This window comes from Pelmatolapia mariae, linkage group LG13 (genome assembly GCF_036321145.2).
Source record: "Pelmatolapia mariae isolate MD_Pm_ZW linkage group LG13, Pm_UMD_F_2, whole genome shotgun sequence".
Classification (NCBI taxonomy): domain Eukaryota; kingdom Metazoa; phylum Chordata; class Actinopteri; order Cichliformes; family Cichlidae; genus Pelmatolapia; species Pelmatolapia mariae.
In genome coordinates, this window is record NC_086238.1 from 18505055 (window position 1) to 19004137 (window position 499083).

At 40.6% G+C, this 499083-nt stretch overlaps 28 protein-coding genes and 3 long non-coding RNA genes across 57 annotated transcripts; 17 read left to right on the top strand and 14 right to left on the bottom strand.

Moving 5' to 3' along the window:
* Positions 1–9133: 9133 nt before the first annotated feature.
* Positions 9134–28496, top strand: lrrfip2 (leucine rich repeat (in FLII) interacting protein 2). Of its 14 annotated transcripts, XM_063491179.1 has the most exons (26): positions 9134–9307; positions 10489–10634; positions 16187–16273; positions 16692–16751; positions 17347–17406; positions 17557–17595; positions 18879–18926; positions 19039–19107; positions 19306–19389; positions 19848–19904; positions 20286–20339; positions 20465–20521; positions 20916–20987; positions 21192–21305; positions 21755–21796; positions 22933–23064; positions 23460–23531; positions 24350–24520; positions 24609–24701; positions 25077–25169; positions 25840–25941; positions 26769–26901; positions 27030–27200; positions 27288–27367; positions 27476–27580; positions 27669–28496. In XM_063491179.1, the coding sequence occupies exons 2-26, from the start codon at positions 10527–10529 to the stop codon at positions 27777–27779; spliced, it is 2214 nt and encodes a 737-aa protein (XP_063347249.1). In that variant the 5' UTR covers positions 9134–9307; positions 10489–10526; the 3' UTR covers positions 27780–28496. The 14 variants fall into 14 exon arrangements, with proteins under 14 accessions (XP_063347249.1, XP_063347251.1, XP_063347250.1 ...); XM_063491181.1 differs by lacking the exon at positions 20286–20339; XM_063491180.1 differs by lacking the exon at positions 18879–18926.
* A 1938-nt stretch (positions 28497–30434) lies between these two features.
* On the bottom strand, positions 30435–39227 carry mlh1 (mutL homolog 1, colon cancer, nonpolyposis type 2 (E. coli)). The gene is made up of 19 exons (XM_063491224.1): positions 38774–39227; positions 38456–38546; positions 37615–37713; positions 37462–37535; positions 37292–37364; positions 37120–37211; positions 37001–37043; positions 36801–36889; positions 36591–36703; positions 36404–36497; positions 34290–34443; positions 33653–33990; positions 32011–32153; positions 31568–31676; positions 31396–31459; positions 31159–31323; positions 30970–31062; positions 30777–30887; positions 30435–30688 (listed from the first exon to the last, which is right to left on the bottom strand). Exons 1-19 carry the CDS (start codon positions 38878–38880, stop codon positions 30533–30535), a joined length of 2208 nt encoding a protein of 735 aa, XP_063347294.1. The 5' UTR covers positions 38881–39227; the 3' UTR covers positions 30435–30532.
* A 9225-nt stretch (positions 39228–48452) lies between these two features.
* fam83ha (family with sequence similarity 83 member Ha) lies at positions 48453–57679 on the top strand. 2 transcript variants are annotated; one of them, XM_063491757.1, is made up of 6 exons: positions 48453–48767; positions 49626–50077; positions 50191–50355; positions 51122–51246; positions 51383–56465; positions 56564–57679. In XM_063491757.1, the coding sequence occupies exons 2-6, from the start codon at positions 49634–49636 to the stop codon at positions 56573–56575; spliced, it is 5829 nt and encodes a 1942-aa protein (XP_063347827.1). In that variant the 5' UTR covers positions 48453–48767; positions 49626–49633; the 3' UTR covers positions 56576–57679. The 2 variants fall into 2 exon arrangements, with proteins under 2 accessions (XP_063347827.1, XP_065327946.1); XM_065471874.1 differs by lacking the exon at positions 56564–57679 and having other exon boundaries at positions 51383–56471.
* Positions 57680–59189: 1510 nt separating this feature from the next.
* Positions 59190–63044, top strand: LOC134640007 (androgen-dependent TFPI-regulating protein). Its single transcript, XM_063491562.1, has 6 exons — positions 59190–59528; positions 59634–59759; positions 59867–59968; positions 60097–60212; positions 60616–60767; positions 60888–63044. The coding sequence occupies exons 1-6, from the start codon at positions 59382–59384 to the stop codon at positions 60923–60925; spliced, it is 681 nt and encodes a 226-aa protein (XP_063347632.1). The 5' UTR covers positions 59190–59381; the 3' UTR covers positions 60926–63044.
* Positions 63045–65008: 1964 nt separating this feature from the next.
* On the top strand, positions 65009–78606 carry herc4 (HECT and RLD domain containing E3 ubiquitin protein ligase 4). Its single transcript, XM_063490938.1, has 24 exons — positions 65009–66011; positions 66137–66296; positions 66432–66508; positions 66604–66825; positions 66897–66987; position 68439; positions 69729–69859; positions 69967–70121; positions 70420–70496; positions 71272–71396; positions 71552–71611; positions 72281–72392; positions 72883–73072; positions 73323–73495; positions 73589–73708; positions 73804–73902; positions 73989–74156; positions 74876–75019; positions 75111–75277; positions 75417–75483; positions 75600–75682; positions 75815–75998; positions 76556–76658; positions 76767–78606. Exons 1-24 carry the CDS (start codon positions 65678–65680, stop codon positions 76973–76975), a joined length of 3252 nt encoding a protein of 1083 aa, XP_063347008.1. The 5' UTR covers positions 65009–65677; the 3' UTR covers positions 76976–78606.
* A 10-nt stretch (positions 78607–78616) lies between these two features.
* On the bottom strand, positions 78617–80210 carry LOC134639643 (cytochrome c oxidase subunit 5B, mitochondrial). Its single transcript, XM_063490937.1, has 4 exons — positions 80027–80210; positions 79146–79216; positions 78967–79066; positions 78617–78867 (listed from the first exon to the last, which is right to left on the bottom strand). The coding sequence occupies exons 1-4, from the start codon at positions 80124–80126 to the stop codon at positions 78755–78757; spliced, it is 384 nt and encodes a 127-aa protein (XP_063347007.1). The 5' UTR covers positions 80127–80210; the 3' UTR covers positions 78617–78754.
* A 2785-nt stretch (positions 80211–82995) lies between these two features.
* Positions 82996–83855, bottom strand: LOC134640438 (uncharacterized). Its single transcript, XR_010573907.1, has 3 exons — positions 83710–83855; positions 83317–83485; positions 82996–83101 (listed from the first exon to the last, which is right to left on the bottom strand). It is a non-coding gene; the product is annotated as an uncharacterized LOC134640438 (long non-coding RNA).
* A 5823-nt stretch (positions 83856–89678) lies between these two features.
* dnajc12 (DnaJ (Hsp40) homolog, subfamily C, member 12) lies at positions 89679–93898 on the bottom strand. The gene is made up of 5 exons (XM_063491495.1): positions 93565–93898; positions 92979–93057; positions 92570–92709; positions 92345–92489; positions 89679–91437 (listed from the first exon to the last, which is right to left on the bottom strand). Exons 1-5 carry the CDS (start codon positions 93640–93642, stop codon positions 91355–91357), a joined length of 525 nt encoding a protein of 174 aa, XP_063347565.1. The 5' UTR covers positions 93643–93898; the 3' UTR covers positions 89679–91354.
* A 463-nt stretch (positions 93899–94361) lies between these two features.
* sirt1 (sirtuin 1) lies at positions 94362–100803 on the top strand. Its single transcript, XM_063491866.1, has 9 exons — positions 94362–94742; positions 95163–95285; positions 95458–95693; positions 95796–95948; positions 97237–97384; positions 97479–97558; positions 97960–98143; positions 98265–98789; positions 98994–100803. The coding sequence occupies exons 1-9, from the start codon at positions 94397–94399 to the stop codon at positions 99284–99286; spliced, it is 2088 nt and encodes a 695-aa protein (XP_063347936.1). The 5' UTR covers positions 94362–94396; the 3' UTR covers positions 99287–100803.
* Positions 100804–101238: 435 nt separating this feature from the next.
* On the top strand, positions 101239–105340 carry cacul1 (CDK2 associated cullin domain 1). The gene is made up of 8 exons (XM_063491377.1): positions 101239–101663; positions 101813–101939; positions 102105–102207; positions 102289–102384; positions 102511–102613; positions 102763–102852; positions 102955–103093; positions 103174–105340. The coding sequence occupies exons 1-8, from the start codon at positions 101342–101344 to the stop codon at positions 103211–103213; spliced, it is 1020 nt and encodes a 339-aa protein (XP_063347447.1). The 5' UTR covers positions 101239–101341; the 3' UTR covers positions 103214–105340.
* Positions 105341–107914: 2574 nt separating this feature from the next.
* On the top strand, positions 107915–124209 carry mypn (myopalladin). The gene is made up of 20 exons (XM_063492235.1): positions 107915–108984; positions 112149–112324; positions 112413–112464; positions 112560–113031; positions 113137–113211; positions 113295–113436; positions 115025–115048; positions 115429–115545; positions 115634–116399; positions 117068–118141; positions 118233–118365; positions 119060–119137; positions 120390–120611; positions 120696–120845; positions 120939–121018; positions 121299–121425; positions 121515–121722; positions 121802–121967; positions 122889–123022; positions 123124–124209. The coding sequence occupies exons 1-20, from the start codon at positions 107915–107917 to the stop codon at positions 123300–123302; spliced, it is 5445 nt and encodes a 1814-aa protein (XP_063348305.1). The 3' UTR covers positions 123303–124209.
* A 3315-nt stretch (positions 124210–127524) lies between these two features.
* On the top strand, positions 127525–128229 carry atoh7 (atonal bHLH transcription factor 7). The gene has a single exon (XM_063491892.1). It carries the CDS (start codon positions 127680–127682, stop codon positions 128109–128111), a length of 432 nt encoding a protein of 143 aa, XP_063347962.1. The 5' UTR covers positions 127525–127679; the 3' UTR covers positions 128112–128229.
* A 2975-nt stretch (positions 128230–131204) lies between these two features.
* pkd2l1 (polycystic kidney disease 2-like 1) lies at positions 131205–137063 on the top strand. Its single transcript, XM_063492236.1, has 14 exons — positions 131205–131481; positions 131672–131785; positions 132720–132847; positions 134359–134612; positions 134701–134925; positions 135011–135239; positions 135317–135487; positions 135583–135764; positions 135862–135982; positions 136067–136162; positions 136244–136365; positions 136458–136575; positions 136705–136838; positions 136937–137063. The coding sequence occupies exons 1-14, from the start codon at positions 131205–131207 to the stop codon at positions 137061–137063; spliced, it is 2298 nt and encodes a 765-aa protein (XP_063348306.1).
* Positions 137064–138667: 1604 nt separating this feature from the next.
* On the bottom strand, positions 138668–147420 carry tial1 (TIA1 cytotoxic granule-associated RNA binding protein-like 1). 2 transcript variants are annotated; one of them, XM_063491439.1, is made up of 12 exons: positions 147248–147420; positions 146750–146846; positions 146544–146642; positions 146342–146396; positions 146125–146212; positions 144554–144629; positions 144208–144316; positions 142863–142958; positions 142650–142734; positions 142067–142190; positions 141547–141713; positions 138668–141385 (listed from the first exon to the last, which is right to left on the bottom strand). In XM_063491439.1, the coding sequence occupies exons 1-12, from the start codon at positions 147274–147276 to the stop codon at positions 141262–141264; spliced, it is 1149 nt and encodes a 382-aa protein (XP_063347509.1). In that variant the 5' UTR covers positions 147277–147420; the 3' UTR covers positions 138668–141261. The 2 variants fall into 2 exon arrangements, with proteins under 2 accessions (XP_063347509.1, XP_063347510.1); XM_063491440.1 differs by lacking the exons at positions 146125–146212; positions 146342–146396; positions 146544–146642; positions 146750–146846; positions 147248–147420 and adding an exon at positions 145060–145134.
* A 1620-nt stretch (positions 147421–149040) lies between these two features.
* bag3 (BCL2 associated athanogene 3) lies at positions 149041–154108 on the top strand. Its single transcript, XM_063492292.1, has 4 exons — positions 149041–149350; positions 151126–151467; positions 151589–151933; positions 152076–154108. The coding sequence occupies exons 1-4, from the start codon at positions 149153–149155 to the stop codon at positions 152823–152825; spliced, it is 1635 nt and encodes a 544-aa protein (XP_063348362.1). The 5' UTR covers positions 149041–149152; the 3' UTR covers positions 152826–154108.
* Positions 152240–155411, bottom strand: LOC134640481 (uncharacterized). 2 transcript variants are annotated; one of them, XR_010095471.1, is made up of 4 exons: positions 155315–155411; positions 152606–152751; positions 152443–152496; positions 152240–152346 (listed from the first exon to the last, which is right to left on the bottom strand). It is a non-coding gene; the product is annotated as an uncharacterized LOC134640481 (long non-coding RNA). The 2 variants fall into 2 exon arrangements; XR_010095470.1 differs by lacking the exon at positions 155315–155411 and adding an exon at positions 154722–154816.
* On the top strand, positions 154784–166897 carry inpp5f (inositol polyphosphate-5-phosphatase F). 5 transcript variants are annotated; one of them, XM_063492287.1, is made up of 21 exons: positions 154784–155218; positions 156953–157033; positions 157462–157598; positions 157896–157931; positions 158298–158423; positions 158591–158758; positions 158849–158905; positions 159265–159463; positions 159631–159810; positions 160115–160182; positions 160572–160696; positions 160805–160882; positions 160984–161104; positions 161249–161377; positions 161771–161888; positions 161992–162190; positions 162322–162393; positions 162473–162546; positions 162732–162860; positions 162967–163054; positions 163197–166897. In XM_063492287.1, the coding sequence occupies exons 1-21, from the start codon at positions 155122–155124 to the stop codon at positions 164356–164358; spliced, it is 3444 nt and encodes a 1147-aa protein (XP_063348357.1). In that variant the 5' UTR covers positions 154784–155121; the 3' UTR covers positions 164359–166897. The 5 variants fall into 5 exon arrangements, with proteins under 5 accessions (XP_063348357.1, XP_063348356.1, XP_063348359.1 ...); XM_063492286.1 differs by having other exon boundaries at positions 154785–155218; positions 158573–158758; XM_063492289.1 differs by lacking the exon at positions 157896–157931 and having other exon boundaries at positions 154785–155218; positions 158573–158758.
* A 197-nt stretch (positions 166898–167094) lies between these two features.
* On the bottom strand, positions 167095–176542 carry mcmbp (minichromosome maintenance complex binding protein). The gene is made up of 16 exons (XM_063491534.1): positions 176375–176542; positions 174358–174449; positions 174138–174278; positions 173984–174025; positions 173812–173902; positions 173567–173695; positions 172694–172839; positions 172468–172565; positions 172216–172391; positions 169643–169766; positions 169422–169539; positions 169170–169335; positions 168919–169052; positions 168064–168231; positions 167833–167921; positions 167095–167557 (listed from the first exon to the last, which is right to left on the bottom strand). Exons 1-16 carry the CDS (start codon positions 176430–176432, stop codon positions 167431–167433), a joined length of 1899 nt encoding a protein of 632 aa, XP_063347604.1. The 5' UTR covers positions 176433–176542; the 3' UTR covers positions 167095–167430.
* A 435-nt stretch (positions 176543–176977) lies between these two features.
* On the top strand, positions 176978–184518 carry sec23ip (SEC23 interacting protein). 2 transcript variants are annotated; one of them, XM_063491210.1, is made up of 18 exons: positions 176978–177192; positions 177680–178194; positions 178274–178487; positions 178586–178779; positions 178906–178995; positions 179085–179205; positions 179454–179543; positions 179635–179776; positions 180046–180254; positions 180336–180433; positions 180581–180751; positions 180889–180984; positions 181070–181261; positions 181337–181492; positions 181631–181733; positions 182170–182355; positions 182439–182604; positions 183437–184518. In XM_063491210.1, the coding sequence occupies exons 1-18, from the start codon at positions 177060–177062 to the stop codon at positions 183516–183518; spliced, it is 2958 nt and encodes a 985-aa protein (XP_063347280.1). In that variant the 5' UTR covers positions 176978–177059; the 3' UTR covers positions 183519–184518. The 2 variants fall into 2 exon arrangements, with proteins under 2 accessions (XP_063347280.1, XP_063347281.1); XM_063491211.1 differs by having other exon boundaries at positions 177683–178194.
* Positions 184519–184640: 122 nt separating this feature from the next.
* csgalnact2 (chondroitin sulfate N-acetylgalactosaminyltransferase 2) lies at positions 184641–190261 on the bottom strand. Of its 4 annotated transcripts, none has more exons than XM_063491213.1 (9): positions 190144–190261; positions 188767–188848; positions 187764–188587; positions 186484–186700; positions 186225–186326; positions 185957–186135; positions 185777–185871; positions 185600–185681; positions 184641–185524 (listed from the first exon to the last, which is right to left on the bottom strand). In XM_063491213.1, exons 3-9 carry the CDS (start codon positions 188410–188412, stop codon positions 185232–185234), a joined length of 1617 nt encoding a protein of 538 aa, XP_063347283.1. In that variant the 5' UTR covers positions 188413–188587; positions 188767–188848; positions 190144–190261; the 3' UTR covers positions 184641–185231. The 4 variants fall into 4 exon arrangements, with proteins under 4 accessions (XP_063347283.1, XP_063347282.1, XP_063347285.1 ...); XM_063491212.1 differs by having other exon boundaries at positions 187764–188612; XM_063491215.1 differs by lacking the exon at positions 188767–188848.
* A 1853-nt stretch (positions 190262–192114) lies between these two features.
* On the bottom strand, positions 192115–211369 carry ret (ret proto-oncogene receptor tyrosine kinase). The gene is made up of 20 exons (XM_063491161.1): positions 210452–211369; positions 201189–201434; positions 200652–200945; positions 199842–200077; positions 199577–199760; positions 199299–199498; positions 197938–198220; positions 197692–197823; positions 197112–197222; positions 196897–197013; positions 196535–196779; positions 196303–196450; positions 196076–196183; positions 195779–195993; positions 195526–195648; positions 195369–195439; positions 195036–195173; positions 194772–194871; positions 193981–194128; positions 192115–193087 (listed from the first exon to the last, which is right to left on the bottom strand). Exons 1-20 carry the CDS (start codon positions 210516–210518, stop codon positions 192930–192932), a joined length of 3324 nt encoding a protein of 1107 aa, XP_063347231.1. The 5' UTR covers positions 210519–211369; the 3' UTR covers positions 192115–192929.
* Positions 211370–214311: 2942 nt separating this feature from the next.
* si:dkey-192p21.6 (uncharacterized protein LOC565246 homolog) lies at positions 214312–237653 on the bottom strand. Its single transcript, XM_063492237.1, has 18 exons — positions 237572–237653; positions 237184–237278; positions 234927–235048; positions 233980–234095; positions 232207–232276; positions 232049–232115; positions 230017–230099; positions 227009–227085; positions 226142–226172; positions 225874–226034; positions 222812–222924; positions 222309–222430; positions 221538–221661; positions 221355–221441; positions 219127–219204; positions 216138–216208; positions 214947–215059; positions 214312–214493 (listed from the first exon to the last, which is right to left on the bottom strand). The coding sequence occupies exons 1-18, from the start codon at positions 237651–237653 to the stop codon at positions 214312–214314; spliced, it is 1794 nt and encodes a 597-aa protein (XP_063348307.1).
* An 811-nt stretch (positions 237654–238464) lies between these two features.
* pcbd1 (pterin-4 alpha-carbinolamine dehydratase/dimerization cofactor of hepatocyte nuclear factor 1 alpha) lies at positions 238465–240438 on the top strand. Its single transcript, XM_063491790.1, has 4 exons — positions 238465–238587; positions 239321–239452; positions 239546–239626; positions 240283–240438. The coding sequence occupies exons 1-4, from the start codon at positions 238585–238587 to the stop codon at positions 240373–240375; spliced, it is 309 nt and encodes a 102-aa protein (XP_063347860.1). The 5' UTR covers positions 238465–238584; the 3' UTR covers positions 240376–240438.
* Positions 240439–246345: 5907 nt separating this feature from the next.
* Positions 246346–255312, bottom strand: sgpl1 (sphingosine-1-phosphate lyase 1). 2 transcript variants are annotated; one of them, XM_063491602.1, is made up of 14 exons: positions 255173–255312; positions 252499–252664; positions 252012–252079; positions 251565–251712; positions 251321–251400; positions 250964–251092; positions 250506–250594; positions 250299–250407; positions 250116–250214; positions 249879–250025; positions 249480–249718; positions 249239–249385; positions 249036–249156; positions 246346–248166 (listed from the first exon to the last, which is right to left on the bottom strand). In XM_063491602.1, the coding sequence occupies exons 1-14, from the start codon at positions 255182–255184 to the stop codon at positions 248023–248025; spliced, it is 1698 nt and encodes a 565-aa protein (XP_063347672.1). In that variant the 5' UTR covers positions 255185–255312; the 3' UTR covers positions 246346–248022. The 2 variants fall into 2 exon arrangements, with proteins under 2 accessions (XP_063347672.1, XP_063347673.1); XM_063491603.1 differs by having other exon boundaries at positions 253106–255312.
* A 5468-nt stretch (positions 255313–260780) lies between these two features.
* On the top strand, positions 260781–261419 carry neurog3 (neurogenin 3). The gene has a single exon (XM_063492239.1). It carries the CDS (start codon positions 260781–260783, stop codon positions 261417–261419), a length of 639 nt encoding a protein of 212 aa, XP_063348309.1.
* Positions 261420–261781: 362 nt separating this feature from the next.
* On the bottom strand, positions 261782–267576 carry pdlim1 (PDZ and LIM domain 1 (elfin)). The gene is made up of 7 exons (XM_063491386.1): positions 267348–267576; positions 266160–266311; positions 265568–265652; positions 264379–264563; positions 263518–263660; positions 263258–263375; positions 261782–262438 (listed from the first exon to the last, which is right to left on the bottom strand). The coding sequence occupies exons 1-7, from the start codon at positions 267438–267440 to the stop codon at positions 262252–262254; spliced, it is 963 nt and encodes a 320-aa protein (XP_063347456.1). The 5' UTR covers positions 267441–267576; the 3' UTR covers positions 261782–262251.
* A 5432-nt stretch (positions 267577–273008) lies between these two features.
* On the bottom strand, positions 273009–312737 carry LOC134640339 (sorbin and SH3 domain-containing protein 1). The gene is made up of 28 exons (XM_063492065.1): positions 312636–312737; positions 302448–302490; positions 302071–302157; positions 301575–301691; positions 300710–300816; positions 300393–300534; positions 299937–299966; positions 298588–298730; positions 298062–298122; positions 297845–297919; positions 295314–295349; positions 295103–295205; positions 294075–294189; positions 292040–292123; positions 288123–288172; positions 286097–286275; positions 282627–284081; positions 281419–281483; positions 281034–281204; positions 280380–280426; positions 279956–280070; positions 279681–279806; positions 279366–279560; positions 278637–279158; positions 277938–278033; positions 276811–276998; positions 276589–276695; positions 273009–276264 (listed from the first exon to the last, which is right to left on the bottom strand). Exons 3-28 carry the CDS (start codon positions 302102–302104, stop codon positions 276197–276199), a joined length of 4431 nt encoding a protein of 1476 aa, XP_063348135.1. The 5' UTR covers positions 302105–302157; positions 302448–302490; positions 312636–312737; the 3' UTR covers positions 273009–276196.
* Positions 312738–313851: 1114 nt separating this feature from the next.
* Positions 313852–324828, bottom strand: pik3ap1 (phosphoinositide-3-kinase adaptor protein 1). The gene is made up of 17 exons (XM_063491650.1): positions 324661–324828; positions 323446–323871; positions 322902–323146; positions 322551–322695; positions 322317–322459; positions 322085–322217; positions 321413–321609; positions 321145–321322; positions 320968–321030; positions 320622–320876; positions 320485–320541; positions 319201–319394; positions 319034–319106; positions 318676–318843; positions 317261–317328; positions 316336–316436; positions 313852–314685 (listed from the first exon to the last, which is right to left on the bottom strand). The coding sequence occupies exons 1-17, from the start codon at positions 324689–324691 to the stop codon at positions 314571–314573; spliced, it is 2592 nt and encodes an 863-aa protein (XP_063347720.1). The 5' UTR covers positions 324692–324828; the 3' UTR covers positions 313852–314570.
* A 19519-nt stretch (positions 324829–344347) lies between these two features.
* fam204a (family with sequence similarity 204 member A) lies at positions 344348–360372 on the top strand. 2 transcript variants are annotated; one of them, XM_063491469.1, is made up of 7 exons: positions 344348–344686; positions 344978–345071; positions 345948–345978; positions 346591–346696; positions 348202–348291; positions 359109–359218; positions 359399–360372. In XM_063491469.1, exons 1-7 carry the CDS (start codon positions 344471–344473, stop codon positions 359448–359450), a joined length of 699 nt encoding a protein of 232 aa, XP_063347539.1. In that variant the 5' UTR covers positions 344348–344470; the 3' UTR covers positions 359451–360372. The 2 variants fall into 2 exon arrangements, with proteins under 2 accessions (XP_063347539.1, XP_063347540.1); XM_063491470.1 differs by having other exon boundaries at positions 346594–346696; positions 359399–360371.
* Positions 360373–404028: 43656 nt separating this feature from the next.
* On the top strand, positions 404029–417764 carry LOC134639882 (rab11 family-interacting protein 2). The gene is made up of 6 exons (XM_063491389.1): positions 404029–404189; positions 404902–405478; positions 408481–408887; positions 410569–410923; positions 411811–411871; positions 414547–417764. Exons 2-6 carry the CDS (start codon positions 405126–405128, stop codon positions 414769–414771), a joined length of 1401 nt encoding a protein of 466 aa, XP_063347459.1. The 5' UTR covers positions 404029–404189; positions 404902–405125; the 3' UTR covers positions 414772–417764.
* Positions 417765–477899: 60135 nt separating this feature from the next.
* On the top strand, positions 477900–479792 carry LOC134640216 (uncharacterized). The gene is made up of 4 exons (XR_010095420.1): positions 477900–477918; positions 478767–478815; positions 478984–479046; positions 479446–479792. It is a non-coding gene; the product is annotated as an uncharacterized LOC134640216 (long non-coding RNA).
* The last annotated feature ends 19291 nt before the right edge of the window (positions 479793–499083 follow it).

Consider the following 499083-nt stretch of genomic DNA (forward strand, 5'->3'; position numbering starts at 1 on the left):
TACCAAGCGTCTTGGGCAGTCCTACAGTGAGGCACAGGATGCTGGTCACCACAGCAGCAGCAGTGAAGTCTATGGATCCTCTGTGGAGGAAAAACACACAGCCACAGAAGGGAAGCTAATCTGAGGCGACAATAGTGTAAGAACTGAGCCTGTACATCACTTTTCCATCAAACTGGGGAGAATGCTAACGGCAAACAACGTCTCTGCTCTTATTCTTCCGCTTCATCGCTCCTTTCATCGCATCAGCAGGCAGGACATCAACATATGGCACATTCTTACAAAGAAGACAGGACATCTCTGTCCCATAAGTGGATTTGTCAACCAGGAAACCAGGTTGTATTTATAGAAGATTCTAAGTAAGGGTCAGAGGACAGTAATCTGGCCTCACTTTAGCCTGACATCAGCAACAATCTGGGCTGGAAGTCCAAGCAGCATATCCATGTGTGAGATCAATTTCCTCAGACATTGTTCCCTCTTAACAAGGCATGCATATGCACCAGTAATGGAGTACTGTAAACCTTAAATGCACCTTTGAGCCTGCTGGAGAGGTGGCAGGGGAATAACTGTCATCAATCACCTAATGTAAACAGCTCAGTTAAGAAGTGATGTGTGCTGCTGTTGCATAATGACAGAGCAAGCTGCTACCCTGCTGACAAAAGGCTCTTTACTGTAGAGGCTGTTTCCTGACACATGCTGGAGTCAGTATGGTGGAGCTGCTTTTATTGGAGAACACTGGATCCCTCTAATGTTGAAAGCAATCATTTTCTCTCTTAATCTTCAGATCAAACATTACTGATTAAATACCTTTGTTAGAATATTGTTTTACTGCGAAAGCACACTGCATTTCCATTGCTTTTATTACTGCGGTATAACTTCATGTAACATTTATGTTAATTTTTTTTATTTGTTTGTATGTTTTGTTTTAGCAATTTAAATCAGTACTTCACTCCACTGCAGAAAAAAGCAGACTCTGGAGCTGCTAGCCAAGCTAGTGCTGCAGCCGTGTCATCTGTCTGATGTCTGTTCAGTCTCACCAACTATTGCATTGTAATATTGTTTTTTTTTTACAAATATTCATGCAACTCAGTCATTTCTGTCAGTGCCCCCCTGCTGCCTAAACACTGACACCAAGCAGGTTTTCTCTGTTTTTCCTCTGCTCCGGAAATATCTGCCATCCCATATAAGGACCTATCTAAATCAGTTCTAAAGACCTACACATTTTCACTTTCTGTTATTCTGAGCGCGTTATGGTTTTGTCGAGTCCACTGTAATTGTTTTCTTACCTCTTTTTTTTGTTTTATTTTAGCTCTTGTTCCTGTTATTTATATTTTTTATTTGACTCCTTTTATAATTTTAACTTGCTAGCTAGCTTTGCTTTCCATAATAATGTGTTGTTTATGTGTGTTCTTGTGTTTTGTACTTGGATTTGTGGAGACCTGACACAGAAAATGGGCTTGCCTTAACTTGACTCAGTTTGACCTGACCTTTGGTTTTGAGTGAAATGTCTCAATAACCACTTGATTGATTATTGATTCAGTCATTTCACCCTGAGGATGAAGGAAATGCAATAGTTCTGTGATCCCCTGAGGTTTATACAGCTTCATCAGTAGTTTTCATTACATTTATTTCTGAATTATTTTGTAAAACTACTAATATTCAGGCTCCTGCAGGGTCCTATATTTAAATGAAAATGTAAGCTTACATATGAAAATGTAATTCCACAACAGTATTATATTTATCCACAAATATATGTGTTATTCGAGTAAGAATGTGCGCGTGTGTGTGTGTGTGTGTGTGTGCGTGTGTGTGTGTGTGTGTGTGTGTGTGCGTGTGTGTGTGTGCGTGTATGTGTGTGTGTGTTAAAATGAATGTGAAAAAAACCATTTAAATGCATTATTTTAATAGAGATATTATTTGTATGCACCATAAACATTTAATGTTTATGGTTTTTGTACAGTTTCATTTTCAAAACACACCACAGTTTACATGAGCAACCAAGCAAATGTTAATTCAAATTTTAAAATAAAATAAAACAATATTAAGGCATTTATTTTCTGTGTTTTCATTTATGAGAACAACATACATTCATTTTTAATTCAATAGTCAATTATAATATAAATATAATTTAATTTAAGTTGTATACATTTGAAAAGGGCATTTAATATTTTCATTGTCATGGAGTCTATTTGATTAGACCAGTACTTAGACTACATTTTGCATTAGCTTGTTGCTAAAGTTCATCTGCATCTGTATTTGAATGGTGGTTCAGATAATTCCTATATAGTTAACTACTTACAATTTGAAGCCATAAAAAATTGTTTTTAATCAGCAGTTACTTTTTGTTTTTTAATTCAAATTCTTCTGTTCTATTATTGTCTGTTTCACGAGGCCAGTCGCTCTTTTACTTTCATTCTATGAAGACATGCCCAGACAGCACATTCATCAGGCAGGCACACTGGACCTCTGCGTCATACACTTGAAAGACCTCCATAATACCCTTTAATAACATAGCCTAAAGAAGAATGATTGTACCTAGAATCACTGTACTTAGGCAAAAACATGACAGTGATTACTTCAATCAATAAAATCTCTTACTATCACTTTTACTGAGACCGGCCGAAGCTGTTTACAAGACCAGTGTGATCAAATGGTGCTTTAAACAGTTCTGTTTGTGTTACTGGGGAACTAAAAGGTGGCTCACTGTAAACTTTCCAGTCCAGAGCTGCAAATGTGAATCTTAATATACGTTTAAAAAGCAATATCCCTGTTTCCTACATATAATACACAAAGAGATGTGTGGTTACTGAAGAGAAAGAGAGAGAGTCAGTTCAAAGAAACGTCAGCTGACTTGTACTTCACTACACATTCCTAGCACTCTGCCATTTCTTTATAGTAAATCTAACTTTGCAACCCCCTGCAGTTTCCTTCATCCCTGAACGAGTCCCCTGCCTAATGAGGGGCTTAGATTCTGACCCATTACTTCATCTCTGTCCAGGGCCTGTCTTTCCTATCACATTGTTCAGCCTTACTGGACTTGCCCTCTTTCTGCTTTATCGTTCAGAGTGGTACGAAAAGTGTTCACTGCTTGAACTGACTGGAGACAAAAATATTCTCTCTAGTACAGATAAACTAAAGGGTACTCTCAAAATAAAGACTCATCAGTCCTGCAGTGAGCTAATCTTTAAAATTGGACTTTATTCTCAAAAGTGCAGAGCTATTATTGAGCATTGCTGAATCTTTAAAGCATTATTAACTTTATTAGCCTCAGGCTGTACAGTAATAGCTCAAGAGTAGCTGAAATCCTGATTTGACTTGAATTGCTGTCATTATATGTAAATGTGTCTGAACTGGAGGATGAATGAGCACACTTTCCTTCAGAATAACATCCTCACAAATGAATAAAACATAAAGATAATGTTAATTCAGAGCATCACTAATGGTTTGAAACATTTTAAGCAAAAAATGAGCAATTCCAAAAATTTAATGACTCATTAGATCCATGAAAAAAATCACTTAAAAGTATTTCTCTTTCAATAAAGATACACATTTTAACTGCTGAATGGATGAACCTGACCTGTGCTACTATTGCACAATTGCCCTCATCTTGTTGTCCCACTAAAGTAATTATACGGTGAGTAATGTAATTAACCGGGACTACTCTAATGATAATGCTAAGATAACAAGTCCCAAAAACCGGTTATCAACATGCAATTACATCCATTATGCTGTCAAAACAACGAAAAGAAGTAAGCAGGCAAATTTATTCAACCTATCTTTATTTATTTGCACAAAAAGACTTTCTAAAGAAGAGTCTCTGGGCACAGATCAGCACACTTGCCACAGCACCGAGAAGAGAGCGGTAAAACGAGCTCCTCTTTACACACAAACGCAACATGTCTGAATGAGTTTTGGTGTGAGGGTACTACCTCATGGTGTGAGGTGCTTTTTTTCTTCTAACACCCTTTCACCAAATGTCAACAGGCAAATAAGCCCAGCCTGCCCCGCAAAGAAGATTACTCAAACCACTCTCTTTGTAAAAGGTGGGAGGCAGGAAGATGCTAAACACAGGCAAATAAAGAATTATAGAAATTTAAATGTTTGCCTTTTTGCAAAAGTGCTCCAGACACACAAATGCTCAGGGCGAGTGCGCAGAGCTGCCTGCGTGAGAGCTGTCTTATTTATGGCTCGCTTTTACCCAGAAATTCTTACTCCGAAAGGTCACACGCTATCATCCAGACATCACAAAATGAATGAAGACAAACAAGCGCAGAAAGTGTGCTAACGTGGCATCTGGAGTACACAAGGTTCTCATATCCATCAAAACAAAGACACAATATGATCAATGAGCCTCTACAAGTCTGCAGTCCTTGATTGACTTTCTTTGCCGCGAGCCTTTTCTGCTACTCTAAGTTGTTCCGGTGTGGTCATCAACAATGAAATGGGTGTGTATGTAGCTTGTCTGCAGCTTCACGCTCCCCTGATTCTTGTTTTGCAATCAGCACAGGCCGGAATGACACACCCCGCATCACTAACGCTCACTCGTAGAAGCCAAGAGAGTGGATCAGCTACAGACGTCCACAATGCTTGACTGACAAAGGACAATCCAATACAAATAGAAACCATACAGCATATATCACTTATGACAGCTAACTGAAAAAAAAGCATCTGTGTGTGGTGTTATTAATGTAAGTTTGCAGGGGCAAAGTCACACGAACAAATTATCAAATTAATTTCGATGTTTGTTTGCTTTTAATTGAACAAAAGATGAAATGAAATGAGATGTTAAATCTGCACTTACACTACACCACAAATCACTTTTTCATGCACAGAGCAATTAAAACAAATTTCCACTGCCTTAAGCATTACCTCAAGCTTTATTTCTTGCTGCGTAATGACCCAATTACCCCTGTGCACCATGCTCACATAGGACAGCCAGTCACCGGGTTCAACCCCACAGGTGTCCAGACTGCAAGCCGAAAAACATCAAAAGGCACCTTTTAAGACCACGTTTATGATCTACTCGGTTTGCCCAATCTGTTTACCAGAGATGCCTCTCTAAATGTTAACTCAAGTATCGTCGAAGAATGTCCAGCTGATACTTTGCAGAGCTCTTAAAGATGACTGCTTTGTTGTTGTTTTCTGCCAAAACTCTATATTCTGCACAACCATCGTCAGCTGGGTGTTGAGGCCATAAGTGCTGGTTATGTTACTGATTACAATCTTTACGGACAGGCAAATATATCTCATTAGGAGCTGTGTGAACTTATTTTGAGCTCTACTACCAGGTTCAAACAGATTATTTGCAAAACTACCCGATACTTGTTTACTGCATAATTATGTGGCATCATCACATAACGCAGGTGACTGGCATCACTTATGACTGAACAAACAAGTAATACTGGCTATAATAACAAAACCTACAAAGTGAAAATTCATTCATTGGATGTTTAATGCGTGTAATTTAAATCGATGCGGTGACTAATAGCTGTAAAAACACAGGAAATGTATGGCAAAATGCTCTTCTTTGTGAGGGAATGAAAACATATATTAGCAACCTACAGTATATGTTTATAATATAATGTAGTTGATTACAGTTTATTAAGATGTGGAACCAGCTCCCAGTTTAAAATCAGGAGACAGAAAACCCTTTACACTTTTAATATTGGGCTTAAAACTTTCCTTTTTGCTTATAATTATAGCTAGCTTAGGTGACCCTGAACCTTCTCTTAGTTATACTGCAGTAGGCTTAGGCTGTTGGGGGCTTCCCACGATGCACTGAGTGTTTCTTCTCCACTCACCTCTTTTCTCTCTCTATGTGTTTTTACACAACTTTGCATTATCATTAGTTATTGAACAAACTTTTGTCTTTGGTGAGCACAAAGACTCACAAGAATGCACATTTAAAACTCAGATTGTTAACTAAAAGTCTTGCAATTGTTGCTAAAGTTACTCTGTGTTTAGACTTTGTTATATGCGTGCACTACAGTTTTCCGTGTTGGCTGAGACTCCCGTAGCAATTAATCAAGTCCAGCCAGCGCTCATCTTGAGGATAGCTGTTAAAATGTTTAACACAGCATTCCTGTAACCTTGTGTTTAATAGAGTTTGGGGGAAATCATAGATCAAGAAGGACAAGAAATAGTCGAGAACACGGGGTAACGGTAAGCTTGCCTTGGAGATTAGAGAAGGAATAGAAAAATGGAAGTTATCAAACAGCTGATGGCACTATACTGGAAAGCTTGAACTCTCTGCAGCACAAAACCTTGTAGAAACTGTTGTTTTAGATGACATGTAGTTTAATACCGACAAATTCAGCTCCCAGCACCTGTAATTTAAGAGGAAAATATATTACAGCCTACAGCGGTTAGGTCCCTCTCTCCCTGGTTAGCATTGTATTTATTTATCAGTGTATTAATGAGTGTGGCTGGAGTGAAAACCTGCAGATTCGTGGACACATGATTCCACATTCTTGTTTGAGACATTAATGAATAGCCACTTTTTGAAAAAAAAATGCACATTCAATTGTTTATAGGATCTAATTTGTATCTAAGCCACACTCTCCATCCTGCATCGTTACCTCCAGTCTATCTGCAGTCTGCCTGCACAGCTCTGAGGGGACTACCCTCCCCCCAGGATTTGTCCACTCCTTGTGCTGTGTTCCTGGAAGACCGCAAAGAAGTAATCAATGAGTCATGTGTCCTGATTACAACCAGCTCCCTATGGAGCATCTTCAAAGGGGCCCCGAAGAGATGTAGGCTAGGAGAACTATTGCCCTCCATGGGGTAATTACAAGTCGAGGCTCTATGGTCTCTAGTTCTTTTCTGTGCACACTCTGGCTTAAAGACAGACCAGACCAGTTAACAATTCACTCAGTCTTGTTAGCGCAGCAGGAGGCTATTCCAACCACTGATCACCAACTGATGGTGTATATCATCCAAAACTATACAAATCCACCCTCAACAGCATATTTTAAGAAAATACATGCTATTGCACAATGCTTATTAATTGAGAGAAGCAAGTGATAAGGTCAGTTAAAGATACTATAAACAGGGAGAGTGACATTAAGATTTGCTGCAGCTGAGTACACGCCTCTCTGTCCCAGGAAAACAAGCCAAGTGTTTAAGTGTTTATGAGTCAAAACTGCCATAAAACTAGGAAAACACATTTAAGTACTGTCTGGCTGCCTCAAGGCTTTCCGTTTTTTTCTCCACCCCCTCCACTATTGCTTGTCCGGTGATATTCACACACATCATTTACTTTAGACTGATATCCAAGTCCCGTGGCTGTTTGCTTTGTCCTGTTACAGTAAAACACTGTGTTGCAGAATCCAAGAAATGGCATCCGAGGCAGTTTGCCAAACATGCAGTGATTCTATGTTCTGCCAAGATAGCAGCCAGAAAAACTAAGAGCTGCAATCACTGTTATCAGTGACTGATGAGCAGCTGCATAACTGAACCCAATCTTGTGCATCTGTTGCCTATTTATTTAGCTATTACAGCTGCAGTAGTTAATTAGTGCTTGAAGTGATGACTACATAGAAAGTTAATCAGGAGTAGAAGTGTGGAGACAATGTGGCTGATGTTGCCTTTGGGTTAAGACTCCAGTAAACCCTGTCTGCACGGCAGCAAACAGAGAGAGGCGATCAGGGACAAAACAGTCATTAGCATTAGCTTCCTGTAATGAGGGAAAATAAGAATACGTGTGTGTGTGTGTGTGTGTGTGTGTGTGTGTGTGTGTGTGTGTGTGTGTGTGTGTGTGTGTGTGTGTGTGTGCGTTCATGTAACCTGTGTTATGGGTGTCAGGCAGGAAATTCCCACACAGGTTCTCTGCGTGAAAATCCCTTACAGGTGTTCAAGTGCTCTAAAAACACAAAGACAGATAAACAGTACTTTGTTTGCATATATTCTTGGAGTTGTTGCTAATAAGACACTAGTTTTCTGCACTGTTCTCATGCATACACATATAAATATTAGGTCACTGCCCTTGTATAAGTTTTGTTTTTGGGTTTTTTTTTGGCTCTGTCAGACTGCCATATATATTTTTTTAAACAGGTGACTTCAGCATTTAAGCTAAACAACATAAATGTTTGCATCCACATCATACAATTAGGAAAGTATGGAGTAACTCCATACAGCACTGCATTTTTACAAAATGCAGAACAAATTGTTATCCATTACTGCCCTCATGTGGACAAACTATGTAGCCGTGACAGTAGACTACAGTGCCCTTTGACCTTCCTAGGTAACCTCTGCAGCTTTGGTGGCACACCATATGCTATTGGACGGGCAACCAAGTTCATGGGAGTATTCGGTTTGTTCTATTAATTACATTCATACAATATAGCTGAACCAGCTGATGAATGACCTCTGTTTAGTTTCAAAGGTACATGAAGGTTACCAGCATGACCTCCTCAGTCATGATGGTTACATGATTGCTGCAGAAGCACTAAAATATTATTAACCGATATGGGGTTTTTTTTGTTTTTTATTAGCAACTTCTATGAATTAATGGAACTTACAGTTGAAGCATATCAGTAGAAATCTGTGAAGGGGTACACCGTCTTTAGTGGGTGGGTCTGGACCCCCAAGCCCCATCAATAAGGCCAACCTAAACTTCTGACAAGGAAAAAAAGTAAATGCTGAAATTAAAAATATAACATTGCATAAAAAAGAAATAATAATAATAATATAAAATAATAACATGTACTGGATGGAATTTTTTGAATAAGATAATACTTTGGCAAAAGTCTACATACAATATATTCTACACTACATTTTCAACTGCATTAAATTTATACTGTACTTAAATATGGGCTAAAAGATACAAGCTTTACAGATATCATATAATCATTTGTGAGCAAGCTTAACAAAGCCTGCTCATCAAAGCAAGAAACTGTCCAATACAAAGGGATATTTATATAGTAACAACAATACAAGAGGGTTGATTTATTTCTCGTTTAAAGAAAGAAATGTTTTTATCGCCTAAAATTATTATATGGTAATACGAAAACTAGAAGGTCTGCATCAGTTTGAAAAAAGTTAAGATTCTGATTGCTCTTGCGGGACGTGAACGCAGCATCACACCCTAATTTTTTCCAACATCCGGGTCCTTTGGAACCAACCAGTGTGTGTGGAAACTGGGTAAGGAGGGCAGTGAGGAGCGGTGGAAAGGCGGACTGATGACAGCTGTCACTGCGGACAAAAACACTAACAATCTCTGAAGAGAACCCGAATGGCTCACCCCTGAAACTCCAGGAGACAAGGGATAACACCTCGACAGTATCGCGGGTTATTTAAAGGTGTCGCGAAGGTGAGGTATTGTTTTTGGGGGGCTGGGAAATATGACTGGAGGATCAGTGCCAGTTTGCCCTGTCTGTCTCTGGAGAGTCGAGGTTAGCCCCACTAGCTATCCAAGCTAACTACCCAGCTAAACAAGTGAACTAGCTTTAGGTAGGTCTTCGGGACTGGGGGGGGTGGGGGTCATTGCCGGGGGATGGACACGTCTAAATAGTTCTCGTTTTCTAGAGCGTTAGCTGGACTGAAAGCTCAATGAGAACCTAATAAGGGAACTTTTCAAATATGAATTCGGGAACGACGAAATGCTAGTTAGCACTCCCAGTTAGCTCAGCAAAGAGCTAGCTAACAGTAGTTAACGCTGGTAGCTAACGCTAAGGAGCAACACATTGCCTCACTTCATTGCATTACTTTTGTTCTAACCCAGCTGAGGCCGTTATTTTGCCTTATTTTGCTTATATGACATGGTTTAGGGGATAATTCCAGCTTTGTTAGTGGGTGGTAACTTAACCCAGCTGATTAATGATGGGTGGCTAATCACCCTATTCTTTGTCAAGGATCAGTATTCGTTAAGTTGCCTGCGGCGTCTGTGACTAGTGCGTTTGACTCTTGGACCTACGCGGTTTAGCTCATCAAACGTCTGCATGGAGTGCTCATGTCTCACTTGGATCCTCTGACTCAGCCAGATCCTAAACTAGGCGTTTTCCCCCCCGTGTCTGTACCAGCCATCCACAGTGGGCTTTTGTCTAGTGATAATGTTAACTCTAATATTACTCTTGTGTCTATCAACGCATGTGGAATACCCATTACATCAACTTAAAATGCAAGCGTAATCAGTAGACAGGTATTGTTTGTAGATTTTTTTTAACTAATTGTGTTATTCATTCTGTACACTTTATCATGCTGTGTTTTGGATTGGTATCTCCGGCTGATTTAAGCTACCAGAGCTCCTTCTATATGCATGTCACATTAAAGCTGGTTCATGTCAGTCACAAGTGTTTATCCAAAGCCCTTGTGGGTGCCATACAAGGGTCTGTTTTTGCAGGAGTGAAAATAAGAGATATGAAGTGTCTGAGTTGGGAGTGCAGAAAGCATACACAGTGAAACACAGCCAAAAGGCATATGTCTAATTATTCTATCATTTGACTTTGTTTACTGACTTGTTGAAATTATTTTTATCTGCTTTTGTTCCTCCAGGAATTAACACACGTTTCCATCTCCTGGGCTTACACAGTATGAGTTCCAGTACTAACATGGGGACACAAGGCACTGGTAGAAAGCGTGCTCCTCTAAAAGATCGGTTCTCAGCAGAGGATGAAGCGCTGAATAGCATTGCTCGTGAGGTAAGGTCATTCATCACTTACATTAATTTTGAAGCTTACTGCAATGAACCTGGGATGCTTTCTCCATAAAAGGTTCCCCTTATGCAATCTGAATCAATGCAAATCTGATTTTTATTCAGCTCAAATGTTCTTGTTTATCCTCGTTGAGATAATGGGGGCTTCAAGTATAGACAGAGGACTGATTTGTCAGTTTAAGGGTGGCTAACCTGGGCAACAGAACCATCACTTTTTAAAACTACCAAGTAGTTTCTTAAGAGCATTGTCAGTACTCATATGCTTGCCTAAGCACCATTATGGTTTGTGAGAGCCCTTTTAAACTGAACATGGCGATTAAATCTTTTGCCTAAGCCTTATAATGTAAATGCATGTGCCTACTTACTTTTTGTAACCCTTATTGTATCGTTGCAATTACTTAAACCAAAGAAAAAACTCAGGTCATCTTAATGATTTTTCAGCAATGTGAAGCATTTCAAGAAGACAGAAGCATTTTTTTACTTACATTTATGTGAATTCAAACAAAAAGAATTAAAAATGTTAATTATCTTTTTGCCTGAGAGATTGTGGAAAGTATTTACCAATAGCTTTTACACCATTTGAAACTGCGCTAACAATTTTAGAGCCCAGGTTTAGAGTAACCTGGTTGACCTTACTAATGTTCCTGTGTTGTCTTTTAAAAAACTGGCTGAAAGTTGAGACCAAAGGCTACTCAGCAGAACTTGTATGCGATCTGTCAGGTTTCAGACTAGGTTAGCTATCAGTTCAGTTTAACAGCACGTTGAATTAGAGAGGTGTACGAAGACTGCAGGGCGACTGATGTTAATTTGAAGTGTGGTGGTCAAAGTTGCATTATCAAAAACCTTAATATCTATATTTAGATATGGATATTTGTGTTTTGCTAGTTAAGTTGTGTGTTTCACCCCAAGCAAGTGAAGACGGCTTGTTTGGAGTCCACAGAGGTTGACTTCACTTGTAGTGTTTTTGTTCACGAAGGAAAAACACAGGCAAAGAAAAAAGCTGCCTGGCTTGTAACGACATGCCCTGGGATTATTCCATTTTGTTCCACTACAAGCCTTTCATTCCTTCACTTTTCTCCACAATATTGTGGATAACAGCAGAAAAAGCAAATATTGTTTTTGGTTGTTGTTGTATTGTTTTAAATAGTTTTTAAAGGGATCTTTATATTCATATTTGCATGTAATAGTGATTCTGCAGGTTTTTTTCCTGTAAAATTTAGGCTAAATCAGATAATTTCTTGCCTTTAAAAGCTTAAACCTAACGGTAAATATCAGCCTTTAGTTGATGTTTATATTGACCTTTGAGAGCGAAGTCTTTGATGATCGAAAATGGTGCAGTTCCTCATTCTTGAACTCTAAGCACAAGGCTCCATTTGCTCTCTTTATAGTTACGCAGGCTCATCATAGAAACATGAGTCATCCAACCCTCCCAGTCAGGTCCTAAATCTCATTCTCTTTGTGCTGCTAACCAGAGATTAGGCTGTTTAGGGAGTTCAAGGGGTCAGTGTCTAACTTGTTTCACGTCACCACCTGCCCAGATTCTTAAACCTCTGCAGCTCCTACCTTGTGGTCAGGAGAGCCGAAAGTCGACCAGTCTAAAGTCTTGGCACAGTCCCCGACTGAGAGTGACTGTGAATTTGAGCCTGCACCATCACCAGACTAGTTCTGAGGCCCCTTACATTACTGGGCACTCAATCTTTGGAATACTGGCAGCTTACAAATCAAGCAGGGGCCAAGTATTAGAATTAGATTACCACCTCATAGGTGTTGTCCCTCAGATAGGGATCTAAGGAGTCAAGTATTTGAACAAAGCCATGCACGTCTTTTTTGATGTAGAGAGAGGAGTGTCTGTGCACAAACTATAGTTCATAGTCCATTTGATTTCATTTGTGATATCACCAAGTCGCTGTTGCAATGGAAAGTGTACAACTTTCCTTATATGGTTAGGAGTGTTAAGAGTTCAAAGAACAAAGCACCTATTACAGTCTGTGTTCATAAGCGTTTGGATGGCTGCTGGGATACAATCACTACCACTCCTATCCCCATTAAAACCAGTTTTTAACAATTATTATTTGGATTTCTAAAAGTAAGACATAGAGGAGTGAGCATTTTCAAGGACTAGTTGAGTATAATTCAAAGAGAGCAGAGACCTGGTGGTTTGCTATTTACAGGACTAGTATAGAGCACATACTAATCAGCTATCATAATTATTTCCACTGGAGTTAAAACAAGCTCAAACAGACCTCTCTTGTAAATGTAGCATTGAGTCTCCTATGGAGCGCACAAACACAACATAACAATCTTGTTTAGCAGATTGTTGCATAAATAAAGGTCAATTTAAAAAAGCTCGATATTGACTGTTTCATTTCAGATTGCGATAATGTACAGTATGTTATCTATATATTAATATTATTACATAAATTTCAGCATTTACTGCTGAATTTATTCTTCAGAATTGTAGGTGATTAAAAAGTTATTGGTCAGTTTCTCACAGCCCGACATTTTCCAGTTATTACAGACTGAAAGTTTTTTGTTTTTTTTTATTTTGCAGAGAATTGGGGTTTAATTACAGTAACCTTGACTAGAGATTCCTCATTCCACATACTTATTTTTAATTTTACAATAACTTTGACATTTACATTAACTTCTTGTACAGTGTGTGTTTTGCTTCAGGTTTTACAGTGGCATTTTATAGATCATGTACCGATTAATCTGCTCTTTTCTTCTTCTTTTTTAAATAAGTTTCACATTTTCAGAGAGCTCAGATGTCTTGAAGTGTTTTCTCAACACCATTCGCAACACTCAAGTCACTTTACTTTGACATAAACCAGAGGAAAAGGAGCCATCTGTTACATTTCTTATTACCTGAATTTTGGTGAATATCCCCATATGGTGGATTAATCTTATTGCCTCAAGTGTAGGAGGAGTGTTTAATGGCGAACTTCTACTGCTCGGGTTACCTTCTCAGGCCCATGATGTGGCAGTCAGAGAGCAAGGCTGGATGGGCCAGTCTATAGATAGGACAGACAGAGAAGCTCAGCTGTGCTGCTGTGCAGAGCAGGTCATACTGTCAGACAGATCAACAGGTGCAGAGCACACGGCCAGCCATCTCATTTGCTTTCTCATTTGGTCTCTCTTACACACTTGCAACTTTACTTCCTTTTTCACCTTGTACAAATCACAGTGCAGGATATTAAGTTTACCATAAGTCAAAAGTTTGTTCTGGCAAAAACATGGCTACCACGTGTATCCCCAAATAAAACTGAACATCCAAACCACAACTTATTTTTCATGAGCGACTTGCTTAAAATATTGAAGTTGCTATTATATGTTCATGAAGTTGGTAAACTATTATTAATCAAAATTAATTCTTGAAACTGTGCTGTTAGACTGTCTACTTGCTGTCTACTCATTGCTCCCTCTACATCGCTATCAGTCTTTGTACAGGCTGCAGGAATGACAGAAACCAGGCAATAACAGGGCTTAATTTGAAATGTTTTAATTTGGAATATTTATCAGCCAATGATGTTGTCATTTTAAACAGTGAAAGTGAAAGTCAGCGCTGACTAACAGGTACTTATCTTTGCTAATTAGTATGGTTGTGCCAATTGTGAAGGTCTGGCCTGATAACAATGTTGAAAATAAAAAACTGGCTGCTCTTGATGTTGCTAATTTAGTTTATTTATTGTTTGTTTTGTGTGTTTAGGGGTGTGTGTTTGGGTTTTTTTTTCTCTCTGTCTTTCCCCTTTTCCATTTGTGTGGGGGTAACAAAGAACTCTGTATTTATCACTCTCTCTTTGAACACTGGTGTGAAACGGAAGATAGAAACATCAGCCGCTTCCATTGGTAAATGTCATCTTATTTGCAGATGTCAGTCAGTGGTGCATCTTTCCTAATGAGCAAAGAGAAAGGAGGACTAATGGGTTTGTTTTTGTTGGAACTTAACTAATTTTGCCAGCCTGAGTGTGAGTTGAGTCACTTCTGTGACCAAATAATGTTTCACAGTGGCACTCTGGTTTTCAGTCACAGAGCAGTGAACTGCTTGCAGTGTTGATCCCTAATGTCTTTTAAGAAGAGAACACTGGCAGGCTTTAGTTGGAAATGCAGCAAGGACAAGATCAGAGTTTGGTTGATGTATTTTAGCTGATACTAATCTATTAAAACATGTCTGGATATGAACATCTCTAGCTTGTATTTGTTGTTAGGATTAAAAGATAATTCATCTGCTAAACAAGATTGTTAAATTGTGTTTGTGCGCTTCAGGCTATTATTGAAACGGGAATAGCATATGTCCACAGGCCTTCGATTCTGGCAGTGGAGATAAGAAATTGCTGGAATGCTGACAGTGTTTGTCTGCAGTGAGATACTGTACACACTACCCCCAGTATTTATGGACTGCCTTTTAGCTAGAGATAAAGAGCTTAGTTTCACGAACAAGTTTGCCATTCTCTGTTTGTGGCATGTTTAGTTTCAGAGCATGTTTGGTATGCCGTTAGTATTCAGTACCCAATGAAAGGCTAGGCTACATAGTCATCTGTGTCTAATCGGAGCTGTGAAGGGGTTGCTCACATTAGCCTCCATGCTCTGTAAAATTATCTCCTGTTTATAATCTGACTCACTACAACAAATTGTGCAATAAAAGAGGAGTTTTGGTATTCAGGTTAGCTTTTATTTATAGCTGTTTTGTGCTTCAGGGTCACTTGGATATTGTGAAATTGTTTTCAGGCTGACTCATGATGTTTTTTTGTTTGTTTGTTTTTTTTCTATTTGCTCTGCTTCTCAGTTTATTTGTGCGCTATCGGCATCTCCCCTTGTGAGGGCTTTAAATTAGCCCTCCTGAAGCTAATGGTTAGCACATGTTGGTGGGGATGAGGCATCCCAAGCACTCAACGGGAGCTGTGTCACAGAGGAAGCTGGTCCGCAAGGGTCCACAATGTAATATGGGCTCTGCAAAGTTTCCATACCGTAAAAAGACAGACGTTTTAGACCTGTAGCAATATTTGAGTTTAGAAACAACAACAACAAAATCAGCGAATATTAATGTTATTTTAGTCGAGGCAAAACAAAGTTCAATAGAGAAATCTTTGATATTGCTTAAGAGTAAGGTATTTACAGAGCAGATCATTTTACAGTTACATTGAGTGGTCTCTACTGTGTGATTAAAGCAGTGTTTGTGAAATAAAAACAAATCTATCTTTATTATTATTTTCTTTTTTAAATAAGCGCTAATTTGTCTATATCATCCTGGTAGATCCATAAACTAGGTCGTTTTTGGTGATTTGTTATTGTTGATGTGTTGTTAAAACTAAGCAGGGCTTCATCTTATGTGACAGCACAACCTTCAAGTGAGTGTGAAGAAATGAAATCAACCCACGTCTGCCAGAGTGCCTTCTCTTTTACAGGAAACGGTTCAATATCCAAACATACTCATGTAAATTCTACAGTGTGATTATTTTTATTGCAGCTCCGCTGTCTCTTTTTTACCTTTTATAAGTTTCCATTTGAGATTGACAGGTGTGTTCATGTTTTGTGTCACAGGCGGAGGCGAGGCTGGCAGCAAAGAGGGCGGCTCGGGCAGAGGCAAGAGACATCCGAATGAGGGAACTTGAACGGCAACAGAAAGAGGTAAGTGGACCTGATAGGCAAAGATACTCTGACTGTAATTCAGTCCATCAGGTACTTTGATTTACTGCTGTGTCTATTAGCACAAATGTTTTGTAATTTTACTATGGCATTTGGTCTTGTTTTCTTTCTGCTAATCACATTTTAATGTTTTGTCGCTACCTCCTGTTTGCAAAGTGCTCATCTGCATCCACAGCAGACGATCTACAAGCTGTTGGCTTTATAGCATAAAAGAAAGTCTACAGTGACAGTTCACATACAGAAATATACCCATGGAAAGAAAAAATGAAAGTGCTGCATGTCCACAAATCAACAAAAAATCTTCTATTCCTGGTTTAAATGTCACCCAGTTTTTCCGTTTCAGCAGTTTTGAATGAAATATGATTGTATGTTTTTCCTGGCATTTCCTCCCTCTGCCCAGCTTTCTTACCGCTCATCCAGCAGTAGCAGCAGAAAATGGGGTCAGATCCACCAGTGGATGGTAGGCCAGTGAGGCAGTGTTGTTGCTTCCATTTCCACTAACACAGCCTGTTGTGTGGGACTGAGTCCCAGTCAACCCTGACCATTTAGCTACACTTGACTCGCTGACTACTATGTACCTCACTGTGGAAATATGCCTCAACAGTGTATTTGCTTTGGAGACACCGTAATCTGTGACTATGTGTATTTGGAGAGCAGGCTTTGGCCTTTGACTTTATTTAGAGTGGGTGAGTCTGTATGTAAGGAGGCGGTTTGGACCGTTAGCTGTACTCCTCCAGCTACTTAAGAAATGATAGTGTCTTAAATGTTTATGAACTACTTCTGCATGAAATTAATCTGTGTGTTGGTGTGTTGATGCAGAAAAGAGGTTTTCACTGTGTGCTGTTTAATGAGACAAAGGTTTGTAATATATTAGCATGTCTAGTTTATCATTAATCCTGCTGTTTTGCTTGAAAAGGCTAACATTTGCAAATGTTTATGACACCCATTTGGTGATAAACACGCAGAGGTTATTTTGAATGGCTCGGGCTTTGCACAGCAACCAAGTGTTCCAGTGATCTCTCTGCTTTCACTCCAACTTTCCTTCCTGAATCTAGGCTGACGCAGAAAAAGCCAGAGCCTCTAGTAGTAGTAGATCCAGCAGCCGTCATCAGCGGGTCTGTATCTCCCCTATATACTTCCTCTTTGTCTCCCTCTATTTCCTTTTCTTATTTCCCCTTTAGGCATACAGTTAATCTCTCATCACTCATGTGTGTGTCTCTCTCTATCTGCTTTTCTACTGTGACTCCATATTTCCACATTAACAGGGGCTGGATGATGATGTCACGTCAGTCCGCAGCTACAGGGTGCGTACATAATACACCCCTGCCAGGTTTATTAAGTCTGCACACTCATAGGGGCACACTGATGTGTGAAAGCCGTTGCTCTTGTGTGGAAACCAGTTGTTATATATATTAAGATTCGGCTGAACTGCGTTTTATTTTGACAGTATTGACTGTTGCTTTAGTTTTCTTTGAGAAATTCCCTGCTTATCTTTTTTTAATGTTTTTTTTATTCTAAGTCATCGTCATCAGGAATACGTGACTTGGGGTCTAAGAGTCGATCCAGTTCCCGTAGAAAAGATGCCTTGGTTTGTTCTCTGTGCATATGTGTGAGAGTAGTTTGAAGGCTAAATAGTAGATTCACCTAACCTTATTTTTGCAAGCAGATCTAACTCCTAGATGGCAACTGTTTTAGAGTAGTTACCTTTTTTGTTGAAGTTTCTCATCTACTAATCTTGAAATACCTTTTCAGTGCAGTTTGCACCATGATATTTTCTGAATGCCTGGCTTTATGATTCTGATTAATTCATAAGAAAACTTGGTGTGACATTTTTCAGCTTTTAAATTCTTTTTTTCTTTGTGCTGGAAATGCATGCACATTGACACTGGTTCTTAGATATCATAATGGTATATTTCTACCCACTAGTATATGCTCATAGTACTGTATTGTTTGCCCTGCTTGTGGTCTTGGCTGTGAAATAAAAGTGATACAGTGCTTTCCTGAGGTGTTGTAGCTAATATAAGGGCAATATAATGTCACGTTACAGGTTATATGTAATTTTAGTAGTTTTCCTAGATTGTTGACAGGCACCCTGATGGCCTCATAATATAGCACACACAAGTGAAGTTTTGCAGATAGATAGATATCTATAGAGAGAGAGAGAGAGGATTTTGTCATAAATACAAATGATACAATGCTTTTAAAAGGTGTTATAGGCACATAAATGCCCATTGTTAGGCGGTTGCCAGGTGATATAATGACAACATCATATCTGAAATGGATAAGAACCTTGTGGGCCCTGAGTGGCAGTGTGCGTGTCAAGTTTGGTTGCTCAGTTCCTGGTCGTACTGCATGAGTTGGCAGACAAAGAAACAAAGTCACAGATTCTAAACTGTGTAAGAATAGCAGGGTGTACAGTACAGCATTACCAAAAGCTTTTTCAAAACACAGTTATGTGTCTAGTACACCAAACGTATGCATGCATTTGTAGAAGTTGACCTAACAGCATCCCAGATGTTTTTTTTGTTTGGTTGTTGCTGTTGTTTAATCTTTATCCGATCATAATTCTGTGGTCTCTCCTCCTCAGTCTGATGGCATCTCTACTAGCTCTGTGCTCAAGAGTTCACGCTCCACTGTATGAAACTTAGGTGTTCGCCATTCTTTATAACTTTCTTTTTCTTGAAGTTCCTGTTTCCCATTACAGCTGCATTTTCTTTCTCTTTGCATTGTTTTTCTGTGTTGAACAGAGTTCTGTGTACAATGATCTGCATAGCCATAAGAAGGCTTCATCCCGGTCCTCAAAGAAAGACCTTCTGGTCAGTGTTGTTGTCTTGGCTGTGATCTCAAGCATGGAGATGGTGTAGAGTCATTGTGGTGGCTTGCAGTGGTATTTTCTTGGCAGCTGACTTTACCCTTTACTCATCATCACTGTGTGAAGTGGCGCATAGATCAAGAAGTGTTAATAAAACACACACCAGAGGATGAAATTTCTGTTGGTGGTTATATCCTTCCAGACTGGGCTGTACCACGATCAGAGGAACTACACCAGCCTAACAAAGACCAAACCACCACCTCTTCTCTCCACCTCTACCTATCGGGTTGGTCCTTTGCTGTGCAACTTCTAGTTGACAGACACTCACTGAAAATGGAGCCAACTGAAGCTGACTATTCCTGTCTGCATGGTGTCGTTTAGTGGAGTTTTTATGTGTTACATATTTGTTAGATATTTGCAATAAGGGGCATTGTTTGTGTGTCATAATAATCAGGGTAGAGAGAAACATACCAGTTGGCGCATAGTGTTGCTCAGAACTTTATACCCACACTTCTTAAAATCATTTGAATTCATGTAAATTACTCTGACCAGGGTGTTATTTAAATGGACATGTCATGTCTTATCACACTTTGAGCTCAAAGTCCTAAATGTGTTAGGTTCAGCAAAACATTCGTCCTGTTTCCACTCGTTGCTTCTCTTTATTCTCTCACCACCTCACTTTTCCACAATGGTCTGCCTCTGTCCTCTAAGGTGACCTTTCCCTGCTCCTTTCCTCTCCAACAGGCCACCACTTCCTCACCCTGCACCTCCGGCACAGGGCTGTCTCGCAGCTACAGCACGGTCAGTTTTTGTTCTCTAAGTGGCCAGCATCTCTGCACGCTTCTAGTTGCCTTCAGAGGCAGACCTTCCCCCTCTGTCACAGCCACGTACATGAGATTGGATGCCCAGTGTGGCTGGGTCTGCTTATATTTAGCTCCTGGACTCTCTGCGCACTTATCTGTGGGCAGAGATTTGTGCTTCGGTTAGATAAGACAGAAGTCTGTGTGAAGCCAAGGCTTCTGATGTGGAGCACTGAAACCAAGCTGAAGTTGGAAAACCAAGTATTTGTTTATTGCATGGCTAAAAGAGAGTCTGTTTAGCCTGTTTAGCTAGTGCGTCATAGATTTATGTTTGCTCTCATGTTTTGCTGAGTCCTACGTTGTCTCCCACGTGTACCCTCAGGCCTCTATTTGCGACGACGCTGGCCTTTACGGCTCAGGCTACAGTTCAAGAGCTGTAAGTCTTCTGTTTGTCGAACCACGTTATTTTTGCATTGTCATCCCACAGCAGTTTACTGTTATGCCATTAGTGTGATGTCTGGCTCCATGCTGATCCTGTCCTCCTCCTCATCCCATCCACAGCCCTCTGAATACAGCTGGTACTCCTCTGGAGCCAGCTCCACTCGTAGCAGCCCTGTGGTGAGCACCTTAAAACCACCGCCAGCCTGCATGAGAGCACCCAAAAACCTACTGCTAACAGCCTCCTCCTCACCTCCTCTCACCGTTTCAGGAAAGCATTTTCGACAGACATTGTGTGACCAGTTCTGTGCAGGTTGAGAAGTTGTAGCAAGGTTTAACTTGGGTCCAGCTGATGCATCTGAGATAATTATCCTAAATGCATAAAATTGAATTAGGTTTCTTACTGCTGCTTTAAAGTAAATCAATTCTATTTAAGACCAAGACTTCGATTTCTGTCAGTTGCTGTTTGAACAAGATGTGTTAGAGAAAGTTTTTGGCATGGAGATGTATGAAATTACATTCATTCCTCATTTTGTGACGTTTGTCTGTTTGTATGTGTGCGTATTTGTGTCAGTCTTCCTCAGATGATGACACTGTCAGCAGTGTGTCCCAGGAACGCGGTAGCAGAGGCAGGAGGGACAGCGGGGTGAGCTGTAGTAATGGGGTAGTTGATGTGCCAGTAAACTTAAGCGCCTTTGCTTCTTTGATTGTATTATTACTGGGCAAGAGATTCAGCTCAATACACATCATTAATGTAATACTCATCTGTACTTATCCTGTCTCATGTCCCTCTCTTATTCTGTCTCTGCCTCTTTCTCTGTTCTCTTCATCCTGCGCCTGTTGTAAGTAGTCTTCTGACTTCTCGGACATTAGTGAGTCGGCCGCTGATTATTTCAGCCGCTCCAACCGAAGAGGCAGTATTGTGTCTGACCTTGATGATTTGAGTATTCCAGATTTGGATGCTGTAAGTGACCAAACAAAGATCCAGACGGTGTGCTTGGGAATGGAGTCTAACACAAATTACTTACAAATAAAAATGACAGAAGTAGCTAACGCACGATTAAAAATTATATTTGGTATTTAAAACTCATACCACTTTTCTTGTTTGTTTGTTTTTGGGTGGAAATTTATCTGTTATTGATAGTAGGGTGCTGTGGGCCACTGCAGTGGTTGTGAATGCAGCATGGACTGCTGGGTATCTAATGTATTGGTGTCTTGATCCTTTTTCAGCTGTCAGCTCTGTAGTTTTTGTGAACATGCAGCACTTTTACCCAACTCATATTAACTTGTAAACTGCCTGATTTTACAGATGAGGAAACGGCTTCAAGCTTGACCATACAGGTTGTATGTTCCTAATTTATTGCATGAATATGAACTAAACTGATGGGGGGTGTTTTCTTTCTTTCTTTGCAGCTGGATGAAAAATGTGACAAGCAGTATTCAGATTATAGTCGAGTAAGTGCCATTACTTTTTTTTTCTTAAGCAAAGCATTAAATGATCTCCAATGAAGGTGTTTTGGGGATACTGTGCAAAATACACATAATAGCCAGTATTATTTCTACACATAACAGACGTCTTGCCAGCAGCCTGAAGCAAAAACAAATCATTTGTTCTCTTTTTCTTAGTTGAAACTGTGAAAAATGCCCTAATGTAACAGTTTGACAGGCAAAAAATGGAACAGGTGAAGATGACAGACCTTAGAGGTCCTTAAGAAATAGGGCATAGACCTGACACAGGACCTCAAAAACGCATCTGACATACTGTTCGCTAAAGCCTCAGAAATGGTCTCAGCAGAAGTGTGGCTGTCTAGAAGCTGTTCTTTAGTAAGGGGAACAGGGAGAAAAGACTGAGGTATGCCAGGTTACAAGAGCCGAACCGAAAATCAGTGGCAACAGGTTTTATGGAGTAATGAATCCAAATTTGATTGAGGTCGGAATATTGTTGCTTTTCAGACATGTAGCGCACACCAGAAGATGATCTCCATCGGATCATTTCTCACTGTTAGAGAGGCTTTTGTTTGGTTTAGGCAAGGGTGCATCCTGGGTAGAGCATACAGGTGCCAGGATGTGTGTCACCCTCACTATGTTATTATTATGTTATCTCACATCAACGCAAGGCAGGGTTAGCGAGTGTTTCATTTCAGATCGCACATACAGCTTCACCAGGTAGCGCTAAGAAAGGGTGTGTGTGTGTGTGTGTGTGTGTGTGTGTGTGAACAACTATAGTACAATTATACAAAGGAATGTGGAGAGCAGAATAACACCCAACACATTTCTGTTTCTGATTGCAGCTATTGCACTCCTCATCACAAAGTTAATTTAAAAAAAATTAAATGTAATGTCTGAGTTGTCAATAAATCAAATTCCACTGGGAATTAATTTTCTGTATTACATGCAAGCACAAAAAATGGGAATAAAAGTAACCTAGTGTATACAAACAGCCGTTTGGGAGTCTGAGCTGGTTTCTCTTTCAGGTGGATTTGAATAGAAAAGGATTACTCAAGAGCCATGTAGTATCAGATGATTGCTTTGCATCATGCTGTGCTGCGTTTGTTTTTCTCACTGGGGTTTGGGGTACTTTATGTCCTCAGCCATCCTCCCGCTGTGCCACCCCAGGCCTCTCGGCAGCCACCCTGGCATCACTGGGTGGTACCTCATCACGTCGAGGTAGCGCAGACACCAGCAGCGCCTACGACCCCGACACCAGTCTGAGTGAACTTAGGGTAAGAAGTTCAAATGCACATAGTGTCACTTTTCTCTAATAATTAGTGAATAACTGATTAGAAGTTAGCACATGAAATTCCAATTTGATTTTGGATGTTTGATTATTGTATTTTTGAGCCTTTTACGTAAACACATATTCTTTCTGGAGCGTTGCCTCTGCTGCCCTCCTGCTGTTCTTTGTGTCTGCTTTAACCAGTTTTCTGTGTGTGTGTGCGCATGGGAGGACTGGATGGGACATGTGCCCATGACACTGTCTGTCTCTAAGTGGGCATCTGTATGTCAGCTGGACTGTTTGACATGGCAGCACGGGTGCTTTGTTGTCTCTCCCTTTTATACTCCCCAACCTCTCTGATGCCCCAGTTCACCCCAACCATTCCCTCCATCTGCTCTACAGGATATCTATGAACTAAAGGACCAGATTCAGGATGTAGAAGGGCGGTACATGCAAGGGCTTAAAGAGCTGAAGGTAGAGGGGCTTGAGCTCACAGCATGTCTTCTCTTGTCCTCTGGGAGCAGCATGACTTCACTAACTCACACTGCCTCCCCACTCACACCCCTTGAAGTCTGTCCTGTAGCTCCTAACACCACAGCTGTTTCTTTGCCTGCTACCAGTCAGAATTGTGCAATGACCCTTTATTTCTGCATGGTCTTCTCCCTCTTCCTGTTTTGATCTTAAATGAAGACACTCCCTCAGTTAGTGCTGGTTTTTAAAGTCTTAAGAAGAAGAGTAAAAGCTCCACCTGCTGACAGATCAGTCGTTCTTTCAAATTATTTCTTCCACCCAGGCTTTCTTTGGCACAGGGTTGAATGGCCCTCTGGCTCACTGACTTTCACAGCAACTTCCTGTCCTCTAAGGAAGGAAACTGTATGTTTTTATTGATAAGAGTAGTTTACTAACAATCTTATGTTCTTGATAGTTGGATACAACTGGTGCACTTTAACTGGTTTTCTGCTTTCTGGTGCACTCATAGTTTTTTCAGAGACCCTGCCTTATTTCACTGCTGAAAGTGGTTGAAGGCATTTTTATTATTGTGTGATCATTTTCACCATTTGTGCATTACATAGTCCCAAATTACATATTCAGTATTTTTAATAGCAGTTTTGTATTTTAAATATCTTTTTATTAATCTGAAACTTAAACATGTGTAGCATGTTTGGCCATTTCATGTTTGATGTGTTACAAAAGCTGTTCTTATACCAGAGAACGCACCTGTTGCATGTAGGTGAAGTGTGCAATAATTTATTTATTTTTTTACATATTAACATGTTGCAAACCTTTATCAGGAGTCACTCACAGAGGTAGAGGAGAAGTACAAGAAAGCCATGGTATCGAATGCACAGCTGGACAACGACAAAGCCAACCTCATCTATCAAGTGGACACACTCAAAGATGTCATAGAGGAGATGGAGGAGCAAATGTCAGAGATGAAGAGGGAGCTGGAAGAAAAGTCGAAGGTGATAAATCTCCCGTGTGGTAACCTGTAACGTCACAAACTCTTTTTACAGAAGAGTTGTGGCTAAAACGTCCTGTCTGTGATTTCAGGATCTAGAAAGACAAAAACACACATGTACAGTTCTCCAGCATAAACAAGAAGAACTGAAAGAGGGAATCCGCCAGAGAGATGAGCTTATAGAGGTATTGTTGAACCTTAAACTTTTTTTCAGCCTAGTGTTGATGTGTCTGTACTGGCTGCGGAAGATGTTCGGAAACTACTGCACTAGCTTGATAAGGACTGATTGGCACTGGCCTGCCACTACATCCTCTACCATAGATCCTGTCTATTGCTCTGACAGTTCTTCTCATTTCATATATCCTATCAATCATTCATTTCTATATCTATTCCTATTCCAGCTACATCTGCTCTAATTAGTGTCTTTTCACACTGTTTCACCAGTGTCTGTCTTTTTGTCTGTATACATGTGCATTTTCACTTCTTTGTTCCATTCAGTTTTTCCTGTTTTGTTCCCGTCCTGTGTTGTGTCCTCTTGTTGTTGCTCAACACCACTCCAGGAGAGCCAGAAAATGCAGACTAAGTTAGATGCCCTCACCAGAGAGGTGTTTGACCTGCAGGAAACGATAAACTGGAAGGACAAAAAGATTGCGGTAGGAGGTCCCATGCCGGTGCTCTGACAGAACATGAGAGGCAATCGATGGCTGTGGGGGTTTTTTTTTGTCCCCCTCTCCGCTCCAGCTCTTTGGCCTCTCATGCTGTCTCTGCATGATGGAGACCTTTAGGCATTAGCACATAACAGAACCCATTCACATACGGTTTGGATTTTTGCATGTCAAAATAACAGATTTCAGTTTGATTGTGTGGCCTCAGCTAACAATAACAGTGTACTGGCACGGCGTTAAAGCCTGCTGTGGTCAACATTTCTGGAAGGATGGTCATGTGAACTCTAAGAGACATTAAGTCCATAAATTGCAGCATGAGATGCATGTTCCATCTGTGAATTGGTCATTTGTTAATGTAGTCAGCATCGTGTTAATGTATAGTTTTTTGTGAGAATCAGAAGCAGTGCCCCTTCAACCCCCTGTGCTCTACCTTTCCTTTTAATCTTTCCCTTTAACCCTCAAAGCTCGTCACCTTGTCCTCCTCTGCTCGTGTGCTGTTTGTTATTACGTCCCTCTTGTTTGTTCGATATGCACAGTGCATGTTTGTGCATGGTACCTGTCTTGTTCCAGCATGTGTGGCATTGCATGTCTATCCAAAGTCTATCCAACTTCTCTGCCTCTTCTCCTCTCTCTTGTCTTCTCTCATCCATGTGGCCAGGCCCTAGAGAGGCAGAAAGAGTACTTTGATTGCATTAGGAATGAAAGAGATGAGCTCAGAGATGAGCTCGCTGACATCAAGGGGAAATCCAAAGCAGGAGAGGTAGGTCAACCGAATGACAAAAAAAATAAAGGTTACCGGAAAGAGTTGCTGGCCAAAGGATTTTGTTGTTGTTTTTTTTGTTCTTCTTGGAACTAAGCCTGCTGTTTTGTTGTTATACTTTTTACTTCCACCGCTTTGTTTTTCTTTCCGCTTTCTTTGCTGTTTCACTTATTTTAATTAGTAGTTTTTTTGTTTGTTCCCCTGCTTCCTACTTGTGCGTAACTTTTGGTAACTGCTGAATTTGTTCTTGACCCTGACTGCGTTTCATTAAATAAAATTCCTAATGTATGCAAACATTATCACTGTAGTACTTGGATCTCAACATGGTAACTTTCCTGAATGGTAAAAAAAACCAGTCAATAACAGCAATGTGAGTTCAGATGATGAGAATGCACACTGCTAGGACGTGTTGTTGTAACAGTACAATAGATTTAACTGGAGTCAAGTTTCTTTACCCACTGCCAGATGGGGTGACGTTATCTAACATCAAATTTTGCAATAATATTAAAGTGTTTTGCAAAACCTGTCAGAACACAAGCAGAACATTGTTTGAAGCCATCATTATTCTCATCAAGCAGTTGTTGTTTCAGTCCAGTTTGTGCTTTCAGGCTTGGATTAGTGCAGCCTGTGCAGTGTCAGGGTGTATAACATTGGAATGAATGTCTCGATCCACACGTTTAAACATCTACAAATCATTAACTGTTACATCCTGGAACCACAGCACCCACTCACAGGGATGGTATCCTATTTAAAAAAAAAAAAAAAAAAGAATAATAGAAGAAGGCTTCAGCTAGCTTTTTTTTTTTTTTTTTTTTTCTTAACTACAGAAACATGGGCTGGTCATCATCCCAGATGGTACACCAAACGGAGATGTCAACCATGAGTCTCCATCCTCAGGGATCACTTTGGTCTCCCAGGAGGCCGCCCAGGTGCTGGAGTCTGCAGGAGAGGGTCCACTGGGTGAGTTGGACCACCTGTTGCCTATATAGTGGGAATGTTTACAGCAAGCTAGGCATTTCATCAATTTTTCCTTGGAAAAGACTAAAAGTTCTCAGCTTGATTAAATGTACTCTCCTTGTGTTTTGTAGATGTCAGGCTACGGAAGTTGGCAGAGGAGAAGGACGAACTTTTGGCTCAGATCAGGAAACTGAAGAATCAGCTGGAGGAGGAGAAACAGAAACACTCAAAGGTGGACAGTTCGTACACAGATGGGGAGAGGATGGAAAACGGTACAGACCTGCACTTTATTGAAATGCAGAGTAAGTTGACCTCACTACCTGACCTACACGACAGCTAAACCGCAACCACCCCTTTTTGTTTTAACGTTGAAACTCTGCTCTCTGTAGGAGATGCCAACAGACAGATTAGTGAATACAAATTCAAGCTTTCAAAAGCAGAACAGGAAATGGGTACAATGGAACAAAATGTAAGTGAAATGTTTTGCAGAAACCTCAGTAAAAAAGTTTGTATTGTGGCTAAAACGGGAAACTAATCCGTTACGGGTTTTGTTTTTGTTTTTTTTTTTCTCCCCCAGATTAACAGACTTGAAGGGCAAGTCTCCCGGTACAAGGCAGCGGCAGATAATGCAGAGAAAATCGAGGATGAACTTAAAGCAGAAAAACGTAAACTTCAAAGAGAGGTAACAATACCTAAATCAGTTTTAGCCCGGAGCACAAACCTGATGTGGCAGAATGTTGACTGTGTTATCTCCCTCTGCTCCCCCACAGCTGCGCACAGCTTTAGATAAGGTAGAGGAGATGGAGATGACCAACAACCACCTAGTAAAGCGCCTTGAGAAAATGAAGGCCAACAGGAATGCCCTTCTGTCACAGCAATGAGGCAAGGCAGCGTCACCACAGAAGCCCTTAAATTCGCACCTCAGACCTCTGACTGCCATATTGCGACTGGAGCACATTTCCATTTTCAGCTGTAACACTTTGAGATTTGTAGCTAACCAAAAACACTTAAAACCTGTAGCACAGGCAAACGAACTGAACTGTTTTCTTTTTTTTTCCTAAATCAGAGACATTGGTTTTGTGTGGGAATGAACTCAGAAATACGACTAATAAAACTACACAAGTTGCTGGGAGATACATCTGAGGACATTTCTCTACTCACTACTTAAAATTTCAGAGCTTTATACTACATCATGTTACCCATGAGATTTATTTCCCTCTGACTGGGTGCTTGACTGTACCTTTTGTTTTGTTTTGTTTTTGTTGTGTGTTTTTTTTTGTTTGTTTTGTTTTTTTGTTCCATAAGTTGCATGAATGAGTATAATGATGCTTTTTAAACAATTCAACCCTGATGGCTGCTCCAGCCCCGCACCTTCCTGACTTCCTCTCACACAGTGAAGTGCCTTTTCACACCAGGAGATTGGGGGTCTGCACCGCTTAATAAAACAATAATTGTTTTAACAGGTACATGTATTTAAAAAGGAAAAAAATAAAAAAATAAAGGTGCAGTTATTATTTGAATATATATATATATATATAAAACCAACTGTGTCTGCTGCGGTTTCTTTGAAATTTTTCAAATATTTAAAAGATTTCTTGAAAATAAATGTGTCATTTACAGAAGTGTGAAGTCCATTTTATTTTTTTATTTTTTATGTAGGACAATCGACCTACATTATTTCTACATAGATCTTAAGGCACTTTACATGTTAGGTACAACAGTTCTACTGGGAACTGTTGTACTACTGGGGATCTACTGGGATCTTCCCACACTACCATCATAGGGTTTACAGAGGGGGGTCCAAATCTCTGGGTGAAAATCCCTTGCTGATGCCAGTGGTCACAGAATTGTCAGACTGCTTAAAGCTGCTAGGACGATAACGATAACCCAACCACTCGTCACAACCAAGTTGTGCAGAAGAGCATTTTCTTCTGCAACAATATGTTGAACCTTAAAGCAGATGGGTTACAGCAGCAGAAGACCACACTGGATGCCACTCCTTTCACCTAAGAACAGGAAACTGAGACTAAAAAGAAAAATGCCCCCTGGGCTGATTTCTGCTGCAAGGTAGGATCATTGTGTGATGCTGTCACATCAGCATGGATCGAAAACTCTGCTGAATGTTTCCAGCACTTTTGAATCCGTGCCATGGAGAATTAATACAGTGCTGAAGGCAAAGGGGTGTCTAACCTGGTACTAGCAAGGTGCACCTACTTAAGTTCTGTCTCTTGAACCTAAACTAAAAGCTGGTTTGACAGGAGAGGGGTCTGATGGCTGATGATGTGCCACTTTTGGATACTCTTAGAACAAGAAGTAAGCTGTCACTCTGAGACTGAGAGGCTCCATTGAGATCATTTCTCATTCATGTGAGGAGAAATGAAATTAATTTAACAGGGAGCCAGTGAAGAGAAACTAAGCTGTTCTTATTAACCAAGAGGTCTTCATTTGATTCTAATACTGAACAGAAGCCCAAAATGTTATCAGGGGCCAAACAAGGACAATGCTGGTTTAACCACATACACCAGATACTCTTTCAATGTTCAACCCAACCATTATAGCGCCATCTTATGGTCAAATTGCTGGCATCCTGAAAGATGGTTTCAAACCAAGAGGATTTTAAAAACCTCAAATGAAGCCCATCATTATGGCCCTTTAGTGATTCTTTTATGAGCTAAAAATACTTCAATGGCCAAGCTAAAGATTCATGCTAACATCTGGTGTCCTGTCATTCCCACTGCCCTCAAACTGAAGGCTACAAAAAAGCCACAGAACAAAACTACAAATTTTGTGGACCATTTTTATTAAATATTATCTGCTTTTCTTGTGTTGTTTCCAGTCAAACTTTCTTTCCCATGAATGTCTTTTAACACGTTAATCCCACTGCTAAGCAATACATGAAAGGGGCTGTCAGAATTCTTCACTTCAGGTTGTGTTACTGCGATGTGCGAGTAAAGAATTGAAGCTGATTTTGGAATCTTAAAAAGTGGATTACACCTTTTAGATTTCTGCTTCTCTATGCATAGAGCGAGGGGAGTCTACACCAATTTCCACTTTTGAAACTCTGAAATCAAAAGATGTATTTAAAGTATAGAATTTAATTTGTCCCTGTTTGGAATCACTAGAATAACTCGGGTTCGCTCTTCTTCTTTAAAAACGAAACAGAGTAAATCAGGTAAGTACAGTTCACTCACTTTTCTGGTCTTCTGCAGGTGTTAAACTAATTACTGTCCCTCAGGTGTTGATGGAAACACTAGCAGAGCTGCTTTAACTTCCTTCACACAGAGTGCTGACACAGCTTCGACTGACAGGTGGAATGGAGAAGTAATAAAAGTCGAGCTCATTTGCTGGCACGTTTTCGGGTTTCGTTATGGGACTTGTGACCCACTTCTATTTTCCTGGCTTCATGCCCGAAGTCTTACTGTTAGGAAATCATGTGGAGCCTTGGCACTTTTCAGTAAGCCGTTCAGAAAGATTTTCCTGTGACAGTGACCCTTTTATAACAGAATTTTTACTCATAAAGAGAGAAATGTGAAGTCTTGTTTTCTATAAAGTATTTATTTACAGTATGTGTTATTTTTTTAAAAAGAAAAGAAAAAGAGCAGCTTATATAGTTGATTTTTGATGATGAGCAGTTTCAGCACCTCTCAAACACTTTGTAGAGATCGGGTAAGTTGGCGATCTGCAGCACAGTGCCATCCTCGCTGAAGCTCTTCGGAGGACTGAAGAGGGTTCGGAAAGCTTTAAAAATGAGGTGTTCGACTTTCCACCGCCAAGAGTTCACCTCAGTGCCCTGAAACGTCACGAGCGTTACACTTCACACGAGACAAAACAAAGTCCATAATTTGCTGGGCAATTTCTGCAAAGTTCAGTATTCACACCTGCTCCCCTCCTGGCTCAGCCTCCAGGATGTACTGCTTCCTGATGGAGTAGAACATGCTGCACTCTTTGCTGAAGTCTCTGAAACAGTCCTTTTCACCGTCCCAGTTCACCTGCACGACATCGCCGCACAAAGGACTTCAATTTGTGTTTCCAGAATTGTAGCTTAAATGGAGAGGCTATGATCTAGCTTACCTCAGTGGCCAGGCGCAGGATGAACATGGGGAGACCCTCCATGACTGGGGTGTAGTTGTCAAGGAGCAGCGGGAGTCCTAGTAGGTTTCCTTCCTGTTGTGGATGTGTTTTAGGTTTGGTTTCTTTTGAACATGAGTTCGAACAATGTTGACATTCAAGCAGAAATTATCTAAAGAGAATATTTCTCACCTGGTCTATCTCCATGGAGAAGTAGTCCTCTAGCATCTCCGCTTTCTTTTTCAGGAAGTCCACTATGTACTGAGCCAGGCCTTCTTTGGGACCGTCCTCTTCAGTCCAGCCGCTCTCCTCCGACTCCAAAGCCAACATGGCCAAGTCATAAAGAGGTGCTGGGGTCTGAAAACACATTATCCACCATTAGGATCCACACAGTGTTTTCTAATCACTGCCACTGTACACTTTACTTACAGACAGTCTGAGTACACCGAAATTTCCAAAGTCATAAACGAGTATTTGGTAGAAAAGCTCCTGGCTGTAAGAGAAACACATTATGAGACATAGAGCAGCAGCACCAGCTTGAAACAGCAGAGCTGAACAGGCAGTGTGAGAGTTGTTTTTTCCCTTTTTTCACGGTTCTCACCTGAGTTTGTTGGTGTTGAGCAGGTAGAGCTTAGTATGATGTTGCACCAGAGACCACTGGGGATTGACGCAGCCCACAAACGAGTGGTTCTGCATCATTTCTTGAAGACCTGGAGAGAACATGCATGAATAATGTTTGATTTTGTTTTGTTATATAAATCACAAAAACTGTTCTTAAAGTTCATCAATAAAGGGTTTATTTGAGACATGCTGAGAGGTCAAATGAATCATTACGAGAGCATGATGTAGCAGCAGAAGATGTTGCGTAAAGCTGGTTATGAAAAAGGACCTGGGCCCCGGAGCAGGAAGTCAAATCAGTGGAAAATTTTAGAGAGTCAAAGAGGTTCTTATGTTAGACTGCTCAGTTTAGCCGGGATGGAGATTCCCCAGATCTGATTTGGCGCTACTGCTCAGAGGTACAGGGCAGGTTTTGTGACGCCACACCTTTATGTGTGTTCGCTGTGATCTCAGCTCTCAGCTCTTTGATGCTGGTCAGTTTGATCACTCGTCTCTTGGGCGTGGCTGCGGCCGTCAAGTCCTCGCCTTCTTCCTGCTGCTGCTCTTTCTGCTCTGTCCTCGGTCGCTTCCTGTCTCACAATAACACACACAGACTCAATCACACCAGGTTACAGTAAAAATGCTGTGGGACTCAACAGGATGTGCCAATGATCATACATGTTAACACACATTTAGCTGCAGATATTTGTTGTCTTAAAAATATAAAGTCTACATGTACTCCAAGTTTGGACTGGATGACTTTCTTTGTTGGCCACTTGGGGGCAGAAGAAACCAACAGTATTCATCTGGAGCCATGTTTCTGGTAATCTAACTCCAATATTTATCCTTTCTTTATCTACTTCTACAACAAGGAGGAATATGTGGCTCTGAAGCTGCCAGATGTTTGACTTTTCTTGTCTGATTTGTCACAGCTGTTTTGTGCTGCGCAGATGGCTCACTTTAAATTTTGCCCTAAACTCTTTAATCACCCTTTACAGCTCAGGAATCTATCTATGAAGGATCTTTAGTGTTCATGTTTTAACAACAGTCTCGCCAAAACTCTTAACAATCTGTTATTCAATCTCACCACTAGATGTCAACAGGTTACAGTCAACTGAATTCTGTTTTCTTACTCCTCCATCATATATTGATGGCTTACTCCAGCCGTCAATATGTGTCCGCGTCTATTTACTCTGGTGGAGGCTGTAAAACTTTGTGAAAGGAGTCTGATACCAGTTGATGAGTCAGTGAAAATCACTCCTGTGTAATCACAGCGATAATGAGCTGAGTTTTTGAGGATATCCTGAACTTTTCTGTTGATAAGCGCTGCTCTTTTTTCAGCTGTTAGCTGTTGTTAGCTGGCGCTGAAAGTGAAACTTTCTTTAAAGTGGATCTAAAATCACTCTCACAGGTAGTGAATAAACTCTTATACAATGCGAGTTTAACCAAATAGTTTATCAGAGGGAAAGTGTGATTCTTAGGATACTCGAGCCTGCTGGTATACTATTACCTTATGTATGTATGGCCACTCTTTAGCCACATACATAAACACATGTCCATCTCAGCCACTGTATTCAATATGACTGGGCAACATGGCAGCTTTCACAAACCATCACCTGCTCCTATGTATTTAATTCTATTTCTGTATTAATTCTAATTTAATGAGAAAACAACACTTTGTTTGAAGACGTATTGATACACTCCTCAATGCATATTTAAGAGCACAGCGTTCTTTTTTTCAGTTAAACAACCTTAAAAAATGACATACCGTAACTTTAAATGCCAGTGTTAGTTAAACACAACACTGCTTTTGTTACTGATTGGCCCTAAGGGTGATGTCTCATCAGTGAGGGCTGATCCATGTTTACTTTTACATTCTTCTTTCTGTTCTCTTACACAACTCATTTGCTGCGGGTCAATGTTCAGATTTGCTCACAGTGCAGGATCAATCGTACATTAGACTTGTCCTGATCTAACTTGCAGAAATTCTGACAGGATTACACTTAAAGTTACTCCCTGACTGAGTCTTTAATCCCTGCTGACTCACACAATCTAATGCTGCTACTGCTACTGCATATATGTCATTCACCTCTGATTATCAAGAGCACCGACGCTGACTTGTTCCTCGCCCTTTGGCACCTCTGCTTCCTGTTCAGCCACCGCCTCCAGCATGTCTGAGTCATCTACATCGTCCATCTCTATGGTGTCCGGCTGGATGGCTTTGATTGCTGTCTGCTCACTGCTGGGACCAGCAGGCTCGGGATCAGGGAGCGGCTTTTCTTTTGGTTGGAGGAAGGCATCTAGCTTCTGTGAGCGACAGTCGGTCCTCACCATCTGATGTGCGTAGACTCGCTCGCTAGACTCCGATGTAGTACTGGAGGCCTTAATCTCGGTGTTACCTGAGACTGACAGTCCCGGCAACAACGTCTACACAAAGACAGAGATGGGCACAGACTCTGAATGACCTGGTGGTAACTTCCACTGTTGAAAAATGAAGCCAGGGCAAAAGCCTTTCATACAAATGTTGTCACTTGTGGTTGCAAAAAAACAAAGATGGTGACAGGAACGCTAAAACCGAGCTTTAAAAGAAATGCAGGAAATTAAAGCGACTGTATCCATCTTTTATCTACAGTCTGCAGTAAACACGTGGCGGTGCACAATATGTCAGATAATGTGGACGTGAAACAGTGGGGGCATAGTAAGAAAGAGACCTTGTCACTTCATACCTGAGTGAAATATGTACGTGAGGAGTTGGAGCCCAGGAGTTTGCTCTCGATGTGCTTCTGAACGCTCTCGATGACACTGTCCTCATGCAGGAAGTGCACTTCATGTTTAGTGGGATGAACATTAACATCCACATTCTGAGGAGCGATTTCTAAGCTGTAGAAGTTAGAAAGCAACAGTGATTTAAGGTTGTAACTCAAGTAACAGTGTTAGAAGAGTCCTAAATGTGATTCAGATATATCAATAACAAGCAATAGATGGGTCTTTCTTGATGCAGAGAAGGTCTTTGACCAAGCTGAACAATTTGGTTTAGGTCATAATTTCATTAACTCCTTTAAGGTTCTTTTTAATGGCCCTATAGCAACTGTTACAGCTAATGTGGTTAGGTCTAAAAACTCTTAAGAGAGGAAGTCAACAGGGCTGTCCCCTGTCACCACTGTTATTCAGTCTGACTATAAAGTCGTTAACTGATACAAAAAGATGTGACCCTGCAGTCTGTGGGATTGTAATCGGTCAGGATCTTCATAAGATTACTTTATATGCTGATGATTTTTTATTATTCTTGTCTAACCCTATAAAAATCAGTAAATCGTCTGATAGAAATGATACATTTATTTAGCACCTTTTCCAGTATAAAAATTTATTTCTCCAAATCTGAGGCTATGTCCTTAAGGAGTTAGCAACAGACACCCAGATCCTTTACTTCCTCCCCTTTGAAATGGTCTCTGATGGGTTTTGTCTACTTGGGTATATTTACAACATCCCAGTTTGATCAGATGTTTAAAGCTTATTTATTCAATAAGATTAAGCAAGATCTTAATCTTTACAACTCACTCCCTATGTCCTGGTTACAAGGGGTCTCACTTCTTAAGATCAATGTTCTCCCACATCTGCTCTATCAAGCGAGGCTGATTCAAATAGAAAACAAATTAAAAAATATAAATGAAAGTTTCATCTGGTCCAAAAGATGGGCACTCATAAAGAAGTCAACTTTGCAGCTTCACAGAATTTAGAAAATATAAATTGAGACGTCTTCTTCAATTTAGCTTTATATTGAATCTAAGCACCCTCTTTCAAACCTAATTGTTAAGAAGAATATGAAAACCGTAAAAGGTTGGTGTAGGAACCCAATCACAATAAAAACACTCAAGGACTGGAGGGAAGTGCAATGGATTGCAGTGAGAACTGAAATAACATCCATCTTCCGCAACTGTTACCAATCCGGATTTCTTACCAGGTCATTTAAACAATGGACTGTGAGGTTTTCTTTTAGAGACCAACTGGAGAATGTGGTCCTACTGAGCTTTAATCAAATAGAGCAAGAATGTAAGATAGGAACAACCTCTTGCATTACTTTCAGATAAGAGACTATGTCAATAACAAAACCGGTCCGCTAAACAATGTCAAGGTCTCTGACACCGAAATTTTCTACAAGGAGTAATGTTTCAGTTAGCATGTTGTACAAAATTCAGAGGGGGTACTCTGGGACCAGGTCAGCTGAGACAGACCTGGGAGAGCGGAAACATAATTCTGTATGTTCCTCAAACAGGACATTTAGAATAATGTGAGAAAAATAACAGTTTGCAATTTAATGCATTACACCTTAAATTCTGAACAGAACTTTTCTTTCACTCAGCCCCTTTCAAACTTCAAGGCTGGCATTTCACTTTAATGTTGTAAGTGTAAAATAAACTGTCTTACACACATTTGAGTTCTATGTGAATTGCAGAAAATTGAATTGAAACTGAGCTCAACCTGCTGTCTCTTCTCCTTGATCTCCCAAATATTTACATCTGTCTTTTCTGTGGCAGGAAATAAATGTACTACTTAAGTGGATTTCTCATTAAACTCACCCAATCACCAGGCAGCACTGGATAATACTGGAACACACCCTTCATTATGTGCCTGGTCCAGTTTTAACAAGTTTTTAACAAGAACTTTTGCATAAAACTTCGAGCGATGGTCAAGCTGTGATAACTGAGTTACAAGGATAGATGAATGTCAAAAAGATGTGTGTCTTCCCCCTGCTGACCCTAACTATTATTGTTGTTATTAATATATGTACGACTTAAAAAAGCAAACACACACACAAAACCACACAGGTAAAGTACATTACCTCAAGTAAAGGAACGGGTGTGTGTTCTTGGGGAGATATGCAGCATAAACTGTCTCAATCGCTTTCTTCAAAGCGCTCGACTCCACCAGACGATCTGAGACATCGCAGAAGACAGCTTCATTTAACGGAACATTAACAAGATTAAATGCTAACTGCTGTGTTTCCAGTAGGTTTCTGTGGTACGTACGGTTTATGAACAGGATCAAAATGCATTTCTTGACTGAATAGTTTGCGTTTGAGATGTAGCCTTTCATCTTATAAGCGAGCTTCTGATCTTCGCAGGCAACTTCGATCAGCTCCCTGGGAACATACCACAGAGCCGGTCATGCAATCAGCGCAGAGGTGAGAAGAGGTTGCATTAAAAGCAGCCCTCATCAAAGGAGATTTGCCGGAATACCTGCTGACTGCGTTGCCAAAAATCCCTCGAATATTATCCACTACAGACGCATTGGGAAGAGTCCTTACATCTGCCATGGTCTCTCCTTGCTGGAAAGAGGAGTCACAAACAGACAGACAGCAAATAGTTTATTTGAAGAAAACTGCTTTGCGTGCTTGAGGGAGGCGTTTAATTTAAATGAAAAATAAAGCACATCTTACCTTTTTGACAGAGAAGCTTTTTCCTGAGTTGTGTATGGCGTACCTGCAGAGTAAGACAATGTTAACAAGTTGAAGCAAATTCACCAGGAATCATGAGACATGAAGAATAAAACCCACACCTGCCGACCACTTCTACAATCCTGGAGTACTCATCGCTCGGGCTCTTTAGAGCTTTTCTCCTAGTGGAGACGTTATAGAAAAGATCCTCCACCTGCAGTCAACAAGAGGAGCAGCTTCTCAGCATCCATAAATTGTATTTTATAGAACAGCTCATGTGCAAGGAGAACTCACAAGGATCTGCGTTCCTTGGTTTCCAGCACATGGTTTGGGAGGGCCTTTTAGTTTGCCATCGCTGTAGTTGGCTCTGCAAGAGAACACAACCAATTTATGAGAGAGCTGACATCCTAGTTGTGTTGTAGCCTTTAGTAAGGCTTTAGAGCAGATAAGGAATGCAACAGTACCTGTAAGCGCACTTTGCATCAGCTGTCTTTGTGGTTATGGTCACATGGGCAACATGGCTTATACTAGCAAGGGCCTGCAGACAAGAACAAACACAATAAATGTAATGCAGAACAAATAAATACAGTGAAGGCAGACAGAGGTGCACAGCTCACCTCTCCTCTGAATCCATAGGTTGCTATACTCGAAAGGTCCTCAAAAGTTTGAAGTTTGCTCGTGGTGAACCTCTCACAAACGATTTCCATATCCTCCTTCTGCAGTAGTGAAAAAGAGTTTCACTTGGTAGACAGCATATTCTGAACAAACTACCATAACGTCACCAGCAGGGTCATTCTGAGGCAACCCTTCATACTGACCCTTAAAATTTTAAGTGATTTTTAATCAAAGCCAAACAAAGAATTTTGCTTTTCATAGCATAAATATGTCTGACGTAACATAAAACATCATTTGAAAGCTTAGGCACTCATTCAGTTTTAACTTCATGCATTCAGTTGTTATAGTCATATATCATTGTATGCTTGTTCCTCACTGTGGTGGGAAAACTAAAGCCTGTGACAAGTAATTATGAGTAAGTAATATGTAATTCTCTATCTGGTCAAAACTAAGATTTATACAATTTAACAATGCATCGCTGTGGGTTGGAACATGAAAATCATGTCATTTTAATTACATTTTAATGAAAAATCATTTTTTTAAAAACGTATATTACTTCTCATTTTGTCATATTTAATGGTACCACAAATTACTGGGGCAAATGGTTAGAAGACATGAAAAAATGGCTGTAGTTACAAGAAAACAGCTCAAGTATAAAATGTTCAAATGTGTTAACAAGTACACTTGAGTTAGTGTCTTCCGTCTTTCAGTTCAGGGAAAGACTTAGCACACTCTGACAGAAGAAAACCAAAATAGCTTAACCCTGACTGAGTAATGATAAAGCAGACGCCACCCAGCTAAAAGGGCGAGTCCTCCGTCCTGCTCCCCTCATGTGTCACCCACCCTGATGCCAGTGCCGTTGTCCTGAATTTGAAGAAGTTTCAGTCCGCCGTCCTTCACCGTCACCTGAATGCTTGTGGACTTTGCATCCAAACTGGAACAATTGTAAAACACAAAAGTGTATTTACCACAGGGTCACACTGCACGCTAAGAGGAGACAGTTACAGGTCTGTTACTATGTTACACGTGATGTAAACAGTCACCCCTGCCATGTATGGCCACCTTTATTAATCCCGCTACTTGGATATTTAAGTCACTAGTCGTACAGTCGTACATTAGCTCACGTTATTGAAACTGCTCTTTATATAGCTGATAATTTACCAGTTTTCAATCATTTCTTTGACGGCGTTGGCAGGACGCTGGATAACTTCTCCTGCAGCAATGCGGTTGACAACAGTCTCGTCGAGCCTCCGGATAACTCCCGCCATGTTTACAGAGCTGCTGACTTGTAGTTTGGTTAAAGTTAAAGGGCAGGCAGAATGTGCGAGTACGCAAACATGTGGAATAAACGGTATTTGTTTAAGCTAAAGTGCAGCATTACTGCTGTAGACGAAACTGAGCACGCTTGTGGCCAGAGAGGAAGCAAACAAACAGACCACTCACTCCGCCTGAAAATGTCAGAGTATGTCAGAAGTTATAATGTCGGTCCCTCAAATACCTCAATAACCGTTATGATAAACGTTTTAAAACTATTAATCTCTTTTAAAAATAAACTATAATTGCGGAGAAAAATTTTAGACATAATTTTCAATTTATTTAGATAAAGGCACGCATCTTCCTAAACACACAATCTTCGACGACAGCGCGGGTAGAAGGCGGGGGCGGGGACTACGTCCGGCTGTAGAGCTACGTAATTCCCGGAAAGTCTTCTTCGTTGGCAAATATTTTTGAAACACTGTAGCCTAGCGACCCGTAACGGTTGCGTAATCATGCTTTTTGAGGAGTAAACAGATATTTCCCTGCGAAAAGCTAAAAGAATTACGGTTATGTAGTTCAATTACAAATATGTTTGCAGAAAATAAATGGCAATTATTTAACCACTAAAGTGTTTTACTTTCTTTCCCCCCTTTTGTTTGATCTATTAGTGCTGAGACTGGTACACAGATAATACTGTGGGTCTTTGCCATGCCCATTTCTGGGTTGTACAAGTGTTTACTTAGGCTTAAGGTAATAAATAGCTTAAGTAATTAGCCATAAATACCATTACATAATGAAGTCCTGAGAACTGCGCCCTGGTAAAGATTGGTCTGCAAAAAGGTCAGGGGTCACAACCGCTTACAGAATTGCCCCCAAAAAGCCTGGCTTCACAATCACAGACCTGCTGTATAACAACATTAAATTAATTTAAGGGAACCTTAGCTTCATCTTTTGCCTTCAGCAATTTTCAGCATAGGCTAAAGCTACTTTGGGCTTCTCCCTTATTCCCAAGAGGTAACCACATATGGGTAGCTCAGCATATTTGATTTGGCAGAGTTTTTTCTTTTCTTTTTTTAATGCCAGATGTCCTTCCTGACACAACCCCAAAGGGATGTGTGTCGCCTCTCATGATCTAAACAGGGATCTTTCGCTTGTGAGGAAATTGCGTAAACCGCCATGCTGTGGAGTGAATATATAACATAAAAGGCCAAAGTAACATTAAAAAGCAATTTATTTTGATGACCTTTTTTTTTAGAAACAGTATTGCCAAAGCATCAAAATAACCTACATCCAAATGTCTGAATAGTACACAGTAATAGTTAAAATAGCAAAATGTACGGTATAGTACGTTGAATGCAGCTCCATAATGTAGTTGTTTACACATTCACTTATGAAGTGAAAGGTCTATGAAAGATTCCAACAGAAACAGAAATCCCCTTGGGATTGCATCAGGAAAGGGCATGCTGTGTAAAAATCTGCCAAATCAAACATGGAGAGCTGCCTGTTTTTCACATGGGAGCAGCTGACAGTAGCATATAGTATGCAACTTAGTATGCAAACCTGTTGTAACATGTACAGAGGTAAAGACATTTAACATCTAAATTCCAGAGCCTTGTTCTGTATGAGTACAACATTCCCACCAAATAGTTTGTATGTTAACTACTTCCACTCCCACCAGAAGACTTAACCCACAGTGGCATGGTTTGCGTTGTCTAATATCAAATGTTCAGACAAGGCAAAACTAAATAATTATTAAATTACGTATTTTAAAAGGTAAAACTATTAGGCATTAGCGCAGTTTTCTCCCCTGTACTCTTGGCTGATTCACCTATGAGGCCCTTGCCTGTGCACATAGTTGGCCAGACCACAAACTGCCTGCATTCCTCATAAAGCTGCATGCCTTTCGGCCGGTGGGTTACAGCAGAACAGTGGCGCTAGTTCAGAATCTTCCAAAATGCTAATCTTCTCAGATATTTTATGATATTTTATTTTTTCATGGAAACTAATCTAGGCTACATGAACCCTCTGTGATTATGACACTAGGTGCCAGAGTTATGTTGCTAGGCTGCTACGTTTTAGCCTCAGGCAGGATGACCTCAACCAGATAAAATGCTGTGAGAAAAGGCCTTGTGTCACCATTCGGATAGTACCCTGCACTAGAGTTTCTCAGCGCACCCACTGCAACCTGAAATAAATCCAGGCTGGATTTTAAAATTTGTAGTTTCATTTGAAAGTTAAGAATGGGTTTCCAGCAAGAATTAATGAAAGTACTCCAAAATCTCAATCCTGAAAAGCAGATTGTCCTCAAACACCTGCAGGAAAGCAAACAGAATGAGGTACCAGTGAAAAACAGATACTGGGTAAGTTTCTGCCACCCTGTACCGGGAATCTGCATTTTGTTATATCATCTAGAGTCAACTATGAATTATAATGGAGGTCTCAAACAAAATATATTTTATCTACACTTTTTGCTGAGATTTAAGTTGCAATGAGAAACCATGTGAGCTCAGTTCTCACAGAGCTACGTGATGCTTACCACCTGCTATCCTGCTTGGTTTTGTAAATCCCCTCATACTTTAGTTCAGAATCTGAACCAGGCTATTTCCGTGTAACCGATTTCTCATTTTTATGCAAAAGTATATGCCTATGCAAGCAGCCCCGAGAGCTAACTTGGCAGGGTTTAGAAGTTCAGCAGCTCGTTGTGCTGTCTTCTTGAGCCTTTGCCAACTCGACTTCAGTGCCATCAAACAACTAATTGCAGGCGTACGCAAACAAAGGCCACAAAAGAAAATGGAACAACCTGAAAGGTCACTGGAAGTATGAAAGGAAGTCATCTTGGCAGAAATGTGACTCTAATGTTTGTCTTACTTGTGATTTGCTTATTCTGTGCTTTCCAGGCTCTTTCTGCAGCTAAAGGACTGCGTTGACATCAAGCACTTTATGCCAAAGGAAAAGCTATAGCTGTGTGCTTGAGTCTGAGATGTACCGTGGGGGCCTGATGTTTATTCAGTGTCCCTGACTCAGTGCAGGACATCCCAGTATGCAGTATTTCAGCAGCAGGATGTACCACAGGATGCAATACAATAGTGCTGGAAATAAAGTAGGCATGTAAAAAAAAAAAAAAAAAGTAAATGTAAGCAAGATGTAAGGCATTATAGCTGCTCCCTTTTTTGTTTTTTTGTTTTGTTTTTTTTTTATCTTTTCCACTGGCAGACAGCATGTATGACATCATTGTGGAGAGCTACCCTCCCTGCAGTAAGTCTGTGTCCTGTCTCAATGTAATCTCAAGTCCTGGATGAGGTCAGAGCTGGTTGTGCATTACTCCAGTCAGTAATTGCTCCTATTTTTCTCAGAACATTTCCTCTAGTGCGACATAGTGTAAAGTGCTGATTACAGCTCTGCCACTCCTGTGGCGACCTGCCACACGTGAAGACAGGCACAAGCAAGCACGCATGTTAGTGTAGTTGCACACGGGACATGCACACACACGCAGCTTTGTAAGCCAAAGCGTGTCCAAAGTGGATTCAAAAGGTAGACTAAAATAGACTTTTCTCTTGTTGCAAGCTGCAGACGCACACAGAGCAAATACTCTAAAAACACAAACACTGTCAACAGGCGAAATGACAGGCAAATGAGATGCACACCTGCTGCTGAGCACCCTGGGAAATGAGCTCAGCACTGGCCCAACACGGCCTCCACGTACGCCAAACAACCTGGATCCATTTCACACCTTCAAGTCGCTCTCTAGACATTCTGCACTGACACAAGCCTGCTGTTTTGTTACCTCTGTGTGTTTATATCTACACCTTTTGTCACCAGCAAGTTGGTAATCTCTGGCTTAATGGAGATAAAAACTGGTGACAGGGGGTTGAAAAAGTACATTATTGTACTCTTGATGTGGAAACGCAATAATCTGGGGAATTTGCCATCCTCTCAACAAGTGACAAAGATAGAGGAGCTAGTCTTTGCTCAAATGACAAGGTTTGTCCAACATGACACAGATCCAGAATCCACCCAGATAAGATTGGCCATCTAATTTTATCATATTCAAGAATTTCATAGGCTGAATCTCGTCTGGATATGGATGATTTAAGCAAAACAACTTTAACACATTTGGAAATGTGCTCAGCCCATTGTCCGCAGACTTTCATTAACTTTCATCATCTCTTTAGGCAAGCATGATCTCACCTCTTCGAGAACCACTAAGACTTCCTGTGTCCCTCCGTGAAAGTATGCGCCCAGAAATGGATTCAGCAGCTGCTGCTCTTCCTTTTCTCTTTGTTTTCTCACACTCCATTTTTTTCTCTAGTGTCAATCTTCCTCTTCCTATATGCTCTCCTTATCAGCACAATAGCCTCAGGACATGTTATAAACAAAAGATGAACACATGGCTTCCTACATAGAGGTAAAAGAGAGGAACTTCACATAAACTGTTCAGCCAAAAAATCAATCAAGTCATTTTGTGTTTAACCATTTCAGTGGTTGAATTTTAAATATAATAAACATTATGTGTCACTAATGGAGTTATCACTAAATACAAAGTAAATAAAAAGTAGATGAAATGTGGATGTCTCAGTTTTGCATGTTATTCTTTTTGTCATGTATGGCAGTGCCACAATCAGGTGATTAAATGAATGTGATTAGTATAAACTAAATTTATACCACTCAAGTAAATTAGATTTGACAAGATTCAATTAAATTTCATGTTTTACAATGTTCTTATGTAACAAATAATATTGAAAATTTACATGTGTTCACATTTTTTTGAGTGTGGCAATAGAATACAAGGTCAGGATATCAACAAGAGTCATTTCTGTAGGGATCATGAACGTACATAAAAAATGTAGTCGAAACCACAGATGTTTAAATATTACAGTGTGAATCGATGTCAACCAAGAATTGGAGCAAAGCCTGACCATTGTTTAGCACCTTCAGCACCACAAACTCGCCATGCTAAAATACAAAGCAAAGCATTTTTACAGCCTAGTTAAAAAAACAAAAACAAAACAAAGATGTCCATAGCTTACTTCCCTTTTCATGACAACTGTGAATGGAGTGAATTTGTATATAAGTCACTCTTTTTAAACGTATTATCCTTAAAATTATGCAGGATTAAGGGCGTAGCTTATTTCAGTAACAGATAGATGCCAACAGGAAGGAATAGTTGTTAGCTGTATGCTAGGCCTCACCTCTGCTAACTCAAGTCACTGAACTGGACCTTTCCATTGTGTTTGTGGTGTTGGAGTCTTCCGGAGAATTTTTTAATATAATTACGGCAAACAATATGGCCAGTGTTAGTCAACTGTACTGACAGACAATCAAAGAAGTATGCTCAGTTTTTTTGGTAGTGAAATTCTAGCATGATTTGTTTTATATGTTAGCACAGACACAGATCTCTGGGGGTATCTTGCTAATGAAGCTAGCTATCGTTTACATTAAATCCTCCTTTTTATGATATGATGGCTTAAAAAACCATAATGACACAATCAAAATGTCAGACTCTAGGGTTCAATTAGATAGAATAGATTTATAGATAGAAACTTTCCTTTTATGGTTCAGGCCACATGCAGGCTGCTTTGATATTAAGTGAGCCAGACCAGTTAACCTCCTCTTTCTGACCATGTAAAGAAGTTTAAGTGCACATTTAATTCTGAGAGATCTTAATATAAGAAAAAGTGCAATTTCAATAATACATCTCCATTTTATCAGTTTTACTGGATAAATAAATGATGTTGTAGTAAATTTGAGAAATCAGGATGAATGAAAAGCAATTGGACTCATGAAAATACAGTTTTCCAAAACTGCCTAGTTGGTTGGATCGGTGTCTTTGCTCTGCAAATTCTAGCCTCCGGGCCTTCTGTTTGACATCCCTGGTCTAGAACAACCAACCATTATTGTCATTTCTGGAGTCATGTTGCAAGCCTAACTAAAAAGCATGGTCGGTTAAGGCTTGTATTGTACATACCCACATTAAAAAAGACCTGCAAACAGCACTGAGGCCCCACCCAACAACTGAAGTTAAGCTTTTCCATTTGAAGCATTTATGGGAATATGAAGCCTTTTGAAGTGATACAGAGCTCTCCCCATTTATACAGTGAACACCTTTACAATTCACTCACATAAGATGTTCAGATGTCATTCAATGTCATTAAAAAGGTATGGCCTACAAACTATGTGCCGTGTACTTTCCAGCTCTTCATGAGACCTCCTCGGTTTTGTTTTCACCGCAGGATGGGTGCTGAATTCTCTAAGGTTGGCAGCTGTTGAATCTGTGCAGGTTGTCAATTAAATCCAAGGTTTATATTCTTCATAACAGAGTTTGTACTGGTGGGGCACAGTCCAAGAGTGTGGGAGTCTGGGAAGGTGGTGTTGTTCACGCCTTGCACTCCTCTGTTTGTTTAGCAGTGTTATCAAAGTGTGTGCATCATGCAGAATGAGTGTGAACTGTATCACTCAACACTTTAAACCAACCCTGCTTAGTCTACGAGGTCTCTGCAAGGACGCGGTAATCAGATCTGCGGTGCAGGATAGTCTTCCTCCAGTGATATGCCTTCCTTGTCCCCTTTTGACAATAACAGTTGTACATTTGAGCTGAAGTTGTGGTATCACATAAATCAAAACAGTTCACACTGAGTTTGATTCACACATTCCTGCTGGTGTTTTACGAAGGGGGAGGACTTCAGCTCTGAGTCACTGTGTGTCCGAGTTCATGTTTCATAATCATTGCTGTCAGTCACAAAACCAAAAGGCAAGACATGAGTTGTGTATTTTTATTGAGAGCTACATGGGTTAAAGGACTGCCACTGTGAATACTACCCAATGGTATGTAGTGTAGCAACTATCTATGAACCAAGAGAACATGACTTTTTATGTCTCTATTCCAACTGCTCCTCTGTGTGCCTTGGGTGGTGCCTAAAGCGAACAATGAAGGATTGTCTTCAAGTCTTTACTTGAGCTGCTATGTTGTCTCACTTCCTTTGGATTGGTTACATCAGCATTCACGCTGACATGGCTATTTTAGGTCTGAAGTTGGAGCGGCCCTTAAAGAAAAATCACTGAATTTTAGCCTCTCTATCTCTCTCCTTTCAAGGTTTAACAAAACACGGGTTGCAAAATCCTGTCTTGGAAACCCAGATGTCCTTCCTCCAACTTTTAGGCTACATTTCCTCATGAGAACCCTTAGTAAACAACAAAGAAAGGACAATATAATTTCAGTGTATAGTGAATGCAACAAAAGAAATCGTTAATGAAGCATGAGAAGAAGAAAAAAAGAATGAATGATGGGATCATGTTGAGGGTGTAGCCTCTCTTTTTTTGCACACTTGAGGCTACACCTTCAACAAGGGCTGGTAGGGCGGCACTCTTTGTAATGATCATCCTCGCCCAGTGTTTCTATTGTTTGTTAATATGCTCATCATAGTAAGAAGTTTGAGGTTAACCTATTAGGAAGTCTTTTCTATAGAATCCAGGCTTGAATGGAATTCTAGTGACTGTTTACATTGTTCAGAGAGGATAGGTTTCATTCCTGTATTAATTAGTTTTATTCCTTTGCTGTGTCTCAGCATTTTTCCAGTGAAACCTCTTAACAGCTTTAAAATTACCGGTAGTTGTTCATTTTTATTCAGCTTATATCATCAAAGTAGATATGATTAGGTATGATTTTTTTAATGAATAGGCCTATAATTAGGTACCGCTGAATCTGAAGTCCCATTAGTTCCCATTTTTAACATATTTATAAGCAGGGATGGCTTTATCAGCTAGTGCACCATGAGAAAAAGTAAGACATGGACCCTTAATGGCCACCCTGATTTTATGTGAATGAAAGAAAATATTAAAAACTGGTCAATTAAATAGGTAAACATTAATCCTAAACCTAAACCACAAACATTTCCTTAAGTGTAATTCATTTGCCAAAAAAGGACTAAACCAATGTCACTGATGGTATGTTCTTCTCATTTTATTTCTACAGTACTTTGCAAAGTGTCCAAAAATTTCTTTATATTTTGATTCCCGAGAGATCCATCTCACCCTTTAGCTGATCTATCTACTATTGACCAAAGCCTCATCAGATAAAGTCTCAGTCAAAAGGTGGCTGTCAAAAAGCCAGGAAAACTAGGAGAAAATGGTGAGGTATGTCAAATTATACAAAACTAAGCAGAAAATCAGCAGTAACAGATATTATTGACTTATGAATCCAAAGGTCGGGAGAGCGGTACAACATGTGAAATCTGAAAATTCTATCAGAAAGAAAAAACAAATATCAAACAAAAGCACCCGAAAACTGATTGAAAATTCACTGACTTATAATGATTTCAATGTGCACAGACCTTTCTGCCTACATGGCTGCTATGGAACAAGTCAGAGGCTACTCTGAAGCACAAGATTTAACTGCAAAGTAACGTAGTTAAAAAAATGCAGTCTGGATACAACGGTACTTATACATTGTTTGATTGCAGTTTGCAAAGTATAGGACCCACCCTTGAAGTAAATCACAGTGATGTGGCAACCAGATGCCATAGAAAGTGAACGACATTCAGTGACTACAAGCAACTAACTAACTAACTGCTATGCAAAGTGGGCGGGACCTGAAATAAACTTTTATCAATTTCCAGGCAAGCAATTGAAGCAATTATCAATAAGAGCGCTGGATACTGTTAATTGATATATTGCCTTAGAAGGCCTTAGACCAGAGCCTGGAACGTATGCAACGAACCAGCCGTCGACTTCAAAGCAAATCGCTTGCAGCGCGGATGCAGCTTTAGGGAATGATAGGCAGTAGACCAATACATCTAGCACATCGTGTTGAAATGGTCACTTCCAGGCTCCAGTTGCCTAGATGACCTTCTATTTACTACCAGGTCATATCTCAGTCTATGTTCTTCACTCCTCATTAGTAGCTACAGTCACTCGCCTGAATGTTGAGTTTATCCCAGATCCCACTCACTTTGCCCAGCCTGCATTTTTTTCACCTCTATTTGTTTGAAGTCGCTTGAATTGATTCAAATTTTATGGTCTCTTGTTGCCATGTCAGTGCGAATTGCTTCCAGAGTGTACGTGGCTTTATGATGTCTTTTTTTCTCCCTACAATTAAAGCTAATAGCTTTTATTACGTGTAATGTTATTCAACATTTTATAGATGGAATTAAATCTCCTCATCCACCCTTTATGTCATTTTTGTCTTTCTTTTTGTTTGTTTGGTTGTTTGGTTGGGGTTTTTTTTGGGGGGGGGGGGGGGGGGGGTGCCTTTAGCTCCGTCCCTGGTAACAACAGCCATCTCAAACTGCTATAACCTGTTGATAATTAATTTACACTGGGTTTATCCTTGGCCTTTATAACCGGGTAACAATATCTGCCAGCACAATCACACGAAAACGTATTAACTGATAATAACTAATGATTCAGAACAGTGTTAGGTGGGGGCGGGGGAGAAATATGAGCGATAAACGCAGGGACTTTATGAACTAGCAACGCATTACCTGAAAAAATTAGCCACAAAGTTCGGCTCCAGTTTACAGCAGTAGTAGCGAGTGAGTGTCAGGAGTGAGATGATAACAGCTGTGCAGAGTTCAGCTGGCTCAGGACAGCCACGGACACTGAGAGCTGAGCAGAAGTGAACAAACTGCGGAGCTGCTGCAGCCGATGAGGCGGGGCGAGGTCTGTCGACATTACTTTTTTCCTCCGGTCGATGCGTCTCAGACATTCTCGCCAACATGCCTCAAGCATGACAGCAAACTGGTTTAGCTGGGTGACAGGGGAAAAGGCAGTGTAAGAGGAAACTTTCGGCAGGTCACACCTGGACTTGGAAGCTCGGTACAGCTGTGAACAACAACACGGTGAAGAAAGCAACATGACTGCTGTGAAGTTTAACCGACGGAGAGCTTGACGGGTGACCAATGAGGTAGGCTCAGCAGACGGTAACTGTGGGGGGCTGTGTGCCTCTTTGCTGTTAGCCTCTGCGGTGTTTGGGCCAGCTGGATCCAACATGCGGCTACAGACTGACCCAGTTCCGGTTAAGTTTTCTGACTCGGTGGGGGGAAAAGTTTTGTCAGGCTCACTAGCGTAGCGGCAACACACAGCCATTTTATCTTTAACTTATTTACTTAGAGCTCGTTATCCTTTAACGACTGCTCCAGGACTTTGAGCTTTACTCTTTACTCCTGGTGTTTCTTTTCTTGTTTATGTGAGATTTCTGGCTTTACATAAAAGTTCAAATGGAGTCGAGGGTGTTTGGCCAGAGGGAGGGGCCACACCCTAACCATCTATCCTGTGGTTAGATTCCGTCTTCCCTCATTGTGCTTTCACCGGTCCAATGAAACTGTAGCAGATGCTGCAATATCTCTGAGAAGTATCCACTGACGTCTGTTTATTTTTATTTTTTGATTGCAGAGCTGGGTTTGTCACAGTATATTGATAGATAGATATCTCAACTTGGCTACAGCTAGTTGATTTTCAAGAAAGTGAACTCCACCACTGTTGTAATATGGACCCAGACAGTGTAAATATGCCACACAAACACTAGAATAAATGCTTCTGTTACTTTTCATTTGTTAGAGTCTTTATCATCTTGGGTAGGGTTTTTTTTTGTCAAATTGAATAAGATCTAAAGATAACAACATGTACTATCTCGCATGACAACAAGAAGCAGCAAATTACACATCTGTGGGTTGTGTGAGTGTATCTGATTACAGCTGAACCCAAATTTGGTTCAAAAACATTTACAAGTTACGTCTCTTTTTGCCCTTTGTCCTCTCCTAAGACCACAGTATGGCGCGTCGCTCTCAGTGTTCCTCTGCTGGGGATAACCCCCTGGACCCCAACTACCTCCCTCCTCACTACCGGGAAGAGTACCGCTTGGCTATTGACGCTCTGGTCGAGGGGGATTTGGAGGGGTACTATGAGTTCCTCCAAAAGGCGGATGTGGTGGACTTTCTGTCCACACCTGAGATTCAGCACATTCTGGGCTCTGTTCAGGGTCCCCAGCTGATCGGACACCCTGAACAGCTTTTTCTGGAGAGCGGGGGAGATGGATCCTCAGACACTTACTGGCCAATTCACAGCGACCAGGACGTCCCAGATTTGGACCTTGGCTGGCCCCACTTACAACTCTTCAGTGTGCCCACAGAGGTTACCACTCTGGTCAACCCCCCTGAGCCAGACATGCCAAGTATCAAGGAGCAGGCCCGGCGACTCATCAAAAACGCTCAACAGGTTGGCCTGTGGTTTCCTTCACATTAATCACCATTGTTCTTTTTTCGACTGAAGTCGTACTCATGACGGTTTTGTTTTCGCTTTGGTCGCTTTGTTTTCTTTCATTTCCTCAGGTCATTGCCATAGCGATGGATATGTTTACCGATGTTGACATTTTTGCGGATGTCCTTAACGCTGCCATGAGAAACGTTGCTGTCTACATCCTTCTAGACGAGCTGAATGCACATCACTTTGTGAGCATGGTATCCAACTGCAGAGTAAACCTGCAGAGCATTCAGGTGATTAAGTATTCTTTGCAATGCATTTTGTCTTCTTACATGTTTAAATTCCACTCCCATTTATACTTTATGTCTGCCCTTTTACTTCATATACAATATACATGATCTGTGGCTCAAAGTAGTCCTTAACAAATGTGCTGTTTATGTCTGCTTTAACTGATTAAATGGTTGAAATCTATTTTTGTTATGCGTTTTGAAGGCTGTTTTGTCTTCATTTGGAATGAATGGATTTGGCACTACAGGCCACAGAGGAGGGGGTATTTGGAAAGCACTGAGAGATAACCCATGGTTGTTTTACCTATTCATGGGATTTGTTGACAGTATTACAAAATTTAGAATATCACCAGCTTTATCTCCCAGTGGTCTTTTCACAGTAAGCTATATTGTTCAACAAAAGCTAAGCAATTGGTAAAAGATGACTCTCTCAAGTCTCCAGTGGCATGGGAAAAATTCTTAGAGGTGCATTTTATGCTATTGTGTAAAATAAATAAAATGCCAGTATTAATACATCTGAGCCTGATATGTTGAGTAGATGGAGACTGACTCATTTAGTGATGTTTAAAAAAACCACATGACCAGTATAGTACTGCAAAAGTGAACTACGTATGCAATCTTTTTCTCCTTTTCTGTGACGTGATCTCAGAAGAAGCAGTGCTAATGCAATGCTGCCACCTATCTTGGATTTATGCAATTGAAAACATTGCTAGATGTGCTTCATAAATTTGTAGGTTTTCTAAATCTTAAGGTGATTCCTTGTGCCTTGCAGTTTTTACGAGTGAGAACAGTGTCTGGCAGCTCGTATAAGTGCCGCTCAGGCAAATCCTTCAAAGGTCAGATGATGGATCGCTTCTTGTTGACTGACTGCAGGGCTGTGCTGAGTGGAAATTACAGGTGAGGCTGTTTAAAACTACTGCAGAATCCTACTACACCAGGATTGTTTCCTAATAAATGTGTTGTGTTTGCAACAGTTTATTGAACGTTTTAATGATGCTTGTATTAAATTGCGCTTATCTTATGTCATGTCCAGCTTCATGTGGTCTTTTGAGAAACTACACCGCTGCATGGCACACCTGTTCTTCGGACAGCTCGTGACTACCTTTGATGAAGAGTTTCGGATCCTGTATGCTCATTCCCAGCCGCTGATTGTTGAAGATGTGGCTCCTCCAGTGAAAGACATAAATCCATTACAAAAGAGGGAATACGCCAGTGACAGGCTATCACTGTACAGGGAGCCTATGAGAACTCTGCCAGCAGCTGATTCTAGTCAACCAGATGAATGGGCCAGACAGTCCTGTGATGAGCGAATGGATGATGATTGGAGAAGGATGCCCTTTAAGACTAAGGAACCCCTGCGTGGACCTGCAGATTTGTACAATAGGTTTCCTTCCCAGCAACCACACATGGACCCATCATTTGATCAGGGACATGTCAGGATTCCACCGATGGAAAATCGACCCTTTAAACATCCTGGCTTTGCTGAAGGTGTTCAAGGAAGATATCCTTATCCATTCCTGCAACCTCAGGGAATGCCAGAACCTGAGTCCCAGGGGAGGCATTTTTACAGGGGCCAGCAACCTTATCTAGGACCAGCACCAGGACCAGAAGCAGATTACAGCTATGACAAGTTCTGGAGCCAAGGTTATCTTTCAAGAGATCAATACTCTGAATCTGCTTTACCACAAGAGATGCAACCCCCTGATTTTGACCCTGTTTTTAACTACTTGTCATCTACCAAAGACTATGATCAGAGCTCAGAGAAAATGCTGCCTGCAGCAGATTTTAGTTCGTCTCAACCTAGAAGACTGAGTTTAGGCCATCCATATACGTGCCAAACCTCTCCCACACCCTCCAGCCACGCTGATCAGAGGCCGTTTCTTCAGGAGTCTAACAGTGATCGCAAGGATCCCATGGTTAAAAAGGGGCTGCGAAACTGGAGGATTAACTCATACCTTAGTGCATATGATAATTCAGGAGATGAAGGCCTGCCAGTGGAACCACCTCAGGCCCCAGATCCTTTTGAAGAGCCCCGTAACACCATGCAGAAAACAGCACCAGGGGTTGATTTGTCAGTTCCTAAAATCCCAAATGTCAGAGAGTTCAAAGTTCCTGTTATATCCAGGGTGAGTCAGATACCAAATTATGCCAAAACAACAGCCAGAGAACAGCCTAAGGTATTGACCGATGAACCTCCTGCAGTGGCAGAAGAAACCAAAACAACACCATCAACATCAGAGTCACAAACCACAAACGAGGGGGAAAAGAGGACAGAGGAGGCAGAACAAAATGAGCCAAAGACTTCTGTTCTTCTGCGGTCCGATTCTTTCCGAAGGAAACTAAATGCTAGTGGAATGAACAGGTGCTCCAGGTTAAGGTCCTCTCTGATATTCAGCTCTCTGGATCAGCCAGCTCCTCAGGATAGTCAAACTACCCCTCCTGAGCAAAAGGACGGAGACACTGAAGACAGTGACAAAACTGAATCTGAAAAGATAAAACTACCCTTTGTTTCTCAAGTTCTGGGACAAAGGAGAACTGCTGCTAGAGAACCTTACGAATGGACTCGGTACCTAAAGACATCCACAGAAACATCAAAACCAGACAAGGAAAGCACTAAAGGAGATGATAAAAATTCATCAAAGCAAGAAGATTCAAAAGACGTTTCAGAAAAGCATGAGGAAACAGAGTCAGCAAAAGTACCCCATGTAGAGCAGCCTAATCTTTCACCGTCCATGCCTCGATCCAAGCTTTCTGAAGCTGAGCTACCTAAAACCAATCAGCCGGTACAACCACCTAAACCTTTAGCCACCCTTCTACCATACGCAGATATGAATGATCCTGATGTAAGATTAATGTTTTTCAAAGAGTTGGCAGCAAAACGCAAAGCTGAAGCAGCCGCAAAAGCTGCAAAGGGCAAAGGAAAAGATCCGGTGAAACCAGAAACTGAACTAAAAGTCAACAGTGGTGTCAAAAAGGAGGGACCTGAACCAAGAGAACCCTCAGAAGACATGGCTTCCAAAACTGAGGGGGAAAAGAGTGCTACTGCAGACGGTCAGTCAAGTCAGTCAGCTAGTGTGTCTTTAGAAGCCAGTGAAAACATTAACCAGCAGGACAGTCAGATCGAAAATCACTCCAATACCTCCCAGAGCTCTAAAGAACAAAATAAAGTAGCAGAAGATTTAGGCACAACAAAACTGGACAACAGTCAGTCAGCAGATCTTCTTCCTGCTTCCTCAGAGTTACCTCTGAACAAATCACCACAAGAACCCATGCTGTCAGATCCTGCTGATGACAAGAGCAGCCCCAGTCATCCACCCACAAATCCTGCTCCCACTAATGCTTCTTCACTTACACAAAGTACTGATAAAAAGGAAAGCCCAAGCCCGGATTCTACCTCAAAGGAGTCTAAATCAGTCTGTGCCAATTCTGATGATGGACTTTCTGCGCTGGCTTCTCACACTCAAAATCCTGAATTGACTCAGTTATCAACCAGCATCTCCCCTCCTGCAGTAACATCAACAGTTGACGCCTCTGACCCATCAATGCAGAGATCCTCCTCTGAGAATAATCTGCTAGATTCTGGTTCACAGAAAAGTCCAGTTTCTTTATCGTCCAGTACACCTTCTCTTTCCACCACTGAAGAGAACAGACTTTCAGAAGATTCCAGCTCACACCCTGCTTCTGGCATATTAGCTTCAAATGATGATAAAACAGAGGCACATGACTCTATGAGCTCCTCGCCAAAAGGATTAGCAGAAGATTCTAAGTCTAAAGATATGAGTAACCAAACTCCTCTAGATTCCTCTTCCAAGTTGCCGTCATCCCAGACTCCTTCAGCAACTGACTCTGTACATATGGAATCTGGTGTTTCTCCTGAGGTGTTTGTTAGTGGTGCTGAGCCAAGCTCATCCTCGTTACAGTCCACCACAAGCGTTTCTGGTGCTGCAACTTCCACAGAAAGGGCAGAAAAAGATATTTCTGAATCAGAGAAAGCCAATTGTAAAAGAGAAAAAGATCATTCTGAAGCAGAGAAGAGCTTGACTGAATCAGAAACACAGGTTTCTGAACCAGAAAAAGATGCCTCTGAAACAGAAATAGGCATGCCTGAATCAGACAAACGTGTATCTGAATTAGAGAAAGTCGTGTTTGAAACAGCTATTTCTGAAACAGAAAAGGCCATTTCTGCGACATCAGACCCAGAAAAGGGTACTTTGGAATCAGAGAAAAGTGTTTCTGAATCAGAAAAAGACCTTTTTGAAACATCAAAATCAGAAAACGATATCTCTGAATCAGAAAAGAACCTTTCTCAAGGAGAAAAGTGTGTTTCTGAACCAGAAAAATCTGAGGGAGCTCTATCTGAAACAGAAAATGCAATTTCTGAAAAACAAGAATCAGTAAAAGATATTTTTGACTCTGAAAAGAGCATTTCTGAACCAGAAAAAGATATCTCTAAATCGGAAATAGGCACGTCTGAATCAGAGACAGCTGTTCTTGAAACAGAAAAGGCCGTTTCTGAGACATCAGACCCAGAAAGGGATACTTTAGATTCAGAGAAAGGTGTTTCTGAATCACAAAAATCAATTTCTGAAACATCAAAATCAGAAAACGATATTTGTGAACCAGAAACATGCCTTTCTCAAGTAGAAAGACGTGTTTCTGGGTCAGAAAACATTGTTTCTGAACCAGAAAAGTCAGAGAGAGTTGTTTCTGAATCAGAGATAGGTGTATCTGAAACAGAAAAGGCCATTTCTGAAAAACCCGAATCAGAAAAGGATATTTCTGAATCTGCAAAGACTGTTTCTGAATCAGAGGAAGGTGTTACTGAGACAGAAAAAGAAGTTTCTCAATCAGAAATCGGTGTTTCTGAATCAGAAAAAGCCATTTCTGAAACATTAAAAACAGAAAACGATATTTCTGAATCAGAAAACATAGTTTCTGAACGAGAAAAGTCAGAGGGAGCTGTTTCTGAATCAGAGATAGGTGTATCTGAAACAGAAAAGGCCATTTCTGAAAAAACAGAATCAGAAAAGGATATTTCTGAGTCTGCAAAGACTGTTTCTGAATCAGAGGAAGGTGTTACTGAGACAGAAAAAGAAGTTTCTGAATCAGAAATTTGCTCAGTTCAAAAGGCTGTTGCAGAGGATTCTGTGGTTCCTAAATCTTCACAACATGTCAAAGGTGATATCATACCTAGTAGCCCTTCTCCACCTGAGCCAGGTTTACCTGAGATAAAAGAGCCCACTATTACTGTACCCACACCCACGGACACTCCAGCCGAGCATTTGCCATCAGAAGCAAGCTCCACTGTCATTACAGACTCTACTCTTAATGCTTCGCAGTCAGAAACAACTGCATCTCCTCAAGACGCACAGATACAAGCAACCCCTCCCTCTGACCTCAACTTTACAGGAGCTGAGGCACCAACCCCTGCTGAAACAGGATCACGTTCCTCTCCTTTATCTGAGTCAGTTGAATTAGTTTTGCCCCCTGAAGCTAAAAAAGCAGAAACCAACATGTCTGCATTGCACACTCTCGCTGATACAAATTCCCTTTCCAACCAGACTCCATCAGAATCGGATAAAGCCCCCAAAACTCCCTCTAGCACAAATGAGCCTACCTCAGAGCCACCTGTGCCTGCTGAAAATAGTAAAACAGAGCCTGAGCAACTGGACACAGGCAGGAGAAACTCAGATCATATCCAGGGTACAAAGGAAAGCAGTGCCAAAGAGTCTGTTGGCAGTGAGAAAACCAATGACCAAATACAGCAAAGTAACTTTTCTGAATCAGCAGAGATCACATCCAAGCAGCCCAAATCGAGCCAGTCTCGCTACCACTCATCCACAGCCAACGTGCTCTCGAGCAGCAACCTCAGAGACGATACCAAGCTGCTCCTGGAGCAGATTTCCGCTAATAGCCAAAGCAGGAATGAGGCTACCAAAGAGTCTCCCGTTACCGATGACGAGAAAGAAGACAAAGCTGACAAAAATGCTAAAAGGGAGAAAGAACGAGGACTCGATAAACTAAACAAAGGGCAAAAATCACCTCAGGAGCGAGAAAAGCTGCTGGAGAGGATCCAGAATATGAGAAAGGAGAGGAAGGTTTACAGTCGATTTGAGGTATGAATGTCTTACCAATATTGTTTGCTATTAGAAGTATTAATATATATTTAATTGCCCTTGTGGTGAATCTATTTTTTTTGTCTCTACTATCACAGATGACAACTTAAATGGGATCCAATGAAAGATGAGATATTAAAAGGTGGATACAGGATGTGTAGAAGGAAGTGAAATGAAATAAATAAAAAGCTGGCAAAGATATTTATTGGAAATGGGATTTCTCTTCTGGGTTGTATGGAGAACAAGGCTTATCATGCACAGAAGAGTCAGGGAACGTGTACTGAAGCGTGAATTTAGACAATATGCAAGTTATTGCAAAGCCGTTGTCCCAATTACGTGTGACGTGTTCAACAACGAGCTTCTTACTGTGGCTGAATCATCAAGTTGCTCCCAGTATGAACTGAGAGCATGTGTGCAGGATCGAACATGTTTTTACTGACTGCAGGGTAACGTGCAATGTGTCAAACCAAGTTTCTGTGAAGAGGCCTTATTGCCGTATTTTTTACAACACTGACAGCAGGGTCAGCTAGTTTTATGACGAGATGTTAGAGAACTGATAATCTACAGTGGTCAGATTTTGTAAAGCTGTAATATACTATAGTTTGTATTATAATGGTTCACCTTCATCTTAAAAAGATGACAATTACATATATTTGGAAGTAAGTGGATCTGTGGATCATGCTGGCGTAAATAAACTGTAGCGTTTTTCATCCTTAAACATGCAACCGAAAGCAAGGAAATGCACACGATGGACTCAGACCTCGACGTGTAACACTGTGTCATTTTTGTTTTCAACTGTTGAAAGCAGATTAAGGTTAATGATGAATATTCAACGGTGCATCAGGTTTACTTCAAGGTCTTGTTTATATACACCATTCAACGCTTTTTCATTTACACATTTTGGGGAACAAACCCCAAAATCCAGCATATGAAGCTTTTTTAAGTGTTTACTTTGCCCGTGGAAAGCCAAAACTATCTGACAGTATGGGGTTGTATTTTATAATCTGCTGAAACCAACCTTTTATTTGTCTTTTAAACTTTTCTGTACCCTGCAGTTTTTAAATCAGTACTTGTTCTACGTGTCTGTTGAAACTGATCTTGAAGCTGTGAAGAGTTTACATATGTATGTATGAGTATGTAGAGCTGAGCAGTGAAAGTGAGTTCTCACAGATTTACAGTATCATACCTGTCTTCATCACCTTTTGCTGTTTGTAAATAAAACTTCTTAAATATATCGAGGCTTGTTTGTTTTTGTTGTTGTTTTTCTCCCATGTCTGAGGTGCAATTCATTAAATTCATGTTTGATATAACACAGAAAGAAACTCAGGTACTGCTTTAAAAGTAAATTATAGGTACTATGACACTATTTCCACAAAATTACACATGCCATCTAAAATAAAAATAAAACCAGAATTAAATAAATTATTTAAATCCTTAATTGCAAGAGGTTTTTAAATATTTACCTATATAATTTGTTATATAAATGTTTCATATGTAACATGTTCGTACATAACTTGAAAACTTAATTTGAATTAAAATATTCAAAAAGAACCCATACATTATATTTTATATAACAGATTTCTCTTCTGAACCTACACAGATTTAGTAGCTTTAACACAGTGATTGCGACATACTGCATATTGGCTTTGGCTCACTACACAGATCACAGCCTTTACACTAGCACCATCTTCAGGCCATTTATGACATCTATGAAAACTTTAAGGATCACAGGAAAATGTAATGGGAGAACAAGTTTAGGAGAAACCTTTATTTTATTTTTAATATTGTCTGTTTCTTCTAACACGTTTATTCTCTAATGTGAGACTTTTGCTCTTTGAAATTTTCTTTCTTATGAATTTATCGGGTTATTTTGTCGTCACACATTTACTATTATTTTAATAAGCTCGCGAGAGATGTGTCGAGCTCCTGAATTTAGATTTCCAGCAATAATAAAGAAGTAACTTCTCTGTGATCCAGTCTTTGTCAGAAGAGATTTACCTGTCTGAACTTTGCAAGTTTTAGGCAGGTGTGAAAAAATGCTGTAAACAAAGAATGCTTTCAGAAATATAAATGATTGTTTATTGGCCCTAAATGTTTTCTGCAGTAGGACAATGACCCCAAACATACAGCCAGTCATTAAAAACTATTTTCAGCGTAAAGAAGAACAAGAAGTACTGGAAGTGATGGCATGGCTCCCACAGAGCTCTGATCTCAACATCATCAAGTGTGTCTGGTATTACATGAAGAGACAGAAGGATGTGAGGAAGCCTGCATCCACAGAAGAACTGTGATTAGTTCTCCAAGATGTTTGGAACACCCTACCTTCCTTCAAAATCTGTGTGCAAGTGTACCTAGAAGAATGGATGCTGCTCTGAGGCAAAGGGTGGTCACACCAAATATTGACTTGATTTAGATTTCTTTTTTGTTCGTTCACTTCATTTTGTTGATTGGTGGAAAATAAATGACTAACACTTCCATTTTTGAAAGCATTCTTTGTTTACAGCATTTTTTCTCACCTGCCTAAAGCTTTTGCACAGTACTGTATCTGAACTCACGTAAGGTTACGTGAGTTCGTTGGGATTTCTCTTGCAAAACACTATATAACAGATTACACTCTCACTGTGCATAAATTTGCCTCCCAGCCACAAGCGGTTATGAAAGAAGTCCTCGTATGTTTCGTAAAAAACTGAACAGTGGTTCTCTTGTGTTTCTTTGTCTCTGCTGCCTGCAAATGTCTTGATAAGCCGGTGCCGAATTACACTAATCTTTAAAGAACCTTCACTGCTTCAAGTGCCTCACATCTGAAGGGAAAACTTTGAAGTTTAGTCTTTTTGTTTTGTTTTGTTGTTGTTTTTTTGCTTGCATTTTAATTTATTTTCACTATTTATTACAGAAGAGTATACGTTTACACTGAGAATGACTGTTAGGAGAGTGTATCACATTACAGCATTCAGCTGGTATGCGTTTATTGTTAAGAATCTCAACGATAAGGATGGAGAGGATTTGCCACCAGGAATCTTTGTTTATGGAGGACCTTGGAAGTACCTCACTTTTTTGAATTTGGTGAGTACCTTGATCGTTTATGGGTAATTGTTGTGAAGGATTAATGACCCTGCGATCCCAACAAGGACAGTGGGAAAAACCACAATGTTGCTTGTAATGTTTCAGTTATTGCAAATGACGTTCTTTGGACTGGCGGCAGTGAATGATTTACAACCTGGGAAAAAGGCTGAGAGTACTCTGAGCAAGTTTAAAGACCTTCTCTTCTCTGTCTTTGCCTTTCCAGTGGGCACGGTGAGAACCCCACATTTGCAAATCCTACATTCTTTCAAGTGCAAAAAAAACCCCAAAGCAAAACACTGTGCTTCACATTAACTCTGCCTTTGCTGCCTTTTCTTTAGTTCGTTGTTCTACTTTTCTGGGCAATCTTTGCATATGATAGAGAATTAGTCTACCCAGCTACCATCGACGCCTTCTTCCCTCCATGGATGAACCATGCTATGGTCTGTGGACTTATGTTCTTAGGCATAATAAATAATTACTCAGCATCATTTGTATTTTTAAAACATTTTTAAGCAATTCCTGGTTGGCCTGTCGGGACTTCTCATGTTGCTGTTGGCTTTTTCTTTAGCACACATTTGTCCTTCCCATTTTACTTGGAGAGGTGCTGGTGCAGCCTCATGTCTACCCACAGGCTAAGCATGCACTGACGGCATTAGGAATCGTGGGCTTGGCTTACTTATCTTGGTAAGTGCTGACTCAGCATTAACAGCATAATCAAGCACTTAAAAAATAAAGCATTTCTTCAGTTTTTATCTTTCATTTGACACTGATTGAAGTTCATCTTCATGTGGCTGAAAGCACAACACTGTCTAAATGCATCTATTTTTGCTGCTCCAGTGTGCATACAGCTTGCGGGTAAAAGCCTCTTTTCAACCTCCACAGCTCGGGCTCACATGTTGTAATGCAGCCAATAACTCCTCAGTACAGAACAAACCATAAGCATGCTGTTCATTGCATATGAGATGTTTATTTTTGCTGCTGTTTTGCTGTTACAATGACTGTGTGAACACACTGGGTGAATGTTTGCATGAGCCAAACCTTTTTTTCCCCTTCTTTTTTTCTTTTATATTCTGAACATGTTCTGCAGGATTATATGGGTGTACATGTCAGTCGGGATTTGGGTGTATCCTCTTCTTGGGCGCTTCAGTGCTGCTGGTCTGGTGGGCTTCTTCTTTTTTAACATGTCTGTGGTGATCTTGCTCTACCTGCTCGGGAACGAGGTCAACAGACGGGTCTGGGGTAAGAGGCGTTACGTTTGCCATATCATACCAAAAAAGAAAGGTTTAAAAAATAACAACAACAACACCAGAATCTAATCTGTCTCTTTGCTTAACTCTCTCTTTTGTCTCCTCTCTCCAGAAAAGGACATGAACAAAAAGACAAGAGAAACAAATTAATTGAACCTTTCTCCCACACTGAAATGGTCACATGGTTCTCTTTGAAGTGAGGCTATGCAAACAATCCATTCTTTCTCTTACTAAAAACAGTTTAAACCACAGGACAAAACACACCCTTGCCTAATGCGTTACACATTGTTCTGATTTGATGACTGGGTAATGATTGCGATAAAGACTGCATTCTTCTCCGCTTGTGCTCCTTGTAACACCAATTTAGCATTTTAGCTAAATGTTAAATAGCAGCATTGAGACAGATTACTTGCAACAAGCAGCACAGCCGTGGGTTACAAAGGTAACAATAAAGCAATTAGGATCCATGTTTAGCATAACGCAGTTGTGTGCACCTCTGAGATATTCAGTGCAACATTTAAACTGAACATACTGCATGTTTTATCCTGTGATCATGAAAATCTGCAGGGTGATGTGAGAATAACTTGTAATCCAAATAAGCATTGATTTGATGACATCACAAATCCTTCAAGATCTCCATGAAAGTCTGTTTTTGTATCCATCCATCGCTCCAGATGAGCTCCTTGTTTCTTTTTCTTCCTTTTTTCCAAAGGAGATCAGGGACCACGCAAGTCCCTGTAGCCTTTTAGGTGATGGAGGTAGTTTGGATCCGCATCCACCAATCCAACCGAAAGGATCTTTGCCAACAAATGCAAGTCATCTTCGCTCAGATCATTCTGTTGAAGAAATTGAAGTCAGATATTTTATCCAAACTATTCTCAGTAAGCTCAGCATTTAACTTTTGATTGCCGCTTACCAACTTGTTGTTTGCAGAGGATTCTGGGAGCTGGGACTTTTGTGACTTGTTTCCCTGAAAATGATAAGAATCATTACACAGAGTTACTCTTTGCTTCCTTGTTACACCTCTGGGCACTCTCTATAAATTTTTCTGTTTGCTTCAAACTCCTTATTATTGATGTATGTCTTGTTTTGATCTGAGCTACATTTAAAAAAGAAAGAAAGAAAAATAAATAGCTGCTTACCTCTTTGAGTCCCGTTGAAAACCAATATATGACGAAGAGAAGACCAGCAACGATCTTAAGGCAAAACGAACAGCAGTCAGTATCACACAGGTTACAGTCACCACTAGAAAACGAAATCTTTGAAAAGTGAGCTTACTTACAGCTAAAAGACTTAAAATAATATATAAAGAGGTCTGCACTTACTCCGATCAAGTACAACATGTTTGCTTCTGTTGTGTCTGCCTTGTTTGTGCTCTGATTCGTAACCTAAGGAGAAATAAAGAGGTTCCTTCTTCTCCGAGACATCGGACCACAATGCGTAAGACAGGAGAGGAAAACTCCCCTAGAAGAACCAGCCGTACAGGATAGACTGCATATTCGCCAAACAGGTTATCTTATGCCTGAATGAAGTCAGTCGCGAGACAAATGTGCGGTTACGCAAACAACTGCGTAAAATAGGCTGATTTGTGTGTAATAAGAGCTATCATTAGCTGTAAGTCTTAACGCAGGTTAAGATGATCTCACCACAGTGACACCTAAAAACAACAGATGTCAAAGAGTGACAACCTGCCTGTCGTCCGCTCTGTCATATATTTACGCATGGGAAACTCTTGGAAAAGTTTAACTAAACTGCCTCCTCCACCTTCAACGGCAATGCACTGAAATAATATCTATGTTTATCATACTTTCAAAGTATGCAAAAACCTGTTTTTGACTCAGCCTGTCCCCTGTTTCGTGCAATCAGTAGTCGATTTTAAAATGCACCTCAGATAGCATTGTTTGTTTTCACTACAAGCTCAGTTTCATTTTAAAGAGATTTGAATGAGAGATGCATACATATGGCTTCTTCTTTGTATGATACAACCTGTATTTGTGGATGAAATGGTGAACTGCGTTCACGGAGAGTATTTTCTGGAAGTGTTCCTCCCTCCATGCACTGATTTCCATGACACAATAATGCCTGTTTTTAATGCCTGTGTTGCCTGAGGGCCCAAAGCCCTGAGGCTGTCCAGTATTGTCCCATGAACACAAAGATTTCTCCACATTCTCTGATTCTTTTGATGATACTATATGATGTAAAATCGTTCCAGCATTTTGTTGTCCCAACCCCAGCTTTTTTGAGACATGTTTTTGCCATCAAATTCAAAATGAGATATTTTTTTTGTGAAATATTAAAATGTCTCAGTTTAAACATGTGATGAGTATAAAATATGGGTTTGACAGCTTTGCAAATCATTGCATTCTGTTTGCATTTACATTTTACACAAATGCAAATAAACATTTTCATATTTTATATGTAGTATATTGCAGTATAAAATAAATCAGCTAACACAAAAAGAGACAGACAGACTGACTGATAGATGGCATTGTGCACCAGCAGATGGAGTTTGCATGATATGAATGTATCTGACTTTTCATCTCCTTTTAAACCATTCAGTCAAACAAAGGTTTGGTCTGAAACCTAGCTGTGTTCGCCGGATTTTGAATGAACAGACGTGGATCTCTGTTACAGAAGCTTACTGTACATCAATGAAATGTCCAACCTATTTTTAACTGGTGCAAAAAGCTCTTTTAAAACTAGATGATAAAAAAGAGAATTACATTGATTTGATGTCCTCATTTGCTACATTGCTGTTTTCATTATTTTAAAATATATACATATTTGAGTCTCTTAATGCCTACTTTTTTTTAAAATAATTTTTTAATAATTTTTTGTTGAGTTTACCTTGTATTTAAAGTTACATTTTCTCTTCTTCTCGTATTTTATCTTATCTTAATGAAGGTGACACAGTCTATTTGTTTGTTTGTTGAATCGGAGTAAGTGAGTTTACTCTCCACCAGGGGGAGCCCGGTGGTTGTAAACTAACTCAAGTTGGCGAACATGGTTTTGGAAAAAGACATGCCAGAGCCGGTAGACGTTCGAGATTCTTCTAGTATACTTACAGCCTGATTACATAAGATGAACAAAACTACAGGTAAATAAAATATCTGCTATTGGAATGCAGATATACCACTTTTTTTTTATAACGCCTCACATTTAATCACATACATCTGCAACTTGTAGTCACATTCAAAATGTGCTTGTATTATATATTTATATGTACTTACATATTAATTAACATTTAATCTTGAATACCGTTATATGTGTTGTTATTTCGAATGTATTCATTTGTGGACTTTTCTTTTGCTACGCACTTCAGTAGTAGTCTTTCGCGCTTTCACTTTCTTTCTTTTACTTACTAATTAATAACAAATAAATGCCGTGTGTGCGCTGTATGAACGCGAAACATTCAAGAAAGAGAAAACGGGGAGGTGTGTGTGTGTGTGTGTGTGTGTGTGTATGAATATGGAGTTCGGGGACTAGGAGAGTAACCTCCGTGTTTTCATACATAGGTAAAGGTAGTACAGCGCAACCGATACACGCATGCGCGGGTGCGCTCGCTCTAGAACATTTCGGCAGCTTCGCGACATTTCTTCACGTCCATGAAGGAAAATGCGTGAAAACGCTGTTAATACTTCCGGTATTGTAAGCTGCCTTCAAATTAAGCCTTACCGCGTTTACGTGTAGAGCTTCTCTACGCGTCTTTCAGAAAAGTATTCAAATCTCCTTGACCGTGTTTTAGACATTTCGGGAGTCTTGCGTATATATTTTAACTATCTTGTAGTCTTTTCTGCTCTGCTACTATAAAAAGACTTTTGTTTCTAAAAGGACAAAACGGACATCCAGAGTTTGAGACGACTGCTTTATCGCGTTTTTTGGCCGTACAGCAGTTGTTGACAGAGCATCGGAGGGGTTAGATTGAGTAGGGTTTTACCTGGGAGTTGTCTTTGGACAGTAGCGTGCTGTAATGTGTGTTTTTAACAGTCGGACCAACTAACGAACACGGCACTGGCAGATCATAAACTTGTCGGGTCTGGTGGCTTTGGTAAGATTTGCTCTTGGCTCTAACATAAGAGACACCTGGCTGTAAGTTGTTAAACTTATGTTTTTAGCGGAACAGTAAAGAATAGCGGGGCTTTAAGTTGAGATACTCAGCTGTGAAGTCACTTGAGGTTTCTGAATGAACTCTTAAGTACGTTATGATCCAAACACAGACATAAAGTCTTTGGGTCTGACTAACGTTAGCTTGCTATATCAGGACTGTCTGTATAAGTCAGCCATGTACCACGTGCCGAGTGCTTAAACATATATGTTTATTAAAATAATTTCCAACTGCACTATGATAATTTTAAGTACTGTCATTAAGTTGGTCAAGTGCCATCAGTCTGAAATGATCTACCTCGCCTGTATTCGTCAAGGTGCATGCTAGCGTGTGCTAACATTATGGACAAGAGTTATACTTCCGCTTACAATATTATAAACAGATACATTTGTGACCCAGAAAGAAATGTGTAAGTTTATTAATTATGTTTATGAGAGTGTAAATCGTGGGGGTACATACAGTTATTGGCAATACTCGTATATAAACACGTTTTGGCATGTGCTTTAATTTGTAAACCCAGCCGCCCGCGACGGAAGTGTTGTTATTTGACGATTTTAGCAAACCTAACCTAACGGAACTCACCCAACACCGTTAACTGTAGCTTACTAGGCTAATCTGTTTACATGGTCAGTTTAGACTGCAACGTACTAATGCTCTCGCTATATATATATGTAGGTGTACGATCCTGAAGTCATGACTTAATCTGACCGCACGCTTGCGTCTGTTTCATGTGGCGATGATGTTGTTTTGCCTCTTTCGGCTTTGCTAGGTGGTACCAGCTAGATTACACCTTGCAAATGAAACGGGGGATATGTGACTATACTCTGGAAGGTTATATTAGCCCAAGTGTCTTCTTCACAGAGCCTGAGATCCTGCTTTTGCGTGCAGCTAAAGGGAGAACTACAATGCTGTGCTGGGGAAATGCTTCCTACGGACAACTGGGCTTGGGTGGGATTGATGAAGAGATTGTAGTTGAGCCACGAAAATGTGAATTCTTTCATGGGAAGCAAGTGAGTGATGTGGGGTGTGGCCGCAGACACACAGCTTTCCTGCTGGAGGATGGGACGGTGTACACCTGTGGCTGCAATGATCTTGGGCAGCTTGGACATGAGAAAGCCAGAAAGAAACCCGGTTGGTGATGTCTGCTGTTTGTTTGTTTGTTTGTTTTTCTAATAAAACATTGGGGGGGGGGGGGGGGGTTGTTTTGTTTTTTAAAGTTGCTCACTGTGCAAGCACTTGTTTATGTCATCTATTAGAGCAAGTTGTGGCCTTGGATGCACAGATCATAGTGGCTGTATCATGTGGAGAGGCCCATACACTCGCCCTAAATGACAAAGGACAGGTTTTCTCGTGGGGTCTTGGTTCAGATGGACAGCTGGGATTAAATAACTTTGAAGAATGTGTTCGCGTGCCTAGGTAAATTCATAAACTATCAGGAAACCCCTGTGTGTCCTACTTAACGCACTACTTGCTCATCCTTTGTTTTGTAAAGGCACCATGAAAAGCCCTAATATATTCGTTCTTCTCTCTTTTTTTCCTCTGTATGAAAAGAAACATCAAGACTTTGTCAGATGTTCAAATTGCTCAGGTAGCCTGTGGGTACTGGCACTCCCATGCACTTTCAAAAGGTGAGGAATGGTTTGCACTTAGTACATATCCAGAGCAGCTTACAGTGTTTACGTCATGTTAAACCGTTTCAATTATATATGTGTTTTTAACACAGGGGGCCACATCTTCTCATGGGGCCAGAATCGATATGGCCAACTTGGGTTAGGAATCAACGGACAGAGCATTTCCACACCCCAGATGATTCAGTCTCTGCAGGGCATTCCTTTTGCTCAAATATCAGCAGGTGGAGCGCATAGCTTTGCCCTCACTCCCTCGGGAGCTGTGTTCGGTTGGGGGCGCAACAATTTCGGTCAGCTTGGTCTCACCGACTGCAACGGTGAGTGGTAGAAGGTGCTGGTGTACATTCAAACCCGAAACTTGGACTAATTTTCAGGAGGTCTTTTTCAGATCGGTATTTCCCGGCCCTCCTGAAGTCCCTCAGATCACAGAGAGTGATTTACATTTGCTGTGGAGAAGATCACACGGCAGCGCTGACCAAGTTAAGTTGCATACCTTTTGGTTCTTTGATGGATCTGCAGCGTTGTGTGTACAGAAGACCGAAATTTGAAAATGTGGGATTGGTGATAGTGGACTGCTATATTTATTTGTTGTTGTTGTTTTTGTTGTCTTGCGGTTCATTTTGAATTTCTAATTAAACTACCATGCTGCCCCATCTAAAAATATAAAATCAATCAATTTAAATCTAATTAATGGTTTTAATTCTTAGGCTTTGCTTCTCCTTTTTTTAAATCATTTTACTGGGCCTTGGACTTTTACTGGGACTTACTCCCATGCTGGGTTATGCTTTTTTGATTCTTTCTTTACCTTCTTCCTAATTCATTGCTGTTGTTGTTGTTGTTGTTGTTGTTGTTCTTCTTCTTCTTTTTAATCTGCCAGTGTATATGTATTACATTTTTTTTAACTGATCTCAAACAGCAGCCGAGCAGGATTACAGATACATCACTTGTCACAGTCAGTGTGTTGTGTCCTTGCTCTCCAGTTTGCATACTGCTCAGAGACAGCTGCTGCCAAGCGACCAGTTAGAATACATCCCAGTATCACTGCAGTACATTAAGTCTGCTGTACGTTAAGATTTTAAGGTTTTGCTTTTTAAAAACACTGTCACACAGATGTTTATAAAGCTCTCCTTTAGAAAAACATTAAGCTGTTGTCAGATGAACAAACTGTTCAGCACCCACGGTTGCTGAACAGTTTGGTGCAGTTCCTGGGTTCCTCTACTCTTTAAAACGAGCTTTCTTTCTTCTTTTTTTTTAATATTCCTTAGCTCCCCTCCCATTTAGCCAAGTCTCTTCTGATTGGCTGCCCCTCATACAGAAGGCTCGACTAACACATCAGTGTGGCTTCACAGCCAAAGCTATACGCCTGAGATGACTATATTAGGGATGTCTGCACTCACTGACATCATGCTGATATAGAATAAACTGCCTGAAACTGCCTGAGCATTTGGCTCACTGGGATTACTTGCGCACATGCTGAGCTCATTATTTGATGCTGCAGGCATTTCATCTGAGCACCCTCCATTGTAACAGTTTATATCACTGTTACAATGGAGAATCAGAATACTTTTATAATGATAGGGGGAAATTGCTTTGTCACAGACTCTCAAGCAAATGATATGAAAGGTAGAAAATGGAAAGAAATCATAAAAAAATGTAAACCATCCTTATAAAACTAAGATGCTCCACCAATGGTGAATTATGTTAAAATAAATACGCCAAAGTTAAACAATAGTATGTACAATATAAAGAAGATATGACAAGTGAAAATAGCCCAGGTGTCATAAGGGGAAGATATGAAGTTTGATCATCGCAGGTAGAAATCATTTCCTGTGGCGTTGTAGTGCAGTGAGTGTTTTGCTCCTGTGACTGTCCTGCAAGTCATGGAATGAACGTGAAGGATTGTTGGCTATCATCTGACATCTGCTGTCAGAGTCGAGCTCCACACCTATAATACTGGCCTTGTGGATTGGTTTGTTGAGTCTGCTGGTATCATGCTGCCCCAGCCCACCACAGCATAGAGGATGGCAGTGGCCATTACAGACTCAAAACATCCTGGGTCATCCATTAGATTTTAAAGGAGTCATCTAAGAAAATAGAGACGATTCTGGCCCTTCTTGTAGAGGGCTTCTGTGTTTTGAGTGTGAACACTGAGGTATTTTTATCCTGTCTGCACCCAAACCACACGGATGGAAATAGGGGTGACCAGCATTCTAAGCCTTCTCACATCCACAACCCGCATACTCTTCCTCATCACCTTGTGTGATACATCACTACTGCAGAGTCATTAGAAACCTGTGAAGGTGGCAGGTGTCTGTGCAGTGCTGAAGGCTGTGGTGTACATGGTGAAGGGAAAGGGAGAGAGGACAGTCCCCCGCTGGGCTTCGGTGTTGCTGTCCAACATGGTGCTGCAGGTGGTTTGCCGATCAGTGAGCCAACTATCCAGGTCACTGCCAAGGCATCCACCCAGCAGAGCCGAGCTGGTGGTGGTGAACACACTGGAGAAATCAAAACATGACCCTCACAGCGCTGGGTGGATGTAGGCCCTGTTGAGCAGGTCAAGGACCGGAAGGGATCTGACCATGTGCTGGAAGCTGGTCCAGGATAAGTCTCTTCAGGGCCTTCATGAGGTGTGATGTCAACATGTTTTGGCACAAGTACGAGGCGTGACCTCTTCTACACAGGGAAAAGCATTATACATTTTCAGTGGGTAATCATGTTCATCATGCAGTCTTCTTTTATGAATAGTCTTCAGTAATTAGGCTCATAAGTAATGCCATTTCTGTGTTTACTTCTAATTTTTAGAAAAGAATGGATTAGTTGGGACAGTTATTTAGAACCTGGAATGTTTTTTGGTTTGTTAAATAGTGAAGTTTTAAATCTTATCGAGCGATGGATAAAAATGCCCATTTCCTGTCCAGGTGCCCAGACGCAGTAAGTTTGTTTCAGTAGTGGGCTGACGCTGTAGAGGAGGAGGATCCCTGCTGTAAGACTTGGATGTTAAAATAATCCCCCTCCTGCCATGTGCCATTACTAATCTAGCTGTTTCTGGTTAAGGAAAAACTAGACTGGAATCATTAACATGACAGCTGTCTTTCATGCCTCTCTGTCCTTTCCAGCCTCATGTTCAGTGGTGTTTGTTAACACTTTGGCCTTAGCAAGTTAGCACAGTGCTAACCCTTTTGAAGGTCGGAATAACTGGTTCTGTTGTTTTTAAATACAGGAAGGGGGCGTGTTCACATTTGGAGCAGGAGGATATGGACAGCTTGGCCATAACTCTACAAATCACGAAATAAACCCCAGAAAAGTGTTTGAGCTCATGGGAAATGTAGTCACACAGATTGCATGTGGAAGGTAAAATCTATTTTGTTTTTGCGCGTTTATCTAAAATACAACATCAGTGAATTATACTGAAAAGTCACAAGGCTGCTAGTAACGTTTCAAATTGCTGTGCGGTCAAGGCAACACACGCTGGCTTTCACGCCGTCATCGGGGAAGATGGATTCATTTGGGCTCGGAGGGAACGGGCAGCTTGGCACACGGTCCACTTCCAACAGAAAAAGCCCTGCTCTTGTTAAAGGTCCCTGGGTAGTCGCCAGTACTGCAACAGATACAGGTGAGGGGACAGCAAATGTAAAACCAAAATATCCTTCCATTTTTGAGGGGTGTAAAGTTTGAATCACAAGCAGTCAAATGTATTAATCGATGAGGTTCTCCATTTACGTTTTCTCTGACTACGTTTTATATAATTCTGCTGTGTATCCATCTGAACGTGGAGATTTATTAGCTTTAATCTGAATCTGAAGTTGTAAAAGCACATTACATAATTAGTTTGATGGGTTTATTTCAAACGTAAAACTCGATGGTAAGATGTTTTAATAACATAAAAAACCTATTTTCCCTCACTTTTGTAGATTCAGAGGAGAAATGTTGTGTCAAACGGATTTATGCTGGAGGAGATCAAAGCTTTGCTCACTATTGCAGTGCCAACGTAAGTTTTCACTCTCCTCTGAAACAGAGATTTCATGGAGATGCTTACAAATGTACAGCACGTTTTAATAATTGCACAGCTGTCCTGAATGCTATCGTTTTTACTCTACAGTAAAAACAATGGCACTGGCAGTACTCGATAATAGTGAGCAGCTGAACAACAGTGATTTGAACTAAAGGATTATTATCACTGCTGGGGAGTGAGAGCAATGTCAGGCAGATGAGCTGAGATTGTAAATGTTTCCAGACACAGCCTGTAATTATCTGGAATTTAAGAAAAATCTTAGCACATGGGTTCGCATGTAATTTTATACCACAGCGTTGTTTGACAACGTCACCATTCACATGAGTTAAAGAAGGCGAAACATACCTGTAAAACCATGAGAAATTTGAAAAATAAGAAAATGACTTCAATTTAAAATCTTGTAATTAAAGTTTTTGAATTCCAGGAAACAGAATTGCGTTTGTCAATCTAATTAAAGCAGACTGCTCCAGCTGATCGCCAACAGTCAATGCAAGCTGGTGTTGGTTTTAAAACACGTTGCCATGTAGCGTATGATGATTTTTCAAGCAGAATTTAATTTGTAATGAGGATGTATGTCACTTTTTTTCTTTTCTCAGACGCACCTTCTTCTAAAATGTGCCGCAGATAGCTGTGAATACTGTTTTTACACACTTTTACACACATCTGATCTGTTTCTTCACTCGCAGTTTTATTTACACAGGTTTACATTTTTCAGTTTTTATTTGTCTAACTTTTATACTTTTTGGTGCAGAGCCTTCAGTACGGAGATGACACAAGGATACAAGATCCCCAGAGAAAGATTTACTCCTTGAATGAGGATCTCATACAAAAATGGTTGAACCACTCACCAGGAAGACTCCCGCTCGAAATCTCCAAGTAAAGTTTTCTTCTTCTTTTTTTCCCCCTCAGTAGATCCTCGGCATATTGGAGTTTTAGTTCGTTTTAGACATGGTGTGTTTGAGTAGAATCAAATTACCAGATCCTTTTTGGAGATTTACACAGTAATTATTTGCCTTTTCTGGTTTCCTTAGTGAGATCGACCTCGTGTTCTCCTCAGCAAGCTGCCTAAATGGGTCTTTCCTGTCAATGAGGTAAATGCACTCCAGATATTTCAAAAGTCATAATCTAGTCAGAAAAATCATTTTGACTGATTCACATTAAAATCAACACGTTGTTTCGCTGAATTTCTTGTTTATTTACTCTCTAGTTAGATAATTAAAGCTTTCTTAAGCTGCTCCCGTCATATGAGCCAGGTGAATGCACGAGTTTGGTAGGCTATATAAAAACATGAAATTGAGATGGCCACAGTTTTAGCCATGAAAGCAGGAAGCTCAACGATAACAACATTCAGTACTGACACTTATCTGCTGTCATGGTAAATCTAGAGCTTGTTCTGTTGTCACCGCTTTGACCAGATAAAAAGCGTGCTCTCCTGGGTTGAGATCAGATTCTGATTTGGCCACTGAAGCATATCCTGTTTCTTTGCTTTGAGAAACCTTTGGGCTGCTTTTGAAGTGTGCTTCAGCTCATTAACCATTTGCACTCTGAAGCGCTGTCCGATCAGTTTAGAACTTTAGATTAATATATATTATTATGTGTATATATATATATATATATATATATATATATATATATATATATATACATAATATAACAATACATAATATATATGTATTGTTATAGTTATTGCCTAGCGTTTTTTTTGTAATTATCTCATTCTGAGTGCCGATTTTTTTTTTCTTCTTTTTTTTTAAACGCAGTCATCCAGATCACTACAGTACCAGCAGTAAATGTTCAGGGGTGGATATGAACATGGCTCGCCTGCTCTTCAACAAAGTAATCCAAGAGGGTCACCCTGAGATTGCTCAGCAGGTCAGTGGCCACATATAATATAGTTCCATCCACCCATCCATCTCCTTTTACTTGTTCAATTCAAGGTCTTGGAGGGGACTAAATTCTGGATTCTTCACTGTAATTCAAAACTGCATTCTGTGTCGTGTCAGTGCCATGCCAAATACTTGGGCACTAATATTTTTTCTCTGATTGGTGAAGTTTCTCTGACTTGGAGTTTCTTTTTCATTTCCACAGTGTTTATGACCTTTGCTCATCTGAGATTGCCACTGCTGTCTTGTCACTGACGTTCATATTATTTTGATTTGGTACCTGACCAGAAGATGTTTTTATAGTGTAAATGTCCCCAGTGACGTTTTATTACTGTGTCGGCTCCAGTTATTTCCGGTACTCTGGTCCATTCAGTGTGTTATTGTTGCACTTTACCGCACACCTCATCAGCAGTTTGTATGCATTCAGGATTATCACATTAATCATAACAGACCTGTTTCCCTTCGTCTGTCTGCCTCAGATTGCTGCTAGTCTGGAGAAGAACCTCATTCCCAGACTAAACAATTCTCCTCCAGACATCGAAGCCCTGAGACTCTACCTCACTCTTCCAGAATGCCCTCTCTTCACTAACCGAAATAACTACGTGACCATCTCTATCCCATTTGCCAAATCAGTCATCAGCCTAAAAGAGGCTCCACTGAAGGTACTAGGTAGGTAGGATGAAGGAGTTTCTTTAAGCTTTATTGGCACTTTTTTCCATACTACATATGTACTACATAATATACTTAAGACCTTATCATTAAGGAAAATAAGGTCTTAAAATAGCTTATATTTGTCATAAATCTTATGCAGGAATTAAATTCCAGATGGTATAGTTAGGACTGGGAAAAATGAGCACTTTACACTGTCTTAAAAGGGTTTTGAGGAGCACTAATTTAGTGTTTGCTCATGTATTTTCAGGAAACTGGTGGTCTACGTTTGAGTCCCCAGTCTTCCAGCGGCTAGTTGAACTGTACAAGGAAGTGGTGGTGTATCTGCTGCAGATGCACAAAGTGGGCATTCCCGCAGTAGAGCAGAGAATTTTCACCTGTTTTCTGGACACATCGCTGCGACTCCTGGAAATCCTACACAAGGTGAGGAAAAAGGTGCCGTGTTAAATTCCTGCTGCACATTATATCCTTCTTTAAAGGACTACAGGTGACAGTCGCTTCCACTTGTCCCTTCAGGTGAGCGAGAAAGCGGGACACATCATTCAGTATGACAAGTTCTACATTCATGAGTTGGATAACCTGATAGACATCCGAAATGACTATGTCACATGGCTTCAGAGGCAGATGTACCCAATGGTGAGTCTGCTGTGGATGTTGGCTCTGCGATTCTGTAATACATTTTTCTATGTTAAGGTTTTGATGTGAACCTTTTGTTAATGCTCTATCCCCAGGGACATGATGGTGTGGTGACTCTGTGCAAGTATCCCTTTGTATTTGATGCCCAAGCAAAGACTACACTCCTTCAGACAGATGCTGTCTTACAGATGCAGGTACTACTCACTAAACCTCTTAAAGGCAGTTTCTTACCTTTATTCTCACTAAACGCTTCATAATCGTGTGTTTTCTGTATTAACAGATGGCAGTGGACCAGGCACAGATGCAAAATTTCAGCTCCATGTTCCTACCGGCTGTGGAATCCGTCAACCCGTGCCTCATCCTCATCGTTCGCAGGGAAAACATTGTTGGAGACACTATGGAAGTGCTCAGGAAGTCTAAGAATGTTGACTACAAGAAGCCACTAAAGGTGGAAACAGCATTTAAGTTTGAAGCTTTTAAAAAAAAGAAGCAGCATAACCCATACCTGATTTAAATTTGGCCACCGTTTCCATTCCAGTCATATTCTTGCAAACTCTGGATCCCTTCCAGTACTTGTGCTATTTTTGGATTGTTCCCAGGAAGTCCCGTTCTGACAACATGCACATGTGCGTGTGTGATTTCAACATGGACCTCCTTGTAGTCTACAACGACACCACTAACTCAGGGAGGAAACATCATACAGCTAAGAGCTAGAGAGTGTAAAAAAGGCACTCTTCAGGTTTATGAGTCCACAACGTCCAAACGTAGCATCAACATTAGGTCACAAGCTTGACTTAAAGCATGCTAGGCCTTTTTTTTTTTTACACTGTTGTGAATGGTAAATCCGTTCTTAAGGTTCAAAACTGTAGATTCTGTCTCAACTCCTCACAATTTTGACACAGAAGTGGTGATCCAGCGAGCACACAGTGGTGCAAGTGGTTGGAACAGGATTTCCAGGTAGCGATCGCTAAATATCGCAGGAGCCGTGGCCTTGACAATGAAGACAACTGTGAACGAGCTAACAGCCAAATTTAAATCAAGTAAACTTGTTCCTAGTTATGAATGAAAGTACATATATGAATGTGAAAGATGCTGCTCATGGTAATGAACCCACAGAGTATGCCAGGTTCAAACGGTACTGTGACTTACTTGTGACGTTTGTGGCAGGTGATCTTTGTGGGAGAAGAGGCCGTCGATGCAGGCGGCGTGAGAAAGGAGTTCTTCCTCCTGATCATGAAAGAGCTGCTTGATCCCAAATACGGAATGTTTCGTTACTACGAGGAGTCTCGCCTCATCTGGTTTTCAAACAAGGTACTTGCTTTAAACCAGGCGGCATCTCCGCGTGATCTTTGTGAAACCCTCCATCGACTAAATGCTGACAATCACTGACTGTCCCTTGCAGACATTTGAGGACATTGACTTGTTCAACCTCATCGGGGTCATCTGCGGTCTGGCCATCTACAATCTCACCATCGTTGAGCTCAACTTCCCCTTGGCCCTTTACAAGAAGCTTCTGAAGAAGAAGCCAACGCTAGAAGACCTGAAAGAGCTAATGCCAGATGTGGGAAGGTCAGATCAAGGAACAGTCACCTGAGGTTTCCATTTAATATGTTTATGAATGGTAGTTTACCTTGGCATTGTCTTAACGTCATCTAAACCTTTCAATGCCACAGTAATCACACAGGGAATTGTGTTCCTGTTCATCCAGGAGTCTGCAGCAGCTACTAGACTACACAGAAGATGACCTTGAGGAAACCTTCTGCTTGAATTTCACAGTAAGATGATTGACTATCAACATTTTCTGCTGTGGTTTAAGTAAGTTGTGTCATCCACCTATCATATGATTTTTATTTTTTGTTTATTTTTTGTTTATTTATGTTTATTTTTTCAGATCACAGAGGAAAACTACGGTGCCACAGAGGTTTTAGAGCTTGTACCAAATGGGGAAAACATTAACGTCAATATGTCAAACAGGTAAAGATTTTTTTTTTAAGTTGTCCTGATATTTATCCATTAGCAGTTATCCACTAAGGGATTCATGACTATTTTGGACTGTTGTTGAAACATTCACATTACTCTCATTTTTCTTACTTTCTTCTCCTCTAGGCAAGATTTCGTCAGTGCCTATGTAGACTATGTTTTCAACACATCTATAGCTCCACTCTTCGAGTGCTTCTATTCAGGCTTCCACAAAGTGTGCGGAGGGAAAGTTTTAGAACTGTTCCAGCCAAACGAACTGCAAGCCATGGTTATCGGCAATACCAACTATGACTGGATGGAGCTTGAAAAGGTTTTGTATTAAATAGTGATTAGTAAAAATTGCATCTGACCACGAAATGTAAAGAAAATATCTGCATAGCCTTTAGGACTATGAAAGCTGTATTCTTCCTAGTGTCCAGCAGGGGGCGACTCCTCTAGCTGTATTGAAATTTCCTTATGTCTCACTTGATTTATTACCTCAGTAAACATTTTACGAATTTAGTTTATGGTCTTGTATGCTAGTTTTACATTCCATCTAATACAGTATAATCTTCATTTTGTGAATTAAGGAAACATTTGCCAGTATGGTGTGACTACCAGGTGATTGGCAGGTTGCTGATGTAAGAGTGTGCAGTATCCTTGGTTTCTCAGTCAATACATCATTTAAAAGGTCAAGTTAAAAAAACAGTCTGTAAATGACTGAGCAAAGCCCCAGTGGCCACTGTGAATCTCACTTTTTAAAGTGAGCCTTGTACATTATAAGATGGATGCTGTTACAACCAAATTTCCCCTTGTGGGACAATTAAAGGATTATTCTATTCTATTCTATTATGAAAATAATTTTTGCTTATGCTCTTTTGCTCATAGACTACTGAGTACAAAGGGGAGTACTGGACAGACCACCCTACAATCAGGCTTTTCTGGGAGGTGTTTCACGATCTTCCATTGGAGAAGAAAAAACAGTTTCTCTGTAAGTGTTGCCCTAAACAGCAGAAAAGTTAGTTTCATTAATTTTGTGTGAGTTGGCATGTTACGTGCAGACCTTGATGAGTAAGAAACAAAAATCTTGTCTTTACAGTGTTCCTCACTGGAAGTGACCGCATCCCCATCTTGGGCATGAAAAGCTTGAAACTGGTGATCCAGCCTACTGGTGGAGGGGAGCATTACTTACCTGTCGCCCACACCTGCTTCAACCTGCTGGACCTGCCCAAATACACAAGTCTAGAAATGCTCCGTGAGAAGCTGCTACAGGCTATAGATCACAACCAAGGCTTTAATCTTGCCTGATAGAACATATAAATCCATGTTAAGACTGTTGATGGCAACCACATTCCCAGATGGTTTTTTTGCAGACTTCTCAGTCTGGATGAGTCAAACACAAGTTGAAAAAAATAAAAATGAAAAAGGAGGCCACATGACACTAGAGGTGACTGATATGAACGGATGGACTTTCATGTTAATGTTGATTTTTTTTTTCCCCAGTTGCTTTCTTGCCATCAAAGTATTTGAAGCCCAATCCCACACAAGTTGATTCACATTTAATATTGCTCTTGTAGATATGCTTTTATTCATGTTTGGATAGGACAAGTATGATGAAGCAAACTACTAGTATATACAGCACAGGGGCATAAATAAACTGACGACAAACAAACTCCTGTAAAATACAGTGAAACTACTTTTTCTAATGCTTAACACCTAATTTATTGTGATAGTGAGATGCTTTTATTATGTTTTTAGTGGTTTAAAATGTAGTCAAACACCACAAAATACCACGTAATTTCACCCCCCAAAAAATAGAGAAAAATAAGACCTGAGTCACATCTGACAAGGTGTCAACAGAAACGTATTTTTTAAACTACACTAGCAGTATTTTCTGCATGGCTTTGTCATCAAAGTGACACTGTATTTTACAGGATTTTCGGGGGGGGGGTTCCATCCCCTGTTGCAAAAATTGTTAGCCAATGTAAATCAACTTTATGTTTGACAAAGGTTCTCTTGTGACATTTGCTCGAGAGCAATGTGAAGTGTTTGCTATAGATGCTGAGTGGATTTTCTTGGCTGTTTGCCTTAACAATCCACAAATAAAAACAAAGTACAGCCACTGAAATAAATGGGTTACTTGCTGGTAAGGTTCTAAGTTCTTATGAAAGGTTGGTTATTTTTAATATAGTACCTTGTGTTTGAATATTGCTGTAGAAGGTATTTTTTTTAAACAAAAAAATATACCACACTTTGTTTTTAAGAGGGGTTAATTCTGCTTGTTATTTTCTTTCAAATATGTTCTGATGATGGATGCTCTTATGACACATGACCAGAGTTTCAGAGGAGGTGGTAAGTATAGGTATGTGTAATCCGTGTGCTCAGGCATCAGCATCTTCCTACTCTTGGGTTTGTATGAAGTTACAAAGGGCAGGTGTCATCTCAGGCACACAGCCATTTCCTATTCACATCCTGCAAGTGGAGGGGCTCATGAAAGCAGTTAAGACAGCCAAAGTAATTATTTACGCCAAAATCTAGACAGAAAAAGAATGTAGATGTTTTAGATTTCACATTTACAATGTCATTATTCTTCCAAAGAAGGTGATTTTCCCCTATGATTGGTTAATTGTTGACACCATGACACATTTCTCAAAGGGCAACTGTTGAGGTGTCAGAAATTTAGTTAAAGCGCAATAGAAACCTTTATGAGGGGCAGCCAATCAGAAATAAAGTTACCTTAAAGTCAGAGACAAAATCTAAGGGCCTGCATTAAGGTAGAGTATAAGAAAAATAATGATTTTTAATTTACAGTACAAAGCTGCTGTGATGAATTAAAATATGTTGAAAATTAGAATAATAGGTCCCCTTTGAAGTCCAGCTTATATAGTAAATTAACCTTTAATATTTTAACTGTGTTTGTCTGTACTCATGAAAATACCCATCAACACATTCCACTTCAAGTCACAATTTAATCATAAACTGTACAAGTTGAATGACGTGCACACACTGCAGAATATGGCCATAAAGGAGGCAAATACACTTTTCTGTTGTTGCCCAATTTGGGGGCTTTTTGTGTTAGTTTTGGTATCAGTGGGGCAACTCGTGATGGACAAACTTATAGTGGGAACCACAGGAAGGACAGCGCTGGGCCTCTCCCTCATGAAGCCAGAACCACACAATAGCAGTGTTGTCTTCCTCACCTGCAAAGATTTTTAAAATGTTATAATTTAAAAAAAAAAAAAAAAAGTTGTAACACAGATTCATAAAGGAGAAAATTGTATTCAATATGCATCACTTACAGAGACATCCCACCAGCCTCTTGGTTCCAATGCCTGGCACAATGTGAGGGTCTTCTTTGGTACCAGCATAGTGCTTTGGTTTCAGGATGCTGTAAGGGTCCTGTGATGTAAACGGGAAAAAGAAAAAAGTTAGCTTATGTGCATTTCAGGTTCATTATTATATGTATACAGTAGCTTACCTTTCCCTGTTTGAGGGCCTGGAGGGTACGGCGCTCCAGCCCAGTGGCCTGTTCTTCATCTGTTGGTATGCCTGAAAAATTAAATAGCAAAAAGGTTTTTATTAAAAAATTAATAAATGATAATAAATAAACGAAAAAAAATCTGTATTTGATTCGGCTGCTTAAAAAAATCAGTTTTATATTAAAAGCCTATAATAACTTGCTTAAATCTTACCTCTTGCATATGTCCTCCGTACACTAATAACTACAAAGACTAAAACTAACACAGAAACCAACACTAAACGTCTTGTAAGAACAAAAACTAAACTAAATTAAAAAGAAAAGCTCACAACGAAAAAAAATTAACTAATTAGAAAATAAAGAACTATAATAAACTCTGTAGTGAGTGCGGGTAAGCCTGCACGTCAGCATTGGACGCCTCCCACAATAACACACTCCTGGGTGCTGGCACCTGCCCAACGGAGTCTGCCAAAGGAGGTGGGTCTATCAAAGGCCTTTCCACTCGCTAAAGTCCAAATGACCTTCATTTTTTTAAAAGGTGTACTTTATAGTCGTATTTAGGTGGGGACTTTGTGTATCTCAAAGCACTTAGGCCTCCCACAAATATGTTTTACTTCTGTAAATAAATATGTACACAGGTGTTTCTTTTTGCTGTAAATAAAACACTGGCGGTAGCTAGCTAGCACGTACTGCAAACTCCTTGTGTGTTAAACACAACTTGTCAGCTACCAAACTAAACAATAAAGACGCTGCTAAAATTACCAATATAACCAGCCTTTCGCTTTCGGTCGCACAAGTCGAGTGAGCGGTGACAGCTGTGCCTGTAATGCACTCCGGAGGCCTGTAAAGTCACGTCTCCTGTCGTAAATACGGAGTCTTACCTCTCACTGTGGCCATTGAACGGTGCAGCGGTGGGGCCAGCACGCTGCTCCTCAGCTGCAGTGTTGTTGTACAAGCTCGGAGAAGAAGACGTCCCGCCATTGTAGTGCCTTTTTCAAGTACAGTGAATGACCTGACTCTGCTATAACCCGGACTGAAATGACCCCACTACAACCGCCTGAGTGACGGGTGCGCGAGCCAATGAGCAGAAGCGCAGCTGATCCGACCAATCAGATTCAGCAGTGGGAGGCACGATCTACAGGTGGTAAACACCGCTGTATACTTTATTATAGAAAAACGTAGTTTCATTTTTGTTATGTAAAAACAACAACAACACTTTAAGACAGCACCTGTTATTGTAGTTAGTTAGTTTACATTTCCGTGCAATTACAAGGGAAGAAGGAACCATCAAACTCAAAAACCAAATGTACAAACCATATACAGGCATTTGAAATTGCAGTACTCCCACGGACCTCAGACTTACACTTAAACATACATAAAAGATAAAAATAAAAATCTTATGTACATAAGGTTTGCTCCCAACACACATAGATGTTTACATCAGCGCTGTAATTTGCACTAATCAACTGAACAACTACTACTGTTATAACTTGCACATTATTTTTCTCAGTTTATATATACTAACTTACTGGAAGTTACACGTTTACCTTTTGATGCACAGGTACAATGCACAATCTGTACATTTTGTAAATATTCTAAATATTCTTAATTATTTAAACATCTTTCAGTACCCTTCTCTGTTTGCACAATAAAACCTGGGTTTGCCACTCTCATCTGTACTTCAATCTTAATAACTGTACAGTACTCTGTTTTTGTATATTGTCCATGATGTAAATATGTGTTTCTGTAAAAAATTGTGTGTGTTTTTGTAGAGCAAAAGCAGTCAGCTCATTTGAGGGTGAAAACAAACTCAAACAAACTCAACAACCAGACGGTGTTTTTTGCTGCTGTTACAACCAAATTTCCCCTTGTGGGACAATAAAAGGATTTTTCTATTATGTTCTATTTGTAAAATGTGCTATATTTCCCTGTGAGGTGTGGTATTTTAAATCCTTTTACCACTGTGCTCGAATAAATATAGACCAGCAGAAAGAAAGAGAAAAATGCTGAAAGAGGTACTCTGCATTGGAGAAAGAAGAAACTTGTTGAAACGTTGTTTCTTTTATTTTTCTCCTGTGATCCAGATGGAGGCGGTGATGGACCAACAAACATCAATGCTCACATGTTGTTTCACATGGTGAAGACAAAAAAAGGTGGTGTTACAAGCTGTAAAAACGTGATGTGTGAGTGTGTGTGCTGTGTGTATATTTCTGTGGAGAGGAGAAAGAGTGTAAAAAGACTGGGTCTCGCTGTATTACTCAGGCTGCACTACAGCGTCTATTCACAGGCGCGATCCCACTACTGAGCGGCACGGGGGCTTTGACCTGCTCCGTTTCCGACCTGGGCCGGTGCACCCCTCCTTAGGCGACCTGGTGGTCCCGAGCTCCCCCAGGAGCACCATATCGATGCCGAACTTAGTGCGGACACCCGATCGGCATAGTCCGCTGCAGCTCAGAGCTCCTGAGCTCAAACGATCCGCCAGCCTCAGCCTCCCGGTAGCTTGGATTACAGGCGCGCGCCACCGCACCCGGCGAGAAACAGAAGTGCTCCTCGGGATTTTAGCTTTTACAAAAGTGACGTCACGAATAACACAGCTGGGGGAGCACAGAGAAATACTTTTCTTTTTTATTCTCATTCAAAATGTCTAGGTTTAAATAAATGTAACCGAATCTTACAACCAAAGTCGTCATCTGATGTAAAATATATAAAAATTCATTATTGTGCACTGTAAAAAAAAAAAATCCTGTTGATTTTACAGAAAAAATCTGGCAGCTGTGGTTGCCAGAATAAGTCTGTAGAAAAAACTGTGAACTGGAAACAAGAATGCTTAAAAAGCTGTAAAAAATTACAGTTTAAAACCGTTATAATTTCCCCCAAAAATACATTTCAAGCCAGTAAATTCAACAGCCCTTTTATGTCAAATTAGCATGGCCAAACTGCTATTAAACACATTTTTTCCTGTAAGATTTACAGAAAGTTGCTGCTTATTGTACACTAAATCTCAGTTTTGCAGAAAAAAATAAATAAAAAATACAACAGTATTTTATTGTGAAAGCCTCATTATAAAACTGCTATTTAACAGAATTTTTCTGGTCTTTTCTGGTTTACTCAAAAGAGGTTTCTGATGTTCTGTACCTCTAGCGGGTCTGCAACTTTAATGCATTACAGTCACGATAACGTCTAATTTATTTTTAAATTTTCATTGTAAGTTTAGTTAGAACCCTGTTCTGACTTCTAACAAAGTGAAAATAGAAATAACGCTATGAATTTATTGCTTTAAAATGTTATTGGTCTATGAAAAAATCCAAATGAATATATTAAAGCCAGTAACCCAATGGACAAAATGTAAGCATTTAAAATTGGAAACCAAATCCAGATATAAGTTTAAGAGTTAATATATTGAAAAGCTTAGGCCAAGACAATTTACAATTTAATTATTTATTGATCTTAAAGAACAATGAACTGTTACATCAGTCTGAAACACAGATTGTTTCAATAAAATGCGTTCATAAAAAACACAATGACAGAACCCCTTGCACTACTTTTAATTAATAAATGTAAGAATTTTTAAACAGCCAATAAGAATTACTGTATTGCCTTTTCAAAATAGAACAATTGTACTAATATAAATATATATTTTTCAAATTAAGGTACAGGAATGCAAATGAGGAATTACATAACCAACAATCATACAGAACAGAATAATATTGTCTGAAACTTTTCTGTGCCTCTTAAGCTTGAAGAACTGACCTGATAAAGGGCTGAAATAAACCTTCATGCTTTGAATGTGGCCCCTTAAATAACTCTTAGTGTGTTTAGTCCATGTTCAGACATCACGCCATTCATAATCTGAAAGTTCCTGTATCAAGGTAAGGACTCTTGGCTTCACGTGAAGACGTGATGTATTTGTCTTCTCCACTTTAGTGCCCTTCTCTGGATTGATGGAGAAAAAACATCTTGGAAAAAAGAAAAACAGATGATTAGTTGAATTTTATCGAGAACAACTTCACATCAATAACATTAGATAATATATACAATAATAACTCTTTATTCCAACAATTACTTTAAAGCTATTTAAATGGCAAAATGAAGTCCCCTAAACTCAAAGTCACTTCAAATACTACTATTTTTTCCAGTTAAGTGCTGGCTAAACTAATCCAAAAATAAGTACCTCTGCAGAAACTCCAGGGTTGATGCCAGCTGTGATGGGTAATGAATGTTGAAGCAATAATAGCTCCCGAACATCATGCACAGGGCAGAAATGAAGGAGGTGATGTTGTCGTGTACAATGTTTCGGTCCACGCTCAGCATAAACCGTTTAGAAGAATAACAGGACCGTCCTGAAAAGCAAATAAGAAATATGATCAGTACAGATATCAATATATCTGCGGGTTTAGGGGAGAGAAATATAAGTACTTTGAAGGCCACTTTGACTAATCTTAAAGGGATTATGGCAACAAAACATTGTGCAACTTAAATTTGTTTCCAGATACAATGAAAATAAAAATAAAAAAGGGAACAGAAAAATACAAGACAGAATGAGAGACCAAAAATAATAACTTACCACACACCACAATTGTGGGAGTCAAGTAAAGCTGGTCCATCTGTACTTCCCCTGCCAGGCATGTGTCCTCCACATAACAGAACATCGCATCTTCTTTCTCATCAAAGTAGGACAGCAGAAGTAGCACCATGTCTTTGACGTCTTCAGAGCAACCAGTCAGCTCTCCACTCACCACTTTAAGCTTGGTTACAGCCTGTAGGAGCTTTTTGTTCTTGTTCGCACAGACAGTATTCATGTAGTTCAGGAGCCGTTCCCCCTTCAGATCCACATTGCGTATCAAAGTTTCATTAAGTCCAATTTCAGTGAGTTCCTTGAAGTGGACTACCATGCCAAGTTCTCTAAACCAAAATGGCCATTGTTCCATGAGGTATTTTATAGTTTTTCCCTGGTTGACTTGTTTACGCTGTGTGTAGAAAGTCAGTTTCATTAGATTTTTGACTTCTTCAGGATTTGCATCAGTTTTCTGAAATATCATCTTAAGTTTTTCTTTTTTCAGTTGCTGGCTCTCTGTAGTTTCTCCAAGGGGCAGGAATTTCACATCCCAGTTAATGCACCCATAAGTGTCTTGGATTGCTGCTCTCTGTTCTGAAGGGACAGCCTCGGTGTCAGACTCATCAGTATGATGCTTTCTTCTTCTTATTTTTGGGGTCGTAGATCGCTTCACATTGTCAATTCTGTACTCCAATTGCTTGACTAGAGAGTGATACCCTGGACCAATCACATCTCCCTCTATTATGTCCAGCAGAAGAGATTTTGGATATTTTGCCACCATCTTTTTGGCAACTTCAGTAGAGTTCCTTTTACTTATCCTAGAGCTTTTTTTCATCATCTCAGAAACCACAATCCGGACCATCTCCCTTCTCATGCGTGGACTTGGCCGTTTTCCTCTCTCCAGTGATTGCATCTATTCTTCTGGAAACTTGTTCCATGGTATCTGGAAGGTATCCATCGAGTCTACACAAGGACTTTGAATGCTGCTGGAGGAGGTTGAGGGTGATTTAGGTGAAACAGATTGTGAGGATTCAGGAGGTTGTGGCGAGGCACCAAGCGATGAGCTGCTGTTTTCAGGAGTATGACCTGCAAACAAACACACACACACACCAAAAAGGGTTCAATTTATGCAGGCAACTTCTAGTGCTGTTTGTATCATTCACTACAATACTTGACTTACATCTCAGTTTCCAAGCGGCAATGGCTTTTCGTGCTTGAACTGGCCTCAAAGCTGAGTGCAAATCAGATTCTTCAATGAACTGAAAATCATCATTTGTCTCTACCCCAATTGATTGTAAGGTTTCTTCAAGAATATCCTTTGTCACTTCTGGAAGGTCAGGCAGGACCTCATTGATTGCAGTCCTTAGCAACGTTGGTTCAAAGTCGGTCATTTCTGGAATCAACGAAGAATGACACACTGACAAAAGGCAAAAGTAATATTATATTTAGTCAAGTAACACTGTGCATATATAAATAAGATGAATTTCTGCTTTCGGGGCATAATGCGAGGGATGGTTTACACCTTTTATTTTCTGCATATATAAAAGGAAAAGGTATTTCACTTTCATTTTTCCCCTCCCATCACAACATTTTTTTTTAAATCATTGTAGTAAGCAAACATGCATTTTAATATGGTTTCCCAACAACAGTGGCAACATAAAAAAAGCTTATTTTAACAACACACTGTGTTTAAGAGGAATGACTTGGTGGCCATTAACAAAGTATGATGGTAATGGATAAAAGTCAACCAAGTCAGTAATGTTAAGACATTGCAGCCTTGTACTGTCCTTTGTCACCGAGTACACGTGGTATTCAGAAAGATACTCAGCTTGGTGTACATCCAACACAAAATACACTGCTGCATCATTTTTGATTAAAATAATAAGAAGCTCTCCAAACTCAATGGACTCCTCATTTTTTGACACAAGGAAATTCCCCTTTTTATACGATGTACCTTTATACTGTATCTCTGTGCAAACACTAGTATCATTTCCTGTAAAGCCAAACTGTCTCACTGCATATTTAATGGCATCACTGTAGAGGTCAGGGTAAAAGGTGCAACTGTCTTTCACTTGCAGAAACTGACTGCATCCTGGCCCAGCTGAAAGATATGCCTGAAACATCTGATGTCTTTCAGATAAGGTCTGGCAGATGTTTTTAAAGTTTTTCAAACTCCTGGCACATCTTTTGAAGTAACTATGTTTACTTTCAAAACGCATAGTCCATAACCTAATCAAGGGGCCAAATTTCAAAATAAGTGCAGGATAGTGATGGAGGAAATGGTGTTTAGGTTTTAGTACACTCTCTGGAAATAAACACTTTCTTGAATCCAAATATTCTTGGATTATAATGTCAAGATAGGCCACCTGTGACAGTGAGATGTTTTGTGCACAAATCATTTCAACTATGTCTTTAAGCTAGAGCATTCGCTGACATACATCATCCTTTGGATTTTGGACTTTATCACCAATTATAACAGGTAGCAACCTTAAGAAATTCCAGTTCTGAATGGCTTGACCTGAAAGCTTGGTTAAATCTGGGTTGACAGCACACGGTTTTGTTAGCGCATCAGCTCCTTTGTACTTGAACTGTTTAATGCGCCGGTTCAAAAGTGCACATGTAAACCATTTCTTTGTCTTAATAAAATACTTCAAGTACAGTGCACTATCATAGGCTAAGACACCCTCAAATATGTCATGGCCTAAACAAGGTGGTAAACCAGGTTGGCAAACATGAAAAGATTTCAAGGTATTAAAAACAGAGTTTACCTTTATCCCTTTGATTTCTTGACTGCCTTCAGCTTGTAGATCACCCACAGCAGAATTGTAGCTTTCAGGTGTTCGCTGTGGACCACAGACATTTGGATCATTACTCTGAAACTCACTTCGTGTGATTTCACAGTATCTGCAAAAGTATTCAGAGCGACTGAAGTTCTCAGTAAACCCACCAATGTTGTGTGAACCCAAATTATCCCCAGCAATGCTGTACAAAGCTGCTTTGACTATTTCATCACCAGAAATGATACCATTTTCCTCCAGATCTTTTAAATCTTCTACCACTTTTGAGAAAACCTTTGCGTTTCCAAATTTTTTAAGGTCATTCTCTCCACATAGTAAGACAAGGGACATGTGATCAGTATTGGATCGCAAATGAGCAGGCAAATTTGCCACTGACAGATAGACTGCAACCACTTTGTGTTTTTTCTTAGCGGAGCCAAGGGGATTAACAATTTCAAATGCATCCTGGTACAGAATTAGCTTCAGGCATCCTGGATTGTCAATGAAAAACTTGTTGGACTTAAAGCTTTGTCCATCACTTATGTCTCCAAAAGCCTCAGAGTCAGTTTCACAAGACTGCTGTGACACTGAATTCTTCCATAATTCTGATTCTAATAAGCTACTTAGTGTTTGTTTCACAGGTCTATAGTAGGCAAACCGTGGTGTCATATTTTCATCATTTCCTAATGTTAATTTTTCAGGCTCTACGTATTTGAATATCTTTTTGAATGTCTGAGTTCTTGTGTATGTCGTTCTCAGTGGGCCCTTATGACAGGTTTGAAAGATAATCAGCCCAGCACAGACTCTAGTCTGTTTGGATTTTAACAAGTTTTGGATTTTTCTCCCACTGAAAAAGACCTCCCCCATAGCCATTCATACTACACCAAAGCAATAACAGCTAAATGAAATAAAAGTTCCTGTCTTTTAACTGTCTATAAAAAAAAAACAGGACATTTTCTATGAATCAACAAAACCTTTCTATTTTATAATTACATGACAGTCTGGCCAGTGGGCTGTCATAACTTTTAGGTCATTTTTAACATTTATTTATTACAATTTAAGACTAAAGACTTATGCTGAATGATTTCATTTATTTACTACAGCAGTTTGTCTTTAAAATGTAGAAAAACTGACAAGTACTGTTGAAATTGTACTGCCATATAAAGATATCTCTGATAACTTCTTTACACTGACAGAAATTGTACTGGTCTGGCCCACTTAAAAAGTGGTCTGTATGTGACCAACGTTGTAAATGAGTCTGAATGAATTTGTAAAATGTAATACAGATACTTTCTGAATTTAAAAAAAAAAACTAACAAAATATGTAATTTTAACATTATTTTGTTACCTGTTTCAGTTGTACGTGTTGACTTTCAAATTACAATTTTTCAGTGTTTATAAAACAGTAAACTGTAAATTCAACAAGGACATTTGATATTTAAAACATATTCCTACTGTAAAATTAACACTTTTACTTGGTTCAGGACTTTACAGGTATATATGTTTTATTTACAAAATGTTGATGTAAATTAAACATTGTTTTTTTGTTTTTCTATTTACACATTTTTGATGTCAAGATTTTACACAATTTTACTGTTAATTTCACAAACATTTTTTACGGTAAATATTAAGTCTAATATATGCCATAATAAGCTATAGAACTTTTTCCTTTGGGAAGGTACCATGTGTGCAGTCTGCAATTCTGTTGCGAAATCTATTTAATTACTGTAGAAAAATAATTGGTTTCTGTGCATTTGTTTTACCCTGGCAATAAATTAAAGTCGATTACGTTGATTAAGCATCATGAGGCGGAGGGTGGGGGTGGTTCCCTATTTTTTTCTGGGAGTTGGCAACCCTGCTAGTTAGGTATATGTAATGATTGATTAGGTTGTTTGATATTTCCGGTAAGTACTGTTTAAAATACCAGAATAGGGAGGATGGTGTATATGTACCAACAAGACAGTGTACGTCACTGTCACAACAGCATTTGTTTTCATTCAAGGGCTTTATGGCTTTTCCTATAGTACCTGGTGGGCCGTTCTCTACACAAAATGCCCGGGCTGATTTTTTTGTCCCAGTCCAGTCCTGCTTGTTCATCAAAGTCAATCACTGAAAGGAAAAAAAGTCCACCGTCTCTTTGAATTTGCAGTGATGGTCATTGCTACTCCCCTCCAGTTGGAGGCGCTGTGGGACCAACAAACAGCGGTGGTTTTCAATGGAACGAGAGGACAGAGAAACCGTGTTTGACGCTTGTATAAGCTGTAAAAACGTGATGTGTGAGTGTGTGTGCTGTGTGTATATTTCTGTGGAGAGGAGAAATAGTATAAAAAGACTGGGTCCCGCTGTATTACTCAGGCTGCACTACAGCGTCTATTCACAGGCGCGATCCCACTACTGAGCGGCACGGGGGCTTTGACCTGCTCCGTTTCCGACCTGGGCCGGTGCACCCCTCCTTAGGCGACCTGGTGGTCCCGAGCTCCCCCAGGAGCACCATATCGATGCCGAACTTAGTGCGGACACCCGATCGGCATAGTCCGCTGCAGCTCAGAGCTCCTGAGCTCAAACGATCCGCCAGCCTCAGCCTCCCGGTAGCTTGGATTACAGGCGCGCGCCACCGCACCCGGCGAGGAACAGAAGTGCTCCTCGGGCTTTTAGCTTTTACAAAAGTGACGTCACTAATAACACAGCGACACCAAGCGTTGACAACCGGGTACTGTTATAAAAGCTCTGCACACCGTTCGAGATACACGTTTTCCTTTGGTTCTTTTAATTCCTCTTTAGGAACATTAGTAAGTCGTTCCCTGAAAAAACAAAAGGATTCATTGAATGTGAGAGACTCCAGGAAATATTATTTCTTTTTTCTTTCTTAATTTCCAGCACTAATAAAACCCCATTGTTTATTCCATGTATCTATGTACATGAGCAAATTATCTATGTACTCTGTAATAAATCCTACGCCAATAAATCATAGTAATTCAGCCATTTATTACTTGGTATTAAAATAACTTTGTCCATATAATGTAACCTTCTTAATAAGGCAGAATAAGCTCAAACCTAGCCTATGAACTGGAAACTGGACTGATTATTTAACACATCTTGACAACTTGGATTAAATCACCAGTAGATAACCACCAGTAAATATGACAGCATTCGGAAACTCTTTTTTTTATTGTTTAGATTTTAATATAGTTCCACTTCTTTGCTTACAGTCTGCTACATGAATAATAGTCAGTGATACAAATAAAAGAAGGTCACTTGCATTACAAGCATTGGGTTGTCATGCCATCATTTTATTTATGATGAAATGTCTGATAAATACACTCACCAACCACTCAGTAATGAAAATATCATAACCTAATCACATGGCAGAATCTCACAGTATTTAGGCATATAGAAATTTACTTGCTGACTGGAGCTGATAGGAAGGCAACACTAACTCAAATAATAACTCATCACAACCAAGGTTTGCAGAAGAACATCCATGAATGCACATTATGTCAAACCTTGAACCAGATGGGCTACAGCAGCAGAAGACCACACCGGGTGCCACTCCTGTCAGCCAAGAACAAAAAACGAAGACACTGCAAAATCTGCCAGATTTGGACAACAAGGGCTTGGAAAAATGTTGCTTGGGCTAATGAGTCGACTTCTGCTAAGACGTTTGAAGTGCAGGGTTAGAATTTGGTGTAAACAACATGAAAGAGACTGTGTCAGCAAGTTCCCTTAAAAGGTTTATGCTCAAAGCTAAATCTGTGTTACAGAAACTCAGTCTGTGTGTTTTTCATTATAGGAACTAAAAAATTCTGTAGCCTGCTATTTTTAACAGCTACTTTTACAGGTAATCTTAATTTTTTGTTATTATTATTGTTTATTTTATTTGCGATATTTAACTATATTCATATTAGCTATATTAGCTTTTTTTCTTGATTCTGACTCCCACCTTAAAGATTTGAAACCCTGTGTTCACTTCATATGGTTTGCTACTGAACATTTAAAATATATTTCTTCTGACAGTGCAGTTAAAACAAACTAAACAAGAAGTAATTTCATATCTTTACAAAATAACATATTATATTTGGCTATAGACCACATGTTGTGACTTCCCTCTGATAAAGGGTGGGTGTAAAATTGTGGAAAACTTAAGGTTTCAATTCAAAGAATTAGTTTGGCCTCAAAGAAGTCAAAGAATAATACTAATACAAACACACATACATTACAGCAAACAATAAGATCATGCACAATCATGCCTCCACTGTATGTTACTGAGAGAGATACATATATATGTATTCCATCTCACTGCCCAATAGACTGCCTATAGGCTTCATATAAGTCTATTGGGCGGTGAGATGGAACTTGTCTCACTCAAATGCCGCCAGATCAAAAAGTATACATCTGGTAGACATTGAGGAAGACATTGTTAGAAAAAAGACAAATTTTTATATGATTCGGTGGTAAAATGATGGCTGAAGTAACATTCTTCTGGCTCTCTTTTTCTGGTGGTTAATTAGTCCTCTATAGCCCTCCCATTCACCTGAATAAGGAGCTATAAGTGAGGACACATTAAATAATTCAAACATGACAGAAAAAAATGAGGAAGCAATTTGGTGCCAGAATGGTGTCTCTACAACAAACTGTAGGGAAGGTACACACCAAGGAAGAAAAATAATATTAATAATAAAGAATTTAGCCAAATGTAACATATACCTGACAGTTAGCTTTGCAACAGTCCCACCAATTAGTAGGCAAGAGTAAACACAGTGAGACAGTTACTGATGTCACAGCTGCACAACAACTAAACATACTCTATAAAAGCTGGCATTACAATAAAATGGTCCCAAGTCTAGCAACACTTAGACAACATGAAAGTTTTAATATATTTAGATTTCATAATTTCGGAATTTCCGCAGCAGATTAGATGGAGAGTCAGCAGCCCAGCGGAAGCGTCGATGGCAGAAATCACCTGCAGCAATGATAAGAAAAAGTCACTTCACTTCCCTTTATGCAGTTCAGTACTTTTTAAACAGCTGCTGTTTACTCTAGAAGAAATTCACATGAGGAACAGTTCAGATCCTTCACTGAGTACTCAACCCTGTTGTGTACTCGGCTTGAGTATTCGGTAAGCTGTACTGATGCTCGTGGAGGAAAGTCTATAATCATAGCTGTGTTTCAGCTATAGTAATACTGACTTGCAAGTGTTTATCTCAGAGGTTATGACTGACTTCTAACTCTAAAAATTAGTTTCAGAACAAAGTCCTTACAGTCCTCTTTAGCGGCAAATATTTGAAACATTTTGTGGCAGTATTATAAAGGAAAAAGGAATCCACAGCGAGCTTCTGTAGAATCTCAGGAAAACTGAATCAGTCCTCAGGGCTACAGGAAAAGTGTCAGCCCTGAACACTGATGCTAAAAACTAGCTAAGAGGAAACTACTAACATGGTCTCACACCCAAGTCATGAATAATTGCTGAACCTGAAATTATAACCAAAATAAAATGAAATCAGTGCTTTAAAGTGGTAGCTTTGAAGTGCAAAATGCAAAACCTCACAAAACATTGGGTGGGCGTACAGCTCCTCTTTAATATGAGCACTAAAGAGCTCCTACTTTTATATTCCATGAGCTTAATATAAGAGCAGAGAAGCTCTTGAGCAGCTGCTCTGAATATCCATTGCCTCTCTGTGGTGAAATTAGATCAAAAATACACCAAATCACATCTATCATACTGGTATCAATTAAACTTTTCTCACGTCTGACTTTCAAAAATAAGGATCCTATGGCACCGACCACTTCCTTACTTGTATTTTGTGTGTTGTTATGTATTGCTCTCCAGCAACATCTTGCTTTAAAGAATCGGAATAAATTTCAGTTACCCAAGAATGTCGTGCTTTCACACGAAGGTTTCCCCGTTTCCTGCTGCTCACAGTGAAAGCTCTCTGCTTGTGACGTGATGGGGTCTTCTGGTTTGGAGGCCTCCAACATTGGTTCCTTCTTATTTCTCACAGCCCAGTGCATTGACTGTAAACAAATTAGCAGGCTTTTTAAGTGTCAATGATTGCACAGTGTTTTTAAGAATCTAAAGAGAAGACATTACTTACAGTTTTCACTGAGTCGTTCAAGGCCTGCCAGTCATGGAATGGGATCGTAACGCCGCTTCTTTTCCAAAGATCATAGTTTTTCCTTTTGGTTTCATCGCATAAAACCTCTTTGGCTTCCAGCAGCTTCTGGAAATCTGCCACTTTCACAACAGAAAAAAACGGTTTTAATATAAAATTAAAAATTAAATAAAACAATTTACTGTATACAGCTGTAAGCATCCGCTCTATTAGCATTATTTGCTTTGAAGTTAAGACATCAGAAACAGACACTAACTATGTAAGAAAAGTGTGAATGAAGAGGTAATGAAGGGGTAATAGCACACTTTGTATTACTTTATTGCTTCGGGCTATGAAAAAAAAGGTTATATGAAATATGACTCACACACAGTTAGTGGTGTGTGTGCATTACCTGCTCTTGGGCTGTCAAGGTGTTTGTCTGGATGACATGCCAAGGCTCGAATCTTGTATTCATTGAGAATCTGTTCAGTCTGCAGGAGAACAAAACAAAACAAACCTCATAGTCTGATGTGATCTAATCAATCAGATCTATATTATCTTGACCGTGTTATTGACTATTTGAGACCCTCAGCTCAGCCAGTCTATGAGTGTTGCTGTTTGTTGAGTAATATATTGAGTGAAAATTGGCGATCACAAGACCGCAGTGGATATGTGTGTTGATGTTACTAATCAAAGATTTGTTTTAGTAAGATACATTTTAAAAAAAATCACACTGATTGCATATCTAATCTAGTTATACACAAATGAATTTAAATGCTGGCTGGCAGACACTGGATGACGCACGACTAGTTTCACATCAACAGGTCTCTGTTGGTTCAGCCTAATCTGAGGCACACATACATTTTTATTTTCACATTTTTCGACTCAGCAGCGTACAGGCTATTGACCTAAATAATTACTGACTTATAGATCGAGACTATATCCGTTCAGCAACCCAGCAAATAGTCTGAGCCTTAAACCCACTGACCAGAACTTACCGATGACAGTTCATCACATCCCAGTAACCCGTAGTAATCCTCCAAATCCTCGGGTTTACAGCTCAAAACAGCCTCCATAAAAATCTGTCGGAGAAGCACGTATGGCTTCTTTTAACGGACCACAAATGCTGCTGAACGTGATCACAGCTGATCAGTTAAAGGGCTGCCAAAGGGTTCCCCCTCTCACTCACTCACTATAACCAACTAGCTAACTACTAACTGTTAGCAAAGTTTGTCTTAGTATGGTTTTGTCAGCTAGCGTTAAATTTCAGGGATTATTAAACTGTTAAAATTGTCAAGGGAGAGCTCTCCTGAGTTGTTGGGAGAGCCCAGCTGCCCCTTTTCACCGTATGACGTACGATGCATTCAAGGGTCTTGATAATGGTCCTGCTTAGTAAAAAAATTCGTTTTTTCATCTGGCTAAGAAACAAAGGCAATGGTAGCTTTAGGAAATTAAAAATGTTATATTTTTATGTAATAAAACTAAATTTCTTTCACATACTTAAGGCTTGTGTGGCAACGAAAAAAGAAAATGACAGATTTGTAACTGGGGCATTAATTAAGCTTTCAACGGCTGCACGTCAATATAAAATCGTTTATATTTACGCGAAACACATCACCGAAAGGCTTGAAAGATTCGTGAGGGCTAACCTATGATTAGAAATCATCCGACAGCACTTGAAGGCAACAATATTTGTTATGGTATAATGTCAGCGACGTAGAGGGGGGCGTTTCGCTCGGGACTACTGGTGGAGAACGAGTCACGTGTGCTATGCAAATGAGCCAGCTGTCCGAGAGGAAGGCTCCTGCTCAGCGGCTCTGCGGGCTGAAGATGGCGGACGGAGAGAACAGTCTCAAAACGGCCCTTTCGGGCGCCTCCGATATGGGGGAACCTCCCGCTAAGATTTCGAAAATCAGTCCAGGGACTAACTATGGACTAAAAGCCGTCGAAGCGGACCAGTTCTCGTGCGTCTCCGCGGCAACTGAGAGCTGGGAGGCGGCGTTGAATTGTGCGCAGCCCGCGGAGAAGGAAGCGAAGCCGGTGATGGCGGTAGAGCAGGCCCCGGCAGCTCTAGGCGGAGACAACAATGGACTGGAAGTATTGCTCTCCGAGCCTCATAAGCCAGTTGGGAAACTGGACGACACCACTGTCTTTGGCGCAACCGAGGACAGTCCAGGTATAAAAAAGAGAAAAAAAACTTTGAGTATTTAAGTGACTTTCAGTGAGAAAAATTCTCTTTGCCAACTTAACCGGTGAGCTAACTGGCTCCATGTGAAACAGTTAACTTTGCTAATGTTAAATACAGTAATGCTGTGTGGGTGTTGAGAACTGTGTAGTCCTAAAAACGGGAACTTTTCCACTAAATTATATTTCGCTAAACGGAAGTAGAACTCTATCAGTGATCCTGCCAGCACAAATTTGTCCATTTAACTTTTTCATAACGACGCAAAACTTTGCAAAACTTAGCCGGTTGAAAGTTCACTTTGAGAGACTGCTTTCACCGATTTACTTTTGTAACGGGTCATAGCAGTTATTAAAGAGAGTCCCGACTTATATCTAGTCTTATTTAGTTAATTTTCTCCATGTCTGTACTTAGATTTTCTTGGGCACGATGATCTTCCCTCCAACGGTTTGGCTGTCACTCCGGAGCACATCACTGAAGACGATGACAGGTCCTCACATGCAAGCTCCAGCGACTGGACTCCTCAACCGCAAATAGGTAACTAAGATAATCAGATCATTAATAAACTACAATATCTTAGATTACGCCACTTATAATATGCATTTAGTTTGTATGTATATATTTAAACCACATAATAATTGTTTGCATTGCACAAGTATGTGTGTTTTGGAAATCCAGCCATACTGAGATGTTATGTTCTTGCTCGCAGGTTCCTACAGTTTCATCCAGCAGCACATTAGAGAGACAGATCCAAGGGCCATCCTGAGGGATTTGCTGCCTGAGACTGTACTCCCACCAGATTTAGATGACATGACATTGTGGCAGATCATCATCAACATCTCAGAGCCTCCAAAAAGAAAGAAGCGGAAAGATATTAATACCTTAGAAGATGTGGTCAGGCTACTACATGAAAGCAAAAGGATACTAGTGCTGACTGGTGCTGGGGTATGCATTTTTTACTTTATCGTGTACCTCTACTGTGTAAATTCGATTTTTAGTACTAGTGTTCATTGCATTTCCTTATTATTTTTATTTTATTTGTTGTAGGTTTCAGTTTCATGTGGAATACCAGACTTCCGCTCCAGAGATGGAATTTATGCACGGCTTGCTGTAGATTTTCCAGATCTTCCAGATCCTCAAGCTATGTTTGACATTGAGTACTTCAGACGGGACCCTAGACCGTTTTTTAAGTTTGCTAAGGTTGGTGTTACATGAACAACAGAATAACAATTTGAATTCTCCCTAACAAAGAATTAATAATCTTAATCCAAACCATAAATCTCTTCATGTAGACCATTGCAAGGTCTACATGACTAGAGGATTGTGCACTTTCATTCTGTGAAAGGGTGTTGGTCATTTAGAAAATATAATGAAGGGAAACTACTTAAATGTAAGCCGCTTCTGAGTTCCTGTTAAATTTTGTAATGTTGTTTAATACGGTGCCCCACACCCCCATGTTTACACTGACTTTTAAATGGAGAATCAGAACCTGTTTTTTAAGTTAACGTAAAATATAACATAATGTTCAGTTAAATTTGACCCATTTTGACATTTGGCAACAGTAAAGAAAAAAAAACATATATGTCTTTTAGCTTGAAATTGTTTAATTTTCCTAAAGTAACTTAAAATTTTATCACAAGAACTGTTTGTGTTCCCACCACATTTGATCAGGCCCCTGCAGGGACGGGAAATTTAAAGGATCGTGGGGAATTCTCCAAACAGTGAAATAGTAAAAGAACACAGGAGTGATCATATAAGATGCACAAAATAACAGAGGCTATACAGAAGTCAGAGTTCCCTTATCATAGACACAATATCTGTAATAGGGTGGGAAGGTGGTCCATATACAGTAGCATGTCGTGGTACAGTGGGTAGCACTGTTGCCTCACAGCAATACTTTTCCTGGTTGAAAAAAGTGCTTAAAGTTCAATAGCTGTGTGGGTGTGTCTTGTAAACTTACACTTGTAAACTTATGTTTTTATCTTCTCTCTTAAGCACATTGTGTTTACATATTAATAAATGTGCTACATGAATAAAATTGCAATTAAGTACACCGAATAAAGTGCTGTATGTATTAGCTAATAGAGATTAAAATAGATCTCATAAGATGGGTTGGGTCATAACATTACAACAGGACCTGAGCTGCCATTTCAGTGAGTGTGGGAAACTGATGTGGAAGTCCCACACATGCAAGGTTTCCTAGCACTGCTTTGAATGCACAGACTAGTTTGCAAATAAGCATTTTGTATATATATATATTGTGTTCTAAGTCAGTTAATACTGCACTCTGAAAAATGTTAAAAGAGGTTTTAAAGATTGATCACTCATTTATTATTATCAAATATATTCAAGCCATGAAATGAGGCATGAAATATAAACAGTTATTAAGTGTTTAAATATGGTCCAGAAAAGCCATGGTGGGGGTGTATGACTATAGCAATGTTTGCATTTTCTTCACAAGTACTGAATGCATAATTTTATATTACAGGAGATCTACCCTGGGCAGTTTGAACCTTCTCCCTGTCATAGATTTATATCTATGCTAGATAAGCAAAGAAAGCTGCTGCGCAATTATACGCAAAACATTGATACACTGGAACAAGTGGCTGGGGTTCAGCGGATTATCCAGTGTCACGGTGAGTGGTGCATGTGATTGATCCCTCTTGCTTATTTCGTTATTTGTTTTTTTTATAGTTCTTCCCCAGTAATTCAATGTCAATTATATTTTAGGGTCATTTGCAACTGCATCCTGTCTCGTCTGTAAGCACAAAGTGGACTGTGAGGCTATAAGGGAAGACATCTTTAACCAGGTATGTGTTCACTGCAATCTAATCCAGAATACCACTTTTTTGCAGACACTGTTGGATGTTGCACCATCACCAAGGCCAATAATGCAGATACAGATTGCATGTAGAAACATCATGTGAAAAACCTCTTTAATAAGTATAAGGATTTATCTGTATATATTTGCTGTTAGGGGTCTCAAATATGGCCGTAATTACTTGTAAACAAGAGGAACCACATAGACATCAAAAGCTGATAATACCCTTTTTAGTTTTACCTGCCAAACAACCCATAACATAGCTGACTGTTTAAAATATTCCAGAAAGATTGCCTTGTTATTGCTGTGAGTGATTGCCCACCCCATAAAATTTGGATGGTATTTAGTGGCGCTGTAGTAAATAAATAATACATTAAATTCATCCATCAGGTTGTCCCTCATTGTCCACGGTGTCCAGATATCCCCCTGGCAATCATGAAACCAGACATTGTCTTCTTTGGAGAGAACCTTCCAGAAATGTTTCACAGAGCCATGAAACAGGATAAAGATGAGGTGGATCTCTTGATCGTCATTGGCTCTTCGCTTAAAGTCCGACCGGTTGCCCTCATCCCAAGTATGTTTTATCGAAATAGATTCACTTTTAGTCTCTGTAACATTAAACATACTAACCGATATGTTTCTGTATGCTTTGCATGTCATTCAAACACCGAATATTGTTTTTCCTCTCTATCCAGACTCAATTCCTCATGAAGTGCCTCAGGTCCTGATCAATCGGGAGCAGCTGCCTCATCTCAACTTTGACGTGGAGCTACTCGGGGACTGTGACGTCATTATCAACGAGCTCTGTCATCGATTGGGTGGAGACTTTGAGCAGCTCTGCTACAACACTGTAAGATTAACTGAGATCACAGAGAAACCCCCTCGGTTACCAGAACAGCCACCAAGTGAGGCCTTGTCTGCTTCGAGTGATGCGACTCAGGAGGAGCAGAAGCGGTACACTACAGACTCAGTAAATATGCCTTCGGAGGAGACAGAAAGTCTGAATGTCACAGAGACTGCTGATAATAATGTTACACCTCTAGAGCCTTGTCCAAATGCTCAGTGTCCAACGGAGAGCACTGAATCTCCAGAGAAAGCAGCAGAAGGTGCGCCAAAAGAGGAGGCAGCCGAACGAAAGAGTCAAACCTCCAACCTTGAATTTCGTAGACGTTGCTGGATGAGTCGAGTTAACAGAACTCCAATCAGCAAACGCCTTGAGGGTAAGCTTTAGACCACGGCAAAGCAAGCAAAGCTGCTTTAATGTAACAAATAAATTGATTTTGGATGTGTGACAAAATCGTGCAAAGACATGTTGTGTGTCCCTTTGCTAAGCAGTTTGTCTCCCTCCATACAACTGTCATAAACAATGAACAGATCCCAGATAGGTGTGCAAAGCTCATTGATCCTCTTTTGTTTTCCCACAGCAGGCCAATACCTGTTTCAACCACCAAATCACTATATCTTCCACGGGGCAGAGGTTTATTCTGACTCTGAAGATGAGACGTCGAGCTCCTGCGGGAGTGACAGCGAGGACTCTGAATGCTGTGCTGAAGGGGAGGAAGACGACAGCGAGCCGGAGGATGCCGACGTAGTACCAGCAGTGGATGGAGAAACATGCCTCAAAGACATAGTACAGCACACTGTAGCCACTGAGGCCACGTCAAGTGTGCAGACAGACAATAATTCTGAAAAGACTGAGAGTACCACACACCTTTAAATGTAAATTACCCAGTCAACAAAGCACTAATTGTCTTTTTATAGATATATATAAATATATACATATAAGTTTCATATATTTTTGACTCTTCATCCTTAATATTCAGGGTTTCCTCCAGAAATGTTGTTAGACCCAGTGGTCAAAGGAGATTTATTCTGTTTGGTAGCAAATAATCCAGTGTCTTTCTCGCTTTTCAAATCATAAGTAGGTAGTAAATAATAGGCTGTATGAGTGGAAGAGCATTAAATTAGACGAAAAAGTCTTGGCTGTTAGCTACACAAATCAAAATAAGAGTATTAGTTTATCACAGTTCACCTGTTCATTTTTTACTTTCAGGATTCCCTGTTGTAACTCTTCTGAGTTTGTGTATTTGTGGGCTAACAAACTGAACGGCTGTAGCTGCTCTTTCATAGATTGAAAGTAAATGTAAATACATTCAAACATGTTTAGTGTTCAGCGGGCCTCTGGGCTGTCAATATTCTGGTGGAAACCCTGCTCTCGTTTTTCATAAAGTTGAAGTTGTGTGGCAACTTTGTGTGAATATGCAGCAGGTTCTTTCTTTCTCTGCCATGTTTGGTCACATGCACATGTGTCTGAAACTACATACTGTATACTATTTACTAAATGGAATACTGTGGGTTTTTTTTTTCCTTTTTTTATGTTTACTTTCCATGTTCTTTTCTGATTTTGCATTCACATTTTCAGAAATTGAATTATTACTTTAATTTAGATTAAGCTTTAATTTCTACATTGCAGTGACTACAGGCAAATGTTTCAAATGTTATTTTCGGTCCATATGATGACATCACCTGTGGTCTAATAATACTTTTTAGAGCTGGTTCATGCTACCATTAGAAACATCAGTTTGTGGGTACTATGAGTTTCAGACACATACATAAATCTTCTGATGGTTTACTTGAACACACTAACTGCAATATAGAAAGTTCAGTTCTGCCTTTTCGTAAGGGTCTTTGGTGGAAAAGTGACAGTACTCTTTAATTTTAGACCAAAGAACACTTTATCAACACTCTCCTTTGTTGTCATAAGCTTTGTATGTTTAATCTGTCATTTAGAATTTGGAAAAAAAATATATAACTATCGACAAGGTGTTCCTTCTGACATGTGGCAGCTACTTTTTATGGTCAAGCCTCTTATTTTTATACTCTGATGTGAGACATACTCATCAAAGGGTAGATGATGGTTTTTATCTGTACAAAGGTATACTGAGTTGTAATAATAAGCCTTAGGAATATATTCACATTGAAAATGGCACTTTTTGTCCTCCTTATAAACCTGGTTTTGTTGCCTGTGTCACTTTACATTGAGCATTAAGGAGTCTGCTGCCTGCAAAGTGTTGGTATATAGACATAATTGAGCCACTGTGTTGGATACATGTCTACACCAACGTAATTCACATGCCATTGACAAGGTAATGTTTTGTTTACGTTTTAAGAAGATACATTTTTACATCATTCTAGTTGTTATTTCTCATGGAGTTCTCAGTAAAAAAAAAATATAGGAAAGAAACATTTTCTGACCTCTCATTTCTATTATTGCAAACGCATCTGATTGGTGTCAATATCAGTATCGTCAGACATTAACACAGCGCCACCTGGTGTTTCATCCGGCTAGTTTCCTGAGTCACGTGAGCTCTTGAAGTTTGATGAGACGGTGGGGTCCAATTTCAACATCAAATTTGGTGGACCGCATCGGGGGCTTGCGCATGCGTATTATGGTCTCTAGTTTTAAATGTGTTTTATTAAGCATTTTAGTTGTCACTCGGCTTATCATTAACAATTAGGTGGTTATCACATTGTTTAGCTAGCCGCAGATTCACATACAGAAAGCTAAGGAACATTCTATAGCCCTAAAACCTCGGAACTACATTTCCCAACATCCTTTCAGCTGCCTTGTAATACGGCGTGTCGTAAAACTTAAAAGGAAAACGGTGATGGACTCCGCCGGAGACGCCTGACAGTTTTTGTCTTCATCTTTAATTGTTGTCTGAAATGTTCATCTAGCGACGCAGTGCTTCGGTTCACCGGACCAGTGAAAATGGAGGCTATGGAAGATGACAGTTTGGACGTAAAAGACGACCATAACCACAACTACCGCGCGAGCGGCAGTAATAAAGTCCGCACGTATCTTAGCAGCCAGCTGTCGGAGATATCGACGGTCCCGCAGCCCGTCTGTGCGACGGTGCCGGTTGGAGAAGCGGGTACTCGACAAGGGAAACTGTGGTCCGGTGCAACCGGCGGGTCAAAGTTCATGGACTCGGATACAGGCAGCGAGAGCAGCGAAGTCAGCGAGACTGACAGCACCGCTCCGGGAGCTGCTTCCGAGGGAAAATTCGCCCTCGACTCCACTTCCAAGTTCCGTAAGTTCACTCGAAGCAGGGCCCGAGAGCTCACGGTCTCACCGCAGCTCGGCCTCCGCTTATGTTAGTAATGTATGTGGAGAGTGATGCTTTTGGGTTCTGTTCGGTCTGATATGAAGGCTCAATTCAGCTCCCCTCTCTTCAATCAGTTCTGAATGCAATGGCAGTGGAGGACTACCGGAAAAACCACTGGCCAAACCTGGAGAAGGCAGTTGACCGTCTGCTGATTCAGAATCCCACAGACCACATCTCTGTTTCTTATGCACAGATATACAGGTGAGACCGCACAAGTAAAGGGATGTTGAATAAACACCCCTCTGAACTAGACTCCCCCCCCCCCCAGTTATGATTTCTGTTGCCATAAGAAGCGCCATATATATTACCATGTGATTAACTGAGAATTTTAATATAACCTCATATGCCTGTCTTTTGTTTTCCTAGTTATGTCTACAAGTGTGTTTGTCAGCAGCACTCTGAGCTGCTCTACAATGATCTGACATCAAAAATAACAGGTCACCTGCAGCAGGTTTCCGCCCATCTACAAGTAAGCAAACCCAAATGCAAGATGTAATCGTACAGCACATGCAGAAACTATAAAACTAACTCTTTTTGCAATGTTTTGCAGGCTAGCCCACTCGAGAACTTCATTGAAAATTTCAACATTGCACTGACACAATATATAGCTTCTCTTCAGTGTATAGTCCCTGTCTTTATGTACTTGGTAGGTACCACTTATCTGCTTTTTTCCCCCTTTTTAATCACATATTTGCCAAATCCCATGCAGGCAAGTGTAGTTTTGTGTTAGTTTGTTACTTAAATTTATGTTTGCACACGCTTCTCTTTTCAGAACAAGTTCTACATTGAGTCCAAACTGAACCGAGACCTCAGAGAGGATCTGATGAAGCTGTTCGCTGAGCACGTGGCAGAAAAACACGTGAACACACTGATGCGTGAGTGTACCGCTTCATCTCATCCGCTTTGCTCTGATTAATCACGATGTGATGCAAAGTCACAAAAAAAGGAAAAATAAATAAATAAAAATCCTCTCTTTGGTCAAGTCAGTTGACACCATCTTGTCCATTGTGCTCGTTCTTTTCAGCTCTGCTCATTAAAGCTCGGTCCATGCCCTTTGAAGTGCAACCCTCAACAATGGCTAGTGTGGTTAAGGGCCTCTACAGCCTCCAACCAGGTGATTTTTAGATACATTATTTATCTCGCACTCTCCTCTTATTCACAGATTTATTTATTTTTTTAATTAATTAATTAATTTATTTTTGGTTTCCTCTCTCAGAGTGGGCCCAGCTCGCCCCAGATCTCTTCTCCGGGTTTATCCCCCAGATTAACCCTCCTGCTGTGGAGTCTCTGCTGCAAGACTACGCTGCTCATGACCAGAAACTACAGATGGAGCTCTCCATGAACGGATTCCCACGGTCAGTTTTCCAGAGTCTTTAGCATCAAATGAAGACTGAGTCACATCTGCTTTAACTTGGGTCTTGTGCTTGTTTTCCAGAGGTGACCAGTCTCGCAAACGGGCCAGCGAGGACTCGTGATGGCTGGCGTCACTGGATTTGCTGCAGAACTAATACTGTGCCTCTTAAGTCTTTATCACAAGTTGTCTCCCTGGACTAGGTACAACGCTAACAGTGCGTCATCCCTTTTTAACTCGAGGTCACGAAACACTGTGAATAACAAAGAGAGCATGATGGGTTGTTGAGCAGAAGGTTTAAAAAAAGGAAAAAGTGGCACACAGACTTCCATTTTGGTGCTTTCCTTCTGATTTCTTCATCTTCTGCTCATCTGAAGAGTGCCTTCACGGTGTCCATCTGACTGAATATCATGATGAAGCTGATGATCCATTCCTAACCTTTAACATGGAAGTGTCTTGTGTTGTTTTTGATATACGGGGCTAATTAAGACTCTATTGCTGCTGCTAATAATACTGTTTGTGTGTTAATATCATAAATCCCTTGGTGTCGCCCACATATTGTGTATCTCAGTGGCTACAGTCAACACAAATAAGTGTGGAAAGAAGTGGGAGCTAGGTCACTAAGCTTAGCTATGACTCTCTTCTTCCTGTTGCTTAAAATGTCTTATCATGCTCAATCATCCAGGTAAGTAATTCCCAAAAAGTTGATTCTGTTCATCTGGATGTAGCATTTTCAGTGGGAGAAACATTTTCATCTCTTATCCCAAGTGACTTCTTCAGTCTCGGCTGAGTGCAGGTTTCCCCAACCAAAGACCATGGTTTTCGATCAGTGGTTGTTGGTCAGCTGAGACTGAAGAAGTCACCGATTGACGAAACTGTTTTTCCCACTGAAAACGCTACATCCAGATGAACAGAATCAACTTTTGGGGGTTATTCCTGTTGCCTTTACTGTTTGGGTAAGCCAGGTTGTATTTTCCAGTTTTGCCAAAGAGGATAACTGTTCTTTTGTTTTTTCTTTAAACACAGTGTGTTGGGTTTCAATTTATGTTCCTAATGTTGTATGCTGTCTGAGTCACTGAGCCATTTAATTTTATTCTTTACTAATAAGTTAAAGCTTTGGTTCACCCACTGGTTTACCCTCAAGTCATTCTGCCTTTAATGACAACTTGTTTGTTTAAGCCTTGCACGTAGGAGGAGGAGATTGCCGTATACAGGAAGTAACACTGAGTGCCATACAGTTAAAAGTACCACATGATACCATTTGAGGATTTCCTGATTTTATTTTATTTTTTTAAATTTTTATTTATTTTTTGTAACCTCACCTTGCCTAAATTTCCCCCTAAATTGCCACCTCCATATTTGTATTCTTGGACCCCACTGGAGTGGCTCTGCATGATTTCCCATCCAAAATAATCCCTGTTTATCTTAAACTGAGCCTCAGTGTGCCCACTCAGTTCATGCACCGTCTGAAGCAGGTTGTTTTTGGGCTCGCTTTCTTTTGATTGGCTGCTGCCGCATGAACAAAAGGTTTGAACAGCAAGTAGGAGGGGCTTCAGTCACAGGGCTGCGTAGCTGAATGACCGTATTAAGGATATCTGCTTAGAGTGACGTCATAGAGAGCCGGAAAAAAAATCTGTCTCAAATTAAGTGTTTAAAGCAGTTTGATACCTCAGCCTCGCAGTGGTTACCCGTATGTTCACTGCACTCACGATTTGAAACTCTGATAATATTTATTTTGAGCAGTCACCACTGGAACAGGATAATGGGTCCACTTTAACAAAGCAAATGATATGCAAATGTGGTTTTGTGCCAGAGCACATGCTCTTCATGTTGTAAATAGTTTTTGCCTCTGCATACCGGTATGTGTACACTAGCTTTTGTCACAGGTGCGTTTTTGTTAAACAAGTCACTCGAATAAATGTGTTTGATACAAGTTCCTACACTGTTTTAAGTGTAATTAGATGCTCAGGCTTGCTTTTTGTTTCTATTTTGCATTACTTCAAATGAACTAATCACAGGACATGATTTCATTATTCTAGCTTTTACAACTGGGTCCTGTCATCAAGCCAGGATTGTAATACAGCTAATGAAGTCAAGAGGAATCTAAATCATTAGGAATGCTGAGCACTGGCTGTACTAGATTACATATCTCACCTTTTAATTTTACGTGCTGCAAAATTAATTCATGTTTAAACCAACTGTGAATGGCTCAAATACTGTTTCAGCAATCTGTTTTTATCTCTAAATCAATAAAATCCTTGAGTCTTAGTATTTGTCACACTGATGACAGACGCTTACTGTTGTCGTTTCTTTATCTGTGTCTGTGTCAGTGTGTGTGTGAGTGAGAGAGGTTCACCAAAGGGCTTCTAATTCTGCAGTACGGAGGTCTGTGATGAACCACAGGAGGAGGAATCCCTTTACAGCACAGCCCCCCATGACCAATAAGGAGGGACGCCACCCAGCCACATGGGCAAGGCCTCCCCCAAAATAACCTGCCACTATTGCACTGACAAATGTTGCTACTTTTACTGGTGACAGGTTACCGTAGCTGCCCGGCTCCACATTTTCCTGTAAACTTCAAGGTTAATTCTCAGCAAGAAAAGCGGGAAGGCCGAGCAGCTGCCGGTGTCTGAGATTTTCCCGGGTGGCAGGAGCCAGAAGACTGGAATCGGCCCCCTTTCAGCACAGGTGCACTCTGAGGATTTACTAGTCCTTCCACAGGGGCCAGCTAGGTTTATTCTGAAGGTAAAAACACACCAGCCCCTAATTTAATTGTTCATGCATCTCGTTGACGGTCTGTTGGCATCAGCCTCAGATGCGGTGTATAGCCGCAGAAACATTGACACTGACCCTCAGACAAGCTTTAATCTGTTTCTGTTTGGAACATACACTCCTGTTTAATTCAATGAGCTTAACCTGTGTGGACTGTTGTGTTTAGTCAAGGGGTCTGTTCATGTGTGTCATCTCACTCAGCAGTGCCACATTTATGATAATTATAGTAGTGTTTGTGTAACTTGATTAATGATCAAACTCATGATAGCAAGAGCCCACAGGTGCATTGCTGCTGCTTTTCTTTTCTTTTTTTTCTTTTTGTTGATTTCCCTTCAGTAAACTGACCCCTCGCTATTATTAGATATGACTTGGTAGGCTTGGAGCCTGTTTGCAAAGGATAAATGTACACAACAGCTGCAGCTTCAGGTCTGTTGGAAGGGCATCGCTGTCTCTCCTAATTGCACTGATTTGAGTGTCAGTGGCATATGTGTACCCTATCTCATGTCTGCATTCAATAACTTGCTCATGCGTGGTGTCAGAAAGCGCTGCAAAATCTAAACCTCATAAAAATGTTGATCTGAGGTGGACAGGGGGGTAAAAAAGCCTGCCTGTGTCTCTCAGATCTGGTGACAGCACATGAACCTGATATCCTGTCGCGGCTGAATTTAGGCTAAAATAAAAAGCTATTTTTATTACATATCTCTGCTTTTAACCCCGGGCTCTGCATTCATGTTCTGACTGCGTGCCAAATATTTCACAAGGGATTGTTCAAACAAAACTGCAGTAGCGAGAGTTATAGCTCAGATACTTATCACTGTATAGTTTTTACTGACACCTTAACACACAACGCAGACAGAAAGCATTGAAACAAGACGTCAGCTTTAAGTTGATTTAACGCACTTCTGAACATAAAGATCTGATAAACCTGTCAGTGACTTAAAGAACCATGAATGATTTCTCAGATTTACTGTTTACTCGCTGGGAATCCAGTTAGTTTCTTGATAAACTGTTAACTCAGTGTCATTAATTAGTGGAAATAGAAAATTTAATAGCTATCACTATCTAACAAAAGTCAAAAGAGAAACAGTTAATTTTCATGTTTTGGCATCTTTTGATTGAGATAGAATAAAATAAAACTTTAAACCAAGGATATATATGTCATATATACTGTTTATTAAACATGGCCAAAGTTACTGAAATAAGTAATCACCATGAGCCCAAACACTCATGCTTCCAACTGCTTTAAAAGCATTCAGTTTCAGATAGTAGCCAGAGTGCCTGAGATAACCATAAGAATATACTCCTCTCTGACGTCATACTGAGTCACTTGTAGAAAAAAAAAACCTGTCTGAAACAGAGCGTGATGAGGGGCAGCGAATCAGAAAGTTGGATTAAATAAAGAAGGTCGGGAGTGAAAATGCCTTGTTTCAAACAGAAGGTGAATTGAGGGGCTATACCGAGGCGCCTTATAAGATCAATGACGTGAAAAATCCCAAGCTACTCCATTAGTGTCCAAGAATTAAAATATGGAGGAAATGAGCCACTATAATATATGTTTGTCGCAGATTTTAATCAGGACTAGATTTGTTTGTACTTAAGGAGTTATTCTGAACTTTATATTGGCAGACAATTGAGCGCTGATTGTCAAACAGCAACTTTTCTAAATGCTTGAAGTCAGCAAATTCATGTTTTGCATTAGTTTGTCCTCAGGAGTTAGATTTCCATGCACAGCTGTTTAAAACTTTTCAATCTCAGATCACACAGGATGCGTGATCACACCACTGACTGCATTAAGATAGAAGCTGATCACGTCAAAATGTATTTGTTTGTGACATTTCACTCTGCTAACATTCACTGATTTACATTCATGTGGATCAGCTACACACAAGTGTGCAGGGTGTCTCGTTTCTTTCACATTTGTTAATGATTTATTTAAGAGGTGGGGCAGGAAATTATTCTATAAACCTGCAGAGGATCACATTAAGCCCAAAAGCCTACATGAATATTTTTACTTACATACTTTTTAATCAAATCTTGTGTTTATTTTAGCAACATGCAAGAGAACAGCATTGACCAGCCACCGTCACTGTCTCAGCTGTTAAGGGAGAGTTACCTGGCAGAAGCCAGAGCCCAGCAGCGCCACAGTGAGATGAGCCGCTCAGACGCTTCGTCCTCACGCATTCAGATCTACGGGTCACTCAAAGGCAAGGCGGAGGACACTGTTGGCCACAGTGACCCCCAGTTTCCAGACCTTTCAGCCTTCCTCAGCCAGGAGGAACTGGATAAGAGCGTGAACCTGGCCCGCCAGGCCATCGGACACGAGCCTCGTGAGGAGAGGGCAGAGGTCAAAGCCTCTGTCACGCCATCTACCCCGTCCAGCATCTCCTCACCCTCAATTTCTTCATCCACACCCAGTTCTATTCCCATCTCTAACCCCTCTAATGCTCCTTCTGCTTCCCCCTCAACTGTGCCCCTCACTCAGCCGGAAACTTTCACATCTGACAGAAAGATGCACAAAGCATCCACACGGCAGGACAATGTGATCAGGAACAGCAGGGACTTTGGTGAAGGATTCCAAGACTATAACAGGTCAGCAAGAAATGCCCCTTACGGTGTGGAGACCCAGTCCAAGAAGGAGTTCCTCAATAAGGCAGCTGACTTCATTGAGGAGCTGTCCTCTCTGTTCAAGGCCAACAGCTCCAAACGGATACGCCCGAGAGCCTGCAAAGCCCACAGGAGCAGGATCCCAAACAAGAGCCAGAACGATGGGACAGCTTATCCCCTCGTCTCTGACAACCGGGAGCGCGCAGTCATGTCCATGGAGGTGGAGAAGAAGACACTCAGCCCTCCCGTTACACACCAACCAGTTGCCCAGCTGGCTTCTGAGACAGGACATGTGGAGTTTCAGGACTGCTCGATTACTGAGGAGCACCAGTGTGACTCTGTGCTCCAGGAGACGGAGGAAGAGCCTCAAAGCTTTGCCTTAACAGAAACTCCATATCCAGCAGAGCCTGTGTGTGAACCGCCTCGCTTCATCCAGAAACTGAAAAGCAGGGAGGTTTCTGAGGGCACCAAGGTCCGGTTGGACTGCATTGTTAGAGGACTCCCTCTGCCTGAAGTCCGGTAAGATCATTAGTCATCATTAAGTTATTCTTTGTTTTGCAGGACACAGTATCTGTTTCACAATCTAAACATTTTTTTCAAATGCAGTGTTTGTAAAAGCTCAATGTGCTGTTGGTTTTCCTCAACAGAAGCATCCCAGTGGACTTTTAGCAGCACGCACAAGGGTCTAATTCAGCTGAATGATTTTGTTTGAGTAGTACATAGCATGAGAACACAAGGGATACAATGTTACTTTGTACTTCTTCTTCACTACTGTTCAGAAGCAAATATCAAACTTTCTATTCCACTGCATTTATTTTGCAGCATTAGGCTAGTGATTTGGTATTTTGACATTTTTACATAAAAATATATCTTAAGCTTTTACTGCACAATATAATGATTTTTAAAAATGTAACCATATTTAAGTATTGCAACAGACATTTTATTACAAAGGTAAAAGTTTTGGGGGGGGGGGTGTTTCTGCGGCCCTAATCCTCTTCAGCTAACCTTCATTTATATGGAGAAAGGCTACCTTCGGCTGATCCTTCTCCACAAGGGGTCATCACGGTGAAGAAAGTACACTTTAATATGTTATTTTTTAAATATATATATTTTATTTGGTATATGAAATAATGAATTAATGGTATGCCCATGCTTTTTAAACACTGCACACAGTTATACATATGCATGCTAGAGTCCAGCACCTGATAATATTAACATGTCATACATGTAATAGTATTGGCACCTATGTATGTAACAATGAAATGTCCCGATCAGCATGTATAACTCTGTATTCTTTGCTGATCAAATGCAAAAGATGAAAACGATCTTTTCCGATGTGATTTATACATTTATTTTAAAAGACATATTTTGGTTACCTGTCGTCAGAGCCTGTCTCTAAATTACAAAGTCATTTAGGTTGTAACTCTGGATGAATGACGCGGAGGTTTATTCGGAGATGCAGACAGAAGTGACATGTGATGACGGCCGACAGCTGATTCTGAACCGTATGAGTGAGCGTTTGTGTCAATTTATGTGTCGTCAGGGGAGTAAATGATAACCGCGCGAGGCATTCTTCTTTTAAGATGAGCAGTCATACAAATTATAAATCATCAAAAACTACACTGAAAATAAAAAGGCTAGAATTTAAGAACAATTTACACCTTTTACCACATTCAGTTAAAGGCCTCCTGTAACAAAAGTTTAGACATTTTTAAAGAGGCGTCATAATAATAATTGCCACATGGTGTTTTCATGGCTGTTTTGTTTGACCTGTTTTATGTGAATAGTATGTGAGCAGCTTTAACCCGCTGAGGTGTCTGACTATAGGGGGCATGGGCTTGTTAGCCCCGCTGCACATTGTTGAGCCACTACCTTATACTTGTCCAGGGAGAATGTAGCTCTCAGCCATTTTTAGACTGGGCTGGCAATGTGAGCTGCAGTCGTGTCTGATAATGGAACTGAGCTCTTGACAGAAGTGTGAAGACTTTGGTAAGATGATTTACAGTTTCTCCTGAGTGGATATTTTTGGATGTTTTGTTGTGTGTGCCCCAGTGTCTCACAGATGTACATTTCTGAAGGTCTGAGGTGTTTTTTAACAGTTTCAAGTCTACTTTCTGTGTTAACACAGAGCTCATTTAATCAAGTGTGTTTTTGTCTAACATAGCTGTTATTGTGTCTGAATTAAATGAGTCAAAATGGAGTTGTGAGGCTTATATTTTCCATCAGTTCTCAGTGGTGTGTTCTCTCTGATATGTCAGGTTGTAGCATTATGTGGATCCTGAGTCTATGTTTAGCTTTGTGCGTATGTGGTTATGTCAGCCAGTCAGAGACCCCGGGGCTCATGAGGGAATCTCCTCTCTCGTTCTGATCTTCAGAGGGAAAATATCCCAGACAGGTGCAGAAAGCAAGGGTCTTTGGCCCACAGACAAGCCACCTCCTCTGCCACTCATGCTTTCAATTTAGACTCTTACTCACTGAGAGTGACAAAGCTCGGCTCAGACAGGACACAGGCACATTCCAGCCCGTCCTGCATTCGAGAATCGGGAACATCCCTTTAGCACGGGTTTGTGTTTTCGCCCTCTGGAAATCTTCAGCTACAGCGGCTGGGGACATCAGAGCCTGCATACTGAACAGAAAAAGTGAAGCAGATAATCCATAATCTCAGCGTAATCGCTATGATATGAATTATGACTATGTGGTGACGCATTTCCAGAGAGCAACACATCAGCTCCCCATTCCTCTTCTTTTATTGGCTCGATTTTATAAAGCATCAGTGCCTCATCTCCTCAAAATAGATGTACGCTGACACAGAGGCTGCTGCATATGTTGCTGGCCAGCACGGGGAAGAAGTTAGAGGAAGAAGTTATTATAGTTTTACAATGACAAAAAAAATAGTCTGTTTCCAAGTACAGCGCCTGTCTACTCGTGCTCTAAGAAGGCTGTGCAGTACTAGTTGTGCTGGAAGAGTTTTCTGCCATTTTTTTAAGTTTTACATTTGTTAAAATACATTTTTTTGCTATTTAATAACATAAAATTTTAAACTGCAGTACTAATTATTGGCTTTAGGACTCAGACCTGGTGTAAGCTACCTTGCATCTAAGCACCTCTCTCATCAAGTCATGAACAAATTAAAAAAAAAAAAATCATAGTTGGTTGCTTTTCATTATTTTAACTCGCTGATGTTAAAGTAAATGATGCTAACTGTTTTGTGCTCCTTGTCATGACAACATCAGCAGTGAATAGAAACAGCGTTTGAAGTGGCACAGCAAGCTGCTGCTTCTTCTCTTACAGGGAAAAGGATAGGGCTTGCTCGTCAAAACATTTCCCTCCAGGCCTGCACAACTCTGCTGAATGCTACCGAGCCAGAAACACAACTAGGGAATTGCGAAAGAGGCCAGGCTGGTAGAAACAGTGTCAGCAGGTTAATGAAAAAGAAATCAAACTAAACTGGGTTTAAAACAAAAATGAACATGACTATAATGGAAACAGATGTTTTTACTTCTACTAGAAAAAAAATCAAGTTAAAGAAAAATCTGAATGAACGGAGAAACGCACCAAATTTAAAGCTCGCTGGGATTGTCCTGTAATGATTGGCTTTGTTGGCAAAAAAGAAACAAAAGAAAACTGTCACGGAGATGGAAGAAACTCACCGCTGATCAGTTTACCCTGTTTTTCTTCTATAGGTGGTTCTGTGAGGGAAAGGAGCTGGAGAACAGCCCTGACATTCAAATCATCACCAATGGTGAGCAGCACTCTCTGATTATTGCAGAGGCATTCGAGGAGGATACCGGGCGCTACTCGTGCTTTGCGTCTAACTGCTACGGTACCGACTCCACGTCAGCTGAGATCTACGTAGAAGGTGATCGCTTCTTTCCTCCTTTTTGACACCTTAATATGCCGCACTGCAACTTCTTTATTGATACACACCTTCCTGTTCAATCTCACAGGTGCCTCCTCTTCTGATTCTGATGTGGAACCGCACTTTGAACATGTAGCCCAGTGAGTTCCTGCCCCATTGTCATTATCGTCACCCACCAACAAGAGTTATCAACACTAAACGAAACAAACACTTCTTTCTTTTGTGATTTTTAAAGGCTGCAGAGAAACCAACCAAAGTCATCCCCATCTTTACATTCATCTTTAAACGAAACCTTCCCTCCAGAGGAGGAGGAGGAGAGTGTGTCATCCCAGCCTGCAGCGGTCCCCGAGGAACAACCAGAGGAGCAGCTCTCGCCTCCAGTGGCTGCTCAAACAGCATCTGAACCTCTTCTACCAATCCAGACATCTGCTGCTATACTTCCAGTCTCAGAGTTATCAGAAGAATCTGTGGCATCAGCACCACATCCTGCTCAGGAGGAAACATCTGTGCTGTCTGTGCAGGTGTTTCCTGTTTCAACAGGTGATTCAGAACTTACAGAAGGCCAAGGGGTGTCAGCATCTGTCCCAGTCGTATCTACTCCACAGCTGCAACACACGACTTCAACAACAGCTACGTCACAGCCTTTAAACTCAGTATCATCTGTAGTGCCTGTCCTGTCACCTCCAGCACAAACACCCCAGCCTGAGGTAGAATACCTCAAAGGTTTTCCTTTCACTACATATTCTTTATTTTAGTTTAAGTTTATATAATTTGATCCATGAATCCTTTTTTGGACTTTTTTTCATCTTCAGAGTCCAACTCCTGACCACAGCTCTCCACAAGGATTAAACGGGCAACCCATTATGTCTGCCCCTGTCTTCACGAAGGTAACATTTCTCTCAGAACGAGGCTGCTCTGTATAATACTGCTTTTTAAGTGACTTAACTTGAAGCTGGTTTTGTCCCATCAGAGCCTACAGGACCTCATTGCATCAGAAGGCCAGCTGGTGGTGCTAGAGTGTCGTGTGAAAGGGGTGCCGTCACCTCGAGTGGACTGGTACAGAGAAGGAAAAATCATGGAGGACTCGCCTGATTTCAGGATCCTGCAGAAAAGTAAGCTCTGTTGTTGCCCCTTTGCTATCATACTGAATGGACAGTATCAAATGTAACTTGTTTTTCCTTTGTGCAGCATTAAACAAAAAAAAAAATCATAAGTAAGTTGAATTTACAGTACTTTGCAAAAAGTCTCAAGTTTCTCCATATTTCTTTAGATTTTTCTGGGAAAATGGGAAATAGATACAGTGATTTACTGAAACATGCAAATATATATGGAAACAAACTATGTAAAGAAAAACAGAGGGGTCACTTTTTGTTCTGCTCTGTGTCAAGATGATCCCACAATATTCAGTTTGAGGCTCTGGGGAGGCCGATCCATGACTGATTTTCTAGCCAGGTGTGTTTTTACTACATTGGCAGTGTGTTTAGGATTTTTGTCATGCTGAAAAATGAAGCCGGTGCATATCAGAGGATTTCCAGAAGATTGCAGGGTGCATCAGGCTCTGTCGGTGCTTTTTAGCATTTGTAGTTTCATCAGTTTTGACAGGCTCTCCAACACCACTGACTGAAATACAGCTGCAAATCATGACAAAGCCTCAGCCGTGTTTTACAGATGGCTGTAAAACTTCAAGATGTCCTCCACATAATTTGGCAAAGATTTGACTTTCAAATTTGGATCCATCACTCCATAATACCCGTTGTCACAAATTTTCACACCAGTTCTTGTGTAATCTGGCATACCTCAGCCTGTTTCCCTTCCTTGAAAATGGATTCTTGGTAATAGATGGATCAAGAGCCAAATGTATTTCTCAGGTCTTATATCAGGTCTTTGCTGGACTTTCTGACTTTCCCATCCCATTCAGGAGCTTTAGATAGTTGTGGGGGGTTTTTTTCAATTCTTTTGTCCTCTACATGTCTAGGTTCCTCAAATTTTCAAGAACATAATGCATACAATGCCAAATCATTTCACGTTTTCGACTTCTAGCGCTTTGGAAATGACTTTGTTGGTTTTTGGACAGGCTGCTAGTAACAAGAAGTGCTTAAAAATGCAATTTAAAATTGATTACTTGCTAAGTTATCTGGTTTGTGTAGACACAAAACTGGTTCATCCCTTGAGTTGGGTACCTTTTTATGCTTGAATGATTCACAGGTCAGCTAAAATGACTTTACAAACCTAAAAAACAGTTTTGACTTTTTCTGAAAACAGTCAGGTACAAGGACTGGACTGAAAATGAATGAATACGTAGCCAATCTCCAAAGAAAAATTTTGAAATACCTTCAGAAAGCCTGGAGAAGTATTGCTTAAGATTGCTTACAAGAATATTACAAGAATGTCTGCCTCTTTAGAAGCAAAATATAAAGAAATGAGGGGTGAGTCAAGACATTTGCACAGTACTGTATTAAAAAATTGTCCAAGGGTTAATTTTATAAGCTCCAGGTCCTAAATCTTTATATTGCATGAACAGATTTTAAAGCTCAGATTGTGTATACGTGTATACATCTCTGTATGTGGAATTCGCCAGCATGAGTATTTAAATATTTTGGAAATGATTGCTAATAATGAGTCTCCAAAAAATTCATTAACAATAACATGAGCTTCTCCCCCTTGGTTTCATAATGATTTTGATACTTGCTTCTATTTCAGAGCCCAGATCTCCAGCTGAATCAGGTACATATTTCATTCAGTCTGTCAAAAATACAAGTGTTGACTGCACCATAGCAGCTGCCTGCCTGTATACGATGCTGCAGTGTGTACATATTCCTCTGTTGAAGTGTTTATAGTCCTTGGCTCAAGCTCCTGCTCTTCCCCTGTACATAAGCCAGGGCTGCTTTTCCTTGAATCTGGACCATATAAGGTAGCCTCCCATCCTGTGTCAAATCACCGTTGCAGATCACTTCAAACAGCCTTAGCTGCACGTAGATTCTCACTGCTGAAACAAGAGTCATGTATCTTTCTTTTCTGCACTTAAACACTTTGAGAAATCGCTGGGGTGCAGCTATAGAATATCCGACTTGATTGCATGCCACGTTTTTTCTCTTTACCTCTAGAGGAAATATGCACTTTGGTCATTGCTGAGGTCTTTCCTGAAGATTCGGGGGTGTTCACATGTACAGCAAACAACAAGTATGGAACCGTGTCTAGCAGTGCTGCACTCAGGGTCAAAGGTAACACCTCTCTTTGGCTTTAAAGGTCAACAGCTTTCACATTTCTATCCTTATTGAAATTTCTGTATGTGTTGCTGGTTGTCCTCAGGCAATGGCAGCAACAGCAACCATGTGAGGTCTTCAAGCAGTTTAATAGTGGAGCCTAGTCAAGTGCAAGAACTTTCCCCATCAGCTCCCGCTGTAAAGCCTCAACCAGAGGTTGTTATAACCAGCAGCATTAAGCCGCACTCCAGCACCATTCGTCTTGACCCACTCGTCTCTAGCACCTTACGCCTGGACCCCTTAAACACTAGCAGCCTTCGTCTAGACCCTCACAACTCTAGCATGTTGCGTCCAGACCCCCTCCGCACCAGCCTGCCCAATCTGGAGCCCTCCAGCCTGAGCAGCAGCTCCTGCTTGAACTCTCACAGCACCAGCACCCCAAATTTAGATCCTCTCTCACACAAGGACCTTCTAGGATCCAGTGGAGCACATGGTGCCAGAAAAATTTTCTCATATCCGAAATCCTTTACTTCTCCATCTGCAGCTGAGACTTCAGCACAGCAGGAGTTGTCCAGATGTTCAGTGACATCTCCTGACATCAGTTCCAAAGTTAAGGGGACCCCAGCCCATCAGAACGGGAGCCCTGTTGTGGTTCCCTTGCCTGATCCTCCACCCAACTCCTGCCTAAAGACAGGCAACCTTACAAACCACAAAGACTCACGAACCAACTCCAGAGCAGGCCGACGTGTGCACTTCAAACTGCCTGAGGATGACGAGGATGAACAAAGTGACACATCTAGTCCCTTTGATGAAGACATCACTGAGGCATCAGTCGGCAAAGAACCACCACCAGTGCTGGCTAAACCTAAACTGTGAGTAGAGCAAAAAGAAAGCAACAACACATTGCTGAATTTTGAAAAAGTGCGTTGTTGGCAACAGTACAACATGATGAAAAAAAACCATGCGCTCAGATGGAGATTTTGTACATGATTTACCCAAATTCGGTCAAACTTTGAAGTCTGTGTTTGATGGGCTGTATTATGAAAAAAGCAAATGAAGAGGTGGGTGGTTCCTCCTCCACTCGCTCAGATAGCAGCTCTAATCATTTCAGTTCATAAATGAATGCATGCGGACTTCAAATGTGGACCTTCAGACTTTCTAAGACAAAGGATGGCGTTTTCTATTTGTAAGTTTGCTTCTGTGCATTTATGTTGATCGGTTACTTCTAATAATGCTGTAAATCACATCCTGTTCTATGATTTAGCTTTTCTTTTTCTTCACAGGCTAAAACACAGATAAACATAACAAATAATTTATTGTGAGCCAATTTGCAGTCATTTCATGGTTACAAAAGAGGCAAACATTTTGTTTTCACTGAAAGCTCAGTGTATCTAAAGCTCGGTCTGTGTTGTTTATGGGCTGCTTGTTGGTAGTCCATAAAAGGGCAGAGTATTCTGCTGGATGCTGGATGCACTGAGCCTCTCTCGTCTTCACCATGTATAGTTTTGGTTCTTTGATTTTGTGTCTGCTTGATCAACAGGGACCCAGCTCAGCTCCAGATCCTGCACAACCAGGTCCTCATGGAGCAGCAGCAGGAGACTGAACCACAAACGCAAACCCCCATCCAGCCTCAGTCTCACCCACCGTACCAGATCCAAATCCAGCCCGGAGTCCAGACCTCCCCTGAAGCTCCACTGTGGTCTCCAAGAATACCGCACGTGCCGCCTTTACATACTACAACAGCCCTTCAGCAAACCCCCCACTCAGCACCTCCAGTGACCACCACCCCATATGCTCCAGGATCAACATCTGCTGCAGCACTCAACACCACCTTTTCACCTGTTCTTAACACTTCCCAAGCTTCCCTTTTGAGCTCTCCTCCTTCACTTCCTCATCATATGAAATCCTCACTGGTGACCTCCCCTCCACCTGCCCCACAGCTAAGCTCCGCCCCTTCTCTCAGTACAGCACCTGTAACCCAGATGAACACCATCCATGCCTCCCATATTAACCTGTCCCCTGCATCTTTTGCCAAAACTGCACCCACAGCCCAGTTTTACTCTCCGCCTGCACCAAAGCTCAACACGGTCTCTACAGATTCAACCCCAGCCTTGCAGCAGATCACGTCCCCGGCTCCTCTTCTAAGAAGCACCCACGCCTCCCTCATGAATCTCACACCTACCTCCCACTCCTTCAACTACGTCCGACCTAAAGAGTTTGTAGCCGCTCAGACCCTCTCACCGGTCAGGAGTCCTTCCCCAACAGAGTCACCAGTACCACTATTACACGAGCTGGCTGCTGAGCTCAACTCCTCCGCGGCTAGCTCCCCTACTCTCCTCCCACCCCTCTCCCCATCACCCAGGATTTTCCCCACAAGGGTGCTCAAGTCTCCCACCAGCCCACCGTCTCTCGTATCCTCGCCTACACCGGGGTCAGTGCATAGCTTGTTCGCCCTAAGAGCCCAGTCACCCCCTCAGGCTTCTTCTCCCACCTCCAGCAGCTCCACCCCGAGTCCCATCCAAAACCCTGTCGCCTTCCTCAGCTCCGTCCTGCCATCCCTGACCCCAAGCCAGCCCACCAACTCAATGGGCCTGCCCAAGGGAGCTCCGTTAGGGTATGCCGTGTCTGACAAACGACTGCTAATGCGAATGTGAACTGTCACACGTTCTGCCATGTGTTCTGTTTTTTGCCCTCTGTTTACTCAGGCTTCAAAAGAAGGCACTGAAGATCCGCCCTCCGTCAGCTGAAGCCATCCGCGAGAGCAGAGAAATTATCCTCCTCGACATCGAGAAGAAGCTTCGAGTTAAAGACGACACTCCACATTTTGTACATCAGCAGGTACTAGGTGGTCTCTGTGGCTTGACTGCCTATTTTGTACTGATGAAGTGGTGAAGAAAATAGAACGGCGCATCAACAAAAAGATTTTTCTTAGCCCAACGGGTGAATCCGGTGTTTCTCTCGCCTCCACTGGATCCCCGCTCATCGGTTTAAAATATTAGTATGTGATCAATAATTGCAATAGAGTTTTTAATACTTTTAAAGATCATATTTTATCGAGTATTAACCAGTGACTGTGCTGCATTCTCACATCTCCATCAACAAAAACGTTTTGTTGATGGGGACTTTTATACTTAACCTCATTTCCAAAAAAACAACAATTGTGATGCAAATGTAGCTAATCCGCTGATCATTAAACCCTTTATTTAAGACGACACATCAAATGTTTAAACTTTAAAATACTGTTATATATCGTCCCTTTTTAAATGAAATAAAGGGTTTACATGATTTTCGAAGCATTACATTGTGTTTTTATTTTTGCACAGCATTCCAGTGTTTTTGGAAATGATGAATACAGAGCAGTGCAATCATTGCCGCCCCCAGTCATTAACTGTCATTCATCTTCTGGTGTCAGTGTAGCCTAACAACCTCTGCATGCTAATAATAACAGCTTGTGCGTTATTCCATCACTCTGTGTTTGTATGTAGGGTTTGTGCGTCTTTGGTGTTCTTCATCCATCCCTGTCCTTTCATAGAAGCTGAGTAATGAGGGGAAAACAGCGAGCAGGCCCCTTGGACCAAACATTGCCGCTACTGTCATTAACTATGATGAGGTACACGGACCCGACCCAAGCACTGCTTTGCTCGAGGCTGTATGGGTTATACTTCTGTTTCAGACTGAGATCACACAACTTAGGATACTGTCATCTACAGGGGTGCACATAAGTGGTCCGCAGGTGCGCATTCGCTGTCAAAATAAAAGACGCGCACCAGATAAGAAGTTGCAATGCGCGTTTGCGTACATAAGATTTTCTGAAGGAGGACAGACATTTGTTTAGAACTCTTAAAGATGTCGAAGAAGCAAGCTCCTTCAAGCAATTACTTTGGTGTTCCTTCACCTCCAAAGAAATGTCAGAAGGAGTCCGAACCGCAAAAGAAGCGCGTATTCTCGGAAAAGTGGTTGCAGGAGGTGAGCTGGCTTCAAACAAATGATGAACGCACAGAGATGTGGTGCAGAATATGCCGTGAAAATTCCACTCTAGCGGACAAAAACAGTGCCTTTTATATGTAAGCAAACGCGCGTTGCAACTTCTTATCTGGTGCGCATCTTTTAATTTGACAGCGCATGCGCACCTGCGGACCACTTATGTGCACCCCTGGTCATCTACTTATCTAGTTTCCTTAATATCTCTAATCCAGCATTCACGCTTATGTTAACTAATACAGACCATAACCTGCACGAATGATGATAATAATAATAATAATAATAATAATAATAATAATAATAATAATAATAATAAAAATCGAATTAAAGGGGTTCAAATTCAAAAAGATTCAAAATATTGTTTTCCTATATTGGAAAACTATATTTTGCGGCCTTTTCTTCATGAGTTCAAAAAAAATTTCCTTCCTCTCAGTGTTTCTTCAGTAACACTTTTACTTTTAAAAACATACATATTACCATGAAATTTCACACAGCTCATCTTCCTCTGTTCTCTGTTTTACCCTCAGTTTTTGTGATTAGCTTAGATAAGCCTTTTTATTTAGCTTAGGTGTTTTTTGGGGGTTTTTTTCAACCTATCAGCAGTGGTACTCCCAGATGCTACTGTGTGGTCTTTCAACAACTGGTTTAAAGTCTGCATCTTTTTTTATTATGAGGTTTGAGTTTTGAGATGCACGTTGTCTCATGTTGCCGATTACTGCAAACCTCTCTTATCTCCCTGAGTTGTGGTTTCTGTGTATCAGGTGTGCATGTTACTGTAGCCATTTATTGTCAGGCCAGTCTGTGTGAGCAAACGGGGGACACAGTCCATGCAGCAGTATGACTGTTGTAACTATATTTATGTCGTGCTTCTCCTCCACTAGGAGTATAAAGTGTCCAGTTTTGAGCAAAGGTTAATGAGCGAGATCGAGTTCCGCCTGGAGAGGACGCCGGTGGAGGAGTCAGACGACGAGGTGCAGCACGATGACGTTCCCACGGGAAAATGCATTGCACCCATATTTGATAAGAAACTAAAGAACTTCAGGGCTATGGAGGGAGTGCCTGTAACTTTCTCATGTAAAGTAGTGGGAATCCCGCCACCAAAGGTGAGAGGTCAACAGCTAGGCTATGCAAAAACATCTCTGACTTTGACCTCAGATTTTGTCATTCACACCTGTGGCTCTCATCAGGTTTACTGGTTTAAGGATGGCAAGCAGATCCTGAAGAAGAATGTCCATTGCAAGAAGATAAGAGAGGGGGACGGGACCTGTGCTTTACACATAGAATCCACGACCAGTGACGATGATGGAAACTACACCATAATGGTAGCCAATCCACAGGTGAAACTTCTGACTTATATCCTCTTCATGTTATCAGCACCTTGTTCAAGCTGCTCAAGCTGAGCTGTGATTTGATATTTCGCTGATCACCAGGGGCGAATCAGCTGCTCAGGTCATTTAATAGTCCAAACGGGACCTCCCCGAAACCGAATGACACCCATTCATGCTCAGAGGTGAGTGTGCAGGGTGAACAGGCAAATATTGATTATCCTCCCTGATAGTAATATTGGTTTGGTAGCACTTTATATCTGTAGATCTAAGTCCTTCTGTTTAGCATTTGAAAGGAACATATAAACTCTATTTTTCAGAAATATTCCTATAAAACTAAACGTAGTGTTATTGATATTCTGGGATCTTGTGCAGCTATCTATTCTTAGTGGCCATTTACAAAACCAAGTGGATTCGTGTGTGTGTGTTTCCTATAACATGCTTTGATCGCCTCCACGTTTTCAGGGTGCGAAACCGCATACAGGAAGTTGAAGGTGAACAAAGTCAGGGGCGCTTTTTTCAACCTCACTTCCTCCAGGCTCCAGGGGACATGATGGCTCATGAGGGAAGACTGTGCAGACTAGACTGTAAGGTAGGCAGGAGGTCCCCGTGTGCCACTGAAACCAGAAGGAATATTGAGCATCTTGCCTCCCCACACTGTAACACGTTTCTGTTCTCCAGGTGAGCGGCCTACCCAACCCTGAGCTCATGTGGCTGGTCAACGGGAGGCCCGTTTATCCAGACCTTTACCACAAGATGCTGGTGAGAGAGAACGGCGTCCATTCCCTGGTCATTGACCCTCTCACTCAGAAAGATGCCGGCACATACACCTGCATTGCAAGCAATAAAGCAGGACAGAGCTCCTTCAGTCTGGAGCTGCAGGTTGTGGGTAAGGACCGAATACGATTGGGACTTTTGCTTTTTGACAATCCCAATGTGGACATTTCAATTATGCATATTCATTTTAGAAAAGGAAAGGAAGCACCCACCACAGTTTGTGGAGAAGCTGCAGAACATGGGGATTCCTGAGGGAGCTCCAGTAAGGCTGGAATGTCGCGTTGTGGGTATGCCTCCTCCGGTCATCTTCTGGAAAAAAGACAACGAGACTATTCCCAGAACTAAAGACCGAATCAGGTTAGTAAGAACTCTGACTCCCTCAGACACGGTTTCAGAGCCATGCCTTGATTAGAAATGAATTTAGATGTCTGGAGTCTTGATCTCCTCCATACCTGCTTCATGCCCTGGAGGTCGGGGCAGTGGCCCCCCACACCCTCTAGCAGATCATTACATGAAGGAACCTTTTAAAAACAAGCGCGTTCATGCTCACAGGTGTACACACGGGTGATCACACACACAAATTACACCCTTTTTGGCTCCTACCTCAAAGCACACTGTGCGCTGTCGATCTCACGTGCTGCACAATAATGTTTAATATTTAGTATTTACTGTCATATTCTCATATATCATTGTGATCTTGTTTATTACTCTCGTTTTCTTCTGCTTGCTTTCTTTTTTCTTTCTCAACAGGTGATCCAGGTGATCGATATATGTATTTTTTGTCTGCTTATTCTGTTGGTTTTTGTTTTTTGCCCTTTTTCCCCGTCCCTCTTCTCAGGTTTTTTTCTTTCCCTCTTTCTTTCTCCACATTCTCTCCTCCAGTCAAGTCTGTCCCGTATTCAGCAAGTGAAAATAAAATAAACAATAAAAAGTTGAATCAAATGGACCATTACGGCAAGGCTGGGATGGTCCATTTGGTAAAGTAAATCCGTTGGGCATCTTTCTTCGCCTTTAGACAATAATTCTGATGGCAAAAGAACCAAACGGGACAGGTTTAAAAAAAAAAAAAAAGAAAAAAGAAAAGAAAGAAATGAATTTAGAAACCTGAGCGGTTAAATTTGGCAACTTTAATTCAGATGTTATACCCGCTTTCCTCTTCTCCTCCTCTCTTAATTTCCTGTCTGTATGTCCAATAAAAAGACACGGCCAAAATCCATATAACAAATTTTAAACTCTTTTGAAATTGAATCAAATTTCTCTATCATCTCTCTACCTCAGCATGACCCAGGACGCCACAGGATATGTGTGTCTCCTTATCCAGCCGACAACAAAAGACGATGCAGGCTGGTACACAGTGTCAGCAAAAAACGAGGCTGGAGTCATTTCATGCACCTGCAGACTTGATATATATGGTAAATATTCTGTACAGCTGAGTAGCTATCACTTTTATTAAGAAATCCACGGCATTTTTGGGTACGTCACTCTGTGTAGTAATGCTAGCTACCACCTTTAGCACAGTGGCATCAGAGCATCCCCGCACCCATGAAGAAAACTCCACGAACAGGAAGTCGATACGCGGCTCTGACAGGCCAGGGGCTCGACATCAAGTCAGTGTTCCCCACGTCGGACACCAGCCCCATCCTGTTCGCCAGCTCCCCACCGGAGGCCACACTGGAGAGCGAAGAACTGTGAGAGCTGGCGCAGGGGGAGGGACCCTCCAAACAGATACTGCGACCTCTCTGAGACCAAAACAGCAGAGGGCTCGGAGGAGAGCGATTACCTGAGCAGATTTTGTGTGATGCATTTGAAGTGACGGATTCAGATTAGGACGGCAGAGATTTATTGTGTTAAAGATGCAGCACTGATAGCGGGGGTTTGTCACCATTCCTATTTACTCAAGTTATACAACGAGTGTTTCACCTACAGAAAAAAATAACAGATTTGCAAAGTCTTAGCTGATGAGCCATCAGTGGAGTTCAGTTTCATGCGTGAAGTTTTTGAATGAATCTGATTTATTGTCAACATCATACTTGGCTATGATGGCGAGGTTGCTGAAGATCCGTTCTTAATTGTTTGTCCTGTACTCAAGAGTGGTCCTGGCACCATGTATTTGTACTGCAAATCACATATATACCTGTATTGGTAGCAATAGTTTCTTTAAGACTTTACATAGAAAGTAGTTTGTATGTTTTTATTTATAGTATATATTAGACGTTTGAATGTGCCATTTAGATCGGTGTATTTAAATGGCTCTAGGAGGGTGGGGTTCTTCCTTGAGGTTCATCACATTTTGCATCACGTTTTTCATGTGCATGTTTGCCTACGGCTGATGAAGACTACGAAATAACTAAAGAAACACGCAGGCTCTTCTCATAGTCGTTATACAGCCATGTTCAGCGCTCACCGGTGGCTTGATTTCAGGTGAGATAATCGATCTGCTTAAAAGTAAACTAAAGTTCAAGAAGGCTTTAACAGAGGAATGAGTCTGAAAACGGCTGAAAATGAGTCACTGACAGTCATATACAACAAAATCAGGCATTACTACTGAGCATTCAAGTAAAAAAAAAAAGACTGCAAGCACACATTCAGCTAACGTAAAATTGCACATTGTAAAATAGTTTTCTCCTTCTCAGAATAAAGTTATATTTATTCAAATGGGTGACGTGTCTGCTTTGCTGCAACAGCTTCAACAGCACCTAAAAAACATCTTCTCCATTTCCTTCTCGGGTCTGTTTGATTGCAGTTCATTTAAATATTTTCATCTAAGAGGGCTTTAAAATCCACTTTTATTTTTTTTGCTTTCACGATTATGAGCCTGTTTTGACTCTGCTCTAATTGGAGCCCTATTAGCTTAAACTGATGCCAAATACAAGGCAAATGGGAAAGCTCAGAAGCCAATTAAGCATTGCTAATCAGTCCAATTACAGAGGATGAGAGTTCAAACAGGCATAAAATTATGTTCACCTTACGTGACCCAATTATACTCGCTGCCTCATCTGACCAGCTGCCAGGCCTACTTGTTAACTGGGTGCTGTGTGTGGGTGGGTGTTGTAAAGCAGTAAACAATCAAATGTTTTTGTGTGTTTTTTTTGTTTTAGATTTTTTTAAGCTGCATTTGTTACACTTACAGCTCATTTTGTGATGAATATTGCCGTGATGTTTTTTAAAATACGTTAAACCTTATAACTGTAACATCAGTGTGCCGAACACAGTTTTGTAAGTAACTGTCACAAAATACATTTGATAAGCGCTCACATATGTTTGAGGAGAAGTTTAGCACACAAAGCATTTCCTCTGAAAGTAAGTGTGATTCTATTTAAGCTGCTTGTTTAAGGTAAGGTGGATCCTGATGATAATGAGATTTATTAACTCAATGTAGATTAAACCTGGTCTTACACTTTCGCTTGCACTAAAGCATACGCTTTCTTCCCTAATCTCTATTTCTCCATGAGGAGATCTGGATTTTTGAGGGTGCATGATTCTCTCAGAGCAAACCAATCACTCCTCAGACGTGACATATGGCTTTTGACAGAGGGGCATGGCTGAGCCATCGGTGCTCCGACAAGCCAATCGTATGAGGGGTTGCAAAAAAAGAAAAGGGTGGAAGGCACGTAAGGGCAGGGCAACGTTGAGACGAGCCCCTCAGACAAGACAAGCAGCAGCTGGCAAACTGCATCAATCTGTAATCAATTAACCAACTGGTAGATGGGATTACATGCCTAACTGCACAGCTAACCAGTCCATCCCAAAATGACCAGACAGCATCAGCTTGTGTGCTTGACCCAATACCAGAGACGGGCATTATGCTCGGGCTCTGACAGTGATTAATCATTCATAACCTGCCTCTACACCCAAGCTTTGAGTCTGTCAATACACAGTGGCAGGAGCTGCATGTCCTTCCTGACAGAGAATGACAACAGGAAAAAAACTCAACAAAACACAGCAACAGCAGCAGTTAAAGAAAAAGAGTTATCATGTAAAAGAGCTGAATTATAAACAAAAGTGCTGAATTCAATGTTTGAATCAAACGCATGAGTCCCTTTTTTTAAGAATACAATCTTATTATGTAAATTAGAGGTGTTAAACATAAGGCCCAGGGGCCAGAAGAAGCCCAGCAATGACTCCAATCAGGCCCTCTGGGCAACTTTGGAAATTGTGAAAGAGGGTGTCGATTTTTAACTTTTAACTGTATTTTCATAAGTTTTACTGCATTTCCTATTGATAAAGACCTCAACTGGTATTCAATAATGAACTGAAATAGTTAAGTAACAGAAAAGTTCCTGTTTTTTACTATGTACTGTAAAAATTTCTGTTTGTTAGTTGTTGTTGTTTTTTCTCCGTGGTAAAAACAACAACAAAAAGAAAATAAATACAATACAAATGAGATCTACTGTTGCACTTATTTTTCATATATTCAGACATTTGAGTCCCACTTAAGATCACAGTGAGCTGTATGTGGCTCACAGTGTATTATACTGATGGATTATTAAAATTTGGAAGTTTAATATTTGACTCCATAAGTTTTAGCTGTACTTCATCTCAAAATAGTTACCTAGAAGTACATTAAAACATGTAAGTACATTGCAAGTGTGTAAAAGTGATGAAAACATTGCTATTTTGAAGTCAAATGACATCTATGGTGTTTCAGCAGAATAAGTCTGAGTGTCGCTGGAACCTGCTGAATGACAGCGTGGGCAGATGAGAAGGACAGACAGACAAATTATTCTGTCTGTCTCATTTTCTCGGGCGACTAAACAGATCAATTATTTATATCGCATGCAGACCCAAGTACATAAAGAACATTAATGCATCCCATACACTGTCATTCATTACCAGCCAAAACACTGATAAAAAGCCTTAAAAGACAATTATAAAAGTCTGCACATCTGCATATAAACTGCCCCCCCCCCTCCCCCCCCCAAAAAAAAAAATAAATAAATAAATAATCCTCCACCGGTGCAGTAATCTTTACACCATCTTGCTCCATATTGCTTGAAAGTCATAATCCCCTGATGTGCTGTTAATGTCCCTCAGGTTACAGGCCTCACTTACACTCGCGTTGCCTCGGGCTAATCTCAGATTATGGTTCTCGTCGCACAGAGGGCAATTACATTTTAAGTGAAAGGCTTTCTCTCGATGGCTTATGTAACTTAATAATCGCTTTATAGCCAAGAGTCCATATTTAATTTATATATGAATTGGATATGTTGTAAAGACTGAATCCTGACAGTTAAAGACAACAACGTAAAAGAAACGTTAGAACGAAAAGTCTCATTTATGTACAGATTGAAAACTTCCTTTCACGCCTTTAGAGGCTGAGATATAAACTGGATTTTTATAAAATTCCTTTTAAGCAGCATTTGTGTTGAAGTTTTAGCTTCTAATACAAGAAATCTATTTTTGCATTTAACTTAATTAGAAGTCCAGCATTTATAGTTTATTAGTATGTTTTACATTAGAGCTTCTACATAACTGAGAAGTATCTACAATCTTAGCCTCTATTAGTTCGTTTGCATCGTCAGCACTGGTGAGTGGAGCTACCAGATGGTAGACTTTTGGTGTTTGTGACACATGGCTCCGAGTGAAGCCATGGCCAGATAGCCCAGCCCAAGATAATTGGAATTTCATTAAGGTTTTGTTTGTGTGTGCGCTGAGGATGTGTGTGTGTGTGTGTGTGTGTGTGTGTGTGTGTGTGTGTGTGTGTGTGTGTGTGTGTGTGTGTGTGTGTGTGTGTGTGCCTAGGAGTGGGTGTGGGTGTTTATGTGTCTGCATGGGTGTGTTTTTCTCTATGAGCAATATTGAGGGTGGGGGTGGGGCAGGGGCTCCACCTGCTGCCACCTGTTCGTCTGCTTTGTCTTATAAAAGCTGCCCCGATGTCTCCAGGATCACAGACACCTTGGTCTCTTCAGACTGAGCACTCCTTGGAGTTGCAAATACTTGAGACCCCTGCACACAGGGAAAGCCTTGGAAAAACAAATAAATCAAAGCTCTAACACAGAGAATCACTGAATCTTGAAAGTAGGAACCTCTCTGATAAATCTGATTGGTTTGAGTCTTCAATCGAAAACCATGAAGGCCCGTCGACCCAGCTGCGCCGACTCTGGATCCGAATCTTCAGAGCTGGACTCCAAGAGCCCGGAGAAGTACGAGACTGCCACGAGGCGCCGGATGGCTGCCAACGCCAGAGAGAGGAAGAGGATGCAGGGCTTGAACACAGCCTTTGATCGCTTACGTAAGGTGGTCCCACAGTGGGGCCAGGACAAGAAGCTGTCCAAGTATGAAACGCTGCAGATGGCCCTCAGCTACATCGTGGCCCTCAACCGGATCCTGACAGATGCCAGGAGGCACACTGGTCCTCACAGGCAGTGGCTGGACCTGCAGTTTGACTGCGTGCAGCCTGAAAACTACTCCTGCCTCATGAGGTACGACTCCGCTACCGGACAGGAGTATATCCACTCATCGCTCTCGTATCAGTTTGACGGGCACGAGGTGCACGCGTAAACTGCTCCATTGAGTAGATAATCAGTCATGTTGTTGGATGTGAATGACAATGTGAATCATTCTTCTCCAGTCTAGGAGACAGTAAATACATTTGTATTGCATTATTTTCATTTTGAATGACAATCAAAGAGTCTTCGGTTTCGGCTTGAAGTCTTTCATTTGTTTCATTTGTTTTCATTTGCTAGGAAACCCAGCAATGTTGAGCAAGTTTTTGTTCAGAGTATAGCAATGAAACAACTGTAGTGTCATTGCAGACCGTTAGATTGTACTGAGGATACAGGCAATGTTGTATTTTTTTTAATCGGTTAATTTGATGTGGCCCTAAAAAAGCTGTGCAATGTTTGATGGATTATGCAAAAATCACTGAGGTCTTAGATGCATAGCTGATGTCCAGATAACTAAGGTAACTATTTTCCCAAGGTGTAAATGCATGTTTGTAGATTTGAAAAAAAAAAAGTATGTTATTTTTCAACAGACTTTTTTTTAATTATAGTTTTTCATCAAAAATAAAATTATTTTGTATGAAACTTTATAAGTGTTGTTTTTATTGGTACCGCTATGAGAGGTTTTCTCATTTTACACACCGTTTATTGCTATTTAAGTTTGCAAAATATACATATGAAAAAAAGCTAATTTCTGAGTACTTCATACCAAAACTGTGACGTTTAAAGTATAACATTTCTTTCTTACTTAGAGAATTCTGGCATTTAAATGCTTATAATGTCACTTTGCGTGAGGGATTATCACTGGGAAGAAATCATTTACAGCATGGTTTGTGTTGCACATGTCAAACTCCCTGTAATAGCAATGCCTCGCTCTGCAGCCTCGGTATTAAATCATCCTTTTGTTTGAAGGTCCTGTGCTTTGAGATAAGACACTTTTACATCACGGGGTGGAAAATAGCCTTAATGTTTGTGATTAATTTGCATCATTTAGCAAATCAACTATCAAATTTACTTGATACATAAAGACTTGTCTTTTAAAAAAACAGTACAATCATTTAGTTTTGCTACAGGATAGTTTAATGTAAGCAGAGATAATCATCAGCGACTCTTACAGCCACAGGGCTACCCATCTAAATAGCCGTCATGATCATTATGATCATCATCATTATCATAAGCCACTGAAAAGTGATTATTACAGATATGAGTAAGTTTGAACAGTGGCACAAGCCGCAGCAGATTAAGGAAGCCTGCGTGCCAGATCCTACCACCGCTTCAGCAGGGGAGCAGAAATTAAACTCTATTGTGTGGCAGTGGGTGTGCGTAATCGCTCTGTTCAGAGCCAATGAAGCATGAACGCCCATAGCTGGCCCCAAACTCTATCCGCATTAAGTTGAAGACATCTACAGCAGTGCTTTAGCTGTAATGTCCAAACACTAACACATTAAACTCATCTGATTACCCTGCTGTTCTTTTGTGTAGCTGTGTTTGGATTTAAGTGCTTAAGACTATAATACAAGTGGCTGGTGCTGCGAGAGGCTTGTTATAGCACTAGCAGATGATGCAAACATTAATAAATGGAAGAGCTAAAAGTGCATAATGGAAACTATTCAGAGGCTGTAAGTGAAACTCCAATTACACTCATTAATTCAGCCACAAGTGGTGAACAGTTGGTAACAGAGAATATACTTGACATGCAATTAATTGATTTCCTTAGCAGAAGTACTCTTTTGGATGATTTGTTAATCAATAGTGACAACAATGTGCTCAGCATGGAAGTAATTGAGAGGGTGAAGCAAACTGTCTTTCAACTGCTGAATTATTCAGCCTTATTCAGCTCATGGCTGCGTGTTTTTTCTTTAATAAGACATTTCCAGCAAATTAACACGCAGGACTGTGTAGAGATTCCTACAAAAGAATGAAGTTTATCATTTACCAAAGTCCTTTATGTCATTTCGAAGGATGCGAGTGATGGGGAAGCTACTCTTATTTTGTCACCTCCGCCAAGGACGTGTTTTTGGTAGCAAGCGCGTTGTTCTTTCTGTAAACACGATAGCTCGAAAAGGTTTGAATGAATTCTGATGAAAATTTGTAGGGGTGTAGAGTGAGGTCATGTTAACAGTCCATTAAAATTTAGCTTACACCCACCCAGGGCTTCAAAGTCAGCTTAATGATTTATTGGTCAAAAATGGACAAAAAGCCTTATAACTTATAAACTAGGATTCTTACAAGTATGGTGTGTACTGTCAACATGTAGAATTTACTGTATAAAGATTTCAGATTTGACCTCTGACCTCTCATTCAAGGTCAACAAATTGAATTATAGATCAAAGTCATAATAATGCTAGAGATAGTTGAAACTATGTTTCTTACTGCCATTGTTTGTATTGTGCTATATAACACAACATTAGACCTCTGACCTCTTCTTCAGGGTCAAATACAGTTTCATATAATATCTTTAAAATGTTTCTAAAGTTCTACTGCCTTTGTTTGTATTGGCAACATTTATGATACCAGTATATATGTATTCTAAATATCACATTATAGTTTGCATTGAACTATCATCTCACATTTGACCTCTGACCTCACTTTTCCATTTCATATCTGCCTTTAGAGAGAGAATGAGCTGCCTAGTTAATCTGAAATATACTGTGGTATAATATTATATAATGATCTTGACTTATTCACAAATCAATACCTGTTATCCATTAACTACTCCTACATAATGTTTACATAATCAAACTAAACATCCGTCCACCACCCCAAAGTAAGGAGTGCCCAGAGAGTGAGCTAACTTGGTGGAGGTTTGCGCTCTCTGAGTGCTTCTTGTTTTCTAATTTAATCAAATGGAAAACCAAACAATGTTAAATGTTATTGTTCTGCATTATCCTATAAGTATCCAAACACTATAGAAACCAGTATGTCAATGCTGTGTGTTAGCAGAACACCTACTGTGCTGTTACGTCAATGTGTTTCAAAGGGTCTCAATCTCAAGACTACAACAGTAGACCAGCAGCTCCTCCCTCAACACAGCTGATGTCATCCACCTCTCCAGCAGGTGTTCAAAAGCTGCCGACACTGCTCGGCTTCACTTTCCTCTTTAATCGAAACACCAGAAGTTCCACACAGAGAAACACACGCGTCTTGCACCATGAAGACCCTGAACAATCGGGCTGAGAGCCACCTGACTGGGCAAGTGGACTCTGAGTTGGACAAAGTAGGTAATGGGGGCTGGGTGAACCAGGGCTACTGTAGCTCCCCTCCACCCTTCCCCCGGGTCACCACTGTCTTCAACCCCAAACCCCACTTCGAGGGGAACATGAATAGCCTGTACAACCTGGATACCCCGGTAACGCTCCCAGAGGACCCACCAACCAAAGATCAAAGTCTGAAGAAGAAACGAAGAGGCTGCTGCTCTTTTATCAAAGGCAAGAACACATTTGAATCTACCTCATGTTGGCATTTCTTCTTCGAATCTCAGCTGTATGAGCAGTGTAACAAGTACGAGTAAAATCAGTCGAAGCCTGGTATACTTCTGCTAGACAGACCAGCAAAAAAAACAAAAAAGCTTGTGTCATGTAATTACATATTGATGATTTAAACTTCTATTTTCTGTAGCACTGTGGGGGACAACGCTGACCGAAAACACCTCTGACAACAGAGAGCAGTTTATCCGAACCACGCTGCGGGAGCTGCTGGTCTATGTCTTTTTCCTGGTGGACATATGCCTCCGTGAGTACTCCACATCAACATTTCTGTTCATCGCTGATCTCAAAAGTTTTGACTGAGTGTTCAACATGCTTAATGAATGCTTAATGTTCAACAACCTGGTCAAAAACTTTAATCCCTTCTTCCTGTCCATGCTTAATCTTATGATATGAAAAATGTTTTCCTACATTTACAAAAAGAAGTTATTCAGACACGTTTTTACTTACCAAAAAATATCCTGTATTTAATTTGCATAATGTTGTCATGGAAATATGGGATACACATCCAAACACATCTAAAAAGCCTGTGCTTCACACACTATGGATTCATAATGTGACTGAGGGGATAGAAAAGATTTAAACTGTGAGTGTGATGAGCACTAAATTCATTACAGTCGATTATGTGATGTTGCTTAATGCTTCTCTATTAATCACCTTATGTCTACTTTCAAACACTGTATTTGCATTACTGATCACTTTAAAGTGCTCACTGTTTGACAGGCTGTTAGGGCACTTTGGACTGTTGATTTAACATTAAAAGTATCCCCGTTGCTTTAATGACTTCTACAAAATAGCCTTCCCATTTTTCTTTCCCAAAAGCCATTGTCCAGCTAGGAGTGAAAGGGATGTGCCTTTTAGCGATAAGAGCTTTTAGCCTCATCCTTTGTCTGGGTTAGATTTACACTGTTTGACGAGGCTATTTGCGTCAGGGCAGCATGCTCCCTCTTCAAACAAATTACGGCCTCTCATCTGGATCTGTTTGATAGCTAAAGCGATGTAAAAACAAAGCAAAAAAAAAAAAAAAAAGCCAAACAACAAGTCTTCAATGCAGGTTTGCGTGTCAGCATTCGAGTCTTATCTCAGAAAACTGAATGGAGCAACATTCAGAGCTGAGCCTGACCAAAGCCAGATAGGAACCAATGACCAGGCATTAACGATGTGATTATGTTGTCTTTCAGTGACATATGGAATGACCAGCTCAAGCGCCTACTATTACACTAACGCCATGACGAACCTGTTTGTGAATACACCCAGTAGCAGTGGGGTTACGTTTCAGTCTATTGGCTCCATGGCTGACTTCTGGACTGTAAGTTTTCCTACACGTTCATTTTTCCCATGGTAGTGATTTTTGTGACACTAAATGTTTCTTTCATCAACATTTTTTTTCATTTCCTTCAAAGCTGAGATGTTCTCAGAAATTTAAGGAACTATATGATTAATTTAACGAACATGTATATTAGTGCCTGAACTCAAATGGAAACATCATAAAAACAATTATAAAAACGGATTATTCCTTAAGTACGATATGTTCTTCCCTGCATTACCATATCACTTAAAATGACCAAGCAGTGATGTTTATGTTACTGGTTCTTTCATATCTTATGCCACATGGTCAGGATTTTAGCAATACTGTTAATTGTTACTGATATGTTTATTAGTACATGCAGGAACATAAAAATATGTCCCTCCAACCCCATAAGGAAATGAGTAGTTGTTTTACTAGGCCTAAAAATAAGAAGCTTGGTTTCCAGTGATCCTGCCTGGTAAGTTTCAGACCTAGTTTCAGACTTAAACACATCAGCTCTCCTTACTTATAATTGGTAACAAATAATAAAACTCAAAAATTTAAATCTATGCAACATTTGAGTCAGTCTTTTGAATTGTATCGTCACTTTGACTGCAAGCTGCAGCAATATTGACAGATCATTCCAGGCCATGTTCACATAAATTGAAACAATAAGTGTGAGGCATCTTCTGCTATCAAATTGTGCCCTGGCCTGGAAATCCACAGGAGATCGGTTATCATTATGAAAACTGGGAAAAGCTTTTAATATCAGTTGTTTAATTTACTGACACAGTGACACTGATATAGCTACATATCATGCTGCACCCTTCAGAAACATGCAAAATAAAAAAAAATGCATGAATTGTATCAAGGTTACCAAAGTGTCAGAGATCGTCTATTGTCTAGAACTATCAGTAGGAGAAGCCTATATGATAGCCTTCCCAAGTAAATGCACTCACAAGATTTTCAGAAAACGTAACCTCTATCATTGACCCTAACCTTGAAGTTAGGTTCAGTGATATCCAGTTCAATTTTATTTTATTTATATAGCGCCAAGTAACAACAACAGTCACCTCAAGGTACTTTATATTATAAGGTAAGGTCCCTATATCAATACAGAGAAAACACCAACAATCAGACGACCCAAGCACTTGTTGACTGTGGAAAGGAAAAAGTCTCTTTCAACAGGAAGACAGCTCTGGCAGAACCAGGCTCAGGGAGGGAGACAGGAAAAAGATACACTGTGTAAATGAGCCAGAGATTAACTTAATTATCGAAACTTTTGTCCTGATTTTTTGTAGATGTGTTTTTTTTTAGTCGATGGTATCAATTTGAAAATCCTACGTCGGCTCAATTTTGAGTTATTGGGTTTACAAAGTTGGGTGTCCACACCACCTGACGCTTGCCTACCAGTCTATTTCCCCCTTTGCCTGCAGGGTGACAGCAATACCCCAAACCTTTCAGGCTGAGGGGTAAAAATCACTAAGAACACAAAGAAAGGTACAAATCAAACTCTTTCTTTTTATGAATAGTTTGCCCAGGGCCCACTGTTGAACGGACTCTACTGGACAACGTGGTACAATAACCAGCCCTTGGAAAGCGGAAACACGTCTTTCATCTACTATGAGAACATGCTGCTGGGTGTCCCCAGGATGAGGCAGATCAAGATCAAGAACAACTCCTGCACTGTCTACAGTGACTTCAAAAATGGGATCAAAGGCTGTTTCGCTGTTTACACTAACCAGAAGGAAGACGAGCAGAGCTTCGGCCTCATCAACGGCTCTGCGTAATTCACTCACTGTTTTCTTACTGACATACAAAGAAGTGCAGAAGCACAATTTAGTGTTCTAAGTATTTGTGTTTTTCCGCTGCAGCTGGACCTACCACACAGAGAAAGAGATAAAGGGTTCCTCTTACTGGGGCTTGGTGGCCACCTACAGTGGAGCAGGATACTATCAAGACCTGAGTCGCACACAAGAGGAGAGCGCCAACATACTGACAGAGCTACAGAACAACCTTTGGCTGGACAGAGGAACCAGAGCAGTCTTCATCGACTTCTCCACTTACAACGCGAACATCAACTTGTTCTGCGTCATCACGTAAGGAGCATTACTGCCCATTGCACCATTACCCACCTGCTGATACCCATCCAGTGGTTGACCAAAGTGTCTTCTGCTTCTTCAGGTTGGTGGTTGAATTCCCAGCGACCGGTGGAGCAATCCCTTCCTACCAGATCCGAACAGTCAAACTGATTCGCTACATAACGACCTGGGACTACTTCATCCTAGGCTGCGAGTTGCTCTTCTGTGTATTCATCTTCTACTACATTGTGGAGGAGATTCTTGAGCTGAAAATACACAAGTTCTCCTATTTCAATAGCATCTGGAACATACTAGACATTGTTGTCATATTGGTAAGAAAAGATGTTTCAAACATGTCATTTTATCAGATTTTTCATGTCCTTCTAAAAACTAACAACCTTCTTCACAGCTTGCCATCGTTGCCATCATATTCAATGTATTTCGGACCATCAAAGTGGACAGCTTGCTTGGGAATCTGCTGAAAAATCCTAACATCTATCCAGATTTTGAATTTCTGGCATTCTGGCAAACCCAGTATAACAACATGAACGCGGTTAACCTGTTTTTCGCATGGATCAAGGTAAAGAACTGACACCTTTCAGTCCAACATATTGCTTGTGCGATTTTGCTTTGGTGTCTCTCCAGAGAATGTGTGCTTTCTTCTCGTCCTTGTAGATTTTTAAGTACATCAGTTTCAGTAAGACCATGAATCAGCTGTCCTCCACACTGGGCCGATGTGCCAAAGACATCTTCGGATTCGCCATCATGTTCTTCATCGTGTTCTTTGCTTATGCTCAACTCGGATATTTGCTCTTTGGAATGCAGGTTCAAACATTCAGCACTTTTGTAAAGTGCATGTAAGTCGTGTTTAAAAACATTGGCAGGATGAAGGGTTTTAATTGTAATGAGCATCAGTTGATTAGTAGTTCTTTACAATTTTTATCCACCCCACAGCTTTACACAGTTCCGAATTATTCTTGGAGACTTTGATTTTGATGCCATCGACAGCGCTAACAGAGTCCTTGGGCCGATCTACTTTGTCACTTATGTGTTTTTTGTTTTCTTTGTTCTGCTGGTAAGTCATGGTTCTGCACGTGATAACTGATAATAAAAGCATCTGATCTGAGAAGTCACATTATCTTGTGTATTTTTCCCTCAGAACATGTTCCTGGCCATCATAAATGATACATATGCAGAGGTGAAGCAGGAGCTCTCTGAAAAAGATGAACTACAAATTACTGACATTTTTAAACAGGTAAAAGCTAATTCAAGGAAATTGACACAAAACTAGACATATTTATGGATGATGTTTTACCAGACTTTTCTTGTAAATCAGAGCTACATGAAGACATTTATGAAGCTGAAGCTTAAAAAAGAGAAAATATCGGATGTTCAGAAAGTTCTACACTCTGGATCTGGAGATCTTGAATTTCAGGACTTCAGAGAAACTCTTAAAGAGTAAGTGACAAAATATCAAAAAGGAACACAAAAAGGAACACTTGATTATTTTACTATTAAACCTGAGAATCACCTCTGTGATGATTTTGAAGGATGGGACATGGCGATCAAGAAATAACTGCAGCCTTCTCCAAGTTTGACCGCGACGGGAACAAAATTCTAGATAAAGACGAACAAAGGTGGATGAAAGCTGAGCTGGAGCAAAAGAGGGTTTGTGCACTTTAAAAGATCAATATGACTATGTTCTTTCATATTTATACATTTTTTTTTCCGATCATTTCTTATTTTGATTGCCGATTAACAAAATAAATGTTTCTTATGCTTTTGCGTTTTTGTCAGGAGGCTCTCAGTGCCGAAATCAACAATCTCGGAATGAACTATCAGATGGAATTACACGAGAAGCCTCCTGTCAAATCCAACGAGCACAAGAGCAATTCTAGTCAAACCTTTGTGGAGCGGGAACATTTCTTGAGGTGGGACAAATTTTAAACTTAACCTGGGAATGCACTTATCTCATTCTCCTAACCAGAGTAATACATTTAACTGAATTACCTTTCTATTGCCACGAAAGTCTGGCCAAACAGGTTCTTCACCTTGAAAGCTCCATGGCAGGCATTGCGTCCCAGACTGAGCTGATTATGGAGAAACTGGGATTACAAGGGAAAGCTAAAGACGCTGCAACAGCAAAGAAACCGTGACCAGTAACGATGTGAGCAAACATCACTTGTAAACAGCGAGATTACATGTTAGACATCTTAAACAGCTTCAGAAGAGTACATTCAAGCTACCAACTGTGTTGTAGTATCTAGAAAATGAGAGTAGACTTTCTTGGTTGCAGTCTTACAAACACAGAATGATTAATTTTAAATTGCCCTTATCCAGAAGGATGAAACTGCCTCAAATGGTCATGACTTCGGTCAGTGAGGACAGCACAACAGATGCCAGAGATGTCATCCCGAAGGCAAGCAGTACACAGCTCCACCAGCAAGTGATGTATGTAATTAACCTCTGAGGAAAACAACTGGATAAAAACTTCCTAATATACATGCTAAATAAAGTACTGACAATACGACATTTGAATATTGAAAGAACAGAAATCTCATGCAGATATGTAAATTGTATAAATAATATTTTGTCTACTAGCTGACTACACAGTTTAAGTATATATATATATAAAATGTTATGTTATGTTACGCATTAGTGTTGTGTAATACAATATATTTAAATAGAGAAGTTGTGCAATATAATCCAATACTGGGCAATACATATATCAACTAAATTCCAAGTGAATACTTTGCTTTAATCTATTGATGACTGTTCACATTCGCTTACATTTGCTCAATATCTATTGGCCAATTTTATAGTTTATATGGTTTGGCGAAATGGCTCAAAAATTTTTCAACACCATGCCAAGGTGTAATAATCATACTCATCACATTGGGATGCACTCACTACGAAATGATACCAGTGTTTGAAATCTTGCAACAATTCTTTTCTCAATTTTTGTTTCAGTGAAACCAAAATCTTTAAGCTCTCACAACATCTTTAAAGAAAGATCAATTTAAACATACAAAATGAATAAAACTTAATACACAACAAATTTATTAGACCACCACCAAATGTGAGCTTTATACCACAGCTGTCTTAAAATACCAGGGCAGGTAATAACAAAACTATGTTTACGTTTTTGTGATGGTTAACTCACCAAAATAATATTAAAATATAATTATTGTTGTCCGTGAATTTTCCATGAATGTACCATTTTCCAAGAAAAGTAGTAAAACACATTGTTTTTGATTAAGTTGCGAAATTAGTTAGTGGTTCAATGTTGTTTGATTTTTTTCTGATTAGTCCAGTGTGTTGGTTCAAATTTGGGTATAAAAATGTGAATTCAATGATTTTTGGTTCTAAACAAGTTTTGATAGATTTGTATTTTCTTGTTTTACGAGAGGTTTAATACATGTGTTAAGTATTATAAAAACCATAACATAACTGAGACATCAAACAAACAATAGCTAATGTCATCATTATCTGCTGATAGGACACTAGCAGTCAAAAGTGAGTGCTGGCAGATACCAAACCTATTCCTGTTAAAAATGGAAAAATAAGTCTATTATCCAAGTACAGTAAACACTAAAAAGGGCAGAAAGATTTTGAGCAAATGTGTGAAACGTGTTATCTTCTATATTAACCTAAAGTTTAATAATTGTCATTTACTGTGTCTGGTAGGCAGTGAATATATGGTTTCCTGCAGCAGCATTTATTAGTCCTCAATAAATGTACCGAACATTCAAAGGTTCAAAGGTTTCTTTATTTGAAGTGACTTTGTTGAGTTTTTCCATTAAATGTGAAATCGATTCAATCCTTTATTATTATATAAACATCACTTCTGTTGTTCAATTTATGTGTATAATGGTCAAAAAAAAAAAAAAAAAAAAGCAAATCGTCATTACATTCAATAGTTTAAGCAACAAATATATTACATGTCATTAGCGTGCAGTTCAAGTTGATACATCACCTGCTTCCTGCTACATCCTGAAAATGGCACACAAACTTAAAATGAGGAAAAATCAAAAGGAAGATAATTTAGATTTAAAATGGAGCATCTTTAAATAACAAATTCAGAATTTACCAACAAATCAATTAAGGCTCATTCACAAACTATATTGCTTAAATTTAATGATGGAGATTAACTTTGTAACATTCTACCTACAGTATGTACATCAGTTTAAGTTTTGAGGATTTGTGATCAAGGTTTGTATTTACACTCTAGACAAACAAGACCCTGTTTAATTCAATGAAAACCCCAGTGCGAATGAAAAAAACCAAAATCGGTATCAGGTTTGTTGGCTAGCACTACAGAATGAGCAGGTAGCAAACAGGGAGTGTGATATTCTGTACAAATGGCACAAACACAAATAAAATCCAAAATGGCAGGATGTTTGTGAGAAATCCTTCTGTCGTAATTTATGATTTACCCGAGACGTGTCAATATTCTTTAAACCGAAAACTCAGAATGTGTAAGGGGAAGTTTCTGCCACATTAACAAAACAGTGATACGTGCACTTAGGAGACCCTCCGCTTTCAAAATAAAAGTAAAATAATTCTTTATGACCCTAAAACATTTGAGCTTTTCTTTATGCTAGTGGGTAACTAAACCATAATATTTGAATTATGCAATAAAACTAGGGCTGGTTATAGTACAAAATTCACTCTACAACTCTATGCAGAAAATTCAAAGCCACTGGAAAGAAGTGGTTTTAAATGATGGCGTTAACACGGAGGAAGAATCGGACAAAAACGTTTAAGAGTCAGCATTCCTCTAGGAAACCAGCCCCAGAATCAGCACAGCAGGGTTTGTTACCTTTACAAAGTTTGGGGGCTTAAGCAGTTTTTACAATACTTTCTATATACAGAGACTGGGTGCTGCAGCCGTTCCTTTGAGACATTATGAATTAGTCCATCTTGGCTGCAGTACGGAGTAAACTAAAATTCACTGAAGTCTGGAAATCAGATTTAAAAAACAAAAATGACAACAACAAAAAACATTAAAATTCTAATAATTTTTTGCTTTTAGACCTGTGTAGGTGAAATCTTCTTGGTACACCATCCCATTTCCCACCCGAATCTCCTTTAAAGCCACAGTTGTTTGTACAAAGAGTTTCTTCACATATAATGGAAAGGTAAACTACCATTTCAGGGCCTCTATTCACAAAGCATTTTTGACTTAAAACATTAAAACAGGACTAAAAGTCTGGATATTTTATTCCCTGAAGGTCCAGACCAATGTTGAGTGGGTCATTCTTGCGGCTCAGTGCAGTGTAGCACAAATCCATGAAGGATTTACCAGCTCGATCAGTTAAGCACTATCATGAACTCGCGTGAAGGCTTGTTTTACGCCCTAAAATGACAAGCACGACCAGAAAATAAACTTTCAACCTAAAAAAAAAAAATATTTCCATAGTTTGGTTTTTAAATATTAATGTTGGTATGTTTGAGGTTTTCACGGTTTTTAATCCTCATGAGCTGATGGATTAAAAAAAATAATAATAATAGTGGCATTTAAAAAGTGTGCGCTATGTTACACGTACATTTTCTCTAAGGCCCTTTTGTTTTGTAAAATATGAAAGAATTTGTACTAAATTGATGTTTTAATGGGTTGGCCCACTGGTCAACCTGTTAAATGTGTGATGAAAGGAAAGGCATCGTAAGTTCTGTCTCTGTGCCAAGATCTCTACCCTGTAGGCATGAATCCTCGATGTTTCACATGGTCTAGCACTCAAAAGGACGGCGTGTCCTTAAACACGTACTCAGACAAAAACAGTTGGTTTGGCTTTACTTGAGAAGCCCAAGAGCACTTTTTTTTCCCTCTTTTAAAACAGAATTAGGAATAATAATGAAACAAACTTTTTTTTTTTTTTTTAATGTTCTGAGTTTAATTGACTATGATTAAAATCATACACTCTACACCCAAAGCGAATACACACCTGTACAATATTACCTAGATTTCAAAAGATTCAAAACTTTATCAGTAACAGCATTATTGCGTGAATTGAAAGGGTATTTCCTCTGATGAAGAAAAGCAAATATTATATAAACACATTTACTATAAAGGAAATATATACCATTCATTTTTAACTTTGCATGAGAGCAAATACCATACTGCTGTACTCAGAAGTAACACAATTACTGTTAGACAGTACAGCTCTGATCATCTGACCTTTATGTAATATTGCACAGGGGTGTGCTCCCTTCTGTTGTATACTGTAATTGTGTAGGAGCAACTATTAGCTAGAAAGGCTTTGTGAATACGGCCCCGCCCTTCTTTTATCACAGCAGCTGTCCAAATGTAAGAGTGCTGTGTCGCCTTGGTATTACATTGAGGTTAGGGCCTTCTTACTGCGTTTGGTAGCCAGCCATGCCGAAGTTGGCCAGGCTGGACATGACTGTACCAGGCGGGGCTGCGGCCTGGGCTGATGGAGATCCAAAGCCTCCCATCCAGGCTGTTGACTGGGACTGCCTGAAAGGATAACAGTTACCCAGTTAGTGCAAATATGGACAAAAATATCAAGTGTGCTGTAAAACAAATCAAAGAGACAGTTCTTCTCCTTACTTAAAATATAATAAGTGGTGTTTAAGTGAAACAGTGTAGTTATACGAAATATCAAAAGTCAAACTCACTCTACTCCAAAACCTTGCTGGTTCCATGTCTGGCCATACATGTTGTAAGAGGGCATTTGCCACCCATTGGTCACATACTGCCCATACTGCTGCTGCTGCTGCTGCTGCTGCTGCTGCTGCGGATTCCCGTAGACCTGGTTCCACTGTCCCCACTGACTGTAATCAACCTGAAGGACACCAGATGACAGAAAAGTGAGTAAATATACAATCTCTTACCTGTTTATTTAACAGCAAAAATAATACTACAAGAAAAATACGACACTAGAAACCTTTTGATGAGTAAATTTCAATGTAATTTCTTCTTCCTATTTTGTGTCATTTTTTATATATTCTGGCTTAAAAACAAGATTATTTTAAGAGTGGCCAAAGTCACGAGTTTCAGGGTGTTTTTGTGGTTTGGAAGTTAAGACATCAATAAACTACATTCTGATTCTAGTGTGACTAGTGTGTAGTCATTCCTACCAATTTTGACATATAAAATGCACATTTTAACATCACTTATGTCACACGTTCTCTCTACCTGCTGTGGACTTTTTGCCATGTCGGGTGATTCTTTGCCCCAGAAGCACTTCACTACGTGTCCTTCAATGACTGTGCCATTTACTGAAACAATGGCATGGGCAGCACTGTCATGGGAGGAAAACCTTCAAAGCAAAAGAGTAGATTGAAAGTCAGATTTTCTACCAGACAAATCACAGGGAGAGTTAACTTTCATACTGCTGAGACCATATTTGATATCATATTACAAAAAGAACCAAATTTCCTGTTAAGCTTGGATGGAGTTTAAAATGAAAATAAATAATTTAAGCCCTATACTTAACATTAAGACAGGGACATGTTTACCAGCATGTTAAATAACTTCCTTTAATAACACCGCATGCACATCGAAACTAAAAAACTTTAGAAATGCTTTGGAAAACTGCAATGGGACAACAATGTGGAGATATTTTTCTCTCTTATCCAGAGTTCTACAAGCAGGAACGCTGAATAAACATAACAGCAACTATCGCTGACATTGAATAAGGTATAAATGGTCTCTGACTCATGCAGTGTGCTTGTATTGACACCTAGAGGCCAAATGCTGCAACAGAATCAAGTATTACCTGATGAAAGAATATCCTTTCTCCGGGAAAACCCGGACTTCCATTATCTGACCGAATGGTGAGAAGGTCTGTCGCATTAGATGTTCTGGATAAGATAAACAAGAGTTCAAAAAAAGGGTTTACAAGGTTAGTTCATTGGAGGCAACTTATAAAGTTATTATTACAATGTGACTGGAGGGTGCAACAATGGCATCTATAGAATGTGACACTTGCCTGATAGCCCTGATTGGATCCCTCCACAGTACACGGTGCAGTTCTGTGGACTGGATTGATTCACTACGTCATCAAACCTCAGCTGCTTTGAACCATCTGAAATAAAAACAGATTATTTTTAAATAGATGATTATAATTTACACATTTAGTTCATGCTGATAATAAAATCCAAATCAAATGCGCAATTCATGCGCATAAAAGCGCTGCAATTTTTTTTTATCAAACTACACCCAAATGTGACACATGAAAAGGTGAAAGCGAAGATAAAAGTGAAGTGAAAGAATTTATTCTTAAGAGAGTTTCTTCTATATTTAAATACAACATCAAAATGCGTTAATAACAGACTCTTTGGCTGCTTTATTAGGTACACCTGTTCAACTGCTCGATAATGCAAATATCTAATCAGTCAATCACATGGTAGCTACTCAATGCATTTGAGTAAACCAAGCATCAGAATGGGGAATAAAATATATTTATGTGACTTTGAACATGGCATGTTTGTTTGTCCCAGACAAGCTGGTCTGAGTTTCCATCTACTGGAATTTTCCCAAAGCCATCTCGAGTGTTTACAGAGATAAGTCTAAAAAAAACCCCAAAATATCCAATGACTGTCATTTGTCTGAGCAAAAATGCAACAGTAACTCATTTAACTACTCATTGTAATCAAGGTTTGCAGAAGAGCGTCCGTGAACGCACCACCTTCAACTAGATGGGCTACAGCAGCATTGGATGACATTCCTGTCAGCTACAATTCACACAGCAACACCAAAAACCAGAAAATAGAAGATTGGGCTGTTTCCCAATCTGATTAATCTCAATATCTGCAGCAGCATTCAGACGGTAGGGTCACAATTTGGTGTGAAACATGAATGCTTGGATCTACGGAAGAGGATTAGGGCCACTGAAAAAAAAAAGAAAAAAAAGTGGGCATGTCTTTTTTTTCTTCTTTTTCAGAATTTTGAGATTAAAGTCAGAATTATTCTTTCTCAGAATTCTGGAAAAGAAGAAAAAAAAAAAAGAGACATGCTCACTTTTTTTTTTCCAGTGGCCCTAATCCTCTTCCGTATGGATCCCTCCTGAGTTAGAACAACAAAGCTTATCATATCTTATGTGGTAGAACGGGAGATTCACATCATGGATTCAAGCTAACAAATCTGCAGCAACCATGTGATGCTATCACATGAATATGGACCAAAATGCTTCAGGCACTTTGTTGATGCCATTAAGAACTCGGGCAGAGGGGAAAAGGGGGTCCAACCCAATACTAGCAAGGTATAACTATTGAAGTGGCCAGTTAGTTTGTAATCATAGCACCTGCCAAAACTGGACATCTGACAATACTCACTGTCCTGAGTGCTCTTAGGAGCTGGAGGTTTACGTGTAGCCCAGTTAGTCCTGATTTGGCGCCCTCCGAGCCACTGTCCCGACATGTTAATAATGGCATTCTCCGCATCCTGCAAACCAAACGATTACTCATGGATTTGATAGATTTATAAAACTCATTTGTGGCCATGCATGACTCTTTTTAATTTTAAAATAGTAACTGAAACTGGTGATTAAAATAGGAAACTAGATGCTTGTAGTTAGGATAAGACTAACTATTAATAATTGAGTTTTGAGTGTATTCAAGTAGGATAAGAAACAGAAAATAGAAATAACCTTCAGTCTGTGTTCTCGCACTGGAGCCTTACCAGTTTGTTGTAGAAGGACACAAATCCATACCCCTTTGATTTGCCTGTCGTCATGTCCTTCACAACTCGGGCATCCCTGGAAGGAGAAATGAGAACAACTTCAGCGCACTTTGAAGTTTAAATCTTCTACACTAAAACAAAAAAAAGGAACCACGCAAAACACAATGAACTGTGAATCCTCTACTCTGTCCTACATTAAGCTAAATTAGCTATCATGACCTTGTACTGACTCGTAATATAACTTCAAAGCAACACTTGAAAAACAAGTACAAATACATGCAGCCTACAGTACTGTCTTTAAATCATTTCTGACGTATTAATGGATCTTTACCACTAGAGCACCACTGTTTGCTCAGTCCTCACAACAGTAGGCTACAGATTTAAAAATCACAAAGCAAATGGCTATGGATTACCATGCATTCTTATAAGCTGCTGTTCGTACTCTTACTACAGACAGAAATAAATAGAAAATATCAAAAAGAGAAAAAAGGAATTAAACGGCATACATGGCCTGTTAACAGATTTCTTTATTTTTCCTGGTCAATTCTTTACCACCAATATGGAGTATGGAGTTTGGGGAGCTGCAAATTTTGAGAAATTGACATTTTCAGAATTTTTGGAAGAGGATCATGGCACTACAAACAACACTATGCAAATCAAAAATAAGACAAAAAACACAGATTTAGAGGAAGACATTTTGTACTGGAATTTGTTAATCTAAGCTAGGTCATGTTAATACATGGCATCTACAAATAAAGACATATGGAAAGAATGGAATAAATAGAGAAAAAAACTACATCTGAGTCTCCAGAGTGCACAGTTCCTTGCTGTTAGCCTTCAAGCTCCTGTCCAATCCTATGAGCATTTCTGTAAAATAACCAAAGTGCTATTACTCCATTGAGACTCAAAACTAAAAGCTGTTCAGGTACATATACACAGCTTACATTTTGCTAACATACTGTACAGTTTACTTACCACACCCTACATATGCATAAAAAAACTGACAGTTCAGTCATAAAAATAAAGACATAATAGACCGACCACATTGTCAATGCAAATGTGTCGCCACTCTATATCTAAAAACAACAACGACATGATTTTAAAGGTATAAGTTACTCCATGTTTAAGTAGGTTTACATGCATCGATGTGGGGCCTTTTCTACTCAATGTAAGCAATACTCTTTGTGACCATAAAGGGCTATTCTATTCTATTCTATTCTATTCCATTCTATTCTAGTGTTAATCCTTTCCTGTTACACATTCATTATGTTGTCTGGTTCGTTTTTCTCTCCAAAAGGTGTGCACAAAGCGCCAATTTGCAGTCCTTGACAATCAAGCATATAATTGTCTTTCATCCAAAAGGATTACATCAGAAATGCAGGCCTCATTGTGTAATGCAACTTTCTGTTTCACCTTTACAACCTATAAAACCTGTTTCTCAACCGACTGGGAGGAAGAAAAAAAAATATCAGTGGTTGCACTGAAACATATTGTATTACACATAAGACAAGTAGAAAAAAAATACACACACACACAAACACTCTCACACTCACACACACGTAAAAACTTACGATATTTTCCCAAATGGTGCAAACGCAACCCTGACATCCTCAGTAGTAATCTCTGGATTCAAATCACCCACAAAAACATGGAAGTGATCTAGTACAAAAGAAAACATGGACATAGTAAACAAACTATTTGCTAATCCCCAGTAGACTCTGATTCCAGCAGAGTGTACGTGCGTTTGTGTGCGTGGTGGTATGGGGGAATCAATAAGTGATCACTCACTGGATGTGTCTTTCTTCTGGCTACTTGGAGTAGTGGCCCAGTTTACTTTAACCTCCTGAAAACATAATTCACAGACAGCACTTAAAACTGTGAAGAAGAATCAGGAAAACAATGTTGTATGATATTCAAGGATGAGAGGCATTAACACAACAAATAAACTTAATAACTTTGCATATAATTTTTTAGAGCAGCTATGTCCTACCTTTCCTAATATCTTCCTCCCATTCATGGCTGCAAGGGCTGCAGCAGCATCTCTGTGTTCAAAGAACTCCACAAAGCAATAGGGATCATTGCTCGTGTGCTGTAAGGATAAGGTCAGACACAACAGATTAACAGTGTGGCTCAACTAAAACTACAACTAGGTGAAAATGTAGAAAACAAGATAACCCAGCAACCTTAGCTGCTTACCTCTGTGATCATTTTACAGCTTTTGCATGGTCCTATCTGGGTGAAGAGTTGCAGGATCAGAATTTCTGTTACATCCCTGGAGAGGTTTCCCACATACCTAGTGGAGGAAAAATAAAAAGAAGTCCACTTACTCCTGGAAACGAGCTACAGCTATATTTACTTTGAAAAAGTGACGCACGGGTACTTCGTTTCTGGTGTTACAGTATCATTGGTGAGTTTTTTATTATGAGTTTTTGAAGTGAAGTTCCTTACAGTAGTCTGTTTTTAACGATGTTAGTAACATCTAACAGACAGTTGTTAACACTTATATATAACTCGCATATACTTATTAATTAACTCTTATGTCAATTAACCTGACAGTAGCGGATCATAAACGCTAAATGTTTATGTCGTCCAATTGTTTGTGAAAACAACGGGTAGCTAATTTAGCCACCGAATACCGACGATAGCGAAACTAATGACACGCAACGTTACTGCTGGACACGGAAAACTACTTACAGGGTTCTGGGGTGGGTTTCGTCGTCCATAGTCGATGCTGAGAGTAACCAGGGAAGAAAACGCCACTTACTAGCTAGTTCTAGCTGGTATTAACTGGCAATTAGAAACCACAACTAGCTAACTAGCTTAGAAGCTAGCTAACCGGGCGCCAGGGCATACGTCACACTGTGAGAGTCCAGAGTACGTACGTACGTGTGCAGGAAGAGACCCGTCACATAAGGTTGAAGTAATAAAAGGTTTTTTGCGTTCTTAATTGTAAAAAATTGAAAATTTCTTAAAGACCGTTACTTCCGAATGACACCGTTTTTTTTTAATTAACTGTAAAAAGCCAAAAGAGCAAACCTAATGTGTACTTATTTTATTCATTTTGGCAAAGGAAGCTGTATACGAAACTCTTATTTTGAAGTGCAATGCAAAGGTACGCTTGTTTTCAATGCCGAGATTTGACGGCTCAAGGCAGTGGCGCGAAGCACCAGGACCTTTCTCGAATCTGAGCTCATATGTCACTGTGAAGAAATTTCCCGTTTGACTTGTACATTCATGCTTTATTAACAAACTCTTTTAAATGCTTAGTCACAACAAGGCAGTGGTTGTGGAGTGGGGGATGGAAGGAAATTATATGTCAAAGTATATGTTAAAAAAAAAAGTTGAATAACAAGATTGTTGAGTTTATTGCCTGAACTGTTGTGATAACCCTGGGTGTACAGAACCAAAGAATTGTACTCTTTTTTTTATACTAGCCAAAGACATTGTTTGTTTTGTTTTTTTCTTCCCCCCCCCTCATTTTTATTTTTTCCTTGTGGTTTAAACTTGGCGCATGGTGGGCGCTTTTATTTTGAAGGACTTTTATTAAAGGACAAATGTGTAAAAAATTATCCCCTGTCATTCTTAAGTCTACTAGTAATTTTCCATAAAAAAAGACTTTAGTTACTCTCACTCTTTAATGTTACTGGCTCTAATTTGTGTTGCGCAACCGTGATATTTTTACAGCCATAAGAAGCCGCTTGAGGTGGATTAAGAAAAGCGTGGCGATGGGTAATTAACGGTGATATAATTGACAGGCTTGCAAAATTTAAAGTTGGCTTCCCCTCCTTGCAGGCAGATATCCATTTAAAACGAATTGCTCCCATAAGCTACTTAATACACATATTTTATTACTGTCAATCACGTGTGTATTTTCTGGTGTGCCAAAATGCAAATATTAGATGTCGTTGCCTGCAATGTCCAAAATATCAAACACCTTTAAAAATCCATGTGTCGAACCTTTGTGACACTGTTAAGCCCACGAGATCAAAGGTTTGCTGCACTGGTGTTTTCCTTGTAGTACAGGGCAGAATTGGAGTAGTCCTTTGATTAAGAAAGATCAGTCATTAGACGTGTCACTGTGCCCACACTTATCACACCACCAGTTACATAATTGTGCACCAAATCAATGCAAACCCAGACTGAGTTCCCTTGGACAGCATTTATCATGTGGGAGTCTGAGTACATCTATTTGGAGAACATCTTTTTAAGCAAACACTTTGGGATTCCCTTGTCTTGGAAAATGGTTCAGGGGCAAGGGTCACTGAGGAAGGTCCACAGTGCCCACTGTGGACATAAGGGTGATTTCTTCTCTGCCCAGACAGGACACTGTGATTTAGCTACAGCAAAGGGGGGGGGGGGGGGGGGGGGGGGGGGGGTTGCGTGGTGGGGTGGGCAAAAAATAAATAAATAAAAAATACCGAGGGTTTACTCTGTGCCTATGTGAGGGGGGTCTACCTGCGACATAACAAATCTGGGAACCCATGCCACTGTATCCAGCGCTGTCCGCCCCCAACATTAACCCTGCTATTTCGAGAAACTTCCAGCCCACTTTTCCACGTCACTTGAAGGAATCTTTAAAGCGTCCGTCGCCCGTATAAAATGTCTCAGTACTCGACAGCCAGCAATATGAACGGCATGAAGACACAGTCACCGATACTGACCATGGCGAGTAATGACAACGACCCTCTCCCCCTCGGTTGGGAAGTAAAAATTGACCCTCAGACTGGATGGCCCTTCTTCGTGGACCACAACAACCGCACCACAACCTGGAATGACCCGAGACACGACACGAAAAAGGTAAAAGAGCGGCGGGATAAAGTTGGTTAGTTAACGGTAACGGCTAACGGCAGTTTCGCCGCTATTTTTTTTTTCTGTCGACGTGCGTCGGTTGTGGTGCATGTTTTGGTTTGTTGCGTTGTTAAAGCGGCAGAAGCCTTTGCGCTACATCACTGTTATATATTAGTCTTGTTGACCGTAGGCCCTGTTTGGCACCGTTGCCTCCCCCTCACGGACAGCTCATAAGCCCATTATAACGGGTGATCAACTCTGATATGTTCCCGAGTCATGATCTAACACTATTATTACTCGATGACTCACTCTGCAGCATGCAAAAGGCTACCCATGATGAGCTCCCCGGCATTTTAATGTGTTTCTTTCACGGTGGAAAACACTGCTGCGACGTCCTGCTCATATTAAACTTTTTCCCTTACAAGGATCGAGGCTGGTCCACTTGCTTCGGTTGTGTACGGCTGTAGCCGGGCGCTGGCTGCCCCCCGCGTATCGCATTCAGCTGTATTAAAAACCGTGTTGTGAAAGCGCACAGGTCTGCAGAGAAAACCCGTGGGCTGAAGTGAGCTTCACAGCCTGCCAGCTGGTAATCTTTCGTCTCAGAGAGAGAGACGCTGTTGTCCAAAGTTAGTGTCCAGAGGAATCTGCTAGAAAGACACAGCTGTTGGGGGATAAAATTGGTGCAACGTTGCTGGCAGCGTGCAGTGTCCCATAGTGGCAGAGGGCAAAGGGTCGTTCACGCCTATTTCATTACTTTAGTCCTATTGGAAGAATGCCACTGATTTACAGATAAATGCAGTGTTTGCTTTGTAGGTGTTTACTTCGGGTGTGTTTCGGGCAGCTGGTACAACTTTTGTCACTTTTCAGTTATGCCATTAACTGAGTGCTGAACTGGCAGACCTGTTGCTTGTACCCGTCCATAGCTGTCATGTGCAGGTGTCTTGTCTAGAGTAATACTAATAGAAAACAAGCGCCTTTCTGCAGTAGAAAATGGAAATTTAAAGCATTGATTTACTAGTCATACTGTAGTACCCAGCCCCATCTTTTAATTACATTTTACCTTTGTATGCATACAAATGTATCCTGGGATTGTATATGATTTGATGAATAAATGTTGCTCAAGAAAGAATTTACTGTGCTATGTGGAAAGAACTCATATATTTGCTTTTTTTTTCAATCAAAGCAAACCACATTTCCTCTCTCTGTAAAAATCCTAATGTTTGGCTGATATTATTAGATCCAAGGATGTGCTAGCTGTTGTTGTTGGATAAGTCAGGACATTCATCCAGGTTATGTTACTCTGATTGTGAAACAATCAACAATAATATTCATCACGGAAACAGCAAGCTGTCTGACGGGAAACGCACCAGAGCCTGTGGGTTCACATATCAAAGATTCAATGAGGTGATACTTTTGGCATCCCTCTGCGAAATTGTGACATTTTAAACTATAACCTCTGCAGTTACCTCAGGACGGAAAACACTTTCCTTTTTAAAATTCCTTAATAGTTTGAAAAAAACATTTAGTGGGACATCGTAAAATGTCCTGTTGTACGTGGACTTAAATGTAACTCTTTAAGTGGAGGAGCTTATAGCTGAATATTTAACATATATAAAAGTAATGTTACTTCTGTTACACACCCTTGAGCAAGAATAGGTTGGGTAAAAATATATTAAAGCACATTTTGTAATCAACCGATGCCTAAAATTTGCAATAAACTACAATAGCAACTGTAATTCATCTGAGTATAAGGTTATATAGATTGCTATATTGCTATGTTTCAGGTTCGAGAAGTGTCAGCAAATGGACCCAACATACAGCCAGAACTAAGTCCTCAGGAGACACAGAAGACCTTTGTGAGGGAGATGAAGCACCCCATTCTTCGCCCAGGTTATGTTCCCATCCCAGTCTTTCATGAGGGTGCAGAACTGAGGCAGCAGCAGCAGCAGCACCCGTGTTATTCCTACATCCAGCCGAGCACTGCACAGAACATCCGGACAGACGGGCGGACACCTTCCCCAACGCCGGTTCTCCACTGCAGGCCTAGATCGCCTTTACATGGCCCGTCAGACAGCTCCTCCGCTGAGCCTGGAAAGACCAGCTCGCCTGTCTCACAGACACCAGAGGTGGGAATTGAGTTTAAATGTGCCACCAGATGGAGTATAATGTTTACAGTAGGCAGAAATGTTCCAATTTTCAAACAACTACTGAATTTTGACTGTTTTAATTTGGTCATTTATTTTTAAGGCTTATACTGTTACGCATCACCAACCTTCACGGCCCAGCAGCACCGGTCTCCAGTCTGGTTATATCCCTATACCAGTGATTCATGAGGGTGGAGGGGGACAAACACAGGTTCAATTAAATCCCTCAGTTTACTCTCAGCGCATCCCTTACCCAGAACATCAGCAGCCCTTCCATCGTCTTCAGACAGATGAATGGCCCGGCTACTCTGCTGCAATGCAGCCCCCCCGGGAACAGGCTTCGCCAACTCTGTTTCCTCAGCACCGCGATACTGCCTCCATTCAGCTCCCTCCTCACATCAGAAGCCAGTCACCTGTTATATCACAAGTGATGGGAGAAAGGCCACAGGTAAATTTACTTTTTCTGTGTATTCACTTGGCGTGTTGTTGTTTTTTGTTTTCTTCAGATATATATAAAGCTTTGATTTCCCTGTTAGCATGCTGTGACCTAGATTTTGACAGATTCCAATAAATTGTTTTTGACTTCTAAGGTTCAGCAGCATATCCTCACGAGAGAGCCGCCACAGAAAATGGAGCAGGAACAACAAAGCATGCAGCAGAAACCCGAGAACACGCAGCTCCCCCAGCCGATGCACACAGAAGCCGACGTCCAAAAGCCTCAGCAACCTCAACACTTCCAGCAGCCTCCACCTCAGCAGCCTCAACACTTCCAGCAGCCTCCACCTCAGCAACCTCAACAGTTCCAGCAGCCACAGCAGTTTCAGCAGGCACCACCTCAGACGTCATCACAGCCTCAGCAACCTGAACAACCACAACACCACAGTTCAGACATCACAGTTCAAATACCTCCAAAACCAGAGCCCCAGGACATGAAAGCATTTCCTCCGGAAGTCCCACCTGGAAAAGTAGAGGCTGGACAAGCTGCTCAGGGTCCCATCCACCCAGGCTTAGCTAAGGTACAGCAGATAGTGGAAAGAGTTGCTAAATTGGAGCAGGAGGTGAAATGCTTTGATGGGAAGAAGAATGATAAGAAATACTTGTTACTGGAGGAGCTGCTCACCAAAGAGCTCTTAGCGCTGGACTCTGTCGACCCGGAGGGCCGTTCAGACGTACGGCAAGCGAGACGAGACGGAGTCCGTCGCGTCCAGACCATACTGGAAGAACTAGAGCAACTGGAGGAGCCGCCAGCCAGGCCTGCCAGTGAGACTGTGATGGAGGGACAGAAAGGAGAGCCCAGCATGAAGGAGAACATTGAGATGACAAAGGAGACATTGCAATGACTGCACACTTCATAAAAAGAGTCAAGAGGGATTACCTGCTGTATATTTGATAGTGGATAAGTCTGCTCTGACTAACTCTCCTCCTCCTCTACCTACAGCATTTGTGGAAGTTGCATGCATTGATTAACAGTGTTGGTATGTCCAGCCATTCAGCACATAATTGATGGTAGCTCAGTGCAATCATGTTTTTTCAAGCCAATGTTGTTGCCTTCTATGTTGTGCCGATGTCTTTATAATAAGACGGCCGTCATGATTATTTGTTGACAACAAATGCCAGGCAAGGGTTAAATAAGAGGCCTTTTTTCAATAAATGGAATTGAAGCATAAGTATTTTCTTAAGAAATGTCATGTGTAATTGCCTTTTGTCTGATCGAATATCATATGAAGCTTTTCACAATCCAGTCGGTACACGTGTTTGTACACAAGTGCAAACGTCGGGGCTTTAAAGCAGAACTCTGCTAAACTGAGTCAACAAGGAAAGCATTTCTCCCCCTTTATCGCCACATGGCCATGTTGGAGCTGCTTTGTCACAGAACACAGTGAATATGTTTATTAGAAGCTGCTTTTTGGTGCATTACTGATTCTGCTGTCTTTGCACTTTGCCATCATTGAATTGTATCATGCTGAAAATCAGCAGCACTTCGTTTTAAGTATATCAGTTAAACGAGTTTTGATTGATGTGTTTGAGTGTTTGTATGTGAATTGGTTTACTCGTTATTTCAAATCATGATATTAGTATTTATATCATTATATGAAGTATTTTGGTACATTAATGAATGTGTAATAATAAATGGAGGGTGAGATGTGTATCTTACTTGAGATGTGAGACAATCAGCACTTGGTGCTAAATAGGAGATGCAGTTAAGAGATTGTCAGAATGTCCTTGTATAACTACCAAAGCCACAATCTGTAATAACACTAACGCACACACACACACACAAATGGCCCTAAAAGCCTTAAAGATGCCAACAGCGATAAAATACCCCCCAAAACACTATAGTCTGTCAGTTTTATGATCACACTGTTTGTGTAGTAATTTATTACTCTAACAAGATTGTAAGCCATCTGCCTAACACTCTTAACCAGAAATTATAGATCGTGGCTTAATGTTGATCACGGTTTATTAGTAGCTTTGATGAAAGAAATTCACGTTGGTATGGCTGAAAATAAAATGACTTTGACATGAATTTTGACTGATGCTTGGGTTCCCAAAGATTCTCAAAGTGTGAGCCTTTTTATTTTACATTTTTATGTTAATCATTTACTCAAGGAGAAGAAAATTACCAGGTAATTGAATTGTATGTATGTATACGTATATGTCCACTTGGCCAGCTACCAAATCAAGCCTGATTTTAATAAACACAAGTATGTGTATCCTCCATTTCCAATGCAAATGTGTCCCATGCCTAGTAGGCAGCTGTCTTAAGTCTGCCTTATTTCCTGCTAAAGACTTTTCCATGGTGAGATTAACAGTTATCACACAGTGTGAGGTCAGCTGCTCCCTCCCTGTTCCCTAAGGCTCACAGTGAGTCATGACTGGGAACATTTCTGCCCTCTTTTTCCTGGATGGGTGTGGACAGTTAAAATGAGCCCTTCACTGATGAATGAGCTTAACCTCTAACATGAGTTTAAGGATTATATTACATTTTTCTGGTGGTTATTCAAGCAGATAACCGCCTAATTTTGAAAGCATTTATCATTCAGATTTAAGCCCAGTACTGGTTTAGCTGTGGTATTGTGCCCTTATATGGTGGCTGGTTAAATAATAACACCTGGGAAATGTGTTGGTAACATTTTTATAGCTTCTTAGTCCTTTAAAGTGTAAATATAAGATTAGTTAACAATTACAGTAATCATATGGTAAACAGTATGACGTGGGGGGTTTATGATCAGTACCTGCACACACCGGTGATGACGGATGTCACGTGTTATTGTTTAGACCAGGAAACTGCCTATTACGTCTCGAACAGCTCACCGCAGCTTCAGCCCGGGGCTCTTTCTCACTCACTGATGTGTAGCCGCCTTCACTCTGTCCAGCATGACCGTGGGAAGGGATGCTACTCCGGTACAGAGCGAGTTTGAGTATCAATATGCGCAGAAGTGGAATAAACAAATCCGACACGCATCCAGCTGCTGCTCCCGCTAGCTCGCTAGGTAGCTAGCTCTAGTAGCACGCGAGCCAGTGGGAAACGAGCTAACCGAGGCTATCGACGGTTAACCGTCGAGACGTGAAGGACCAGGACCGGGCTGTCGGGCCAGCTAGTTGTTTGTTTTTGTGTAACCTGAAGAAACAAAAATGGAGCTGTTTCAAGCCAAAGACGACTACATTCTTCAGAGCGGGGACCGTGCTCTGTGGTGCAGCCGAAAAGACGGGACGATGACCGTCAGACCTGGTACGTAGGTACTGGATGTGGATGTCGATGTCGCTTTTCACTGCTGCAGCCGGCCATTTAACATTACATTACAGTGCCACTAACATTTGGACTTACCACTAAAGTCAAGACGAAGCGTCGTTTTTGCTGGCTTGTTTTAAGCTGACAGCATCACTGTGCTCATTGGTTTTTGTCCCAGTGTACCTCAAACACATCAGCAGCCTTAATCTCTCGTGTCTGAAGCTTATTCAGCTCTGTAATAAACCCTTTGATGATTATTAGATCGAAGCTAATTTACCTGCCTCCGTTAAACACAACAAATGCTTGCTCAAAGATGTTTTTAATGTTTGAAGCATTGATCCCAAGCTTTGAAATGATCGCTCATTTGCTTTCATTTCGACAGTGCCAACACCCCTAACAGACTTCAAACTTCTGACTTTGCTCTTTATGTTACACACTGGAAGGTGCATCTCACTCTTCAGCTTTTTTTTTTTTTTTTTTTTTTTTAGACAAATCTGATATAAAACAAGACAACGAGAAGGTGAAAAAAACGGAAAAGTGATTGATTGAGAGCTGAATTATAATATAATTCTGATATAAAAGTATATAAAGACCAAAATTTAAAGCTAGCATATTGAGTGTTATTGCCAGGTTCTGGCTGTTGAGTCACATAAGCGAGTACTGAATCACTGGCTCAGCTGTGACAAATGACTGGACATGCTTTGATGTTAAATGAATACCAAGGCCTGTGGTATTAACATTTTCCCAGCAGAAGGGAAAGAAAAAGTTTTACGAGAGTCGGCACAAGAGCTGTGCAGGTTGTCCCCTGTGGCAGTTGAAGTAGTATGGTTGTGCAGCCATCCTGAACAGGTTTTTAGTTGCACCACTGTTTCATTATTTAATTGGAAAAAGGGTTTCCGCTCCTCACTGCGTTTCCACTCCACTCTCTCGCACATAGTTAAGTATTTCACTGATAGTACTTTCTATGTGAAATTGTTGTTGTTACTTTTTTTAACTGTTTTTTAAATTTATTTTTAAGTTTTTTAATTTTGCCGTTTTCTAGACCTTTCTTGTGGGGGCCCTCCCAGCCGGTTCCCCCGCACATTAAATTGTCTGGCCTGTGGAACAGGAAGACTCATTGTTTGGGGCAGCTTACAGTTGACGTTCTCCACCCTTAGCCACGCCCTTCACATTTTTCTAATTTCCTCCACTGTAATGTGTAATCTCTTACCAATGCAGACCATTGCATTTTATTTACTGGGCTGACCTTATACACTTGGCCTGGTGTTCGAAAATAAAAAAAAAAAAAAAAAATAGGCAGAGGCTGTCTGTTTATACATCATATCACATTTTATTCAATAAAATGAAAGCAGGCAGACTTTCCTGCAAGTGTATAGCCGTCGTTTTATATGCACGAACAGTGAGAGACCTTACAAGTTTGAGACTGAAAGTCTTCTGCCTGTGAGTTGTCACCACCTTTACACAGCGTTCACATCATCTAGGCTTGAGAGTGTTCTAAGTGTTAATTAAAAAAACAAAAAACAAGTTCCTGCATGTAACAGAGCACCGGCCAACCATGACTGTCGTTTTGTCATGACTACTGTACTTTTGTTTGATTAACTCATATGCAAAACTGTGACCAAAAAAACCAGACAAACTGTGTCTGCAGAAAAATTTTACTTATGGCTTCTTATATGCTGCAGAGCATGTATTACAGCATTGTTGTCGTGTTTCATCTCTGTATTTTTCTTTCAGCCACAGACCTGCTGTTAGCTTGGAACCCAGTGTGTTTGGGTTTAGTGGAAGGTGTCATTGGAAAGATACAGCTTCACACAGGTACGTGGAGCACGGAAAACCTTTGAACATTTCGCAGAGCAGGCACATTCTCGCCAGCGCTTTCCATCTGTGTGTGCTTGGACTTTTGAGCCGCCGAATCATCCGGTGCTCAGGATGTTTCTTATTCACCAGTAAAGGTGTGAAAAGAAATGTGTGAAAGAGCTTTGAAATCTGTGTAGTAATCAAGAGGAGTGAATCAATACTGGCGATCCAATTGATGACAAGCCCCGATTTATTTGATGCCGAGTGTTTTTGTTGTTTTTATACATTCTAGTATAAGCGATATTATTTAAGAGATTTCTTGTGTTAATGACTGGTGTGCAGCTGCTTTCTTCACACATTTTCAGAATGTGAGGAATTTTGCACCCGCGATGCAACTCCCCCACCTTTTTTTTTTTTTTTTTCTCCTTCTCCCCTCCTCTTGACAGATCTTCCTCTCGGCCTCGTGTTAATCCGTCAGAAAGCGCTGGTCGGCCAATTACCGGGAAACCACAAAGTCTACAAGATCACCAAGATCGCCGTCATCCCCTTGTCTGACGAAGAGCCTCAGGAGCTCGAGCTGGAGGTGTGCACACATGCGCTGTTTATTCTGCTCTTTAACTTCTGTTTTAATCATGTTTTCAGTTCCCTGGGCAGTACTTCTAACAGTTAAAGTCCTAAATTGTTATTAATGTACCCAAGAATACACTATATGAGTCAATGTGTGATTCAGCTCTGAGAATGGACTGAGGTGTAGAAGTTGTTTAGATAAGTTTTGTTTTCGCCCACACATATCTAGTTTAAAAAAAAAAACAACCTACAGACATAAAATAACCGCAGCAGACCGCAAAGTACGTTGATTGCTGAGATTTGAGTCTTTCAGGGGAGCTTCGTGGATGGTGAGACAGAATATTTCCAAGTGAGTAATAATGGCGGTGGATTGTTAGCACAATGGCTTTTAAATCTTGTCCACTTGTCCCTTATAGCGCAGAATGAACACGTGTCTCCCTTTGTGCATAGAAATCCTGGTGTGTGCATCAGTGTAGATGTTGGCTTGTGTACAGCAGGCCTGTAGTAGTATTGCTACTATAGTTTACGCTAGTGTCCTGTTTGGCTGTTTTTGTAGAGGTTATCTAATATCTGACATGTGATACCGAATTCACTTTTTTTTTCAACTCTGTCCTCGTCCCATTGAACGTGTTTGATGGTCTAAATATCACTATCATGTTTCGATTTGTAAAGCTGCAGAAATTTGATAGACCATCCTCTTTTCTTTTTTTTCCAGCTTTGCAAGAAGCATCACTTTGGCATCGACAAACCAGAGAAGCTGGCCCAGTCTCCAGATGAGTCCAAGCTGATGAAAACTTTAAGTCAGATCAAATCCAATGTGGCTGTGCCCATCAAGAAAAAGGTATTGTTTTGTTTTACACACAAGCATGGATTATCATCTTTAAACTGATCCCCTACCTTTCCTCACTTTCAAACTAGTGAAGGCTTTAAGTTCTTATAGGATTTCCTTCTTTTGTTGACTTACTTTTTCTTTCCACCTGCCCAATCCAGTATTCCCCTGCTTTCCAGGTCAAGGAAAACAAAGAGAAGGAACGCCTGGAGAGGCGGCTGCTGGATGAGCTGTACAAGATATTCATGGACTCCGACTCCTTCTACTACAGCATGACCTACGACCTGACAAACAGTGTCCAGCGTCAAGGAGACTCTGATAAGTCTGACTTGCCTCTGTGGAAGCAGGTTTGGAGTTATTGAAGTTATTTTATTCTGTTTATGTATACTACAAAGACTCCTTATTGTGACTGACTGTGTTTTTACTCTGTGTTAAAGGTGGATGACCGTTTCTTCTGGAATAAACACATGATCCAGGAACTTATTGACCTTCAGGTATTGAACACCCGCCCCACCCATCTACTGGGAAATACAGAGAGCGTCTGCTTAATGCTGCTTTTCTATTTTCAGGCTTGATTAATTAGAATTAAATGAAAACACTGTTCTCCTGAAAACTGCTTACAGAGTCATTGTATTTTCTGTAAAATAGTCAGCTTAAAAGAGTGTAGTTGGTCATGCTGTTTAAATGTGGCATTTGTATGTACTGATAAATGCCAGGGCGTTATCAAAAGCAGCATGAAAATACTCAAAGGCGGGATGCAAAGTACTTTCTTATCAACCTGGCCTCAAACTAAATTTTAATCTGTCCGGCTATTTTTCTTTTTTCTTTTTTTAATGTCTGTTGAACGTTCCAGGTCCCAGAGGTTGACTTCTGGGTGATACCAATCATCCAGGGCTTTGTGCAGGTGGAGGAACTGGTGGTAAACTACAATGAGACCTCTGATGAAGAGCGGAGCAGCCCTGACACTCCACCAAAGGAGATCACTTGTGTTGATGACATCCATCCTCGTTTCACTGTGGCCCTGATCTCCAGACGTAGCCGCCACCGCGCAGGTAGAGTTTGCCTTAGGGGAGTCATGCTCTGATTCAGTCCAGTTGCATGGGCTGCATCAAGGAATTAAGGCAAATTCTGGTAGCTAGCTGATTTATTGTCTGCAAGTGAAGCATGATCCAGGATATAAATAGTCTGAATAGTCCACATGCATTATTCTCCCCCAAAGGGATGCGGTACAAACGCAGAGGAGTGGATACAGACGGCCATGTAGCTAACTATGTGGAGACGGAGCAGTTGATTCACGTGCACAGCCACACTCTGTCCTTTGTGCAGACTCGTGGCTCTGTGCCTGTCTTTTGGAGTCAGGCAGGGTATCGCTACAACCCCCGGCCACGGATAGAAAAAGGTCAGTAGAGCTCTATCTTGTATTTAGACCTAAACTGATGGTTTCTGACACTCTTTGTGTAGAAATCTTTCCAGTAGCAATGTCTCATGAGGTAGCTTAAAAATTGTAGCCTAGCTTCTCTGTCCTTGCTCTGATTATTTTTTATTTTTTTTTATTTCTTGCATAAATTATAGATTGTAATCAGTAAATTATTTTAACTGTGACTGCCTCCTTGTTTTGCATTGGAAATAACATAAATAACTCTTTCACCAGAATCAATAATAAAAAAAATGTTTTTAATGCATATTTTCACCTGATATTTCAGGAGAGAAGGAGACTATGACCTACTTTGCTGCTCACTTTGAAGAACAACTTAAACTGTACAAGAAGCAGGTGAGTGTTCCTCACCAGAGTGCATACTTGTATATTGCTTAGGCTGTTTATTAAATGCATTTTCTGTTATTTACTTTGGGTTGTGGTGTCTGCAGCTATACATAGTGCTTGCATAACCAGCTTCCTGTTGTAACTAAAACAGAACATCCTGCTAAAGATCAGTGACGTTGCTTGTCAGTAGCTTGGATTATTTCAGATAGTGTTTACAGTAGTGTAGCAGTACTTTTATTTAAGCTTGTGATGAGCTCAGCTGTTGACTTTTTTTTAAAGACTTAAGCCTGTTTCCCAGTTTTCTTTCATGTGATAAAGTTAATATTTAATTTTTCACTCTTCACTGAGCCCAAAAATCTTAAAAATCCAGTGACAGCACTTTTTGGTGTCTTCTTTAGGTCATCGTTAACTTGGTGGATCAAAGTGGGCGGGAGAAGATAATTGGTGATGCATATCTGAAACAAGTCCTCCTTTACAACAACTCTAACCTCACTTATGTTTCATTCGACTTTCACGAGCACTGGTGAGACAGACCCTTTTTACATGAGCATCTTTTACACGAATTTCACAATCTATATATGACCACAGTACATTCACTTCCCCTGTATGGTTCTTGTATCCTGTTTCTCAGCCGCGGCATGAAGTTTGAGAATGTGCAGATACTGACAGATGCCATTTCTGACATCATCACTGACATGAAGTGGGCCTGGTAAGTGTCATGCCACCTGAGCACTACAGCATGATAGGTTTGGTTTCAAAATGTGATTTCTGGGAATGTGTCTTGATTCTGGTTGTGTGTCCTTCTGCCAGGGTGGACCAAGCAGGAGTAATCTGCAAGCAGGAGGGCATCTTCAGAGTAAACTGTATGGACTGTCTTGACAGGACCAATGTGGTCCAAGCTGCTATTGCCCGGGTAGTGATGGAACAACAGGTGTGATTTATTTGTTTTTTTTCTTTTTCTGGATTTTTTTTTGTTTATGATAACTTATATTTTAGAAATCCTGATTATTAAAAAAAAGTCATAACCATTATAAATATCAAGGATTGCATTTTATGTGTTCTTTTCTTCCTGCAGCTGAAGAAACTGGGTGTGATGCCTCCAGAGCAGCCTCTGCCTCTCAAGTGTTACAGGATTTATCAGGTCATGTGGGCAAACAATGGTGACACCATCAGCAGACAGTACGCTGGCACAGCAGCTCTCAAGGTATCTTAATCGTATGAGGTCTGGGATAATCCTACTTAGAAGTGCTGCCCAAATCTGAGTATAGTGTAATGTTTTCCTACTGTAAACTTACTGAACAGCACCTTTTCAGAACCAAATGACACACAGGGAAGCATCTAGTATTCTAAATGTTCTTTAGAAGACTTGACAGAGAGAAAGAAGTGTTAAAAACAGAAACAGTACTTCTCATATATTGTCATATTGGGCAATAACTGTGAATGTGCAAATACACAAGTGTTAGGTAAGCCATATTTAAACAAAAAGGGATGTCACAAATATGGACATAACCTTTTAGCACTGCACTCAGGTCGTCAAATAATGAAATAAAAAAAAGCAGCGTGACGAGTTAAAGGTAACACTTTTGTCCTGTTTTAGGGGGATTTCACCAGGACGGGAGAAAGGAAACTGGCCGGTGTCATGAAGGACGGGGTGAACTCAGCCAATCGCTACTATCTGAACCGTTTTAGGGATGCTTACAGACAAGCAGTGATTGGTATTTGAAAACAAAAAACTACTCATATTGGTTTCTACCCATAGTGTCTTGAAATCAGTCCTTAATTTGCATTTGTTAAAACTCCTTTTGCTTCTGTCTGCAGACCTGATGATGGGCCTGCCAGTGACGGAGGACCTTTACTCCATCTTTAGTAAAGAGAAGGAGCATGAAGAAAAAGAGAAGGAGAGCCAAAGAGGGGCCCAGGAGCAGGTCAGCCTCCTTCTGCAGACCTACATGCAGCTGCTGTTACCAGACGATGAGAAGTTTCACGGAGGCTGGGCCCTCATAAACTGTGACATGAGGTGAGCAAAATGCTGTTCTGACTGTGCGTTGATGCTTAATGGCTTTATGTAATCAGGATATAGCTGAACTATAGTTCCATCGAGGCTTTTCCGTGCTCTTTTAATCACACTGTTCTCTGATCTCCCACCAGCCTCATTGATGCAACCAACAAAGATGAAGATGTGCTGCTGCTCCTCTCTGATAAAGCATACTATATTGCCTTGTAAGTTGAACCTTAAATTTGCGAGAGAAAAACCCCAAACTCTTATATTTGACTTATATGTACATTTATTTCCTCGTAGCTATGATGAAGAAGCAGATAAAGTCAACCAGTACCAACGCCTCATTTTAGAGGGTTTGGAAAAGATCGAAATTGGTAAGAAGTTAAACTCGAAGGAGAAGTGAGAGCTCTTGTAGACTCAGTGAGTCATTCAACACTTCCCGAAAGTGTGCTTAACAGTTTCTTCCGTAACCTTTTAGAAATATCTGTGCTCATTATGATTCATGAAACGGAAGCAAATCACTACAAACGGATATTAGAAGTTGCACTTCGCTTTGCAGGTCCTGAGCCTACTCTGTTCGGGAAGCCAAAGTTCTGCTGTATGCGGCTGCACTTCAAGAATGAGGAAACTAGCGGATACTTTCACACGCTGCGAGCTGCAACGCGAAATCCCGAGGATGATGGGAAAGGTAGGATGTGACTATTTGAATTCTTTAAATAAAATGAGAAAAAGTTGGTTTTACACTTTAAACTGTGCAGATATTGCTTAAGACTTAACACTGTGACATTTCACAGATACATTGCAGTGCATAGCTGAGATGCTTCGCATAACTAAGCAGACTACAGGGAATGACCTGCTTGTGGTTGAAAAGAAGCTGGAGAGGTAAGTACAAATGATGCTTATTAGCATTCGTCTCTGTCGCTCTTTGATATGATTTCAGTGTAATGAAGTTAAACATTCAGGCTGTAGTGCTAACTTTTAGACAGCGGCTAGAGCTGTGACTTAAGTTGCGTGTGTTTTCCAGGCGGCAGAGTAAACCTCACGAGGATATCATGGGGATCCAGAACAAACCTGCTGACCAAGTTCAAGGGAGCTCCGGCCTTGCACAGGGCAAAAGTTTTATCCTCAATAAATTCTCCACTCTAAATCAGAAAGTGAAACAGACCAAGACAAATGTGAACATCGGCCCCTTCAAGCCCCTCGGTAAGCTAGGCAGCTTCTCTAAGCCTGATGTAAAAGTCAATTTTCTAAAGCCAACTATGCATGTCAACCTGTGGAAGTCGGACAGCAGCTTGGAGACATCAGATAATGCTGGCACGGGAGCCCTAAAAGACATTGGTAATGAAAACTATGGACACTCTTCAGATTCAGATTCTTATAATTCAGACCCGGAGCACCCGTGCTCTGGGTCCTTAGAAAATGTGGACTATGTGCTGCCCAGCTGCGGCATCGTAGCATCAAATCCCAGACTGGGCAGCCGCTCCCAGTCCATCGGTAGCGCAGAGCTAAATATACCCTCTGTTATCCGGGTCACGGGCTGTGATGGGAAGCAAGAAAGCTCAACTCACATTAGTGATGACAAGTCTCCCGGGGCTGCCTCAGTGGCTGAAGAAGCCATTCTCATTGACTTTGGTACTCCCATCGATGCCTACTGCCACCAGTTCGTCCAGGATGCACAGACCAAGCCTGTTGAGGTGTTCGGAGAGTTGCCACAAGCTGCCATACCTCCACTCCACAACCCTGCAGTGCCTGTGCATAAAAAGAACCCAGCAGACTCAAACAAGCAGCCAAGCTCAGAGCAGATAGAGCAGGAGGAGCCTCAGCTCCCCAGGCCATCCCAGCTAGACGTCCAATCCTCTACCTCCAGTTCCAGCCTCCTCACTATCCAGAAGCCTAGCTCTGCAGTCTCAGGAGGCTCTCAGAAAAGCGCTTGCTCGCAGGTGGAGGGCAGCCTCGGCCCTTCGCCTGCCGACAGCAACGGCAGCCGAGTGGTGTCCCCCTTTGCCAAGATCAAGAGTTCCATGGTCCAGGTGGCCAGCATGACCCAGGCGGGATTCACTCAGGGCATCAATTTTGCAGTTGCAAAGGTACAGAAGAGCCCCGAGCCAGAAGCTGTCAACGAGGTCCAAGAGAACGAGTTGAAGGCAATGTTTACACAGTGCCAGACCAGGATCATTCAGATCTAGTGCTTTCCTTGTAGCAGCACTTTGGAGTCGTTTGTCATGTATAAACTCCCCGTAACGTAGCGGTAGCAAAAGCTTGCACATGGTGTCACTACTCGGCCAAGAAATGTGCTCTTAAGTTAAACTTGCCCATGTTAATAATGACTTGTACAGAATTGATAAAAATACCCCAAAGCCCATCATAGTAGTTACTATGTTTACGTGCACATATGTATGGGTTACTCTACTTTCGAGAGCACTGAATCATAGATCTTTTGCCATGCAACCTTGCACACTGACTCTCCTCTCTTTTATGGTTTATTAACTAGTTCTCAGATGAATGCTGAATAAATGGCTCAGCATAGCAGTGCACAGTACCTAGGATGACTAAAAAAATATGGCATATTGATAGAAATTTGAGTACTTGGAGGGTGTAATAATTTTCAAAGTCTTAGTGCTCCATCCAACTCTTAAGTCACTCCAGAAATAGTTCTACTATATGATTAGCTCAAGAGACAAACAACCAAGAACAAAGAAAATATTTAGGCTTTTAAACTCGTATACTTCGAGAGTGGTATCCAGAGTATTTCCGTGTGTAAACATGTTATTGTCCTTAGTCCGAAGTTATTTAATTACACACAATGCTCGAGTGTGAGGTTAATAGTAACAACCGATTTTTGACGACGCAGGTAAGCAGTTAGCTGCATGTCGAAAGACCAACTCTGACTTTACTGTAGGATAAACTCATCCTGGTTACTTAATGGCGTTTGTGATCTAGTAATGCCCTTCAGTTTGTAACAGTCGTCGTAGAAACCAACCAAATATCTTTTGTGATTCCCAAAGGACTATTCTGTGTTGAAAAGTACCCTTTGTATAGCTGTCAGAAACTAGCCAGACGACATAATCTATGTAGTAATCCTATGTAATATCAATGTTGTCGAGTGTAACTTAGAAGATATACCGCTGTAGAAATAACGACTACGTAAGAACTTAGAGTATCCTGGTTATTGATATGTACAGTGAGTATTGTCTATCTGTCTCTGAGTAGAGCTGTCTTTTAGGCTTTTTGTATTGATGCTAAGGTGAAGTTTAAAGAGGTATGAGCATTATATTTTGAAAAGAACGCCCAGTACTGTCATTGTTAACCATGAATAACCAGAAACGTCTGGTTGGAGCTGTTTTTGATAGATTTATGTACTGAAATAACTATTCTGGTAATGGTTATAATAATTACCTACACGATGAGGGTTTATTTGAGCTGAATCCTTAGCTTGCGTTATACATTGAAAACTGCATGTTTGACAAAGACAGGCGAGTAGCATATAGTAGGTATATATGCAACTGCACCCACGCAGTTACGAGAAACACTGACGCTTTATGCACTCCCCAAACTTAAAGCATATTTGCCTTAACAGGGAACTAAAGTGGGATTATGTATATCAGGTATTTATGGCAAAATCTACCTTTTTAAGTCTTACATGTTACATTTTGTGTACTGTATAAAAGATATTCAGGGTTGGCGCATGTCATCGGAGCTTTTTATGTTGGGATATCTCACTGTGATAACGGCACATTCATTCTCTGTGGGAATGGGCAGGTTTTAGAATTATTATTATTTTGGTTGTGTTTGTGGTTTACAGTGAATCTGTAAATCAGAGCATCCTGTTGCTGCTGGTGTTTAGGAGCGCTTCCCTTTGAGACCCCAGTTATTTATAATATTGAAGTGTAAACTTTGTTACAGTGTACATGTTTTGTTTTTTCATGTTAATTTGTTGTTAAAAAAACAAATCTACCACAGGATCTTGTTATAGACACCATAAGAAATTATAATAAATCACAGCTGCCCTGTCCTGCTGGTGTCCGTCTGTGATATGAATCTGGCTTGCTCTGAGCTGAGATATCCCAAGATAAACTGTCACATATTTTGTGTTACCTTTGCCTGTTTTTTTTTTTTTGTTTTGTTTCCTCCTTTCTGCATTCGGCTTGCTCACCAGCAGATAAGATGCGGGACACTTGTATATTTTGTCTGATTATAAATGAGACTTGGCTGCTTTTCTAGGTGCTGCTGATGGTGTGTATATGTGTGTGGTGCTGCCAAAGCTTCAAGGTAATAGCTGTGAGGTTTTAACACAGAGGGTAAGCGGTGTTTTTAAACTTCATTCAGGATTGCAAACACTGGGGCAGCTCTCAAGCCTAGAAGGAAACTTAATCCTCCACATTCCTGAAAGAGTCCACAGTGCTAGAGTGTCGGTGTCTTGCTTTTTATATGCAAATGTCGCCAGTTCTAGTCAATCCTGTATTTGCTGGGTAAAATTTTGGTCTTTCCTTCCGTTTTTTCACACAAAGTGCTTTTGCGGTCACCTCTTGATTTATCGTCTGGTGGTTGCCCACTCCCATTGTGGCTGGAGCTCTCCAAGCATTTGATTTGCACTGTTTAAGCACATTTTTCCTGCGTTAACATCGTTTCATCTGGATGTCTGTGTTCATATCCTTACCGACTGTCAGCGTTTTCCACAGTGTACTGAGATTGTATTGTATATTAAAAGTATCCTATTTATTCTTACCTTCTTTGGGTGTGTTACTTGATAACAGGGTCCACTGTACACCTCTTTTTGTTTAGGCAGATATTTCATTGGAATAAAAAGTGACTAAAAGATTGCTGCATGTTTACTGTCAAATGTATTAACAGCACAGCACAGTCGATACTAACTGAGGAAGAAAAATGCACCAGGAGAAACAGTGATCCAGATCTTGTTCCTTTATTTACTTTTTTTTTTTTTGAAGATAGAAAATTGTTGTTTTTTTCTGTAAACAGACCTTTCTGTCTAGTAGAGCTTAACCTCTGGTGTGAACCCCACAAGAGACTTTGAATTTAAGGCAGAACTTCAGTGTGATGATAAACTGCGATGTTAGTGTACATACAACAGTATCTAAATCTTATATGTAGCTCAGCACAGTTAAAAAAAAAAAAAAAAAAAAAAAGTGAATACCTGAACTATATGGCAAATGAAAACATCTTTATTACAAACTGTTTAGATATCAAATAGGAGGAGGGGGGGGGGGGAAGCAAACAAAAGTCATGTCATTTGCCTCTGATCATGGCTCGTTGCCGTTGACACACTTGTGCTGCTCCATCCGGCTCCTCCGCAGCGCCTCGATGTGTTTGGCTCTGAGCCAGCTGTCTCTGGACAGCGAGGTCTGACCCTGGCTCAGAGACAACAACCTACGGACAGATTTGCAGAGAGCCACATCTCAGTTTTAATAAGCTGCCAGTCTGAGACGATCTATGAGATGTACGAGCGAGTTAAAAAAAATAAAAATTGGCTGCGCTGAGGCATGAAGCTATCATCAGCCTGTTTATGGTGCTTTCAGTTTTGATTATAGCTTATTGCTTAACACTAAAAAGCGCCTTAGGGGCTGTTATTATTCTCATGAATGAAAATTAATTAAATGCTACATAAAGGCAGTTATATAAATCACAACTGAATCACAACCCACCTCGCCACAACGAGCATCCTGTGCAGGTCCTCGGCAGATATACTCTGGGGGTCATCCTTCCTCATGTCTACAAAGTCATCTTCAACTGACTGAGTGCAGGAGGAAAAGGAGACACTTAATTCTTGTATGCAAACTTATAAAAAGGGCTGCTCAAACAGACTGGGTACATGAAGAAATAGCTACCATACTAGCTGAAACTCAACTCACTGTAAGTATAAGAGCTTGTCTCACCTTTGTCACTTCATCTGAGATGCTGTAGTCGAGCAGCCGAGCCACAGTCAGGTAGATTCTGAACTTGTTGAGCTGTGATGAGGCCTGAGAAAGCATGTGCATGGTGCTGAGATACTCCTCCAGGTGGGATGGAGTGACCTGAGTCTGCAGGTGTATCTGACAGTCAGACTGTGGAGATAAAGAATAATATTGATTGTGTGCCATAGAGGAAGTCCATATCCAGAAAGGATGTCTTTTTTACTAGGTGTTGCTATGCAAAAGTTTCCCCTGTGTGCTGCATGCCCGCCTACTTTGGCATATTATCAAAACTTCAGAGCACGGCAGACAGGATCAAAGCCTTGGTGACGGTTAAGCATCTGATCGAGCCGAGCCTCCAGCTTCTAATCAGCCAATAGCTGCTCGATGTAAACAGTAAACACAACCATGTAACCATTGTGACTTCTAATGAACCGTGGGAGTTGTTTACAGCATGCTGCCCTTCACTGCTCGCCTAATAGCAGGCCGAGCCTGACGCCTCTCCCGGGATTGTTCCCGTGGCACGCAGCTGCCACCATGGCAACCCATTAGACCAGCACACAGGAATAGCACACAGCACATTCCTCAGGCTGTTCGCAACACAGCGAGACTCTGGTTAAAGCCGCCGGCTTGAAGGGCTGGCTGCGGCCGACCGATGTCAGCTGAGACGACAGCGTGACGCCGGCTGGAAACAACCACCAGCGTCTGACACGGCTCTGCCTCGTGAGACACCGGAGGAAACCGAACCCCTCCCCTAGCCGTAGCCGGGGGTGGGGAGCGAGGCGAGGGTGCTGGGAGGGATCCGCGATGGGTGGGAGTGAGCTTTCACTGCGTTCTTACCGGCAGCAGCGAGCGGCCCTCTGACGCGATGAGCACGTTAATATTGCAGGGGAATTCCATCTGATGGTAGTTAAAGTCATAATCAACCTTCTGCCACGAGATTAGGTTCCCCAAGGCCGTGACGTTACGCACACCTGCAGCAACAAACACAACAGAGTAACAGATCCAACCCAGTTCAGTCACAAGGACAGGAAAAATGGCGGCGTTTGAGTCCTCGCTGTCGACCTCTTGTGGTTTTCTAGAAGACCCACCTGTTGTGTCCAGCTGTCCCTGCTCCAGCTGCGTTTCATCTAGGTAGAGGGAAGTGTTTTTGGCCAGCTGCAGGGCGCCGCTCACCAGCCGGTTTGCCACATAGTCCTTCTTAGGCACCAACCGCATCTGGTTCATGTTCTGGAGGCTCATGCCCAGGTAGTGTGACTGCAGGGGAAACAATGTTGAGTGTGTCTCAGTTCATCCAGATATAAACCAAGCAGTACCTGCGACCGATTGCGCTGATAACTCACAGAAGGCACAAGCTGCTGGATGATCTGATAAAGGCGCTCAGTGTATGAGGCAACAGTAGGACAGCCACTCATGTTCAAGGTAAACTTGCCCAGCGGGAGGACGTCCCGTCTCACGTACCTACAAGAAAAATAAAAGTGTGCTGGCGTTAGTTTGAAACCATCAAATAAAAAATAACCAAAAAAATAATAATCAGGAAGCTCACATACTGAACTTTACGTACACGTTAGAAATGAGATGCAGAATGAGGTACTCGGCTGCAAGAGCATCACCCAGGAGGACATGAGTCAAGTATGCGAGAAGCTCTTCTCTGACAGAGGGCATCTCGCTCAGGGTCGAAGCTAAAACTGAGGAAGAAAGGACAAAGAATCAACTCAGCTCCAGTCTGAACCAATCGCTGCATTGTTCCTCTTATTAGAAAGCTTTTCAAGGCAAATGAACTTCAGTTTAATGGGATTGTTTTCCTGCTTTATTTTAATACTTCTCACACTTCATTAAACATTCCTACAACACTGATGGAACAAGTCGCCCTGCTTAAGCGATATTATTTACTATGCATGAGATCTGACAGTACATCTGTCCTGTTATCTTCTTTGATAATTACTGAAGCGACTTCCTTGATATCCATGCACACTTTAGTAAACACCTCAGACTGTTTTTAAATGGTGTGTTATAAATTAAGCTGTGTGAAAACTCAGCTGTCGGAAGTAAAGTACACAGTAATCCTGTCAGAAATGTCCATTTATCATAAGCAACCAAATGAATGAGTTACTGCTGTGCATCACATGCTTAAATGTGCAGAAATCTCTCACTTGGGAACACTTGTGGGGAAATGTCTGATGCTACAGAAACTAAACTTCAGCTCTTGTTAATGTTTTACTAAAACCTAATGGAATCATTACTTTTGAATCTTGCTAACCTGACCTGGACTGTGTTCATGGACATAAAAACTGTAGAGAAAACTAAGAGGAGGAAAACTGAGCAGAAATGAGAAAGACTCTGTGAATCTGTTGAGGTCTGTTTCAGGCTTTGACAACTAGAGTCAAAGGAGCGGTGTGTTTTCAGCTCTCTGTGACTTTTAATGGGCTAGCGCTAAACTTTAACCAATATGGAAAACAACTACAAAACAAAACGTCCACATATTTACAGACATGTAAGTGTATTGCTTTCCCCCCACTAGTTCCAGCCTAGAGCCCATCTGATCTAAGACTTTAAAGACAGATACCTATACTGATATTTGGCGATTTAAAATTTTTAAAAATTACATTTGATTAGATGTTTTTTCTTCAAACCACATGAAGCATGACAGATTTCCCTGACCTTTGCTTGTTATGTGTATTTATTTATTTACTCATTTACACTCTGCCCGACTGCACCTTTCAGCTGGTCATTGTGTTTGCATTCAAAACATCTATTGCCAAATTAGTTGCAGAGTGCCCTCTGGTGGACAATTTACACAACAATAATACACCACAATTGAAGGGTGTTTCACCCATCTCTTCTTTACTTTTTCTACTGTCAGTCGTTATTGATGTCAATATTAATATCAGCCAATAATATCAGCCTGTTGGGCTCACGTCTAACCTAGTGAGGCCTTCTGCAAGAATCTTTGCAGAGCGACAAAACCTACACAACTGCCTTACGTCCATTCCAGTACTTTCAGCAAACACCCTCCAGGAGTTTGCTGACATTTGTAAGTCATCATAATACTAGGATTATTTTGTCTTATACTGAGGTGATGATTGTTATTCAAGTGCAATTTCACTTCTAAGGAGCTGCACATCAGGTTCAGATTTTTAGATTACAGATGTTATGGAGAACACGAGGATCAGAGAGGATTGCATATCTGAAAGGAGCTTATAAGTTAATTTTTAACCTCTTTATTTAAAAACACGATTTCCAGACTACCCGTAATCATTCTGATAGAGAGTGAGTTCGTTTTAGCCAAAAGAATCTCTGAGCAAAGCAAAAAAAAAACACAGACCATGTTATCGCGTTATGCTTATCCAATTCAGATGGGGCTAGAGGTTGTCCCAGCAGTCACCGAGGAAGACAGGGGTCACTGTTTTAGGGCTAACACACAGATACACAGAGACCCCCTTTCACTCTTACATCCACTCCTCACACCAATTTAGAATCACCAGTTAACCTAAGGAGCCCGTCTTTGGACTGCGGGAGAAAGCAGGAGTACCAGAAAGAACCCACCGAGCTACACGGAGAATATCCTGAGTGTTAGATTTGACCCCAGGCCCTTTTTGCTGTGCGGCAACAGTGCTAAAAGTGCACAGAAATTAAGGATTCTCATGCTTCCTCCAGCACAGAGGACGGCTGAAGGAGGCTCTGTATCACTAAGGTATTGCACAGTCACCGCAAATAATATTTATGTAGTCAAAGCAGTTTAAATGTGTCGCCCACATTGATTCATCATTAATAACTGATGTGTCTGAAGCATCGGGTTATTTAATTAATGTTTTTTTCATACAGTTTGAATTCATCTCTCCAGGGGAATGAAGTCAAACTTGCCAAAAGTGTCTCTTCTTCAAGCTGTCAAGTGAAATCTAGACAACCCCAGTGCTCAGGCTTATTTAGCAGAATGCTATGTAAATGAGATTACATTCAGCTATCTCATTTACATCTGTGAAAAAAGAAAAAAAAACCCTGCTGTGATACTTATTTTTGTAGCAGGATTATGAAATATTTCCCTGGATGCTTACTGGCTTATGATTGGCATGTAACATACACGAGGAAAAAGAATGAAGAAACTTGGAGGCCTACTACTCTACTGTTTGTCCTTACAAGCACTGTTGTCCTCCGAGGTGGCGGCAGAGGGCAGCAGGGGGTTGTTGTGCTGCAGCTGCTTGGCGTAGAGCATGTGGAGGCGTGGAACGAGCGAGGCTGGCGGGCAGTGCACCCTCTGCTCCTCCGCCGTCTCCATGCACTCCGTCGGATCCAGCAGGCTTGAAGAGGCGTCTCTGTACGGAAACGTCAACAATGAGAAACAAACCGAGCAGATCAGGGCAGAGAGGAAAATCAAAGTACGTGTCTTACTTCTCGTCGGCTAAGGCGCTGAGAGCGGGACTGACGGAGAGGATCCCATAGACCTCAAGCATGTCGTTCAGTTTGAAGCTGTCCCAGTCCTCATAGACCTGCCAATGATACGCACATTATAGCATGTGTTGTAAAACTCTTCTCATGATAGCTGTATAGTCTCTAAAATCACCTCTTTGTTCAAAACGGTTCAGTACTGGAAGAGGAATAAACTGACACAGCACACCTTGACTAGGCAGGAAGGCCCTTTCTCTCCCGGCAGGGGGAAGTTGAGGTCGAGGTGGGAGGCAGATGTCGTCTGGCTGGAGGGAGCTTCTGTCTCCTGCCGCTTACAGTCGCCGTTGCCGTGATGTTCTGTGGGACTCTGAGGACCTGCAGCGAGGAAAAATAAAGCCATGCTGATAAAGTTCGTCCTTGACTACGAGATCTACAGATGAGGACAAATTTATTACCCCCTAGGAAATTTAAGCTCTTGTCAAAATTTTCCCCAAGTGCTTTTTAAACAGAGCAAAGGATTTTCAACATAGCATTTCTAAGCATGCCATTTTCCTTTATAAAGCACAAGTTATTTCTATTTACACAATAATGCAAGGAAAAAATTAGGCCAAAAACAAAAGAAATGAGTTTAGACGATGCTCACGAGGCAAGGACGGATCCACAAAGTTATCAAAGCGTCCTTTACTGTGTCCACATAGTACAGGACGCAAGACACTCATAAACATCTTAGCCCAGTCAGGGCTGTAGTTTCAAAGAAGACAGTCGCTAGGACCCTGCACAGGAATGAACTGTGAGGTTGCAAATCAAGAAAAGCTCAACTTCTGCTGAAGAGACACCTTCATGCAAGACTGAAGTATGTTAAGAACAACCTGGAGAAAGAGTATTCAAACTGCGTCTTTTAGTCAAATGAGAAGAAACTAGAGCTCTTTGGCCACAGAGATGCTGCTTGTGTTTGGATTTACTATGACAGTAATGACACAATAAAATGATATAATGTAACTGATCAAGAGCAGCTATAAGTTGGACCTCATGCTAACACTCTTATTCTGACCAACAGTAAATTGGACTTTATCGAACAAATGCCGACTATGAACACTCGTACCAGCGTGCGCTTCCCTCTGCTTCTGTGGCTGCGTGTCCATGTCGTCGTCTTCCTCGTAGCTTCGTTTCTGTCTGCTTGGCACGTACGAGGTGGAAGGCACCACTCTTGCTTGGCTGCTGTTGGCATACCTGTGCAACAGAGTTAAGGACAACTCGGAGCAGCAGATCACAAGATAAAAATGCACATTTCACAAATGCCAGCTGCCTAAAGAGCGATTCTGTGTGGTCTTTGACAAGCTGAGGATATCTCTTTGACCCAGGGGTTTTCTCCGGGGATTGGCACACAGTAGAAAGTCTGTCGCTCTGCAGTTACTGTGTTTTTAGAGTTAAAATCCACCTGCAGATAAAACACTCGTTAACAAACAAGTTGGAGCTAAAATGAGCCATCTATAGCGAATGAGTCTTTGAAGAGACTCACCCCGCATTCTGTCACGTCTTTATACTTCCCACATCGCAACGTCTGTGAAAGAATAGACAGAAAAAAGAGGATGAAAGATGAAAACAGCTAAGAGATTATCAAAGGGCTGCACTCATACCAATAACAGCAAGCGAGAGGATAAAGAAGTGCGTACTTTAGCCTGTGTGGCTGGATCGACAGTCTCATAGACTCCCATGTAGAACTCTGGATCAAACATGTCTTGGATGAAACAGCGAAATTTCACGAGGCTGTTGGGCTTCAGGTAATGCATGGGGATGTCGTTGAGAGATGGGACCTGCATCAAAGTGTGCAGAAACAGATTAGGAGCCTGACATTCGTGCACATGTTTTTGTTTAAAGTGTAATTTGTATTACCAAGGTGTGAGCGTCCTTCTCTTTCAGTCGATCTTTGAAGAACTCCACGGCTCTCGCCTCCCAGCCAGAGTTTGGATTACTCTGGGAAGCAGCTGAAATATCAAGAAGGCATAATTTTATTGGCAAATCAAAACTCAAAGTTGGATAAATGGTTGTTGTAGAGCAAAATTAGCTTAGCTGGGCTGCATTAGATAAAAACGTTCCCTTTCAAGACTCACTCAGTGTCTCACTATGGAAAGCACCCTCTGGTGTGAGCAATCATGGGAGCTCCACTACCACCACAGACCAATCCCCCAACCCCTTATAAATGCCCCTGTCCCCACACCAGGCATTTTCAAAGTACATCCTCGCAAAGATCAAAGGTGCTCCTCCCACTTGTTTAACCTTTTGCGTTCAAAACTGTCTTAATTTTTTATGGCACTGATTCAAAGTCCTGGAAAGATTCCTTGGAGATCTTTGTCAATATTGACGTGCTGCAGACTTGTCAGCCATGATGTAAATCTCCCGTTCCACCACAGGCTGATGTACACTGTAAATGGCCTGTAAATTTGTATAGCGCTTTACTTAGTCCCAAAGCGCTTTACACTACATTCAGTCATCCACCCATTCACACACTGGTGATGGCAAGCTACATTGTAGCCACAGGTGCCCTGGGGCACACTGACAGAGGCGAGGCTACCAGACACTGGCGCCACCTCTGACCACCACCAGTAGGCAACGGGTGAAGTGTCTTGCCCAAGGACACAACGACCAAGACTGTCCAAGCCGGGGCTCGAACCGGCAACCTTCCGATTACAAGACAAACTGCCAACTCTTGAGCCACGGTCACCCCCACACTGTGGTCATAAAGGGAATAGACATGGTCAGAAACAACCCTCAGTTTGGCTGTGGTTTTTAAATGATGCTCAGCTGGTACTAAGGGGCCTAAAGTGTGACAATAAGATATCCCTCACACATCATTACACCACCAACAACCTGAATTGGCGATACAAGGCAGAACGCAGCCATGATTTCATGTTGTTTATGCCAAATGTTGATCCTACCATCCAAATTCTGCAGCAGAAATCAAGTGTTCTGCTGCTGTAGCACATCTGCCTCACGTTTTGACATGTTGTACATTTACAGATGCTCTTCTGCATATCCTGATTGTATCAAGTAGTCATTCGAGTTACTTTGTTGCGTTCCTATCAGCTCAAAGCAGACAAACCATTCTCCTCTGATCTCTAACATCATCAAGGCATTTCCACCAGACAACTGGTCCTCACTGGATATTTTCTCTTCTTCTGACCAATTTTCTGTAAGCCCTAGAGATGGTTATGTGGGAAAATCCCAGTATATCAGCAGTTTTTGAAATACTCAAAGCAACTTGTCTGGCACCAACAACTATACCACATTCAAAGTCAATTAAAAACACATTTCATCCAATTCTCATACTAGGTCGTCTTGCCCATGTCTGCGTGGTTAAATGCACTGAGTTGTTGCCATGGAACTGCATATATTAGAGAGATTAGATATATGTCTTACTGAAGAGTTCAACAGATGTACCCAATGAAGTGACTAGTAAGTGTATAAATGTAATGAAGAGCAAAGAAGTGAGACAGGGTAAAGAGAAAACCTGTTATAATGTGGGGGTGTGGAAGGAAAAAAATAGATAAAAGAGTTACTAGAAATACATGATGTAACATTTCTAAAAGATATAAGCAACTTTTATTAATCTTAAATATAACCGCCCCACCAGTGACACGTAAATGTCAGTCCTTTAAGATTTTAAGGAATATGTGGATTTTTCCGCTTATTCTTTAAAATCCGTCTCCGTCTTGATGTGCGGCACTGGCGTGTGTACAGTTACTACACGAAAAAGTGTAAGACGTCATTTGCTTTTTCGAAGAGAAAGAAAAAAGAAAAAGAACCCACACACAGCCAACTGCAATGTGCAAAGTTGGCATGGTACGTAGTCAGAGAGCTAACTAGCTAGGTTCACGCGTTAGCCCTACAGAGTGAAGTTCCGGTGTCTTACCAAACATCCCCTCAACAACACCAAGGGGGTCGTTAATCCAGTCATGTGTGGAAGGCATGGCTTAGGTGGTGATAAAGGTCCGGAGATTAGAAAATTTATCAAAGTAAAATCACAGTGAAAACACCAGTTTGTTGACTTTCCCCATACACTGGATCGCTGAAGTGAAGGGCGGGAAATTTGCGTCACCAGACGCAGAGCGTAGTGGGTTTGTTTTGGGTACGGGGACCAACCGGAGCACGGAGGTGTTACTTGTAATAACTCTTCTTCAGGATAGGCTGGGTGTTTTTCGTTTGACTTTAAATTCCTGCTCTAGTGAAGAAAAGTAAAAAAAATAGTCTTTAATATAGAGCTACTTCTATTTTTTAAGATACCGTTTGTTGTTGTTTTTTTAATTTAAAAGATTAAATATTACAGTGTAAGTAATCATCCTGGTCTATAGGTGGCAGTAGTGAGCGAGAGTGTTTGTTGTAGCTTCAACAAAAGAACTGTGGCGAAATTGTCTGCGTGATTTTAGTAGATCTGAATAATATGTGCTAGGCTGCTTGTAGTCGTGCAATCTCCGGTTGATGCTTTATAGATCAGAAAAATCTGCGAGCGCAGTGAAAAAAATAAAAACGCTCATTGGAGAACTGAGCGTGTCCTGTCTGCCTGCTCCGGTAGTGGCTACGTGTAATTCTCGGGGAAAATGGCAGATAGAAAAAATAATAATGCTCCAAACACCAGTGCAAATTTACTATTCAGCGCCGCTCCGGAGTTTAACTTCAATTTGCCTTTCATGCCAGTGAGTCAGGCCACTGGTCCGGCGGTGCTGTCAGGAGGTGAGACGAGATGCCGACTGAGGAAATGTCCAAACATTTGCGGGTTCGTTAGCAAGCTAAGCTAGTTAGCAAATTGGGTTCCTGTATCGCTTACTGAGTGTAAAAGTAACAGAAAGAGAAAGAAACCTTGTCCGAGTAGCGAAGCGGTTATCAGGCGTAAGGTTAGCCTAACTGACAGCGATGTGTTGTGGTCAGACTGGCAGCTGTGTGATGTTTTATTTTGCACGTATGTTTCAGGGTCACAGCCAAAACAGTGTTCTGAGTTAAATGGCAAGATAACGTCCTGTTACAGGAATTTAATGATGCGACATTCTGCTGACCAAGTGCCTGATAAACATGTTTCCTCTTTTTAAATTTAAGGACTAAACAGTAGAAAGCTACAGCTCTGAGCATATATTCTCTATCTCTGTGATTTAATGTGTGTCAGATGTTTTTGCATAGATACTAAAACATGTGTTACACTTTTATTCTCCATGTCGGTGTGCAGTAGATGACTCCACTGATGTTGGAGAAGAAGACAGCTTTGTAGGTCAGACATCTGGGAATGGACATGCCCCGTCTACATTCAGCTACTTCTCCAGTCCCGTAACCAGTACTGACCCATTTGCATCCATAGGCCAGTCTCCATGCCCCCCGCCAGTGCTGTCTGCAGCCCCGACCACAACGGGACACGTTTCTATTCCCAGCAGTGTCAGCATGGTTCCACCACAACCCCCACCTGCCAGCTCACAAATGAACCCTTCTCCTCCGATGTTTGGTAGTGCAGTTTACCAGAGCCCCATGGGGCATCACACTCCTCCCCCTACCACAATGACCCCACCGCCTCCCCAGATGCAGCCGCAGAGCCACAACCCGTACAGACACACCCCCACCAGCAGCAGAGCTAGTCCTTATATTCCAGCTCCGGAAATCCTGCCGCCAACACACATGCCACAGCAGAATCCCTACTTGGTCAGCTCGCCACCGCAAACATTCCCCCCATCAGGACCCATGTATACAAAGGTGAGTGTCACACCGGTGTTGTTGATCAAAGGGTTTATTAACTTATTTGGGAAGTTAAATCACATCTTTCTCTCTTCAGCCTCCTCCCACACAGATTCAGGGCCCTCCACCTCCACTTCCAGCCACCACAGCTGGAGCCGTCGTTCCTGCTGTTCCCATGATGCCGTACAACTACAACGTCTATGAGCCAGTTCAGCCTCACTGGTTCTACTGCAAGCAGGTGGAGTCAAAAAGCGTCTGGCTTCCTTTCAGTATCTTTGACTCCCTTCAGCTTGAGGAGACGTACAACTCTGGTACGACAAGACACGTGCAAATTTGTCTTTGGAGTCCTCAGAATCTCATCTTGACCTGAACTGCACAGTGAAGTTTTTTTTTTTCTTCATTCTTTCAGTTCAACCAGATCCAGAAAGTGTGATCGTACGCACAGACGGAGGGAGGTATGATGTGCAGCTTTATGACCGCATGCGGACTGCAGTGTACTGGGAGGAGGAGCCTACAGAGGTCCGACGCTGCACCTGGTTCTACAAAGGAGATACAGATAGTCGCTTTATTCCTTACTCTGAGGAGTTCAGCGATAAGCTCGAGGTTTGTCTCAAAAATACTGTTTTTTACACCCTCTGCATTGTTCTTTATTGATTTAGTTTAGGCTGTTATTGGATCAGCACTGTTGTAAAAGGAAAATATAATATTGTATTATTGCATCATCTCTAGGCTGAATATAAGAAAGCTGTGTCTACCAACCAGTGGCACCGCAGGCTGGAGTTCCCATCAGGGGAAACTATTGTGATGCACAATCCGAAGGTAAACCCCTGTTTGATTAATGTGCTGTAGCGGTCTGATGTTGTAATTAGCTTTATAGTTCACGAGCATTGATCTGTTTGCCTTTGTAGGTCATAGTGCAATTTCAGCCCTCCTGCGTACCAGATGAGTGGGGCACAACTCAGGACGGGCAGACCAGACCCAGAGTGGTGAAGAGAGGGATCGATGATGACCACGATGAAGTGCCTGATGGTAGACAAGTTCCGCTGTGCTCAAAATAATTTGCTCTAAGTGTAAACACAGTTTGTATCATCCGCTAAGTGTAATTTTAGGAAATGGAAAGTATGATAAGGTATTCCAGAGGCATTAGAAGGATCATAATCAGTTTTTTAGGACTTTTTGATAGCTGGTTAGGTGCTAGGTGAAGTATAATGCAGCTTCATTCTGACTGCAGTTCACATTTTATGCACATATTTAAGATTAGAGACATCTCTTTCCAGGTGAGCTCTCAACGGTGGATCATCTTGTGTTCATGGTTCATGGAATTGGCCCCGTGTGTGACTTGAGATTTCGGAGCATGATTGAGTGTGGTGAGTAATGAAGTAATGAGCAGTCACACTGCAGTCGTGTAACAATGTGTACGAAGGAAACGTTAAAAATGCTGTTTTGTCGCGCTTTCAGTGGACGACTTCCGTAATGTGTCGCTGAAGCTGCTGCAGAGCCATTTTAAGAAATCGCTGGATGAGCACGCTATCAGCAGAGTGGAGTTTCTGCCTGTGCAGTGGCACACGGCTCTACATGGAGATGCCACAGGGGTGGACAGGTGAGGGGGACAAAGGTTTAACACCAAAGAGGCCTGACACAGATGTGGTGATATTATAAATAGCTCCTGACTGGATGGAAACACTGGACTTCCTCTCTTATTTTAAATTGACATTGTTTGTCACCTGTAAGTCCTTCATCATTACTCAGAGATGGGTAAACAGAACATTTATTGGACACTGTCATTATATGCCGGAGACAATTGGTGGCTCAGTTCACCAGACATCCTTGCAGGACCTTAACAGACTTATTTCTTGTTCATCTTTGCAGGAGGATAAAGAAGATCACTTTGCCCAGCACCGGGCGTTTACGTCACTTTACCAACGAGACCTTGTTAGATGTGCTTTTCTACAACAGTCCCACTTACTGCCAGACCATCATGGACACTGTTGCTCAGGAGATTAACCGACTCTATGCCCTGTTCATGGAGAGGAACCCGGACTTCAGAGGAGCAGTGTCCGTGGCAGGACACAGCTTAGGTAATAAACATGTTTAATCAGCTTCTAACCTTTCTTTTTTTTCCACCATCACTTAATTTTTCTGCATGTTTCTCCTTGCAGGCTCTTTGATTCTCTTTGACCTGCTTTCAAATCAGAAGAATGCCTCACCTGGAGGGGCCATGCCAACCATGCCCACTGCTAACGGAGAAGTCAAACAGGTCACGCCCTGACTAATTTAAATAAATTACAATATACTGTAAAAATAAAACAAACACTGTGCTCTTTTCCGTTTATTTGTAAATGAGATGAATATTTTCAGAATAAAAGTTCAGTATGTAGTTGTAAATTTTTTATCCTCATATCAGGTGACGGCCCCCGTTGCACAGGAAAATAGTGCCGTCACGCCTCCAGCTGTGGAGGAGCAACCCAAAGAAGACGGGGAGGAGTTTGAGGATCTTGCTGCTATGCTGGAACATCTGGGCCTGTCTGAATACAAGAGTACCTTTGATGAGGAGAAGATTGACATTGAATCTTTTGTAAGAACACAGTCCACCTTTTATTTTACAGACTGCTAGGAGTCGAGATATGTTTTAAAAGTATAAGAAATCTAGTTATAAATGTAAACTGTATAAGGTCATTTGAGAACATGACTGACCCTTTTATATTCTCTTAGCTTATGTGCACAATTGAGGACCTGAAGGAGATGGGCATCCCACTTGGTCCCAGAAAAAAAATTGCCAAATTTGTCAAAGAAAGAGTGAATAAGCAGGTAAGTTTGTCTGCTGAGTATCTGCGAGGCTTGCAAAAATTGTGATTATGACCCCGCCGCGCCCCTCATGGTTTCATGTTCACAGGCCGCACGCCAGGCAGCTCAGGAGAACAAAAAAGAGGTCAAAGAGGTCACTCAGACTGCAGCACCTCCACCAGCAGCTGCAACATCAGCAGCTGCAGTTCCCTCTGATCCGACTGTGAAGAAGCTTCCAGTGGGCAGCACCGTCTCCTCTGTCCATGTGGACTACAATTACTTTGAAGTTGGAACGGGGCAGGTAAACACATCTGTCTTTCAGCAACAATGAGCTGCTATTCTGAAGCAGAGCTGACATTTAATCAACTTTTTGCAGGTGTCTGTCATCTACCACACTCTGGACTTTGAGCCTGTGAATTTCTTTGCCTTGGGTTCTCCAATCGGCATGTTCCTGACTGTACGAGGACTTGAGAAGATCGAAGAGACGTACCAGCTGCCCACATGCAAGGGATTCTTCAATATTTATCATCCAGTATGTGTTTGTGTATTTATAGCTATTTGTAACATGTTTTATTATTTCTGGGTCAGATTTGTACGTTATTCTGGTGTGCACGGGCATTTCATTCACTAGACTAGTGGTTCAGACTCTAATTTTAATAATGTCTTTCAGCTGGACCCAGTGGCTTACAGGATTGAGCCCATGATAATGCCAGACCAGGACTTGAAGCCTGTTTTGATCCCACATCACAAAGGACGGAAGAGGCTTCATCTTGGTATGGACCCAAACACTCAGAGCAGAGCTGTCATTGTTGTAGTCACATATGAGATTAAGTTTCAAGCAAAAGGAACAAAAAATAATAATCAGGTTTTAACTGTGAATGCTGACCGTTACAGATACAGAGTTAGTTACTGAGCCTAAACTAAACTGTTCAGTATTTTTGGCCTCTCTGCCGCTTAAGGGTGGAGTGCCCCAATATCTGCGGTTACACAGCACAAAGACTCTATTCTTGCACTTCAATTGCTATGAAGCAACGTAGTGGCAAATAAAACTGATTCGTTTTTTCCTTGGCTGTGCAGAAAAACATTAAGGTGACAGCAAAATAAAGTTTCTCGTGGTGGTTGTTTTTTTTTTTTTTTTTTTTTTTTTAATGTATGTAGGTTTCATTGGTTGTGTGGAAATGGGCTTAGGTGTGATTCTGTGTGTTTCAGAGCTAAAGGAGTCTCTCTCCAGGATGGGCTCTGACCTGAAGCAGGGTTTCATCAGCTCCCTGAGGACTGCCTGGCAGACCCTCAACGACTTTGCTCGTGCTCACACCTCGAATGCCCAACTTCAGGCCCAGCTGGCCATCGTGGCCAATCAGATCGAAGAGGAGGAGAAGCAACAAGTGCACGAGGGTGAGTGCGGCTCACTTGTGAGTCTTCGTTTGACTATTTTCTGTACTGTGTTAGATCAACCGTTTTGATCTGGTTTGTCACAGAGCATAAGATTCCAGACAACCCTGAGCTTCAAAAAGAAGACGACGAGTCTCAGGTGAAGATCGGGATGTTAAACGGAGGGAATCGCATCGACTACGTCCTGCAGGAGAAGCCCATCGAGAGTTTCAACGAGTATTTGTTTGCCCTCCAGAGTCACCTCTGCTACTGGTACAAGCAATCTCATATTAAAGACCTATTTGTAGTTGCGATTTGAATGGAAACTTGAGTATTAAGCAGCCGAATGACACAGACTGAAAACTAAGTCCGTGTTTTTTGGTATCAATTAATAATTTAAATATTTACCATGTGCGAAAATAACAGGTTTGGTGGTTTCAGCCTCTCAAATATGTGATCCTTAATAATTTACAAAGTCCTCATATTATTTTGGTTTCATGAAAAACAAAAAAAGACTTACTCTTCTCCAGTATAGATTTTTTTTATTCACTGCTGATTTTTAGGCCCTTTCCTCACAGTACATTCTTACCTCGTTTCCATCAGTACTTTTTTAGCTCGACTTGATTCAACTTAGTTTTGGTAGTTTTTCATTAGGTGGTAGTAGCTGGTACTGGGTGCTACCTTCTTTAGTACGTGTTCGGCCGGGGTTCCAACTGATCACAGTTAATCCGAAAATGTGGAATCAGACTGCATGCCACCAATAGGCCAGACGATGGTGTCACTCGATGAGTCAAGAGAGTGACTCCTTCACAAAAATCCAAACCACCATTTTGAAACCTGGCAACGAGAAAAATGGCCGCAGAAAAAACAACACTGTGGTCCCAGAGTCTGACAAAAAGCTTTAATGACCCACGTGGAGGTGGTACTCAATTGTAATGGAAAACGACCGCAACAGAATCGAGTTGAGTCGAGTAGGTACTAGTGGCAAAGAGGCATCTGAAAAGTCACAGTTTAAAAACTGCACATTTAAATGATGGTGAGTGACGTCTGAAGTCCTTCAGTGACTGTCTGAAACCTGTGTATTAACACTTGTGTTGTTTTGTAGGCAATCTGAAGACACAGCTCTGCTCATTCTCAAAGAGATCTACAAGACCATGGGGATCCATCCAGAACAGATGGCACATTAATACACAGAGTACACCCGTCTGCTTTGGTCCCATTTAGTTTCACGTATTACTTCTTCACTGGGATTTTGATTATTTTTCCTTTTTTTTTTTTATTGATGTAGTTTATTATATACAGATGAATAATACAATTGTATTACGCCATTTGTCTTAAATTAAGAAACATACAAATGAGCTTGTTGATTCAAAGAAACTTGACAAGTTTGATATTACATTTTTATAGTATAAATTATAGAAATGGGGGGAGGGGTCAAGTTTCCCAAGAACATGTATCAGCAGATCGAATACTAACAGCAGAAAGGAAGGAGCAGAAGCGAATGCAGCCTTCTGTAAGTTTTATTTCATGGCAAGACTCAAAATAAATCATCACCTTGCTCAAGTGTTTCGTTTGAATTGTGTACTGCTGATGTTTTCTCCTGCAGGGTAAGGAGAGACTCGAAGACTATCTACAGAAAGCTGGAATATTTGCAAAAACATTAATAATAAAATAATTACAGTACCAGATGAGACCTGCTTCCTCTGTGAGGGAGAAAAAGCACTTCTTGCCTGCACTATGTAATCTTTAGACAGCTGTCCTCATTAAAATTACCCCTCTAACCTATGTGAACTGTTCAGCTGTAACATTATGTGGAATAAAAACCAGCAGCTGTGAATACGGCTCCAAACAAGTTCAGAAGAAACGGATCATAGTACTGTCTGCATGTAGGCACATATTTAACTCACATGTATGAAACAATGGAATATTAGAAAAATATTTACAAGCATGACTGTAACATTCAATCCCAGTCAAGAAGTGGGAATCGTAGTGCTGGGAACGACGCTCGTTGTTATCTATACAATAATACTGGTCCACATACACCTGATATTGTAGCGTTGCATGCAGTAAGCAGATCTTTGCTCCAAGTCCTTGAACCATTTGATCAACATGCTTTTCAGGTGAACTCTTTACTTGGAAACAATCAGCAATAAACGAATGATAACAGCGACTGACTGTCACAAAACACAAGTTCCCTTTTTTAAAAATAAAAATCATACTGCCCCTCTCACAGAACTTCTAATAGTAACAGAATATTATGGCTCCATATACTACTGCCAAAATACTGAGTGAAAGATTATAAAGTGTTTGAGGATCAGCTGAAACTTTTGGCTTCTTTTGTTCACTATGAGAAAGTGCAACGTCTTTACAGTTGTCAATAAATTATACAACTTGTTATCCTTTAATGTGTCTTTAGTTTGATTTAAAAAGCCTGTCCAAACACGCAACAGCTGCCAGAAATCATCTGAATGAGCTGAAATCTTTCTGAAGTCATATTTGGCTGTAAAAGGTGCTAAAGAGGCTTGCTGCAGGTCAGGTGCTGTGTTTGAAGCAGGCAGGATGGCTTAATGAGAAGTTGTCGAGTTTAAAGTTAGAAAGCGCATGCCTATTGATTTGATTTCATGTAACATATTGTCAACCTAAATCCACGAGATACGTACCTGTCGTTCTTCCCTCAGCAAGTTAAGTATTGCTAATTATGCGTCAGCTCTTCAGTAAGACTCATGCCACGTTGTGAACTTTCACATTGACTAACGTTCATTTTTGTACATTCATTTGTCTACAGCTGTGCGGTGAAATGCAGAAGGATCCGTGTAAACATGTCTTCGCTGTAGTGCCTTAATGATATCAGCACCATGCAGTCTTAATGTAGAAATGATGCTGGGTACGGAGAGGCTCGCTCAGTCCTCTGTTTTGCTCTGTGTCTTGAAGGCCTGCTTGCGTAGGTGAGCCTCGATCTCCTCGCGGAAAACCAGCATCCCCAGGTGAGAGTGGGAGGCCTCGTTCATCGCTTTGGACTGGATGCACATGCGGTACTGCTCCGGCGTCAGCTCGTCCGCGCACTGCTTCTCGTGCCACAGGTGGAACAGACCCGACACCGGCGTGCGGATCACTATCATGTCACTCCGCAGATACTTCCTGTACAAGTGGACGTCTTCCACCCCCCAACCTTTGACTTCAAGATCAAAACCACCTGCGGGAATACGACCCATTTAAAACATGTTACGCACAACTGTCACGTCTAATAAAACAAATGATCAGTGCTTACCGATATTTAGAAAGTCGGAGCGATACTGGCATGTCATTCCAAATCCAAAGTCTCTCCAGAATCCAGCATCCTTTTTATGAATCTATTTGAAAACAGATAGTCATCTCTGACACACAGGTCACCACCAAACCAGCTTTCTAACACGTTGGTCAGAATGGGAACCTTTACACTTCTTACCAGCTGGAGTTCAACAGGTGGAGCCAGCTCCAAATTTCCGTAGACAATGGCAGGATTGTACAAACTAAACACGACAGGATAGAAGACTTTCTTGTCTGTAAAACAGAACAAGCAAATTAACCTTTGGCTGACAGCAAGAGCACTGAAAGACTATAATGAATGTGAGCCAATTAAACCTACTTGGAGCAGCGTGGAGACGACAGGTGTTAAGGAACTCGAGTGTAAAATGGATGTCCACATCACAAAAAAACATTAAGACGTCGCCTTTCTTCCATGCGTGAGCTCCGATATCCAAACCTCGACCCCGGGAAAACTCCTCGTCAACAGGGATGAGAGTGTAGTTGGAGAAGCTCTCCTCCCTGTAAAACAAAACGGCTGATTTTTAACAAATGCCTCATACGACATATTAACAAGCCTATTAAAAGGTCTTTCTGTTCAATAGACTCACCTCGACATTTTTTCCAGAGATGACGTCACCTCCTGTAGACCTTCCTGCCCAAAATAAACCACCGTGAGATGTACCCTTCTGTCATGCTGTATGCACACCTCCCTAAAAACACATGCATTTTTCAAATGGATTACAAGGACACACAAGGCTGCAGTGTTTTCCACAACAATGGTGGAAACAAAAGCCAACACGTCTAATGAAGGCCAAGGGTGCTGGCTCATGTTTAGTGCAGAGGGATGGATTTAAGATTCATTCTCACCTGAAGTTTTGCAAGAACTGTGAGAAAGTTTCTACTCTGCCCGCTAGTGGCACAATGATGTTTATAATCATTCCTGATGTTTCCACAGATGTGCTCCTGACTTTCATTAAGGGGCCAAAAGGCCTGAAGAGTGTGACGTGGCGAAAACTGCTGGAATCCTCTTTGGCAAAGAAGAGCTCGTAAAGTGTCCCTTTGTCTCGCTCTGTCCGGTACAGCCCTGCCAAAAGAAGACAATCTGAAAAACACTGAGACGGGCTGAGAAAACATACCAGTTATCCACTAAGTGGCACTAAATGCCAAATTCAAGGAGAATTTCTGTTTGGCACTACTGCTGTGCATGACTAACGCGCAAACACAGACACGTAGCATAAACTTTTGTCCCCATCCTTGCTATGCAAAGGCACACCACAATCTTAATCTGACTGGCTCTGACCCCTGCAGTTTTGTCAAACCTTAACTATCTCATGTAATCTCCTAACCACAACGCTGACCAAGCAATATACACTAGCCAAGGAGCAGGAGTCATGGAGGGTCACTGCAGCTGAGAGTGCAGCTTATGAACTTTCAAATGTATTTTACGTTTGACGCATCACTTTTCAGGTCAAGTTTTTTCTGTCTGAACTTGAATTGGACCTTTGCCGATTGTGACATTTTGGCCCAATATCAATGTTTAAAGTAACAATTTGGCTGATTTTGTTTTGTTGTTTATTGTTTTCCTGGAATAAGGGGAAAATAAAGAAATATTCTAAAAGAAAATAAAAGATGTGCTTTAATTTTGACTCGTTTTTTCCAAAGGTAGCTGCAAGGGCAGGGACCATCCTCACTAACTTCTGATACACACCCAGTCACTTTGTTCTATAAGCGGGCCTGAAATATGACAGAAAGCATCAAGAAAAGAGCTTCAAAGGCTTTCAGAGGGTAAAGAGTTAAAGTCTTGCAGCTCACACAATTTGAACATTTAACCAGTGCAACATTTATATTACTAAATACAGACTGTTCACTAAATCTGATAACTGTCATATGCCAACATCAATCAATAGGCAATATTGGCCAGTGTTCGTCAGATAGTGTATATCAGTGCAGCCCAGTGCTCCTTTGTCTTAATAAAATGTACTAACCAGAGGCTCAGTTTATTATTCTGGATCGTTAAAAATAGATTTTCCTGGTGAATTTTCTTTCAACGAGTCTCTTCACTGAGTGGAAACTGTTAATAAAAGGTTCATTTTAAACACTGGTTACAGCCATTACCTCTTAGTCTGTAATTGAAATGAGAGTCTCACCTTCAGTAAAGTGACCATCTGTGTAGGTTTGCCTCTGCATCGGCACATCATCCTCCACACCATCCTCCTCGTCAGGGTTGTTGATGATGTCTAGTGCGGCCTCAATGACCTCCACCAGCTCATCCCTGCGGTCCTTGCGGACTGGTTTCTCCTCTGGGTGCCGCGTCAGCCCCATTTCCAGCTGGTACACCTTGGAAGAAGTAAAGCTCTCAAACGGCACCAAGGCATACTCGCTTGGAAGTCGAGCTCCAGTGTTGACCTCAGCCTTGTCGATCTGAGAATGCAAGTACTCCAGCAAATCTCCAGGCTCTTGGTCTTTATCGGCCAGACCCGGAACTCCTGGAAGTTCTTTTTTCTCTTGGAGAACTTTCAACTTCTCGCTCATTTCCTGTAATTCCTGCTTAAGCTGGGCAATTTGCCGCTTCAGACTGGCAGCACGGTTCAGGTGGCGCTCCTCCTGTTCCTGGAGCAGGGCCTGGTAGTATTCTTTTCCATAGGTCTCCCCTACAGGGCCTGGTAAGATCAGGCTGACGTCTGCTGGTGGAGTGCACTCCAGCAGGTATGCAAACAGCAGCAACACCAGCAGCAGAAAAAGACCCAGGAAGAGCCAGCGGACCCGACCCTGGAGTGGCAACCCCCGCCTGGGCATCACGTTCTCATAAAAGCTATAGCTGACAAGCCTGCATTCCCTTCGCCCTGGACTGCTCACATTACTTAAAACAGGTTTCTGTACATCATCTTAGAGACATGGGTGTGTAGGTCATTTTGGAATAAAGAGATCTTGTTCTTTGGCTCCAATGCATCAGTATTTCCACACATAGGTCCTGTGTAAATCCACAAAATGATCAGCTGTTAAAAACACAAATCCACAATCAGAAAAAAAGCCACAATCCAGGATCCCAATACGGGGACTTTTAGATAAAAGCACTGATGATAAAACAGCAGATAATCATACAATGACATTTAATGTGTTACCTTTAAGCAACCTTTTAAATAAACCAACCTGCTATCTACAGTTTCCTTCAGTCAGTAAGTTTCTGTTGAACATTTATCCGACTTCTTCACTTCAAAGATTCCGTTTAAACCTGAGGAAGGAGGGACAGCAGGGATTAGCTACACCTGGACAGCTAACACACGCCAGCTAGCTCTCAGCCAAACAACAGCACACAAGGAAACTGGTGGGCGAGCTTCACAGCAAGCTAGCTACAGACTGACTTCCGGTGTAGCTCTTTCTCTTCAAAATAAATGCACAGCCTTTGTGCAAGGCGGCAAGACCAAACACTCCAGATTCTGAGAGGTACCTTCTTGGAATGAAAGTGGACAAAACAAGTGATACAAGTGATAAGTCATACAAGGCTCACCAGTCAAGAATCCCTGGTAAAAAGGCAGCCTTCAGGAGTTTCCACGCCTAATATCGTATCAACCAGATACCATGTGCAGCAGGTTCTTGAAGGTCACACAGCTCCAAGCTTACACTTACAAAGTAACCATGTTTTCAGGCTCTCAACCCAGATATAAATCAGTCTCTAGACAGCTATAATGAAATCAGCAGGGCTCTGAATCCAGCCAGAACTGGAACTGAGCTTGTGGTGATGTTTTAAAAGCCGTAGCTGTCAAAATACTTCTTTGTACATTTATTTTTTTAACCTTAATGCTTTCTTCTAAAATGAGATCTTGAATGTTTAACACCAAACACAGAAATATAAAATATTAATGATTCTTATTAACATTCTAAAAGGCAAAATGCAACTAAGATGAGTTTTTCAGATTGTAACTACTCACACAAAGAATGTCTAACGCAAAACTGTTCTGCTGGTGAAGTGTCACAAAAATGAGGAACTGATTTTAAAGAGTGCTTGTTCAACAGTTTGGGGTGTGTGTGTGTGTGTGTGTTTGTGTGTATGGGGGGTAACATGTGTCTTTTTGTTTTTCCTCACATACAAATATCTTTAGTACCATCCGTCGACATGAAACTGCCTTTTAACATAGTTTAAGTCAAGGACAAAGTAACACAAGACTGCCTGAAAAACAACAGAACCAAGTCATGCTAATGATGGGAGACTTTCAAACTCTATCTCTGGTATGGCGACAGAGAAAAGTTGGCTATATTCCCAGAAAAAAAACTCTTGGCCCAAAACCTTTGATAATTGGATTTTTTCCCTTGAGGCATATTTGCAAATTTCAGCACCTTCAATTCTTTTGAAATTTGCGACATTACAGGCAGCACATCCCCTTATTTCGAAAAAATTCAAACCGGACATGGCTACAGTTCTGCTGCTAGCTTAGCGATGTTCCGCGCTTCACTTCGCTTTCGGGTTTTTATTCTTACCCGTTAGAAAGCCTCTCTTTTACTCATAGTACTCCCCAAACGTTCACTCACCTAATCCCGGCTTTGTCCATTCCTGCCCCTCATTACAGCTGTCGCATTTTGTGTTAAACTAGCAGCAGTAGGTAGGTTGTGTTACAAAATGCCACGGAGCAAAGAGAAAAGAGTGGGTTGTAACCTACTTCCGGTTAAAAACTAACCAATCGGAGCGTGTCTAACGAGTGTCGTCATCAAGCACGCCGACCCTCCAGGTTCATAATATTGTTTATTTTTTATTAAAATAACGACGTTATTATTATATTGTAGCTCTAAACGCATTATTGTTATTATTAGAACACATCGGTGATTTTTCTTACTCTCATACACACTACCGGGTCTTCCAATAACGTAACAACGTTAATCTGTTGTTTTAAAAAAGCTATATTTAACCTTCCCTCTAAGAGATTATTGTCTTTTCTTCCCGTTTCACTGTTCAGACCGAGAAAGCAAACCTCTTATCTCAGGTGATGAACTAGCTGACAGCTCTGGATTGAATTAGCACTGAAACATAATTTGTTTAGTGTTCGAAAACAAGTGATATGATCTCAATGTGGTGCACAAAATCAGCCAGGAAATGTTCTCGTGGGATTCTGTTTATAGTCGTTATATTTTCATTTTCTTATTTATGAGAGAAGAAGACAGATGTTATCTGAAAGCCCAGAATCAGTGCGGAAAGTCTTAGTCTAAGAAACTATTTTAATAAACAAACCGTTTCCTTCTTTTTTCTGTTTTAATCACATGATATTTCTGTAACGTGGGTCTAACCAGTCAGTATTATGTGTAGGTGTAAAAATGAAACCCTGAAAAAGGAAGAGAAGTAAAGGGGGTGGTTTAATGTTACACACACAGAGACACACACACATCGGGTATCTTTACCTATCATAGATTTTTTTTTAAAGTACAGATCTAGTTTTGTGCTTCAACTCCAACACCAAAACCTTAATTTGCTTTTCAGTATCATATACATTCACTGGGCTGGTTTGGACTCCCTTTTGGGTTCAGAGCCGTCTTAACTCTTAATTTTTATAAAGATTTCTCAGAGATGTTGTCCACAGTTACATAACAGCATCACCCTGCACATCCATGATGTGAATTCTCCATTTCACCACATACAAAAGGTACTCTATTGGAGTGGCATTTGGTGACTGTGAAAGTCATTTGGGTACAGTGAACTCATTGTCATGTTCAAACCAGTTTGAGATGATTTGAGCTTTGTCCTATGCTAATTTGTCCTGTTAGAAGCAGCAATTGGTAAATGTGTACACTGTGGTCATAAAGGAATAGACATGATCAGCAGCAATAAATTGGTGGGCTGTGGTGTTTAAACAATGCTTAGTTAGTGCTAAGGGGCCCAAAGTGTCCCAAGCAAATATCCCTTAAACTATTACACCACCACATCCAGACCCATCCAATCTTCCACCATCCAATGGGTTCAGAAATGCTCTTCTGCATAGTGATTTGAGTTGCTGTTGTCTTCCTATCAGCTTCGAGTCATCAGCTCAAAGCATTTTTCCCAGGCCACTGCAGCTCACTGGATATGTTCTCCTTTTCAGACCATTCTCTGTAAACCTCAGAGTTGGTTGTGTGGGGAAAATCCCACTCAATTTCTTAGTTTCTGAAGTACTCAGACCAGCCACTAACCGAGCCATTTTCAAAATCACTGACAAAGTCGTCTTTCTGATGCTCTGTCTGAAGGTCATCTGGACCGGGTCTACATGCTTAAATGGATTCAGTTGCTGTTATGTGATTGGTTGATTAGATACATGGGCTAACAAGTAGTTTAACAGGTGTAGCTAATGAAGTAGCAGGTGACTGTATTTGCTTACAGTCAAAAGAAACGTGAAGCAGTGTTAAAATTCAAAGAAAATAAAGTATGAGAATCCTTGCATTGCTAGGCGATCCTAAATGTTTAATATATAATTTATTATTATATATAATAATTATTTTTTAGAAATATAAGGGGAACAGACAAATTGCACATTTTTTAAATATTTATTAATAACTGGAACATAACAAATAATAACAACATAACAGCAAGGACACGAGTTGGTTTACAGAATCATATTTTTCCACAAAGGCTGCCATTACAGTGAAGGACAATGTGAACTATAACATTAAGTCTACATTAATCCTCGTGTCCTTTCACTGGAGTGGCATTCAAAAGATGATGTTTTCAATGTGAAAAAACAAGAGCAAAAGTAAGAAAAACCCATTCACTGAACATGTCTGCTTTACTTTTCTTTGGTGAGACCAGTTTCAAGACATCTCGTGGGAGAAACACAAAATAAAGGGTCTTTGACATTTTGAGGAGCACAATCCTCTAAAGTAGAAACTTTTTTTTTTTTTTTTTTTTTAATTTTCAGAATAAGTTCAGCATTTTGTTTTTGTCCACTCAATCCCAGCTTTCTACAACAGGTGATGGTAAAGGTGTCCCCTTTAATTCCTGGGCTTGAAACTTCAAAGTCACATATGAACATTTGGAAGCTATTGTAGAAGCAGCACAGGCACTTAAAAGACATTGACACTGACATACAATCTGGTACAATAGTCATGCAGTGATACAGTTTGGCCGACATAACCAGTGAGGTAATAATAATTAACATACTGAAGAGCTGAGTGAAGCATGGTCTATGTTGGTCCAGCCGGTTTCGCAGCAAAAAGACCCCAGTCAGAAAGGTTGCTTACCCGTGCAACAGAAATAAAAGGGAACCAACTTTAGCATCAGATTGTTTATGTACAGTCTTACAGAAATATACACATCTATACCACTTAGTCGTCTTTTCTACAGGGTCGGTCTGTCTTTAGCTATCAAGCTTGTCCACAGCTTTTGCGGGTGAAGGCAAAGCCATCCAGTTTGCATAAACACTATCATTGGCATATCTTGTAAAGACCGGATTAGTGGCATCATGTCTGTTGAGCAGTACCGGGCTCGTCTCGGGCCAGTTGGGGTATGACATGCCTAAAAACGAGAACACATCATTTTTCTGCACTCAGTGAAAGAAAAACAGCGTGCAGACAGTAAGGTTCTCAAACAAAACTCTCCAAAACAAATCCTGATCTGATTCTGAGAAGTGTAAAGTTATGGCTTTGTATTGTATATGCGACACAGAATAAATGTTAATATAATTCGTTAATTATTTTCCTTTTTTTTTGTCATTTATTAAGCCTGCATTGTTACTACTGCCCCTACATTTCGCTCGGGGCAATATGCAACATGGTGTCTACTTGTAATCAGTGTCAACTGAGAGTTGCATTCAAAAGCCTTACTGTTTCTCTGTTCATCATAATGGATTAAGAGCTAATGTACATTAGAAAGACAGGAAATTTATCACAATCTGGAATTCAAACCACAATGAGTGATTGAATCAGTGAGGACCTGTTTCAAATGTTACACACCGTTTCCTCCAGTGCAAATAAATGACGAGATGAGGACAATGTGGAAATGAATGGGGGAAAAAAACAAAACTATTTACAAATTAAAAATGCAGATGAAGCATGAGTATGAGGAGTGGATTATAAATAAGAATGAAGGGTATTTATATTAAATTTTTACAAATATAGCAATTTTTGGTCAGTGCTTGTGTACATTAGAAGCAGGTCCGAATAAAACAAAAAAAAGTCAAGACACAGGAGCTTTTTTTTTTTTTTTTTTTTTTTTTTTAGCTGAGCCTCTCATTTACGATGAAATGGGAGCTATGTCAGCATTAGCGAAAGGCATGCCTAGATCACAGTCACACACACTTGACTACGGGGAAAAAAAAGAAAAAAAAAGCCAATCACAACTTGCCAAAAAAGAGAGCTTGTGTAGTGTGTCCTGTTTCTAAAATCGAGTAAATGCATGGGAGATTCTACCATAGAGCTTGTTTTCAATCCATGTGGAGGGGAGGGTTCGAGGGAGAGGGGCGTTATTACAGTCCACTAGTGGTGTGTCCTCTTCAGAGAGGGCGTCGTCGTACAGCAGGGCATCGGCTGGAGTGGACGCCGCCAGATCCAGGTAATCCTGACAAGAGCAGATGAGGGTGTGATTAGGCTGATTAAGGAGGAGGGGGATTGTAGCATGCAAAGGTCGGACGAGTGACCCGTGCACTGACTGCAAGCTCCAGCAGACATTTCTGCCAAATTGTTCTCTTTACCGCATCCAGAGTCTTGCTCATTATCTGGTATTGATAACAGTGAAGAACGAGCCCGCTGCGTTACAGGACGCCTGCATTCCCATCTGCTCAAACGCTCTATATTTAGCCTCACTTCTGCAGCAGGAGCCTGACTGGCATGCTCTGTGATTACACTGCCCAAGGCCACATTTAGGATTGCTCTTCAAACACTAATTATGGTATCTTAGGAGTTTTGGGGAGAGTGACAGTTCATACAGCATAACACAGCATGTGTCTGTATGTATGCTGGACAAAGCACATGCTGTCCTTAAAAAATGATACACTGCTTATTTTAGACTAGCTCCAAATCTGAAAGGAGTGGAAAGTGCACAAATAAAACCCCTCAAACTTGTATCTGTCAGATCATCACTGAAGTGTTGTCAAAATCGCGCCAGTAACACACAGAAAGAGGCTGATTTATAGCTCCCCCGCTTCCTTGCCGGGGAGGAAAACGAATAAAGCACTACAAGGTATTTTATAGCTTCAACATACCCGACTTTTCACCATCATCTTCTCCAGTTCTTTGCTGATGTCTGCAAATGTCGGCCTCTTGTCCGGTTCTTGCTTCCAGCATCGGAGCATGAGGTTATACCTGGAAAAGAGGAGCACGTTTCAAGTGGGTGAAATAGAGTGAGTATCATTTAATCCTCCCAGCTGAGTCATTTTCCCCCGAATGTGGTGCAGGGGAGTTATAACACTCAATGGTAATGAGGAGATACTAAAGTATATATGATAGAGTGACAGAATAGAGCTCACATTTCCTCCGTGCAGTTCTCTGGTCTCTCCATCCTGTAGCCAGTCTTGAGGAGGTTAAATAGGCGCTCGGGAGCGATACCTGGGTATGGATTTCCTCCCAGAGTGACAATCTCCCACAGCAGCACACCGAAGGACCAGCTGGAATAAAATAGAGAAGATCCTAAGAATATTTCTATGAACAAATAAGAGTGAGACTTGGGTATTTTTGCAAATGGAAAACACCCTTATTTGCGTTCTTGCCAAAGAAAAGCATGCTGATTAATTCATGGGCTTTATTGTCTTATTGTTGTCCAAAATGTCAGAATATTTCCTTTAAGCCGTGATTGTACTCACACGTCACTTTGTGTTGTGTAAATGTGGTCAAACAAAGACTCTATTGCCATCCACTTAACCGGTATACGGCCCTGAAAAATACAGAGAGATGCTGCTGAGTGACTATATCAGTATATGTACCTGTATCATAACTACTCTTCTCTATTATTTTTTCTACCTTGCTTCTTTTAACATAGGAGTCCTCTTCATACACGTCTCTGGACAGGCCAAAGTCAGAGATCTTCATCTTCCGCCCTTCAGCAACAAGGACATTTCGTGCTGCAAGGTCCCTGTGGACGAGCTGTTGGACCAGCACACTCATTTAAAGTGCCTCACATTTTTCTTTAACAGACATTTAAGCTTCTTACAATGAATCTTCCACTGAATTGTTCAAATATTTTAAAAAGAAAAACACCAGCTTGGCCTTATACCTTCATTTCTGCCAGGTACTGCATGCCTCTGGAAATCTGCCAGGCAAAGGAGATCAGGTCACCCATGGTGAGAGCCCTGTCGTCTGGGTTCTCCAGGTAGCTTGAGTTTCGGTTGGCATCCCTGCCCATATAGCTCGGGCCAACTTTCCGACTCTCACGAAGGAAATTACGGAGTGACCCATACTTGGCATACTCGACGATGAGATACAATGGACCTATTCAGAGAAGCAGGGCTCTTAGACTCAATGTGCAACACACATGTTCTGGGATGGTATGGCAGGACGACTGAGGTCTTACCGTCCTGGCTGCAAGCTCCGTACATCTTTATGACGTGCGGGTGGTTGACTTGCTTCAGCAGAGTGAATTCTGACAGCAGGTCACGCAGCTCGCTGTGCGAGGCGTTTTCTGTCACGGAGGAAAAGAGGGGGATCGTAATGATGAAACCACTCACCTCTTCAGACATTCACTCCTCATATATCACAAGTGCTGCTAGGCTTGTCTGGCCTTTGCCTGGGTACTTTTACCTTTAAGCATTTTCACAGCCACAGTGGTGTATCCAGCTTTTCCTTTCAGCCTGAATGCTGTTGCCTTGACAACTTTCCCAAACTCTCCTTCTCCCAGCGTCTTGCCAAGCACAAGGTTTTTACGAGGAAACTCCCACTTTGGATCCTCCTGTTGAGACAAGGCAATGACGGTTTGTACTTCTCAAAAGATCCATATGAGACACAGGGGATGAAAGTGCTGGAAGAACCTTACAGGTATTTTAAAGGTTTCGGTCTCAATTGATTCCTGCGAGCCCCGGCGGACATTGTTGGCAGGGAAGCTAATGGGATAGGCTTGAGCTGGCCGACGGAAAGTCATCTCAGCAGATGCTATCGGGGGCTTTGGCGAGTTCTTGTGGTATCGGCGGATGAAGTATGAGGACAGGAGGATGGACACGATGAAGGAGAGGAGAAGAGCCGTGGCAATGACGGTCTTACACATTTCATCACATAGCGTCTCTGGAAGAGAGTACGTTGCACAGTTTTAAAGAAAGAAGCACTCAGTGCTTTGCTGATTCAGAGTTAAAATGGAGTGCGTTAATCAGCAGCAGTTCTGTGTGGTTTAAGGAAACTCACGCTCAATGTCATCCTTCTCACAGAAGCATCTTTCTGTGAAGCAGTAGCAGGTTCCATAGCAGGCCTTAATCCCGTTCCCACTCAAGCCTCGTTCATGGCCTCCAATAACGGGCTCCTCTGCAGAGACAAATCCAGTGTGAGCACAGTCTACATAAAGCAGAATGGTCTTATTCTCGCTGTTATACACTGCATGTGTGTTAAAAGGGAAAGCATACTTGTGCAGTCTTGCGGGCAGATTGAAGGATCTTTACTTTCCACTGCATCACAAACACTATCTGGGCATGTCTGCAGGTCAGGGGAGCAGGTTGAATAATTTTCAGTTATTCCTGGAATATGAACACAAGAAAAGAAAGAAACCTCAGCAGGAAACGAAGGGAAAAACAGCCAAGACTGGTAACCAAACTGCAAGTACTTTGCATTCAAAAACCCATTCAAAAGTTGTCTTAACCTGACTGCATGTTTGTCCTTAACACTGCAAGATGCAACAGTTTTAACAGCAGCCTGCATCACAGTGTTGGCTTGCTTTAGCAACAGTAGGGTGTTAGTCACACTTGTTTTTCAGCCAAATTAGGACCATGTTTTGCCACTTCCTGTAGCAAAATGATCTTACTGAAAAGCATACACATGCAGTATTCGGCCCTTTAGCCCTTTAATTTGTTTCATTACTGACACTGAAGAAAACATGTACTCATCTGGTTCTAGTAAACTTCCCCCAAGTTCTCATAATCATTCAGTAATGTTAAAAAGTTACAAGTTAAGGAGAAAAAAAGTTTGTCTTTATGAAATATAAAGTACCTTTCTCAGTGCCCTGCCTCCACTGGCATCTACCGGTTGTTGCCCCCAGGCCTTGGGTAGACTCACAATCTGTTCGCTGCCTGTTCTCTGCACAGGACAGGACCTGCTGACTCTTCTGACCAGCTTTGATTGCTACGTACAGCAAAGCCAAAAGAGCACATTAGCAAATCTTTAAAGGACACTAGAGATCAGGGTAAAATGCTTGACAATAGTCTGCATGTGTGCTTGCTGTGAAGTAGTACCTACCTGTGCCATCTATTTTGATGTGGATCTGAGTGCTCGCCTCCAGCTGTTCGTTTCCCTCCTGAGCAACAACAAGGTACTGCAAGTCCTGGCACTCGGGTTTGCGCAGTGCCTCAGAGTCATTCACATACAGATGTCCCCACTTCCTGTTTGGGGATTGGGTGATGCTTATGGCTGTGTAGCAGGCTTGTGAGTCAGCAGACATGTTCTTATCTGGCACCTCAAGTCGGTATATGACACTGAAGCCATCGAACTGCTGGCAGTTTTCCACACAGATTTTGCCAACCTGACAGGAGTTGGGACAAGAGATTGAAAATGTGAATGACACTGGAGAATACAAGTGTAAGGATGGGATAATGCACACGCCTTTTGTAAACAACTGAATACAACAATTTGAAATGCAAATTACTAGTTCATTCCTACATGATCTGAAAAAAAAAACTGCCATTAATTCAAATAATTACATTTAAACTGATTGTGGTACATTTTATAAAGCCAGAATAGTTTTGTTTTTGCTACAAAGTATGAAAATGAACAGAAAACACTTGAGATGTTATTTTTTTTACTGCCAGCAGGTGGCAGTCTCTCTGTAGATTTAATGAATAAAATGTATTATTATTATTATCATCATCATCATCATCATCATCATCATCATCATCAGGATTTTAATGTAACAGATTATAATGTCAAAGGATTGCACTGATGGCCACTTACACTGGATTAGTACTGAACAATAATCAATGGATAAAAGCTACTAAACCTCCCAGAAGTTTTACCTTCTGCTGACTGTAAACAGGTTTGGTTTAAGCAAGACACAGGTGAATATCTTTATTTTGTAAAACATACAGAGAGATCTGTAGTTGTGAGTTACTGTGTACTAAAGCATGTGCAATGTGATGGCTTATAAAGCCGGTGTACAGCAGGGTTAGTCAAATCAAATGCATTTCCCAATGCATCATAATGGAGCAAGTGCCTACAATTCAATTTCTTGAAGTCTCTCTGTCAGAGTTTAGTATAAAGAAGCTGATATGAGGCCACTGATGGTTCATATTGCCTATGACTTTTGTCCCTGGTCCCTTTCATAGGTCAACAGTGATTCATTTGTTAATTATGTCACGAATAAGATTATTAAAAAGATTCAGACTATATCTTTGTCACTGTCCGTGATGCTATCACGATGGAAAGATAATTTTTTTTGTGTGTCCATTAATCCATCCATCTTCTTCTACTCCTCCAATTCTTGGGTCGGGCTGGAGCCTATCCCATCTCTCTTAAAAGTTTAAATTAAAATATATGTTATTATAATCCAGACCAAACACAAAGTTCAAGGTTTTCATGATAAGCAGTCATGCAGTCATAAGTACCTGTGCATAAGGAGAAGCTCTGCGTGAGACTGTGAATATATGTGTGACGTTGGGGAAGTGGATTTGGACGGGTAAGATGGTGACATTGAAGTGCAGCAACACTGTTCCCTCTAGACCGGGATAGGTGGTGTCATTGACCAGGTAGTCGAGTTGCAGGGTGCGATTCTCTGTCACGTGCAGGTTCCTCTTCAGGACCAGCTCTGAAATCAAGAGAAGTCGTGAAAAGCCTCATCTCCTAATGTAACTAATTCTCTCACGCGAAGCCTTGGAGTACTTACGGTAGTTGTGCACAGTCTCTCGAATGCCTTTGGCTTTTTTTTCAGTGAAGGAGTTTTTTATGTCAAATGTTTCCTTTATCCATGGGTCAGTGTTGAGCCAAGTCCCCACATACTTATTGTGGTTGTCGACTAAGATCGGGGTTAGATCTCTGTCAAAGACATACAAGGTGCCAAAAGTTCCACCCTGAAAAAAAAAGTCACATTGAGAAATTTCAGGCCTCATGTAAACATGAATTTAACCAACACCGCATCTGTACACAATCACCTTCGTCCGATTATAGCTGATGACGATGTCTGCCGAGTCTGTTCCGTTCACATATGGCGCGTTATCATCCTCATCATCGACAAAAACATTCAGCGTTGTTTCCACCTTGATGATGGTGGTTTCTGACTGGACGTTACAAACCAGCAGGAGTCTGTAGCATTCGCTCTCCTCGCGGTCCAGCTGAGCGTTTACCACCAGCTCTTTGTTGTCGTTTACAGCAAAAGGTCCCGGGGGGTCTGCAGAAAAAAGGAACAAAATTAAACAAAACAATCGAACAAACGAGCCTGCATGTGGACGCAACCACTACATGAATCAGGTGGCGTACTGAATAAGACATGAAAGCAGCATCGTAAAACATCTCAATGGAGCTAAACTAGGGTCAAAAGTTTCATTCATTTGAAAAAGTTTGTTGAAATTGAAATTGTAAGTGTTGATATTTAAAACATAAGAAAAATTACAAGTAAAAAAATGAGCATTTTGGTTGAAAATGGCCCCCGCTCCTTCACGGGATGCTGCCGGCATCAGCCAAAATGTAAAAATAACCTACTTCTGATTATCCTATGATGGACTATATTGGTGGGTAATACACACATACATACGTATACATGCATGTACGCATGCGTGCATACATGCATACATACATACATGCATACATACATACATATGTAGTTGGTCAATCAAGCTGACTCTGTCATCAACCTAAAGTGAAATCTTCTGTTTTGTTGTTGTGTTTTTTCTAAAATGTACCTCAGGGCTCGTCTATGTTTTTCCTTTCACAAGATAATATGTTTTTGGTCCGATGTGTCTAACCTGATTCCACACTGTAAGAGATGGTGTAGTTGGGGCAGACATTGAGTCTGGTGAGACGCTGTAGCTGCCGCAGGGCTCCTGGGAACCTGTTTTCCATGATGTGTGGGTTGGACGTATCTCTGTGTGGGAAGCAGAGTTCCTTCGTATCTGTCTGAGCACACTGAGGCAATGTGGCATTGACAAAGTCCAAGATGATCTGCACAGGTTTCCGCATGAGGCAAAAGGGCTTGTTGGTGAATTCAGATCGCACCATGGCATTCAGGAATAACTTTCTCACAGACCACGACCTTTGATCTGATGGGACACAGAGCCAAAACAAAAACAAGAGGCATTTTAATCTCAGACAGTGCTTTTTTTGATGACACAGCTCTTCTTTGCTTTTATGCAATCACATTATCATCCTGAACTCGAAGCCAGAGCATTATTGGTATGCGAAGAGCATAAATGTCTAGAAACTAATTTACTCTTGTGTGTAGCGAATACCTGGCACTGAAATAGGACTGTGCATTACCATCAAAAGCCTTGTATCCAACTCACATAGCTGGGCAAAGTCGCTCTCCTCCAGGGTTTTGTTCAAGAATAGTGTCCCGGTGTTGATGTTCATGTAGAACCAGGAGCTGTAGTGTGGAGGTGTGGCAGTCTTTGTTGGGCACAGGTAGAAGTGTGGCTTCTCAGTTTTATCGTCCCGCATGGCGTGGACCTGGAGGATGGGTGTCCCGGCCTGCTGGCCAACATATACAGTCTCAATGTACTCCTTCTGAGGGAAGTACAGACACGTCGCTCCTGCACCAAGTGGACATGAAATAACCAGATGTTTAAAATTTGGCAGCCAAACGAATCACAGGGGAAAAGTGTTATTATTATTGTTTTTAAGGAAAATGTTACCACAACTGAAAAATAAGGCATGATTGCATTGCAGATGCTGATGACAGCATATCAGACATCACTTTCTGGATGTTTAACTGAGTCAACAATACCCACTGACAATGCCATCTGGGCACTGAATGGAAATCAACACATACATGGACTACGACAGGTCCAATTTTTTTTATCTTCTAATATATCTTTCATCTCTCTCCCACGTTAGCGGAAATTGAAAGCAGGGCTCAAATGACACTTATGCAGCTCCTTTAATGAATTTCTCATGTGGTCAATACCATGTGGTTTCCGATTCTCCTTGTGTTCACCTTGAAAAGTTTAATTACAAGGGATAACATGATACGGAGGAGACATGTATCACTGCCTGCAAGTCTGTGTGTGCGTGTGTGTGTGTGTTGGGGGGTTGACGAGTAATCCATAAAGCAAAATAGCAGGCTGCGTGTGTGTTTTACAGGAAAATGGAGATGTGAGTGTTCCTTCTGTAATTATATCCCTGTTGTGTTCCTCTTTGACGACGGTAGGCGACCATTTAGGGAACGAACTAATGTCATTAGCAGACAGCAAAACTAGATTTTCTATTTCTGTTGGTGCAGTTGAAGCCTCGGCTCTGGTTTCAGACATTGATTTAATTTTGAAGGGCTTAGATGACAGAAGGCTGAGTAGATGGATAAAATGTGGCCGTCCTTCCTCAAGGATGGAGATACGCTCAATGAGGCTGCAGACCTTTTTATTAAAAGTGTTCCGGAGGCAAAACAAACAGCAGGGCTCATGTTTGTTAATCTTGGTGGGGATGGTGGGAGCCGGTTTCATGACTAGGGATGATTTTTCCATCCCCTAAATCTATTACAGCCAAAATGCAGTCATTCACACTCATACTATTGACTGTATTTTATTATATTTCCATTCTATCTTAGCTGATTTTTACTATTTCATACCATGAAAAGGTCTGAAATAGGTAATTGGCTTCATGATGCATAAAAGATTTCTGAGAAATTGTACAAAAGATTTGAGGGAAAAAATAGAAAAAAGTAAAGAACTGTCCACAGATTATTTTAGGTTGTAATTATACTCAGTTTATACAGTTAAAAGGTATGAAACACATTAAAAGACGCGTAATCTGAGCATCAGGGCTTCAACTGTATACCCAAAACAACCATTAGAGGGAGCTGTTATCACAGTGACACGGGCTCGAAAAGCAGCTTAATCATTATCATAATATATTACTGCTCTAATGTCTCTACTGCTTGGATAAGATGTTAAAAGATTGGACTCGTTTCTATTTGACAGGTCAGAAAAGACTCCCACTACTCTCTACAATCCCTCATCGGATGCATACAGACAATTTAATTAATCTACAGAAATCTTACAGACGACGGCCACAAATTGAATACAGCAGATGACAGCAGCTCTGCAAATAAAGCTACATGGTCCAACGTGTTAACCAGCGGGAGCTGAACACATTTATGAAGGCAGGCATTGGCTGCAAGCCACAGTGGCCGGACCCCCTGCAACACAATTCGTTTATATCATTCAAAATTCAATTTCTTTCTAGGACAGAAGCCAACAGAAAGCAAGCAGTTTATATCAAAACTAATTAATTGAATGCATCAAGCAGGCCCATCCGAGCAAATGGCATCTTTGGTCTGTGAAGCCATGATGATGCTTTTCCAAGGCATGACTCATTACCTTCCCTAAATGATGCACAAGAATGGCAGAAATACAGCTGGTGGTGACATTTTCACCTATTATATTCATGTCTAAATAATGACCGAAAAGATTAAAAAGACGTTGCAGAGGCTTCATTTCCATGCTTTGTCTCTGGGCCGCTAAAGAACGTTCTTTCCGGATTTTAGTGGGCTGTTTTGGAACAGCCTTGGCCTGTTATTGCTCACAGTGTGTAAACATTAGCATCATAAGCAGATGTTTTACAGCCTTCGATCACCTATAAAACTCGTGCTGAGCTTCTGCATACAGTGTCATTCCTTTGAAAGTAATTTTGCAAACAGAGAGTGTTTGAACAGGACAATTCATGTAGCAATCCATGTTTACAGTAGATATCATGTACCGCCGAGTGGATTGTGAAACTGAATTTATCCAACGCCAAAAAACAGGAACACGAAACAGTGGAAAACCCTTTTACGTCTCTATAAACGTTTGCGCTTCCTGGTTGTCGTTTACGATCGCAGTCTCCATGAGTTAATTGTGCCTGGGCGCGCGTGTGTTTGTTTTGTCTCGTATTATAACTGCAAAAGAACAAAAAGGACAAAAGCTCATCACAAAATCTGAAATCACGCTCCCCGTCAGCCACAGACCACAGCATGTCTGGGACAGGTCTGAGCTGATAGGGTGGGACGCCCTCCATCGTCCCAGACAAAGACAGGAACTCAATTAGCTCAATGCGTGCTTCGCCTGATAGATTTACCAGCTATGAGCTCATGTGCTGGAGTAACCCACTGGCTTACTAATCTACCTCCAAGACTCAATGAAACAAAATGTGGATCTCCCACTCAGACGTCCTCACTGAGCATCCTTGTCAGCAGCGTGGCAGATGAGGAAACGTGACCCTGCCCGGCTGCTGCTGTGTGATAACTTGACATTATAATTGCGCTCTTAGTCTGGACCTCCAACAGTAAGAGCTCAGCTTCGTGCCCCTTTTTCTCCCAAGGTCAATGTGGTCTGCGCCTGCCCCTGGTAACGACCCATTGGGAAGGCAGTGTATCTGGCAGCATATCAATCAATAACCACACTAATCAACAGTGATGCTGATTGTTTTCCACTGATGACACAGACAGAGAGAAAAGCTGCACAAGTGCAATCACGTCTGCCGAACATAATATTGGAGTTGCTTAGGCATCTTGTGCGTGGACACTGAAATATTACTTCTACTGTGCACGTGTAATTTCACAGCCTGCTCCACAATTTAGCCCATCAATATCCACATTTTCAAGGAATCCATCATCTTTTACAAAGAAGCTATAGCCAGGCACATTAAGGAGCAGTTCACCCAGTTATATCACGGTGACATAAATAATAATCACTCGGAAACCTATCGTGATTGCTCTGCTTCCAGAGATGTTGCTGCTACTGGAATGGTTTTCTTCAGAGATTCAATTAGCTAAAAAGCTGCACATTCGACTATAATTCCACTTATGAAAGCTAATATTGATCATAATGTTTTGAAATCTTTCCCCCTCCTCTGTTTCCTGTCCTATTATGCTCAAATGCTTCATCATATCACACTGGTTTCAGAACCTGGATTTATATAGGCATGACTCTGATGCTTTTCGATCTTTCAAAACAACACGTGTAATAAGGAAAGAAAGTCATTTCCTGTCATAATGACACAGTCATCGAAGTTTTCATCCGATTAATAAGATAGCTGATCTGAGTTTGGAAAAGGCAGCCGGGCTCCAGGTAGATTACTCAGTTTACCATGATGCATACCGTAACATAATAATCAATTACCACATAATGTAATCCAATTATTCCCCAGAGAATACAAGAGCTGAGATCCAATGAACCATGTTCATCAGTCATCAAGAAATCTAATAGGACCTCTCCTTAGGGGTTAGCTGCAAGTACAAATTCAGTTTAAGGATTCCACTGGGGATGACTGTGGCATCAAAAATTGAACACGTGGTACATCATGGAGCTCCAGACTGAGTTTGATGAAGCAGTCATTAGGTTGCTTTGATAAAATCATCTACCCTCACCACAGCAGTGGTAAAAAGCCATCAGATTTACTGACATGTAGAGAAGGAGGCAAATACTCTAAATGCCTGTGGCAAAACACAGAGAGCTTATTTATATTTGCATAAATAGCTCACAGTCACAGGTTTCATAAAGGGTTTAGCTTAAAGTACCAGATTTGGGAAAGAATTGCTTTACAGCTTTTTTTAACACTACACCAAGCAGTCTAGACTCATGCTACCAGCTCTTTGAGACTGTATTTATCAGTCAGGTCTGTGGCGTCTACATTTAGCATTACTCTGTACTCTGAATGCTAACATCAGTAACGCTGCATCATGGTCAGAATGCCAGTGTTTGTATTGTAACATCTTCTAATCAGCGCTAAATACAGTCTGAGATTGATGAAAATGTCATTAGTTGTGCAGTTACTGGACAAATTAAAATCTTGACCTAATTATTGTACTCAACAAAGCAACCAAAAAAATAATAATCATGGGATCATTAAGATCATTGGGATTCATTTTCTCAGAGCCATGAATGTCTGTACACACTTCCAAGGCGATCTATCAAGTAGCTGTTAGATTATTTTAGTCGGCTGCAAAATGAGTAGGCAAAAACAACAGAGCAACACTGCAGTGAGAGAAAAACTAACAAGGCTGAACACAGTCACGTGTATCACTTACACATACTGTGCATCGGAAGCATCAAGAGTCTTGTTGTTTCAAAGAAGCAAACACAGCAAAAATGCATTAATATATATAAGATGTCCTAATTGTGGGAATCATCAATGCACCAGCGTCATTAAATGGCACTGGTAAGATGAGTCGCCACTATTCGCACTGCTAGACTCTGACTGCTTGTTACAACTGTCCTAACATGAGTGAATCTGGTGGATTGCAGTATGGAAACAAGGGGAGAGTCGCTGCTTTATGTCGGGGAGTGGAGATCGCTGAACTACCAGCACAAAGGGAAGTGGAGCTTTCAGAGTTTCTGGCATTGGCAGGTGGTTGCAGAGGACGGAAAAAAGATTTCCAGCATGTTTACCCATTTCAGTTAAAAAAAGGACCAAACAAATGGATGCCAATGTGGAGCTGGAAGAGGATGGGGGAAAACAGCAACATAAGAGTGAATCAGCAGCATTTATGGAAAATGTTAATTTAAGGACATTTTCCACTATTATGGTTTGCTCTCTTCAGAGAGATTGCAGTAAATGTACACATTTGATTCTGGCACCAGTATGGGAGTAGAGTCGCTCCCATTTCTGCAGTGTCACACAGACCATGTGGACTCAGATAAGCAGGGTCTGTGCTTTGTTTTACTTATTGTTGTAATGACGGGTCAAACACGATGTGCACTGCTGCACGACTGGAAAACAACTTGTCAAGACCCATGTGAAACCAGAGGACTAAATGCCCCGAGGGTAAAATCTCAATCAATGTCTCCTTGTCCTTTCACCACAGCAAATTAGATTCTACCCATGCATGAGAGCGAAGTGTGACCCTGAACTGACTAGAGGATCAGACACAGGGGTTTGACAGGTAGGAGCGGCATCCGTGCGACGGCAGAAATGGCAGCCTAGGATTAGAGGTCGGGACTCTCAGGAGTCTCAAGGCAGTAGCAGTGATTTGGATGAAAGTTATTTCAAAAACCGTGGGTCCACTTTGGCTGGGAAGCTCGAAGGATGAGAGTCTTGTGACTGATAAAGTGGGAAAATCGGGAGCTTTAGTAGAAAAGACAAAGCAGCCTAAAGTGCTGCAGCTGTTCCAACAGGTATCAGAGCATCTGTGGCTGACAGCATGTTTACTGTCGCTCATAAGCTTAAAAAAGAGGGAACATGCCAGCTAGCTCTGGTTTTGAATCACAATAATATAGTCTGTTGTATGCCACATTTGGAAAAAAAAAGAAAGAAACTTTTTGCTATAGCAAGTTTTAAGAATCACAATATGTTTTTTCTAAGTTGCAAAAAAGAAAAGCACTCCTGTTGACGTAGCTCGGTAAAAAAGATCTAATCTACTTGCATAATGATGTTTCCCACTCACACTCAAATAAACACAGTGACAACAAGCGTGGAAAATTGACAATATTTATCATGCATCCATGAGGAACACAAGACAGAAGCTTTACTTAATTATATCATGCTGTAAGGGGCTAAATCCAATAGCACCACGTATCAAATGAGATCTGTTGGTCTGGTACTTCTCCAGAGGAAAAGATGCTGATGAAAATGATCGCTTTGAGTTAAAGGGAAGGAGGAGCACTATACCACTATGTTATGGTTTCACCGGTCAGAGGGCGAGGAAGGGTCAGAGATACCGTAACAAGGTCACGGTGGAAGCAAAACAGATCAATGCTTTTACGTGAAAACATCTGTGGCACTTTTTTGTGTAAGAGATTACACAAATGTGTGTATTAAAAAGGGGGAGTGGATTTTGGCTTTGACCAGGTTTCGTCACAAAATGTATTTTCAACTCCAAACGCTTTGTTTATAAAGCTGCCAGCTGATACTGAAGGCCTAATCTAATTAATAAAGGGTTGTTTCAGTAAGCTCTCAAGATTTCCTCAAAATGTAAATAAAAACAAAGTCACCACGAGCCGGATATTCCTTTCTTTGGCTTTTTTTCTAAACAACTGCTTAAAATGTTCACACAGAAGTGCATGTGACTGCACGATCTCTGACGACGCAAGCACAGAGACAGAAGAGCAGCTGCAACCTTAGTGGCAGCTAATGGGAATCCTCATAAAGAACAATGAATAGAGGCGTCCCAGCTCCCAGTTCACTCCAGCTTATGTCTTGAACTACTTTACTTTGGTCTTAAGTGCAGGGCAATGTCTCAGGAACATTTAAAAATGCTGATTGCTACAAAAGTGAGCACTGATTGCCAATTTCCTTTGTTTGATGATCTCAGCGAGAAACACTAAACTAATCAGTAAACTGGAACCTGGAGCAGGAGTTATATAAACCCCACCGGGAAATTCCTTTGTAATAGCCATTCATGACTGTGCCATTCGTACAATTACATTGAAGATCAGAAAAACTAAAGTTAAACTAAATTGACAAATGCATATGTATATTTATGTGGAACTTCATGAGTGGACGATCACAGGAAGGAAAGACCTCCTATGGCATCCAGTGGCGCATTTAGTTAGTCTTTGTCTGGCAAGCGGAACAGTGTGCAGGGTGGGACATATTGTCCGTATTGAAGATACATTTTGGCAGTATCTTCCTCTCTGCAATGAGGGAGACTTCTGAGTTTGAACTCCAAAAAATATCTAAATCATGGTATTACATACAATAAAGGAAAAGGGCCTCGGCAGGACAGAGAGTTTCATTTTATCCTAGTTATTTGCCCTCCTCATTTCCACCATCCCTCATATAATATACAAGAATGATCGGAGTCCTTGATCTTTTCGAGGCCACTGCTAACTCCTTTCTCAATGCTAAGCTGGAGCTGGATAAGTTCACACCAGACCACAAAACCATCTACCACCTTCTGGTAAAACTGCAGAGAGCTTACCAAAGTAGTACCACTGAAATTTAAAGCAAAAATATTCTTTAGATTCAATCAGTGACTCAAACAGCAATAAAAATCCACATTAGACATAATGTGATGCAAAAAGTGCATCACAACATGACTCATTTACTTGGAAAATGACTCATATGTAAAAACCATTTAGTGATTTAAGATGTTTTAAAGGAGTCACAACAGGCGGAACATCCTCACAAAGTGGGGTAAAATAAAAACAATCATCGATCTGGTAAAATCGGACTATGTCACTTTGTGGCATAGTCCAAGCGGCCCGTCCGCTTGCATAACAGACGATATTTTCCTGAAGAAAACAAACAGCCAGTGTTTGCCCAGAGATAGGAGCAGCTGCTGCACACCTGCCCATGGCTCGCCTCTTCTTCTCCCTGAACAAGTGTAGGTCTTTTGTTGCAACAAACAGGCAGGTGATGGGCGCCACATTCACATAGGGTGCAGCTTTCAGCACCCATTTAATTACCAACATGTCCTTGACACATGAAGTGCAATGAGACCAGCCCTTTTCTTCTATAAATATCAGGAGAAACGCCTGCTTTGGTGACTGTGCAAGCAGAGCCCAGCAAGAAAAGCCATGTGGATGCATGTAAGGTCTGTAAGAACAGCATGCGTGTGACTGACTGTGTGTGGACTTTGGACTGATTAAACAGCATGTGTAACAGTGAAAAAATAATCAGAGGACACTGCATAAAAGTGTTCTACCTTAACAGTTGCATTAATCTTTTTAACTACTCTGCAGAAAACTGCTCCCCTGGGTGATTAAGTAGGTCTGTAGTTTATTGCAGGAATAAAACAGCAGTGCTCCATACACGTAGAAATGAACATCTTTTTATACATCCCAGATCCACTCAAAGACTTTGATCATAATGTTTGTTTGCCTCCCCATATAAAAGCACTGATAGTAACCTCTGTAGTCCAAAAAAACCCCGTATTTGTTCGAGCATTACATCTGACATACTGGCGGCACAGTCCTGAACTATGAGGGACACTTTAAATATAGACTTCATGAGAGGGCAGTGTTAGTGCAGTTGGGCTGTGGGATTGTGGACGGGATTATAATATTATGATATATGGCTGCATTCATTCTACTCTACGTTTCATTGTTGTCATGCCACGCATAGCCAGCGCACAATGCAAGGATCACTTTTCTGCTGTGTGGCACAGTGCTGGCGTTGTGTTCGTGCCCTTTCAGATACTTCGTAGGGGAAAAAAGGCCTTGAAAATCACTCAGCTTCCAAAATGCTGCAATTTAGCTTTTCACTTGAGCAGCCCTGTGTATTTGTCAGTTGCAATCTAGACTTCATGTTCACTGGCTCGCTCTGTGGCAGCACCTATTTCTCTTCACCTTGGCCAGCTTTGCAGATACTAAATATAATTTTTTAAATAAACATATTTTAATTCCTTCTGCGCTAAACGGTCTCTCTGGCAGAAAGGTCAGTAAGAGATGGAGATAAAAACTCAAAGACTAAAGCTAATGCTGTCTGAATAATTTATAATACCAAGGATGAACGCGTTTAAAATAAGAAGCGAACATTAAATCGTCTCCTCTGGATTAATAGTTAAGACCAGAGCATTTATTTTGTTTTAAAAAACGTTCGAACACACTAGTGCAACATTTAGCATTAGTTTGCAACTTCATCGTGCGCTCCTTCACCCTTTTCCAGTGACAGGAGAACTCATGATGAACCTTACCTTCCAGCAGCAGCAGCAGAAACAGCGCAACGATGTTTCCCCGAGAGAAACCACAACTTGACCTCATATTCGCGAACCATAGGTGAAAGTTTCTGAATGAAAAGACGATCCAAAAAAGTTCCTCTGGGCGAAAATTAAATAATAACAAGAACAACAAGAACAATAATCAAACCGATAAAATATACAAAGATGGGGGGTATAAACCAGTGCGCGCTCTGCGTCCAGATGAAGTCCTCAGTGTCCCATAGACGGGCTGCTGTGTTGAGGCTACAGAGGCTGCTGCTGGGCTGACTGGCTGGTCTGGTGGGGGGGGGGGAGGGAGGTTCACTGCTTCACTACCCCGCTGCTTCCGCAGAAGCAGGGCGGCATAGCATCTACAGGAAATTTAAGAGCATAATTTAACAGCAGGTCAGTCATCTCATTAAGGCTCTGCGCGGGGGAGGTGGTGGGGCGTAATTATTAACAATTATAACTGGGCGCGTAATGGTTCACTTTAAAGGCACAGGCGCTCTTTAAAGGTGGGCATCAGGTGTGCTCGTTTTAGTAACCGGTTCATTATAACAGCCGTGTGATAATTGTAATTGTGCCTTTTTGTTTAATTTTGCTAAGCTTGAAGTAGCTTCGATGAATTCGTTTGTTTAATTCGGCTGAATAAAAAGGAGACTTTGAGCACAATGTTCCAGTTGGTGGCAAGAATTAAGTGAAACTCCTGCCAATGAAGTGACAGGGCAGGTTGTTGTTGTTGGGGTTTTTTGCCTAGACATTTTATTGCATCCAAGTACTCCATGTGGATAATTAACACTCCCCAGCTGAGTAGAAGTCCTCTGCAGTCTTTGGATCAAAGTCCCAGAATGAAATCAGGGGGTTAAATGATGTGAGACCGTTCCTCTCTCAGGTCTGAGTGTGTGTGCGTGTATGTCAGAAGCTGAGGGTGTGTTAAAGAGCGGGATCTCTGTGTGACTGAACAGTGAGGAGATAGCGTGGAGTGATGCATTGCTGCAGCCTCGGGCCAGGACACCAGTCACTCTCTCAGCAGTGTCTTTCCAATCAATGTCTCTGCATGGAGCAAAAACACTGAGGCTCACTGGGCTACAGAAGATAAAGGGGGCTTTCTCAGAAGCTTCACTAACTTTCACCAACTGGGAGAAAATATAATAGCTGCTACTTACAGTGCTTACATTTTCACCTCCCCTCTCTGAGCCGTCAGTCTCTTAAAGAAGACTTTAAAAACAATGTGCCCTTAAATTGGTGATCACAGCGAGGTTAAAGGAGAAAATTAGCTGTGAAGCTGTAAAGAAAGAGATGACATTTTAACAAAGCTAGATAGGTTGTATGCTTCTGTACGTTTGAGCAGTTTTAATTCTTACATCTAGATGGCTCTGGACTCTGTTGTTAAAACCAACCACATCTACTTTAGTGGTCTTAGACATGTTTTAACTATAAAAAGTAAAGTACTATTGTAAAAGTCTATCAACTTTAAGTATAATCTGTAAAATTGGTGTTATTGTTAATACTTTCTTTTGTAGTCAAGCATATAGTTAGGGCTGGATCAGGTGACGCTGCATCCAACCATGCACTGAATGTTTCTTTTTCACTCACTATGTTTTTATACACCTCGCTGCATGTAATCATGAGTTATTATTCATCTCTGGCTCTCGTACATGGCACGTCTTTGTCTTGTCTTCCTCCACTCATCTCTAACTGGTCACAACAGACGCCTGCACCACCATGAACTTGGTTCTGCTGGAGGTTTCTTCCTGTTAGAGGGAAGTTTTTCCGTCCTACTGTTCCCAAAGCGCTTGCTTAAAGGGGGTCATATGATTGTTGGGGTTTTCTCTGTATTATTGTAGGGTCTTTATCTTGCAACATAAAGCACATTGAGGCAACTGTTATTGTGATTTGGCAATATATAAATAAAATAACACTGAATTGAATAACATGATAAGCAGTTTATTCAAATGTAATGCTACTCGGTGTACCAAGGGGCATTATGTGATATAAGAAGCCAAGAAGTCTGCCTGAGCACATTGTATTGTATCTGGGATAATGTTTCCATATGACAGACTATAGGTATCCTGAGACTTATGCTCAACGAGAATCAATAAAGAGAAGGAAATACGGTGGTGTGGACATGGCATCTGCAACCACAATGGTTTTCTATGTGCCTTAAGCAAGTTAAAAAAAAAAAGGCAGCATAGGTTCTTGTTTTGACCCTTTTGATCTTTATTAGCAGCAGCTTTCGATACGAAATAGGTTTTAACCTCCTCGTGATGTTACTCCGAATGAGTCAGCTAAATGCTTCTATTAAAACACAAAGCTTTCTCATGGCATGCAAAACACAAAAGATATCTTTAGACCTGTGTGGTGAGTGTATATCGATTTCATTTTCATCTCTCGACCAATCAGCAGTGCATTTCCATTGCTGGCACCATAGTTTGGAAAGCAATTAAGGATTTGAGTCTTGTTCAGGAAGGCTAGATGCACCTTCTGGGATTCAAATAACTTGTGCTCATAAGACAATTACCAAAACCCCTACACCATATTACACAATGTTATTACTGCTTCTGGAGAGTGTGTAATAGGATTTCACTCAGGAAGAGCAGCTTGATGCCATTTCATTTCATTAACTAGATGGTCATTTCATGATGTACACCACCTGACCTGATGCTGAGGGACACTGACCTGAGCCCGTTCAATAATGGCACATATACATTATACATACAGATATAAATCACTCAACCTGCTTGTCAGTCATGAGGAAATATTCTGATCTATTACTGAGAATGAACCCTATTTCACTAAGTAAGAGGCTTCGAGTGTGAAACGTGCAAACTAGAACACATGTAAAGGGCTCGGGGTCTCTGAGAGGGGCTCGTCTGATGAAATGGATTTGTGTAATTTCCCTGATTTTTCTAATGAAATAAGTGCAAAAGGTGACGGCCCCATTGATGACACCCCTCTGTGTGCATCTTGACCCCAATTATAGTACTGTGACTTGGACAGCAGATGGTACATACACAGAGACACACATGAACACAGGAGGAGTGGCCATGGCAACAGACTCATAATGGTTGTCCTGGTGTTTAGTGGAATCACTTGGCCTAATTTGTTAAGTACCACCTCAATATATTTAATTTAATCAGTCTATTCTGAGCATAAAACAAGTGTTATCAATTGAATCCTTAGCTGCCCACACTGACAGCTCGTCAGACATGTTCTTTAGAAACAGGACAGTGCTTTAATGGGTTTCACTGATCAGCATTTTCACATTTTTTACACTGCTTTGCATCTCGCTTTTGATAAAAAACGTGTGTGGTAAGTTTGCATCTAAGAAAAGCAAACTGAACTAATTAAGCCTAGACCAGCAGGTCATTTTAAAAACTCTTTTAAACTCCCACAGATGCTCTAATAATCTATAATTTACAGAGAAGAGTGCTTTTAAAAAGAAAAACATAATAATTTTAGTAGCTCATATTATATTAGGTCAACATATATACACGTCATCCCTGAGCCAAAAGCCCAGGCTTCAGACTGCTCCTAATGTTTCTGAGCTTCTGATAGTTTTTCTCCATTATCAGCTCTGCATGATGTCAGAGAGACACAGACAGCTCTGGCTGTGAGCACGGAAGCTCCGCCCACCAGCTGTCCACACCTACTATTTACAAAGAGCAGCCAATCAGAAGAAAGTTAAAGTAAGGCTCCATTGAACGGTTGTACTAAATTCCAGTATAACATAAATAAGGATTATAATATACTCTAGTAAAGTAAAATAAAAAAAAGTTTAAAATTAGCTTTAGAGGCTGCCTTTAAATGAAAATATAAAATAATACAATCTACAGAAGTGGGATGGATTATCCTGCTTATATTTTGAGGAAGAATTTCTTCCTGTAGAGCAGGTAGGCGATGAGCAGCCACAGTGCAGTCCCCCACAGGCTTTGAAAGAGCCACTCCCAGTGGCTCTGCTGGAAGCGCATTTCCCAGCTGAAAGGGAAGTAGAAGCCCAGGAGAGAGTGGCCAACATACACAAAGATGGAGTTCATCCCTGTGGAAGAGGGGTGGAAAAAAGACAAGTTATTGAACAGGATTTATACAATTTAAAGGATTTTTCCCTGCTTTGCACATAACTTTAGCTGAATGACTAAAGTTATGTGCAAAAAGTAAAGGCTTTATTGCAGGGATGCTTTCCAAAAAGCTTTCCAAATGAGCTAATCAGTTTAAACTCTTCTCTGGGAGTCTGGCCAATAATGCAAAAAAATTACTGGAAGAAAAGAGTGAGGACCACAAGTCCAAAACCTAGACTACAATCCCTACAAAGGCTTTCAGGACATTTGTTATATTAGGAAAAATGTTTGTTTTTGCATGATCAGCTAATGAGCTGCCAAACACAATTGTCATTGTGGTCAATATTTTACGTTCCAGCGTTTGTGAGGTTTTTATTCCAACCAAAGCACATACACCTTTATAAAGCAGCCTGTCAGTACAAGAATAAACATACCTGGGTATATGAATGGCTGTCCACCCCACCAGCCCTTGATATCGATGACAAAGAACATGCTTCCCAGCAGCAGGAAAGACAAACAGCCCATACACATGATATAGGACAGTGACCTGAAGAAACAAACCATCGGCAACACTTTACGACAACAGCAACATTTTACTCGGCACATTTGGGCATCACTAAAATCTGAGCAGAATGGTGCGAAGAACAGTGTAAACACACTCAGTCCATCAATCCTCTGCTGCAGATAAATAACACCCAGAGTCTGTCCTACAAACAGTGAGGCAGTTTGCTGGACTTGTCTATAGCATCAGCATATGGATCCTTGGCATATGTCTCATGGAGCTGTGCCAGCTAACCACGTCTCTGTCTGTTCCTAAGTGCAAGAATGCATGATGAAATATTATCGCATGTAAAATGGCTCCTTTCTAGAGCCTCCCTGCATTTATTTTTTATTTCTTTATCTCAGCTGAAGTCGAGCCAAAAAGGACTCTTAGCTTGGAGTTAATTACTTTTAGACATCCCGGCAAGGACTTGTACCCAGGAGCTCAATAACCTGTGCATGATGAACTGCCTATAAAAGCCAGGTAGGTAATGGCAAGTGATGCCCCATGTGGAACATCATGAGGAATTTGCTTACACATCACAGATGAAATGGCGTTCTTCCTGCTACAACATTTGAATGATTCACATCACATATAAAGGGAAATGTGGGAGTGGAAACAAATGCACGAGTCATAAAGTAACCGATGTGTGAGGTGGTAACTGTGTCACATTTCATGCAAAATCATTACAAACGTTTACCGAAGTGCTGTGCCTTGTTTTTCTAAAAAGGCTTCTAATAGTTTGGGAGCAGTTAAGACTGCGTTGTGGTTATACAGTTACATTTCCCAGAGTCTGAGCTCTTTCCATCACACAGAGCTGGTAAAACAGTGAGTGAGTGCTTCTGGGGGAGGATGAAGCATTCTTTATTTCGCTGGCCGTAAGGAAGAGTGATCATGTTGGGAGGATGTATAACGGCAACACCTCACACTCCCAACAGCCCGGGTGATTATTTACAGCCGTAGCTGTCGTTAGAGGTAAGTAAACGCGTGTTTTAGCAGCCTTGATTTGTGTCTGTTGGAAATCCCATCCTTTCTTTTTTTGTGAGGAAAAGTGGCTGGATTTAGAGGGTCAGGAAGCACTTACCAAAGGTTTTTATTGACAGGTATAAATCCTCCGTCTCGCGTGCACTTAGAAAGGATGGCTGCGGAGATTCCCTGAGGGTGGAAATGAAACAGATTTCAAATCGATGGAGGGCGATAAAGCAATCTGTATTGGGCTGCTAAAACGTGAGGCAACAGTATCAAGCAGAGTCCAGCAGATCAACCGACAATCAGAGAGTTACGTGGACACGGTCCATTAACTTATACACACACACACAAAACACTAGACAGGACTGCAAACACACCAAAACAATGAGCTGAAAGACATTAAAATGTGGGTTAAACACCACCGAGAGGCATGTACAAAGTCCAAAACACTGAGGCCCCGCTTACTCCATGTTCATATTTACTCATGATGACCTGCTCAACTCTACATCAGTAAGCACTTTTATAGTCTTAACTATCCCCCACCCTCCCTGTATGATTTAGATACATGAAGAAAGATTTTGTGCTGCACAGAGAAACCCAGGACAGCGGATCAGGATCCAAACATGCTCGTTAGGTGGATATCCATCATGTGTATAGATGACAGAATCGATGGTGTGGAAATAGCCTAGCTGGGGCTGGATTGAGTCTCCAGGCTATCCAGGCAGCAGGATGTGGGATGGGGCTGGTATGTGGGGCAATCGCTCAATTTCAATCTCTCACTTCTGGAGCCTGATCGTTGGACTTTAATTAACAGGGGCTGCTGTTTATTATGAGGAAGACGCATGGCTGCCTGTGAATATCAGCCTGCCACAGAGATCACAAAACAATAAACCATGGCCTGATGTTTACTGTATCCACACTTTCTGGTTTTCCTGTGCTTAACGCCGACCCTGTTGTCGGGTGCGTGCAGTAATAAGTTTTCTCCTCCTCTGAGGAAACCTGCTAATGTTAAGAGCACATGTCTGAAACAAAAGGCAGCTCGGCTCTGCTTCCTGCCTCCCCCTTTGAGCCGAAATCTTATTAGAAAAGTCAATATCAAGAGCAGGCCAATCGCTAAAACTAATTTTGCTTTCTGTGTTGGTAAGACATACAACCAAAAATAGACTTAACCGCTGAGATTTAAAAAAATCAAATCAAATATACACGTGAAGAAATGGTGAAACAAATATATGCTGCGCTGATTCTTTATTCCTGTGTCTGTTCCTAAAATCAATAACGATGGTCTGCTCTCACTGCCAGCCGATGCAATGTGAGAAAATCTATTTTATTGCATTTTTCTATTTCAGCTAACCAGGATTTAAGCTACTCTGTTGAGCCACATCTAAATACTGTAAGATCCAGAATATCTCACCTCCAACACTGTAATCTTGAGCAGCATCTATCAGCTGGTAAACAATGAGATACAGTGGAAAAAACATTAAAGCCTAATGTTTATTTATGACAGCATGAGCTACTTTGTCACTGTGCGCCGCTGGGAGAAGCTAAATGGATCTAATTTATGTCACCTCCCTCCAGCCACTCATCGCACAATGATAGTCAATAAGATTCAACACCTGGAGACATAATGGAGCTTTGTCCTTTAAGAAGTGAGGTTAATGACGTTAAATTCTCGCAACAGAATTTCAATTGATTCTCACATATACGAGCAGGACTCTGTCGCTGAGTTTCTTACACAGGAGACTTTTTTCCTTTTCCTACTGTCCTTTTGGAAAATACTGTCTGGATGGAAAAACGCTGCTGTTACAGACCTTTAAAACTTCACTGAGATATTGTTTTGGACATATTAGACTACAAAAATAAACAGATTTGACCTGAAAAACCTTATGACATAATAGTAAATAAAATAAACAATTTCTTTAACACCAGAACCTTCAATGCTGTTTCAACTCATGTGTCAAATAAATAAATAAATGTCTTACAGTCATACACATAACACTCTGAAGGAACCTGATACCCAAAGCTGGACAGAAAAGGCACCCAAATATACTGGAACTACAGAACTTCAGACAAGTCTTTCCCTGCTTCTGTGTTTTTTTTCTTTCGCTGCATAGTTTTTCCGTCCTGTGCAGCTTGATTTCAAAGGCCGTGTGATGCAGCCAGCTCTTCCAGCTCTATCATCGCTCCAGGTCACAGAGCTGCCGGTTCAGGATGTCTGCCTCCACAGCACACAGGCTCCTCCTAACCCCGTTTCACAAATGAGCTATATCTCTGGAGCATCACGCTGCACGTACATAAAAACAGTGGCAAGCACAGTTCAGCGGAGACTAGCCTTCCTACGTGTCTGTCTGTCAGTCTTGCTAGAGCAGACTAGCAGCCTCCTGTCACAGGTTTAGAAATACAAAACAAGCCATCTCCTGTAACACTTGGCTTCTCCCTGGGGGACGCATTCCCCCTCTAAATGAAATGGAGGCCAGCCTGGCTCTTTTTGTGTTTTGAGACCACCCAGAATGAGCATAAATCTCAAACAAATATGACCTTAAAAGCTTTTCAGACAGGCATTACCTTTTTATCCTAGGTTTGAATGCATTTTAATAATTCCTTTCTTAAAGCTGCCATGTGTTTGGTTTGCTTGTTGAGATCTCGCTTGCAGCTTCCTAAACTGATCATACTCTTAGGGTAGATGCTTTTATGCTTGCAGCAGACTGTAAGTAATATGCATAACTCTTCCAATCCAAAACCACATGTAAAGCAAAGAGAGGCAATGAGACGCAGCGTGTATTCCCCTGAGGGGCCAGATACCCATGTCTGCCCGGAAACACAGCCACACATGGATGTTGTTTAATTGTACTGAGATCACACACATGTCCTCTGCTAAGTCCTGCTAATGAATGACTTCAGCAAGCTACAGCATGACTAATACCCAAGAGGCTGGAAAACACGTTGCAGAATTTACCTGCAAGGTGAAGTGAAACACTGAGACCATAAAAGTGCTCGGCTCTGAGTGAATCACAGGAGCAGGACAGTTATTGGGTGTCTTGGTTTTAAATTAACAACTGACTTAATATTCATTTCCTACAGCAGCTCTGCTTAAAACCTCCACGTACCAGGATGACGGTCCACACTAGGAATCGGCACAGGATGTGGATATTCATCTTTTTGTAGAAAATTATAATTTTGCCCGCCTGTGAAAGAAAGAGGCAGAAATAAGTACAGACCCCACAGCCTATTCACTCATCTCTTTAATGAGAAATACCACATAAACACCAACACCCGGTGTGTCCGCGTACTTGCCCTTGGGTAACCAAATAGGCCTGGGATGTGGCTGTCGATGCCACGTCCCTGACATGGCGGTCACGTTTCTCCTATCCCATGGAGCCAGATGTGGGGTGTTAGTCATCCGCACCCTCTGATTAATTTGGTGATGATGAATATGTTTCAGCTGAGAACATTAGCATGGACCAACACGGAGGAAGCCAGCGGACACCTGGCGTGTCGTCTAAGACTCGCTGACTGAAGGGCTCAGAGCAAACCGCCCACGGGGAATTGAGCAATGTGGCCACTTTTTCATGTTACCTTCCCACAACCCAAATGGTTATAAGTGCCACTGTCACCATCTGAGACGCAGGTCTGAAGAACAAAAGGGCCTTCCTACTTTCTAACAGCATTTGTCATTAAAGTAGGGCAGCTGTGCATTTACAGTGAGACAGGAAAACATCTGTCACATAATCTTTACTGTAGTCACACTGTAGGTTTATATTAACATATGAACACTGAAGAGCATCACTGTCTGCACAATGAAGCCATTAAAACTTTCAGTCTAATCAAGTCAAACTGAGTATTTTAAAGTCACATCTTCAGAAGGTTCTGATCATTTCCTGTCTCTAAGATATTTTCAATCTGCTTTTTGTTTTTGACAGGAAAGTTTTGTGTTCAGTTGAATTCAATTAAACTTTATTAAAATAGTGCCAAATCACAACAACAGTTGTCTAAAGTGCTTTATATTGTAAGGCAAAGACCATACAATAATAGAGAGAAAACTCCAACCGTCAGACAACCCCCTGTGAGCAAGCACTTGGTGACTGTGGGAAGGAAAAACTCCCGTTTGACAGGAAGAAATATCAGGCAGAACCACGTTCAGGTAGATGGAGCCATAAACCATTAGTTGTGGGTTTATAAGACCTATTTGAATAAGTGGGCTTTTTGATTAAATCAAAAAATCAAATAAAGTATTGCAGTATTTTGTTGTGCAGAGACTCTAAAATGTACAGTTTCTATTCAGGATCAAGTCCAGTGGAGGCAAATAAAACTTTAAGGTTTTTTTGCAATGCATTTTGAAAACACAAAACATACATATATTTTTTATGTTCGAAATCACTTCATGGCAACTATTTTCTCAGTTAACGGTACAGTGGTGCGGTGGTTAGCATTGTCACCTCACAGCAAAGAGATTCTGGGTTTGAAGCTGCAAGCCAGCCTTTCTGTGGGGACTGTACAGATTCTCCCAGCGACTGCATTGGTTCTCTCCAGGTAATCGAGCTTTCTCACACAGCCCAAAGACACACATGTTAGGTTAACTGGAGATTCTAACTTGGTGTAAATATGAATGCCAGCAGTTCACTGTCTCTACATATTAGCCCTGTGATACTGGGTTGCGGGTTACAACCTGAACAGGATGCCAGTCTACCAGCTGGGCTGGACTCCAGCAACCACATGACCATGAGTGTTGTCCACATTAAAGAGGACTGGGACATTTAGCTTGTTAATTTTGCAGAGTTTAAAAGCTGATTTAAACAATGTAACCAAAACTACGTATGGCATAGGTAATTTTACCTAAATGAATAGTGAACAAATACAGATTTGGCATAAAAAATATAAAAGAATGGATCTGTCCTGTACTGTATCAACAGTTCAGGCTAGTGGTGGTGCTGTTATCAGGTGTGGGAAATATTTTTGGCACACTCAGTACCCACTGAGCATTCTTCTTCACAGCCAACCTGAGTATTGTTGCCAATCAGTCCATCGCTTTGTGACCACAGTGTACATATCACCTGGTGGGTACACGCAGCATATTATAAAGCTCAAATCATCTCTTAAATGGTCACCACAGTCATCAGGTCTCTATTTAATACAGAACCTTTGGGATGTGGTGGAATGGACGATTGTCAAGATCTGCCTATGCAGGTCACTAAAAATGCAGACACTTGGACTAAACTTAGCAGAAGCAAGCCATTTATTAAGGCTGCACAAAAAAATACAAAGGCAGGACTAAGCCTTTTTTTTTTTTACCACTCATGCCACTCACTGCATGGTACAGGAGAAACTTAGATCTTACCTGCATCCCTAGAAATCCAATGACAATGGAGTTGATGGTACCCAGAAGCCCCTCTGGGTCAAAGGGCTGTGTGGTGCGATACATTTCCTGGAAAAAGCAAAACAAAACCATGCAGTTTATAATTTCACCTACATTGGTTTATAGCAGAAGGATTGTATTGTAATATGTGATGAGCATTCCTACTTTGCACGTGGGGTATCTGTACATGTTATCACCAAACATCCACCTATCGATGTATCCCGCTGCACCTCCCGTGCAGTTTGGGTAAAGCCCGTTATCGCCAATTCCACCGGCTCCTAAATACCCTCTGTTATCAAACAAGAACATAATTATTGTAGCTGTAGTTATTATAAAAAACAATGTTTAATGAAGTGTTTAGTGTTTATATGAAAACACAATACCCAGATGCAGCAGAGAACGCTCGGTGTTCTAATACCAAAGATTATTCTTAAACCCTGTATAGCAGTTGTGTCTCAAGCCACCACACATTCACACCTCACGTTCAAGGAAGAAAACCCCCAAAACTCAATCAGATGAAAAGACACAGAAGGACTGAGAGGAAAAAGTGCTACTGCTTGAACCCACAGTACTGTAAACCTGATGTCATGCAGGGTCACAGAGAAGGAAAAAAACAAAACAAAAGACAAAAAGCAGAAGACACAGAGCGAGGAAGATGGATCCTCTGCCTCCGCTCCTCTTATTGCACATGACAGACTGAGATTGGCTAATTAGGCTCTCTGAAGCATCCACCACGGGCCCATAAATCACAACGGTTCATAACACCTGCAACACAAGGTGCACACTCACACTGTTGCAGCACAAACAGGCCCAACTGGAGATTATCTCAGCTTCGACACATAGGAAATTTATGCTTTTAGCCTAAGTGTACGATGCATTAGTGAGGAGATTTGACCTGAAATGCTATATGACAGTGGGAGTCATGTCCGGACTTACGTGGGGCAGTTGGGAACAGGCATGAGGAAAGTTAAGCACAGCCACAAAGTCTCCAGCAGGATGATGATCAGCCACTGTGGCCAGTAAAGGAGAATATCCTGGACCGGGTTCCACCAGTTATACTGCATCATACATAAAGCACATAATATTTTTGTTTTTAGGTCCAAAATCACTTCGCTTTTAGGTATTTTTTAGCATTAAACTAAGTTTTGGGATAGATTGGTCCACTTGAATACACAACAAATTCATAATTACTAAACATTTTTAACTCTTCTTGGAGCTTTAGAGATGTCTGTCTGTTAATAAGGACAAATATCTGAGCTCCACACGTAACGAATGGATGGAACTTGTTGAACTGTTCAACAAAGACTTCCATTGCACTGAACTCACAGGTCCATCGACTCTTGGACTTGTTATCCGTGTGCTTTTTCAGGTTAGACTCCTTTAATTTTTTTCTCTTGTGTGTAATGGCTGAAATAACTGAACTTGACAGAAGTGCTCACCGCAGTCAGTGGGATTTCTTTCTGGCCCCAGAAAGTCTGCAGGAGAGACAGAACAAAGTAGGTGAAGCCCAGACGCTGCAGCACTCCTGGGATCCTCAGCCAGGACCAGGACACTAGAGCACAGTGAAGAACACACAGCATGAACGCTCACTGTGGCACCTTAATACTGACAGACAGTGATTTAAATAACATATGAACTTATAATTCACAAAAAGCACGCATATTAAGTCATTTCTGCAGACACAAGCAATCAAGAATTTTCTCAATTATCCCAACGCCACTATTACTACAACTACTTCTGATAGCAAGTTGATGGACAGCATAAAGGCTGGAGAGAGCTCATGTCAGCCTTCAGGATATGAACATGCCAAGAAAGTGGGTAGCTAATCAAACATTCATCAACAGTTATCTCTTGGTCTCACCAAATTGGGAAGGATAGGGCTTGCTGCTGCTGCTTGAGAGATTGATGGTAATCTACACATTAGTTAATTGAAAACCTCTTTGCCACGCAAAGTGCCGTAAAAACAATATGATCCCAATCATTGATCTGGACAAATCAAATAAGAGGCGGAAATCTTTTCTTTCGCAGGAAAAGGAGAAGCTCTTACTAATGACACTTTAGTTAAAGATATATGTTACACCCCCCTGCAGAGTTAATTGACTCTGTCTGTGATAAAACTATCACGTCCTACAGGAACGTGCAAAAGTATTGAGCCATCATTCATTCCTCTATACATATATGGCAAAAAGAGTTTGACGTGACAATTTTGACGAGATTGAAAGTCAATATTTATTCTTCTACACAGCCTGAACTGTCTTAGGAAAGCTTTCTTCAAAGTAGTTTCAGGAATAGTTTTCCAGGTTTCCTGAAGGACAGTTAAAGCTCTTCTTTGGATGTTGGCTGCCTTTTGGTGTTTTCTCTGTAAAGATGATCCCACACCGCTTCAATCACGTTGAGGTCTGGGCTCTATGGAGACCTATCCTTGACTAATTGTGTTTCACTGTGTTTTTCTATCCAGGTATCATTTTACTGTTCTGAGTTGTGTTTGTCATCATTTCCATGCTGAAAAAATGAAGCTGTTGCTAACCAGATATTTTCCAGATGGTACTGCATTGTGGATCAAAATCTGATGGTACTTTCCTGCATTCGTAATGTTATCAATTTTGCTAAGATTCCCAACAGCAGTGGCTGAAATGCAGGCCCAAACCATGACTGAGCCTCCACCGTGTTTAACAGAAGGCTGTTAACAGTCACTGTCGCAGCGCTCTCCTCACACAAATGGGAAGAAATTATGCGTTTCTGTGACAAGTTGCTCGTAACAAAGATTAAAGATTTGGTTCTTTGGTCAGTGTTAAAGAGCTTAACAAACAAGCATCCCTGGAAATGGTTAGGCACAAGGACTAGACTGAAAATGAGTGAAAAAGCAGTCAATTGTATTGATGACAATACACTATCAGCCTTTAATGGCTCAGTGGCAACATTAACATGACAGTCTGGCACCCTGGAAGAAAATATAAAGAAATCTAGGATGGTTCAAATCTTTAGCACAGTAATTTATAAGAAAAGAAAGAGAAAAAAGTTAAAAGTTCCTCTTTTACATTTTGTATGTTTTGTGACCCCTTTCTTATGAAACATAATTAGAATAAATAATTAAGAATCAAATAGCAGAAAAGAGCAAAATGGGAAAATTTCATGTTTAATAAGAATTATCATTTTAAGTTGAATCCATTTACACAAGAGTTTGAAAGTAAGCTGCAGCAGACTGTAACACATTTTTTCTGCCACATTTATGCATTTTCTTTGTGTCTGTGTGTAACTGACACCTTTTTTGATACTCTTCGATACTATTTAACTGAAGCTGTCTGCTTCCAATCTATGAGCACTTTCAGTGATAGATAGACAATATTATAATATGTTGGTAGTCAGCAAAACTGAAAAGTAGGGCACAGCCAGAACTTTTCAAAACGACTGGCTTTTTGTGTTCGAACGTCCAAATCATATTTTGTATAGTAAGTTCGTATTTATTTCGAGAATAAAGTAACTACATTTCAAAGTTTTTAATATGAATCTGCTTTGACCATTTTTTGGGACATCTAACCACGGTAGGGTTTTTGAAATTACTCCTATTTGATGTCAAAGGTTAATACCTCCTTTTCTCTCTTCTGACATTGAAAAGCATTTAACATATTGAGTTAATGTGACTCCATTCTCTTATTAGATCAAGCTCTGCGACTGAGCTGCAGAGGACGTCCTTGGAGACAGAGGGCAAAGCTGCAGTTTATGGTAAAAGTCAGTGTGCTGTTGTGACCAGCTCCAGCAGCAGAGTCTACAGCAGCTGCGTGGAGCTGACGGCTGTAACACTATCTGTTTGTAATTGTCCATTACCACAGCGGTTGTTTTTGCTCTATCTGCCTCTGTTAAACGTCCCCTGGTGCTGGATTTTGAGACTGCACACACAACAACAATATTTTTGTTAACCCAGTTAAGCAGACATCCACCCAGGAAAGTCCATTAGCACCACAGATAGCTAATGTGTGAAGGGCGCCCTTTGCATCCCAGGTGGATGGGGGATTTTCAGCATTATTCCTCTCCTTTAACCCTGACCCAGCCATGAAGTTTGGCTTTTATCTCAAATCAGGAGATCAACCCATTTAACATCTCTGCCGCAGACCAACAAACAAAGAAATTTACTTGACTGTAAAAACAAAACAAAACGTAGCTATATATATATATATATATATAGATACATAGAGAGAGAGAGAGAGAGATCTCTCTCTCTCTCTCTCTCTCCCCATCTATCTATCTATATATATATATATATATATATATATATATATATATATATATATATATATATATATATATATATATATATATATATATATATATATATATATATATATATATATCTATCTATCTATCTATCTATATATATATATATATATATATATATATATATATATACACACACACACACACACACACACACACACACACACACACACACACATAGAAGGATTTAGAGTTTGACTAAGAATCAGAATACACAATGTGCACCTACGTGGTCCGTCTTTGGGAGAGTAGTTGAGAAAGCAGAAGCCGAGCAGCAAGAGGACGACTGTTCTCCAGGTGATTTTTCGTAGCAGCTGCAGGCGGCTAACTCCTCTCCTCTGCATGGAACTGAAAGCCAAAACCACTGAGGTCCCAATTACAAACACAAACCTGGAAGACATAACAGGATTATGGCATTCAAACCCACATATGAACTGTACAAACAAGAAAAGTAGTAAAAGACGTTAAATAGGTCAGGCCCCTTGTGCCAAACCTACCATGGCATGACAAGATCCGCCACAGTTAGACCTGCAACAATTTCAGAAGCATAAAATCAATTAATACCAACAGACCAACACACACTTGATTTCATCAGAGAGTTTACAGTTCTTGCCCTTCTATACACACAAAGACAACAAGATGAATTAAACACAATGATCTGTCCTTAAAGCGCTGCTTCTGTCATTAACTTTCCATTTTGAAGAGGCGTGACTAATAAATATTTACACTCCTGTGACAGCAGCAGTCCTGCAGCCAGGTGAAGATTAATCAATCCACCTCTGAAATCAATGCACCTCTGTACATGTGGCAAAAAAAGCTATTACAAAGTTAAAATTGAGAACACCCATAAACAATTACAGGAATTTTTGAAAAAAAAATTGAAACTGAAATAAAAACAAAAAAATAAAGTGTATAAGAATATTTACTTTTTCTTGTTTTAAATACTTTTTCAACCAAAATCTCTACTTCAACCAGAGATGCCTTGCTTAAGAGTACCTCAATACTGGCTATCATAACATTGGAGTGTTACTCATTCCTTCCTCCTCCCTCATCTTCTTCCAGCTGTCATTTAAACCCTCCTCCTCCTCTCCTCCCTGATCATTAACAAGAATAAACATCTATGGATCATGGTGTTGATTTTGCTTGTATGAGAAATGACACCCTGTGTTTTTCTTAACGACATTCATCATAATTAGTGACAACACGTCAGAAAACTCTGCTAACACTATGGGGAGGATTTCGCCGCTGAAGATCAGGCGATTGCTGCATCATCATTGTGTGCAGGGAGTAAGGTGCAGGCTGTAGGGTACAAGCAACTGATTTAGTTTTCCCTTATGTAAATTCATGTGCATCATGTACTTAACCGTTCCAAGGTGCGTGCTGAAAGAACCAGTAGCCTCCACCACCATAGTTCACAAACACCATCACAGTCAGGGCAAACCTATAAAGACAATACAAGTCGATATCCAGGAAAGAACAAATGAAGAAAATGTGTGAGTGAGACTGAAAAACTGTCAATAAAAATATATTATAATAACATAAAAATCATAATAAAATTCTAATACCTCTGCCTTTGACCAGTTCAAGTGCAATCCTTGATTATAATTAAAAATTAACTTCTGAATTAAAGTTAAAGAGAACACAAGAGGGGCTTTTATTCAGTCTCCCTCCAAATGCAAGGTAATGCAATCTAAGCATTATGAATCACTCAGGAAATGAACGCTTGTCCTCTGGATCTCCTCAAGCAGGAGTGCTGACTAAAGACTTTGCATCTAATATATGATACACTTTATACTTTAGCACTGGCCGAGGCTGCTGAAACACAGCGCACGTGATGGAGTGCTTCACTGAATCAGACACTGGAGGGAAAAAGGTGTTTGCGTTGCATGTCAGAAAATGGGCGGTGGGCCATTACACAACACAAACTTGCACGGTAATGCAATGATCTGGGCCAGGCTGAATCTTTTCACCATCTGTAATACGTGAATTTATGTTTTCATGCGTGCAGTGTAATCAAAAAGAGTGAAAAAAAATCAGAAGGGGGGGTCGTAACAACATTACGACAACCTTTAAGAAACAGCCTGCCTGATAAGGTGCACTGTATCTACCTCTGCCTCCTCTTGTTTTTCTGCCTAGATTCAATTAAGAGCTGCACTGAAGCCATTACTGCTCTTTTAGCCCCAACCTGCTGATACAAGATTTTAATCGGTCACTATCATCTCAAAAGGGCTATTAAAGCAGAGTAAACCCTGCTGCATGTGTCCATGTTCTCTTCCTCTCTCTCTCTCTCACACACACACACACACACACACACACACACACACACACACACACACACACACACACACACACACACACACACACACACACAGGCTATCGTGTAAATTTTGATGAACCATCCATTAGTTGTCATGGCAACAAAGACAAAGGTTAAATCGCCAGCCAGATGAGACCCTGTGAAAATTGCAGTAATATCCCAGCTTATTGGCCATATTTATAATTAAAATTCCCTGCTGTCCGATTGGAAATGAGACCCCCATCACTTTACATATGCCACACATCTGTGACAATACAGGCTGCTAATTATGATGAGTGCTCAATTAACATAATGTACACTAAGGAACTCTTTGTTTTCTGTTGGATCAAAGTTAATAAGGTGCAGGTTGACACACAGCAGACATTTTCCTTTTTTTTTGGTTCCTAATCAAGTTTAGGTTGTTAATATGCCTTTGAAGCTCTGCAGTGAACATTTGCCACTTTAGTAATAGACTTAATTCATTTCTGGGAATGAGCAGGAATGATTTACAGCTAACAGATTACAGAGAGACCTGTCTGTTGCAGCACTGACAGCCAGTTATGACTCACTGATAGACACTTATGGACGTCTTTGATTTGAATCATTGTACATGCATTACCAATTAGAGTATCAGCTTAGTACTTTCCCCCCGTTGCTAATGGATAGCTGCAGTCTATCCCTGCACAGTATTGAGTTACCCACTGTACTGGCCATATCAAGTACACGGACACCCAATCTAGTCATAATAAATTACAACTACAGTTGAAAAGCCAAGGTTCTGTTTTTTGTGGCCAAACATCAGAGCATATCTGAAACCCAATATGTAGGAAAACTTGGATCTCAGTCAAAATAAGGCACAGAATGAGTCAGCCACCTGCTGTTAAATGCGGCTCACAGTTCTTGGTTTTGCTGTAATAGTTGTTCCGTCCGTTGTATGCTGCTGCTAACTACTGACAGTGCGATTTTCAACTGCGACGAAACTGGTGAAAGGCTTTTAGCAGTGTGGCACAAGATTAAAATCCAAATCCTTTTAGAAAAATTAACGTGCGACCATACGCCACAGTTCTCTGTATATCATGTCAGGAGAGCCTGAGCAATGATCAGAAAAACCTTTCAGCTGGGAAGAAAAGCTGTTTGGCTTCAGAAATGTCTCAGCATTTATGGCAGATGACTGATGTGTCTGTTCTCTGTAGAAAGCTGTTACTTATCCGGGGGTATGGATCATAAGTCATGGGCCTGAGGAGGCGCACACAGCGTTAATCTTTAGAGCTGAGTCACAGTTTGATTAAGTGTGACGCCAGGTAGGAGCGTTTCCGGTATTACCACTCAGGACGTACGCACCTGTAACCCCGGAGTGACATTTCAGCTAATGAGATTGAGGAGGACTGAGGCAGGAAGTGGAAATGAAGGGAAATAAAACTGAAATGTATCCTCCCCTTGAACTCATACAGATTCTGAAAATGCACTCAAGTGCTTGAGCTCCCAAACTAAATAACAGCATGTTGTATTTTCAGCCCGCCACATATGCTCGGTGATTTTCAGCTGGCTCCTTGTCCAAAAGGAAGCCGCAGATGGAGAAGATGCCAATTGTCTGCTGGATGCTGCCTGTGTGCTGCTGGATTTCCTCTCGCTCTTCAGTTTGGCAGGAGATCTATTGCTGGGTGGATGTGTGCTGATATGTTGACTGTATTATTACATCAATTATTTGGCGAGGGGGAGGTCAAAGCCACACCAGCATCCTGTTTCCAGAGAGGCGTGCTTTGTGTCTAGCCCTAGGCCACAATTAAGGCGAGCAGGGAGCCCAGATTCAATCACATGCATCACTCCTGTCCAACAGAAACACACTGTTCCAAACCCAACACACACTGCTATCAGAAACCATGCCCAAAGCTATACCGCCTGATAACAAAAGCTTGAAGGAGCATGTGGCCAGACTGTGACCCCTGTAATTATTCATAATGTCAGGCCTGTAGATCTTTATGATGCCTCAAACTTCTCTAAAAAGAATTAACATGCGAACGAGCTCCATGTGGCGATAGAGCGATAAACACGAATGACTGTTGAAGGTGAACATACCCTCGGAAAGTATCCAGGGAGAGCAGACGTGTTGGTTTAGCTTTAACAGCACCGTGCGCAGTTTCACTAGCATGTGATTCTTCCTGTAGAAAAAACAGCAGGGAGACAAAATAATGTCAACACTCACTGGGATAAAACACCAGTGTGGGTTACTTAAGGGTATTTGACAATTATCAATGCTTTAAGCTCCATTCACTGTTACACTTTTAGGGTTAAGGTCGCTTAAGCAGATATTTAAACCCCAAATCAAACTTACATATTTTTCATATCTAGATAGTTTTCTAATCAGCAAAATAAATAATCAATAAAGGAAGAAGAAGAAACACTTTTAACATCTAACAAATCATAAAGTTTGATAACGCAAATGTTCCAAAAACATGAAGCACAACACTGAGCTATTCTTAAGCAGCTTAATGCTCTACTTTATTAACTAGGTGCTAATGCTGTCTGTCTTTGCTTGCTGGCCAGTTAATGTAAAGTGGGCTCATTTCTTTAGATTTTACTTGGAAAATGGGAAAACGGGTGCAGTTTTTTGTTGACCTGTGACAAAATACATGGAAATACAATACATGAGGGATAAACTGCACTATTACTAACAAGCTTTAAAGTCAGTATTTGGTACGGTCATCGTCATGCTGAAAATTCATTTTCTGCATTGATACTTTCATCAGTTTTTACAAGATCCTCAACATCACCGTCTGAAACGCAACCCCAAAACATGACAGAACCTCCACCTTGTTTTACAGATGGTTACAGATGAACTTCTCCAAATATATAAAAAATAAATAAAAACCATGGATTCATCTTTCCATAAGACTTGATGTCCTACCGCAGTATTTTCTCCTTGTTTCACTTTCTTAAAAATTTTCTTAAGAACATGACAGTTTATGTATGTAGCCTTTTAGGCCTGTGACTTCTTCTTTTGTCCAGTTTCTTTACATTTTTAGGGACATCCTGCAGACCGTGCCAAGATATGCCATGTTTCCAGTTAAAAGCTGTTTGGGAATTTACCTTGTCAGTGTAAAAATTCTATTTTATGTCATGTGTTTTTGTGACAGGTTGAAAAAACCTGGATAACTTTTGCTCAAGAGCACTTTTAAAAAATTGCAAAAACGTCTGGCTCCTTGGAAGCAAAATATAAAGAACTAAGGGGAGACTTTTGCACACTGTACATAAAATGGCAACACATTTGGCTTTTTATTTGTAGGTAGCAACAGGTAGCAAACTTGTTTGAAAATACTGATAAAGTCAAAGGTTCACTGCTTCCTCATTCAGAACTCCTCAAATCCTCTCCGCCCCGCGTCTTTCCCCCCTCTCACTGTGTGAAAGGCAACATTTCGATGACTCTGGCCTGTTGCCCTCTCAGTTGGATTAGCCTGGCGTGCTGGCCTCCATGCAGCATTTTAAAGAGCCAGAGCAGGAAGACACCCGCACTAATATGTCGTGATGGATTTGCGTGCCATCCAGACAACATATGGAAACCAGAGACATTTTGCTTGAAAGAATGAGAGGAGCTATTCATGCTCACCGAAAATACATGGCAGCTCTTGCCATGAAGCCTGATGATTGGACGGATACAACACTGTATCGTTTTCTATGTAAGTCTGCTGTGTAACCGGCTCTGCTAACATTTATATCAATCATTCCATTAGTGTCTCCCAAACGGCTTGATGACTGGAGCCTCAGAGCAATTTTAGAATGCATCTCGGGCTGCATAGCCGGCCAATGATAATGGTGCAGTTTAACTGCTGGATCAAACAATATTTGATAACCAGAAAAAGGGAAAAAAAAGCATACAAAGTAAATCATTTTTTTCTACATGAAAGAGATTGTGTAGTTACTTTATATTTTGTATTTCAAGAACAGTAGCAAAGATTTACTGTATATTTAAAAAATAATTAGCTTTTTAATTTAAACTCATAATGGACATACTTTGAGCTGTTTATGACTTATTTAATCAAAATATAATCTCATCTGACATTAAAAAAAAAATCTAATGTAATATATTAATTAGAAGCAGCATTTAACTTACATTCTCTTCTGAATGCTGTGGGCCTTGGCAGCAAATAGTCTTTATAAATTTTGATGTACAACGCCTCCTGGAAAAAGAAAAACTTTAGGCTGCCCGGTTCTGATGGAAAAGCAATCAGTGCAGGATTCTTGCAGAGGATGTAAAAAACACACATGTACCTGCAGATGTAGGGTATCACAACGAATAACAGAGCGATTACAGCCAGCAGGAGTGCTGCCACCAAAATAGCTGGAAAAATAAGTAAAAGGAAATCATTCTGTACCATTCTCTGTCCATGTCAGGAGCTTTATACACTACATCTCTATCAGACCAGGATCTGAGTGGGGATAAAAGGGATGACTGCCAGTCCAAACTGTCTGCTATACTAGCCTGTGGACTCCCCTGTGGCTGTCTTTCAGTCAACCAGTGTCAAAGGGGATCCCTCAAGTGACAAACAAGAACCTAATGAAAAAGTCTTGGTTGAGCCGCTGAGGAGTAATCACTGCGGGTAATCTAACCCTGCAGGCATGTGAAAATGAAAATGTAAGGCTGTGCTGGAACAAGGATGAGAAAACAAAGACTCTGCCAGACTGCCGGAGGGCAGCACAGATAGGAGCAGGGTCAACTTGAGGTTTACAGTGCAAGAGGGCACGAACACTGTAGCAAAGATGGATTTTATTTGCCCCCAAAAACAGGAATATTCTGTTCTGAGCTCTGAAAGCCACCGATTTGCAAACAAAGGGAGATATTTTACACCTGTAGTACTGATTATAAAACTACCTAGGGTTTATGAAATCTCCACATGGTCTTCTTGCGTCAAAGCACAGGAGAGCAGAGTACACACAGTGGAAGAACAAACAAAAAGATGCCATTTTAAGCCGAGCTGAATCCACACAAGGACATCCACTCTGAACAAAGAGCGGTCACTTAATCTCCTCGGAAAAGTCATGGCATCTCTGGTGTCCATTCATAAAAACACCACAAAGCTCTCAGCGCATGAACCACATTAGAGCTCAGCCACAGACATGCTCGCTCCATCAGTAACCGTTGGTATAAATAGAAAATGAATGGTAGACACTGAAACAACTGAATTAATTTGAGTTCATTGATGTATAAAAGTCGAACAAAGACTTAATAGGAGTCGATCCTGTAGATTTCCTTGTAAGAATTAAGGGCTCAGCAGGTGACTTGTGGTCTGTGGTGTGATACAGAATACACTACTAACACGATTAAAGGGTGCATCTGATAGCAGCTTCACAGAAACATATGCTTAAAGAAATGATCTCATGCTGCCCTGTGGCCAATCAATCTCAGACACTGAAGTAAACTTTTAAAATTCCCTAGCAGAGCACCTCATACCTTTCTTGAGCTGCTGACCAGACCGTTACTTAAGGTGAACAATTCCTATGGGGAGTTTGTATAATCACCGGTCTGTGGAGCTAATGGAAGCTCATCATACTGTGAGAGGTGCAGTCACACTGACCATAACAGATAATGGCTACTTGGCCTTAAAAGTCTGATCTACAACATAATCTGCAATATTGTTAAGTAGTGTGTGCATTATGGAGAGAGGCGCTTTCAAAATCCCATTACGCCCTAATCCTTCCACACTCCCTAATGTATTACCCACAATGCTCTACGAGCCAGAAGCAGGCCTTCAAAACAAGCAGAAAAGCTTTTCTTTTATCCCTTTTCAAGAAAGCGAGTCTGATCTGATCAATACACATCATGTCCCAAGAGATGGATGAGAACTGCTGCTCAGTGGATGTGGACAAAAGCAGTGATTCTCCTCTTTGCTGACTCAATTAATGGATCAAAGGCTTGGCCTGAGTTTGCAGACAGGTACCTTTGCTGTCACTGCACCCTCACAGCCGAATCCCAGCAGTGTCGGTCAGGGATTCAAAACATGGAAATTTGTCCTCATGTATTTTTCAGTAGTGCTGCGTACTTACGCAGATAGGCATTGTTTGGTCTTTTATCCACAATGTGAGTGCAGCTGCGATTATTTGCATCTAGGGTGTAAATCCAAATAGAGTAGTGACCACCCTCCTCATACGTTTGACTCCATCTGCATGCAAAAACAGTGAAATAGTCACACAGTCTTAAAAGCTCCTATTTGATGCCCCATTAAACTGTTTTCTTTAAAAGCACATTGCTGCTCTCCTGCTGCAGTAGCACAACTATAAAGCTCAGGAGCACCACCTAGTGTCTGAAGGCTTAAAGTGCATGCCCCTGTCTTCTCACCATCTCCAGTTTCAGGCCCCAAAAAAAACACCCCTGTGCAAGACTCGCTCATATTGATCCACTGTTGGGATGACATACTAGCTATCACTTGGAGTGTTTTTTTCAAACTGGGAAAAGTAAATCAATAGCAACACAGGCTGGTTAGAGACCTCAGCATTGATTTAAGAAGACCCAGCTCTTTGAAAGGACATAAAAAGCACAAAGGCTTTTCATGGTGCACCCTCTCTTAGAGGTGGCCCCAAAATAGAAAGCTTTGCCCTCCTGTGTGGGATGTTCTGGGTGTTTATACATATTAGATCTGTCCTAACTGTTTAACATCCCAGCTGATTCTTCCCCAGGACATGTGGCTTTCAAGCTTTAATGAGCCCTTTTCATCAATATTGGAATGTCAGGTCTTATTAACCCCAAAACAGCCTGTGATCAATACACTGTGAGGTGGTTTAAGGGAGGGCATAACTCAGGTCCAGAAAATGGGTCAGGGTTACTCCTCCAACCCTGTAAATAATTTCGCAGGTTGCTGATGCAATCATGTCACCACACTATATTATATCTTAAAACAAGAGCAATGCACTTTCACAGGCAAACAAGCAAACGAGAGACAACTTGCATCTTATTTGTTTTAAGTAACATCTTGAACAAATGTTTAACTTGTTACCTGCAAAAGGTTGCATTCCTGGTTTGTGATTCCACTTGTACTGTCAGAGTAAATTTGGTGCTGATTATTGCAGATGCATTATTGTTGTTGGGTTTCACTGTGACCAAATGTTGGTACAAACACTGAAAAGCAAAACAAATAAATAATAATTAAATGGGCCTAGCATTAACTTAATAAACATGAATAATTGTTTGTTAGTAAAAGAATAATTTGATTTAATGATTTAAAGGAATGTGCAAAAAGGGAAAAATAGAGTTTGTACAATTCAGACAAGCTTGAAAGTCAATATTTAATCTTCCTTTAATCTTCAACACAGTCTGAACTCTCTCAGCAGCTTTCTTGTAATTTCTTTAAGTAGTCTCCAGGAAGAGTTCTTGAGGCTTCCTGAAGGAAATTCAAAGCTCTTCTTTGGATGTTGGCTGCCTTTTGGTGTTTTCTCTGTCAAGATGATCCCACACTGCTTCAGTAATGTTGAGGTCCGAGCTCTGAGGAGGCCAATCCACAACTGCTAGTTTTGCACCGTGTGGTTTTTCTATCCAGGTACGCTTTTACAGCACTGACACTGTGTTGGGGATTATTGCTGTGCTGGAAAATGAAATTGTTGCCCATCAGATGCTTTCCAGATGGTGCTGCATTGTGGATCGAAATTTGATGATTCTTTTTTGTGGCCATAATTCCAACAATTTTGACAAGACAACACTATCGACTGAAATGCAGGCTCAACTAGGATTTGGACAAAATTTGGATTCATCACTCAGTAAGACCTGTTCCCAATAATTCTTTTGTTTCTGTGTAATTTGGCATTCCTCAGCCTTTCCTCTGTTCCTTTTCTTTGATATTTTTTTCTAGACAGCCAGCCTTCCATTGACACAATTTCTCATAAAACTCATTCTTCTTCCTTTTCTGTCCCCCACTTGTCCAGTTTCCTTACACTTTTTAAAAACATGGAGCAATATGCCACGTTTCCAGCTAATAGCTCTGGGAATCACCTTGTTGATTTTTATGAGAGGATGCTATTAACAAAGTGCCTAAAGATTAAATTTAAAATTGATTCTTTGTCTGTCTTTGCTGTGTAGACACAACACTGGTTCATCCCTTGAGTTAAGTGCCTTTTATATGCATGCATGATTCATAGGTCAGTGTTAAGTGGTTTAACAAACAAAACACATTCCTCTGGAATTGGTCAGGTACAAGGACAGGACTGAAAAAGAGTGAAAAAGCAGCCAATGTCCAGAGAAAACTTCTGAGTGACCTTCAGAAAGCCTGGAGAAATATTGCTCAAGACCACTTTAAAACATTGCAAGAAAAGTCTGGCTCCCTGGAAGCAAAATATAAAGAAATGACAGGTGGCTCAAAAACGGTTGCACGGTGAAATATAATTAAAGGTTGGATGGTATTATAATGTGCAGAGCAGTAAATTTACAAGCCAAGACGGCCTACGTATAAACAATAGGTCTCCTCATTGATAAACTAAGTTGGGAAACACCCAGTGATAATTCCTTTCCAAGGCTGTATGGAGTGAGTAATAGTGTTACGGTTTTACAGGGCAATCATAGAAAGCTTATTCAATATGAAATTACAGCATGGCTTAGTAATCTAACAATGCACTAAAAAAGCATGGCTGCAAATGAATTTTGAGAAATGAAAAAATACAAGTCCATACAGAGCCTGCCTAAGCAGGCAGTTACTTGTAACATCCTCTCGTCTCAGGATTCAAACATTTGACATGAGGAAGCATACTCAAGGTGCCAAAGTTCAAAAAGTATCATATGTTCCAGCCTCCATTATGCTGCTGAACAGCAGTGTTAAATTATTCAGGGAACAGCACATACTTGGACTTTAAGCACTAAATATTTCTTACTTTATGCTTGTCTTGTGTTTTCATACAGGTTTATCTGGTTTTACGTATATTCATATGTCTCGTGATGTTTTTATGATGTTCCCTTTACGTTTCCTGATGTCTTTAATAATTCATGTTTGCTTTTTCCAGCAGTAACTGTAGCGCTGTACCCACAGCACATTCCTCTCAGAGACAATCAAGCTCATTTTATAACAAAGGAGAGAAAAATCACACATTTCCCTTATGTGAAATTTGACAACAACTTCACAGTGAATTACAATGTTTAACTTTACTGCATCTGTATGTTTGCTAAGATCAGTTTGCGTGACTATAAACTTTTTGAGGAACTGAAAGCGATTTTCCTGCTGCTGATGCTAGTGTCTTAATAAAACCGCAGTGACGGTGGATATTCTTTACCTTGTAGCAGTAATCTGATGTGTAGGAAGCATGCACTTCTTCAGTCAGCTGGTTATGAAATATGAGCAAAGCCTGATCCATTTTCAGATGAGAGCCTGCATAGATTTAACACAGGCCTGATTTATTAGCTGAGAGTTCTCTTGGACATTATAAAGACACGATAACAGAACATGGCATCTAATCACTATCACCACTGTGAGCGTGACACTGACTAAACTCCCATACTCACATGTCCATTTGTTGTAATTCAATTCGAACCAGAATTAAGGAGACCGAACAGTGGCTTTCACGAGAAGCTCAAAAGAGTATAGACAGTACAGTTTTTGCTGCTACTACCGGGACATTTGTGCACAGATGCCTTCACCAGAGCGATCCCCACCCTCCTCACCATTTTTGATGTGTCCTCCGATGCCGCTGGTAAAGAGGATTAACAAAGTTAGACTTGCATGTAGCAGCGTCCTGGACTCCATGTTTCTAGCCGTAACCAGCCTTGTCTACTGCTCATCTTTATAACTCTCACAATATAACCTGCGGTCAAAGGGCAGTATGCATACGTAATTGTTGGTTCCCTTTTTATGTGCTTTTTTTTATGCTTACATTTAAGATCACATTTGGGTCACATGTAATCATTGTCATGATTTGACATGAAGGATGCTAAGTAAAATCAGACTAATAATCAGTGAGTTTAAAAAGGTCACAGGTATGTATCTGTGTGTCAGTATTAATGCCACAGTCAGCAGACACTCTCCGTTTCACCCCAGTCTAATGGTTTTGTTCTAAATCACAGCTAACTAAATCACTTTAGCAGCGCTCTCATTTCCAGGTCCAGTCAGCTGTTAAATGCTGATCTCCTGTCACATCCTCTCCCTGTTTTCATTCCATTAACCACTTCATTTCTCTGAGCGCTCACAGTGACAGATGAGTTCACCGGGGCAATCTAACAAGAGCGGGTTGTTAACCTTTGACATGAACTCTGGTCAGCTGAAGAGCCAACCTCCTTTTTAAATCTGCTGTCAACTGGAGAAAAGACATTAATATCAGCAGGTAATTATTCTTAGGATTAAGTTCATGTTTGATATGTGTGCATAAAAGGTACAGTGTCTTCTCTCTTCACACAGCAAACACTGCTGCACTGGCCTTTGTGCTGAATCGTGCTACAATAGCTGGCCTAATGCATGCCTTGTGCAACAGATGATAGTTTATGATTAAACCCATGCTGACAGGTGGCTGAATAGCTTAGCAGCAGTGAGGATTTTTGCTCAGGCTCCTGCAAGGGCAGCTAGGCGGGGACCATGAATGGATTTATTCCAGTTGCTCTCACTGGCTCCCACAGCAGATTTGCATCTGTGCAACAGGCTGCTGGAGCTGAACCTCCCCTGTGCATGAAAAGCCTCTCCAGACATGGTGAGTACACAACCTCTCTACACTGTCTGCCACATGGAGCTGTTGACATTTCCTCACGGTCACAGGTAGCACTCTGCTCTACATTACAATGTTTTATTGCAGACTGACATTTCAGGTTTCCAAGCTAGATAAATACAATAAAGTGTCGTGCATGCTAACATGAGTTTGGAGGAGGAGAGATGTTCACAGCAAGCCACCGTGAGGTTTGTTTGAAGTTTGTTTGAGGTTTTAACCAGCAGTGATCGTTTCTGTAGTGCCCATTCATGCCACAGATCGAGCAGATTAGACCGTTGCTATGATACCTGTTGATGTCACTGCTCGGTCTGAGGCTCTGGTCCTGACATCTGTCTGCTCTGCTGGTACATAATTGTGACTGCTCAGCTAGGGGCAGAGCGTTCATATGTAGATTGTGCAATAAAATGCTATCTATCTGGACGATGTTATGCAATGTTGACCCTGCAGTTTAAATATGTAGTCTGGATCATGAGGGCTGAATGAAATAAATTTCACTTTGAACCTGTGTTTTGACCCTGCATCATGTGTTAGAGGAAAAGACCAACCACCACCACCCCCTCTCCACCACCACATACCTTTGAACCAGCTAGATTTTTAAACTAGGAATGTGGCCTCTCATTGTTTCCAGATGGGTTCCTCTACAACCAATCAGAGTTTGTGTTTGTGAAACTGCCCCTCTCAAATCTGCTGCACTGTTCCCTCTGCTCTGTCCTCACAGGCTGGTAAGGTCCAAGCTCTGACTGAAGAGGAGAGGGCCCACATACTCCCCCTGCTACGCAACGCTCAGTGGGTGGAGGTCGTTGGACGAGATGCTATTTACAAAGAGTTTATTTTCAAAGACTTCAATCAGGTTCTTGCATCATTGTCAAATATAACTTTTAAACTTAAATGACCCATATAACCGCTCTACTTTATTTAAATTTTTTTATTTCCCCCCCTCCAGGCTTTTGGCTTTATGTCCAGAGTGGCTTTACATGCAGAGAAGTTGAACCATCATCCTGAGTGGTTCAATGTCTATAATAAGGTAGGCAAGCCCAATAAAAAATGAAAATAAGATTACAGCCTATGGGGTGGGGGTTGTTTTCCTGGCACCGTGGACAGCTGGCTTTTGTTACTATAGAAACCCATGGCAGGGTTAGGGGAAGATGGGATAAATAATTTTCACCCAAAGCTCTAAGACACCAGATACCTAGTCGACACCAAATGTCAGGTAAACGACTAGCTAGCTGTGAACCGTTTAAAGATGGCAGCTGCAGGTCTCTTCGTCGGGAATTTAACCCATGACTGTGTCTTAAAATAGTGCTAACAGACTTCTCAGCGTCAAATGTGTAACCGGTTAACTACATCCATGTTACACGGCAGCTATTTTAGCATGAAATTGTAACTGAACACAGGTGTTACTAAACGCGCCCTAATTAATGTGATTAATACCACGTGAGTCTCATTTTCAAGTCAAAATGGCTTTTGCTAAACTTGCAGTGTTTCCTGTTGGACACTCAGGGTGTCGTCTGGTTTTGTCAAAACGTTAAAAGACACTTTCCCAGGGTCTTACCTTGTGCTGATGCTTCACCTGTAATGACCATAACAAATGGCGACAAAGCTCTTTGTCGAGTGGTATTTTCAAGCAAACGCATTCAAATTTGCATTGATTCACCACTTTGTGCATTCTCTTTAACGCAGGTCCAGATAACTCTCAGCACGCATGACTGTGGAGGGCTGTCCCAACGTGACATCTCTTTGGCCACCTTGATTGACCAGGCATCTCTAATGTGAGCAGAATGTCACCGGTCAAGGCAGAGAAGACTAAAGTGCTCTTCATATGGGGTTTTTTTTAAAGTGGGGAGGGAGGGGGGGGGGGGGGGGGGGGGATTATTAGCTTAAAGAAATGGTAGAAATTCCAATGGTCCATTCATCTTTCTGTCCCAACTATAGGCCCATTCCTGCCAGAGCGCAACGGAGCGATGCTCCGCCAACTTCTCAACAAGCGAAGAAATAAAATGCTGTAATTGAACTAATTTGGCTTAAATTTAAACGTCATTAAAGAATATCTAATGATCCAGTAAACCAAACTGTATGGTCAAAGCTGTAAAACTGATATTTGCAGCTTATTGCATATCTGTTTGGCGTTCCCAGTCAAACTTTTTTGGGGGCAGCATCGTATTTAAATAAATCGTACATAAACGATTTACTAAGATGTGTATACAATTAACTTCAAACTGAAATTAATACCGGAAACACGTCTGACAGTAATTGTGTTACATTTGTTTTGCTCCAAATGATGAGGGTGCTAAAGCTATGGCTGTCACACAACCATAAGGATGGTTATTACAGGCAGCAAGTTCATTTCTTCACAGTGATCTGATGGGTTTGCGATGTTTCAGGGTTTTGGTCAGGTTTCCAAATCAGATTGGTCCATCATCACATGACGTTCAGAGAGGAGAACGGTAATGTGCGCATGCAGCACAGTAACTTCATTAACTGGGGGTATGGTCAGGTCCTGACCGTAAATGAGTTTGTGTTCGTCTACACCGTATTGTACCGCAGTCAAGTGAGCCCTCACATACGAAGTCGCAGTCAAGCTAACCGCACCGCCAGCCGCACCTAAAATGTTGTTGCACTATTCTTACGCATATTACGGTACGGGTGCCGAATGGCTTAGAAACGCGAGTCTTCTGTATACTGGCATTTCACTATTTTACTGCTCAATCCACTTCGACTTTTGAAATATTAGCAGTTTGATATATAACAAATTACTTTATGATTCTCACACTACACATTGAAATAACAAAAAATGTTATATATATTCTGTAAGAGTTGATAATATATACAAAGCATTGTCTTCTCACTATACTGTCTATTTCTGTTCAACCTGACCTTATCCCCAACTAAATAAAATTGCTGTACTGTATTTTTGATATTGTGTTTTTTTTTTTTTTGTTTTTTTTTTTTTGTTGTTGTTTTGTTTTTTTGTGTGTGTGTTTTTGTTTTGGGGTTGGGTTTTTTTGTTACAAGCGAATTGTTTGAGGTGACGCTAATATTTCACTGGATTCTTCCTCTGAGTTACCTCCACTCTTCCTACTCCGCCTCTCACACACAGCCCAAAGAACTGTACAGTTTCAGAGAAATTACAGTACTGTACTTTGAATATTCTCGTCTTTCAGCTGATATTACACGGAAACTGTAAGAGGTGACGCTAATATTTCAATGGATTCTTACTCTGGGTTACCGCCACTCTTCCTCCTCTGCCTCACAGCCCAAAGAATTGTACAGCTTCAGAGAAAATAAACAGTAAACTCTACTCAAATTACATTACTGTAATTCCAATATTCTCATCTTTGAACTGATAATACAGGAAAGCTGTAAGAGGTGACGCTAATATTTCACTTGATTCTTACTCTAGGTCATCCTCACTCCTCCCACTCCGACTCACAGCCCAATTAACTGTATGGTTTCAGAGAAAATTAACTCTACCCAATTTACATATTCTCAACTTTCAGCTGATATTACAAGGAAACTGTAAGAGGTGATGCCAATATTTCACTGGATTCTTACTCTGGATCACCCTCACCCTTCCTCTTCCTGCTTACAGCCCACTGAACTGCCCACAGCAAATTCTACATAGGGAGATAGACAGATACTGTATTTATCCTGCCACATAATGAAGAGTTATTGTACACTTTTACAGAGAGAACAATAGGAATGATTTCCTGAAGTGTTCTTCATGGCTGAAAGTTTGAATCAGTTAGAGGGAGAAGGAGCCGTGCTTCTTTACAAGGGTGGAATGGAGCAGGTGTGATGGGTTGTCCATAATTTGTTTAGTGACCTCTGACCCTCGCTGACTCAAACTCCTCCAAATTCTCACCAGTGCTGCTTCTAACCTTTTAGAATAATTTGTTCTTCCATTTGGCATCTCTGGCAAGAGATACCAAGATTTCATTCACTTTATCCGTTGAAATTACAAGTTACAGCGCACTGGGCCTCAAATCAAATCACGTCCGTCAGCAGTTTGAATATTCTGAAAAAAGAATAGCATATATGTACATTATGGAGTGCACAGTGTTGAAGTTCCTGTAGGTGAGAGCGAGGTGTCTATGAAGTGTCACTGTTCAGTAGTCTGCTGGCCTGATGGAAGAAGCTGTCCTTTAGTCTGCTGGTTCAGGACCGGATACTGCAGTACCTCCTGCCTGACGGAAGTAGTCTGAACAGTTTGTGACTGGGGTGACAGGAGTCTTTGATTGATCCTCCCTGCTTTCCTCAGGCAACGCTTCTTGTACAGTCGTGGCCAAAAGTTTTGAGAATGACACAAATATTAGTTTTCACAAAGTTTGCTGCTAAACTGCTTTTAGATCTTTGTCTCAGTTGTTTCTGTGATGTACTGAAATATAATTACAAGCACTTCATACGTTTCAAAGGCTTTTATCGACAATTATATGACATTTATGCAAAGAGTCAGTATTTGCAGTGTTGGCCCTTCTTTTTCAGGACCTCTGCAATTCGACTGGGCATGCTCTCAATCAACTTCTGGGCCAAAATCCTGACTGATAGCAATCCATTCTGCCATAATCACTTCTTGGAGTTTGTCAGAATTAGTGGGCTTTTGTTTGTCCACCCACCTCTTGAACAAGTTCTCAATGGGATTAAGATCTGGGGAGAAGTTGCTGTTGGAGGGTGTTTTGGTACCATTCTTTATTCATGGCTGTGTTTTTGGGCAAAACTGTGAGTGAGCCCACTCGCTTGGATGAGAAGCAACCCCACACATGAATGTTCTCAGGATGCTTCACTGTTGGCATGACACAGGACTGATGGTAGCGCTCACCTTTTCTTCTCCAGACAAGCCTTTTTCCAGATGCCCCAAACAATCGGAAAGAGGCTTCAGCTGAGAATATGACTTTGCCCCAGTCCTCAGCAGTCCATTCACCATACTTTCTGCAGAAGATCAATCTGTCCCTGATGGGGTTTTTTTTTTTGAGAGAAGTGGCTTCTTTGCTGCCCTTCTTGACACCAGGCCATCTTCCAACAGTCTTCTGTGCGCACACTGTGCGTGCAGATGCGCTCACACCTGCCTGCTGCCATTCCTGAGCAAGCTCTGCACTGGTGGCACTCTGATCCCGCAGCTGAATCCTCTTTAGGAGACGATCCTGGCGCTTGCTGGACTTTCTTGGATGCCCTGAAGTCTTCTTAACAAGAATTGAACCTCTTTCCTTGAAGTTCTTGATGATCCTATAAATTGTTGATTTAGGTGCAATCTTAGTAGCCACAATATCCTTGCCTGTGAAGCCATTTTTATGCAACGTAATGATGGCTGCACGCGTTTCTTTGCAGGTCACCATGGTTAACAATGAAAGAACAATGATTTCAAGCATCACCCTCCTTTTAACATATTAGGTCTGCCATTCTAACCCAATCAGCCTGACATAATGATCTCCAGCCTTGTGCTCGTCAACATTCTCACCTGCGTAACTGAAATGATCTCAGCAGGTCCTTTAATGACAGCAATGAAATGCAGTGGAAATGTTTTTTGGGGATTAAGTTAATTTTCATGGCAAAGAAGGACTATGCAATTCATCTGATCACTCTTCATAACATTCTGGAGTGTATGCAAATTGCTATTATACAAACTTAAGCAGCAACTTTTCCAATTTTTATGTAATTCTCAAAACTTTTGGCCACGACTGTAGATGTCCTGGAGGGAGGCAAGCTCACCTCCAATTATCCTTTCAGCACACTGCACAACTCTCTGGGGAGCTTTGCGGTTGTAAGCGGTGCTGTACCACGTGGTGATGCATTCAGTGAGGATGCTCTCAATGACACAGCAGTTCAAGGTCCTGAGAATGCTGGGGCTCATGCCGAATCCCTTCAGTCTCTTGAGAAAGAAGAAGTGCTGCTGTGCCTTCTTCACTGTTTTGTTTTTGTTTACTGACCATGTAAGATCCTCCGCCAGATGTACACCTAGGAAACGGAAGCTGCTCATTCTCTCCCCAGCAGCGCCGTTGACGATGATGTTGGTATGTGCTTCTCTACACACCTGGAAGTCTACTATCTAGCATACCTGGATGTGAACCAGCGGTCTGCTTCACAAAAAGGATGCCCCTCTTAGCAGCCAAAACAGTTTTATACCACAACAAAAACAAGTATTAGTATGACTATCTTCTTCTGGATAGCGACGTGGCGGTCCTGCCATTTCCCCCTGTGGATCTTCTCCTCCACTCCGTCCACGTCTCAGGTCGTCTGCATCTGCTACTTTCCTGGAAAAAAGACAGAAAGAAAAACACCTCCCTAGCCAAACCTGGATTATTAATATTATCTAGCAATTCTTAGCCTGTTATTTTCTACCTACACTAAACAAAAATATAAACGCAACACTTTTGTTTTTGCTCCCATTTTTCATGAGCTGAACTCAAAGACCTGAAACATTTTTTACAATCACAAAGGACCCATTACTATCAAATATTGTTCACAAATCTGTTTAAATCTGTGTTAGTGAGCACTTCTCCTTTGCTGAGATTATCCATCCCTGCCCACAGGTGTGGCATGTCAAGGTGCTGATTAGACAGCATGAATATTGCACAGGTTTCCCTTAGACTGCCCACAATAAAAGGCCAATGTCGGAAATGGGTTGACGACCAGGCCGCACAATCTTCTTAACTGGGCCTCATCTAGTGCTCAGCCAACAGGAGGATATCAGATTGTGCAGTGTGAGACTCATAAAGTAATTTATGTTATATTTCAACTACTAATATTTCAAAAGTCGAAATGGATTGAGTAGTAAAATAGTGAAATGCCAGTATACAGAAGACTCGTGTTTCTAAGCCATTCGGCACTCGTACCGTAATATGCAACAACATTTCGGGTTGGCTAGCTTGACTGTGACTTCGTAAGTGAGGGCCGATTGTCCAGAAATCCAGCTGGTACACACACATCTCAGGTTTTTACAGCGAAGCAGCCCTTCCCTGGAGGAAACGCACCACCTGCCTCTCTTGAACAGCTGTCTCAACAAGATCACACACCTCCCATCAGTTTTAACCAGTTACAAATTCACTTATTCTGCAAGGAAATAAGCGAGGAACAGAGAGAGCAGGAGGGAACCTGATTTGAAACTGTACACAGACGACTTTAAGATTTGTACATAAAGGTAGTCTAACATTTGATCGTGTGATCAGTGACAAATGAATAAGTATGTAAACTGCCACTATGTTTACATGCTCCGCTTAACGTGGAAATGCGCGTTGTCGGTGCGCTCTGGTAGTTTATCACATAGCACCACACCTCTGGTCCCAACATGTGTGTTGTGTACTAAGTGTTTTTCAACTTTGTCATTAAAATGATTTTCCCCCGTCACACTGTTTCCTGTTGTAACTTAAAAAGACGACTAAGAAATGATTAGTGATTTTCCATTTTATTGAAAACATCACTGTAGAGCCATCTGCTACAGTCAGCTAAGCCCAATCCCCGTTGTTGGAAAGACTGCAATGTCAGCATGAGGTCAAACACATCATTGCTACATAATGTCACTGCCAGTGAAGATTTACTGTGTAGACCTTCAGAGAATCTGTTACAGGGTTATCCGTGCCAGCTACTGCCTAAAACAACTTACGCAGAGTTCTTGGACATTCAATCATCAGTTTGTAGTATTTCTTGAACGCAATAGGATTAGTCCTTTTTAATTTTTTGTATCAGCATGGCTTTCCGCACCTTATTACTGATCATAGTATTTCAGGATGAAAGCATGGACACACGATGGTATGAACTTTAACTGTTAGCTGGATTGTTTAATCAGTCTTTAAACCAGGCACTGGCTACAAGATGGGACATTCTTGCACGTGTGAGACTGTAATTACATTCATGCCAAATCTCTTCAAAAAGCTCCCAGTAAATAAAAACAGTTGAAACACAAACGTTCACAAAAAGAGTCAAATGAAGCAAAATGGAGCGGTCACACAAATGCTTAAAATTTACTAATCAAGGCTGATAAGTTGTCATTCACTACAATGTTTCTGCTAAACATGTAGAGCATTCCCATTTGTTACACTTCACCAAGGAGAAGTTACATATTGCACAAACATGGAACTAAATTCAAGGAATTTTCAGCAATGTTAGATGAAAGCATTTGAGAAACAGAGAGCAAGGTCCTTTTGGTGTTACAGTATGCATTTTAAGTTATCAATCTGTGAGTAACATATCCTGCTGACTAGATATTTACTAGAATACATCATGTCCACAGTCAGTCAGGGCAAACAGCTGATTTCTCCCAAGTTTAAAGAATCTCCATCTGTGGATCGCTCACAGCGGAGATGTTCCCTTTCGGTGTATTTAAGAACACTTTAGTGCAGTCTGTCAAATGCCCCAAATGCTGTAACGCTTTTGTTATGTGAGAAATGGAAAACTGACGCCCAGTTTGAATGGGTTTCACTGGATGAAATAATGACGTTTGCATTTAGTGGAAACTGAGGTAGATTGAATTAGGACACAAATTATTACAACGAGGTGACACACAGGTGACTTTGCAGAATACAGAGGAATAATTGAGTTTCTGCTACTTGATTATCCAAGTAACTGATAAGTAGCTGGAGAGCTTTGGATATCACTAGCCTCTTTCAAAATATTAATGCCCCTGTTCTCTCTTATTAAAATTAAGAGTTTTAGTGGATATTAATAACATTAAAAACTCCCATTCCCACTGTCTATAATACCAACCACAGTAGATGAACAACAAATGAAGGTAAATGAGTGCTAACAAAACAAGGACATACATGTTCAGGTTTGCAGATAAACTCTGGTTTCAAGTGATGTACATATTAACCTGATATGTAGTTTTTAGGGCATTGCAATGCTTTTACATTAAACCACCCTTTTGATGATAATACACAGGCATGTACAGCCAGTTCAGAGCAGTGCATCAGTTTATAAGCTACAGGCAGCACAGCGATTCTAGCACATTTTGAGCTTTCGAGTGGTTTGTTTTTGCAAAGTCGTCGTGGACAGTGAAGTGAAGCGGTGACGGCATTGAAATGTTCTGGTATTAAAAAAAGCTGAAAGGTTTTACTATGCAATCAGTAGATATCATGACAGACGTGTATTAAATGAAAGCTAAAATTGAAATGAAATGTCAAACAGAAAAAACAAACACATTTCCTCTACATAATTTAAAATCAAATCAGAGGTTAAAACTCGTTTGGACCCAGTCATGTCTTCTCTGTACCATTTAGGCGCAGTGTTACGAGGAATTTCCCCCTAAGCTGATTAGAATGACAATGGCTTGTGCTTCAAAGATTGCTGCAGATGTTTGTTTACATATGTATATATGGTGCAGGTATGCAAGATAAGGCAACCGTTGAACGATTTAAAAATCAGAGCTCTGGGAGGAGGCAAGAGCGTTTCCCTGCATGCAGTGTTGTCGGGCCAGGAGGGACCAATCCCTTTTCAGTGGGCTTTGCCGTTGCCATTCATGTGGCTGATGTTTGACTTGGTCACCTCAGTGCTGTAGAGACAGTCCAAGAAACCTCGGGAGATCTCCGTGACTAGGGATCTGTCTGGGATGGCCTGGGCCATGCCGTAGATCGCTCCCTGCAAGAGCAGGAACATAAGTGAGCTTACAAACATCCAGACAAATCATCTGTCTCCTAGAACAGGTTTTCTCTTAGCTATATACTTTCAGACGCAGAAGGCAGCTGCATTAATAAAAAGTTCCAGTTAAATGGCAGCACAGATGTTATGGTTTTTGGGGTTTTTTGTTGTGTTTGGATTCATATAACCTCTTGTACCTCAATGTGATGAGTGAACTGACTGAAGAACAAATGAAACTTGGGAAATTGAGAAACTAACCTCTAGTTATATGGAATTCACCTTAATCTGCAGCAAGATCTGTTCTCAGTGTTAACTACGCTGCTGACAAACCTGTCGGGCACAGTGCTGCTTGTCCCACGTGGGTGGAGTTTAAAAGCTGACACACAAAATAGCTGCTTGTGTCGACTCAAATCGAAGGTTTTATACAGCAACAATGCAAAATGCCACTTCCCTTCCCAAAATACCCACAGAATGTTAAACAGAAAAGAAAGCTAAATACACAGCACTCAGCATGGTTCCTCTCCAGTGGCTACACTAGCAAGCACTACAAAGGTGAAGTCAGCTTGATTTGAATGATAAAGGTATAGTTTGGATCTACAGTAATATGTAATCTCCCATAGTTTCCTCCTACAGTCCAAAGTCAGATGAAGTAGCTGAATATGGTATGAATTTATCTATATGCAGTAGGCTTAGACTGTGACCCTGTCATTACAATAGGATTACAACATCCTGTCATGGATCATCAAAGCAAAACTGTGATGTAATGATAAAGAAAGATTGGTGTCTTTGTGTTATTTAAACTTCTTAAAAAAACCCACGTGGTGCCAAACTGCTAATGATGACTATGTAGATAAGTAAACCAAACTCACCATTCCTGTAGTTTTCTCTTTGGGGTTCTTCATGATGATGGCGACCTGCTCTTTGACATCACGAATAAAGTGATCAGCGACCCCTGGCTGAGTGTGCAAAACTGTGCAGCAAATGTGGATGCTGTGAAAGCAACAATTGTGAGGTGTAAATATTTATCATGCCATCACATTTACTGAGACGTTATCGTTTGTTTTACATCTACCTGGACGGGTACTGCAATGTGTTCAGATTCCAGCCCTTTGACGTCAGTGCGTTAGACAGACGGAAAATATCAAAATCATCCGAGCCGATGGCCACCACCGACACCTCCGGATCCCCAAACACAAACACCCCTTTAATCTTGCGGATTCTGACAAACAGAAAAGACAGAAGAATGTTAAAGAAGATAATAAATTACAGACTCCGTAATTTATTATCTTCAGTGTAACAAGTCTGTGTCTTACTCTGTTTTGATCTTGCGAGCTGTGCTGACGATCTTCCTGGTGGCGTCTACGTAGCCGTTCTCTCCCATATACATCATGGTCGCCCAGCAGGCGGCGATGATTCCTCCTGGCCTGGAGCCCGCTATAGACGGTGAGGCATAGATCCCCCCTTGCCAGTCAGCAGCTACAAAGTATTGGTACTGACGGTACTTTTTATCGCTGTAGAGGATCACTGAGGAACCTTTGGGGGCGTAGCCATACTGGAGAGAAACGTAACACATGCACACAAGGTGCAGAATTAAAACAAGCATATCCCTGTACATACCACACATAGAACAATCTATGTGTGGTATGTATATATACACATATGTATATTGTTCTAGAAAGATTTGATCTGAAGGCTGTTCAGCCACTCCTTACCTTGTGTGTGTCTGCAGAGATGCTGGTAACACCTTTTACCCTGAAGTCAAATGGGGCGAGTGGGTAACCAGCCTTGGCCATGAACACAATAAGAAAACCACCCAGACAGGCATCCACATGCATCGGGATGTTGTAGCGTACAGCCAGCTGCAACACATCGAGGGAAAGTGTGAGGGATTTGACTTCCCAGTTTTTGTCAAGAGTACATTAAAAAAAAAAAAATGGTGCACTTCTAACCTTGGCTACTTCCTCAATGGGATCTATGATTCCATGAGGAAACTGGGGAGCTGAGCAGACAAGCATGGCTGTGTTCTTGCTGATGGCTCTCCTCATGGCCTTGAAAGAGAACAAACAACACTGGAATAAATAATGCCTGGAAACAGAAGTCAGCACATGCTGTCTACACGTGTTCTCTCTCACCTTCACATCCACTTTCATAGTTTTCTTGTCGAGAGGAATGTGAACCAGCTTCATCCCAAAATAATGTGCCGCTTTGTCAAAAGCTGCGTGGACGCTCACAGGTGCAAGGCTGCAGAAACAAAAGCAGGACGCGAAAATGATTTCATGACTTTCTCTGGCAGGAACAAGCCTTGACATGGCCCCTGTGTCCTGTAAAGCTCGGCTTACATTTCAGGGTGTTTGACGCCTCGCTCGTATGCGATGTCTCTGTATGCTTTGCAGGCCATCAGTATGCTCTCGGTTCCTCCTGAAGTGACCTGCACAAAGGAGCGGTAAGGATAAGACAAATTCAGTCCACCTTTTCTAAATGTAGGGATAGAGGTTTGTGCATCGGTCTGATAACAGAGTTGCAAAAAAGAAATCTTTGGGATCACCAGATTTTCTGCATTGATCACAAAAGTGGTCAGATATTCAGCAAAGTCTCATTATAACTTTTCATGACTTTGAGTTACAACACAAACTGCAATTTTATTTCTTTGTATTTCTATTAAGGAGACTAGACTAAAAGTGGGTTTTAAGTTGTCCCTCTCTATTATTATTATAATTATTGTATAACTGTGACGGAAATCCTGCCGATAAAGAAAATCAATCCTTTTCTTGCAAGTGTCTACTGTATGGTGACTTACTGTGCCACAGGAGTTAGGCCCACCATGGAAGAGTGTGCAAGCCATTCTGACAACTTCTGCTTCCATCTTCCGTACGCCAGGAAAAATGTCTGGGTGGAGTGGATTGCTCCATGCAAAATCTCCATATACCTAAAATAACCCCAAACAAACAAACAAATGAATGACAAAAGTAGTAAAGTGTTGCATAAACTGCAAACCTCAAACCAGGGTGAAACCAATGTCATCGAAAGGACCGACCAGGAAATGAAATCAAAAAATAACTTTGTTACTGTAAAAACTCCAAAATGCATTCAAGCTTGACCCTGGCCATTAATGCTTGGAATGCCAAAATCTGCAAATGTATACAGAGATGCATACCTTCACTAGGAGTTTGGTCAGTGACTCATCACCCCAGTACACTGCCCCAGAAACCAATCCCTTATCCCACTTCACCTCATCTGCAACAAAAGATTGAGTCTTGAGAAATCACTGGCTTTCTCAAAGATATGTTTTTATCCTTTTGAAAGATAAGTAGACAAGTTTTCTTATCAGCAATGAAGATTAGAAATACTTGGTGATACTGATAAAGAAGCAGGAATCTCAGGGCTGAATGAGGACTTACTCAGGGTGTCGTACTCCTTGATTTTCTCCATTACTTTGGCCTGAGAGAGACCTTTGGAGGGAAGCTCTGTGGTGTAGCTCATCCCCTCCTTGAGGGTACATAGACTAGCAGACATGTCATCCAAAGCCTTGTTCAGCTGGCTCTGGATCTGATACAAAGAGAGGACAGAGTTACTTTACAGGCACAAACAGCAGTAGAGTAACGTAACCCATAACCTAAAATGGATATAGGAGAAGTAACAGTATTGCTGACTGAACAGAAGTAACCACATGTTATCACCAGAGCAACATCTTAATTGTGCCAAAGGTCTGTCATTCCCACCCAACCCCCTCCATGACTTTGATATGCAGTCATCCAAGAATGACTCATAATAACCCCAGACACTCGTCAGCACACACCAGAAGGGGGGAAAATAAAAAAGGGAAGAGATTTACCACTGATACTTACTGCCCCGCCGACGAAGGGTATTTTTCTGATGAGTCTAAAGCACTGCTTCTTGATTCGTGATGTCAGACCTATTAACCAGAAAACACAAGGCAGCAGCTGTGGTGAAATGTTAGCATGCACGCATCCACAAATATTAAGCAGCTGACTGTGACCCATAATCACACGTTAAGGGAAGGCGTAGTCACGAGCCCCTTTCACTCTGCTCGCAAACACACTAAAGAACTAGATTTTTACCAAGAAGCCACACTCTGACCTTTCTCAGAGAGCTACAGATGGCTGGCTCTGACCTACTTGCTGAGGAATTTAAGCACCGATTCATTGGAAGATCTAGAAAGTCGAGACAAATGATGGCTTTGCTCGGTTGTGCCGCAATTCTAGATAGTGTGCACTACATTAGCAGATGGTTAGCTAAATACATGCGTTATCTCAAGTCTCAAAGACTCTAGCAGGCCTACTTTGGACCCATTCTTATTGTGTGAAAGATTACTTTCTTGCTGGAAGAGGAAGCCTTTGACCCATAGTGCTCCCAATGTGGTGATCACTGTCACTCCGATGATCTGCCACGGCTCCAGATGGGCGCAGCGCGAGTTCACCTGCTGCCGGCCCTCCTCCAAATACACCAGCACCATCTCCTTATACACCTCCAAGGCACTCTGGACATAGAGACACACAATATGCATTACAACAGAAGTGCAGAGCAACCATCAGCTTTTCTCTAACAACATATTGGATTTACAGAAGGGTCAAACTATTCAGTCAACAGCACTCATGTTTCCTGTGATACAGATCTCTTAGCGACTATGGTGATATGGGGAAGTTACCACTGCGTGCCATGTATCAAGAAAGTTAGTCACTGTTTGACAGCATAATGACTGATTTCCTGCAAAATGAGGTAACAGTTAAATTTCAGCTCACTTAATCTGAATTTTTTATTTTTTATTTTTTAAACAAGACACATGACTGTGCGATAGGAGCAGATGTACAGACGTCCAGTAAAACACTGCAGGTCAGGCCATAAACCATCAAAGACTGACTGACAACACATCCAGTTACTTTAAAGGAAAGTAACTAATCTTTCAAGTGTGAGTACTTACTTTTGAAGACATTGCCAGATCTACAGATCCCACCCTCAAACACTTCAAACGCACTCGGCACTTTTCCTGATTGTCAGGTGAAGAGACAGCCAGCACTCGGTACACCAGGTGAAAGTGAGAGAACACGTTCAGCGAACTGTAGATCTACAAGCAGACTCCTCCCACTATTCACATAACACATCCAGCCCGCTAAGGTAATCAGTCAGGATTAGACGAGACGGGAAAGACTGAGCTACAAATTTACGACGAGGTATAATTTACGTCTCTTTCAAAGCACGATCACAGGTGAATACTTTCCTGTCAGTTCAAATGTGTATGTAATGATTTAGCCCGAGGAGATCTAAGTGAGCCTTAATCACAGTGAAATGCCCGTCAATGGGATTGCATAAGTGCAGCAAATTTATCTTTGCATTATCTCCCTCACAAAGTCTTTTTACAACACAACAGCAGGCAGTCTGATCGTGAGGACTTGCCACTTCAGCTGCAATAAGAAAGCTTAAGGTTCAACAGCAGTATCTTAACTAATCACAATCTGTTCTGCCACAGCAAAAATAACACAATGAGGTGAGTCCTCTTAGTGCGACGGAAAGGCCGTTTATTGTGTGAAAGAACAATCTAAGATGTCGTCCGTCCCCCCCCTCCTATTAAATCCTAGGTAAAGGGTTGTTAGTGAGCCATGGGAGTCTTACCCCCTGACCAGACAGCAGCTGCCATACCTGCCTGTTTTGGACAGCCTGTTCTCATACAGGTTTAGCAAGATCAGCTGCAAAGAGCTGACTGAAGCAACAGAAAATAAGCCACTAACATATGTTGAATGGGAAGCTTGACTTGAGTCATGACAGGCATGTAACTTAGCACACAGCCCATATTTGATTGCTGTCACACATCTGTCAACTAAACAAATAAATAAATACGTGAATAAATAAATAAAGACTAGACAGGTTATAATCTAGGATCACTCCCTTTTTTGACTCTACTTCAGCCTCAGATCCCACACGCACAGCTTTCCATCAGGAAAACTTAAACCAAGTTCCCACAAAGCCTCTTGTACCAGTTTTGTGCTACTCCTTGTTGAACAGTGGACACCCATTCTTTTGCTCACCCCCACCCTATACAACATTTAACTATTCTTCTAATGAGACCTTTTGTTGTTTCAAAGGGGAGGTCATGTTCTCATGGAAATATACTGGGCGTGAGGTGGCTGCTCCTGGATACATGAAGGAAAAAACAGTAAGCTTGCTAAAACATCACCAAAGCTCAAAGAGAGATGAGGAGATCACTGAGGGGGGAGAATAATTACAGATGTGGTGTCTGGAAATTTTTTATTTAAACCTCTACAAAGCCTAGAGACTGCCACAGTATCAAACGATATTTAGGTCAACATCAAAAGTATGTTTTTTGTTTAGTTTTTTTCCCCCCTTGAGATAATTACTTCTCTCTCCTGTGATGACCTGAAGGAGCTCAGAGTAATTTCTGCCCTGACAGCAGATCTGTGTCAGACCAGCTGCCATCTACTGCCGTGTCTTTTGTCTGCCTGTGATTGCTTCAATTAGAAAGAAAGAAAAAAAAAAAAAACACTGCTTGCACAACCTTAAACAACTCTCCCGTGGGACTACTAAGAGTAGTGCTTTGTTTAAACTTCCTGCAGGTTTATGTTGAACAGGATTTCTACTTTTAAACAGAGGCAGGCCACAATAAACAATAGTGAAGGAGCTGCAAAACACGCACACAGAGGATGGATCTCATTTTATTAGACTTTAAACCAATAAAAGTGGACCATGAACCTGTAGTTACATCTTTTATACCAGGGCCAAAAAGTATCGATGAAGGTTAAATGTTTCCTGAAAAACAACCATATATCTGTAACACGGAGCTCTCATAACAAGAGTGCCTGCCAGTGCTTGTGGACTCGGAGCATCCCTCACAGCAAAACAAGTCGGGCCATTAGCTCACTTCAGTACTGATAAACAAGTCTGCTTCTTCGGGCGTCCTGAAGCCGCACTGTCATTGTCCCGTCTGCCACACTGCCTGTAACGTGAGACGGAGAGAAAGTACAGAGACACCTACCCAGTAGTCCATGTTCTCGAGGCAAACTGTCACCGAAAGTTCCCTTTATTTAGCCTGCTTCTCGGGAAAGTCACCTCCAGCAGCCTTTGCTATGAGTCCTCTACTCTCATCTACATGCTACTACCAAACACAGCAGCAAGCTAACCCTGATTGAGGAAGTAACAAATAGACTCGCGTATAACTGCACGCGGTCTGCGCATGTGTAGATCTGATGACGCTGTGCCGCTGTGAAATCTACCAATCTACCAGGCACCGCGTGCTTTGTAGATCTTCTCTCCGAGTCGCAGGAACGTCGCACGTTTTCACACCCACAACTGGATGTGAAATGCTGCATTCAGAGACGCCACGTAAAAGACAATTCACCGTCATGTGAGTCCAGTAATGCCATGGAAACCACCGTATTTATTGAAATATTTACGTCTTGAGTCAGTGACCTTTACCCCAGAAGTTTGACGAGCAGACAACAAAGTACCTTTTCGTAATAAATCTTAATTTATCGACATTTATTCAGATGTATGACTGTGTATTGCTTAGATCATTTCGGCATTTGAGTTTTCTTCAGCGGAGAGCAATCAACATTTTTGGCAACCTAACAAAAGGTATCTAAAAACATATATTACTAAAGGTCACATTCTCTGATTCTCAGATAATTATAAAGACAGATAATGGCTCTCATTCCTTGACAGACACGTTCTTGTTTACAACTGGATCATACTCGTTTACTTTTATTCTACTTAAAGTATACATATTTTAACATCAGTGAACGCCTCATTTAGCATTTTGTGTAACAAGACGAAATTTTGTCTAGAAGGGAAAACAGCGCCGCAGAGCTGCCGGGTACTGTAACTGCACATCTATATACACTATAGTTTTGAGTGGAATATCTTCTTTTGGAGACAATTAAAAAAGTAATTGTACAGCTGCCGTTTTATTGATAAAATTAAATTGGTCGTCTTAAAAGAAAATAAATAAAAAAGTTACTAAACTAGGTTGACTTGTGGAATAAGGCTGAACCAACACAATAACCCAGACACATTATGTATTGTGCTCTTTTGTTGTTGTAGTGGTAACTGAAGTCCATGTAGTTAAATTGCCCTGGATAGTCGGTGCGTCACGTTTATCATATTTACAGTAGAGCTCTTCATCTGTTTGTCATATAAAACCAGTAAAAACATCCTAAATAGAATTCTTTTAGCCTGAAATGTATTTATTTTTTCCCCTAAAGTGACCCAAAATATACAAAATTCAAACATTTTAAGATTTTAGCCTGTGGTACAGGTGTTATCAAATCTTGTGCAACGAGGCTGTTCTGAGGTAAACCTGAAACTTTTATGTTTTGTGTTCTAAGTGTTACAGTATTAAAAAAAATATTTATATCAATCATTATAAACGATAGTGATGATATTTTTTAATGATACAGAACTGAGCAGAGTGTTTAATGGATGTAAGGGTTATAAATGTTTATATAATAATTCCCAATTGTTCCAGAATGATGTTCTCGCCATTTTCACTTTCAATAAAACATATTTGAGTTATTATGACTGTTCTTTTTTCATTTCTTAAGTAAAAGAAGATATGATATTACTGATAATATATTTTTTTTCCTCTAAAAATGAGTGCTGTAATACCGGTAAAATAGATTCCCCCTGCTTTCTGAAACATTCATTAAGGATCAAACATCTATTTATTACTGTTCGATGGGAATTTTTATATTCTAAATAGATCTATTGTTCAAAACTGAATATAGGCACTTGTTATGAACGAAGTCTTGGCCAGGGTCAATTTTTACATGCATCTTACTATGCGTATATATCATATATACTATGATGTATACGAATAATCCAAATTAAACACCTGAAATATGACAGGTTTGAAAACTTCTCCAGAATTGTGCTTTTAGGCTAATTACAATTGTTTGGGATTTTGATATGGAAGCTTTCACCCTTTAGATTGTGTTACTTTCATCAAACAACTCAGCTGACCTGACTTTTTTTTTCTTTTTTTTGTTAACTGTTCATTGTGATTCACTAGAGTTGTGAAAGAAATTGGGCAATTAGTGCATATGTTTGTTGAATTACAAGTTTATTAAATTATTTCTTTATCGTTGTCTTACTGAATATACAACACTGCAAATAAAATCATATTTTTGATTTATTCAGGTATTTTCCTGCCAGGCAGACAGACAGGTAAGTGCAAATCCACCGTATTTCTTTACGTGTTCTGCAGAAGACTAAAATAGTCTTCATAAATTAAAAGCGCCAAGAGAAATAACTTTTTGTAAATAGGTTATCTTATGTCTAAATCAAACATTTATAACTGATTAAAACCTTAATGTCACATGTCCCTTAAAGCTACCATCCCCTCGCTGAAAATTCAACATTTGCTCTTTTTTTATCTACAAAGAGCCGCTAATGAACACGAGGTTTCGCAAATAAGCTATCAGAAACAAAGAAAAAACATTATGTAGTAGTTTAGAGGGTGAAAGGGGGCGACTTGCAGCCACCGTCCTATTTGTGTTTAAAATCTCCAATCTTTACAAAAAGACAAACTGTCTCCAAAGGACACCTATTCCGCTATAATTGGTGTACACTGTCTTCAAAAGCTGGGGTGAGAGGTACAATGCCTTGCCTGTGAAAGGAAACTCCAAAGCACATTAAAAGTGAATTACTTCTTGTGTAAAGTGTGTTCGGGGTCATGCTGGTCACGACGCGCGCACTTCTCCAAAAGCGCACACGTCTCCAAAGGCGCACTCCATACTTTCTAAAAGGCAGTCATATTGTTGAGGGGTCTCACAAGAGGTGTACATATGGCATCCGGGTTGCAATTAAATGTTTTTAAGATGTTTTTCCTTTCTTGAAGAAGTTTCCTTTTCCTTTTTTTCTCTCCCGGCAGCTCTTTGCTAGAAAGAACAAGAGGAGGGGGGCACATTGAATGGCTTCGCTGCTAGTTTGGGATGACAACAATCTGGTCAGCGAGTTGTTGGACTTTGATTGTCCCCCTCAAAACGTCCTTCAGACAAAAAGCCGAAGACGAAAATAAAGCCCCACCTGGTACCTCTGTTTGCTAAAATAATAATAAATAGATTTCGTTTAATAAATAAGCAAAGGAGACTGTAAAGTGAAGTAGCAGAGGAAGTATTAATCAGGAGCATCGGGCAGGTATCACCTGCTCGGTAGCTTGCTTAGTTTATTGTTAAATATTGTTAAATCACTTTTCGTACCAAGTCTGCTCCGATATCTACCATTACCACAGCAACTGGCCGCTTATGTTTGCCTATACTTTGCATAACAAGCAGGACACTACAGCACACTGATAAAAAATCAAGGAGAGAGACTGACAACTTCAACCCACACCTGTCCACGATATCCTAATATGGATTTGGCATCAATGAATATTTGTAAAGTGGTAATATTCAGTTTACTTTAGACTTTTCGGGCCTTTTATAACAGCAAGGCACCATCTCCTATCTCCCTAGTATATTTGTCCAGTTTATTGAAAGCATATGGTTATCAGATTGTTCCCAAAACACATATTTAGACAGAAAGTTAAGGAGAGCTTTTTGTGATCCTTTGTTGGCAATTGTAAATCATGCTCGAGCCCCGCCACGCTTCCCTTTCCTCCCTTACCCAAGCTAAAACGTATCTGCACACTGTTGACTCATTTCACTAATCTTTAATTTGTTAAAATAAAGTTTTATTAGAAAATAGCAACGCGTCACTGAATTGTGGCGATCTTGGACAAGTTTTTGGAGATGTCATAGCGCACAGACACAGGCTCACATTATAGAAGAAAACGAGCTTTTATTGTTGCGACACACAAAAAGACCCTTTGTATCATCGATTTACACAGCGGATTTCACCTTCCCACCTCTCCTTTTTTAGTTTGCTCCATGCGTAATTGTCTTATCCAAATACCGGAGCTTTGCGCTCAAACGCAAGAAGCAAATGTTTATCCAAATATATGCCATTTAAAAACAACACTTGTTTAATATAGGTAAGGTTTTCTGAGCTAACAAAGAGGTAAAATAATCTTTAAAAAGACTCATCGAAGCAACAAGTAAGGACCAACTTGTAGGAGCTTAAAGTTCTTTTAACGTCCGCCTTACCAGGTGGTGTGATATGCGCAGAATCGCAAAGAGTCTCTCAATCTTTAACAATAAACAATAATAAAATAATAACTGCAGAGAACTTTTGCATTTTCTTCTTCATCTCGGTTTTTAGCGTACTCTGGTGCACATGGAGCTGATTTTAGAAGCCAGTCTGGCAATAATGTGCCTTGCAGGGCATGTGCCGATGTTTTGAGTGCGTAAAATGTGAGATTACAAGTACCTCTTATGGATAGAGATCGGATAATATTTCCAAAATAAAACTTTGTGTACAATGATATTTAATTAAACACAGTACAAATATTGACTATGGTTCCAACTTTTGCGCATAAAACTAAACGTTGCTTATTTTAAACCGTTGCAAAAGTCTTTTCATAAACACAACATTGTGATTTACTATAACAATAAACGATAGTAAAGATGAAGACAGCTAGCCTTGAAAGCTTTAATGGGAATTAAAGGTCATCTGTAATCGAGTATCACATCATATATACAAGATCCATATTGTGTCTCGTGTCAAGCTTTTTTTGCTAGACCAGCATCTCACTAGACAGAAACAAGCGCATGACCTCACTAAACCGAGGTCAAAGCAAAGCTCACAAAATGTTTTGGTTTTCTTTTCCTACCAGGACCTCCAGCATTTGACCAGTAAAACAGGGAAATTAGTGAATAGCTGGCATAATGATAAATACAAGTAATAAACAGATATATTAAGATTCCCAGAGTGGTAGTTTAGGACCAGCACAATCCTGAACGCTGCATGTTTGTTGCCCCCAGACAAACTTATGGAAATCGGCTCGTAATGTTTACCTCCTCCAAGAAAAAAACACATGACCCTAGTCCATAAAATCGGAGTATTATTAGCCTGACATACATCCGTGGCACTTTGCCATCCACGTGTATTTAATTAACTATTACAATGAATACACAAAGAAATGCAAGCACACTGAAGGATGAGGGAGAGAGGGAGAGGGTGAAGGACTCGCTGCCTGGAAGCTGATTGGCCCCTCGACGAGCGCTGTTGATTCAGGCGTTCACGGTGCAAAAAACAGATAAGATAAAGGCCATATAAAGTGACAAGAGATGCGCATCCATCCCTCACTGTCACCTGCACATATACACTGTCTGCTGCCTCCAGCTACAAGAGTGGACTACGTCTTTATCCCAGCTTCGCCTGTCAGGAGTAGGCCTACAAACGTAAGTGCGACTACACTCATTCAGCAGAAGTTTATTTATTTATTTTTAAAATGTGTCCTTTAATGTTTTTCAGATATTTCCTTCCTAATTACTGGTGCAGTTGCATTGTTATTTTTAATCAGTTAAAACGTTTAACGAACTCAGAGCGTAGATACACGTTTCAGTCTCGTGGAAAAAATGGGAAACGTGTTTTCCAGGGTTTGTGGGACATCTCAGGGCATCATTTGTAGTTTCTTTTTCTCTTTATAGCCAAGCTGTCTCATTGGCATCACTTTTGATTATTTACATCTTCTTCGTCGGCACAGGATGCATCATAAAGTAATCTGCGTCCCCGACGCCCTGCGCAGGTTTTCTCCAACACTGCGCAACCGAGTGAACGAGGCCGGTGACACTTCAGGAGACTCACGAGGACAGCTCCCGCGAAAACCAGCGACTGTTACTCGAGACGTGTCCTCAGTAAAAACCCCCAAACACAGATGTGAGCAGTCCGGGCAGCGGGGCAGGCGAAGGATGAAGGCGAACGATAGAGAGCGCCACCGCATGCATAATCTGAACTCCGCCCTGGACGCGCTGAGGAGCATCCTGCCGGCTTTGCCAGAAGACGCGAAACTAACAAAGATCGAGACTCTGCGATTTGCCCGCAACTACATCTGGGCTCTGACCGAGACTCTCCGGATGGCAGACCAACACGCACACACTCAGGACTATCTGGCATCAGATCTGAGCAGCCCGGCAAGCGTTTTATCTGCCGAATGGGACTCAGCATCACCTTCAGAATGTGGTTATGGGACCAATGCTGACTTTAGCCACAGAAGCCCTCTCACCGCTGTTAATGAGATGAGCTGCAGAATCTTCCCAGGAGAGGAATCCAGCGCCATCCCCGTTACCTTTTGTTTCAAGTCCCTGTGTGCTGACAATGACCTGACGAGTATGTGGCACTTTTGACTCTCTATAGCGCTCCATCTCACATAAAGAAGACATTTGGTGCAAGCAGCAGTTCCCCATCCGCTTTAGCGAGGTTACTCTTAAGACGAGGTCCAAAGACATTAGTTTCCCGTGTTCAGTGTTTATTCTTCAAAAGCACTTAAAGTTTTTTGGGTTTTTTTAACAAAAAAAAGGGGGGGGGGACTTTCTGAAGCCACAACTGTAACTCAAATCATTCTTTGTGTTTGAAAGTAATTTAATGATCATGTGGCACCCCTAATATTTGGAGCCCTACAATCATAGTGTCACTAAAAGAAAGAGAGAAAAAAAAAAAAAGCACCAAGGGACAATCAATAAACCAGGACGACAGGAGAGAATTTGTTCAAGCTAAAAAATATTTATTTGGCAATTATATTCAAATGTATTTTGCTGTATAAAACAATGTTTATTTATTTAATAAAAACTGTAGAAAACATTTTTTTTCCTTTAACAGGGATGGGAATATTCTGGCTTTCTTTTGCTTCCATGATTCAAAAGACGCTGAAATGTACAAACAGTATCAAAACATAGTGGCTGTCATTCAAATTATTTTAAATGATACGAAAAAAAGAAATGCCATCTTACAGTATTCGCTGGTTTTTCTTTCTTATAGGCCAAAGTTTTTGTGCAAATCAACATTTTCAAACACATAGTTCCTTACTGTCCTGCCTACCAGTGACAGTACTGAAGTATAGTGTGAAAGGAGACCAGTTCATAGTCTTACGAGTAGCATTAGCTAAATATTGTAAGTCTCGGTTTATGTCTTGGTGTCCTATAGTGGCGTGCAGTCCGAGGCTGAGCTCAGTGAGGGGAACTACTTGGGAAAGACTGTGACCACGTCGTAGCCCTCGGGTGGAGTCACTCGCTCGCGTGCGTGCGTCTCACAGTAAATCTGGTTCTCCACAAAGAAATGTCCCTTCTGTTTTAGGTTGACGTTGCAGTCTGTGCAGGTGTAGCACTCAGGATGACGGAACTTGTCCCTCAGCTTCACAATCATCCCTCTGAAGTGCAAATAAAAACAAAAATAAGTGAGAATGGCAGTGAGGGTCGCTGTCAAATAGAAAAGAGCATCCTCTGATCTAAGCTGATCAAGTTAGAAAACCTAAACATATTTACTTTTAGATCTCAAAGGTGTTTTGGAGAAAGATGAACATCAGGAAATATCTGAGTCAGAAATTAGGCCTGATTTATAATGTTTTGCTTGCCATTACATGCACGTTCCATGTTCCCACTTCCCAAAACAGCACAGACATGAAAATGTCAGAAAATGAAGTGATACTCTCGTACAGTATCTCAAAAAGGAAAGGACTGAAATGACCCTGTGGGAGAAAAGATTCGGTGTCGTATTCTGTACACTAGGATTTTATAATCTGGCTTTAACATCCACAACCACGTTGAAAATAATGGTAAGAAACAAAAGCAATTAATCTATTGCTAAAAAATATGCATATTATAAGCCAGCACTGGTGAACCCGTGGGTAGACCAGTTCCTGGTAAACCCCATACTAAGCCCTCGGCATGGCAGATTTAAGCAGAAGTTCCTAAACTCAGATCTTCTGATGGGACAGTGTGCTAAACATCTGTATGAAGTAAGGATTTTCAAGGATACTCTTAAAGGAAAAAACATTTATGAACCTTTCTAAAAATATAAAAAGCAAAATTAAAATATCTCCCAGCAGCAGGAATTAGGAAACAAGTGTGTTGTTGTTACTTCATTTGACCACAAGGTGGAGACACAGTATTTCTCCCAAGTGCTGCTAGCTTCAGATGAATACAATCTAGAGGCCTACAGAGTTCAATCTTGACCATAAAATACTTACACAATCCCAGATCCACATTTGTCACACATGGGTAACTTCTCTGTGTTCCCCACTGATGCTCCAACCTTTGTTGTTGGTGCTTTCACACTCCTGAAGCCTGATGGTTTATCCGAGTCACCTACAAACACCAAGAATAGACTGAAAATCTTGATTGGAACTAAAAGATAACAGTCTACCAAAAAGCAAACATTGTTTAAAAATAAAATATAAAAATCCCACATTGCCCCTTAAAGTAAATGGAAAAAGCATGGTATTAGTACCTGTCTCAAGAATCTCCTGAAGCACCTTGAATGAAGCAGACTGTCGAGGAGGCTCGTCAGACTCTTGATTCTCCTGCAGCATCTTATAGACTTCAGAATCTGCGACTATGGGCGGCCGCTTACCTGATGGCTCTGATGGAGCACTAGAAAGAAATTGGGCACGTTTCAGCAAGGGAAAAAAAAAATTCATATTCAGCAACAGTATTTTGACACATAATCAGACTGGCAGTAAAAGCCCAGGATATCACAGCGCCGATTCAGCACGAAAAACCGCCAATGAATAAACCTTCTCTTGTGTTTTACTTGTTTTAAACATGGACTTAAGTGACATCATTTTCTTAAGTCACTGGATTAGTAAATACTGGCTCCATCTGCTTGGAAGCAATATTCACACTTTAATGATTTGTTGAAGCACAGCAGTCTTTTGGGAGCTGGCCTGCTACTGTAAATTTAGCAGTTAGCAGTTAAAGCCAAACAGTGTGTACATGTACTTCTCCTCCAGAAAGGATTCAAATAAATCACAGTGTGTTTAAGAGGTTTTGTGTGTGTCAGTATTGAAGTAATCCTCTAAAACAAACGCAGTTCCAGTTTCCCAAATTCAAAATGAGTATTTGGATGATGAAAAAGTATATAAAAGTCTTTCACAGAGTATCCAAACAACCAAACAAATCAAAAAGGAAGATGTATGCAAATTCATTTTTCAATTAAATGGAAACATTCTGAATTTGAGCCACGATTTACTGAGTCTACTGCCCACAACGATTATTTACTCTGTGACCCAAGCAGAGCCCAGCTGGACTAAACTCACTCATCCTCACATTTTCAATACTGATTGATTGCCATCACTTAAGCCCATCTTACTTGTTGGGGGGGTCATTAGCTGTAGTAATGGTCTTGACTTCATCCACAGCTGAGTTGAAGTCCTTGATGTTCTCTGAAGAGTACAGCCCAGATGGATTATTGTACTGGTTAGTCACCACTTTGGAGCCGAAACCAGTGAAAGGCAGGGCGCTCCTGTTGTGGGTCGAGCCTATGTGTTTCACCTCCTGCAAAAACCAAGCTGCAAAAGTTAGGAGACTGCAATATTTATGAAATTTAAGCGTGATTGAAACAAGCAATACTCTCTGTGCACACCTGATGAGCTATAAACTAAGTTTTTTTTCTTAACTTGCGCATGTACAAACATGCAGTGTTTGCTAAGTGGGTTAGAAATATTGCTTAAGGTTTGAAAGTGACTGGCCTATTGTGTTTTAAGCTTCGCTTTCAATAACATTTTTCTTGAAAACAGACTTGGAAACTTTGCGCGGTTCTGTCTTTTTAAAGCAGCTTCCAGTCTGATACAAAGTCACACATAATTTAGCAGGATAATGACTGTGGACTCTGCCTTAATTATACCTACGTGGCTAACTTTAACGACAGACGCGTCATGACACTGGCATGCCATCACAGTGGGCATACAAATACCACCAAATCTAGCTCATGCTTCACAGTGGGAACACGGAAATGCCTCCAAATATAGCTCATGCTTCAAGCTTCTAAAAAGTGCAGAATCTCCCAGAGTCTCTGCGAGCAAGATGACTTGCGCAAAGGAGCTGACAAAACTTACATAAAACAAAAGAGTGAAGCAACAGATTCTAGAGAAGTGCTTGAAATATGTGTTATTATGTGTGTGGGAGAAAAAACCCCCCACTAGTTTTGTGAGTTGTGAAACACACACACACAGGGCCTGAGACACCGTTTCCTACATGAATTCATACTTTGGCCTCAACTTTCCACTCAGTGGGCAGGAACTGAGGCTTGCGTCAGGGCTTGGCTGATAAACTACTGTCTCCTAGGAAACCTCCTGTTGGTAAGTAAACAATGACTTCATCATGAACAGTAGTAGGATATAAATTAAAAAAAAAAAAAAAAAATCCCCAAGCCTTTGCAGGCATGGGGAGGGCAGCACTCTGGCTTCCAGAAACTGAACGGCTACTCGATTTCACTCTAAATGACAAAGCTGGAGGAATCACTTTTTTAAAGCTCATACAGCTTTGATGCTGACACACACCCGTGGTTCTGACGCAAGATTCATCTTGTAGGGATGCGTCTTCCCCTCCTCAGATGACAGCGGTGACCACAGTTTTGTTTCTGACCTGAGGAAGACAGGAAGGCAAAACAAGGCTTGAAAGATGATCTGAGGATTCAGTAACATAAAATGCCAGGATTGCCCGCGTGTTCCTGTGTATCAGCACGTGAACGCAATATTAGGGCTGTGTCTTTGAATGCAACAGAGCCCTTGCAGGCATGCTCATGTTCTTGTTTATCTTGCAGTTCAGCCCGTCCTTTCATGCATTCAATATGGCATCGCTTAATGGGAGCAAACATATGTGGTTCCAACCGTCTGTCAAATCCCTTTTGATACGACTCCTCAAAAGTCATCAGTCATGAGTAATTTACAAGACGACACAGCAGAGCGATGCGGGATTGCAACATGGTAAAAACCAGTAAAACAAACAGAACTGCTGTTTAAAAATCACTGAATAAACATGATGTCACTCGCTGAACACCTGGATTGCAGCTGAGCAGTCTCACATTACTCACTCTTTTTCTCCGAGCCTATGGCTATGCAGATTAGAATGGCACATTTAGACACAGCTTACCTGTCTATGGAGAGCACCATTTCCTCTATGCAGCCCTTTATCTTGTTCTGCGCCTCCAAGTGAGTCATGTTCTCTGTTGGTTCTCCATCGATGGCAAGAATTATATCCCCGATGCATAGATTTGCTTGGGCTGCTTTACTCCCGGGGTTGACCTACAACACAGGACATAGAAATTATAAAATTAGAAGCCACTTGTGCATCATAATTACGAATATATGGAAAACGCACCTTCTAATTACAGCCTAAAGGCTTCCAAGTCAAAAGAGGAGAGTGCCATTGTTTTAAACCTGACCTTAAAGAACCTTTAAGCAGCTGTCTTTGTTAACAGTAAACAGAAGTGAAGGCACTTGCAGAGTCAGGATAAAAGCTTCCTGGAGCCCAGATTCTCTATCTGAGATAAAGGCCTAAAGCAGGGAGAGGGACCAGTACAGTCCAGGAATTCCTAATCACTTTTCCATGGGTGGGGTGGCCTTACCACAGTAATAACCTTCACAAGAGAGGGGAAAAATGCAGTGTAGGCTCAGACAAAGCACACAGAGGAGTGCTTTGCTAGCTATAATCCGGTTCATTACTGCCACCAGAGCAGCACCCTGTATGAAGCTTAATAAAATCTTAGCGCTAATGAACACCAGTGAGGTGTGTCAGCTGTCAGCTCATGACAAAGAGGCTCCGATTGATCCATGGTCACTCAGTGATGTCAAAGCATGAGTTTAAACTTTTAAAATCACGCTTTAAATCTTAAGTAAATTCTTTAAGAGATAAAATATGACAACCATTGTTTGGGATTAGTGCATTTCTGGTTCGCCTATTATCAAACTACTGTTTTAAAGTAGCTTTAACTCTCAGTTAAAGACTGAAAAAAGATACATAAAATCACAATTCATCAGCAAAAATATATTTCACCTTACATAAAAATGTAAGTTTTTAAATATTAAGTGGGGTCCACGGACCACCGCGTTTGCTCTTTGAGGTAGAACTAGCAAAAATTGCCGCTAACTTAACTTTTAATTACAATAAACTGAGAAAGCTAAAGCTAGTTTAGCCGTTCGTTAGCCCTCCGGTTAACACAAGCTAACCGTTAATCGTCAACCAGCCTTCAGTAAAGTCGCGGGGAAACAATGAGAGGTGAGAGTCCAGGTGCGGTTACACTGAAATGCGGTGGAGAAACTAACAGTAAAACGAACTTACCCGGGAAATAGCCAGTGGCTGCTCGAAGTCCTTTCCCCCAACCAGCCTGAACCCCCAGGGGCCGGGACCCTGCAACGCCACACGGAGAGGCATGGTGTGAAAGTTTTGAAACAGAGCCGACGGTGGTTAAGGAGCTGCCTCAGACCTCTGGTTCACTTCCTACTGCAATATGACGTGGAGTAATCAATGGTCAAAAGTTTGAGGCTGACTGCAACTCCACCGCATTAGTGGAGGGGGAGGACCCTCGGATTACAGTTGGACGAATAGATTTTGAAGTTTCCTCCCTGATAAGTGAGAACGAAGATCGTGTATGAAGAAGATGGATCACTCGCGTACATATGTGTACTCGCGCATACGCCACTGACGTGCAGAATTGTGGGATTAAGCCACCATACTGGGTGAGTAAGCCCCTTGGACACAGCGACTGAGTAATGGCCATCATTTTCTTCGTCACGTGTTTATCTTATTAAGAAAATCTGAAGCAATGAAAATACTGTTGTGTGGCTTATGACACTAGTTATCAGGGTCCCTTCCCAGGGCTTCAACGCCTACTCACACCTTGCCCTAGGTGACCTCGATAGGGTGGGGCAAGCTCTCACAGTTGTTTCACCCTTATTTATTTGTTTGTTTAACCTTTATTTTATTTAACCATGAAGTCGTTTAAGATTAACATCATATTTTCAAGGGAAACCTGGTTTCAACCCCCAGAGATGGCAATGACCCACGCCTTTCTCCACACAACTCACACGATCAATATGGGTCCTTCAGGACCACCTCCAAAGAGGACACCGCCGTTATGGGTTAAATGCTTGGGAAACTCCACCTTTTGTTCTTAGAAAAGAAGAAATGTCTTGTATGAGGGCCGAAACGTCTTCACAAACTTAAAAAAAAAGACCAGTTGCCTTCTTTTTCTCAAGCTCTCAAGACCAACATGACCTGGATGACTGAGAATCTACACAGACATGGTTAGACTTGAACGTGACGTGTAAGTGATTTCAGGATTCACAATCTTTGCACTGCTAATGGCCGTATTAGTAATGCTGGTGTGATAAAGAGAATGCATGTTTGAGCCTGTAATTCTGCCTGGGGCAGTTAAAGCTCAATCAAGTCACTTTACATTGTTGTGATTATTAAAATCAAACTTTTCCTGGTACTGGTCTGGTGTTGAATGTGCAAGGATGTCTTTAGTATTGCTGCTAAGGTTAAAGGAGCATGTGAAGACTGAATCTGCGCTGGACTGGGAGTAAGTTGTTTCGTTTTGGCTGTGTTTCTGTATGGACAGCTAAAGTCAGCATGTCTGCTTGAAGGTGAACCACCATATGTGATGGATGAATCACATCCTGACTGGGCTTCAACACTTTGCTTGAGTCACTCTGAAGCACACCCTGCACACTCATAGCGTTACACTCGATTACAGAGAGTATAAACACAAGTGCCCGCATTAGCGGAGCATGATGGATCCAAAACACAAGCAGAGGATGAGGATTAGAAGGGTCAATCCTTCATAAATGCAGAAGAAAAATGATGGCAAAGAAAACATTTAGAGGAAAAAAATACTACAAGAAGTCACTAATTTTATTACATCTGTAGTTGTTATTAATTCCTGTTAATTATGTTTTTATCTTGTCACTTTAAGCCTTGATTATACTCAGACACGGGCAGCTGGAAACACCTCCTGCAGACTAGTAAATCCTGTTACCCTTCTTTGAAGTCTCTGCAGACGAGTCCACGTGGTCACAAGAACAGGCAGGCACGTGGATGTCTGCACAGCTTAGCGCTTTTGTAATTTTTACTTGTGTTGGAGTTTGTTTATTTTTTTAAGAGTGCCGATGTGAAGCATGCTATAGCTTGGTCCCAATTCAGTGACTGCATCCTTCCAATGCTGCAGAGGAAGAGGAAAGGACGGTACTGAACAGGCCAGGCAGATGAGTCTGGACACAACCGTGGTAACGTAAATGACAGAGGGGCAAACGTGCCAGTGTAAACACGCTCCCCTGCAAAATCCCAACTACACATTGCTTGTCATGGATGATGCTGCTCTTCAGTCAATTGCTGATTGGTTGACAAATGGGCCAAGTTCACCAGAAATGGGTTTCCATAGCCGAGCAGGTAGATCCACCAAGTGCAATGCAAAGAGTTGGATGCGGTGGTTGTAAAGCACCCCTCCATTGACCAGTGGAAACATGTTTTCTGGAGTGACGAATCACACTTCTCCATCTGGCAATCCAATGGACAAGTCTGGGTATGGCGGTTTCCAGGAGAACGGTATTTGTCTGACTGCATTGTGCATAGTGTAATTTGGCTGCACAGAGTCCTGACCTCAATCCAAAAAAACACCTTTGGGATGAATTAGAGCAGAGACTGTGGCCTTCTCGTCCAACATTAGCGTTTGAACTCACAAATGTGCATCTGGAAAAGTGGTCAGAAATTCCCATAAACACGTGTAAAACTTGAGGAAAGACTTCCCAGAAGAGCTGAAGCTACTATAATGTGAAGGGTGGGCTGACATTATATTTAAACCCTATGAATTAAGAGTGGGTTGCCACTCAAATTCATATGCATGTGAAGGCAGACTGGTGAATACTTCAAAGATCTTTATCCTATAACTTGCATTTTTTAAAGCTCGTTGTGCCTTGAATTACATTTTTTTGTTGATGTACATAAGGAAATGTGATTAATCTCTCTGTTTTTTTATTTATTGTTCTTTATTGGCACATATATCTACCCATAATCTTCGGCTCATCCAAATCGGGAGTCTATCCCAGCGGAAAATGTTAATTGATGACTATCCAAATACAGTTCATGAATAAATCACACCTCTAAATATCAGTACCATACAATTTCCTTATTGAAAGAAAACACTAACTTAAATTACAGTGGTCTAATCTTCCTTTATTAGCAGTAAGCAGAAGAAATTAATTTTTATATTAAGCAGCTCCACTGCAGTAGCTATGGTGACCCATTTGTTATCATCACATCAGATTGATTACTTCTGAAGAGACCCCCCGGACAGCAGCGTCTTTTCAACAGAGATTGCTTGATCTGCAGGAACTCCTTTAAATTCAGCTTGCCTTTTAGGGCCTTTCGTTTAATTTCTCTGGTGCTCTTGCTTCCTCCCCTGTCCAAAGACATGCATGTTAACTGGTGATTCTAACCGGGCTATTGGTGAGGGCTCGATAAGGTGTTTACAGTGTGTGGAATAAAACAAATCAAAGTCTAAAACACTTTGAGTGGTCAGTAATGCTAGAAAAGCATTACATTGTATGATGACAGCTGTGCTTTTGTGCACACCACAGCAATTTAACCACTGGAAGGCCACAGGCTCACTGTGTCCATGAAATGCTGCTGCATTAACCTAGAAGCTGGAAGCTAAAGGTGTTCAGGCAGGAACTTTGTGTTGTTGAACATAACTGAGACCCTTTTTTGGAGGAACTTGTAGTGTTTCCTCAGAATAATGAGGAAGATGTGAAGCACTTTGCCAACTCATGCTCTGCGGCTTGACGAACTGATCGGCCTGATTGCTCACTTTAAAAAAAACACAATTTAATTTTCATCCTCGTGGTGAATGACTGTGTAACACTGTGAAGATACTGATAAAACTCAGAAGTGCTGTAGTTCCTGTGTTACCGAGAAGATCCACAAAGTAATTCAGAATAACATCATATGAAATTGCAGGACACTGCCGATCCTCCCATTCAGTGAAGGTTGATAATACAGTAATGTAAAGTATTATCATTGCATTTGGTCAGCTACAACACCTAAGGTGACAATTTACTACTGATTCTTGGTATCAAAAGAGGCCTATGCTTGAATGTACAAATAAGAGGACCACAATTGATGGCAAGTATTAAAACACAAAATAATATCAAAGATTTTGCATCATACACTGTGAAAAAAAGAACTGTTAAGTTTGACCAAAAAATGGGAAGAAATTAAACATTCTTTGCTTTTAATTTAATTTTTCATTATTATTAAACTGATATTAAACAACAAAAAAGTGCAACTTTGCGATGACCACATTATTTTAAATGTAAGGACATTTCTCTGAAAGCAGAGAGGAGTGGTACCTCTTCGTGTTTTGGACCTCTCACAAGAGCTTCGGTTTGTTTTAGAGACGTCGGCCTGCCCTTGCGTCACCGTGTTATGTGCAAACTTACCATTTATGGTAGAGCTAAATCCCAGGATGTGGAATGTGCCGCTCCCAAAAACTGAATTCCTGCCAGAGGGCCTCTGCTGAAAGTGGAGGAAAAAAATAAAGGGGGGGCCAAGGCGGCCAAACTGAATGAAACACGTCCTTTCTTGTGGGTTTTGCTTTGTAATTTTAGGTATGCCAAAAAGTCTGTGAGCCTGTTTTAAAGTGACACTGTTATCAGTTCAAGTGGATATAGTGCAAGTGCTTCTGGCTGTTCTGTCAGCAGGACTCTGAGCGGCTTTCAGCATTTGTTCACTGTGATTACAGGAGTCTGACATTTATTGCTTCATTTCACCCAACAGCATTCACCCACCTCCTGAGTGCAGCCACAACAGTGGCTACATCAGAAATGATCATCAGATAACACAGCTGACGTTCAGCAGTCCAGAGGTGAACAGCTCCCCCTTCGACCCTGTCTTGTAGGCAAAGTTTGAAGATCTGCTTTTTCAAACCAAACAAACCAAACATAACCCACCGGCCACTTCATTAGTTACACCTGGCTGATACTGGGTTGGCCTTCATCTGGCACAGATTCAACAAGGTGCCGGAAGCATTCTTCAGATTCTGGTCCACGCTCACATGATAGCATCACACAGTTTACATCATGCAAATCTCCCGTTCCACTACATTCCCAAGGTGCTCTATTAGATTGACATCTGGTGACTGTGGAGGGTACAGCGAACTCACTGACATGTTCAAGAAACCAGTTTGAAATGATTTAAGCTTTAGGACACCGGGGCATTATCCTGCTGGAAAGAACCATCAGAAGATGGGTACACTGTAGTTTTTCAGTTTCCTGTTTTTAACTGTCAGCAGTGGGGCCTTCCGCTGCTGTAGCACATCTGCTTCAAGGTTTGATATGTGCTCTTCTGCATCCTTTGGTTGTAACAAAGTGTTATTTGAATCACTGGAGATTTTCCCTTTTTTAGATCATTCTCTGCAAACCCAGAGATGGCTGTGTGGGAAAATCCCAGCTGATCAGCAGTTTCTGAAAAACTCAGACCAGCCTGACTGGCACCTATAACCATGCTACATTCACAGTCATTAAATCACCTTTCTTCCTCATTCTCATGCTTGGTTTGAACTTCAGCAAGTTGACACGCCCCCTTCCCGAAATGTACTGAATTGCTGCTATGAGATCAGCTGATCAGAGAGTTATTTTAACTAGACAAAGAGGTGTACCCAGTGAAGTGGCTGGTGGTATATTTAGGACCCTGTGTCCAGAAAAACAATTTAACTTGGCAACTTAAGTGCATAAAATACTGTTAGTAATTTACTTTAAACACTTGAATATACAATGCTGAATTCATTGTTCGTCTTTGCAGGTTTTCTTCTATTACATTTTCTAAACCAACACTCTTTCTAATGAGCCAGGATGATAACTCACATGCTCACACACCCAGTACAAGTTGGCCAATGCTAAAAACGGACTCAGATTTTTGTCAAAAAACAAAACGGGCAACACATGCAATGGTTTAAATGGTTTATTAAATATTGCATAATACCGAACACAGCAGTGTATAGTATCTTTATTTTAATATTGTCAATGTAACAGCACTGCAAATTGAAGCAAACAAACCAAACCTGTTGCAGGCTGTGCGTCCGTTTTTCATGAGTGTTAATCATGTCGAAGCGTTATGTCACACTTTTAGGTTCTTGTACAGTAACAGACAAGTTCTTAGTAAATGTTCTCCCGTCACAGAGACTCGAACAAATGGGGAAAATCAGGGTTACATAAAATACGTCATGGATACATTTCAGTGATACTCCAAAAAAAAAAAGAAAAGAAAAAAGAAAACGAGGCACAATTTTTCAAACATAAGGCAACATGATCCTCACAAATGGCAGCGTAATGTTTAATCTTTCTGTGCTCAGTAACGCTCCACTCTGTGCTTTGCCAATAAAACAAAACAAAAAATCCTTCAGGCAAAATAAACCACTGCAAGTGACAGAGAGTTCAATCTGACACTCCTATTGCTCGCAGCCTATTTTTTATTTTACATATTTACAATCCTTCATTTGCCGAACTGATCAATAACGTTCTTAACGGTGGAAATTCACACGTTTTTTTTTTTACATGTTTACACTGCCTGCAACACATTCATATATTCATACATTCATACATCCCGTGACGTTTTACGGACACACAAAAATCACAGAAACAATCTATTGCCAATTGTTTTGTCACTAAACGAGTGCTTATTTGCCCATCGTGCAGTGTGTCTGAGAAGGAGCAAACCTCTCTCCGTCGCTACAGGATTCATTTCGAAAGGCGACAGCTCAGCAGACTCCCGACTAATCAACACTTTCATGAAGAGCTGGAGTTACAGAGGCGGAGGTAAAATAAAAAAAACAAAACACGCTTTTGTGATAAAATGAAATGCCTGAACATTAAAAACAGTGTGATAAAAAGGCAAACCCACACTGCAGTGTAATATATTCCGTGTTATATCTCGCTGGGAAAACATTCTTTTGCTGATGTTGGCAAAGTAGCGGTTGTGATCTGCACAGGAAGAAAAACCCAATCTCACAGGAAACACTGATTGTACTGACCTGGCTTAAATGAATGTACTTCATCAATTAATAAACTTCAGATATGACCTACGTGGTGGCCACATGCACAACTGTAGCTAACACATCATGGTGCAAAAAACAAAGACACTGTCGACATACGCTTCTAGATCTAATAAGTCTTATCTGTCTTATGTTTCTATACTTCAGCTTATCTTTCAGATTTTGTGTGTTCATAAACAGCTACACTGTAGGCCCTTTAATTAGAGTTTTTGGATAAGAAGGTGATGGCAGCGCTTCTCTGAGTTCCACTGCTCACTACCATCAATCTTCCCAACATAAAGTAAACTTAGATTAAAATACTTCTCTAGCAATTGCGCAACGAACTACCCCCGTCTGCTGCTCCGAGCAGGTCATAACAAGCACTAAGGTTTTTTTTTGGACACACTACTTGAAAGCTCTGCACGGCGCAGACACTGATGATGTGAGGAGTTTGATGAGAGAACTAGCAACGAAAACAATAGCTATCATCTTTCTGTGCGCGCTCGTGTGTTTGTGTGTGTAGGATCTATTCTGACACGTTACCGGATGTGATGGCGCTGGAGATGTGGGCGCTCTGTATTTGCAGGAAGACGGCTCTGACGCTTTGGTAGCGGAGATCAAAGCAATCTTCCATCGGCTATCGGCCATTAAAGGCTCAAAAAAGCGGCGTCATTACTTCTGTTTTCTTTAAGTTAAAAGTGCAATTATTAGGGTGTTGGCTGGCTGATAGTGTTTCATGCTCCAGTGTGATTTGTCAGTCTCTCAATGATCTTATAGTGCATGCTGTATTAATGCTGACCTTACAACTGTAGTCATTATGAATGAAAATATGCAGCCGTACATATACAGTTTTCTGTACGCATTTACATATACAATCATGTCAGTAAGGGCACGGTTAAAATCTCAATACGCTCTAAAAATCACTGTGATCATATACTAAGACACCTTGTTGGCTTTGACTTAAAACTTGAAAGAGTTTTAGGTCATCAGTGCTATTACACTGTTAGGAGGGATCTTCCTAAAAGACCAAACAGGAAGTTAAGTGCTACCACGCCTGTCCTGTGGTTGCTCTGAAGCTAGGCGTCTACCACCGGCTACCTTAAAGGCATCAATAATCAGCAAACACAGTTTTAAAATATACAAAATATAGGATGTGCATATACACAGTTTTTGTTTCACCTTTATGACACATGCAATAAAATCTGCGTGTCCTGTAATATGTGTTTGCAGTGGAAACTGAGAAAAAGAGAAGCCAGCAGCACACATCAACATTTTAGAGTTTCTACTCATGCTGTTAATAACTTCTCTGTAGCAACCTTTGGATAGAGAATGAAGGCAATACTGTATTCAATGTAACACATTTGGGCTACAATGAGTTGTGAATGCTGCGAGGCAAATACTGACTTTTCTGATGATTCAGAAAATGTGGAGGAAAATAGTTCAATATTTTAAAAAGGGTCATTTTACATAAGGCTTTAAGTATTTAAAGTACCGAGGGCACTGACTTTAAGCTGTTTTTTTAAGGGAACTGTCTGGTTATCAGGGTCATAGACTGATCATATTACAGGTTTACTTTAAGAAGCGAAATCGAATCAATTTCATTCACGATACCTGATTTACATCATACTTTGCCAGCTGTGTTAAACACCTCTGGCCCTGAAAGATCAAAATACATTCTGACTCCTCCCCAGGTCCAGTACAGGTAATAAGATCCGCTCCTTTTATCCATACACTGCTCTGCTGCCTGCCTCTAGACTGAGGTGCTACGCAAACTCTTGCATACTGTAAAATTACACACACACAATGAAAGCTATTACGTGTACGTCGAAAAGCTAATTTGCAGGAGGCTTTCACAGAGAAATTCCACGTATGGAGACCGATGACTTCTGTGGAGACGTGCGTAAAATGTGATGGAGGTGTTTGGGCAGTGAGCTGTCCCCGTCTTCGCCTCGTGCAGTTTGACATACCTCGAGCCGATCTGATCACTTTCCCAGATAAAAATATTCGCCCGGCTAAATGACTATTCTAACCAACAGCCATGCGCGGTAGTTATGACTTCCCAAGCTTGACAGGCAACCGTGTGTTACAGCCAGATTAGATAGCTTTACAGTTTCACCTCCTTCACGTAATTCCCCGGGAAAGTCCCAAACTGTTTTGTCCGCTTTGATGTACCTGTGGAGGAAAAGAAAGACGAACATTGATCAGATTCTTTCTCAGATTTAATGCTTACATGACCTCAGTGTTAGTACCAAAATAACCCCTTTGAGCTTTATTTAAAATTCTGTACAGGACCTGAGCATGCACACTGCACTCAATCCTCTGCTGTCATTCTTTAGAAACTCTATATATGAAGGAGGTGACACGCTGAAAGAACCCTGAGCATGCACATTGCACGCGTGCAGTCCTTTTTTGGCATTTTGCAGAAACCCTATATAGATTAATGTGACACACCGAGTGTGACCGCATCTCTGAGGAATCTAGGCCTGTGACACATACCAACGAACCAGCCGTCATCGCACTTCTCCATGACGCTGACGAGATCTCCCTCCTGCAGCTCCAACTCATCGTCGTTTTGCGGCACGTAGCTGTACAAAGCCTGAAATCTGGAGCGGCATGAAGAAGGGAAGACACAAAGTGTGAAATCAGCAAATCTAGGTCTGTCTTTACCAAGAATATTAATAAGAGTCTGAAATGGAAAGTGAAACAGATCTTACTCACATTCCACAGTTCAGACGGCTCGGCTCCGGGCTGCTGCTGTGTGACTGGGGTTGCTGGGAAATGATGAGAGATTGTTTACTGGGGTGGGGGTGCAGTCTATGAAGAGAGTCATTATGGTGGTGGGACAGGGTGCTGCAGTACCTCACCGAGGTCTCAGCTATATTCAAGATCTCATTACACACTGCCTCCTAGTAGTAGTAGTAGGTGAAGTCGTCAGAAAAGAGAGAAAGACCCGGCCCACCGAGAGTCCCGGAGGACGCCGAGGTGAAGGTGAGGAGGGGAGGTGAAGAGTTAGAGAAGGGGAGGTGAAGTGCAAGACAGGAAGGTAGGTCCAGTGAGTAGCAAGACAGAAAAGGATGTGATCCGTTAAAAGCCAGGAGAAAAGGTAGAGGGGGTGTTGGCCCAACCCGGGAGAAGAGGCATGAAAAGGAAGGTCACCAGTAGGAGCATGTAGATAGGAAACATGAAATATTAGTTCAGTTGTACAGGATATAAGGCAGTATGTGCATGCAGTATTAAAGGTGGGCTGAGAGGTACAGCTCGAAGGAACAAAATAACCTATCGGCTTTGCTGCTGAAAGCTCTGTGAGCAGACTGATGTACATTCAATATACAGCTCAAGTCGGTAGCCTGTTAGCTTAGCCTGACAACTTAAAGGCTCAGGCTTATACTTAATGATAAAGCCAAACAGAGTCATTTAAGAGTAGCTTCACATAATTTTCTTAAAAAAAAACCCCCATCTGTGTTTTGATCGGCCATGCTGCATTTTAAATTTTGACATAAAGACTACATATTAGAACAATAGCTGTGCTTTAGAGATGCTGGTGGAGAATTTTATCAGCTCTGGATACATTTCATTTCCCCATTTTTTTGGTATTTATGCTAAGCTAGCTATAGCGCCTCCGTCAGCTGCAAAAGGATTGATATTTAAATATAACTTCAGCAGGAGAGTAAGTTGAATGTCTGTTATATCATACGTCTAATATGTATGGGAGTTCAAGGTGATGTGAGTCAAATCGATCTGTTAAGGTGGTATGTTTAGGATGGCACAAGATGAAGTCAGGTAACAAACTACACATGCTTTTTGTAAACCTTTAACAGGTTCAGGAACACTTTCTATCACCTTACCGCAAATGAGTTAACATTGTTGTTATCTTGGATATCAAACAGCATCACAGGGCTTCTGGTGCTTCGTCCATGATGGTCGGCCTCATTTTTTACAAACTGTAACACAAAAAAAGGAATTCAAAATGAAATCCTTGCACTGCATATCAACGTGCTGCGAATATGATCAAACACCAGCTTGAGTCAGGTTTCCTGCAGGTGGATATTTCAGCTTCACGGCAGCTTGTCACTGTCCAAAAAAAACTTCCAACCAACAGAAGCATCTAACTTGTCAAGCTTGTGCACGGAACAACAACATGCATCTGTATGCTGAAATTTACAGTATAAAAATAGGAACTTATTATTATTGCAGATCAACCCTGGAAATGCAAACACACTTGTCTTACAGTTCTCTGCAACTAGGAAATCTAAGACTTAATACATAAGCGCTCAAACACAGTAAACCATTTGCATATTAGTGGCTCACACACAACACCATGCAGACTTGCATATGTAAGCAAAGTGACCAGTTCAGTTACTGTCTTTAAAACTGAAACCAGCTATAGGCTAAAATCACCTTCAGGTCAGATCTACCAGTTAGTTCTCCACAAAAATGTCTGCATCAGTACTCAAGAAAATCTACTTTAATGTCTCAAACTGTGGCATAAGCCTGTGTTCCAGAGTGAACTTCAGATGCAACACCACACACCATGCAGAAGATACCTCTGCAGGGCTATTTCGCCTGCTGCCCGGGCCTGCGCGGCCCCTGTCCCCCTCTGCGCCTTCCCCCTCTGTCAATTCCTTCTCCCCCCTCAGCCAGCACTCCAGCACCGGCCCACTGCTGGGGCTCACACTGCGTGACACATGTGGGGAGGAAGGAGAGAGCAGGAAGTCCTCCCCTTGAGGTGGGGTAAATGTGAGGGAGGGGGTGGTCGAGTTGGGTCTGGGTGGGTAAGGCGGGGGTAGAGGGGAGGCGGATGGGGAGGCCATGGGGGAGACGCAGTATGGGCTGCCAGTGATGGGAGGCACGGGGCTGGCAGAGAAAGGTGGGGGCAGGTATTCGCCCCAACGGTATGACACAGTGGGCAGTGGTGGCAGCGGAGGAGTGGGAGCCGCAGGGGGACTCCCACCTCCCACAGTCAGGGAGATCCACTCAGAAGAGACAGCATGGACCTCAGGGGACACAGAGCGGCGGGGGGAGCGAGGGAGAGGCAGAGGGGAGGTGGTCAGACGATTACGGTACAGCTTTTTAGGGCATGATGGAGACAGAGAGAGGAAGAGGGGTAAGAGAAAGAAAAAGCAAATGAAAGATGTGACAAAATCTCTACACAACACAAATTAAAAGGTGGGTGTCGAGGTGTGTGTAGAAGGAAAATCATTTTTGGATATTAAAAGCACACAGAGGTGGTGGTAAGAGAAATTGCTCAGTGATCAGTGTGTTTGAGTCCCTACCTGTGGTGAAGCATTGGTGCTGCGCTGAGGTGAATGGCTGACAGGTGGATCCGGGTACTCCACCCCGTTTTTGACCCGTGGTCGTTTGTGAACTTCTACATAGGTGACGGGAAAAATGCCTTGACGGTTGGTGCCTGAAATTTTGCCCTCATACCAGTTCTCGTCAACTCTGCGAATCAGTGTAATCCTCTCTCCCTGAACACACACAGGCAGATCCACAAATCAGATTTTTAAAAAATCCTTTTTTGGATTAAAAGAAAAAGGGAATAAATACCCGCTAGTTAATAGTTTATAATAACTCTTATTAAGTCACACCTTTCTGAAGGACATTTCCACCACTGTGTCCCCAGTGAAGTTAAAGCGGGCGACAGCTTCTCCATATTCCAGCACCTGCACTGGGGCACTTTTCTTTGGCTGTGCTTTCTCTGTCGGGGGGAGGAGCTGTGCAAGCAGACAAAAAACCCAAAAGTGACCAACCAAGAATATGAAATAGGGCAGAAATTGTTAATAGAATCGATTCTGAAATGCTTTAAAACGCAGTGAGACATGAACTATGAGTCACAAATAACACACATTAACAGGCAATATACCTCAACATAGCTTCGAGGGAAAATACCAACTCTTCCATGATGTTCACCTTCATACCAGTTCTGATCAACTTGTCGAATGATGTACACAATGTCTCCCTTCTGAAATGGCAGCTCCCTGAAAATACAAAACCAACACACATTTAGAGATTAACCTCTCATAGTGTAACAAGATTGAGAGTTCGCTTTGAGGATCACATGGGTGGAATATACAGCATCACTTCACGGTCAAATGGTGGTTTTCTGTGATTGTTACATTTTTTTGGCACTACTTTATTAAAAGTTGAAAAAATTACTTAATTAAGGTCCACTAGGCAGATATTTAACTCAGTGGTGGTGTTCTCCTTGCTGCTGCATTGACCTTCAATGCATTATGGCGTTTTCTATACAAAATATATACATATAAATTCTCATAATTTCCACTTACTTTAGAGTTTCTGCTCTGAAGTCAAAGCGAGCCATGGCGGGCGTTTTCTGTGTAGATATATAAAAACAAAAATAAACGTCTGTGACTGTTACTATTTGGCAGCAGCTACACCAGTGTTATTCTCTGAATCGCACTGAGTGAGTGAAAGTTTCCCTGAAGGCTAAATACCTTAAATGCCTCCATCTTTGTTCTTTTTGGCTACTACGCTCTCTGGGCTTTGGCATTTATGTGCGCTAAGAAAAGCTTTTCCTGGAATTTGCTGTTAGCTGTAAATCTGCACTGGCCTCTCTGAACATAAATATTCTAGCAATGAGAAGAATGATATGTTTGTGACTGAAAGGATGACTTGACCTCGGGGGCATGCTCAGTTAGAAGTTATTGTGTGTAATGTGCAAAACAGCATGCATGCCCTGCCACTCTGGACGTATAGCTGGTAAACACAGTCCACTCTGCAACTTGAATCAAAATGTATATGGGAAATATTCCAGTGATAAACAGGTCAAATGTTGCCTTCTATCATGAATTTTTGACCAGGAGTGGAAAAGCCATCTGTGCCTGCAGAGACCTCCCCCACAGCCTGACTCACAAAGTGACAAAGCATCTGCCGTCTTTCTTCCTGCTTACACAAGGATAAGACACTGCCGTGTATTGTACCTCTATGCCCGATTTCCTTTTCTCTGTGTTATCTGTGATGTTAAGCAGGTCTCCAAAGCGCTCGTTGGTGATGAACTGGTGGTGTGTGGGGACAATGCTTGTGTGTCGCCTCGATGCTGTGTCAGCCTCTTCCTGTTCCCGCTTCAGCCGCCGCTGCTCCTCCAAGATTTTCTGCCAGGAAACCAGACTGAACTGTTTGCACCCTCCAGATATGGGTCTCTACTCTTTTATTCACAGATCCTTTGTTAGGCATAACACTCATGTTTCACTCATTCAGAACACAATAAAATTTATCAAAGTATTTGTGTTCAGAGGGTTAATTCATGAATTTTCTACTGAGAGACATCAGCTATGAAAGTTTGGATTAAATTGGAAGAAAATTCACCTCTTTGTCCCCATGACGCCTCCTCAACACTTCATCCTGGCTTTCTCCGTGAGCTGGGGAGGAGTCTGAAACAGAAACCGTGAGGCGATTATCCCGTGAAGCGTTCTCACTGACCACCTCAAGGCCAGCTTTCAAACAAAAGAAGATGGTATTGCAGAAAACGTTCAATTTAAGTGAAAAAAATCTCAAAACTACACAAAAAATATAACCATGCATGATTTAAATAAAAATCTTTTATTTTTGCACCCACTAAAACAAACAGCACACACACATTAAAAAAAAGAAAATCCTGCATGCATGTAGGAATGAACACAGAATGACCCAATGTGTGTTCATGACAAAGAAAAAAAGAAATGCAGGAAAGAAACAATGTAACCTACTGTGTCATGGTCAAAATAAATAAACGTGACATCATGACTTTACCGATGTTGATCGACCAACCAGCATCCACTATTTTACTAAAGAATCCTTTCAGTATTGCTAAAACCGCCGTACCACCATAGATGTTTCATTTTGTGTCCGAGTGAGGGCCACAAGAAACAGCTGTTAATGCTTCAGGGTTTCTATCAGATGCTCAGAGTAGCGTCTGTTATATGAGATAAGTTAAAGCAGGAAACATCCTGACAGGCTAAGGAATGAAACATGGTAGATGTGGACAGTCCCAAAAAGCAGAGAGGGTACAAAAATGGACACAATAAGACATCAGTTTGAGAAAGCCTTTGCTCTGTTAAATGCCTAAATATCAGAGTCAATTCCTAGAAATGTCGCTTTTACATAGGATGGGCATTTCAATGCAAGGTAATGCATTCAAAGTTTAACATTACATCGCATAATATAATAAAATACTGCTTGTTTTCGATGTAATGCCTATGCAGACCTACGCAGCATGCAAACAACTCAAATCTGATGTCCAGGGATTATATACATTACCAAAAGCTTCCTGAACCTCCCCTACAGTCATTGAAGTGTTTTGATGCATTTGTGGGACCATACTCATTGACAGTGAAATGGAAGGGCACCGAACAGCACACTCAGAATGAAATGGAGAGTTCCCTGTCACTTTGTAAACACACCACACAGACTGGAGATGGAAGGTGGTGGCATTGCTTTGTGGAGAAAAGGGACACAAGGTGAAGATAGAGTCAAGATAAATGAAAGACCACACAGGGAGGGAGGGTGACAAGTGGTGAAGGGATGGAGATAGCCACCTCTGCGGTGAGCTGCCAGCGGCTGCAGTAGGTTCCCGTTGGCGTCCAAGCCCTGCCCGTTACTCAGGTAGCCAGTGTTGTTTTCCTCTCCGTTACTCAGCCTCTCCAGAACCTCCAGGGAGGACAGACGCTGAGGGATGGAAGGTCTGAGTTCAGGCGAGAGACTGATAGGCCTCTGGGTGCCCGCTGGCACCCTGGTGGCTAACAACATCCTCCGAGTCTGATGGGACTGTGGGTTCTTCCGTAACCTGAAGGGAGCAGGGCCCATGAGGAAGAGGTTTCCGGGTAGTGTGGTCTTCTTCTCTGTGGGTGGCTGCTTCTCCTGCTGGTTCGTGGCCTGCTGCCTCTCATGCCTGAGGATAGTGGTAAAGCGGGTGTAGGAAGCTGGGCAAGAGCCTTTGCATTTGCTGGGTTTGAGGAGGAGTTGATTGTTCAAGTGGTGCAGGAGGTGGTGGTGGTGGTGGTGGAGATGGTTGTGTTGTGGAGGAGATGCTGTAAGCATCACTGAGGGGCTCTTTGATTCACTGATGTTTTGGTGATTTAGTTCTGGGGAAATTTCTCTCAGAATTTGTTCAACTTCTGCTTCTGTGTTACAGGGGGATTCAGTTCTGCTGTCATGTCTGTCCTCAGTGGAGGAAGCAGCCTCCTCCACCATCACACTTTCTGGTGACATGTCCTCCTCCCCAGAGCTCTTGCCCTCCTGCTCGTCCAGGTTGCAGACATCAGCCTGCGTGTTGTTGGCCACTAAAAGGGACTCCGCTGACACTGCAGAGGCCATGTAGAGGTGGGCAGGGCTGTGGCTGGGGCTGTGGCTGCGGCTGGAGTGCAGGATGGGCAAGGAGGAGGAGCGGCTGGGAGCCGAGGTGGTGCGCTGGATAATCATTTCAAACTCGTTGACCCGTGAGGATACAGTATCCCGTGGAATGCTACCCCCATCATCTGCCTCTGACCTCTCATCCCCGTTGTCCTTTGGTTTTTCAAAAAGCGAGGTCAGGCTACGGACACTGCCGTGTGGGCTGCAGCCGGTCGAGCTGGGCCGCTGGATGTGATGCATGGTCCTGTACAGGCTGGAAAAATCTGATGCGCTTCTCCTAATTGCAGGAGAAACATTTCTGAGACCATCGCCACACTCACTCCCACAGCTGGACCTAGAATCTGAATGTTGGGCCTCGGCTTCAGCACAGTCTGTGTCACATTGCCCCGTGTAGATATCCTCACAGCTGTGGGCCTTTGGGTGCCTGGCATCTTTAGTCCTGCTTTCCTTACTGTTGCCACAGGGTGGCAGCAGTTTGGGCTTAAACTTAGAGGGCAGGATTTGGGGTATGCAGGCTTTGGCAGCAGATAGAGGCTTCTTACTCTTACATTGGTTACCTATTGCATTACTGGCAAGACTCGATCGACTATTTACAGAGGAGCAGGGTGAAATTATATAGCCATTCCCACCTTTATAATCCACTGGCAAGCATGCAGGACAACAGAATAAACAACATATTAGATTACAATGGTCACAGGTTTACACACATACACACTAAAACAGTCAGGCACAGTTCTAAAATAAAGACCAAGTTCCATCAGAAGTTGATGAGAAGAGGAATCAGACTTGATGCACTGTGCATCAAGTAATATATGACTGTTAAAAAGCTAAAAGCTAAAAAACATGGTGCTGCAGCAGAGGATAATGTTTTACAAAGATAGAACTAGCAGATCCCCCGTTTATCAGTATCACTGCGAACAGCAACATAATGAGTGAAACAGGAAGTATCAAAAGGGTAATATAACATGAAATGTTATGTGATGTCGGAGGTTATAAAGGACTCACTCAACAGGGACTACAGTAACTGACATTTTAAAAACAAACAAAGAAGAATGCAAAACCTTTCTGTTATCTATTTGTATTCCAGTAAGCAGTAAAATTATCCTCCATTGCGTTATCCTCCTACACAAATCTCCTCTCCTTTTAGCAATTACACAGACGTCTACAGTGATAAATGGCTGCTGGCACCAGTGCTAATACACCGCTCCTCCTACACGGCTGCAAAAAAACAACAAAAAAAACTATTCTGAGTCGACCTGCACAGTGAAAAATGAAAACCTATGAGAAATACTCATGTCAGTTCCTGGCTATACTAAGCTTGTGACAGCACTACAGATGGCACTGGGAAATGACACAACGCTTTCGCATGCTGCGAGCCACTTCTGTAGCATGAGTGACCAATCTGTCGTGTTCGTATCTGCCAGGAAAAACACACGCACTGAGGAAGTTAACTTGATATACTATCCAAGTCATATGGCAACTAAAGAGTTACCATTCAGCCCACAAAAAAAGCCCAGAAGGAGGCTCCGTTCTTTGAAACACAAAGATATTTTTTAAATTTTATTTTAAGAGTGCAAGGCAGAAACACATGATGATGAAGTGTTCCTTGCACTTGGTTATGTCTTCGGGCTTGTCTACACTCTACCTTCTGTGTCTTAAATAGAAAGAGACTCTAATGATCAAGGTGGCGCCTCAGGCGGGAGGGTGAAACAGGAGTGTGGTAGTCAGTTGACTGGAGAGCCAAATTTATTTACCACAGTTCAAATTATTAAAAGTCAACACAAATTGGTCCAGAACAGCAGATGTAAATGGCTCTTCTTTTATAGGTTTCCTGTAACAGTCATTTTTAATGGATAATACATCAAACTTTAACTATTGGTGGGCAGTTTATAATCTGCTATGATCCCTAGTGTAATGTACTGACATGTACTGGGTCAAACTGCCCCTTACACTCTTTTTCTTACATCTCTTCTTCTCTCCACCCGAGTGTTTCTCTCTCTAGCCATGTGCGCAGGCATTCCAGCCTCTGACCCCACACTGACAGCTGACTTCCTCATGCCTGCCCACCCTCTGTGTCCTTTCTGTTTATCTCAACCCTGTCTGGCTGGGTTGTGAAGAGCAGAGCTCGTTTTATCTCACGCGTATCTCCTCGTCCATCCCCTCACTGGCCCTTAGCTCCCTGGCGCTGGAACGCTCTGGAGTCTTGCCCTAAGCCTGCCTAGCGACTGGCAGCTCACAACTGGAGCAAGGGTGGGTGGGCGGGTGGGAGAGCCCCAAGGTTAGCTTCCATCGACTTAACAAGACAACCTCACTCCCTCCGTGAGTTTTCCAAAGCAGATACAGTACACGCTTGATGAAAACATCCATGGCATTAAAAGCTTCTGGGGGAAATGAATGCTGTGAGGTGATTGGCCAATGCTGTGTGGTCTGGGAGCAAAGAAAAATGTGTGAATTCCGACATAAAAGTAAACAGAAACACATGTATCCCTGTCTGATGATTTGAATGGTCCAGCATCACCGCCTCTAACTGATTGGTTCTGTCTCGGCAGGAGAGGCCTTTAAAGGCCGGCTGAACTGTCTACTATGTCCACATACATAAACATACACACACCTGCTTTTTTTACTGGCCACATATGTGAAGTAGCTGCTATCCTACCTTTAGAGGAGGAGGAGCTGCCAGGGCGCTTGTTTAGAGCCCGTAGACCTTGCAAGGGAATATCGCCGCCCTCTAGGACACTCTTGTAAACATGACGGTCACATTCTGGAGCCACAGGCTCACCAGTAGATGATCCTCTGTCCTTCTCCACCTCGCTGTGTCCAGACTTGCTTGAGGAGCTAGACAGCAAATAACAGGAACGCAGACAGCTAATTAAACACAGTCAATTTCGTTCAGCAAGAGCTGTTGTTGAATGTTTTTATGATAGCCAAAGGCACACAAATTGGGTAATGGGCTGCCATATGGTTCTTATTTAGCATATCTTGAGGTAATTCCTGTCTTCGCAGACTTGTGGGAGACGAAATAACCAGAAACAGAAAAAAGTTAAATGAGAGAGGGAGAGAGAAAGGCTGAATTTGGAGGCTGATGTTGAGAGAAGACACTGGCTACAACAGATATCTTGGCATTCTAGAGAGGCCAGCAGCAGAGATTTCTATAAATATTCTCCGAACATTCCCACATGGTACATCAGCCCCTGCCATGCACCTGTAAGACTCTCAGGTTAACTCTCTTTCCCATGCTGTCATGTGTTACTCATGTTGCTTCTCTCTCTGTACAAACAATCCTCCCGTTTAAAGAGACGTAGTCGCCAATAACATCTTGGTAATATAAAAACCCATTCAAACCATAGTGTTTAACATCTGCAGTGCTGCCAAGCCAAAGTTTTACATACTTGCGAATACCTCAACAAGAAGCTCTTTCATAGCTGTCAGAGGAAAAAAAAATATGTGCGCTGCTGGCTATACAGAGCCATTAAAATCACGTTGGCTCTAGGTTACTTGCAAGAATTCACATAAATGGTCTCCAGGAAATGTACAGTACAGGAGCCATGCCAGATTTAGGAGAAGAAGAATCTCTGGGGAAGGTTCAAGGAAAATCAGACACCACTGTGACGCTTTAAAAGCAGCAACACTTCCTGCAGGTTAAAAACAGTAACCCATTTATCTGGAATGATGAGGATTTCCATGAAATGCAAGTCATTGTGTATGTACTGCTACATCATCACAAATTTCTATTTTATACGTTCATTAGATCAGTTTTTAATAAATCTATTTCTAAGAGAATAAGATGCACTCCCATGTGCTGTGCTGCCTCAAAACATACACAAATTTGCTTAGCGTGAGTCTAATGATGCTATTTGGGCAACACACAGCTCTTGAAAAGTCTTCAACTTCAGACAGAGTCAAAAAAGTAAAAAAAAAAAGAGGACTGCCATAAACATATGCGCCTTTGAAGGAAGTCAGTTTATGAGCTGAGGTTTCCCTTGAAAACTTTTGGGTGAGTGAAATTCCACTCGGCTTTCATCAGCCACTTCTTCCTTTCAAATTAACAGCAAATCAGTGGATTAAAAAGCTGGGGTACAAATCTCTTTTGCAAATGCTTGGCCATGATGACATAATGATTGTAGCAGATGGAAACTTCTGGACTGTAAGCGCATGACAGTGACTATTACTCATACCTAAATTCCTAACATTTTATTACACAAACAGAAAAGACAGCATGCCAGTCTCGCCAGACAAAATTAAAATGATCAAAAGCTTTGTCCTAATGTGAGCTAACATCATCTCTCATAATCCAGTTGCTCATCCTAGTTCTGTACACACACTGGAAGGGAGATAACGGTTTTCTGAGTTATGCAGCAGCTGGGCAAGTTCCCTCTATCCCAGTGACATCCAGGTTGCTGTCTTTAAATAAATCACCACATAGCAGCCATGTCTCGACACCACAACCACCCACCCCCGTAAAAAAGAAAAACGGACAGAGGACACACTGTTCTGGTGGCTTTTTGCCTTATTAACAGGATCTCCTCAGGAAGCAGGAGTCTCCCAGTTGTAGGCGGGCGACCTCACCAGGGTGGAGAAATCTCTCATTGACATTTATACCCATAAGATGACTTAAATAATAATCTACACACTGGAAGGAGGACGCACAAACATTAAAATAAGGAGGAGAGGCATCGACTTACTACTGCTGCAGGTCGGAGGCTGTTTCCAAGGGGCTGAAAGAGGGGGCACTCTGCAACAAACCAAACAAAGAAGTCATTGATAGATCCACAGGAAGGTCTCCTCCAGCTAGAATAGAGGCAGCAGCATTAGCTGTGGCCAGATTCTCTCTTCTCCTCCTCTCTGTCGTTCACTCGCTGCTCTGCCGTTTCTGTCTCGAGCACCCGGGTTTCAGAGCTTCTCTGGTCTGGCTTGGCATGGAGGAGTAAGCGTGTGTTTTGGCCTGCATGCAAGTTGGAGAAACAAGCGGCAGTAAAGAGAGTGGAAGGGAGGGGGGCGGTGGGTGGGCGTGCATCGGTCAGGGGGCGCCCATGCGGGGAGGGGGCTGTCACAGGCTCAGCCAATGCGCTGCTGTCTCCCGGTGAAGCCATCTCTTTTGTCTGATATTGAGTCGCTCTCATTATCACTGGACCAGACCGAGGGACAATTAACCAGCTGGTGGTGCAAGAAGGCCAAATTACACACACACACACACACATACACATATACACGCTCAATATTCAAGCTTGTCAAAGAAAAAAAAAAATACAAATGCACTGAAACGACATATTATAAAAGAAACAGGTAATTATGTTATAAAGACAGAGAGCAAAAACAAAAGAAACACCACGTGAAGCACAAAGCGAGTGAAATGTTTAAATAAATGTAAGAGTAGCTGTTTTTAGTAGCTGCTGTTATCTCCAAAACATATGGGTGTGGGTGTATTGGGGGATCATTCATGCAGCATGGTCGCACCAACATTTTGAATAGTTTACAGCAGACTAATTTTAGCACACTGTTTCTGTTGCTTTCCTCTTTTCGGACGTCACAGCAGGCAAAAATAACAGACGTGACACGGGCACTATGAATAAGAGCACAAGTGTTGTTTGCAAATACGATTGCACAATCCCTACCCCAGCCAGCCCGGCCTTGCTGTTAATGCCACATCCACTTCCCCGTGGCACGACCTAGCGTCCGCTTCCCACACCAACGACCAGACAAGGAACATTCTGAACAGCTCATTTGCCACAACATGCCTTTCCACTTAGTTGCCAGGGCAGAAGGATCATTAATAACCTTTCAGAATAAGTGCCTGTCTTTATAAGAACGGCATATCGGGCTGGCAGGTCTATAGTCTGATCTATTTATAAAGCTAAATGTTCCATGTAGACTTGGGGAACACACAAGTGTCACTGAATTATCAGTGGCTCTTCCTTGCTCCGCCACGTCTTGTACCCCCCCTCGTATCTGATAGGGAGAAGATGGTGTCCTCTGACACCCCAGGGTAATTGGGCTTACACACGCACGCACACACACACACACAGCATCAGTGGAAAGTAAACAGGAAACAAGCACGGGGGCTTATCTGGAGTAAATGAATGGAATCTTAATCTGGTTATTTACAAGATGCCTGATTAGTGTCAGTTTATGTAAACTTTTCTTTATATAAAAGGTGGAAACTGGTCATTTTCAAACTAATCTGACACTGAAAACACTTAACGTAAATTATTTTGTGACAGCTGACTAATGTTTTTATCCAGCTTGTGAAATAAAAGTGGAAAAAAGAAGATTGTTTGACAGGAAGAGACACGCATAAAGGATGAAACTACATGTTGTGACAAGGATCCAATGCTGTATATGGACATGGATAAAAGCTTCTGTGAGTCAGTGGAACACCAATGACAGTATTTCTGCAGAATTTCATGTGCATGTTTCCTAACAGGTGTCCCCGTTTACTCAGAGCTCAGACTCCTGTAGGCAGCGTTCATTTTCAAAATAGCGATCGTGAGTGGGTCATGGTAACACGAATCCCATTCTTTCCAGCCCCTTATTTTCTGTTGATATGCTCTCATGAAAACAAACAGCTTCCCCATTGTGAATGGCCTGTTATAGCCCTCCACGCCCCTCTTCTCTCCTCCTCTAAATGCTTAAAGGTAAAGGTTAAGTGTATAACATAGGTTAAATATGAAAGCACAATGAGCTGGCTGGCTTACGGAGTTGCCTCCTTTAGAATATGTCAGGTGATAGGGGGAGGCTCTATGTAACTCAGCGCTGAGACAGTGTGGCAGCAGCCCTCACGCCAGCATATGCTCGACAGATGGAGTCACCATGTCGGTTGCAGGGGGCCAAAATGCTCTTCCTGACCAGAGATACGTGTGGAATTCCAGTTCCCGCTGGACATGTATATCGATGAGCCAGTGCTTGACCACGACTGCCACTGGATGCGTTTTCCGGCTCTTGCTGAACCTTGAATTTGTGACTATTAATCAAGAGGGCCATCACTGCAATCATACACAGGTCAATCTTACTTAGTGACTAGAAGTGGCCACTACTGGACAAGTAACGATAGTAGAATTTACACTAAGCCTAGTTGTATAAAAAGGGACTTCAAATTGTTTTAAACCAAGGAATCAAAAACCTTTTATTATATTTAGGAACATTTTTCCTAATAATAATATGAAATGACTTAATCAGTAGAAGTTCTTCTTGTCAGCACTCTAGGAGTAGTAAAAAGAGAGAGACCTAACTGAAGACAATTGAGATTTTTAGAGACTTCCTTCCATATCTCTAATCCAGTAATACCAAGTGACTACTGATATGTCAATCAAACTCCAATGAGCCAGTGTGTCTGGCTGGCCCTTTAAGGTCAAATGCTGTGCATACCAGGTGCAGCTTTAGAAGTGACTTTGACATTAAACAGGAGCCAGTCATCAAGCCGAGCTCATCTGGCAAACATCCAGGCTGCCATGAGATAGAGACGGCCGCCTCCACCGCTAAACCTCCTCCACATATACACAAACCCGGAACAGGAGAGCCTGCCTCTACGTCTGGCTGATGCTAGGACATGATCTCATACCGTAGCCAGTGGTGCCACCTCATATGATCCAGGGTGTGTCTCTGACTGACAGAGAGCGAGGAGAATCAACATCTGTTTGTGGGAAGCCAGCGCCACACTTGTCTGGTGCCAACTAATGCCCGAGGCATGGATTTGTCATGACACTGTATACTGCTTCACCACTGCCTGCACGCCTTTGGATATTTTGGTAAAGATAGCAGACAAACAGCAATTATTATCTGAAGTGGCTGGGATTATCTTGGAACCTGATGCTCGTTTGGACTGCAGCCTCTCCAAGTGAAGAGTGACTTCTGTGTGAATCAACCAGTCCAGGCCTTTGGCTTATGACATGTATGCTAGTTGGCAGGATGCACATCAAAGGGTTTCTCTTGGGTTCTGAGATTAAGACATTGAAGAACAGGGTGCTTCCACAAAACATCAAAAGATCCCAATCAATAATCAGAACTTTTAAACACTATTAATCGAAATTGCACATGGATAAAGGCCACAGTTTTCTACTGTCTGAATCGAATATGCTCACTCTGCCTCACAGGGGCAAATAAAAGGCTGAGATGCTTGTTTTGTGTTAAAAGAGAAACAAAAATAGATTGTTTCTATTTTAGATGCACCTGAGGAAAAAATCCTGTGTATGATATGATAATGAGGGATGACAGTAGCTATATAAAGTCCTTTGGAAAGTTTGATCCTGATTGGTAATTATACATGTTGAATATTTTTAGAAATTTAAAAGGGAATATAAAAAGTCTAAGAGGAGTGAACAGAGACGGACTAAAGCTTATCAGTCATCGGTATTATTAATCCACATTGATGTGACACATGACAGTAATTTTAGTATAAGAGGAAAGAAAAAGTCCTCTCACACGTTACCATATAACTGTTTTAATATAGGACGATCAGGGGAAAAAATAAAAGAGGGATGAGAAACTGAAGTAGTCCTTACAGACATACACAGTTTGTTTAGACAATATTTGAACATGGATGTTATCACATGCAATAAAAATATAATACAACATGCTGTCAAGTCTGAAGACAGCAGTCACTTACCGCTTTGTCAAACTCCATCTCTGAAAAGAATTTATACCAAGGCTCATTCTCTAAATCTACATCTTCTGGACTTACATCCTGAGTCTAGGGGCATGGTAACAAGAGGAGGAGAAAGACAAAGAGAAGACAGTTCAGACAGCACAGAATATACACACCGAGGAAATGAGCCCATAACATTGACTTGACTGAGCCAGTTTCTAACCAACAGGACAATTTTCAAGCAATGCTGTAGATGCTCTCAAATAAATTAAAGATATGATTTGTATTGTTTTGAAGTTGATATTTGAATAGTTCAGTTAAGATCTTAGAAGGCTACTATTTACTTTCTTGCTAAGCAGAAAATGAGAAGATTGTTATAAAGCAATAGCTAGCAGACAGGTCACTTAGCTTAGCAGAAAGGCGGGAAACAGACAGTAAGAGACTCCAGGAAACTGCTGGTTAAAAAGTAAAGAAGTCATTTCTGACACTTTAAATTAAGTGAACACAATTAAGTGTAACAAGTTATTTAGTTTCATAGGTGTTGGCGGGGTTGCTGTTTCTCTCATTTTCATCCTTTGTGCTATGCTAACCTGCTAGTTTTAGCTAGATATTTTAACAAATGGAGCGGTATACATCTTCTCATTAAAGGCTTGGCAGAAAAACAGTTAAACACGTTGCCCAAAATGTCAAATTATGCCTTCAACAATACAATACTCACATACACAAACTGTATGTACAACTACAAACAGCTGGCAATGTTTTCCCTGTCTGCACTGTAAGGCTACCTCCAGTTTAGAGTGAAAACACTGAGAAATACAAAGAGGATATTTTACAGGAAAATGACTTTAACTCTGAGTTTTATTTACTCAATTATTTAACCACTGAAGCATATTGTTAGCCTCTGCTGAATGTCTGAATACAACTTTGCATCTTTTCAAATACAATTACTTTAGAAGGGGGAAAGGAGAAACACTTTCAGCAACCAAAGATAACTTATACATTAATTTATATATACACTATCTATAAAATACAAATGGATATAAAACTGTCCCTTAAGCCTTTTACCGGCACAAAGCTGTTATTTAATAAGAACTACATATCAATTTTATTCTAATCTAATTAACAAGCAGATACATAATGTCCAACAACACATGCATACTCATTCTTGATCCGCAGAAATGTAGTCATTTATGGAGAACAACACAACTTTGTGTAACATGAATGGACTGAAAGGAAAATGACCACCTCCATTAACAAGAGCATTCTGCTATTATAACAATTTGAGCTTGTAATTAAAAACAACAGAGCTCATTATTTTACCCCTGTCCCAGGATGAATTGGAGCACACTCCTAATGAATGCACTGGTTGGCACTGCATTCATTAGGAGAATCAGGCTAGATCTTGGCTAAAAACATCTACTAGTTTGATGTAAATGGGCTTCAGACAGCAATTACATAACCAACTAAGTACTTCATTACAATACTCCCATATTCCCATGTCCTCAATATTATGTAAGAGGGAAATATAAAAACAGCCACCTGAATCTTCTGAGCCACAAAAGATAACTCTCAAGGACACTGAGTAATGCTGCATCATTTCCTCGTCACAAAGTGTCGAGGTGAGAAATGAACGTAAGACAGAGAGCATTGCATTTCCTCTCTAGTAAACACACAGGATCAATGTTTAGTGTCTGTGCAGGGACGCTCGGGATGCTCTCACGAGCCGATTCAGCCCAATAACCTTAAACTGAACACAGGAAGACAATGGCTATCCTTGTAAGTGATACTACTCCGCTTGCTTCCAAACAGGATCGTCTGTCACCGCAACAGGACACCCTTAAGGAATGTAGTGGCTACACATACGTCGCCTGCCGAGCCGTTAGTGAAGCTGCCACTCAGGAGCTTAGACACAGTGCAGGTGGTGGTGGTGGGTGCAGGGGGGGGGGTCGCATGATGGGTGGAGTGGAGAATAGCTCACACGACATGAAAACACAAAGGCAGAGAGAGGAAGGGAAAGAGAGAGGGCGGGGGAGAAACAGGCAGGAGGCTAGCATACCGTTCTCTCCAGCTTCAGCACCGATGATTTCCCCGGCTCGTACTCAAAGATGCTCTTGGGCTCGGCGCGGTACTTCCTGGTGTCTACCTTTTTATCTGGGGGCTCCCACTCATTCCTGTGAAGAGAGGCGGGAATTGGGGAAGGGTGGGGTGTGAGGTATCGAAGACAGCCAATCCTTATCAAGTAGTCTCCATAGCAACCAGCACAGGCTAAGATATCTTTTTTTTTACGATTCATATATGACGTCCGCCCTCATTATGCCTGCCTCCCTGTCCTCCTCTTCTGCGTCTAATGATGATAGGACAGAAAATCCAATTCACAGTTGAGCCAAATGAGTAATTTGATTAGGTAAACTAGATTGGACCTGGTAACAAAAAACAGAGCGCAGCATTTCCTGGGAGAATTTCTTAACAGACAGTCAAGTTTAAAATGACTATTCAGAAAACAGAAAAAAATAGGGCAAACAAAAAGCATGCTCTCTTTGATGAGCATCAAGAACAATGCGGGACCTTTCAGCAGCACTGATAACGACGCGTTTAGGAGCGCAGGGCTTCATCCATAAACACCAAGGAACAAGGAAGGTCAGTCCTCAACATGTCATCTGCAGCTTTTGTGGGCAACACTTTATCCTCCATCACCTGTCTGCCTTCATCACTCCATCACTCACGTCTCTGAGCACAGAGTCAGGCCTTTGTCTGTGCTGACATGTGGTGTGGAAGGTTGACACTAATCATACTTCAAGCAAAAAACTAGAGGACACAGTGGTGGAAGCCAATGGGAACAAAGCATGCTCAGATTTTCAAAGTCAGGGAATAAATAGCTTTTTTGCTCCACTACAGTAAGCCCTGCTTATCTACACTTACTAACTCTGTAGGTAAACACAGACAGTATTTCAGTATTTCAGCGTTTAAAGTATTCCGAAATGTGAACAGCTTCGTCTTCTAACAAACACAAACAGAACTGTGCTGTGTGTTAAGTATCAAAGCAAACATCTTTGCTTTGGACTGGGGCAGATGGAAGATGCTGACCTTTTGGCAGAGGGTTTGAGGGAAGACGACCGCATTGGCACTGGCATCGAGCGGCCTCTTGAATCAACCTCATTCTCACTTTTTGAGCGTGGGACTGCTCTCACTGGAAATAGGAACATAAATACCTCAATACTTGCACTGTGTAAATAGTGCCTCCAAATTTAGAACATTATTTTGGTTGAACTCCTACAGCTACTTATCCCAGACTCACCATCTTCCAAGTAACCAAAGGGGGTTGGACCATCATCTGAAAGAGGAAAGTACAGCAATAAAAAGTGATTTATTATTAATTTTATCTCTTGCTGTCTTTGTTACTTAAAAAGCAATGAATATAGCACAGTATTAAATAATTCAGAAGACACTGAAGACACTCTTTTCCTGCATTTTCCCTTGCCTCACACCTTCCATTAGACCAAACACAGTGTTAAATCAAAGCACTTCAAGGGAAGCATTACTGAGCTAAAAAGGGATCCAAGCATCGATGAGCACTGAGGGTCTGATTGAGTAATGCACTGTAGAGCCACAGAGCCAGAACTGTCACAGTCAGAGAGCTCTGGTAAGTGTCACAGCTACACATCTACGTTGATCACTTCATGCAATTGTTGAGCTGAGACTGAGCATCTACTTTCATTTTACCTAAAACCTTGCTGTGGTGGCTAGAATGTGCAAATCTAAAACCAAAACTATGAGCCAGACTCTACCTTAACCATCTAGTACTTTAACCTAAACACTGGTTAGTAGAGTATTATTATGAGGATCTTGCATAGACTCAACTCTGGGTGACAGACTAAAAAACTTAATGTAGGACTACAGCAGCACCTAGTGGTTGAAATAATGCACTACCTCCCAGGAACAATGGACAAAAGATGCCTTATTGCAGAAAAGTCAGAATAAGCATCTACAAAATATTTAAAAAAAGAAATTTGTAGTAATAGATGGTTAACAGAGAAAAAAGAACATGACAATATTATTACATTTTTCTGATATAAAAGGAAAAATACACTTGAAGGAGTCGTGCATCATCCATGCATCAACTGGAAATAGTATATTATTCAGGGGATGATCATAACACTTCAGTAGATGAGATAACCTTTTCTTTAATCAATGATTGTTTCAATAATTGTAATAAAACTCAGAATTTAGTTATTTTTATTTCACTCCTGAAGTAGGATTTTTTGATAATTATGCATAAAAAGTATCACTTATTATATAATTTTGTTATTTACACCTGTCGTTTTCCTACTGTGACATGCCACAGCATACAGTATTGTCCAAAAGTGTTATGCCACCCCTCATTTCTTCATATTGTTCATTAAGTAGCTTTGAGGAATAGTTCTCCGTGTATTCTTTTTCACTTCAGTCCAGTTCTTGTAACTGACCATTTTCAGAGAAATGTTTTTTAAGCCACACTGACCTATGAATCATTTAAGCACCAGGCGCCTAACAAGGGCTGAACCCGTGTTGTTTTTACAAATGACAAACGACTCAGCAAAGAATCAATTTTTAAACTGCATTTTTAGCCACTTTGTTACCAGCAGCGTGTCTTGGCATTGCAGCATGTCCTTAAAAAATGTGAGGAATTTGGAAAAATGGAGGACAAAAGAAAAAAAAGCCCAAAAAGCTACATACAGCAAATGAACTGCATCTGAAAGTCATGTACTTAAGAAATTGGAAAAAATCCAGCAAAGATCTGACACAGGGCCTAAGAGGTGCATCTGGCCCTTAACTTGATCCATCTACCTTTCATTGAAGCCTCATCAGAAATGGTCTTTGTGGAAGAGTGACTATCAAGACACCATTCTTAAGGAAGAAAAGGATAAGATCCAAATGTGAAATTTGTGGTTCATTAGTATGTACAGGAGAGGTCAGGAGAGAGGGACAACAGTGAGTCTTTACAGTCATCTGTAAAACATAATGGAGGCTCTGTCATGGTTTGGTGTTGCATTTCAGGTAGGGGTATTGGAGATATGGTCAAAATCGATGAAATTATAAACACAGAAAAGCATCATCAGATTTTGGTTTACAATGCAATAACATCCAGAATGCATCTGATTGGCAACAGCTTTGTTTTTCAGCATGACAGTGATCACAAACACACTGCCAATGCAGTAAAAGCACACCTGGGCAGAAAAAACACACAATCAGGAACACATTCAATCATGGATTGGCCTCCCCAGTGCCTGGACCTCAACATTACTAAATCCGTGTGGGATCATCTTGACAGAGAACAGAACAAAAGGCAGCCAGAATCCAAAGAAGAGCTGTGACTGAGCTTCAAGAAGCCTGGAGAACTATTATTAAAGAGTACTTACAGAAATTACAAGAAAACTTGGCAAAAAGAGTTCAGGCTGTGTTGAAGAATAAAGGTGGTCACACCAAATAGTGACTTTCAAGTTTGTTAGAACTGTACAAACTCTATTTTTTCCTTATATATTCTACACTTCCATGGAACAAGGGGTGGCACCAGACTTTTGCACAGTATTAGATACAAACAGATTTCGTTCTGTGATCAGGAGTTCTGCACGAACCTTGCGGTGTATTTAAAGATTACTGTAATAGTGACTGTTAAGAAACACATGTCAGAAAAGATTACATTAAAGCCTTTCTGCATCTTCGAGCTCTGTTGTTTCGAGGCGAGTAGGTACTAGCGCAAAGATTAAACACAGCTGAAGTATTTAAGAGGGTCCAAGATGGCTGCAGATTAGTAAAGCCAACGAGAGTGGAGTTACTGCCATCAGATACCTTTCGATTTCACCTGAATCTCATAGCTCTCAGGGAATATGTAGGTGGGACGGTAAGGGTTTTCCTCAATAGGCTCTATGCACAATGATGGAGAGACAGAGGACAGCATGACATAACACAGAGACACATATATAAAGACACACAGGGACAGAAACAGACCAGGCAAAACTGATCAAACAGAGAAACAACACAGAGTAGAAAAAAAGAAACGACTTACCAGGGATTTTGTGAATCTGTTTGAACATTGTCTTATACCAGTCTTTGGACTTTTCAGTGTTCTGAAATTACAGTGTGGGAACAATTAATTCACAACCAGTCAATGAGAATTTCAGAAGAGCATCATCTGCATCCTTTTCGAGCAGGAAGACGTTCGCCTGTCTGAGTTTCTCAGAGCATTTTGTTTCATTTAATAAAGTGCAACAAATGAGAACGACAGCATCTCATTTAACGTTAATTCTGATGCAGTGCTATTGTGAAGCTGACACCTAAATGTGAGAGTGCTATTAGTAACACACACCTGCTATGAGTGTGATTAGAGGACTATATATTATATTTATTACAACGATTAATAAAAATAAAAATAATAATCACATCAAAAACATGATATGTGGTCATGCTTTTTGTGTAAATACTACCTCTTTTACTGTAGCATTAATCACCCATGTGTTATCTAAACAAAGCACCCATTAAACATTTACAGAGAGTCGATTAGTCTTCATTCGACAGCTGGTTTGGTCGCTCACCCGTACAGGCACAATGGGCTTGTTGAGAGGACTCAGCACAGGGGAGTGCAGTGATAGCCGCTGCCTCTTCCCGTCCATTTCAGGGACTGGACTGACAGTTTCACTTCTGGATTCTGGGCTTTTGTCCCTTTCTGGGGTTGGGTCTGTGAAGCACAAGAAAAATAAGCTAAAAGAAAGCTAAGTTCACAACACATTTCCGGTGATACAGCAGCACAAGCAAGCAAAAAGCATGAAGAGAGATTATACAGAATTTGTGCAGGAAATAACTTTTCAGGACATTTCAGATGCAGTACATTATTTACTTAAGTTACTTCCAACACCCGTGTATTGTTTATGCTGGGAAACCACCATTACTTACTGGGATACTTCACTCAATGAAGTGATTCAGATATTAATACCGCTCTACCAAGCAGAGTAAGCCTGTAGCTCAGTTTACTGAGCTGGTTACGTGTGTTTTATACTGCTAATAAACTCAACTTTTAACTTAACAGGGAGATTCTTAATAATAGTGCCACCAGTGTATTTCCAGCAATCCAGATGAAAAATGTCTGCTGTTAAAGCAACACTTATATTGGTGGATGTGCAAAAACAATATAATGTGAGCATTCAAGCAGAGATGCATGTTTTTAAAGACAGACTTTTGACATTTTGCTTTTATTGAAACCAGAGCTGAATCCAGGCCCCTCCAGCAGCCTTTGGAATATGGGTCATCAGCTCATCCTAGTAAGCTACACAATGCATTTTGGGTATATTGCCTTTCATGTCATTTTTACATAAAATACATGACAAATATCAGAAAGTATATTGTCTTTTTTTTCTACATGACTTCTCACGTCTAAGTGGTAAGACAAGCTCAGTCACACACACTTGGATTTAAATGATAAGGATAAGGTCTGTCCAATGTCAAGTAAATAAATTAAAGAACAGAAGCCGGCCTACAAAACTCAAGTTCATGCTAATCAGTAATTTTTCCATATAACCCACTGGTGACGGGAACAATAAGATTAAAATCCCAGGTTTGATAAGAAGCAACACAAAAGAAAAACAGCATCAAACAAAAAGGAAATGAACTGTGTTCTGTATAACCTGAGCATCGTACTGCGTTCCCAAAAATGGTAACATGTTGGGGCCAGAATCTTGACTTATTACTTCATGACGCTTGTATCAAACTAACAAACAAAAGTTAGTCATGAAACCGGGAAAGGGGGGAGGTGCGCACACAGATGGTTCAGTCGAGAAATGAAAAAGGTGTTGCACTTTAATAAAAGCAGCACTTATGCGAGAAGTCGAACGAATGAAAAAAAAAAGTGTTATATGTGTTAAGACGTCAACGAGACCTCAGTGCGTACCTTCAGAATGAGAAAGCTGCTTTTGCTGTTCTGTAGTGAAAGAAACACAGACAAAGACATGGCAAGTAAAACGTGATTCAGCAGTGATGTGTGAAAGCAGTTGTTATACATGTAACGCAGACAGAGACAAAGACAACGTTAAATGTTCCATGTGAGACTTTGAACACTGACACAGCAGAAAACATCTACTCGCTAAGTAAAGATGTAGTGGAGTGATAAGCAGAAAAGCAACACAACCAGTGCCTGAACTGTAATCTGAGGTTATTCTGTGTTTTGGTAGCTGGTCCCTCTGCATGTGTGTTTTTGATCTGACATGCTGGTGCACCAGTGCAACATTCAGTGGGTCTGAGTGACATATATATGACTTAATACCACCAAGCTTGCCTAAAAGGGCACACAAGCAATTTTAAGCTTCTTAATATCTGTCGCCCCCAACCTACAGACAGGTGTGCTCACCTCTGTTGTGTTGTAGCAGGACTATGGTGGGGTTAACTATGCTGGTGCAGGGATAAACAGAGCTGGGAGTCGATGTCACTGAGTTCTGAATGTCAGTGGAGAATGGAGCTTGATTTTCTTTTATGCTCTCAGATGAATTGTTCTGAAAGTGACAGAAGATACAAGTTTACAAGTCAAGAGAAAGAAAAACTGTCCTGTAAAAAAAAAGAAACGAAGAAAAAATAGACATCTAACCAGCACCCTAAAATAACAAGATCACTCAGTGCGCATAAAATCAAACCAAGATCGTGTGTTAAATGGGGTGGAAGTAAACGTACCTGGCACAGAGTGTTGTTTACAGGAGGTAAATCGGCTGTGTCATTGCTGCCACCCTCAGCCAGTCCTGCTTTAGAGCTGTCTCCATTAATCTGGCTTGTCCAGCCACCTAAAAAGGGTCCAAAACTCTCTTAGTTTGGCAGCCAGCGTGGCAAGAACAAAAACACTGGGGACGATGCTAAAAAGTAAATTCTCTGACCGAGCTTATGACAGCAAATCATAACAGATAATTGCAGATAAAATAAATCTCAATTTCATTCTGCAGGGTGTGAATGCTTTCCTTAGTGGTTTTCATGCATAGGGCTGTTAATATCCCCAGGAAAAAAAAAGAAGAAGGATTCTCCCACAATCTCTGAACTTTGTCACAAGAACAAAGTGCCTATTCAGTTAGCTGTTAAGGCCATTTGTTCCACTGGCCTTTATATTCAGACTCTACAACAATTAAAGCATCTCCCCAAAAGCCTTGGCTAGCCTCCAGACCGGTTCCATTCCGCTCTGCACAACAAACGAGCTCACAGTTAAGGCTGCCTGCTCCAAAGTGCAGCGTGGGCAGGCCACAACAAAAGACCTCTTTGACACTTGTATGAAAATATGAGCAGTCGCCCTTTATCATGGCTCTGAGCGTGCCCAGCTGAGCATACATTTTAAAATGAGTAGTTATATAATCCTGCAAAACACTTGAAATGCTGACAAACATGACGAAACGCCCGTTAAATTACGGCCAAACTCACATCCTCTGTCCACATTTTACACGGATGTGCTCTTGTCCCTCCCAACACGGCCATGTTATTCTTGCTAACCTCTTAATATTCTCTTCATCATGTGGAGAGTTGTTACGAAACAACTGTGGCAGCTGTCCTGACTTACTTGGTGTTGAGATGACGTTTGGCTCATCGCTGATGGAGTCCTCATCATCGATGTGGACGAGAGTGGCCCTTAGGGTCACCACGCCTTTCCCTTTGCAAACTCTGCTCGGGTCCAAATCTGAAAACATTCAAAATCTCACTTTAGCTGCTATTTATTTATTTATTTTGGCGGTTGTTAAGGAACGTATTTGCTGCTGAGAATCCAACTTATTGCTCCCTCATGCTCCAAATCGCCAAAATAGAACTGTTACATCAAAACCAGGCCATCAAATTAATATCCTGCTGTCCTGTAAAACTAATTACCATGAGCACCCCGCCAGAGGTGAAAGTAGAGCGCCTGAAGCTTGCTCTATGCAGTATTTTTTTATTCCCCCGTTAAATTAACACCTAATTCTCAACAAGTGACTTTGAAGACCACATTCTATGTCTTCTGTGTGAGTATGAGGTTTCCACAACTGTAGTAGCTGAAACATTGATGAGCTACATGGATGCATCACCTGGGGTGGGAATCAGGTCAGGAGAGCCTTTCATGCTTTTCACAGGTGTAATCCTGACAGCACAGACTGTTCGAGGACCTGAAGGGACTTTAACACAACAAACACACAAGAAGGAACAAAAAAGAGGTTTTTTTTGTGTGTGATTATGAAAAAAAGTATATTTAATGCAAAACATCCCACTTTCAAGATTTGAAGCAATTATCCAGCAGTTATCTATCACCTGTTCATTAAAGCATTTCACGATCTGATTTAACAAGGGCCCTACATAGTACATGATAGATTTAATGCCATGCAAGTGATGAATTCACATCACTGTGGTACATAGGAGATGAGGTTAAATTAACTATTCGATAGGCTTAGACTGAGAGCTGACTTACTGGGAGTTGCGCTTGGTCTTACGCTGCCCTCTGCTGGAGAGCCCTGGAAGGGAAACACATGGAAGACTATTAAAGAGGAGGATTCCTCAAGATAGATTCCTATGATGTATTATTAAGTATTAACCTGCAGCTACACAAAGATCCTGACAGAATTCAGAATAAAAAATTATGAACAACAACTAAATAAGTTTTTGTTGGAGGCACAAAACAAAATTTCAGATCCTAGCAGGAAGAGATGAAAAGGTTTGGATCTATGGGCACCTATAAAGAAATCCACTCGTGTTCATTTTAATCTACAGTCACCTGTGCTTCCCTCCAATGTTCATGTGTGACTTAGTCTGACAAATGTAGCACCACAGCAGTGGAAACATCTGCATCATTCTCAATAAACTTCACATCAGATGGACTGAGAAGCATGAATTTGATAACCAGGCCAGGTCTCTGCTTGTTAGAATGGATGACTGTATGCACTGAAGGAATATAACATACACAGAAAATGTCTTACACGGGTAAGATTTGCTTTAACATTGGCATTAATAGTGAAGGCACTGCAAAGACAGCTTTAATGAGGAACCACATACAGCTAATGAAACTGTGGTTGTGCCTCTGTGGTTGGGTTACACACTGAAATGAGATACAACACAGACAAACAGGAAGGCAGTGAACTTTATCTGTTTAAATCATCTGAAGAACCTTTCACATTAAGTTATATTAGTAATTCAAAGTGTTGTTTAATTCAGAAAAACTTTCAAACTCAAGCCAATAGCCACTGTTTGCTTAGAACATAATACGGCACAGTCTATATAATATATAATCATGATTTTTTCCATCCAGAGAGACATTACAACTTATGTTACAGATACTAAAAGTTGCAGTGAAACATCCAAACGGTAGCATGGATCAGATGCCACAAAGATCTGTTCAATGCATTCTTGCAGTACAATGCCACTGTTACTCAGCAAAGATAATTAAGATAAGATTATTGAGAATCAAATTCAGTGCTTTCAGTACTTTCCACTTTGATATAAATTCCAAAATTGCACATGTGCTTCCCTTTAATGACAAGAAGAAAGGAGAAAAGTAACATGTATTGCGCTAAGCTCCAGCAGTGGTGCATGCAGAAGTCAGAGCATGGCCACCATAAAAGTATCTGTGAAACTTCCTACTGCTCTTCTGGCCGTTGTGCTCAGGCAGCATGGCTGATTTAGGAGACATCCCCATTTCAAATGCCAAGAAAAAGACTGATTAAGACTGCAAACACACTCACCAAGACACTCAAACAGTCACTTGTTCATATACACAAACAGACACAAAGAGTGTTTTCTTTTCATTTTCATTTGTAAACTAAGAGGAAAACAGTGAGGAAAAAGCCAGAGCAGCAAAAGCCATCTACAATTTACTCTGTAATGAAAATTTTAAGCTGCTTTAAAGTTGTTCCTTTTCTTTTCCAGTACGTTCTGAGTTTGCGTGGGACACTGTGTGCTCTCTGTTTACACATGGTGGTAAATAAGCCAACCTGCAGAACAGGCTGGGGACTGATGTTCCAGCTGGAAGCCTCCACAAATAGGCCTAAAATGGATGAGGGAAAATGGGAGCAATTCCAAACAAGTCCCAAGGGGACACAAAGCAAAAAACCTTTTAAACGTCTTCCAGTATTGGAGCTGAGCCGTCCCTGAGCATCAGAAACTGTGTGTTTATTTCCCGTCCCTCTTTAATAAAATCAGCTTGCTTCTTGACCCCCTGCATCCCGGAGAGGCAAAGCATCCATGATCTCATTTCCAAAACCATTAACAGGCATTCCTTTGAGGAGTGCTTACACTGATCTCAGTTCTGCTTCCGCTGTATCCTCACATGAACCCCGAGATGGAGAATTTACAGTAGAAAGAGCATTTTGAGTGTGTTTGAAATTCTGGCATATAACAGATAGAGCGAATATGACAGCTGACAGCGTTCAGTTTGCTGTATAAACACACAGAGCAGAGATCATCCCTGGCCTTTTTAGGAAGAGGTGCTTCTGAGCACAGCAGGGCAGAGAGCACCATTCATCCAGACTGTAAAAAAAGGGCAGAGCATTGCTAGGACAGCACGGGCCGGGCCAAGGCAAACAGAAAAATAAGAAGACGCTACATCAGCCATCTGATTAAAACATTATCTAAATTCACTGTCATTCCTTATAATCCAGGAAGCTCCTGTGCAATCAGGTTCTGTTATGAGTCTATTTGGCTTAGTGGATATGAAGTTAAGTCACTATTTGCTGAATTTGTTCAAAGTTCAGCAGACCAGTTAGTGGGCCTTGAGTTAGTGGCTCAAAGGTTCCAAAGACAGCCTGACTTTCCTAGCGTCAAGTTATCAATTTCCTTTTTTTAAAGCTAGCGGATGTGCTATTAAGTGCTATTTGTGCTGATTTCTCAGAAAAACCCCCCCAAAACAAAACAAGTCTGACATGTAGAAACTAAGTCTTATAACATTTACCAAAAAAAAAAAAAAGTTAAATTCAAATTCACAGTTTAACAATTAACAGGGTAGGTGTCATTATATTCACATCACAGTCAGTCAAACACCCTCTCAGCTCTGACCTCTGCCATTATCTAAAAGCAGCAAAGCCCAGATGATTCATCCAATATGCATCTCTCAGTTCCATTACAACACAACACTCTCTCTCACACACAGATACATAAACCTCCTACTGAACGAAAGCTCCCTGGTGTGACCAACACTGCCAAAACAAACAACTCATAAAAGCCAACGACCACCCCAAGGCGTCACTGCATGTCTGGAGAGAGAGATACATTACCTTCTCGATGATGTGTACAAACAGCCCTTATTCCACGACGTACATCAGGACCCTCTGAAGCCCCGTGAGCCACACGGCCGAGCTTTGAGGGTCTCATGTGGGTGGAACAGTCCCTGCGTTGACCTTGGCCTTTCGCTATGTAGGGGGGGGGTCTGTTTGCTTGCGACAACAGGCGTGTTCAGATGGACCTGTCACCACATGCCACCTGGGAATGTTGCACCCACTCAACAACTGTGGAAATCCTCCTGCCTCTTAAAATGCTCACGCAGGACAGCAGATGAGAGACAGAGAGGCAGACCAAAGGTGATAGCTGCAATTTGCTACTGAATGATTCAGCCATCCATAAGGTCCTCAATGCCACAGATGCTTTCGAGTTTCCCGGAATCTGCCTGTAGTCCCAGCGCTATTCACAACTCACGTCTGAGCGGGCCATCGTCTGACGATGATTCTATTGGCTTTTTTCTTTTTAATTTACCTGCATTCGTAAACAGTTGCTGGCAGACAGAAATGGAACTCTAAGCCCACTGGCTGGCTACACTGAAAGCCCCCCTCAGCAAGGCCCATTGCACCCAGAAGCTTAGCCAGCACAGTAGCTGATGGGTTCCCAGAATCCCTGATTCAAAAGAAAGGCTCCCTCCCGGTGCGAGGGCAGTATTCAAACACTTGTTGCTGATTCATTTAAAAGTTTTACATATAAAACAGAAAAAATATGGCCACTTTCTCTGTTTTCACGTTGAGTACTTTCTGAAATCCTGAATCTTATCTTCCCCACAATCTTGAATAATTTTAAGATTGATGGAAAGCTTTCTTCCCCAGCATTAATCTAGCTTCTTATACATGAAATTTATCTTACTCTATGATGGAAAACTACACTGTTTACTGTATTAATATCAATATAAACAGGGAAAAGGGTATCTGGCAAAGGCCTTTGACTCTGAGGTACTGAAAAAAAAAAATGTTACCAAGGAGTTTAGCTAAAATCTTTCACAAAACAGTCAAGATTGAGCCACTCTTAGTCCTCCTAAATGATGCGGGTGGCTCTTTGTGTCCACAGGACATCTGATTTTATTGTTTAAAGTTTTGCCTCCCTGGATCAGGGAGAACTTCCTTCAGTTATATAATAGTACCAACAAATATTTACATTTTTTTTCTCATGAAACACCGCCGTGTTAGGAAGAGAAATTTAAACTACTTATATAATCTTTGACAACCCTTTTTTCCCTGATGATTTTACAAGCTCAATGCAGAAAAGAGCCAGAAAATTCATCTGTATAAATAAGTCATAGACCCTGTTTTTTATGTCCTGGTTGTTCCATCCATCCATCCAGGATTTTTTTCGATACACAATAGAAATTTTTAAAGGAATTTTTGCAATATCCAAACAGTTCTTCATTTGCTTGAGAAAAAAAATCTGATATTTACACAGAGTGGAGGTGGGGTGTAAAGATGTGGTGGGTTTTAAAGATGCTAGCAGTTGTATTTACTTTACGAACCAGCCTGAAAGCCCTTTTTGTTTTATTCTCATCCTTGAATAGGTTTGCTCCCTAAAGTGTAATAATAAACAAAACACAACAAAGCACCTGATTTTTAACATTATTGTCTTTCTGTGTGGCGTTTGGATGTTCTGTGCCTGTACAGGTTTTCCAGTCCAAAGACAAGCACGTCATTCTAAACGTGAGCATGAATGGTTTTCTGTCTCTCTGCGTTAACCCTGTGAATGGCCGTCGACCTGTCCGTAGGGTACCCTGGCTCTCAATGCTGGATACCACAGGCTCCAGCCACATTGTGACCCTGGCTCAATAAACTGGAAAATGGATGCATGGATGGATAGTTTTCATATGGACACATACTGTAATTTGTTATTCTTTTTTCCCTGTGTAATTACACAACGTCTTGTACAGATTTTCCTCGTCTGAGCCTTATCTTAAACTGGACCTCGAGCTTTGTTTGGAGTTTTGGCACTTTCCTTTTGGAACATTTTTATTGAAGTTGTCTGACAAAACTGTGCGTCAAGCTCACTGTGACTAAGATTTTGGTTTTTTTTTTTGCTATTTCTATTTTATTAGATTATTATTTGGCATTATTTTAAAACTCTATGCATCAATCACTTGTTTGTGAATGGCGTTTACTAACCAAAATGGCTAACTTATCACTTCTAACCTTAGTATAAAACACTACATGCTCTTATGTAAATTGATTTTTCCCTGAATTGATTTATGACTTCGATATTTAAGCTGGAGCATGATGGAGCATTTTTACAGGCACCACAGATTACTCTATCTGTATGATCTTATGGATTATCTAAATTTCCTGTCTGTCCATTTTCAAATCTAAACAGGGCAGGGTGATACAAAGTTGAACTGTAATGCATTCCCTCCATGGGGGGTAGGGGTCTCTGTGAAACAGTCAGAGGCTGCCTTAAAAGTGAGCCATGTCAACACAAAAGAGCTCTCTTCACACGCTCAGCTGTACTATAGACGGAGAGAAAGAGCTGTTACGTAACGCAGTTTGACTTCTGCTTTGTCAACAAATGGCAGAGAGGGGAGAAGCTATCCAGTGCTGTGTGCAGATCCCACCAAACAGCTCCAAACATGGCTCGAAATGGCTGCTCCGGAGCAGCAGCTTATCCTCCTAATTGAGAAGAGACCCCCCACCTACCCTTCTACCCTCCCCACTCTCTTCCATAAACAGCTTCCACACTGGACACCAGCCTTGGATTCTACACATTCCTCAACCAAAGCTATTTGAAGTTCATTTCAAACAACTGCAGCATAAAAGGAAATGTATGTAACTTACACACTACCCTCATTACAGTCCTGAGAACAGGATTACACATTCGTGTTGATAATGGAAGGAGCTTAAGCCGGGGTTGTATGAAGACAGCTTCTATGCCTTTGAATTCTTTGAAGAAGAGTTTAAAGCGATCCTACGGTATCACTATCATATTTGAGGGCTTATTTTGAGGATAATTCTTCACCTGTAGATAAAAAGGTCCTTTTTGGAGGGAAAACAAACCCACTCATGACACTTGTCATTGTATGATGTGTTCCCCATTGCTCGGAGAGGCTAGCGACCTGCCAACGCATCCCCGAGAAGCCCTGACAGTTACTGGAAGTGACCATGGCCAGATCCCCGGGACAGGAAACACTTGGCTGGTACGTGCCGAGGTCCTGGGGAGGACTGCAGTTGGCTGCATGGACCAAACCGCCTGTTACAGACACTGTGTTAGAGAGCCAGGCTCCTTCTAACATGCCTGCTAGGCTTTTAGAGCCAGCGTAATAAGAATGTCAGGGAGCTGACAATTTACCCAGGGTGATACATCTTCACAGCAAGGGCTCCAGGCTTGACTCCAAGAGTGAGAGAGCTTGGATCACAGGCCTCACAGAGAGGATAAACACTGAATATCCAACTAGCTTTGCGGTGTCTCCTTAAGGGACTTTCAGAGAGTTTACTTTTAAAGGAGCTGAGTTTAGTTTAAAAAGTTTCAGAGTGACATAATTGGAAAAAAAATAAAGTCCATAAGACAGTAGAGAGGTATGTAATTAGGTACTATGAATAAGACATGGCGTTTATTTAATGTCATAACTCCATAATGAGCACAGCTGTGCACAACAGATTCCTCCTGGCTTAGATAATGGGAGGTACTTGCACATTAGGTGAGCGGCGCTGACAATTCAAATCATTGTCACAGAGTGCGCTCAAAGTGTTTCCTCATCTCCGCTGAATGTTTTGACTCTGACAGGGATTGGAAGCTCTGAGCGTGTTCCCTAATATAACTCTCCGAGCGCCTATGTGACAGCACTACTTGATAATTGAGTCATAGGATATGGCGGCTAAACGTGAATATAAACAGCGATGCGATAATCCAGCAATTTTAAGTGCTATGAAGGCATCCTCGTGTGAAATGAGCGTGCAGCAGGACTCCAACTGGTCCCCATCATCCATCTATTTCAGGAATGCCGGTGCAGCCTGACTCGTCCCCGTCACACCCAGAAACAAACAGAGGCAGGCAGCTCTGTCTGTAACAGCCCCGCTTCACAGGTGGTGGCAAAATATTAGCTGGTCCTTAGTCTTTGTTACATGTTGCAGTGAGCGATTGAGAAAGCTGTGGCATACAAGTGTCACTTGAGAATTCTGGATTGGTCTGTGAGATTTTTAGTAAGGACGTGTGCTGATTCTCATTAAACTATCTGCCAGCAAATGCTGCGATGCTGGTGTTTTCCATCAGTGCTGACATGGGTGGGTTGGGGGTTTGGGGATGGTGTGGGACGTATGGTGCTTGTGACAGCAGTGGAGGCGGGCCCTGCTTAAATCTATCACCAAAGCATAAATTGTCTTTTCACGGTTTTGTTTACGTGCATCCGTGATCAGGGCGGGGGTTCTATGCGCCACCGACCTTGAAAAGCCAACGCATAACACTTCATTTCCCCATCCACTTCATCCAATGGCAGGAGACGGTGAAAGCAGACAGGGGGTTCGGCGGTGGGGGGTGGGGGTTGCCAAGCAACCTGTTGTAACATTAACAAGGAGTGAAAACAGAAACCTGGTGTCTGGCTGAAACATCCGGCCTGATCCAAAGCCATCCGTTATTCCCAGTAAAGACAAGGCTGTTCTCTACAAATGCTGCCACTACAAAGCTTTCTGTTCAAGTCATGCAAATATCCAGCGTCACCACACAGCTGGTGTACATAAACCGCAGCTAATTAAAACAAGTGATCCTAAAAAAGTATGTCTCAACAAGGAAATACTATCATTTCATTATTCTTCCAATATCCAGTAAAAATAGTAGTACATATATAACTACATATATCATTCTGAACAGATGGGTACAGTAGGCCTACAACACAGCAACAGTATCCACCTATGTAAACAACAGCAAAAGCTAAATTATCCACACTTTGGCAATGCAAATAAATTCTGAGGAGACTGCATGACCAAAGGGGTAATTGGACTTGAATGAAAAAATAAAACATATTGTGACTAGCTGTCTGTCAGATTTCCAAACCACATGGAGATCATCATGGAAAAACAAGACTATGATATTCCCGAGGCCAGCTGGCTTTGGCAAATCTTTGAAATTCAGTTTTGAGATTCATGTTTCCGAGGATTGCTCCTCTCAAATCTAGGGGAACTGTGTAACGTGACTCGTCATAAAATATTAACAACCGTGCTGGGTTCATACTAAACGAAGAGCCCCGTGCTCGAGAAGTTGCACAGATCAGGCAGCTGTTTGGTGTGCAGATCAATCAGTTCTGTATCGGCTTTTTTGGATACAGAAACACGATGTGCACTGCTTCTTTACGTACCAGCTGGACTTGTCCTTCCTCAGTGGTGGATGCTATTCTGTAAATGGAAAAATTCAAGCATACACGTTGCAGCTAAAATTAATGCAGGCTGCAAACTTTACACTCTGTTTGAATATTCTTTGAATTGTGCACTCTATCCTCCTGTTTAGATACACTAAAACACCTGATGAATGACTGTATCTCTCTCTATAAATATATGTTTTAAATCGGGGAGGGAAAGCATTCCTTTGCAAATCATCCAAATTTACTGTTGAAGTAAAAGTCAATACAGTCATGTGTTCAATCTTTCAGAACATAACAAAAATTTTCCTTCACATAGATCACTTTCATCTTGCTTTAATTGCACAACAGAACCTGCAAAATGTCATAAGGGTACGTCTGCTCCCTGCCTAAGTAAATGGCTCCTGGGTGAGCTCCTACCAAACATGTGACTGATGTGTTATATGTACACACCTATCAAAATCCCTGTGTAAACAGCCACAGGTCCTCTTACTTGTAGTAAGGACATGTGGGAAGCTAATGGATTTCCTGATCTTTCTCTGTAAACAACGCTTAGATAACTGAATATCTCCATTAACCACGTCCAACAAGTCCACATGATAAGACGAACACAAGTGACTGGGTTATTTTCAGAGCGTGGCAGCTACACAGCAAAACACTGAAACAGGTGGTTTGGCGTAAAATCCGTCTGAATGCTTTCCCCCTGTCCTTGGAGCGGTTTGATGAATTATTTGTGCAAGGGTTAATATTTTATCACGCCTGTTTAGACTCATGTTACTCGGGGGTAAAAATGTGAATAAAGGCTGAGACGGGGGATCTGTAGAGTTTCACAAGTAGGCGTCTTATGTATTATAGAAAGCTCCAATCTTAGATCTTCAGTTAAAATAGGAAACGGCAGGATTGTTTTCCCAAATTGTAGCTAAACTGGCAGGTAGACATCACGCAAAGATGCCTCTGTAATTCTTTAGAATTCCATGACAACAACAATGAAAAATGCATATTATAAAAAATTACATACAACCATAGTGACCAATGTCAGTTTTGCCTTCATACAATCCTTCCCAGTGGCGTGTTTAGTGTGACTTAAAGAAAATCCCAGTTAAGATGTGGACAAGACGGAGGTGTTTGTTACAGTCTGTGAGTCTGTGTGTGGCCACAGTTGTGCCGCCAAGCAGTTGTTCATATCACATGCTGTTCTGCGTGAGTCTTCAGACAGACCTGTTTGACATATAGCCCAACATTCAGGTCCTTGTGTCAACACAAAGAATACCCACACTTTTAATATTGTGCAGTTACATAACACAGGTGCTAAGTTAGTCATGCTCACAAAGATGTCCCTGGAATAAGGAGTGGAAAATGATAACGGTCCTACCAAATCAACCTCCTATCAAGAATATCTCCAAAACAAAGATAACAGTTTAGTTTGATCACACTGTACAGTGAACAGCTCCCAACATCTCCATGCCGCATAATATGCATTCCATTAAGTGGATGGTCTTGATGTCACAGCCCTACTGTATGCATGTAGAGTAGCCTGAAGTCTGCCCCCCTATGACTCACGATGACAACCGCCGCCATCCAACTTAAAGAAACCAACGCACGGGATCGGATTTGTCTTAAAATAAATAAATAGATACACAAATGTTATTCAGCAGTGTTATACAGCCAGCAATCCTTTAATTTTCAGATTAAGGATTTAGGTTTTTTCTTCTCGCATTCAGCTTCAGAGTGCGGCACCCATGGCGGGACGCATTCCCACTGTATGGATCTGCCTTTACTGCAGCAACTGTCCCACAGCCAGAGCCCCCATCTGCTGAGATGCAAAATCAAAACCGACTGACTCACAGAAGCATTCATATTTGCTAACCTTTGATAAACTCACGTAGCAGACTCTGTAATTAATATGAAATACATTGTGCAGTACTGGCTTTGCATCACACCTTAACAACTCCCAAGTCAGCTGTTAACAGAGCCAGTGGGAAATAAAAATAAAGTGTTCATGCCCTGATAATAAGAACCTTTCTTTTAAGAGAAAACCTTAAAGAAGGGCTTCAGAGACGTGCAGCTGTAACGAGCAGGTACGCTCACCTCTCTGTGATGGTAATCCAGCGTTGTGCTCGCTGATGCAGACAGACACACTTCACTGAGCTCTTTGCGACAGCTGCTCTCCACCAGCGTCCTGTCAGCGCTTCACACTCACCGGTTTCAACTGCGTCAACACCGGCGCCCTGCTCACCCACCGAGCGCGAAGACCTCTCCTTTCACAATAAAAGCCTGAAGCTAGTCGCTTCAAAATGGAATTAACATGAAGGGGGAAGAAAAAAGTTCAACTGCTGACTTTGTAAGTCTGTTGCGCTGGGTAGATAGCTGGGAAATATTAAGCATCTGGATAGATCTAGCTGTTTATCCACCTTTCTATTTAATTCCTTTATATGTCAGTCATGGATTGATGGATTGGCCTCGACAGAGCCCGGAACACAACATTACAGAAGCAGTGTGGGCTCATTTAGTCTGAGAAAAGAACAAAAGAGACAACATCCAAAGGAGAGCTTTGAACTATTCCTGAAAACTACTTAAAAAAATGACAAGAAAGCTTGTCTAATGGATTTCCAGCTGCATTTAAGAATAAACATTGTCATATTGAATATTAACTTTGAAACTAATTAGAACTGTCTAAATGTGTATGCCTCAATAAATGACTTTAATGACTTTTAATTCCCATTTTTCTAGCAAAATATTAGAAAATAAGGGATGTTCTCAAGACTTTTGCATAGTACTATGTAACTATCGATCAATCAAAAAAAAAATTTCACCAAATAACTATGCTGTTAATAGTAGAATAATATTCATATTCACTACTGTTATCCACTTGTTACAAATACAGTTTATTATGGAATAAGTTAAATAGCTGTAAGCTTAGCATAATAATAGGGCAGTTGCAGTAGGGGTGGCTTAATACTTTTGTAGAGTACTGTATTTGACGTTTTTACAACAGTAAAGATTTTACTTTGAAAGTTCTGGCCACAAGTCCCAGCTGTCTACACTCCATCGCACTTTGTACATTTCTCTCCTCAAAGCATTTAAAATGATCTATTTTAGGGTTCATTTATATTCATAACACTATGTTAATTTGACTCATTTGATAATATCAAGTAAAAGGTTTTTACATACATAAAAATATGTAAATATAAGCTGAAGTATACCTTTAGAGGGTAACAGAAGATGTGAAGCACCATCCAGTGACCAAATGGTATATCACAACTTAATAAATGAACAGCGGCTGCGTTGTACTTACCCAGCTAAAACATATATTTTTTAATCACCATTTTGTCATGTTTAAAAAATTACATGAAGTCTGATACACAACAAAACTGTCTGACTTCTTTAAAAACATTTCCCACTCCATTCATGACTCAGTTTAAGAACGATACTGTACAAACATCACAGCTAAACTGTAAGTCACTAAGCTGTAGGTGGGTAACAGGAATTTAGGTAAAGTAAGTAGAATACCACAAAACTCATAATTAGCACAGGCAAAAATATCACATATTTATCTGGTAAACGGAGCAGCATTAATGTCACTTTTCAGTTAAATTACACAACAGGAGATTGAACACACTGAAATATTATAATTAGAATATCAAGAAAAGCAAATGTTTGCTATTCTAATATATCAAAATTTAAACCCATAACAAAAAGAAATTAATACGCCTCTACTATTATGATTTTCATTAGGATACTTAATATTTATTACAATTATATTCTTTGAAAATCTCACATTTATTTACAACTACAAACTTACTTTTACGATATTTTTTACAGTAAAGACATACCATAGCAAATACAGCGGAAACATATCACACATGGATCACAGGCACAGTCATGAGAAATGGATTTGTATGGTTTGGTGAACTCACACACAAATTGTTTTACAGCTACACATTACCTTCTCTATCCCTCTTACACAATAAATAACTTACAACTTGAGAGACCAAATTCAGTAAAAGTGAAGATGTGCGGCTCTCATCGATGTCTGCGAGGTACAGGAGGTGCTGAGTCAGTTGGCCTGTAAGAAGGTCTTTGAGGAAGTATTCGTGTCGGGCAGGATATGTAACGCTCATGCACCATCTCTGTCACCCTGCAGGAAACACACTGTTACTGTATAGGAAGGTTATTTGCACTGTAACAGTAGAGACGGTATACAGTAAAGGGTGCGTAAACTGTGACGTTCAATTTCTTAAAATTATGCGTGAGAAAAACAAAACTTGAAAAGAAGATGCAAAGATAACATTTCAGACACAGTTCTGTATCATTTACTTATCTGACACCCTACATTCGGGAAATATGAACTGTACAAGAATCACTCATTCACTGGTTTAAAATAGCTGATTTCAATACTTTAATAAACTGCATGTTTTAGGAACTACAGTACATGAACTCTCTGATAGTGGTCACAGCTCTTATCCAGAGCTAGTTAATGTCAAAGCATGTTATTTTTTTCTATCATTACTGAATTTAGCCATCATCTTATTTAGTTATGTAGGTGGAATAATAAACTGAATTATTAATATTTTTAACGAAATCAATAATTCTTTAAGTTACAGCCCATTAAAGAAACATTAAGCAGTTTTACATTTAGCTAGGTTTTTAGCTAAAGTTAGCTAATGTTAGCGCACACACAAGTTGAGCTGTTGCGCGTTTGTATCAATTTACTAAGTTCATTTGGTTGTTTTATATTCAAACACTTTGCACTCCATCACCCTTCATACCGTAACTTCTCATTTACATGTTCCCAAGACAAATATCTTTTTGATCATCTAACCTTCAGACACTCAGATGCTAAGAAAAACTCTTGATAAGATCACAGTGCCATGCAATGAGAACAAATTAAACCCACGCACAAAGAATTTAGTATACTCTATGTAGCAGCTCACACATACTTGTCATGGTGTAGGTGTTTGTTCATTTCTTTTATTTATTCTTTAAAAACTGAATAATTTAATGTCAGTCTGTGGATGTCAAATTACTTAAAAGTCTGTGTACTTAAACCAATTTTGCTAACTCTTGAGTGGTTTTTTTAACAGCACACAAATGTTGTATTTACCCACTAACAGTAATTAAAACTCATCACACACAATTACTGAATGAATGAGAAGTATTATGTAGATATTTAAAGTATAATATAATATATAATATACGCATCATGTCAGAAAGCTAAACAAGCTGATTGTTTATCAGATTTTAGAGATACATTGTACTGCTACCCAGATTCTTTTTTTTTTTTAAAGAGATAAGAGACACAGAAGGGCATTTATCAGTAAAAAGGATCTGCAGCGTTTCACAGGTTCTCAGGAATTTACGGCAGCTCTTGCTACCCACTTCAGTCACTTTCATCTTTTTTATTTTTAAGTGGTCTCACTATAAGTGGTCTCACCTCTGTGTGTGGAAGTTATTTGTGTGTTTACAGAGTATAAGCATCAGTATCTTGATCACTTTCTCGCTCTGGCTTCCTCTGAAACGCACAGCTGCGAATTAGTGGTGGGTGAACATTTCCTCTTTTACATTTTTCTGTTTCACTCAGTGCTGCTTATAGATTTTTTTTTACGTGCTCCCAGTCTTTCTGTCATACTCTAACACAGTTATGATTGCTGCTAGGCACCTTCACGTAACCGTACAGTGTATTTGCTACTTTACGTTGTTTATTCCTATACCTGATGTCGCATAGTGCTCAGTACTGCATGGTTCTGCTTTCACTTCAGTAATCTGAATCGCTGTTCTCTAGACTGACCTTTCTGGGTTCCGTGGAGGAATCCTCGGTGGAGGAATGGAAGGTGCAGCACTGCCTGGCCGTGGCGGTCGTGGTGGAGGAGGGAAACTTTCTATTGAGTCCTTTAAAAATACAATGACATATATATGTGGCCACACTTGAAATAATTCAAAATAAAACAGCCTAAAGCTCTAGTTTAACAGCTGAATCAGTTAATGAAAAAGCTAACATTGTCACAGTTACTGTTACAGTTACACAGTCATCTACTGAAACTGTCAAGAACTCCCAGATTTTCAGCTAAACACACAAAGATGACAGTTGTTGTTTTGTTGGTCTGGAGAATAAAAGATCATTGTTTTAATAACACCCTGAGGAAGTCATTAAGCAGTGTCAGTCAGGCTACCAAGATGGGTCTTGCAGTTTGAGTCTTTTAACAACAGACAGGGAATACTCATCTTACCCATCTTGCATTAAAAGAAGGACAGAATTTGCACCAAAATCTAAGAGATTCTTTGTCTGCCTGTGCCCCACATCTCCTTCAGCTCTGTACTTTTTCTTCAATCATGATGACAGACAGTAAACGCTAATGAAAATGATATAGAATCTGCTTCAGTAAAGAACACACATTTATAGAAGATACATTTAAATAGTGTCTGGAAGGTATTTTAGGAAATGAAAAGCTGAAGTAAGAGAGCAAAATAAAACAAAACTAAACACTAGACTTTCTACCTCTTTTTTTCTACCTCTCTACTGCGCATGCAGTCATATTGTATAGACGTCAGACACATGCAGCATCAGAAGAGAAAGGGAAGTTTTAATTTGGGTTATAAAAAGTAAGAAGGAAGAAACAGCTAGCTATAACTCGTGCAAATGCATTTCTGTGTGAACCTTGCAGTTTCCACGTGCCTTGAAGATGCACTTGTACCTATTGTTAAATCAAGCTCACCTCGTCAGGTTCTGTACCGCTGCTGTAGCTAAAGGTGCTGTGTGTGCTGAGTCTGTTGCTTTCGGTGCCTGATGACAACAAGAAGCAAAAATAAAACACGTGATTCCAAGTATCTCTGAGGTTAGTGCTTGTGGTGAATTATGTTGTAAGACCACTTCGCTAAATGTGGGTAAAATATGTTTTAGGCCTTGACACTATTATACAAGATGTCTGCAAGAAGGTGTATGAACAATCAGAGCAAGACAGAGACGCAGCTCATATGCATACCACCATTACAGACTTAAAGTAATCATGAAGCAGTATAGCAAGCCATTCTTTAAATCCGTTAATGTTATCAGTGTTTTTGAAAGGAAACTGCTTGCCCCTTTTGAAATTTATGTGCAAATGCTTGCTTTTTTAAAAAAAACAGAAAAATAAAACATCTACTACAGCAAAATTAAACATTAATTTAAACCTTAAAATACTTTTGCATTTGTGGGCTAATTAAACAAACTAAAAAAATGGTTTTCTTCGTGTAAAAACACAAATAAAGTTTCACAAAACGTCTCATCCTTTATGTACAACAAAACTACAAAGATGGGAAATAATAATAACAAAGTCAAATAAAATACATACACTGACATTCGAGAACATTAAGTATGCCTGAAAAAGTGTCTGAACAGCAGTAACAAAATCACTAGAGTCATGTAACTTTATCATACAGAAAAAGTCTGTTTATTAAAATTAACCTAATATTTCAATAATCTGACTACTTTATTTCTTGTGGACCTATGTTAGGGATTCTGTTTTAGTATATAATTTTAATGAAAACTTTTAAAATGAGATCTCAATTAAGATTTTAAAAAAATGTGAGACTAAAATAAATTTTGCCTTTATTTGCCCGCAACGGGAGAAAACACACAGCAGGGCCACGGGTCGGACTCAAACCCGCCCCGCGGCTCTCTTGCCGTGCAGCATGTGGTTGCCTGCTTACCCACTGAGCAAACATGGCACCCTTTCTTTTCTTTGAAAAACTGTGACTGACGTGTTGAATTTCTGTTTTGATATAAATAATTTTTCAGCAAGGTCTGCTCTGTCCAGGATCTAATTAAACGCTGGTTTATTAGTAACACTGCCTCGTACCATCTACGTGAATATTCTAATGATCCCATCTAGCACTTTTTCCTTCAACCACAGCTAAAATTGACGCATAGAAAAGACAGAATGATCAGATCTGGCGCTCAAACATACCTCTCTCTCCAACTCAAAAATGGAGGCAGGAAGTCAGACTACAAGCACATCACTTTTTCAGTGACTTACATATGTGTATAATTTACACATATGTAAGCCACACAAAGAAGAAAGACCGAAACCTTTAAGTCTTTTTGTTTAGTACTTGATAAAAGCAGAAAGTAAAGATAAGCATTTGGACTCACTCGATGTGCTGGATGTGCTACCTGTCTTCCAGCTGCCTCTCTGGATCACCTGAGCCACAGGAGGAGGCGGAGCCGTCGCTCTGGGTGTCGACTCATACACAGCACACTCTAATGTCACACTGGTGCCCCAGAATGAGTTTCTCTGAAGGGGTGCACTTATCTCATACTCTACGGGAAAAGACCAGATTAAGAAGATAAGCTTTTCTGACAGCAATGGCATGCTATTTTTCAATATGTGTTTCTCACCAATGAATCCTAACAGTATTACATAATCAACGTATAAACAGCGGAAGGTATACAATGTGTTAAAGCTGCGTTAACCTGATCTGATTCCAAATGAGAACATAAATAATTTTACCAAGTTCCTTTCCTGTCTTCTCTCTCTCTTTGTGACGTCTGGTGATGCTGTTTCGTAATTTCTTCAGATTTTCCTCAAGTAAGAAAAAGGAAACACAGGCATTACTTTTATTGCTTAACCCACTATGAACTCCTTAGAAAACCACAAAGTTTGAACATTAGATCTACCTGCTGATAGCGTATGGAGTTTGCCCTCCGCTCATGATCAAACTGCCAAGCCTTAAACTCTTGGACTGCTTCGTCCACAGTAATTTCTCCTACTTTTACCCTCTCTTGCAGAGATATGAGCTGCCTCTGCCCAGGGGTCTTCATCCCAGCGTAAGGATCATATGCAGGTGTGGGGGCTTCCACTACAGGCCGAGCTGAATGGGAGGAAAATAGTGTATAATTTATTCTATTATTAATTTATAAGCAGAAAAACTTTGGAACATAAAATATTGTATTAGTTTCATGAAAGTCTTACAATAGTTTGGTGTATAATGGTAATATGGGTGCGAGAGCAAGCTCACTAATATTTTTTATTATTTTAAATTTTAAATGTCTTTACATTTCTGACGTAAATATAAACAACTACTAAATTCTAAAAACTAAAAAATCACAAAAACAAAAATAAGACCTCTTTTTATGTGTTGATGACAATAGTTCGATAACAGTACTGTATTTTTATTTATGATGAGCCAGCTTAAAATCAGATCCATAATCAGTGCACACAGCTAACCAATCCTAATGCAGTATAATAATAAAAGACGATAATACCAGAGGATGTAATTGACATGTCACTGCAAAAAAGTTGTTCTTCCTGTGTCTGTATGAGCACCCAGTGCCTTTGGGGGCTCCCAGATACACGCATGTTATGTAAATAGGCAACTCTAAGCTGGTTGTAAATGTGCAATGAACTGGTAACTAGCCCAGGCTGCACCTTACTTCCTGTCAGCTGGGGTTTGCTCAAGGTTTCAACTTCACTTTCATTTTTACCATTTACAGTTAAATATTCAAATGAGGTGCGATAAACAAGAACGCTTCTGCCGTACGGGCCACGTACATTTTTGCTCTTCCCGTATCACATTTAAGTGTCTGCTGTCAAAAGGGCCTACTAACGTCAGAAGATCACATGAACATTTGTTCTCAGTCAGCTACACACTCTGACACCAAAAATTCCCCCAACGCACAATTAGCTGTAACCACTGAGTCAACTACAAAGGTTACTGGTTTTGACCAATGTGGTAGTATTAAAAGCCCCGTGCCTCACAGAAACATGCTACAGCACTGTACAAGACTGATGATAAGTAATCAAGATGCAGATAAAATAAAGGCACTTTTTCAAAAGCGGTTTACCAAATGAAACCATGATCAGTTTTAAACTAGCTTTATATAAGTGAAAAAAAGAGAAAACAGAAGCATAACAGACTATAATGATTAAATGAAAAGAAAATAATTTTTATTGGGATTTACCTGCATGATATCCCATGTCCTTTGCTTTATCCTCAGATGTACCTTTATCTGAAAATACTATCAAAAAATAAAAGTTACATATTTTTGACACATTTGTGAAATCTAGTGTAATAAATAAAAATCAGACTGCACCATACCTCTAGAAATGTACGTCATAGACTTTTCAAGCTCAGTGTTATGCTCAGGCCTGGGGATAGGGGCTGGTGGACGGTTCAGGACTACTGGGTTGTAAGTACTATTTGCATCCACAGTATCGTAGATATCCTCTGGACAGAGGTTGTATGGATCTTCCTCTTCCTCAATTTCATCTAAGCTATTATGATCAACTTTTTCCTCTTCCTCACTTTGAAGAGGTTCATTGTCCTCCTTGACTTCAGTGGCATTTGGTTTTGCTGAAGGTAAGAGTGTAACCACATGAAACACTCAATGCCATACAGGATGCAATATTATTTAAGGAAATTATTTAAAATTTCAAAAGTATACCTTGAAAGAACTTCCGAAGCATAGCTTCCTCAGGGTTCTCATCTACTGCAGTCATCACCTCATCTTGAAAAAAAAACCCCCCAGAAAGAAACAATACAGCACCATCATCATCTGCTGCTCCCAGTTTTGCTGTATGAATTATTGTTGGAACAATAAATAAAATAATGCGATACTTACATAAATCCTCTGCACATTCAGGGTCGATCCCCAGCATCGACTCATATATATCCTCTGAGCAACCCGAGTATTTCATCATGATATCTTGAGAGTTAGTGGACATCAACTCATATACCTCTGCACTCTCGTCTGTGTTGATAGTGTCCTCAAAGTGACACTTGAGCAAGTCTGCAGTCTCCTGGATTTGTTTAAATTCAAAAGACAACCAGAGACTAAGTACAATTCGTGAAAATGCAAAGAATTGAAAAGCTTTTCTCTGTGGACTTACAACAAATTCATCCATGAACTGCCTGAGATCATTAAAACCACTCTTCTCTGCAAGCGTGTTTGGGTAGTCTCCATTCTTGTTCATCACACTGTAAGCCTGCAAAGCTCCAGGACACTGAAGCAGAATGGTGGTCAGCTTCTTCAGGCCATACTTAGCTGCAAAGTGGAGTAAAGTAGGAAGCTCCTCATTCCGCTGATCTGAAGCCCACAAAAAGCCAAACAGATAGAACCAGTTATATATCAGCTGCTCCCACTTTCTGCTTTTTATCATAATCTTTGAATTTAAATGAGAACTGTTAATGGTGTTATTGCAAAGTGGAAGCATTTGGGAACCACAGCAAATTCGCCTCAAAGTGGTGGACCACGTAAAGATGTAGAGCAGGGTGGCTGAGAGCTAAGGTCTACAGTGTATAAAAGTCACCAACTTTTGTAGCTATCTAAAGCAGCGGTGAGTAGCGGTAAGTTCCAAGCCTCCACTGGCATTCACATCTGGCCACAAACTGCGCCAGGAGCTTTATGGGTCGGTTTCCATGACCGAGCACCTCCTGTAAGTGTAACATGTAGGTGGCCCAGAACTTTTCTCCATATAATGTATGTGTGATAACAGGAAGTCTTCTACAAGTTTTTTTTAGCTGACTCGCCCAACACCAAATAAATCATGTGTTAAACTTACATGCTGACATATTGTCTTCCTCAATCTGTCTGATTCCAAACAGCTGAAGACCAGTTGAAGGGATCTTGGATTTTAAAGAGTCAGACAGCATGCTGTCCAGTGATTCTGTTGCACTGGCTGTTATGTTGAATGCCTGGATGTTCAAAATAAATAAATATATAAAGCTTACACAAGCTTTTACAACATTAATCTAGCACAATGATACTATTTAAAGCACTAAATAATGTCTCACCTGGCAGATGAAGTTAACAGGATCTGTAGCATTTTCAAGATACCGACTGACTTCACCCATGCTGGTGTAATACGTAACAGGAGTCAGGCTGACAGACGACTGGCCAGTGTGCATAGTAAGGGATACAATTCCAGCATGCATATCTAAATGAAAAAGAGAGCAAATTAACAATTACGGTGATTTCAAATTAAAGCTTTCAACATAAAAGTCCTCTGACTTCCTACAGATACTTGCCAGGTGCAGTAACACTTATGGTGTATTCATTCTCCACGGTGCCTGGTACCCTTTTTGCAGGTACATTTTCAGATGAAAACTCCACCTCTGGATCCGAATCATCATCTATTTTCTCTTTGAAAATGATAAAAAGTGTCTCCTGTTTCTAAAAGAAAAATGGAAAACTGGAATAAAATTGGCGTGTTGGTAATATTTTACTGATATCAAGAACTTCCTTTAGCTCAGCTAAACACTAGAAGATCAGTGTAAATGGTAAATGTATCTCTGTGTACCTGTCATACAGAAAACTGGATGTATTTCGATGAACCAAACAAACATTACATTTGATGCAGCTCTTGTGCAATTACTTACCCCACACAGAACTCTGTTTGGTTGCACAGTGAGACAGGTAATGTGCGTGGGTGAAGTTATTTCCTGACTTGCTGATATTACTGCGTTCGCAGGCTCTTCATCCTTCGGGACATTTTCTTCATACTCTTCTGTCACCACTTCCTCTGTTTCATCAGTGCTAGGATTTTCATCTAAAGCTGGTAAGACGTACACATCATCTAGGGCTGCAGGAACTTCACTCTCATGTTCAAGCTCCACTCTTCTGCCTTTAAATTAAAAAGAAATCGAATGTATTACAAAAAGTCTTTATTTTCCCTTTAAATTTCTACAAATTACACAATTTTAACATCTGTCTAGATGAAATCGCCTTCTTTTAGTTATTCAGATAGTGTCACTAAAGCACATCCAACTTTCTCACTGAGAGTTTCTGTTTTATGTTCCAGCTTTAAGATAACTGACAATTGTTATTTTATTTAATATCCTATTCTTTGTGGGTGCAGTAAAAACTGAATTAATTGCTTTCTGGGCATCAAAAACACAGTACAAATAAGAACATTTTACATACTGTCGGCTATTGCTTCCAAAATGGTAGAAACATAAACAGCAGGCTCATCCTCTGCGTAGAGCTTCCTCCAGCTTGGCCAGTCTTGGAAAAATTTTGTCAATAGTTCGTCCTCAGACACGCCACATAAAAACGCCACCACTCGGTGAGGAGGATAGAGAATTCTCTGAAGTGCCTCCTGTAGTTCGTGGTCACAGAGGATGTCAAGGAAAACCCCTGTGAGGAGCAGCACGATGCTCTTGCAGCTTTGGAAATATTCAAAATTATATCCGTGGAGCTCATCGGCTGTGCTGATCGCATATAGCAAAATGGACCTTTTGTGGAATTTGCGAGAACTTTTCAAAATCTGGTGCAAATATGACGCCCATTCCTGTGCGTCAGTGGTGTGCAGAATTAACAGCTCATATCTTGAGAAGGATTCAGGATGTGCTGAAAAACACAACGCATTACAGTGTGATTGTACGCTTAAGAGATGTATGCAAACACTCTCCAAAGCAGGTATCCAAAGCATAAAACCTCCTGACCCAGCCTCACTGCACACAGTGAATCACAGTTCTGCTCAAAATACATTAATGACATGACACTAGCAATATTATGTGCTGAGTTCCTTGTTGCAGCAGATTGTGTTTGCCGTGGAAATGCTCCACAACGTACCAGCTGTCCTGCTGTGGAATGTCAAGGTGACTGTGGCTGGAGAATGAATGTCTGATCTGTTTGATATTTCACTGCAGAGCCAACAAGACGTTGTACAAACATTGCGCTGTGTCAACACTGGTCAGAGTAATTTTGTTTGACTCATTACAGTGTTTAATCAGGTCAAGCTCACCTCTGTACACGCTAACTAGGAAAGAGCACCAACACAAGCATTCACTTCATCGGAGTAGCTCACTAATGACAGGGCAGTGAGACCTTACATCGTTTTATTAAAGGACCGATAACATGAATGATTTAACTTTACATGTGTGGGAAATACTACATTAATTCAAATCAACCATACAGGACGCCTAAGATGCTTGCTTCCTCTTTTTAAAGCGGAGAAAACAGTTTGCCTTGAATTTTCTGGTAAATGAAACTCAATTTAAATGAACACATCATTTCAAAGTAAAACAATGCAAAAGAGTAAACTATGCTGTTAATAATGAAGGTTTCAGTTCATCTTGTAAACTGTAGCACTAACTAGCTGGTGAAAAAAAAGGTACACACGACGGGTCGTATTACCTGATTCAGTGCTTGAGATGGGATCTCCCATGGTCTTGAAGCCTCAAAGTCAAATAAATAAATAAATAAATCACCTCAAAAGGATCATCATTTGCCCAAATGTTTCTCTTCAGTTCGATGAAGTTTACTGATGCTTCTGTTCTCATCAGCTGAGACTACATTAGCTTTCACCAGCTACAGCTCGTTGCTCAGCGGTATTAATAGCAACACTTAGTTTCCTGATTTTGGTGACTCTGCCCTACTTCCTGAAACAGTTGAAGAAGTGAGAAACGCACCACTGTCATGACAGAATGTGCAACACGTCGGCAGTTACATTTGTTTTTGGCTGCTTTGTGTATATCTGTATGTTGTAAACAGCAAAATATTCTATAGATGAAACACAAATGAAGATAACGAGGGCTTAGCTAAGAATTTGATGTGTTGAATTTTGGGAAATGCAGAAACGACACAAAACCACTTGATGTCTTTTATGTAGGCGACACTTTAGATTCGCCTTTGTTCTTGGTTTTCGTGAAGACTGTACACCCACGCACACAAACGCACACAAACACACACACACACACACACACACACACACAGGAAAACATCAATTCACCTGTTATGAGCCACATCCTTCTTCTGTTTTTTCACTTCCTTACCAAGGTGCTGTCTGTCTAGAGAGTTTTAAGGTCAGAGTGATTGTGTAAAATTACAATTCTTATAAATGAACATGCTTACCTCAAAAGAGTAGCACTGACTCTACAGTGGGGCTAACATCAGAGCTAATGCTATACATTTGTGGCCAATAAAACTTACTTACTAGTAAGACTTACTACTGTAAACACATCGTTTCTGTGTTGCAGTTAACTTTAACATGCATAAGACTAAAGTGCCAACTTCTGCAAAAAGTGATGCACACCTTAAAAATGTGTTGTTCTGTGATACTGTGACACCTTAAAGCAACACTGAAAGTGCAAAACTGAAAGCTTTCATTGCTGGCGTCATTACACAGACATGTGAAGGATGAATGTGAAGTTCTAACACAATTCAGCCTTACAAAATTACTTGTGTGCTCAAATGCTGACACACACAGGGTACATCCTCATACAGCCACATGCTAAATATTTCTTAAGTAAAACAGAAAGCATATGACAAACGTGAATCAGTCACTGATCATAATGAATCACATGTTTGGTGTAACTGTTACTCAGTATTTGAAGTTCCAGTTCCCCCATGAATGTCAACTATTTGCAACACATGGTACCACACTGACACAACCACTAGAGGGCAGAAGACACTAACTTAACATTAGATTGTTGTTCACCTATCATTTTGCCTATAGGCATAGATGTGTACTTGGTTAAAAAGACTGTGGTGAGTTTGGCACAAGTCATAGAGATAGTTTCCAGATACAGACAATCAAAAAATTAAAATAAATAGCTGTATGAGCCTTTAACAATAATGCTTATTTGCTATGTGCTTCTTATTTGGCAGAGATATTTGCAGTCATAAGACCATTGGTGGATCAATTTGAAAAAAAAAAAAAAAAAAAGTTTGACAGTGAATCCAAAATAAAAATGTGAAATTATGTATATTTTCAAAAATAAATAAATGTGATGCACATTTTACAAACATGTACATAAGATTTAAAAACTTAGGTCTGTGGTATTACGATAGACTGGGGTCAGCTGCAGACTAAATATTCACTGTTTGTAATGCACCACATTTTATAGATATGAAAATAACTGCACCTGGCCTTGAACTGCCAATGTGGAGATGACTATAACAATGATTCAGTGTCAGCAATCTGAATTCACTGACCTCTAAAAAATAAGATTAAAATTAGTTAATTACACAAACAAAAAGAGACTCAACAGATTATGCAGGTGATATGTATAGAAGTTAAATGTTTTTCTTTTTTCCTGTAAAACATCTTTCATGCTAAAAGTGTTGTAGGGTACACTTCAGGTTTTCAGGTATTTATTGAAATGTGCAAACAGAAACAGTAATTCAGTGTAGAAGGCAGAAACAAGAGTGTGTACAACACTAACAAGATTTAAAGTCCATGGGTTCAGGTTCAGGCTCTGGGGTGGCCAACCCACATACAAATAGGTCATACTGAGGGCTAAGTTGCTTTAATTGTAATTACAGAATCAGTCAGCAAGAGTGTCTTCACCTGTCTAGACATTATTTCATTGACAAAATCAATTCACACTGCTATTCTCCAACAATACGGTCAGGTTTATTTCAGCTCTAGCCTCTTTCTGCGATGCAGACCTTATAATGGCCACAGCAAAAGTTCACTTTCTGACTTCTGAAGCTGCCTGTGAAGAGCAGGGTGATCCATGACCCGTCTTTAAGTACAATTTCCTGTAGAAAAAGAGTCCCCTAATTTCTTTTAAATCTGCCATTAGCTACCATAAGCATGACCGGCCCGTTACCTTTTGTTTGGGCTCCCTTGAAACCACTATCTATTAGGTGGCTCAAATCAAATCCCTGCAGCCTGAGTTTAATAAGAGAATAGTTTTGCTCTTATGTTTTAACCTTGTTATCCAATATCCTGTCTTTTTAGTCCTGTGTGTGTTTTCAGCGCACAGAGCAACCCTGCTAGAGAGAGTGCGCCAGCCACAGCACAGACCTGACATCCTGCCTCTCGTAGCACAAAAGTTCAGACGTGGACCAACAGCCGAGTGATACTCTGCTGCACTGGCACTGAGTAAGTCAGACCAGCTTACTACTGACCAAGCTAACAGCGAATTTTAGTTTCAGTGTGTCTGACCCCTGTCTACAATAGATTCACAATAACAGGGTGCTTGACTATTAACAGGAAAACACAACATATTAATTTCTTCTTAGTTAAATTAATTTTATTCATTAATCAATTAAAAGACTTTTGGAATATGAATTACTGCAATAGGTAAAAGAAAACTGATATCAAATTGCATCTGATTTCAGTGAAATCTATATAATCTGTCTCCTGGGTAGAAAGTTAGCATTTCCAATACGCTGTTTTTTTTTAATGAATGATGAAACGTAGACTTTATATTAATGGCAGCACACTTTTAAAGTTCGAACCGTTCTGAATTTTCAGTGTTCCTAAAGATGTATAAAATTAACATTAAAAAAATCAGAACCAGTGTTAGAGAGCACTAAGAACTCCAAGATAGGATGCTGTAGCAGAGGGGAGTGAGTGAGGGGGAGGCAGACCACTGTACATCTAATATTGCAGACATAACGGTCATGTTACCGTCTCGTTTACTGTACTTCCCCATCTCGGGAAAGCTCTACCTCATATCTGCACTGCCTCAGACGCTGTTTGGGAGACTTTTAAAATAGAGGAAACGGGAAAACAAAGCGCAGTCTGAGGACACGGAGCGCAATCTTGAAATGGAAAACTGAAATGGGGAAAGGGTCTCTAGCTGAAAAGTTATTTGGATGATAGCCTGCATAAGAAAGAAACTGTGTTTGGTTTCTCATTCAGAGTCACCAGCAGGGCTCATTGTGATAAGAAAATAAGTCTAATGTTACCTGATCTGGTATAATGTGGACCAATTACCACTCCATTGCACTTCATTACAGGACTGTAATAGGGCCAGGGGTCAGTGCTTGAGATGGAGTGGCAGAGGAAAATTGAGTCGTCATTGATAATATGATAAAAACTGACAGTGAGAGGCCCCTCCAACAAATTATTGAAATTTACAGTTGATAGGGAAACACTATAACCTCATTTGGTAAGCAGCTGGCAGGCACTTGTACAAAGCAGGTCCTCTAACACAATGAGAGGCTTATGGAGAGAGAGAAATCCAAAACTATCACAGAATAGTTTTAGAGTCTTGCTCATTGGCTTCTGGCACGGTGTGCACACGTATTCAGTTTTTAGCATTTTTTTGTGTCTTTAACAGGTGGATTGTGGAGACTTTGTCTGGAATGACTTACCTCTTTAGTTTATGCAGCTACAATAATATGCTAACAAAAAAATAAAAAAGTCTCGAATAAACACATCAGATCTAGCTAACATTATTTCCTTTCGCTTTCCGCAGCCGAAAAGAGAAGCGAGCAGGCTAAGAAAATAAAAATCTCGGTTTCTGTAAACTTCAGTGTTCTTGGGAGAGGTATGGGAAACCGTTTGTTTGCCTCGGTTAAAGTCCCCTCCATTTGAGGTCCCCTGAATAAATAAATCAAATAAACTACCGTCAGACATACATTTTCAATCCATCAAGGTAATCAGATTCTGTTTACCTGAATGGGAACTATTCTAAAATGTTATTAAAAACTTAAATGGAGTTTAGGTGTGGAATAACTAGGCGCTGGAAATGATGAGCAAACAGCGGGATAAGATTCCAATTACTATTAAACAAGCATTGCATTGACTAGTAAAGAGGAAAATAGCTTTGACATTTTCCACAGCCGGAGCTCCAACCTGACAGGCTTTGTCGTGGGAGAGCACAACAAATTCAATTCATAGGCTTTAAGACATGAAGTAGTCAAAGCTTTCTTCTGAAATATTACCTAAAGGTCCATTTTCAATTATTTGACCAGCAGTCAACATTTGTGTTTGTAATTTAATAGACACTTTACATGGAGTAATTGTATATATTTTAAATATAATAATATTCAAATAATAATATGAATATATGTAGTTTTAATTTGAAAAAAATACTGCAAGATATATATGTTCAAAACACATCTTTTAAACTTGCCATAATTCTCCCGAAGCAATTACAATATGTCCTAAAATTAAGAATTCAACGAGGCCTTGAAGTCATTACCTCGTACTGAAGGAAACATAATTTGTGAATCATTTACAAGACCAGTTAAGTTTATCTCACATATCTAAATAGGCAATATATTGAATGCATGCTTCATTGATCAAAACTGTTGTGGAACAACTTATCGAGCGGCCATCTTTAACTAGTATTTAAAAGATCATTTTGCTTTCATCTACAGTCTGTACTCAGCTGAAATCACTTCAACATGATAAGACAGTCAATTTGGATGTCAGCGCTGGCTACAGTAATCACACTGGCCACTAGATAAGTGTGACTTTATTTATTTATATTGAGCCCCGTGCGTGTCTAGTTGAAGATAATAGTTTCATTTTCCTGAGAAAGTTTGCCAGCTGCCCTCATTGTGGAGTAAATGTGACAGATTTGTGCTTCATTAGGATTCATCGGGCTGACAAAGATGGATTCGTAAGATGAATCAAAAATGGCAAACGCGTTATGCAGGAGTCCATGAATGTCTTTACTTTTCTTATACCAACTTTAACCTCCTAAGACCCGAACTCTTCCACAGCATGCATTTTTAATTTCTCTTTGATATTTGGGCATATTGGGGCCCGATGAATGCAAAAACAAAGAATTTCCAGATTTTTTTTTTACCTTATTTTTGTTTTTAAGAAAACTGAGAGCCACAAATGAGGATATTCATTTGAAATTTTGATAGAACAATAGCAGTATAATGTCCTCGTAAGTAGATATCAGGCCCATGTAGAGCAAAATTGAGTATTTTGGTCAAAATAACCAAAAATGTGATGTCCACATATGTGGACGGCAGGTCCTAGGAGGTTAAAGCTTGAAATTTATAGATCTCGGGTGACAGCAAAGGAATAAAGATGAACATGAACTCAGTTGGTCAAGAAGCAAGAACTCAGCACGAAAACATAAAAACCCACATTTTTTAAGCACGTTTCTCAATATCTGTACAGTGACGGTTCAAAGGAAGGAAATATTCTGGTTAGCAGAGATACTCTAGATGAACTTTTATAATTCGGTGAGTGCCTTTAGAGAGCAACACTTTTACAGAAAGGGTTTCAAATTGAAAAGAGACAAAAGATAAGAGAAGAATTTGGAGAATGTAACTGGTTTGTTGTGTTGATATTATTAAAGCTTCTTTAAAGGCAACTCAAAGAAGAATCTATCACGGGTTAAACAAAGTTAATAAAGGGTACATTACAGTTAATTTTATGCCAGAAGTTTAAAGTTGAAATTGATATAAAAATGTAACTGGATGACATTATACTTGCTTTTACTGATAAAATGAATTTTCTTCATATTTTAGATATTTGATAAATAATATTTTATTTAATTTTGTGGTGATAAAATAATCAAAAAGAGTTTAATGTGACTGTTTTATAGTACGAAATAACTCAGTATAACAATACCAACCGTTGCCGATGTCTATATGATTCAAACTACCAGCTGTAACAAATATTTCCACATCATTACCTCATGTTGATCATGAAAACTCCATTAAACTAATTTCTTGAATTGCTTGCAATCAACAGGTGACCGGGTCAGCTAACAGTCTACTTTGCTCCTTTTTGTTGAAAGCAACAACTTGATGTATTACTTCAGTGTGTCCTCTGTCTTATTTATTGATACAATTCCTTCTGTTTAAAATGTTAGACCTTTTGTTGTGTGACATGCTCCATGTGTAAATTGGTGGATTTTTAAGTGTATCAAACTGGTCTGTGTCCAAATGTTATCTATGGCCTCTGAGAGACTATCATTGACTCCCATTGTTTTGCTACTGACCACGTATAACACTGAGAGGCAGGGCTCAGAAAAAAGTTACACTGTTTCGTTGCATATGACAAGAGTTAGAGCCGTACTGTTGAAGGATTAAGGGATATTAGGAATATTTAATGGCATTTTGCTTTAACTGTGTGCACTGGAGGGTGACTGCTGGGTCATGAACAAAAAAGTAAAAAAAAACGTAGGACCATAGGGCAGCAGATAAATGTTACTTAAATACAGATTTGATGATGACATTGACTGCAAATTTGTTCAGTTACAGCTGGTACAGTAGCCTGGGTTAAGCAGTACTCTCAAGTACCCTTTCAGAAACTTATAAAGGTTCCTTCACAGTTCCAGTGTGAACAGCCTATAAATGGATCCTTGTGGATCATTTCTTAGGGTCTTTCAAAATATCACCAAACCTGTGCCTGGGACTATTATGCTGGTTTTCTGGATGTCACCTGAGGGGTCCCTAAAGTGCTACATATGGAGGAGCTGTGAAAGGGGCCTCTAAGAAGATTTAATTTCTTAAATATAAGTTCCTACTTACAAAGATATTGCATGACAGAGTCTGTTATTACCAGCACTGTGAGAATAGCACAAAGAGTCTGCACTTCCACAATGAAGCACAAGAGGTCAGAGTTCCACTACAAATACTATGAAATACCTCAGCGCGGGCTCCACGGCTACTGTATGCCAGACATGTACTATTCATCGTTATCACGAAGGCCATTGCCTGAAAGATGTCTGGTGAAATAGGTTTGTCTAAAACATCATTACAAATCCAATTAATACTGTCATTAGACTAGATGAAAAGAGTGACAACATTGTACAGATTGGAATTATTTGAAATTACCAAAAGCTGCACACTGTACCAGGTAGCAGTGTAACCGGTATGCGATGGTGAAAAGTAGATGTTATCAAAGAAAGGGAACGCGACACGCTTTACCGTGTGCTGCACTGGTATATTACACAATTATCAGACTGATTCAAAATAGTAGTTATAATATACAGCGCTTTGATTGCCACTGGTAATACCATGCCATTTTTTAAATATCTGACACAAAGATTTAAAATAAATAAAATATACGGCACTGTAAACTGATATTGTCATAGCCTTTTTATGCCTTGTCCACGCTGCGTGACATATTTGAGACTAGCACAAAAAAACAACAGAGTGACCGCCACACCATGAGAGGGTCCACAGGACGATGTGACTTCCAGGAATTTATAGTTAACGGCAACACTAGCTTATGACAGACAACATTGTTTTTGACACATTTTGATAAAAGAAATATTATTATATTGGATTGTGGCACTTGCTCGTTTTAATGCATTATACGGTGACATGCGTGAATGCAACACAACCAAACACTTACTTTTTCATATTTGTACAGCAGACTAAAAAAAAGTATGTCTCATACCGTTGTGGTTATGATATCCCTTTAGTAACATTTTAATATTTTGTTATAGCATTTCATATGTATTCTGTAATCTTCCCGAGTGTAAGAAAAACACACTAAAAGTCATATGTGTGACAGATGATGAGTAACAGAGAAAAACAAACAGACGCAATGAAGACTCATGACTCAAATTTGCAAACAGAAAGCTCGTAAAGAAACACTCATCAACTACAATTACTTAATTTTGAAGCCAGTTAGCTTATTGTCTCAGTGTTTTTGCTGTATTGCAATAGATAGTCTGCATTTTTTACACCAGAGATGCACAGCAGCTGACTCATTATGTTATTTACCATTTTTAAAACACATATTTCTGGTCTACTAAGTGTCACACGGGAAAGCATTAATGACATCTATTCTGTTCAAACTAATCTGTTGTCTTGTTTGGCTGTCAAAAAATGCACTCCACCTAGCACGCCATTTTGCTTCCGTCAATGACGACATTGACACTGAGAGGATTACAGGGTAAATCAATAAACACTACTGCTTCATGAATGAGCACAAGTCTCAGTGAACTGATACCTTCACACCAGGTTAGGCCTATTTACCTGTGATACCAATCCACACAGCGATCCCAAGGGCCTCCTCTCTATAGTGGAGATTAGATGTCACCACACTTAACAATGAGAAGACACCTCACTGCTCTACAGCACAAATCCACATTGTGTTGGTCAATCGGCAGGTTAGCATCACCTCCATGTTTAAGCAGGGACAGACAGAGCAAGTATGAAACTACCTTGATATAAATGTCGAAGGTATCTAACACCAAAAAGACTTTGTCCCCTTTTCTCTCTCTTGAATAAGCTCACTATCTTTGCGTGTATTCTGGTTAGGAGCCTTAGCGATCACGCCATAAATGGGTGTCTTCAACTAGATATTCTTCACTTCCTGCAACTTTAGCAACTTCATGTTTCCATTTTGAGTAGAAAAGTAGATCTCTAACTTTAAGCAAATCGCACGGGACAAGAAGAGGCAAGGCTGCCGACCAGAGAGACGAGCGTTCCACTCTCTAGCTTTTAACAAGCATAGTAATACATCAGTCAAAAGCAATAATTTTACTATTAATGAAATTCCAATTTGCCTTCAGTGCATTTCACGTTGACATTTTCCACATTGCAACAGTGCTTTGATAAAGTTTTTAAAATGCAAAAACGCATCTAAGAGGCTAAAGACCAGCCCGGGTGTCAGCGTGCCTGGCAGAGGACTATGGTACTTAATTTTTATCGCCATATGCCCGGGGCATTGGAAGCCTGAATGTTAACATTGGCTCCATTTTCATTATCATCGTATGATTATGGATTTTACTGCATTTAGCTGATAATACAACTAGGAGCTCACCTTAAAAGAAGTTGCTCGAAGGTTTCATTTCTGCCCAAATGAAATTTTCATTTGACAAACAAGTATAATTAGGCTGCACTTCTTGTTCAGTGTCAGTCTGTTTTCTGATTGAACTTAGACCAATTTGCTGCCACTAAATGAGTTTGAATAATTTCCATTCTGAATGTCTTGGGGACATTAGCTTTAGGAGTGCTAAGTGGCAGCATGCTTTTTGAAGTTGCTGATTATTTGATGCCACCCCTGTCTACCTATACGTTTTTGAGCTTACTTCAAAGTTAACAAGGGGGGAAAAAACCTCTGCATAGCCTACCTTGGAGTACAATGAGAATTTGAAAGTGTTTTTGGCCAGGTCTGGGAGGCAAAGTGAAAATTACTTTAATAAGTGTGTAATACACTTCGTTAGCTTCAATACTCTTTGCTTCTTCACTTTATTTCTTTCATGTGGCCACTTTTATTGCACTGAATGAGCAGATTTGTTTCTGTTGAAACTGTACACCTAATAACTAATATTGCGATATCACTTTCATTAAACCGGCTAATTATAAATTAATATATTATGAATTATGAGAACTGCTACAGCTGGCTCTCATAGAGCGCTTCTGTTATTGATAATAATGTGAGACACTTCAGTATCCATACTGAACAAGAGCTAGAGCTGTTAATATATCACATAGCCTTGTTCTCTTAAAAAAACATTTGTCTTTGATAGCACAATCACCTTAAATTTCTAAGGTGACAAAACTGTGGGAGATTACTTATATCACTGTAAAACTCTGGAGCCAAAAGATGAGAAACAGCAGAGCAATACGCATGGTAGGAAAAAAAAACAGGGTTATTTTCCCCCTAATGGATTTTGTAGATGACCTAAAATCTGAGTAACAGCTATTTCGGCAGGGGTAATCCAGTCAACCTCGAAAAAAATAAACACCAATGTGCAGCAAAACTGAACGAGAGAAATGGAGTGAATAAAATGAGTGAGGGCAAAAGAAAGAGAGGATCACAAATAAAGCTCAGTGTGGGATTGATGAGAGGGAATGGGGATTTTGACAATGTGATTAAGTAATGGCTTCAAAATATGGAGGTAAGGGTAAAAAGGGAATAATTTACTGAGTATAAGAGCGCTGCATGTCAGTAAAGGGTGGAATTACATTTCATTATCATAAATAAGGAAACCCAAACTGTATCTTAGTTATGAGGAGTTTACAAGCGAGCGAGCCAAAAACTCAACCCCAGCTCCTCCAACGCAGCTCTAAATGTTTCTTTTAGAGTTTTTTTCTTGGTTTCATGTGAAGATTTTGGTACACCGACAGCAAGTGTGTCGCTCTGAATGGTTTGACAATGACAAACATTTAAGTATATGAAACGACTGTAGGGTTCATTTAATCTAGCGATATATATTTTTTACATTAGAAAGCACAAAGGAACAAATCCCATTGGATTATAATATTAAATCTATTTTCTGTGTGGTTCTGGGTTGCTAACACAGATCTATCCACATTTGAAAAGTGGCACAAAGTAACACAGCTACACACAAAGCAATGGTGGTTTACAGCACATAGGGCTGCTGAATGAACTTGACAAAGGGCCCGCATAATGCTTTGCAATTGTCTCAAGACGGAGACACCAGAGACTGCAAAACATCTGTGATTTATTTGCGTTGTACTCATTTTTCCACGGAAAAATGAAACCGCTCCAAACTGCACAAGCTGACCTACACAAAGATACACTGCGGCTTTGTCAGTTCTCACACCAATCGTTCAATGAAACTCATTAGAGTGGAATAAAATGCAGTTCAGTTCATTCACCTTCTAAACAAAGACATTAATGAATAAACAACATTTCACCAAACGGCAACATTAAGCTGTTTTTTTCTTTCTTTTCAGACTGGAATCAAAACATCTGTGAGCAAGTAATGATGCAGTAATGATCGTTTATTTGCACAATTAATTAGTGTTTTGCACTTTGGGTTTATTTGGTGGTTTCATGTCATTTGTACTTGTCCTAAATATAAAAAGCTATCTTCATGACTTCGTGGCACAAAACCTATTTATACAATTAAAAGTATATGACATACACTGCCAAAATCAGTACTATTTGTAATATACTGAGAGGACATTTTTTTGAGTTCTTACACAGCTTTCCAAATATAAACCATGCAATAACAGTGTCACTCTACTCATCATTAGCCAAAGTCTCATTCGCTGAAGCACCATGCAACTCTCATAACGAAGTTGGTGTAAAAAAAAAAAGAAGAAGAAGAAGCCATTTTTAACACTACGACACCTCAGAGCAAAGAATTTTAGTCAGCATGGTGAAATTTTATGCAAGAATCTCTGTCTAGTGTAATTCTATGCCAGAAAGTGTTGACTTTTACATCTGCCATAATGATTACCTGAAGCTCCACTGTGTCACCTAGACAGGCAGTTTGCTACTGCTTTCTTCTGCCTGGCTTTGAGATGTTGGTGCTGGATGCCAGAATATATGTAATTTCTTGAATAGGCACTGCAGCTCTTTCCACATAAAGTAAGTTCTCGTCACCTGGAGAGAACTAAAACACACTGACAGTGTGTCATCTATGCGAATTTTGCAGTCATACATGCAGACATTTCTGAATCAGGTAAAACACTGAAAAGTAGTGACATACTTAATATCCAACAACCAGTGTTACATATGCATGTACGTTTTCTGTTTTTTCTCCACTCAGAATAATATTGGGTCACGTTCACAGTAAATACCTAAATTGGCATCTCACAAAAGCCAAGACCAAGCTGTATGTTGTTTATCACAGTTATTCTCTGAAATCTGAGCTTTCCTAATAAACTTTTACAACTACATTATACATCACAGCACCTTTGCCTGCTAACTACAGTGCAAACAAAACTTTTAGAAGTAATTAGAGCAAACTAGAGATGATTTTTCAACTCCCTCAGTAAGGATTTCTAAAGATTAAATCTCTCTTAACCCACTCCACAAACACAAACAATGATAAAGCCAAAATCTGATTCTGGTATCTACAGCCCACAGTTTCTATCCCTATCCATAAGAAAGCTGCTTAGCTTTGGCAGCTAGCACACATGTGCATTGCTCCACTGGTAGCTGAGCACAAAAAACCCAAAACAAAACAAAAAAATCATCATCTGAGCTTACTCATAACTGAGCTGTTAGGAGCTCAATAAATACATAGAAAGAAACAATGGAAATGATTTACAGTTGTAATTACCAAAGGCCCCAAGATCCAACAGTTTTAAGTAGCCTTTTCATCATTAATAGGAGGGTTGGTCATATGCTATTGCTGCTGGGAGTTTACACAGCTTCAATAACTATCGAAATTCTCCCTCTATTCAGATCTATGGCTAAATCCCAGGTGAGTGACAGGTGCCAGCTACAGGGCTGTTAGGAGAGAGTGTTTGTTGATATAACCGTGTTTTCCTCTCTTTGAGCGACTGATCTGCAAAGGTACACATAAAGGGCCCTCCTTCAGCAATGTACACAGAGCACTTCGAAAGGAGTACATAAAAATGTCCCCCCCCCCCCCCCCCTCTTCCCTGCAACATTAAACAGTGTGGAGGGGGAGTGGGGGTGTGCAGCAGGAGTCATGGGAGGAGGAGGAGGTTTGGTGGGGGGGACTCAAACAAATGCTGGAGAGTGGCAAGTTTGCATTTGCCCATACCAACAAGCTCCTATCTCATTAACAAACCGCTGAAATAAAAGAGTGCTTTTTTGGCTCACAGCTATAAAAAAAATTATCATAGTGATGATGTTCCTCAGCCGTCAACAGAGCTGTGATAACGTTGTTTGATGATGACTTTCCCATGAATGTTAAGCAGCCGCCGCGGCAGAGGAAAGGAGCTTATCAGCGCCTAATGCCCATCTCTAATTCCTGCCCTTCTTGAACTAGCCATTTTCTAACAGCGTTAACTGTCAAATTTACATCCCGTCTTAATGCCACTAAAGAGTACGGGGGATGAAGAGTAAATGACAGCAGTGTAATGAGGAAGGCAAGGCATTCCTTCTTCCACTTTCTCTCCCCTTCTCTTTCTCCAAGGAGAAGGAGATTTCCACAATATGGGGGCTTTTTTTGCCATGATGCCGTGATGGAGAGCTTACCTGTGAACTTACTGCAGGTGTGTGTGAGCGTAATTAGTAATGAACTCTTTTGTGAAGGAAGGGAGGAAGAAAGAGGAAAAAAGGAAAGAGACAAAGAGAAGAAAGAATTCATTCTTTACTGTAACACAAATACAAGGCATCTAAAATATTCAAACAATGAAGCACATGTGGCTTTAATAAGCAAATGTAGAAGAGCTGCTTGAGAAACTAAAGGTAAAAGAGACTGACTTGGACAAAAAATTGCCAACAAAACCCTTATTTTATTATGACAAAAGAAGACCAGCAGGGCATATTTAGAAAACAACATGATTAGAAATCACTTCATATGTTGGATTTCCAGTGAATTTTTAGGTAGACATCCTCCCATCAGATCTCGTCCACCAGACCTCTTTTACATGTGTTTTTATCCGACTTTGGTGCACAGTGCACATAACGAAACAATGCAATGAGTTACATCAGTATTTTGATTCAGTTCATTTGTTATCTGGGAAATAACCACTTTAATTTCCTGTTTCTAAATTGCCATTTGTGCAATAAGTCAATTAAAATTTGAGAACTGTTGCAGGAAACAATCACTTCTGACATTCAAACATAGTAATAGGAAAATTGCCACAGCATCATTAGGAAAACAAATTTAGTTTTGAAAATAATAAACGATAACCTTTGTGATATGTATGTGTATATATGCATATGTATGAGACACTTAAAAACATACATACAGGCTTTTATACATATGCGATCTTCGTGTCTGTCATTTCTAATTTCTACATTAAGATGAACTGATCAGGTTTCCTGGTGAGTATAGGTCTCCTTCACCATGGAAGCCTTTATATTTATGCATAGTTTTGCCTCTTTCATGCAAATGAGACAAGTTGAAAGTTTTCTAATGTTTGCATGTAATTTAAGATGGCATTTAAGCCTCCTACCCTAGATGCTATCATCATAATTAATTCATCAGGTAATATTCCCCCATTATTTCAAGACATTATTTTATGTCAGGGTAAATAGCTCTGAGAGCATGCTAACTATTTCGATATAAATACAATGCTCACTTCTATGTGTATTATACAGTAGATTTTAAAATGTGGATATTTAAAAAAGACACAACTTCAAAAATGGGATCAGATGTGCACTGTGTGTTTGCATAAATTGTGATTTGCTCATGTTCAGTGAGGGGGAATGCACATTTAATATTCAGTCTTCACTCTCAGACAGAGGAAAATTGGAATAAAGAAAAACAGAAGAGGTTGTACCTTCCATCTATGCTGCTATAATCAACCATGCAAGTGAACCTATGAATATGTAGTCCATTTCATCTGAGGGGTCGGACTCTGGTAGGGCAGGCCAGCAAAGATTAAATCTCAGCTCATCTGATTGGACCATATAAAGATTCAAACTGAGCTAATTTCATGCCGATCTGGCTGCCTCCAGTGAAACTATCCAGAAGGCAAGAGGCTATAATGATTTGGAAAAGAACAGACAACAGATAAATGGTGAAATAAAGTTGAAGGGCCTTCTTACCTTTGAGAAGAAATATTTCAATTTAAATGTATCATTTTATCAGCGTAAGGTCCTCCAGCTTTGCAGCTCTGAGATTACACCAATTAAATACCAAATATGGTGAACTAGCTGCAAATGAACATGTGCTAATGTTTAGCGCTATGCTGTTCAGCATTCAGTTCCAACTAGGTTTGAATCTGGTGCACATCTATAACAACTATTGCCCTGAAATGAGTGAACTGATGTCTCATTCAGCTAAAACACAACCTTAACGTTGCAAATGTATCTTTTTTGTCATTTCATAAAGCTTTATGAATTTAACTTGATTTCTTTTGTAAATAATTATTTTTTAGTCATTACATAGTTCATACACAGATTTAATTATACTCAATATTTTGTTCTTTTACCAAGCTGAAAACCAAAATTTTACATACAGTATTTGTGTTTATATATTGTACTGTACGTAGGGAAACTCACAATATCATACATCTGTGAAAAAACATGAACATGGGTAGATAGTTTCTTGTTCAGCTCTTATCTGCATGGTATATAACAGCTTGTATTTGTATTTGTTGCTGTAAATTTGGCGTATGCACTGTTTGGTGTGAAATATTTCTGACCAGCAAGGTTTATTGTAAATTTAAGTAAACAAATTTAAGAAACTACTTTGGTATCTGGTGGTTTTTGCAAACACTTTACTACTTTTTTTCATATTTGATCCAATCCTTGTATTTCATTTGTAATTAACTGACTAATTAATGATGAAATAGTAAACTGGTGAATTAACATAAAAAAATAAATCTTTTGATCATTCAAGCCAATGTTCTGACCCTACAATGGCTAAACATTTCTGCTCTTCCAGGGGTAGCACTGTGTATCATTATCAAACTCTGAGGTTCCAGCTGATCACCTGACTCTGTTTGGATAAACCAGCAAACATCCAGAGGAAACAGCACTGGTTTGTCGCCAACCCTTCTCTTTCTCTGCACTTTGCTGCTGCTGAGCTCTGCCTTTGGGCACGATAGATTTGACACAAGAGTGCTGATGAATCTCATCAGTTTAATGTGTTTATGCTTGCTAAGCCCTAAAAGCTTATTGCTGTTCAATGGAGTGCTACAAAGTTACCTAATTTCCCCCTGGTCGTCTCTCAGCACGCAGACTCTCTCTGGGTTTGCTGGCAACACAGACTCCCAATAACACGATGTACTCTGCAACCTGTGGAAGACAGAAGGCACGCTGTGTCTCACTGATTTGTGTTATTGGCGAGAGAATAGACCTTGACAGAAATACAGTGAGCGCAGATATTACTGTTTTTTCTACCTTAAATTCAACCCATGACTGTCTCTCTCTTTCCACATTGATCCCTTTTTACAGCCTTTTCACTGTAAGTGCTTTAGTCTTATCTCCGCTGCCCCTACCTCGCCTGTCTCATACTCTAACCAATGAGGCTGGCGGCCTATATGACAGCTAACACCCAGTATTAATTAAAATGTCATGCCTCCAAATCAATATTGTAAAACAGTTCAAACACAACTCATCGCCACTGCTGTGATAAGTGCTTTTGGGTGACAGGTAAGTCCAAAGGAAAAGATACGAGAGAATGGTGTGACGGAATTATCCAGGGAGAACATGTAACATTAAAATTTATGACCCCCCTATGTGTTACTTCATTGCTCACAATTGCAAATTATCCACACTGTCATGAAGTACGCGGCGCTAAACTGACAGATCCATAAGTCAGCAGCAACAGGCCAGGAGGCTTGACGTAAGAACTCTTTAGCCTTACTGCAATGCATTAAAAGTGACTAATACATACTCATTTAAGAAGGGGGCTGTCAGAGGGCAGATTTATCAATGCTACTAAAATATTCCATCTGATTACGTTCACGCAGTCTCGTCTCTATTAGGACAAAAACACAAAGCGGGATGTCAGCTATTACCAAAGTACTTTTTAGAGGACTTCTGTGACACACGGTACGAGCTTCTAGCAAAGTTTCCCTTAAAACTCAAAAAACCGCAGAACTCCTGTCGCAATATTCCAACTATTATGGAGGCAAATTGGGCTGATACAAAACTTTGTGAGGCCGTACGTGTTCGCACATACTCATTGTAAGACAATGTTCAAAAGCAATGCTCAGGATATGGATAGAATGTGACAAATTCTGTCAGAGTAAATATGGTTTAATAAATGAATTAGCTTCATAAATAATGGCTGTAATGACATTTTAGGGGACAATAAGCCTAAGCGTTGTCAGGAAATAGTTGATGTATGAGTTTCATGCCTCAGCGGTTCCTCAAAATGAATAGGCATGGGAAGATAGCAGGGGCCTGCAACCAGCCTATTTCCTCGAATTATCTACTTGTTGTCAATTTGCACAGTGGAATTACACATGCAAATTGAACTGCCTGCACAAACACCACTTGGAGATGATAAAAACAAATTAACAAAGGCTATAGAAGGAGGATTTATTTCACTGGCTAACCCAGGTCAAGCAATACATGTATTTTACGATTGTGTGTACCCAATTTTGGTGTAATTATATCAGCAAATTATTCTTTGTAATCTTATTATTTTTTCCCCAACCTTCTCCTTACACACATAATTAACTCCCTTCATATCCTCTCAGAAAAACCCCCTAGCTTGCCTCTGCATCAGAGTAACACAGTGTAATCTGATTTGGGGTTCATTTTTGTCACCTTTCTGCAGCTGAAGTACAGAGCGAGGTGAGAGGTCGACAGTTTAGTGGCACTGTTTAGTGTAACTGCGTGGTAAAGGAGCAGACAAATCTACACAGTGTTAAAATATATATATAATCACCTCTTAACATCATCGCTCATACTGGGGAGGAAATTAAGAGTCCCCAGACCTCCACGTTTGCTATTAGATATCTCATTTACTTTGTACACACAGTGCTAATCTGCACTAATGAATTCTGCCACACCAAGCCAGATCGAGATGACTTAAAATTATTACCACTTCCACAGATATGCCTTTCCTCATTTGAGGCTCAATTTGGCTGCCTCGCAAAAACAGTCTGTCACAGTAAGATACTAATAATTAGGGTTTTAAGATGATTAGTTTATCTCTGTGCTCTTACAGTCCTGCCTCTTATCCACCATGGCCAAAACTTAATAAGAGGCTCTAAGTTTTAAACAGCCAACTCCAAATTACCAAGAAATGACAGAAATAATGAACTGGAGCACATGCCAGGGAGAGAGGGAAACAAGGAGAGGGAGTCAGCTAGAGAGAGAGAGGTGGGTGGTGGGAAAGCTGAGAGACATTAATTCAAGTGTGAAATAGAACACAAAGTCTAGTAATCAATAAGGAAATGATTCAGACCTGCAATGCCAAATTTGTTTAGTATTAACAGGACTTTGTGGCTCTCATTTACCTTCAGACACTGATGTGCTCATCAGCTTGTCACACATGTAATTAACGCAGCGATTATGCTGAGTGAGCGATGCCAGTTAATGGTTGCATATTTCCGAGGATGAGATAGAGAATTTTTTTCACGTTTTCCATGACATTCAATATAGTATAAGCCTTATCAGTCAGCTTTAATGTGCACTTCATTTAGCAAAAGCAAACTAAGTAACATCTCTCATCTTAGGCTGCAGGAAGGTCAAGGAGAGAGCAAGGTCCCCATCTTTTACTTTTTTCATATTACATTAATAGCACAACACTCTTACTGAACAACTTACCAATTATTTTTTGAAAACATAGCTTATAGCTCATAAAATATGCCCACTCTCAATCCCTAAACCCTGAATATAAAACCTTGTACAGGCTCACTAACCCAAGAAATGTGTGTTTAAGAGAGAGCAACAGATTTCAGAAAGTGGAGCGAGAGAATATTTGACATTTTCTATTGAAAAAACCCCCCAAATTACTCAACTACATTTTCTATAATGTATTTCCATAGATTCAGCAGTTAATTATTTTAAAAGTGATAATTTTACACTACATCATTTTAATTGAGGAAATGTTTATGTGTGGCTTATAAACATTTGAAGTTTGAGGTAATAGACTGAAGAAAGAAAAACGGAGGTCCTGTAACTCTCCTCCAGTACAGCAATACTTATGTTTAAACTTAAGGTGTGCTTCCCTTTTAATGTCTGGCTTACCTGAGCACTGGTTTTAGGCCGTTTTACATACACATCAGTGTCACTGGTCTTCGCCATTATGCTACACTTGCATAGCACAGAAAATGCAGGCTGTAATTTATGTATATTATGGGCCTTGCAATAAGATGCAACCAAAGAGAGTCTAATGAGAATGAGTGTGAAAGAGCAATTTAAGGCTAGATGCCTCTGCCAGTGCCGGGGGCTATACAAGATTTGCATGCTAATCATTCTAATAATAATGTAATGCCCAAAGCACTTTAAGCAAATTGCGAACTATTGGTCAGAGAATGAAGCTTATCTCACAGAGAACATAACACAAATATAGGTTAACATTTGAATGATTCCTGGTAATTCACGGACCTGTCAGTAGCCCGGCTCACCTCAATTAGAAACGGTCCAGCAGCTGTTTCACTTTTCTGTAAAGCTTGAGCTCCTTCGGAGCTAAAATACCTCCTTACCCGAATACTAGGAAAATATTAAGGAATATGTTAAATAAAACCTGAACTTCTTAAAAGTTGTTCCTACCAATACAGCCAATAAGAGGTTGCTTTTAGTCCTCGTGCGCCACTGTTTAGCAACAGCGCTGATTGGACGTTGTGCTCAGCGCTGTTTGCGATCAGCCAATAGGTGCCGTTTAGCATGCAGCGTCGCAGTGTTTACCCGGAAATGACAGTCGATCCTAACAACTGTTGTGGAAATCTGTAGTTTACCTATTACGGACCGTTTAAAATACAGTGCAATCATAAATTACCCTATATGCTGAATATAATCTACTGATTCGTTATGTACAGCGGACTCCTGCCCAGTGGTTTAACCGAAGACGACCTCAGTTCAGATGACGAGGAAGACAAGCCGAGTGATTTAGAAGACGAGAAGAGGCAATTTGAAAAGGGCTCTGCTAAAAACACATGCTCGCTGGAGGAGTCACAATCGACTCACACTGCAGACAGTGACTCTCCGACATGCAGTATGCCTGGCATATCCCAAGAAATGTGGCAAGTATGTCGTATTGATCTTATTTTTCATTCTAGGTACAGGCTAACCTCTTTGGTTTTAGTGATGCCTGTATAAATGAAGCTAACTCTGAAAGTTAGCTTCACGCTAACTATCTCTAAGTTTACATTTACTATTGCTGCAGTACCCCCAGCCCAGCTCAGACTTGAGCTAACGGTTCATCTGAAGTGAGAAAAGCAGGGTTTTGAAGCCCTCTTCATATGTCACATCTGTACAGCTGCAGCAGAAAAGAATCAAAAGTAGTGATGCTGCATTCACTTTGTATGTGTCTTTAAGAAATTCCAGGATCTGCGGAGGAAGAAAGATGATATAAGGATATTAAAGGTCACAGAAGACAGAAGAAAAAGGAAAAGAAGAAAGCGAAAGAAAGGTAATGTAGTTCTACATCCAACAGATGGAGGAGTTTTTGAAGAGTTCAGTAGTTCCAATATCAATATATTGGTCACTATTAGTACCTTACTCTGCTCTGCTGCAGGTGTTGCAGATACTGCAGAGCGTTTTGGAAGAAGTGAAACTTGAGTAGCTCTGCTGGACATACTGTGTAAAGACAGTGTTTATAAAATAAGCACCTTTTATAGCAAAATGTATTTATAATACTGATATATTTGTGATAGGCTAGTGATAGATTGGTTGATAATATTGGCCAACTAGTTCATCAGTCAGGCTCTAATTGTTTGCACATTTTTTCAGTGGACAAAATATTGGTCAATTTGTAAGAAAATAAACCTTTGTATTTGATAGAAACTTACCTTAAAGGTAGTCGAGCAACTTATTGGTACACATGGTCTAGTTAACAACTGAAGTAATATCAGGGGTGCCAAACATAGGGCCCGGGGGCCAGACAAAGATTCCAGTCCAGCCTAATGGATGTCTTTGGAAAATCTCAAGGAAGATATACATTTTTGGGGGGACTGTTAACTATATTTTCATACATTTTTACAGCTTGGTCTACTGATAAAGACTTCTCCCGAAACCATTCATACTCCCCCAATGTAATGATGTTAAACAATTAAACGACAGTGTAATTGCACTATGTTGAAATTGCACTTCTTTTTCTTATATTGAGATAGCTCAGGTATTGAATATGCAGTTAAACTGCTACATAAAGGGGAATTTCACTGGTTTGGCCCAGTTAAGATCAAAGTGGACTGTACATGGCCGTTGATGTAAAGTGAACTTGACAGGCAGACTCGTACAGAAGAAACCTACTTATCATTAACTTGGTTTTTTTTGTGTAATTTCACAGGAGCAGAAAGTGGGGAACCTGCAGAAACAAGGTACTGTTACACAACATTACAGACTATGAATAGTCAGGTAAAGTGAAGGATGTTTCCTCTCCTGTTTGTCAAACTATCCATACGAGCTGTACATGTTGCGAATACCAGCAGTAAATGGGCTGTTAAAAGTGCCGTCTTCAAGAGAAACTAAAACTTTTGAATGCAGCACTGTTTAGCATCTGGGACCAATATTGTGCCTGATTCACACTAAGACACAAAAAGGAAAACTTTCCACTTTCCACATAATGGTAGCAAGTTGTCATATTCACATTAACAGGATGTAGTGGCTCCCTAACCTGTAGTATGCTTTAGTAAATGCTTGTTTTGCAGTGCACAGTATAGTATGGGACCTCTCTTAAACACACACAAAATGCTCTTAATGATAGTTAAGCAATTAATTGTTGAATCATCTGTATTATCAAGTTCCCATCATTAACCAGTACATCAGCAAATTCCTTACAAAATTCTGTCGCCAGAAAGTATGAAAAACACATATATCTGATTAGAAGGGTAACAAAAGAAATACAGCCAAGTTAATTAAAAGATGGACACTAAATATGTCTTATTGCAATGCTGGTCTACATGAGCATTAACAGACATTTTCTCTGTCAGCAGAGAGCGTCAAGAGGAGTGGGAGAAGCACTGGGATGAGCTTAAGCAGTATTTTGGTGTAAATGATCGATTTCATCCCCCCTCATGTTCCAAACCCCCTCCGAAGGTAACAAAGACTGCCTTCCAACTTATCTTCTGAGGTTTAATACTGTGTCTGTCTTAGCTGTTAGAAACACCTTCACATCCTTTGTGTTTCGTTGCCACTGTACCGTCTCATTGTTTTACGTGATATGACATGTGGATTAGGGGAACCTTTATAATAACTGAACCTGACACTGAGAAGTACATTGGGGATTATGCTCAGCTACGTTTAGTGATAAGATTAGGGTGAATCTGCTTTCTAGCGTGGTTAAGATTCAAGTGAGATGTAGGATTTTTTTCTTCCCCTGCAAAAAGACTGAAAATCTAAGTGTTGCTTGGCAGAAGATGAGATGGTTAGAGCCTCTGTGAGTGCAGCTGGAACAAAGACAAAAATGTAAAACTGAACTTTCTTCCATTTGAGTGCATTTCAGCTCTTAAAGATGACCAAACCTTTAATGCAAAACGATTGCAAATTGCTAATGAAGCAAAAATATTTGCAAGCTTGATGAACATTACGAGTGACCCAATGAATGGGAACTGTTCTAATTTCAATGTGAAATCCCTTTAATGATTATTTTGGAGTATTTTGTGCTTAATTTATCTCAGCAGCATAAAATTGAGGGTTTTTTCTTTTTTTTATGAATTTAGCCTCGTTTTGAATGGGGTGCCAAGCTGGATGTAACAGAACTTGCCACATTATCATAATGAGGTTCTCTTTCATCACTCAAATGCAGATCCTTGTAATTAATATATTATTTCGAGTCTGGCAAGTCTTTCAAACAATTTGAAGTGAGGTAATTGAGGAAAAACTATATCACAGTTGCCAGATGTGATTATTTATCTGGCAACAGCTTTTCCAAACCCTAACCTTAAACACAGTTCACAGCATAAACGATGATCGTCTGTCCGTTTGAGTTCTGCTTGTGAGAAACTCCCGGTGATAACTGAGTTCACGAGTCGGATCGGGTACGTTCAGGACATTGAACTGTAATGAGCACACTAAATCAGAGCTGACCAATCAGACTTACAGAGAAAAAATAATTCTGCGTTTTAAAACTTGATGTTTACTTTACTGTACTTTTACAGTGAGTCAACAATACATCAGAGGGGACACATTAATAATTGCAGTTTCTTTCCAGTGTATCTTTTTTTTCCGCCATGATGAAATTTGGGGGGGCTGAAGAAATCTGGTACTCGGCTCGCTGAGATAGTCTCATCACAGCAGAACTGCCTTGCCATCAGTGACCGGGGGCTTCTCGGCACCCCCCTCTGCTTAGGCCTGTAATGGAAATGTGTAATTAAAGAGTCACATTTATGTTTGGTAATCTCCTGTAGCATTTCTAAGATTTCCCCACTAATATCCAATCAAAAAGGTTTTCATTTGTGAAGCGAAATCTACATATTTGTAGTAATGGCAATCATATTAAAAATAAGGCCCTGGGGACTTTTGAAGTTACTCTTTGATTTTTTTTTTTCTCTACCCCTATTTCAAAAAAAAAAAAAACTGATTTTTTTTCCCCTCTTCTGCAGTCCGGCCTAGAAAAGAGCATAGAGAGGGCCATAGCTGAAGGGGACATTGCAAAGGCGGAGGAGATGAGCGACAGACTCGCCACTCGAGAGGTACGTTGTGCTGATAAGAGATCTTTGGGGTGCTCCCGCTGTGACAAATCAGGCTAATGGATCCGTGGCCATTTCTGCTGCAAAGACATAGAGGAACAAAAACACACGCAGACATCCACCATTCAGTCCTGCAGCTCTTTTCCATTGAGTTAATGGAAAGCCCTCCCCTTAGTTTTGAAGTGCGGCAGTGTCTAAAGGACTTTTGGCTCTGCTTTTTAATGAAGGGTACATTGCTTTCAAGCCAACTGTTAAATCATTCTCCAGGTAAGAGTTTCATACCTTTGAAGTGTACATGTCCCTAAATGCAGTGCCTGAAGTTTTGTAACTAACCGCCTTGGCAGGCATCAAGGATCAAGTGGTTTGAAACTAATTTAGCATAAAATGTAGCCCACACACACATAATTGTGGTTAAAAAGACATACAGCTGCAGCGTTACTTCTCTGCCGGAGCATCAAAGTTAAACTTCTTTGTTTTATGATGCATTTTGCTTACAGCGTCGCATGAGCATTTTCATTTTGTAATAGTGGCAACAAAAAGATGGAACAGGCTCAGGTTTTCCTGGCATCTGAGGATTTCAATTTGGAGTTATAAGGTGGGAGGGGCCGTCCATTTAACGCTGCTCAACAGAAAAATTAAAGTTATTTAAACGTCGTGTTCAAAAATGTAACTTTTACCCTCATCTTCACGTAGTGGACAGCAGCTAGAGCCATTACTGGCTTTGCTGTGGAGAAGAAACACAGGAGGTGCAAATGATGTGATTTCTTTCGTTAAAAAAAATCTGGATATGATTCGATTTAAAGCAAGTAATCGAAAAACAAATTGCAACCAGAACCTCTTGAATGGATAAGGAGGTTTCTAAATGAAAATAGCAACTGTGCTAATTGTGTGAGCATTACATTTGTGACCCAGTATCTCCATTGTGTAATAGACATTGGTGTGCAAGCATTAGAGCCCTTTCATATTTCCATTCTAACTGCGAGCAGAGTGATCGAATATGAGGGAGTTAAATGAAAGCTCTTGTGAGTGGCACCTGTGCTGTACTTTCAGAAAGCCTCTTAGAGCGCTGGTGGATTGGTTTTAGCCTGAGCTGAGGTTCTCGCCTCCCTGGCACCTGCCTTGTGTCTTGCCAGAGCCGTGATGGGACCTGACAGCAGTTTGGCAGCCGCAATTCATTGTTAGGCAGTGATAACTTCATTTCAAGAGAGTATAGATTTGACTATTTTTAAATCCCTAAATGCTAGCTGATGCAAAGTTGTACAGGTTTTCTTTCAAATACAAAGACAAGCAGTCCTGCTCATAGTAAAAAAAGAAAAAAAAATGGGAGAGAAATGGAAGCTAAAAGCCAGAAAGTTTAAGGGATTCTGAATCAGTTATAGAGGATTATAGTGTATATTAATGCAGCCTGTAATTCAGATAGCATTTAGGGCCAGAGTGTTTGTTTACCGCTTTCCTGTTCACGTTGACAGGAGCACTGTGACAAACATTTAGAGGATCAATAATCTCCGCTGTGGCCAGAATCAATTTCAAGGTTATAATTGAGTGGCTCATTTGGCACGGAATTGCTTAGATGTTTAATTTGTTTACGGTCATAACATCCTGACATGATTGTGGCAGGCTTTTCACTCGAAGAATAGGAACAGGTTTTCTTCGCGAAAAATGCAAAAGCATTCCGACAGCTGTGAAGAACTAAAGAGGCCTGTTTGTCCCTCTAGGCATTGTTTTGTAAAGAAAATGCTGGTACATGTTGGATGACAATGTTTCAGAGTATTTTCATCCTCAATCTAATGCATTCCCACTTATCTCCTCAAAGCAAAGGGAAATAGAAGAAAGATAGAGAGCTTGCTGTCAGAATCCCCTCTTTTGTAAGACGGAAATGTTTGTTTCTGCTGTTTTGAGCTCCCACAAATCAATTAATGATTTCCATTTGCTCTACTTCCTTTCTTTCGTTTTTTTAATCTAAACATTAAAACAATTTGGTAAAACCCTGTTTTGAAGGCTCCTTATAAATTCTGAGATATGTTTTCTTTCATCTGTCAAACTTCTAAGACACGCGGCTTGGATATTGCAGGTTGTGGGTTTTTATTCTCATTACAGTTTTTAAATATGTTTCAAAGCTGAAAGCCTTTGTTTTTAGATTAATTCGTGAAGACATGCTCGGATTTTTAAATAAACATATTACCCCTCTACAGAAATGTTTATTATTGTCTACAGTGCATTTCCAAAGCTTCCTAATGTAGTTTAATAAATTATACAGATAGTTTCTTTTCTCATAAAGATGCCTGTTGATCCTCCTCAGCACATTTAGATTTCTTTTCACATGCTTTAGAAGACACAAAACAATGTAAAAATCTCCTTGCCTCTAAAGTAGTCTTAATAGTTCAGTAGATTAAAAGGTGCAAGTCCTCCAATTAAGACTTGGTCTCCATCCTTTGATTACTGCACATTATTTTACTCTGCAGCAAGCTGCGTATGGGCTAATTAATTCTGTAATTAGCATAACAAGAAGTGACAGACACATACACTATAAACGGCTCAAAGCATGTCATGAGGCCTGATAGCATCCAGCAGCTCATATTTAGCAGATTGATTTTTCTGTTCCTGGTAAATGAGCTAGTATGAAAAGATTATAACTGATAAGTAGTAAAGAAAATCTTATGTTATCTTATGTTTATCTGTAGTCACTGTATCAAACAGGATCAAATGCAATAAAACCAAAGCAATCAAAGGGTTATACTTACTTTTTCACACGACTATAAGGTACTGAAATCTACTCAATTTCTACATCTAACTACTTTTTGACTGGGTGCCACTTTAGCTCACATGGTCAGACTGCAGCGGCCCAGATTTGAGTCTGACCTGTTGACAAAACCCCCCAAAAGCTTAAATCATCCATTAAATCATCAGCGTCACACAAAACATTCAAAATTACTTCCGGAATTTGTGTGATTGTGATTTACCTGTAACAGGAAGAGCAGTGGACCAACGATTGATCCCTGTGGGACACCATGATAAGGTGCTTTCAATATCTAAATAAATATGATTTAAGCTACCTAGATACCAGGTTATCACACTCAAAAATCTTATATCCATCCATCCATCTTTTCTATCCACCCTACTTGTTAACGATTCAATTCAGGGCCGCAGGGGTGGGAGCCTGGAACCTATGCTGCTTGTCATTGGTTGAGAGACAGGCACACCTCTCGACATGTAGCCAGCTTACTATTACAAATTATTCTAAGTCTTTTGAAGGGTTATTAGAACCATGCAATTTTCGGAACAATGAGTACTTATTCTATAATGACTGTACTCTAAATTGGACACTAATGTAAACTACTTTCTTTGCTGCACTAATCCACATTCTCATTGTAGTACTTCAATCAACATGAAAAAAATATCTATTTTATTAAACAGAGCCACTGATCTGTTTTTGAATGTATCCGTACATTTGCTTCATATACAGTAAGTGGGTATATTTCTTTACAAAAGACCATCATGTTGTGTTAGAGCTTATGGTTCCCCCATGGCTGTCATCACAGTTATTAGAGTGGCATTAACATTTCAAAACAGAAACTCTCTGTAGTCTGCCACAAACATGGATGTCGGGTCCATTTCATGACTTCCAGGAGCTTAAGGATATGAAAAATAAAAAACTATGTTGCATTGCTGCTGGCCTCACCATCAGGATGGAAGCAGCCCCATGTACATGGCCACAAGTACAAAGAAGGTGTTTTAAAAGACAGTTTTTCTTTTCAGCCTATGCCCTGCAACAGAAAAACCACCAACAACAACAAACTATGCACGACCCAGTATGTTTTAGACTAGAGGCTGACCGGCATGGAACTTTTAAGACCTATACTGGTATTTGGTGATTTAATCAGATATTCTGATATATTCTGGTATAAAAAAACATAAACAGATTTCCTTAACATTTGTTATGTGTAATTACAATTGTTAGGGTTTACACTCTTCCCGATATGTGTGTTCCCAACAGGGAAGATGCAGAGTGCCCTCTAGGTGGAAAAAATGTGAAACATCAACACTCAGAATATGGTTGAATGGTGTTTCTTTATCTTCTTTACTTTTCAGATTTGAATTAATCTGCTATTATAAATGCTGTTACAGATGGATTGGCAAATAGCTGATATCAATCGGGCGTCCTCTTTCTCAGGCATTGCTGGCGTTGAAATTTTTAGGCAGTTTCACTGTATATTATCCTCGTCTATCAGAAGCTGTAAGCAAATACCTTCCATGCTGTACATCACCCTTACAGTGATAGCTTGTAGCTTTAATAATGAGAACTGCTACATGTAGTCCGGATTGACCTTTTGTCGTGGAGCTTTCTTGTTATGCCACTTTGAGCAATAATAACGTGCTACATCCAAACTGTTTAAAAATGAGTCCCTCCTAATAGATCGTATTGTAATTAGCCATATGAATATGTATTAACCGGAGCCATTTATAGTTTCTGTAGCTTTTGAACATGCGGATGGTTATAATATCCCTCATTATGTTCTAGCTTGCATTTCAATAGTGCAGCTGCTGAAAGGAAAAGCCCCACTGTCCTTGAAATCTACCCTTTGGAAAGCCTCGCTTAAACGCTGTGAAACAAAGGTGGCGCGGCATTTTGTCAGAGGAGACATGGTGGCTTAGTTGAAACAAAGAGCTGAACTAAGAGTGTTTCATGATATTTATGTTATTTAACACCTTTTTTCTTCTCGCCACCTTCCCCCCGCCATGCCCTGTGTTTGTAATCAAAAAATTAATGAGCGGTGCTTTTGTGGAAAGTAGGCTTTATCAGATTCTGACTTTCCCCGCCCCACATCAGAGAAGGAGTCTGACTCCGTCTCCCCTGCGAGCCCCCCCAGGCCACCTCGCAGAGAGTTCAGGGAAACTCTCCTCTTTGTTCATTTTTCCTTCAGCATAAGCAATTTATCACTGAATGAACTTTTATTGTATCTCTGGATGACTCACATTAAATTTTCGCCCATTAATTTTGAAATGGATTTTGAAATGGGTACTAAGCTTTTATCAAATGCCTGGGAATCTCATTTGGATTATTGTATTTCATTAATTACTTGATAGACAAAGCATACTTTTCAATGTAGATTTGTGTGCTGTTTAATTAATTAGCATGTTTTCTCTTTTAATTAAAGCCATTTTTTTTTAAATTAAAGCCCACAGCAAAACACATATATAATTTGTTTGTAATTAGGCCTTAATTGGTGGTAGTGGAAGCTTAGCACCCTTGGTTTCTTTTTTCATGATTGCCATTTTATTGCCAGTCACTCATTAATTAAACAGTTTTTTTTCTAATTAGCTTATAAAACTGTTGATGGCATATTATTGTAAGTGTGAGTTCAAAGCTTGCTAATAAGCCTACCCTACTCAGAGGAGGCGAGATAATGGAATGGCACAAAGCAGACGAACTTTCAGAGATTTTTTTTTTTGTCTATTCCCTAAAGATGACATGTTGTATGTATCTAGGATCAGATTACTAGAAAAGGAAATGGAGACATTGCTATTCTCCTGTGCCTTCCCTCAAGTACCATTGTTTTTAGCTTTCCGTGTAATTCTGTTTGTCAAAGAGGAGGCAAGATGACAAAAAGCTCTAATGAGGCTGCCCCAAAGAAAACTGACACTGTAGTGGGAATATAACAGCATGAAGGTGCGTGCTATGATATTCCGACTGCATTATAATGAAAACAGTGAGACATTGTAATTGTTTATCCTTCATTATTAGACATTGACAATCAGTGATTTACCTTTTCTCCGATCACTATTAAACTCCTAAGAAAAGCTATGGCAATTTGTCCATTACACAATTACTTTATTTGCCGTTGGAGAACAGTAACAACATATTCTGCTTACATTAAAAAAATTGAGATATTTTACTCTATTATTTTAATTTCCTTCAACTTTATAGTCTGGCTTCACCACAGAGTTTTTCTGAACTAAGTAAATGAAAACCTCAAATAACAAAAAATGGCCAAAACATCTTTTATTGGTGGAAACTAATTCCACATCGCACTACTTCTTTTTATAAAATCTAATGTATTGATAGATTAAACTGCTCAGCAGTATGTACAATAAGCAGCCCTTTGGCTTTATGTTGGACGAAATCAATTTGAAGACAACTGATGGACAAAACAGTCTTTTACATCAACAAAATAATCATTTGTTTCAGGAGACAAACCAGCAGGTATGAACAAATTTATCCTTTTTAACAAAGTGCAGCTGTAGAGCAAAGACTCAATGCATTTTTAATAATAAAAAGCTATATTTCCTTGTGTAAAATTTGATTTCTTATATTGAAATTAAAAAAAAATCTTAGTTTGTGTAAGTCACTTTGTATCACTTTGAGTTTTTTCAGAAATAATGACAGTATCTTTTTCTTTGTGTTCTGTAACAATAAACGGACTATCATTGGGTGTTGACCTGGCCCTCCAAAGGCCTAGTACAAGTTAGACTTACTGTGAATCATGCAAATAATCTGTAGATGACTTGATAATAAAAACAGCAGCAAGAGAGCACCTCTGATTCCTTTTATTGGACACACCAGGTGATTGTAGGGTCGGATTTTTTGTTTTTACCTCAGCCTTGTTTCACCTTGGAGATTTAAATAACGGACTAACTGAATAAAATCTCGTAAAATCTTTTCTTTTGAATACGATATGGGTGGTGCTGATTGACCCCCTCGATCTTTTGACCTTCCCTGTCCTGCTGCAACACTGAGGCTTAGCAGCCAGAGACACGTATTTCTTCCCCCCTCCACCTCAGTCCTAAGAAATTATGCTGAAATAACACACAAGCTGCCTAATCTGATATTCATTCCTTTCTTATATAGCCCTGCTTTCCAAAGTTGACTAAGGCCACATTATTTAGGCATTAAGGTAGTGTGATAAGGGAATTAGGCTGGTCATTAATCGTTTACACGTCAAATGCAGCAGAGCAGCTCGGGGAGGTGATTTAGTGAGGCAAAGCCATATAGCCCTTGTTAATCCACCTCTCACACGTTTTAATTGGAAGAGGCTTCCTGGATAGGAAATTTATGAATGGATTTAAGGCCATTTCTTCCTTAAAGCCATCATTTATTTCATATTGTTAATAGGAGCTTTAACACTTTATCCACATGGAGACGTATTTTTCTCATCTCCCATTCAGCTATTGTCTTTTTGCACTGGCTGGTTAATTGCCACAGTGTTTTTATGATCCCTGTGCTACAAAAGGAGGGACGCAATGTAAAACAGGCACCCAAATGAAAACAAAGTGTGAAAGCGTTATTATGAGCAACTTTGTGCGTGATTTCCACACACGCAATGCAAATTTTGACATATTTATTTTTTGTATCAAGGCCCCATGTTTGGGTCTCTGCTTGAATCTCCATGACGACCCAAACATGGATGAACAGAAAACGGCACTATTGACTTAACCCTCCTAGTGGCCTTAAGCTGCTGCTGCTGCTGCTGCAGTGCCAGCATTGTGCAGGCTGAATTTTTTTGCCTTCAAATCTTCCAAAGGTCAGAGAATTAATCCTCTGAATAAACCTTGTTTTTAGCAGGGCTGCACACAGGCCACACAGGAGAGAGAGGGAGAGAGAAATGAGGCACGGGAAACATGCATGTGATGGACATTTAATTGTACATTAATATGTGGTGGAGTGGGAAGAATTGCCTTTTAGGAGCCACATAAACAAAGAATGCAGGAGGTTTTCCTGTCTCCTGCCTTTATTCCCGCTTTGTACTTCCATTCTTATTTTTCCCCAGCCTCTGATGTGAAAGGATTTGGCACTAAGATGCACGCAAGGGGAGGGGGGAGGAAAAAATCCTGAAAAGTGGATCAAAAAAGTAAATGAAAAATAATGTCATATTACTGAAAATATGAGAGGCTAATTTGTGCCGACTTTTTGCTAATTTTGTTCTCGCCACAGAAAGAGGAGCCGTCACCTGCTCGGCGCCACAGCGCTGACAGTGCCAGTGATCCATGAAATAAGCTGCCGCTGGCTTTGTTCAGATAAGAATGAACAAATCTGCACAATGTACTGCTCTCGGAATCTCATTTTCATACTTGCATGCAGGCTAAAAGAAATAAGCTGTTTGCAGGCTTGATTAATCAGACATTTGAGGGTTTTTTTTTTTTTGTCTCTTTGATCTGTTCTGTCTCCTAGGTAACTTGGTTGACATTAATGTTGAGCCCCAGTAAAGACAATCAGAGAGTGTAGACTAAACAGATAAAAAAAAAAGAAAAGAAACAGGGAAAATATTAAAGACCTTCAGTGCTTTAAATGTAGTAAAAGCTGTGTTGTGAATTTAAAAGAGGGGGAAATGAGGGCCATGGAAGTGGGTTTTAATTTTGCTTTTGGAATGTTCAGGAAGGCGTGTTTTCAAGACCTTTTGCATTTCAAATGCAACCCCACAGGAGAGCAGGTTAATGTGGGTAATCCTCGTGTAGGCAAAAAGAAAAAGCTCTGTCAGTAAATCTCCAAATGAAACCATTTAGCATCATGCAGTTTCGTTTGATTTGCTCCCAGAATGAGCCAGTGTGGGTTTCTTTTTTTTCCCTTTACAAACACAGAGAGCAAGAGCTGTTCTCAGATTTGTCAACAATTTAATAAATGTGTGGTTTATAATCTCAGCATGCATCAGAGCCACTCAGAAGCATTTAGCACCTACGCTGCTCTGCCAAGAAGCAGGGAACACCCTGAAGTGGTTTTATCTGCTCGCAAATCTACTGCAAATGTTTGAGCAACCGTCCCCCCTCCTTCGTTATAACTCTCTTAAAGAGGAGAGGGGAGGAGAAAAGAGGAGAAAACATGATTTGAGGAATTTAAAACCTATAAAAATGGCAAAGAACTGGAGAACTGTCATAGTATGTACGCTTCAGGTTATGCAGACGCTCTCGCAAATCTTCCAGTGACTGTATAGATGAATGCCTTGAGGGCCCAGCCGGAGCCCAGTACTTGCAGCCAGCCGGAGCCCTTATCTTAAATCCAAGCAAAGTACCATTAATCTTTTTGAAAGACCTTTATGGCTTTTAATGTATCCCAAATTAGAACATTTTACACCCTTGGTTCCTGAAATATGGTGATAAAAAGCCTTTAGAGTTTAATTTTTCCTGCCTGCTCGCTCTGACCTGCTTAATCCCAGCATGCATTAGGAGATATTTTAGTTTCAGTCTTTCTAATAAAGTTTATCCCACTTAATTATAATTGAAACATTTTTTTCCAGCAGGTCTTTTTTTTTTTTCAAGTGGCGCAGTGGTGGCACATTTCTTCATTACCTTAAGACTTTCTTTCCCCCTTGATTGTACTCTGAATATTACAAAGAATTACCCAAAGGTTTGGTGAAATTGTTCCAAGTTGTTTATCAAAGTTTGCCTTTGCTTGAATAATAAACCTATCTCAGGAGTGAAAGAGGGGGCAGGATTTTTCCCTTTGTTTCCTGTGCTTCTGTGTGACTGGGGTTATTGGGATTATTCTGCTTCACAATACACACATATGTCTTCCCTGGGATTTGAATGTTTGCCTCTTACAGTCACGGTCATTCTCTTCACTTCTGATTTCAGGGACTGCCTGCATTGCTCCCAAAAAAAAGTCTCTTTTACAATTGGAGACGAGTGGAAAACGCCTTTGCAACATTTTTGAAGTGGAGGGGGGGAGGCAGCACAGCTGACATTGTCTCTCATTGTTTGTTTAGTATTTCATTTGCACATTAAAAAAAGGCATCTAAAAGAAACAGCACTGAGAGGATGGAGGGGGAAAGACTGTAAACTCTAAGCTGAAAAACACAGCTCTTAAAATACATCAAATATATAGTGATGAGAATTTTATTGAAACAGTGCTCATGTTCAAAAAAATAAAACTACACTTTTTGTTAATATTGTTAGAGACCTGTGCATAATATTCACCTTTTAGTTCTCTACAACATCTAAAAATTCTTTGCCATTTTTTCTTGAAGAAAAAATGTCACATTTAATCTATCATCTAAAATGTGAGAGAGCCGAGTGACTTTATTCGCTGCTCTTTGACAAAATACAAAGAAAACAAGCAGATATTGATATTTTTTCCACTTTTCTTTTTAATCTAAGCAGGTGTTGTCCCAACTTCCAAGTTTAGCATCCATTTAGAAAGTGTGTAAGAAGCTTTAGCTGCTCAGATACATCAAGGAGGGTTCAAATCCTCAGTAAAAACAGGAACATCGAGTCCTGCTACAGACCAGACTACGCAGGCTTTGGGATAATATATAAAAACAGAACACGTTGAAGCAGATTTTCTCCATGATGATGGGGAGACCCGTCTGCCATGTACCTTTTAAAAAGAGTTGGTCACATATTGACTTCATTTTTTAGTTTTTTTTTTCTTTTAAATGCTTCATGACTTGTAAGATATTGTACATATCATTCATAGAAATAAGCAGGTGTTTGCTGCTGATGTATTGTTGCAGAGAATTACTTAAACCTACTGTTTACATACTGAACAAGCGGTGGGTTAGATCTTATTATATGTTCATCACATACATAAAATAGCATTTATTCCTACTGAATGAAATATATAATGCAGGCTTTCGTGGTCACATTCTGTCAAATATGTTGCACTCAGTCCTGACGTCACATATTGCCAGACTTGCTAGACTGCAGGATTGTACGGCATTCACGTGTCGTTTGGTTTAATGACAGTTTTGCTGTGGTGTGGAGGAGGCATCGCATGCAGCAGAGACTTTGACAAGAAGCCACCCTCACACATCAGTCAGAAGGGGCTTTTTTCTTGCCACAGACTGATTTTCATTCTCTAATGAGCCTCTCCTCTGTCTGCCTCCAAATAGATGGCCGTGAAAATCGCTCAAGCTGCTGATTGCCGTGACTTTGTGCAAGGCAAACAGGAAGAGGAAGCTTTGAGGGCAGCGCAGAAGAGGAAGAAGCAAATAGCCTGGGGGTATGACGTCTGTCTCTGGTCTCATGTTTATGTTTGCCATCATTTCTGCCATGCGCGACCACTCTGGGTTCAAGTACAGTTAAGATAGAGCCGCCGAAGCTTGAATTAGCTAGTGTGATTGAAGTTGATGGCTAAAATGTATTCATAAGGGCTTCAATTTTTTTTTTTTCTGTTTTGCAGCTTTGAGGCGAAGAGGCGGTGGGAAACCAAAAGCAACATGGGCTACATGTGACAAACACGGAGGAAGAAGAACAAGACTTTATGTATATATATATATATATATATATATATATATATATATATATGTGTGTGTGTGTGTGTGTGTAGCAGACTGATCATGTTTCTTCTTATACTTTTTTGTATATTTTGAAGATTTTACAGCAGCAGGGGAGAGGAGAAAAGTCAGCAGTTGGCTGAGAGGAAAAAAAAAACCCAATCCAAAGAGTAAAAAGGAGGAAAAAAATGATGGAGCATTCAAATTAATTCCTAAGGCACCCACTGGTGTCTGCATTGTGTTATTTTCCATTACATTTCAGTGATTGGAGCATTGCCCCCCCCCCCCCCCCCCCCCCCCCTTCAAATTAAATCTGGTGTACATTACTGGATGATGCGTTTATTTATTGCTGTAAAGTGGGTTAATCATGAAGGCGCTCTTTTCTTCTTCTGGGGAAGAGAAAGGAAAGATTAGAGCTCTAATGCAATGTACAGGATAATGTGCGATAGGATTTGGGAGTAGAAAATGAAATTTGGCTGCTGTAAACTGTTGTGAGCAGTCGTAAACTGGAAGTTCGAAACAGAGGCTTTGCTGCTGGCCCTCGCCCATGCTGGGAGACTCGCTATTGTTTCGGAGCCTGAACAAGAGGCGCACGCTGTTTCTCGAAGCATACACTCGCTGCTCATTGTGTGATGAGCTCTCTTCGGCATCTGTAAACTCGTCTAAAAACCGTTCCTCTCCCTCTTACTTTGATCTTTTTTCTTCTTCTGCTTTTTTTTTTTGATCTGCAGCGCTTGCCTCCGCAGCTACTCAACACTTCTGAAATGCTCATTCAGATTCCAGGAAGTGTTAATTGCAACCAGCAAGCACAATAAAAAGCCGAAGAAAGATAATTACTTTTAGTCATAAAGCTTGATTTTTTTTTTCTTTTTTTTAACCAAACCACTTTAAAAGAAAAAAAAAAAAAAAAACGACTGCTTTGCTTCAAGGTAATGAGAATTAAAAATTAATCCACCTAAGTTGTTTGCATTTCACATATTTGGACACTTTGTCCCCTGGTGAGGCGCATTCTCATAGGCTCGCTGCATCGGTATGGAATAAATTTAACAAAACATCAGCATTAAAAGTTTTTAGGTCATTATGACGCAAAACACCTGAGCTAAAGAAATCCAAATATGAGCTCAGAGAACTTAGTGAACTTTAAAAAAACAGGAAACTGTTTTGTATCCTCTGATGTCACGTGACTGTGTGTCAGAGAAGCTGTCAGTTGGCGGGAATTGGTGCTAATTAAACTATTAATTATCTCTGTAATGAGACACAAGTTAAAACTGTGTTAAGCACATCAAAGTACAACATGGGATTTCTTCACTTTGATGAATGCTATGAAAAATATATCTTGACTGAAGAGTGAGGAAACATCAGAGATGCTTCATTAACGGCAGCAGAATTAGGAAGGAAGCAAAAAAAATGTATGGTCTTTGAAAGTTTTTGGATAAGTGCTTAAGCGCAAGACATTTATTACAGGGAATTACTGGATGCAGGTCTGATTATTGCGTATTTCACAAACATTGCAGAACTTTCCAGAGATAAGGGTGCTCCAAGAAAACCGGCCTCCTTTTTTTGCTGCTACAGGATTATAGAACAAAAAAACATCACAGTACGTGGACTTGTATTCATGTAGCCTTATTTTAAAACTAGTTGATGTCAGCGAACATGACCGGTGCTGATCCAAGAGCAGCGCAGCGACGTATCAATAGCATCTCACTTATTAATCTCTTTGAACGCAGCATAATGCCCTGAGCAGAGATGAGTCTGCTTTTAAGCTGGAAAATCCACTTTCCTCTCCCATCATGTTGAGGAGGTGTTTTCAGTAGTCTCTTACTGGAGGCCAATCTTAGCCCCTGACCTGGGCTGATTTGTCGCGAAACGCAGAGACAAATTCCTTGGGCACATGTCGAACCACTTCTAGGAAAACTGTTGTGTAAAGCAGGCTTTGAAAGAAAAAAAAATAATAAAACCTCAACAACAACAATCCCATTAAATGGTTGGGGAGCTGCTGTTGTATGAAAGGGAACATATGTTGCTGGTAACAAGACATTGGCGCTATCGCTTGCTGCTATCGCCGGCTGGAAGAGGATTAACTCGGAGGAGAGATCTCCGAGATGCTGCCGATAAAGGCTAGCCACGCCGAAAAACACTTCACACCTAGAGCGCGGTGTAGCTCAGAGGAAGGTGGCTTTGTTTGTGAGTTGTTAATTGTTTTCACATCAAATTTTAACGGCAGCGGTTTTTTGGGGGATTTTTTTCACACATTTTTTATTTTTTTTAAGTTCAGCTCCATTTGGAAACCTAATGGTTTCCAAATGGAGTGGAGCTGAGAGCCAAAACACAACTTTGGCATTTCATAAAAGGAAAAAAACAAACAAACCAAGAGTTTTACATCTTTATTATCAAAGTGTGTTTTGTTTTTTAGTTTATTAGTGCCTCATGTCCTATTTTGTTTTGTGCCTCAAGCCAAAGCAGAAGAGCTGTAACGTGTCAGTTTTTATATTTGATATCATGTCAGTTATGATTGTATTCTTGCACACAAGCCCCCCCTTTCCCCCACACCTTATTCTCAAAGTAACACAGTGGGAGTGACAGACAGCGTGGATGTTGACATATTCCTTGGCTGATTTAATGACCTGCTTAATTCTGGCACGTCGGCAGCACTCTCAGATGTTTTGCAGTTTTAATTAGTGTAATCGTCGCTCTCGAAAAAGGCCACAGGGTTGTTTAATGGGTCATGTTTGTCAAGATGCACAGAATTATAACACAAAAGACATGCCATTTATTCAGCGCTACACTCTTAGAGTGATTATGGGTGTCACAATTGATAATTAGAGGAAGAATTGATTCATCTGAAAGCCAAAATGAACCTCTGTGGTGTGAGGAAATTAGTTTGACAGTGTTTGGATGAGCGGTGTTTACACTGCAGTGAGGCGGTGTGGGAACACTTCACCACTCTCCTGTTAACCGAGGCAGCGTGCACACACTTAACCGCTGTTTGTGGACGGGAGAGTAAGGAGGCTGGATGTGACATCTGGAGTAGCGACTGGAAAATTTTCAGCTGTGACCAAACTTTTCATGAAATTATCAATGCGCTGTTTCATTCTGCAGCCTCGTGTCACATGATAAGCAGAGGTTATGGTTCCAATTTTCAGGCAGCAAAGAACAAAGTTCTCTGCACAGTTCTCTCAAAGTGTGTGAATTAGGTCAGGCTAATAGTTATGATTTATAAAAACTGTTTAAATGCACTTACTCTGCACTAATTAAAAACTATTCTATATTATGTGGGTTACATATACACCCTCTTAATTGTTTCTTAGTTCAAAACTGCTTCGAAAGCATCTATTTTATCATTTAGCCTGACTTGTAGAACAAAAGAATGAAAGTGAACTTTCAATTAATTTTCTCCCTTTGCTATCGCGAAATAAAAACATTCCCACGCACAAATATGCTGAGCATGCACTCATTACGTATTCATCTTCATTCTGCAAACCACATATTGCATTTTATCTGAATGAATTATTAACCAAGTTAATGAATATTTCATTTTTCTTTATGGAACCATTTAACAGTCCCAACAGAGGTAATGACATCTTAAGCAGAGCAAGTACCTGGAAAAATGGGGAGGAAATTATGTTTTTGACCAGTTAGGTTATGTCATGCAACATATACAGATATATTGACCTGTTAAAAGCTTTTATTGTAGTCTGATTTTAACAGTGAGCATGTGGTAATTCAACACTCCCCCTTCAGTCATCGTGTATAAATGTGCCTTTAATGTATAACTTGCACTGACCTAACAAAGGATACAGCATGATCTAAAGCAGCCGGAGGGGATTTACACTGAGAAAATGAATTTAATGGTGTAATTAACGTTACCTTGATTTGTCTCAGGAAAGGCCTCACTAGCTCCAGTTTGTGTGGTAATTTATTGCTGAATTCCTATATGAAGAACACGCACCTACAGTACAGCAGGTAATTACAAACACAGGCTTGATTAGAGGACTACTACTCTAAACTACTCTGAACTTGTTAGTGATCAATTAACACTGGTAACACTGTAGTAACACAAGACAGCAGCAATCCCTTCATGCTGAGTTAACCCTTATACACAGAAGTCATGTGAATGTTTTACACCAAAAGAATGGAAGTAAAGCTGTTTTGTTTTTGTTTAAAAAAAAAAAAAAAAAAAAAAAATATATATATATATATATATATATATATATATATATATATATATATATATATATATATGTGTGTGTGTATGTGTATATATATATATATGTATATATGGTCCCGCCTATGTGTGGTTGAATTGTTATTCTACATATATGTGGCCCATGAATTACAGTGAGTTTGACACCCCTGGCATACATTCACTGACTTTATTAGGTACACCTGTTAAACTACCCATTAATGAAATCAGCCAATCACTGTGCAGCAACTCAATCCATTTAGGCATGTACACGTGGTCAAGACAACCTGCTGATGTTCAAACTGACGTCAGAATGGGAGTTAAAAATTAGTATTTCAGAATACTAATTTTCTTGGCATACTTTGGGCCCCTAAGTACCAACTGAGCATCACTTAAGCACCACAGCCTACCTGACCATGTGCATCCCTTTATGACCACAGAGTACCCATCTTCTGATGGATGCCAGCAAAATAACGTGCTATGTCACAAAACTCAAATGATCTCAAACTGGTTTCTTGAACATGACAATGAGTTCATTGTGCTCACTGTCACTGTACTCAGTCACAGCACGTTTGGGATGTGGTGGAGGTTCAAATCATCCGGCAGCAACTGCAGGATGCTATCATGTTACCAGCACCTAGCTGAATCTATGCCACAAAGAAATTAGGCAGTTGTGCGGAGTCCAGCCTGGTACTAGCATGGTGTAACTAATGACGTTAGTAGATAGCATTTATGCATAGCATAGCATATACAGTAGTAAAATTACCGCATAGTATAGCATATAACATGACATATAGCAATCTAGCATAACCAATAATAAAACAGAACAGTATAGTATAGTTTAGTTTAGTAGTGACATATTTTAGAAGTGCTCTTTACTGTTAAACATGTAAAACAGCAGTTTAGTGGTAGAACTAAAAAAAGCGGTATAATTATTTCCTTGTATTAGATATCCATTATACTAATCTAAAAAATGATGCTAATAACAGCTGAGTTATGGCTCACAAAATACTGCAAGTATAGCCTAAAATGTACACTGTGCATTTTAGTGAAAGTAATGATTTTTCCCCCCATTATGGCAAATTCCACCTTAACTTTTCGTCACCTCTAGCTTTAAGACTAACCCGAGCTGTCATGTTGACTCCAGATCCTCATTTATGCACTGTTGTCTCATCGGTGCAGTGTTTTATGAGCACCAGTGTTGTCATGTTGAAGGCTTGTCTAACAGTCCGGGCAGGCCCAATGAGCAGGGAACCAATTTGCGTCCAAACCCCAAGGAACTCCAAACTCTCCCAAGTAATTCCCTCTATTCCGACTCGTTAAAACCTTGTCTCGACACAAACAATAGCAACGCTTTGTAAAAGTGACTTTAAAACCTCTGCCAAGCATAATTTATCATTTGAATGACAATAGACCACTTAGCACTGCTTAAATTATTTCTGTGCTCTATCTGCTACTTGACTGTCTTTGTGTTGTAACAGCGGACGATCATTAACGCCACAGGGTGATGTGGTGCTCTCTTATCACGGGCTCGGTCCTCAGAGTTTACTTTAGATAGAAACTGCTGGGCCATGACAGCAACAGCTTGTTTTTTATTCCAAGACTTGTCTAAGTCATGACTTATTAGATTCAAGTGTAACAGAGTGAACAATTCAGAAAGTAAAATTATACTTTTAAAGAGGTTATGTCATGTGAGAGGCTTCATATGATTAATTTATCTTAAACATTTTCAAATGGACGGGGCAAAGAACAGTCTTAATCATGACAGCAGAAATGAGGTGCAGAGAGCAGGGGAGGATAAAAAAACACTACTGACTGAGGAGCTCAGAAAAAAAAGGCCATCTCGCTTCAAATGATTTTATTCATCTTAAACTGACATTAATGTGGAAAGATAACGTGTGTTGAACTAATAGAGGGACGTGTTTACATCTGGGGTTCAGTTTACTGAGATCTCGCTGTTACGGCCAATGAACTGTTCCACAACAGATGTTGTGAAATCTTCTTAATTTTCTCCATAAATTTCACCCAAACTTTTGCTGAAGGTGAAATTTGCACGCTAATAACAAATCCCACAAAAACACCAAAGCCAACAATGAATTAATGCTTCTAGCGAGGGCTGTCTCATTCCTCTGTGCCACAGAGCTTCACTGTGCTCCATTAAAAACACATCAGTGAGCCACACTAATGTTCCTTCATTACAATAAACATACTCTGTAGTATATTTTGGGTACTCTGCATACACCTTCCTGCTGCTGAAAAATACTCACTAAAGCACCAAAACCAGAGTAGTCCACCACTGAAAATAGTCCCCAACAAATTCACTATTTACCCCGTTTCATGTAAAGTTTGCAGTAAACTGAACTGTTGAATTACATCTTTAAAGATTTGCATCTTCAGAGGGAGAAAGATCAGTTGGATCTGAGAGTCATAGAGAAGTATATGTAAAGTATTGTTGGCTTATTTACTTTCTTGCTGAGGGTGAGATAAGAAGCTCAAAAATACTCCTTTGCATGTCCATTCTGAGACTAAAGCTAAGATTGTTTTAAGCTAGCAAGAAGACTGAAAATGCTGAAACATCAGGACTGCCTCTGTATATGTATATGACTCCAGTCACACATGGTTGCTAGGGGAAAAAGTGTTTCCAGTAAACAGTTACTGGATGAGTTGCAAAAACAGTGCCATCCTAAAAACCTCCTTGTGATTGCTTTGGTTGCAAACAGACTGCTCCAGTTGCATGAAAGGTGCCGACTTGTCTGCAAACATTCTGCAGTTTATTCTCCATGTTGTAGTGAAACTTGGAAATTTGACACACACCAGAAGCAGAGAACATTCACCTTCAAAATAAAAGCTGTACCTTACTGCTGCAACCAACAGTTCAAAAGGTGCAGCTTTTACTTTGAAGGCAAACCAAATCTGTTTACAGTTTGTATTGCTCTCGCCACATTTTCACTACCACTTGGCAAGTGGTAAGTGTTTGCAGACACATCCCACAATCAGTGACCACTTTTCCCTAGCAACCAGCGGATGCCAGGGTGTCACTGACTGGTCTTTGGGCTGGTTTGACTGGGTGTTTAAAAATCGATTTCACAGCAACTGCCAGCAAGTGGTTGCAAGATGGTTACTAACTGGTCTCTGAGATTGTGTGCCTGGAGCCTAATGTAGTATTTATGTTGCCCTGCTGTCAGCTTTCATTTAGTATGACAGCAATATCATTCTCTAAAAACAAAAGCACATGTTGAATTTTGTTTCAGGGTCAGTAGATATAACCTGTGTTAGCTCTTATGTCCTGTTGACATGAATAAGAACAAAAGTCTAACAGCAGTTCATATGTGCTGTAACAATACGTATTTTGCATATATTGTTAATGAATTTCAATTTCTGATTTGAACTGCTCATCATTAAGTGACCTAACAGTTAAGTATCATGTTCAACAGCAGACAGGTACCAAATTCCTGCACCGTGTAGCTTCGTGGCCCATCGTTCCCGCCTTGTTCTCCATACAGTGATAACTACCATAATGAGATTTGCCATTAAGAAAGAAAAGAATGAAAAGGACCCCAGCCATCTGTATAGCTCACTATAGTAAAAGACTGAATGCTATCAAGCCAGAATTCAATCACTGAATTATAGCCTCTTTGTGTGCGTAGGGCTAGTGAGTACCTCACACTATATTCATTTCAAAAAGGCCTCAATTTAATTAGTTCTCATATGGTGAAAAATTCATGAATTTGTCTGCTATCCCCGCTGCCATTGTTGTGAGTGACTTAAGCGGTGGTGTTGGGCTTTCAGGCGGTTTGGAAGGAAAAACAGCCCCCCACAAAAAAGAAACAACTGTTTATGTAAATAGACACTGCGTGTTTACTTGGTGGAAGAAAGCGAGGGCCCTGAACAGAGTGCTAAGCTTAGCGTGGCTCTGCCAAAGGGGACCTCTCACCATCAACTTCAGTCTTATTAAACTGATTACCAACTCCAGCTAATTAATCAGAGACAGTGCCCTTTCTTGTCATGCAGGGAGGGAGCTCTGTGTGTCTCACAGAGTTCCTCTCTCACTGCCTCCCCCTCCCATCTGCTCGCCTCTGTTCCCCCCTTTCTCCCTTTTCTTTTTCCTGCTTTGATTGAAGTAGGGGAATGGTAATTTTCATGCATCATCTGGGCCGGCAGGATGGGAGGACAAGTAGTAATTACGTTAAACAAACAAGGCCGAGATTGCTTGAGAAGCTACCTCTTTATTTAAGCTCGCGAAATACGAAAACAGGGTGAGAGCATAATGGTTTCAAAACGCATTTTACACCCCATTTTGTTCATTGAGTTTGATACGGTTTTCATCTTAGATAAGGAGTCGTCAAAAAAAAAAAAAAAATGTAAGCGAAGACATAATTGCCATTTAATAGCAGTTTGGTTGAGGTGCTGCAGTGTAAGAAGTTCAGGGATTTGAATGTAATTTTTTGCCAGCCTTTGGTTTCTGGATAAGCATTTTGTGCAGATCCATCATGTAAAGGTTTGCTGCTGTTAAGGAGGCATGTTCAGTAATCTAGTTAATCTTACTCTAGTTTTATAGGCTGTTTTAGACCAACAAAGTATGTTGTTTTGGCATAACAACAGAAAGCCAACCTGCACTTTGCAAACCTAATGCTTCTAGCACTGTAATATAGACTTTCACAGTCTGTACTTTTAATAGGCTTAACCCTAGAACACTATCGCTATAAATAGTAACACAATCACTAACGCCGGGTGATTTTTACCCGATATAATATGACCAACTAAAAGTACTTGTCATCAAAATATATCAAACACATGACAAATCAGAGTGGTCAGCTTTTACTTTCAACTGTGCCATGTCTAACAAAATGAAAATAAGTGTCATGGGGGATGCTAAAATAATGCTCCAAAATTACAGAAAAATCTGGAATTCAAGAACAAAAAATTCCTAAAAAAAAAAATGACGCTGGAAAGCTGGTCTTTGATACACCCATTCCTGAGACATTTGAGACTTCCCTGGTGAAGAGACAATCTCCTCGACACACTAACAGCTGCAGGAGAGAGAAATCCTGTAAATGTATTTGCTCGGGTGAAAATCACCCAGCGATAGTGTTCTAGGGTTAAAAATACCTGGCGTGATTTCATTAGCATGATTGGGTACACCCTGAAAAGAATTTTGATAAAGACATCATCATCTGCATATTTAGTATCATGGCCACGACTATACTGCATCCATGAAATCGTAAAAGTTAAAAGTCTACAATTCAATAAAAAAAAAACAACAACAAACAATATTCAGAAATACCACTACCTTCTCTGGGCCCGAGCCCATTTACGAAACAAAAAGGAAACTTGGCCTTTGGAACAACACGCATCATGCAGAAAATGACTTGCTTATTTTAGCAAGATCATGCTAAACGACATTCTCCATGTGTTGCAACAACATGGCTCTGAAACATTTCCTAGCTCAGTGTTTCCCAACCTTTTGAAGCCACAGCACATATTTCACTTTAGAAAAATCAAACAGCACACCACCAAACAAAAAATGTCACAAAAAGCATACTGATAATTTTCCACCATGGACCAGGTATAGCGGCATTGGCTCGGTTTGTTCCCAGTATACCGTTTTTGCTTTCTTCTGAACACTACTCATGCTAGGGCCTTCATCTGGGTCAGATTGACTACTTTTTCTTTTCAAATATTTATCTATTGCTATTACGCACTGTGTTGTCTCACTCATAGCATGACTATTACGTGATTTCTTCTTCGTCTTCTTCTGTTTTACTGGCAGTTAGCAACCAATTTAATTAGAGCAGATAGTTGTACTGCCCTCTAGTGGGAGAGAATGTAATGGTTCTGCCCGTTTCTCACGCTGGTCACTTAGATACTAATCAGACGGAACCAGATAATCTTCCACGGCACACCTGATCATTTCTCGCGGCACATAGTGGTTGGGAAAGACTGTTCTAATTATACAAAAAAGGGGGGAAAAACAGATACAACAAAGGAAGTCCAATACTGAAGAGCATCTGAAGTCCTATACCAAAAAAGAGTGTGAACATATTAAGCCTTACAAACTGCAACAATTGGTTCATTCAGTCTAAATAATTCATTACAAACATTCTGCCAACCAACAAATTTTTAAAATGACAAAATGTTAAAGAACTAAAGAGCTGCATGAAGACTGACATACTCGCTTGCTTGTTGCATAAGTCTGTTGTGACGTGCCACACATATCCAAAAGATAACTTAATACTTAGATCAGTTTCTGCATTTTAAATTTAAAATAGAGAAAAATAAATGCTTTTACTGCCATTACCTGCAGAAGAAGACTTGATTTGTTCTGTTTAGGAACCAGTGCAGTTAAACAGGTACATAGTGGCTTTGTTTTTGCCAGCTGGTTGTAAATAACATAACTCAAACAGACCTTAATTGGACGTTCATTAAGTCAATCCATGCGTGTAAACAAAGCGGAGGTGTTTAGCCCCTGCTTCATACAGTGCATTCAGTCTTTTCTCCTTGAGTGCGATTCTTTTGCTACTAAACCTCCCAGAGTTTAAGCCTCCCGTGATTAACCCTCACTGCTTTCCACACGCTCAAAACCAGACATTTTTAATGCCCTTTACGTTAAGTTCATGCGCTGCTGTGTCTCACTCCAGTGACTTGGCGTTGCATGTTTAGTCACATGTTCTAATTGCTTTTAATGGCTTATTTAACAACGTTAATTTTTCAGTTATTCCATAGCTGGCTAAATTGTTACTCATCTTTCATTTCTCGCTTTTCTTTCCTGAAACTCATGTGTGAACCACCTTTGTGTGTTTTTCCATTTCACATCAGAAGGTGTTTTGCCTAAAACAACAGAACTTACCACTAAAGGTCAGTAGGGATATGCAACGTTGTTTTCTTCACACTTAACAATGCTTGCTTTTACAATGAATGGTAATATTCAGTCAGAACAGTTATGTTTAGTAGCAACATTGTGAAAAAAATCTGAATCAAAATAATACAGTGGCATAATTATTTAATCTTAACCGTCAGACGAGTATCCAGTGAGTGTTTCTGCCTGAGGAAAGGGTGGTTTGTGTGGGAATGGGGCTTGAGAAGCTCAGATCCCCATTTTCCCAACTCACGCTTCCCGCTGTTCTGTCTGATTGTGTCATCTTTGTCTTAGCCTGATGTGCTTGCCTCCTCCTCTGGAGAGGCTAATGCAGGCTCTTTTTTCCCCCTGCAATCTCACCAAATGCCAAGTGTAACTGGTGCCCTATTGCTCCTAATTAATGCGTGATTAAAGAGTGAAATAAGGGATTCTACCAGTGATTTGTTTTTTCAAGGAGTAAGAAATTAATCCCCTTTGGATCTTGCAGAATCATTTAAGGATTCTCCTTGTTCTGTTTATCAAATAAACCAAGTAATTAGAGACTTTAGATAAGTAGGCTAAATTGATGCCCGCCCTATGTCTTCCCAAGCTAGTGTTGGCTGATAGAAACAGCTGTGTTGCTCTGGTAATGTGCGGCATTATACTTGTCCAATAACAATGCCCTTTGTGTTTGGTAGTCGTGTAATTACGCTGGGGAGCCTCCTTGACCTTGGTAAGCGCATCTATCTTACTACTGGATCAGTGTATTTCATTTCTTAACACACAAAGATACATCACAGGGGAGTTTACTGACATCCCCATGAATGTAATTCAGAGTACAGACTACATTACTGGCAATGCACGATTGTGTAGTATGCAATAGTGCAGTTATCCAGGCTGATGATACACGCACAGCCTCCGGCTATTTAACAGCGTAATCCCCAGCTAACTTATTGTAGCCCTACTGTATCTGGCAGACCAGCAGAGTGATTTTTATTACTTTCCCCCGTGTACCCAGGGGAGGCATCTTATCTCACCACTTGGTTTTATGCAGTTTGGTTTTGAAAGGTCTACAAATGTTGGAAATTTGAATTTAGTCTGACCAGGTAGACACACGAAGCAGCGACTTCACTTTGGTCCTTTGCTGCTCATCACCCCTCCTGTATGGAACGGGGTCGACCATTTCTGGTGTTGCATCAGTGTTTCCAACACTGCACCTGCAGCAAGTGTCCAGCCCGAGACCTCAAAAAGACACTTTGAAGCCAAGCAGGGCCGGGCTGTGTAAATGACTTCATCTTGTCCAGATGAAAAGGAAAATGTTAGGTTTCGGCATCACGAACAAAGATTGAGCACGTGTGTTATGTTGTCATGCTCTTTGCAACAGTTTGACTTTTAGCTGGACTTTTTACTGTATGAGTAATAGTCCGCAGAGCCCTGTAGGAGTGAGATGACGAGTACAAATTAGAAATGTCCGCCATTTAATTAGTAATCTGTGCTGAGAAATATGGTTTCTGGAGCAGTCACAACAGAACTGCATTACTTTGTCTACTGGAGTCATGTGAGGAAAAAAACGGGGTTAATTAGTAAATATACTTTTTAGGCTATTGCTCCATTAATTATACACGTCTTTGTCCCTTTAACAGTTTACCTATGCTAATGTGGAACCACAGTCACACATTTATTAGAGTGTAGTACAAACGACACACTGACAGCTAATCAACTTTAAAGAGAATCGATTTAAATTTGCATCCTTAATAGTTGTTTTCTTCACTATTGGAAACATTTGCATTAACTTAAAACTTATTAACTATTATTATTCACTAATACTAGTATAGTGAATGATTTTACTATTTATTTAAGTTGCCCTATAAATTTTTCCTGTATATAAAAAAACGTTTATGTTTACATTATTACTTCCTCATTTGCACGCATGACATGAACAATACTGATACCTGATGTGTATTACACACATGAAAACGACAAAAAAAAAAAAAAAAGGTTGGCCAATTTGAAGCCTACAAAAGTAACAAAGTGGACAGACTGATGCCAAAAAATTAGAAAAGGTTGCAGACCCTTGATGTTACAAGACAGTAATCAGTAATCATCAGTTACTGAAAATCTTCAGTGTGTAAGGAGTTTTTTAAAAGCTTCATTTTCTGTGACCTAAAATGTGGACGAAAGACCAAAATCCATAAAAAAGAAACTATGCTGACAAAAATACCCATGTGCGTGTTCACAGGGTCTAATGTGGATGTAGCCATCGTAACATAACCTGCTGATTTGTCAAAAACAGTCTGGGTATTTTGGCTATCACCATCTTGGTTTTTTTAAACCATAATTTCTAATGTGTATTTATTTTTAACTTTATATCCTATTGCATGTATTTATATTAATATTTCTATAGAGATGCATGTATTATATATACTGTAAATATGATATATTTTGCATTCTATTTCTGTACCACTGTTTCTTTTTTTTTGCTCCATTACACCAAGTCAAATTCCTTGTTTGTGTGCAAACTTGACAAAAAACGCAATTTTGATTCTGAAGCGAGCGTGCTAAGTTTTGAGCTAACACTAGCAAGCTGCACCCATTGACTATATGGCTAACTCAAACTAATTAGCTCTATATTTGATAAAGTTTTACTCATTGAGCACATACTCACTGTTGGCTTAATTAAAAACATAGCATCCATATTATTTCCCTGATAATTTCATTAAAATGCTTTAAAAGAATAGTTTAGAGCTTTAATTTATAGTGACGTGAATAAAGTAACACTAGCAGATAGCTAGCTACCTGCAGAGGCTACGGATACACTTCTTTGTCGCAAACTTTAGGCCTTAATATAATTTAAATAAGTGAGTTGAAAAATCAATGCCAGCAATACAGTTGTCAAAAAGGGAACAATAATCTATATTTACCAAAGTCATTTTTGTACCATTAGCATGTTTGTATTTGCTATAAAATGTAGCATTTTAACATCAGAATCTTGGCTTGCCTTTGGAGCCAGCGTCAAGCGGCCATCGATCAAGGGATTTCAGCAATGGCTTCATTTTTAAGCCCCTGAGTTTCCTGCTGAGACTCTTACTTAACCTAGCAACTAACAACGAAGTGTTGCGTCAAATCTATGCTGTTGGTACTGCATAACCACAAACCCTTTTAAAACCCTATGCCAATATCTAACATGCACCTCCCTTGAAACTCAACAAGATATTGCGTGAACACAGCTAGCAATAGGGGGTTAGGGTTATGTTGACAAAGATGTGACTGGGATAGGGTTAGGGTTATCTGACTGACCTGTTCAGTTCTGGTTTTTCCATTTATCCAGCTCCTTAGTTTTTTGGGGTTTTTTTTGGCAACTTTATTTTTCTTGAATTGACTGGGAGAGAACAACAACTCAAAGAGATACTCCACCACAAATTAATGTTTTTTTAGTGAAATTATTGAGAAATTGAGGTAGCCCAGTGCAGGTATGCAAAAGCTAAATGAAGCTTTAGAAAAACCAGTGGTCAGGAATTCCTCAGTAAGTGCACAAATGAGTACAAGTATTTCTCCTCTTTATGTCATAAAGAAAATTCTAAAAAAAAAAAAAAACCCAAACCCAAACAAACAAAAAGAAACCCAGATTTTATTTAGTTGAACTTTTCAATAGATTAACAGTTTGTTTTTGTTTTTGTTTTTTAAAAACCCAGATTTTTCTTATTATTTTTTTTTAGGTTTGTTAGCTCATAAAGACATTAGCACCTCAAGAAAGTTAGCTCTACCATCCAGTTTCCTTATTGGCACAATTTTATGGCTAAAAGCTCTTTACCATCATTAATGAAATTTACAGAGGCTTACATAGTTTTGCATCTCTGTACAGCTTTTACTGTAATATTTTAAGCAGATTAGCAACACTTTAAATTGGAGTTACCTGTTCAGTTAACTACGTGTGCTTGTTTTTCCTCTTTGCCACCCATACTCCTTTCTCTTTCTACTTTACTAATGTCTCATGGCTTCCCTTCTCTGGGCACACAGTCTGTCTGTGTACTTCATTCTTTTATGGCAAGGCTAGCACTGAGCCTTCCTCTAATTAGATCAGGAATTATGGTATGGATTAGGTGAATGAGGGGCATGCCAGTTCTTCTGACCATGGTAGCTATTTCATGTCACTATTTCAAAGTTATGTGCTTAATGCCTTGCCCCCCCTCCTAGGTTTGCATTATAACACAGCTGCAGGAAGAGTGACAAACACTGTTAATCTCTTGTTTGCTGGCAGTCCATTACAAAGGGGTAAAGCAGGATTTTTTCTCCAGCGCTGTAAACACTCAAAATTCAGCATTGTCCATTACCTCTTAAACACAGCTGATAACAAGCATCATTAATTAAACTGTGGGAGTAAGTGGGGTTACATAAATTGAAATTAATAATCGGGTGCAAACAGAAATAGAATGCATGTTTCCGAATTGTTTCCTCAGAAACTCCCAAATGTAGCTACGTAGATTAAGAAGGTTTGGCTCCTGTTTCGCTTGTGATGTTTCCACCAATCCTAGGGATAGGTTTAGTCATGGAGTGCTCCTTTAATTTGTTTGCCACATTCTCACATTTTCTCTGAAAAAATGATCAAGTAGGCATTTAATTACTTTAAGAAAATAAATCACTTCCCATAGCTATTGTGCTGCTGCCAAGTCTGTTGCACATAAGCTGCAAAGAACATGAAACATTTCACCACTTGTACTTGAAATACTCACTGTGGAGTCAATTTGGAGCAGACGGTGGCAGGAAATGTTGACTCTAGGATGTAGCTAGGGGGGTGGTGGAAACCGTACGGCCTGTAAGAGCAAACTGACGGATATTTTTGTCTTGCTGAAGAATTATAAGCAACAAAGGAGGCTGATAGACGACTGTATACATAAGTTGCTCATTGTTAGCCATTATGTCACATCTAATTACATCATAAAAGCTGGATTCTGGTGTGTAATCACAAAACATCAGCAAGAAGTGGAGCATGATACAAATCAAGGCTGGTTTGTTGTGTTTAGTGTGACATGAAAAACCAGCAAGCTCTCTGAGGACTTCAGCATGCCTGAGTGAAGAAGCAGCAGCCTTTAGCACTGTTGTCGGGGAAAATCAAGTCATGGCATGCCCATATGCATCCGACAGTAGTCACAGACAGACTGTGCCATTAAAATGCTTTATAGGTAATAATCTTTATATATTTGAATAGATAATTCAATCAGTCCGCAAATATTCTTCTAATCTGAACACAAATTTTACAGGTAAGCATAGGCAAGGACTCCCAGGAGTGATCGCTGGCACTGCAGGCAACTGAGTTCACTTTCATGCATAAATAACAGCCACACTGGGCCGTAATTCCACCTTTGGGAAAACACCAATCCACCTGATGAAGACTGATAATCAAAATCTGGTAGAATTCTCTGAAATTCCCAAAAGGTGACAGCAAATCCCCCGTGAACCAAATTGAGTGATGGGTTGGACAAACATCTGCCAAAAGCCACAGTTGAAATCCATATGGCTGCAAGTTAATTGGCCAGTGCAGGCCCGGGCTTGATGTGAGCTAGATACATAACAGCCTGTGTCGTTGGGCAAAGGTGGCTTGAGGTTTGAGGTCAACACTTGGTTTCATCTCGTACTGTTTCACATGGGCGTCCCAGAGCTTATCTGAGAGCGAGACAGAGAGGAAATCTGCGGCAAGATTTCCTGCAAATGGCATGTTAAATGTCTCATTAACGCCAGTGACCTCACCCTAATCTATCACCCATTTCCTTACGGGGAGAAGTATTGTAGTCTTTAGAAATCCAGTAACTAGACATGGAGACATGGAGTGATTTTGATGATTTAAAGGTTAAACCATGTTTTTTCAATTTTAGTCAATAATCTGACATAAGACAAGTGTGGCGGGATCTTTGGTGAGTTTGGCAGGTTTGCAGAAGTCTCACTAATAAAGAGTCAAAGATTTCCCCCTCAGGTCCTTCCCATGTTGGAGAGGCTTGATTCATTAGGACAGCAGGTCTCTTGAGGGAAATCTCAGGGGTCTTCTAAGCATACAGTTGACTGGAATAACACGCAAAAACACTCCAAAGAGGACGGAAAAAGCGCCTCGTGCTTCACTGGCACAAAAGACTACAACAGACATCATTTGCATGCTTTATTTTTCCTTTACATTTTTCACATACATTCAAAACAAATGAGTTTCCCCTGTCAACAAATTGCCATAAGCACTCCACTCCGCCAGCCAAGGGAATTTCCATTAAAGGCGCTTGAGTCAGAATCGGCGTACAAATAAATGACGAGCTCCTGGGAAATCACGGCAACAAGCAGATACATGTTAAAACACAGGAGAGGCTTCTCATTTGAGCTGGAGAGGGCTTCCCAAAATCCAGATGTGATGGAAGCACAGACGGGGCTCAGGCCTCCTCAACAGTAATGAAGCAATTAGACAGACAATTATGAACACCTGTGACGCTGATTGGCACCATGCGGCTCGGGCTCCTTCCGCGGCGCTAAAGACGCCCGAATGTTGCTAAAGTTAACCTCTAACGAGGCCTGTAATGATGACGAGGGCCAAAACCCACCACACTGATGCATGCACACGCACATAGGCACACACTCACAGGAGGTTCGCATTAGGAAGACAGGCTCATCCCACACAGGCGCTTGCGTCATGTATTATTGAAACCAGCTCTTGTATAAACACAACTCCAATAAATTGGGGTCTCAATTTTTCTGATTCATTAAGGTTAATGCAGTTTTAATTAGTGCTTGATTTGAAGCCTATTAGGTGCAATTTATAAGTCCTTTTCTGGGACCTGCAAAATGACGTTGCTTGGGATTAATACGATAAAAGGCACAAGTTGGAATTGTAGTCCCTCCTGGGTTAATGCGCAGACGCAGGGATTCCTCTCTTTTCACTGTAACGGATTGTTTATTTGCACAACTGCTTTCAGGCACATTAAAACAATCTAATGAATAGAGAGCTTTGGCTTCAGGGATTGCATCACCCACTGGATGAACAAATGAAATGGTGGTTAGGCTGTGGCCTGATTAAAAGGATGCTCAGGAAATAGGTTGAAACAGGCTAATATAATAGGGCTTGCAACAGCTTTTCACCTATCAGAGCAACTGTTCAGCCCAATCCTGATTAAATCAGACTGATGATTATTTCAAATGCTATCATGAGAAGGTGGAACATAGGATAACATTTTGCTTGAATAATTAGAAGTGTCATTTTAAACATTTTACTAAAAGGAAGGTCCTATGAATTTGTCAGACAGTAGGGGAAGTTTTCTACATATGATGTCATGCCTGTGTCTCATGACACATGACAAGTGCATGGCATGAAATAAGACCCTGACAGAAAACAATGCATTATGTTATATTACATAGTATTTGATTACAAAAGATGATTATATAATCTTTTATATAATCTTTCTTTATACAGAGTATAAGGAAGTTTCCAGTCCAGTTTAATCTGAAATTTAAATATAGTATTAAATGAATTTTATGAAGGTTAGAGAAGTATATGTGGTATGAAACAATATTATTATAGAACAAAATCTGATAAGGATAATTCATACAATAAGTTAAAAAAAGAAAACAACTCAAATTCTTTGTTTAGTTTAGTTATAAACAAATTATAAACACAATCCACACATGTAAAAGCAAAGATGTTGGTAGATCAATCAACTTTTTAATTGATCAAGTCATCCTTATCTAATCTGTAGTCCACATTTTCACATTGGTAATTTTATTGGCATAATCAGAAAATAATTTCTAAACTAAATAATCAGGAACATAATGACATATATAAAACAATAAAGGGTTCCAGTATAGATCCTTGTGGAGTCACTAATTCATTATATGCTGTTCTAGTGTCATCGACTTTAAAAGTCTTGTAATATTCAGGATATTTACTTATACTTGTGTAAACGAATACTTGTATGCAGGCTAATATATTTGCAGTGTCTGTTATTAGATAAGCTGCTAAGAGTACAAATTGATGCAAAACGATATTAATAAAAGCTTAAAATAACCTTCTGTGTGCTGTAACATTACAGATGTGCTTTTCTCTTATGCTTTACTCACTTTTTCAGTTTTCATTTTAAACCTGAGATGCTATTCTATTTTTTGGGGTTACTCAAAGGTGGTGTTTTGACTTTTCTTTTTATTGCTCACGGTCACATCTTCACAAACATACTGTATAGTCAGGTTCTGATTGTACATATAGTACATAATTGCTTTTCTTTTTAAAAAAATCTCTTTCTGTGATGTATGGAAGCTTTCTCAATGTTTCAGCTGAAAAACAAAGTCATCACAGGGTTAAGGATTCCCAGGCTGTACCTTTAATTATTGAGCCTGGATGGAGGAGACCTTAAATATAGCACAAAACAGTCTTTCAACATGAATATCTTTAATTCAGCTGGGCCACACAGGTGTTTTTAAAAGCATCTCTCTTTGCTTCACACAATGTAAAACATCAAAACCAGAGCAAACAGTTAACAGCCCCCACAGCTTCACTGTGAGTGATAGTGAGACGGCTTTTGAAATGGTATCAGTGCAGTGGAGATGGCTGAAAATTACAGGAAGAGAGTGTAGAGCTGAACTGCTGACAGCAGGAGTCACAATACATTAGCAGATCCTCGAGCCGGCTGCTTGTTCGGCGAGACGATCCCACTGTACTGACTCGAATTGTGAACACACATTGTTTGACATTTTCATTGTTACATTTTCTTTCTTTCCTCCTTTTTTTTCCCACATGGGAGAAAATTGTGCCCCAACAAGGTTATCAAGCAGGTGGAACTCCTGCATTTGGCTTGCAGGTTGTGGTGGAGAGCTCTCAGTTTTGCATGTTTGGAAATTGCCACCAGAAGTGAATAAAATGGTCCCATCTGTAAACTCCAGCTTCGCGGGCCCACTTCAGAGACCTGAGATCAATTTTGGTGCATTTATTCTCTGAGAGAGGCACACAATGGGAGTTCGCTGAAGATCAGTTTTCAATTGGATAATAGGCTTGTGAAAAGAGGGGGATCTAGAGGGCATTGCTTTCACACATTCTTATGGTTTCATATCTCTGTAACACGAACCATGTACTGCTTCAGTCTCAACACCTCTATAAGTCGTTTTTGTTCCCAAAATCAAATTCAATTTGCACCCAGGACGGTTATGAGCTGTACTACTATATTGTTAGACCACACTGAAGCTCTTCTTAATGAGATACTCAGTCATATAATCAAATCGAATCAAATTATGTCCCTGTTTTCTTTTAATTTTACAGCGCAGTGCATCAAAAGATAGGTTCCAATCAAAGCAGAGCTGTTTTGTATCTTTCCGTCCATCCACTCATCCATCTATCTATCGGAGAGTGCAGCTAGCTGAGATCTAAAACATGCTGCTGACACTGTCCTCCTCCTCCCCCTCTCTCCTTTAACCCACTGCAGCCACTAGATGGGGTATGATAACCACAGAGAGGCTTTCCCAGTGGGATGCCTCCAGCTCTGATGGGTGCTGCCGCCGCTACTCCTGGCAGAGGCGAGGAGAGGAAATTGTCTGCCAAGTTTACCACAGATTCCTATCAACTTCTCATTAGTTTTTACTGTTTCTTTACAGCCCGCATAATTCTCAAACTGATTTAATGTTTTTCTCATATACTTAGGTACATATTAGACGTGGAAAGCAGCAGTAAAAGTTCAGCTGGAAAAGCATCCGCTGGTGCTGTTGCTCAGTTCAGCTCAGTTTCCAGTAGCTGTGCATTTTAATGGGTATAATGAATTATCTACATAGTTTTGCAATTTAGCGCTCCAGTTTTTGGCTTATTTTGTGTGTGTGTGTGCATGACTGATATTTTAAGCTTCAAGTTTTAGACAGTCTAAAGCAATAAATGGCACTAAATTACATGTTTCAGTAGATTTATGAAGGAAAGAAACCCAGCTCAAAATGACTTAATAAGCTTGATTCAGGAACTTCCTAACCAGGTGTGATCATTTACTTAAATGTACAACTTAGATGTGCTATAATTTAGGCTGAATCCTGCGCTCAGTTTTGGTCGGTGTGCACATTTTATTTAATATACACATCATACAAACACACAGACGGGCTGCCGTGCCACAGGATCATGACCTGATTCATGCACAGTGAAATCTATAGCAGGGGAATAAACCTTAAAAACCAACTTTGCTTTACTTTTTAAAACTTAAAAAAGTCAGCTGTCTGTCATATGAAAACAAATTAAATCAAATGGATCAAAATGTATGTTTTAAACCCTGTTTTTTTGACGTTTATGACAACAACAATTAGTTGTATTCATCTGTTATGGTTAGCAATTTGTTCACCGACTGAACTGTGATGCTTGTCACACTTCTGGTCTACAGTGCAGCGCGGTCTGGGGCTCATAAACTCTGTTGGGCTCTCAGGGATCCCCACTACAACAAGGACTTATTATTTTACTCATGATTGACTCCTGAGTTTTTGCTCCATTATCTCCAAACCTACAGTTTGTAAAAAAAAAAAAAGAAGAAGAAGAAGAAGAAAGGAACAAAAGAAAGGAACAAAAAAATGTAAAAAAAAAGAAAAAAATGTAGTTGAACGCAGTTGATTATTACAGGCTCTCCCTCCTTTGCATTGTTACACAGTCAGCGCCACGCTGCTAACAATCAGTAATGATTTGTTCAAAAGAAGAAGAAAAAGACTGGCTTGTTCTGATCATAAATTGAAAGCATGCATGTTTTTAAAAACACCATCTCTCTTGAATTTCGTGCTGATTGGTTGAAATCAACCTAAATTCAGAACATGTACACTAATTTGTGCCTGCAGTCCTGAAAATGACTAAACAAATATTTTGGGGGTTAAAAAAAATCTCTCGTAATTGCATCTCGCTAGTGACTGTGAGGACGACTTTCAAAGGCTACTGTATTGGACTAGTGTGTGTGTGACAGAGAGGGAGAGAGAGATCGGTGAAGACTATAAACAGCAATGTTATTTTCTTGAGCTCTGTAAATCATTGCAGACAAATTGAAGCTATAATTTCTCTTACCAGTCACCGGGCTTTGCAGAACTCTTGCAATACCTCTGATATTCTGCAAAAGTGTCTTTAAATCACTTTTTATATCCTATCGAGGAAAGCTTTGAACTATATATTCCTGAGCAGATAATTGTTTCACTGTCCCTACAGTTTTATTGAGATGTTACTGAAATCTGAAAACACTCACAGCGGCACCTACAAGAATAATAACTCTGTGGTAGCCATATTCTAATGAGCTAAAGGGAATGCATTCTCCCTTATCTGCATTAATGCTTTAAATGGTTCACAGAGAGTTCATTCACATCAATGGACAAAATAGATTTATTTTACTTGGGGCACCTATGTCAACAGTAGTTACAGGAATTACTCTGGATGTGATCCCATTATAGGATGTCAAATATTTTGATGCCATTGGTAAATGGCAGAATGGTGTGGTGGACAACAACTGGATGGCAATTCTGCAATTCCTGGATCAGAATAAAAAATATGCAGCCCGTCTGCTCACCTCTGCAATCTCAGGACTCACCCCAGCCGGCAATGTAATACTGAACAATGAATTTTAAATAAAGTCAAACATTTGCTTCATGCTCTTCTACAGTTTAAACAAGACATTTCTGATGGAGACGTGTGGATTTATTGTAAGTAAGAGATATAAGAGATAACTTAATCCCCAATTGGATTGTAGACCCCACCTCCACTTCACGTGGCTCCACCCCGTCGCACCGCTTTCTTGACCTTTTGTCTCATTTCTCGGCGGGTAATGAATGCTTTCGGACTATTTCAGACGAAAAGATCTTGCACATAGTCCAGAGCATTGGAATGTCATATCAGAAAATCACCCCATCAGCATGCTGGTGTTGAGAGCAAACACAGAGCGAGGCTGCGGCGCTCGCAGAACACTGGTGGACTAGGTCGTCTGGGTGTCAATATAATAGACTGGCTTATGATGTGTAAATAACACACCACTTAATGGTCCTCTCCCACTCTGTCAGAGCATTTTGAATCACATGGAGGGCAGCGGCTTGCTCTCCACAGGGTCTCTTCATCCACTACTCATTCAGCTCGCCTCTTTCATCCACAGAATTTTACAACAACTGCTCTGAGAGATTAAAATGGCACCCATTATGTGAGTTTACAGTAATATTACAAGATCCACTGAGAGGACGTGTCTGTTAATTTTGTTAGGGGAATTGTGGTGAAATATGTTTATTTGTAGCATAAGTGCAAAATCCAAAATGTCATTCTCTCTACTGTGTGTGTTTCCAGCGCCTTTAGCTATAACCTGTTTTTAATTTTCCTTCCACTCATTCTCCCAAGCAAAAGTATTTAAAATTTAAAATATCAGACTTATCAAGTAAAAGAAAAAAAGTTGACTAAGGTTGACGAAAGCTGCTGCCTCAATATATACAATAAACAAAGATATGTTATTTTCTACAACAAAATGTGCATTTTATGGCATTCTGAACCTCTAATTAATTTTTTTTAAGCAGAAACCTTTTATATGTGTATTTATGTCTAAATAACAACCTTTTACAATTGAATGTAAGTTCCTTAACTGAATAAATTTAACTAATTTTTGTCATACACATTATTTAAGTTGCAGATTTTATTTTTAACATTCAATTCTGTTTACATGTTTGAACTTTTATTTAAATGTTTCAAATGCACTTATTGTTTTTGCATTAGGTGTATTTTGGATTATTCGCTCTAATTCTAAGATGCAGGTAAACTAGAATACTTATATAATATAATAATACTTATTAATATTCACTCCTCTTCACTTTCTTCTGTACTCTATAAATGTGTTTAAATAAATTCTTACCTCTCAAATGTAAAATATTTAAATCCAGCATTTACTAAACATTACAATTAATTCAGCAAGATGAGTGCATGCAGGGTAGAAGACACATTATTTCAAAAAGTACTTAGAAAACAAATACACCCCAGAGACACTATGTGACACATAGGCTAATATTTTTGTGATTTAATAATTAAATAGACACCTTTTTTTTGTAAGTGTTTGATGTTGGGTGTCCTTACAATGGTGGAAAACACCATGACATTTATTACAATAGCCTTGAAATTACTAGACTGAGTCAATGACACACTCGCACTGTGTATTTGCTTTATTTGTTTACAAATTTGAACATATTTGACATTAATACAATGGAATGCTTTCTGTGTTAATTTCACACCCTGCATTGCACAAATGAGCTGCAGCTCTCTGTAGTTAAAAGTTAGAGGAGGTCCTGTGTGCTGATACCAAAATAAAAGAAGTGTGACTACCGCTTTACAAATACACACACACACACACACACGCTCAAAGTAATGTGACGGTAGTGCTGTGTAAACACACAGGTAAATACGGGTCTTAAGTCAGTTGTGTAATCTGTAGTCACTTGGATAACAAGTTCCAAGATGACAAGTCATTCACACCTGCTGATGACATACCTCAGGTGTCATTACTGTTCCTTCCCTTAAAGACCTGCTGCACATATGATAGTCTCCCACTGCAGTAATAAATAGATATGACCTCAGTAAACGGATCACTCATGAGCCGTCTTTGATTTGGTCACTGTTACCGTCAGACCCAGGGGACTAGCAGCAGTTCCCACATCCACTGACCTTGGAGTCTCTTTAGAGCCCTTTCCAAACCCGCTACTCAAGGTTGCATCCAATCTGTCTGTAGTTTTCTACATTAGCAAACCTCAGCCCTCCTTCAACCTGGAGCCCCTCTTGAAAACTAACACCTGAGTGCAAGGGCCATGGTGAGAGGTGACATGGGAGTGCGGGTTGAGGTGGGTCAGATAGAGCGATCAAAAACAAAACGATAGGATAAAAAATATGATTTTACCTCCCCCATAATCCCGGGCTTCCAAGAATGACCTTTGATCTCGCAGCATGTGTGGTATGCTGAGCCGCCTGCTCGTGCTGCATGCCGCTCTGATCCTGGGAAGCAATCACCGAGCGCACTGCTATCAGAAAGGCTGCTGGGGGAAACACTCTAAGCCCGAGTCTGGAGGTGAGCGCCGAGCAAAAAGCAAATGTGCAGGGATGGAAAAAATAACCGAGTGCAGCCAACCACATAGAAAGCCTGATGGGCCAGAGCACTGCATGATAAAGGTAAAGTGGATACTGTATCTACAACACAGCCTGAGGCTGAGTGTGATTCAACAGCAAACAAAAATGGAATGATCTTAACTGGTGAATTGCTGGCTAAAAGAAAAGATTTCCCCACTTATTTAATAAAAGAACTGTATTAATGTATTAGTTTACATAAATAAAATTACAATCCTGAGTATGATTTTGTTTTTACTTAGAAAACAAATTCTTCTTCAGTTTATCATGACTGCTGCGGCTGAAATTATGATAAATTCAAAATCTCCTTTTTTAAAATATACATTTCTGACTCATTAACACCAAGATATTTTTCATCAGTGTTTTGCGTCTTTTCAAAGGTGTCAAGTCCAACCAGCAAATCTGAAATCACTGCTTTACAAGCTCCATTTGAATGCCTTAGGCATAGCAAATTCTCCGCATGTGCGTTTATTTGATTGTTTAAGAGCGATTTCCGGAAACCAAGTTTTGGACGGAGCAGGAGCTGCCTTGTAACAATTATGGGGTTAAATGGCAGTTGGCCACACAGGAGGGCATTTGCCTGCTGGCAGCCTCTTCCTGCTATGGATGGGTCAAAGGTCATAGACTTTTCAGGAAAAGTCCATTTCTCAAGCACCCTGAAACAGGTGGAGGCCCGGACAGCCCTGTTTACTCAAACAGCAAAAGGAAAACTGGAGAAAATGGAAAGATTCAACCAACGTTTGGACTCAGGAGAAGACATTTACTGTGGCTCGTTTTGGTCATGTTTATGCTGCATTGTGGCTGACGCAAGATTCATTAATATCTTTTTAAAAAGTTCAGTGAGCTCAGAAACTAGTCTTTTCAAGGCTCGCTAAAGAAGCTGTTTCTTCTGTGTTCATACTTTAGAGCAACTCTGACTGAATAAGAAGTGTGGAAAAAGGAGATTTAATTGTGAGAATTCAAAGAACAGAATTGGTGCTACAATAAGTGTGGCGGCCTGTGACAGTTTCAAAAAATATAAAAATGGCACTTGTGTTTTTACAACTGCATCACTTGATCTTCAATCAGTGGGAAAGGGTTAATACACTGAATTAAAAGAAAAAAAGGGCAAAAGGCAACTCGGCCGAACTCGACCCCTCAGTGCTCTCACTATTTGGATTGGTTAAATCGCCGGGACCTGGAGCTGAACCCATCAGGAAGAGCTTAAGTGTTTAGGATTAGGGATCTAAAAGGCATTTGGAGGCCCTGAATCAAACCCGCAGGACCGGGGCGGAGGACAGCCCTGGTGTTTGGCCTGCGCTGTAATCAAACAGGGGGAGGTAGGACCTTAGCACACCTGCAGGAAGGGCCCACAGCAAAGAAAAAGGTCCCAGCGAGAAGGGCAGGCGAAGTAGCGGGGCTTTTTTCTGTGGCTGCAGAGTGACAACAGCTGGGGTGTTGTACGGTGGTGTGGCCCAAGGGCAAGGTCAGCCCGGCAGACCGAGGGGGGAACAGCAGGAGGATTGTTTTCACTCGGGTAGTGAAAACAGCAACCGTGAAGATCCTGAATGTGCCAGCTGTGGTTGTGGATTTCTAGTCCACAGCCTGACCCCATATTAACACTATGATGGGAAGCTGGATTGCTAATGACCAGTGGCCTCTGGCCTCACCTGAGCTCCTCCCACGCAGCAGCAGCTAGATCTCTGGACACACAGTGAGTGCACGTAAGGAAATCCTAACCGCTTGGATTCTTAAATTAGACGCCTATTAAATGTTTATTACTTTTAATTTAATAATTCCATGTTCTCTAACTAGAAACCGACATAAACTACGTGAATAATAATGAGATAAAAAATTATTTTTACGTTTTAAAAATTCAGGTTAAAAAAAAAAAAGTGATTTAATTTATACGGCATGTCTGGGATAGGTTGGTGTATGGTTGCAGCACACAGACGGTCAACCTGAATCCATCCATGAAAGCGTCAGGATTCACACATGTCCTCGGGCTTAATTGGGCTGGACAGTTAACATCAAAGAAGCTGGGCTTTATATGTAATCTGTTCGCTCCTCTGCCACATTCTCGTGCCGGCACTTTTTTTTTTTTATATGTTCAAACGTTGTAATGAAGGTCATTCTCCATCAATTCACTTTGATCTAAAAATGACAAAAAATTTAGCATTTTAATAAAAATTCCCTCATTCCGTCTTTCACCGCTCAGTTTTGCCGTCGTCTTACACCCTCTTTTCCTCACTTTTTCATTTTCACCCCCCCCTGCCTTCTCGTCTTTATTTTTCCTCTTTCGTCGTGTGTGTGTGAAAACAACTCGGCTTATATAAGGCAGGTAAATGAGACTATTCTGAAAGAAAAAAAAAGGATGACAATAAAAATACACCCTGTCTCATAATCGAGCCTCAGACATGCCCTAACACCTGCAATAGCTTTATAATTAAGCCGTGTGAAAGTACCTTGCTTTATAATGATTAGTTACTTTTATAGGCAGTACAGAGTCAATTATGTGTAAACTATAAAACATTTTTTGTGGCAATAAAATTCCTCTCTGTGGAAATTCCCTCATAGCAGGCTAAAGATTATCATTTAGCCTCTTAAATTGAAGGGAGGTTTGTTGACTTTGTTTATTGCCACGCCAATCTGAATCAGTGGAAAAATGACTGTAATAGTCCCCTGGAATTCTCCTATAAAAGAAAAAAATAACAGATTTGCTTTGAAAGAAAGTTGCACACCATGGCACGCTCAGACACCATCTTTTGCAGCTGTGTGTTTCTATCAGTCGGTTATAATGAGAAATCAACTGTCTTGCAGATCAGCTGCTGAAATGCTGTAACGAGCCGTGAGTGCTAATACTTGAGGATCAGTTGCACTGGATGAGGCGGCTTTATCCAGTTATTAGGGTAATGTAATGGAGTCTCCTAATCCAAACCCACCAAACCCTTCCACCGTAGGGGGCACAATAGTGAGGCAACACGTTATTCCGGCACAAAGCTGACTTCCCCGCTAATATAGCAGGACACTGCGGCTCACGGCCTGTTCAAACAAGTCCTTCACAGTATCTCCCATAAAATGATTTTCTCCCTTCTTTCTCTCGCGCTCTCTCCCCCTTTCCTGGGCTAACTCGCTCCCCTCCAACAAACGCTCTGCTGGCAAGGCATATTCTACGCTCTTTAATGCCAAATTAAACCCCAACTCTTTTATTTTAAATGAGAAAAGGCAAAAGAGAGTGCTGACAATCTTGATTAGGCCAAAGAGAAGGAGGGGAGAGAAGAGGAGCAAAAATTAAACGGTATTAAAAAATATAGAACATTACATTAATGCCGTCCGGCACAATTGGTGCTAATTGGCAGATAATCCAGGAGCTCTGGGCTGCCTAATGCTGGGCTGAGTATAGGAACAAGCTGGGCCTCTTGTCCTCTCCCACCACAGAGTCCTACAAGCCATGGGATGGGGTCAGAGCGTGGTGGAGGAGGAGGGATTAGCACTGGCATTGTTGGCTCTTTCCACTGGAACATGACCTTGACGAGAGTTTAGTTCGCCCCCCCCTTCTTCCCAATATTCCAGCAACATGAACTTTAATAGGAGCATAATGGCCAGTTATAGACTGCCAAGAGAAACACATGAAACACAGAGACACCCCAAATAAAACCTGACATTCCAACACCTTTGAATGTGAACCCACTTAGGAAAGCCCTCTCATACTGTATTTACACAACCCCACACTATAACGAGCGTCTCAAATTAGGATTATGTATGGATTCTAAAAGAGTAAAAGGGCATACATAATTTATGCACAAACACAAGCTGATAAAAAACAGAATCTGGTCAAAATTGAATGAAAACAGTTTATCCTGGATGCTGCAAGTATTAGATCAACAGTTTTAATAACACGCTGGGCTCTGAAACAGCTGCTCCGTCTATAACAATAAAGTTAAAGTGTGCCAAAACGAGAGCGGTGATCCAAAGTGCTGTGGGAAAGCCAGTAAATGTTATGTGTTTTGAAAATGGTTCCGATAATCTTTATCCTAATCCCTTAATTGGGAGTCAATGTGGGTCTCCGGTGAACATACAAAGCCGCTGGCTGGAGGAAAATCAGGACGGAGAAAAGCTCTTAAAGGGGACCATCTACACCTGGGCGATGAGCGTGCTTTTCACTACTCCGAGGAGGCTTTCAAGCAAGTCCTTGGCTGTGAAAGTTCCCATGTTAAAAGCACTACCTATTAAGGTACATCCGAAAGAGATGTATTTCCGCACAGTGTTTGAAGATTTCCCATTTGCATGAAAAAAAAGTTCCCCTGTAAAACTGTAACTTGTGAACTGATCAAAAGCCAGAGGCCGTTCTCGAGTTGAATGGCTTTCCCCCTTTGACACGAAAGAGGCTCTCTTGAGGCGCCTTCACGGCGGTGGCCTTGGAGGTTAGGAAAATGTAGCCCTTCAGACCATACGGGACTATTCTCTGGAGTCTGGACAACACTTGAGTTTGCAGAAGAAGAAAAGAGCCGGTTTGCCGCTGTGGATCAGTACTTCAACAGGCCTCGCTAACATTCCATAAGAGGGCTTTTACTATTCCTATGCCCGGCCTTTCATGTTGAGAGACGTGTGTGTGTGTGTGACTGTGTGTGTCTGTGCACTTAGGTACGCATGTGTATAGCTGTGCTGTTATTAACATGCTAATATTATTTCAAACATACAAAAAAAACTTGTTTTAACTATAAACTATAAAAGTGATTGTGTAAAAAACATTTTTTCCTAAGGGTTCTGAAACATGCAAAAAATAAAATGTCTTCATAAGGGCTGGCCACATCCACATCCACACACACACATCTGTGGCTGAATGTATATGGATGCAATCCTCTCTTACAAACATCTTCAAAGTGGAAAGTAGAGTGATAGTAAGCTAGAGCATCTGGACCATTTGTTATTGTTTCCAGGTCTACCGAATGTGTTTTGACTAGACGCTCTGCTTGAGAGGAGAGCTGCAGAGCTGCGTAACGACCGAGCGAAGGTCTCACACCAATAAAGTGTCCCCCGAGCAGCGAACACACCGCTCCAGACTGATGAGCCCGTGAAGCTCAGTGATTGCCAGGCCAGCCCGGCATCAACGCAGAGATCCTTTCTACTTCCCTCCATCTTTCTCCCACTCTGTGACTCAGCTGGTTTCACTTAGAGAACACGGAGAGAGCGGGTCACGGGGTCATACCATGACCTCATCAAATTAGCCCCAACTGAGTGAGGTGTTTAGCACGAGTTAAAACAAGTAATCTGAAGGGCATTAAATGCAAATGCGACGACCATATGCCCACTTCAAACACGATAGCTCCTATCCAGCCACGTCCCCCCCACCCCGTGCCCTCTCACAAACACACAGCAGAGCCATTCACATGTCTCACTGAGTGGGGGGCTGTTAAGATGACAATGGGGTTCTGTCATGCCGACCAGGTGCAAAACATTTCAACTGCTGGCCAAGTTCTGGCCTGTTAGATATCTGTTAAAAAGAACATTTGCAACGAAGAGCCTGCAACTGAATTACCCTTTGAAAGAAGATATCGCTCACATGTATGTATTATCTGCATCGATATCACATTTCATCCTGGGCTTAAACTTGGAATATGGAAATAAAGGCAGAGATGCTTACAAAGGTTATACAGCAGTTCAGGGAGAAGTAGAAAAAAAAAGAGGAGCCAAAACAGCAGGGTAATACCTCTGCTGTGCTTCATAAACGCTACACCATGTGCCCCTGTTAGCGGGAGTGAGGGCCTGGTCAGGCTGTGGAGATTATGGGCAAAGACTGATTTTGCCCCCTCGGGCGGTGGCCAGGCTGGGAACATGTGGCAGCTCATATGTGCTAATAAGCACCTGTGGAGAAGGAGGAGAGGGAGCTGAAAACCCCCGCCGGGCTCTACAGCCGTGCCACCTGCACAGACCTCCACTGTGTCTCTGACTCAGTGAGGCTGGGAAATCTGATGAACATAACTACCACTGAGACACAGCAAAGGAAAACTGCAAAGTAAGACATCTTTAGTGCTTGTTTTGTGCCTGAGATCACGCGAGCAAACACAGACGTTTGGGCAGTGCTGTACTTTTCTTTTCCCTTTTGTTTTTGACTTTCTACAGATGGCATTATTTTCTTTTATCTCCTTCCTGTTTATCCCTACAAGGTCTTTCCTTGTTTAGCACAAAACAAACACGTTGCTGCAGTAAATGCAAAATCCAACTCTTCCTGTGCAACAGTCTCAGGAAATGTCACACTAGGGGATTTAAATAAAGTAGTCACTGCTTGTAATGTCCATCGATTGAATTTACAAAATTCTCAATGATGTAAAATAGCTCTTCAGAAATGTGTCATGAGTAGCACATTCAGGCCTGCGGAGACTTGTATAAGAGTCTCGCTTGTTCCAAGTCGATAGTGTGTGTGTGTGTGTGTGTGTGTGTGTGTGTGTGTGTGTGTGTGTGTGTGTGTGTGTGTGTGTGTGTGTGAGAGAGAGAGCACGCGCAGGCCACGCATTTTCAGCCTTCATCTCATTCAAAACGGCGCACAGCTGCTTACGAGGAATGTGAGAGCAAAAAGAAGACATTGTGGGAGAGCACCCTCCTGTCAATCAAAAGAAGTCTTATTAAATTTGTTTAAGCTGTGAAAGCATTTTGCAGAGAAGAAACAATGTTCTTCATGTGTTCCTTATGACCACCGGTTCCCCTCTACTCCAATCAGACAAATTTTTGTACAAATTAACAGTGAGAAAAAGTATTAGATTTATTTTTTCACTAAAAAAGAAAAAAAAAGGAAGAGAGAGAGAAAGAGAACATCACTACTCCCAAATCCACATGAATAGATTCTTTCTTTTTTCAGCTAACGGATAAATAGAAATCAGCGCACAGGAAAGTTTTGCACGAGGTTAAGTTCATACCTGACAACGAGTACAAATGAGTTTTTCATATCTGTCAGTAATGTATCTTAGCAGCACATGCTTGCATGTGTGAGAAACGGGCAAATACCTAAATGTCGACTTAAAGAATCAGCCACCGGTGTCTCCGGTTTACGTCTCTTGCTTGCTTGTTCTCCCATCCAAGCGCTCCGTAAACCACATTAAAACCTGCCACTTTTTTTTTCTTTTTTAAGAAAATATGCATCTCTGTAATCTTTAGAAATCTGCTTTGAGCCATGAGTGATGTACTTATGCATTTTTCAATGACCAAATGTAGAGAGTTTATCAGCCTCTGGTGATTTATGGGATTTCATATTTTGCACATCTGGATCTCATATACACAGGAATATTTAAGACACCACTTTACTACACTCTGCATACTTCATTGACAATCGGGCTATATCACCCCGAATATCCTCCTCTTTATGAGTCAGGAGGCAAATGCCAGAAGGAGCCGAAGCTCACCAACACAAAGCAACAATTTACTGTAATTCAGCCCAAACACACTGAAAGTGACTCATCTTATCAGGTAAGCTCGGACCCTCATGATGGGCTAGTGAAAAAAAAATACTTGGATTAATGTTTAATATTTGAAGAACATTTAGACATAAACTATAACCTTCTAACTCTAACAACGATGCTTCAAATAAACTTTGCCAATTCTTGTTATTCTCAAAGTTTTGTTGAAACATTACTAATAAAATTTCCAATTTGAGTTTTAATTGAACGCAGCATTCGAGAGCGAAGCTGATTTTAATTTCTTCCCCAGTTATGGATGTTTGAGGAAATTAGCCTGTGTCAGCACAAGAGTTATCAAGCACATTGGAAGATACCGCACATTTGAGCTGATGTCTCTGAGCTCTTAACTTCCAAAGTGCGAGTCGAAAACACTGCAAATATACGCGCGTCATTAATGGAATGAATTCACATCATCAGCAAATTATATAGTTTAGTTATTCTGCATGATTCTTTTAAGGAACCATAAACTTAACAATTTATCTAATAATTTATAGTCACTCCAGCCCGTTTCCTCACTCGTATTTTATTGCTGACTTTGTCAAACATAAATTGTTCTTGCTGGCTTGACGTAAAAACTGCTGCAAAGCATCTGCGTTCTGCACCTGAGAGATACTAATGCAATTAACTGCATGAACAAATTTTACCTTTCAACAGACACGCTCGGAAAACATATGATAATAATTCAGTGCAACCCTGAAACAAAGCACTCATCGAACCGGTTTACATTCATCAACTTTATAAAGTACAAGAAACTTTTTACCCCAAATTGTGTATCGTGAAGTAAATTAGGAAAAATAAATGATGACGTGCACAGAGCATGTGTAATAAATAAATATCACGGCGTGTTTCGCAATTCTCAAGTATTAATTATGCGGTCGAACGAGGACAAACCAGTATCTTTGATATTTGTATCATTTTGTTTTCTTATTAAATTGGCTTATAATGCAGTGCTAAAACCTCAGGTGAGAATGTGTATCTTTGTTCTCACAAATTACAAACTATTAAACAGTCATCTCAGAGTAATTGTGAAGTTTCCAGTCTAAGCAACCACTAAGTGCCAAAATATTCCCCCTGAGCCACCATTCAGTAACATTTCTCTACGTCTTTCATTAGCTCAACAAAAGAACCTAGTTTACAAGATGCTGGTATATTTCTGTGAGAACCACAGAGAGTTAAATACTGTGGACTGTATTTGCAGTTGGCTTTAAATGAAAATAAGCTCCACACATCTTAAATCCCTTCTCTGAGACCCTGTGGGCTTTTGCCCCTTGAAGGAGCAGAAGTCTTTGATAATGACTAGATGTTTTAAACTAGTGACCCCCCCCCAACCCCACCCTAAACTTCTAATAAATAGCTTCAAAAGTAAGGGATCCTGATCAGTGCTTTGAGCAAAGGAAGCATTGCAAGAGCATGAGATCAACCCCTGGATTATTCTTCCATACACTGAAAAGCAGCCCTCTCCAGCTCTTGGCCCGGGTATAATACCCATTGGTTGCCAGAAGGAACACTATTCGGATTAAGTGGTGCCCCTTTCACATAAGCAACAAGTGACAAAGAAGGAGATTGGGCAACTAACCTGCTGTTTAGATAAATAAAGGTACTCTATCAGCTCTAATAATTGCTAACCCCCTCTCCTCTTGCCCCATTGTCCACCGACAAGTGCTGCTTGGCCTCCTTCTAATTGCTGACAGATTTGATTTTTCAGCGACAGCAGGAGTTCTGTTTGTGGCCTTTGCAACGAATAATTACTCTTTCGCTGTCTTCCCACCACAACCACCTATTTCTGTCCTGCCTTTACTAAATCCTCCTCCTTCCTTTGCCTCTTTCTGAGGTAAATTTCCCGCTTCTATCTGAATAACGTTCAATTAGATTTAAAGACGTTTCCACTAAGTAATAGTAATTAACCCAGCAATACTGATTAGCCATCCAGATCTCTATTAACACAAGGAACCTTACACGGGACGGGCAAAATGTAACCTTCATGGACGTGTTTGAGGGGGTCACAAAGGTTTGGTAATCAGCGCTTTGATATGTAAGTTTATTCAAAGACTCAAAGGGACCGACCTCTGAGCAAAACTATGAATGCATTAAGTAAAAACTGCAAAAATATTTGTAATATTGCATGTAACAGTTTAAAAAGTTACTGCAGTGTATATATAACACAACAAAACTACACGGACAAAGCAAAAGGTTGAAACTTTTTAACAGCTCTTCTTGTGAAGTTTAAGAAATGCACACCCTTTTTATCCGCACTGCAGTCCTGATAGTAAATAAATCACCATTGTTATCTAGAATGGAAGCTCCCAAAATTGCGCATTCATTAACAAAATTTATTGTACGTGTAAAACGTGTATAAAAACCCGCAGCTGAAAAAGACTCGAATGAATCTTTTTTGTCACAAATAGTAACAACTCTGATTAAGTTTGAAAATGATACTGTAACCTTTGGCTTTAGCCAAAACAACACTTTGTCTAACAGCTAGAAATGTTTCTGTGCCTGCTGCTCTCTTAACAAGTGTTGCCTTCCCTTCTCTCCTCTGGCCTGCAGCTCTGCGTGTAACAAGCGCTGCTACCCCATGGGAGAGCTAGAGGGCTCACTCCAAAAGCAGCGGAGCCCAGGAGAGCCTCCACAATCACCCTCGCAACATTTAAAAGCTAATTATCCCAGGAACAAAAGTGCACTTCATTTTCACTTAACACAATTAGTCATAAACTGCATTTCGGAGTTCTAAATCTACACAGGCTCCTATTCTTCTGCCAATTATTCATAGTTTCATGTTCATATCACATTCAGAGTTTCAAAGCAAACATATTTTCAGTGCTGGTGTCTGTGTTAATCATCCCACCCACACATTTCATGGATTAGTCATTCACATTGCATGAAATATGAACCGGAGTGCATCTCTGCCAACTATATACGTACATATTATCCAGAATATTTCTATTGGGGAGTTTGAAAGGGTTAGGTAGACACTATATATACACTGACAGAGAGAGAGAATCAATGATTCCTAATCCACTCAACAAGCAGCCGAGATAATTATGCATTTCATAAATGATTAGCAAAATACAGGAATATTTAATCCCCCTTTGCATTGATGTTCTTTAAACAGTGCTTAGGTACACCAGGGCATATGATGAGCATCAAATTGGCCTTTCTGCTAGAAAATAGCATATTTGCAGCAAAAGCCATGTTTGAATGTGACCTTTTTTTTGCAGGCATTAAAATGAGGTTTTAAACATATTCATAATTGAAAATGGGTAACTATTTGCAAACAGATGGAAAGGCTTAGAGTGCATAGCGTTGTTATCGGAGTCAATTCAAATTTAAGGGATTAACCATCGGATGGAATCTGTTTCACATATCACTGACGGTCCTAATGGTGCCAAAAGGTCATTGATTAGGATGCTGGTTGATCCTTTAAGTAATAAATATATTGATTACTTACTGGAACAGGTAGTTTGCACGTGCAGCAGTAGGCTATTCTGCCAAATGTGACTGTGTGGGAGCAGCGAGGCAGCTTGTTGCAAAAAACACACCTCAGCTGGTTTGAATAGAAATGTCTTGATGCTTAAAAAAAAGAGAGAGATCTACTCAAACCAGTCATTGTAATATCGAGAAATCACAGTACAGTACATACTGTGTACATCACAAAAGGTCATGAGCCTCAAATTGCCAATCAGAGATGTCAGCTCTGCTTAATGTCATCTGAGTAACCTTTTGTGGTTGATACGGCACAGGAATTAGACAATACTTCAGCATTTCTCCATCATAGACCTTGACCTTTGTTGTCACATTAACAATGTAACAATTATCATATGCCATCACCTAATGGAAAGATGAGGGCTAATATAGTTTGAATGTAGTTGTGTTAGTGAATATGCTACGTTCACAACATCTGGAAGAAATGTTAACCCATTTGAAGATTGTAGCGTTTGACAGTGCAAAGTGTAAGCGCTGTGTCCCAGGGAAGGATGAAGGACGGTGCAACAGTGCGTCTCACCCGAGTGAGCAGCGACTGACCAGAGACCATCTGCAGACCAAGCAGCGCACAGTGTTTAATGTGTCTTTTGTGTGCTGCAGGAAAAACAAAAACAACAAAAGAGGCTTAAAGCATTGCATTTCCAATTTTAGATGTCAAAATTTGGAATCAGCTGTTTGGTTATGTTGTAACTATAATTGTTATGCCCCTCTGCAACCCCCGTTTGGTCTTGCAGTTGCAGGCAAGAGTCTTTGGGTGGTGCATGGGCTTCAGAATGTGTGGAGAAGGTATGAATAAAAAGGCTTACTTGAAGAGGGTTGCATGGTCACAACTCTTTTGGTGATGGACCTTGCTTTACCCCATGCTTTTTAAGATATTTATTTGAATGAAACCCTAATTTTTGCTAACTCCTGTGTCAGTCTTCACTTTATGTTGTGGCCTACAATCTTTCTTAGCTCCTCTCTGGATACAAGCACTGTCAGTACAAGCCTAGATGATAACAGTTTTAATCAGCCATGCTACAAGGGAGCAGAATGGCGTTTATATAACTTTTTTTGGTCTCACTGATCTCTCCAAGAGTTCTACAATAGAAACCACATTTGGCTTTTTCACTTCTGTTCATACAGTACTTTATTCCATGCACTTCTGCTACCTTGCATTTAAACCTATAGCCAAGAAGAAGCATCAGTTAACATACTATGCATGTTTTTGGATTTTGGGAACCCAGAGTAAACCCACACAAGCAAAGGGAAAACATGGAAACTCCATACAGTTGTCACTTGCAATAATGTGACAGTGCTAACACTGCACCGTACGGCACCACCATCACCTCTGAGGTGCTGATCTGTATAGTAGATCATGGCAGCTGTCATTTAACCTGCCAAATGAACCATAGAATGCATCATTCTGTGTTGTAGGTGCTCACACTTTCCTGGCCTTTAGCAGAGTGAACATAAAGGTCATCAATATGGAGATTTATTTTCCAAAGAGGAGGGACGTTATCTTTTTTTATTCATGACCTTGCTGACATCCTCCCTGTCAGTGAAACATTCAGACCAATATACCAGCTTTTTTGCATAAATTCTTGTCATTGGATTTATGCGTGCAATTTTTGAGAAAGTGTCTATGGGCGTCTCACTGTATACTGCACTACTGTAAGCCTGTCAGTTAAATTTATTCTCTACATGTAATTTTTAAGTATAAAAATTGGTCATTTAATTTAGATGATATTAAGACGGGTGACAAAGTAAGACCATTCAATATAAAGTGTCTTAATAAAGTGTGTCACTGCAGGCCAATAAAACAGCTTCAATGTACCTTGGCATATTTTTTCCACGTCTCTGAAGCTCTGCACCGATAAGTAGATACAAAGGTCAAAGGTTCAAAGTTTCCTTTAAGTTTTTAATATCAGTTATCTGTCATTTTAGTGGTCAAAAGTTGATGTCAGAGTTGATGAATCAAGGAACAGGGAATTCGATTTTAAAGGAAATCTTGATTCACTAGTGACAAAAGTTTACATTTTTAAGCATCATATAGTGGATTAAAAAAAATAAAAATGTGACTTTAAAAATAAAATAAGCTTTTCTTCATATCTTGGTCTGTCATGCATTTCACTTCAAGGTTTACATTTAGTAAATCGTGAACTTTTGAACCAAAATCAACAGGAAGCAAATCCAGACATTACAAATGTCAAAAAAATTCAAAAATCAAACAATTTAGACTGTGCGTGTTTTTTAATATTTAGTTTTTTTCTTTAGCATGTTTGATTTTCTTTCCATTTTGTAAAAACTGCATAAATCACATCTGTTTATTCATATATTGTTGTATACATATATTGGTTGTCTATACTTAAGTCTGACTTTGCTACATTGTGTTGATACATATATTTGTATACAAAAAAATGTTAATTTGAGACTAAATATACGCAAATTACTTTAAACTGTAGACTGAGTAACTGTGTGGGATGTTTATCCTTGTAGAAAGTGGTAATAAGATCATTCCTTTCTGCTCCAAGCTCTGAAGACTGGTAAACGTAATGATACAACCCACTCCTTTCTTTCTTGAGAGCTGAAGTAATGCTATCCTCTATATTTCGGTGTTTTTGAATGTGCTTACTGTCCAAACGTGGCATTTATTCTACATGTAAATGTCTCACAGTTAGATAAAACACTGGCTATGCAAATGCCTATGCAAATATGCGTACACTATTCTACTTTCTAACATACATGATATTTGCAAAGGCTCTTTAATCATTAATAATTACTTCAAATTACTGTTTACAGCACCAGGGTTTAAGAAAAGAAATTAACTGATAAAGCTACACTGACAGTTATTGCAAATGAGCAAAGTATTTTCCCAGCATTTGCAGGTTCAAATATCTAACAGGCTGTGCTGCAGTAAAACAAGCCAGGAGAGTACAACATAATGCATGCACCATGTGCTACAAAACCACCAATTTCTTGTGGACATTTGCAAGCTCTCTACATGGATTACACAAAGATATAAGGAGTCTGAAAGAGCCTAACCTCTGTTCTGCCATTCCCAATTCATTCAGAGCTGACAGTTTCCCTTTTCTCTGCAAGCATGCTCTTGTCATTAGCATGCCTCTGAACTTTGCCTCACAATGACTCTGCTGAACAGTTCTGATGAATTATTTCATCCTGTATTGGGCTGACTGCAGGGCATACACATGTAGGTGCTTCCTCTGGCCTGGGTAGAGTCTTTTCATACTGGTGCAGGACGGACACCTGTTTCCTTGCCCTGTTAAACACGACCCCAGTGTGTGCTGCTGACATTAAACTGTGCATGTTAGAGAGCACTAATTTACACAGGCCTACGGGCATTAAGTATGGCTACTATATGGACTTACTTACATTAAAGTAGCGTCTATAAACTGGTAGTAGTTTCAAGAGTTGGTTTACAACATTCACCAATAAAAACAATACAATACATATATTTACCTTATTTACCTTAAACTAGTCTAGCCCTTTATACAGCTGCTCAGTTAAGTATTAAATCAGCTGTCTCTTTAGGCCATGCTAAAAGCCTACTTTCATCTGATTGGTCACCTTCTGGATGCCTGCTGAGGAGCATATTATGGTGACTTGGCATCAGCTCATAACAAAAGGAGGAAAAAACCTAGTAAAACTTTTGGCTCAAAAGAATTACTTTTACTGCTATTTATTTATTTGTAATGCTGGCCATGTTTAATATGAACATTTGAAAATAAGCACAATGTTTACTCCACATCTACATAAAATAATAATAAAAGATCTTACACGTGTCATTACATTTACACAATTTATTCAATTTATTTTATTAACTACTTATTGTGGAAAAGTAAAAATCCCTGTGATTTAAGGGACATTAAAATGTATTCAGAATTTGCAAACTGATGATCATTCACAAAAGTTAAAAGTACTGGTTTGGTATTGGCAACACTGGCGTTGTATTTACTTTGTATCAGGTCAATACCAAAATGCCACAGCACTAGTGGAAGACACATTTTTAAAAGGTTTTATTATTTGTTGAGCTTAAAGATCTGCCATTCCTTTTCTGTGTTCTGTGTTAATAAATACACACAATGTACACTCGTCAATATTTAGACAAGTGGAAAACATTACAAATGGAAAAAGGCGAGAAGCAGGGTACAGGGTCTGTGATAGACTGTGGCCAGTCCAATTTAGAATTACCAGTTAACTGCTTTAGACTGTGGGAAGAAGCCCACGTATGTACAGGAAGAACATGTGAAGATTGCAGAACATGCAAATCTTCACACAGCCGACCAGGAGATTTAACCCTCTACCAATGCACTAAGCAAATTTATAAATAAGGTACATTGTCATTGCTTTGAATTCAGAAAGGTGCTTCAGGATGAGACATGTAAAATCCCTCCAACTGGGACTGCTGAAGGTTGCCTCCTGTTGGGCACTAGTGAAATATCTTTAAGAAGACACATCCAGGACGTCAGATGCCAGAAGTGCACTCTGATACCAGAATTATCCCTGAGATCTCATTGTGTCACTATCTAGAGCTACTGAACATAGATGAGTCCTGGAATGCGTTGTAAGTCGGCTGTTAACATTTTCACCATGACAGTCCAGGATGCCTGCACATGATCTCAAGCTCATACCTTGCCTAACTGTGCAATGAGATTCTCCTGCTACCAGTGCTCTAATTTCTACACTAGGGATAACATAAATAATGGTGGCTTCAAAACAGTGGCTCCCAGTATACCACAGGTCTGGGCTTGGAAATGCTGACCCTTGTGTCAATCACAAACAACATTTGAGCAAAACTACTTCAACAGCAAAAATCTAAATTATAATCCACAAGTCAGCAAACTAGACACAAGACAGCCGTAAACACAGCCAGGGACAGGGCAAGACTATAGTAGAGGCCCATGCCCTCTGGCACAACAATTGCTCTGTTTATACAAGCATCAAATAGCTCCAGGCAGCAGCCCAACTTCCATAACACCTCTTTACATAAAATGCCTTGTTCTGGAAATGTAATTCTACACAGCTCAATACATGGTAAACTTAATATATACTCAGTTTATAATAACTACGTTTAGAATGTGATGACAAAGCCAAATGTTATCAAAAAGCTAATCAGAGCCGCAGCTTTAAAGTTACCTATTTCCTTCTACATGGTCCTGCTCTTTACTTGTGTGAAAAGCACAAATCATGAGAGGATGATGCAATTTTTTTTTTCTAGTGTTAGTTTCACTTACTTTTTCTAAGGTTATGAGGTAGAAATCAAGACCTTTAGGGAGTCACCGGGCTGACATGTGGCCCCAGCTTAGCGGCCCTTTTTAGCTCTGCTCGTCATGCTGCAGTCGCACATCTGCACCTATATATCAAAGCCATGCACAAAAACATTCCTGAGAGCAAAGCAGGGGTGATTTGTGTGCCTTTCTCCTTCTTTTTTGATTAAAATTCATCTGTGATCTGACTGTTCGCTCAGCTAAAAGCTATACCTTTTAAATCAGTCATCCGTCCAGAACTTTGACCTGCACCACATTAAGACCAGCACTGACATCACAACTGTTTCCCCTCTCCCCGCCGAGTCTCATGCCTCTTTCATATATTTTCTCTTGTCCTCGACAGATGGACAACCTTGCAGCCAGAGATTTTTTAAGTGTTTAATAAATGTAATACAACCTATATAGTGTTGAAGAAAGGGCCCTAAACCAGAACCATGTGCGGGAAGTGGATGGCGGCCGTTAGGGGCCACAGCTAATGTGGTTCAACATGTGGACCGGGCCATGCTAGAAGGTTCACTTACATGTGGACAGTTTATGACCTTCAGCGCTGTTCCCTCAAAATGTAGACAGCGTCCTTACATTGCTATTCTCTAGTTTATAGCGTGATATCTTGTTTTTAAATGCACCTCTCCACGAGAGGAGAGTAATAAAAGGATACAGGTGATGTTGGAATGCAGTGTCTTTCATGTTTTTATCTCACAGAGAAGAAGCACTGTGGTATTATGTTCATAAAGGGGGTAATATATGAAAATGTTTGACTTATTGTCAAATTAAGGGGAAGAATGTCATGACCCTGGTTGTTTATCTGCATGCCTCTGGTTGTTATTTCATTCAGCTCGGTCCTGACACTGCTAACCACAACAGACAGTGAAGTGCTCCTGAGAAGGAATGTGAGTAGTGATGCGACTGGATAAATCATAAACACTTGGAAGTTACCCAGCAGCTGTGCAGGGCAATTGCTCAAACTGAAGTATTATCAGATCTTGACCTGAGTTGTAAACAAAAATCAGCAGACTCCCAACGGTTTTTGCGGTTTTGTTTTTCTGTAACATTCCCCCTGCTTAGAATCAAACATGTATGAGTATCTATCAAGCCAAACAAATCTAAGATGTGTTTCTTTGTGTTTTGTTTTGGGTGGGTTTTTTTGCTATTGTATTTTAACCCGTCACTGGGTCAGTCATTGAGAACTCATGCTCTGCAGTCACATTTTGCACAATCCCACTTCCATCAAATGTCTAATAGGAGTGTGTCACTTGGATAAAAGCTTCTGTCACAGCTAATGCAATTTTATATTCTCGCTGGGAGACTTACTGAGCTCTCGCTCCCTCAGTACAGCAGCCAACATACTGAAAGAGCCGTCACACCAAGGACACCATCTGTTTGACCCGCTGCCCCCTGGTAGAAACTTCTGGGTCCATCATGTCACAGACGAACAGATTTAAGAACAGCTTCCACCCTCATGTGAGAACTGAACACTCCCAAACATTTAGTGATTGCACTTACATTTCTAAAAAACTGCACAGATGTGCCCATATCTCAACTGCTCGATGATCCAGCAGTGCAATATCTCAGCTGGCATTCATTGCATTGCATAATTATTTATATAATTATATTTATATAATTACTATCTGAAATTAGCTGATTTTTACATTGTGACTGGGGCATGTGGTGTGGATGCATTTACAGGTTTTGTGCTCCATTTCTGCTGATAGACTATAAAACAGGGTAGAAAAATAAAACAGACACTGTGTTCAGACAATAATCTTTGCCTTAGTTAAATCAAGTGAATTGACTACTATATACTCAAGAGTCTTTAGATAAAATGTACATTTTGCAAACTACAACTAGCCTGCTAATTTCTAGAAATATCCACAATGGTCTACAACTAAATGGAGTGGGATTTCATTTGTATTATGGATATGTGTTTACACACGTCTAAACTAGTTACACAAACACAACAAATAGTTTGACAAAGATGCATTATCCCCTCAAAAGGGTACTCATTAAGGTGCGTTCAGGAAATATACACAGGATGCTTTATAATATTACATTTATTATATTTTATATTTTGTAATTGTTTCTGAAAACTTAATATCCTAAATTACAGCAAAGGTTTTAAAGTTTCTAAAGCTATAAAATATATCAAATTCAAATAGGTTTTAGGCTGAATATGTTAAAAAAGTGGCACAAAGCAAGTAGAAAACATATTGTTACTATTTTAGCAGAGTGGATCATACCCGGCCTTACTAAAAAAAATCCTGCAGCTAAAGGAATAATTTGAAGAGGTTTGTAGAGAAAACAAACCTGAAGGTGCACATCGACCTCTATAAAAGTAAATATTATATATGCTATATTTAAAAAAATATGTTTTATGTATAAATCGGTTTTAGGTGACACAAAAGCCTTTTTTCCGAGACTAAATGTGATATACAGGCTATGGCCAACATTTGACTACTTCTAAATGCTTTAAAGCCACAGCTACAAAGAGACATTGTACTTTCATATTCACCTAATGGAACAGCTAATGTAAAACATGAGGGTGAGATCCACGAATGTATTAAATGCTATCTGACTCACATTTTTGTACAGCCTAATATTTCACTAAGCCTTAGCATTTCATTCAGAGATGTACTCTAGATAAGTGCAATAATCTCGGTTTGATGGATGGCCCAGCCGGAGCCTAGGGCCAGTGGTGTGTACATACTGCACTGGTTGCGGCAGAACGATAAAAACCCACACAGGCAGGTGTGTTTGGTTAAGATGCACTTGTCAAGTGGGGTGACAAGCATGTCTGTGCTCATTCAAGTGAACCCCTTATCGGTACCTCCATGTCCCACTCATGAGACAAAAGCACTTCCCATGTTTGTATGATTTACCTCTCAAGAAAATGCGCGAGCACACGCACGCTGTGTACACACATGCGCAACAATATCTCACAGAAAGTGTGTTTGCTAGAAATGTATACATATTTATATATCCTGTCATTGCTGCTTACCTGTACAGTATACCCACAACCCAGCACCAGTACCGAGTATGGAGAACATTCTTCGGTTATGCTGCATTGTTTTTGTTTTTTAGCTTTTTCTTCGCCTTTGGATATTTAAGCAGCTTTCATTGAATTTTTTTTATATTCCTTCACTTATCTAATTCCCTTAGAACGCGCGAGCGAGCGCTATCACCTTATTTTGACACCTCAACTTTCACCGGGGTGAGCCGGAAGTGATGTCAGACTAGGAAGTAAATCTCGCCACTGGCCGTCAGCAGTGAGCAGTAATGGACTGCAACAACAACAGCAAGTTCAGCGAAGATTAGCCGAAAGTGTCGCATGAGTGTGTTTGTGGGAAGAGTTTGTGCCGAGCTGAAGCGCTGAATGTCCGTGTGGTGTTGGTGAAAATGACACCGAGGTAAGAAGCTGTGTGCTTGTGTGTGATGCTCTCTGTGTGCCCACCAGCTAGCCGCATAATGCTAACGTTGTCCTCCAGTCTTAACTGAATTTACCCCTAACAAAGCCTTACGAAAAAGTGACAATTTAATATTGCCTCGCATCATTTAATTGTTGTAATCAGTTTAGTAATATTTACTTTTGACAAACCTGTGGAGAGACGCTCACTTAAAGGGACATTGCATCTTAATGTGACTTACGTGGCTACTTACACCACTTCTTTCATGTATACCTGCATCAATGCGTCATCTAGAGTTATCTAGAGCCACAGCCCATGACTGCTTTACTTGAATATGTGCACAGCTTCTTAATCTCAGTCAAAACCTCTATTTTCAGTCTAAACTAATTTGAAAATAATACATGAAACGGTCGCTCCATATCCCACTGAGTGACTCACTAATTCAGTGACAATGACACCAAAATGTGTCACTGGATGAGATCACCAATATCTGCCTTAAACCTCCATCTTAGGGACATATATTTAAAGATATTGTGCAAATCATACAGTGCAAAATGTGATTTCTGCTTAGCCGTATTACTTCCAAAGTGGCTGCCATCAAATTATTAGCAGGCTGCCTGCTTTAATATCAGTTCTGTGTCTTCATAAGCCAGGCTTTCGTTCTTGGCAAAAATAATGATGTTTTCCTGTTTCTTTCTGTTCTGTTTTCTTGCAGATGACTCAGCAGTGGCTTGGACATCTGTGATCTGACAGAAGATGAGACTTGCTCAGTTTGTCAAACTTATGGTCCACTGTAAAAAGTGCTGCTAAACGCTGACATCAAACTATAGTGAATCATGATTGCTGCTTCTTGCATGTCGCACTCACTGAAAAAAACTGCTGCATAAATTATATTTGACTTTATTTTGAATGGATTTCAGTTAACAGTTGGTGCTTACAATGTCACTGGGCGAGCAGTCTCAAAAGTGGTTTCCAACCCATGTCCAAGCCACTGTTCTTCAAGCAACTGGTTTACAGGCCAAAGGCAAAAATGGCACCAATGATGCCTACACTATCATCCAGCTGGGCAAGGAGAAGTACTCAACATCAGTGGCGGAGAAAACCCTTAACCCTGTGTGGAGAGAAGAAGCCTCCTTTGAATTACCTGGCCTACTTTTGGAGGGCAACCCAGAAGTGTATGAACTCTGCCTCATAGTGATGCATCGCTCTTTGGTTGGGATGGACAAGTTTCTGGGTCAGAAGTGCATAAATCTTAATGAAATCTTTGATAACAAGGAGAGAAAGAAAACAGAGTAAGTATTAAAAAAAACTGTAAAAGTCTATTAGATATCACAAAATGTCACAATGGTTCTTTGAGAAGTACTTAAGAATGAGGTACTTCTGTTATAAGCATGTATTTTTGCTCTCTGATATTTATGGTATATATACTTTTTGGAAAATATAATTCCTTCAGATTTTCTGGGACAGAAATACTACTGTTAGCAGTTTTTGCAGTCATTGCAAGGTCAATAGTTTCCTTTTAAGAGAAGACCTGGGGCGGTTTTAACACTAACAAAAATCATGGGACATACAGCATGTTTTTATATAGTATAGTTCTTAGACAGTAGCATCACATGTACATTATTCAGGGTCTTTAGTCTGTAGTGTCTTGTTGGTATAGAGACAGACCTTTGAGAGGAAGTGGAAAATATTTTCACAGCCTTTCCAGTCATAAGTGGATTACACCATGAGCTAAGTCAGTTGTTATTTGTCACATTTGCCACAAGTATTACTGCCATATTAGACTTCACAAATGTGCTGTCTTTTGCGTGTTATATTCTGCAATGTGGGCTCAATTAAGGTCATGACCCAACCCTGTTGCTCCACATGATTTTCTTTGTGCACTTGCTTTAGAAATACACTTTATTAGATACATGTGTTTTGATCTTAAGAGCAGAGTAAATGAAATGCTCTAACAGAAGCACTTAACTTTAAAACCATTTAGCACACCAGTGACACACTTTCATGCTCAGTTAGCAAGGACATGTTGGTTGTACTTTTTTTTTTTTTTTTCCATCTTCATGACACTGTATTGTTTGAGGCTTAGCAATGGATTGGCCTACGCTGCAGAGAGATTATTTTAGAGTAATTACTGACACCAGTTGACCTAACTGAAACTAGTGGAGCTGGACAAACATGTCTTGTTAGCCACTCCTATACTCCATTTTTTGTTTTTGTTTTTTAAAAGGTGTGAATGTAATATGGTCTCTCCTTCAGAGCCAAAGACACCTGGGATTAAATCTTGGCTTGTTTCTGTACAGTTTAGTTTCCCTCGTGTTAAAATCTGGCCTCTATGCATTGTGCCTTTCTTGGCGCAAAATACATTCCAGTTTGGAAACAGATATTTATCTATGCCAATATATTGGTGGACAATAGTGGGCGTCTCTCTGAGTCATAATTGGGTGGCTTGTTAAGGCTGCTTGGTTACCTTCAAGTAAAGTCATGCCAGAATAAGGTTTGTCCTCTTTAAAGTTACTGAAAAAAGATTTGAGGAGAGAGATCGATGTATAGATGTACATTCAAATAAACTAACACAGTGTAAACCATCAGAGCTTGGAGAGACTCTGCTGTATTTGGCTAAACTTTGGTTGATGAGCCTCACAAGTCCAACACACACGCACACACACACACACATTTCTTAACCCTACATTAAGCAAACAGGAACTGCGAAACCAAATTGGATCTGGTGTTAATTAGCTCACTGCACATTTCGGGGGGGAAGGACATTAGCTGACTTCCTCTTTGCCCATCAGTTGGGAGAATCACAATATGTTATAATCAGTGTGAACGGGTTTTATTTATTTAGGTGCCTCAACTGATGCACCTTGAGGCTGTGCACTTTTTCAGCAGTGGTTCTGTAACGGATATCGCCGTGTTACTTGCTGGCCTAATACCCACGCCGCAGCCATACTTGACAATGATGCCAGGGCTCTCGATACTATATCCACACTCCACAGTGGGTCTCTGTTCACCACGGCCCATCCGCAGTGTTTTTGAACTGGCATATTGGGGAGGAAAGCCCGTACTGATATCTGAGAAGGCAGCCCATAATTATCGCACACCTGTGTTTGTTGATTGTGAGGAGTTTCCCAGCGGCTTGGACCAGAGTGGGAGGATTGTGGTTCCAAGCACAGGGAGGTTTATCTTGGCCTTGAGACACACGTGAGGTGCAGGCTCGGCCCCACGGCAGCGGCATGCTGTGGCTACTGATCAGGCGGAGCACGGCGCGCAGCCTGGGAATTGGCCCCAACAAGGCCTTTCATGACTGAGGCTTCTGGGATGCGAGCTAGACTGCTTAAAATAGCGTTCAGCAGCTGTGATTTCTTATAAAGCCAATACCAGCACTTTTTTTAAAAAATCAATTGAATTGATAACTCAAATTTCATGTCAGACTGCAAGGAGTACTATAAATCTTCATTTAAATCTAGAAGAAAATATCAGTAATTGTAGTCAAGCAGATACACTTAAGCAAATATGTTTTTTTTTTTGACTTGGTTATACTGATAAAGCATCCCATTTTAGAATATATTCCATGTTTGTGGCAAAGGCAGTGAGAAAATATTGACGCTTGTTTCATCCTGATGCTGGTTTCCTAATGGCCTCCTTCACAGGCCCTCTAACACAGAGGATGTGTCTCATTAGCATGTATGAACTGTTGTGTGCAAAGCCTGCGATGTGGCTTTGCAGTTTCCCAATTGCTTGTCGTTGCATTTCTGAACAAAGGCCAGATTTGTGCAAATGCCACTTTATTTCGCTCAGAGCGAAGGCATAAATCCCATTACTTCCAGTTGAAAAAAGCAGAGAGGTTAAACAAATAGGAGCCAAAAAAACAGCCTGAAATGGTCTGTATTATTCGGCAGCAGACAATTTATTTTTTTAGGTTCAGTTTGCAAAGAATGTTTATCCTTTGAGTTATAAATTTGTGTTCTCATATGTGTCATAAAAAAGTTCAAATGATTTAAGCCCCTGCATTTGTGTGTCGCCTTTGGATTAGTCTTCTCAAATTAGACTTTTCAGTAGTAGCCATAAAGATGTATGTAAAGCCCATTAGAAGGAATGAGGGCTATTTTTCCATTTGTCATATTGTTTGATCGTGTAAGGACTTTTACCACATTCTGACTTTGTATCCCTGTCTTGCTGAATTATGTTGCATTACGCGTAATCAACTCAGAGGATTTTTATAAACCCTGCTCTTTTTATATAAATTGTCTCATTGAATTTGCTCAGCTTAAGCTTCCTGCGCTCTCATTTTTAGCTGGTATTCCTTGGAGTCCAAGCCCGGGAAGAAGAGGAAAGAACGAGGTCGCATTCAAGTCAGCATTCAGTTCATGAGGAACAACATGACGGCCAGCATGTTTGACCTCTCCATGAAGGAAAAGCCCCGCTCGCCTTTTTCCAAACTTAAGGACAAAGTGAAGGGTCGAAAACACGACAGCGGCTTTGGTGACGCTTCTTCAGCCATCGTGCCTCGGTCCGCCGTGTGTGATTCGGAGCCCAGCCGTCAGTCTGGCGCACCAGAACGTCAATCCCAGCCTGAAACAAAAGTCAAGAGACCGCTACTCGCTGGGGCCCATAAACTCTCTGCAGCGCATTCCATGTCAGATCTCATCGGGACCCACTTTCGACCCAAACTGGATTCCATGAACTCCATAGAAGAGAGTGGTGAGGACCAACGCTTCTGTTTTTCACAGTAGTTTGTTACATTTGTCACTTTTTGGTTTGGTATACTTTTATTGCTGCCAGAGCGATCTCTGAAGAGGATTTTGATACTGTTTTAAAACCAGTTCCCATATTAACTGAAGCTGCCGATGCATTTTCGTTATTGTGTTTATAAGAACGGGGGATAGTGGTTTAAGCAGTTGACTGGGATCCAAAATATTTCAGTGAAGACTCAATCTTAAGTGTTAAAATTATAGAGAATAGTCAGAATGACACTGTGGTGCATTGTGGCATCCTGTCTGTCAGGACAATGTTTTAGTGTTTGTTTGTTACAAATATATGGCTCTTATAGTGTTAATCCACAATTTCATTGTACATGTACAATGAAAGTAAAGGGCTAGTCTATTTTATTATATTTTAAAATGGGATGTTGTTGCAATTTCTAGAGGCCATCTGTAGATGTCTGTAAAAATGCTTGCTTGTATATAATCCTATTAACAATATAAGGTACTGTAAGTCTCAACTCAATAAGGTAGTAATGTAGGCCATTTATGTCAGTCTTTGACATTTTAGTCATTTTCTGTTTTTAAGCTGAAATTTTCCATCTCAACCAGTCTCCAATTTACCAGTTCTTTCTGCAAAGTTAGTGCAGCTGTAACTCATGCAAACAGTAGTTGTGATTCGTATAGTAAAGGCTGAGATGTTCACTAGAATCTGCTGTTAAAATGTAACATGTCAGAGTGAAAAATAAGTTTAGTGATAATAACAAAAAAAAAGATATTTTGCTTTATTTTTGCTGAAAGAGGTTCAAACAGTAGAATACTTCTGCACATAAACCTATGGGGAAAACACCCCCCAAACAAACCTTTGTATTATTATCCGCAGTTAGTTTTTAACTGTTGTGATCACACTGGTTCTTCTGGTTCTATATATTGACACAGTATTTTATTCACAATGGCAACATAAAGAAAAACACTCGTTAATGAGTGGAGGTGTTCGTTTTCAAGAACAAATACCCAATCCAGGGTTTGCCATTTGGATTTGATCAGCTACTTATTTATGTTACTGCTTCACTTTTACCTATAAATTCTTCTTTTGGGTTTTCAAACCTGAATGAAAATCGTGGCTCACTTGCACACTTCTGCATCATTATATTTAAAAATATAATATCTATGATTTTAATCATGCTGGACTCCACAGATGCAATGTGGTAGTTTTGTGATAAAGCAGTAAAATTCTTATTCTTACCAAGTGAAGCTGCAGTCAGACAGTTATCATATTTATCTGATTTACATTATCAAAGTCATCTCTTGTCCACTAAGGGTATAGATAATCACTGGTAGATAATCAGTACCTTGTGATAAGTTTGAATTTATATTGAAAGTTTCTTTGCCTTGAGGTGGAGGGGAAACCAATCTCAAGTTGTAAAGGTCTGAATGCAGTTGTAGAGGTTAAAGGGCAGACATAAAAATATATAAAACTGTATGGCGGACTCATGTAAACCAATGCTGATAAAATATTAATTGGATAGGCTGCTTGACCACCTCAAAGAATGGTACAAGTGTTTTTTTTTAATCATTTCTTCTATGTCTAAACTGATAATGAATTGAGTTCACCCAATCCCTTTTAACAAAACCCCAAAAAACATATTTTTTTCTTATTACATTTCTAATTTATCTTCTAGGAAGTACAGGTGGCCCTCACAGGCGTTCCCAGAGTGAGGTGCCAGGCTTCCAGGACGACGAAGCACACGGTGACCCTTTCACTGATATCACTGACACCCTGCCACAGAAGTATGCCACGCTCCCACGCAACCGCAACCCATTTGAGGGGGAGCACGGGCAGCTGTGGGACCGACCAGAGCGGAAGGAGAAAAAGGAGAAGGTCAGCCTACTGGAACGCGTGACAGGAAAGAAGGAAGGCCGCAAGACCAGCAATGGGGGGCGTTCAGGGAGCTCTGGAGACCTGCGTTCCCCAAACCCCTTTAGTGGAGACTCGCAAGCAGACACTAACCCATTCAGCTCCAACTACAAAGCCAGGTTGTCCTGTTTTTGTTTGTATTTGTGGTTAAGTTAGCTTTATTGGCTATATTGGCATCATCACTTTATTTGACTTTTTCTTTTCTTGTCCCAGTCAGGAATAACAATGGGAGTTTTTTTCTAAAAAAAAACCCCCAGAAATTTACAAGAGAACACACTTAAAAACAAAATGTATGTTGTCTTATTAAAACAAAGACAAAGTCTGTGTTTGGCTCCTGCAGAGCAGTGATTGCAGCATGCTACGTGTGTCTTTTTCATCACAATCAAGGAATCTCAAAATCCCAAAACATCATCTTGGAATGCCAATGGAATAGTCACTGCTCCACAGAATATTTGCTTGACATTCCAGTAAAGTTCTCAACACCTTGTTGATTGAAATCTACTTTCTGATAGACCCTCTCTCGCTCTCTTTCTCATTATGTTGTCAAATATTATTTAAACATTTCCACTGAGCCAGTTACATCTTTTTCCTGTGTTACATAAAGAGTTGGTGAGCACTGTAGCTAAGTTCTGGTTTATCAGAGTGGAAGGTGTCATTAGTGGCTCTTTAGAGTGCCTGGGTTTGATAACCGAGCCCTCTGAGCTATAGTAATGAGATCCCCTGAAGAGATAGACCACCCAATTAACCACTTATCTCTGTAGGCACTAGTCCATCATCTTTACTGCTGCCTTTGTCATACACTAGCTCAGCGGTCATTTGTAATGTAGTGCATGGGTGAAAAAAGGTGTTTTCAAGTTTATTATTTATTCCTTGTTAATGTATTTATTATTATTCTCCTAGCGCAGGACATGAGTACATCAGAGCTTCTATATTTGCAAAAGTCTGCTAAAATACAGAGTGCAATGCTTTAATGTGATTACTAACTTTGCATTTGGTTGTTTTGCAGTGACAAAAAATTAACCGGACCCGACATCACCTTTGGCCAGAAGAAGAAGGACAAAAAAATAGTAAGAATATGGTTTAGAAAGTGATATAGTTTCATATTACCTGACAGTGGCTGAAAGTGTAGAGGAAAAAAAGGGAGAATAAGTGCAACAGATACATTTGTGTACATTTTATATGTAATGCTGAGCAGATTTTGTTATTGAGGACTCTTAAGCAGCTGGTGACATTGATTTGTGAGACCCCTGACAACTCAGACGTGCCATTCAACTAATTAGCAGCTGCACACATCGGTCATCATGTCCGATCTAATCATAGTTTGAAGTGGTGTGAAATTTCGGCCTGTAAGGTCAGTTGTAGTGATGTATTGCACAGATTGTTTAATTGCTGTTTGGTTTTTTTATGAGACAGGGCACAGAAATACTTAAAGATATCATTTTTACCTTATTTGTAGATAAAGTTTTTAACTCTTTAGTAGTTGCTAGTTGTTCAGTAGTTAAAATTCGCAGACTGTTACACAGCAAAACTGGTATAGATGAAGGAGCAGGGGGGAGCAATAGCCGAAGTGATGCCTAAATGAGAAGGAGAATGCTGATAATGGCTTTCCTCACCTTTCTTTGTGGGTGTTGAGGGCTGTCGGTATCCACACATGTGCCCCCGTGCATGCCGCTGTGCCTCGCAGAAATGGCAGCTCCCATTTCCTCTGCTTCAAGGCCCTAATTAACTACACGCAGGAGGGAGGGAGGGCAGTGAGAGATTTCAAAGGACTGAGCTTTTAGATTCTCAAAGCTGAGCTCATTAGAAACTGTAATGACACAACTGGAGAATGCCAAGTGTGCGCCTTATCTTCTCCTCACTACTGATCGCAGAAAAATGGTCATCATTACTTTGCCAGTTCATGGTCATTTCCAGGCCTTTGTCACCAACCACTAAAGCTCCTGATTATTATGCCGTGGGGGTGTGTATATATATGTGTGTGTGCGTGTGAGAGGGAAAGCGAGTGTGTGCATGCATACATGCTTGTACGTGAAACCAGCATCCTTCCATATGGCTGTCTGCTCTCTTATTCCCTCTCAGATGGCTTAAGTGCAGTATCTTTCAGTGAGATGGCTTTTTTTTTTTTTGGGGTAGGTGTGTTTGTGTGAGGAATAGGTTACCGAGCTCTGTTCCTGAAACCCTCCTTACGTTGGACATTTAATCTCTGTGGCAAATATTTCATTTTGGTTTGTGTCGCCCCACAGTAGCCTCTATGCTGTTAGAAGCGATAAGATACCTGGTAAGCAGTCCTGCTCCAGCTCTTTCTGCATTGTCTTTACCCAGCAGTGAAGGCTTGAATGGTGCATGGGAGTGGAAGCTGATAAGTGTGGTATTTTAAACAGGGTGAAGGCTTTGCTGTTCTATCCGTTCAGGGGAGGATGCCCAGCACTGAAGCGATAAAGTGGTCCCTCATTAAAAACGATTACAGCTCCTCTCGTACCCGCGCAATATGATCTGCACATACTGTACCACCCTGCTCTGTCCAACTAGATTGTCCTCAAAGAGCAAAGCTGGGCTTGGGTTGCATTCGTATTTTGGCATTTATTAGCGTGACCTTTATTTGTAGAAATATGCAGCCTGGCATTTCCCCCTCAAAACAAAGATTAAATTGTTTTGGTAATCTTTATTGTTAAGTACTGGCAGATTATTTGGAGTTTTTGCCCGAGTCGTCTTGAATTAAAGAGTATGTGTTTTTTAACACTAGAAAGCAAAGACAAAGATGTGCTGTAGTGTCAAAGCTAAGTCCTAATAGAGTAGTTAAGCTATAAGGGACCTTATAGGGTCCTTGTTTTTCACCTTTAGATAGGTTACTGTCCAAAAGTCATGTTCCTACTGGCATTTTTTGATTTACTGAAAAATGTGCAAACATACATGGAAATACAGTATAAGTTAAAACAGGATTTGTGCAATTCTAACAACCTTGAAAGTCAATTTTTGATATGACCACCTTTATTCTATAATTGTCTGAGGGAAGCTTTTTACAAAAACCTTTCTGCATTCATAATTTTATCAGTTTTGACCCAGACTCCATCACCAGAAAGCATGAAGGAGCCTCCTTTAGTGGTTGCAGTAGACACTTACCTCTCTTCTGACCACTTCCATACATATATATGACGATTACAACCAAAATAAAATTTCAAATTTGGATTCCTCACTCCATAAGATCTGTTGCCTCTGATTTTCAGTCCAGTTCTTGTGTAAATTGTATAATAACTTTCCTCAAGAATGATTTCTTGACAGCCACCTGTCCACTGAGACTGTTGTCTGAGGGGTCAGGTTCATCTTTCAAACTTTAATGAAACAATTGAGAATTGCCTCCGTTTCTGCATTTTGTTCTTCAAGGATCAAAAGAAAAACTTTCCTGTGGTCACACGTTAGATGGCTTATACACTGATAGTATTATGTGTGTGATAGGCCAGTAACAGCCAAACAGTAAATCTTTAGGCACTAGTGTTAAATCAGAATGTTTATTACCGAATTCATTGACCATGTCAGAGCTGAAACTCTACTATCCTCAGTTAGCCTTTATTAGTAGCACAACACAAGATAAACATGTGACTCTGTGCCAAACAGCCTAATTAGTCAGCAATGATGGAGCATAAAGACTTATTGGTGCCCCGATCGTCAAAGATTTAAGCCCCCTTTTACAAAACATATGTATGCACAACATGGTCATGATCATTTCTTTGTTTTCCACTTTCAGGAGGTGACACAGGAAAGCGTGGCTGCCTATAGCAACTTGTCTTTTGAAGAGGTTGTGCAGGAACTCATCAAACAGAAAGAAGTGGTGAAAAAGAAAGATGCCCACATCAGGGAACTGGAGGATTACATTGATAACCTGCTGGTACGCGTCATGGAGGAGACACCGAGTATTCTACGGACACCCTATGAGCCAAAAAAGAAGGCGGGCAAACTTTCCAAAAAGTAGAAAAAATGACCCAGGATGAAAAGGTACTAATGAAGGTTTAGCAATAGCTCATGAATCGTTATCAGGTGTTAAAGTGAGTGGGAACAAATAGAACTGATCAATTATTGAGTTACTATTCAGTGGTTAGTTTTTCTAGGCTTTTTTATTTTTTTAATATGTAGGTCATACAGGTTTTGGCCTTTTTTGGCATTCTTATAATTCCGTGTTATAATTTTTTTCATGATTACTTCTTGGAGTGTATTCTTAGGTACTTAAACAGGAGACATTCAGCTTATTGAAGTCAAATCAAATCTTTTCACACCAACTATGTTTAGCTGTACTGTACTTGTAAACCAACAGAGGTCTGTTGCACACACAGTTGCCATCAGCTGCTGAGAAGCTCTTACAGTGCAAATGCTGCCAAATTCGTGTTTACCAGATGCTGTAGTCACAGTTATGTGCTGTTTGCTGAGAGATGGTCTAGAGGTTTATAAGATGAAGCTGTAGGTACTGCGTTACAATCAAGTGCAAGTCCAAAACTTGCCACTTAAACTGCGGTGCACGTCACGGCATCAGCTTTTTGTCCCCAGCCTGCCTCCTGGTGCAGATGTGGACACATTCAGCTTTAGTGATTGATGGATTTTCCTAGAAACACTGGAAGATAGTTGTAAGAATTTGCTGACAGTTCCTGGAAGCCTGGTTTGTCTCTAACGTCCTGAGGTGTGCATTTTTTTCTCCTCAAGAACAAATGCACATTCCTTTTATCAGTTACTGACATTTTATTTTTTACTCTTATTGTGATGACTATCATTTAATTTTCTTTGACCAAGGCTCTTAAAGTCCCTGGTTGGAGTTGATAATTCTTACTTTAAGTGCAATAATCATATTAAAGGTAATGCTTTATATTCTGCTGGTAATGGTCTTGTTTACATTTTAATCACATGTTGGAGTAAAACTCCTCTCTTTATGTTGATTTGATAAAAAAGCTTGGAGTTCTTTGTTACTGATTGAACAGCCTTCCTCTTTTTCATACTTTTTATTTTTGCTCAAGATTGTGTTAATGCTACCATCTGCACATGTGGGTATATGCTCAGTCATTTTTACTTATCCATTTTTCAAAGCTCATTTACAATGGGTTTGTAAGGTACCTGATGTTAAAAGCGACACTGTATTCCCATACCCCCCTCCCACGACCTATCCTATTGTGAAAAAACTGTAACTAAAACAAAAATTCATGCATATGTAATTCCTATTTAGGCTCAAATTCACTATGTACTGTGTGTCTTACCACTTTATGGGGTGCTAATGAGAATTCACTAATAATTTTCAGGGTAAATAACCAGTGATTGCCATTTAGATAACATGTTAACCATGAGAAGCTAACTGTTCTCATTTCACTTTAAAGGTTAGGGTTTCTATGTTAAACCATGCTCCTTAATTTTAATTTATCCGTGTGTCCTGACCAAATGCTACAGCTACAGGGCAGCTGCTGGTACTTAAGTAAGGTTGTTCTTGGATAAAGCCACTTTTATGTGTGATTGTGCCATAGACTGTAGAAAAATGGATGGATATAGCCACTGTGGTGTCACTTAGAGCTTTTGGCTTGTGGAAACCCCCATTCTGAGACTTCAGCTCCAGCTGTTTAGCCATCTCTGAAGCCAAACTTGGTGATCAAAAGGCATCATATGCTAACAAATTGATAAATCGTAGGGTTAAGTTAAAAAAAAATGTTTTTTAAAAATGCCACACTTGATTTAACAGGCTTGAAGTTGGTAATTAAAACATTAGAAACATTTTTCTAATGATATAATGATCTCCTGCTGGCCATTGGAAAACAAAAAATGGTGGCTGGCTTTGATTTTAGAGCCAGGGCTAAATTTTTCTTTTTTATACAGTCTATGGCTGTGCAACCTGTAGTATAGTCATTTAGTGATGGTTAGGGTTACATCTATAATTGTTTATTTCAGCTGTATTTACAGTGTTAAACATGTTTAATAGTCACATAACTGTCATTTACTCATCGTTGCCATGTTTAACAATATATCAAACATCTGCATCAGGCGATGTTTGATATGTGAGGCCATGAGGAGGATCCATCTTATCCTGTTTAGTGGTTTTTGTACTATTTATGAGTTTTTAATTGTTTTGCAGTCTTGGAAATATTTGACCTTTACACTGTATGATACCAAATCCCATATGAGGCAAACTGCTACACTAGATCTGTGGAATTTCAACACAAACACAACTTACATTTTCATGAACGTCACATCAGTCAAACACTTTTTTTGGCATGCACAAGTTATTACTTTCTTTCTGCTGTGGAAGTGGTTATTTTATCGGATGTGCGAACGTAAGGCCAAAACCTCCTGTTACTGAATGTCTTGCGGGCGACTTTGAAATACTTAAGTCCGAAATGCATGTATACAGTACACTAACAAGGTGATCGATCCTTGCTTGCCTTTAAAGTATTTGGAGTATCCAAAGAGAACATTTCATAGGTGTTTTTATTCTCTTGTGTTTTTTGTTTTTTTTAAATCCCTTTTCTTTTTACCCAGACACATTATGGACAAGAAGTTACTGCTGATATTTTCTGTCTGATGATGTGACAAAGGCATCGGGTTTATTTCTTTGTATTGAAAATGGTTATCTGATGTTTTATCTGTATGTTTTTTTGCAATGCTAACAGTGTTTGAATTAGCTTTTTGGAATCACGAGTGCTTTTTGGCTAAGAATCTACTTTCCATGATGGACAAGCTTCTCACTGATTGCCTTCCAACTTTAGTTGAAGTGTTAATCCTGGGCTCGTATGTTTTAGGCTTTACTAACCACTTTAACCGGCCTGTATTGGTGGGCTGCCAGGTGTTCATTGATCTTTTCAAGCTCTTACGAATTCTATTGTACATTTTATATAGTCGCTCGCAATGTTACTTCAAGCGCTTTTGAGTTTATACACATTTTGTAAAATGTTTGAAATTGTGCTTCCTGGGGAAGGTGTCATTTTACTTGAGTTCCAAAAAGCGATTCACTTTCATCATTTATTTCATGTTTTTTTTTTTTTTTTTTTTTTTTTTTTTTTTTTTTTTATAGACGTAATTTCTGGGAGTGGTGTTCGGGCGATTAACTCCCAAGTCTTTAATGTGGTCCTGTGTTCAGACGATTAACTAACAAAAATATATTTTCTCAGATTACATATAATGTCAGTACATTTGTACCCTCAGGTTGTTTAGTTCAAATGAAAACTGGGGGTGACTAGTTCAAATTAATTGATTTTGGTTGTCAGTTTGTCTTTTAGCTTGATTGATACATTTGCTTTATGCTTTAACATAATTTGGTGCTTTGGTAGATGTCATATGAAAACACAAATCTAAATGAAAAGCATTTTGAAATTATGTTTGACAACAACAGTGCAAAGGGATATTTTGCACCCAAAAAAAGGAAAGATCTGCATCTATATTCTTTGGCTCTTTGCATAATGTTTCTCATACAATAAATCTGAATATGCAAAGCACTTAAAATGCTTGAAGGTAAAATTTCCCCCCACCATAATTTAAGTTTATTAATTGTGTATATGCATCAGTGTACACCTTAAATGTGTTGTAGGTAAATCTCCGCCCTGTTCCAACAAATAGTGCAAATACACTGGGATTTTTTTTTTCCTTCTTGATGAAAATGACATAAAGCTCCAGTTGGGGATCTGACAATCCTCCTCCTGGTAGTCTTTTACTGATAATATGATGCTGCTTGCCATAGGCCACATAGAGCTGCCAGACACTAAGACTTAAGCTGCAGCTAAATCCCCTGACGGTGCTTGTAATGTGGCACACAGTTTTGAAGGAAATGATGACTGCGTTTATAAAAGATCTCGCTATTTAGCAAAGCGTCATCGAGTTTAGAGGAGTGAATGGCGTGAATGCACAGGGGCCAACACAATGAAACATGAGTGGCTCCAACATGATGGAGACCTAAAATTACTTTTTTGATGTAAACGTGTTGGGTCTACTTCTGTCTGTGTGTATGTGTGTGTGTGATTGGTCTCACAGTTCATTCAGACTTTCTAATGCTACAAATCAATGAAATGGATGTTTGAATTCTTGTCATTCCTGCATGTCGACCACATGTTTTGATTATGTCTCACTTACACACAAGCCAACTTGTATAGCTTTTACTCATCTAGAAACCTTTGATCCACTTGATCGGGTTCTAGTGGGTTCATTTTGATCAAACCTCATCACATGACCATGTTGTAATCTATTTAAGTCAAAACTGTATAGTTAACAAATGTGAAGGTAGATCAACTTTTTGTGTTTAATCTTTACACTTTAGCAAATATGCAAAACTTTCCTGGATGTTTGGGGATACGAATGTATGTTTTTTTTCTATTATTATTCTTATAATTATTGTAGTTATACATTGTGGTGTAGAAAATGTATGTATTATAACAGTGTAATGCTGTTAATGGTGACTGTATGTAAAGTGCCAACAAAAGCACTTCATAAGAATTTGGTGATGCAGTTTAACGTGCACCAGTTCTCCATGTGCTACAGTTTGTAACATGAACTTTTAGATATTACCATGACTATTATAATTAAATCCCAAGGTTTCACTGGATGTAGCTTGAAAGGCACAGGTACGATTGTTTTAGTCCTTTTCAATAAAGTTACAGTAAGGAAAACTGGTGATTTGCTTAATTTTTTTTTTTTTTTTGAGTTGCATCAAAAGCCCGTAATGGTGAATAAATTAGGATTTTATGTGTTGTGAGTCTCTTTTGCAGTAGATCTGTTTAATCCATCAGTGCAGCTCAAATCTGATGCAAATCTTCCATAAAGTGGATCGCTGTCTCTTCCATTTAACACCTGTCCTGTGGATAAAATACAAGCCACTCTCAATTAACTCTGATCTCGCTGGCAGTTGAACTACAATTAGTGTTTCTAATTGCGCTGATTTGTGTCAGAGCTTTTGTTTTCTTCCTGCTCAAAGCGTCGCTTCCCTTTGTTCTGGAGAAATTCCCATGCCCTCCAGGCGAAAGAGAGAAGTGGCATCATCTGACAACTGAGTAGCGAGATTGCTTTTAAAAACTGCACTTTCATTTGCTTATGTGTGCAACAGCGCTGTGTGAAATCTTTTGGGAAAAGCACTTGTGGTGTTTACCAGCCGATGGCTTTTGTAAGAGGCGGTTCGCTTCCCTGTCTCCCCGCCACGTAGCTGGTTAAAATGTAACCTCTCCCTTGTCACCTCAGCCTGACGGTGCATCTCCAGCAGTGCACCAGGTGCCAGTCCACACCGCCACAGCACCACCTTGGAGCTGACAATAGAAGCTGCATACAGTGAAAATGACAGACACCAGTAATATAATAAATGTTACAGGAGAAATGGCAGCACAGTCACCTGTGTTGGCTTAGTCACTGAATTTTGAGACTAAATTTAAGCTGCCTCTTGTCATTTAGACACCACCATAATGCCATAATGTTAAATTATAGGTAACAGAAGTGGCATCATACATAATAAAGCTATTTTTTTCTTTAATGTTTATTAACTTGTAGTCTGCCTTGACAGACACTGGACATAAAAAAAGCATGTAATTGGGGCTTTATGTAGGTGTCACCTGATGTATTTATAAGCTAATTGGCATGCTCAGTGTCATCCTTACACATTCATCACCAGATTGAATTTCCCTGATCCCATCTTTTGTGCGGTGGTGGCACGTGTCATCTGAGTGCCTACTAGACTGACGCCCCATTAGTTCATTGTGCGTTATATCATATGGCTGTAATTTGAGGAAATATCTAACAAACGTGTTATGCAAGATTCTGTGGGCGCAGGAGTGCCCTCAGCGTGCCAGAAAGGGCCACCCACAGGTCACCTGCGCACCCCTTTAAATATGGATGGGCGTCAAAGCGGGGATCAGTGTCACCCTGCACGCGTCTGTGAATGGAAGTGCCTCAGGCAATCATGGAGAAACTTATGTGACAAGAAATTCAGCAGATGGATGAGGTGTTTTAGGGGAAAAACCAGACCTATTTGGGCAGCTGGCTCGAACTAGCTGCGTGATCGGGGGCCAGATGTCAAGGTCAACCCCCTCCAGCTCCCAAGAGAATCAGACCCCACCCGCTCATCAAGCGTAGGACCCTTTGTTGTTGGATAGTTAACAATTTGCATAGGTGCTTGAGATAAATCAGGTGTCAAACACGCTGTGGATCCCTGTGTTGAGCATTGTGTTGATGGCATTGTCTTCCTCTGATAGCTGCCACGCGTCTGGTATCAGGTGAACAAAGCCAGATGACAACCAGAGGAAAGAGAAACCTATCAACAGTGAAGCGCAAGCAAGTGTGAAGGTGAAGGAAGAGAACTCATTTAACTGCAAAAGGGATGCAGTGACATTAAATAAACATATATTAACCTCTAATATAATAAAGACACTTTTAAACTGAACTTCCCAAAGAAGAATCAACAGAAACTTTAAAATCCTTCATTCCCGCAGCTATTAGGTCAGTTAACACTAACCATTTTAATTTAGGTTAATATTTTTATAATTGTTATGATTTATTGTTGTTTGCATTTAAAGACTAAGTTGTGTGGGTAAGCTAGAAACAAATTCCCCCTTTTTGGGATTAGCTCATTCTGAATATACGCTCACTGGACACTTTATCAGGTACGCTTTGCTAGTACTAGGTTGATCCTCTTTTTCCTTCAGAACTGCATAAATTCTTTGTGCACAGGTTCAACAAAGTGCTGGAGACATCCCTCAGAGGATTTTGGTCTATATAAAGGGACAGACATGGTCAGCAACAATACTCAGGTAGGCTGTGGAGTTTAAATGATGCTCAGTTGGTACTAAAGGGCCCAAAGCATGGCAATGAAGCATCCCCGAGAAAACATCAACTGTCAATACAAGGCAGGATGGATCCATATTATTATGTTGTTTATGACAAATTCTGCCTTTACCATTAAAGTATTTAGACCTGACAATGTTGTTCCAGTTTTCTGTTGTACAGTTTTGGCGTGTGTATTGTCATTGTAGTGTTTTTACCTGAAAGGAGTGGCACCCAGGTGTTCTTCTACTGTAGCCATCTGCTTCAAGCTTTGATGTGCTGTGCATTCAGAGATGCTCTTCTGCATACCTCGGTTGAAAAGAGTCGTTATTTGAGTTACTGTTGCCCTCAGACCCTTCCGTGCAAACCTCAGAGATGGATGTGTGGGGGAAAATCCCAGCAGAGAACAGTTTATGAAATACTCATACAGGCAACCGACAATCATGCCATGTTCAAAGCTAATTATATTACCTTTCCTCCCCATTCTGATGCTCGATTTTAACGTCAGCAGGTCGGCTTGATCATGTCTACATGTCTGCTCATAAGATACTTGCGTTTATGAGCGGTTGAACAGGTGGACCTAATAAAGTGGCCGGCGAGTTTACCCCCCACGCCATGTTTTCAAGCATGTCTCTGTTTTTCTTCTCCATCAGGTATTTAAGTTTGTATTTCTAACAGTTGAATGAATTCGTGTACTTCAGTTTTCAAGTGCTTCCTCTCAGATTTAGCTAACCTTAGTTTATTTCATCTAATTTCATTATAATTTTGCTTATACAACCAAACTCTGCGTCATAACATACGCATCAGACGGTATAGTATCTGGTGAAATTATTCTGTAAATATAGCTAGCTGCTAGATAACTAATTGATTGTTAATTTAGCTAATTTCCCGATTAGCATCAGCTATTACTTCTACTTCTAGTTTAGCAGGTAAACTTTAATTTTACCAATAACACCAACATTAACATGCGCCTTGTGAGGACCACTTGGAATCCTTTTATTACATTTTAATTTTTAATGTTGTTATTTATTTACTTATTTATTTATTTATGTTAGACTTACCTTTTTGTAGGCTATGAAAGCAACTCTCTTCGCTGCGTCAGCAGTAAGTGGCACTTGGAAACTGCAGACTTCCATCAGCACACTGCATGTTTGCGTGTAATCATTTTTAGCCTGCAGTTGGCATCAGAAATAACGTGGAAACATCAAGTCAGTGATGAGGAACTCTGATAATTGAATTTTCGTGTTGTTACCAGGGAAAAACACACCATAAACGCTATGTTGTATTCACTTGTTGTGTTTATAATTTGTAACCATTAAATCTTACATATAATTCTGCTTGGAATTAAGTTAAACATCTTTTAATCTGAAACAGTGTCTATCAGTTTGCTGTTATTACTGTGTGGTATTTTGCAAAGTTCACTTTCTAACCATGATTTGCGATCGTCACAGCAGGCTAACCCAAAAGCACGCGGGCTGCTCGCTGGATAGATCACATTAGAACTTCACTGCTATAGCTCTGCAAAGCCATGCTAAAACTGGAGTAATACAATCAATCAATCAGTCATCTCCTGACTTCACAGCACAGGAGAGCTCTGCTGGAATGCTGCTAAGCTGCAGATGTACCAGCCAAATTACTCCAGAGGGGAATTACCAGGCCATAAATCCAGACGTCAGGAGGATGGTTGTAGCCTATTTCACGGTTTAAAAAAAAAGAAAATTCATGCAACTTGTTTTCACAACTCCATAAAAACGTCTGGCTGTGCAGAGCTCAAACTTATCTTGGCCAACAGATCTAAACATGTTTGCATCCAAACATGGCTTCAGATCACAGGGACTTTAAACATCCTCAGAATCTGCTGTCGTTCACCATGTCCTGACAGGCCCTTTAAAATGAATGATCTGCAGCGTGACAAACAGTTAGAACAGCTAATAACCATCTCCTGCTCATTCATAATCTGCTATAAATCTGAGGCACGGTGCAGGCTTTACTGTCCTATAGATACAGGCTTAGTTATTACGTGTTGTAAAAGGCCCTTTCAGACTAAACATCTCCATCCTCAAGTGTTAAATATCCATCATCATTACGTGTTTGTTAGTGAATCTAATTGGCTTTAGGAAAAACACATGATCCTTTCACCTATTTCAATTGTGCAGTTCTCATGTGAGTAGCAGGCAAACAACAGGCATACAGTCTAGTCAACACCACACAGTAACTACTGGCAACAGATTGTTGGCAGGTACCCGGCTTCATTATTGCTAATTAAGATGTATAAATATGCTGTCTGGCACTTTCCATCAAACTCAAAAAGTGCCAAGGTAGACAAGGTGAGGGCACGAGTACTGGTAGTGATGTTGCAGTGTGTACTCTGTGGGCACACTTCAGCTCAGCTGGCATACATCTGACTGATGCCTTCATGTGCCAGCAGCTAAACAAGCCCTGGTTTGAGGGGAGAGTGTTGCACATTTTGGGCTGAGCTAAGCAAAGTCTGCCAATGTCTTAGAGAGTCTGGCTTCACGGTGCCTCACACAGAGCACCTTGTTGAGACGCGTTGCCCGGTCCTCTTACAGATGATGGCAGTGGACAGTTTACAGGAGGAGGCATGGCCAGGTGGATGTGACATCACAGCACACCAGCGTGATAGTGAGTTCTAACCTGTTACTTTAATAAACCACAACTCAGTCTGCTTATTGATTTGAGGCTTGCTTAGACATTTTAGAGATTTAACACTGGTTTCCCTGTGATCGCCTTCAATTTAGTTTGACATAATTATTTCTAAATTTCTATAAATTTCATTGCTATGTAAAGCAACACATTTTTAAGGTTTATCAACAGTAGTATTTTGGAATAGTTTCAGGATCTAGGTTAGAGTGCTTTCCAGAATACCATGAATATTTGTTAGTTCATACGTAGTGATTAATTGTGATAAAAACCAAACCAAAATCAGTATAAGATGGGACCTTCATGCCTTCTAATTAGCACCAGCTCTTGTAGATATAAGTACTTAGAGCTTTGACCAAAAAGGTGACCCATTTGATTACAAAGAGGCAACTAGCAAAGTGTTAGCTTATGTAGGTAGTCTCTACTGGCACCAAAAAACAAGATGGCGACAGTCAAAAGACTCAAATTGAGTCCATATGTGGCTGTTTGCCACATTTCTTTGTGCTGTGACACAAATGTGACATCAATCTTTTATACACAAAGATGACAAATACACATTGCTAAATTTTGCTCACAAACCTTCCTGCTTGACCTCATGGGAAAAGAAAGAAAGCGTTTGGTTTTGGTCACAAGTGAGCTATTTGCCAACCCCTCTGCTTTCTTGGAAAGGAAAGAATCAGGTTTGCGGTGCATTTTTTGTTTGAGGAAATATAGTTCATAAGTAATCCCAGGAGCCACCAGGAAAAATCAGGGAACAAAACTAAAAATAATTTAATTTGCATTCCCTGTGGTTCCTGGACTGGTCACCTGATTTTTATACTGGTTCTTTTGTCTATTGACTTCTTTTTTAAGATGTGCAGTATATAACTAATAATGAACTTGTAAAGTCAGAACAAAAAGCATACCCTCTGGATTTAATTCTGTGTGGCTTCCCATTGTTAGTGCCAGTGACTCCTGGGGTTCTCCTTTTACACATATTTGCAAATGTGTTTTTGCAGACATCCAGGGAGCTTCCACTTGTGCGTGCAATGTAACCTTTCTTCATCCTACACATACCACAGACGGCTCTGTAACATGTTCTCAGAGTTTGACTGCTGAGATGAATATTTTACATTATCCAGTGTGTGATAAGATTTTTTCTAAACGAGTTAGGTGTATTATCCATGATCTTTTATTTATTTTTAACCAGCCTTGAGCACTCCAAACGAAGTCATGTAGTTCTGCCCTAATAATTCAGATTTTGGCTTGCATTTTACTGAAACCTCTCTATACAAAATGTTTGACAAGGACAGTTCTATAAATGAGGGTCACTGAAGAAAGCCTGTTATTCCTCCATGGCGACTAATAAGGAAAAAAAATAACAATTAGCCAATTGACCAATTAATAACAATCCTCTAATCTACAAAAAGTGATCATCAAGAAAGATCTATTGATGTTTCTTTGCTGTGAAAAGAGAAGCTCCATGGGCGTTCTGCACCAAACGAGATTTAAAAGGTCTTAAATCTAATTAATCTGAGATAAATAATGGTTTATGTCGTTACAAAATTGCTCATAGAGAGGATTACAATACCATAACATGCAAAGTAATAAGTTTTAATGAAAGGCGTTGAAATGTCTGTCTCCAGCCTCCTTCTCTCTGTTGGGTCTTCACTCAGTAACTGCGAGCATTTACCTTGCACACTCATGTATACAGACACAACCTCATTTCAGCATTTATTTTCAGTTAATATGTCCCTATTTACATGTGAGTTTAGTGGCTGATAAGATGATATTAATCCTTAAATATAGAAGGGTGTTACTTCCGAGGCTCATAAAATTTTTTTGGGAAACTGATGAGCAAAAGTGTGTCCACTGATTCAAGTTCCTCACATTAGCTCCCTAGCACTGGATGTAAGCCTTAAAGATGGCATCATCAGTCACCAGATAAAGTATATCACTAGCATATAGTACATTTTCGGGGGAATCTTTTAACGTGTCTTTAGAATAAACCAATGAGAGCATGGTTTACATAGTTACAGGTTACTGACACGTCTTTTTCTAATAACTGGCTTCACCTCTAAAATAGATAATCCTAAAACGCAGCTTTTCAGCTGACTTGTAACCAGTCAGATTTGCTTTAAAAGTCGAGTCTCACATAAACTTTATGCAACACAAAACCAACATGTCAGTGTTTCGTAATCCTCGCTGCATGCCTTCGAGCACACTAATCACGGTTTGTTTTTCAAATATAACTTCACTGCAGATAATTGTGAAGCACTTCTCCAAACAGCTCAGAGTGTGTGACCAGCAGTGCAGCCTCAGCCATATGGACTATCATCATTAGGACTGTGCATGTTCTTTTTCCAGCCTCCAGTATTATGGAATGTCTCCACTGTTTTCAAAGTGTCACATAGCTGCATGAAGACCTATCAAACCTTGGCTGGTGAGAAGCCCGCTAGCCTCTATGGACTCCTTTGTAGGGGGGTAAAACGCTCGCAATTTGCAAGTGAGATGAGTTGTCAAGCTTTGGAGACATGCAGGTGGCTCAATTTGTCTCCCTGTTTTGATATTGCTGAAACTCAGAGGATTGGCAAACGCTGGTAAAAAACTACAAGTCTTGGGTTCAGGAGGTGCTGCAATTAATTATGTCGCCCAAGTTTTGACACCCATAACATTACGCTGTCACTTCCTCGGAGAGATGACGCTGATGTCTTTATCCCATGAATGTAATTGCCGGCTGTCTTTTACTCTCCACAGCAACCCCAGGAAAAAAAATTGGGCTGACATGTTTGATAAAACTTTGATCTGGCTCACATAAAACACTAGCTAATGCATTGTGGAAACATCAAAACCAAGAGCTTGACTTCTCTTAACTTCCGAGTGATGCATTCACTTAACACTTGTTACGTCTGAGGAAAGACAAACAAGTGAGATAGTAATGTAATACTCCGTGACATTTTTATATAAATAAATGTCGGTTTAGTCATTTCCAGGCAGAACTACTACAAGAAAACCGTGAATCAGAGTGGAGCCTTGGTACGGCTTGAGTCTAAAGGTGCACAGGAAGTGAGATGTTGTCAGGTTTTAGTGTAGATTTAGAGTATCAAAGTCAGTTTATGAAAGCAAAAAAGATAAAAATGAAAAATTGTCCAACTGTTTGTTGGTGAAAATATTAATTTGACTGGAGGAATTAGATTTTGCCCATATTTGGTAATTGTTGCATTAAGAAAATAATCATTATGATTAACTGTCACACTAGTTTGCAGGAAACCTTAAGTTTAATGCCAACTTTAAAGATCTATGTAAGAATGGAGGAAAGCTGCTGCCGTATAGTTTCAATTTCACTGCCTTTGAATAACAAAGTGTTTGACATTTAAGTTAGACTTGAATAACTCATCTGTGCAACAGCTTGTCATATCAAATCCCTTTCTGTAGGCCTTAGCAACCCAATGATGATGTTGCTCGGATTGCAAAGAAGTTTAAATGAAATTATCGTGGTCATTTCAGTTACACTGTGTTTAGATTTTGACTGTTGTTGAATTTTGAAGCTGTTCCATTATTTCTGTAGCTGAGAACAATGATAAGATTTCTCCAGGACCAGGATTCCCTTGATGACATCTGGCCAAGTTCTTCTTCAGAGCGTTTGTTAACACTCCTAATTACAGCAGCATTTCCAAAGTCACGTGAACCAAAGAGCAAGTAAGAAAAAATCCTCTATTCAGGGCACATGGAAAACAACTATACTGTAATATACATCGTGTCGTCAGGCCATCAATGTTTTGCTTTAAGTCTATTTTAACAGCATCCCACATATGAAGCGATTGTATTCAGCATGATTAGCATGGCATGGAGGTGTTTTGAGATAACAGCAGTAGTAGAGAAGTTAGGCTAGGTGGTGGTTCGTCTGGGGGTATGAAGTTGGAACATGCAGTTCCCTCTCTTCGAGCGGTGAACCAGAACCAAGTGGAGTGAGGCTGGCAGGCCACAAGAGCACCATTGTTCTTCACATTAATCAAACTGAGGAAGGGCAGGTAGCATTTCCCCAGCCCACCCTACATGTACTCCCTGCCAACCTCCATGAATGGACTGCTTTTTTAGCTGGCAGCGATTGGCCATCGGAGCTCCGAGAGGATGTGTGTCTGTTTAATTAGTGTGATGAGCTCAGCGGAGTTTATGTGCAGTGTCGGACACCAGGTATTAACCCCTCGAGTTTGACCCTGTGAGGGGGGCGGCCGACCTCACTCTTGACATCTTTCTTTCCACTGTTCTCGCTTTCCTTCTCTTCATTAGAAAAAGGCAGATTAGACAGGGGAAAGGCAATGTAGAAGAGGGGGAGACTGGCCCCAACCTCAGCCTCCATTTTTTTTGGTGTTTTTTTTTTTAGCAGCCCCTATTTGTGGACTCGCGCTCAGATGAGGAAATAAATTACTGCTGTGATATTTCTAGTGTCATTAGGGTACTGAGTTGTGCTTATCGCTTTTGTGGTATATATGGTGTATATTACGCTTGATGATTTATGTCAAGAATTGAGGTGCAATAGAAACTGTCACAAGTGTGATTTAAACAATCTCAGATTTATGAAAGCAAACCTCTAAGACAAAGATGTTATCTAGATAGTGAAAGACATATTTAAAACCATAATTAGAGCTGTGGTCTTCTTCTCTCTGTACCATAAACAGCTATATAAAAAGACACGTAGATCATTCACTGGCGGCTGCCTTACATACTTGCTGGATGAGAGAGTGCAATGTGTTAACATCACCCAGGGGCACTGTTTTCTAATTCATTTAACCACACCAGTGTTTTCCTAAAAGCTTCAGCTGGCAATTAAAAACCATGAAAAGATACGAAAACATTCTTACCATGCCAGATGCGCTCCACAAAGGTAAAACAACCACTTCAGGCACAATCAAAGCTTAGGATATCACCCTTTATCGGATTATGCACTTTATTAGTTCAGTGGAACAAACATAAGCACTTGAGGGGCATCTACTTTAGGATTTTAATGCCTCCTTTACTCGCAGATGGTTAGTTTGTACAAGAGCAATTAATTAGTCGAACTGTTTTCTGTCTTTCTTATTTTCTGACTAATTGTTCAGAGAAAGTGACACAGTCGGCGCAGGAGCACACGCCTAAAAGTTAAAGGGCACTTAGAGGTCACTTCCACGGATGAGTTATGGTAATGATTTAGGAAACAAGTTTGAATTAATTCCATAAATGGCTAATTTGTTAAACCATCTGGCAATCATTTTAAAGCTTTTAGCTCAGTCCAGCTTGGGATTTTTATAGGATTACAGCATAAGGACATCCTATAAGCACATTATGCAAGCAACTGCAGTGCATGGCAGAGTGAGAGGTAAGGGAAGAGGTCATTTTTTTAAGTGAATGTGTAGTCAAATTAACTTTAAGTAAATATATCCTTCTTCCTACTGATAAACCAGAACATGCTAAAACTGAATCCCAGTTTTTTTTTTTTTGTGTTGTTGTTGTTGTCAAAGGGTATGTAAGACTCTGGGTTGTATTTATTAATATCACCCTTGGTACTAAGGGAGTGCGGAACAAAGAGCTGGAGTCACAGCATGTCAGCTCTCTAAAAGGCGCTGTTTGCTGCACCCCCTCTGAAAACACTTTATTAATTGGATTTAGATATTTGCAAAATGATCTATTTAATGGGATTACCACTCGTATAATGATCTTATTTATGAGGGAAGCAATCCAAGCTTTGAGGCAGGCTGATAATGCATTTCCAGCTCTTTGGCAGTTAATGTTGTGTTACAAGGGGAGATAAAGTTGAAGTCCCATTGTAAATGAATAGGTAAGTTAGCCCGGTGAAATGGAGCTGGTGTGGTGGCAGGTCAGACGGGCTTGAGTAGCTGCACTCGCATTCCAGAGCCCTGTCTGGACTGTAGGCTCAGTCCTGCTGAACTCCTTACAAGTTCAAGGCAGACGTAAAGAGCGAAGGAGGAGGGGATGGAGACAGATAGAGCCCCCCCCCCCCTTCTTACCTCAGCAGCATAATGGCCCTTTCTTACATCTTTATCCACTTCAATATCTCGCTGAAGCTTTTACAGACCCCGTTTCCACTTAAATGCCTGAAGGTAATGTCCTACCTTTCCCTCTGCTGTCCTCTCCGTGCCAGGAAAATTGATTTAATCTAGTCAACGACAGTACCGGTATCAGACACTCTGCGTGCATATATATATATTTTTTTAGACAAAATATCACAAAGCGAATATTTGCAGTTGTTTATTGTGGCTCTTTAAATGGATGTTTCGTGTTTGCCAAGACATTTAAGCTGTTGGATGATTTCCCTCATGGAGGTTTTAGCTCCGTTTGTATCTTTTCATGTAGTGTTGAGCCACTAATGCAGGAGAAAAAAAAAGTGTGTATGTAAATGCTCCTCTTTTCTGCAGAGCTCACAGACTTTAAAACATTACCATTTCAATATAACACTTGATTTATATGTGCTTAAAAAAATAGGTTATAATCTTTTACTTTAAAAGGATGTATTCTCAAATGAGATTATGTTAATAGACTGTAATTTGCATAAAACGGGTGGAAATATTAAACCAGATTAAAAATTCAGAATATTTAAGAGTTTTATCCATGCTGTTAGTCAACAAATATATTCATTTTCCTGGAGAATATTAGAGCCTAAATGTGACATTCTAAAAAAAAATATAAATAAAAACACACAAAGTAATAATTCCTTCAGTGAGTTTGCTTACTGATGTACCCATGAAGACTTAGAGGAACAGCTCCTGTGAGGTAAACTATTACTTTATGTGTCCCGTTCGTGCTGTTCAGCCTAGTGTGATTTTAGGGTCTTTTGAGCATTAGTCTCAGATGAAGGCTGAGGCACAATGTGAGGCTTGCGACAAAGAGTGCCCTCACAGGCCTCCATTCAAGACATTAATCTGCAGACAAGTGTCTTTTTTGTGTCTCGGAGTCTTATTTTCATCGCCATCAATTTAGTACACAGATTGAAAGTGAATCAGGCTGCGCTCTCAAGTTCCACACGCTCAGTCCCTCCACCTCCCTTCCTCAAAAGGTCAGCCAGACTTTTTCTTTACATTTAAGAACGATGCTTTAAATGTAAACATAAATTAAAAAAAAAAAAGCCAAACACAGTATATACTTTAGTAACTATGTGAATAATGCAGTGTGTTGTAGAAAAATGATATTCCTTTGCAATTACATCACAAAAACAATATTAAATATTAAACGTAAAAAAAAATAATAATAATAATATAAAAGAAAGAAGCAAAATAATAATAGTAATAATAATGAAATGATAACGGTACTATATATGAATATATAAATACACACACATCCTGTAATGTTGTAAGATGTATGTGCAACGTGCAGAATATGTCTTAAAAATATGTACATAATAAAATGCATATATACTGACACACCACCCAATACATAATCATCAGTATTGCACTTTCAAATCTACATGTAAGACATAGAAAGGAGAGTAAACAGTCTCTTAGCTCAAATACAAATGATCCTGAAAAACATTCAGCATTCCTCTCACCCCATTTTAATGGTGTATTGATAATGAACAGGCATTTTTGGAATTATTCGAGTGTCTTTTTAAATATTAAATATTTTTTTTTCTTTTTAACTTCATGTCTAAATTTTATTTTGCCATGTTTATTATATTTTATTGCTGCTATTGTTCTTGTGTTATTGTAAGGTGACCTTGAGGGTCTTAAAGGCGCCTATAAATCAAATGTATTATTATTATTATTATTAGCTCAGTATTGTATTGCCCTAGGAGCATTATTTTAACAGTGATCCGCAGCAGTTTTAGGTGTTAGCACACTTTCAGCCTCATGCTCTGCATAAAAACTTTGATTGAATCCTCAAAAAGAACCGCCCACCTTTAAATCTCAATTGTAAATTGTACATTTAGACTGTTATCGATCCTTTTTTAGCTTAAAGTGTATATTTACTCCCCTTACCTTAGTCTTAAAGTGTGTATTTATTTCTTACTCTTCTTATATTTATTGTTGGTTTTTTTGCACTGAATGGAACTGGAGCATCGTCGTCTCGTCTCTCTATATACTGTACTGCATATAGCAGAGATGACAATAAAGTTTACTTTGACTTTGACATATCCCATGAGTTAGATGTAATAAATTATAACAGCGCTATGTTACATTTTTACTTGAGTGTCTTCGTTTGTTTTGCTTCATCTTGTACACTTGTACTGAAAAAAAAGAAAAAGAACCACAAACAGTTGATAACCTTAAGTGACTTCTGTGAGCCCACCCCTGCAGTGAATCAAATGTGAAACAGCACTGCAGCCCTTATTTCTCATGTACTGCACACTGCCCCTTGTGGTGTACTACAAACTGAGATTGAGATTGTGACTTGGCAGCAAGATCCTCTCTTTGCCCTGAGGCTTACACATTTGTACACTCATTTATTTATTGGTTTATTTGAATAGCTTTGCTATTGTGAACTTTGGATACGTTTTTATTTTCATTTTGTCTCGCTACAATACAGTCCAGAGTGATATTTCTTCCATCTGGCAATGGCTGTTTCTGTGACAGCTTTCCCTGCTTTATGGGTTAGAGTTAAAATTATCTTTACAATATGTTATGCAAAAGAATCCCTCTCATAATAGCCGGGTCAGTAAGACCCCATATTAAATTAGTGTAAAAACCTGACATCCCTTTTCCACCTCATTGTAAATTTGTGAGGCTTTAATCGACTGCAGATGTGTGTGTGTCGCCTCTTCTTTATCAGGGAGTTATTACTTTCTAAATAATAGCTCAATGGGCTGCCCTTAATGCATTTATGAAAGCTGCCTTTCTGACCTGTGCTCAGTTTCTTTAATTGAAGCAAACAGATTTGCTGCATTTTGTGCGTTTTGATGTTCCAATTTTCTCGATATAGATTTATGACGTGTCAGCGGCTGAGGTCACTGCCCTATTAGAGATTTATGAAATGCCCACCAGGCACTATTATTCGAGCTCAATAAATCATGCCAGCCATTTTTATTTTACTTTACTAGAATGTGCTATAAGCCTGATCAAATGCATCTATGCGATATGGAGTGTTTTTTATTTAAGATGATTCCAGGGCATCTGCTTGGAAGGCAGCACCGCATTTGTCAGAGCAGAGATGATGTTCATTTTGGGCTTGACTCGTTTAATCACAAAGCATTTATGTTTCCATATCTTTTGTAGTCACTATGGTGGTAGCCATATGAGAAGTCCCTAATGATACAGCTGCTGTAATCCCCGTAGGCCCCAAAGCCTTTTTATTTCAAATGTGGCAACATAAGAACTCGTCCATTGTAAAGTGGAGCATTGTCCAAACATCCTGCTGGCAGTTTTCCTAAACACTGCTGAATAGAAACATCCAAATGTAAGAGAAGTGCTGCACTTCCTCACATGAAACCCAAAGTAGCACAAATTAAGTGGAGATCCGTGTGAGGCGTATGTCTTAGATAGGTTCAGGTTGTAGTCTTAAGGTGACGGGGGTTGAAGATGAGTGGTGCAAAGGATGTGGATCAGTTGTTTTTTTATGACTTGCACAGGCTTATAATGTTGGTTCCTTTGATTGGGAGCGGTGGGCGTAAGTGTTGTGTTCTGGTGGGCAGAGACAGTTAATGTCCCAGATCTACAGTATGAATAAAGTCATATTGTGAAGTGTGTGGGCTGATATGCTTGGCAGTCAACCCTGACAAGTAGATTAGCTCTTACTGGGCCACCTCTGAATGGCATGCACACGACTCAAGCGTTTCCAGTCACGGCGCTACATATCAAACATCTAACGCCCAGCAACACAGATGAAAGCACATCAAAACACGGGAAAAAAACCCTAAAAAAAAAAAACCCTGCTCTATGTTTTGTGGCTTCTCCACAGCTGCAATGGTTAACAGGAGTCAAAAATTGGCATGTCTAAAAAGTGGGATAATGATTATAAATGTGACAGGCTGAAAACTAATTACAATTGTCTCACTGTGTTTTCCAATAATGCCTCTAACATTTCTATAAAACTCATTTAAATCTTCCACAAGTCCAAAATTCAGTCTTGCTCTAAAGCCATTTGGCACATTTTTCTTCAGTTTACATTTAGAGAGGATTAGCTGAAGAGCTGAAAATAATCATGCCAGATGTCTGCTGCAGACTACCTCCCCGGTGGGCATTTGATTTTATTGAGTTTTTATCGAATCTTAAGTGAATACACTCTGGGATCCTCGTAATGCACGGCCTCATGTTGTGAAGTCATGTACACAAACTGAATATCATGTCACATTTTTACAATAACAGTAAAAAAACAAAACAAAACTCAAACACGCCCTTTGCTCATGTGAATGCATGAGGAGGAGTTCAAACAGTCAGCAACGATCTGTTTATAGCCAAGTTAAACAGACAGCACATAGCTTAACTGGGCAGACTGGTGGAACAAACAGCATTATAAATAAGCCAAATTCAATGACAGGTTTAAACACTAAACCACATCTGTACACTTTATAAAAAGGCATGGTAAATGTCACTGTCTTTGAAATGTGTCTGAAAAATCAGCTGCCGCTCACACCGATTCATTAAAGCTGCGGAGATGATGAACAAATGGAATTAAGGGTTATGAGAATTTTTTGGGGGGGGATTTGTGTCTTTTTGGTGTTACAATGGACATATTCAAATTCTGAAAAATATATTATACGTATTCAAATATTGAAAAAAAATGGAGCAGTAAAGGCAGGCGTCATTTGCCCTGGCCTGTCCTAGATATTTCGCGGTCCTCTGAGACTGCGCCAGTGTTTGTCGGATTTGTTTTTTAACTTTAATGAGCTCCTCTGGAATGCAGTGTCTCCCACATGTCTTGCGGAGGGCGGGGCCTTCTTATTGCTGCCACATGTTAGGCTCCTAGTGACTCTTCCAGGCTTGTGTGGTCAGCCAGTTCAAAGAGCCCAGGCTCATTTGTTATACAACTTTATGTAACAACAAGCCGATGCTTCAGCGTGTCTGAAGAGGCAACAAAGGAATGCCGCCCATCTCTCTTTCTTTGTCCTAACTGGTTCTGCCCGGAGAGACTTTCATATCATCTGTTTTTCTAATTAGCATGTTTGGTGGACAGTATGGGCTATTGTGCCGCAACGTGCTGCAGAAATCCTTTATTTGAGCCCGCTTGAGCGTTTGAACTCTGACAGCAATGTTTGTTGGATGGCTGTGGTGAACGGTAGTAGTCGATCACTGTCACTGGCAGAGCGGTGCACCGTGCCACATATGGCAACAATCTGACATGGTAGTCCAGTTGAGGTTATGTGTGACTAGGTGTGGGCCCGCGGATCAAACCGACTCTATCAATTCTTCTGTTAGCCATTTCTATGCAGGAGTCGGCTGCAGATTCACCGCTGGTGGCTGACAGGATATCTCAGCAGGAGAACAAACTCTGGCCTCAGCGAATTCCCTGCTTGCAGTTTAAAGTAATATTTCCACTTATGAAAGATGGTGGAAAGATAAGCTACATGTCAATTGAGCTTCCTGGTGTAATTCTGCGGCACTAACAACAGCTCCGAACTGGCTATCTGCTGCTTAGACGGTAATCAAACCCATGTTCATTTGTTAAAGTGAGGAAAATTGCAGAGGGTTTCGACCACCCTTTGTGCAAATAACCTGTTTTTCCTTTTTCACACATCAATTCCCCAGGGATGTTTTCAGCTTCACTAGACTGGCGTGTCTTCAGGGACCAGGTCCACTGCATGTGCTGGCTAGTAGGCCATTTGCAATAATCTCCTTTTTACCGTTTAGAGGCTAATTATGTAACATTACACCTGCCTTCCTGAGCCTTGGCTCTGGCATAGTACAGAATGAGTTGCTGTTTTTTTTCCTCCCCACTACTCATAGGGGTGGTTAGAGTTTCTTAATGAGATTAGCCCAAAGCTGAAATCTGCTTTGGTCCCCTTGCTATATGGCAAGATAGTGGATCAGAAGAATCAAAGCTAAGAGGGGGGAATCATTGGAAGATGCAGGCAGTCGACCTCGTTTCTGTCTCCCCACCAACCCCCCTGCGTGTGACTTGGACGGGATTCGCCGCTATCACACATGACATTGTGTGCAAGCTTTGCATAGGAAATATCTTTGTCTCAGTGTGATGTTTGCTTGCTTCGGTGTTTTCGTGCTTTTCCTTTATCTTGCTGTCCAGTTTCTGTTTGCTATTGGATCAAACTTCTCAATAGTAATTTTCAGAATTTAGGACAGATGGGTTGAATATTGAACAAAATTTCAATAAATAAATAAATAAATCCCCAAAAAGGAGCTTTTCCACCAGTCTGGGATATAAACTTGTCTACTTGTGGTTGCTCTCCTACTGTATTTTTGTCTTTTATTAACTCAAAATATCTTCTATTTTACAACAAACTTCTAAGGCCAAGCCTAAACTCGTATTTGTCAGGGACACCATAATGTGCAAGACAGAGTTTTATAAAGTCAGAGCAACACCACCCACTACAGCCCATCCACAATGCGAGCCTTTCTTCCTCTAATTTATTGGGACCCTAATGTCCTTGTGACTTTTAACTCAGACAAAAGATGAAAAACCAACAGTGGAGCCCGGACAGAATAACACACGCACGCACACACGTGCACATACTGTACACACACACACGGCCGCGCACTCTTGTACACACAGCAATGCATGCGAACATGCAAACAACTTCAGCTCAGAATTCCCAGAGTGAAAGCAAATTCTCACTGAACGGTGCGAGAGATAACATGTAAATATTTTGCCCACTTGCTTAAAATATGATGTTGATTAAGAGAGTAAAGGTTAAGGTTAGCGAAGGGGCAAGGATTAGTAGTATGGACTGCATCTAGGGTTACCATAACAGCCTTGCTGCTGGGACTAGTAATAACAACAGAAGTAATAATAATCACAGACTAATTGATTGAACCCCGCGGCTTCCTTGCAAGAGTCATTTTTGCAAGGCTTAATGCCTCCACTATGGCAGCTAAAGTAATGCATCAGTTGCTTGAACTGCTTTCAAGTTGGTCTTATTACTATAATTTTTTTCAGCTATAAAATAAAATATACTGGAATAAAGTATTTGTCAAATGCTGGAGTTGAATTTTCACTTTGTCCTAACTACCATTGTATTTACCTTATCTATAATTTGGTACCAAGGACTCTGGTTTCTCTGCATGAGATCCTATCATTGCATTGTAGTTTGTTGAATTCACAAAGAAGCCTAGAAGCCCTGAAGGTATATACTGCTACAGAGAGCTATTTGCTCTGCGTCAGCGGAGTATCCTGTCATGGAGAGAAAATCCCGTTTGAAGTATGGCCCCCGTCTTTCACAGTGACGATAATGCTCCTGGCTTTATCATGTCCTCCGTGCAAAGCCCATGTCTTCTCTTTTGTCCGGCTCCCGCTCCCCCACTCCTGCACACCCCCTGGCTTTCCTCTTTTGTGTCACTCTCTGTTACATTGCTACCCATTCACTGTGTGGAGAACCGGTCCAAACCTTATCCCCCCCACACACCCCCAGGCATGCTGGGAAGTGTAGTCTCTGGATTTTGGGGGGTGTTTTTCTAGACCATAAGTGGTCCAGTGCAGTTTATATTGCAAGTCAAAATTAAAAAACATGAATGCTCTGTCGAATTTGTTACTTTTTTAATAAGAAACGCTCCACAAAAAAAGGACTATCGTTTTCTGTAAATATTGAATAAATGTGTCTTTTCGTTTTATTTATAAGGTTTTAGGGTTGAATAAATTCTAAGGTAAATACTTAGCATTTTAAATTAGATACATTATTAGTATTCATTCTGCTCTAGCTCTTCCTAAATCCACAGCTTAAATGCAAATGCACTGCAGTCTTTTCCATCCATGGCTTTGTTGGCCTCTCAGAAACCTTAAGCCGGTATCTTAAATAGGGGCCTCTCATGGCATATGCATGTGCAGTATCTTATCTGGTGAATATCACAATCATTCTCTAGGACATCAAATATTTAAACAGTCCATGCAAACAAGAGACAGGAGGGAGGGCATGGAAACAACCCTTTTGTGTGCCCCGTGCAAAAAAACAAAAAAACACACGAAAAAAAACAATAAATGCACAACCAGCCCTCAATATTTTCATATTCAATGACTTTTGTATGATCCATATGATCCCGACATAAAGAGGGTCTGTGAACCCTCTCTCTTAAACTGTAGCAGGCATATATTACCAGGCTTAGAGCTTGGCAAGCTCCATATCCCAAAATAGATTTCAACAATACTCTATGAGGATGCATTAAATAAATCTCTGCTCAGCTAATCCGTGGAACAGTTCACATTTTTTGAGAGAGACACTCCGGTAGGACAAAAGCACCGCTCTGCTCGCCGCGCCTTCATCTGGGGACAGACACACATAAAGAGAGATATTTAGAGAGAGAGGGGAGGGAATTTTTTCTGGGGAGGGGGGGTAGAAATCCTCCACTAATGTGACAGAGAATTTTCAAAAAAAAAAAAGAAAAAAAAAAAAAGAAAATCATCATTGTGTGCTCTTGCACTGCAAAGCAGATTCTGTATCACTCCACAATTTTCTCTTTTTTTCTTGAGCAAGTGCAATAACTTAATCTTAAAGGCAAAACGTGGACATGAGGGCCATTTCGAAACATGTTGTAGATAAATGTTAATCACATTAGCATTTCCCAGACTTCCGTAAATCTCCATAAATAGCATGCTGAGGTTGATCCCTCTTTTTTGCCCATTGAGGCAAAATTACAGTTGATGAATTGCTTTTGCCATGCATGTAGGCTAATGAAAGCTTTGCTCCTGGGCCCTCCTTAACAAAGGCTCATAATTTTTCCACTTTCCACTAAAATAAGAACCTGTTCCACTTTTAATTAATAGTTTTACCCTCTCCTATTCAGGACTGTATGCATAGTTTCAAATTAATTTTTAGGTGAGGTTTAGTTATTAATACTGTAGAAACAAGCCCTTTTGTGCTAGAGTAACAGGGAGGTAATGTTAGCCTGCAGGTTTGTAAAGAATTTCCTCTCATGTTACCGAACTGCTTAACGCAACTTACGACACTGCTCTGAGACTAAGGCGTTTCATGACAGGTGGCTATTTCACTTGAAGTCAGCACATTTGTTCAGTGAGGTGCAGGGGAACAAAACATATAAGCACCAGAGATTCATTCACATTCAAACCAGCGCAAGAACAGGTATTAATCAGAGTGGATCTGAGTCTGCATCAGGTGAATGGATTCATAACCTCCCTTAATTGCTATCCAGAATTATAAACGGCTTTCCTTGTGTTTATATGTTACTTAAACATGAGCTCGCTCTATTAATGGAAGTACATATTAGGTTAATAACAAGCAATTAGCATGCATTAAGGTGCATGCCACACATACTTGGGTACTCAGACAGCTTGATATTTCAGAGACAAATGGTTTCATCTCGCCATATGCGGTTATTACTATCCCCAGACACATCTAAGTGTGGAGGCTTTGACATCAAACCCCCTCCGTATCCTCTCACAGCTGTAATTTATTACTGTCATAATCACTTGTCTCCTGCTGAAAGGCAAAATATTTCTTTGTATAATGAACATATCTGGAAATATTGTGACATTCTGTCGCCCCTCCACTTTTAACTGCTTGTCTAAGTTGCCAAATGGCAATCCTGTCATTGTGTGTAAATCATTTCTTGTCATAATATTTAGAATGGCTCCCTTTGCGTGAGAGAATATCTGCAGCTTTTATGTGTTTCTTGATAATGACAGCAAATAGCACTTATATTCTTCAGCCGCTGATAAGGAAGGGGGAAAAAAATAAAGCAATAGAGAAGATTTTCTGGTGCAAATCCATTCCCGCTTTGTACCTGTGACTTAAGCTCAAAGGTGGGCGATCCATATGGCAATTTCGTATTTGTATTTCCAGGCTGTCAAAAGGAATCTGCCCTGACACGGTGCAGATGCAGCAAACGAAAGCGGTAGCTGCACTTAAGCACTGTGGGTGATTTCATACCAATTAGTGCAAATCGCAGAGTACTTAAGATTATTGCCTAGTGAGTTTAGCAACAGTTTGGCACCTCCTCCGAAACTGACCCCTCTTAAGTTTATTTTTCCCCAAAGGTTTCAGACTTCTCTGCAGAACGTAAAACTAATTTATCCAGCAGGCTGGGACTTTTCATTTCACCAGTTCTACTTTTTTTTTTTTTTTTGAAATATGGCCTCTGGTTACAAATCTGGCTTCCATCTAAGGTCAGCGAAGTCTCCCTCATTTGTAGTAAGGCAAGGGGACAAACTACCAGCGCCTTTTTGCTGCCCTCCTCATCTTGGGGCTTTAGCAGAACTGCTCTGGCATGAAGTAGAGGCTGCCGTCTCCATGGTGACAAGTCACTCCAGCTCCACCAGCTTCAACCAGCACGATCAGCCTGTGAATTGACTGACTTTAAAAAAAAAGAGTGAAAATATACCGTTTCATTCCTCTCCCCCCATTATGTCGTCTGGTGAAAAACAACCCTAATATGGTGCATTGGCTGCTAACACGAATAATGGCTGGAGAATATGCGCTGAATAGCTGCTCTGCTGGTGAAAAGCTAATGGAGGGAGTCTTGGCAGCGTGTCTCTCGCTGAGGAGAGAGAGGGAGAGCGAGTCAGTCCCAGAGGTATGGATGGTGCTGCTGTGATAGTTGTGAACTCTTCCAGTGTTTATGCGTGAGCCAACAGCCTCCAGACAGAGACTGGAGACATTCTCCACACCGTCTTCCAGACAAGAACTGGTCCCCTCAATTAAATGAGTTAATTTGAAACCATAAGCTTGTCCTTAATTAAGAAGAGCTTAGACATCTCCTGAAATGAAATATCTGAAATGAGCTATATTGACGACATACTATTCCCTTTTGTTCCGATGCCGGGTTCCCCATCCTCTTCCATTTAGTGGAAACTGTCCATATGATATGCAGAGCTCAGTTCGTGCAAGACACAGATAAATGCTTAAGAGAGACATAACCTCAGCAAAATCGTTTTTTTGAGAGGAGTTTCAGTTTCAAAGTAGATCCATTGTGGACTCCCACCACGTCTTCCCTCGCACCGAATTCCCCGTCTGCCTGACTCGGTGCATCCCCGGTGCCAGAGAAAGGAGGATGAGAGAGGAGGAGAGGGAGAAAAGGAGAGAGATTGTGGCATTAAGTAAATAATTTGTATGATAATTCATTACAGCGCAGTCTTTTTCAACTTTAATTGGTCTAAATGAAGAGACATTTCACACCATTTAGATAAAAAAGAAAAAGGAGGCCAGCATAATGAAAAGGGGCCTGCCTATCGGACTTCAGAGGTTTGCTCTAAATGAAAATGTAATTGCAGGCGGAATGGTACAAGAGGAGAGACCCGCGCTGCAGATCCGGGGGTATCTTCAGACAGCCGAGCAAAAGCTAATGACTGAGCAATTTGGAACATTTACTCACCCCAAAGACTCTCATTAAGTCAATCACAGGCTTAGCCGAGACCCACTCGCAGCGTCGGAGCCGGCCCCGCATTTATTCCAACATCAATCAGGAGGGGCCGGCTTCTTCTTCTTTCAGAAGCCATGAAAAACGCCCAAGTAATTTATTCGGGATCTTTGAGAGGATAATGGCCAATTATTTGTTTATAACACTGGTTAAATTTTCATTAGGCAGATTAATGGAATATCATGTACTGTCAACACTGGACTGAGGGGTGGTGTGTCAGAGATAAACGGCCAAACAGATGATGTCGCTCTGTTAGTAAATTGGTTTTTCTGCAGCCCTTTTCCTCCATATGAAAATTTAAAGGTGGACAAGGCACAGGGGGTTGAAGCTGTCTCCAACAGGAGTGGAGGCTTAGAGAAGTAGGAGGGGTGGGGGCGCCAGGGGACACTGTGATGAACTTCATCCAGCTGCAGGTTTTCTGTTTTCACTGTTTGGTGGCGATGTAAAATTCCAGCTCTATATTTAGACTGTTTAAATGTTTAAATATTCTGCAAAGTTTTTACTGTGCGCGTTCATTCACATTCACTTCACCCCATCCCTTAAATTACCTATTCTATCAATCATGCGCAATCCATAACCAATCCCCAGGAAGCATATTTCATACAGGCACTATTTGAAATGATAATTCTGGTGAGTTTTTAGAAGGTAACTTTTTTTCTTTTTTTAATGAAGAGAAAAAGCTACTTTCACCAGTGACTGTGGGTGATAGCTTAATCTGACATTATGCAGGCGACACAAGATACCTGTAAGTGACAGTTAAGAGTGAAATGACAACTACAAGGCGGGCGGGCTGGTGATTTGCTGACCCCATATGATGCTTAGAGATGATATAAAGCAGTTTGAACCTTAAGTTGTGCTTTCACAGACCTCTACCTGAAAGTGGTCTGGGGAATTGTCACTTTGAGCGTTGCATATTTGGGCTTCAAGTAACTTTCCCCCCCCAAACGCAAGGTTTTGAAAATTGAGATAAAATGTGGCATATCAAATCTTAATATGCACGCTTCACCCACTAGTGTGCAAATGATGCATCGTGGGTTCACATTCCCAGATTTATGAAACCAGAATTTTAATGAGTTTTTTACGTATAGTTTGGGAATTTTTTTTCACTTTATTTTTTTGTGGAAACCTTATGGTGACTCTCAGAAAAATACGCTGCACTGTTAAGCTTTAACCGCTTGGAGCTCATTTCAAGCTTGAATCTCTTATATCCGTTATACCCACATTACATTATAATTACCTACATTTCAAAGAATTTATCTATCATTTTCCTCCATAAACCTTTACGTCCTCGATGGGACTTCATTTGGACTCCTGGATCGCAATCGGCCAACCTTAGGGCACCCAAAGTGCCTACTAGCTCCCCTATCTAAACAATCATCTGCTGAAGGAGGTTATCGTTGGGCTGGGCTATCTGTCACCCGGCCACCAGCAGCCAGCGGGACACAAGGGCCATTTAATTAGGCCTACTGCTCCTCTCTGGTGTGAAAGACTCTCAGGCCCCTTTGATTCCCTGCTGCTCTCCCAGCAGGAAGTGGTTGGTGATAATTGACACAGGATTTCCTTGTTAACCAGCGGCAGACTCTGTGGATTAAAGTGACAGAGATCTCCAGAAGAAAGTGGGGAGCAGATAAGGGGGAGGGGAGGAGGTGCAGGGAGGGAGTGTGGATGGTGGTGGGGATGGGGGGGGGGTGGATTGGCGGGGGCAGGAGCTATTTACCGCTCTTGAGAAACCAGGGAGGAAATAGCAATATCAGACTGGTGCGCGGTCCTGCCGCGAGATGTAGCTCCCACTTATCTTAGCCATTTCAGCTTGACTGATCAAAGATTGGCTTTCCTTAAAATAACCTGGGCCCAAGGTTGAGTACATGCTTCCACCCCATGGTTTTTTTTTTTTGGCAAATTATCAGTCTTTTCCAATCCCCCCCTATGGAGTTGCATGGCTGTTTGTGGAGGACTAGAGAGATAATCTCATTTCATTTGTACAATTATACACTATCATGGAATAAAAGCATATTTGCAAATGACGTAATTTCCCGCTTTGTACCAACTGGGTCACAAGCCTTGACAAAACCATTATCATGCAGACAGGAGAGTTACCCAGTCGGCTGTAGGGCAAAGATGGAGCTTTCAGAGGACGTAATCCACTTTATTTATTTCTAGATTTCCTTTCTGCTTATCTAACTACTACACAGCTTACCAACAGACATTTTACAAGTGCTCATTGGAAGGTTTTACCATCTCTCCTCAGGAGATAAAAGAGGAAGGAGCTACTGTGCTCTTTACTTTCTCTGAGTCTTCATCAACTTCAGCTATTCCAACTACTCCACTGGGAGACAGCTTTTCATAAATTCACTTCTACAGCCATTGTGCTCTGACTTAATAAATGAAGTACATGCGTGCGTGAACTATTTACTCATACACCTGACTAAACACTCCACTCCTTAAATGCCCAGCCTGCCCAAAATGACCCAAGCGTAGCATAAATAGTTGACTGGTCACTTTCAAGTGCTTACTGATAACTGCATGAGGTGATGGCAAGCTTCCAGCCGCACGGCTGGGTCAAAAGCAGGTCCATCATATAAATCAAAGAAGAAATTCCATTCTCTCTTTTTTTCCCCAGCCAATGCATACATGCAGCTGTGGATATGTGAGGGTAAGAGAAAAAGGAAGTTGTTGCTTTATTAATGCAGTAATGCCAAAGAGATTGATCCTTGCTGTAATTACAGGTCAGATGTTGATGATGTTTAGATTGTTTTTAGCATCATCGCCACACTAAATTGTGTACATATATAATGCAATTATTTAATCTGTTAATGGTTTTGTAATAGCCTCTAGAGCCAATGGGAAATGGACTGGCATTTATACATGTGTGGCCTTAACGGGTGCACACACAGGATCAGACAAGTTATTTGCCAATCAGAGACCATGAGATGTAAACAAAATGTGGTGATGAGAAGTGGGCGAGTACCGAGAGAAACTACTCTTAACTCAGAGGTGAGCAATTAAAGCGGCCACCAATGGGATCAAAGAAAACTGTTGACTGAGAAATGATGGTTTGGAAATATATGAGAGGGATACATCTGGACTGAAGTATTTAAACCTATTTCAGCTTTGAACAACTGAAGCAACTGCCAATAAAGGATGCATGTGAGAGAAACAGCCAAGCTTGTTACGTCCACTAGCAACCAGCTAACACTAATAATCAATAGGCAATCAGCAAATTCCTTTATGCATGGAAGGGGAAGGAGCCTGTGGAATTAAACACGACATGATGTTTGCATGGAATTTAAGATCTTTTTAATAATTTGAATTTGAACGCTCATCTGACCAATCAGAATGCAGTTTTACAAAGTGGGTTTTCACCCGTGTGGTTTTTAAAATTTTAAATCAATCCTTGGTGCAGTGTGTTCATGCAGATGTGGTAATAGCACTCGAGTGCAGACCAAAACAACCGCACCGAGACCCTCTGGGGCAGGTGGTCACGATGCGGTTCCAAATGAACTCCGGAGCGGTTCGTTTATGGTGAGAATGTAATCCATCCTCAATCCTCAAGCCATAAAATGAACCAAGTGCTTACTTGTTTTGCACAAGTCCAGAACGCAGCACCTTCTTCCAGTATTTACTTTTGTTGCCCCTGCCTCAGGCACATCTGTCCAATAAGTGGATTGAATGTTCTCACAGGATTTTAGTGACACATTTTGGTTTGCTCGGAGTTTTCTCTGTGAAAAAAAGGGTGGTGGGGGGAAAGCTTTACAGACTCAGCAACTGATTTAGAGCAGAGTAGATAAAGCACGTGCAAAATCAACAACAACACAGCATAATTGCTGAAGGAGATTATGTTTATATTACACATATATATATTTTCAAACAATTTTATTGTAGTGCACTTTTCAGTGGTTAGCACTCTCACAGCAAGAAGGTCCCTGGTTCAAAACCCAGCTGGGACCCTTCTCTGTGGAATATGCATGCTCTCCCTGTGCCTGTGTGGGTTTCCTACAGGTACTCTGGCTTCCTCCCACAGTCAAGTCAAGTAGAATCAAATCAAGTCTTCAGTCTTCAATCACGTTTATTTGTACAGCACATGTTAAATAACCTCAGCGGACCAAAGTGCTATACAGGTTATACAAAATATAAACTATACAAAACAGTCAGTAAATCAATAATAAATATACACTAAAAAAAATCAAATAGAACAAAATAAATAAGACTGTGTTTGTATTTAAAAAAAAAATCCCAACTGCCACAGTGTGAGAGGCCAGAGACGGGCATGTTAGGTTAATTCTAAACTGGCCATAGGGGTGAGGTAGACGAAGTGCTTGTGTATAGAATAAAGCACTATATCACTCTGTGATTAAAACACAACTTGTAGTCTAAAGCGTTTTGAGTAATCGGCAAGACTTTATAAATGCGAGTGTATTGCTTTACTTCTTCGAGTAATACAAAACAAAGTAACGCAAACGAAGAAGAACAGAGTATACGATTGTCATGGATGTGTAACGACCAGAGTCGTGATTATATTGTGTTACGTACGTGGACACGGATTGGAGACACAACGGCTGAGTAGTCATCAATACTTCCTTGACGACTGCTTGAAGGCCGACGTATACACGCACAGTTGGTGGATTGTAATGTATAGTCTCCGAGGACGAGCCCACAAAGTCACAACAAATTAGAAGGCATGCAGATGTTCATACAATTATTTAACCCTGTTTATACAAAACCTTCTGACAAAAAAAGAAGGAAATTAAATGTCAATTTTCGACTACATATCAAATATTTCCTCCTCCTTTAAATTTTTCTATAGCACGAGGAGGCCGAAGCACAGGTTATACCACAGTTCCTGTGTCTTCACAATAAAAGCCTCCCCTGCTCTTGCAGTTTGCCTCACCACAATAATTATAGATCAATACGTGTTCCATACCTTTTGTGTAGCACCCTCTATTTCAGTTAATCATTCGTTTTCTTGTTTTAATGTTAATTATTTCCAATGAACAAAAGGGTTATTGATATATCGTACCATTTCTTTTAAGCTGACAAAGCTATTTTTATGCCACTCGTAAACATTAGTCCTCACAGGAAGCACAATGCTCAAGATGTCCAGCAGTTAGTAATTTACAAAACTAAGCTGTCTTAACATCGTGTCTCATCTAAAGAATAATGAGTAACTTCATAAAGAAATCTCCTCTGTAAAACATTATTCAGTGGGATATGTAGCACTAAACTTTTAAAACCTAATGGGGGAAAAAAAGAAGGCTCCTAATCCAGAGTTGATTTTGGCATAAATATGTGCATTACTGATTGGCTAAGCACAAGTCAGGTGAAAAGTCCAAGTGTTTAGATGCAATATTACAAAAAACATGCTGCACAGAAACTTCGCATCACTGTCCACACCTTCTTATCTGTGCTCCCTCATAGGTACTGTATCTTAACCATGCTGTAAGACTTCAATATGTGAGCATTAACACGCTTCAAGGTCCTTGATTCCTCTTCAGGAATTACTGTGTGGCAACCTGGAGGAGAAGCAGGAGATTTGTTCCCTTCAGTCTAAAGTAAATAGTATAGGCAGAGGGAGGCAATCACATAAGCAACACTTGCTTTGCTATCAAGAAAACACAGCAGTCTAGATTAAGATTTTGTCATAATCAAAATCATTGCCGTTTAAATTAATCTGCAAGCAGATAAACTCTTTAACATTTCCCATCCTCTGATGGTTTCCCAGCGATAAGGGAAAGTTCACAGTGTTTTGAGCGTCTCGCCGCTTCTGAAAAGTGGTCCTCGGAAACAATAAAATCTGCAGTGGTTAGTAAATGAGCCATGAGGATTGAAGTGCCAGTGTGGCCTGGGCAAAGGCAGCATGACACCATTCACACAGCAGCTTTGCTGAAAGAAAAGGGAACAGACCCCTATAGTTAATCCAGATTCACTGACCCAGTAGCACGCGGTTTACCAAGTCTCTTTAGTCATCTTAGTGTTTCTCTTTAATGTTTCGTGTTTACTTAAAGTGACAATCTTGATGGTTTCCTACATGCTTGTTTGATTTGTTTACTTGGACTGCAATCACTTGAGAAGCTGTGGTCAGCAGTCTGTGATGCCTTTCCTTCGATTGAAACCTTTGCCATTTATTTGTCTGTCTATATATTGTGGATTTAGCTCCTTTCGTCAAATGCTGAATTTATTTTATTTCAAACAAAACACTCACCGTAGAGTGTGCCTGAATTACCTTGTGTGTACAATTAGAAATCTTTTTCGCAGTTAAAACCAGACGGCAAAGGTTTAGAACAACAGAAGGGGAAAAAAACAGGCCTCTGATGAACTTGATACACTTGGAGCCACACTTAAGTTACGAAATTTTGAATGATCAGATGGAAAGAATAATAACTTATTTAGTCATCATTAACCTTAGAATAACAGAATATTTGCACAGTTAAAAGGACTCCTGTAAAAAAAAAAAGTTTATAAATAAGTGAGTTTGTGTTCAGTAAACCCATTCAAAGAAACCAAATCATTAGAGCCGCTGTTTATTTATGTTAGCTTTCTGTTACTTTTTTTAAAGCTTTAATAAAAAAAATGTTCTAATTTGCAAGTAACAGACTTTAAACAGTGGTCAAACACGCCAAAGTGGTTATTTTAGCCACAGCCATAACTGTGTGATCTGCGACTTTGTTTGTTTTTTTCTTGGCTACTTCATAGCCAGAAAGAAAAAGGGGGTCAACTTCTCATCTTTGCGCAGCCATGCAGCTAGACATTGTGTTCTAATCTATGAGCGTCAGTCTTAACCTCATTATTAGTATAAAAAATCGAGCTTCTTTCCAAAGCCTTTGTTGCAGTGGAATATGTTTTACAGAGATACGGGGGGGAGGAAGCCCCAATTTCCTGCAGGGGTCGAGTATTAATGTATGAACTGCTCCTCTGGGACGGCGTGGCTCGCAGCAGAGGTTGTCAACTTCTCCTCTGGCTCATTTTAGATGCATTTCCACTTAGCTTTAATTCCATGTAACTAACATAAAATCCATATTATGCAGATTGATATTGTTTGGTGTATATTTATATGTTTGTAATTGTTTGCTTGCGTATTTATGAATGTGTGTTTTTTCCCAGTGTTAGCTGTGAATATGGGTATAACTATTTTCAGAGACTATTATCCAATTATAAAGAGTACAATGGCCTTTTAGGCAGTGCTTACGTTGGTTTCTGGGGGCAGATTTCAATTTTTGTGTTAGACCACAATAGGTGGAGCAAAGGAAACACAGTTTCTTTGTCTACCAAAGAGTCTAAAAATAAGTTATTAAAGTTATATTTCTGGACTTTGATGTAAGTTGGCAACTTTAGCTGTTCGATAAGCTGCTGTAGGTTTGTTGTAGCTAAACTGCTTGAACGGACCTCTCTAGACCCTGAAGCCATATCCAGTAATGATGGCAAGAAAAACATTGCCATATGTTTTTCTTATTTTTTCTTTGCCATTCAAGTTTGTCGGTTAGCTTCTGTAACATGTAATGTATAAGCAATCTTACCAGATGTCCAGCATGAAGGTAAAGTGGAGTGTAGTTTTACATGCTTGTGGCTGTGTGGAGTGTGTGTGTAGAGTGTGAACACAGGCCTGTACTGGTTTCTTCTCTTACTTTAGTGGTTCAGTCGTTAATAATTGGGCTGTATTTTGTTGCGATCGTCTTTGCAGGCCTACTCAGAACTTTTGCTTTTCCCTCAGGAGCAATAAGATACATGGAAATCATTCTAAATCACTGACCGTGTATAGGTCTGAAAACTCTCTACTCTCTTATTCAAATTCAGTCAATTCTAGGGAAAGCATCTTTTCAGCAGCAAATAATGATTCTCCTCACATTCTGGATGAACCACATCACTCAGTGGATAATGATAATGTCACAGTAATTACATATATTTTGTTAAAATATGCATGAAACATAAAAATATATCACTGACACTAAATCAGAAGCTAACTTGTTTGGATGGATGCCACTATAGCTCACCTGAAGGAACAGGTGACCTAGGTAAGACCCAAAGTCCCTGCTATAGGTTCCTGGGCTATTTCCTGCATTCATTGTTTCAATAAACAAGAAAAGTAAAACATTAAAAACAAACAAGGAAACAGAAACTTGGATATCTAGCTAGCTCAGTAAAGTCCAGGAAGTATTGGTCAAAAAGCTTTTTGTAAGAGTGATGCCATAAAGAGTGAGAGTGAAGGATAGCATGTGTTTTTACTTTTAACAAAGCGTAGAAATGTTTAACAAAGAGAGTTACACAGTGGCTCACAAAGTGTGTTAAGGTTACCTAGATTACCAGATGCATTAAAAATGAACTTATGATGTTTCTTTTTTTTAACACATCCGTTTTAGGTGTGGTTGTTTGTAGCTAGCTGGCTAAGGACATAGCGTTGATAGCATATTTCGTGAGTACTACCTTTACACTTTTTCCTAATTAAAAGTTGGCACTTTTAAATTTGAACTTAGCCAGCTGTAAATTTGAACAATATTCAAATCTGTAAATTTGAATATTGTGTTATTTTTATAGTACCTTATGTAGAACCTGTGAACGTGAGCCAGATCGCTATGAAAGAGCCAAGTGGTTATAAAAATGGATGGATGGATGCCAAAAACCAGATCAGTCTTGCTCAGCCAACTAGATTATTTATTTAGATCATTTCCATGTTGTGGGAAGCATTGAGAAATATAAATGGAAACTATTTTATGTTTTATGCCTTTAAACTTTCTAGATATGGATTAAAGTTATTATAGACAAATAGAGTAAATCAGGAAAACTTAGCAGTGTGCCACATTTTCAAAGAAGTCCTTCAGAGGACAGAAAGGAAACAAACTCAGGGGAGGAGAAAGACATGACCTCTCTTGGCCACGCCACCTTGGCCAAAGGATTAACCAAACAGCGGCCACTGACAAACATTCAGGAAATCGAAACCACATGCTTGAAGGGATGTGTACCGAGGTGCTTATTTGTTTTTTGCTAAATTAATGGGGTCTAATTGATAATGTCATTACATCATGAGAGGGGCACAGGGAAGGGCAGGGGTAAAAAAAAAAAAAAATCAAGGAATGCTGCCCATCAATCCTTTTTGAATACTTCAGATGCTGGGCTCGGCCTACCCTGAAAGATTACGATCTGTCCAGCTAACTAGGTGCAGACCTGGTTCTAACCTATTGCTGCACCCTGTCCGGGATATGACACCAATGGCAACTGCAGATCTTTCACAGACCGAGGTATTTAGAAGGCCTGAAGTGGTAATCACTTATCACATGCAAGCAACTGTGGGGATACAACATGCTTAAAACATAAGAATGAATAAAAGTGGCGACAACCTTGGCGCTATATTTCAGACCAGATCCCAAACAAGCAAAAAATGTAAGCTTCAGTAACAAAGTTTGGTTGGAAGTGTGTACAAGGCATCTGTTAGCCCCATTGAAAGATTTGGCTTGGAAACAGAAGTACACAGACCAAATGGCTGGAAAAAATGAACTGCAATTAGAAAAAAGCAAACAATGCATTCAAAACATTACAGATACAGAATGAGACAGTTTGGTGGTAAATGTCAAACATAATTAGAGTTTACAACACAGAAAAGAGTTCATGACAAGCTATGTCTGGTATTTATTGAGCAATGCTGATAAAAAGTTTGAAGAACTCTGTCATCATTAATATTGTGAAAGTTTAACTTAGATAATTTTAAATTCACAAAGCGCAAATTAAAGGAAAAGGTCCACATGGTCAGTAATTCAACTGCAGACTTGACAGGAGGTCAGTATCTGCTTACAATCTACACCACTTTGTGTAGTTTAGATCTCCAGAGCAAGTGCAGCTGTGGGAGAGAAGATGGTGGCTCATCTGCTGTACAAGTGATTTAAGAGACAGCGAGGGGCTTAAGAGAAGGAAAACAAGTTCGTTACACTTCCATACTTGCATATCACTCCCCAAAGACCTGTCAGCAAAGACAGTGGAGAAATGAGCCTCATCCTCTCCTCAAAAAGTTATTAGGAAAAGCCCCAGGGTGGACATGTCATTTACAATTCCTACCCCAAGACCCTTGACCTCAAACTCTCTGGGGTCACTACTTAATTTCAAACAGTTTGCGTTACTCTGGTGCTTACCAAACACAAGTTTCAAGCTCTCTCCCAAATAGCATAAGCCGGTTTTTGTGCATGTATCTGTGTAGGTTGCAGGGGTGGTGTGATGGCAGATGATTACAAATGTCTCCGTTCTAGCATAATTGGATCACGCTGACTCAGAGCTTATTGAACAAGATCTTGGTTGTTTCAAAGCAGATGGATTAACAATTAAATTTGTTTGGTAATTCCATGGAATACACCTTGAACAGAAAATAAGACGCATTAACTTGAATAAATTACATTCTTCCCACAGGGAATATCATTAGCGGGGAATTCCATCTTATAGCCTCCCAAAAGACTTTGTCTTACTTTTCATCTTTTTAAATGGGGAGGAAATGTCTACAGTGGGGTGCTTCTCTTTCACAACGCCCTGCATGTCGCAGTTCGCATTTGCAAAGCGCTAATCTGTTTTACAGTAAATGCTCTGGAGGCATAACCTCTTGTTTTGCAGGAGCTATTTTCTATAAAATATCACAAAGGTCACTCAAATACCTTTCACAGCTATAATTAAATCATGTTTATTATAATATTTATGTATATTTTCAGTATTTCTTTATGATTTTCTATTTGATGATTAGCACTAAAGTGCGTCACCACAAAAACTCAAATAGCTCCTAAACATATTCCATTAAATACTGTGCAGAAATTCAATTTGAGAGCACGTCATAGCCACCATAACTAAGACCATGATTAGAGTGCAATAATTTTTGTCATCCATGCATCATAATTTGCAGGTGGCATGATGCTGTGGTGGTTCGCACTGTTCTGCTCATAGCAAGAAGGTCTTGGGTTTGAATCCCCTAGCTGCCTGGAACCTTTCTGTGTGCATGTTGTCTGTGTGGGTACTCTGGCTTCCTCCCACAGTCCAAGACATGCATGGGGTTAGGTTAATTAGTGCTTTTAAATTGGCTCTCAGTGTGACAGACTGGACCCAGTCTGTCACACTGAGAGACTGGGTCACCATTCTGTCACACTGGTTAGCCTGGTTAGCCTCCAGCACACCGACAAGCCTAAACTGAATAAGTAAAAGTAGATTAATGGATGAACATAATAATTAAAGTCAAACTCAAGATGAAAAAAATTATCAAAGCTCTTAATCTGACATCAAAATCAGTGATCCATTAAAGATCCTGGTCAAACTGATAACATGGTTCATCATTAAAGGGAAGTCAGACCTAATGGTTGATGTGTTTTTATGAGGAGTGAGGTTATTGGAAATGCGCGCGGTGGCTGTACCTGCATGCGAGCAGTACCTTTCACATTAACATCAACCGGCAAGCCATTAAACTGGTGTAGAGCCTTCCAACTTTGACTTGGCCTGTGACTCACCAACTGCATAGAGATAAGCCCCACGCTCAATAGAGCCAAACCTGCACTTAGGATATTAGCTTGACAGACGAAGATAATTTGTCAAAACCTTATTTTAAAGCACCATGAATGTCATCCTGTGTTGCTGCTCTTAATTGAAATGTAGTTTGCTAAGCAAGGAAATATATGGGCACACATGGATGGTGTTGGCAGAATGCTTTATGGTAATGGTAACCGCACCTGGTTAATATTAGCATTCTCCTTACTGTGTACTTTACATACCTCAAGTCAGTTTTTCCTTTGATTCAGGAAATAGCGCTAGTTTTCTGATAACTGGGAGGAGATAACGGAATTTAACACGTTATTTAAGTGCAGTGCTATTTCTGAGAGATAACTAAAGGATTGAAATAATGTTGTGATCATGATTTATAGCTGGCCTCCTGAGGTTAGTCATCTGCAAATGATTCAGGCTAAGGGACTAAGCAGCTTCATGTGGCTAAAATCCTCAGAGAAATTTATTCAAAGAGGATAGTTGGAAACCTAACAGCTGCAGCAGTGGAAATAATTTACATTGTGTGTAATCATCTTTTGGAGTCTTCTCTGTCAGTGCTGTTGCTTAGTTAGACCTGGTGACTGCCATCTTTGGATTTCTCAAAGAACTGAATTGCCTACCTATAAAGGTAAATGCTTTGGTGGTTTAAGCTCATTAAGCACATAAGCTTGCATCAACCTTTGCAGATACATGCACACAGTATCTTCCAATATCGTTGGTTGATATTAGTTTGCCCTGCCTCCCTTTAGTGAACCTTGCCACAACCCCAGGCTCCTGAACCCACTTGTACATTTTAGGCCTTGATAATAAACCAACATCTGCAGAACTTACAAGTGCTTTACCAGAGTTAATTGAGTAAATTGAAGCAAGCTGCAGAGCAGTGCTGATCTATGATCCCCTGTTGAGGGCCCAGAAGGGAGACAACAGATTTACTGCGGGGACAGTGGGCGGCCTTTTGTTCAGGCCCTGGTTCATGGGAAGTTTGAGGTCAGCCAGGATTAAAATATCTTAGGGAACAAATGGAGTAATTTGAGTGCAATATAGGGAGCGCTCTGCCAGTTTTGACCAAGAATCCAGGTGTGATTTATTTGATTTTAATCCCCGTGTCCTTTTTTTTTCATCTTTTTAACCCCTTTCTTATTATTTGGGATTTATAGATAACATGAAAATTGTTCCTTATTAACAAGCCTTTTCGTTCTGGTTGACATAGCCAAGAAAGATAGAGTCATGCACATGAAACTGAATAAATACCAAAAGGGGAAATACCTGTTTATGAATATATCTATAATTCCTCATGGGCTCACTGAAGTGCCTTTAAGTAGACTATCCAGATTTATGATCCACTGCAGGTGCAGACTGAAGACACAAGTTGGTTAAACACTTAATTCAATGGTGACTCAAAACTCTTTTTCATTTCTTTCCACTGTTCACGCCCAGTAATCTGTGCAGTAATAAGAACTGGCTAAAGGAGTGCTAGCATTGCTAACAAGTTTGTTATACACTGCAAAAAAAAACCCTCTCTATGGTAAGAGGACAGGAGATATGTTAAGTAAGCATGCGTATCAGATTCATTTGGAAGGGTGCGTAACAATTTCAGTTACCAGGGTCAAGAGTTTGATCTGCAGCCCGATTTTCTCCCGAAGGAAAGAGCCAGGTGGCTAAGGTGGTCCTTTCATACGGTGATTGTGTTAAATTGAGCATTAAAGGGAACCACTCAAGGGCCCTAGTAAAATGTGAGTGAGGAGATGTGACTGACATTGATAGCACCATAAAAGCTGAGTGTGCTGATACTCAGTGATGTGTACATAAACCCTACAACCCCTTAATGTTTGTTTTGCCTTGTAAGTTTTTAATGATGTGTGGGCTTAAATTACCCACTTGCTACTTTTATTTTTCAGCTTTTTGTTTCCCCCCACAGAAGTTTATTAGTCAGAAAGGTTGTAAAAATGGCAGCACTGAAAAAACATTTCATTTTAGTATAATTGAACATTTACCATTTAGCTTTCAAAATTCAGATAATTGTGGATGTTTATGGTTTACTCCCGGTTGGCTGGAATGGCTAACAGAGTTCTTAGAGTGCATCAGAGCCAAGTGACTTGGAAGAAGACAATGGCAAGAAGATTTTAATATGGATATGGATTTTATATGGATTTGAATTGGAAAAATAAAGTAAGGCCTCGACCATGTGCTTCTACAGAGCTTCTACTGATTTCTGCACAGCCTGTATAAATGTTGACGTTAAACCACCAAAGATGATTCATGTTCCTGCCCAAAGAAAGGCTTGCTATTTGTTTTTCATCTCGAGTGATGAATTTACCCATTTAAAATATTTCCACATTTAGATCATCAAGTGTGCTCCTTGATTTTCAGTGATCATTTGCAAAAGTGAAACACTTCTTTATGCCGTAAAAGAACTTTGGCATTGTTTAAAACAGTTTTTTAGGGGCATTTTGAAGTTTTTAGACTTGATGACCACAAAGACTAATGACCACAGATGTCAGTATGGTCACTTTTAATCAGAACCTTGTCTTAAAAAGCCTTTTTTCCTCCTCAATATGTCCAAGAAGATAAGTACAAAGCTGTTTGAATTATTTTATGAAGTTACATTCACTTTGGCTGGTTGCAGGAAAAACAACATGTAGCTTGGCTGACCCAATAATGTTCAAAGACACTTTTAAACCCACATCAGTATTTTGTATGTGTTATAGTTAGAACCATTGTAATAAAATCCTGTTCAGGAGTTATTACGTACACTCATGTCGTTAGAAATCTTGTGTGCATTTTACACCTTGGGTCTCGCATTGTTCCTTTTTTTTTATAGTAAACAGAGTCACAACCTAAGCAGTCAATAGCAACTAAACTGGTTGACAATTGGTTGTATTTAGGTTATAGTCCTATATAAAAGCAGTTTTGCTGAGCACCTACAGTTTTGCATTTAAATCACCATCCTGCAACAAATGTGTCACTATTTGTGGAGGAATTTCTGCTTCAAATTTGTGAGGGTCTGGCTGGAGTCTGTATTTCTGTTTAATATGAATTTCTCTGTAAGCAAACAACAACAGATTTGTGATTTTTTGCTGATTTATCACAGCTAATCACTGCATTATCATAGATTACATGTAATTCCCAGCTTGACCCTATTCAACTGCAAATTGATACCAGACTGACAGCAGACTCATTCTGTCTCCTTGCTCTTTTACTGAATTTTTAATGCACCAAAGTAACTTTGGAGAATGCAACTTATACATTATAGTAGGGACAGACCTGATTCGCCATGATTGTTACCAGCTCCTCATTCACATATTTATAAAGTGGTAGTTTCTAACCCCACTGTTAACATCTGCACCTTAAATTCTCAATGCACAACACTGAACAGTGTACACACAGGACCTTTGTATGTGCTAATATGACAGTAGTTTTACTACATATACTTTTGTTGACTTTTAACTTTTCAAATAAAGTGGTTGAGAGAGAGCTAATTATGTGCAACTGTGCTGCACACATTGGCTGCTAAGCAATATTTGCAACAGATTGCTGCAAATAGCATGAAAATCAGTATCTGCAACCACAGCTATTTCTAACAGGAATGTCCTTTCACAGTCTGCTATTGTGCACAGTCACATTATAATGCACAAATAGCCTTAGCTGGTGGGGCAAATTGCCCGTTGGCATTTCCTAAGTACATTCCACAGCAAAGCATCTCCCGATTCTTGGCTGTGTCTTTAATGTAACTAATAACGTCTGTTAAAGGTTCCCAGGTCCAGGTGAGCCATCATAGGTGAGGACAGTTAGCATGTGGCTGTGAAGAAATGATCCATAAACATCCTCTGCGGTATTTGTTTGATATATATTTGGCTGATGCTTCTGTGTTGCTATGTGATTTGCCCAAATCATCTGAAACAGATTATTCACTTCAGTGGTTCTCATTAATGGATAATGTAAAACATCCGCAGCTGTTTCATTGGTAAGGAAATATTTCTATTTCCCAGAAAGTTCACACAGCTCAGATAAGAAATACATGTAAAGAGACGTTGGGTTTATCTAATTCATAATAATCAAATTACAGTTGAAAGAGAATTACTCTAATTGCATCTCTACTCTCCCTTGGACACACAGAACGTCACATATACACACTCTTGCACACACAGACAGTCCCATCTGTCTAATAAGGACATTCACAAGCAAAAATAAAGCATATGCTATTATCAGTGAAGATGATTAAACATTTAGCCTAAATCTGGCTTCAGTCCCAACTCAAATTTACAACCAGATCTTTTTCATGTGCCTTGTTACAGCATGCAAGTCTCATTAACTTGCCCAAAATACAAAGGCCGTGTTCCCTATGCCAATAAATTTCCTCACGATTGGACGCATCAGACAATTAGCCGTGTTGTATCAATGGGCTGCCAGCCACAACGGCTCTTGAAAGCCTTCACGCCCAGACGTGGCCAAAAATTGACTCCTTGCTTCCCTCGTGCATATACAGTGGAGTCAGTGAGCAACTGCATGACGGCTTCACAATGGGAAGGGGAGGGAGTGACTCATACGGAGCAAAACAGGCCGCGAGAGAGAGCAAGGGAGGAAGGGTGGGAGGGGGAGGAGGGAGGGAGAGAAATAGTGGGCCAAACTCGTTTTCCGCTTGATGGGTTAGCTGCAGAGAATGTGCCTTTACTAGGTAAATGATTAAGGGGGATGGGAGGGGGACCTATGCTGCTCTTCTATTATGTACTTCAAAGGTCTCCAAAGGCAGGTTAAATGAAAAGCAAATGTGTTGCCCTGCTGCTCAAATACCTCAAATGTTTTAGCAGGTGCAAACAATGAAGAGGTGGGCAGTGACAGCAACGCGCTGCACCTTGCTTGGGAATTGTGGATCTTCCTGTTTAGGGAGACAGATAGTGTCCGATCAGTGAAGGGTGAGACGGTGTCTGGCGCTCTGAGGGAGGTCGAGCTCTGCTCAATATTCTCGCCACTGTGACCTTGTTCTGACACACAGGTGGAAAGGCAATTGGGTGCAAGTGATGTATCTGAGGTGCTGGAGATTGAGATCTCTTGGTTTACTTTGCTGATTTATTGCGCAAGGTAATAATAGCAACATTATTCTGAGGTTGACGCCAGGAGGGTAAACCAAGAATGGGAATACCCAAAGGCTTCTGCTGAAGGCCTTGTTTCTAGCTTTCATAACTGATTTGGTTGTGTAGCACACAGTTAAACAGCAAACTAATTATTTGTGCATTGATTATTAAAATTATTATTAACATTTTTCTAAAGTTTAGTCTTTTAAATGTACTAGATATGAACCGCTCAAACATCCAGAAAACAATGAAAAGAGGCTGAGGAGACAGTGAAGAAGATGATTTGGTTAAAAAGTGAAGGGTGAAAAGCCGTCTTCTCGGGTTGATGAAAAGACGTCCCTTTATGTCTAAATGTGGTTGAAAAGTGAAAACAGATTCAACGCCTCCTGCAAACTCCTCAGATGACCAACGGATTCGAACCTAGAAATCTTTTGCTTTGAGACGGCAGTGCTAAGTGCTGCACCGCCATGTGGGAACAATAAGTTTTGCTGTCCACGGGCTCATACAAATGAGCTCAACACACAACACACAATGAAACTGAAGCAATCTTCTTTTAATATATTGAATCATAAAAAGCAAAAAAATATGTTTTTATATTTTTAAAAAAAATGTAGTCACAACCAAATAAAATGTCAATCAACATTGGATAACAAAAACCAGACACACATTTGCATTTTTGAAACACAGGCTAGATGTGATCTAGATATATACTAGAGCCTCTATATATATATATTTGTGGTCCTTAGAGGGATGTTACTATTATTATCAAAAACTTATTGAAATACCCAAACAGATATAGTTTTCAGGTTGCTAATGACTTTGAGACTAAAAGTCTATAATAATTTTTCCAAGGCTGTTCTCATAAAACAAAACTCCCAATTTATTTTATTATTTTTTATTTTTAGCAATGTTAATGGTTTTTAGTATTTGTTGGGGGCTGCAGATCAACATATCTGGTCTTTTATTTAGTGTTTACAGGACAATGAATGTGAAACAATCTAAAATTAAACCACAGTGCTTCTGGTCATTACAGTGAAGGAACATGGCAACAGTGAGGGTTACCCATGTGTGGAAATCAGTAGAACTCCATGATTTTAAGTAATTTAATTAAGCTGTGTTTTTGAAAACCATAGAATATGTTAACATATCTATCTATCTATCTATCTATCTATCTATCTATCTATCTATCTATCTATCTATCACTACTACTAATAAACTAAACAGTACTAAAACAGTGATACAAAAGGGCACCAGTTACATAGACTCATAGCTGTGAAACCTAAGAGCAAAATTCAATTTTCAGGAGTTGTTTAAAAGAACAGTTGAGTTTGAGTTCCACGGTGCCGTTTATGCCTTCAAAACTATTTGCACAAGTTAAAATGTATTCTAACAGAGTCATTTTGAACAACCTGGAGGCCTAATTGATTTTATATGAAGAAGGATGATTAAGGTAAAGAAGTGTTTACCAGTCTAACTACCTCTAATGATAATAAACATCAGCATACTGTGATCATATGAATTTCTAATATTTCTGTCTGTTAATAGCAATAACAGGGATGTAAACATTCATCTGGGTGTGCATACTTTGTTGTCTTAATAGCATCGCAATCTTGATTGTTGCAGGCATGTAAATGAAGTCCCTGTTGTGGATCCTTTCAGTGAATCGACTTGCTCTCTGTTCACCTGTTCCGTATCAGCGAGGTCCATTACATAATCACACCGCCAGTGATTACAGGTCTCCCACTGGCAGAGCAATTACCCCGACTTGGTCATTATCACCTCAAGACATCATCTGCTCTCATGTATTGGCACAGAAAACATAGCTGTGTATTAGTTAGTGTTAGGTCGCTAAGTGTTCGCTGCGCTAATGCGGCAAAATTAGTTCATTATAAGAAGTGTGAGTGTGAGAGATGTAAGCACTAATAAGCACATTTGTGATACCTGTCATTCTCCCGTGTGTGTGCAGACCTTTTGGAGGGGATTGTGCAAAAACCCTCTCCGTTTAAGGGTCACAGGAAGAAGAAGGTAAACGGTGGTATGATTAAAAAAGACAGAAATGAAAATTCAAATTGCTATGTTGACAACAAATGTCAGATTGTGCTTAATTATACTGAATATCAGGGCAACAGCAAGTTAATTTGACAGTATTCTTTTCTCATTTTTTGAATGAGTAAATTACAAATTGTTTTATGTTTGTTTTATGATGATTTAATGGTCCTACTTTGCCACATTTTAAAGTTTAGTGTTTTTTCCTCCACTAGAATTGATATTTCACACCTGTGGTTTGGAGTTACTCTTTTGTTTCCAATTTTACATTAATTTGTCAAATTTCTTTCAAAGTGCACTTGCCATTTATTAGATTTACCCTCAAACTGACAGGCAGACAAACGAAACACTGACAATAATCCAAAATATTCTTCTCAACGTGTTAGTTCAAAAAGATTTTTTTTACTCGTAGTAAAATTCCATTGTAGAGTATTTCACATAGTAATCATACTTTCTGTGTATTTGCCATCATATACACAACAATCTTTGTCTGTTTCTGTTTATGACATGATAAATCAAACTCTTTCCTTGACTTGCACTGTCTGTTAGTCTAGAGCGATTTGTGAATCCATATCCAAGGAGTGCAGGTGTTGATTAATCCTCAGGACATTTTCCTGAGACATTCTTTCATTTGTATTGACATTCTTGTGGCTGCCTAGCGAGCGGTGGGGAAATGAAAGCGCTGCCATGGTATTTTGGAGGCCCCTCAGAAGTCAGACTTACATGGACTAGCTGCTGTGATGGCCTACATTATGGAGTTTATGGCCTGTGGGGGTCTGCTCCCACTAGCCCAACAGGACTTTGGGATAAATGCCTGTCCCCGACTGGCTCGCCAGACTTCTCGGCTCTAGTTTACTCCAGATGCCGTTACATGCTGTTTTAGCTGTACCCGCGAATATTATGCATTACTTAAAAACGGAATAAAGCAAGGAATACATTCATTATTAGCCTGGCGTCATCTTTATGTAATAGTATTTCATATTCTACAACAATAGAGTACTCTAAAAGTCAACCATGGCTTGACCCAGTCAGCAAAACCGCAGCTCGCCCACTTCTTTGCCCTCGGAGCCGGACGCAAATAAAGGAACTGCCCCTGCTGCCTGCCCTCGTGGAAAGTGGTGGTTTTATTGTGGTTATGTTCTCTAGCAGAGCAGTAATGAGTCCCATTGCTCGGCGCTGCAGCTCTGACACGGTGTAACTGTGTTACACTGTGTTTGACTCCGCAGACAGCTAAGAAAAGAATTTCATGGTGGTGGTTCAGCCAGAGATAAAGACTCCTTCCTCATTAAAAAAATAAATAAACAAGGGAGGAAAATGATATGTCAACACATTATTGACATAACACTTTTTTTCCACCACCCCCCCTCCCTTTGTCTCATTACGATTCCTCAGCTGTGTTGTCTCCAAAGTGTCAGATGGAGAACTGCTCACAAACTAATTTAAAAGTTCAATCACGTACCGTAGTAGCAGTTTGTACTTTGACGAACTCCTGGCACATCACAGCTAGCGATGGGCTCACACCCACATACAATAAATATGTGTGTACAGTAGGGAATTAGCTCAGTGCTGTTTGAGCATTGAATAAACACACCCCACAGTGCGGCTGGATTGTTTTTGAAAAATTTGAGAGTGATTGATGCTTTTTCTTCCCTGAAAACAGTGTCTGCACTTTACAGAGTGTAGCTAGGGGTGGAATATTATGCAAAGAAGCATCTCCACCAAAAGGGTTTTTTTTTTCTAGGGTCAGGTTGAGCACTTACTGATGGAGCAGCGAGAGGAATCTTGGCTTCTGCACTTATCTGCTGTGTGGAGTGTGGGGTACTTTCCTCCCTCTTTCCTCCATTTCTTCTCTATCTCTGGCACCAAACTTATCGAAATAATGTGCAGTAAGATCATTTTTGGCTTGCGCCTGACAAACTGATATAAATTTCAATCTGACTCCGACAGAAGTTTTCATTTTGCCAAGAGTGCAAAAAGAGACGCGTGTGGTTGTGCGTGCTGTGCTGTGCGCACGCGTGTGTGTGTGCGGGGAGGTGTACTGTACACGTCTTGCGAACATAAGTTAAAATGTGACCATAGGAAGAGAGGAGTTGGCCGTGAAATGTTGTGTTTTCAAACAACACCCGTGGAGAACAAACGTTTTCATTATGAGTCAATCAGTAAACCACAAATTCTTTCACGTCTTTCATAGCTTTGGTGCCAAAGCACTGCCTCTGTTCCCCACTTGAGAATCGCTTTAATAACTCTATTATTATTCCGTAGGCTTATTATTATTATTATCACTACCACCTGTGGCGAACTCTCCAGTTCAGCCGAGAAGCTGTTGTGAAAAAGCGCTTTTGATATGCTGCAGGCGTCTGTCAGGTGTCCACCACGCTGCTCTAAGTCACAAGGAGACAGTGAGGTGGTGACCGCGGTTTGGCTGGGATGCCGTTCAGTGATGTGCCATTGGCACCCCTGTCCAGTTTGGCATCGGCTTCAGGAGCAGGAATCTTGCACCCTCATTACACCTCAGCCACTCTAATTACAACCTGCTCAAGAGCTGTTATCCTACACCTCGCAGTGACAATGACAGCGCCTCCTCTTAGAGGCCTGGCTGCTTTTCTGTACTGAAAGGCGACACAACACCCCTGTAAATAAATGACGGCTCTACTGGAGAGAACATGTAGCACAGAACCGAATTGCTAGCTGAAACCTGTGATCTGTTGGAGGCTAACATTAATGCCTTTTTTTAAAAAAAACATTTTGAAAGCCTATGTGCTGTTTCCTCTTGAATTTTGAGGATGATGATGGTGAGGATGGCTTAATGTATTCAACTAAACGATGATGAAACCGAGCAGCATTCTTTCTGGCCCTTCACTCGGTTTCATGGAGGAGAAATCCATTTACACAACAGGCAGCGAATTCGCCTGTGAATGTGTTCCATGGTGTCCTATCACACACACATTATTGTTTGAGATCCTGTGTTATGCTGACAAATCCTCTCGTGGCAGCAATCACCTAAGCGTCTTCCATGAAAGGGATGTACATATTCCTCCACTTATTTCAGAATTTATTGTGTTCATCACTAATCCAGAGATGGGTTCCTCATGTAATACCCGCCATCTAATCATTCTTAGTACTCCAAGGGCTTGTTAGACAAGATCCTGTAGACTGTAATTGTTTTGTCAATTGATGCCATAGAAAAGCAAAGATAGATTAGAGAGGACGAGACAGTGAAACATAGGAAAAAAATCATATCAATACTCGATTACTTTAAACATACAAAACGCTTCTAAATGAAAATCTGCAGAAAGATGAAAAATGCTACATTCAGAGGTGAGAATGTGCATCTGTGTGAACACCTTGCTGGTTCTTTCTGAATACAGCGCGCTCATTGTTTGGTTAACGTGCCTGACTTTTGAGCTCCGCAACACCGAGCGCCGGCTGCCTACTGTATGTCCTCGCTGAACCTAAACATATTACACAGCATAATGTTTTTATAAAAGTCCATATTAGGCCGCGCACATCTTAAAAGGTTTATGACGACCATTTAGCATCATGAGAGCGGAGCTTAACATGGCCATGTCAAGATAACATGCAAGCATCCGTGTTGTTTTCATTGGCTGTCAGCACAGATTTTACAGTGGCTGTGGGGAAAAGGGGTATATGTGCTTAAGATGCTCCTGCAAGGGCTGTCACCGCAGGAGAGCGGGGACGGGGATGAGGAGGCGCAAAAATAGAACAAGAGAGACAGAGAGCTCTCCTGTCCAAACAGATGATGAGGAAGAATAGAGCACAGTGGATAATTTGACTCGAGTAGGGGGGATAATATGGGAGCAGTATTTTATTTGAAACGGCAGATCCTCTCCCAGCCGAGCCTCATTCACTTGTCTGCGCCGCTCTCAAAAGGAGTGCTCGGGCGAGAGCGGCGCTGCAGAAACTAGGTGGAGCTATTGCTTACATCTGTGTCCACTGGTGAGGAATCGGGGCCAAGAAGGAAAGAGAGAGAGAGAGAGGGAGGGGGAGAAGACAATGTTTAGGAAATGAATGCAGTGCAGGGCTGGGTCACAGCCTAGAATAAGACCTCGGGGGTATGAGAAGAGAAGTAGCACTGTGAACTGTGCACCTGTCACACAGGATCTGGAGGGTCTCAGACTTTAAAGTACAGCTTTAGGCCTGCTTGTTTCTCTGGAGGAGGGCGAAAGACGAGAAAAATGTCTGCGCAGTTCGTTCTTTATCGTGCTGGTGCTCCCCTACACCCCTAAAGATGACACCCAACAGAAATTAATCTATAGGGAGATTGTGTTGCTGGTAATGCTGAGTTGAAATTTGCAGACTAAATTACTCTTTGGCTCTATCTCCCCCATCAACCATGCATCATAAAAGCAGGGGTTTAGTGTGAGATGAATAATCTCGCTCCAGCATGCCTCTCTTCTGCTGCTCCCCCTCACGCCATAATCGTCAGAAGGCAAGCCAGCTTAGTCAACCCTGTGCTACGGGCCAGGATAATAATTGCTGTATTAATTGGTGTTGTCCAGGCTAGACAGAATATAAGAGATCCCACTGGGGCTAATAATTAATGTTTTTTACCCTCTCTTTCTCTCCTCCTGCTCTACCTCCACCACCACAAGCACCCGCACTCACACACACACATGCACAGAGTTCCTCCCTGCCTTCATTTGCTGTATCATTAAGAAAGCGCTTCAATACCTCCACAAATCTGTGTAGCAGGATGATGACGTCTCACCAGAGTATTTTTAGATAAGGCAGTGGACAACAGCAGTATCGCCTGTGCTGATTATGTTTATTTAGCCACTTTAATCTGACGCTGCTCAAAGATATGCATATCATGTGTTCTGGGCTGTTCACGGTTGTCTGTGGGGATGAGGGGGGTCAAGTTAAGGTCTGGTGTAGAAACCTGGGCTAAACTAAGTTAAGCTGCCTTGACGGGAGTCGCAAAACACCACCGCCTGTCTCAGATGAATGAATAAGTTAAGCGAGAAAGAAAAAGAGCAGTTTGTACAGTCATTCGCTCGTAGGTGTGCACTGTATGTTTTACCCGTCTTTGTTCTCCTAACCAGATGGCTGCTGTACTACAGCCCCTCCTGGTGTGAACCTGCTTAAGTTCCCTGTCGAAGCCCAGTGAGTCAGTCTGTGCGAGTGACTGCCAAAGAGGAGAAAAGCGTTTTATGAAAGGCACACTGGAGCTCATGGCAGTTTTACGCAGCCCTCCACCTTCAGGAAACAGATAATTACAGGCTGCATTACGTGCTGTAGTATCATGTCAGAAAGTATAGAGACTGCACAGGACTGCTGAATGCACTATTACAGCATGTGTTCCAATTGTAAAACGATGATTATACTCCATGATCCCTTTTAAGACAGATATGGGGATTTTTTTTTTTTTTACTCAGCTGGTATTTAGCACATATCTCAGTGTGGTGCTTTTAAAGACATCTCACAATTTAAGGGGGAAGGAACGCAAATTTGGAAGTAGTTAAGAGAAAATAGCCTAATAGGAATCTTACTGGGTTATTTTCAAATACAAGCTTAACCACACACTACAGATCTGTCACGCCTTTAATTTAGTGACCTCCCATGGTGTACTTGTTATTTTAATATTTTTTTCTTTCTCACTGAATAATTAAAAAAAAAGAAGTGATTGGGCGAATGACCCTTTCTTTTGGGGGGCTGATTGAAGCTCATTCACCAGGAGTACCTGTGCCGTGGAGATTAGGCGGCTCAGTATTAACAAGCTTCATTTAAAGTCGTTTAAGGTCAAAGCTGGCGTGTCACGGAGGCTGTCGCCGAAACGTCCTCTCTGTTGTTCTTAACCAGCACCATTGACTGTACGCCTTAATTGTAACCACAGCTTTAATGAGGCCCAAACCGAGTGAAAAAACAACAACTTCTCTGTAACAACGTGCAGGGGGAATTGAAAGCGGCACAGCTCGCCTCTGCAAACGGGCAGGGAATTAGGACCATGCAGAGGCCCTACTTTGTTAGCAGGGTTATTTGACCATCTGCTTTAATTACAGGTACTGACACACTCACAGGCTAATGCCTAAGTGTCACCCAAGCAAAGGTGCAAATTAGCCTCCACTTGAGGAACCAGGGTATGCCACGAATCAGCCTAACAACAGTGGCCCACTTCAGGCATCAAGTATAATCAATTAAATTGTCTGTGCTCATCATTTTTTAGCAGCATTTTCCTCTTTTTATATTTTTTTAAGTAGATTTGATGATTTGTTTTTAAAATTTCAACTAAAAAAGAATGGAAGACCTGTATTTTTATTAACATATCCTTTCTCAAAATGTTGCAACTCATCATGGAGAAAATTTACGTTGCACTGGAAACGCCTGCTGCTTTGTTACATGTGTACACATGCTGACAGTAGGGCAGAATGTTGCCACCATCGTTGGTATTTGAAAAGGAAAGTTTTATGAAGCCCGCAGGGGCAAATTAAACAGCTGCATTCCCAGCATGCCTTGTTTTGCACCATACTCGCAGTTAAATTAACGAAAACTCCGCATTCGATCGAGTTTCTGCTAGAACCAGATCACTTTTTGGATTTTGTTTAAACTCGATCAAGAAGGGAGGAGAGATTCTAGCCACATCCAAGAAAAGCTGACAATTCCTGCCCCCATATTCCACCTCTGTGCTCTGCCGGCTTTTCCTCCTCAACATCTGCAGCAGGCCTCCACCTCTGCAGAGGGCATGACACAAGGGAAGCCTACAGTATTACTTTTCACTTTTCACCCGCGCTCACCTCTGACTCATGGGTGTTACCGGAGTGAACTATCAACTAATCAGCTTTCTACACATATCTTCTCAGTGTCGACAGTTTGCGTGTAATTCTCTGTTCTTCTGGGTCTGCGTAGAAAAGAGTGAACTCTGTGGCACTTAAATCAAGCAGTCATTAGTTGTAGAACAGATTGTCTGTTCTTCCAGGGCCTGTCCATTGGATAAACAGGCCTGAGTGCTGACATATGATCCCTTCAGCTAACATCCTGACCAACTGATGGAAGAAACAGTAATCAGGCAAGTGGTCATGTGGATGACACAGTACACTGTCTGTATAGGATACAATTTTTAAACTACTTAACAGGTTGGAATGCAAATGGGGCATTTGCTGCATAAATCTTGGAGAAATATTTAGTCTCAGTGAGCTGTATTGTACTGAATTGTACTTTTAACCACAATAAAAACACAGGAAATTACAAAACCGAACAACTCTATGTCTTCTATACTTGCCATGACAGTTGAAATGTGACACAACGTGAGGTAGCCTAACAGCACGAGAAATTAAGAAGAAGAAAAAGGGGGCAAATGCTTCCTAATGGTGTGTTTTAACGTCTGTCTGTGTGATCTCCTCCTGCAGGAGCCTGGTGTTCTTTCAGTCGCCCAACCCAGGCAATAACTGTCATTAATTAGTCTGATAAATTACGTCCAAAACAATGACATGTTTAAATGGTCCAATTTAGCTCAAATCCTAAATGAGATATTACATCAAAAGCCAGCCGTTTCTCTCTTTTAGCCCATTTAAAGAGGCATACTGCCTTCCTGAAAGCGTTTTAAAGGTTACGATTTCCTCAGATGATAAAGCGGTACCTTTTAATGAAATTCTAATTAGTAATTTCATGGACTTTGTTACCAACCATATCTGATTAGTGCACATTTTCACAGCCCACTTTAATTAAGCGCACTTACAGTACAGTTTCAAACATTCCCCACTTGAATATGGAGCTCAGTGCATCAAAAAAAGAAAAAAAGAAATAAAAAAACTTACTTTGTAAACACCAATTTTGCAGTTTCCTTTTTAAATTCGATTAAATTTCTTTGTGCATGTGAGCATTTGTGGAAATATCTTTTTTTTTCTTTACCCCCCTTTCTGTAGCGCATGCCCTTGAACATGAAAATGTGGTGACGATAAGGTTCTCATTACCTAACATGAATTTTGCTTATTAGTTAATATACTGACAACACAATTAGTCCCCTACAGTTTTTTCCTTTTCTTTTTTTTCCTTTTTTGCTTTTGGAACTTTTTTTCTGAGCTCAAACTCAGCTGCATATGTAATGACGCAGACTTTTAGACGTGGGAGGTGCTGCTACAGGTTGATACTACACCACGTCTTTCAGCTATATGCACGACATAATCATATTACACTTTTTACAAGTGGGTTGCGTGTCTCCCACCCCATTGTGTCACAGCCAATTATACAAGCTGGTGTGCTGCTGGGGCTTAGGGACTGTTGACCAAAGAGCCTCAAGACGTAATCTGATTTCACTTTTATTCAAATTGTTTTCCACTTTGAGATCTAATCCTGGTTTCACAATATGAACTCTGACCTTGGATATCAACCGGACTGCAGTTGGTATTTAATGTTCATCAGAGCTCGATGTGGGAGTCTTTCCTTCACAGTGGAGTACTTTTGACACAGCCTTTGCCCGGTCGCCCCACAGTGGCCCCCGGTGGACCCTCTCAGGTCCCTAACCACACAAGTGTTTTGCACGGTGGCGAAACTGTTTCAGTCTGACTGACATCCCAGTGTTGGGGAACACTGTTACAAAAGTGTGCAAAGCGTGACAGACCACCTTGGCCCTACCTCCTCGCCCCATCTCTCGTTTTTAAACATAGAGTCCACCCTGTCAAGTCACATGCCGGGGCTGTAATTTAGACTAATAATTACCAGACATCACCACAATGAAACATCAGTGTCTGAACTTCTTTGGACCAAACTGAATTTTAATACATTTGGAAAAGGTTGGCCGGAGGCAGGAACTCCGCACACTGGGAAAAGCAGCGCACATGTGGAAGCACTTTGTGAAGTGATAAATGATTTGAAATCCACAACGTCCCCGAAAATGGAAATTAGGGCGAACAGGTGTTAAATGGGAACCACTGGTGCATTTTGAATAGGGGAAAGAAATCGTCCCAGGTCTTCGGAGCCAGATGTGACAGGGCCGGGCCCAGGATGGGGAGGGCGTCGGTGAGTGGTCATGGCCTGAGGTGTGTGATGTGTGGAGGCCCCGTGTGACCTCCCCTCCAAGAAATAACGGATCACTTGTGTCAGCTGTTCCGGGGGAGCTGTTCCTTTCTCGTACCCGCTCTGCTGCCACAAATGCGCCGTTTCTCTGGAGTGCATAAATAGAAATGTTATCAATTTAGCTATAGCATAGCTTGCCTTAAAGATAACGTGTGCAGGTCATTTTTAGATATAATATGCTATACATGTGAGGTATTCTAGCTAAAGAATATGATAATAGATGTTTCAGCTTTCTCATCACCTCTGGCATTATTTCTAATTTGTATGGGTGCTGTCTTTAACATAGATAATTGCCATAAATTGGAGCTTTATTCACAGTGGGTCAGGAAATGGCCAAGTGTAACAGCCATCAAGTGAGGAAGACTAATTTTCCCTCTGCTCTGCCTCTCATACTCATACTGGAATTTTGAGCCAAGGGAACTGGGCCGTGACCTAAATGCCCATGATTTCATTCACATCGTGCCGGCGTTCTGTTCACCTTGGGGAGCCATTTTAAATGTGATGAATCATTTACATTGTCACAGATAATGAATGAATAACAAAATGGCAAATTTTGCTGGTGTTACAGAAAATAACTCAAGTAAGTAGGAAAAACACAGGACAGGTTTTCATAATATTTTGGACAGTCTAAGCAGTGACACAGCTCACAGTAGGCATGCCTCTCTACGCTAAACCAGCAGTCCCAAAAACCTGGGCCACGGACTGGTTTGTGAGTCGTTTGGTTTTCAGGGTTTTTATTGTTAACTCGGTTCCCCTGGGTCTTTTCCCATGTTGTAGTTGTGTGTCTTATTTTGAAAGAAATATTTATGCGTTACCATAGCAACCAGAGAGCATTAAGGGACAGAGAGGAGGATGTTACTCTCAATGTTGTTGGCGCATTTCAGGAGGACGCCGCTAATAAAGTTACACAATTACACAGTGAATTCGCGTTTATTATTATATTTACAAAATACCACAGTTTTTGTCTTGGTCGTATCATTTTATGTTGTTGTATTTATCCGCGACACCTTAAAGGCCGTTCCGTGAAAATATTGTCTGACATTAAACCGATCCGTGGCGCAAAAATGGTTGGGGACCAAAGGTTGGCTGCCCCAAACCATGCACTACATACAGAATATGGGCGTGGCCTATTGGTTTACGCTATTGGAGACCTATTGGTCTCACTTTAAAGTCCCAATTTCAGCATTATCTTTGCTTTCTGGAGCCACAAGTGACCATTTTTGGACAAAAGGATGGAATAAAAATATATTATCTAGCTCGCCTTGTAAGATTGTTTGGGTGTGTCAGAAATACCTGATACCTAGGAGGCTTTGGTTTGCTAGGGTGGATTTAGCTTAGAAAGTAAAATGGGAAATCTACCAATCAGAAATTTGGTGGTTCACTTCCTACCTTCTCCAGCATGTCGAAGTATCGTTGGGCAAGATACTGAACTGAGATTTGCCCCCAGTGCATCCATCGGTGTTTGAGTGTGTGTGTGTGAATGTGAGAAAAGGTACTTAGGTATAGAAAAAGGGTGATTTGGTTAATTTGGCTTGTAGTAACATGCGCTTAGTTAGAGTAGAAAAGTGCAATATAAGACCGAGCCCATTTAATTAATGGTAAGATGCAAATAAAATACCAGAATTTCGCTTACCAAAACTGGAGTCCATACTTCCTGTGTGGGCTGTGAGTACAGTTAACCACACAGCAAGCATATTATTTATATTACCATTCCACAAAGGTACCAACCAACTTCCAGTGGTTACTCAAATAACAATACATAACTGAATGAATCAAAAAGCTTGGAGTTAGAAAAGAATCACCCACGTAAAGTTGTCACAAAGGGGGAAATCATCAGTAGAGATTGACAATATTACCAGGCTATAAACTTTTTTCTGCTCTAAAGTTGGGCATTTTATTAACATGGGACTCCAAGTGGTCATTTGAGGAACTGCATTTTCATGGAAGCATAATTTCTTTCAGCCTCAGAGGTTGAATCTTGACCTAAGCACCCACCCTCCATTTTCCTCATGGACACAAACACCTAAATATAAACCTTCTTGCTGTTAAGTCAACTTTTCTGATGATATCTCGCCCCCTTCATCAGTGTCAGCTTTCTCTGCTGATTTCACGGACTCTCTCTCGAGCTCCATGAGCTCTCTACTTGTTTTAGCTCGAAACTCTCCGATTGTTTTGTCCCAGCTGTCAAAACAAGAGGAGTCGACATTAAGCACGTTTGCGCTCTTGGGTAATGATCGGTGCAGCATTATATTGCCGTGACCAGCGAAGATCCCAGAATGCATCACTCTGCGGAAGACTGCTGTGTAGGTCTAGAAAATGGACAGCTGTTAGGACCCTGTGGTATTTCAAGAGTGTAGACTTCTTACTAATAGAGTGGCACGCTGCCCAGATGGATCCTAATCCCATCTATACATCAGCATAAGTTAACCATTTCATTAACCCTTCTGTACAAACCGCTGCTGTGGGATTGCTATGTGGCTGCATTGTTTTGCCATGACACCACTGTAGGGAAGTTTAATTGACTATTCCATTAATAACACGGACAAACTAATTTAGTAGAACCTGTCCTCTTTAAACCACGGGAACAAAGAGTAGGAGGGTGGAAATCAATCTCAGCTTTGTGCCTGAGCCACTGACCCGTTCATGCTTTGAAGATTGCTGCTGTAAAAAAAAAAAAAAAAAAGCATCTGAGAAGTTATTTAACTACAAACAGAGCCTACCTTCCCCATTCCAGCTGCATAATCAGGCATAATAAGTGACTGCAAAGGTCCACTTAATGTATTTCTAACACTGGAGACCTGCTAATCCTGTCAGGGGGAATGAAATAGAGGGGGGAACCGTGCAGAAGCCCAGCCATGGAGCTGAGCATTTACCTCCATAACCATGCAGGCAAATGCCTGGGCGCCTTTCACACAAAAAGAGAAAGAGAGGGAGAATAAGCCCAGCTTCATATTTCAACCCAAAGTGGGGATCCATTTTTCCGCTTTACTGGCCATCGAGGAACAGTGGGAATAACAACAACAGCAGCCACGGCCGTAACAGCCTGTCTCACTGGGCTGAGTCCTCATAAACCTATGCCATTATCACTTTCTTTATGGGCCTTTAAATAGAGAGCCCTTCAGATCAGCCATGTGTGCTCGCTTAGGTGAACCTCAGCCCTCTCACTTCTCTGCCATTTGTAAAAAGGCATTTATGATGCTTTTTTTGGGTTATTAATAATAATAACAATAATAATAATAATAATTTTGAGATATATTTCCTGCTGTTATTGTGTGCAGACCTCTGCTTGAGGTTTTGCTTGCATGCTTTTACTATGAACAGCCTATTGATTTCCAGCTTATTTTATTTACTTACGCTGCGTGTTCTTTGATGGACGGGACTGCTAGTTTTACTTCAGTTAAACACTATTATGCTATTATGATAAAAAGCAAAATTGCACCAGAAGAGGAAAATGTCGAGCCTTGAAGCGCGGATGGCTCGTGAATAATAGAAGCATAAAAAAAGGGACGAAAACAAACAAAGAGTCCCAAATCAACAAACACGCTGAGGCTCATCAGATATCACATTTTCCCCAGCTCTGTTTGTCAAAACACCTTTTATGGTGGTCTTTGAAATTCAGGGGCCCCATTAACAGTTCAAGCATATAATCACATCTCCGTAATGAGGTATTAATTAAGCGAGGGGCATCCATTGGCCCGCTAAACAACCTCATAAACAATTGACAGGAGATTTGTGATTTTTGACTCCCTGACACCATTAAACAAATCAATATTGGGTTTTGCAGACATGCTCTCCGGCTGGCTCTCTCTGGTCTTTGCCAATCAGCTCTGTTGAATACTAATGAGGGAATTAACTGCCTCGTATTCCGCATGTGTCCCATCAAACAGATCCTTATCAAGCGAGTCTCATTTGCATGGAAGAAGACTCTGCTTTGTAGGTAAAGATTTCACAATATGTCACTCATTATTCCAGCCCACCCCACCCCAACCCAATCTTCTATCCCTCCGCGTGTTTCTTGTTTTCTGCAAGGCTCTTGAATACCCCCCCACGCCCCACTCCAATGTCCACAAACACACACATACACACACCAGACATTCACAAGCACTGTTTGGTTCTCTGCTCCGGCCAGAGATGATGATGTAACATAATAAACAGAACGGTGGTTTTTCAAGTGGGGCGTTTATCCTCACTATTTCTGCTGAGATTCTCTCCCACCACGCCTACAGTGAGTTCGTCTTTGAAATGACTGTCTGTTTGTTGTCGCCGGGCTTCGGGCTCCCTGAGTGCTGTGGTAATCTTGTTTGATGAATATTGTGCCCAGACTACTTAAAGATGTTTGCTGTTCAAATTACAAAGCTGTATTTTTCAAACCTGCTTCTCCATTTAATGTTACACCATCTAAAACATTATCAGTGACAGTGGCTCACTTTTCATTTTTATTTCTTTATTTCTTTACAACGTGCAGCTAACACCTGTGTTAAAAAAGAGACACTGTTAGTCTGCAATGAGGGACTATGGAAGGGACATGGAAACATGCATCTTTGACACTTATGAGCATTAAAGGGCGTTTGAACATTAATAGCGATGTGAAGCCTTGATGCTACTACAGTGTCCTTGCTTTGTCTGTTTGCACGAGGTTGTTTGCCCAGTATTTCATTGTACATGTACAATGACAATAAAGAGCTATTCTAGTCTATTCTATTCTATACATGCAGACATGTAGATGGTGGTATTCTCACATCTCATTTTGAAGCTGTTATACTCCTCTACTGAGATTTGGTGGTACTAGCCATACAAAAAAAGACTGTTAGCTAGCGTGGAATCGCACCTTAAAATTATTATCAGTTTCATAGCTACTGTTGGTGCTTTATAGTTACAGATAACATGTATACAAAAGACGGTTAAGCCTCTGTACCTGCATTCTTTAAAGCTTTTAGCTTCTCTGACTGCAAAAAGATGTCCAGTTGTCTAGAAAGCAACAGTGACCACTCCTGTTTTAAGGGCCAATATCCTATTTATTTTGTTCATTGACGGTTCAGAATGTTCTTATATAAAAAGCTTGGCGATGAAAAGATTTGATCTGGGTGAAAAAACAATGGAAAATGAAAATAAAGGTACATGATCACTTTTAACAGCGAACTAGTGCATTGCCAATTCCAGATTTCTCAGTTAACGACCTCCAGCCTATTTAATGCTTTTTACCATGTTGTACAATAAGAGGTTTAAATAGATTTTATAATGTGTGTTGTGTGTGCAGTAAATTGATAAATTACTGCTTTTTTTTTTTTTTATGAGTGACCTCCACCAATCAGAGTTGTTTCAGTTTAGGATTGTGGGTGGAGTAGTTTGTTTCATCATGAATAAAACGCTTCTTCATTGAAATAAGGTTGATATCTCACAGACGTGGTTTCAACCCTTTGATTGATAAGTTGGCACCATGTGGACATACAGTCTCTTCTGTTTCCCGGTTAGATCAAATATTTTATGGTATTAGAAAAAGCAGAGGTGTAGATAATAACACAGTGATGGCTGAATTCCATGTATTCCTCTGCTTCAGTTTAATAATAATAGCTCTCTCTGACACTGCCATGAATAGAACAAAGGAAGCTTTGATTTTATTAGTGACACCTGTGCTTTTCTTCTACCTAAAGTTGAAATGTCCTACACTAAAGGCCTTTTGTCTTTAGTGTAGGATTTTAAAGCATCCAATTCTTCGGGACACCACACTAAAACGATCATAGTGACATGATCAAATGTCAAACAGAGTCAGATTCATTGCATTCATTGCACAGCCAAGTTTAGGTTTCAGCAGGTGAGCCCAAAAGGACAGAGCATCTAATTTAATCTATCTTGGGAGCGCTCTCTGCACTGCTCACCCCAGAAAAAATGAGTGACAGAGGATGGCCTGTTGCCTTTGTGCTGTGTGTGTGGCCGTGGGGCGGTGAGTTAATGCAGGAGATTGACTCTTAATTGCAGTGGGGAACGCTCATCTTTTCTCATTAATGAGAAGGAGCCCGAGCCTAGAGATTTTCTCATCACACAAATACACTCCTCCACCGGCCAGGTTAAGTGCTGTTTAGAATATTGGCCTTCTTGCATATGATTTTTTTTCTGGACCACTATGTCTCAGATAGTGAACACAAGCAAAAGATGAAATGGGAGTAAGGGAGGACTCAAAGGTTTGTGGTGTTGTTTGCTGTCGGGATGGGTGGGGGGTGGGTGGTGTCTCTGAAGTGAGTCGGTCACATGTGTGATACCAGTCGTGAAGAGGCAGGGCCCCGTCCAAAATGGGGCTGGTGAAACCTCTTCATAGAGCCTAACGAGGCAGATGAGATGGCCATTTATGGGATCACGTTTCATTTGCATTTCGTCCAGCCTCCAGATCAAAAGACAACCTTAATTTGAGGGCTGCACCAATAGAAAGTGAGTGTTTCCTGATGGATACAGATGTTGTGGCTGAAGCAGAGCAGAGGCAGTAGAGCTGCTCTGCGGGCCTGTCTGTCTGCTCCTCTGTGAGTCTGGAGGTGGGGGTGTGGTGGGGGTTAACCTCCGCCTAAAGGACGACCACTGGCTCCCCATGATGCATAACCGTGAGGGATTAGAGAGCACAAAGCAGCAGACTGTTTGGTGGAGCACTAAAATGTGCTCCTCTGGGGCTCATTGAAAAATGATTGCCGATTAAGTGTTTGAAGTCTGCCAAAGACGAGTGTGCGTTTTTAGTGGGATGACGATGAAACTCTATCTTTCCTGCTTATGCAGGCAATTTTCCCTCTCTTTTTCCACTAACTGTACCATGATGTGTGTTCTCTTGTCGTGCCTGGAGTTGAGGTTGCCAAACTCATTTCACCTCTTGGACCCCAGCTTGACTGGAAGCCAGACAACCAAAAGTGATAAGAGTGAATTAAGCTGTTACTCTCCAGCGGGAATGTTATTATACCGCCAGAGAGAGGCATTGATTTCCCTATGAGAACAACAGGTGAGCTTGTAGAAAATAACTTGGAGTCTGCCTAAATAGCAGGTAATACCGGGTCTATAAAGATAGAATTATGTTAATGGAAATAAAGAAGATAAGGTTGCATAACTCAATTCACGGAGGATAAATTGGGTCAATCCTAATACCGTATTTAGAGCGCCATAATAGTCATAATTTCTAGGGGGTCCTATTTGTGCAACGGCAAGGATTGCTAAAATATTTTATTTTCAAGTGGCATTTATCCAACATGATTTGCAATTGTCGTAGGTATTTATTCCAAGTATAAAGCGGTGAATTACAACCCTTAAAAAATTCCCTGAACAAAATCATGAAGTATAGCGTCCGCTGTGATGCCAGGGTCAGTCAAAGTCAGCCTCCCGAGGCATATGGGACTGTGCTTCCTTTGATTAATTGAACCCCTAAGAAGACTAATACTCTGAAGTGAACTGGAGGAAATAATTTGTGCAAGAGACAATGTCGAGAGTGATGACAAACATAGCTTAGCGTTTCCCTCGTTGCACCTCAATTCCCTGCAATGTCAGCTTTGAAACTGCGGCGCTCCTCAATATATTATCGTGTTACACTCATTTGTTTTCATTATTGCATCAAAGAGGATCTGGTCATGCAGCGGCCATTTTCCACCGTACGGAGGCCTAGAGAACAAATGTGACTCTGGAGTCACTTCGGGGTTATGCAAACAATGAGGAGTCTGCAGTTTAATAAAGGGTTAGACTCACATTCTTATGTTACTACATAAAGAGAGCAACAGCCACTGAACTTCAGGGTGAATACAAATATTCTATGTTGTCCTGTTCTGGAGTAATATTTGAATTTCTAAGTTAATTACAGCTACATTCACATCCTGTTTTAGCCCGCCGAGCCTTCGATTTTACATCATAATAAAACGCCGCGAACTCGACTTTCGTCTCGGCGGTGTTGGTAAACAAAGCAGGAAGATTTGTTTTAGAGTTGTAAAATGAGCCGAGTATGTTAAGTAGTCTCACAGAGAGGCTGCAGGGCTGGGGGTGAAGGGTGAAGCCGGCCCCAGCGGACAGGTGGAGGTAAGCTGAGAGCCATGCCACCCAAGGGGAGGATGAACTTGAGACGTGTCCCTCACCGTCCCGTGAAGGTGGAGGTCAGCAGACAGCCACTCGGATCGCCCGAGATGCCCCAGTCAGCGGGAAGGACCGGACCCTTCTTCCCTCTGATGAAATGAAGCCACCAGCGGGCCGGGTCAGTCTCAATTAGGACTCATAAACTATCATCAAAACCTCAAAAGCTGGGCTGCAGTACACTGTAAAATGTAATATTGTGTTTAATTAAAAATATTAAATAGGCTGAACTCAATTTTTATCAATTTGTTATTAGAACTCAATTTAAATAAGTTACCAGTACTTTTTATGCAAAAATGCTGATAAACTCGATTAATTTGAGTTGTCCTAATTTAGAAAAACTAAGTAAGCTGGAAGTTTTGCTTCTCAGGGCGGAAGGATGAAAGATGTGTTTTGAAAATGCCACGTGACTGCCGTTCTCCTCCCTCCCGGATCAGTCCGCATGTTCATGGCGCCAGCATTTGTTATGGAATATATTGAGCAAACCTGGAGATATTATTGTTGTCATTGCTGTGGATCTTTACTGACTTGGTGAGTAAATGTTTACTCTTATTCAAACTGATTTTGTGGCTTCTCTTAGTTTAGCACCAGGTTTATAATCTTGCTAGCTAGTTAGTGTTAGCCTAGCGTTGCTGCTGCCGCTGGGCTCATGTTACTTAAAAATTAACACCACAGCCTTAAAAACCTTACATAAAACTACGTCGGTGAATTTTTTTGTTGATTGTTTGAAATAAATAAGTGAGATAAGAGCCCAGACAAAATTCTTTGGGAGGTGCAGCCGTTAGGGGTGGGGTGGGGGTGGGTGTGGGTGTGGGGGGTGGATAACGGAGCTCTCCGAAAACGTGGAAGCACTTTTGCAAATATGTGATATTTTGATAAATTAAGTAGATATTTGAGCATTATACAGCTACATTCTCGCCTGAAAATATCTTAAAAGGTTATTTTGTGACCCAGAAAGGGTCTGGTGAAAAAGAGGATCGCATTTGTCGGCCACGGTTGTCGGAGCCTGTGCGTACTTGTAAGCGCGGCAATGGCGGAGGAGCACTGCTGAAAAACGTATTACTTTTTCTGGGTCACAAAATAAACTTTTAAGATATTTTCAGGCAAGAATGTAGCTGTGTGAATTTCAAATATCTGCTCGATTTATCAAGACATCACATATTTGCAAAAATGCTCCGACGTTTTCGGAGACGTCTATTTTTTCATGCTTTGTGGCAGCTTTAGAACATCTGTGGCATCTATTAATGTCAAATCTAGCCTTTATTTAACAACATAAGCGAACTCTATGTTACAGTGATTGCACAGCCATTAAGGATCAAATCAGTTTCTGAAATATGTTCTGTTTTTTCTCCCTCTGCTTGCTTCTTCCTGTCTTTGAGGCTCGGGACCAGCACTCCTGTTGTTGGACAGAAAGACATCAACTCAGTGGTAAGTATTTTGGTTTTCCAATATATTAGCAACTGTCAGTGACATTTATATTAATCAGGCTGAACTTTAATCATACTTTAGATCAGCCTGTCTTACTTATTGTTTTGTTTGTGCTTTGGTTTGGGGAAGTTGTTTCTTTACTGATCTTTTCCTGTCTTCTGTTATTAGACTTGAGATATGACTGCACTGTGCTGTTGCTGTGACTCCAGTTAATTCTGCAAGACATGCTGTGTAAGTAAACAAACAACAACAGTTTGGTCTGCACTTCTTGAAAGATCACATCCCCCAAACTTAGTTTAGAGGGTCTACACTGTATATAGTGAAGTCTGCAAGTTTTCTAACAGCAAAATTTGTTTTGTGCCCAAAATCATTTTGCACATCATTAGAATGAAAGTTATTGCCCATGTTTGCATAGACCTTTTTAAAATGATGCTTTCATGACAATATTGTGTGTTGTGTGGTGGTCACGGCTATCCAGACTGACAATTTGGGACATTGAATGTCACCTCTCCGGCGGGGAGGGAGCCTGAGATTGTCTAAATTGGAGTCTGTTTTATACCAAATGCAGAAAAAATGTTTTAAGAAAGCAATTAAGTTCATGTTCCAAAAAATATGATTGTTTGCTTGCAGGACACCAGGAGAGATGAGTCCCCCGTCACAGATGGTGTGGTCAGTGAAGATGGTCGCCTGCAGGTTCAAGCTCATTGCATCTCCAACCCACATCCACTGCCACTGTACTTAAGGGAAGTTAAAGACTTTCTTCTGCACTTACATTTGGATCACCTCGATCCATGATAGTCATTCAGGCAGTAATACCTGGACTGGAAACAAGCCATCCTTAAAATATTACAACATTCCAGCTCCTGTGTTGGAATGAAAAACGAATGTGTTGTTTAAATTAGAGACTGCACTTGTGACAGAACAATAAATATTTTATGTTGATTATATAAATAGTGTAAGTACAAAACAAACTTGTGGTAGGCCTAAACTTATAGACTTTGTTTCGTTGTAAGATTATAACAGTGATGGCAATATCATTTTTATTCAGCAGAACAGTGTCCAGTATGTTGGCTGTTGTACTTTGTTGTGTTTGAAAATAAAAGTTGTGCTCATTTTAACATCATTACAAAAGTGTTGTTAATTATTTTTAATGATATTCATGGTACCACAAATTGTTTTTTCATTTAGTTGAACTTGAAATGTTTGTCAGTAGGTAAACAATTAGTATTGTCAGAAAGTCAGAAATATCAAGTTATTCTTAATACTGCAGACTTGCAATGTATAAGTTGTCCTAACAGTCATCCTAAGTAAGCTTTACTTAGTTTTTTTGAGGCAACGAGTTTCCATAATTTTTTTGAGTTCTGGGAACTAACACGGCTGTGTACATTTTGAGTAGGGTGTACTCAAAATGAGTAAGTTGCCCTAACTTGGTCATCTTACGTAAACTTGATCCAATTTTTTTGAGTTCTGGGAACAAATGAGCTTGTACAGAGTACTCAAAATAAATACGTTGTCCTAACTTAGTCATTTTTAGCTAAGCTTTACTCAATTTTTTTGAGGCAACGAGTTTCCATAATTTTTTTGAGTTCTGGGAACTAATTAGATTTTACAGTGTACTCGGGTGGTCAGGGCAGAACAGAGCACGTCTTTGTGCCGTGAGAGCGTATCGCTCATGCGTGAAACAGACACGCCTCGTCCCACTGTCTGAGATGTATCTCTCAGTCAGCGTGGAAACAGCCTCCTCAAAAGTTTGTACCATTGTCGACTTTTGCTCCAAAAAAGCAAGAGTTAATTAACTCTGGGAAAAAGCACTCACAAGTGTCACAATCCCTTCACAGGCAATTTCCACCTTATATGGAGCTTTTATACTAATCTCCCTAAGACATCAGACTACGGTTATAACCGTCTATAAGCCCAGAGGTTGTTTGTTTTCCACTAGCATCTCTATCTAAGGCAGATTTATTGTTTGTTTTTGAAAGCTGGTAATTAAGACAGCTGCAAATTTGTATTTCTGTTGTCTGAGGCCTGGGGCCGGGATTAACAGCATTTAGCATTGTGGAGCGTACCCCGCCCCCTTTAAATAGGGTCAATTAAAAAATACAAAAAAAAAAACACGAGAAGATGAGTTTGTGTCTTTAAAACACAGAAGAAAGAAAATGCTGTTTGACATGTTGATGCTGTTGTTCAAAAAATGAGTCACTCGTTAATTGTGTATTCACGCACACTGCGTTAGCTGGTGAATATAGCAGCAGTACATATATTTGAAAAAAGCACAGGACTAATGTTTATTTAGTGCTCTTGACAGGCAGCTGTACATATATACTTAAAATAAAATTGATACACTGATAAGGAAATGATTAATAAGTGGTATATTTCCTGCTCTTCAAAGCATATGCTTGACATGAATCACATATTGTTCAGAGAAATAATTACAGCTACACCTACGGTTGGATTCTGATTTTTGACACCAAAGTGACGCGTGAAGCCAAAAGGTATTTGAAATGGCCGTTGCTTTCTGACACTCATTACCCCGGCATTACAAGAACACGTCAAGCATGAACATTTTTCCAATTTCTGCGGTAGAATTTGAACAAAGGGTTACATTATAGCCCAGGAATCCTTAGACGCTCACTAGGCATTATTTACCCTAGGCTGTGCCCATGGGTGACATCTCAACTCCCTGGGTTATTACACCTGCCCATCAAGCCTCGGCTCTCAGCCTTTTTTTTGTTTTGTTTTCTTTTTTTTTTTGTTCGGTAAAAAACATGTTTGAGCTGTCGCTGGGATCGACCCGCTGCACAGACTTGCTTACCGGGAGGAAGTTTTCTGTTTCTGACGGCCCGTTTGAAAGCAGATCAAGGCGATAAGCCAGATTGAGCAGGTAATAAGTCATTTTAACTGATTCATCATTTAACTCACTCTGACGGACTGATATCCACACTGATAATATCTGCTACAAATTATAGGCTGTGAAAAGATCGACTTTACAGGCTCAATCATGTGACAGTGAAAGATTTCGCTTGTAGATTTCTGCTTCAACCTCAGGGTACAAGTGATAATTTCCTGGCAAAGCAATGTTTCCTCCAGCTGTTTTTTACACATTTGTAGACATTATCTGAAGGACGTGCATGTTAGAACCCAAGAAGTGGGATCAGATATTAAACACACGAGCAATCACATCTTATTTGGCAGTAGTGCAGCATAGATGCTTCGGTCCAGTAAATCCTCCTGCATGCTCCTCTCAGGCAGCACTCTCACCTAAACCTGTTTCTAGTAGCAAGAACGCAACTAAAGAAGACTACACACCTTCTTCCATGAAGCAAACTATGTACTCCTGGCAGTGTTGCTGTAAACAAACTCTCAATAAGGACCATTTCTACCCTTTGTATAAAGGTGTTTTTTCTTTTTATAGTTTTTAAAGTGTAAGTTATTTCAACTTTAACCATTGCATCCTCTCAGCTGTGTTTTTTCAAGAATCAGTGCAGTAAATGAGAAAGGCCAACCAGCAATGAGGGAATAAATTCTATATTTAGAGCAGCTTTTCTGTCAAATAAATGAATTTCTGTTTTTACAGCTTTGCCAGGTTATAGAACTTTAATAAGGTTTATATTTGCTGTTGTAGCAATAATGCAGTACACCAGACATACTACATTTCCTGCAAAAACAGCTGTGGCGCTTTGGGAGAAAAGAGAAGCACTCAGTAGCCCCAGAAATGATTCATCATAGTTACAGTGTTGTAAAAAAAGGAAAAGAAAAGGACTTTGAGTGTGCATTGTGTATATTTTTTAGTTGTAGCATTGTGACAAGCATAACCTGCTTTGAGTCAGGAAGGGTGGGACTACAGGTTTGTAGTTAAGCTGGTTCAGTTCTGTTGAACGAGAGATGGTGGCCACCCCAGGGGAGCTCTCTCTTGTAGTCAAACCTCAGCATGCTCTGGTAATCCTGTTAAATAAGCGAGGACTTGTAGCACCTCCAGCAGATTAGATGTGACCAGAACTGACGAAACACCTTGGCGTTTCTGAGCGAAGCCAGAAATTTGACCAACTCCGAAAGACAGAGCAAAGTGAAATAAAGTGGAAGGGAGTTTATGTTTTGTTACGCTGAGGTGGAGCCGTCGTTGAGTCAAGTTGCTTCAGGGCATGAGAGGGGAGGTCGTTAAATGAGCCGGTCCTGCTTTACTGTACCTGATATGAAAATAAATCAGAATCATGTGCATCTTTGAAGCATTCACATGTGAAACGATGAGTCCTTTAGGAGTGTAATATACTCACTTTGTTGTTCTGAAGAAGACGTCCTACAGGACATACGTGAATGTACTATATATCTGCAAAGGTAGAGAGCATGCTCCAGAGGGAAAGTTTATTTTTCCTCATACATTCCTCCACCTTAGCTCTGTCATAAGCTATTTTCTGCTCCGCTGCAAATCCTAATTGATCGAGTTCAATCTCAGCTTTACATTACATGGGCAGATGACATCATTTGATACCGATATTTTGCGCCGTTCTCGCGGGCTAATGTTGTTTTGCCAGCTTTATGGCAACGCACCGTCTAGACAAAGGCATATGTACACAAAAATCAAGCGTATAAATGTTTAGACAATCATTATTTTAATTTAAAAATTTTAAGGTTGACTTACCTGCGGTGGATGGTGCCAGTCATTGTTGGATGGTGACAGCGCGAGTGTTATGCTAAGGCCTCCGGTGCTTTGGTCTTTTTCAGGCTCGCATGCTTCACGGGGCTAAGTCAAGAGTGGAGAGACAATAGTGCAATTTATTACACAGCTGAAGATCAGGTTCTGCTGTCAATCCTGGCTTTGCTCAAAGGATGTGCCGCGTGCTTGTGTGTGTGTGTGTGTTGTTTCAGTTGTGATGATGGAAGTTATTTTGTGCATTGTCACCCAAGTCTGACATTTTTGACAGTCAGCACTCTCGTCAAACAATCCCTTCATAATCCTCCACTTTTTAAACAAACACGATGTGATTAAATGCTGTGAAATAGTTTCTTAAATGTGGTGGCTGCAACCCAGGTACATGGATTTAGTGGTCATAACCCTAAAGGAGGAATTTCTCTCTCACATCTCCAATTAAAAGATACTAGTGTGATTTCTTTCTCTTGTACTTCCATTTAGTTACTTCTATGAAAGTAGCATTTTCTGCTTAAAGATCTTTATAATCTTCTAAATGCCTTAATATGTAGTTTTTATATATATTAAATATATGTTTTTTCTTTAACAAGACAATTAAACATCAGTCACTACAGGCTTTATTGGCATTCATTTCTTCAGGGTAGTACAGCAGCCTCCCAGAGGGGCTGCTAAATCAACCTTAAGACCCAAGACTAGTGCTTTAACCCCTTGACTACCTCTCTCCAACTCCTCCCCCCTTTTAAAGCTTGTCCTTTGGACATTTACTAATAAACAACAGGTCAGCACCTGCAATGGCAGGTGATTTATTTAACTCCGAACAGCCGTGACGAGCTTGCAGTGAGGAGGGAGGTGGGTTGGAGGTTAAGGGGGGAAGATCCTCCCCAGAAAACCAGCTCCCCGGCCCCCGCAGGCCTGGAAGTCGACGCCCCCACTGTAAAGCACTTAGTGCTCACTTCGTTCTGCTTCTCATCTGACTGTTTTCTTTATTTCCCCAGTAAAAGACGACAGAATCGTTCCAGTTTATCACAATGAGCTCATAAAAAGCCTGGAGGATAAAATAATCATTTGTATAGCAGGTGGGGGGAGTTGAAGCATGTCCCCAGTGTATGACATCACTGGGCCTGACCGCCTCCCAGCCGTGCCAGTGACACAGGGCCACCATGTCATAAACCCACGATAAAGGATTAGAGCATGTTTCCACTGCATCTGTCCAGTGAGCTGAGCTGATCGGACAAGGTACAGTGCAAGATGTTGTCCAAGGACCTAACTAGAACAGAATTATTGAGTAACAGGAAATTAAAAAATTCCTGCAATGCCGATCCACCACTCAAAGTAATTCTTTTGCAATCTGGCCTGCCCCCTCTCTGAACTTCAGCCATTGGGGGTTCATTTTTTTGTTGTTGTTGCCGCCAAAATATCCCAACATAAAAGGAAGGAGGACAAAGACACTGTACCCTGATCAGTTTTTGTTTTCCTTTGTTTTGTTTTTTTCATAGGAAACGTATTGTTTTACGTATCATAAGATAATACAACCTGTACTTGTTTCACTTTCATAATTACAGTTTAGAGCAACAAAACTCTTAAAAGTTAATAAAACTGCAAGGTTAATGATTGCATTTAGTGAGATTCTAGGTTGTCTGGTTCATCCATTTGGAGTATTTACTTAGCTTCTCTTGCCAAATGCAGATAGCTCTCTCGCTGTTAAATCCCTGCATAATACATGGGATAAAGGCCTAAATGTTTCACTGCTCCAAATCTCCCCTGAATAATTACACTGAAATTTTATTCAACTTTTATGCCTCTTAGAGTCAGATCTCTTTCCAGGAATCCAACATTTCGCAAATCGGACCTTCATCTCACCACGTGGGCACTTTTCTCTTCGGTCAGAAAAACGAGTGTTAACAAAATCACTTGGTATTATAGCAAACACGCGTAGGTGGAAGATAGCAAACATCCTTGGCTATGGAGGGGTGTTTCTGGTCATATATTGTCACTGTTAAAACTACTTTGGGATGTTCTTGTCAGAGGTAGCTCCACATTTTTGGCAGTTTCTGACACAACCCCAGAGGAATTTGTGAGTCTTCCTGGGACCAAACCAGGGATGTTTTCCTTGGTAGCACGGAGTGGCCTGTTAGGCCACTCCGCCCTGTAACCACGAGTCGTATATTCTCACTGTTTTCATTTTATATTAACTAAATCAGACAGATTGAAAATTATTACATCATTAAATAACTTTTGGTTAATTCTGCGAGTTTTTTCAGGTATTATTATGAATTATTCTAACACATTACACAATCACCCGCAAGTTAGAGCAGACAGACTCTGTAAAACTGTAAGCAGGTGTGAATGAATACTGAACAGAGGTATGGAAGCGTGACCGCAAGCCCACCCACACCTTCCACATTAAGTAACATCAACCTTAAACCTGCGTGTAAAATATTAACAAACTGAGAAAAAATGACAGCTGCCTCACTTTAAGTTTCATCAGCATGTGGAAACAGTTAATATCGTACCTCTATTGTAGCCTGTTCTCATTAGCAGAATGACTGGAGCAGGAGGGCTGGGGTGCGGGGTGATGAAGAACATCCAGGCTTGCGTTTTCAAGACTTCAGCACACATAAACACAACATGAGGATTTGGTGAATTCACTTCCTGCTTTGAGAGAGCCACTCTGCTAAAAAAAAAAAAAAAAGTAGTACAGCTGGGGTCATGTACTTGTTCCCATCAGTTCCATGGTGTTACCTTCAGGGTACCAGGACCAGATTATCTTGGAGTAGAGGATGATGCAATCAAGTGTTTCATTTTCAGCTGTTTTCTATTAGTCAAAACATCTTTTTGCATTCTTGTGTTAATTTTTTCTAGAGTAGTTCACCATTATATGTGAGCTGCAGTAAATTTTTAATTTTGGAGGCTGTTTCAACACAGCTAAGAAGTCTTGTTTGTGTGCATGTCCCTTCCTCCACTTGTATTTAATAGAGTAGGTAAAGAGTAACACCTCAGGCAAACAAGTAAGAAATCCCACAGTAACTTTGTACCTGCACTGCTTACTAGTTTTGCCATTCTGTTTTTATTCTACTGAAACTGTGCCATTACCGGTTAGATTCGGGCACTGAAAAAGTCCTTGGTTTGGGAAAGCTGGTTCAAAATAATCTCCTTCTTGGACAGGTGTTATTATCTGATGAGCTGGAAGTGAGACCCTTTTCACTGTTTCTGTAAACCGTGCGCCACGTGTCTGTGAGGCAGTTTTGACAGAGTGGCAGTGTTTGACATCCTGGGAATGAGAGAAGGCTGGAAGTGCAGTGACAAGAGTCAGTTCTGTGTGTTTTGGGAAAACAGTTTTAGATTACATGCAGTGATTTGACCCATTTCTAATAAAACATATTTATTTGAGCAACTGGATGCATTTCTGATTTTGAACAATAGGCTATAACTTCAGTTACTGTTCGCTGAAGCCGTCAGTGTGGGAGCATTCTCCCTATATGACATTTAAAAAAAATTGTATCGTTGTGTATATTTAATGCCCCATACAAAGTCTAGCTGTGTCTCACTCTGTCATGTACATTACATCAGCCTCAGCCTAATTCTGCTCCAACCAAACAATCATTTGGATTAATTGTCAAAGAAAATCTCCCGTACAGAAACACGACAGTCGCTGGAAGCTTGTGTGTGTGCGTGTTTGTGTGTTTATTATGGTTATTTTTCCCTCTGTCACAAACACGAGGACTTGAGTGGAGTGTGAGTTGTGTTTGAAAGGTGGTAAACCTGCTGAGGCTCTTTAATTTCCCCCCTCTTCACCGGCATGAGGGATGGTTCAAAGGGTGACTCTCTGACAGGGCATGTGATCGCTCCTCCGTCCTTTATCTGCCTCCCCACATTAGCACGTAAATGAGGCTGCACTTTGGGTTTTGGGAGCTGAAGCGTGCTCAGTGTAAACAGGAGTTGTACTGTTATCATTATTGGACAGATTTCTGACATCCTAACACCTCCGTTTCATTAACATTCAAAAGGGCTGGGATTTGACACTGCCTCTGTTTATACAGATTTTTGAATACTTTGCGGTGGGGATTGTATACAAAATACTGTATACATAGTATCGCCACTGTTGAGTGGAGTTACACACCTTTGTATTGGCAACCTGAGCTTTGTGGTGTACGCAGACGATTGGATGTTTAAGTCCTGAAGTTAACTTAAGAGGCTATAGTCGGACCCTAACAGTGATTTATAAGAAGAGACTCTTTAGTTCGAGATGGAGCCAATATTGTATGTATAATTAGCTACAGTGCTGTATTTCAATGTGCTTGCATATCGATGTTGATGTCTGTGCTGAAGTGTGTTCTCAGGCCTACAGTGGGGTGACTGCAGGGTCCTGAAACTCCATTGTGATTCGAGCAGAGCTTATCGCATGGGAGAGAACTGGCAGCCTCTTAAAAGGTATTATATGTGCTCTCGTTCTCCTTCCCTCTGTCTGACAGGAGCCCTTGGGATGAAAGGAAAAAGCAGTGGAAAAAGAGACATCGGTTCCCGACATGGGGAAGTCTTTGTTTCTATTCTCTCCATCCCAAGTCTCTCCAGGAATCCTAATTTCCACCATTCACCTACCTATCGGCAGATAAAAGCTGCTTGAAGGGGGGGATTTCCTCAATTGAGACAGCTTGTAACCAGTCTGCATAAGGGGGAAGCCGCACAAAGCTCCGTGAGTGAGAGGAGGTTGGAGCGCAGATTTCAAACCGCTTTGAATTCGAACACACTGGTGAGTGAGTTGTTCTAAAGGACATTTTCACAGAGGCCGATTTGAAACCTGGCTGGGAATCTCCGAGCTGAGAGTTTGGATAAGAACACTGACACACGCCATGAGAATCCCCTCAAATCCTGAATATTCCCAGGAAACCAAAGCGAGGATGCTGACACGGCTTGTGAGAGCGTCATAGCCTTGTTTCTCATTATGTCGCTTTCTTGAAACCACTTTTTATTAAGGTTGTTTGCTTTTTTGGGGGAGGGGGGGTGATTAGATGGTGATGTCCAAGTTCAGGGAATGCCAGGCTTGGCAGCTGACGTCCTTAATGCGGCTGCTTGGCATTAGAATGGGGGAGGAGAAAGTCCATGCCAGTCTCCGGGGAGTGGGAGGTGTTAACTTCTAATGGCTTTCTCTGCCACAGCCCTGACATCTGCAGGGCTCCCAGCAAAAGAGAGTGAGGCCTTTTTGAAAAATTAATGGAGCTGAATGCATCTCACAGCAAGGAGAGGGCTGGATTAATCAGCACATTAAGGGCTAGCTCCGGATTGGAAATAATTATTGGAGCTGACAAGGTGCAGAGGTGCCAGTGCCAGCTCCTTTCAGGAATGCATTTTAAAAAGCAGTTTAAAAAGCCTTCAGATGTTGGCATTATCTTGCGTGACCAAATTAGGAGCAAATGAGAAAAGTTTATCTGGCATTTTGGAGTATTGAAAGAGCTTAGGCTTTATAAATTATACAGTGTGTGTTTGTGTGTGTTGGTGTGTGTGTATGTGGAAGCGCATGTGTCTGCACAGTGTGCACGCAAAAGGGGTGCAGATGTGTTTTTTTGCAAGTGGGGGGAAGGGATGAGAATGAGAATTATGAGTAAATCCTTTTTTTTTTTTTGCAATAAAAGAGAAAAAAAAACAGGTTTCCGATTAAAAGTGGGTGTGTGGGGGGGGTTTTTCTAGAGGGACTGCACAAAACTTTAAGGGGGATTAATTTAAATGGGTGCTTGAAACTATCTTACTGTTTGTGCAAATGAAAAGTGGATGTCTTAACATCCTGAAAGAGCCAGACGGTAAACTGATTACTGTTGACCACCCATGAAAAGCATGAAGAAGGAGGGGTGGGGGGTTGAAGAGAGAGAAAGAGAGAGAAATGATTTAATAAGCGGCATGTTTTTCTGCCTTTCAGAAATAATCCTCTATAATTTTTCTAAGCAAGTGATCGGGCAGGCGTTACAGTCATCATTAATATACTCTACATTTCAGACATCATTTGCCCGATAATAGCTGCTTCCATCTGAACGGAATCAAGGTGATGCAAGCCGAGTCGAAGATAAGAACCATTGCTGCAGAAATGCAAAACATTGCAGTATTTTTATTTATTACATTTGGACAAATCAAAGTGAAATTGGAATTAGTTATGTAAGTTATTAGGAGGCTACCTGACATTTGGATGTCAAAAACTGGAGGAAAGAAATGAGCAAACTGCTGCAAGCTAATACAAAACATCTTTTCTTATAATAGCTGCTTTATGATTCCTGCACAATTTCCAGGGTTGACTTTTTAATTAGTGTTACAAATGGTCAGTGAGCATTTCTCTGGGTTATCCTGGATAAAATTGAATGTGACTCTGCCCTGAAAGCAAACAAAATATGACTGAATGGATTAAGAGTAATAATGTTTACATCTTCGTGGTGGTATGAAGACACCTTTGAAGAGAGGCGGTCCACAACATCAAAAGAAGCTCTGTGTGGAATGCCAAATGTTTAGCTGGCTGTTTGATCTTTAAAGCACCGTCGATCAGATATGCAACCTTGGATAGAGATCTCCATTATGGCTGTTAGTCTCTTTTAAGTACAACGGCTCTTCAGGTAAAGTGCTCGGTAACAAACTGGAGGGCCTTGAGCGTCGTCTTTACGACCTCTGTTCCGCTTGCAGTGAAACAAACTTCAGGCGGCGGTGAAAACTTCAACGCTGTGAACGAGCGATTACTCGAGCCAACGCCGATGTAATTCCGTTGTCTCGAATGTTGTCGCCGGTCCTCGCCATGTAATTACACGGAGCGTAGCTAAAGTCAAACCCCAGAAAATGGGTGGATTTCGCAGATGCAATCAGGTTTGTGATATACCCAATTCAAGGGATGCAAATTTGATTTAACTATTTCCAGGGCTGATGTATGGAGCAAGATATTACTGAAAAGGCACGTAAATTGAAAAAATAAATAGGAAAGAGATCATCTTAATTACCTTGAAATTAGACTCATATTCCACGGTGCTGATATCAGGAAGTGACATAGGTTAGAGATTTCACTTGTTTATTCACCAGCTGACTTGGTGATTGCCATACGTTTGCATTTATATATGGCGTATCAGTGAAATTGTGTTTGTTTCAAGATGCTGCAGATTATCCAAAGGTGTGAAAAGATTCATACAACTGAATTGCTTAATATTGAATACTAAATCAATTCCGTGTCTGTGTGTGTTGGGAGCGGGGTTGGGGAGGGGGGGTCTCTGCCCTGCAGCTTGTGGGCGTAAAGCTTAAGCTTCTACATTCATGAAATCCAACAGGATATTTACCACCTGTAAATGCTTACATTACGTGAAACTCTAATTTCCCCAGATCCATGTGTGTATGATTGTGTTTCTGAGACCTCATCCAGGCCTGGTCGCCTCAGGGGCTGAGACTGGACAGCTGTATTCACTATTGTAACACTGAACTGCTTTGGACTTTGTGTTTCTTCATCACGGTACTTAAATCCAGTGGAAATGGGGGTTTTAAATTCTTTTTTAAAAGATGTTTCAGGTATATGCATCAATATATTTCATCGTGTTCTAAATAAATAAAGGAAAATTCAACTTTCATGCTTCCAGAAATGAATTATGCCTTGAGGAAATGGCCAAACTTCACAAAAGTGGGCGTTTTCGGAAAAGACGCATAGGCCTTGTCATTATTTCCTGCCCCACCTACTATTTTTTTCCCCTCTGTCTGCAGAGCAATGCATCTCTGCCTGCAGCCACAGCCTCGAGCATGTCATTCTGGGAAGCATTTGAGAACACCTCTGTCTCCTCTTTTCAAAAGCTGTTTAGTGTCTGGGAATATTTGTGAATTCCTTTTGATATCATTACATACATTGTAGTGTGAAGCGCTCCTGCACATACATGCGGGGTCACAGTGTCTTTGTGTCTTTTTCTTACCGATCCACACTTAAAACAGTGTCGATGGATTAATGTTTTTTGTGATGGATTAAAGAGCTACGAGAGCGACGTGTCTGCGTGAGAAAAGGCTGCTCTTGGAAAAGCTTTGCTTTTTTTTGATGATCATTGTCGTGTCACCGCGTGAACAGAACAAATCAATCCCGGTCTTCATATTCACGCATCACCTGCTGTGTGGTTAGTCACCAGCCACCACTAGGTTACATCCCAGACTAAATAAATTATGTGTATCAGAAAAAACCATAGAGAGGAACAAAATCGCAGACACTTTACAATATCTATAAATATATTGAGTCTTAATAATACTTCAAATATGTTACTCATATTCAACCTTAGTTTCCATGGTTTTAATCATACCTTTCTAACACCGCCCCTTCTCACCAGCATCTCATGTTCTTAGCAAAAGTATATTAAATGCAATTTTAGATGAGTTCGTTTAAAACACATTTGCATCTAAAGAAATGTAGATGGTGCAAAATCCACAAGGGGGGAAATCAATGTGGTCCTTACAGTAGCCTGTAATTAAACTTTCTTAAAGCTACTAAAAGAGATTTCATGAAGGCCAAAGGTCCTAGACTGGCACCATGGGTGCTGTGAGGGTGCTGATGGTACAGTACGGTGGCGAGGGAGAGCTGTGATAAAGGGCAGCTGCCGGCGATTTAATGAGGGAGCAGGGGATGTGGCCCCCCGCTGCAACTCATCGCCACTTAATGGCACCACTAATCCCTGCAGAGATGGTGCTGTACACACAATTGGTCTCCTCTTCATGTGGCGAAATATCCCAGCAACACTTTCTCACACCCAGCATCACCAGTTAGCTGTTCGCAATCACTATGAAATGGTGCCTCTTTCAAAAACATTGACAGAAGAAAAGATGAGCCGCTTCTTGCAGGTGATTCAGTCTGGAGCTCAGTCCTTTGAATGTTGTTTCTGGCTAACACCAGCCACTTCACCCACTCTATAACTGAGGACATGGTGTGCAGGTGTAAAGGACTAGAGGGTGTAAAAATGTGCCCATTATTTTTCACTGCAAGCCTCTCTTGTGTATGACTGCTGGCGGCCACACGCTGCTAAACTGCAGGGCAATGAGTCCTCGTGCTTCCAAGGTTGCGGTGTTAAGGGTTGAGACAGATCCATCAGCTCTTGATGTTATTTAAAGCAGGCTTTAATTGGCCCTGGGTGTGAAATGTGATCTATGAGTTGCTGGTCCACTTGTTTTTCACAACACTATGCCATTATAAAGTGGATATTCCCTGACCTGTTAGCTTTGCCAGGAATTCTGTCCCACATTTTCTCTCGCAATCTATTCGACAAGAGCCTCGGGCCTAACATCAGCGATGTGCATATACAGGCCCTCCTGTAGTCCATTCATCAAACACAATGATTTGGCTGTGTGTTTATATGGCGCAAGCAATTCTCCTGTCTATATTTGAACAGAGTCTCATTAGAATAGCGGAGAGAACTTGAATTTCGGGTAGTGCTCACCGCACAAGCACATCGCTCTCAGATGAACATATGGAAATTGATTTGCATGTGAAAAAAGCATGAATGAGCGTCCAAACCGCACTCTGGAAAAACATTCCATGTACGAGAAGAAGAGGGAAGCACTTGCAGCGTCACAGAGCTGAAAAGTTAATGCAGGAATGTCAAAGCAAGCATGTTTCACTTGTAAAACATCTCAATCTGTTAGCATGAGCGCACGATTTATACGTCTCAATTTTAAATACATGCATGTAGAGTGCAATCTGTTTCGTTCCCAGCTGGGAGCTTCGCTTTGTTTTCTGGAGAAGAGTTACTCGCTCCACTTGTCTGGACGATAACTTACGGAAAACATTCATTCTTTGACTGAAGTTGATACTTTGCTCTCAGCGGGACTCCGGGCCAGCGGAAACAAAATCTTTACGATTCTTTACCGTCCATATGTTCTTGTTTATGAGCAGGCACCTCTGCCTGTCATGTTGGGACACGGAGGGCAGTTTCTTCGTAATTCTTCAGAAAATACGTCCAAACACAAAGTGGTGCCCACCTGCCTGACGCAGACATAAGCCCACGATCTATTTAGACACTCGCACACACTATCCGTCCTTCAGCTTTAGATCCAGATGTGCTATGCTCTCGGTGCAGCCTGAGCTGCCAGCTGAGGCGAGAGCATTACCCTGGCAAAGAGCAAAAAAGGCCACATGAAACAGACAGAGGAGAGGGATTAATGCTCTCCTCCCATCTTCACTTGGCTGTATTCAGCTGTATTCAGCATATCTGGCCTATAATGCATTTACAAACTGGATTGTTACTGACTTTAATAAAGAACAGAGTCTGGATGGCATTCTAACAATCCGAAATTTATCTTGCACCTGTCCCGAGAAACTCATGTTTCTAAGCCTGACACAGTTATTGATTTGGACAGCGAGTTCATCCTTGTTAAGAAATTCTGCCTTAAATCCTCGCAGCTGTAAATTATTGCCGACGCTTATTGTTGATGAAGCTGTGGTTTGTGGAGACAGAGTACTCTTTGCTTCAGATCTCAGCGTTTTATGCTGCAAAGAAGGAGAGGACCTTTGTAAGTTAATCGAAAACTCTTGGCACAGATGATTCTTTTAGCGCACGAGAGGAAGACACAAGGCTAAAGAGGGCAAACCTCAAAGGGGCGGTGCTTCATATTTCTTTCCAAGAGGATTGTGGGAGATTTTGCATACAGGCACCTCTTGAAACCAAAAAGAGGCCGCAGCGAATCAAACATGGAAGAAAGAATTAAATGCCAGAGTATACGCAACATGCTAAGACTTAATTCACAGCTCTTCTTTTATCCTTGTGGTGATTTTTTTTGTCACTCTGTAAATGTGCACTTAGTTTGCATTTGGCAAAGATTTCGTGGTGAAAAGACGAATCGGTGTAATCTTTATCCCATGGCAGCGAGTGCAAATGATGAGCCACCAGTAAAAACAGAAATGGAGTGAAGCTCTCGCTTCTATTGCCCCCATCATCTTTGACAAATGGAGCAGCAGTAAGAAAGGCCTCTTTGAGTGAGTTGTAACTTTCAGCAGCCCCTCGCAGGTGCGGGTGATCTTTCATCCTCCTGGCCCTCCTCCCCCTCTGCTTCGGCGTCCAATCTCTGGCCTCCATCAAAAGTGAACGCGCTGCCCCAGGTTCAGATTAACTCCACTCCGACAGACCAAAGGCCTCCCCTCCTCCTGCCCCTTTCCACCTCAACTCACACATCTCCTACAACAGGGGAAATTAGGGCTAGTTTAGCAGATCTTACAGCACCACTAAACACCGCCTCAGATCGCTCGCTGATTGCCTGGCTCAATCCGTTGCGTCCCTCCCACCACCTCCACTCCCCTTCGCTTATCTCTGCCTTTGGCCAAAAGCAGCTTCTCTGCTCTGAACCCTTACTCTCCCCTTACTCACACACTGACACACAAGCACAAACACGAGCGAAAGCACACACAGTCCTCCCTCCAACTTGTCCAGAGGAAATATATAACTAACTTATTGTGAACAATCTCTCAGCAGAGTCAATAGATAATTTAAGTTAAGCCTGATGCCATGCCACAGTGTTGCTGTCTGCTTTTTCCACTCGGAGTTAATGTTTCTTTTAATTGTGAACCATAATAGAGAGCTTGCTGTGTTCATGATCAACTGTACGACCTCCTTTACAGGTTATTATCCCAGCTTTGTCCCAGACGAGCTTCAGTGGTAACAGATTTACAGATTTACGTGGACTGGGATGAGTCTGACAATGAGCTAGGTAACCACAGCTTAGTGGTAGACTTTTGGAAATTAGTTATGGGAAAATGGACAGAGCTGTGGTAATTGCTGGAGTAAAATAGTTTCTTTTTTAATTAAATCTCACCAGATATTTTAAAGGCTTTTTAAAGTCTTGCAGCAATTACGGATGATCAGCTTTTGTAGCAAGCCGGTTAACCAGCGGGTGGTTGGGTGAGACCTGTCATTTGTCTCTCTTGTCAGTTTCCTGTTTTCCTGAGCAACTCCCTTGACCTGGCTGGCAGGCCTGCCTGCCCTGAAGAGCACTTTCCCTTTCCTCATTTTGCGTTGGACTGACAAGGATGAAGGGAGGGAGAGGGGGAGGGAGGGAAGGGTGAAGGTGGCGGTGGTGGGGAGGGTCCAACTTAATCTGACCCATTGCTCAGGTCAGTGAGCTGCTTACAGGGTCTATCCAAACATAGGAGCTTGTTTTGCTAAAGCTGTGGAAAGAAGAAGTACCCTCTTAAATCAATGCTTTACTTAGAGCTGTGCACATGCAAGGTTGTTATGCGTGAAACCACAGGAGGCAGAGCTGGCACACAACCAGCAGCGTGCTCCTCTTCTCCACACTCCCCTCACCAAAGGGAAGAAAAAGAAAACTTGCCTCTGTACATGGCCAAAAACTTTTTCACCATTTTGAGCTATATTTTTAAAGCATAGCTGGAGTGTGTGGAACAACCCCCTCCCCACACGCACAAACAATTGCTTTGGTTCACTCAAATGCAACAGCATTTTCATTTGGGCCCTCCACAGTGTGTGCTCTTCCTATGACAAAAGAGAATTGCAGTCTAAAATGCATCCAGCTGTGTGTACTTATCTTTTTCTCTTGACATATTTTCACCAAAAAAGTTCAGCCCTGATCTAATCACGATGCTGCGGAGAGACCAGATTGAGCGGCGCTCATGTATGTTTGTGGTGCACACGCTGGAGCAGTTTGAGTTTTCACCCGGTTGTTTGGGTATCATATGATCTAAAGAGGAATGTAGAAATCAGCCAGATTTATTATTCCTGTTTGAGTGAGAGTTTGCAAAGGCAAAGAGAGAACTGCTTACTGCTAGCTTGAGGAGGCATTTAAGGTATCTTTGAAGTAGCTACTATGACTTTTCAGGGCACTAAACTGCCTTGTTACAGAGGGGAGCAGACGCATTGCACACTTCAGAAGTGGTTTGTCATTTAGATTGAATTTTTATGAGTGCCCACAGGCACTTTTTCTCAGGGGTCTTTGCTTTCTGTGAGGTGGGGCGTTGTGGAGTTGTGGTTGACGCTGCAAAGAAAGGAATTCACATTAAATTCTGCAGGTAGAGCAAACACCTGGGCGAGGTGTGTTCCCAAACTAATGTGCCACAAGTAACCAAAGGAAGCACGGCACACTTGAACCTAGGTTACACGGGGCTTCTGACAAACATGGCCACTGGTAAAAGGCTCTTGTTGTGACTGTAAACAAAGGCTCTAATTCACCGTAATGGTTCTGTGGGTCCAATGCTCTGGGAGATGCAATGGCCAGTCTCAGTAGCTTAATTATCTTTCTAATTTGTATTAGCACCAGCTATCCTCTCAGGGATAATTATGTATCTTGTGTGTGAGCAAGCTTAATGAGGTTAACTTAAGTCTTTACATGGAATAAGGGTTCATTCACCTTATAGAGTGGAGAGGCGAAGAAACAGCTCCTGATTGCTGTGTTTTTCTCCTTTATAGATGAATACCATAAAGTCTTAGAAATCCCAGTAGAGTGCAGAGGTACTGTGAACTTATTCTCAGTGCTAACAACAGAGGAAGTTAGTTCGGCGTTCTGGTTGAGGGATGTTCAGCTGAATCAGTCGAGAGCGCTCTAGAATGGCTAAACCTTGTCCATCCTCACTGATTATAGATAAAAATCAAAGAGCATTCCTATCAGATTGGTATAACCTCACAATCATTCACTATGTTCCCTCACCTCCCCCTCCAGTGACATTTTCAGGAAATCTCAGCACTTCCACCAGCCGAAACTCAGCGCGCACTGAAGGGAATCATGTTTAGCAGGTATTGATAAGGCTGATAAGAGCTCAGGCTTGCTCCTTGATATCATCTGAATTCCTAAAGTCCTGTGATCATACGCCTTTTCCCCTCTCGATTCATATGCTGTGCACCACCACTACAAAAGACTACATTTTTCCCTCTTATGACTGAGTGTAATCCACTGCTAAAGAGCCCTCATTTATTTGCTGTACCCCTCCCATTTTTGCTTGCTCAATACTTAGCTGTTTTTACTGCGGGTTAGGGAAGGAAACCATCTTATCTGTGACTAGGGGGATTTATTAGTGCAAAAAAAGATAATTGCTATTCATAGGCCACTGGGGGCTGATTTACAACCACTAATATTTAGGATTCCTAGAGCCGGTTTTCAGCTTTTTTATCTCCAGCCCTGCCTGCAGCGCAGAGGGGAGAGAGGTCGATGAGGGATGGACTGGGCAGAGCCTCCGCTCAGAGTAATTTGGTTGAAGACTAATGTGAAGAAGTAGCCTGCATGAGAAGGCCTCATCCACGTAGGTCTGCCTGGAGCTGACAAACACCTGCGCTACTTAACCTGTAATGAGTCTGCAACTGAGATCTGTCTTATCCCCTTTTGGTCCACGGGAGCAATTCTAAGGCAACAAAAAATGTCAATAAAGTGGAAAAATCTGGAACAATATTACTTTAAAGTCTCTTTTATTATCTTTGAATACGTAAAAATATCTGGAATGACCACATTGTTCGCTTTCTGTTTTCCTTCTGGCCTTTTACCCACAGCACAGTGAAAACATAACTTGTCCTCACAAGGGTCGTGCTTTGGTTACCTGTAACACAGGTAGCTTCTTTTTTCTTTTCTTTGCTTTTTTTTGTAGTTGCAGGCGAAACAGGAAATGAAGAGTTCTGGGTCTGTCTGTCCGTGCTGATCCTCCAGCTGACCGGGAGGCAGCGGGGGCTTCAGCGAGAGCACTCAGATGTGAGGTCACGGGTTCAAAGCCCAGGTGTTGTGCCTCACAGCAGGACGTTTCCCAGTTTAAACTGTGTAAATGATTTTAGAGAATGTAGAGGTTAACCAGAGATCAGCCTCTGGTGAGACTCCTTCTACAGTGTCTGTCAAAGACGTCAGTTTGTAAACACTCTGATCTGGCTTTAGTGTGCTCACGCTAATGTGCTCTATTACTGCAAATCCAAATAGCGACTTTAAGTAAATCTCACCTCTCTGTTTTGGTGAGCAAATTTGATCGTAGATAACTTCAGATAAGAATTAAACAATTATTAAATTTAGTTTTCAATTTGAAAACAGCGTATCTGCGCATGCAACCTGTGATATTACAGCAGGAGAAATTTTTATGAAAAAAAAAAAAAAGGCGGCTGAAGAATCCCGAGTACATGCAGCTACTTCCTTTTGATTCCCATTTCATTGATTTAATTTCTCATCCTTAAGAGATGTCACTTTGTCTGAAAATGTATTCATCCTGCATATGCGACTCTTAATAACGCTAATCTTTTCGCCAGAGCAGAAATCTCATGGAGGGATAATCTGAGATAAATATAGTTAATTGAGGCCAGGTGAACTTTCTTTATCAGCAGCACAGTCAACCAATCTGAAGTAAATGTGATAATTAGAACGGAGATGTCTTCACCAGGAACAGCGCGTGGTCCTGTCCCGCAGCCATTTGCCTCAAATTATATCTGATTTCACAATACGTCAGAAATCTATAGCAAATTAGTTGGGCTGCGAATGCACTCATGTTTCCTATAGACATGCCTGAACGTGACAATCTGGAGGGAAGAAGGACAGCTTCTCCTCAACCACTCAGGTTTCTGATCTTAAATAACACTGCACATCTTACACGGCAAGTGCACCAAACAGCCCCCTCCCTGAGAGACAACAGGTCTAAATCAAGGGGAAAACGGGCTCACGTCTCCCCCCCTTCC

Bases quoted from the DNA above. Each gene is read 5' to 3' on its own strand.
- inpp5f (XM_063492286.1), top strand. From the start codon at position 155,122: ATGGAGCTGTTTCAAGCCAAAGACGACTACATTCTTCAGAGCGGGGAC. The intron at 161,105-161,248 runs GTGTGATTTATT...TTCTTCCTGCAG, and splicing joins GGGTAGTGATGGAACAACAG to CTGAAGAAACTGGGTGTGAT. The intron at 162,547-162,731 runs GTAAGAAGTTAA...TTCGCTTTGCAG, and splicing joins TTTGGAAAAGATCGAAATTG to GTCCTGAGCCTACTCTGTTC.
- herc4 (XM_063490938.1), top strand. From the start codon at position 65,678: ATGAAACGGGGGATATGTGACTATACTCTGGAAGGTTATATTAGCCCA. The intron at 66,012-66,136 runs GTTGGTGATGTC...GTCATCTATTAG, and splicing joins GAAAGCCAGAAAGAAACCCG to AGCAAGTTGTGGCCTTGGAT. The intron at 70,497-71,271 runs GTAAGTTTTCAC...TTTTTGGTGCAG, and splicing joins CTCACTATTGCAGTGCCAAC to AGCCTTCAGTACGGAGATGA.
- pdlim1 (XM_063491386.1), bottom strand. From the start codon at position 267,440: ATGCCTCTCCGTGTGGCGTTGCAGGGTCCCGGCCCCTGGGGGTTCAGG. The intron at 266,312-267,347 runs GTAAGTTCGTTT...CCTGTGTTGTAG, and splicing joins AGCCACTGGCTATTTCCCGG to GTCAACCCCGGGAGTAAAGC. The intron at 263,376-263,517 runs GTACTAATACCA...TGGTGTTTGTAG, and splicing joins TCAGGAGATTCTTGAGACAG to GTGACTCGGATAAACCATCA.
- pcbd1 (XM_063491790.1), top strand. The intron at 239,453-239,545 runs GTTCTTGCATCA...CCCCCCCTCCAG, and splicing joins TTTTCAAAGACTTCAATCAG to GCTTTTGGCTTTATGTCCAG. The intron at 239,627-240,282 runs GTAGGCAAGCCC...TCTTTAACGCAG, and splicing joins GGTTCAATGTCTATAATAAG to GTCCAGATAACTCTCAGCAC.
- atoh7 (XM_063491892.1), top strand. From the start codon at position 127,680: ATGAAGGCCCGTCGACCCAGCTGCGCCGACTCTGGATCCGAATCTTCA.
- mypn (XM_063492235.1), top strand. From the start codon at position 107,915: ATGCAAGAGAACAGCATTGACCAGCCACCGTCACTGTCTCAGCTGTTA. The intron at 120,612-120,695 runs GTGAGAGGTCAA...GGCTCTCATCAG, and splicing joins TGGGAATCCCGCCACCAAAG to GTTTACTGGTTTAAGGATGG. The intron at 121,968-122,888 runs GTTAGTAAGAAC...TCTCTACCTCAG, and splicing joins AGAACTAAAGACCGAATCAG to CATGACCCAGGACGCCACAG.
- sirt1 (XM_063491866.1), top strand. From the start codon at position 94,397: ATGGCGGACGGAGAGAACAGTCTCAAAACGGCCCTTTCGGGCGCCTCC. The intron at 95,286-95,457 runs GTAACTAAGATA...TCTTGCTCGCAG, and splicing joins GACTCCTCAACCGCAAATAG to GTTCCTACAGTTTCATCCAG. The intron at 95,949-97,236 runs GTTGGTGTTACA...TTTATATTACAG, and splicing joins CGTTTTTTAAGTTTGCTAAG to GAGATCTACCCTGGGCAGTT.
- LOC134640007 (XM_063491562.1), top strand. From the start codon at position 59,382: ATGACTGTTAGGAGAGTGTATCACATTACAGCATTCAGCTGGTATGCG. The intron at 59,529-59,633 runs GTGAGTACCTTG...GTAATGTTTCAG, and splicing joins ACCTCACTTTTTTGAATTTG to TTATTGCAAATGACGTTCTT. The intron at 60,768-60,887 runs GTAAGAGGCGTT...TCCTCTCTCCAG, and splicing joins GGTCAACAGACGGGTCTGGG to AAAAGGACATGAACAAAAAG.
- dnajc12 (XM_063491495.1), bottom strand. From the start codon at position 93,642: ATGGAGGCTGTTTTGAGCTGTAAACCCGAGGATTTGGAGGATTACTAC. The intron at 92,710-92,978 runs GTAATGCACACA...CTGTTGTGAAAG, and splicing joins CCTTGACAGCCCAAGAGCAG to TGGCAGATTTCCAGAAGCTG. The intron at 92,490-92,569 runs GTAAGTAATGTC...ATTTGTTTACAG, and splicing joins TGAACGACTCAGTGAAAACT to TCAATGCACTGGGCTGTGAG.
- fam83ha (XM_063491757.1), top strand. From the start codon at position 49,634: ATGGCGCGTCGCTCTCAGTGTTCCTCTGCTGGGGATAACCCCCTGGAC. The intron at 50,078-50,190 runs GTTGGCCTGTGG...TCATTTCCTCAG, and splicing joins TCATCAAAAACGCTCAACAG to GTCATTGCCATAGCGATGGA. The intron at 51,247-51,382 runs GTGAGGCTGTTT...TGTCATGTCCAG, and splicing joins GTGCTGAGTGGAAATTACAG to CTTCATGTGGTCTTTTGAGA.
- neurog3 (XM_063492239.1), top strand. From the start codon at position 260,781: ATGCATCATAAAGTAATCTGCGTCCCCGACGCCCTGCGCAGGTTTTCT.
- fam204a (XM_063491469.1), top strand. From the start codon at position 344,471: ATGTACAGCGGACTCCTGCCCAGTGGTTTAACCGAAGACGACCTCAGT. The intron at 344,687-344,977 runs GTATGTCGTATT...TGTGTCTTTAAG, and splicing joins TATCCCAAGAAATGTGGCAA to AAATTCCAGGATCTGCGGAG. The intron at 345,072-345,947 runs GTAATGTAGTTC...GTAATTTCACAG, and splicing joins AAGAAGAAAGCGAAAGAAAG to GAGCAGAAAGTGGGGAACCT.
- si:dkey-192p21.6 (XM_063492237.1), bottom strand. From the start codon at position 237,653: ATGGAGTCCAGGACGCTGCTACATGCAAGTCTAACTTTGTTAATCCTC. The intron at 237,279-237,571 runs GTGAGGAGGGTG...AAATCTATGCAG, and splicing joins CGGAGGACACATCAAAAATG to GCTCTCATCTGAAAATGGAT. The intron at 222,925-225,873 runs GTAGGTGCACAT...ACTGTGCTCTAG, and splicing joins CTCTCCCAAAGACGGACCAC to TGTCCTGGTCCTGGCTGAGG.
- cacul1 (XM_063491377.1), top strand. From the start codon at position 101,342: ATGGAGGCTATGGAAGATGACAGTTTGGACGTAAAAGACGACCATAAC. The intron at 101,940-102,104 runs GTGAGACCGCAC...TTGTTTTCCTAG, and splicing joins TCTTATGCACAGATATACAG to TTATGTCTACAAGTGTGTTT. The intron at 102,614-102,762 runs GTGAGTGTACCG...CGTTCTTTTCAG, and splicing joins ACACGTGAACACACTGATGC to CTCTGCTCATTAAAGCTCGG.
- LOC134640339 (XM_063492065.1), bottom strand. From the start codon at position 302,104: ATGAAAGGCTCTCCTGACCTGATTCCCACCCCAG. The intron at 300,535-300,709 runs GTACGTTTACTT...TGTCACTTTCAG, and splicing joins TAAACAACACTCTGTGCCAG to AACAATTCATCTGAGAGCAT. The intron at 288,173-292,039 runs GTAAGTGACTGC...GGTTTGTTGCAG, and splicing joins AGATGGAGTTTGACAAAGCG to AGTGCCCCCTCTTTCAGCCC.
- mcmbp (XM_063491534.1), bottom strand. From the start codon at position 176,432: ATGCCTTCCACACATGACTGGATTAACGACCCCCTTGGTGTTGTTGAG. The intron at 174,279-174,357 runs GTAATACAAATT...ACTTTGATGCAG, and splicing joins AGAAGGACGCTCACACCTTG to GTCCCATCTCTCAACGACAT. The intron at 167,558-167,832 runs GTGGGTTGTGAT...ATCTGTCCGTAG, and splicing joins AGGATGCTCGTTGTGGCGAG to GTTGTTGTCTCTGAGCCAGG.
- LOC134639643 (XM_063490937.1), bottom strand. From the start codon at position 80,126: ATGGCGGGACGTCTTCTTCTCCGAGCTTGTACAACAACACTGCAGCTG. The intron at 79,217-80,026 runs GTAAGACTCCGT...TTAATTTTTCAG, and splicing joins TTCAATGGCCACAGTGAGAG to GCATACCAACAGATGAAGAA. The intron at 79,067-79,145 runs GTAAGCTACTGT...TTTACATCACAG, and splicing joins AGGCCCTCAAACAGGGAAAG to GACCCTTACAGCATCCTGAA.
- LOC134639882 (XM_063491389.1), top strand. From the start codon at position 405,126: ATGTCACTGGGCGAGCAGTCTCAAAAGTGGTTTCCAACCCATGTCCAA. The intron at 410,924-411,810 runs GTTGTCCTGTTT...GTTGTTTTGCAG, and splicing joins AGCTCCAACTACAAAGCCAG to TGACAAAAAATTAACCGGAC. The intron at 411,872-414,546 runs GTAAGAATATGG...TTCCACTTTCAG, and splicing joins AGAAGAAGGACAAAAAAATA to GAGGTGACACAGGAAAGCGT.
- lrrfip2 (XM_063491179.1), top strand. From the start codon at position 10,527: ATGAGTTCCAGTACTAACATGGGGACACAAGGCACTGGTAGAAAGCGT. The intron at 25,170-25,839 runs GTAGGAGGTCCC...CCATGTGGCCAG, and splicing joins GGAAGGACAAAAAGATTGCG to GCCCTAGAGAGGCAGAAAGA. The intron at 27,201-27,287 runs GTAAGTTGACCT...TGCTCTCTGTAG, and splicing joins GCACTTTATTGAAATGCAGA to GAGATGCCAACAGACAGATT.
- pkd2l1 (XM_063492236.1), top strand. From the start codon at position 131,205: ATGAAGACCCTGAACAATCGGGCTGAGAGCCACCTGACTGGGCAAGTG. The intron at 135,488-135,582 runs GTAAAGAACTGA...TCGTCCTTGTAG, and splicing joins TGTTTTTCGCATGGATCAAG to ATTTTTAAGTACATCAGTTT. The intron at 135,983-136,066 runs GTAAGTCATGGT...TTTTTCCCTCAG, and splicing joins TTGTTTTCTTTGTTCTGCTG to AACATGTTCCTGGCCATCAT.
- tial1 (XM_063491439.1), bottom strand. From the start codon at position 147,276: ATGGACGACGAAACCCACCCCAGAACCCT. The intron at 146,397-146,543 runs GTAGGACATAGC...TTATGTTTTCAG, and splicing joins GGAGGAAGATATTAGGAAAG to GAGGTTAAAGTAAACTGGGC. The intron at 142,191-142,649 runs GTAATACTTGAT...TTTGCTTTGAAG, and splicing joins AAAGGATATTCTTTCATCAG to GTTTTCCTCCCATGACAGTG.
- sec23ip (XM_063491210.1), top strand. From the start codon at position 177,060: ATGGCAGATAGAAAAAATAATAATGCTCCAAACACCAGTGCAAATTTA. The intron at 177,193-177,679 runs GTGAGACGAGAT...GTCGGTGTGCAG, and splicing joins TCCGGCGGTGCTGTCAGGAG to TAGATGACTCCACTGATGTT. The intron at 178,488-178,585 runs GTACGACAAGAC...TCATTCTTTCAG, and splicing joins TGAGGAGACGTACAACTCTG to TTCAACCAGATCCAGAAAGT.
- pik3ap1 (XM_063491650.1), bottom strand. From the start codon at position 324,691: ATGGGAGATCCCATCTCAAGCACTGAATCAG. The intron at 322,696-322,901 runs GTAAGTAATTGC...TTTTTCTTTTAG, and splicing joins CAAACAGAGTTCTGTGTGGG to AAACAGGAGACACTTTTTAT. The intron at 314,686-316,335 runs GTCAGTCTAGAG...TGTTTCCTGCAG, and splicing joins CCTCCACGGAACCCAGAAAG to GGTGACAGAGATGGTGCATG.
- ret (XM_063491161.1), bottom strand. From the start codon at position 210,518: ATGAGGTCAAGTTGTGGTTTCTCTCGGGGAAACATCGTTGCGCTGTTT. The intron at 197,223-197,691 runs GTACTTTATATT...TTCATATTCCAG, and splicing joins GAGGCAGGGCACTGAGAAAG to GAATAACTGAAAATTATTCA. The intron at 196,780-196,896 runs GTGAGTTTCCTT...ACTCTCTTCCAG, and splicing joins TGAGAAGGATGACATTGAGC to AGACGCTATGTGATGAAATG.
- csgalnact2 (XM_063491215.1), bottom strand. From the start codon at position 188,412: ATGCCCAGGCGGGGGTTGCCACTCCAGGGTCGGGTCCGCTGGCTCTTC. The intron at 186,701-187,763 runs GTGAGACTCTCA...TTCTTTTGGCAG, and splicing joins AGATGGTCACTTTACTGAAG to GGCTGTACCGGACAGAGCGA. The intron at 185,872-185,956 runs GTAGGTTTAATT...TCTGTTTTACAG, and splicing joins TCGTCTCCACGCTGCTCCAA to ACAAGAAAGTCTTCTATCCT.
- mlh1 (XM_063491224.1), bottom strand. From the start codon at position 38,880: ATGGCGGGAGTTATCCGGAGGCTCGACGAGACTGTTGTCAACCGCATT. The intron at 33,991-34,289 runs GTATGAAGTGAC...GTCTTTGTGTAG, and splicing joins CACGTACATATTTCACTCAG to ACGTTGTTGCCGGGACTGTC. The intron at 30,689-30,776 runs GTGTGAATACTG...GTGACGTTTCAG, and splicing joins CTGAGCCAGGAGGGGAGCAG to GGCACTGAGGTGAACTCTTG.
- bag3 (XM_063492292.1), top strand. From the start codon at position 149,153: ATGTCTCAGTACTCGACAGCCAGCAATATGAACGGCATGAAGACACAG. The intron at 149,351-151,125 runs GTAAAAGAGCGG...GCTATGTTTCAG, and splicing joins CGAGACACGACACGAAAAAG to GTTCGAGAAGTGTCAGCAAA. The intron at 151,934-152,075 runs GTAAATTTACTT...TTGACTTCTAAG, and splicing joins TGATGGGAGAAAGGCCACAG to GTTCAGCAGCATATCCTCAC.
- sgpl1 (XM_063491602.1), bottom strand. The intron at 251,401-251,564 runs GTAAGTCCTCAT...CTTTTGTTGCAG, and splicing joins CAAGGAGTACGACACCCTGA to ATGAGGTGAAGTGGGATAAG. The intron at 249,719-249,878 runs GTAAGGAGTGGC...GTTTCTCTCCAG, and splicing joins TCTCTGCAGACACACACAAG to TATGGCTACGCCCCCAAAGG.